General features: G+C 43.0%; 8 protein-coding genes and 1 pseudogene across 21 annotated transcripts; 5 read left to right on the top strand and 4 right to left on the bottom strand.

Moving 5' to 3' along the window:
* Nucleotides 1-22,374: 22,374 nt before the first annotated feature.
* On the bottom strand, nucleotides 22,375-31,012 carry DMRTB1 (DMRT like family B with proline rich C-terminal 1). Its single transcript, XM_068952083.1, has 4 exons — nucleotides 30,598-31,012; nucleotides 28,731-28,963; nucleotides 26,807-26,951; nucleotides 22,375-23,562 (listed from the first exon to the last, which is right to left on the bottom strand). The coding sequence occupies exons 1-4, from the start codon at nucleotides 31,010-31,012 to the stop codon at nucleotides 23,459-23,461; spliced, it is 897 nt and encodes a 298-aa protein (XP_068808184.1). The 3' UTR covers nucleotides 22,375-23,458.
* A 7,655-nt stretch (nucleotides 31,013-38,667) lies between these two features.
* Nucleotides 38,668-42,605, top strand: LOC104149624 (solute carrier family 25 member 3 pseudogene; annotated as a pseudogene).
* A 67,848-nt stretch (nucleotides 42,606-110,453) lies between these two features.
* Nucleotides 110,454-304,058, top strand: LRP8 (LDL receptor related protein 8). Of its 6 annotated transcripts, XM_068953190.1 has the most exons (20): nucleotides 110,457-110,593; nucleotides 111,250-111,369; nucleotides 188,144-188,237; nucleotides 229,802-229,924; nucleotides 260,730-260,858; nucleotides 278,378-278,740; nucleotides 283,518-283,640; nucleotides 283,992-284,114; nucleotides 286,989-287,108; nucleotides 287,238-287,363; nucleotides 289,209-289,380; nucleotides 292,117-292,344; nucleotides 292,942-293,060; nucleotides 294,565-294,704; nucleotides 297,198-297,339; nucleotides 298,438-298,590; nucleotides 299,262-299,498; nucleotides 301,582-301,650; nucleotides 301,968-302,140; nucleotides 303,198-304,058. In XM_068953190.1, the coding sequence occupies exons 2-20, from the start codon at nucleotides 111,334-111,336 to the stop codon at nucleotides 303,234-303,236; spliced, it is 2,709 nt and encodes a 902-aa protein (XP_068809291.1). In that variant the 5' UTR covers nucleotides 110,457-110,593; nucleotides 111,250-111,333; the 3' UTR covers nucleotides 303,237-304,058. The 6 variants fall into 6 exon arrangements, with proteins under 6 accessions (XP_068809290.1, XP_068809292.1, XP_068809291.1 ...); XM_068953189.1 differs by lacking the exon at nucleotides 188,144-188,237 and having other exon boundaries at nucleotides 110,454-110,593; XM_068953191.1 differs by lacking the exons at nucleotides 188,144-188,237; nucleotides 283,992-284,114 and having other exon boundaries at nucleotides 110,454-110,593.
* Nucleotides 302,053-349,670, bottom strand: LOC104149623 (nardilysin). Of its 3 annotated transcripts, XM_068953186.1 has the most exons (35): nucleotides 349,484-349,670; nucleotides 345,077-345,377; nucleotides 344,637-344,718; nucleotides 344,348-344,501; nucleotides 343,580-343,653; nucleotides 342,660-342,755; nucleotides 341,983-342,105; nucleotides 340,959-341,016; nucleotides 338,957-339,030; nucleotides 336,388-336,457; nucleotides 334,320-334,397; nucleotides 333,740-333,860; nucleotides 333,589-333,647; nucleotides 332,582-332,636; nucleotides 329,326-329,430; nucleotides 329,053-329,176; nucleotides 328,510-328,596; nucleotides 327,766-327,885; nucleotides 325,663-325,714; nucleotides 324,418-324,568; nucleotides 322,444-322,571; nucleotides 320,562-320,724; nucleotides 319,334-319,365; nucleotides 318,896-319,034; nucleotides 318,308-318,355; nucleotides 317,762-317,814; nucleotides 315,979-316,062; nucleotides 314,858-314,948; nucleotides 314,256-314,372; nucleotides 313,596-313,685; nucleotides 312,873-312,945; nucleotides 309,718-309,797; nucleotides 309,199-309,420; nucleotides 307,609-307,736; nucleotides 302,053-302,160 (listed from the first exon to the last, which is right to left on the bottom strand). In XM_068953186.1, the coding sequence occupies exons 1-33, from the start codon at nucleotides 349,654-349,656 to the stop codon at nucleotides 309,376-309,378; spliced, it is 3,300 nt and encodes a 1,099-aa protein (XP_068809287.1). In that variant the 5' UTR covers nucleotides 349,657-349,670; the 3' UTR covers nucleotides 302,053-302,160; nucleotides 307,609-307,736; nucleotides 309,199-309,375. The 3 variants fall into 3 exon arrangements, with proteins under 3 accessions (XP_068809287.1, XP_068809288.1, XP_068809289.1); XM_068953187.1 differs by lacking the exons at nucleotides 302,053-302,160; nucleotides 307,609-307,736; nucleotides 312,873-312,945 and having other exon boundaries at nucleotides 309,360-309,420; XM_068953188.1 differs by lacking the exons at nucleotides 302,053-302,160; nucleotides 307,609-307,736; nucleotides 309,199-309,420; ... (1 more) ...; nucleotides 344,637-344,718; nucleotides 349,484-349,670 and having other exon boundaries at nucleotides 309,838-312,945; nucleotides 345,077-345,216.
* A 117-nt stretch (nucleotides 349,671-349,787) lies between these two features.
* On the top strand, nucleotides 349,788-352,191 carry MAGOH (mago homolog, exon junction complex subunit). Its single transcript, XM_068953185.1, has 5 exons — nucleotides 349,788-350,312; nucleotides 350,518-350,576; nucleotides 350,843-350,953; nucleotides 351,264-351,346; nucleotides 351,902-352,191. Exons 1-5 carry the CDS (start codon nucleotides 350,225-350,227, stop codon nucleotides 351,999-352,001), a joined length of 441 nt encoding a protein of 146 aa, XP_068809286.1. The 5' UTR covers nucleotides 349,788-350,224; the 3' UTR covers nucleotides 352,002-352,191.
* Nucleotides 352,192-353,720: 1,529 nt separating this feature from the next.
* On the top strand, nucleotides 353,721-365,628 carry CZIB (CXXC motif containing zinc binding protein). The gene is made up of 8 exons (XM_068953183.1): nucleotides 353,721-353,956; nucleotides 354,043-354,126; nucleotides 354,522-354,578; nucleotides 356,280-356,361; nucleotides 357,662-357,693; nucleotides 358,230-358,307; nucleotides 361,922-361,987; nucleotides 362,825-365,628. Exons 1-8 carry the CDS (start codon nucleotides 353,951-353,953, stop codon nucleotides 362,900-362,902), a joined length of 483 nt encoding a protein of 160 aa, XP_068809284.1. The 5' UTR covers nucleotides 353,721-353,950; the 3' UTR covers nucleotides 362,903-365,628.
* On the bottom strand, nucleotides 354,172-372,341 carry CPT2 (carnitine palmitoyltransferase 2). 5 transcript variants are annotated; one of them, XM_068953181.1, is made up of 7 exons: nucleotides 372,125-372,290; nucleotides 371,172-371,252; nucleotides 370,950-371,056; nucleotides 366,883-368,187; nucleotides 365,856-365,909; nucleotides 356,821-356,883; nucleotides 354,172-354,385 (listed from the first exon to the last, which is right to left on the bottom strand). In XM_068953181.1, exons 1-6 carry the CDS (start codon nucleotides 372,262-372,264, stop codon nucleotides 356,849-356,851), a joined length of 1,722 nt encoding a protein of 573 aa, XP_068809282.1. In that variant the 5' UTR covers nucleotides 372,265-372,290; the 3' UTR covers nucleotides 354,172-354,385; nucleotides 356,821-356,848. The 5 variants fall into 5 exon arrangements, with proteins under 5 accessions (XP_068809282.1, XP_068809283.1, XP_068809281.1 ...); XM_068953182.1 differs by lacking the exon at nucleotides 356,821-356,883 and having other exon boundaries at nucleotides 354,363-354,385; XM_068953180.1 differs by lacking the exon at nucleotides 354,172-354,385 and having other exon boundaries at nucleotides 356,724-356,883.
* A 2,550-nt stretch (nucleotides 372,342-374,891) lies between these two features.
* On the top strand, nucleotides 374,892-433,469 carry SLC1A7 (solute carrier family 1 member 7). The gene is made up of 11 exons (XM_009683260.2): nucleotides 374,892-375,006; nucleotides 392,079-392,294; nucleotides 406,055-406,097; nucleotides 407,755-407,974; nucleotides 412,830-412,929; nucleotides 414,942-415,175; nucleotides 422,780-422,974; nucleotides 425,840-425,974; nucleotides 429,745-429,844; nucleotides 432,118-432,304; nucleotides 432,414-433,469. The coding sequence occupies exons 1-11, from the start codon at nucleotides 374,963-374,965 to the stop codon at nucleotides 432,569-432,571; spliced, it is 1,632 nt and encodes a 543-aa protein (XP_009681555.2). The 5' UTR covers nucleotides 374,892-374,962; the 3' UTR covers nucleotides 432,572-433,469.
* Nucleotides 433,470-442,429: 8,960 nt separating this feature from the next.
* On the bottom strand, nucleotides 442,430-467,836 carry PODN (podocan). Of its 3 annotated transcripts, XM_068953177.1 has the most exons (12): nucleotides 467,644-467,836; nucleotides 466,667-466,792; nucleotides 463,925-464,193; nucleotides 462,578-462,671; nucleotides 460,913-460,977; nucleotides 455,759-455,868; nucleotides 453,281-453,437; nucleotides 451,117-451,232; nucleotides 448,944-449,601; nucleotides 446,858-447,006; nucleotides 444,573-444,774; nucleotides 442,430-443,107 (listed from the first exon to the last, which is right to left on the bottom strand). In XM_068953177.1, exons 2-11 carry the CDS (start codon nucleotides 466,701-466,703, stop codon nucleotides 444,606-444,608), a joined length of 1,824 nt encoding a protein of 607 aa, XP_068809278.1. In that variant the 5' UTR covers nucleotides 466,704-466,792; nucleotides 467,644-467,836; the 3' UTR covers nucleotides 442,430-443,107; nucleotides 444,573-444,605. The 3 variants fall into 3 exon arrangements, with proteins under 3 accessions (XP_068809278.1, XP_068809277.1, XP_068809276.1); XM_068953176.1 differs by lacking the exon at nucleotides 467,644-467,836 and having other exon boundaries at nucleotides 466,667-467,283; XM_068953175.1 differs by lacking the exons at nucleotides 466,667-466,792; nucleotides 467,644-467,836 and having other exon boundaries at nucleotides 463,925-464,750.
* Between the last annotated feature and the right edge of the window lie 2,578 nt (nucleotides 467,837-470,414).

Raw genomic sequence — 470,414 nt, 5'->3', positions numbered from 1 at the left:
TGGCGCTGGAATTCAGTAGTACCGGGAGAACGGAGAAAACCTCCACCAAGGAACAAATTAGTTTAACTGAAGAAATGTCCTTGATCCAGTCACTGCTCCAAAACAAAACAACTTTGACTCTGCTCCTCCACACACCCTTTCATCCCATGAAACTGTGATTTAAGATCAACCCAAGTGGGACACAGAAGGAGGAGTTCAGGTATTGCTGGTTTTCCTTTGAAACGTGTAGACAATTAGTTTACTTTTCAGATTGGTGGAGCAGTGATGAGCACACATGTAGGGGCAAATTATTTTTAGTGAGGAAGGACTGTGTATGCACCTAACTGCACATGTGCACTGCTGTATATATGTTTCCTTTCGTAGCATCTAAGGGCTATGCCTGGCACACATATCTTAAAAATAAATGTTGTGCTACTCTCCAAAAGAAAACCATAATTGTCTTCTGTAAATAACTTTATCCACTGTTCAGCATCTTACTAGTCTTGCTGAGGTATACGATAGCATTTATTGTTTTGCAAGTGCTAGCGTTCTCTGGCAGGAAATGCTGTAAAAATGTAGAAACTTAAGTAACTTTTTCATCTCCTGAATTTATAATAAACAGGGGATTCAAGAGACAGTTACTGAAGCTGTAAGCCACCTGGCTTGCGTCAAGGGAAACGCTAGTGGATCGGGACAGTCTGCTCCCCGGCACCACCTGAACCGAGGAAACCACGCTCAAAGCTCAGCCTCCTCGCTCTATATGCAGCTAGCTGACCTCCCGGCCACCGAAGCCAAAAAAAAGCCTGGACAAAAGCTCCAGCAAATCACCCCAAAAGTGCCAGCAGATGAGCTGCGGGTGCCAGGGAGCAGGGCTCCCTGGCTCTGCCTCCGCTGTGGCTGTTCCCGTGCTGGGCTGGCTGCGGCGCGCGGCTCCCACCGCAAATCCCCGGCTCCGTCTTGACTGATGCAGGTTGCGCAGCTCAAGGCCAATAAAACAACATTTTGCTTTTCTGTGTGCTTTGGACTACTAAGTTCTTGGAATTTTTTTTCTTCCCTGAAAAGTAATGGACACTTATAGTTTGTAAACCGTTGGGTTTTGGCCTTTTTCCTTTCCCCCGCGGCTGTGGAGCCAGTTGTACGCTTCTGTTACTGCTTTAGCCCTTCAGGCATTTTCTGACTGCTAAATTGTTGGTGGTTTAAGCTCTAGATCAGTCAGGAAAGCCACTCTCTGAAGAGTAACAGACCTTAGGCTGTGACGGGTGCCGTTCTGGGAGAACATGGGGTTTCCTACTGCTGTTTTTGAACCCCACTGGAGGGGCAGCACCACAGAAAACAGAAACCAAAAAGCGCACCGGCCTGTCTCGGGCCAGAGCAGAGGAAACCACATATTGATCAAAACAACAGCAGAGCTGTGCAAAACTCCGGAGTTGTGTGAAAAACCCAGCACCAGCGACCTGGACACTCCTACTTGGGGAGCCTCACTGACAGCCACTGCAGTGAGCTGGTACTTTTGGAAGAGTTTTCCACTTTGGGAGACTTGTGGGTCTATGGCTGTCGTCCCTGAAGCTCATGACCCCTGGTGAGCAGGGCTGGCACGGGCAGCAGGGCTGGGATCGAGTGCCCAAAGCATGGCCCCCGCCAGGATTCATTTTTACTCCACTTGTCCACAAAGTTTCATTTCTAGTTGTCACATGGGTATCCCTCCAGCAGCATGCATCTGCCAACAGCTCATCAACTTCCTTTCTGAAACAGAAATTGTAATTTTTATGTGATCTCTCCCAGTATTGTTAATGAATCACAAATCATGATGCGATAACTGACTGCTGATGGTGCTCATTATTGAAGATTTCAGATCTGATTTTCAACCACCTGCTTATGTTTGTTTAATTAAAATTAGGGTTGATTTCAGGGTAATGTGTTGAATATTAATTTTCCAGTTCACTTTTAGATTTTTTGCTAATAGGAAACACTCGACACTCATGATGTGAACTACAGTCTATGCTTATCCTGTACAACGCAGTGTCTTCCCACTGACTGCGTTCAATATTCCCTTTAACAACCTCATGGTTCCCACCTGAAGCACAAGAAGGCAAAGACTCCTGGTAGGAATGAGCCCCCTCTTCTACAACAGCGGATTTACATGGTTTTACATGAAAAATGGGTAATACTTGCAGAGATTGTTTCTCCCCGTTTCAATTATTTTTGTTAATAAAAGTATTAAAATTAATGGCAATAATTATTAAGAGTAAATTATTTTAATCAATTTTTAATATTTTAAAAATTATTTTTAATAGTTAGCATTATTTTAAGAGTAACAAAGCAACTCTGTGGCACATTCCCAGCAGCCCTGGGAGGGCTTTGGCATGTCCCAGGGGCCAGGAGCTGGGTGGTCAAAGTGCCCAGGAGCACTGGGCAGCGCCCACCTTGCCAGCGTGGGAGCTGCAGGTGAAGCCACTCTGCAAGGCAGGCTCCAGCACTGCACGCTTACACGCACTCCTCATAGCCTGTTTTCCCACTTGCTAAACATTTGATAAAGGAAAGAAGTGGTAGCACACTAAAACACTGCAGGAGTATAGCAGTAATATGTGTCTGATGATTTCAATAGCTGCGATTTTGGAGGTTTTCAGGGTTGTTTTAAATTACTTCTCTAGATGAACACACACACTCTCTAGGATCACCTACCCCATCACTTCAGATTGCCTAGTCTTGTCTTAATATCCACTTCAAAATAACAGTAAAATTCAGCAATACTATGCAAAATAACACAATCTGCAAAGTAGGTAACAGTAACGTAACCCATCAGCCTAACAGTTTAACTCTGTTTCAGAGTCCACCTCCCCTTGGCAACTAAGTTTTGCACGCACAGAAGAACATCTCCCAAACCTCACTGCAGCAGCGCCTGCCTTAAATCCTTGCTGTTGGCAGAGCTTGCTGCTAATGAGAAGCATGGACTAATTACCCTGCGCTCCCAAATTATTGGCAGCTATCAGGAACGAAAAGCAGTGTTAGTGCTCTTCCTGTTCAGCCTGACTTGTCTGCAAACATACTCCAAAACATCGCTTCAAAGTACATTGTGAACAGCTCCTTTCTGGGAACGGACAACATTGGCCTCTACTGGGTTCTCTAGAGAAGCCCACAGGAAGAATTATTTCCATTTTAAAGGTAACACAAGTGAGATGTAAAAGAGGATTACAGAGGCCACAGGAACACGACCAGGAACTGAGATGTGGGTTTTTATGACGTCTAGCTAACAGCTTTCCTTAAGTGAATATGCTACCAGACAACGTTTAAACAAGACTTACTAGACCAGAAATTGTCCTAGAAGCAATTGCTTCAGGTCTGGCAAGTTGATACTAATGCAAGAAAGCCAAAAAAATTCATATATAAAGATCTCCAGAGACGTTTCTGAAAGATAAAAAATATTGCTGTTTTAGGACTGTGATACTCTTCTAACTTTCTCCTCACTGAACAGTCTTTGAAATAGTTAGAAACATAATATGGCAACTTAGAAATGCTTTCAAATACAGAAAGAGATAAAACTTCAAAAAGGGGGAGAGACGCAGTTGCCTGATGAAACCACAGTTACCTTTGTTTTCATATTGCCCTCTCAAACCAGCTCAGCAATAATCACTAGATTAAGTAAAGCCTTAGAAGTGCTAAAACTGGAAGGCATGGAAAGAAGCAAGGGAAGACAGTTTATACCCTCCAGGCAGAGCTACGTTCTGGCAGACTGAACTGGAGTGAAAACATTTTTTTTCAATTAATTAGCGCCTTTATTGTTTTAACTGATGTTACCTCGCCCAATGGCCTTTTGTTGAACGTTACATACTGAATAAAGCTATAAATACCTTTAGAAGTTTTACTTCAGAAGATTAAAGCTGAATTACACAATGTATGATTGACACTAACGGCTGGGATTGAGCACCCCAAACCCTGGCTCGCTTTTTCCAGTTACTCACAGACTTCACCAGCACCTTCGCAGAACGGAGAGCAAATGACAGCGTCAGCAACACCGAGTACCACTGCCATCTTTCCACCTACCAGCAAGTTTTTGTATCTTCCAGAAGTGACGCAACTGAGAATGCAACTCCCTGCAGCAGACCGCATTGACAAAGAGGTGGGCACTCGCTGGAGCTCGCACTGAAAGTGGTCCCAAGTGCTCTGCGGCCTGCAACAAGTTTTTAAAAATTCCCTGTGAAGTTGCAGGGAACGTGCTGCTACAGGATTGCAGAGGGAGGCCCTGACAGTCAATAGCTTTTACAGGGAAAAAAACAGAAGTGAAGTCCCCGCTCAAGAAGCTGGTGGTCACGTTTGGAGGAGATGCCCTGCTCCGCTCACGGGAAAGCTGCGGAGGCAGCCAAGCGCCCAGGATGGTCACAGAAAGGACGGGGCCACGGAGGGACTGGGGGCACTGGAAAGCCAAGCGGGGCCACCCCAGTGATCAGTCACTCTTGGCAGGCCATGGGCGAGCTGCTGGGAGAGCACGAGGGGCCCCATCCTGACTCCTGCAGTGGAAAGGTAAAGCACAGAGCAGGCAGAGGAAACTGGACACGTGGAGCTGTGAGATCTGCACGGGATGAGCGTGTCCAAAATCCGAGGGCAATCAAATTGACACTGAGCCATGTTGTGCATTACTGTAAGCACAAGAGCCAGAGATCTGCATCAAGACACTCCTCCAAAGTGGACATCTGAAGAGACATCCTGAATAACGTGTCTCTGCTTCACAACAGGAGTCAGCCTGCAACATGGGGCTGCGATCTAAGGGGGTGTTGTTGCTGTTAAGTTTTAGCAATAAGTCTTAATTTTTTTCAGTACATGTGCAAAATGTACCCAACACCACAGCCCCCCAGAAAGAAAAGCCAGCTTCTGTGGGGGAGTTTTCAGCATATGACACCCTCCGTCTGTGTTAGTGTTGAACTGATTCCCAGTTTGGTGCTGGGGAAACGGGGCCGCTGGAAAGACAATCTATCATGTAAGAAATACAACCAAAATCCTGACTGTTTACTATTCAGAGACTACCTCATGATACTTTAAAAAAAAAAAAAAAAAGAAAGAAAGAAAGAAAAAGAGAGAGGAGAGAAAGAGAGAGACAGAGAAAGAAAAACCTATGGACTTGCCCAACTTGCAATCTTCATCACCATAAGTTTCAGCAAGAGCACTTTCTCGTCGGACTGTGGGGCGCGTGAGCACGGAAAAGCTGCCGGCCCCCAGTGCTGGCAGCGGGGGGACGCTCCCTCTTGTCAGCAAGGCTGTGTTACATAGCCCTGGCACCACGCTAGGGCCCGGGGCTCAGTGCATGGTGCATGTCCCCTCCTCAAGGCCTTTTCCTCCATGGCAGTGAAAACAGGTGCGCGCGCCCAGGAGCTCTGTAAGCTTCCCCCAGCACCTCCTCGAGTGCTGAGCACCCTCTGAGCTTTGTCTCCTCCAGCATAAATACACATTAATGGTTATACCTGAAAGACAAGTTGTAAAGCTTAAGGATAAAGTAGTCACCACACTAAATGGATATTTTTTCCCTCAAGGACAGATGAGGAGAACCAATGCCGTGTGCCAGATTGAGCACATTATGGGGTAGATGCTGAGATACTGCTCTAACCAGCTGGGTAGAAAAGCCCACATAGATTAAACCAGAACATGTAAAAGGCTGGGTAGGCTTAAGGACAGGCAGGAGAACTCAGGAAATTTCTGACTTAAAAAAAAGGAAAAAAAAAAATCACTTTACAAATTAGCCTCTCTCCCCTCACCCGTCATATAAACACAAGGGGGTAACTTTTCCTTCTTGAACCTAAATTTCCTTTGCCATGTTGTACCAGGGCGTACACACTAGTTACATGCACGTGCGGCCTTGGGCAGCAGAAAGGCCACAGGCTTAGGAGACTCCAAGGTAAAGTCCTTAAACGCATATATAACATTAAGCCACTGGATATTCCCAGGGCATTTCAGCTGTCTGTGTGAGCTAACTAACAGGAATTCCCCAGCCGGGATTGGTTTCAAAAAGGGTCTCCTGACCAGGTAGGTCCCAGCCCTTAAAATGAGTGGTTACAGATGATTTTTCAAGTCAGTCTTCTACTGACAGCAGAAAGAAGGGATAGAGAGTTGTGGTAATTTCCTGGTCTGCCTGGGTGAATTTTACCTAGTATCTTTGGCAGGTGTTTGTAAAAAGGGCCAGTAAAACTCCTTCTTCCTTGTATTTTCTTGTCAGTTCACCCTTCTTGAAAGCAACAGTAGTCCTCTGAGTTCAGTCTGACCACTCTTCTTCGGATATATATGCTAATCTTTTAAATAGTATTTATCCCTACAAGCTTGGGTTCCTATCTGTTTCTGTCTGGTTCCTGTTCCTTTCTTCAGTCCTCTGCTTCTTTTGTCCACTTTGCTTGTTTATTTTTCAGACCAGAAGGATGGTGTTTTTACAGCTTTAGTTTATCGGGGCCTTGAATTTACCCACTGCACACTACTGTAACACAAATATAATAATCCATACTAATGATATGAGTGCCTTATGAATGATATACTCCTGCCAAGGATGAGGAGCAAACCTTCACTTCACTGTCATAGTAGTTGATAACAGTGTGTGATGTCACTGCCTTAAGTATCCCAGAGGAATAATCTCTAAAAAACCCATCTAACTCCACTTTTGACCTGCTGACACTTTTTCTTTTTTCTTTTTCTTTTCTTTCTTTTTTTTTTTTTTTTTTTTAAAACTGTACCGGATCAGAGCTGGGCACATGAGCAGCACATGCTCAACTGCTGTACATGCAAGTAGGGCTGCACATCTGTATAATGAAGCCAGAAACTCAAAGGAAACTTCAGCAGCTGCAGTAAATCCAGCAGCAGAGCCCGAGTCCGTCAGTGCCTGGCTACATTCATTACAAAGCAGATACCCAAGCACAAGCGTTAAGCGCTGAAGCCTCTCGCTACTTGCCAAGTCTTCCCACTATGTAAGAATTTGTGCTAGAAAACATTTAATTACAGTGTTTTGACTAGAACCAGCTTCTTCCTTTCAGCCAAGCAAAAAAATAACAGAGTAATTAAAAAAGTAATGAAAACTCAGTAAAAATTCCTTAAATCAAAGGCCCGCATTCAGTCTTGATTTCAAGGAGCATATGTCAGGGAAGACTCCTGCTCACTGTCATTTGGCAGGTTGTTAAAAAGTTTCCAAAATGAAATAAAAGTTAATGAGAACTATGTTTTTTTTTTCCTTTTGTCTGAAATTTCCCCTGGCTTTTCTATTTGGAGCAGATATATGAGCACAAAACATACTCAGAATAGCAACTTAACGGCATTTTGTCCCGTGGCTTACAAAATTATTTTATGCAAAGAGACGTGTGGGCTTCAGTGGAACAATTTGCACACTGAGGGCACGCAGGTGGCGGAATTCAGCTCCAAAGCTTCCTACTATTGATTACACTTACAGGTAGTTGCTAGGCAGAAAAATCTTCCTAGAAAATATAGCCGGTATTTCAGTATGCCAGACTAGTTGCACTAAAAAGCACTCAAGAAAGCTTTCTTTCATGCACTGAGAGGTGCTGAAAAGACGACGGTAATTTAAACCATCATCACAAAACATATCCAGCATTACGCAGATAATCACGTGAATTTACTTTTGCTGTCAAAACCTTGTTCTTCAAATAAGCCTTGACTTAGGATAGCATGTAAAATAATATTTTAGAACACTTCTCATAAGATGCAGTAATCAAAGTCCTAGTCCTCATTTGCAATCAAAGTACTTAAGAACATTAATTTAGTCTAGTGTTTCTTTCTTTTATAGGAATTTATAGAATATTATATAGGAGAAACACTGCAAGCAAGCTGCGCTCAGAATACACCGGGCTTTTAGATCCTCTAATGAGTTGTGCAAGAACAGCGTAGTAAGAAAAAAAGTCATGCATGTCATACATCTCTCCCTCATTGTAAAACATTGTTTTTAAGATTTTACTGCAGCCAAAACTACTTTATCTTAATTTTTAAAAAAAGTATCCAATTACACTAAGTTTAGCCAGGGAGAACAGAGACTCTGTTCTCAGGATCGTGCTGCTGCACCAGGGAGCTAAAAGGGTCAGGAACACAGGTAAGGCGAGTGGGACAAGCCTGAATAAAGCTGGAGCTGACCCAGCGTGTGCTGGCACCCGCAACACTTGCTCATGGACGTGGCAGACCCAAAACACCCAGGAGCGGGGAAGCACAGGCGAGCACGCCAGTCTTGTAACACAGAGACAGGCCAAGATGCTAAGGGATGAAGGGGAGCACAAGCTAAAGAGCTTGGCTAAGTTCAATGAAGCCGCTTCGCATCCAGCAGGGGACGTCCGTGGTGCCGTATGGTGTAGGTCAGCTCCGGAAAACCTAGCTGGGGCAGCCTGGAGCGCTGCACATATTGATCACAATGCTGCTCCTCCTCAACCACGCCACTCCGAGCGAAACGCCCCGCGGCCAGCCCCAAATCCCAGGGCACACCCAGGTGCCAGCGCTCCCCCAGCTACGCTTCCCCCAACCCAGCAGTTTTGTTGGGGTGGGCTCACACATCATAAAGTCTCAAAATACTGTTATGTCAAAAAACGTCAAATGCCACCTTCTTTCAGGAAAGTGAGCACCCGGAGGAGCAGCGCTAAAGCTGACACAGCTCCTGCGCTGCCTGGAGCGCACAAAGGGGGCACACTAAAGCAGCCCAAGCTGCAGGCAGCGCTGCTGCCACAGCCTTGGACTGAGCTGTCTCATCAAACTTCACGTGCAAAGTCTTGACTGTTTGCAACGTAGGGCAGAGAAGTGGCGTAAAATAAATAGGATGTGTTTAGACACCAATTCTATTGCCCCCAATAAATAATAATTTTAATGTATGATTTCGGAGCTGCTCTTAGAAACCGAATTTCTGCCTAAAGGTTTGAGGTCTTATTTTTTTTCATTAACAGGACAGAAAACGTCTGACGATGTCCACATATTGTTTCAAGTAAGTGCTACTTCCATTAGTCTGACAACTGCAACGAACAGCTTTATCTAGCAGAGCTGGCTTCAGACGTTATATGCTTTTAACAAGCTAAATCCCAGTATTAAGAGGGCTTAGCCCAGCTATGAACGTCAAAATGTGTCTATCACAATGCCCATTTCTCCCATATTCAGAGAATTAACAATGAAAGTACTTTTTGACATGTTAAATGAGATTTTGGGACATTTTAGATGAGTTAGCTCAAAACTGCTACCTCTAGAACTATAAAATGCCAGCAATGTTGACGCCGTATGACAAATCATATGTTCCTTAATATACTGTGTCACTACATTCAGTTTCATAATTGGCACTGACTACAGCTGAAATCTTATCCAAAGTACACAGAATTAACTGGCACCTGTTTTGTCCTTCTTAGCATTTTCTAGGCCACAGCTCTTCTTAAATACTTACTTAACAGAGTGGCATGCTAATTTTTCCCATAAAACATACAGGCGCGTATCTATAATGATATAATTCATCATTTTCTGTCAGCTGACTGACTAGCTGCATACAGCCAGCTCAGACCGCAAGTGATGGGAAACTAACTGTCTTCAGAAGAAGAAAAATATAAGCATATTTATATAAAATATATCTATAAATATATAATCTAAATACTATATATATGAACAATATATAAAGATTATTTTACACTTTGACTTCTGCCAACCTCATTAAAACTACTGCAATTACAGAAGTTACTCTCCAGTCCGTATTTGCCCAGGAGAAACTTTTTCAAGGAACCACTGTCCCGGGCAGAAGCACCACCACAAGCACTCTGGGGATGCAACCATTTACACCACCCGTCTTCCTCAATACCCTGTTCTCCCACCCTGGACAGGGGTGTATAATAGCCCCTGTGAGCCTCTCCCCACCAAGAACTTCTCTAACTCCTACTAAAATAATTTAGTCTTTTTGATCTTGATACCAGTCTGCCACCCAACACTGTACACCCTTGCTTTGCACCGTGGGTTCATTTTGCTTTCATTGTCTCCCTGTTGATTAGGATTTTGTAAAGCTCTATTATGCCATTCCTGCGTGTTTTTGAGGCCTGAGGGGTCCGAATTAGCTCGCTCATCCCCAGCTACCCCTCCTACCCTCGCGGCAGCTCACCCACGGCCTCTAGCGAGGACAAGGCAGACGGCACGCACCAGCAACTGCCTCCAGAGCCACAGGAAAAGTTCCTGGGACCAACAAGTGAGCGCCAGGATAGCATAAATTCAGTTGGATGTATCAGGGATCAGATGCCAGGTTCCCCCCAGTCCCTTGCCCCAAGCAAATGCACACCTGGACACAAATGACTCACTAATCCTATTACAAACAGCACTTCAGATGATGCTATAGTCCAAACTCCATTTGCATTCCCACTCATATAAATCAAGAGTGGCTCAGATTTACAACAGATAAACAGGGATGTGATGGTAGCAAAAGAGAAGAATTAGGCGCTCTCATATATATATATATATTTGTATATATATAAAATATATAGGGCTCTGTGTGTGTGTATATATATATACACACATACACACCCACACATAACCCAAACAGAACATTCCTGTTTCTTAGGGAACATTCTAAACCCCTCAAACAGCCCCTGAGAAGCAACATAAAAGCACACTGCTTGCACTTTTCTGGAATATAGAAATGCTATTTCCTTCGAAACAGAAAAAACTGAGATTATGGTTGGCTTTATTTTCTCCAGGGCTGGGCAAAGTCATTGCAAAGACTCACAGAAGTCCTGGAAGGGCAGAGCTCTCCCTGGCATACCCGTGGGGATCACTGCTCTCTGGTTTTGGTTTGGACTTTCATTTTAGAACCATCTCCAAGGATTTTTTTTTTTTTTTTTTTTTTAAACAGGGCAGGAGCACATGTGCCAGACAAGTAAAACTTACTATATAGACTCAAACTCCTAGCATGAGAACTCTTTGAAAGGGGAAAAATCTACAGAGTTAATTTACAAAGGACAGAAACAGTATTTTGGTTTCAAATATGTTTGTGAATTGGAATTATTGATATATACCTGACCTCTGAATGACGCTTGTCTTGCAAATGACAGCTTTAATATTTGCTAAATATCATCTTCTAAGAAAACAGATGCTTATTTTATTTCTCCAAGTCTTTCTCATGCAATTTTTTGACAGCTAACGCTTTCTGGTAGCCCTGGACCTGGCAACGTTTTGGTGTGCAGTGTGTGCTGATTCCCAGGCAGCTGGTGGTGGCACCTGCGCTGGCTGGGTTATGTGGCACACAGCAGGTGCTTCATGCCACATCCAGGGCATCTCACTCAACGCATGTGGCAGGCTCCTGGGTGTGCTGAAGGCTCACCTCGGTCCTGCACTCTAGTAGCCACCACACCACTACTTTGTTATGGTTTTTTAAATTACAATCACTTGAGCTGCTGGGTAATTGGAACAATTAGGGTGATTAATTGCATGTTTGCAGTAAAAACAGAAGACATTGGAGGGCTGCATTACAGGCTAAATATTTTCAGAAAACTCTATCAGCTGGCAGACATAACAAATGCAATCAGTCCAATGCAACATGAAGCTGTGCACTTTGTGCAAACTGGTTTGCTCTGGAACGCAAATCTTAAAAGAAGCCAAACTGTTTAAAAAAATAAACCAAGTCAGAGTGCATAGGGGGAAAAGAAATATTGACATGTGAGGCCACTGTACTTCTAACATAAAGAAACATTGTTTTCCCTTTGGTCGTTTTATTGTCTAAATAAGAAGCCCAACGCATCGGAGAAAGCACACAACGAGACAAAAGTGCACAAGTGAAGGCCATTAGTTTTCTTTTGCTTGGAAGTAATGAGTTACACCGAAAGGAAAATTAGCAAAGCACACAGCAGGATACCTACAATACTTACACACTCCTTTATGACAGCAAGAAGGCAAATTGACCTGCCTGTCACTACAACCCAAACGCTGAGGATTTGGGAGAGGGAAGTTAAACCCGAGAGTAGAAGATAATCCCCCAGAAAGTTTCAATTCTTGCTTGCAAAGCCGAGCTTCATCTGTTAGTCATCCCTGCGCTGCTGAAATGCTGAAACACAGCATCCACCACAGCTTCTTTCTGCATTCTCTGCAACCACTCAGGCTCCAAAGATTCAGTTCAGCTAAACTGAACACGAGCACTTCCTCAGATATACATTCCAAAGAAGAAATGAGTCAAGAGTGTGGATTCGCCACCTTTCCCCTTAAAGCCATGCCAGAGTATGTCAAAGGGTGCAAGACACCTCGTAAGGGAGGGAATCCCCCGTATCTCCCACAACGAAGGCAGACGTGCCTCATCTGTCACATCATTGTGGCCACTGTCCTCATCACCACCTTTTAGAGACGGCTGACAAGACCAGGCACGGCCCCACGCCTAAGCAGGAGGCTGCTTTCAGCTCCAGAGGCACAACTCCTGCCGGTGCCAGCAGAGATGTTCACACTGTGCCCCACGCAGACACGCCCTCACGCAGCTCAGTCCCATCCGTTCGTTAACACCAGTACCTCTATAAGATATGGTCCACTGTGAGCCTCGTCTTCTGCTGAACCTTTACTGGGTCATTCAGCAAGGTGCACGATAAGATTTCTACATAAATAAAGGAAAGAGCCAACTTCTTGTATTGCCCACACCATCACATACTTGCCTGGTTACATGGGGAAAGAAGTGAACAGTGAAAGCGTTTATGTTCCACTTGTATGATTGGGGACTTTGTGTTTCAACACAAGCACCAGGGTGACAGGGCAGGAACACGGTGTTTTCTTTCCAGTCAGCATGGAACTGACATATTTTAGATGAGTGTTTTGTTCTATTTGTTTTAAGTTGATTACACTTTAGGTCAATTCAACAAGGTTGGAAAATCTGATGAAATATTCCAGAGCCTTTAAGCAACACAAACATAATGGATACTTGAATTTAAAAAAAACATAATTAAAAAAAAAAACACACCACATAAAAATAGAGTCTAACTAGAGAATATTCTTTGCAGCAGTAGATCTCAGACTGTCTTTTTGATTCCAGTTACTGCCAAGTGTTTGCACTCTGCACCTAGGAATCCTGATCTAAACGTTTTTACCTTTAGTTGAGAAAGGCTTCCTCCAATGCCAGTGAAGCTTCTTCTGTTTAATTATTAAAATTTACCTTTTATTTTTAACTTAACTGTAGAGTTTTGGTCAGGCACGTAAAATGGATGAAAGAACTTATCAATTAAAAAACACACACAGAGAGAGAGAGAGAGAGAGAGAGAGAGAGAGAAAGAGCGAGCGAGCGAGCGAGCGAGCAAGAGCACAACAGGAACACGTAACAGAAACCAGGAAGGAAACAAAGAAAATCTGCTTTCTGAGGTACACCCTAGTAATATTTCTGTACTACTTCTGTACATTTCTTCCTCCTCCTACTTGAGCCCACTGGATTTTGACAGGTCTTTAAATTTCATCACATCCAAAGTACAAACAAAAGCAAAACTACAAATTGGACCTTGTGAAGTCAAACTCTTATCTACCGCCAACCTCAAATGGGTTAAATGCCCTACCTAAACCTCTGAATGAGTTTCCCATGCCCTCCCTGAAGCCTTACTTACTACATGAATTGGGGCTTCCTCTTGCACGACTTCTCAGCTGCGTTAGTCCTGGCCCACAGAGCACACTCACGCGGCCACCACCTCCTCCACAGCAGAGGCATGGAAAAGCTGGAGGGGCAGCCAGGCCACCAAAGCCACAGGTCTCCTGCAGTGCCTGGGCACAGCCTGACTGGGGACAAGGCTCACCAGAGACAGGAGCTGAGGCCACTTTAGCACAGCTCAGCACTGGGGGAGCACTCCAGCTGCACTGATGGTTGCTCTACTCTACCTCTTAGCCAACCAGATTTGTTTTGTGTTTAGACATCCATCTTCCCTTTTGCTTGCTCTCCCACATAAGCACAGTAATTATTTATAAACTACATATTAGAGCTTTGAATTTGCTTCCTTTAACTACCAGCTGTTATTCCCTGCCCCCCTCCCCCAAAAGATTTGCTACCACAGAGGGAAAAGCAGCAGCTCTGACCCTGTTTCTGATTTTGTAAGTTCAGAAGCCTTTTTGTATAGAAACAACACACGCCAGCTACAGAAACATAGAGCAAAATTTGAAGTCAGGTAGGAGCGTGCATACCCTTTGCACTCATGGATAAGAGAGCAATTCTGCTACTGCTGTGATTAGTTTCTCCAAGACAAGTGTTTAAGCAGACAATGAGGAAGAGTATTTTGGTCCTATCATGTAAAGACATATGGGACAGGAGGGGGAAGAAAGGAGAAGGGGACAGGATTTAACTTCAAAACCCCATATCCCATGTCTACCCTAGGAAAGCACTACTCTTCCATTTTACCCTCCATTTAGGGGAACAGAACCAAACACAGGCTTACTAATTCCTTCCCCAAAACCTGAGCCGGTAGAAAAAGCAACATTTTTGTTTAAATCAGAACGCCACATACTTCCCAGACACAGTCATACTCTGAAACTGACCACCTAAAATCACAGTTCATAACAAAATCTGTAACCAGAGACCTTCAAAATGACTATTCCTCCTCCGCCTCTCAGAGACAGTTCTGTAGTATCCTTCCCCAATTTAGACCAGACTTTGCCCTCAAACATCCACCAGCTGCTATCTGTTTTAGTCAGTCTTTCGTTTTGTAGAAATTCAAAGCCAACTTTAATCCACTTTTCATTCAGTTGAGTAGACATTCTTAATATCCATTTATCCATTTTGTAAGGAATAGAACATTGCCAAAATATTCTGCTTTTTCTGACTAAAGAAAATTTCTGCAAGCTGTAAAATACACAGTAGCTCTATTTAATGGGTAACAATCTAAAACAGAGAATAAGTCTGGTTACTTCACATTGCTCATGCATACAACCTACAAAAAATAAACCAGCCATCACAAAAAGATCTCATTTTTCCCAGTCAGCACATGGAAAACAGCCTCCCCAAAACATCAGCTTGATTATGCTAACTCAAGCAGTTCTTATTCACAGGACTCACTCTCACCTGAGGGGACTGCACTTGCTCAGAAAACAACACTGACTTCTGCTGTTCTGGAAATTCCCTAGAGCGAGAGATGCCAGCCTGGCACCTTCAGGCATCACTCAGGAACCACCACTCCAATTGTGCAGGTCACCCGTTCAAAATAGCGAGTTCGATTACTCTACTGGCTGGAACTTCATTGTGCATCAAGGTTGTAGTTTTAAGCTTCTCTCTACTGCCATAAGAGGGGAGTCCCATCAAAGTCTGTGAATGATCAGTTTTGATGGCGAGTGGTTATGTTAGACTCAGACCCCAAGTTACGGAATAGACTGACACGAATGAGAATCAATCTCAGAGTACAGAAACTCTTGTCAACTGAAGCACTGGCGACAGCCTCAAAGCATGGTGACTTAGATTTAATCTGCTTCTTGGGATGAAGTAACAAGATCTGCGCTGTCATAATAAGATGCTGCTCACACAAGACCTAGCTTGCTTACAGCCAAGTCAGATGCTTCTGAACGGACTCAGCTCTGCACGCGGTCTCAAAACAGTGGCTCAGTCCTGCTCATACTGAGCAACTGACCCTCTACACCACTATACACTTACGTTTTATACCTTTTTAAAGGACTCTACTGAAAATGACAAACTCACGTCAGCTAGTTCATCAGAACTACCTTTTAAATGAAGGGGTATTCAACGCAAGTATGACAACCTAGTGCACACTAAGGATTCATCCTTAAAAATACTAAGTCTTTCATAACACCATTTTATGACTGCAAAAATAATAGGAAACCAGGACATGAAATCATATTTCTGCTCCAACGCAGACAGCAGATGCACAGATCACCAGAGCTGCTCAGACGGGCCTGGCAACAGAATCTACCTTTGTGAGGACCCTTCCCTTTCTCCTTCCCTGTAGCATCATCCCTCTGCCCGCTCTGAGGGCTCCTCCAATCCTCACAGGCACCACAGTCTGTTTAATGTCTCCATGCAGGGCTACCAATTGGTATGCGTAAGACATGGACAAAAGGGAAAGCAGGAGAGCAAGTCTCAGGAGGAACCGACCCAGGTATTTTGTTTCATGACTTGAAACAGCTTCTTATGACCTCACATAGAAACCTTGAAAGAGAGGACCCAAATAAGCAAAGTTATTACTTATTGTTCCACTTCACTGCATGAAACCGAACGACCAGGCACGCTGAAAACGATGGGGCTGCGCACATGCTTAAAAGTTTGGCACAAGCCAAGGTACTGTGCTGACTTAAGGCCGCACACCAGCAGAAGCTTACCTTCTTGCATGCACTGACCAGGACACCGGCATTCCTGGGGCAGTGCTGAGAGTGAAGTCCAGTACCAGGAGACAGACATCCATCACTGCTGGTATCTTTAACGGTGCAAGAATGCGGAAAGAAGAAATAATTATCTACATAGTACACGTTACTTTGCTGTTCTGGATAAGCAGCATATTAAAGCATTAAGAAGAAACCGTAAAAGACGGTAACAAGCCTGTCTTTCAAATCTCAGTTTATCAAGCCAGAAAGCATTCTACCTTATAGATAAGCACCTCTTGGATTAAAGAACCGGAAAAATCTAGTGACCTTCAGGACAGTTTGTTCTATACCAAAAACCAAGCAAAACTCCCCAAAAGGTAAGTTTCTTCACCGACTCCCCTCCTCTTTGCACGACTAAGGCCACGGACAAGACACAGGAAGGACAACCCACGCTAGCCTGGCCGCGAGGCGGCCACACGCGACAACCCCTCGCCGAGCCGCCCACCTGGCCGCCACGACGCGCCGCGCCGCCCACACGAGGCGGCCGCCGGCGCCGGCGCAGTCCCGCCCGCGGCGCAGCTGCTCGGGGCCCCGCGCGCACGAGGCGCAACGGCCGGCGGCAGCGCGCGCGCGCTTGGGTCCCGCGCCCCCCCCTCCCTCAACGGCCGGCGGCAGCGCGCGCGCGCTTGGGTCCCGCGCCCCCCCCTCCCTCAACGGCCGGCGGCAGCGCGCGCGCGCTTGGGTCCCGCGCCCCCCCCCTCCCTCAACGGCCGGCGGCAGCGCGCGCGCTTGGGTCCCGCGCCCCCCCCTCCCTCAACGGCCGGCGGCAGCGCGCGCGCTTGGGCACGCGCCCCTTCCCCCCTCCAACGGCCGTTGGCGGCGCCATCGACGGCGCTCCCGCCGCGCCGCGCCGCCGTTAATGAAGGGTCAGCCCCGCTCCGTCCCCCTTCCCTCCGTCGACTCCGTCCACCCCGCTTAACCCTTGAGGGGGCGAGCGCAGCCCGCCGCGAGGCAGCCGGACAGCGCCGAGGGAGCCGGCGGCTGCCCGCCCGCCCTCCCTCACAGCCCGGCGCCCCGCCGCGCTCAGCCCCACACGGTTAGATAAGGTTGTTGGTTCTAGCAAAGGAAAAGAAAGAGGCTGAAAATACCAATAGAGAAGTTCCTGGTGGAGCGTTTAGTCATGGAAACAACAGTTTCTTATACAGGATGCTGAAAGCCCCGTACCTGGAGTTGTTTAAAACTAAACAAGTCACAGAAAAACGGCAGCAAAACTGCTTGCCTTGGAACGGGGGCTGGGGACCAAGGCAGAATGAGTCAGGTAACCTAATCCGCCTGTGACTTTCATGAAGCCATGCTTCCGGATAGCTTGCTGTTTTCCACTAGCAGTAAATAGTATTTCCCTGCTCTTCCCCTTCCGAAACGCATAGATTCATCTGCAGTTCAAACAACAGGTTAGGAAAAATTTTCTGTGGGGCAGGTTGGAGTTCGGGATCTACCAGAGGTCGCTGCTCGGGGCAAAAGCCACGGGCCAGCCCAGTCCAAACAGCACGGGCTTTTGTTTTTTTGAGGCAAGGGTGTCCCGTTAGCGTTCCCTTCCCTTTCGCAGCCCCTGAAACCTGCGTTAGCTAAAGCGTGTCGATAGCGTCTTGCTCTATCAAAACAAACCATTCCCAAGTTGCGCTGATGCCGCAGGAGAAAGCAGCTTCCTGGGCTCCTGCTGCTGAGGGGAACGAGCGCTACGCCTACTGGTATCCGTCTGCCAGAAAATCCAAACTTGAGATGAAATACTTAAAATACTGAAACGGGATCTTGCTAGAAGATGCCAATGAGGAGCTGTGAAAGCCTTCTGGTGCCGAGTGAACGTTATAGGCAACTGGTCTTCCGCAGAAATCTCTCTGAAAGCAGGAACGAAACAAAGCAAGCCGAGGAATCGGGCAAGGTCACACGTAGTACTTAGTTAAAGGGAGTAGGGGGCTTACTACATGCCCGGGTGAGGCACAGGTGAAGGATCAGGGAAAGGTGAAAAGCTACAAGCTTAGCCATGGATTTCATATTTACAAATGCTAGTATTAAGATTTGGGCTAGAAAGGTGGTTTTCTGAGCTTCTTTAATGTAACTTTATGTCTTAAAGTGAACCGTTTCTATATTGCCTCCGCTCTCCAAAGTGGTAGAAACTTCGCTGAAGCCATGGCTAAGCTAGAATATGTAATAAATCCCATATAAGAACCATTTGGCAATGTGAGAAAGTAAATGAGGAAGAGAATGTCAAAAAAACAATTTTCTGCAGGTACATGAGACTTTTGAATTCTTTGAATATAAGTGTATATTTACTATCGAAGAATATAAAAAGCAGTCCATTCGCACCTTGATCAAAAGAACGCATTTCTTAACGGGAAACAGAAAAAATAGGAAAGGTTCTCGCAGTTAACTCTGCACGTGGTTGTTATTTAAACCACATTTTGTAAAAATAAATGTTTTGGATTTGCCCTAGCTTATGTAGCCTGGACACCTTTGAGTAGATTGGGCCATTAGAACTATAAAACCCTGAAAGTAATTAGTAAATGAAACCAGAAATGCCTCCGCTAAAGAAAGACAGTTGCATGAATTAAATGTGAAAGCAGTGTGAGATCTGAACTGATGTATAATTAGAGCCTGATCCCTACGAAGTCAGTAGCAAGGTCACCATTCGTGTTGCACAGCTGAGGCGGCCAATATCTGAAGAGCCAGTGGGAAGGGACAACAAGGTAAAACAAGAGGAAAATGTTACACGTTGCAAATAAAAGTAAACTAGTACAATAAGCCTGTTGCCTTTTTTCCAAAGTGTTCTAGCCTAGTGTCTGCAAGCCTTGCTCAGGTCTGACAAGAGAGACCCCTGATGATACGCATACAAGTAAAATGCGTGGGTGGGGTGAACGGGCACATCACTGCCTGGTCACCTGCGAGGGAGCCTGGTGCTCTCACCGTGGCCTGGGCTGCAACAAAATATGCAGCGACACTCTGATTTCAGGAATAGATTCCACAAGGTCTTTCTTTACATTTGGATTCCTCTCTTACATTTTGGCAAGAACGGATGCTCTGTGACTAACGCTAATGTTGCAGTAGTAAAATATTGGGCAAAAATAGGAAAACCAGACCTATTTGCCCATAAGAATGATTTAATTAAAGTTTCCAGTGTTCCAAAGGAGGTATGTTTCACATCATAATTTTTCTGTCATGAAAATTATTTTTTTAAGGGGAGGGAGAATTTTGTTTGCAGCAAACTGAATTTATTGGTAGGCAATTAAATATTTCTTGGGATTGCTGTTCAAAATTAATTACTCATTAATGTGGAAAAAACAGCTATAGTCTTGCTGCGGATTCAAAGGTTTCCAATTGGGCACATCTAATTCCAAGAAGAAAAGAAAAAAACCTAGTGAGAGTTAGTATTATAATTACTGTCATACGAAAACCTGCTTCAGTCCAGATGTAGAAGCCGATACCACAGAATGTTAACATCTTGCAGTTTGCTCTAGGGCAATGACAAATGAGTCTCACATATGCTCGCAGAATGGACATATTACGTGATCCTTCTAGAATCCCTTGGGTTTGTTTTCCTTTTTCCAAAGCTCCTGCAGAAAATGCAAATCTACAATAATCTGAGGTTTTGGACAGTGTCACAGACACCTCTGTATAAAACTTGGAGCCTAAACTTGCATACCTAACTAACATGTCAACTCTGTAGCCTTACAAATAATTCCATTGAAAGTAATGAAATTAGCGGAGTGAGCAAGCTTTAAAGAACTGGCTGCTAATTTTAGGTTTTCCCCTTCAGTGTATAAACAGTGCTTGTTCTTTGATGACCCAGATGCTTGCAGTGAGGACAGAGGACTGAAAGAAGTGTCCGGGGTGAGGGACCACATCTTCAGAAACTCAAATCTATTCAGCACAGGAGTCAATCCTAAGAAATCAGATGACGATGATGATGATGTAAATGCTACATGCCGAATTCCTACAGCAGTCAGCAGTAGGTTGCACGCTGAAAGATTTCAGGAGCGGGCATCATAACTAACTTTGCTTTTTGTCCCCAAGTTTTATGAATTTGACCAAAGCATATTTGGCTTCAGCCTTAATAGAATAAAATAAAATTCTGGGATGATTTAGGTTGGAAGAACCCCCGAGTGACTTGTCTAATCCAAATCATTCCATTTCAATCCAAACTGATTTCATTATCCCTAAGTAATTTATTTAAATAAATGGAGTCGGAAGAGATCACAGAGCTTAATTACTGGAAACATTGGTTGGCATTAAGTCTGGAATTAAAATTATTGGCTTGCAAGTCTTTAGGCGCACAGTATGAAAATACCACTTGTAAAGGAACATTTTTTCCTTGGTTAAAAAGGACAAGCTGAGCATAAAATGGAAGAATGAAGACGTATCACATCAAGATAATCTTCCCTGTCAGCTGGGGAGTTACTCACTTTAACTCTCTACCAATACCTTCATGTTTCCATACAGAGACAGGCACAAAAGAACATTGGGACAAATTTCCCAAAATGTAAAAATCTGGAATGTTTAGTCAGATGACACCAAGCAACAATTATGCATATTAAACAGTATCTATTGGTCCCAATATCGATCCCCTAGGAAAGCCAGCTGTAACTGCCCACCGGTTACTAGGCTTTAGACTGCTGACAACTACCGTTCTTTGAGCCCTACAGTCCAGCCAGGTTTTCACCCACCTTGTAGTCCAGCCATCCAGTCCATACCCCAGTCTGGCTGAATGGCACCATGGAAGACCACCTCAAAAGCCTTGCTAAAGTCAAGGCAGATGACATCTACTGCTGTCACCTCATCCGCAGAGCCAGTCGTTTCATCATAGAAAGCAATCAGGTTGGTCAGGCATGATTTGCTCTGCTCCCAGTCACCTTCTTGCCCTTCACGTGTATGGAAACAGCTCTAGTATCACATGGTTTTTTAAGTAATAGTTTTGCATTTACTTTGACACAGCCTTCACAACGTTGTAAAACTCAGACTTCCCACCCTCAATCTTATCCTCTCCAAACCGAAGAGCCTAGTTTTTGCAGACTCTCCTCTTCAAGCAGCTGCTCCATTTGCTTGTTCAGTTTAGTTGCCTTTTCCTCTCCCTCCTTTAAATCCACTGCATCCCTCGTCAGATGAACGCTGGTCTGCAGCAATGCAGTGAAAGAAATCCTGCTGGAGTGCCACATCATAATTCAAACAGCCAAAGCAAAGCCTTTGGTTCACTAAGAGATAGCTCCAAAAGATGGAGGAAGAGGGCGGCCAGGAGTCTGGCTTGGCAATCTGGAAGCAGACACTGGCACAGCAAAACAGGGAGAAAACAGTACAGTACACGCGGTATAGCTGCAATGACTGTGCTTTACAGTCAGTGAAATGGGCTGGGGTCCATCTTGCTTCGGAGATTTAAGGAGCGTAATGCAACACTGAATGTGACTTTGGAAAAATATCTGGGAAAGAGACTATTCAACTGTTCAAACTTGTACATTACCGTTTCCTTTAATCATTATATTATATATTAAAAAACTCCATCCAGAGAGGAGCCTGCTTTGTGGGTGCTGCTGGTATTTCTACCCGTAGATGATTTTATTTTGAAAATAGCTTTGCCCCCGTTCAGACACCTTCAAAAAGTATTCAGATTTTCCCAAGCACGCAGCAGTTTCTGCGAGGAGGTCTGGACACTCCTGGGAGCTGCGATCTGTTGTAAATCTAGTATCTAACAAGTGGTACATCCGATTATTTACTACAGGTACATGTGTTTTTCAGGAGGTACATGTGCCTCCTATCGGCAATTGTAAGCGTGCCACTTGCACTCACTGCCCCCCAAAAAACCCTGGCTGTGTGCTACAAGCCATCCCAGAGGGGAAACATTCCAGCAGATCATCTACTACCTTAAAAAAATCCTGTTTTTTCAGCTTAATATAATCTCTTTACATCTCGCATTGAGCAGGGGATTATTAGTGCAAGTAGGAGAAAAGAAGAATATTTATTTTGTTAGTTCTCACCTCTACAGCACCTGTCAAAAGGTGTAGAAGAAAAATACTGAAGCCTAAATCTCAGTTCAGGCAGGCTTGTTACACGCAGCTGTTCAGGGGAGCATTTGAAATTTGCCTAGAAAACTTATGTGTAGATATGCAAGCCTCAAATCATCACAACCATACCAACAATTTAATGTATCTTTTTAATTATACAAAAGTCCTCCTCAAAGTATTCAAACATTAACAACTGATCCACTTAATACAAAACCAGTTCCTTGCAGCAAAACAGTAGAGGAATGCACCTTCCATTTTTATCCAAACATTATCATTGAAAATTACAGCATGTATGGGTTTGGCTAATTACTGTTCTAAATGGTGTGTTGCCCTAGCTTCCTCGCCACTCCCCCACACCTCTGATAGGCCACAGTGCACTTCCAATCCCTACCTATTAAGCTGCCTACCTGAGCCCTCTAGAATCAATGGTGCTGCTTTCTTCAGCTGTACTGAGTTAAACAACATAGAAATAATGTATAAACCATCAAAGGCACTCAGAATCCTGAGGCCTGCGTGACAAGAGGTGATTCCAAATCAGTCTGTCCCCTACCTGCGGGGAAGGCGCCCTACAGGCAGTTCACCTGGAAAACAATGAGGAGGTACTGGATTTCAGCATCCTCTCAAGCCCTCCTTGACAAGCGTACCAAACGTCTGCTACCGCCTCGGCCCGATGAACGCCAGGGACTCACGTTCCTGATCAGTCTTGTATATCAGCAACCCAGACTGTCTTCCCATCCTCTCTCACTCAGTCTTCAGGCCCTACATCACTTAACTCAGAACTTACTCAGAACCAGGTTTCCTTTACAGCAAATTGATACACAAACAACACATTTTTGACCGCTGCTGTGAGCACAAGAAGGCTGCACAGAGCCTGCGTGGCAAAGAGGCAGCCAACTAGCCTCAGGAGAGGAACCAGCATTTAGAGTCATAGTGCTCTGCTGCTTCCTCCTGCTTAAGGAGGAAGGGATTTATGGTGGCTCTGGAAAACCTCTCTTAGGAACAAGCGCTTCACACTGCTAAGGGGGTAGAGCTGCGATGCTGATAGCTCTCACATGATCATAAAGTGAGGCAGGGAACCAATCCCTTTCTAGCTCCTGTGGCTGTGCAACAATTAAGTGTCACTCTACACCCATATTAACCAATACTCTCCTCAGCAGTGAAAACAGTGCTGCCTGCTACTCAGCTCTTCTCCAGGCCATTTAATGTTTAGAATGTACGGTTTGGTCTCTGCTCGTTTCTTCTGGGGAAGATGGTTGGCCAGGTTCACACACCATCCCTGAATCCTGGCTGTCAGCTGCTGAAGCTGAAAAAACAATGAAGAACAGAAAACAGTCAGAGTTAAAAACAAACAAACAACACCCCTCCCCAAACCTTTATTTCAGCTTACGTTACCCACAGTATTAATCGCAATATTTCCAGAGACAAACAATCAACGCGAAATGACTTTTGTAAATCCAGTTTTTCAATTCAGTTAATTCAAAGATGCTTGACATCAAGAGCCACGGTTCTCCAGAGAGGCTGCGCTTCAGAGAGCAGATGATGGCTTCAGCCCTGCTTAAAAAAATGCAGCAAAAGTGCTTCAAGATGGCAAACGTTTGCGGTGAAAAGCTGCACTGGAACACAAGTATGAGGCAAACTGTTTTGCCCACTTAACTGTAGAGAAGCTATGCAACGCTTTTTGAACGCTCCTGCGAATTCACAAAGGCCCTGATTGACTGAATAATCGCTTCTTCAAATCCAGCTGGAGACTTTTATTTTATAAAGATTTTACTTGCCAGTTTGCATGTGAAGCTCCCTCGCTTCCTCACGTGGAGACTGGCAGTTTTTATTTGTTTTTCTGTGGCTTGTTCTTTTAGAAAGCCAGCAACCTGTAATCAGACTCTATCCTCAGAAGCTATACTGGTGGCGGTACTGGACATACCTTGCATGTATTTTGTAAAATCTCCGTATCACTACAAGGGACTATGGCATGAAATTGTATAACCACATAGCCTATACTCCAAATCACCACTGTAATCCTAACTGACCTCAATCATTGAGTTACAAGTCAACTATTGACTCAAACCTGTCTGGCAGCTGCTTCTAGCCTTGGGAAATCTTTTTCAGATAGGACTTGGGTTTTTTTTTGTTTGTTTGTTTGTTTTGTTTTAAACCTGTCTTCATCCCAGATTCCCTTCAAAGGCAGAGATAATGGACATTTCTACCCACCAGTTCTCCCCTACTAGTTTTTAATAACCATTTTCCCGCAACTGTTTTGCCAGCGAGCCCATTTCACCTCAATTTGAGGTCTCTCTGGAGAAAAGATGTTCCCATGTCTAATGGCAGGTTTGAATCAGTTCCCTTCTTAGGAAAGAAAGACATGATATGATGGCGTTATGCACTGAATGTTACACCTTATCTCTTCTTTCAAGATGCATCTTGAAAACCAGAATCAAAGATTTATTATTTTCACTGTAGCTTTTCTACATCTGTATCTTCCACTGGAATGCTATTTTGTATAAAACCTGCTGCAGAAAATATCCCCCCCACAATGGGTCACAATTAGCCAATTCCTACGTATCCTGAAGCAAAAATACAACGTTGAGGAATTATTTTGCACTTTCTCCCTCGTACCAGGAGAACGAGGTTGTTCTCTGAGCAGTGGGACCTATGACGCGCTGTCTCCTAGGCCTTTGTGCCTGCCTGGGTGGTGATTCTCCCTGTGTGTGATAGGGGCTGAGGTCACCAGATGGCATTCTGCTCTGCTGGGGGCGCTCTGATGACCTCTTTCTGTCCAGTTGCCTATTTTCATGATTGTTTGGCCAGTAAGACTTCACTCTTACCAGTATAGGGCTGGATCTTCTGTTTCTCTCGTGCCATACCTCCACTTCCCTCCATGTGCTCTATGTTCGTCCCCTACCCCCAGTTCCTTCCATGTCCCACTCCCCCCAGCAGCATACCTGCAGCTCCCTATATATCCTCTACTGCTGCAGTATCCCCAGATCTCCTGTCCTCACTCAACCACAAAACCCATTAATCCTCACACACCCCTTCTGTTTCGCTGGCCAGCCCTCAGCTTCCCCTCTTCCCTTCACACTGAGCAGATATTGTAACACCTCCAGCATCCCAGTATCGCCGAGACACTATTTTAAAGTCCTGATGCATTTATCGGTACCTTTAAATAAGTTCACACTTCCACAATGGCTGTACACCCTCCAAGCTGCCATATTCTTCATATCCCCCTTATCGTCCCCATATCCTGCTTGATTTTCCTTGGCTTTTCAGCTGGACACAAAGCAGGTACGCTCCGACTGCTCTGGAGACACGTGCCCACTGCTGGGTGACTGGCACGCGCTCGGTTGTCGGCCAAGGCGCACACACGTCAGTGAGGATCTGAGCGCAAAGCCAAACACTACGCTGCTGCTGCAAACAAACGTTTCTGTGGGAGACATCTGCTTCCCCTGCAGATCGATGCTGCTGGGGCCTGCGATCACAACCGATATGTTTGGCTGAAAATAACTGAGGGACTGACACTTAACGCAAAATGAGACTACATCAGCCTTATTTTCTTGAGAAACCAGGCCAGCCCCTCCCCCCCCCCAATTTCTGTCTTGTCCCACATATTTAATCACAACCGCTATTTTTTTAAATTCAAACGAGACAATTACACTCTGCTCTTTCTCCTCCCCCTTATACAGAAGACTTGATTTTTCACCGGGTGATGACTGTAATTTGGTAAACAGTCAGATTTACAAGTTCTTATTTTCATGTCCCAGAAGAGAAATAAAATCGTATTTATATAGCTCTATTTTCCAAAATAATTTAAAATAAAACTGATTATTCACTCATCCAGTGCTCCTGGTTAATTCTCTGAGCAGTTCTACCCTCTTGTGGTCACAACTAGCTGCATCCAAATGAACAACTGTTGTAATCTAATTACACATACAGCCACATGTGGATCCCGTACATGAGAGAGACCCAAAGTGAGGGGCACAAAGACTTAGCTGTGCCAAAAATTTAAAATATTGTGACATTTAATATAAACAACCTGGGATTTTGAAGATTCAATCTCTCATTTACAGCAATTAAAATGCAGGATTTTTAGGTGAGTGAGAAATTTCACATTGCTCATGGCAAGTGTTAGTATGCATTTTTTTAACGTTTAGTCTAAATTGTAACAGAGCCAAATCTTTTTTTTTTTTTTTTTATGTCCCGCAAGCTGGATATTCAGAAAAATGTTTTCATTTTGAGAACATCAGCAGATCCTATTCTGGATTGGCTCTGAGTCCTGGGGCCTCCCACCTCTGAGTGAGACAGAGGTGCTTGTGAGCTGGAGACCCCAAGGATACTGGGCTGCTTTCCCTCGGTCAGCCCCACCCAGAGCTTGCACAGCCTGGCAAACCATCCTGGGACTTTCAGGATCTCAGTCCTGGCTCCATCGCAGGGGCATGGTAAACTGTAAAAAGAACTGTAGCTAGAACTGGTTTCTTAAGGCTTCTACCTCTGAGATTAGGCATTGAACCCAGGTTAAAAATGGCACGCCTGGGCCTCAGCTCATACTCCCTTACCGCGCGTTTCCTTGGTTGTTTCAGCCAACACACTGAGTGGAAGGGGAGGCGGAACATAATGAATCCCTGGCAGGAAACTTGGCGGAATAAACTGAGGCAGAGGAGTGTAATATCCTTGATGGAAATCTCCACCTCCGTCTGGAATCTGCAGAAACACATAACACAAAGCATCAGAGACTGTCTGCACCATACATTTGCAGTATCAATTTCAGAACTGATTTTGACCTGCAAACATCCCATTTTTTGGTCCATGTTGTGACCACGTGCTGCCAAATCCACGCACAGAGCAGCAAGGGCCCAGCCGGTTCATACGGCAGTAAGCAGAAACTGAGAGTCAGCAGCTTCTCACACCATGTCTCAGCTGAAACTGATCTTGTGAGTCCTCATCATCTGTTCCGGTGTCGCATCAGACCACTTAGTTTGAACCACCAGCAGCTCACCTTTACCACTGACCTGGTGCGCTTGCCACCGAACAGGTCTGGAAGTCTTCCAGCAGCAGAGAGGCAACATGAGAAAATGCTCCTTGCCAGCACCTGGCTGTTAGTTATGGCTTTGCCCCTGAGCCCGGTGAAGTGAATGGCTCTCCCTACGCTGAGGGGCTGGCTGGTGTGCACCAACAGGCTTCCCCCCAGACCTAGGCTTCTGTGATCAGAGGACCTCTCAGAGCATGCCACAACTCCTGCAGAGAAATAGGAGCACTCCTCTCTTGGATCTGGGCGCGCAACCAACGTCTCAGGGCACAACGGAGCTGTATGAGAGCTTCCTGTCGGTCCCAGGGCCATTAAAAAGTTAAGTTCAAAGCCACAGACAGCGATGTTCTGAACAAGGAACGCCAAACCTATGCGGGCAGCCATAGCCGGCTGACCAGGGTAACGTGTCTGGGCCTCAGGCTGCTGCTATCCACTGTTACTCTCAAGAACCCCTGCAACGCAGACAGAGGTTTGCTGTGCAAGCATAATAAATCTAGTACTCTTGAGGCGGATCACTCTATCTTAACATGAATGGATCAACTGTCCTCAGCGCAGACAGAACGGCCTATGGCAGCTGGAAATCTGATAATGTGCCCAACCATAGTACAAAGAGTGGATACCAGCAGCGTAAAGGAACAGGACTGACAGCACTGAAGGTTAACTAAAAGAGTCCACACACGCTGTTACAGCTGACAGGCCGTTTAGGATCTTGCTCCTTACCATTTCTCTGTGATTTGAAGGTGTGGGCTAAGCCTTGCCCTGGTCTATCCCTCAGCTGGGTACTTTGCTCGCCACCCTCAGCTTTCATACTCCTTACAAAATACACCTGTCCGTTCCCCCTCAATACGATCTCAACTTTCTGCTCAACGTTTTTCTCAATAGAAAACAGGGTTTTCCGTTAGTCATTTTTCATTTGAAACTTCCACTAACCACAACAATTTTCCACTTTTTTTGAGAAACTAAATGTCCCAAAACAGAAACACCTGACTGTGCTGAATCAGTATCCTGTGGAAGCCGAAAGAGATTTCTCCCTGTCCTTCTCTGTGGCTGCGGCGGGTTGGCCAACCCAAGATACCTTCCCACCCAATGACTTCTGTCCTACACGGAAGAAGAGAGGCTTCCCGGTGCACATTCTGTGCCATCTACGCTGGTACACTAGGACCACGTCAGTGACCAGCTGCCATCGTCCCAAAAGGCTGCTGTCGACATCAGCAGGAGGTGTAAGCCCCCAAATACAAAATCTAGCCCCTCATAACTGCGTGAGTTTGATGTCCCGGCTTCAGGACAGGCTATTAACGTCACTGCTTGCTCCTGGTTTCTTCAGTGCAATGTATCAAGATGCTGTGAAGTAACTGATAAGCAGGTAACTCTTCATGGTTACTTTCACAGCAAGAAGGCAGCTAAAAACAAAGACAACAGTCTTTCCAGAGGTAAGTAAAAAAACCACTACTTACTGACAGAGAAGCTGCGCTCCCTGGCCCATAGGTGCTGGGAACGTGTCGGAAACCTCTTTGCAGCGACATCCCTGCCGGTGGTGGTGCTCCCCTGCAGCCTGATTGATTGATGGCAAATCCCACGGGAAACGGGTGGTAAGGATACACCCCAGAACGCCCAGGGTACACCTTCAGAGGTTCTCTCTCCAGGTACTCTGGGTTAACCACGTATTCTGGAGGAAAAGCCCGGTGAGCTGGGAAACAGTTAGCAAAGAACAAATAGAAGCGTCACTGTAGTGCTGTGGAGTTCAACCGAAATAGCTGCAGGGCCAAATTCCACTCTCAGCCAGGAGCACCTGGCCATTTGGTTTCACGTTTACCCCGATGAACTTCTTTTGTGATCTTTTTAAGGAACTAAGGAAAGGTGCAACAGGCAAACGAACCACTGCAGAAGGAGCTGCAGTCTCTTCTACCCTCCTGTGCATTGTGAAGCTAGTCCTTAGTAAAGCACTGACTGCAGAGTCTTATTCTTTCAGTATAGCCACAACAGCAGGAGAAAACAACCTGCCTTAAGACTTAAATATATCAAAACTAAAAAAAACATATATAGAGAGAGAAATAATATACAGCTCTACATTCAGGACTATTAGCACTTCCAAAGTTAAGAGGCAGAGAAGTCCTCATTTTTAGGTTCCGTGACAAAGAGCGGCAGTTTCAGATGCAGGAATCAACTGCTTCCTTTGGGTTTTTATCTTGTGCCTGAACTCTCACATGGCTTCTCTGATGTCTAAAAAAAAAGGGGCTGCATGAAAATGAATAGGGTCTTTCTTGTCTGCACCATCCCCCTGTTGATGTAGCAGTGGAAGGGTTTGCTTCTCGAATAAATCTACCGGAGTACTATAATTCTGCTGTTTGCCCCTAACTCTGCTTGAAATCGGTCAACAGGTTAAAAATTTTATTAAGGGAAAGACTGACAGGAACATGCACAGCCAGCATGATCCATAAGCCTCATTTCCTTAGGAAACCAAGCCGAAAAAATGGAACAGTTATTGACAGATGAGGTGGGAACTAGGGATGTCTGAAATGACTCTTTTCTCCGGGCTTCTCAGACCAGCATTTTCTTTGTCTTCTAAACTGCCATCTCTCCACAGGCCCACGCTAACGGCTACTGCAGCCTGTCGGGATTTCTGTAAAATTACCACAGTAAATAGTAATAGTCTGAAATTACTATAATAAATAGTAATAGACTAGACAAGTCACATGAAAGACTCTATTAAAGGAAGCAATTTAAGAGGTGACAGACCATACACCTTTTCCATCTGCAAAATCTATGCTCCACTCTTAAATACAAACGCGCTTTTGCACCACGCGGTCCGCGCCAAGCTAAGCCGTTGCTACAGGAACGAAGGCCAAAAGGTCTCCTTCTTTTATGGCGCTATCATAAAACGCGTGCTCTAGGCGACTGCGGCAGTAACTTTGCCGTTTACTTGCCGTTGCTCAGTTTTTTTAAGTGTTTTTCTTGCTGAAGGGACGTGTCTGTGAAGCTGTAAACAAGGGGGCAGCGCTCGGGGACACGTGCGCACGCGCCTCTCTCGCGCAGTTGGTCACAGTTCGGTTTCCCTCCCAAATTTCCCTCCAGAAGAGCAACGCTCCGGCTTTAACTCCCGGCGTGGCAACACTTGCAGGAGCGGAGCAGCTGACCGCATCGCTCCTGCAGCTACAAAGTCGCACGACCCCGGCACCACCGGCACCATCGGAAACGCCGCCGCCGCAGGACAAACACACGCAGCCTCGCTCACCCGGGCGCACGGAGGGAGGGGACGGACGCGGGGGACAGCGGGGCAGGGTGGGGATGGCCGTCGGGGACAGGCGCCGGCGCGACCCTTACCGTAGTCCCAGAGCGGGGCGCCGCCGGGGGCAGGCGGCGGCGGCGGCGGTGGCGGCGGCGGCGGTCCCCGGCGCGCCATGCCCCGGCCGTTGCCTCCGGCCGGCGGGGCGCCCTTGGTGCCCTCGCGGCCGGCCGCCGGGCCGCCCTGCTCGGAGGCGCCGGCCGCCCCGGGGCCCTCGCCGGCGGGCTCGGCGGCCGAGGGGTCGGGCGCCTGCCGCCGCAGCGCCTTCTGGGCCGCCATGATCTTCTGGCGCTCGGAGATGAGGGCGCACTTGTCGCAGAGGCAGAGCTTCCAGCGGCAGTGCCCGGCGTGGCCCTTCACCGGCACCACGAAGCCGTGGTTGCGGCACCGGGAGCACTTGGGCGTCCGCAGAGCCGCCTTCGCCGCCGCCGCCGCCTCCTCCTCGGCCTCCATGCCGCTCCCGGCCCGGCCGCCGCGAGCGAGCTCGCTCAGCCAGGCGCCGGCGACGCTTCTCTTATATATCCAATGGCCGCGGCCCCGGCGTGTAGCGAGCGGGGCAGGCGGGGCAGGAGCCGGCCCGCTGCTGCCCGGAGGCTGGGGGCCGCGGCGCCCGGCGAGGCCTGCCCCGGCGGGGTTGGCGGGGCGGCGGGCAGGAGGAGGCAGGCAGTTTTGGGCAGGCTCCCTTCGGACTGTGTGGAGCGGCGGCGGCGGAGGCGTGTGCGCGGAGGTGTGAAACCCAGAGCCCCGTACACTGCGCGCTTAAATGATCAGTCTTCCCTGTTTGGCGCGCCAGCAGCTGCGCTCCCTCTCTTGCCTCGCATTTGCTTTCAACACAGGCAGCAGTTTCATTTTGTTTCCAATTTGCAGTATCCTTCTCCTGACCAGCAGGAGAGAGGGACTGCTTCAGCAGCAGCAACACACAAAAAAAAAAAAAAAAAGACTATTTCATCATTCTGGTTTTCAAAGCAAGGCTCTGCCGTAAGGGGGGAAAGCACATGCCAAAGACCAGTCTCCTGTTTAGAAGAACTGAAAACTCAGCGCTCCTTAGGCTCAGGAAGCAGGCACAGGTTTGCAACGAGCAACGCAAGCACGCCCCAGCTTCAGCATTGCTCGTAAAACCCTTGTGTTATTTGTTAACTGCTCGTAGCTACAAAAGCAGGCTTTCATACACTAGCCCAGTCCCAGGGCAAAACTCCGCATGGGGCGGTGTGCCGAATGACACTGCTGATTTGCCTCACGCATGCAATAGCTAATTCTGTTTTCAAATCCTGAGATGCTAACAGCTTCTGTAGCGCTACAAAGAATGCTATGAAAATAAACTAGCACCACGCACTTGTGATAAGCTTTTTTTTTCCCCCCCGATCCGTTTCAAGAGCACAAAGTCCCATCTCTCTGCTGCCCCGACGCAATTCTACTAACATGCAACAGGGTCGGCAGCCTTGCAGAAACGCTTGCTGCGGAGCAGCCGGTCCTGCAAGACTTGGGTGCACCACGCTGCCTCTCCGGGCCGGGGCTGCCTCTTTAAGAGATTTAGCAACAGTCTGGTTTGCACCGGCCCTGAGCAGCCAGACCCCCTGGCCCCTGCGAGCCTCAGGGCTCAGCTTGCCTCCAGCCTTCTGACTTGGAAAAGGCCCCTTCGGAGCTTAGCTCTCCTCCAGGAGGAGTTAGCCTCCTGCGGAGTTGTTTACAAGACCCGCTCTCCAAAGCAATTTAGACCCAAATTCTCAAATGCTCGCGAGCTTCTGTCCCTAGGTCGCCCAGCACAGCAGCAATCCCAGCCTGCAGACCTTGGGATCACACGTCTCCCAGACCTCGGGATTTGCCCGTATGCAAATGTAATCAGTATCCTGCCCTCGTAACGGGAATCCTGTTTCCCAGGAAGTCTCCGAGAGGGCTGTTCGGAAAGGCACCTTCGCGTGCATGGGCCCGGGTGCACTGTGGCTAAATAGCTTTGAATGTGTGACCAGAAAATGTTACCATTTGTTCCCGGTTCAGAAAAGCACTTGGTTAATATGTCTTCAATGCAATTCACTGTTAAATGCAGCATTGAGGTGCTGCTTGCTTGTGCCGGGGCCTGAACAGCCGATGATGATCCCGTAATGCTTCTGAACATTGACTTTGTATTAAATACGGCATGCTAGCATATTCCTAGTCTCCTGCCCCATATTTTTGGTATATTTTGAGGATGTGCATATTCAGCTGTAGAATCAAAGAGCGCGGATGACACATTTTAAACAACTGCAATTACATCTTTGCATAGATACACGTTCTGTGTCTGTCTGGATATTTAAATAGTGGAGGAGAAGGGTAGGTTGCGTACAATTTACATAGTAATTTTCAACTCCTATCATACTAATTTTCGAGACATTTGCTCAAACATACTTAACTTCTCTCTCTCCCCTCTCAAGAAAGGTATGCTGGTCATGGGCAGTAACCGTCTTCTCCATACATACACCATAGCTCTGAAAGCCGTGTGGGTTTTTCTTTTGAACAGTTTTCACCGAGGCATTCAGGATTTATTCTGCTCTCCGTATAATTTGTTTCAAACATGACTAGACGTGCTTTCTATAGAAAAGTGAGCATTTTATTTTGTTCGTGAGATGAATATGTATTCCTGCAGACAGTTTGAAGAATTCGGCCGCTCCAGTCTCGTTACGTGTTCATGTATACATTTGAGTTAGCTTATCACACACCATCAGCAAGACTACCGTGCAGAGAAGACAGAGCAATTTGCAAAAATAAATGTTTGGAATGTGATGTAGAATTGTACGTGCATGCAGCTTCAAGTCAATTATCATTTTCTCCTTTGTTCTCATTGGAAAGAAAATGAGGCATACGAAAGACTCTGTTTTCTCCTCTGCTTAGTTACTTTACTGCAATATTTGAGGTATCATATAATGGGGCTGTAACATAAAGTGTGTACAGACGGACTTCTGTAGTACAATAGGATTTATAAGAATTATTATCTTGCCAAAATGAAGGGAAAGCTACCTGCTTGATTTCACGGTATTGAACTCAGTAGCAATAACGTCCCTACTTCTTTCGAGCTTCTGGGTTGTTGAAGTGCATGCTTTTGGTATGCAGGTTGCTTTGTATGTGAAACACAGTAAAGAAAAGCCACGATTTAGGTAGGAACAAATCAAAACACTGGCTGTCTTTAAGCTGAATCGCAGAAAACTGGGTTTGGGGTTTTTCCTCTTTCTCAGACTTTTCAGCTTATATTTTATACAGTAAATGTTTTTGGCAAGGCAATTGCTCTGCTTAGATTTGACATTTCTTACGGCACTAACAACACAATCAAGAAATTTGCTCCAAGGGTGGGCAATTGTGGAAGACTGCTTACGCTTTTTGAAACTGCTTCAGTTATAATGACTAATGTTCAAAAATCACACACAGAAGCTTCTGCTTCGTGATTCTTGCAGTCTGAGATCTCCACGAACAAACATTTGCACTCACCTTGCTTCAAATTAAATGTTTTCATACGCATAGCAGTCAGGAATATCTTTTGAATTTTTAAGACATCACATGCGAAGAGAAAATCCTCTCTTTGAACATTATCTGCATAGTTCAGAAGCTGATAAAAACTGATACAGGAGTAGCATTATCAGCTCTTCTACGTTATAACTGACGAGTCCTTTGTTTATTGCTATCAAATATGATACAATTAACATGAGGACGTTTACCTGCACAAGGAGGACTTTTCTCATGAGGACTAGCCAGGCTTTAGATGCTCCGCACCGCAACACATCCAGTGCCCTTCTGTTATGCATCCTCAACAAATAAGTTGACTTCACCTGCAGATTGGCAACGAATCTCCTGGCATCACTCCCTCTTGGGTGCTGTGGCTCCCTGCACTGACTGATGAAGCTCTCAGGTCAATGTCCTGATGCCTTCCTGGATGTCTCAAGTCAGGTGCGGCCCAGAAAGCCGCACAGAAAGCTGGCTGGCCAGAAAGCTTCTCCAAACAGCCAGGGAACATCAGAGCTCCCTTCCCTATCCTGTTGCTGGGAAGGAAGTGTTTCCGTCTCCGTTTCACAACGTCCCTGGGGTATTAGTTAATTTAAATATAGCTTGGTTCTCCCCACACTGTACTGCAGTTACAGATGTCCTTTCTCCCCATCCACATGGCCAGAAAACCTGTCTAGACTAAAGCAGTCTCCTTTGCCCACAGTTTTTCACTCAGAAGCCTTCCACAAAGCATGTCCTTCTCGATTATGTCATCCTCCCTTTGCATTCCTCCCCCTCTTTTGCATCAGTTTTATCCTACTTCTCTTCCCCGAAGAGAAATCCCTTCCACAGTCTGTCCTCATCATTCCTCTCAGCCCATGTCCCCTGTCAAGATGCGGACTCTCACCTTCACCTGGCCCAGAATATCATCTTTTTAAATAGCACTGAAAACACACCTTCATGCTTTCCTCTGCAGTCACGCTCATGCTTAGGAGAAGATCCTTAGAAAAAGTATCAAAGCCTTTAAAACATCATTCCACTGATCGGCGTTATAGCATGTCTCTTTTACCAGTAAACCTCACACTGCTACGTATCCCTCAATCGTGTCTGTCAAAGAATTGCTAGGATCAGCTGTTGGTTAATATTCTTATGAGGCTGTCTAATCCTGGGCACAGCAAGCCTAGATGACCATGAACATGAGTCTTGGAGTTCCTTCCTTATACTATATTTTCCACTTCTCTAATCACCATGGAATTGTACTGTAGTAAACAGATTTTTTAAAAATGCTAGGAAAAACTTCGGTCTAAAACAGTTCAATACGATTAGATCACACCTACCTTCAGAGCTGAAATGGCCGAAATGCTTTTGGGTTGAACCAGTTTTAAATCTGGTTCCAGTTAACTTGTTTAGAGCCATATGGGCAGATTCACCTTTATGTTATCTTCCGTCATTCAAACGGAAGTTCCATTGGGGTGGATTTTTTTATTGTTATACAGGTTTTAGATGGAGCAGGATTAGATGCTGATTTCCATCTACTGTCTCCAAGAGGTGAAAATCTATGTTTTGGTCAGAGAAAACTGGATGGAGCTCGTACATGAGTTTAAAATCTTCAAAAATTAGAGAAGCTATGCAAAGCATGCTTCTGTGTGTGTGTGTGTGTGTGTGTGTGTGTGGTTTTTTTTAAACAAATACGACTAAAATAAAAGGTCGAGTACTTACAATTGTGGATCTTTTTAGTATAGATCAAGAAAACTTATTTCTTAAATGCTAATTAGAGAAACTCTATTAACATGGTTGCTATGCGAAAAACCTTCTGTGGAAGAGGGTCAGTCAGTCTGCAACAAATAAGGACCCTAGCATTCTCATAGTCTGCTTGTTTCCTTGTAGTCTCCTGCCTAAGACTCTTAATAATTGTCCCTTGAGAAGAAAGCCTCTGCTTCTTTAGAAGGTCACATACGCAGACACTAATAAAAAAGAGAAAGTGAAAACCCCAAGAACGGTCCACTCTGTGAGTGCGATGACAGCTGCAGGGATGTCTTAGTTCAACACCATTTTACTTCAGTAAGCTCCCAAATTTAGTGGGTTTTAGCCTGGACACCACTAGGCCTGTCAGTCGGTCTTCTGCCTGGAGAAATAAACACATTTCTATTCCAGAGTTTTCATTCTCCTTCCCCTTAGCTATAGATCTTGTCACATTCCCTTAGACAGGAAAAACACAAAATCACATCTGAATGCTCCCCAACAGCCAAAAACCACTTTATGCAGCAACAGCCATGCCCGCCACATTAACTGGGTGGCCCATTTAGAGTCACCTTTGCTTAGCGCCTGTTTTGTACCGAAACTGTCATATCACCTTGGCAGCAGGCCTGAAGCAACGCTCATGGATCAGGCGGGAGGCAGCTGAAAGATGACTACAAACCCGGCGCGTGCTTGCTGTGGGCAGGATTGCTTTGCGATTGTCAGCGCTGGTATACATCCCACGTTCTCTGACTGTGTCTCCATCTCACATGTGAATTAGATTTCAGAGTATCTGACGGATCTTAAACAGTGCAAAATAAAAAAAAACAGCTGTTTGCCATAATGTCTTCTTCTACAGTCTGGACTCTTCCAAAAAGCAACTAAAAATCAGACACCCAAATAATAGTTATTTATCAGCATAGCATGGAGACCATCACCCAACCGTTTATGATACAGAGAGGACAGACAAGAACAGTGGCGATTAATCTGTGGCGTGCTTGCTGGAATTGATTTCTGGTATTCATCTCGATAGCAGATCATCTGCCCCCTGGGCATAATGCTGGGAATCGAGAGTCTCCCACTGAAATGTTGAAAAGCTTCTTACTGGCTCCTTAACCCCACATGTCAGAGACAAACTGTTGTTTGTAGTGGGCAACAGAAAACAAGCGCTAGCATTGATTCACCTGCATGAGCTGATTCCAGCCAGGTATGCCGAAGGAATGCTGTGCAGAAGCACCCCGTCTCTTGTACGTTATCGCCGTAATACCCTGCTGTAGGCAATGACAGCGGAATCGTTCCAACTTAGTTGAGCCTTCTAGATGAGAGATAGATAGGTAGACAGATAAGTAGATAGATAGATAGATAAAAATATGCAATGTATTTTCATTGGAGAGGGCTTCTGCAAATATAAACATAAAAACACAACTCAGAAGAATGCCTGCCTGTCTCCAAGTTGAGTAAGTAGGGCTTTACTCCCCTGGCACACGCATTTCCCTGCTGCTTTGAGACAACTTGCATTTTTCTACCTTTATAGCATGACATGCACTGATGAGCTACCTCAGCTGGGTTCTGGAGCTTCAAAGTCCACAAACACAGTATGGAAAGTACAAAAATGGAATTGAAAATAAAATCGATGCAACGGCAAGGCATTTTCCTCTTCTGCCTCCTCAGTGCAGGAAAGAAGAGGGAGACAGACCTATCCGGCAATGAGCAGCAAATCGCCTGCAGCGGCAGAGATGATGGACATAGGAGATATGAAAACAGTGGAAGGCTTTGACAGCCACAGCAAGAGGAGGACACTGGTGTGGAGCCATACCACAGTTATTAACATCACGGAAGCAAGAGGGAAGGCAGAAGAGGCACGTTTTCTCAGCCTTTCCTACTTTGTGGTCATAAAATCAGACCGTCTTTCACTGCAATCAATGGTCCTACTTGCAGAATAAGCTATTAAGAAGTATACAAATTTCAGAATCGGACCATATGTTAGTAGTATTTTCCTCGAATCTAAAACAAAACGCAGTCGGGGCAGTTCAGTTGGATCAACTCCAGAAAACAAATAGAAAAAGACACCAAATCGCCCCTGGAGCTGTGGGACCCGGCTGTCACAAAAGGTTGCCTTTTGCTGCGGGGCGGCGCTGCTGGAGAGCTCGACCTACACGGCAGCAGCTCCCCTGGGCAGGCCCCTCTCCAAAGCTTTTTCCCCTTCTCCGGCGATGCAGCTCCGAGACCCCGCTCCTCCGAAGCGCCGGGCTGCCGTCCGCTCTCCAAACGCAGCAGGGAGGAGCGAACGGGCGGCCGCCGAGCGCCCAGCGGTCAGACCGGCAGCCTTCACGCGTCTGCTGCACAGAGCTCATGGAGACTTGGGCTTGTTTTCTCCCGTGGCCGCTTATATACGTATTAAATGCAGGGAAATACAAGGTCGGCCGCGGTCGGAGAGGTTGGACTTCGGGGACGAGGCGAGACGCACCTGCCCGGACTCGGGTACTGCCTTGCCCAGCGCGATAACCCCGGCACGCCGGGTGCGTTTCACAGCTGCTGCCCTGTTTGGGTGTGAGAGCGAGTGAGATCAGTAAGTCCGGTCGGCCCCATAATGCTTCGAAGAGTAATTACAAGGGGAGTGGGCCTGCCGGGAGCCGCCAGCCCCACGGCGAGTGGGCCCACCCAGTGTCACAGCCCTCCGTGGCACCAGTTGTGTGGCATGCGCTGGATTTTATCTGCACTGAGATGTCGCTGTGGCCCCCACCTCGCTCTGCCCCCCTCCAGGCCTCCCGGCGCCCCACTGCAGCACCCCCCCCCAACAACCATAGAGACGTGGCTAGAGCAGCCGCTGTCCCAAGATGGCCGTGGGCCTACACGGCTGAGGGCTACACTCTAGGCAGAGCCTTTGTGGTCCGGAAGGTGGCTGGAGGTGGCTGGTGCCTGGCATGGCGGCCCCCTCTCTGCCCTGCACCGGGCCGCGGGCAGCTCTCTGCCCTCCTCAGTGCCGCCCAGGGAGCTGCGAGGGTGGCCTTCTCCCCGCTCAGGGCCGGGGCCAGAGGGAAACGGAGGTGGAGGCCCCGGCAGACAGCGCCCTCCCTGGCCTCAGGCCGCGCTGGCGGCGGTGGGCCGCCGCCATGGCCGCCAAGGGCGCCAAGGAGGAGGACAGCTGCGAATACGGCTCCGCCAAGTTCCTGGCCCTGTGCGGCCTGGGCGGCATCGTGAGCTGCGGCCTCACCCACACAGCGGTGGTGCCGCTGGACCTGGTGAAGTGCCGCATGCAGGTCCAGCCCGAGCGCTACCAGAGCATCGTTCAGGGTTTCTCCCTCACCCTGAAGGAGGAGGGCTTGCGTGGCCTGGCCAAAGGCTGGGCCCCGACCTGCCTGGGCTACTCCATGCAAGGGCTTTGCAAGTTTGGCCTCTATGAAGTCTTCAAGCTGCGCTACTCGGAGATGTTGGGGCCTGAGAAAGCCTATCTGTGGCGGACCAGCCTCTACCTAGCTGCTTCAGCCTCTGCCGAGTTCTTCGCTGACATTGCCCTCTCGCCCATGGAGGCAGCCAAGGTGCGGATCCAGACCCAGATGGGTTACGCCAACACCCTACGTGCAGCTATCCCCAAAATGTATCAGGAAGAAGGGCTGTGGTCCTTCTACAAGGGAGTGGCCCCGCTCTGGATGCGCCAGATCCCGTACACCATGATGAAGTTTGCCTGCTTTGAGCGTACCTTGGAGGCCCTCTACGTGTACGTGGTGCCCAAGCCACGCAGCGAGTGCACCAAATTAGAGCAGCTGGGCGTCACCTTTGTAGCAGGCTATATTGCTGGTGTCTTCTGTGCCATAGTCTCCCACCCAGCTGACTCCGTGGTGTCTGTACTCAATAAGGAGAAGGGCAGCAGCGCGATAGATATTCTCAAGAGGCTCGGCTTCAGAGGCTTGTGGAAGGGCCTCTTTGCTCGCATCCTCATGATCGGGACCCTGACCGCCCTGCAGTGGTTCATCTACGACTCCGTCAAGGTCTACTTCAGGCTCCCTCGGCCGCCGCCACCGGAGATGCCTTTATCCTTGAAAGAGCGTTTGCTTTCCAAGTAGATCCAGCCCACAGATTTGGCGCTCTGCTCCATTCAGGCTGCCGTGTTTCACCTACAGGTGAGAGGCCTCCACAGGTCCACCATGGACTGAGCTTTGCCTAAATGACTTTTTCCAGAATAGACTGATCACAGCGTTCCACTTTTTCTGCGGTCACTCTGCCTAGACATGATGTTATCCCTGACTGTTCTGTTAGAGTTTATCAAGGCGCCAGTCTGTAACGTATGACTCCTGTTTTCCGTGGACAATGAACATGAAAATTTTGAAGCAGAACATGTTGTATTCCACTACCGTAGTTAAAATGTCCATATATATTTAAAGGAGCACTTATTTTTCAGTATTTAGTGGCACCGAAGCATCAGCACGTCTACCTGTAATGAAGTGAATTAATAAATTCACATGATGATGTGTGTTCCTGACTAAAGTGTTTATCCACGTAGTTTATTGAAGTTGCATATTTACAATAGTTTGTAATTTGTTGTAGTATTCTTTGCATCAGAACTGTACACTACCAAACAAGTTTGATGTTGTTGAGCATGCTGTATTTTCAAGGTTAAAGTATGAATGATAGTTACTATTTTTGCATTTGGTATAAGATGGCTGAAATGCTTGGCAGACTATTTCCTGGAAGACATCCAAAGGTGTCCTGGCTCTCTAACAGAATATCTGTACATACAGTAAATCTACAGCGGACATACTGTATTTTAAATGATTAACCAGGGAGAGAAGAGTAGATACGGTATGCGCTAATTAGATGCAATTTTTATCTCTTACTTGACCAGAACGCAGCTTTTTGTAAGTAGAGATTTAAAAATCTTTTGTTAGTTTTCTTTTGTAAAGGAATAAGGGAACATCCTAACTTGAATAAAATATTTGTATATATTATCCATTCAGATGAGTTCCCATCATTAAATATATCTTAATCCTTTATTTTCCCCAGTGTTATTTGTATAATGCTTACAGTTTAAAAAATTAATAGTTAAAAAGCAAATAAAAACATTGCTTTCTAGGGAAATCTTATTTATAAATGTTTTCATGACTGTAAAGATTGGAGATCGTCACGAGTGTTCTGTGTTCTATACTGACACAGTAAATAAATCGTCGTGTGGGAATTTATGGGTAATGACACAGGGCACGTGATTAGGCAATCATCCTCCCAAAATTATAGATTTTAGACTTGACTTATTGGCCACACTGTCATGAGAGTGAGCTATGGAACAATGCTGTGATGCAGATAGGTCCTCCAGTGAGTACTGCAGACCGCTAGTTACTTGCTAATAAGTCTAGAGAAAGATGGCTTTTGAGAAGCTGAAAATGAATGCTCTTGAACATCTCACTAAGACTGGCTCTCCCATTCTTCCAGCAGTCCTTCTTTCCATCTGTCTCAGTACTCGAACGTGGAGAGTAGAAATGAATATTTGACATGAGATTTCCTGAATGCCTTGCACAATGGCATTAATAGCTTCCTATATCTGCTAGTAACACCAAATCGAATACATTTTAGGACCGTGTTTACCTTTTCCACAGCTGTCTTCCCAGCAGTGACTCATAGGTGATCTGTGTTCAACTAACATATCTCTTTCCTCTCTTGCCTGGTTTCTAGGTGCTGAGCTCCTGCTACTGGTTTCTCACACGTCTGTTGTGTGCTGTTCAACATCATTCCATTCCAGTTACCCCAGTTATCACAGTATCCGTTTCTTTCTTGTACGATCCTCTTCCGTATGGGTAATATCTCTCAGTATTTGCTTTCAGCAAAATTTCATTAGTATACTATTTTTTGAGTCACAGTCGTTACCAACGATTGTATATTATATATACAATTAACTATTGTATATTAAAAAGAAATACTGTAAGTATTATACATAGTATATAAATAAATATTACATATTTTCTATTTAACAGTAGTTTTAATCAACAGAAATATATTCATTCAGCCTCTCTACCTTTGGCAAACTCAGGTTGCATTTTGTCCCATTTTATATCTACTTACATAGTTGTTTTTCTTTAAAAATACCTTCTAGAGCCTTGAATATCACTGAGGTCGCTCTAATGTTTTCTGATTATTCCTTTTTCTCCTTGCTGAAATATAGGCAAGAGGCTTGCTCTTCTGCAGTCATGGGCTACCAGTTGGCAGATTTATTAAAAATCCTTGCTGCTGGACATGCAATTTCATGTGCCACTTCTTTCAGAACTCAGGGACAGAGATTATCCTCTCCCTCCACTTTCAGTGCTTGAAGCTCTTTGAGTTTTTCTTCTGCCTCACATACGATAATTTCCATTTCTACATCCTCATTTCATTTACATATTACATTTTTCTGGATAGTTTTATCTTTAATTGCAAAGTGGCTGACACAGAAATTCTTATTAGGATTTATTTTCATAATAGAGGTCCTTTGATAGATCATCATTCTTTGGTAATTATTAGGTGTTGCCCCATAAATAAAAAAAGACATAGTTTAGGGGGTTAAGGGGGGGTTTTACAGCCAATTCTGTATATAATCTTCCCTGTGAAAGGAAAGGAATAGCTACGCATCCATGCATGTAATAGTGCTATGACAATGTTGCTATTATCAGCCCACACACTGTTTAGAACACAAATATATCTGAAATAACTGGACTTGAGGAGTGCACGTGCCAGAACAGAACAGAAAACACTGCAATTAAATGACTTGAAGGATTAGGGATTTCAGTCTCTTGTCACACTCCCTAATTCAGGAACCTCCACAGTGTCCCTTTGATCTCCACAAACAGAGTTAGGGTTGGGAATTACAGAACTTCACAGACTGAAGTTTAGGGTTTGAGGGTGGTTATAACAAGGAAATAAGGAAGACTTGCAAGACTGTTGCCCAGTAGGAAATTATGCGTAAGGCTCAAAGTACTATGTAAGGAAATTACAGTAAAGAAATTTTTTTTGGTATTTATCTTCTCGGTTTGAACTCCATGCACTTGTGTATGAAAAAAGAAGAAAAGCAGCAAAGTATCTCCCTCCCATACTCATTCCCAAGGTGCAAGTGGGGTTCACAGGGAGAAGAGCAGGAGAACCAAAAAGTGAAGAACCAAGTATGAGGTGGAGAAAGACAGACCAGAAATGGAATGAATGAGGAGCAATTGAGAAAGAAAAATATACATGAGAAAAAATGAAAGAGATGGAATGAATATATGTAGGAACAGAAAAGAAGGCTAGAAGTTAGATTTACAGAACGGAATGGAAATGAAAGACATTGTGCTCAAGGTTTGCAGCCTGATTTTGACCAGTCCTGCAGTGGATGATTGACAATTGATAGAAAAGTGGATAATTGATGTGGGACACTGAAGGAGGAGGGAATGTGTATTTTTAAGTTTTATCATACGCATCCTAAGGCTTCCAGAATACATCTTTTACTGTTAATAAAAGATATCACAGATGATCCAAATTCACTGGCCAGAAAGCCTTGTGCCTCAGCAGATGGAACCGTACAATAATGCAAGCATTTTCAAATGAAATTAGAGAAACGATAAACTTGTTGCTCAGAGAGACCTCCCTTCTGGATCCCGTTACCTGGTGTCAAACACGAACAGTTATCCATGCGACGGCACAGAGCAGTCCTGGTACTGGTAATACTGACACACGCAACTTAGGCAGCCTTAAACCAAGCAGCAAACATGGGTAAACCCCTTCCAGTGCAAATTCACGGCTTGAAGCGGCTGGTACGCATCTCTTCCAGGGAAGGCTGCTGAAGGAAAAAAATAAAAATAAAATTCTGGGCCAAAATCTGGCCTTAGTTATGGGTTTTTTTAGTTTTTATACTGATATAATGCAGAAGAGGCTGCTGTGACTTTTCACCAGAGCAAAAAAACCCCAAAAAACCTGCTTGATTTAATGAAATTATACTGGATTGATGCCAGTATAATCAACACCAAAGTAAACGTCCTGCCGGACTCGCACCGGGGGGTTTTGCAGCAGGGCAGGGTCCGGCGCGCAGGTGTTCCCCTGCGCACCTCACCTTCGTAAGATCCTCAACTGCAGCGTTTTCCGAATAGACGGGCCTCTTTCCGAGGCAAGTAGGGAATGAGGGGCCCAGATCAGCCGGAAATTTTAGTCTAAAACAATACAGGAGGAAGCCGGGAGGGCGGTCGCCACGTCCCCGTACCCAGGCCCCGGCGACGCCTGCCCGCGTGCCCCCACCTTGCTTGGCAGCCAGGGACGGCCGGCATGGGCCAGCCCAGAGAAATGACACCGAAATGTGGCTAAAGCGGGCGCCGCAGGGCAGGCAGCCGTTACTCACCCCCGCCCTGAGGCTTCGCGCCTCCGAAGAGGAGCGCGGCGGGCCGTGGAAGCGCCGCGGCGGCCCTGAGGTGGCGGGGGACGCTCGCGGGGGGCCGGGCGGCCGCCCCGGGAAGGGGCAAGCGCAGCTCGGGCAGGGTCTCAGGCCTCAGGGGAACGGCAGCTGTGGAAAAGGTGAGGTGTTTTTTATTATTATTATTTTTGTAACAAGGGGAAGGGTTGTTTAGTGGCTCTTTCACGGCTCTCCCGTCGCCGTGCCGCCCCAGGCGCCCTGAGAGGGAGGCGCTGTCATGGTGCCTGCTGTGTTTGTGGCAGGGGGCTTGCGGCGGCAGCTGGGGGCTCTGGCGGCTCCTTCTGACTGAAACAGCAGCGAAAAAGAGGAACGGGGAGAAAGGTGGGTCCTGACACCCGGCGAGCTAAAGCTGGGGGGCTTGGGGGGGGTTACGTTGCCTCCAAATATGTCTCCTAGAGCCCCTTTGCTCCGCAGCCCGTCTTGGAGCTGCTCCCCGGCCGCCTGCTCGCCGCCCCTTACAACACACGACAAAATGGTGCTACGTGCTGGGTAGATCTTGATAAAGAATTCACAAAAAGGCTCCCCTCCGCCCCCAGAAGTCCTGTTTTACTACTAGGTTGATTTAAACTAGGCAGTCCTGTCAAAAAACATAAGCCTCTGCGGGATCTCTGTGCTTCGCACCCGGCGTTTACGCTCCGTTTCTCCCCGAGCGGCGGGTGGGAGTTTTCACCGGGGGTAACAGGAGTCTTGGCACGGCCCTACGGAGCAGGGCGTCACGAGCGAGGAGGGTGATCCCCGTGCGAGGGCTGAACGACAGCGAAACTCGGAGGGGGAAAAACAAAAGGCCGCAGCGATGGGGCCGTCCCGCTGTCGGTTCTGCTCTCGGTGAGCTCCAAAATCGGCACAGCTTTCAATGTTCGCAGGGCACCAGCTGCATAATAAAGCAAAACGTAAATGTACGATCCATTTGGAGAGGACTGAGCTGACAGCAGTGTTTCAGGGAACGCAGCCGGGTCGGGAAGACGTTTCTGCGTTCTGCGTGCGTGCTGGTACGTGCGTGGTCCTGGCGTTTCAGAGGGTCCCGCAGATATCCCTGAGGGCCCCCTGGCTCACTGGGCGCTTGGGACAGCTTAAAAATCTTCTAGTCGGTGTCGTTCTTGATAGCAAAGGTAACAGATATTTAAGTTGCTTTTTGGAGAGGATAAAACACGTAATTAAACATTTTTCAGATTTCTTTTTAATTACATAGCGTCTACTTATTACCTCATACTTGAACCCCTGGATGTTTTTGTCGGTGTAAACGTACAATATGGTTTTAAATAGTAGCCAGTAAAGACCGCAGGATAGAACTAGCATCCTGCCAAAAGATTTCTGCTCTGCTTTCTTATATGATTAAATCTCCAAGGGGGAGTTTTAACGTCCTAGTATTTCTCTTTGAATATCCTTATTGCTCTTGGGCAGAATCGAGTTTGGACAGAGGTTAGCGCACATGATGTCTGGCTAGGTCATCTTGCTGGCAGGTGTAACTATACTTGCCTTTAGGACGATCTTCTTACTCTGGGCTGGTAAAATGCTACATTTCTGATCCTGCACATCCGTTTTTCCCTTTGCAGCCAGCATCCCGGAAGCAGCTCTAGCACAGCCGGAGTAATTCCAGGGATTTTTTGCAAATTATGAGCAGAATGCACAAGCCTGCAGTGTCCTCATGAATGTCAGAGTCCAGCAGGGCACCAGCAGGGCTAGTGAAGTGTTGCTGCTGTTTTCCCATTACGTGCTGTAATGATACATATCCTTTTCTGCAGACCACTCTTACTCCGAGCCGCGTTTACAATGGCAAAAGGCTAGGACATCCGTGCATCTTGCTTGGTGTAAAGCCATAAGGGCTCAAGAAACTGGGTCACAAACTGAAGCAGCTCTCAGAACTTCTCTAATCAGTGCTCCATGCTGGTCAGGGAAGTAAAAGGCACATCTCGTCCATCTTTACGCAAAGATAGGGAGACAACAGGACAAATGTAGCCCTGAATCTCAATATGTACTCACTACTCTGTCTCTACATAGGCGATTCTGTAGAAAATGCTTGCTCTGTCTGCACTGCTTCCGGGTCAAACTTTCAGGTACAGTCTATTTCCAGGTGCCCCGTCATGCTTTATACAGGTTTATTTTTCTTTGGTCTCTCTGTAAGTAATCCTGTATAGATTATTTGAAAAACAATTCAGTTCCTTTAAAGAGAGCTGGCATTAAACCTCTTCTGAGTGCTTTTCATGCTGAATACCCAAGATGATGGCTTGAGTGACTTTTGATTTCTAAAAGAGTGCTGAATCTCTTTTACAGAAATGATAATGGACCAAAAGCAGTAATTTTATCCTGAGCACTATCTCATCTAGTCCTGCTGAAGCGAAGGTGGAGCTTGAACCGCTTGAGTAAAATCCTATGCAAAGATATTTGGCTCTTCGCAGAAGGAGGATCTATTTGCATTCATGCATGACTGTGACGTGCATTATTTCAATTCTAATGTGCTGAGTCTGTGCAGTGCTTTTCCCAAACTGGAGGGCTGATCCAGGAAACGATTACCTTTGTCCCAGAGCCTGGGACAATAAAAGTCTGTATTAGCTGGATTGGGTCTTTGTGCCTATTCACTGTATAGGCTGGCAAGTGGATTTATAGCTGTGACTAACAGTACGGCATTGGGGGGAATGAACAACGGGGATGTGGAATTAGGGGGCAGGTGGTGCTTGTGCTGACACTACTTCAGGGAGAAACGTTTGTCGAACTACAGCGTGGGTTAGTGACAGCAGTGAAGCACGGTATAGACACCACCATGATATGCACCATCTGAAACTTGTTTATTTGGCTCTCCATCTTCTAGTGGGATTTACCTGGGTTTGAACCAGAGCTAAGCTGCCAAGCAAAGACTGAGAGGACGGAGGTCTCCAACTTTGTTTCTAACAAGTTGTGCCACCTTTGAATCAGTAGATGGAGCTCCAAGATAAATCGTCCTAGCCCTGAAGCACTGCAATCAGTTAAACATACAGCTGTTTGGAGAAGACAGTCATTACAAGACTAAATTATATCCTTAAATAATCACTAGGGATTTATACCTCTTATTCTAAAAACCGTGTCATACGTACATAGACGTCTGTTAGAGAAAAAAAAAGAAAACATATTCTGTGCCTCCCTAACGGATCTGTCTGGGGCCTTTCCAAGTGTTCAGGAGAGTCTGAGTGATATTTTAAATCATACATGAACTCTTGGGTTCAGTGTTGTGTGTTCAGCACCTATTACAGTCCAGTTAATAGAAACCTGCTTCTGATACTGGGCTTTCAATTTTGTTTTCTTAAATTCATTTCATTATCTCCATATCCCAACATGCATGGTCGGTCGGACTTTCATGTGTTAGTACACTTTGCCATTTTGGCCCTTGCTCTCCCAGATTATGGTCAATACTTAGCTCTATAATCACTACTCACAAATCAGACCTCTTACTTTTGTGGTACTTTTCATTATTCGTCAGATTGTCTTTGACCTCTACCGTTTACATATTTACTAATTGTTCCCACTATTTAAGTGGATCACTGAGCACTTTGGAAAGTGGAGACCTCTGAGTGCATAATAAAACAAATACTTGGAGTGGAACAGAAGAAACCCCAACATCAAGAATAAGAATTACAAGCCCCCCCCCCCAACTGAGCTATCTATAAAAGAGGCAGTTTTCCAACAGGTTTTTTACTGTGGCAGACAGCAGTAAAAGATATACTGTCAGGCTACAGATAAATGCTTTACAAACTGTTAATAAATGACTGAGGCTATGACAGGAATGACAGTTTGTTTTAGGAGAAGTTTAACTTTGGAAATAATTGTTGAAGAGATACAAACTAATTAGAATACAGTAAGAAGACTGCCATGCAACTTCCTTGCAGATAAGTTAAATTGCAACCCTTTGTGGGAAGGGTTACGAAGTTATGGGACTAGAACCAGCGTTTTGGAGAGAAAAGGCAAGATAAGAATTGACTTTTGTAGAGAGCTGGGGAACTGATTAGGTCTGAATTAATGTCACATTGTTCACAGCGCAGCTGTCCTGTGCCTGGCTGTCTTGTGCCTGGCTGTCCGATAACTTCATGCAGTTCCAGTGAAGTCAGGGCCACTGTGTTAATTTATTGAGGCTCTGGCTGTATCCTGACAGTTAAATAAATATGTATTTCCTTCTGATGTGTGAGAAATCCACAGAGGAGCATTAGCAATATTAGATATTAATGTAAAATGAAATGAATAGCGATGTAAATTAATCGGTTGGGCTCTGAACTTTGGTTGCAACAGAGGAGACTTCCTGCTTGTTCTTCCAACTCTGGTGGAGGGATAATAGCCTTCAGGCAAGCGATAGGTAGAAGCTAGGACCTTTAAAGTATTAAATCTAGCAATCTGAATTGCTGGAGATGATGAGTCACAGACCTTCAGGACCTGGTTCCATCTTCATCTTTTCTACTAACTCCCTGAGGTGATTTCCTGAAGGTTGCCCCTCACGCTGCATTCCCATTTACCTTCCTGCCCCTCAGAATAATGAAACCCAGCTTGGTGAGGGGAGCAGACTGAAAGTGAAAATGATCAGAAACAGATTTATTATGGATGTTCCTTGGAGCAGACACTCTTTAGGGCTAGAGAGCACACCTGACAGTGAGAGCCCCTTCCAAAAGGCTCCTCTGCAAAATGGCTTTTGTGGGACACCGGCTCCCTTCCCTTACACTGACTTCAGAGGACGCTGAAGAGTCTGTACGTATAAAAGGCTGGGCATAAGCTATGTTTGTCTAGAGTTTTGCGGCAGAAATCTTCCCTGAGGTTCTGCAGAGTTGCCCTGCTGCAACCTGCTTGCAACATTTGTGAAAATGTTTGGCTAAGCTGATGAGGCCCAAGAGATCTGCCTGCTGGTTTTCCAGTGATGCCACTGGCAGTTAACGTCGACCAAGATCCATGAGTATCCAAAATAAAGACCTCAGTGGGGAAAAGGGTTAGACCTTTAAAAAAGGAGATTAATCAGCTGGAAAAAGCAAAATACCTATTGTTTGTAAATTCAATTATATATATTCAATTATATATAACTGTAACACCTGATACTCAGAACAGCAACTTTAATCAGAACTGTGGCTGATTTTTTAAGTAAGTCTTGTACTACAGTCCAGCTTTGCTATTGAAACCCACTCTTCTATTATGTCTGGAAGGATGGCTCTGTTGGGAATAACACAAAACATGTACATTGGATTTCTTTTTTTAAAAAAGAGATTAAAATAGCCATAGCAACCTTGTCGCAAGAGCGTTTGCTGGGGAGTAGCTTGCAGAAGCTAACAGCCTTTGGCCTTGCCTTCAGCAATAGAGTCTCCCAGGTGGTTGTCAGTCTCCTGGAAACACTCTTTAGTCTTGATTGCTATTGTTAATCATAAAGGTAAACCTTGTAAGTTAGATGAGAGGTAAGAAATACAGCTTTTCAGTTAAACTAATTATCAGAAATACAGTAATGACAGAAATTCCATCTTTTCAAATCCTTTGGGATTTTATGAAAGAAAGGGAAGGACAGATGCACGTAGCTGATGAAGTTTAAGCAGAAAAAGCTATGGTCCTTTTCAATACAAAAGGACCAAGGAGCACAACCTGAATTCTTAGGCCAGTAGAAATGGAAATGAATTTGATCCTGCACTCCAAGATCAGAGCCAGCTTATTCTCCGTGCAGCTAAGAACAGCACCTGCAGGGAGGAGAGTAGAGAGTGAAATACTTTCTATGTAAAGCATTCCTTTTCATTCCTTCAGGCTGACTCTGGCTGCATAAAGTAGAAGCGTAAGCTGGATGAGAATGATATCAAGAAAAAAAAGGGAAATACTGGATAAATCAGGAGTCTTTGACATTTCCCTTTACACCTAGCAAAACCAGCAGAGTAGCAAGCACTCATTATAAGCAGTTCTCTGGGAGAAGTTCTCCTGGAAGCATACTAAATGTTCAATTTTTTCATTGCAAGACCAGCCCCAAGGCCAAACTTGTCCAGAATTTTAAACAAGCAGTCCCAGGCAAAAGTGTCAAAAGCAACTACAGCATTTTCAGATGGGGCCATCGTTTCTCTGGAGTCGTATGGTTTGTTCTCTAAGAATAAAGTTTCAGGAAGGGAGGTCCCATGAGCGTTTGTTAATATGAGTAAAAATTCTAGTATTGAGCCTAAATCTAACAGCAACAGGAGGGAAAAGCTGATGGGAGGGGACCCAGCTGCTACTTAGAGAAAAAAAGAAAAATGACGCTATGTACCCTATCCTTTCTTCAACATCCTATAAACAGAACCCACAGACCTGAACGCTCTCTGATCAGAGAGCAAAAGAGGGAAATAACACAAAACATAATATATTGGATTTAGCACAAAACTACGGGACAGAATCGCCTCTCCCACTTAACGCTCTGTCCTTCTGCAGCCTTTGCCTAGGAACCCTTGAGCCCTGTGGTCACTTCGCCATTTATCATCCTTCAGTACTGCAGTCTCTGCCTGGAAAGGATCCAAAGGAATTAGGGAAGAGCAAAGAAATAGGGGAACAAATCTAGCAACAGACTTCCAGCTCCTCTCATAAAGTGCTTGCCGGTCTAAGCTTTAGCTGAAATTTCAAGGCAGATGTTAATGGTCTGATAAGACTTACAGTCCTGGGAGTTTTTTTTTTTTTAAATAGAAATAGCATTCATAATAATACAGTGAATGATTCAGGAAATGATCCACTTTAGAATAAAACATCAAAGATAGACAGGCTGGGCTCGTTTACTGGAGAAACCGTCCGTGTAAAATAGTGTTCCTGAAATCTCTTTGGCCAAGGAGACAGCTTATTTCAGAGATAGTGATCCAAGACCTCAGCTTGTTTAAATCAGCATAGCCTGACTGATTGAACCTTGTGAAAACCTAATTGGGTCGTGCATCCCTTCCACTCCACTTGTCAGAGAGAGGTAAGGACAGGCCCGTTCTTGTGGCTAAGAGGAGAGAAGCTGTCACAAACAGAAGTCTACAGTAGTGACATAATGAAAGAAAGAAGTTTCTCTGAGAAAAGATGCAAAACAGTTTGCAACCATAAAAAATGCAATATACCTGCTCATTTTCAAGACAGTGTCATAAAAAGGCTGATCAAAAACTCCATCCCACTTTGCAGTACAAAAGATTAAGTAAAATGATACCATTTTCAGAGGAAAATTGTAAGAAGGAAAAGCAAAAGAGCTTAGCTCTTGCTCCGCAGAGTAATTACTAAGAGATACCTAGTCAATAGCTTTGTTCTGTCAGAGATCGTGATAGCATATACAAAGCCAGGCAGGCTCTTTGGCTAGACTTCACTAATGTAAACCTCACAATTTAGAAAATACCTTTCCAGATTCGCTTCCCAGAGAGAAATCTGCTTATGAAGCATGATTCAGTTACATTCCTAATCAGGAAAATTTCTTTCAAGCTGTATTCTAACTGGGTAAGATTTTGCTTCCTACAGCCCTAAGTCCAAATAAGCATTTTGGATGCAGCTAAGCTATAGACAATGAATGCACCATTAAAAAATGCTTAATTCAATATTCAAGGCAAAAATAGCTCATGTGCTGCTTGCTTCTATAAAGAGCTGGACTGAATGACTTACAGGACTTCTCAAAAATGGAGTTCTGTGAGGACAAGAGCAGGGCGACTGCAAGTCTGGGTGGCAGTGAGTGAGATTAGCCGTTGAAGAAATCGGTGCCTAATCTGATTTTGCAACATGTCAGTCACAGTACGCTAATACTATATTCTTTACTGGGCCTCCACCAGAGATGGGTTTGGCCCACTTAACTTAACTAGAAGGTCTGGAAAGGGTAAAATCCTTTCAGTAAAACCTGGAAATGGCTGGAAAGCATAAACTCATTCACTAATAGGAGAAGGCAGGACTTGGCATCTCTCTTCTCTCTTCACAGCCTCATGGATCTGCTCTAGGCAGCTTTGTGGCCAGATCTGCACTCTGCTCTAAACTCTGTACTGCCTGACTTTGAATTACTTCCTCCTGTCCTTGCAAAGAGAAAACACAGAGGAAATCCTAAAGCAAAAAAATCCTTACGGTTCAGAATCGGAATAGAATCCAACCTCTGTACCAGACTTCAAACAGTGAACTACTATTTTAATAAACAGCATTTTGCAGGAAGATCAATGAAAATCTTTCACAAAGGTTCTCTCTCTCCCTCCTGGCATAAGCAGGCAAACCGTTTCGCTTCAGTCATGAAGAATCATCCTATCAGTCTCTCAGTGTTAGGGCTTCATTGACATTAGACCAGTTATCAGTCCAAGTTTCTCCCAAAAGATAACTGAGTTTGTGTCATTGTCCGTAAAAGACTAAAAAAGTGTGAGAGAGGAGAAAAAAGCAAGCCCTTTGTTTATGTCTGTGGAGACCGTTTGTTGCCAGATACTTCAGAACATCTTACTTTCTAGACTTTTTCCTGTTGGCTTGAATTCTGATTACTTATCCTCAGGAAGTCAGTATGATATTAGTTCCGCTGATCTTGTTGACTTTGCTTTTATGTACAGTGGGTAATGCTGGGGAAAAGCAGAAAAGATGGAATCGTTATGGATTCTGAAAGAAGTGAAAACAAACATCCACCACAGAGGGCTTGGAAGAGCAGAGGAGACCCTGCAGCACAGTTCTGCCATAACACCCCACTCATCACCACAACCTTTATCTTTCTGAGTGGTAAATTTGCATGGCAATACAGACAAGCCTGCATGAGAGGTGTGAACTAAGCCTCTGGGCAAGTCAGTGCTTCCCAGCAAAAGAAGAGACGACTAGGAAACTCGTAGTGCTGGACAGAAGGTCTTGCTGGATCCTGTTCCCTAGTCTACCCAGTCTTCAGGGAAATGCACAGTGCATTTCACTCTAGGTAAGCGTTAGTCCCTGTCCCCTTCTAGTCCTTGGCCCACATTTGAGTTTTATGAATCAGCTATACAATGGGCAAAACTTGCAGTGATATGTAGATGCTGGAAGCTGCTGCTAAATGCACAGTCAGATTTTGCAAGACGCCCAGGGAGAAGATATACTTAGCTTCTGTGGAAATTTGACAGGTCTTTCCTACTAGGTAAAGTGTGACACTGGATGTATATCTTTGTGTATTGAAATGAGTATGAAAATCTGATCCTTGTTCTTTTTCACCTCAAGCAGCCAAGGCCCTTGCTCTAAACACCTTATGGTTGGACTCCCAGGTTGGACTAAGTAAAATCAGTTAATCGAAGATGGTCAATAAAATGGTCATCAGGAAATACAGAGTAGACACATTCTTACACCCCTCTTATCAGAGCCGCATGGAGAGCTCAGCTGCTTTGTGGTTTTCTGGAGATACCAAGCTAATTTAAAGTCACTGGTTCCAGAGTGTTTGATCTCCCTGCGTTCTTTCTGTCATCTGCCTGGCCTTTGCCACTCTGCAGTCACTCACTCTAACAACAACTGGACCAAGACCCCATCTGCTTTATTTTAACAGCTCCTCTTGACTTAGAGAAGGCCAAGAATTTTTTGTCATGCTCTTAAATATCGCTTACGGGCAATGCTTATCTGCTTGTTTTCCTATCCCTACGTTTAAGACACAAGGAAATACCTTGACTCTAGATGTCTAGGCTTTTGCTTCCTTATTATGCCGTATTGGCTGTAGTAAATTTAATATTTTTCAACTATGAGCTCAGTATTAAAGCAGCTCCTTATTAAAGAGCCACTCATCTTTCCTGAGGCAGCCAAAGACTTCTTGGCACGAGAAGGTTCCTTGCTGTGATAAGGTCTTTTACAAACTAAGGCTGTTGTTTTATACTGCAAAGGAAAATCTGTCTCATCTATTTTCTTCTTCAGCATGTTTGTTATATGGTAGAATGCTTAGACAGAGTGCAAGGGAGAGAACAGGAGCTCTGAGGCTTGGCAAGAGCATGTAGATGACCTTAATGTTGCAGATCCCCAAGGATTAGATCACATGAGGAACAGAAATTTTGCAGCAAAAAAAACCATACAAGACTAATGTATCAATGCAATCAAAGGCGAACAGTCCAGCAGTCTTTAGATAGTTTTACCTATGCAGTGCTAAAAAGCTAAGGCGCTCCCACTGAGGAAATAGCAAGGGAGGTCGGAAAGGGAAGAGATTCACACACGTCTATGCATATTTCAGGCTGTGGAACTGGAATAACCTATCCACAGCACATGTTAGTCATTGCTATTTTACAAAACTCTGAACTGCATGTTGCATTGATGCATTTCCGTGGATAGCTTTGCCCTGGTGTCCTCTAAAAGCAGCGTTTTCCCCAAAACCTAATGTTGCAAAGAAGACGCTTGCTGAGCCGGGCGGGTACATAGCTCTGCAAGCTCAGATGCCGACATTCATATGACCCATTGATGATTTTGTTGGCTAAGTGCCACGTTAAGAGATTGATTGCCAGTTTAATAGAACCAGGTGCCCAGGCTCTGATACTTGTATTTGACAGCTGGATTCATAGCCCATCACAACATCTCTCTATTAAAAGACACTGACACCTCCCAACGAGGAAAAAAAAACAAAGGACGAGGGCAGAATTTCTTATGTGAGGAGAAAGGGGAAACAAAGCTGATAAAATGTTTTTCTTGGCTAGGACGCAGATGTAGTATAATTGGATTTGAATTCAGAATGGTACCACTAAACCTAGAACTGACTAATCAGGTATTTAGGGGCTCACTCTTTCCAGCCCAGCTTGTCAGAAAGGCTGAAGCAGGTAGGTTTGTGACTGTCCACACCACTGCAAGTGCAGCTGCTCTGAGGGGATAACTGAATTTGTGTTGACTTGGATTTGCTAACGCTCCCTTACCTGGCAGAGTTCCTCTGCTGAATGCAACAGAATCTTTTCGTTTCCTCTGAGACATGATTTAAGGCTCCTGCAGAATTCAGAACAGCTGTGCAATGCGAAAAAGAGAACGGACTGTACAAAGTCCAAGGAAAAGGCAGACTAAATGAAAATACAGCTGAGTGAGATGATGGAGGGGAATATAAAGAAGTAGGCCCTCTACCTCCACCATATCCCCAGTACGCAACCATTCTAACTCCCTGTGAAAGATCCAAGGAGAAAAATCCGGAGATCTAGAAATTTTTGCCAAGAACTTGCGTGCAGAGGCTTTGTAATTGATTAATGATCTTTAGCAAAACCAGTACACACTTTCCTGCTTTTGCCCAAGACAGCTTCCGTAGAAGGAACTATCCATAGGACTGTGAGAGTGCCTTCCACAGAAGGATCACAGTCATCGCTAATGCCTAATTATTTTCAAACAGAGAAAAGTATTTTTTTTAAAGGGGCTGTATAGGTGACGGGCAGTGTTGTCACTCAATTTTTATGTTTCATAAAACTCATAAATAGTGTTTTTTAGCAGCAAGTTTGAGAGTAAAAAGGGAGTGCACTGGGACGATCCATTGCAAAAATAAAGCAACCAAAAAATTGCCACGTTGCATAACCGCTCCTAAAGGGTTCTGTCCCGGTGACTACAGCGAGCTGGGTGTGCAACGCCTAGAGCTTGACTTGTGCATTTAGCATTCCCCCACTCGTGGTGCGACAGCAATCTGGGGGCATACCCATCTCGGGACTGACGTGGCACCGGCTATGAGAAGAGGATTAGAGTGATAGGGAGGCAGTTGCTGTAGAAATCCCCAGCATGGTTTTGCTAGCCGGTCACCCACGGAAGCTACCACAGGAGCGAGCTTGATGGACTGCAGTTCTTTGTACTAACCCCCCAAAATGGCAGCCATAATTCTATACTAGAAATTAGTACGGCTGAGAAAATGATATTTTCTAGAAATGAAAGAGACAAATAACTAGAAAGGCTAGTTACTAGTCTTTTGCCTCCAAAATCACTTTGATGCTCTTGGTTAACTTCTTTGTGTAGTGCGATATAGTTGGTATAGAGGGGAAGAGGAGAGAATTGGAAATTCATTCCGGCTGCAATACAGAGACGAGCTGATAAATCAGTCCATAAGAAGCAGAACCACAGATGTACAGTGCGAAGCTGTGTATGCTACAGTGCATCTGAAATTACATTATTAGAGACTAGATCTGGCCGTGTTCTGCACAGCAGAGCCTAAACCCGACAAAACTATGTTGTAGTTATTCTTTGTTTTAGGAGTCGCTATTAAGCATTCTGATGTGAATTTTAGCAAGCAGCGTTCTGCAAAGGAAAGGGCTCCTTCAGTACTGTGGGGTCTGGGGAAGAAAGACTTAACAGACCATTTGTAAGTCGTGTAGCTAAGGCATAGGCTTGCCAGTCATGTAGTGTAGCTCAGTTCCTCTGTCTGCTGATTTTTGGTGTGATCTTCCAAAAGTCGCATTAGGTCTCCCTGAGAAACCCTCCTGTGACTCTCTGGAGCTCACATTCCCTGCTATCATCTCCCTTGTCTGGGAAGACTGACTTCTCTGAGATTGGTGCACGCACTCACAGCGTGTCCACGTTTCCCTGCCGCAGCAGGCCCACATCTCGGCAGGGGCTCGACCTGGCCCTGGTTAACGAACACAGCAGCCACCGGCTTCGGTGAGCGTCTCGGGAACGGTCTGACCTTGTTCCATCCCAAGGCAGGGGTGATAGTCAGGACTTTTCTTAAATACAGGTGACACAAATTAGAGGCAGGTGCTAACAGACATTTGCTTTAGTTCGTGGAGAAGCTCTGATATTTCAGCTCTCGTGAGGAGCATATTTAACAAAATGCAAACTCCTCAATTGTGTGCATAACAAGCCTCTGCAAAAACTTACTAGTTTTGAGCTGCTAAAGCTTCAGTTTCAAGGCAAAAGAGGATGCTTTCCCTGAAGCACATGCACAGGAATCTCCAGGGACTCCGTCCTCCCTCCTGCATTCAGCAGTCCCTTTTCACTCCTTTTTCCTCAGGTTTTACTGACAGTGCCACTGGAGATGGCTGGGGGATATGTGCAGACTGTTTACCTGAAAGAGCATCATGTCAGCACTTCATTTGCAAACATGAGTGCAACAGGATTACCTTAAAAACTGCTCATTGGTATGCATAGAGTAGCTGATGCACACAAATATGTATGAAATTTCGATCATTGGTATTGAAATGGTAGTCCTGAATATAAATTAGGAGGCTTCTGAATATATCGAATTTTCGTTAAATGGGAACCAAATAAATACTCCTTTTAAAGATTATAGTTGTCTTCCATTTTAAAAATGAAAACGTGATGATAGCTAGTTCTTCATGCTAACTAATGCCCCTCAGGGAATGTAAAAAACATTATTAAAGTAACAGAGACATTTAAATACAAAAAATAATTGCCTAGGCAAAAGCAAGCCTTTTATAATGCATATGAAGCTTTTAAATCTTTAGATGTGGTTGAGATATGGCAGATAGGACAAAAAAATGCTTACCTGTGCAATACCTTTGTGTTATCTGCTCAGGGAATAAATTCTCAAATAATTGATTGTCCTATTAAAAAAAGAAGAAAAAAAAAAAAGAAAAGTTAAACAGAGAGACAGAGAGCATACTGTACCTCGTTCCAGCTACCACCTGTGAATAATTTGCCTTTACAGCTTGCTTGCTATGGCAGCTCTCTGAAAAACCTTTCCCAGGGAGTCACTTGGATCTCAAGGTCCAGGATGTCAGTTCTATAGGTGACAGAAGCTCATCTGTCTTTTCAGTTACAAACAAAAAGGACTTGATTTTTCCTGTAAACTCAGAGGCACTTCATTAAAGCTCAAAAAATTAAGGATCTGATCTGAGGTTTATATTTTGCAGTCAACTACATTTCAAAATGTTATTAAAACAAATCACCTTAGAGTTAATAAAACTTACCAAAATGTCAGTGAAACCTTTTCTTATTAGCTAAAGGGGGAAAATTCTTTGCTACATTATAGAAATAGCCTATTAAACTGTTAGATATTTTAATCTTTCCCAGCTACATCAGAGCAGAAGAGAAAAATCCCATCGTCAGAGAGATGTAGAAAAACCAACATCAAATCTTTTCCAGTTCCCTTTGCGCAGGACGCAAAATGCACACCTTCCTCTTGCTTTGTCAGCTGTAATCCTGAGAGACATCAGCTTTTCATACAGCCAATACAGAACTACACATAGGGAAGATGCCAGATTTTTTTTTGATTTTTGCTTTATCTGTCCTCAGTCTAGCAAACCCTCTTTAATTAACCATCTGTCTCTTTCAGAAGTTTTCATTCAACCAGTGAAAAGTACTTGAATCAATATTGCAATCTTTCAGGTTTGTAAACTGTACACTTAAATGATGGTTTTGAGACAAAGTTTTCTGGTATGAAAATACCAACAGTTAGCTAGCAAGATCCCAGTACTGCTTCCTGTTTTAGAGCTGTTATTGCCTTCGCTCTAAATAGCAGCCAAAGAGCAAATCTGCTCTGTGACATGACTTGCTGTGTGCTCAGTTGTGTTCAGTAGCTGCTGTGCAATTGCCTTGTACAAGAAAACATGCAACATGTTAGTGCTGCACATGTTCAAATCACTCTGATGTAAACATTTGGTAAGAATTTTTATCTGTTTATCTTAAGCCAGTGTGCGTTTAACACATCAAATAGCAATGCTTTCATTGTGGGAAAGGAAAATGCCATGAACAGTACAAGAAATAATGGATAAGCACGTCAAAGATCCAAAATCAGTTAGGAATGCCAGTTTAGAAGGCTGTACATTGCTGGTAGAATATTATCGCAGTCTCCAAAATGACATTGGTACAAGACACATCTGGGGAATAGAGCCGCTATCTTTGTGGTGAAACTGTAAGTGTAACTATTTTGAATATTTATAGTGTAGTAACATCTGAGGTGTGTTTGGCACGCTGTACAGCACTCAGTCCTGCTGTTGCGGGTTTTGGATTGTTTACAAGCTGAGATTCTCAAAAATGGCTGGCGATTTCTAGAGTTCCCAGTACTAAAAGCAAAGAGTGTTGAGCACCTATGGGAGCTCAGGTTGGGGACACAAATAGTAATAAATCCAACAGCTGTAGTTATCCTGGCAGTCTCAGATACAGCCCGTGGATCTACTGAAGACACTCCTCTTTGCTCTCAGCTGTATCCTATATTCTGCCCCGGGGGAAAGGGAGAGTGAATGCATTTTCGTGCTCTGCTTGGTCCACACTCTCCTCTTACGCTGCATGTTATTGTTGTCACCTACTTGTGTTTTCTCTGACATCCTGCAAACTCACTGGGGCCTGAACATATTGTTTGGTGTTCACGTATCGTGCCATATGTGCTGCCACATGCCTGTACTGCACACCAAGCAACACGTATTTTGTATTCTGACACCTCCAGCATGCCCCTGCTTTAGCATTTAACTGTGAAGTTATACCAAAGCGAGTTTCTCTTTTGCTGGTTGCCTCAGAAATCTAGTCACATAAGTATATTAAGTCAAACCAATCAATCAGTGACTCACAGCTGTCTATCAATAATTTCAACATGACAAATAGTTTTGAACCATATGGAGAAGAGTGAATTTAATACTATCTTATTTATCTTCCACTGTCCTCCCAAATCTTCATCGGATTTCCGAATAGCTGTCAGTACCAATTATGCTGGAGGCTGTCTTTCTGACCTGACATCATCTTCATTCTACCCACACGACCACCACAGCAAGTCAAAACCAATGCTTTCGACAAACCTCCTTCCCTGGATGTGTGCCCTTGCCTACATGCGAACCGAATCTTCTCTTGGTTTCAGCACTTTAAGTGGACCAACTGTGATGACACCAATGAAATGATGTGAGTGTAAAAGTTGTACAACATCAGAACTGGGCTGATGGTGCTGCAAAGAAAAAAAAGGTCTTCCCTAGCCTGATATACCTGCTTAGCTTCATGCACTGCTATACATTAATGTGTAGCTGTGTCTTTCAATCAGGATTGTTATGCACAGCTTCCTTCCCAAATAAAAGTCCCTTTTTAATGACATGCAAATGAATTTTCAAAGGAATTAACTCTGTTTCATCATAGCAGCTCTTTCGTCTGGCATGAACCAGACTTTAAGTAAGACTTTACCTGTGGCTCTGAAGATGTAACAGGCAGCAATTAAAGACATAAAAATGATCTTTCTAAAAGAAAGGTAATGACATCTGCAAGTCCTGCTCATGTCCTAATTGAAATTTAGGAAGCGCTGTGGATACTTTGTGCTAGCCCTAGGAGGGGACATGATATCTATTTCTATGTAGTTGTTATCTTTAATGGTGATAATTTTTATATAACCAGTAAGCATGTAAAGGAAAAGAATGCTTGGGGAAAAAAAGTAGCAACACTTCAGTGGAATGGCATTTCTACTTGCAGCTGACATATTTAATACTTTATTGACATGATGCAGGTCTTGCTGACTACTATACAGGATATACACATCCTTTATTTCATTTCCTTTGCGTGCAGCAAGAAATCTATTGTTCACTATTTTCTTTGAGCCTATGCCTGTCTTAGGCAGTATTCTCAGAACTGTGTACTATGTAACAGCATCATCTCTCGTATTAATAAGTCGACAGCTAAAAGCCTGATCTTGCTGTTCAAGCCCTCTCAGGAGGCAGAGGGGCTCCACTAAATTTTAGACGTGCATGAACATCTGAGACCCTTGAGTTTGCAAGAAAAACCTGCCGAGAAGCAGCAAATCAGCAGCAATCAATTAATTCTGTTCCCTTTCCCCCTTCCTTATCACAGTGTAAGAATGAAAGTGCAGGCTGAATAATGATGTAGGTGACAGAAATGTTTGTGTTCAAAGTCATGCTTCTTTCCAAAGAACCAATGAAACTGTAGGTTCACCATCTCCAGTGAGTTAACATCTATTCATTGAAACTAAACTTCACTTTGTGTAAAGATTATTTCAGCATCCCTTCAGTCAAGTATAGGCCATTTGAGTTGAAATAAATGTGTCTCTAGTGTACTTACTTTCATTCTAATTTATAATTCACTGACTCAGCGCACTGGGCACAGTCATCTTTTGTTCCTGTCTGGACATCAGAACTATTCCTTACTCATACAAAGATCCTATTAAGTGAACCCTGTTTGCAATAATTGTAAAAAGTAACTGTTTTATTTTCTCCGTGGACATAAAGAGAATCCTGACTTGAGGCACAGCATAGGAAGTTGGGAGTGGAGGAACAGACTTCTATCGCTGAAGAGTAACTTTATGAAACTGTTCAATGGATTTTTATATCTGTATGCGTCCCTGTCACTCCAAATCAAAACTGATGAAGGAAAAAAATCAGTAGGTAAATGCATGGTCTCATATTTTGGTTCTTGCTTCTTTAATTCACAAGTGGTAGAAGGTTAGCTACTGCTGTTGTGTACTTTAATACCATATCCTGTGTCTCACACCTATTTTTGAGGATGTTAAAACCATAATCAGTTTGGTGATGCATAAAATCATAAGTAAAACCGGTTCAATAGAATAAAGCAATGATTGCTGCAATGTACAAACATGGAAGCTGCCCTCAGGAGGACCTTTAAACACATTGTTATAGCAAATGCTTACAGAGTTTTCCATGTCACTAAAGTCTGCTGCTACAAAATATGCTGTCACTCAAAATAAGATGCCTTCTGGCAGAGTGGAAGTGCTCAAGAATGCGAGGATAGATTGTGCCCAGCAACTGGAAGATAACAAAGAGACATTGCTGTGTCCATTCTGGGTTATTACTGTTTTCCTGCCAGCCAGCAGCTCCAAAACCCTTATTTCTTTTCATTGGACCTATCTCCATAGTAACTGCTGTCTTTAGTATTATGCATAATTTAAATTCCATACTTGAGAAGTAGATCTGGTTTTGGTCATTGTTGCTGGCATTGTTCAGGACAGTTGCTGAAGTCTTACATGGTTGGTGCTCTTTTTTCCTCCGGTGCTGTCTTCATTAAAATATGAATCGGCATTAGTCCTTTCATTCAACGACATCCTCAAAGATGCTTGGATTTTTTACAAAGCATATCTTTTTGCACAAGGATAGCCTCCTTTGTCCAGAGTTTTCACATTGCTTTATAAGTTGGGGAATCTTATATTCTTCTTTGCATGGACCAAAACAATTGAGACATGCACAGTTAATGGCTAGAGTTATTCAGCCATTTCTATGCTTTTATTGCCTTTTTCTCATTCACCAAACAATTTCCCTCATCTCATTCATATCTCTCAAAATTTGTAACTACGTAAGTATCTATTTTTGCCTGGTTTGAACTGTATGTTGGCATTAAAGCGTAATTCCTTTGGTGCAGGGACTGACTCTTTTGCAAAAAAGCACCCAGGTGAACTGGAAAGTCAGTAATCACTATAATAATAAAGTCAGAGAGAGACTTTGAAAAAATGTATTTACTTGTCTTGTTCCTAAATCTTTTCAAATCCCTACACATTCATCTTTGGAAGTGATGGGAATGTTTAATTATAAGTTTTGCTTTTCTTTTGCCTTTCTATCAGAAACTGACATTTTAAAGCAGGTCAGTAAAGCTTTGATCTTAAATTTTCAAAATATGGATATCTTTTGCCTGACACGCAGTAATTTAAGAGGAGTTACAGAAAGCACGTGCTCAGCACTTTCTGAAGGCAAAGTCCCCCTCTTGTCTTTTGAGATGAATGTTCAGAAAGAGAAGCATCCCAAAACATCAGACACTTTTTAGAAGTCAAAGTAAATCTTTTCTGTAGCATATTTGGTGCCACTGACTGATTCACTTTTTCCCCCTCTACTTAGTCTCAGTAAGTAGATACAGGTTGCTAAGTCTCTCTTGTACCCCTTATATGTGGAGCAGAATAGGTGATCCTATAAAAAGAGCTCTTATATTTATGTTCATTATTTTCAAGAGCTCAAGCTACTTAGGTGTCTGACCATGTTGTCACCCGGTCAGCAGCATCAGAAGTTCTCGATGTAGCAAGTCTGCTCCATTACACTGAAGCATCTGGCCTGAAAGAAGGAGCCTGGTCAGACTGTCACGTGCATCTTTCAGACTTCACATCTGCTTGAAATCAGGACAGTTTTCCATTCATAGACTTTTCTCACCATCATGCTGGCAAAAGCAATTCTTAATAGTAGCACTGAGCTGCAATAGCATGTAATTTGTCCTAGGAAATAAGGGACCAGCTCTTGTGGCTGCAGGTGCATGCACAACAACATAGTTCTTACATGGCAACCTCTTCATTGCTGATACAGACTCAAAGACAGAGTTTTACTTCCTGCTATAATATGCGTTTACTCATCCGTTTATCACCACAAAGCAAAAGCAGTTTTCACCTGTCACAGAACGGCTGGAAGTCATCTTCACATGCCATTAGCATAAGGGTTTCAATGAGAATTTCATGCGAGAGCCTTTTGTATGCAGCACGCTGTGAACATGCTCCCAATGCTGCTGCACCAGAGGCATGCCAATGTAGAGGTTTTATAAAATAGGGTTTTCATCTATGTCTAATCCCTGAGAGACTGCATATTGCAAAGAGAAAAATAAATGTATTAACTGAGACCGCAGTTGCACTTTCCTTATGAGAAGCTCGTCGTCTGCTCTCCTTTGGTAGTGTTGGTCAATGCCAACTTCACAGAGATCTTCACATGAAGAAACTGGAGAAAAGCAGAAGTGTATTTAGGGACTGATCAGGAGCCATTGCAACATTTGAAAAAAAAATGTATAAGACCTTTTATTCAGGGGATGCAGATGTGCATATGACTTAGTTTACTTCCCAGTTGGTAACAAAATGACAGCAATAGGCAGAAAAGGAAAGGTCTTTTGGGACACAGAACTTGCATAATTGTGTTACAGGACCCATACAAATGCAGAGATTAATGGACAGAAAGATAGATAGTTGAAGGGCATACTATACATTTTCAGCATCTTGCTTTTTTGCTATCACAAATCCCATGGCTACCAGAAATAACCAGCAGCGTGATTTGTCGTTCTGCTGTAATCTGTGTCCTTTACTTTTACCTTCTTTCGCTGATGTAAAATATAAAACCTGGTGATTTCTGGATAGTTTATTTTCTATTCAATAAAATAGATTTACTGTAGTCTCAAGGGATGTGCAAATTATAAACAAAAATTAGAGCATAACGCATTGACTTATCAGTTCAAAATCGGACTTCCCAGATAGCAGGGAAGACAAATGTTTGTTTTTCTATCACTAATCTAACTGGCAAAAAATATTTTGAATCTTTCATTGTCCATTCCCTATCTATCTGAGCCCAAATTTACCATGGGAATGCATTGGTTGTTCTGCTAAACATGAGTCAATAGGAACTAAGACTATCAGACTGAAAAGGAAAGACTATTACCTCTTAATCAGAAGAGAAAGGACACTCATGGGCTGAGGACAGAGCTGTGAGGAATCCGGCATTGTTTGCTGTGGAAATGTGCTTCAATTTGAAGAAAGACTGCACCCAATCTTGCATGGTAATGGAAAAATTACTATTGAGAGATCAGCGAAAGGCAGTCAAGAAAAACCCTATTGTCTGGAGGCTTAAATTTCCCATACAGGGAGCTACCTCCCCATTGCAAATAAGGATACTCAGGCTGAAAATGTAGTTAAATAACTTCATTAATGATTTCAATGAGGGATTAGAGAATGTGCTGATTAAATTTGCAGATAACAAGAAGATGGAAGGGCTGCAAGCATTTTGGAGGAGAGGATTAGTATTCAAAATGAACTTTGCAAATTAGAGAAGACTGAAAAAATGTGCATACAATTTGATAAGAATAAATGCAGCACAGGTAGGAATAATCAGCTATACCATCAGAAAATCGGGATGACTGGCTAGGGAAAGGTCTGTGAGAAAGAATCGTCGGTAGGACTTCAGGGGATCATAAATTGGGCTTATGTCAAGAGTGTCACGGTATTGCACAAACACCAAGCAGTGCTGGGACCATCTAAATTGAAGCACAGCACGTAAGGTGTGTAAATGCTCCAGGCTTCTCTCGTCTCTGCTGAATGCTTCAACCCATCTGGCACGTTACACTTCCAGAGAGTTTTGGATCTGCTAGTCCTGAAGCCAAAAAGATCAGAGGTCTAAAAACCCCTGACTTTTGAGGAAGCACTGAAGATATTAGGAAGGGGCAGTCCGGAAATGTCAGGCCCTGAGTGCCCGAATGGCCCTGCCGAGCCTCCCTGGGGCCTCTCCTGCCCCAGGTCCAGGGGCTCGGCCACCGCTGGGTGACCACAATAGGGTTACCCTCATCGGGCCTCACCCTCACCTAGCTCGGCCTCAGACCTGCCCCATCGCCCCGGCAGTGCTGGATGGTCTGGAGCATGGGCTGCCCCGGCTGCCTGGCCTGGATAAGAGAAGACTGGGGGCAGATAGGTACTGAGCTTCTGACTTAAAACAAATTGCTGTTAAGCAGGTGGAAATAAACTTATCTATATCTAGAAAAACAAGGTATCAGGTAGCGGACTTAAACTATAGCGTGAACTACTTAGGCTAGATGGTAGGAAAACCCTGCTGTGTCAACAGCAAAGTCCTGTAACACTCGGGCTGAGAGCAGAAAGGCTGGATCATTGGAAACTTTTAAGAATAAGACAGACAAATGTCTCTCAGAAATGGTTTTGCTCGAGTCCAGTTTTGCTGGTCTGAAACAGATGATTTCTTGAGGCTGCTTCCAGGTCTGTTTGTGATTTTAACATGTTACATGATCAGTAGTCTCATGGAAGGGGGAATGTGGAATTACCATGTTGTGATAAGAATTATCTTTCTTGTATCTGTGTTCTGTCAGTGATGCTTGATTATCATTGGACTTCTAAGGAAATAGCTCTAGACAGCAGCATTTAGCTTTTTCGACTCACCTACAGTATAAAAATATCTGTGTCAGTTTTCTTGGCTAAATAGATAGGATGATGTCAAATAACTCCCCTTTAACTAGGCCAGCTTGAGAGAAAAACAATTAGATATTGCTGTTTATTCTTACCTAATATAGCTTTAAAGTTGAAATTCAAAAAATGACTGACTTCACTGTGGAAATATCAAAGTAAGAATTAGACTGTGTATTTAGCTGTCTGTAATAAAAGAGACTTCCGATGCTTAATTTCAAGTACCTAGCACAGCAGGAACAGGGAAATAATGAATGCTGTTAGTAAGTAGCCTGTTAGCACTTCATATTTATTTTCACTGATTATTTTATGGTACTACTTAGATCATTCTATGCCACATCAGCTAGGGCATTAATGATTTTCCTTTTTCTGATTTTTTCCAGGAAAGGACAGAACTGGGTGTCTTTTACAGAGATCAGAGTGGTAGGTGAGCAAAACATACTTCGGGTACTAGCATTTAATCCTTAATTTAGTATTTAATTTAACCTCTTTAACAAACAAAGCATTAATTTGCCTTGGTTTACGTCTTGAAACTCAATACAGAATGCAAAGGATAGGAATGCTGCTGTTCCACGTCTCTCCTCTGGAACCTAAATAAAGGAAGGAAATACTCCTGTATGATAAGAAAGTGTGAAAAAAGTCAGGAAATCATATGGATAGGCCCAGGTAGTAAATACACTCTCCTGAGGCTTTGTTCACTTAACATGCATGAGTAGGACCGTTACGTAGTTGTTTCTAATTTCGCGTTGAGAAAGATTTGTTTTCTGCCCAATATCATGCTATTGCGAAGGCCTAGGTGGATGCTTCTCCCAAAGCATCATTGTTTTTCTATGCTTGATCATTTGTATCAGCATGGGTCAAACAGAAACATCCATCCTTGTGCAGCTATGTAGATTTTTTAGTTTTTTTTTAACTGATATGTAAAACATTGTAACTATTTTTTAAGCATCAGCTGTTTTACCATCAAATCTCTGACGCTTACTTAGCTTTTCAGATATCAACCTGAACAGTGTACGAGGGCTGCAGAGCCAGCTTGGGTCTGTCAGTGTCTGTCAATGATCCTCAACCTCTTTTATATTCATTCAAATAGCAGGTATTTTTCCAGCAATTAATTTGGCTTGCTGTCTCTCTTAATCTGATGGGCACTGGATTTATGTCCAGGGTGACTTGTCTACACAGAGATAGACAGTGCCCTTCTTTGATAAACTAGTCATTTATTTTCAAGGTTAGCTATTAAGGGCATAGCAACACCTAGTTAGGATGTGTTATTAAGAGCTGAATGAGTCAAAGATTTAAGATTCAGGCAGCTAAGGATGAATAATACTTTGCAGGGCATTTCCAGTAATTACAGCAATTTTCTCAGAATAACATCATCTTCTATGAAGTGCATCTGTAATTATTTATCTCGTTAATTGGATAATCTGCCTTTATCAGCGTGACCATGTGAAAATGCATTTCAACATACAGATACAATTGTTAATGCCTTGTGTGTATTTTTATTAATTTTTCAGCCTTTGAAGTATTAATGTCTTAAGAATGAATCTGTGTGGCAAAGATACTAGAATAATTTTCTGTCACTGTCCCAGGACTAGTATGAATATCATCATTACAGATACATCTAACTTTGTAGTACTTATACCTGCTTGATACCTTTCCTGCTATGTTTATATGGTGAATCTTTCTCAATACTCCTTTCAGGGAAATTATTCTTTTCTTATATTCATATTCTAGTTTGATCTTTTCTCCTTCTTAAGTCTTTCATTTTGTTCATCATACTAGCTTAATAACCTTCAAGAACAAAGTGAATCTGTGTCTTGACACAGGGTCTTGCCTTCCTGTAGATGAACGAGGTTTGGAAATTTTATATTAGTAATTGCCATGTCTTTAGTTCTTCCATGAGGATATGCCCTGTGATATTTTCAGGGATGTGAGTGAGTCTGACTGGCCTATGTTTCCTTGAATTTTCTTTCTTTTTTTTTTTAATCTTTCTTATAGATGGGTTTTGCCTTTTCCTAGTCATTTTGATCATAGGACTAGTCCAGCTTTTCTCCCAGTGTCTCTGACGAAAGAGGTCCTCGGAATTGGGTTGACAATGACTGGCTATTTCTGCCTCATGCCAACTGAAGACTCTTGCTGGGATGATCTGGGATTGCCCTGATTCTCCACGACGGGACAAAGGAAGATTGCAAAAGAGAATCTGATTCTTTATGTTAAATTAGAAATGAATTACCCCTTCTGGATATAAACAAAGGACCCATGAAACTCTCTTTTGCTGTGCTTTAGCTGAGGACTCAGCAAAGGTTTGCATCCCAGGACAAACTCTTTTATTCATGCAGCACAGCAGAAAAGAGGTCAATGTGTATTGGGCTCTGCTGATCATGTTAAGGCCTGGAGGGAGATAGCTGCACCAATGGAAAAGTGCATACACACGACAAAAAAGTGATAGTAAAAGGCAGCTATATGTGAACTAATTTCTAATCAGACAAGTACAATACTATGAAGGCGAGTTAACTGAATGGAATAGTATTAGAGGGAAATGGCTTGTTTGGCCAGTTACTGAAGGTAAACTGGGAAGGAATGGTGAACAATTTCAAGCAGCTGTATTTCTCATGCAAGATGTGTTAATCTATTCCAGGGATTTTGCAGATAGCTGTAGACATGAAATAATTTGCTGTGAATAGCAGTACAGGTGGAAGCCGTGGCTACCAATCTGAGAAACTTCTGCTAAAATCACTGGAATCATTTTGCCTCAAGGTACAGAGGAAATGAGACTTCAGCATCCGTGTGTAATATACTGCTCCTTTAAAAGGGAACTGTCCTTTGCTTAAGGCTTCCTCTCTCAGAGGAGACACACAATGCCATGAAACAGAGACTGTGTAAACTTTTTAAATAAATTAGAGGAAGTTAGGAGTGGAGAAGAGCCGTCTAAGGATGTGGTTAGCTCTGGTTACCGTGTGCGTCCCTGAATGTACTCCCAGTAGCCTCAAGGATCTATATGGAAGAGGTCAGAATCATATTTTGTTCTGCTAACTTAAGCAGAGCAAGCAATTTCAACTCTTAGAATAAACAATGATTGTTTCTTAATTATAATCAATAATAATAAAGCCATAGAAACAGGAATCTTTACTCAGCTCAATAAACTGCTAATTGGACAGCTGTGAACCAGCAGGCTAATACCTTCTGCTTTATGCAATGTCATATTCTGATGTTATACATATAAGCAGCTTTAAGCCTATCTCGCATAATTTGCATAATCTCAGAACAGGTCTGTGGTTCTGTGTCCAGCTCTACATTACAACATTGGGCAGGCAGTGCTATAACAATGTGGTGGTATTTAAAAATATATATAAATTTGGTTGGCATACTCGGGATAGCAAAATCCTTGGTGTAAACACAGATGTTCCCACAAGAGGAATGATTTTATCAGATTACTTCACGTTGCTTAGAGAAATTGTGTAATTTAACCTAAAAAAAACCCCAAACCCTTCTTTCTGCGATGATATGCTGTGCTTATAGCAGCGGTACTTGCACAGTCTCTGCAGTAAAGATAAGGCTTGAAGCCGTTAAGCGTTAAGGTAAAATGATCCTGTTTTGCAGCACTCTTAGTTTTCTGTGTAGCAGCTTTTTGCATGCGTTCTCTGCATACTACCTGCCACAAGCAAATGTTTTTGGAGAACTGTTTTCTGGGCCGGTGTGGAAGGTAATTTTGTAAGGCACTGCAGAAAGCTTAGGTAATTATGGATTTCATACCTCTTGAGTTATTCTGAGGTTCTTCTTAAAGGACCGTCTTTTAACTCAGGATTTTCTCTGCTTCTTGAGAAATAAGGATATATGCAGACCCCCTCCTATGCAACCTGTATTGGATTTAAATAATTACCCTGGGCTATAAAACTGTTCATATAGCTTCTCCGATACTTCTGATCTCATCCTGCCCTGTCACACAGCAATGAATAGCCAGGACCCCATCCTCAGATCAAACAGGATCTAGCAGCCATCTTAATTCAGAGCAAATTCAACTCTTCAAAGTAGTGCACAATTTAGAGAGTCCTCAGACTTACAAGATGCTGTGCAAACAATTGCAGCACTAGCAACATTTCTGTGCAGAAATTTAGTCTAGATTAAAATCATCGCTTTTGTACCATTTTATTATTTTTTTCTCCTGCTTTTTCAGAGAAGCTCCTACTTGCTTTCAGAGAACCTAAAAATCTGGTGGCCTTGATTGATTAACTCTGTTACAAGCATTATAGCATGAAGTGTGAAATGGTTACAATAAACACAAGAGTTAACTTATCTCATTGCCAGAGCTGTAAGGTGGTACTTTGCTTACAGAAACATTCTTCCAAACGCGCAAGAACACCTACCCAAAAACGCTAGTGCATAAATAGAAACAAGCCACTTAGCAGCATGTGGCAGCAAGGCCGGTAACGTTAAGCCAGAAATCACCTTCACAAATGACCGTTGGGTTGAGGATTTTTGACAAGAACGACCTGAATGCCAAAGGGCTGGATTTCAAAGAAGTGGCAACCAGCAGGAGCTTTCAGATAGGCCTCTGAAGGCAAGGGGAAGAGCAAATAATTTATGCAGGATTATCTTTAGTTCTGATTTGAACGTGTGCATGGGTAATTAGCATCTGACGTATTGCAGCCTGTGTAAAGACAGAAACGCAATTAAGATACTGCTTGTTAGTGAACTTGATGATTTTCCAATATATGCAGTTGTTCAGTTATTCTGCAGAATATGGCCTGAAATGGCAGCCGTTTGAATATTTCAAAGAGCTTGCAAGGAAAGGAAGGAAAAGAAGGACAAAAGCAAGAGCAATAAAAGGAAAGGAAGCGTGAGCTTTTCACAATAAATTGCATGTTGCTGTGTGCTAGGTGAGCATAACGAGATAGAGCTTGTATCTCAATTAACATTTTACAACCTAAAATTTGTGTTCAGAGCATTCAGGTTTGGGATTGTGTTTGTGAAACCTGTCAAATCGCGGAGTCAGCGGCACAAAGTTTCTTGTCATAATTGTGAGGAAAAACAATTCTCCAGAAAAATTTAAGGTGGAAGGTGGAAGTTGCCTTGACACAGAAAAAGTCAATCGCCTAATTCATGCTCAGGCCAACTGTGGGTCTGGCCCTAGTGGTTCTGAATCATTATTTTGCATGATATCGAACGGGCAGGAGTTAGCTCCCTGGGAGGTGAAGATTAGCAGCTGACTTTGGAAAAAAGTTTTAAAACAGATATTGGTGCCTTGTTGTTAACAAAGCGCAGGCTGAGGACGGGGTAAGTTTTGACGCTGCCGTTTCTTTTGAGCAGGGAGTTGCCCAGGTACCTTCAGAGGTCTCTTCCAACCTCAATCATTCTGTGACCCTGTGTTCATAACAGTATTTTCTTCCCCTAACTTTTGTAAGAAAAACTTTGCTTAAAGAAACATAGATCATCTTCTTTATCTTACATCACAGAAAGAGTGTTATTTTCTAATCTCACGGATGATTAGAATTTATCATAGAAGTTTATCAGTCTCTTTCTCTTCTCTCTCTAATTGTATGAGAAATGGTAAATAAGAATGTGTTAAAGGGTTTTTTTCAACTCTTATATTAATATCAATTAGTTTCTTTTTAAAAAAGTAGAAAGAGCAATTAACATATCGAATGGGGTCTGATGATGAAGGTGCTTGGCTAACTCTGTGGAAATCCAAGTTCATCTCTGGTCCGCTGTGGAGTTTGTTTGAACACAGACGGGTTAGCAGCTATGTGCTGAAGCGCCCAGACGGCTGTGGCTCAGAGCACGCCCCATCCTCGATGCCATCTGCAACGGCAGGATGCTGTGCTCACATGGCTCATCCCCAAGGGTGCAAGGTGTGTGTGAGGGTGTCATGCAGTGCGGCCAAAGCCTCTGTGCTCCCATTTTCTGTCTGCGAAATCCCTGCCTTAAAAGTGATATGGGCAATAAATGCTTGAAAGACTGTGACATTAGGGTCATATAGATATGTAAAAGCCTATTCCACAGGCTTATGACTGTGTGATTTTAATGAGGCTCTGAGTTGGTGTTGGGTTTAATGGAAGTACCTTTGTGGGACCGTACTTCTCTATGCCTCAGTGCATGGAGCGCGTGGCTGGAATTCTTTCATTCTTAACTGAGTTGAGACTTAGTTTTTATGTATTAATTTGCAATGGTGATATTTATCGGAATGAAGGTATACACATATATGGGCACTAGATTAAAAAAAAGTTCCACGCCTATGAGGATTGTGATAATTAATGTATACAGTTTTGTAAAGCCCATAATGGCCAATAGGTTTCTAAAAACAGAAGATGAAAGTAAGTGTCTTGACTTCAACTGATCTCTTGACTCGTGGCTCTTAACATGCTAATTAGAGCTTAGCGATTATTGCATGCTGAATAATACATTTGCTGATTTATTATTTTTCAGGCAATTTATTTGTTGAATAACTATCTTGCATTAGTCAGTCAACACTAATGTTAATCATACTCTTCAGGGAAAGTCTGTATGTCTATACTAATGCCTGTCCTTCTTTTTTTTAGTCCCCAGAGGTAGGAGTAGACCAGCTAGTCAGGAGAGGTGAACACGATCACGCTTTGGAGCTGATTTTACTTAATGCAGTTGTGGGAAAGAATTCCTGCTTGAATCTAGGTTAAAACAACCTGAAATCCCTACCCCATGCGGTTCATTTGGGCTACTTTCTCCAATTAGACAGTAGTCAGGAGTGTATTCTTGCCTTTACCCTCCAGGCTATAATCTTTCCCTATAACCTCAGTTCATGGAATAGTCTAAATAGAAGCGCTGCTGGCAGTTTTTCCTAGGCTCGTTAATGCTTGTCCTAGGCAGTAGAAAATGGCTGTGACCAATCTTAATAATTGGCTCACTGCTTTACTGATATGCCATATAGCAGAAGGACTCTGCATAAAGTTTCCTGGAAATGCCTCTTCAGATGCTGAAATAATTTAGTTGCAGCAGCTTCTGGATAGTCACAAGTCCCTGGATATTTGCAATTGCACAGACCGAAAGAAGTAAGAAGAGGTATATAAACACCAGGGCTACTCTCCCCAGTTTCTGTTGTGCACTACGGCTTCCATTTATTAGAAGTTCTTTGCCCTCCTCCCACAGAAAACTGGAAGAACAGAAAAGGAAAGAGGAAATTTTGGAAATAGCTTATTTCTGTTACTCTCTTCCCATTTGTCATACTCCTGAATGTGAGAAAGGGTATGTACTGAAAATTAAAGTTTGTGTGGACCTATGCATGGGCTTACTGTGTATCCACAATGAGAATCCACCCTGAGCTGCAGCCGGACTAGCTGCTCTCCCTCGCACGGACGCTGGGGTCGCAGCCATCCTGCCTCGCAGAAACGGGGCCAGATGACCTCCTGGTGAGGGTCAGGTGGAAAACGGCCACCCTGCATCAGTACGGACAGCAAGGGGGAAGCCAGTTAAGTGGGGAATGGAGGACCTACTGGCTGGGAGGGGAGTATCTAGGAGCAGATATAGTCATTGCATTTGAATTTTTAGAACTTTTCAGTTTTTAAAGATTTGACCTTTTTCTTTTTTAAGTGCTGTCTTTAGTTTTGAGGGATTTTTTGAACTTTGGAAAACTTTAATCAAAATAGTACTTTATAAGAGTGAGCCATAGTAAATTCTTTAGTGGAACAAGACTTGGCAATTCCTTGCAGTGTTAGAGGTCAAGTTTCTTTTAAGATTCTGCCTTTCCTTTTCATGTTATGTTGGCAGATAAGGTTCCGCTGTAGTTCGGAAGATTTATGGAATAAGTTTGCAGCACTCAGGGAAGAGGTAAAATTCAGTTTTATTAACAAGCCCTTCGTCCACTCACGCTCATGCACTTACAAGGGGCAGCAGAGCTATTCAGGGTATAATGGGAGCAATTGCAATGACGTTCCCAGGTCAGCAGTATCTGACTGAGTAACTGTTAAATAAAGTCCTCCTCTGTGGTGAATAATGCAGATGTCTCTTAGGGGGAAAAAATTTTTTTTTAATAACAGGTATACAAAGGAGGGGCAATTTAAGCCATATTTTCATGAACACTTGAAGTCAGCATACACTGGCCTTTTAACTGAAAGGAGTAGTCTTGTCCACTCTGTCTTCCCTTCAGGCTTGGGTGCTTGTTTCTGGCTTTCCACCACCCAGCTGTACAGAGTGCCTCAGAGACCGATATGGTGTGTGATGGCACAGAGAGCCAAGGAAAACCTAATTCTGATTAAAATTAACTGCTTATTTTGCCAGGTCAGTTTTAACTCAGATCAGTTCTCTGCCTGAGTGAATACTTGGCTGCCACCCGCACATGCCTGCACACAAAGCAGGGTGCCATCGGGCCCTCTTTGGCTATGCTAGTGGTGCGGGTTGGGCCAGGTTAGGGTTTATGAAACTATAGGCAAGTGTAGCATCTGTGGCCTCAGTTCAGGTTAGCTTTTGAGTGCGTATGGATCTTTGCTTCCTTTTTATGTCATTATTTGCATTCAGTTTTAAATTATCTTGTCAAGATGTCTGAGTGACCTAGGTTATACAGGTTACATACAGATTATACAAGGCTAGGGCTTGATTCTTAGCAGGGGTAACTTGGTGCAGCTCAGGTGAAGGCTCTGAGCTATGCCTGTTTATCCCAGATGCAGGGCTGCCTAGACAAATCTTCCTAACATTGATTTCACTTCCAAATTCTTATGAATCATTTATGAAAACTGGTGAATTTTCTTGCTGCCTAAATGAATATTACCTTACCTTTCAATTATTCCAACCCGTATTTCCATGTTGAGTTTTCAGATGGCCAAAACTGCAGATTAGCAAGGAGCAGAGAGATAAATTTCCCACGTTAAAACCACTGCATGGATACTAAAGATATCTCAATTTTCTATCTTCAATTTGCTGCTTGCAAGCAGCCTAACCAGGCCTATGTGGGCTCAAACAGTGCAACGACCATCGCACTTCCTCATGGCAGTGAAGTGAACATTACTTGTAAAGATTGTTCTGGGCAAATACCTGGACTGCTTTAACAAACACCAAGTGAGTGGTACAGGAGTGGAGTCCGGACTTTGTGAAGCTCTGGCAGAGGCATGCCAGGGAGTTTCCTTCTATCACGATTCTCTCAGGCTGCATAAATTTGATATTTGTTTAAATGGGAGCTTCTAGACTTGCTGCTGTGACAGAAATGCTGTTTTGAAGATTTCTCCTCTTAAGTAGTTAACTACTGCTTTCTAATATGGCTAAGTTTAAAAAAGTAAAGTGTCCTTCAACTGGCAATTTAGCCATGCGACAGCAAAGGAATAATGCTTGCAAAGAGCATTAGAGCTGTTACTCATCTTCAAGAGCTGCTCCTGAGGAAAGCTCTGAGTTTATATGCTGGATGCTTGTCTGTTCTGGCACCTTTTCATATTTGCCTCTTTCCTCCCACACAAAACTAATCCTACTGCAAATCCATTCCTATAAGGTGCGTGCAAACCTGACCCCGGTAACCCAGGAATAGGGATTGGTGTGGGAGACAAGGAAGCTGTGAGGGTGAATTGAATGGATGTGACATCTCTATTTCTACTTCTGCATTATGACTCTTATTTTCCTTGAGGAATGAGACAAATGGGGCTTGTTTCCAAGCTAGTGAGTATAAAGTTGAAGTAATTGCATCTGCAAATATGTGGTCATGGTTTATATGGTTGAACTAAATGGCATTGTGTATCAGTGTTCAGTGATGCAGAAAACACAGTTTGAGACAGAAATATCCTTTCTTTTCTTCTTTTCTTCTCTCTGATTAACCAACGTGTCGCATCTTCCTTTTATCTGAGCTCTATCTTATGTGATGATAGGCACCTGTGTGAGTTCATTGGGTCAAACCGGCAGGTAACCGCCTCCAACACGGACATTTGCAAGGGATTTGAAAGGTCTTGTGCCAACATTAAGCATAGCCTGATTTGTTATTCACTTTGTGAAACCTGCAGTACACAGCACAAGGAGAAACATTTAGGTTTGTTATGCTTTAGCAACCAAGCAATGTTTGTAAAAGGTCCAAGACAAGTCTGCTGCTAACCATGTTTTACGTATAGGTTACTGTCTGAAAAAGTATGGAGGCTTCCATCAGTTGGCTCCCAAAGAGCATTTGAGTTAAGTTTTATTAACTTAGTATCTAATACATAATTTGGTACAGTTCAATAAATTTCAATTTCAAAGAAAATTTATCTCAATTTGGTTTGTTATTTTAAAGCAAAATTATTCTCTTTTTGAAGAGCCCAGTTACTAATTATTCGCTCCATGGCTCTATTTTGTTAATAAAAGCAACATTTCTCTCAAATTATATTTGGGTTGATCATCACGTTTAATCATGCCGCTGTGGGATGGGAAGGAGCCCTTATATGCTAGTCTAGTAAGATCTACTTGCCGCAGAGCAAGAGCTGCCTGCTGTCATAACGGGCTAGACTGTTCGCATCTCTTCTGTGCTCTGTAGTGGGGATAGCGTCTTCCTACAGCAGCAATTCTCAAATCAGCTTATTTATTTATGTTAGTGCCTAGAGTCTCTGCTGGAGTTTCAGTGTTTCCTGGGTACTTTAAAGCACAAAGTGAAAGGTCCTGCCTATCCCAAAGAGCCTGCAGTCCAAACGGGAAACCCATAGCAGAGACCTTACAAATGGGAGCTTGGATACAAAGATGTGGTGACATTTCCATGGACTGTTTTATTGAATTGCCAAACTTCTCCTGTAGAAAGGCCTGCTCAGGGTGAGTGGAAGGAGGCTTTTGATGGAGAACTGCTGAATTTCTGTCCTGTGGAGAGAAAAGAGTGAGAAAATTAAAGGACAGAAACTGTAAGATAGGTGAGAGGGGTGAGAGACCAGAGGAAGGAATAGAGACGTCTGCACAGCTATGTAACCGTTACTTAAAATGACTGAACGGCAAGTCTGCCCATGGGGAATGGGTTCAACAGCTAACAGGAGGAGAGGAAAAGAAATAGGTGTTCTTCCTTTTTCTCAGCCCAGTTCTAAAAATCCAGATGTTTTTCCTCCTGCTTTCCATCAGTCCTCTTGCAGACCAGCCGAGGCAATGTTACTCTGCGTTCGGGAGAATCTTGTGTTTGCCTCTGTAATTTTCCGCTCAGCAGTTCCTCCCACCTGGCCATCTGAGTCAATACAGTTTTTCTTATGCTAAACTACATTGATTTAACTTCAGCTGAAGCAATACCTCTGTTTTTTCTCAATATCAGATTTTAGCAGAGGAAATAAAGCTGCTGTAAGTTTATTCAGGTGCTTAATATGTGTACTCCGTTTCTGAGACTAGGAGGAGGAGAGCTGCCCACAGATATTCCCCTCCTTTGACTGTTATCATTTGGCATGCCATACAGCGCATACATTTTTTATTAGATCTCACTAATGAAGCTCATCATAGGCACGTGGTCTATAAAGAACCATAATCTCAAGAAATCATGCTGTTTTTCCCATCACTGCAGTAGCAGCATCTAGTGTGTTGTAGTTGCTGCCATTAACCATGATATATTTGCTTAGGAACTACATAACTATTGAGCTCAGATAATGTAGAATTCATTGAAGGCTGGGCTGAATTGTATTTAGTGTTTAGACACAAATTCACCGATAATTCTTGAACCTTATATGGTGTGCAGTGTGTTCATTTTAATGACTATTCCCACAAGAATCCAGACTCTTCCCTGTACTCAACAAAGGGGATTTCTGAGTCTTAGGAAACGTTGAGGTACAGTTCTAGGTCTATCTTCTTAAAAGGCAGCTCTTCTCTTCCATGGCTTCAGGTAAATACTTATGGATAGCTCATCACTGCTTACAATATTAAATTAAAGACTCTGTCCTAATTTCAGGATATAAGCAGAAGTTTTCTGGAAAATAATAGGGAAAAGCATCTCAACGTGGGCACACAGTCTGCTTCTACAGCTGCATGGTTGAAAAGGATGCATTGGGTTATCCTTTCACATTCTTTTTTCTTTCATATTCAGAGGCAACGGGCAGGAACTGAAACACAGGAAGTTCCATCAGAACATGAGGACAAACTTCTTTCCTGTGAGGGTGACTGAGCACTGGAACGGGTTACCCAGAGAGACTGCGGAGTCTCCTTCCCTGGAGATATTCAAAACCCACCTGGACATGATCCTGGGCAATGTGCTCTAGATGACCCTGCTTGAGCAGGGGGGGTTGGGACTAGGTGATCTCCAGAGGTCCCTTCCAACCTCAACCATTCTGTGATTCTGTGATTCTGTAGCTGGTACATGGTCATGATGTGCTGGAAAACAGATAAGTGCCCAGACAGGAATATTCGCAGTGAATTTTCATTCCTCCTTTCCTTTGGGAGTCCTTTTCCTAGTCTGTTTGCTGCAGACACTTGGAGAAAGTGCAGCTTGGCAACACTGAGCGTGTCTTGATAATTTTGCGCTCAGTAATGATTAAAAATTTGCTCATTTACTGATTTCTAAGAAGTCAGTTCCAGTTCATCTGAGGGTAAGTTATTTTTCCAGCTGCATCTAAATGATTGTTTTTACATATAGCACCATGATTAATGATTTCAGAACAACAAGAAAAAAAGTATCGTTTTCATAGGCATGCTTATAAACTTTATGAATTTGCCAACTTCCTGTAAATAGCCTAATCTCATCTATTTTTGTGCTGATTTCTTCTCTTTCTTGTTTTATCTGAACACTGTCAAAAGGCTTCTGGATGAGCTCGTGTGTTTAAATAGCCAGTGTCGTAGTTTATACTGCTCATTTTATGTAGTTGAAAGCAAGTAGTCCAGAATTACACCTAATTGAAATAAAACAGAATTTAGCTCTATGATACAAATTCAAAGCAATCCCATTGAACTCAGCCTGTGGAGTAACCATCCTAAAGACTACTCCAGAGTTACGGAGTATCACCACTTCTCAGTTGTCGTTAATTTCAGATATGTTTACTTTTATCCCCAGCAAACCTGAAGTGCCATCAAATTATAAATGGAACAAAATGTGAGAAATGTGAAATCATGAAATATTCAGCATTGGCATTCTGCGTTCAGGCACTCAGTTCCAAATTCTTTAATACTTCTTGCACTTTTATGAAGCAAATAGCACCTTTTCAAATGGGTGAAAATAATGTCATGTTTTAAAGCACCAGAGTTTGGTCCTTTTGCTTTCTTGGCTTCCTCCTATCAGCGTTGCATGCTGTGCTTGAGCTTTTATTTTGGCCTGGGGAGGAGAGCCACAGTAAGCACATGTGAGCGCACGCATATATATCCTTAGGACTATTGGATTAGTAGCAGGAGATAAGCATATGGTTAACAACAAAAATTACTAAGGGCATTCTGTTAATGAATTGCTGTTGTTTATGTTTCAAGTTTGCTGAAGTAAGTGTGTCTCATAAAAGAAAGCATGTCTAAAACAGTGAGCCAGCTTGCTGTGGACTCTTTTGCTGAAGCCAGTTTGGACAGGTATAAGCTGATGTGAGTCTGTCTGGATCCAGTGTAAGCATTGTCAACTCTATTGCGTTTAATCCTCTGAAGGAGAGGCCCCTGTAGGGCTTCCTGTGGAGCACATTTCTTCATGATGTCTCAAAAGTTGATTTCAAATCCTACCAGTCATGTCATCTTGTCCACTGGCCTCTCTAAGTTTCATATCCAAGACTATTTTATCCTTTTCTGAAGATAGTGTGTGTTCGCAGCAGCATAGTTATTAACTGTAGTATTCTGGGGGTAGTGTGATATTTAACTTTTAACTTACCAGGCAGTTATCATTTAAATATCGTGCCTTACTTGTTTTTGTCTTAAGGTGTGCCTGTTAGCAGGTGCACCAACATCTAAGGCTTTCTGGCATGGCTGCAGGTAGGTCTTGCTTCTCGGACACCATCCCTTCCGTTGACCCCCCTGCACTCTGTAAGTGCAGACAGAGTTACTCAGTTTGCAGAACTACTTCCTTAAATGCCATATGTAAAGGAGTCGTGGCTGACAATTTGTCTTCAAAATGCTTGTTTTCTTTAGGAAGGTTTGTTATTAATAGATCTATTCAGCAGATAGTGAATCTTTTTATTTCCGGTTATCAGCCCATAAAAATTGCTCATACTTCATCATAGCAATAGTCATCATTACCTTGTAAATACCTTTCACTTGCTCCTTTCTGTAATTTGCTCGTTGCCATCACAGCCATTAATCTGAATAAGCTGCATGTTGTTTATCTCCATCACTTCTGCAAGCTGGTGATGAACACTGTCAGTCCCACAAAGCTTGAGATGAATGGGTTTCCTTGGAAAACCAAAGTCAGGGCAGGCAACAACAATGACAATTAAAAGAAAAAGGGTTTATGAAAGGACAACTAAAATTTAAAAACTGAGTAAATTTGAATCTCCTGGATTTAAAAATAAGATTAAAATCTCTCTGGCTGAACTGCTGGTAGTGTCACTTTGAATTCTCTGAAGTTGGTGGGAATTTTGCCCATCTTCCATGGGAGCAGGATTCAAACTCCATATGAGCACAGATGCAGATTTCTTACCAAGTCATTTCTCGGCAGATACAGTCAGAGTCTTGATTTGGTTAAGCCCATTAGTTAAGCTGAATACAATATGAGCCTGCAGACCGCTCAGTTGACGAAATACATGTGACAGTTAACTTGGTGGATTAGCGCCCAAAGCTCTAATCCAAATCTATGGGCATCGTGTGAACAAAACCAATGTGACCAATCTTGTGACCTTCTCCATTTGCACAGAACCATAATGAGGTTGTTTCTTTGAAACCCACAGCTATAAGAGGATATAAAATCCAACAAGGGAAGGAGGAGCGCTTTATATATGTGTATGTATGTGTGTGCTGCTGTTATGTTCAAAGTGCGTTTGGAGAGAAATTAGGAATGAGCAAATTAGATGATAGACTGCACAAATTATTTCAGTGGGTCACTTTAAGAGGAATGGCCCTATTTTTCTTGTTACACTGAGAGGTGAGAGTGTTTAATGCTGACGTGGAGTGGCTGTGAGGAGACGCTGGTACCTACATGTTCTGCCGGGGCTTCTTGTGCTGAAGCAGCTTTTCAGACTGAAGCCCTTTGTAGCTGCTAAGGAAGAGCTGCCTCGTCTTGCTGCTTCCAGCGTAAAGTGCTGTGCAGGAAAGAGCGGAAGCGCAGTATAGAAATGCTTCGTTGAGATTACTGCGAATACGCACCGAGATCCCTCTCTAGCAGCAGAGGAGGAAAAAACTGCTTTCACATTTATTTCCAGGGACTAAATCATGTGAACCACTCAGTACAACTGGAAGTCTTAGGATTCGGATAAGCTTTTCCCATAAGTTTCTTATCTCCCACGGCTGCTGGTAATGAGTGGCTGTTTGACCTGCCGCGCTGCTCAAGCGCCCAGGAGAAGGCCAAGCGCCGAATGGGAGTGAGTAGCACATTTGCATGACTGCAGCTGCTAACTTATGCCACAGGTTCATTCGATGTGACCGAAAGCATGCAAATTGGGCTACTGGCAGGAACAAAAGAAGTTTTCTGGGCATACTGTGTTACAAAAGAAAGAATCAATGTCCACATACATTAAAACTAGTTTGATTTTAAGGCAGTAATATTGTGAAGAATGGGTCTTCTTGCATTCGGCGTGTGAAAAACAAAATTAGGCTTACATAACAGTTCACAGAGGGTTTTCATAGCAAAACAAATGTGATTCCTAAAAGTGACTGTGCTTGAAAGCCTACAATCATAGAGTCCAACATCACAAGTCTGATACTACTGTGTCTAGTCGTGTGCCTAATGCTAATTAAATACTGAGCATTCAGCTTTTTCTGACCTATTTTGACCTACATCTAAAACTGTTATTGGCTAAAAAAAAACCCCAGTTTTGTCAGGCAAATTCAGAACTTTCTCTGTTTTTTTATTTCCTAACAGTTTATGTAAATTTAAATGGAAAATGCCACTGTTGTCCTATTTCTAGTTTTCTTTCTTCAGGGCATGTTCTTTGGGTTGTGGGGTCTCTGACTTTATATTTGACAAAGCAGAGGAGTGAAATCTCTGCAAAACAGTTGTGCAAAAAGCTGGCAGTAAGTAAATACTGAGGGGAAGAAATATAGGCAGATTGGATAGGCCCCCTTTCTTATTGCCTCCGTTCCTGCTGTGTTTGCTTGGCCTCTTCCCTTATTCCTTAAGGCACATCTTCATCTCGTGTGTTACTGCTCGCGTTACAAAGCTCCACCTTGCGTGTCATATTCGGGTAGCTCTTACAGCGTGAGCCCAGTGACCTGGAGAGAGAGGGATTTTCTTTCTCGGTGCAGGAGGTGTTCTGTTTTCCTTTGGCATTGGTCAAAAACACATGATTGATCATCCTGATACGTTTGACCTTCTTTGTATAGGTCAGCTGCGGGCACATGTGGTCAGCGCGTAAGTGGTGGCTCTCCTGCTTAGTGCTGGTGCTGTTAACCCGGCTTTGGTGAGAGGTTCAGCGCTCTGTCCTATTGTTCGACTGAGCTTTTAATTTCCAACTAAATGGTCATTTTAAGCAAATTCCATATCTCAGTAGTGATTTCAGATGTGACTTCTGGAGTGGGGCTTGGGCTGACTGAACTCTTTCCTGATCTTGGACTGTCTGTATGCTGATTCACTCCCCAAAATTATCAGTCTACTAATTCCAAATTCAGACATCCTCAGTTGTCTGTAGGTTCCTCTGTCTACCTCCAGCAGCTGATAACCCAAAGGGACCCCCGTGGGGCTGAAACAAGGCAATGGTCATATGGGGGGAGGAAAAGGGGAAAAAAGACAATATTCTACCGGCAAGTACGGTTCCAAGATGATGGAGTGGAAAAGTTATTTATTTATGTATTTTTCTGTAACTGGCTTCCTGGCCTGAAGTTCAAGGCAAAATGGCCAGTGTGCCAGTCCGTGCTTCCGGCAAGCTGGGGCACCGGCTTCCCCCGCTGACTGCTAGAGGCAGGTATGTCAGCAGCAGGGTTGCTGAACCCCACCTGGGTCAGGTGTTTGCAGCAGATGAAGTGGTTTCCGCCTCACAAGGACAGACTCTTGTCGCGGCAGCCTGAGCAGGGCAGAAAAAACCTCCCAAAACATTGGAAACACTTTCCTTCCTTATTCAGCTGGACAGTTGTTCCTGAGGGCTTGATCCATGCCTGCTGCTTTCCCCTCCTTGCTGGCAGCTTGAAGCTCTGTACCTTTCTGAAGTGTCCCACCATCTTCTTGCAGATTGCCGTTTTTTTTCCCCTCTCGCTCCTTGAGTAGCTTATTTGTGATTTTGTTAACCAAAGTGTTTTATAACTAAAGTATCTTTTGGTCACTTGGCTTCTCGCTCACAATAACGAAAAGGCAAGTAAACATTTTGCAAGAAGCTTGTCATAGCCTGGCCACTTCCAGTCCATCCTGGACTGCGGGACTTCCATTTTCTTTGTGTTTTTATCCCCTGGGCTCATTTAAACTTTGAGATGGATTCTTGCTGTCGGCCTCCCTCTTTTTCTCCTCTCTTTCCCGCGGTTGCTTCTGCCAGCATTCTTGCCTGCCACCTATCGTAAGATTTGAGATGTCATCACTTCTCCCTAAGCCATGTTTGCGTTGAGCACACACACTTAAATATGGATGAGGCTGGATAGATTCCACTTTGTCTTTTGCCTGGCACAGTTATAAGCTTGTCATAAACACTTCCTGAAGGATTGCCACATTGAAATATTTAAGAAGCTGTTCAATCTAGTCACGCTGATTAAAATTATTTAGTTCCTTAATGCACCTCTCTTGCTTGCTTATATCTGTTATATTTACTGTGCTAGTTTGCAAATTTGCTGAGAGGAAAAGATCAACAAATAATGATACTAATCTTAGCAACTTGTATGCTTTTGTCATTAAAGGCTCATCTTTTGCCACTTTCTGCATAGAAGGAGTTGCCAGGGAAGAAATATATACGGAAATATAAAGTCTCTATAAAATATTTATAAAGTATAAAAGAAATATACTGGTGCGGGGGTTCAATAATTGCTTAGGCGGAAAAAAAGCTATAACTGAAAAGCCTTTCACAGCATTTGATTCCAGGACTTCAAGCCTGAATTCTAGTATTAGTGGCAGTTATGCCGCATCTGTCTTTAGGGAAAACTTTTTGCTGTCCTTCAACGTCTGGCAAAAACCAACAGTCATCAGAGAAGTGTCAGATTATTTGTGACTTTGGTTCTGAATGCAGGAAGCTCCTGTTTTATGTGTCATTGGTTCAAAGCCAGTAAGGACGATCAGGTTCTGCCTCCTCTGTATTTTTTATTCCCCTGGATAGCTTGCCATATCTAATTAATATTTTGTCACCCATCACTATATAATTCCCCAGTGCTGTCTTCTGTATGAAATGTTTTCATCTATTTTGCTCTTTGTACCATGCGTTGTGTAACTGGGTCTAGCCAGTAGACAAAAGAAGCAGCTGCCACGGGTGCTGAAGTGTGTGGCAGGCACGTCCTGCCCCTGGCTGCGCTGCTTTGAAGCTCAAACCTAACGGTAAGGCTCAAAACTCTGACGCGTGAAATAAAAATTAGCCCACAGAGATGAAAACCTCCTAAGAGGCACCTGCAAGTAGCGGCAGTCCATGTTACCTTGCTCCTTGTTCCGTGCGAGTCAAATGAATTACGTACGTTGTTGGTGCAGAAGAGAGAAATAATACAAAAGTATGATGAGTGTAAAGTACTTTAATGATATATGTTTGTAAAAAGCAATAGCTTTGTGTTTGTGGGAGCCTTTAAGAGTTTGGAGATAACCATTTAGAGTTCTTTGGGCCTTGAAGAATTGGTCCAGAAGTTTCTCAAGGAAGAACCTGCTTGGGAAATTTTTCAAGTTGTTTTTTCCTGACTTTTCAGAGGTTGATCTGCTGCTGCATATTGGGACTTATGCTTCTGGTAGAATGTGACTGCATGAGGCACAAAGCACTACCTTGAATTACAGGAAGAAGAAAAAAGCTAATCTTGAATAAAGGCTCTTGAGAGGGGCCTCTACTCATTTTTTTCCACTCTTCTTAAACATGGCAGCTCCCTGCTCGTTCAAAATGACTCTGAAAATCTCTGCAAATGTCTTCCAAATGCCCTAGTGAAGTTAAACTGACAAATCAAATGACAGAGTCTGTAAAAGTCATATGATCTAGCACAGCACTGAGTAACCACCTGTTGAAAATTTTTTTAAGGTGTCACAAATTAGTCTTCTAAAATTATTTTATTTTTATTCTAAAATTATGGCTAAAACTATCCTCAAATAATTGATAGGTCCTGGAGAATCTTGGCTAGCATTATTTTGACTTAATTAATTGTTAATTTTTTTAAATAGTTACAGTTTTTATATGAATATTCCTCATCTCCTTCACAGGATATCTATACTAAGCTTGCTACCCTGGTATTTATCTCAGCACTTGCATGTCAGTGAAATTTCTGGAGCCAAATTCCCAATTTTGGAGGGATGAATGGAAACAGCTTACAGAGTATGTCTGCACTGCTGGGAATCCTCAGTATGCTGTCAAGTGTCTTGAAAGTGTCTGTGTGCAGCAGTGTCTCTCTGCCTCGGCCGCTGCGTGGATGAGGGTGCCCTCATAGGCTGCACTGACCTCGCAGAGTAAAACCACTTATCCTTTTATTCATCTTATCCACTTTGTGCCCTCTCTGGTGGGCACTTTACAGGTGGAGGTGTGGAAATTTAACTGACAGTCCAGTCCCTATCGGTTCGGTGGGTTTCTGCAAGATATTTGTGGTTTAGCAGGAACCTGAATCCCAATAACGCGGTGCTAGCCAGTGGGACAAGTCAAACCGTAACTTAACCTGTGGTGTGGGCCTGATCTGACCAGCGCTGTGTACAGCTCAGCAGTGATTTCATCTCCAGCTCCCTCCTCCTGCATTTGGACTGAAGGAAACTTGGGTATTAATTTTCCTAGGGAGAAAACCATGTTCAGAACTGAAATGCAACTACGCATTGCTGCAGTACCTACCTGTTGGCTCTAATATACTAGCTGACTAAAGTGCTTTCCGAAAAATAGCAGCAGCAGTTTAACCTTAAGTAATGCTACACTCCAGCGTGCCCTGTGAGCAGGAGGCCTTCACTCCCGTTGCTCAAAGACACGGTATGCTGGAGCATGCAAGAGCACGGAGATGAGAATTTCATTCTGCTGATTCAGCCATCAGCATTTTTCCTTGGCTTTGCAGCCCCATCTCAGCCTGATGTAGATCTGTGTAACTGATGAACAGTGAAACTGGTGAAAATACTGAGTTGTTGGCCACAAGGCCAACTTCTCTGATGTTTTGGTTTGCTCTTTGAGGTTCAGATAATAGTTTCCCGTGGTTTATTGGGCTTGAAGTCTATTGGAAGCCATTTATTTTTTAGGAATCCAGGTAGCAAACAGTGACCTGTATCACGCTTATATCCGAAAAACTTTCTGTCTTGACAACAAGGCTGCAACATGGGTCCTACCATATTTACTGATAGCTGGTGGGTAGGTTAGGCCTCAATGGCCCTTTAAAATAGTCTTCAGGTTTCAAAAGGTTTAGGTGTCCATGGGACCAAAGAAGAATTTAAACCCTTAATGAGGACAGAAGGAAGTGGCAGAACCATTTAAACAGGCTGGATGATAACATAAAGGTGACAGGAGCAGAGTAAGGATGAAAGAGTGGCATTAAACCCTTTCAGTACTTATACTGAAAAACATAATTGACATCTTGGTTCACTATGTTAGAGGCTTGGGTCCTGCTGGTACTGCTATATTAATTTTCTGCAATTATTATTTTTTTTCTGAGCATAAAAAAGCTTTCTTTTGAAGCCCTTCCTTGCTTGGGGGAGAAGGGCATTTGTTATGCTTGTGAAGCCAGATTTTACCATGTGTACTACATAAGAAGTCCCACTGAAATCAATTAGATATAACATGTCATGACCATTGAATATGAGCAAAGATGGCAAAATCTGGTCTTTAGATAAATCACAGGGAGGAGGAAAGTCTGTCTTAATACTGTTTTTTTTAAATAAATCCTAACGAAAACACAAGACAGATTGGTACAAACATGTTGCAGAAATTGAGGTGAGCAGAATTTCTTCTCAATAGCCTGATAGCTGGATTGCACCCTGCAAGACTGATCTGGTGATGAATACAGAAATGAATTAATTAGCAACAATTTTCTGTGAGAGACGAATATCCTGCTGTACTTGCCCAAAGTACTAGGAATCAAAGGAAAAAGAGGCAGATGAAAGGATGGAAAATAAAGGCCTCTAAAACAAAAGACAAAAGGAAAAACCTCTCTCTGCCTATGAACAGATTCCAAATGACTGACTGACATAAAGGATCCTAGTATTGTCTCCCACCTTCTGTTAGGGCTGTCTTATGGCTTGAACTGAGCAGATCTTAATTTTCTAGACTGGTATAAAAGGAAAAGCATCTTGAATTCCCTGGCAGGATGCCCTATTGAAACATCAATTCATTTGCCATTTCAGAGTGGGCCTGGCTAGCAAGGGCTTCTGTCTGGATCCTGAAAAGCTTTCAGGGATACGCAGTGTCTGCTGCTTGGCAAACAGAAATGATCTGTCTGTTGAAACGCATAGCTGGAGGACATCTGAAGAGCTGGACCAATTGAATCAACATCCATCCCTTTATGCTTTGAAATCATACCTGCTTTACTTATATGCATGAAGAAATCATCAGGGTGGGGAGGATGCAATACTAAGAAAAAATTAATGCGTAGTGCATGTAATTATGCTTGGTAACGCCGAAAGACTGATGAAGGGACATGCTCTTCAGGTAACTGCTGCGGTTGGAAAGTTGTAACTACTTTATTTCTGATTTGAATTCCTAAAAAATAACTGTTGTGGTTCTTGTACATCTGGATGACTTTTAAACAAAAATACATAGCTATAGTTAAAATTATTGCATTACATTACTTTTAAGAGCATGTAAATAAAACTAGAGAGTGTGCACACCACACTAGGAAGAGGAAAAAAAAGAGAAAAAAGAAAAGAAAAAAAAAGACCACTTCAGTCAAGGTCCTGAAGAGACCTGAAGAGAAACATGAAGGGAATTATGTGACCTCCAAGCCATATGCAGCCCTCATCTGACTTGGGGTGGCGATGAGCAGTTGCGGCTATGGTAGGTGACGGTAGGCGCTGACCAGTGCTAATTTGGGACAAACACCTAAATCCCCAGGAAAGCTCAGCCCTGATGTTTCTTAAAGTTGGACAGCAGAGGGGAGTGTGAGATCCCGGTGTGTGCTGCAGCGAGGTTACCAACAACGGCTGTGTCAGGAGCAGCAGCAGGGTGGGGAACTGTTGCATGTGACCAGTTAAAAGTTTTAGCTGGAGAATGAACTGCTTTGCTCTGCTGGGTTTCTGTGCCCAAGGAATATTCCCCGGCATTTGCACAAGTGTGCAAGCACCTGCACTTGGGTCACTGTCTTTGCAGACAGAAGGTTGCAAAGGTACCTTTTTGTTAAAAGTGCAGGGGGCCAAATGTAATGATGAACTGCTTAGTGATGCTCTGTTCTAACAATAACGCTTTCATGCTCAAAGCATCTTTCTTCCAAGAGTTTGAAGTATATGAAGCTAATCAAGGGCAACCTTGAATCTGTTCAGTTTTCTAGGATATCTCTTATGTAGGCTCCTGTGTCTCCCACGTTCAAGCCATCTCTGGTTCCTCACTGATGAGTCCCTCAGATTTTCTAAATTGAGGCATGACAGAGAAGAAATTCTCTAGCTGCTTTCCTGTGTGCGCTGCTTGAAAACTTGAGGTTGTTCTTGACTGCTCCAGCCCCACGGGCAGATGACCAGACCAAGGAGGCTAATGGTTTCTAAAGGGAGCTATTCCCTTCTTGGGAAGGGGAGGGAGGAGACAGAAGAGGGAGGATATATTTCCAATTTACTGGGCTCGCAGATAGAGTCATTTCTCTGTAGTTTGTCAGCCTTTCTGCGATGTCATTCTATAAATTCATAGGAAATAGACTGCAGCAATTTTTTGCATGATTGATAATGGTGCATACTTCATCCATAACCACAATTTAAAACTCTGCAACCATATGTCTTGAGCAGTTTTTCTGTATCACTTTTCATAGCCCAGATAAAAAATTATCTTGATGTCCCCTCTGTGAGTTTTATTAGCATTCTTAACATATTTTTTTTCCAGTTCAGTCCCATTAAAGTCATAACTCCAAGCACATTCACTGCTGAGCATCTTGTCAGAGAGCTGTATATTTGTAATCCCTGTTAAGCGCTTGCCAGTCATACAGTTTTGTGTTTTTCTTCCTTCAGAAACTCTTTCATTTTCTCAGTTTATCAATAGCTCTGGAGGTAGAAGTAATGGGCGCTCTATGCTGGATTGTTTGCTTTTACGTTGCTGCTCCTTAATGTATTATGTGGTACTTTCATCTTTCCAGCTCCTCCATTCCTTTGCTTATAGCATCACTGTAAATATGTGTTTTATGGCCTCCTGTTTTCTACAATTCTAGGAAAGACACAGGCAATAAAAGCTACATTCTTGCCTCTTTAGGGGGACGTGCAGGCAAAGTATAGTGATTATTAGTATAGAGGAAAAAAAAGATTTTAAATCTAAGTAGCTGTGTGGGAAGAATGGATACTTTATTATTCCATTAGGTAATTCTTATGATAGTCACATTGCTTTATCACTCCACTCCTTTATCACTCCTATTAATAATCGTGTTTATTTTCTATTAACTTGTTCCTGGAACTAACATCCCTGGAGCCATAAATTGTGCTGAAATATGTTGAGATTGTGTACTTGTTTATGCAATTTGGCTAAAGCCAAATTGGATAACAATGGCTGAAACCGATGCTCGGGGTTTAATTCCATTGAATACTTTATCAAAAGCATAAAATAATAAATAGTAATTAAATGGCACAAGCAGCTGATTAATGCTTTTGTGAAGCTGCATGTGTAGTCTGCCTTATTGCTGCAGTATTCATACAAAGGGCTATGACAGCCACTCTCTGCTTCACTGACTTGTGTGGAAAAATAAAACTTGTTATACAGCAAGGCCACCTGCATGGTCATTTCACTGCTGACATCTTGATACAAACCCTTTAGGAGTCTAACATAGATCAGTTTATCAGTACAGTAATAACCTCTCGTTAAGTGCTAGGCAAATCATAAAGCATTAGTGAGATAATGTTGTTCAGATGTTGGTTATTAACATATAAGAAGAAACTTTTATTAATACTTTGTGCTTCTTTATAGGAATTCTTATTTAGCGATTCGAGATATTAAATGGCGGGTGGGTCGGTCATTCTCTCTTTAGTCGGATGAGCTTCTGGATGAAAACGCAGGGACTCTTAACTTCTGCTCTCCTATTCCTGCAGAGCTCCTGTACAGCACGGGGGGAGTCAACCCAGCCCTCCGTACCGCGGCGCTCAAACTGCCTTGCCTTGCAAGCTGCCTAACGCATGCCTCTCAAATTCTCGTCTGTTCAAAACAGTTGCAAGAAGTTCAGCTTTATGCCTTTGAAAATAACTATTAGCACATCCATAGCTGAATGTTATTTTCTCATGATTCATGCCTAGCTAAATTGGGCTGTAGAGAAGGTGACATGTCCAAGTTTTCATAGCTAAGGAGTTTCTCCATTTCGATAACTGTTTTAATCCCCACTAAAGCACCATGACAAGTGAGCTGAGTCTAACGCCAGGTATCTTAGCTGCCGGTGTGCGGGGCAGCTGTGTGCTAGCGTCCCCGCCGGAGCTGTTAGAGCTGGTACTGCTACCTAAGGCTTTAGTTAACATCTGATGCCAGCTGGCACCTAGGGAAATGCTGATCAGTACTGGTTTCTTTGACTTTTCAGGGAAAGAGCATGTTATTTTATAAGCAGTGTCTCTTTTCCCAGTGTTCCTGGGTGATGGCAATTTTCCCTTAAAAGACCCTAGAATACGTTGCTGATTCTGTGCAAGGTCCTGCCTGGAGACTGACAGTGTCTGTCCTTTTACAGGATGTAAGGCACCCCAAAGGCATTTCCAACTCTCCTTCATAATGTGGAGTTGCCAAGTTTGTGTTAGTTGCCCTGATAATGCAATGGAAAGGAAGAGCCAGACACAGCTTCCCACAGCCAAATTTGGGGGTAACTCTAGCTGTATCTCCAGCGGTCACGAGGCCGGGTGATGCTCATGCCGGTGAGCACCGGCTCCCATGAGGCAGCTTTGTCAAAACCAATGCTTTGCCATGGGAGTAAGGTGTGCACAATGCAGTCCAGAAGGAGAAGAAATGTGTTAAATGTCTTTCCTTTTTCTCAGCCAAAACCCAGTATTTTGCTCAATTAACCAAATGTCTGATAGCAATTTCTACATATATAACATGAGCAAATGTCAGAACCGTGTGTACTGACGTGCTAAACTTTACCCGGACACCTGACACCCCACTAAACTGTGCATGTTAAAGTACACAAACGCCTATGATACTCAGAGGTTTGTCACCAGACACCCAGGTGCCGAGAGCTAGTCGCATTGGCACAGATGCATTTTAAGACAGAATACAAATTCTATTTTATCTGCTTCTGTTTTTTTGTTTTTTTTAATAACGTGCCTTATTTCCTCAGAGAACAAAAATTCAGTGCAGATTATATGTAATGTTGTGGAAACAAGGCAATATTAAATATAGCTGGAGGAATACAGGACAGAAGGCAGACCCTGCGAAAGGTATAGCAAAGAGAATTTCCACAATTATTATCACAGCTGATATATATTTAGCTCCTGGAGAGAATGTAGAGCTCGCTGTCACCTCTGAGAGGAAGGCCAGGATGTGAGCTAATACTCAGCTCAGTGCTTAATTAACCACGGAAAAAATATCAATAGAGGTGCATCTGAATGTCACAGATAATATGGAAATACAGTTTCTAATTTAATACAGCGAAGTCTCTAGACATGGCCACCCCCTATAAATGAGATCTAGGCCAATATTAAATAGAAAGGATGATAAAACAGAGAAAGAAAGGCTAATCTAAAGCAGCTCACTGCAACTTTACCAGCGATGTAGTGATAAGGAATCATCTGTGTTTCAGAATAACCATAATTTCAGGTTCATAAATGATTGTTTTAAAAGGGTTGATCTGTCCCTTCAGACTTTTGGTCACAAGTCAGTGCTCCACTATGGTTCAAACAAACTAATCAGGTTTGTTAACCTGAGGCCATTGAAGCGGTAGTATAGTGTAGCTTACAGCGTAAGCGCATCTTTTTCAGAGCTGCAGCAAAGCTGGGAGCGACCTGCACAAGACAAGCTGTGGTGCTGGGAAACCCGGCGTGAGAGCAAGCTGACAACTTGTCATTGCATCCGACTGTATCCGCCAATAATGCCTGCTAACTGCTGAAGCATTCAAACCCAGATAAATCTGGCTGCGTTACGTGCGACGCATAGCTTTGCTGCCTTGAACTGACCTTGCTGCGATAAACGGTGTTGGGCTGTTCCCTAGCAGGTCTGCGGAGGCAGGTTATTTTAATGTCAGATGTGCTTCAGTGGCATGGACTTCCACTGAATTTCTGGGACGTCAGCCTTGCGTTCTGAAAGCAGGTGGTTTTAAACTAATATCGCGAATGTAATCTTTTTCCTTTCTACTGCTGCCTAAATAATCTCTCCTGCTTCAGTTCTCTCCTTCTTTTCCTACACTTCAGCTCTAAGGATTGTATGACAGCCACAATGCTTTGTGTACAGCGTATCAAATAAGCATTGTGTCGTCCATAGCAACTTTAGCAGCTTCAGGTTGTTACTTGCTGCAAGTCTCCTGCATTCACTCAACTTCATCCTTCACTGGATTTTTTGGGGACATTTATGATAACAAAAAAAGTCATCTTCTTAAGCATGTGTTCTGTTCATGAGCAGTACTGGGTAGTCCTGAAAACAGTACATCTGCTCTTTAGCAAACGGTATATGGATATTCCACTCCACCTCATGCATACTAGTCCAGAGCCTTTTGGTAATATCGCTGAGGGCTCAAGGGCTTCTACAATTTGAGTGCCTTTCTGATATCAGTGGGCGCATCAAATCCTGCCATACAAGGCCTTGTTCTTAAGATCACATAAAGTAATAGATCTACTTAGAAATAAATCCACTGGTGGCTATTAATTACAATGGTCTAGAGACAACCTGTAGATCAGAAATTTCCTAAAGCACTGACTGGTAGGAGCGTATGCCCAGCAAAGGATTGCAGGGGATATACTCTTTCCCTAAACATCTGCTGCTGACCACTGCTGGGGAAAAGGATACTGTGCTGTGCGGGTTCTTGTCTGGCCCAGCAGAGAAGTTCTCTTCTCACATCAGCTATCTGCTGATCATAACTTCTTGTTTCAAGTGAACTAAGTTAATCTGAGCCAGCACTTTAATTTTTAAATGCTCCTTGTTCCATGATTGTAACACCTAGTTCTCTGGTCATGTTCGTGATGACTCTGTTCAGTCAGGTCAAAACCGTAAAAAGAGTACAGCAGAAGGAAATACCCAGGCAGAGGGGAGGAAGAACGGGAAAAAATTCAGTATTTGTCAGCAAGGAAACACCAATATTACAGAAAAAGAATGTGATTTTCATACCCCTGATAAGAAACACAATAACACAGAGAAGCTTTTGTTCTCTTTCGTGAAAAGAGAGGAAAAATATATGTGGCTGAATCCATTCAGTTATGAGAGTAAGTGAGCACCACTGAGCAGCTCTGCCTTTCACGGCATGTAATTGATTTTTAACTCATTCTAAACCCAGTGACACTAATCTGTGTGTGAAAAATTCATTGGATCTACATCAGTTCTTATCTGAACAAGCAGGTCAACATCTGTGCAACCAAATATTGTCCCATGGAAGCATGTGCTGTAAAAACTCTCTGGACAAGCTCCAGGTCTGTTAGTCTCCTCCGAGTTTTGAATAAGGAGTCTGCGCGCCTCCACCGAAGTCGCCACGAATTTGTTGTGAGTTCAGGAGGAGCAGAATCACAGCCACGTTGCACACGTCCGCATGCACACTGCACAAGCACGAGCAGCCGTTTAAGGATGCCCAGATGTGAACGTTGCTTTCTGCGGTACCTCAAAGGCCCTTCACTCTGACTGCCTTTTTTGAAGATGTGACACGTCCCCTCTCGGCTGAGGCCCCGCGCTGTTGTCTCACCGGCGACGTTTGACCTCCCGCTCCAGACAGAGCACCCCGAGCCGGTTCTGTGGCTCTCACCTCGTTCTCTGAACACCCTCTCCTCTGATCTTAAGCAATAACATCAACCTGCTTAATAAGGTGCCCTGCTGTGTATTTCCTTTCGGTGCCTCATGTCAGCTGCTGGCCAGGAATATCGCGTTACTGTGCAGTGATGTTTCCATTAATATAAGCGTGATTTCCAGGTGCTCCTTATCCCTTTATCCTCTGCTCATGTGCACAGCAGTCCATATCTGCACTGTGCAGAAGGATGCGTCCAAATACATTTTCTCTCGTGTAATATAAAAGGTATTTCTGAAAGAGTAACTAGCAAAGTGATGCGACTCCTCCAGGCTTTGAAGCCTAAGCTTTGCTCACGTGACTGGTTTAAGTCACTAGTTTGTCGTATAGGGAAGTGGTATGGATGGGATTTTTTTGCCCCCCTCTCCTGTTTGAAATTTGATATCTCCTAACAAGTGCTATTTGGAGCAAGCTCAGAACTACTGTTGTGTTTCCCAACAGGAGCCCTCAAATGTATGTGCACAGAGGAAATTGCCTGGTGTTTCGGAGCTGTTCTGTAGGGTGCCCGTGTGTAAGATAGCGCAGTGCAGGTGTCTGGGAAGATGGGGAGTGCGTAATGCCAGCTTAGCTGGAATCTTTCCTTTCCAGAAGCCTCGGGCACTTCTCAGGGTACGTGTGTCTGACTCGCAGAGTTAGACGATGGCATATGCTTACAAGAACAGATGCAAGCTGTCTGTGCACCCGGCTGGACCTTTTCTGTAACAGTTATTCAGCTTCTTGGTCAGTCTCCCACAGTCAGGCTCTATCTTGGTGTTTGCTGCCTCAGTTGCATCTCGTTTTTAATTGCAAAAGTGAAAAACTGCATAAACTCATTATGTTCTCATTCCCAGCTCCACGTTATTTTGCTTGGTCGTTTATATTAAAATGAGCTCTCAGCCAGCATAACCAAGACACAGCTGCCATTTATATGGACCAAAATGCCCTGTGGGTGCAGCTGCAGACTATATAGCACGAGAAAACTCGCTTATGCTGATGACTCACTTGATATACTACCATGCAAAACAGTCAGTCCTAGAACTCATCATAAAAAACATTTTAGTCTCTTGGATTCTCCGGTTACTCAGTTACTCTGTTTCTGCTTTCAGTCGAGGATCAGAGAGGGTAGTAGGACCCAGAGATGGCTGTAAGCTGTAGGGGTGTAGGGGTTATAAGGGTGTCAGTCCCTGAATGACCAGCTTATTCCTGTCATCGTTCAAGGTCATCTCAGGAGCTGCAGCCCACTTGAGCAAAAGACAGCACCCCTGAGCCAGACCTCTGCCTCTCCCTAACAGCATATACCAAAGGAGAAGTGGTAGAAATGGGGCTGTCTGTGTCCACTGTGAATCCTATTAGCAATAAGAAAACGTGAGCCTCATGAGCGTGATGGTTTTTAGGGGATATATCACCTGGAGACAGACATTCAGTGTTCAGAGACCTACCTCAGCTGGCAACAGAAGCAGCGTTTTCCAGTGATGTGATGCCTTTAGGGTAGGATGACAGCTAAGACAGAACAGTGCCAGCCTTGTGGAAGGGTGCGCTACAGGAATACATTATTGCAAGATTATTTACCGAGCCAATATCGCACAAGATGGCTGATTCTGCTATTCTCAAGGCCAAAACACCCACAAACAAACAAATCTTTCTCCATTTTCTTCCTTTATAAATATGTCCTTCTATTTTTTTCTCATACTGCATGCTTTGATCGTGTGTATCTTTTGCAAATCTGGTGATCTGGAACTTTTCCAGGTTATGAGATGCTGCTCAGAGACCATAAACTTCTCAGCGTAAACTTCTGAGTGTTCCTACATATGGAGGGTCTTATCTGCCTCATGGAGAATTAGAAATAATAGTATTGCAGTTGTAATTAAGAACAACTAATAATAACGCAAAAACAAGATACATAAAAAGTAGAACAAAGACACCCATCTTACTAAATATACAAGGCTGGGGTGTAGAGTTTTTTTTGTTTGTTTGTTTTTGGTTTTGTTTGGTTTTGTTTTTTCCCTGGAAAATACTAGCCAGAATTGTTCAGCTGTTTGGGAAGAAGGGCAGGGGAAGTACAGGGGTTTGACCATTTTCAATAACACTCCTGCTCTCCTTTTCTTTGAGAAATTCTAGTGACCTCAAGCCTGGGAAAAGGAGTCAGTCTGGCTGGAGAGTTATGTGTTTGAATCTTCCTGTGGTTATGCATCCACATGGTGACAGCCCAACAACTCCGAGTGATTTGGGTCCACAAAGGCTGGCCAGAGCATCACCGCTAAAATCTCCTGTGACTCTGTGTGCAGTGAACAACGCTGGTCTACTCTAGCTGGGCAGGCTTTTCCTTGCGATTGCAGTCCTGGGATACTTTAGGCCAGGTTGGGCACTTGTTCTCCGTCTTCTTCTTATGGCCCACTCAACTACAGAAGCAAGCTGTCTTACTGAAAGCCAATGGAGATAACAGCCGGGCCTAAGCGTATGTGGATGATTACGCTGAGTGGTGAAGTCAGGGTTAGGAGCGGAACCTGGGACTGAGAAGGTGGACTCTGAGCAAAGGGAAGAGGCAGGGGGACAGTGCTGGCACTGGGGGTCTGGAAAGGTGCGACTAGAAACAGGTTAAGTAGCCCATGATGGGGAAAGCACAGGACTGGGAAAAACTGAAGGCAAAGGGGAAAGAAAAGGTAAACTTTGGAAAAGTGGGGACAAGAGTGTGTGCCCACTGAAACGTACTTCCAGAGTCTGCGGTGAAAGCCAGGACTTTGGATTCATGCAGTGACAATGGGTTGCAAAGAGACGAGGGAGGGTTTGGTGTAACAATACGTGCTACATGCCGAAAAAGAAAGCTTGCTTGACATATACGTATGTTTGTAACACCTCTAACAAAGGAGTGTTAAAATTTCAAAGTCAAATTCACGGAAGTTGAGATTTGCTTCCTATGTAGATTTAATTCAGTTCTCTTACACACCTGAATTCTGTTAGTCTCATCATTACAGGACTGCACGCTGTTCTCTGCTTGGGACCTTTGCTTCACTGAGAAATTAACAGAACGAAGGGTGCTCTGGAGAGAAACCTGTAGTCTGCAGTGAATGGGGACCTGCTGCAGAAGGCGGAGAGTATATAGCAACAATGCAAGGATGTGCCGAATAAAAAATTATGTTTCTGTGAGGGTTTTCTCTTGGGGCAAGTGAATATCAGAGAAATGGATTTTATTTCCACCTATACCAGAGGACTCTCATTTGATTCTGAGCCTCCCACTTGCATGAAGCCAAACTTTGCAAGGCTGTTTTCTAATTGATTTTGTCTTCTTTGTGGTACACAGCTAAGATCCCTGGTTGTAAGCTGGGGAATTATTGACTGATCACAGTTGCAGCTGAAGCCGTTGGGATCTCAGTCTGGAATATATGAAGTACTGTATAACGGTCTGAAAAACCAGGTTTTAACAGGTTGCGTTAAGGACCCCAGATTAGCTGGTATTTGTTTCTTACTCAGTCCATGATCTGTAAAGAGGGCAAATATTATTACCTTTACATCCTAGAAAGTTAACAAAAATGAATGCATTAATGTTTGAAGCCTTCATACTAATCTGATGTGCACCACAGAAAAGCCTATGAGGAAATGAATTACTCTCTTTCCAAAGCAGAATTTGAATAGCGTGCAATAAATAATGCCTGGTGAGAGTGAATAATGAAGAGAAAATGAACTATTGAAAGCTACGCATTAGTTGAACATTGTTCACTCTGGGCACTGAATGAGGTAAGGGTCTTACGGAAAAGAGCATATGTGACAGTGTCATTTACAGGGATATCATGGTGCCTGTGCACAAAGCCCATGAATTACTGTTTCACAGGCAACCACACCATTTTATGTGCTTGATTAGCAGCCTTTATAGTGTAAGCATGACATAGGTTTTTGTGTATAATAAATAAGTTACATGGTTTTTAACTCATTTGAAGTCCCTACTTCAAGATCTGAAGGCTCTGAAGCCTTTTCAGTTAGCTGGTACTAAGGTTATTTTATTCTTTCATGTGGGGGAACAATACCTTCTCCCTCCTTTTGTTCTCTGAAGTATGTGAACTGCTTTGTCTGAAACTAAGAAGGAAAATGAAGAGTCAGCCTGGTGCAGGTATCTCACGTTTTGTTAACACTGTAAGTGAAAACAGCGTTTGATCCTGGAAAGTCGTGGGTCACTTCGCCTTTTCTTGTTGTAGCACCGTTATTTAGGAAGGTGCCGATGGTTCGTGCACCACGCAACAGGAGTGCCTGGAGACCTCAAACTCGCCTTTTTCCTGGGGGACTCACCAGCCCTGGTACATATTTGTATCATATGCTGCTGTTTCTCACAAAAGGAAAAAGATGTCTGTCTGATTATCCAGCTGCAAGGACAGAGCTGCGGTTTGGTCAGCCTCCATGCAGCGACCATGAATTGCCTCATTTCATTAGTGCTTTTTCTAAACAAATACCAGGTTTCCAGGGGAGTCCACACAGCGGACAGCACTGCAGTATAGAGCTGTCTGAGCCAGATGTGAGCGAGTCCTGGGGGGCGCTCAGGCAGCTGACAGGTTGTTGTGAGGATGGATTTGTCTGTAGTTAGCTGCTGCCGAGATAAACGTTGTCGCTGAGGGGGCAGGAAGGTGTCAGATGCTGGTGGTCAGACTGACTTCCCATATGGCAGAAGACGGCGAATTGGGGATTTGCTGAAAGCCACCAAGGAGCAAGTTAAGCACCAGTGTTTCTTCCTTCTTCTTTGTGCCTAGGCCAATAGGACAAACTTACAGCCCCAGGGTCCTTAATTAATAAGTGCCTTTTCCCACAGTACTAACTACAGAAAGGCTATCGTTTAACTTAAATTGTATTTTTCAGCCTTTTTTAGAGGTTACTTTTCCGCTTTTATCCACAACACATTTTCATAGCGCTGTGCAGGGCTCAGGCACTGGTTTCCTTCAGGACAAATTCTCTTAAGAACTGGTATCTTTTACACCTGAATCTCTGTGCACTTGAAAAAAAGAATAAAACACATTGTACTGTGCTCGTTGTTTACGCTTGCATTTAACCACGAGTACACAGTCTTGCCTTTGAGTTCCCTTTGAAGATGAATCGAAGATGAATTCCCAGAGAAGTCTAAAGCGAATGAGGGGGCTTTAACTTAATATGACAACAATGACAATTTATAAGTTTTGTAAGGGTGTCAATCATGCTGTTTTAATTTTTGATAAGGATGAAGCGACACTTCTACATCTTTTACGAAGAGAGTGACAAAAGTGTCGTTTAGACTGCCTAGAGAGACAAACTCTGTAGCAGGACTGTAACCAGTTTGGATGTTAATTATGAAGAGACCAGGACAGGTCTGTCTTAAGGAGTGTTATACTTGTTATACTGTAATACTCACTAGTGGTGCTGCGTAAAGGTCAAAGGACAACTTTTGATTTGCAGACATATTATACAATGCTTTCAGATTCTTAACAGGGGTTTGGAAATCATTTAGGTATTGTGAAAAATTGACGTAATCCACTCCATGAAAATACAACTCCACGCTGCAGGGAAAAAAGCAGATAGGCCTTTGCTCTTTGCTGCATTTCAGTTTTCTAAGGAAAGATGTTGCTTTTATATTCCTAGTATTTTTGATGTGTTGCAGAAAGATAAGTACTTTCAGGTTACTAAACTCTTAAAAAATATAACATACAAGCAAAGATGACTGCTGCCATTGGTACAAGTTTCATTTCCAGGTGCATCTGTGTTGTGATTAACGGATTTCTCAAGCCTGTAAGGCATGGTAATGTTTAACTTATTCTCGGGTTTACACAGTCTGGCCTTACAGATTATCCTTCCTTTAAGAAGAGGCACATTTATTCCTGAGGAACAGTTATGCTGTGAGCACCAACGTGAGGAACAGGACGGAAGACTTTTGCTCGAGGTCAGATCTGTGCGCTTTGGCTGTTTCTGGGAGAGTCTGAGTCATAATTTGAGATCTATCATCATCCACGCATCAGGCATGAGAGGCAGGGCGCAGCCTCTTGTAGGAAGAGAGGCTCAGTTGATGGGGAACGTGCCTTTTAACAAGGCCTCGGTGCGTGCAGAGCTCTGCTTGCGGGTACGCTGCCTGGTTGCAAGGCAATGCCATGGCCTGTATCCCAACTGCGTCTTCCCTGCAGCGGATCCCGGAGCGGCCGGGCCATCTGCATCTTGCATATGTGACCGCAGGTGGAGAGAGGTGAGAGTGCAGGGCTGCCCGTGGTTTTGATAGGGGCCTCGTTGCTGGCAGCGCGCAACAGGAGCGAACGACATTGCTCTCAGCTCCATGGGTGAGGCGTACGAGGCTGTCGGCCTTTCGTGGGCCTGTTCAGCCCTGTCCCGTTTTCCTTCCCTTCCCCAAATGGGCCCTGCATAGATTTTCCTGGCCTGGCAAATTTTTGAGAGGCCTGTAGTCCCGTTAGACCCTAGACGAACATGAATAATAGCCTGTTTGCACAGCTGATAACTGAGCTGCAAAAATGAATCTGCTCCCAGGTGAAATTTGACATGCAAACTTTAAGCTTGGGGAGCAACTCTTTGTACGTTTCTTAAAAAAAATAAATGGCTCAGTCAGCTTAATTTTATTCGTGCTTAGAATAAAAAACCCTACAGGAGGGTCCAGCGGAGAAAGCTTCTGTGCTTTGACATAGCACTTGAAATTGGCTTTAAACATAAAATACAGCAAATGTTTAATCTGTAATGAAGTTGAATCTGCTCATTTTGGAGAAGAACAATGGCTGAGGGTCGATGCTTTAGGTTCTGCAGTTGCCAGATGGGATCGTTTCCAAAAGGGAATTTGGATGGTAATGGCTGTCCGCTGGGATCCATGCCCACCGTGCCGAGTCCTCGTGCCACAAAGGAGAGATTAGGGGCAGACTGAGAAAGTGCTGGGCTGGCACGAATCAAAGGGACTCCCTGTAAAACCTATTACATCTGCGTTGGAAAAAAACGCATAGAGAAACTGCCAGTCAGGAAAATGCAGTTTTGATTGTGCTTTGATGGCTGGGAAGCTAAAATTGTGTGGGTGGGTGGCTGAGTGTAACTGCATGTCCATGCCAGCTTTATTTGACTGAGGCAGTCAGAGTCAGGCCAGTTTTCATTGTCCTTTCAGGACTTTTAGAGCAGCAGGATAAATAAATGAAATGGGGAAATGAATGTATAGACTTTGGCTGTCAAATGATTAACAAAAGGCCCAAATCTTGATGTGTTGTTCTATTGATTTTTTTTGGCAAAGCAGAGAGAATATTGCGAACCTGTACAAAGGGAGGTGGCCTTTCCTTCCCCCTGTGCATTTGTGATGCCTGGGTGATTTGCTGAATTGAAGTTTCACTTTTGGACTGAGAGCAGGTGTTACCCAGCACTGATTTAGAAGATACAAATACTACGCCATGTTTTGGGGACCCACAGAGTTGGCTAGTATTAAAACAAAACAGACCCCAAAGGTTTGACTGGGAGTATCTGAATCTCCCCAGTGTCTGCTTTCTGATGCTAAGAGAAACAGGCCACATATTAAGCTTCAGCAAACTAGGAGGATCTGTTATGACTTCTGGGGAGCCCTCTGGGAGGTGGGAGCAGGATTCATTGAGCCCGTGGTTTGGTGCCTAGCTGTCTAAACCAGTTAAAGAACGTGAGCTGCTTTAACCTGATCTGGCCAACGAGTGTATTATTTACCAGAGGGATGGGACCCCAGCCGCGGCCCTTGAGCGCTCTCCTCCAGCCCTGCATGCTGGTCTGGGGTTGCCTTTCTGTCCTCCTGAAGATTGTGGGCCTCTTTCACAAGTACGACCAGCCTTTGATGACTGAAGTCGACAGCGGATATCTGGCAATCTACTGAGTGGCACAGACTCTTCAGGTTACATTGAAACAGAAAAACAATTAAAAAAAAAATAACTCTGAGATTAGCCTGGACATATTTAACTTTCTGAAGAGAGGACAGAGGGCAGACAACATCTCTCTGAGTTGCTGTAGTACGAGTGTCATTGGAGAAGAACTGAAAAGCTTTGGCCAAGCTATGGAAGGTGCTAAGATTCAAATTGCATGAGCCTGGCAGATCTGTGAAGACATAAAAATACATACATATAGTGCTTTATCACAGCTATAGGAGAACCCAATGCTGAAACACAAGAGCTGTAGCAAATTAAGGGCCAGTTGAACTAGCTGGAGCGTTTTGGGATGGTTTACACTACAGGTATCTGTCTGCTTGCATTGTGTCAGGCTCGGTCAATTTTGGTTAGAATATAGCATTTTTGGAACTGAGAAACACTTTTTTATAGAGAAAGAGGGGTGGGGGAGTATTTTGAAGCATGTACTAGAGAGGGTAAGAGGAAGGGCTGTTTTGTGCCTCTAGAAACTATGTCTTTCGGTCATGTTATCCAAGCATCTATCACTTGATACTTTATGTGATATGACAAGATGCCACAGGGATTGATCCATCAGCTGCTGTGGCTGCAACCTGATATAACAGGCAGGAAATTTGAAAAGACATGTTTTCCTAAAACTTTGTTTAAAAGAACTGTAGCTCTGGGAGGGCGTATACATACATGTCTATCACACATAAACATCTGCGGATTTTACATATGGGGTCAAGTCCGTCCTCATCTTTGTGAAAAGATTTTCTCAAATTCAAAGAGAAGGTTTTTGTGGCAACTCAGAGATATAGGTAATCTGAACTATGGACAAATGTAAACAAGGCTGCATTTGCGTGACTCTAATGTATCTCTAACAAAGCTGTGCATAGAGACACCCAGAAAAATCAGTTTTATCATTGACAAAGCAAAACACCATGCAAAGTGAGGAGACATTCGAACATCAGGCCTACATTTGCAAGATGATAATCCTTTTCTCTCCTGGAAAAAAAATCCCTCATTTCTTCCCTTTTCTCCCCCCCCCCCCGCCCCCAATTCCTCTTTTGGGGGAATTTTTGAAAACTGGCTTGATTTATCCACATTCAAAGACAAATAATTCTATTCTGACCAAGCTCAAATCTTTTGGCTACACTCAAGACTCCATCCATTCTCTTGGTATCTAGGCACTAACAGTGATGAGTTGGCACTATCTAATGGAATATCTTCGAAAAATATTAGTAAAGGCAAGCTGGAAACCAGATGAGAAAGCATAAAAAAAAAAAAAACAAACCAGCCTTCAGAATCAGACCTTGAAACTTTTGGCCTTTAATAAGCTTTCACTTTAAAAAGGAAAAACAATGTTGAGTTCATAGACAGCCTTGTCAGGCAGCTCTAAGAATGCACAAATTAAACGACTTAGGCCCTGTCTACCACTAAGCATGAAGGCATGGATTCAGTACTATCTTGAAAGCAAGACTGGTTTTAAATTGCTCTACTGTCATATGAAATCCATACAAATATAATGAGAAACATTCCGTGCAGACATTATCCTCAATTCCCATGTAGGCATTATTTTCTCATTGATGTTGTAATTAATGCTGAAATAATTTGTCAGTGAGCCTTCGGGATGCTCAGAGCTTTCTGGAGGGCTGCTAGGAGCAGAGGGATCCTGCACCTCACGGAGCCAGGCCTTGCCTCTGCTCCTGCCATCCCCGCGCAACGCGCTGCTTCCTTGCAGCGTCGGCGCCTAAACAAATAAAGTGTGGGAGGAAAACGGAGCAAGCGTCTAGCTTACAGAATTTATAAAAAGAAAAAAAAAAATTCCAGGCTTGCTGCTGCTACTAGGTTTCACTGTTTGCGTCTAAGCCCTTTGGGAGCTGCAGAGCAAACAGCAGTCTGTGGTACTAATCTGCTGCTTTACAGCCTTGGTATATGGTCACTGTCGAGCTACACGAGACACTGTCAGCTTCAGTTTTGCTGCAATTCATGATTCCTTTGTTACTAGTAACAGGATAAAGAGTTTGAAGTGAAACATCTTGAAAAAATCCCACTGTACTTGTTACTAACTATGGCCTCAAGTCTGCATTTCTGTTAGCTTTCACGGTGATTAGTCACTGAACGACAGCAAAGAGCAGATCAGTCTGTAGCAGTGCTCCTCTAGCATGCAAAAGATCTTGCCAGGCACCTAATCCTCACTTTTTTTCTTCTCAGTCCCTTCATTCTTATGCTCATTAAAATTAATGGGAAAGATCCCTATTGTGACTGTGGAGTCGGTGGGACTCAAAGCCCTACTGTCTAGGGATCCTGCTACGGCAGCGTGTTCAGTGCTAGCATGGGGATGAAGGGCAGCCGCCTTCTGTGTTAACTCCTCTCTAGCTGAATAAAAGCTTCACCAGTGGGCCACAAAGTGTCTCTTATTTTCCCCCTCCACCCTTGAAAGAGCCACTACAGGGACTCGAGAGCGAGATGCATGAAGTGGAGAAAGGATTTGAAGCCATCCTGGAAGAATACTGTGTGTAAGGCGGTGTTCTCCAGGCAGCCAGGTTCCTGGGAAACTGCTCCTGTCGGCTGCTTTGGGAACGGCACACCGAACTGAGCCTGCTGAATGATGCTGGGTGATACTTCAGTTGACTTGCTGAGGAAAAGGAGGAGCCAGTAGTCGAAGTGGACCAACTCGGTTTGCAGTTAGAGAGACATACATGTATGAAGCTTAAGAGAGTGGCTGTAAGTCAGAATTGCTCTGAACACACCAAGAATGCATGAGCCACATGCACAATCCAGATACACACACACACAGAGATATATCTATGCATGTGTATATACAGTTAGTGAACGTGTGCTGCAGTGGATTTTGCATGTGAATGGAAGCCTTGCTCAGTAAATGTTGCAGTCTAGTACCTGGACTGAGTTTCTGTTTGGCCAGCAGCATGCCAGCATTGTATCACACTGCCCCTTCTGCTTGAATAAAGCAAGACTGAGTGACAGTTTTAGGACAAAGATGAATTATGGCTAAGGAAGTAAGACATCCTGGCTTGTGGGAGAGACAGTTCTTGGATGATAAACTGAAGGGTTTTGGAGTTGGATTTAAATCTGGTTGTGCGATGTCCTTCTTTCTTTACTAGGCCATAAGCTGGCTAAAAATAAGGATGTCATTAGAAGACTTTAAGTATGGTAAGGGGGTTAATTTGGTCCCTTCAGCGTCAATCAAGCAAAAAGAAGGTCCCAAGGGATGTGAAATATCCCTAGGGTGTGAAAGAGGAAAGATGGATCCAATAGATAAAGTAGTTTAGGGTATGGATAGAAATATGATAAGAAATATGAAAAATAGCAAAACAGCGGACTTAAGGGATTGGAATCCTCTGGAAGGAAACTGAAGTTAAAGAGAATAAAATTAAGTTAAGAAACAAAAGGCATTATACAAGAGGTCGAACAAAGCATTCCAAAACGGAATAAAAGTTGCAAACATCAGATAAGGGCATAGAAAAGGGAGCTCAATGTGTGGATACCATTCAGCCAGATACAAACAAAAAGATGACTTGGAAGAGAAAACTGAAGAGTTAGAGCACTCACTTGCTTTCACACAAGCGAAAGAGAGGATTTCTGCAAAGGAGGCACTATCCCTACCCTGGTTAGATCCCCTGTCATTGAAAGTGCCCTTAAAAACAGACAGCTGGGGGTGCCCACAGCAATGTGACGGGAGGTACACAGAAGGTAAAATATTAATGAACGCTGATAATATGGTAACAGTGGTCAAATGCATAAATTAGGGAAATTTCATAAAGCCACATGGACAAGAGTGGAAGTATTTAATGAAGTTAGGGGAATAAAAATTTCAACTTGAGAGCTCTTGCAGATCAGTCCAGGGGACCTATGAAAAGAAGGGATCTAAATGAAACTTCTGTGTGCACTTGGAAAGGGACAGAGTTTGCAGAAGTTAATTAAAAGACTGGAGTGTCTAAGCAGCAAGTATAGCTTTTTAAAACAGTATTAAACAGGGTGATTTGTAAAATCGTGGGAATAATATATGAAAATTCAGCATCACTCACAAGAACTGCAAATTTTCTTTTCTCCAAGGCTAGTTCAATGAAAAGCATGCTTTCCCAAGAAATCTAAATATGTGCTTTCTGCTTAAAACCTGGACAATGGAATTTTAAATTAAATATGCTAGAAAACGAGCAAGGAAAAGAAAATTTTGTATAAGTAGAGTGGTTTCAAGTTGTTCAATTAAGGAGAAATTTAAGATGAAATTATATATATATAATATATACATATATTCTTGTCATTATTCTTTTATAAAAGAATAATGATTAGTTTTCTAGAAAGTTTGGAATGAATATGAATTGCAAGTAGGAAACTGAAACAGGCTAGAATGTGTAACAATTTAGAAACAACCCCTTTTTTCCTTCTTAAAATATTAAAAATGAAAAGAAACAAGTAATTATCCTTCAGTTTTTTAGTAATTAGCCTCCAGGTTTCAAAATTCGAGTATGAGAGAAAAACAAGTAGGATGTTCTTGAGCAGTACGTTACTTGATGGGATATTGTAGCAAACGTAGGAGTTGGAGTGAGCTTCTAAGAATATGTGTGCTTTTTGTTCAAGCTGGGAAAAATAGCAAAATGACCTGTAAAAAGCCCACATGAGTAATTTACTTAAATTATGTTTTTATTTTCAAGAGAGTGGGAGATCAGCTTCCCCTAAATACTTTAATTTGTATTGAAGCAACAGGTGTGTCAACTTATGGTTGACCTTCCTTATTCAGTTTTTACCTAGTAGCACAGCAACATAAAGCAGAACAGAGGTGAAAGAAAATCATGCTGCAGCAGTCCTCTACAGAGCCAGGAAAAGGCCTAAGTCCCAGGAAAACTTTTCAAGTTGTTTAGGTAGAGCCAAGTGTTCTCTTGCAGATGACTCCTGCTACGAGGATCCAAGCACCTGCAAACAAAAGTAGTCTCGGTAGTTCCCAAAAGAGTAAGGCCAGTTGTGAAAAGTGTTCCTCACGTTTAGCCCAGTGGGTGAAAAGTAGGAGCTATGTAAGAGTCTTGGGGACAAGCGCAGATCAAAAAGGAACCTGGATTTATACTCCACCAGGTTTGTGACTTGTTTTGTGCCTCACTTAGAAGCAGCATAAAATAAATATTGGCTTTAAATGTGACATGCAATACTATGTATAGATTAAAACTTGCAGCAGAGTTAGTTTAGGAAAGTGGGATTTTATTTTAAAATGTAAATAACATTGCAGGTACTGACTTGTATCATTTGACAGTCGAAATAAGTGAGGTGACTGCTAGTGCATTAGTTCAACTAACCTTAATTAAAAGGCTTAATTTAAATATCTGTTTGCAAAACAGGTATTACGTTAGCATATCTAAAAGACATGAGGGGTTTGAGAGAATTAGATTTGTCTAGTTGAAAGACAAGACTGAAAAAGCCAACCGAATGGACATGGGATATTTTGGAAGGTTATCATGGGAATAGTGGAGAACTCCACTATTTCCACCAGGCCTGTTCTTTCTCTTTCTCTTGCCGAAGAGTCTGCTAACGGCTGCTGTATGACTTTCTTCTTTAAAGCAGCAAAGGTTTTATTGACAGATAGTGAGGCACATACTCTTTTTCCATATTTGAGTGCTCTGGCTGGCAGTCTGTTGTCTTTCTCTCTGACAGTGGTCATAGGGCAGGGCAGGTCGACGGCTTCTTGATGCTCTTCATCGCCAGCTGCACTAGATAAACCAGGATATGTCTGATGCTGCTCAAAATTGGCACCATCATATGCAGGTTATCAGTGTTAAGCTAGATGAAGTCTGTAGTCTAATGTTGCTCATATAGATTAAGGGTCTCGGTACAGGGCAGTGCAGGCACCATGGGCCTCAGATGAGGGGTCCCTTTAGTACCTGCCCTCCCCGTCCCGCACGGCTAGTCCTTGTCCTCTTCAGCTCTGCTGTGATGAACACTAAAACGATCCCGGGCGTTGTATGCCCAGGGGAAGTACGATACCTGGGATCATTTTAGTGTGTTTGTGTGTATGCGCACCGGCGTGAATAAACAAGCTTGATAGACCAATGCAAGCATGCAGAAAACCCAGTGTGCAGAATATCAATTGTTCATCAGGACATTGAGGAGACTTCTCTGATCTATAAGCGGTAGCTAGCAGAAGATATGTCTGGATCTAGGTGAGCAAGTGTTGAAAAACATGAAGTATGAAAGGGATCTGGGTTATATATTAGAAAAAAAAATCCCGTTACAAAAAATCAGCTTGTGAAACAGATCAAAGAAATGGCATGAATGATGAAAGAGAGAGTTAATTGATGGGAAGCTCCATCTGGACGGAGCTTCATGGGAATAGCATTTCACTGTTAGGACACCTCTCCTTGCTCTGTTAGTGCCATGCTGCTTTGTGTTAGTTTGCGTGTTGTTTAATGCATAGAGCGTGTGACCAGAAGTAGTAGAACAGCACATTATAAATACAGCAGGTTACTGAACTGGTCCTTCCTTCACAGCCCCTAGATGTGGTGCCCTAATCTGCTTTGTGCCCTAGGGCTGAGCCTGCCCCGTTGCTGGCTGGTCTGTTTGAACCTTTAGGGATGACTTTGAACATTTAGTGAATAGAGAGAGGTAGAACATGTCACTCTCTCCAGACAGAGAGAAAGAGGAGCTGATACATCAATCTGAGCCTAATTCTAAATAAAAAAATATATAAACTGGCTAGCAGAGAAAGTCAGCTATTGCACGAACCCTGTACTAGGTTGAGAAGCGTGGAATAAAGCAGGGGTGATCCTTATGCTGGAGAGACCCTTGGTCTCACCCGCTGTAACCCACCTGGTGGCTGGATACAGATTGCTTTATGCGTGTGTCAAATATATAAGCAAACTCAGTCACCAGCTAACAAATGCAGTATACCAGAGTGTATTTTATATGTGATGGTTACTAAATGTTGCATGTTAGGTGTTGGACGCTTCCTGTTTGGCCAAACGCGTCTGTGCTATTGCTTTGCAGATTGCCACACCATCTCGATAAAAGGAGTGTGAGCTCCAGTTTGGGCAGCGTGACTCAGGAGGAGAGCTCCTAGAAGAGATGGGCCCTAGGAGGTAATTTAACAGCCTTAACCTTGCTTTATCCATTTTGTTCCAGTAGTTGATAATCAAGCTTGTCTTACATACCAAACTGTTTCTGTTGCCTAGTTTACTCTCTTTAGTTCCTGGAGTTTCCTCTTGCCTCTGCAATTCCTCTGAGACACATGTGTCCACAAGATGGTACTAGGCTACAAGTAGCCTCTACAATGGGTGGCCGAGGAAGGTTGTTGAAATTGCTATTGGCTGGGTGTCACCACAGCAAATTATTCAGAAAAGCATATTAATACTGTTTTCTGTGAAAGACAAACAGGCCAAATTAGCCTTTTCCCCCCTTAATCACAGAATTCCAATATGAATCATACCAAACCGTTGCTGTGACTGATGCTCTGGGCGCTTGTACTGGTTTCATAGCGCGATAGCTTCATCGCTGGCTTTGGAGCCCCTTCTAATCTAATTTAGGAAAGAGGAGAATGAGGCCAGGAGTTAAAGTAGTTTTATGAATCTGTGTTTTAGCACATTTAGAAAAGAGATATTTCACTTAATGTATTATAAGTGCCACATTTGCTTTGAACAATCTCTTTGTAATCTTTCACACTGATCCAGCCAACACAAACATGCATTACATTTTGCATACAAAAATTGTTTAAAAAGACTTGAATAAAGTTGTAGTTAATACTCCATAAACCGTTGATGAAATAGCTCGATGATTAGCTGTTTTCCTCCTCACATGATTCAAAGGCGTTAGTGACATTAAAGGCTAATGACTTGCAAAATTTTAGTTAAAGGCACAAGTGCATTTTTAAATCACGGACCGGATCTGAAGTCAATGGCATTTCAGGATTTGAAACTCCAAATTTTTTTACATCACTTTATGTAAAAGTATGATTTAAAACAATCAAGGGCCAAGCTCCCCCCCCCCCATCCCCATGTTAATGCTGTTGTGGTGTTACGGTTCAAGTTCCTCCTGAAAAATATCTTTAATAAGAAGATTACTGACACGCTGCTAATCCTGGCTGTAGGAACAGCCCCGCCGCGTTGGCTAAGGACGGCGCGCAGGAGTCGCGTCAGGGCTGGGGCATCGGCGCGAGGCCGGGCGAGCGCCCGACGGACGCCGACCGGGCCGCGGCCGCAGCTTGGCCTGGCGGGTTACGGAGCGAACCTGCCTGCCTCGCCGCAGAGCGGTGGCGGGCCGCTGCTGTGACGGCACGTTGTCGCCTTTGGGATACTTCACACCTGTGTTAATAACCTGATTACAATTAAGTGCAGGTGACCACAGAGGCGTGGTCCAGAAAGCCCTGCGCGGGAGCCCTGAAGCCACGGGGATCGCGGCTTTGGCGCCATCAAAGCCCCAGTTTGTGCCTCAAGGCCTCGGAGGAGGCTCCGCGATACGGTCACCAAGGAGGCGTGGGGCCGTGGGGCGCGGCTCCTCCGCACGCGGGAACGCAGCGCCCTGCTGGCGGCGGCGAACGGGAGCGGGCCGCCTCCCCCCGGGCCCGGACGGCGAAGGGAGCGCCGCGCGCGGGGGGTGCAGGGGCGTCGCGAACGCCGCCGCTGGGGCGGTGGCGCGCGGGGTCCGCCCAGCGGGGCGCGTCACGGCGGCGGCGGAGGCGGGGCCGGCGGCGGGCACGGGGCGGCGAGCGAGCGGCGCGCCGGCTGCGCGCACCCCGCACACGGCGGCGGAGGCAGCGAGCACCATGTGCCGGCCCGCGCTCGCCCGGCTGCTGCTGGTCCAGCTGCTGCTGCTGAAGCTGCACCTCGGCAAAGGTGGGTCCGCGCCTCCCTGCCTGCCTGCCCGCCCCCGCGGCCGCGCAGCAAGTGCGAGCCGCGCCGAGGCGAGCCGGGCCGGGCTCCCGCGGGGCGTGCGCGGGTGCTGCCCGCCCGGCGTGCGCGGCCGCTCGCTGCGAGCCGGGGCCGGGCGGGCGCCAGCTGGATGCGGTGACAGGAGCTGCCACCTTTAATCCCCGACGGAGGGGATTTGCGGCTCGGCGCCGCGCCGCGCCGCGCCTGCCCGGGGGATTTGCTCCGTCCGCCCATCCCCGCCCAACTTTCCTTGGGCCGGTTCCCTTTTGCGGGGGACGGGGCTGGGTCGCGCCGGATGCCCGTGCGTTTGGCAGCGGTAACGGACAGGCAGGAGGTCCCGACATCGGGGCGCTTCTTAATTTCTCTTTGTCTTTTCGCATTTCTGACTTCACCATCGTGTTTTCCCCGGCTTCGTGCCCCCCCCCCCCCCCCGCGCCTTTAGAGCGGCGCGGGGAACGCTCCCTTCTCCCCGCGCGGGCAGCGGCGCTGGCGGCCGCCCTCCCTCCCGCCGGGCTGCAGCGCCCCGCGGCCAGGTCCCCGGCCGGGTCCCGGGCCGGGGCCGGGGGGGCAGGCGGCGGGGGCGCGCGCCGCTGACCCGAGCGCGGCCCCGTGTCCCGCAGGTGCCGTCAAGGAGTGCGAGGAGGACCAGTTCCAGTGCGGGAACAAGCGGTGCATCCCCGCCATCTGGAAATGCGACGAGGACGATGACTGCTCGGACAACAGCGACGAGGCGGACTGCCGTGAGTACCCGCGCCGGGCCGGGCCGGGCCGGGCCGGGGGGGAGCGGGCCGGGCCGGGCCGTGCGGAGCGGTGGGCGGCGGGCCGGAAGGGCGCCTCTCCCCGCGGCGCCGCGCTGCGCTGCGCCTCTTTTTTATGAATGAATGAATGAAGTCGCGCCGTGCCCCGGCCGCGCCGCCGAGCAGCCGATCAGTGACGCGCCGCCGCCGCCGCCGGGCTCCGCGCGGGCCGCGCTCCCGGCCCGGGTGAAGCTCGGGGCGAGCGGGCGGCGGCGGCGCCCCACGCGCGGGGGGCAGCCGCGGGGTGTCCCGCGTGGGCGCCGCCGAGACGGTGCGCGGGGCCCCGCGAGCCCCGCAGCCCCAGGAGCTGCGGGCAGTGTGCCGGTCCGCGCTGCGTTACCTCTGCGCTGTTTCGCTCCCAGTTGCCGGCAGCCTGGCAGAGCATCTCGCAGCCCTAGGGGGGGCGTAAGAAACATCCGTAAAAGATGCTCCGGAGCATGGCTAAGTCTTGAAGAGATGTATGTTGAATTTGGGATTTCACATTGCAAAGGTTGCAGCAGTGCCGCATGTCTCACAAACTGTCTCAGTAGGATAATAGACGCTGAGCAAGCCTCGGAGTATAGTGCTCCGCATGAACTCTGAGCGTTCGTAGGCCAGAGGAACATATCAAGAAAAGAGAGTCACTGGTTATATGTTTTTCGGTGTGTGTCTTGTGCTGTGAACAGCTTCCCTGATGCATCTTTGTGGGGTGATGCTTAGCGTGAGCTGTGAGGCAGACTTGTGATGGAGAACAGGGGTTCCCAAACTCTTCTTAGTGGGAGACTTCTTGATATTGTAACATCAAGCATAAGACTTATTTCCTCTGTATTCAGAGGACTTGATATGCTTTTTGCATGCTTAAGTTTGTCATACGGGGGTTCAGCAGCACTACTCAATTCATATACAGCTACGATTTATGCAGAAATTGCTTCCAGTATTTAGAGGCAACTTGCATTTAAAATTTGTCGGATTACTAAAGGCAGCGAGGCCATGGCAGACTGAGAACTAGCTTGGACTTGCATGTAGTCGCAGTTGTGAGAGTCTTCTCGGAAGTGCATGAGTTTCTGGAGAGAGACACTGATCTGTGGAAGTGCTGTCAGTCTCTGAGCAGGCTAATAATGGTGTTCATGGAGCCTCTAGTTAAAAGTCCTCTTGTGTGTGTTGCACAAAAGCTGCGTGAGCTGCAGGTGGCTTTGGGCTGTGCTTGGAAACCCCTGTTCCAGAGGGTGTGGGATTGCGGCCGGAGCGGCGAGATTCGGCATCCGGCGCTCTGCGTTGAACTGCAGGTCTTTGGCCTGAGCTCCTTGCCTAGCATGAACGACTGAGCGGGTGAGTATTTGATGGGGAAGGAAAAGGAAAATGCAGGTGGCCTACAGGGAGTGAGCACTGCCCCCTGTATTACTTGCTGATACGTTTGTCCAGATTTTGTACTGTATTTGTAATAACTCATTGCTCCTTGAATATATATCCATGCTTGTAGAGCCAGGATGGTCTTGGCGTGTGTTAAGTATCAGTTTACAAAACAAACTGATCCTTGTGGTAGGCGGTCTATAAACACTGGAAGTTTTTGTAACTCAGAGTATCTTAAACAGTTCTGGAAGGAGGTAACAATTGTTGTTTTGTTTGTGGAAAAAAGCAGGGAGTTGACAAACTGGCAGTACTTTGCGTGCTTCCTACCAGAAGCCTTCCTTGCATAAAGGCTGCCATTGTTGGTTCTTTTTGCGCCTCCAGAGCTTTGCTGGTATAACGTTGGCTTTTTTAAGGGCATTTGAGATTAGAAGGAGAATGTCTCAATAATCATCCTTTATCGTCTCCTTGGAGTTTGCTTCCTACTCAGTAAATCTCTTCCTTCCTGATGGTGCTTCTGGTTAGTCTGCCATAGGGTTGATGTGAGAATGAATATGGCAAACTTAAGAAGTGAAGTGTGAAAAAGTAATGATCTCTGTAGCTCCTACATGGAGCAGCAGGTTACTCAGTACCGCTTTCTAAGATCTGTTAAGTCTATCCCAGGCTGCTCAGCAGCCTTCTTGTAAATCATGGAGGCAAATTATTTCTTGGTATGTGGCAGTTGATTATTTTGAGATTTTGCATGTGGGAAATTAAAAGAATCCAGTTTGATTTAGTTCTTAGAGGGGGGGGGGGAAAGATGATAAAAAAGCTGTTTAACATAATTTTTGAACTTTGTCTTCATTAGCTACCCCAGTCAATATGAGATCTCTGGCCCCCTGGCTCACTTGTGAGAGCAAGCAGCAGAGGGTAGCTGTATGTAGGTTAGAGAAATGAATGCAGTTGGGGCCTCAGACTGTTTGCATTATCGTACATTAGTTCATTTTGTAAGGTCTCTATTACCTTACGCAGAATAGGCGGTGTCTATGCATTGAGTTCCATTTAAAATATCTGTACAATTTTAGCATACTCCAAGAAGTATCCTTAAAGTTGAAACTTTATAAGGAAACTTCTGGTCTTCCTCATTGGAGTGAGAATATCAGTTTTGCATATGGTGGTATTTAAGTGGTATCATAGTCTGGTTGAGTCCTTTTAGTAATGTTGATGATTTTAAAACAGTCAAAGGTCCACCATAAAAAAACAGAGGGCTCTCACATTATGAAAGCATAGTGCTGAGGCTTTGAAGAGGAGCAAGGAAATAAGGAATGTAGAAAGTGTCTTGCCTGTTGGGGAAAGGCAAAAAAAAAAAAAAAAAAAAAACCAAGTATATACAGGTAATAAGTAAGTGCGAACTTACTTACTGCCTTACAAGAACTAGACAGAAACATATCCTGGTAGCAAAGAGCTATAATAAAGGAGCCTACCAGAAAGAAAGAAGGCAGCGCGCAGGTATCTGTAGACATGCTGCTTGTGAAGTGTTAACAAGAAAGAAGGAAGAGATACTAATTCATGTGCATAATGAAAATATATAAAGCTATACACAGATTGCTTAAATATGAAGATGTCTTTTTTTTTTTTTCCTGTAGCTTTTCAGACAGTGATTGCGTTTTATGGGAGGGGAAAAAAAGAAAAATGGAATAGAGAAATTCCTTGAAATGTTCCTGTATCTCTGCTAGAACAGAACTCATCTCCCATGAGAAAAGCAATAAAAGTTATTTCCCAGCTACTGCTGGGAAAATGAAATCTTTAGCTCTGGAATTAGAAACCTTGGAAAGCTGGTACAGAATTTAAATCTGTACAAGTTTATTGACTCTGGTTTATGTGAAATTAGTTTTTTGAGCTCAATCCAATCTGCGTAGGCCTGACAGACAAAAACTCAGAAGCAGTTTACAGCTTGCACTGTCATGGTCTGTGCTATACCTGAACCACAGAATGAGGATAAATAGCTCCGGGGTAGTTCTGAACATGATTTTTAGATTTATTTTAGTCCTTCCCTATATAAGCAAGTGATGCTTTTTCTTCTAAGGAAACCAGAAAGTCAAGACTGAATCGTATAGTCTGTTCCAGAGAATGTTTGCAGGTATGTAGTCATCGAGACTTTCTTTCCCTTAATGGTATAGCAGCAATTAAACCTTAGACAACTCCAGAGCTATTTTTATAGTGAGAAAAAGGTCCATGTGCTGAAGCACAGCACTCTGGCAAAGGATAACAACTCCTTGCTGAAATACTCAAGATGTGGGATACTGATTTTTGTTCCGCGTCTCCCTTAGTGTCGGCAGGCACTGCAGCGTCAGGTTGGTCCCTGGGCCGGTGCCCAGGGTGCCTGCGTGCTTCGCAGCAGGTCTCCCAGGGTGGAAGCTCCTAAAAAGCTCCTTTGATGAAGGAGCTGCTCTTGGAGGCTTTTTGCCCAATTGAACAGTGAGTTTCTGAGAGCAACTGAGAGTTGCCATTTGGGCCAACAGAAGTTAAGGAAGAACTTGCACACTGCAGCAAGATACAGATACGTTATATTGGATGCAATATAAGAGCTCTTAGTTTGATGGTTGTGTTCTACAGACTTTGGTGTGTGTTTTTTTTTTTTTTCCAGTTGAAAGAAGGATGCACGCTATCTTTACCCAGACTCAAGAGTATCTGTTTGAATGTTTCACTGGGGATTTGAATGGGGGATTTATCACCATAAATCCCCCAATATGGCAAATCATCTAATTGCAAAAAGTCAGCGATGGCTTAAGCCGGTTACCTAAAATAACACACAAGCTGTGAGACAACTTCAGCTGTATAATACCTGCTTGCAGGGGACACGGCCAAGTGCAAAATTACTATTTCTCTTTTAAAGCTGCGTTTTCCTTCTTTGTTTTGGGCTACTTTCTGTGTTGTTGCTTTCTGGTAAGTACTGTTCAGAGGGATGTTCGTGCACGTCTAGAGTTTAGGGTAAACCCTCCCTGGCGTATCAGCGAGCTAGCCCTGGGCTCAGCCCTTGCCCTGCCTCAGGGCCACAGAGTATAACATGGCTACATGGCCGAATCAGGTCCCCTTGCTCTCCAGGGGAGGAAAGACTCCTGCCCTCCTGCTGGGCTCGACTGGGAAGAGCCTGCAGAGCTGTTTTTCACCTGTTGCCTATGTGAAAGCCCAGGAGGCAGCCTGATATTCTCCTTGCTTTTCAGTACAAATTTCCCTAGAGTTGGAATTTGGGAATAAAAATATCTCAAAAGCCTATTATGAGAACTCAAATCTGGATCCTGTGAAGAGTTAAATATGGCCTGAGTGGCTTTGAAGCGGAGGAGTGTGATGGCGCTCAGTGCCTGCAGCGTCAGGGTTTGGAGCGTGACAAGGGGAGACAGCAGGCAGGCAGGATTGCCATATATACTCTTAACTTTTTTGTCCTCCGTTATCTATTGCTCCAGTTTCTCTTTGCATTCAGTGTTGAGTCTGTATTCCCGGCGCTGGGTGATTGCTGGACGTTACTCCAGAGACGCCCGTGTCTTTGCAAGTACATCGCTATGTGGAAAGCTTTAGGTTTCCTTGACGTATGCATGGCTGTATGCTCTTGCTTATGTAGATGACAGATAATGGGCTTAACTGGCCTGAGTTGTACTGTGTGGACAGCCTGGGTAGGGTTTATTGATCTCTCTGCTCCAGAGTGGATGTTGTTAATCACTTATCTTTGTTTCTTTGCTACGTTCCTGTTTGTTCTGTGAAACCTAACTGGCACGTGTTTTGGATCTGGGTTACCTTCCCTCTGCTGCAGGCAAATATTCTTTATGTAGAAAATCGAGCATTAAGTGCGTTTGTGAAACATGCTGTTCTCCCTTCCCGCATTTTCTGGCACACTCCCTCGAGGAGTTATTATTAACTCTAGGTGCAAACTGCTTTCCAGGAAGTGATGTTTTTCCCTCATTCTTGCTCGTGGTCTGGGAAAGGCATAGGGATCAGACTGGAGCAGGAGCGCTGAAAATACAGAGGTGGGAACTCAGGTGCCTGGGGTAACCACTGGGAGGATTGTGGCTACTGAGGGAGGAGAACTTGATTTTTATGGACTGCTGTGCTATGACAAGAAGGTACATGAGTAGCTGGCAGGAATAATTATAGGAAGAAGCAGTAATATGAAAAAATTTCCTAGGATCAAGGAGAACGTGAAGATTGGAAATCATAATTGAGTTCAAGATAGAAATGATGAAAGTGCAGTCAGAACAGACAGTGACTTGGTTTGTTTAGAAAAGAGCTTAGAGCTCTCATTTCGGAAAGCATAACAATATTCTACACTTTGAGCCAAGGTAGGTAAGCTTTATCCAGAGCGTTTTAATGTATAAAAAGATAAAACCAAAGTCAATGTCGACCAGTTCTGTTCAGTCTGTAGTGTTGCAGACCAAGGATTAGCACAGGTTTTGAGACACTATTTCTTACTGGTTGTTGTTGTTGTGGAAGATGCTTAGGATAACTTAGCATTCATCAGAGAATGTTTAGAGATGGATTAAAATGAACAAACTGTAGTTATGAGTCTGAGGGATCTGAATGTAATGTGTTTGGGAGTGAAATTTACCCTGTGTCTGGCACACTCAGACTAAGGGATTGCCAGTGCTAGAAACAATGAGTTTTCTCAAACCTATTGTCCACCTAAAAGAACAGTTAAACACACTGTAGAGGCTTGAAAATTGGTTATTTTATGTATTTCTAATAGAGCGGACAGTCAGCATTTCTTTTTTTTAATAGCACTGGCTTTTAAAATTCATACATGGTCTGAATTCACCGCATCTTTGGTGTGTCCTGGAGGCCGTGATGTCAAATTTGAGATACGTTTGTCGTGGACTTGATTTGGTGTGAAATTCTCCTGACCCTTGTACTGTTAGTTCATGTTGCAGCCTCTCTGCCAGCCTTTCTGCTCCCTGCAACTTTCCCATTTACCTGCAGCTCTTCCCTAGTAATTGCAAAGATGTTCCCTGAGCGTGTTACTGCTGAGCTCTGCCCTTCTGCGTGATTACATGCCTTATAAAATGCCTGAAGAGCTCTTTCTCTCTCTTTCTTTCTCTCTCTCTCTCTCTCTCTCTCTTTTTTTTTTTTTTTTCTGCTTTGCCCAGGAAAACAAATCACTGGGCTCAGTTTGAGTGATGGGACAAAGATTTGTGTTGCTGCTTGTTTCCTTATGCGGAGGCACGTCCTTGGTAGGAAAGCAGGCCGCTCGTTCCAGTGCGCTTTGCTTCCAGTGCAAGCAGCTGGTTCTAGCTAAAGGAAAGCCTGTGCTTTTCTATGGTGCATATTCAGGAAGTGTTAGAAATGCCGAATGTAATTTTTATGACTCTCTTTCCTGTTAAAATTATTAATACTTAAATAGCCGTAAGGGAAGAGAGGGAAAGGCCCTGTGATTTAATTAATGCAGATTTTCTGCTCTGTGGAAAAACTCAGGCTGAAATACAAGAGATAACACACTGATTAGACTTTAAAAGTTACAACAATGCTGTGAGCTGCTTAAAAAATAAAACTAAGCCCATCCAAACTGAAATGCTGTCAGGAACCAGATTTTAAACTGAGCAAAGCCAGAAGCTTTTTAAAGTGGAGGGGTGAGCTCCACCTCTGATGGTACCTTCAGGGAGAAGATCTGCTCTGTGCCTGGCCCTAATGACTTCCTCGTGGACTTCCCTGCTCTCCTGGCAAGGACCTTTGTTTGCCCCAGAGCTGGGGCTGAGCCGGCAGCCCGATATGCCTGGCTTTTTGTGAATAGTGTTGCCGCTCTCCTGCAGATGGGAGCCAGCCCTCGAGGACTCATGGTCCTACAAGAAATCAGTGGCAGAGCCAAGAACAGAGATGAGGTGACCAACCTACCAGCACAGCGCTCAATACGCTCAACCATATTGCTTACTGCGGAGGTACCTGTCGAACTGGTGGAAGTGTTTCAGTTTTCCCTCCAGGTTTCCTGTTTTTTGTCAGCCAAAGTTAAGACCTGGCAGTCAGTTTAACCTTGCAGTTAATGCCAAGAGCGTGTGATAGAAGCTAGGGGAGAACAGGAGCTATAGTTGGCTTCAAGGAAGGCTGGTAGCCTTTGGGACGTAGCCACATGAAGTGAACTTTGCTACCAGATTTTTTTTTTCATAGAGAAGATGCTTTGTTTCTGATACGCTGATATTGTTTGTGTGCTATTAATATTTATTAAAGGCTTGAGAGCATGTGTGGCAGTGTACCAGGACGAGAGCAGTCGGGGCTCAGGTTTCCATGGCAGCAGGAGCACAGTCCTCTGCTTGCAGAACCAGAAAGGCTCTCTTTGGCAACCGCTCTCTGCGCGGTGGTTACCTTTTCTTTTTAAAGATAGATATGTAATTTAAAATCTCATTTATAAGCGCTGCAGAGTCCTGTTCATGCTGGGTCAGGAGTCTGCGTACTGTAAGTTTCTTTATCTTTTCTGGAGTTCTAGCCTGGTTTCTGTAGCTTCTGTAGTTGGGAGATTTCTTTGACTTGCACAACACCGAAAAGGAGGGAAAGAGGGTATGTTTTAAAATCCTTTGAAATAGCTGGAAATTTCCTGTTGATTTCAGTTACATTTGGAATAGGTTGTGTTGTCACAGAGGCCTTTGCCTTTCCCAATAGTCTATAACACAGTTTTTATCAAGTTTAAAAAATGATTGTTGAACAGATTTGTGTGCACAAGTGCTATTAAACTGTAATTGTACTTTTTTGGTCATTCAGATAACTGCACAGAGTCCAGGTTTTAACTTTGTTTTGTATTTTAACTAACCTTGTTTTGTCCTTTTTGCATGCTTCCTTCCTGGATATGTAATATGTAGTATGATGTACACTGAGATAACATATTACTTCAGATCGGAGGATGAAAGAAAATCTTTGGATTCCCAGCCTCTGTCCAGCTGTGGATTACCTAGCAAAGACTTTCTGTCCATTTCTGCTTTCCATATGTAATGTTTAAGAGACTAAGTTCTCTAACTTTTCAGTTTTATTTTTGTAGATGTGGATGAGTAAGGTTCTAGGTTTCTTTCCTGATATGTTGCATGGGTCTGCTACCACACCGGTTGCTTGGCTTGCTGAGTTAGGAGTGAGGTATATCACAAAAGCTTACTGGATTCTCTGCTGGATTATTCCTTCCAGGTCTGATGCTATGTTGTGTGGTCCAGGGAAGTAGTTAAGGGCAGAAAAGTCACCAAACAGCGAGTGAATATGCTTGCAGTAAGAACAGATGATGGAGGCTGGCCATTTTGGATGTAAAATTGCAGCTATCCCTGTAATCATCTCCTCCTGAATCAAATCTGCATCTATGAAACTGCTTATAAACAAGAGGAATGTTTCTTTTGATAACAAATGTCTGTGTTGACAGACTGACAGGGCAAGAAGTATGCCTCCTTCCTCTGTAACTGAGTGGGTCTATTCATGTGAGTGTAGTTGTGTTACTCTGATTACACATTTGTCATCTGATGGCTACTTGGCAGTTAAGTTTTCTAGAAATCTCCACTATACAAATGGACTAAACATTATCTTATGGATGCTAAAACCAAGGCTTAGAGAAGTCATTGTTTGCCCAAGGCTGAAGAGTGATTCAACAACTCATTGTGAACATCAGTGACTCATCAGGAATGTTCCCAGTTTCTTATTTTCTGGTCTGTTATCGCATTGTTTTACATAGATAATCGTGTTCCTTGGATTAAGTGACTGTTCAAGGGTTTAGCCTCGGCCTTTGTCATGTATTTGTAAAATATTCAGAAAACTTCCAATGTTCAGATAGCTCACCGTTTCAAAATTTTCGTTTGGTATTGGGTCAAATGCAATAGATGTTTCAAACAGATCTCCCCTTATATGTAACATCAGAGACCCACGCAACAAGAACATTTGAGCATGAGTTGTATTGATGGTACTTAAATTGCTTTTCATAATGGACTTTATTTTTAGATGTTCTAACATATCCTAAAGAGTATTAGCGTACAGCCTGTATAAAGACAGGCATCAGTGCGGCCACCTTGAGGATGTGGTGCAGCAGCACCTGTTTAATTCTGCATAGAAACGCAAAACCTGAGGCTAAGGCAAAAGAGGAGATTCCTCTCCATAATTCTGACTGTTGTTTCTTGCTAACCTCACAGAAAACAAGAACACATCCAACTGCAAAAAGACTTATGAGCAGCCTGAATCCTCCCCCAAGAGCGTTTCACTGTTAACGCTAAACTAACGTTCAGAACAAACTCTGTAGGCTTTATGATTGGAGAAGCCTTGAGTTGCACCCATGGCTGCTTGTTAAACTTCCCATTCAGCTGGTCAAAAGTCCTGTTTCTGAGGCCGCACACGGCAGATTTCTCGTGCTGGAGAAGGCTCTTCCCACTTCCCTGCAGGCCACTGTCCCACCCTGCTTCCTTCAGCTCTTGCCATGCCCACACCTGGCTGTTATCTGAGCGCTGTGGAAGGCATTCATCGCTGGTGCCCCCTTGCCTTAGCGTATTAGTTGTAACGTAGCCACGGAGATGAGGAGATTGACGGGAACCGAGGACTCACTACTGTTACAATTTTATTGCTGCCTCTTTTTCCTTCTTCCTTTCTTGTCCAAAACAGTAAAGATACAGTTTACTCTGCCTAACTCATAAGTTTGCACAACAATATACGTTTTTGGCTAGTTTGGTAAATAGGGCTGCACCCTAAGCTTGGTGGCAGTAACGGGGGGCATTTAAATTAGCTGGATGCTGCAGGGTGATCCCGTGGGGCTTGTTATGCAGTTTAGGAGGAGTGACTTGTAGGGGCACGTTTCTCTGGTGGACGATCAATAATTGGTTTCAGGGGGAAGCTGCGGAGCGCTCTGCCAGGATCGCGTTGGTGTATTGAAATTGCTTGCTGTACTCGAAGGAATTGCTCTCCTGGGTGAAGCCCGTCCTCCTTTACGTGAGAGCTCTTAAAACTAGGGCAAAGTTCTACTTTAATAAAATAAAACATCATATACGTTTGCCCCAGGTGCCAGTGTATGTTGATCCCTGAAGTTAAATAAGGATTAAGGAGGTGTGTTGACAGGTGCCGAAAAGGATCGCATCTGTCTGCCTCTGGACTGGAAGGCCTCTGACTGCGGCATGGCACTTCAAAGAGCGGGAGTGCAGAGCAGGGGAGCAGTCCTGGGGCCGGGAGCATAAGTGCAGATGCTGCCTTCTAGAGGGACATGATAAACAGCACAGTTAACTTTGCTTCACGGTTGCGGACTTCATGAAACGAAGCATGTGCCTGAGCAATTTGGGGCCTTTCCCGGGCTTGCACTCAGCATCTCGTTGCCCTGCTAGAATCCTTTTCCTTCAAGTCCTTCTGCATGAATTTAGCCATTAATTCTCATGGCCCTGTTTCTCAGAGTGCCTGTCCTCAGCAGCAATGCGCAAAGCTTTTATTAACACCTTCCCTCGCTCGGGCATCGAAGGAGCCTCTGCAGAGCCTGGCTGAGAGCAGCAGGCATTTCTTCCTGTTTGATTTCGCGCAAAATTGTGTGAAGGCTGTTGGCCTTGTTTTGTGCAGATACTTGTGGAAAGGATTAGTAGCTTTTGCACAAATGCTGTACTTAGGCTGCTAGAAGCTGCGTAGTTCACCCTGCCCGGGTCTATTCAGTTCACTTGCATTATATTTAAATTTTGAGAAGGAAATTCAGCTTGAGACTCCTGTTAAGGAGTCAGTGCTGGAGAGACTGGAGCTGACATGGAGCTTCTCGCTTGTCTACTATTAACTCCAATTCACTTCAGGTCAGTTGTGCACCAAATTGTTGGGCATACTGCGAACCGCTTGGGCAAACGATATCCTAGATGAAGTGCGTTCAGAGGAAAACAAAAGCCGTCCCCTGTCGTTGAGCAGATCTGATCCGCCAGCTCTCAAGAGCGGGACTGAGGCATTAACGCAGCACTGCGGGAGATGTTGCGTTACTGCAGCCAGCTCCCGTTTGTGCTGGGGTTAACGGGGACCTCGGCGTTCAGCACAGCGTAGGAACGTTTCAAGGAAACTAGAAGCTGCAGTGCCCTTTTGGGGGACTGTTTTCCTTCCTTCTCTGTGCAAGCTGCATAGCTGTGAAAGGGTTTGCCCTGACAGATAGGGTGGTGCAGTGTTCTTTGTTACTGAAAGGTTGCTTTTCTGTACCGTATTGTGCAGGCTTTGTTATTCTATCACGGGGTTAATTTTAGAGCGCAAAAAAGATGCTTCTCTGGCAGTGAAAGCCACAGTGGGGGAAGAACAGCCAAGTACAGGACCTAATTTGCCTCCTTAACTTCCCACCAGATTTTTTTTTTTTTCTTCTCGCGGAGGAGTGTGAGTTTGAATGTGGCGTTAGAAGCACATGCAGTAACTGGTTTAGGGCAGAATAGTGCCACGTCATTTTTGAATAGTGTTTTCTCCCTGCTACTTATTTATACTGAAGTCTTTTGGGTTTAGGCTTCCTGGGGGAAAGAAGCAGCCTAGGACAAGAAGCTACCGTTCCCAAAAGCTGTTCTTTAAAATTATGGCTGTTACTTTGACTGTGCTACACCTGCAAGTGCGTGTTGTCTCTGCTTGAGCTGGTCAGGTGGCGAATTTCTTGCAGACGAGGCTATTCAGTACATCAGCTTGACCTTTTACATGGAAAAAGGGCATGCATAAATGTTATTTTTATATGATAATCAATTGGGATTGTCCATTACTCTGTTCTGTTTTTTTTCTCTGCTTTTATAGTAGCAGAGATTTTTATGGCAGTTTAACATATAACAATCTTGCAGGTTTCACTGTCTGACGTTGGATGAATTAGCTTCAATAGAGGGGAAGCAGAAAAGATTCGTGCCTGTTTGCTCCCTGCGTGTGTGCATGAGAGAACTGTATTCCTTGCTGCGTATGAATTGGAAGATCCAGGATCTCCTTTCATTCTCAAGTGCGAGAAATCAAAATACTAAATGATGGGTGTCCTGGGATATGTGGAAGGCGTTTGCTGTGCGTTCTGCTCTAATTGATTGTGCTGTTTTGCACGGTTTCCTTGCTGCTCCGGTCTATGGACAGTACCATTCCCTGAAGTTGAAGTTTGAAGAAAGAAGACACTTTGTCTCTGTGGCAGTTCAGCCTGATCTCGCTGCCAGTCTGACATCTCTGGGGAAGTGCTCATCTGTTATTTCTAATTGCTGACTAACAACTTGCCCCTGTAACTTCACAGCACAGGCCTGACCTTTCCACTGCCAGCGCAGCTATATTCGGATTGACGTCACTTAGCTGGTGAAAGTGCTGATGTGGACCCAGAAAGGCTGAAAGGACACAGCTTTGGGTGGTCCGTTGTGCTGAGAGGAGAGCCTCAGTCAGCCTTGCGAGCCTCCAGCATACCCAGGGCACGGCCTCCCGTCTGGGCAGCGTTTCACCCCGCTGTGTCTGCCTCTGGAGGTGGGCAGGGAGGAGAGCAGCGTTGTCAGGGGAACGTGCTGGGTAAAACACTACACCTTTCTCGGATGTTTCAAGGGCTCTGTTGTCCTCTACAGCCTTAAATAGACGCAAGTGATGATGCGGAACCTTTCAGAACGTCAGAGTGAATGGTTTCAGTCCCGGTTTCTTTCAAAAAAAAAAAAAAAAAAAACCCCAAAACTTTCTGCAGCAGTTTTCACTAGAGTATTGCCCTGTTTTCTGTCAGCCTCCAGAGGTGCACCACTGACTGAGCCCAAGTGGCTGGAGCTTCGTCCTGGGCCTAGAAAAAGTCAAGGTCTGATGCTGGTCCCTGATGCACTTTCTATAATGGTACAGGCTGAAGCGGTCTCTGTAGTACCGCAGACAAAAATAACGCAGGAACAAAAGCAGGTTGCTGGGGAGATGCCATATTTGATAAATAGTCTTTGGTTCCAGTCAAGAAGTCTTCTCAGTTCCCACCTAGTTATGTCTGGTGTTGGCCCGACGAGGAGCGGGGTTGCGATTTCTGGGCTGTCCACAATTTTGTTCCAAGTGATGAGTAACTCCTCCATAATTCTGACTTGAAAATGAAAGCGTATTGCTGGTCTCATGCAGTCCACAGGAACGTTGTGGTGTGAGGACTTGCTGCAGGCAAGCTCTGCAGGTTGGAGAGGTGCAAGGTATGAGTTTGTAGATGGATAGATGGAGCACTTCAGAGGAATTACTCCTGTGTTACTCTGGCACAGGAAGAGCTATTGTGTGGTTACGCAGCCATGAAAACAGAAATCATCTGAACTTTACTGACTAGTCATTCGATCTGTATCCAGTGCTTTTTTTGCATGTGTGCTCCAGTGTCCTGCTGAAAGGAGGATCACAAGCGTACTTTAACTTATGATATCTGTAGTTGAAGAATGATCTTACTTTTAATTTGAAGACTGTAAAACTCACCTCTGTCAGCCACTACTGGTTAGTCTTTATTTTAAGCTCTGGGCAAGGGGTTGCACTCACTCAAACAGATTGTGTTATTCATACAGCTAAAGCACGTGCTTGACTCTCCCATGTTTGGAGCAGAAAGCCCCGAAGTTCTCTGCGGTAAAGGTGTAGTGGGTAGGCCTGAATTCAACACAGGGATACTAAAGGAGCAGGAAACCTCAACAGCTGAGAAACTATTTAAATCGTATGGAGAGTCCAGGGCTGGCAGTAAAATCCTGACTGTTGCTTTGGCTTTGCCAGTGCCTGTGGTGTTCATCCTCCCCTGGACAATGAACACGTCAGCAGTTAAGATTTCTCTGGGCTTGGCCCACAGTTCACAGCCTTATCTACCAAAACAGATACGGGCCCGAGGGAAGCGAGCAGCACTTCTCAGGTCCCCAAAGCGGTGTGCAGGCGGTGCTCTTTGCACAGCATGGTTTGAGTATCCCCATCCAAAGCCTCCTGTCCCTTCTGAGAGTGCTATAACCTGCCCTCACTATGGCTTGGAAAGCCTCCGTACTACTGCCCGAGCCTACTTCTTCATGACAAAAGTTGGAGTCCATATTGTGTTTTAGGTACTGTGCAATATATTCAACACACCAAAAAAAAGAAAAGAAATAAAGAAAAAATAGAAAAAACCTAAGCTGTTTGGAGAGGTTGTTTCTCCTGCTAAGCTGCAGGCTATTAAATTGCACAGCAGAACTCTTGGTGAGTTCAAAGTGAGTTTATTGTTGCTAAGTGAGTATTTGGTGACTCACTGTAAACTGCTTTAATTCAGTTACGTCATGAATGTGGGTTACATCCTGCTTTTTCAGTTCCCAATCCTCAGGTAGTTTTAATAGTGTTTTCCTGAAATATGTAGATATTAAAACACTTCCAGAGTACTGGATTTTTTGTTTGACTACAGTAACTGGCCAGGCAGGATTGCCAGACGTGGGCAGGCATTGTGCATTGCCGCCCCTGGTGCGCTCCTGTGCGTATGAATGTGATGGAGACGTGTTTTGATGAGCTTTTGCCGGGTCAGACTTTTTTTTTTTTTTGAATAAAAGTCAGAGTAGGTGAATCAAATAAACTGCCTCTGCATTTTCCAACGTGCTGTCATTCCTCCGCGTGAAGAGCGGGTAACTGCAGTTCGTTCCCAGCAGATCTGCTGCGTTACGGAGTTGTGATAGGAAGGTGGCTGGAGGTTAACATTGCAGTGCTCTTGTAAGGAGCCTCGTATTGGCTCACTCGGGCTACGTGCAGCCCCTGGGACAATGTTCTGGGCTGTGTCCTGGGCCAGCTGGGACCCAGGCCTGTGAAGGGTTACCAAGCAGTCTCTAGTGGTGGGGTATGGGTGCTTTGGAGGATTGCATTGACAGGTCTCCCCCGGAAAAGTTGACCTCCCCGTGCAGCGTGCTTGTAGTACAAGCTTACCTGATCGGACTTGGACACGGGAAGGCGAGGAAGCCTAAAGAGAAGTAAAACAGCAGCAGGGCTACCATAAAGAGCCTTGTGCAAGGTCTAGTGAGCCAGCTGGGAACTTAACCAAGTCTGAACTTTGTGGTTTTAATAAATTGAGCTTGCGATGCCTGTTGAGGAAACGTAGCCTCTGTGGAGAATCCCTGACAGGCGGAAGCAGTGGAGAAGGCAAGCTGCTAGCTTGCTGAGATGGGTCCCGGTTCCAGCGGGCGCTGTGTCTGCCTCCTCCTTTCTCTACCAAAGAGGCTGCGTATACTTAACCTCAAATGTCATCAAAGAGGTCCTCAGCTAGAAAGGAAGAGCTGTTTGTGTTCATGCCCCTCCATTCCTTAGCTTCAGGATGCAACAGTAGTTGTGAGGGTGCGTTTCTCTGTCACGCAGACCCTGCCAGTTCCTGGGGAATGGGTGAACTCCTTTCCAAGGTATCGGATGATGCCAGCTTGAACCCAGCTGACCTGCAGTAAAGGTGAGTGGCTCTACACGTCTCCTGACCAAGTCCGAGTGGGTAACAGCGCTCTTACTGAAACTTGCCAAGCAGCAGGACACAGGAAAGCAGGACCCCTTTGCATTGATTTAGTGTTGCTGCTTCCTGCAGAAGGACACATGGAAGACTTTGCACATGGAAGACTGCTGCTGTCAGTGCAGAGAGCTGGAGAGATGTGACTCGATGCCAATAAGGTGTTTTTCCTCCTGCAGTAAATAAAAATAGGAAAATAAAAATGTCTGACTTACCATTTGACTGCTTGTGGGGTAGCAGGCCCCAAAAGTAGTATTTAGGTTATTCAATAAATGGCCTGTATTTTTTTAAATTAAAACTAGAGGTCTCATTACAGCCATAAAGAGATGCTGGGTCGGTAGCTCTTTTGAAAATTTGTTCAGGCAGGAGCAGGGACTTGATATAGAACACCTTTTTATTTTATATTGGTGCCTTTCCAGGTTTGCAGGACTGACAAGTCCCTTCAGCTCTCTTGCCTACAGTTTACCTGCTTGTGAGATAGGAAAATGCTTTGTCTGTATTTTTGTAAAACAGTGCGATCCGTGTATGGTCAAAAGAGCAGAATGGGAGCTCGGTATTGCTGCTTAGCTCAAAGTATGTGCTTGCAAACAAAATCAGCAAATTGGCATTTGGTCGCGAGAAGCAGCTTTCAAGTGTAGAGGGGCGGACTTCTGAATCCAGTAAGAATACTGAACGCAACCCAGATGGCATCCTGGGGGGAAGTTTTGTGGCATCAATTAGCTTGTAGGTGACCATGCTTCCAGCCAACTGTGAGTAATTTGGCAGCTTGCCATTTGACTGTTAGTGAAAATTCAAGAGTGATGAGATGAAATAGAGATCCTGAGAGACAAAGAGAAAGATGTCTTCACTTGAGAAAAGAGATTTGTGGATACTGTTTCCTAAATGATTTAAGCTGTCTGCTCTGCTACTGCCACACATCTCAGCCTCATTTATATACATTTCTCTGCCACGTTTGTCTAAATAAACCCATTTAGAACTTTACTTTGTTCTTTCAGATTTTAGTTGCTATAATTTATCCCTGGGAAGGAATCTGCAAAATAAAAGGGCCACCATCAATTGGATCAGTGCTCTTGTAGTTGTTAGGTGTGCTTAATTTAACATTTCCCTCTGGAAATGGTGTTCTTACCTAGATCTTATGACTTGAATATTTCCACTGGTTAAGACCAGATGAAGTTGTTAGACTGGAGCCTCAAAAGGAGCTACTGAATCCCAGAAAAATTGGCTGTAATGTAGTAGATTATAGTACTGTAGCCTCATATCATCCCACTGAGAATTGACCCAAAAAAACACCCATTGGGGATAGGTGTGGCAATGTGACTTCTGATTAGGACTGAGCTGGAATCAGTTTTTGTTGACTGTTCCAGAATCTGCATCACCTTACAGAAATGTATCTGCATCGCTTTTAAAAAAAAGATTAATCCATTTTAAAGGGACTTTAAATAATCTCCCTGTCGTAGGTGCTGATATTTAAGATGGCTTTTGCATCTGTGCAATCAGGGAAAATTAGGTTTGTAGAGCAGATGTTCTGTAAACCTGCACTGCAGTAGGACTGGATGTTTCTGGCCGCAGCGGCTTATTCTTGGGTGTACTTGTTTTCTTTTTCTGTAGGAGAGCAGCAAATTTTCAGTAGTGTCCTGTATCCAGTAAAGATTTTTAAGATCTCATAGTAGGTTTAATCAGTGAATTCTTTGCTAAGATCTTGAGAAGCAACAGTTTAGCCCCAAGAATTTATTTTAGCTGTTTGGTACTGAGTTTTTGCTTTTCACTGAAATATGTTGCACTTTTTCAAAATGAGCAGTAGGAGCATTTGCAAAAAAGGTAATGATGGTGAATATTTTCACTTTGTTCTCCTGAGTCATAACAAGAAAACAAACAAAAAAAAAAGCCCCTAAGGAAAGTAGAATTATACCATTATTAGAACTGTATTCTGTTGTGTGCTCAGGGGTGCCACGCTGGCTGGTGGAGGAAGAAAGGGGATTTCGTAATAACCACGTAGAAACAAAGATATGAATAGTGAATATGGACCTATGCTAAGAGTCACTTAGGACTTGCTTTGTAAATATAGATTGTTCTTCATGGTACTTTTTGGTCAGGATATATCGTTTTGCTCAATTTTATCACATCACATAAGGTTGCGTGTTTCTGCCAGTGTAGCTGTTTGCTGTTAAAAGTGCAGTGTTTTGCTTTTGAGAAGTGCTACATGGAGTAAGTTATTAAATGGAGTTTACTCTTCTTTTTTTTTTAAACCAAAAAGTTAAAATTGACTCTCTTTAGTGAAAAAATAACATTATGAAAGGATATTCTTTCTCTTATCGTGATGTAAGGCAGGCCTATTTTTTCAGAGACAAGGTCTTAGGCAGCTGGTCTTCTGCCTTTCAAAGCCACCAACTTGCTTCCGTTCCAGAGGTGACAGGTCTCTTTCGGAAGTAACTTTGCTATGTCACTCCTTCTGGCATTAGTCCAGCGCAGCACACTAATTTATTTTTACTGCTTCAAAAAGATTACAAACAGTAGCTTCAAGGAAGGAACTGAAGACACAGCACTGCAGGAATAACTTTCACAGGAATGCACAAATGGAAAAAAACCAGTGCGCATTCAGAACTGTACAGTGGGAGATTTTGGGGGGATGCTTTGACCTGGGAATCAGAAATGGACACCAGTTCCTTGCGTCCATCTTAGCATTACTGAACTGGGGTCAGGTACCTTGCAGCACTGAGCAACCCCATCTCTGGTTTGACGTCGATAGAAATTGGCAGCGATTCAGTGTTTTCCTACATCTAGCTGGTGCTTTTTCACTGTGACTTTGGAAGAAACAAACATGTAGTCACTCTCAAGCATTTTATAAGTAAAGCCAAAGCATGATCTTATTTTTAGATTAGTGTGGTTTTTTTTTTAATGATGGCTGAAAGAGCTTTATCTCTCTGCTTTGCATAAGAATGAAGCTGGCAATCAGATCTTTATGTAAATAAAACTTGCGGCGCACTCGATCAATATTTTGTTTGTTTCTTGGCAGGTATAGAATGAAATCACAGAAGAGCCATTTAATTGCCACAATTAATGCTGATCTTACAGCATGAGTCATATTTTTAAGAATCATTTGAAATCTAAGTCTATGCAAAATCCTGTTCAGATATTTTACTCTTTCTCCAGAGGTCACGTTGTCATGGCAGTCTTCCCTTCTGTGGGTTTTAATTTTCATATCACTTTTGGCAGAATCAGGTTTGAGAGTTACTGGTTTCTCCTCTCTAAACACCACAGGAGTTAGAAATCCTGACAGCACACTGCCAAACCCATCTGAGCGACTTTCCTGTCATCCTCTCTACAGGTTGAACTCTTGTCCTGATGCACAGGATCGTTTAATTCCTTCCTCTCCATTATTTGCAGTAGTTTATGCAGTGGTCTATCAGCTGCAGTGAGGGAGAGAAAGCAGGGGGTTGCTACACGTATACAAGTTTTGTTGCTGGAGAAGTTCAAAATCTGGTTCTTCTTTCTGAATAATCCCTCCTAGACTCTCTAACGCCTCGGCAGGGTTGTGCTCCAAGGGCAAGGGATGAACTATCTAAAAACAACAGTGCTGCAGTGCTTTCCCCACGCAGCGAAGGCTGCTGGAAGGAGGAGAGGGGACAGTGCGCTGTTCCCTCGTGCTAGAAGCAGCACGAAGACCTTGCAAGGGACACTGTCATATTTTAGTACCTGCTGGGACAGTCTATTTTCTTTTTATCCTTGAGGCAAAAAAGCCTCACAAGCCTGTAAGGCGCTTATGATTTGGACACTCAGCTGCTGATCATCAGCACGTGTAGCTGAATTTTTAAATCTGATGTAGCCAAAGATTTCTGGGGCTAACACAGTGGTTTCAAAGGCATGGGGATGTTTCCAGATACAAGATGGTTAATCTTCAGAGTAGATGAGACCTTGATTTAACCTCAGAGCCGTCTACGATGTCTGTCGTGTTGATGTATTATTGGTCAGTCAAAGAAGTCCCATTTAACCCTCAGACAGAGTTTGAACTTCTCAAAATAAGAAAATTATAAAGGAAAGGCTCTGTCTGAGTTTCTGTTCCCCTTCCAGCGTCAAGGTTCAGTGCTGAATCCTCTCTACTTGGCTTGTGAGTCTGCCCCGATCTCTGCTCATTTGGTGGGGTTTGCTTGCATATTTTGCTAGCTCACAGGTGCCATGATTACTGAGATTAGCTTTCCTTAGTCAGGAAGCGTGTATTAAAGAGGATCGCAGTTGCAGATAGAACAGAAGACGTTTCCCAAGCGCTCAGCTCAACAAAATCCGAGCTACGGTTCTGTGTCCTGTGCGTCTTACCGCCATTGTCTCCCCGCCCCCCGTGGTTAGCCCGGTATCCGGGGCACCCCCTCAACCGAAAGCAAAAGCCAGGCGCGCTGTGTGACATGTGACACTATGAGTAGGCTGGCTGGGGTGTCGGTGCCCTGCTGGCTGCCTCCAGATGGGATGTGTGCACCGGTTGAGTTTTATTTTCCTTCAGTGAGGACACTAATTCAGAGTGCTCTCACCCAGGCTGTCATTTTTGAAATCTTAATTATTCAGTTCCCATAAAGATAATCGTCTTTGCGACCCATTCTTGTTTTCAGACTTCATTGAAGTTAATCAGCTGGTTCCACTTGTGGATGCTAGCAAGAGAGGGAACAGACAGAAAAACTGGGATTACACAGTCCTTGTTTCTTTAAGATACCAGGCTACAACTAGAACTGACTTCTACTTAGCTGGAACTCCAGCTTTGTCTCGGCCGGTTACCTGGGGTAAGTTATAGATATCTAACACAGACATCTAGTGGCTGAATACCAAACTGCGAACAGAGCAGTCATTGTAGCATGTCACTGGGGGGGATCCTGGCTCCCGGCTCCTTCCAGGAGCAATGCCAGAAAGATGCTTCTAAGGTACAAGACCTATCAATGCCCACAGCTCCAGAATAATGAAAACCTGGACCTGTTTCGTGGGTGCGCTGTCCTGGGCAACCTGCTCTAGTTGACCCTGCTTTGAGCAGGAGGGTTGGACTAGGTGATCTCCAGAGGTCCCTTCCAACAGCAGTGATGCTGTGCTCCTACGCATGCACTCCGCAGAGTGGGACTAGATACAGAAATACCCGGGAAGCTGGTAGGTTACCACCTGGAGCAGTGTTTTATTGCTTATGTAGCTACGTTTGTTGTGAAGAAATAGATGGGTAAATTCAGGCCTTAAGGTTACTAGAAGAAATGAAGTTTAGAATCTGAGGCAGGCAATGAATCTTTGGCATGGGACGTTAATTGATTTACATGATGCTGCCAGTATCCCTTTATTGTTCATCTGTGTATAATCCTCAGACATTTTTCTTCCTCTGATTTGATTTATTATATCTTCATATTTGATTTTTTTAATGTACATACAGATGAAATTCTGTTTATCCCTGAAGTGTAGGTGCCACATAATTGGCTCAAGGGAGAGTTGTCAGACTGCTGTGAGGTGATCCACGCTTGTCTCAGCTCATGTTGGGAACGAGCAGCTTCAGGCACGGTTTCTGGCCTTGATCCTGGAGCATTTATTTGCCTTGATACCTGGTTTAGTGTCTGTGATAACCCTCTGGCAGCAGAGGCCTTGCCCAGGCTGTGGATTTGGTACCATTTCTCCCAAGCCTCTTGCTCAGCTTGTGATTGTTTCCTTCAGGATCGCAGGATAGTTAGAATTGAAATGGACTCCTGGAGATCATCTGGTCTAACCCATCTGCTCAAGCAGGGTCACCTAGAGCAGGTACCCTAGGACCATACCCAGTCAGGTTTTGAATATCTCTGGGGATGGAGACTCCACAGCCCCTCTGGGCAACCTGTTCCCTTGACCTGCTAGTGTCAGTCCAGGATACCATTCGCCGCCTTGGCTGCAAGGATGCATTGCTGGCCCGTGCTCAACTTGGTGTCTGCCAGGACTCCCCAGATCCTTCTTTGTAGAGCTGCTCTGCAGTTGGTTGGCCCCAGCATGTACTGGTGCACGAGGTTATTCCTCCCCAGGTGCAAGACTCTGCACTTCCTGTTGTTGAACTTCATGAGGTTCCTCTCTGCCTATATCTCCAGCCTGTCAAGGTCTCTCTGAGTGACAGCACAGCCCTCTGGTCTATCAGCCACTCTTCCCAGTTCTGTAACGTCTGTGAACTTGCTGAGGGTGTGTTTGGTCCCATCATCCAGGTCATTAGTGAAGAGGTTAAACATCTCCAGTGACTGGCCTCCAGCTGGACTTTGTGCTGCTGATCGCAACCCTCTGAGCCCAGCAGCTCAGCCAGTTTTCAGTCTGCCTCAGTGACCACTTTTCTAGCCTGTACTTCAGCTTATCATTAGCAGGCAGCTGAAGATGCTGGCCTGGTGCTTTAAACTTTTTCTAGGATTCCTACCTACTATAATAGGTAGGATAATGATGACAGTACCTGGATGGCTTAAAATACAGTACATTATTTGAAGCTTTAGTGTGGGTGAGAACTCTAATTCAAGGCTATCTTTTTTTTTTCCTTTCTAAGATTCAGGAGCTACCATGATGCTACAAAATATTGTTTTACCTTGAAAAAGGGAACCAGCAACTGCTTTTATGCTTTGATACAGAGAAAGTTGAAAGGCAGGCAGATGTTTCCTGTAAAATACTCTTCTTGAGCAAATTTGGAGGTTTTTTTTGTTCATGCACGCCAGACTGCGCCTGCATGTCATTAAGTATTTAACTTGACATTAGAACTAAGCAAGAAATGCTTAGTGAATGTATGTGGGTTTTTTTTAAGGTTTAAGTAGATAAGGTAGTCAGCAATTACTGCAGAAAATGATAGAAGCCTGTAGCATGATCACATTATCACACTGGTGAAAAATGTACCTTTGTATATGAATAGTAGCATCATACAAAAGGCATGCAAGGTAACCTTTCCACCGGTGGAGCTTCTTTCAAAGGAATTACCCTGAGGCAAGTACTAAGAATTTACATTTTTGGTAAGGAAGGTTTGGATTAGACGTCAAGGAAAGCTTTGGAAATGCGTCAGCAGTGAAGCCGTGGTAGGGAGTACCTAGAGGGAATATCTGTCACTGGGACTTTTAAGAACAGATGAGCTTCTGTCAGGAGTGGCGCGGGTGGCTTTGATCCTGCCTTGGGGCAGGAGTTTGAAGTGGGGGAGACCTTGGAAGATCCCTTCTGCCCAACTTTGGGTATCCTCCTTTGCCAGGAAGGAAGGTACGACTGGCTGATCTTCCTGCTTCTTACCGTTTCTGTGCAGAATAAAAGAGGAGCGAGCAATTGTTGATATAAAGAGAGACGTCACAAAACTGGTCATCTTGGTGTGGGGAGGAAGTGCGGTCCTAAAGTATGAGAGTTACTGTTCTTTGGAGGTTGCAGGTTATTCTGTGAGTGCTGCCCAGGAAGCTTACTTGTCTATGGTAAATGCAACTCTTCTTTAGATGCTGTAATTACTCTGACCGCTTTAACGAATTTTGCAATTTGCCAATTGCAAACAAAAAACCACACCAAATCCTAGACACCTAGGTGTTTACAAACACCTTTGTGTTTGTAAAACACAAACTCTTTTCAACTGACGTTTATTGCTGCTGTACTTCAGTAGATTTTATTTTTTAATAGTACAATAAATATGGGTTATTTTTCTTTCCAAGCTTTAAAGATCCCATTTGTGAGAACACGACCTGCAGGATGAGTCTGTGTCTCCTTCAGTAGTAGAGATTCAGAGGTAGGAGATATTTTGACACTTGGATTCTGTGGTATGGATACGCTAGGAATACCTACTCAGCAGGGTAAATGGAGGCACAACTGTGAGAATGCTAAAATTGCAGTAATCTCAGAAAATAAGTGTGCGTAGGACTTTGATTGCACTGCTCACGGACAAAAAGAAAGAAAGATATAAAAATCCAGTCTGCTTGCTGAACAGCAAACCAGTTGCATTTGAATCTGACACAGAGGCCCTTGTAATTAAAGGTTGTAGGCCCTAATTCAGTTTGGAAGAAAGGCCAGATGGATGTTGGTGTTTGATAGTTTGGATCCAGGGCTGTGCATGCTTGCTGCAGCGCTCCAGCTAAGGGAGCTGGTGTAACTCTGTGCTGGGATTTCCTGGTGCCTGTCATTGTGCAGAAATGTGTTCATTAAAGCAGTTGGTGCTGCTGTCATACATCCGCTTGCAGGGTTTTCACAGTCTGGTTATTTTGCAAAGATTGTTTTTTTTAATTGACTTTTTGCCTAAGACTGACATATACTTCCAAAGAAACTCTGAATGTGCAGCTCTAAAAATAGCCAAAGACAACTGGCTTCTGAATAGTTTGCAGCCAGTTTGTGGCCTCAGAGGAAACAAATGTGCTTGTGAGCTTTTGGTGAGCCAAGCCAACGTGCGACTCAACTCCATCCAGTCTTTTACGTGTGTCTGCAGCCCTGAGCTTTGCCTTTCCCCGTAACCCGCCCAAAGTGCAGCCTCTCTGTTCCTGTTCGTACAGGATTTAGAAGGTCAGCATAGCACTGCATACCCCTGTGCTGGACACGGCTGCTCCAGGTAAATCCCACTGTGGGATTTAGCTTATACATCCTATGGTAGCCTGTGGCTTGGCCTGGCATATCAAGCAATCTAAGCTCTTCTGGACGCTGCTCGAGAAATTGTGACATGCGCATCTCATCAATGAGAAGAAGCACCAGGAGCTCAGAGGGTACACAAGTGCATAGGATTGATGGTTGGATAAATCACTGTCCTCTTACAGGTTTACTCACCAGAGAAAGCTAATAGCAGCAGTATGTGCGGTGAGACATGGCGGAGTAAATCACTGGCAATGTGCGGGCCTACTGGCTTTGGGAAGAAGTGAGACTTGAACTGAGCAGGAACAGCTGTGATGTGATGACCGAGCTTTCCGTGAGCTGGAGTGAGGTATCTGCGTTTTGCTGCTTTTTAGAAATTGGTTCTGTACTTGGCTTCAGCTGCGTTTTTATGTGGCTTTGAACAAATCACCTAAACTATCTGGGCATCATTGCTTAAAATGTAAATGTCAATGCTCTTGCCAACCTTTGTGACCTGTCACCAGAATAACAGATGAAAATTGCTATTTAAAGTGTAAGCGTTATTTATGATGTATTCCATCTTGCTTACTTGCAAAGGAGCCGTGCTGCCTTGAAGTGTCACACCTGTGGGAGGGAGCTACCATGTTTGCCTGAGTCAGGATGGCTCTGAATCTAAGACGTAAATTCTTGGAATTGGTTTAGAAAATTATTTTAAATAGTTTTTACTTAAAATCTGAAGTTTAATGGAGGGCAGGACCTCACTTTCTCTAATGGGCTTTCTTTGCTTTCAAATACTGTTTAGGAAAACAACAACGTAGGCACTGATAACCGTAACTATCATGAGCAAAGCTGGGGATGCAGAGGATGACAAAATGCGTTGGCTTACTTCCAAATAAGCCTTCTTCTGCCTTATTTGTTGAATTCCTATGGATCTTTGTCACTAGCCTCCTATTTTTAAGCAAACTCTTTCTGTACCTTTTCATTATAATTACAATGTTTTATAGTAAGTAATATAAATTACTTTTTAGTTACCCATGTTAAGAAATAGCAATATATCTCAAAGAAAGAAAAAAGATTATTAAAGGAAAGGTAATTTAGATTACTCCACTTGGGTAAAAGTGTATACGTGGACAGGTACTGAAGGTCAGCTGATGTTGCAGTGTTTCGCTATGATAAGGTGTTTCTTTCCCCCCTCACCCCCACTCCTTACCCCAGACATGTGAATTTAACACTTTGTTTAGATTTAGATCCTTAGGGGTGAGGGGGAAAAAGTCACCTTGGATTCTCTTCAGGATAGTATCTTTCTTTATGCACTTGTGAAATTAAAATTAGCAGTCCAGACTGAACCCAGTCCATCCTACCTACGTGATTGCGAGCGTGTGCCTTAATCCTGTTTTTCTGGCATGTAACACTGTCCTTTTGCTGTGCTGCTGTAGTAGGTTTTGTTGTCAAATTGTTTCAAGTCTGCATAATTTGTATTGAAATGGTTATTCAGATACATCCTGAGATATCAGACGGTCACTATTTCAGTGCCCTGAAAATCTTGCAGCGTTGTTCTTGGGCACAGTTACACTGGGAAAATGCACGGTCTTTGATTCTCAGCCGTTCTCAGCCAGGGGAGTCCATGGAAATAAGAGGCTGGCTGGGGAGAGCAGTGAACACGGGTCAGGACAACACGTTTGAGAAAACTGGCTCTGTATGCTGCCGCTTGGCAGTTTTAGGTTGGACCAGGGCACTGCTGTGTCAGGCACTCTACGAATGCATATTGAAGACCTTGCCCTGATTTTTTTAATTCTCTGGCAGAAGTGAGAAGACGCACAGAGATGCAGTACCTTATTTCATAGAAACAGGTGCAGTAATGGCAGAGGAATGTTCATGAGTCTCAGTCCATCCCGTTGTCCACGTGACCCTCTGCTGTTTCTTCTTCAAGCTTCTTGCATGCACTGGTAGAACCAGCGTATCCTCCATCTCTTCCCATTGCTGGAAAACTTTGCGTGGCAAATGTGCGGCAGGTCAACCAGTGATCAGAAACAGCTGTCTGAGACTGACCCTCAAAGGCTTTTTGAGCCCATCGCTAAGCCTAGTAGAGATGGAGAAGAACAGGGAAGGGTTGGGGCAGGGGAACAGCTTTTGGCGGGACAGCAGGAAGGAATCAGTAGCCATCGGTATCATCTTAGACTAAGCATTGCCACTGCAAAACCCTTGCAGAAAGCTAGGAGGAAGACGTTAGAGCATTCGTTTTGATTCCCTAAGCCACAACGGCTGTCTGCTTTTGTTAGCAGGCTTCCCCGTTATCCCGTAATCCCTTCAGACACTTGAATTTGTCCTGCTTTTTTTGCCTAGATGGTGGGGGGTGTTGGGAGGCTTCTGTTTCAGGGACGGTTGTGGTCTTTGAACGCAACTTTTTACCCTAATGTGACAAAAAGGAGGCACAAAGCCAGAAATAGCATGCTGTGCTGTTGATTGCTTGATTTATTTGAGGCTATGTCTGTCACACAGATGCCAACATGTTTTATCTTCATTTACAATAGCCCAAAACGTTTCACCTGGACTGATATACAGTCCTAGGCTAGACGGGGGGTTTCCATGGGGAGATTTTTCTTAACATGTAGTTTGCTGCTGTGATTTTTTAACCCCTGCTTCCCTCCCCGACCTTAAGTTTGCTTGTAAAGCTGTGCATGTTTTCAGTGAGCAGTTCAGATAATTAAAAATAGCTACTTGTGGTGCTTGGCTTCTGTGCAGTCTTTTGTCAATAGTGCCTCTGAGAATACCTTGTGTTTGGATGAATATAGAGTGCTGAGAATTGCATGGCAGACAGATCGAACAAGCCTCTTTCATAGCAGTGTCTCGCTCTCTCGCTCTTTTTTTTTTCTTTTTTTTTTAAACTTTTGAAGGCTTAAAAAATGATTCCTAAATGGTGAAAACCAGACGTACCAGTATTTATTTATTTTTAAGTTAAGGGTGGAAAAGGTATGCTCGCAGAAACTAGTTGGCACTGGGTCATTCTAGGACTGGTGCAGGATGTGCAGGAACTGTCACAGCGAATCTACCCCAGCGGCCCGTTATCTTGATTCTCCTGTCCTACAAAGAAGCCAGTATGAGGTGCTTACAGGGATGGTGCCAGAAGCCAGTTAGAAAACTGTCAGTGAAAGTTGCTGCCTAATCTGCATCAGTGATTATCTCGGGCTCTGAAGCAGAAGACATATCTCAATAAAACCAGAATTCCTATCAAAAAACCCTCTGACTGTATGTGTAGTCAATATAATTTTTATTTTATTTTTTTACTCCCTTCTGTCAGATCCCTCCTCCTTCCCCATGCACCAAATCTCAGTGGTGTGTTGTTGTGATTTCTACTAGAAATCCATATGTTGTTTAAAAACTTTCACCAGTTTGTGTGGTTTTTCAGCTTCATAGTCTGCCGTGATCCATTCGTTGTGAGAACACGTAGAGTTCCTGATTTCCTTTTTTTTTTTTTCTGTGCCGTTTACATTATTTAAACACTTTCCCGTGCATCTGCATGTTCATCTCCTCTCTACGTAAAGCAGTTTAAGTGCGCTGAGGGAAGTGGGAAGATGTATGAATTGCTGTTGTCTATGGCATACTTAGCCTGTGAACTTAAGTCTTGAAAGCCCTTATTCTGACATTTTTCGTGAGCGATGCATTCTCTTAAAGTTATGTAGATGTAAAGGAGGATGATTTTGCCCCTTTACAAACAATTTTTGGAACATACTGTTTCTTGTATGTTATTTCACAGAAAAAATCTCATGTGGATCTCAGTATCTTATTTAAAAAAAAAAAAAAAGTCAGATGAGGCTCTTCTGAACCTGTCATGCAGAATATTATGTGAGCTTTTATGTAGGAATAACCTCCTAGTAGAAGTGGAATAAATGTGAACCCTGCAACGTCACGTTGTAATCATGAAGCGCACGCCTGCATGTGTAATCTTGCCTAGTACAAAGCTTACTGCCTTTCTAGGTACCTTATGTTCTGAAGAACTTAAAGTCAAAGGTGATATGTTTTGTTTAAGCACGTACACACAGAAATAAATAACAGTGATAGATGTGTGTGTCTTTGTATGGCAGGGGATTAAGTTAAAGGTTATTGCAATATTGAATTTTCACTACTGATAGACTCTTTGGTGATGTCTGAGCCACTGATATTTTGAGTCCTGGACTAACGGGTGAGTTGCACAGTAGGTTTGATGCTATCATAAGTCATCTTGATAATGTTTTATATTTACCTCCAATGAATGAATTTCTGATGCAGACTTTATTCTCTTGCCTCATCCCAGGCTATATTAACAATGTATGTGGACTGAAGAATGTTTGTAGAGTAGCTGTGAAGCGTTGCTTGGGAAAACATGAAGAAAACAACAAAGCCATAATGTCTTGGTGGCACTTTTCCTCTGTTTTTGTTCTCTCCCCTCTATTTTGCGGTCATATTGCAGAGAAATGAAATGAGAATTTAGTTACGGGCGAACAGCTGCAGAAACCAGTTCTCGGGGAGGGCCAAGTCTTCATGTGGTTACACACAGACACGTGAGGGTGTGATTGGGCTATTTCCAAAGGTGTCTTTTCCTGAAGAAAAGCTCAGTGAGTGTGTACGTACTCCCTGACGGTGCAGCTTCCTTTTAAGCATCAGTTTTCCATTATTGCTACGTTCGAGAGCAGACAGTAGTGTTTCAGGATGCCTCTGCATTTACTCATAGACTTTATATTAATTAGCTGATAGACAACAGTCTAGTGTATATGTAGTTTTTAGTGTCTGTTGTTCTGACTTCCCTTGGTTATCTTGAATTTAAATGGGAATTCTCTATTCATCCAAGCCCGAAGAGCTGTTAGGCACTGACTTAGCTGCACTGCCTAACTCCTCTCCTGACCTGACCAGCAGTATATAAGAAGCTAAATGAATATTAATACATTCCTGTCTACTAGCAGCTTGGTTTACTTGCATCTCTTTCATGTTCTACAGTGAAGTATGAGCTTTCCGGTCGGATCATTAATAAAATAGCTAGCGGGTGATCTATTTCATCCAAAGTACTGGTTGGCCATTGTGTCTCCAGTGTCAGCAGTGAATGGCCTTTCTGCTGTTGTCATGGTCTCCTCTCTAGCAATCACAAGGATCCAGGAGAATGCAAAGGACTAGTATCGTTTGGAAATTGCTTACCCCAGGGCTTGCTCTTGTTTGTTCTCCTTGTGTGATTTTCAACAGAACGCGAATCCTCTTTTCCTGGGAGACGCCAAGACCTCCTAGGCCCCTCAGTAAGAGCGCGGAGACCTTGTCACATCCCTCATGCTGCAGGGGAGATTAGACTCTGCTGGAGCCAATGCGAAAGGATTTTGTTTGTTTGTGTTCCCAGACGGCTGAAGACAGATAGCGTCCGTCCTTCCTCCTGGTCTGTAGGCTGTCTTACTGACCATGTCGGATGTCATCGTAGGCTCCAAGTCTTGGCTTTGTTTGGGCTGCCGTGAAAAGAAATGCTGATAACCTGGCAGTCTTAGGAAAATATTATTTAGAGTAACTAAGTTGCTCTATAGTCTCACTTAAATATAAAACAAAGCTTTGTTGCAGTTGCAGTGAGCAGAAGGACATAATCACCTACTCTGAAAGCCAGATTTGTTAAGAAGAGGAACCCTCCTCTAGAGAGCCTCAGAAATAAGCCTAAGTTAACTCCTCTGGATTTGGACTACTGTTTAATTCAGATAGCAGAGCTAGAGTGAAAGGTTGTTTCATATTTCTTAGGAGTTAAATTTAACTCGGTTCCTCTAAAATGTATTTTTGCAGTAGGCAGAAGTCCACCTCTGGTAAAGCTTGTGTAGAAATACCATTTTTAGAGTTATTTTGCCCGAAATGTCTGTTTCACTTTCACTTATGTTTAGCCAAAACAAGTTGTTTTTCCAAAGAAGAATTTGGCACAGTGAGTTCTGCAGTGAACTGGGATGTGGCAAAAAGTGTCTTGGCACGCCTAGGTGCATACATTTCTGAAACAGCTCTGGAAACAGTAAGGTATGTATTGCAGGCCAGCAGATTTGATGAGAAAAATGAATGGGCTCCCTTCCCCTACAAATACTGGTTGTAGTAATCTTCACCACTTGTTTTCAGACATTAAAAAAATCTGGAACAAGTTCTTGTTCTAGGATGTTCGTTCCCTCCCCTGTGATTTACTGGAAACTGCACGCGCATCAGCTGGTTACTGCCAAACTCGCCAAAACAGATATGCAAATTGTTGCTCATGGATACACCCCTGCGGGCAGATGATTACATGTCAAGAGAGGCAAGTACGTACTCTCAGAGACTTCCATGCAATATGTGCTTGCATTTAGGCAGATGAATGTTCCTGTTTTCCCCTTGTTCTTTCTCCTCTCCTGACTTTTTTCAGGCACATTTTTGGCATCTGCTGTCAGAAAATTTGCCCCTTCATTAAAACGTCCAATTTAAAAGACACTGAAAAGCTGAAATAACCATTTCAGCTGGTATAACCAATTATAGATATTTCTTGACAGCAAAATGACAACCTCGGCGAAGCTTGGACAATTGCTATGTAGACGTTAATCAAGAGGGACACAGGCAGGTTCTTGAATTATTAAAAATGCAATAATGTTTCTGAGGCCGTGATATGCCCTGATGAACCCTGTTTAGGGAACAGATTTTGCCTGTCCAAGTCTGGCAACGTTCTCTTATCTGGTAGAGCGGAGCAGGAACGGAGAGGTCTCGTCTCATTGCCTTTCATCAGCTGGAATAGCTTTTCAGCTTTGAATTTCCGAGGCCGTTTCACTGCTCGTGCTCCTGTTCCCCCTCCCACCCTTCTGCTTTGTTTGCTTGACAAGAAGAAAAGGCAGAAAGTGAAGCATGCAGCCACATTTCCATAAGCTTAGACAAACTATTTCTTTCTTTTTTCCTTTATACCCTAGACAGGGTGCTTATAATTAGTCTTTCCTGCTGTGGTTGAAGCGGCACTTTCGGAAGAAAGCTTTAGTGGTTTCTTACCACCAAGAGTGAAAAATAAAACAAAGGCAATCCATCATTATTGGGGGGAATATTTGTTAGCCTAATAATCCAGGCAAATAATTTCCTTCAGCCACGTTTGTCAGAAATACCGGAGCAGAACAGAGACCTTGTGGTCTTTCCCCTGTCGTGCGGAGATCAGGCAGCGCTCGCAGCATTCGGCATCTTGCAGCTGAGCGCAGAATTCAAAGCCGCTCAAGGAAGCGGGCTATTAAAGTGGCACTATGGAGACTTGCTATGCTGCTCTAATGGGTGGGTGGGATGAGCTGAGCTTCTGCATTTCTGCTTTTAATTGGAGAGGGACCCAAACTGCAGAATGTGGGCCTGGGTTGAGAGGGTATTTTGTGTGTGTATTTTAAGTACTCCCGAGACCGGCAGTGCTGAGTTTTTTTGGGTTTCAGCCAATAATCATCTCTAGTCTGGAGACAGAGAAGAAAGAAAAGTAGTAAAATAAAGGAAGTTCCTCTTCTTGCTAGGGAAGTCTAGAGTGCAAATAGTGTTGCAGATTCTTCCTGGTAAGAATTTTAAAGCAGCTGTTCAGTGGTAAGATGTGAAATACATAATTATTAACCTTTTAGTTTAAGTGATGAAGAGAAGTTATTTCTGTCACTGTTCTTAATACCTGCTAGGTCATTATCCTGTCTCGTAAGGAGCTAAGATGTGATCTGGCCTCCTCTCACCCTGCGAAGCTTGTCCTCTTGTCCCTTCTCAGAGGAAAAGGAAAGAAAGAATATACTAAAAAACATGTACATAGACCCTGGCTACAAAAGTCATGTCACGTTGGTGCAGCTAAAGGGTTGAGTCCTTATAACCAATGCACAAAAGTTGCCCTTTGATTGCGTTCGGACGGTTGTGTGTACAGAGCTGACTGGGTTGAGTTCCAAACACAGCTCAGATGTGGTGTGAATTCAAGACTTGTTTGCACACTGTAGAAATGACTAGCACGTTATAACTTATTCTATTTGTGCTGAAGCTAGGTCCTCACTGCGTGTTTTTGCCATGCAATAGATGCTTAGAATTGTCGACTCATATTTAATAGATATAATATAAACTCCAGTTCATTAAGTCTGTCTAATCGACTTCTTGTTCGGTATTGCCTGTAGCAGTAAACATGAAATTGCATTTTTGAGTTCTACGCATTGTAGAAAGTCAAGTCTTCCTTCTGGAGAGCTTGTACCATTGCTGAACTGAGAAATGTTGCAGATTTGCTTGCTTGTTTTGGAGGGAGGGACAAGGATATAAAGCAGCATTTGACTTATTTAAGCTGTAGAGATTCAAAATTTGGAAAGGTGACCAGTGCTGTGACCAGTGCTATGCCCAGTGTCGTTTGTTTTTATTGCACTAGTGGCCATTCTCTTTTAAAAGAGTCGGTCCACTGCACATCAGGTTTACCACTTAACTGAGTTTTAATTGACCCTTTTATTATTGTAATGATGGGAATAATGCTCTAGTAAATATTTTTTCCAGTTGCTGATTTTGGTAATAAAAGAAACAGCCTTAGATTGCAAAAGATGAAGAGAGAAACTCGGTTTTCATGGAAATCAGCTGCCCTTCCATTCTAAAGATAACGGGGTCCTCTTTTAACCTCGGATGGCGCTCCTTGTTTCCTGTCTCTTCTTCATTACGTTGGCTCTCTGCCTTGGAGAGGAGATAGCTTTTTAATACAGCCGCTAAAATCCACCAACATAGAATCGTTCAATCCAGTTAGTATGGTAGATTAGTTCTTGACTCACTCTCCCGAACTACAGCGCTTGTGAATCAAGTGTTTGTTTTTCATTGCAAGTTTTTGCTCAAATTGAAAGGTTTTCTTTTTTTCTTTTGACTTAGCTGTAGCTTGCTCTTATTGTTGGTGTGGCTCTCAAATGTTAATGATAATGATTTTACCTAATGCACCAGCTAGGCTCCTGCTGCTGTGCTTTGTAAGATGAAGCTTATTGTAAAATTTTTCTTGAAGACGAAGAGGAGGTTCACATTCCCGAGCCGCGAGCGTGACTGGAAAAGGAGGAGTCCTGCCTGGTGCTGTAGCACTGCCCAAAGGGACGTCCCTTTGAGGACAAAGTGGATAACAGTAAACGTAAGAACTGTTAACCCTGATTACGGTCTAGGTAATGTGCCAAAAATTCTGAGGAAAATAATCTTCTCGTCAGGAAAGGGAAATAATCCTTTAATTCTGGAAATGCCAATTTTATAAATAACTGGCCTCAGACTGATGTAGTGGGTTGATGTAGTTGAGATGGTTGATGAGCGAAATAACGTGGGGAGAAATTCTGCTGGGATTTGCTTTTGAATTCTAAACTCCCACCCTTCCTCAGTGTCCGAGGAGGTCAATGCACGTAACTCATGACTTGGGACCTTCTAGGACCAGTAGCATTTGAGCAATAAAAATCTGACCCAGTTTCCCCTGAAGTCTGTTTAAAGGTTTCCATTGGCTTGGATGGAGGAGAAAATACGAAGGAAAAAACTTCAGTCTTGACCAAAAGGCCTGGAAAGGTCATACACAAAGTGGCAGCAGGTGTTGTCCCTTACTGTCCTGCTTGTGCCCCAGGCTCAAAGTGTAGAGGCTGGATTCGGCTCAGTAGCACTTTTGTTCAGGGTCTGGAAACGGAGGAGTGAGCTTTTATATTACATATATCTGTAGTGTGTGTGTGTGTATATATATAAAATAGATATCTGTAATACTGCATCTGACTGTAACAGTCTTCTGTCACTGTTCACGTGAGGGCTGCTCCGATCTGTGCCGTTGCCACGTGTGCATCAGCAGCCCCCAAATTATTGAACTTGTGCTTGGCCGTGACCAATCTCCTGGTGAATACTTAATTTCTGTGGCTCATTCTAGTTCTGGCTGTGAAGTTTGGCAGAGAAAACTGTCACTGTGAAAAATACTTTACCTGCATAGATGTTTCTTCTTGCACACGAGATGGCGCGTGTTTAGGTTGGACAGATTTTTGCCTCCAAAATACCTTGCTTTCCACTAGCTTCTGTGTAGGGACTTGATTTCTGAGCCAGTTTCTGCTGCAATTTGTACCGAAAAGTCTCGGAAGTAGTTGGGGCTGAATGGGCTGTGAATACATTAAATCAAATCCTGTATTTGTGCTCCGTTCTGTGGTATAGGAATTGAGCATCTGTTTTGACTGGCAAGTATCCTTCAGTTGTATTCACAGTTATAACATAAAATGGGACAGTTTGTGGACAAAAGATGCATGCAGACAAGATCTCTCGAACAGTCAAAAACGTGCAAACGTTTTTATTACTTGTGATAGAAGGAAATGAACGAAATGTGCCAAAATGCGTAGAATAAATTCCAGATGCCAGGGGCATTTTTATAATGAGCAATACACCAAATTTATGGCCTGTTGCGAAAAATTGAAAGTTTGGAAAGCCTCTTTCATTGTCGACGTTTAATGAGGATTAAATACTAAATGCAAAGTAAGTAATCTGAATGCAGTTGCTGTAGGATTAGAGCTGTGTTCTGGTAGGGCTACATGCAGTTAGTGTTTTCAGCCAAGGGTTTCGAAGCACTTTATCGATAGCTGTTTTAAACCTGACCGCTACGCCCCTGTGAAGTGGAGAAGTGGTGTGATTCACCTTTTACAGCTAGATAATTCCCATCTAGTCACCCAAGGCTATTATGACGTTTGGTATCTATTGCTGTGCTTCTGTAGGTGACCCACTACCGTTAAAGCTATCAAAGAGGACTTTTTCATAGTTACGGCTTGTTTTGTGCACCAAGCCAAGTGCAGCCTATAACCAACCGCTCAGTGTCTCTAGGGTCTCACACAAACCGCAGTACTCGTAAGCGCTACAAAACTATACCAGGGACTCTAAATTCTTCAAAGTGGAGCTTTTTTATTTGTTTTATTTTTATTTTTGTTTAATCTGCAGTGGATTGTGCCATTAAAAAAAGTAATACCAGGAAAAAAATATAGAATAAACAACCTTCAACCCAGTAACATATATTAGCATAGAGCACAGAATAAGCGTTAAAAATGTCTGAAAACATCTTTGAAAAAACTGTGTGAAGTTGGTGTTTCAATTGTAAACATACTGCAGTAATTTCAGAAAAATATCTTAAAATAAGGAATTGAAAACTAAAGAAGCTAAAAACAAAAGATACTTAACAGCAAAAGAAAGCTTAATACTAAAATTTGAATATAATGAAATGCAGAGTCAAGGGAACTCCACAATGTTACTCTAAGACCTTATGTATAATTTAATTGCCAATCTTCATGCACGTTTATTGGATGCTAGTATAGCCATAATTTTATACCCCTTGAGCATTCACGGTTTTAAGCGGTGGGCTGCTTCAGTGTCGTGTGAACTTGCTGGCTGCTGCGTTTCTTACCAGCAGCAACGTGCCGGAGCAGGAGGCCTCCCGGCGCTTCCTTCGAGGCAGATCAGACTTGTACGGTCTTTGCCTTGCGGCTGCATCACGATTGCAGAAAAAGGTGATTTTTGTAGTCTTTGGGTTTCTTTAACGCAACAGGGCACAACTCATCTATGCAGGGGGATAGGGAGGCGAGCTTTACGTACGCGCTCAGTTACTGTAGCGCGTAGGAAAACCAAGCCCCTTCAGATTTTGCAATCAAATATGTCATCTATTAACTGACTGTCTTTTTAAGGGGGGAGGGAAGTTCTGTTGTATTTACTATATGGATTAAATTCTCGTTTTAACTTAATACACCTGCCTTTTCTGTGTTCCACTTTCCAATTGAAATCAAAAGCTTGCACCCCTTTCGTACTGCGGGGACCGGTCTGAACTCTGTCCCTTCTCCCTCTGTAAGGCCCGGGCTGCGGCTCCTGCGAGCCCGTGCGTGATGGAAACCTTCCCCGTATAAATTACGTTTTCTCTGTCTCTTTCCTACCCCTCGTTATTGATATATACTTGCAGAATCGCAGCTTGAGGTATTCATTAATTGTTGCCTTTGTTGATTTAAAAACAAGTCCTCTCTTTCTAGGAGCTGGCGTTGCCAGCGGTATCAGGCCTGGGCTCACAGCTTAAGAATTTAAGAAAAGAAAACACAAAACTTTACAGGTCTATTGTTACCATCATCTTCTTGTGAAGTGCCTGCTTTACAGTTTAGGAAGTGCTTAAATTTTATTATTGTAATGTGTTTTTAAAACAATATTTTCCTTTCCTTTATGCTATAATTATCTAATTGGTCTGGTTTTGCAGTGGTTTTGAGCACGTGCTTTTCCTTGTTTTGCATTCATTTAGTTTGTGTTTTCTTCTGGATGTTTATCTTTACTGTGATTTTCAATATTTCGGTGTTCCTATGGGCAGTTTTAAAGAAAACAACAAATTGATCACTGATTTTTTTTTTTTTTTTTTTTAAGGAAAAGGAAGACACACAAATGGGTGTTTGCTCCATTGAGCGCGTTTTGCACATTCTCCCAGGTTTTTCATACCAGTTCAGCTTTATCTGTTCCTCAGGAGAGCGGGGAGCTTGGATGTACGTTGATGCTGTTTGTTGTGTTATGCTGCTTAATCTTGTTCAGATGCTTGAAATACTGAGAGAGAGCTCGTACGCTAAGGTGCTCAACTTTACCAAAGTGGAAATTTTGGACAGATTTTGACAGCAATAGAAAAATTTGCACAATTTTTCCAGTTAAGGTAAGGCCGTGAAGGGGAGGGTGTTTTAGCGTCAGTGGGAAGCAGAGAGAAGTAAACACGGGCAAGAAACCAACTCCTAGTTTACGACGTTGCACCCACGGAGGTAGAAAGCAGGCGGGTGGCTCTGCAAAGTCGGCCCCCCACGCTCCCATTCCCCTGCCTTGGGGCAGACACCACCCCCGCGTCATGCGGGGAGCCCGTATTCTCCCTTGGAAACATCTCGGAGAGGATAACTCCTGTGGGTGCCTCACTGTGCTGTTTCCTCTGTAATTTTTGCCTTCTTCCCGCTTCGTTCCAAGCCGCCGTCCTCTCTGGTGGCCGCGAGGAGCTGAGCCCCGCCGCGCCGGGGTGGCCCCGATTCCCGGGGCGTTCTCGCACGCTGGTGGGCTGCCTTCAAGGGCTTTGCTTGGGCTGGCCTGTCCCGGCAAGACGATGTTGTTTTCCTTCCTACTCGTCCGTGTGACAGGTGCATTAATAGCAGTGTTTTAATTTCAGGAGCGTTAACTAGCGAGGGGCAAAGCGGCAGCGGGTGCGCGGGGGTGTTGGTGCAAATACAAATTGGAACAGCAGGTGGATGAAAGGACGGAGAGATGCGTTTAATAAAACGGGTCGAGGCGAGGGGGAGAGGAAAAAATCCCCGTGAGCGCGGGAGGCTCGTGGTGGGGCCTGGGAAGTCGGGTAAGCCGGATGCGTGGGAAAGCCTGGCAGAGAGGCCAGGAGTGGGCTGGCTCCGGCGCGGCCGCAAGGAAGCGGAGCAGGGATGGGGAGCAGATGGCTCCCAATCGTGGAGCCCCCCACGCGCCGCCTTCCTGCGCTCAGCCTGGGACCGGCGCCTTGTCTGAGGGCAGCATCGAGCCTTTGACGGTGGGTATGTCGAAAATTGGATCCCTGCAAGGCAAACCCAGCAGCTGGGTAACTCCTGAGCGGACGGGGAGCTCGGGGGGTGTCTCTGTTGCGGGAACAGCAGATGCAGCTGATGGGAGCGGGCCAGGAGCAGGCGCAAGCCTTTCCCGACGGGCCGTTGTGTTCACGAGACACCAGACTGGTCGTCTTAAATGCTCTTAGTTTGTGGTGTGTGTGGTGTTTTTTTTTTTTTGGTGGTGGGATTTTGGTGGTTCTTTGTTTGTTTGTATTGACCAATAAAAGCAGGGCAAGCTGAGGGACTGTTTTCAGAAGATTTCTCAGGCCAGATGCTCCATCCAGGGCTTTCTTATCAGCAGTCCTTTAGGCTCAGTAGGTTTGAAGTTGATATTCTTTTTCCCCTCTTCTGGTAAATAAATTTGACTCCTTTGAAACACGCATATAACAATATCACCCGTCATCGTGGCAGACCGTTGCGTTCATAGCTTACCGGGGGGATGCAGGGAGAGTGCGATCAACAGAGAAACTCGGGATCCCGAAACAGCTTTTAGATATTAAAGTCTTTCCTGTTTTTAGGAAAGCCCATCCTGAATCACGAGAGGATAAAGGTGCTTCCCAGCCTGTACCTGTTGACAAGCAGAGCTGGAAAAATAACTTGTGTTAATCTCCAGTGACCCAGGTCCTGGGAGGAAAGTCCTTTCTTGGACCCAGCTGCACATTGTGTCCAAGGGTCTGTCATCTGCGAGGTGCCCGTTTCTGTTAATGGAAAAGACAAGTGTGCTATGACTGAGAACAGCTTTTTAGCAACTAGAGCGATGCCTGGCCGTTTGTTAGAGAGATGGACTTTTGTTTAAATTCCAGTAACGTAGTATATGGTGTACCGCGCTCTGTGGGCACCGCAAAACATGCGTTTGTGCTAAAAAGCCTGTAACGTGAAAAACTGCTAGCATAAAAACATAGCCTTTAGTGAGGGCGTAGAATCTTTCAAATTTGGCAGGTCGGACACTTTTGCATGTTCAGAAGTACAATTTTTCAGTTTCAGGCTTTTTGTTTTATGGGGATAGGGTTTATTAGCTTTTAGGGGCCACAGCTCTTGGAAGAAGAGTCCTTTGCTTTGGGATCTCATCACCTTTTATCACTGAATGCCTCAAAAGATGCTAGTACCTGCTGAATGCGGCTTCAAAGGAATATTTGCTTCCCTGCTGCTCCCATTTCTCAATGTCTTCCAGGCACTGACTCGCTTGACTTCTTGCCTTACATGCAGTCAGAGAAACTGGCAGCGGCAAGGAAGCTCATATATCAGTGGTAACCTCATTGTTAGACATCTTTGTATTTGGGATACCTGGGAATCACTCTGCGCTGCAGTTTGTAATAGGATTGAAAACTTGCTGTCGCCATGCAGACGTTAGAATTAAGATTTTTGGCTCAACCTTCACCAGTCCAGAGGGTGTGAGAGTGCCTTGGGCAGGCTGGCAGTGTGCCTCTTGCTCTGGTGTCCTCCTCTTCCTTCTCCTCCTGGAGCAGCGTCCAGGCTGTCTGACTTATGTTTTAGCAGTGAGCCATGGCTGGGTGCAGGCAAATCACAGCCTAAAACGTACCCGCTTTCATCAGCACGCTGTGCTCCTGCGAGAATATTCTCTTTGCAGGAGGCCATCAGGCCACCATCCCACCTTCTGTGAGTTCATGATGCACAGTGAAATTACGTTTTCTTTGATGGGAGATGACAGGAGAGAGAGGACAGCAGATGACCTGGGGTTAGGGGAAGAGGAAGAGAAAAGGTAGAGGACGAATTTGCTCCCAGGTAATGTGAGCAAACTTTTAAGGTCTAGTTTGTGAATATACCTTGCTTGCACTGTTTACAGGGGTCCCTTAGAAGGATTATGGGTGAATTCAAGCAGCAATTGCAGGATATTGGGATGCAGAGAAGTGTGGCCTTCCCATGCTGTCCTTGCACTGCTCAGCATGTGTAAAGGTGGAATGCAGTTGTCTCCTTGGATAAGGCAGGTTTGATGAGCTCTGACTTCAGGAGTCTGGGACCTGGGGCTGTCTGCAGCTATGATGTGCAGAAGGTCTTGTTTGGTCCCTTTCGCGGCATTAATGGGTTGTGCTTGACTTTGTTTTGTCAGTTACTGATGGAGAGCATCAGAGCAGCGTAACGCAGGGAAGGATCTGCGTGTTGGACAGTGTCTTTGGAGGATGCCACGGGGCTCTGGGTGTTGCTTGACCAGAAGCAGTTTGTATTTATTTTTTCCAGTTTGATTTTATTAAAATGTGCCTCTCCCCCCCCCCACACACTTTTACCATGAGGCTTTACCTCCTTTTGCCAGACTTTGGTCCCTGCGTTCTGTATTCTGCACTCCTCTGAAATAAGTTGACTCCAGCTGAATTTTATGACATACAGGTATTGCTGTGACTCTAATCAAGCCTAAAGTTTTTGTTCATTTAGAGAAACAGGTCATGGAGTTTCACACGCTATTGGCTAAAATTACTTGGCTAAAGGGAGTGAAGTCTCCTGCATAGGCAATTTTGTGTCTGTAGCTGCACTGAAACACAGGTGCACAACTTCTGAAGTCCTGGCCTGTCAGACAAGCCCCTGTGTTCAGCCTGTGCTGGGTTGACTTGGCATAGATCCACTGAACTGAAATGTTGCTTTAGGATGGGCAGAGCATTATGGTATGTATTACTGCTTGTAAGATAGCTGGTCTCCATTCGAGATATATATTTATTTTTCCTGGTTGTCCTATTCTGTTTACCCTTCCATGAGGGTAAACACGTATTACATTGGTTGTGATAATCAGAGCTTTGACAAACATGGAGAAAACTTCATATCCTTGTTCATCAGCTCCTACTTCTGGGGCTAGCAGCAGCTTTCTGGGCATCCCTAGGACACAACCTGAGGTTTGACCATTTCAGCTGAACCTGCTTCACTCAAACGTGATGATGGTGGTTTTGGAAGGGTGGCATGAAAGGACATAAAGTGCAGCTGGGTGAAGAGTTCTGAGGACACCTTGGTTTCAGTTCATGGAGCCCGTCAGACTGGATTGTTGACAGATGGAGTGAATGGAAGTTGGCTGCATCAGGAGACTGTTTTTGCAGCCAGAAGGAGATCTGAGCAGACAGATACGGCAAGACAAGCTGGGGAAAGGGCAGAGGGTATTTTGTGTTGGCGAGGAGGGGATGGGTAGAGCATGGTGGTGTCTGCAGTTTAAGTTATGCGTCTTGAGTCTGTGACTCCATCTTCTTAAGAAGCTTTCTGAGAATTAAGAAAATTGCTTTGGTGGTGGTGTGCTTTTGGTACAACTTTTGGCAATTGGAAGCCAAATTAACATATGTAAGAGGGAAAGAAGGGAGAGTAACATAGCACAGAGCTCCCTTTAGCGAGGGTGTCAGATACAACTGTTATTTGTTTAAACATTGACTCTTTTTGAAGTCTGTAGTAGTAAGCTCTTGCCCAAAGTTTGAAAGAACTCCTGGGAAATATCAAATTAGCTGCCAAAAGCCAAAGAGAACCTGCTTGCTGTTGCTTTTTTTGGATTGAGTCCTGGTACATTGTTAGGCTGCAGCCCAGCCCTGGGATTTCCTGGAAGGAGTTTGCTCCAGGAGGATCCACAGAGAGGTGAGGGTGGGAGCAGCGGCACTGACTGTGTGAAACCCACCTGATGGTTTTGAATTGCCTGTTGTAGCAGGTCTCAAGCTACAGCCCACAGAGCTGTCTGATACTCAGCTGTCAGAGCAGAGAAGAAAAAACCAAGGTGGCATCTGGAGGAGAAAGCTGCAGAGCATTAGAAGCCTGCTGTGGGGAAACCCAGCAGTAGTTCCTCTTTTCTGAATCACAGAATGGCCAAGGTTGGAAGGGACCTCTGGAGATCATCTAGTCCAAACCCTCTGCTTAAGCAGGGCCATCTAGAGCACATTGCCCAGGATCATGTCCAGGTGGGTTTTGAATATCTCCAGGGAAGGAGACTCCACTACCTCTCTGGGCAACCTGTTCCAATGCTCTGTCACCCTCCCAGTGAAGAAGTTTTTTCTCAGGTTCAGATGGAACTTCCTGTGGTTCAGTTTCTGCCCATTGCCTCTTGTCCTGTTGCTGGGCACCACGGAGAAGAGGCTGGCCTCATCCTCTTGACACTCCCCCTTCAGATACTTGTACACGTTGATGAGATCCCCTCTCAATCTTCTCTTCTCCAAGCTAAACAGGCCCAGCTCTTGCAGTCTTTCTTCATAGGAGAGGTGCTCCAGCCCTCTAATCATCTTGGTAGCCCTCCTCTGGACTCTCTCCAGGAGTGCCATGTCTTTCTTGGACTGGGGAGCCCAGAACCAGACACAGTACTCCAGGTGAGGCCTCCTCAGCAGGGCTGAGTAGAGGCGCAGGATCACCTCCCTCGACCCGCTAGCAACACCCTGCCTAATGCACCCCAGGATACCATTGGCCTTCTTGGCCACAAGGGCACACTGCTGGCTCATGCTTAACTTGTTGTGCACCAGCACTCCCAGGTCCTTCTCGGCAGAGCTACTTTCCAGCAGGTCAACCCCCAGCCTGTACTGGTGCCTGGGGTTATTCCTGCCTAGGTGCAGGACCCTGCACTTGCCTTTGTTGAACATCATGAGGTTCCTCTCCACCCAGCTCTCCAGCCTGTCCAGGTCCCTCTGAACGACAGCACAGCCCTCTGGTGTGTCAGCCACTCCCCCCAGTTTAGTATCATCAGCAAACTTGCTGAGGGTGCACTCTGTGCCTTCCTCCAGGTCATTGATGAATATATTGAACAAGACTGGACCCAGGACTGACCCCTGGGGGACACCACTAGCTACAGGCCTGATGTGTCTCAATTTAAAGGACTCCAGTGTTTTGTGGGGAGGGTGCTCAAGTCTTTCCCTCTTCCTCTGCCTCTGGCAGGCATTTGAAATCCATCAGGAAGAAAGCCTGCAAAACAAGGAAGTTCAACTATAAAATTCATTTCAAGTTTTGTTGAGATAAAAACTATTTAAGAAATGTGTTTTCCTTTTGTCAGGTTGTTTCATAAGACTAGCAGGATGTTTCTAAAATGCTGGGCCCCTGTTACTGCCAAAGGAACAAAAACATATACAAGCATGTCTGTATCCTTGCGATTACTCCTTGCTGTTACATGTTCTTCTCTTCTGGGATTGTGGTGTTCAATCATGTGACGCCTCTTGATTTGCCACATAAAATTCTTGTGTTCATCAGTGAATACGTTGGACAAAAAATGGGGGAATTAAGATTGTGTAGCTTCTTTGAGTGTTGCTTGACACTGCAAGCTAGCTAACTTTCTCTTAAGGTTTCTTTTTTTTAATATATAGTCTAGATAATGCAGAGTGTACTATTTAGAGCAGCAGAAACACTGGAGGATTGTGCCCAGAGCAGTGAGAGGAGGAAGAGTTGTAAGAATTAGCAGATTGTGCTGTACAAAGGGGGAAGATACAGTACTATCTATTATACTTAAGGGAAGTCTCACTGCTGCCACAAAGAGAGCTGAAAATGATAGGGACAAGATAGGGCTGGACCCAGGTTCTCTCTTGAAATTGGCTCTTGAATCCAGCCATGTGCAAGAGGAAACGGTTACTACATCTTGGCCAGGAAAGACAAAATGGGCGAACTGTTCATTGCCTCTCACAGCTCAGGGGGGCGTGGGTGGGTTAGGAGGAACTTATGTCCTTAGAGGTCAGGAACCAGCCACAGCTTCATTTATAATCTAGTTCAATTCAGTTTTACCTGAGTTGTTAATAAACATCAAGCAACTTCTGTGAATGATTAGGCTTTACCATGTAACTTGCTCTGAAAGGTATATTTGTGTTATGAGTAGTGCTACAGGGGTGGTTTTTGGAGGGCAGCTTGCTTTTGAAGGTACAAGTACTCTCTGGTTAGGTGGGAGAAGTTCTGTTAACGCTTCCTGGTGAGAGCCAGCTTGTGGTTGTGCAAATCAGTCTGAAGTGCTGCGGCAGTCACTGCTGTTTAAAATCACCTGAGTTTGTGTACTTCCATTGGTTGTTGTGCATGATAGTGGAGAGAATGTGAGCCACTTAGACGTGTCCTTGCTTGGGAAAGTCCAGAGGGCTGTGAACGCCAGGCAACAGCTTGACAGAAGAGTGAAGAATCAACAGGTCCAAAAGCACTTGAATTACAAAGGTATGAAAATTAACCAAAGAAAACGTCCGTTGATGCTGTCCTCCTCATCTCTGGATGTGTCGTGAATAGGACTGACCCACGTACGCAGGGATGAAGTTAGGTAATTTGATGTTATGAAAGAGGAGTCGCTTAGAAGGATTTATTTCAAGCAAACATTTCCTGAGAGCGGTCCCTGTTCTTATCCCAGGCATACTGGCTGGGATAGCAAAGGGGGAGTTGTCATTAGTGACGAAGACGCGGCGCCTGTACACATCCAGGGCGCTGCTCTCTCTGCTGGCAGGAGCTCTGTGTGAAAAAGGCAGAATGATGTGAAGATGTGAATAGGTATTTTGGGTCAAGGTGTCGAGTTGCACTGTGGAGTTGTGTTAAGCAGGGTGCCAGATCCAAGTGGTCCATCAGGTACTTGCATACACCGAGCAAGGCAGACACCAGCGCTCCACGCGAGCCGGGTTTCCTGGCACTCTGTTGCTATCCGTGCTGCAGGTTTTACCTGTGGCTGCTCCCAGAAGGAGAGCTGCCAGTTTGAATTTTGTGTTCTCCATCAGACCAGATGTATGTTTATTCCTGCTAGGTAAAGGATACCTGCTTAGGTCTGTCGACTAGATAATTGCATCGTGTCCTAGATGATATCACAGAGAAAAGGCCATAGTTGAATTTTCCATGAAAGAGCAGGTAAAGAAGACTGTGACTGTGGCTCTTGAGAGATAACAAAGAATAGGAAAACGCTGGAGAGTGTTTGTCGTTACATAGAGCAGCACTAAACCATCTCCCCCCTCCCCGTTGCACTTTTTTCCATGGCTAGCTCTGGAGCAACGAGCATCAAACTCTGAAACGTTGATGTGAAATAATTTGGTTTGGAAAGGACTCCGCTAGATTACATGTTGCCGTGCCTGTAATTTTTAGTCTGCATAATTAGCAGGATAGCAGATTTTTAGTGATATGAAGTGTTAAGGGCTAATTGCTCCATTTTGATCAATGTTGCCTTCAGAACACTGTTTTGTCCTTATAATACTTAAAACTATATCTTCCTACTTCAGTAACTTGTATTATCGTGGGAAACTTTCTTCCAGATCACCTTCTACGCCTTGAGCAAAGGTAGTAGAAGCTGTTGGTTGTTCAGATGAGCTCCACTGCAGCCCAAACCAGCCCAGTTGTCCTGTCCTGTCCCCTCAGTCCCTCTGCTCACAGCCTTCTTTTCGTACCTCCTGCTTCGTTTCATGGGTAACAGAGGACTTAACTGTGGTGGTGTCTTTCTGAGGTGTCTGCGAGATGCTAATTTTTGCAGTCTGGTTGGAAGAAAGAGGGAAGACGTGCCCGAAAACACTCCATCCTTCCCTGGTGACTGAGACTGCCTCCCCCGAAAGCCCTTGCAGTGGCTGCTGCTGGATGAGGTGTGTCTCAAGAGACCTAGTGATCCTCGACCGTCCCTCTGCATGCTGTTGCCTTGGACTGGGTTTATCAGCAGCCTGGACACTTAGTTGTTCTGCGACTGCTCAGTAGTTAGTGCTGCATGTGAGACCTCTCTCTGCTGTGGAGCACCAAGTTTTTCACCCAACTGTGTGCACAGCCTTTGTGTAGCAGTTTATAAGGTGAAGTGCGTAATACTGGTATGCCCTTTCTGATACCACTTTTTTCCTGAGCCACCTGTGAAATGGCTATGTGCTACCTCTGATGTTTTCATTAAAATAGCAGCAAGCGCTAACATCAGTGTTCAGGTTACTTGTAGAAAGCCCCCAGCTTTTGTAGACAGTGAGCTGATGATGCCAGGGAGTTCACAAATACTGTAAATATGCTGAATCTGTTCCTAACCTATATCTGGCAAGGCCTCAGGCCGGAAAGATGTCTGGGTTACAGCTGGGCAGAAGGGGAATAGTTTTAGTTTCCATACTGCTGAGGCTTTATTATAGAGGAAAAAATAATCTTGAACAAATATATGCTCTTCTAACTGTCAAAAATTGCAAAGACATGAGCTGGATTTGAGGAGCAGTTGTCTAGGCATTGTGAATATATTCCTAAGAAACTGGGTTTGATAGACAGGGGAGGACATGCAAGCTGCAGATTTCAGCATTTTTTAAATTTCATTTTCATTTCTGGAGTCTCAATCATCTTTTGTGTGCATATGCACAAATATCCATGCAGGCAGAGTTCCCATTGCAGACTTGTTCCCAACTTTGATATTTCAGAAGTCTAAAACTGTGCTGTTCATATTTCCAATGCTGCGTGGTTTGCTGTAGCATAAGGGTACCTTGTGCAAGTACCGTTGCTCAAGCTACTGATATGGGTAAGTGGCAACGACGTGCCAGGAGGGGCGGCTCTGACTGCTGGCTCTGTCGGAGGCGAGTGTTCAGGCCCTGAGGTTGCCCAGCTAAGAGGCAGCTCGCTTTAAAAACCTAGTACAGTAATTCATCCGAGATAAGTCTTTTGGGTAAAATTCCAAGTGCAGATTACTTTCGAGTATCTTATTTCCTTCTCTGCTTCCTGTCTTAGGCTGTGGCTGGTACTTGCCCTTGCCTCGCGCGGGAAGGGCGGGTGGTGGGGCTGCACGCGGGAGGTGCCCACGCAGGGGGCACAGGCGGTGCTTTGGTATCCGATTGAGAGGATTAACCCAACTTTCTGTTCCTGGGTCTCTGCAGCCAGTTGGCCTCGCGTTCGCATTCAGTTTGCCCGCTCCTTGAGCGCACTTACTTGTGTAAATCTGCTCAAGCGTTTAAGTCTGAAAGAGCAAACAAACAGGGGAATGAACAGACGGCTCCGCAGGCTCCGGAGGGGTCGCCTGCTTCCCCTGCTCGCTCCCATGAGCGTGGCCCCTCGCAGCACGCACAATGCCGGCTGGCAGCTCTCCTTTCCCAGGCCGAGCCTTTGCTGTGCAGTGTAAAGCGCCGTCTGCACGCCCAGCGTCTCTGCTCCTTTAGAAATGCTTCTTGGGCACTGGGCACCGGCTCCTTTCTCTTAATGCCAGGTCTATCTGTGGTCACCTGCGCCCGGTGCCACGGGCAGGGTACTCACGTGGAGCCATAGACCATGCCTTGTCCCATGAGCGATGGAGCTCTGATTTATCAAGTAGCATGATGTGGGTTAGGCTGCTTTACGCGCTGGCCATGCTACAGAGCCGCTAATGCTCATATCACCTGGTAGGTTTTCTCTTGCAAAGATGCCAGTATTGTTTTATTGCAGGTTATGGCTTGGTTTGATACATGTGTTGCTTTATTATTGAAGAAATTTGGCCAATGTGTGAGGTTCTTCAGACATTTTTCAATTCTTATACTCCTGTTGCATGGCAAGTATTTTGGTAATCGGTTGCCTGTCACCTGGTGAGTCTTGGCTGTTTTGGAGGCTTTGCTACCCTGGGTTATCGTGGTGCTTCTTGGAAACGCTCCTCTTCTTGCAGAGATCCTGTGGTTGATTTTAGCATAAGCAATGTTGCACATTCTGCGTTTTGGCACAGTGCTTTCTGTATATCACCCTACGTGCTTTGCGGTTCGTATCCTCTTCACCCTCATATCCTTCAGTCTTGCACCAAACCCCTAGCTCCCAAGTTGAATAAATGAGACAAAGCAAACTCTCCGACCAAATTCAGGTCGGAGTTTCAGGCCAGACAGGTGATTTTAATTTTGCCTATTCTAAATCCCCATGCAGCCTTCCTTGGGCATGGCATTCATTCCCGTCTCTAACTCTTACATGGCAATGTCTGTACTGTTCTTAAAGGCTTTTGCGTTCCATCCTTGAGCATCTAGTGTTTTAAAGGTTAAAGGGCTTACAGATAGAAAGGATTTGTAGATAGAAGAGATTTCCCTATCTCTGTTAGTGCAGAATTGGTCCTGACAGCGTGTTCGCAGTTGGAAAAAAAAAAAAAAAAAAAAAACCCACAGCCTGTAATTCTGTCACCTAAATCCTCTGTTCTCATTGTCAAACAAAAGAATGTCATGAAGCATAAAGCAAAAATCTCTAAGAACTGCCACATATTTTAACGGAAATCTGGAATTAAGCCTGTTTTACAGAGTTCAGTGCTATATAAAATATCTTAAGTGTTTTGGGACAGCCTCTTCCCAGGAAAGAGAAGTTTCTTGTTCTCCGATGCCAGCTGAATGCATCAAGGTCCCCCAGCCAGCAGTGCTCGGAGGGAATCGGGCTGTTCCTGGGCCCTTCTATGTCCAAGGTCTAGTTAGTCTCTCCAGGCAGGTCCTGCAAATACTGGTTTGGTGTGCCAACTTGCATCCATTTTAAAATATGCTCTTCCAAAGTTGGTTGCTTTATTTAAAATCCAATATCTTGTTGTAAAGCCAGTTTTCCAGGCTTTTCGCAGCAAATAATGTTTCGAAAGCTGATGGATCTTGCTTTTTCAGCTGAGCTATGATGATGATTTTTGCGGTGAAAGTGGCTTTCAAACTTTCCTGCTTGTGCCCCTGTTTATTGTGAACTCATCTGCTGCAGATGTATTTCTTTTTTGACTTGTGATCCCACGTGGGATTCTGACCCCTGTTTTGGGAGCAGTTTGCCTGGTCTCTCACAAAAGTGTATTGCCTCTTGCAGGCTCCAGCAGCAGCTGCTCAGCTCCTGGAAGGCAGTTTTTTGGTGATACTTATTCTTACTTTAGGTGCAGAACGCTGTCCGAAATCACTCCTGGCATATCTGCCTCAAAATCAGGGGCTTGTTTGCTATGCTGCTGCTGATTTAGTGTTATCACACACTGTTTGGTTTTAGTTTAAAATGTCAGCCCTAATCAAACACACAGGTGTTCCCTGTTGATTATATCTAAGGATTCCTGCAAGAGGAGTTTATTTATAAATAATATTTGCGATTCCTGTTCACGTTTTGCGTGAACTCCAGTGAGGATATCGCAGCATTGATTTTTCTTTCCCTGCTCTTTCACTAAGGTGAGACATTTTCTGTGGTGTTAAAGTGCTGGCAGGCTCGGCCCTCAGTCAGGGCAGTCTGCCCTGCTGCTTTGCATTCACCCAGGTTTCTCTCCTTTGCTAATAAAAATAAACAGATGTTTAAAATGTCAGAGAACTCACCAGCCCTCCTGCTGCACAGTGGGACCCATTCATGTATGGCTTTATTTGCCTCCTGGCGATGATCTCCTGAAGTACAGGAGAGACAGCTGAGGAAGGGCTGCAGGTGAGTTGCATGAGACCCAAGGCTGCCTCCCAGGTGGAAAGTCATTAGCACCATGAGAGAATTGAGTCTTCCCGAGGGGAGTTGCTGGAGAGACCTGCCAGCACAGGGGTTTGTCTGATACCCTCTTGGTGAAGGGGAAGTCTCTGTCCCTTGAGGCAGGCTGACCAAAGGATGGAGGGTAATCCTGCAAAGATGTCGCCGTGGGTAAGACATGCTGATAGAGGCATGTGAAAACACTGGGGGCCTTTTCAGAAGCCTCATGGGGAAGGCTAGGAGGAGAGGGAACGTGGAAGACTTCAAGATCTGCCAGTCATGTTATCTTTTCTTTGTTTCAATGTGGAATTTTGTATCCTAATGAAATGGGTTCCCAAAACCAAACTTGCGGTAATCCATAGGTGGCTTTCTTCGGCAAAGTTCTGCTGTTGCTCCTGGGTGTTGATTTGCGGTATCCTAGTTTGAACCTAGACTAGACGCTGGGTTTTGTATTCGGCAGATGTGGCCTAGGTTGTCTCTGCTGCTCATCTTTGAGATACCTGGAAGTACATCATTGCTTAACTGGCCCAGAACTGGGTCTTTGGGAGATCTGCTAAGGCATTTGGTACCATTCTGTGAGATTTGAGCAGATCTCTTGATCTCACCTGTGTTGAAAAGCCTATCTGTCTTTCTGAGTCGGGATACTTTGGACAGAAGTCCAAAGACAGAAATAGTAAGGGTGCTCAGTTGATTTGCACTTCATCCTGCTTCAAATTCAGACTTCTTTCCAGGAGTGGAAAACCAGTTTGTTGTCCTGATGTGACTCCCTGCACCTCTCCCCACCTCTTACGTATTTTTTTTCTGGGCTGCTCTGAAATACAGTACTCCTCCAGCATGTGCTCCTCCAGTAGGATATTGGAACTCTTAGATCTTTTTCTAGTTTTAAACAGGGAAAAAGCAAGATGCAGAGCCGATTCCTGGGAGTCCTCTGGAAAAAAAATTATTGTGCCTTGTAAAAACAAGTGGTTTTACTTATTGCAATTGAGGAGTCAATTAACTGGCTAATTAAAGCAATTTCTCATTACATAACTGCATTCTGATTCATCACCGTTTCCACTTTGCAAGACTGCCCCAGAGAGCAGAGCCTTTTCTGAGTGCTCTTTGTAACAACTAGAGGAAACAGTTGTTCATTTTGTGTTCAGAGGTGGCATAGAGCTCTCAGGAGTTGGGAAAGCAAAAGATGGTTGGGTGGGACTTCCCTAGACTGCTTGTGGAAATAAACAACGGGATGTCATCCAGATGGTTAAGAGAAAAGCGATTTTCTCAGCCATGTTTCTAGTGCTAAACAAAAGCAACAAAAGCAGGTAAAGAATACTGGAGACCCAGCTGTTAGTACAGAAAATGAGGTTTAGGATGCCCAGAGCTGTGAGACTCAAGGTTACCCTCTGGAACATGCAGAATGTCTCAAGCTCTAACCAGTATGCTGGGTTTGGACATGGGTTCAAAGCTTATTTTCAAATAAACTCTTAAATTGGCTGAGAAGAGAGTGAGCTTCTAAATTCTGGCAGGTTCCTCCTGTACAGAAAGATAGACTGAAGATGGAGTAATTTTGTAATAAAGAATAAATTAGAAAAGTGGTAAGGTACTGAAATGTTGTATGGTAACTGTAGGTATATGAAAAAATGAATGAGAAGAATTTGAAGTACTTTAAAATCTAGAATATGAGGTTGTAGTGGGTATAGCTAAAACTATGTATGATATCAAGGTGCTGCATCTGAAGGAGAAGAGAAGGGAGAGCCAGGTTAGTGGTGGTCGTTGCTGGTGAGCCATGGTTTGATAGTGAGGGAGAGTGGCAGAGAGATTTCTGAAGTTGAGATATGAGTACTTCAAAGCCCAGAAGAAATTGCATTTGGCAGCTGGTGCGGACTTTGAAGACTGAATAAGACACAATTGAAAGAGCTGCACTTAAGATGTTCAGCATCCTTCACTAGTGTGGCATCTGATGTGTCCTGATCCTATTGTACCTTGGAAATAGGACTCGAGTAGAAACCTTCCTGGATTTCAGAGCTTCTCGCTATGCGCAGAAACTAATTAAACTAAGTTAATGTTGTGGGTTTGGTTAGAATTCAGGTATTTTAGCTGGTGTCCTATTGATGGCCGTGAACTGCTCAAGAGAAAATGGTCTTGTGATTTTTAAATGCTGGTTTCAGGCTTAAAGAGCGCAGCTGCTACCTGTGCGTGTGGCAAGGACTGTGTATGCCAGTGGTCAGGTACCTTGCTCTCCAGGCCTCAATTCCTCGTTTGGAAAAAGAGTATGTTGCCTCTGTGTCACAGGGACGTTTTGGGAAATGATCATTAGTGTTTGTGAATCCCTCGTGCTTCGGTGATAATGACCTCTGCTAGGAATAACTAGGCTTCTAAAACTCGGTGGGAAATTGTTTCATTCTTTGAACGAAAAAGATACTATACCCTGAGAACTGCAAAACTTATCGGTAGGGTATAGTGAGGGGGAGAATTAAAAATAAATTAAAAATAAAAAACTGGCCTATTGGTAATATTCAGTATCTGCAGACTATGGTGAAAGAAGAGAAACGAGAAAGGGGTAACGATGGCTTTTACAGCAGAGTATTATTCCTGTGCTTGGATTTTCAAACATAGTATAAGATGGAAGAAAGGGAAGCAACCAGGGCAGATGACGTTACAGAAGCTGGGGGAAGGATGAGGAAGATTAAATACGGGGCCTCTTATTTCTCCTAAAGTATGTTGTGAGGAGAAAGAGTAGTATACAGCTGTGGAAAAACTACTCCATTCATAACTGAGAAAGAGGATTAGATTATTAATGACTGACTTACATTTTGTAAATATATCCCCAACAAGAAGAAGAACAGAAGTTGGGAAATAAAATATAAGTGCTTTTCAGAACAGCAAAATACTTGGGGAAGGGGGATGACTGGAGCATAAGAAGCCCTAGGACATGTTGTAGGGAAATGCCTGGCACTGGTAGAAACAGATTACTACAGAAATAAATCTTTTATGGGCTCAATTTTGATGATTTCTGTTGTGGGTTGAACATGCATTTGGGATTTTTTTGTGGTGGTTAGTTTTTTCTCCCATGGTTGGAGTAGGGTAGGAGGAGAAAATCCAAGTTACTGGCCTGTTAATGTAAAATATTTCACTTCAGACCGCTACTGCTTGGTGTTGCGATTGTGGTGGAGCTCCATTCCTGCCCTTGCGCGGAGGCATCAGCCTCCACGCGTCCCTGACGTCCCGGGGGGAAGAGGCGTTCTTTCTGCCCTTCCGTTCCTTCTCTGACAGATGGCGATTTTTAGCGGCACGGTCTCTTCCTCTCTCTATCAAGTGATCGGGATCGCTGTCGTGAAGCTCTCAACGTCTCTCTTCCCTTAGGGAAGAGGAACCCTGTTTGGAAGTGAAACCCGTGTGTCCTGACAGGGTGGGTTGGACAGCTGGCGGGGTAGGATGTATTCGTGTTTGCTGGCCTTTAGGAAGTACTCTTGTTCCCAGCTCCAGCGCTCTGACGCACCTCAATTACGAGATCATAAATAAACGATTGACATAGGCCAGGAAACTTCAAAGCAGCCAATGCAGTCCTAATAGGTTCTAGCTTGATAAATAAACCATGCTGCTACAGTCTAAAGAACTCTTAAATTTTTCTTTTCCTTCTATGTTGGATCAAAGCTTCTTCCTTGAGCTGCAGCCTGTCAACTCTCCCTACCCCTTTCCTCCCTGCACATCCCCTGCTGATCCTTCAGTACAAGCATCCGTACCGATGGCACTGGTTTCTTTGTGGGGCGCGCTAGACTGCCGAGATGAATCAGATCTTGATACACACTTGCAGTTAGGGCTGGTGGAGGAAAATGATTTTTTTTTTTTTCCTGAAAGGATTTTTTTTTGCCCACCTTTGTGCTACTCAGTTGGCAAGTAGTTCTTTAGACACTGACCAAGAATCGTTCTCTTTTAATTTGTTTTTTTTTTTTTTTTGTTTAATGATGTGATACAATCATCTACCTTCTAAGGAAGTGATCACCACTACCTATAGGCATAACAGTTATGGCCACATTGCGTGCTCTTTTGGCTGCCTGTGCTGCAGCTTTGGGCCCACATTTGGGGGTTTTGTTCCCAACAAGACTGGGACACAATGAGGTGACTTGGGAAGGGGTTGCTTGGGCAACTGAAAGCCCGAAGATAGCCTTGCTGCTATGTGCCTTCCCTCACGGGTACCTGCTGCTCTTAGTGCTCCCTTAACTCAGCCTGAGTCGCAAAACTGGATGTGGCTTGGTGTTTTTGAGGGCCCTGAGAGGGGTGCTAAGGCCTTTTTTCCCAGGTCATTTATTACATTAAGAACCCTTTGGTTTGTGTGTCGCATCCTCGCTTTTCCCGAACCTCTCTTTAAGACATAGCCCACCCACTTTTCATAGTCTGAAAGCAGCACAGGATCATTCGGATGTCCATGTGAATCCCTGGCAGACCTGGAGATAAACTTGATGTGGGGTCAGCGCTGCTATTTTCCACCTCCTTTTTTCTTTGCGAGTTGTCTGTATCAGCAGCAAGCTCAGCACAGAAGGACGGGGAAGTCGGGTCCTGCTCTTCAGGCGCCCGCCGCGCTGGCTGTGTATAGCGTCTGTGCCCTTCGCAAAGAACACGCCTTGTAAAAAATGCCCAGTCTAAAATGCAGTTAGTCATATGTTGGAATCCATACTTCCACTTTAATTTGTGACGTGCCGGCCCAATGAGCGGATATATCGTTGGCAGTTTTTCCCGTTCGTGCTCCGTCAGGGGCACGGTGCCGCTCTCGGGGAGAGAGAGGTGCCGTTTGTTGCTGGGTTAAATACCAAGTTCGGCATCGTCTCTGTGCTGGAGAGAGGAGGGGGAGAAAAGTGGCAGGGGCGAGCTGAGCCCTGGTGTGAGCGTTTCAATGCTGACACATCAAGAGCTGGAAAACTGTGGAATGGCCTGAAAATTGCATAACGGGCAGTTCCTGTGACCTGGGCCCCAAGAGCTTGAGGAGGTCTGTTTTGTTTTTTGTTTTTAATAACAATTGATTTAATAAAAATTTACACGCCTGTTTTGTGGGGGGGGGGGGGGGGCTGTTTTCTGAGTGGAAAGATCCGACTTTGAGAAACGCCTGCTCGCTGCCTGGGTGCTGATGTCCACCACCACCCATCCCCGTGGCTGCCCCCTGCCCAGGGGAGGAAGCTGCTCTAATTTTCTGAGGAGAAGAAAAACAAAATCCCCTCCTAACTTCAGACAGACAGGGAAGGAGAAGTCATTGCTGGTGTTGGCTTCCTAATAGTTGTGCTTAAGTGAATCCTTTCAGCAAGGGCGAGTAAAATCTGTAGTTTTGCATTAATGGAAAGAGCCCAGTGTCCAAGGAGCTGAACTTCTAGGCTGCCCTGCAGGCTCACTGGCTCTGCCACAAGAGATACTTGCCCGTTGAAAACTGGGCCAAACACCTAGGCGCAGGCTCTGCACAAAGAGTTTGATAAGTATTTTAGTGTTTTGCGCGTCTTGTTGCCAAAAACTCAGAGTCTAAAAGTGTCTTCTGGGGGGAAGGATCTTTATGCACGCTCATGTTTGATTCAAGCGCTCGTTCGCACTGCGTGTGGCTTAAAAAAAGGAAAACTTGAAAATCAGTTCTGTACCCTGCTAGCATCCTCAAAGGAAGCCTCTGGTCACATCAGAGGCAATCTGCTGTCTTTGTATCTTTTTTTATTATTATTTGTTTTGTTTAAAGCTTCATTGCTTATGAAGTCGTCTGTCACTGTCTGTAGAGACCTGTCAGTGCCCTGCCTGTGCATCTGCCGCTGCTGGCGAATAACAAATACGTTTCTCTGCAGCGCCCGCACTGCCGAGCCGTCTGCGTCGGCTAAGGGAGAAACGGTTTGCTGAATTTACACGGCCCGTTCAGTCCTTGGCCTCCTCGCTCGCACCACCGTTAAGGTCGCCAATTAACGTTAACCGTAAGGTGGGCACTTCTCTATTAGATACTGGACTGACACCATCAGCTAGGCTCACGTGGGTCCCCAAGCAGCTGCCAAGCAGTAATGTGTACTGCATGTTTACTTCAAATCCTTCATGACTGGTCATTATAGTTTATATTAAACTATTTGTTTCTAATGAAGAGTAACAGAAGTTAAATGATTGTGAAAACCAAATGCAATATGGAAATGAGTGGTGGACTTCTAGCCACCAGCTTTCTTACAGTCAAGGAGAATACAGAGGAAGGAAGGGTAAATTCACTGCAATTAAAGGAAGGGGAGAGGGAAATTCACTGCAAATAAAGGCGTATCTTGTATGAGTTTCAAACAGGAACCTTGAAAATTTTCTTAGTGAAGTAAGGATGTGATGTTTAGTAGCAAGTCTTTAATTCACATATTTTACCTTATTCTTAGCAATGCTCTATTTTCAGTCTACCCTTGCATGCTCACCTCTCGGGGTGATTTTTGTCTGCCTGGAACCAGTAGGATTTGGTGTCCTATTTATGCTAATCCTCATAGGTTTCATATGTATTTAACCAGTGAGCCGGGCAGTTTGGACCATGTGCTGATTGATTGCTCCCATATCATCACTAAGTTACTTTAAAGCCTGCTTTCCTCATTGAATGTTTTTTATAAGAAGCTGGACAAAGTGAAAATGAGATTACTCAGGCTGATGTTGGGGCACTGATGCTGTATCGAGGCCTCGGTGCATGCTACGACTTGGCCCAGCAAACCTCTCCAGTACGCGCCACACCACGAGCAGGGATACGGTCCTGACCAAGGCGTTAGAGCCTACTTCTCTTAAAATGGAGAGCTCGACTGGACTGGATCTGCTGGCCTCACTTTAATTGTTTACAACTGAGTAAATCCGATCTGTCATCATGGAAGTTAACGGGATCAATCCTGGCATGAGAGCAGAACGAAACCCTGAATCCCGCCTGCTTAATACAGCCCATCTTTTGCTGCTTCAGGTCCTTAACTCTTATGTGTATCACTTCAAGAATGCATTTGTTTACATTTTTTGTGTTTCGCAACGATAAAATGTCATCTGTCAGCATGGGTGAAGTCAACGATCCCAGTGCTGTTCAGGTTAACTTAGCAAATTGCAGTTCATTTGGAAATGGGGCACTTAACCATCCTATTTTTGTTAGGACTTTTTAGATTTTTTTTCCCCTGCAGATTATTAGCTATGTAGTGTATGGAGTAATAATTGCTATATGGTTTACATGGAGTTGCTTTTCAGAAGCTATGGCTAGACAGAAAGCTCAATATCGGATCACCTAAGATTAAATATTTGTAATTTGGTGGTGTGACGTAGACGGAGGAAGTTGCAGTACGTGAATGATGCTGTTGGGTTAAATGGCATCGAGGCAGAAGAGGCCGGAGCAGTGCAGGTTACAGACAGGTGGATTCTCCCTAACTCGTGTTTTCTGGAAATAAAATCTCCCCTGCAGTCTGTCTGTCTGGATAGACTTAGATCTTTCCTGGTGACACTGCTGTAAGCTGAGATTGGGTTTGTCCCAGTGTCACTGAGCTTAGTAATCACAGCACCAGTGTTTTTCAGCGGCAGGTGATTTTGCGTAGCTCGGTTTGATATCCCTCATCCCTAAATCTGGCTAAAATGTCACACACTGAAAACGATTTGACTCTTATTTCTCCTGTAGCCGGCATCAACTCTTTAAAATCAACTGTTTGTGGCTTTGTATAAGCATCTGAAGTTTTTCTCAAATTCCTATTTGGCACTGTTTGCTCTCTGTGACTCGGCGCGGGGTCTAGCTGCCGCGGCTCGGAAAGGCAGGTTTGCGGGCGTTAGCTGCAAGAGACGTTTGTCAGTGGGGAGTGGAGGAGTGAGGAGAGGTGCTGGAGACGCTCAGTTAACATTTCACTGCAGTGCTTATAGCTCAGCTATTAGCATATCTTGGGAATGTGAAAATGAGCAGAAGTATAAATAACGCAAGTTTGTAATATCCAGGATGAACCAAAAAGAAGCAAACGGCATAGGAAGTGGCTGGGTAAGTTAGAATTCAAAAATCATTCCCTGACAGAAACCCAAAAGTTCCTATTAAAAAAACAGCAAGGGTTATTGTTGTTAATAATAATTTTAAAGCCAAGCAACCCTTAAAGAACAGTGCTGCATCTTTCCATGCAGATTGCCAGTTTCTGCAATGATAATTGGGAAAACTCATGCCCAAGCCTCAGTACAAAGCTACGTGAGCAGAGACAGAGGGGTGCCATGTCTCTACAGGCATCTCTCGGCTCTCTCCGTGCTCCAGGACAGTCGCCTGTCCTTGCGCGCCGTGAAGTAATATGTTACCCATCAAACAGGAGCAGCTGAAGTGGCACAGAGCCTTTGGGCTCATTATCCTCCACAGACAATGCAATGCGACAGTGAAATGGCTGATGAAATCTAATGCTGTCTTTTCAGCTAAAAGCCAGCGTGATGATTACAGCCATTCATTTCCTGAAGGCCTCTGAATGGCGCGGATTAATGAGAGCAAGGCAAATGTACTGAGCCTAATGACCGCACGTTGCACTGCGTCATGGAGCTGACTTCTGCCCCAAGCAGCTGGACCAGCCCTGGCTGGGGCCAGCGTCAGCCTCTGCCACCCCATGGCTTTGCGGTGACCACTGCTTTGCTGTGGTAGTTGAGGTTTGGGGCTAATTCAAAGGAAAAACGTTTAATGTATGCTCAAAGCAATTAATGCAAGTGAACGTGTGTGGTCAGTGCAAAGAATTGTTCAGCCCGGGCACCACCACGTAGGCTCCATGCAAGCAGGAGCTGTGGGGTTTCTCTGGACCTCTGATGCTCGCGTTGTTCTGTGACTGGGACAGTGCTTGTGTGGCTCGCTGTGAGGGTTTCTTTCATGTGCGACAGTGTCTCTTGTCTTCTCTTGGGATCTGAGAGGACTAGTTGAAAACACGAATGACCATTAGAAAGCTAAGAGCAGCAAAACTCAGTAAGGACCAGCTGAAGGTTTGCAGGAGAGTCATAGATTTTGTGCTGTGGTTGTGTGTGGCTTGAGGGGGAGTTATAAGGAGATACACCTGGAGCCACAGTTGAATATTCCTCCAAATTCGGTTGTAGGCATGCACCTGTGTTGTTGGACGTGGTTGTTGAAAGGCTAGGTAGATTTTATCAACTTAATCTCCCTGCACTGAGGAAAGAATATGACTTTTCCTGTGCATTGATGTACTCTGCTTTACAGTGTCCCACCACGCTACGAATGGCACTAGCTGTGGAGTTACAAGGCTTGGAGACAGCGCTATCGGCAGAAGCAGATATGTGAAACTGTTGGTTTCCTAAAGACCAGAGTTACAGCTTCTCGGGCTTGCTATTGAGCATCCTCAGCTCAGCGGGAGGTTGTTGCTGGTGTCCCTGGGCTCTGGCTTGGTGTTACGGTTCTTTGAAAGACAGTTACAGGCAATGGCTCTTGCATTCAGAGCTATTAATCTTTGGTAATTTTAAGGATATGTATGCAGTCCAGTGGAGATGCATGTTAACTCTCCATCCACCCCCACCACGGTGTCCTCTGATGAGCTGACAGCTCCAGGCAGTTAAGCCTTTGCCTGACTGCTGTAGTCACCCGGTGCTGCCATCATTGTCAGTCAAGGGGTGGCTGACTCCTGAAATAAATACTGCCCGTGTAATTAGTATGTGTAGCAGCAGAAGGTTTTAATTATATGGTTAACTACACAGGAATATAGGATTTGTCATATGGGATCAGTCTGTTGGCCCTTGGTGGCTGATGTCCTGCCTCCAGCAGTGGCCAGTGCTGGTTACATTCGTGCACAGCACATCATTTCTTTATGCCTTGGGATTTGTACGCTCGGGCGCTTACAGAAAAGTCTCCCCTCTTGCTTTGTTGCAGTCCACTTGCGCCCAGAAGAAAAATTCCTCCTCTGTGAGCCCTTTCACTCTGTGGTGGTTCAGGCTAACACAGTGACTTTGTATTTGATGATGTTTGCTAGGCAAAGGATTTAAGATGAATAAGCTCTGTATTTTTCCCTGGCATTAACAGGAGACTTGTGAAAGTCTCCTACAGAATTTACTGGAGTTGGTCTGTGGTTCCTCCCTGTCTTTCGGGGCCTTCTGCTGGCTGGTGGAAATTTACTTGATAGGTGACCAAGTGGAGAGCTTCCAGAGTTTTTATGGTCCTATTACCCTTCCCTTTTTGCCTTTCCATGTGAATAATTCCCATGCAAATCAATCTTGCAATTTTTAAAAATGATTTAAGAATGTCAGTGTTTTTGTTTTTTTTTTCTTCTTTTCACTTCCCATTTGATTAGACATTGACTGCTGGCAACTAGTTATACAGTTCTGATCTAGAGATGCCTAAAACAGCAATCTAAAAAATGCATTTTGGCTCCCATGGCGTGAGGGAGGTACTGTGCAGCCTACCATTGTGAGCAAAGGGGTATGAAGGGGAGGAAGGGAGAAAAGCCTTCTTCCTGGTGGCATTGTCCATGCGGGGCACGTGCAGCCCTTCCTGCTTGCAGTGCAGACGGCATCTGACAGGGAGAATTGCTGGTCCTGTAGCACTGGGACTCTCTTGCCTCCTGGTTTATAGGAAGAAAGGTGTGAAGCAGCTAGTGCCGAGTGCTGTTGAAAGATCTCAACCTGCTGACTTCTGACTTTCTCCAAGTTCAAGCCTCCTGCTGCATGGGAGGTTTGCTCATTTAGCCATGTTGGCTTTAGCAATACGGGGAAACTCGCTCACTGTGAGTCAGGGGGTCTCAAGATTTCATTCGTAGAGGTCACTAAGTGTGTGAATAGCATAACAAATTTCATCTGTGAGCCTCAGACCAAGGCTTTGCAGATTCGGCATGAGTCATTAGCTAACCCTGGGAGCCTCTGATAGGGATGCAGCCGTTGGCAGCAAAGGAGTAAAACTTCTCAGACAGTTTCTGCTGTTTCAGAGACGTTTCTCTAAGAGAGCGATACCTGCAAAATCTATGCTTTTGCATCAGTTTAAATGCATCTTCACAAGGGCTTTTGCCAGAATATAAAAGTAAAAAAAAAAAAAAAATATATATATATATATATATGCCAGAATATAAAAGTAAAGCTCACGTGACCTGGCAGTTTGTGTTTCTCAGGTTGTAGAGCAAAAAAACACGGTTATCTGGAATTGAGGATGGAAGGGGCATAAACCAGTGCCTGAAATGCACGTTATGAAAAGGTCACTGGGAGTTGCTGGAAACTCTGAGATGCTCTGGCCCCTCCAGGGGTTGCACGCAATGCGCAGCATAGTCAGGGTGCAGAAAAACTGCTGGTAACCTGCATTATTCTGAGGATGTTATAAGCCAAAACAAGTGTGGGGTGTTATCTTATTTTTCATTCTTAGTGCTGATAAAGGATTTAGAGATCCCATTAGACTGAGATAAGCCTAAGAGGAATTTTCCTCATTAGTCATTACTCTTTTGACACTAACTAAATTGGAAGGGGGACGGTGGAAACTGAGGGCTCTAATGATTTTATATTTGCTTGGTTTAGATATGGTTGTGGGGGCTCTTTTCCCCTAATTTGGAAGATTTGGGGGTGATGAAATACACTAGAGGCTGATAGATTTTTAAGGGTCAAATTAAATGTTACATTTTCATAGGGGGGAAAATCTCTTTCAAAAGTTCCTGTGCTCCCACCTGCTGTTTGAACCCCACACCTCAGTTCAGGGCCCTCCCTCGGCATGCTGGTGGGGCAGTTATACCTGGATCACCAAGATGACTGTGATTTTAAAAACAAGCAAACAAAACCCCAGGAAAAAAATGTCACATTAGACTGTACCCTTAACTGCATCAGTTTAAGCTTATAGCTTTCTTGCACACCCTCACTGGAAGGCAGTGATGAGAATGCAAGTGTAAGGAAGGCGGCCAGATGCTCTATTCTCATTCACAGCTGTAATGCACAGAAGGCACAGCAACAATTTACCTCTCAATTTTTCTCTTACTTTTTTCATAGGTTGTTTAACAAAAATGCATATTCTTCTTCCCTTTTGCTGTGTTTGGATCGGAGGCTCTGTGTCCCAGCCACAGGAATTGTGTTAGCGTGTAAATGTATCTAATGGCCTTAGTTGTGATTAATGTTGTCCAGAATTTCCCTCTTTAAGCCCTTGCTTTCAGTAGCTTCATATTTGATGATGTTTTTCTCGGTTTTAGCAATCTAGATCCAAATATGCTTTGCATCTGCTTCAAACTGGTTTTGTTGCTAAAGCAAAAGATAAGCTGTTTATCAGAGAGACTTAAAGAAAATACTGTCTTGCTCTTGTATGTCTGTTTGGTCTTCACGGGAAAACTTAAGTCATGAAAGGCTTGAAATTGCAGCTTTGCCTTTGTGTTGGGGATGTGGTTTTAATAGCCCCGTTAAGATTTGGCTGGGTGTGGATCATTGTTCAAATCTCTGTAAGATGTGTGCTTAGTTTCAGTCCTGGAATTTAATTTTTCTATCTTTTTTTTTTTTTCCCCTTCTCCAAAACCTGAGAAGAATCTTCAAGGATTTCTATTAAAAGAACCTTGAAGGCAGAGTCAAGCACTTAAAAATTAGATATTGTCAGAATTGACAACTGGAGCTGTGCTTTGCAATCTCTAATACTATTTTAGTCTAACTCTTTGTCTGCATGTAAAGTGTCTCACGTGTGATCTGAACCTGGAGATGAGTTCTGCAAGTTCTGGCTCCTTAAAAGGAATTCTGCTTTGCTGGGATAGAGAAAGTATGGCAGATGATTTAAAAAAAAAAAAAAAAAAAAAAGTGCCTGCCTTTTTTTTTTTTTTTTTTAAGTACATTTACACAAAAAAGTACATTGTAAAAGCAGACAGATCTTTAGCTTGTGTTTCAGCAGTGCACATTGGGAACAATAGTATTGGGAAGCACCGAAACGGCTATTTGTATGATTTGCTGCAGCCTTTGCTATAGGGTATCATTTACTACCAACAGCAGTAATTGTTTGCTGTACCTCCCGTTGTAGTTAGGGGATTGCCATAAATCTTCAGGCAAAATAAAATAAAGCAGCACAGCAGATATGCCCATCTATTCACTGATTCTGCACAAACCTGATTCTGATATTAACACTTTTTTCTTGCAGTATGATTGCTCTGATTCCAGTGTAATGTTTTATATCACTGTAGTTGAGAACAAAATTAGGCCCCCTGTTTTTACCCATGAACTAATGATTCCAAATTATATCTTTTTAGCTCTGTTGCTTTTCCTCCAGTTATCTGTACCTCAGTTGTTTAGGAATTCCCATTGCTTTAGCATGTGTTTCTGCATGTTGCAATACTGTGGGATGGGACTGCACCAAAACCCGTGTTGCAAACGTACCTGCCCCCAGAGCGGCTGGAGGAGCCTCCCATGCCTTGGGCATTTCTCATTAGCACTCACGGACAGAGTAATATGATGCATGCTCAAATATCAAGTCTTACTGCCAGCAACAATTTGCTTTGTCTGTTTTTAGTTCTAACGTCAGTAACAAGATAATTTGTGTATTTTACATATTATTGTTGTTATTATTACTATTGGTTTGTTCCACATAATGTTTAATTTTCTCATGGGATACCAGAAGAAATCAATCTTGCCAAGACAAGCTTTTCTGTGGCAGGAGATGTGAAGCGGTAGCGTGGAACCTGACTGTGGAAGCATTTCTGTAGCGCTCAAAACGTCTAAAAATCCTGCTGTGTTGTGAAGTAGCAAGGGAGAAACTACCTTCAGCAAACAATGGCTAGTTAATTTTTTAAGGTGCATTTTGTTTGTGCTCTGCAGTGGGCTGGATCAGATGATTTGGATTTGGGTTTGGGAAAGCAGCTTAACTGCTGACATGACCCGTGAGTCACGGATCACGTGTTGGCGCTGCTGGCGTGCGTTGGAGCTGCTGGAAGCGCGTGGGATACGAAGAACGGGGATGAACTCAGGGAGAGGAGCATAGACGCTGTATGCGAGTGGAGATGGACGACTCTGTCAGTGCAGGAGCAGCCAGTGAGCTCCTGATTGCAGGAGGAGCAGAAGGCTGGGGAATTTGGATTGCCAAACCCCAGTGTAGCATCATCAAAGCTAATGGTCTGGAAGGCAAGGGGGATGGAAGGGGTCAAGGTTTTGCACGTGATCATGGAGCAGGACTGTAGAGGGCTAGAGAGTTGGTGTGGTGGAGGAGGAAAAGAGATAGGAACAGGGGTGAAATGGGATCCGAGTGATTTGCAGAGAGGCAGAGGGGTATATTGTGGAGAGTGATGGGCATTGTGCAAGAGCAGGAAGAAAAAAGCTTGAAAAGAAACGATAATCTTCGGAGCTTAATCTGAAACCAGCCTTCCAGACTTTGTGGTTCACTTTGTATGATCCCTTGGCTTTAGGCTGAATATAATCAGTCCTGTCTTCCTCAGAGGAAGCACCAAGTTTTGTGGCGTCATGGGAAGTTCGTCGCTGCTACTGTAACAAGGGTTTCACAGCTCTGTACCTCGGAGTGAATTCCTAATTCAGATCCTAATTCAGGGCTCAGAGAAGTGAAAGGAAAAACAACTTAGTGCCTGTGAGGATACCCCAAGTTACAAGGGCGGTGATTTCCCATGAAGCTGGTCATACTTACCATGTGAACTTGTCCTTATCTCTTGCTGATGGAGCACGCAACATGCAGCTGACTTTCCTTTTGCTTTGGCATTACACCTGCTGGTTTTGCTTCATACTGCACCAGGGCACCAGCTGGTCTCTGCTTTGAGAGCAGAGGCTGGTGCAGAAAGACCTGGGGAGCAGAAGCAGTCCCTCATGTGGTACTCGCCAAGTCATTCAGATTTCTCTGCAGCTACCTCGTTTTTCATCCCATTTGTGGGCATTAGGTGTATAAGTTAGTGTGGGAGTTGCAAATTCATGGAGCCTTGAATCTTTGCGTGTAGAGAAATAGGAGCCGTGATCCTATAAATGTGATCTTTGCCTTTGTGATTCTGACCTAGGCAGATATAAGCTTCCACCCGGTTGTACTTATTTGTAGAGTTTTGACTGCAGTACATGAATATAGAGCTACGTTTGTGCATGTGTGCAAATATGCGTGCATATCTTCATTATATAATATGGCAATAAGCTGTGGAGGTGTTGTGATAGCTTTTATTCAGAATCATTCTGAACAGGTGTTTAAACAATGAACAGTTGTTTAAAATAAAAATGCATCCTTTTGTGTAGATTCAGAAGTGAAATCATTGTAATAAAATATCTGTGGAGGTGTTCCGTTGTCTCTTGGTCCATCAGGACTGAAATTCTTTGTTTCTCTCACCCCAGAAATGCAACAGGAAATGTTTTTAATGTTATCTCCACAACTCTAAAGCACATAGTATATATGGTTGCTTATTTATTATAAAACAATATATGCAGATGTCATTGAATGAAACAAAGGTGGGTTGCCTTCAGCTGAAACCCTGCTTGACAGTAGATGATTCCCTCATGTGGATGAAATCTGCACTTCAGGTATACACAAGAGGTAACCAGGTATCTAGAGGCTGAAGAATCCACTACAAATAGTTAGAAGAACCTCAGCAAGAGCCTTTGCCCCATATTCATTGCCAGTAGACTTTTGAATGGGAAAACAGTTTGCTTCTCTCCTGTTAATACAGCGCAATCCATTGATACATGGAAAAATTTCCAAACATGACTGTGTTTTGAACAGGGTGTTTTTCTTTTCTTTGTCCTTATGGAAAAGGCAGTCTATGCATAACCCTCTCCCTGGCCCTTGGTGCCAGCACTATCTCTGAAGATAAAGTGTTGAGATTAGAAGAACAGAGCTCAGTGTTAGGCTGTTATGAGTTACTGGTGCCAGAGAAGCGGATTAAATTATTTTTCGTTATTATCTCATTTATCCACTGCAAAGACAGCTACTGCTCACTGTTGCTTTCTTGGCTGGTTGCAAAGAGCGTGCCTCAGTTTCTTCTTCCCTATCTTGGTGGCTGCTCCCTAGCCAGTTGTATTCATAACTAACATCAGTTCAGTCTGATAATCTTTTTTTGTGTTTAGATCAGTACTCCGCCTTTCATTTTAGGGGTTCTCTCTGCTGGGAGCTGGTAGGTACCCGAGACCGTCCATCTGGCTTCCTGTCTGCGAATGCTCAATAAAGCAGGCAGGTTTTATTTTCTTCTCTTTTGTTGCTTCTGCAGGATGTCCCCTACCCTGTCTCTTCTTGCGCTTCTTTCCCCCAGGTGCAGTGGCAGGTCTCCTATGTTCTGGCCTCATATGAGGCTCCATTAAACGAATCTCAGCTTCATTCAGCTCAGGCTTTAAGCTCCTTTCTGGAAGTTGGTCAGCACAGATCCAGCTTGCTTCAGTGTGGGCTTTTTCTTTCTTGCCCATCCTCCTGGGTAGTGGGCAAAGCTTACTGAAAAGGGTTGGCTGGCCCCAAAAGGTGAGATAGCCTGTTGCAGCTTCATATATGAAGTTGTGTCAATGGTTATGGGACTTATTAGCTGGGCCTTTAAAGAGATGCTGAGAAACTGGCCAACCTAAGCTGTTTCCTCTGACTTTTCTTCCCAGGCCCTGTCAGTCCAGGGCTGTGGGGTTGAGGTTTGAGGGGAGACCAAAGCCCTGATGGCTCAGGCAGGCTGTCAGCAGAACAGTAGCTCTCCAGAGAGCTGCTTCTGGCCTTTCTGCCCAGTGTCACGTTACAACACCGAGAACTTCAGTGCTGAGTCCATAAAATAGCATTTATCTGTGTTACAAAGAAAAAAAAACTGGACGTTTTCCTCACTTACTTTGACATGGTATTATCCTGTTTTGCTGCTCTCTGCTCATTATATGGAGAATGAAGCAGGTGGTTTTCCCTCTTCTTTCCCAGCCCCTCAGAAGAGGGCACAGCCGGCCTGGCCTTCCCCTGTAGCGGGGGATTGACCCATTGCACCTTTCGTTCTATTTTAAATGGCCTGATGACAACAAAGTCCAGGTGCTGCAAAGAAGGATGGGAGCTCCCTCCTCAAATCCGAGAGTTGGATGGCTGTATTGCAGTTCCTGCTGCTCCTGTAGGTGCCATCTAGTTTTCACGTGGGCTAGATGAGTGGACAGTGAGGTGGATTGAGAACCGGCTGGATGGCCGAGCTCAGAGGGTTGTGGTGAATGGCGCAGAGTCAAGTTGGAGGCCTGTAGCTAGCGGTGTCCCCCAGGGGTCAGTCCTGGGTCCAGTCTTGTTCAATATATTCCTCAATGACCTGGAGGAAGGCACAGAGTGCACCCTCAGCAAGTTTGCTGATGATACTAAACTGGGGGGAGTGGCTGACACACCAGAAGGCTGTGCTGTTGTTCAGAGGGACCTGGACAGGCTGGAGAGGTGGGCGGAGAGGAACCTCCTGAAGTTCAACAGAGGCAAGTGCAGGGTCCTGCACCTAGGCAGGAATAACCCCAGGCACCAGTACAGGCTGGGGGTTGACCTGCTGGAAAGTAGCTCTCAGACGTGGGTGTAGCTCTCAGACGTGGGTGTAGCTCTCAGACGTGGGTGTAGCTCTCAGACGTGGGTGAACGGGAGGGAAGGGCATCACCGTAAGGCACGTGCTGGGTTAATGTGTTGCTGGAAGAGGAGAACATGAGCCTGGTAAAGATAGTAGTTGACCTCCATAGAAAGAGGAAATCTAGGACATGCCATAACACGTTGGTTGCCTCCCCAATGCCCTCCGTTTGGGATCTGTTCTGCAGTGATGCCGTTGAAAGGCATAAATGACTAGATATTGCCAAAGCTGTGCACGGAAAGGAGGGCAGTGATTTTAGCAGGGGAGTGAATGCAGTCGTTGTCCTGCAGAACTAACTGCAAGTGCTCTACACCCAAGCTGGGAAAGCCCTACCTCAGAGATCCCTCCTTTTATTTAATTATCATAGCAACTCTTTACCCTTTTAATGTCTTTAAGGCTCTACTGAAAGTACAGAGGTCGCAGTGAAAGTTTACTGCTGTGTTCCTGGCACGCTGGAGGCTCCCTTAATGTCCCCTTGCTCCGGTTCACGTGCTCTGCTGTCCACTTTTGCTTTAATGTGGACTGGAGTTGTGGCTATTTTTCCTGCTATACGTTTTGACCTAAAAATACCCAATATGAATGGAAGGTCAATCCTTTAGATGGATGAGTCGAGTTTTCATTTTAACATTTAAGTTGATGCTTGAGAACGTGGGATTGTACCCTTGGAGCTGGGTTTACTGGAGCTTGGCCTTGATTTACCTTGTAGCAAGTGCAGGAGACCCCCAGCCTGAGACAGCAAGTAAAGCTAAAACTACAGCGAGAGAAAGAAACCCACAGAGAAGACTGCTAATTATATATTTTGACCTTGTTGCATTAGAGATGGCATCATCCACATTAGCCACTATTCACCATCATTCCCTAGGGCCTGAATTGCTTCTAGACAAGGAGAGAAATCTGAGGCTTTTATTGTGGCTGCCTAGTTAAGTTACAGAATGAAATATATGCCATGTAATGCTTTTGGACAAATTCAGTGGTTCTTAGGTGCTTTTTCATGCCATTTGTCTTGTGTAGCTTTAAGAAACTTTTGTAGCACACAGTAATTACACGACCGAAATAAAATGTTGGACAGAGGATGGGAGTGAGCTGTCCAAAGAGGGCCGGCTTGGAGCACAGCATTGCCTTTGTGGATGAGGAGGGCGGTTGTTCGGTAAATTCCTAAAGAAATTTGTTCGAGTGATTTGCTTTAAATGTTGGCGGGTGGCTCGGTTGTCTGCGTGCACGATCAGGAGCCAGAATTAGTGCTGGGATGTCGTCCCGCCAGCGATCCTTTTAAAACGTTCTGGAGCCTGGAGCTCCTGCTCTTTGGTTCCTCGTACAAGGCAGGATTTATCCCAAGGAGGGCTGGTGACAGATCTAGTTAAGTCTGCTCGTGCTCTGAGGGTGGGAAGGGAGTGGGCAGACACAAGTGGGAGAAGAGGCACACTGTGAAGAAAGAAGGGGAGAACAAGTTATTTTCTGTAAATCTTCTTAGATGACATCAGCGCTGTGTACGAGAGGTATAGGAGGGCTTAGTGCAGCGTCCTCCGCCTGACTCGGTGTCCACCACTGCTTACCTCACTGGGGGAAGTGTCTGTCTAGTATTAATCTGAACTGGATGGGGGGTTAGGTCTAGTTTGTCATGAGGTGGGTTTGGCTGCTTAGCCTTATTTTCCTGCACAAACGACTTGTGTACAGTCAGCCTCAGCATAGAGATGTTTGACTTTTTTACGTGTGGAATGGTTTTGAATGAGGGATGGAAGTCTCAGAGCTGTAAGGAAGTGGGTCTCCTGCCTCTCTTAAGTGTCTTGTTGGTCAAAAAGGGTCCAAAGTAATTGTGAGACATCCTAAAACCTGCACAGGAGAGCCCTGTTCCCGTCTCAAGAAAAGAGACGGCGTTCATCTCCTGCACGTCTTTGCCCCAAATCCATTGGAAACTGAGCCGCAAGAAGTGCTGGCACTGCGGAACTAGTAATTCACTTTCCGTGGCTGAAGGCAGAGTTGTTGCTCCTGAGCCTGGCTCCGTGGCCCTGTCGGGAGCTGTCAGCTTTACCCCGGGCAGAGGCCAGCCCATTTTGCAGTAAGGAGTGATGAGATTCACCCCCGTGGTCACTCTTCAGCTCTGCTTCCACAAATCGCGGACGGAACAAGCAAAAGCGGCAGTAACCCTTAGGAGAGGGTGTGCGCTTCCTCCTTTGGGACTGCCTGTTTGAGCCGTTCCCAGATTTTGGTAAAGAAGCACGCACACACGCGCGCACACGGATAATTTTAAGACTGAAGTAAAGATGTAGCTGCATGAATTAGATTTGCCTTTTTTTTTTTTTTTTAGGTGTTGGGCTTCCCTGTGAGAAGCCTGTGGCATTTTCAGACAGGAAAGATGCTTGTGCACCTCAGCACCTGCGCAGCGTCCTGGTCTGGTTTTTGTAAGGGTGATGACGCTGCCTTGCCTGCACGTGGGACAGGGGGCCTCCCAGAGGGTGCCCTCAGCTAATTTGTCATCAGTTCATCGTATTTTCTAAAACTATATTTTATAGTGCTGTTTTCAAGCCTGGACAAAAAGCACAAACAGCGTAAGCTAACGCCTCATTTTTATTTATTTATTTAAAATCCCATGCTGCCAACTTGACCCATTTTTTCCATTCTACCGACTGTTCAGATCTCGCAGATTAATTAGTCGAGGAAGAAGCAGCTGATCCTGGAGCGAAATCCATACCCACACATTCTGGCTCTCTGATCCCACCGTTTTTTTCCGTTCTGGGATGTCGGCTGTTGGTATTACGCCGTGCTGTAACAGACCAGGCTAGCCATTATCATTAGCAGTGGGTACCAGCTTCAAAACTCAGTCATCAACGAACAAAAATGCTGGCAGCTAAATTGAGAAATCCAGCCAGGAGGAAAACAACCCAGAGCATCAGCCAGCCGGCTGCTACTCCCTGTGCAAAAGAAGGGGACTGTTCAAGACAAGTCAGCTGAATGTTGTCTGACATTTAAAAACAACTGGTCTGTTGTACCTGAGGATGCTATTAAGCTAAGAAACCTCAACCCAATGCAATTACTGTAAGCAAGCCTCAAAATGACCGCAAATGGGCTGAATGCATATGTGTGTATGGGCAGTCAGTTGTCACGTGTGTTGTGTGGGGGCCATGTCTCTTGTTTGTTAGAGCCCTCGGACGTCTCGACAGCGTGCTTGCTCACACCTTGGCAAATCCTGTTACACCTGAGAGTCGTTGTACGTGCCATTTGTGTTCACATCCTACTGAATTTAGATTTTTTCCTCTTTTTCTCCTTTTTTCTCCCCCCCTTTGAAAATGTTATTAACTAGAGCATTAAATGCTGGCCTCCAGCAGGGCCTCTCCATATGTTTACAACAAATGTTTCCTGCGCGGAGGGAGGATGCCCGTGTGTGTGGGAGCAGGCAGGCAGAACAGGGCAGTTCCCAGCTCCAGCCTCCCCAGGAGGTGAAACTCGGGTGCTTGCAAATGCTTCACAGTTCGAGGAATTCAGATGGAAACAGATTGTCGCATCTCCCGACACACCTTTCACCCACGGCGAGAAGAGGACTGTGAGCACTGTGACCAGATTTTACTCCCTTGCGGTGCGTGAAGATTGGCCTATCTCCTGGGGGAAGTTGGAGCCATCCTCCTGCGTGGCACAAACTGCGTCAGCAGATGGGTTAGGATTCACAGCGGCGTTTCGAGTCAGTGGGGATCGACTTGCCCCTCTCTGCTTGGCTTCCCATCCCCAAATGCCACTTCTGTGCACAAAAGCTCTCATAACATGCTTCATACCAAGCCCCGTCCCGCTCCCTCCATGGGTGCCTGGGGAGGATGGATGGCGTTGCCCATTGATGCTCCCCAAAACTTTACTTCTTGCCTTGGTTCCCTGCCAGCTGGTGCCAGCACGGGGCTGTGGGGTTAACGGCTGCCAGCGCGGTGAGTGCAGCACTCCCAGAAATGCCATTTTCATGTAGGAGCCCAGGGGCTGCATTGGAAGCGACTCTTCTAACGCGATTGCCGTGGTGCTCAACTGAAATTGGGCATCACTGTGTTGTTCTCTGCGGTCAGCGCTTTGTAGATTAGCGCTTCAGGTTACAGTAAAGGCAGAGAAAATTGGAGCTGTTTTGAACGGTATATAGCAAATCATATTCATCAGTTTTATCCCCATTTTGGCTTGTAAATAATTCATAAGTTCACCTTCATTTTATACGAATGTGTGCTGTTCACAATGATGTACCTTGAAGGACTTATTTTTATTTAGAGTGTATGTTCATCATCTGCTTCACCTTCCTAATTTGTGCCGTGGCTGTCACCTAGCGCTCAAGATACTGTTTCTGCTTCCTGCTTGGCAGTTGAAACTTAACTGGGGAGAAGCAAATAGAGTAATAAATAATATGCTTTGGTACGCGTTTTCATGAGGAATAATTGCTTGAACTAAAAGCTTTCAGGATTCATTAAGCACTGGGCGTTTGTGGAAATGCTATCTTGAGCGTTGATGAATAATGCAACATGAGTGACTATTGCGCGTTGAACTCTGCCCTTTTAGATTATGTAAATATTTTTGACCCTAATCATATATATTGTAACATCTCCTGATTCAATTCCTTGCTACTGTAAGGAGAGGACTGGAACCAAGAAGATCTGATTTTTCTCCTTTGGTTCATATATAGTTATAAAACCACAGGAAACAATTCTTAAATGTTAATTAAAAACATTTTTGTTCCTCATGTGAGAGAACCACAATTTCCTCCTAATTTTTTTTTTTTACTTTTTTTACTTTTTTTTACTTACTTACTTTTATTACTTTTTTTTTTTTTTTTTTTTACTCTGACTTCAAGAGTGGGATTGAAAGAAAAGGTACAGCCTATGCTGTAGGCCATATGTGGAAAATTTCAGCTCAAATTATGAGTTTGGCAAAGTGAAATGATTGAAAGCCTAATTCACAAGAAATGTGCCGTACATGATGACACATTAAGGTTTTGTCAACATGCCTTTGGGAAAGCTACAGTAGTTATTACATTAGCCATAAATTATGCAGGCCATTTAAACAAGTTATGTTCAAAATAAATCTATACTATGAGATACCCTCTTGTTTTCTGAAGTTTTGATGCATGTTGCAGAGAAACTACTTCCATGTTCCAAACACACGCTGAAAGATGAGGCAAAACGCAGCCCAAAACTAGCAAAGCTTCAGACATGTCTTTGACTCTATTGCTGTATAGCCAGGCACTGTTGGTACCTCTCGGTACTTTTATCATGTCTTTTCCCAGCAGTTCTTTCATGTTACCTGGGCAATGCTTGAGCAAGTCTTGTCTGAAACAGTGTGGCTTGGTTCAATGAAACAGAAGCTAGATGCTATTGGGGTCTGAGCCCGGGGAAGTGCGGCAGCATACCTGCTGCACGAACGCGTATTCCTCAGCATTCAACTAGTCTGAAGCTGAAAGCAGGGGCTGCAGAGCCCCTCAAACAGAGTGTCGAGACTGCTGTTAGATAAGTGTTCTTCCCCTCGCTTTGAAGATCAGGTTGGTTTGTGAGCAAAAGCCTATTGTGGTTCCTCCTTCATTTCTTCTTCCTGTTCTTGGCATTGCTTTTTTGTTAGCAACTGACCCAAAGACAAGCTTGTTGCCTTCTTTGTAAGTAGGCAGGAAACGTGATACTCAGATGCTGCAATTGCGAGCCTTGCCCTGCCGACATCGATGGTGCGAGCTCTGGTGACATCAATAGAAGCAAAAATGGGTCAATACTTTGGAAACTTCTGCTATTTAAGGATAATAATCCAGAAACTGCAACTGAAGTTAGTTGCATCATTTCTTGAATTACTGTCAGACGTTAACAAATATTTTCCTTATATTAACAGCACCGCCCTTTGTTGTCTCAAAATGTCCTTGGCCCCCCCCACCCCGTGTGGCCTGAGTATCTCAGAAGGTTTCATTTAATTCAGAATGCTACTCGAGGCTGATTCACACTGTTGGTTTTATGCTTTATGATCTGCTGTGTTGGATTTCTGTCTTCTGCCTAACCTCACTTAACTCTTAACAGCTCTGTTGCTTCTGCCTTTCTGAACTGCTGACAGTGAACCACTTGGGCTCTGTAAAGTTTGGTGTAAAGTACTGCGCTGAACTCCTGGTATGTGCGAGGCCCCATAAGTGTTTTCACCTATTTATTTTCCAGCACTTACGTGTTTCCTGGGCACTTTGATACAATGGACAGTGAATTTTGCTTGAGGAGTCTAGCTGCGGCGGTGCTTAGTGTAATCAGCTCCTGTGTAAACGGCTGGTTCTTCTCCAGTCATTTCCCAAATGCCTTGATGGCTACCTTGTTACATCACACTCTTTAATGGTTTATGAAGCAGACAAAACGTTATAATAGCTTTAGGGCTCGTTTTCATAATATCAATTTGCAGTAGCTAGATAACTCTTAATTTTCATTTTATTGCTTTCATAATTGTTCTCGAAGGTTAATAACAGTAGTTTGGCAGCGCTGGCAGTGCCTTAGCATCTGTTTCTTGTTGAACTGTGCACCGGTCTGCGTGGACCCGTCCTTGGCCTGAATCAGAGCACCGGCAGTCTGTAGCTGGAGCACGTTTGGAAGCAGAAGTCGCTCTCCCACAGTTATTCTTCTGTTTTGGCATGGGTTTGGGCATAGGTGAGAGCAGAGCTGTCATCGGGGTGACTGCACCATCGTTGCTCTTTGGTTCCTGGGCAGGTAGACTTTTCACTTCCATTTGTCGTCTGTGAGAAAAATGAGGTTGACATGGAGGGAGTTAGATAGAGAAGAGGATGCTGAGGCTGAGCCTGAGGCTCCCCTTGGCTGCTCCAGTGGGTTTGTGCTTCTGGGACAGCTGTTTCCTTTAGTATCACTGAAGGTGAAGGTGTCTCTCTCATGTTAGGTGAGAAACTTGTAATTGTCCAGCATAACTCATGAAAAGAGCAGATCGCAAGACTTCACTTAGAAGAGAAATCCTGTTTGCACTAGTTTTTATTTCCCCTTCCTTTCCCCTTGCATCCCTTCAGAAGTCCAGATTTCATTTACCGGCATTGCATCGCAGAGTCCACCGCAGCCCTTGCTGGAAGGGTCTATGAATTATTCGCTCCTAAAAGTGATGTGTTAGTTCTAATCTGAACTTTCCTTCAGCTTGAAGTTGCTGGAGCACGCTAGACTTCCCGCTAGGCTACAGGAACCTTCCACTCCCCGTTTTTGCCTGCAGGATAGGTGTTCCCAGTCAGTAACCAGATGTCTCTACACATCTGCTTTGATAAGCTGTAAAAACTGAACTACTTATTTCTGCAAGTCTCGAAGCCCATTAAGGAAAACAACTAGTTAATTTGACAGAATCTCATTTACATAAACCTATGTTGTCTTAAAATTAAAGATGATAAATGTAATCCACTTTCTCATATGAGGTAGAACTGATATTAGGTTGACAAGTCCATAAGCACTCATTTATTCTGTTTAAATTCTTACACAACACTAGCTCTCTTGGAGACTTTGGGAATGACACCAGTGTTCTAAGATTTAAGGAAAATAAACAGTAATTCTTTACTGTCTCTCCTCCACCAGTTCTTTTTAACTCTTGAGTGCAACTTATTTGCCTGGAAAAGTCTGCGTTCATTAACTGCTCTTTACTGTCCTTCTGCTGTGGAATGGAAGCCTTTTTGAGCATTTTCTGTATTATTACAGATACTTGTAGCATACTTTAAAATGTCTTTAATCTTTAATTTTGCTGCCTAGAGAATTTCTTCCTGTACCATCTTGGTTTCGGTCTTGCTTTCACCGTTCCTGACCCTGTCTTTATTGCTCGCGGCTTGCCTTTTCATCTTTCCTCTCTCCAAGTAGGTTGTTTTTTAAAATTAAGTCTGTCTTTTTATTGACTATGGAATGAACTTCTGATAAAATGTTCTGGCCCTTAAGTGAGAGACACAGATTTCAATTCATCCTTGGTTCCTCAATAGTTTTTAAGCAAAATACCCTGCATATTATGAAGAAAGTTAACACACACTTAACGAGTTAGCTGGCATAGTGCGAAGGACCATTTTATTATCGAAAAACATGCTGAGGATGGCATAAATGTCCAGGGGATGCTAATAACTGTTTTATTAGTCTTAATTTGCCAGTGGAGTGATTTAGTAACAGACCTTTACCACAAAGATAATTTAGCCGCTCAATTATATCTAAATTACTTGTGCCCTTCCACTCGATGTGCAACCTGTTAGCCCATTTGCTGAAAACAGATAAAGTTGGAACATGTTTTGTAAAGAAAAGCTGATTAGGGCATAGAAACTAGTTTAGTCGTCCTTGTGAGGGAAAAAAATTTTTTGGAATATTTTGTATCCCCCTCCCCCTTTTTCCTGCAGAAAGATGTTCTTTGTCTGACTTTGAGGGAAGTTTTCTTTGTGTCATTCGTGGTTATGGATTAAGAGCTTTCAGCCCATAATTGATGGAGCAGCATTGCTGAATACACAGCAACAAGAAGAGCTTCTTCTTTCAAGTGTTTTAATGAAACAGAAGTTTCTTGTTGCCGTCTAATGGGCTTAAAGACTATTAAAAAGAAGTCTCCTCTCCTTCGGTTAATCAGATTTCGTTTGCTCCCCGTGATAGCATCAGCTTTCTACTTCTGACACAGTCTGAGGGAGATGAGACCTGAATGTTTAATTTTAAAAAGAATGACAGAAACAATTTTGTGAGAGAAAACATCTTTTGCGATTCTTGAAAACAGAAAAAGGGCACGGTGGCAAATTCTTTCCTTTACAGCATGTCTTACAGCAGAATACGTGAAAAATACTTGCAAATTCATAGCCGTTAAAGTGAGTATATTTTCACAATAGTATAGCTTTTCTGGAAAATTTATTACAGAAATCTGCTTTCTGACTTCTTCCAAGATCTATTGCAAGAATATTTGGGGAAGGGAACGCTGTTTTTTTTTTTTTTTTTTCCACTGCTTCCCTGGAGAGCAGCCTGGTGACTCTCTGCGGATTTGCCGTGCTGCCGGCTGCAGAAAGAGCCGCACGTAGCCGGTGCGGTGGTGCTGCTGCGGCGCGGGCTGCCTGCCGCTGCCCGTTACAGGACAAGCTTCCCTGGGTTTTGCCAGGCTGGGACCTTCCCGAGTGACCTTTTCTGAAAATGGGGTGTTTTCCAAGCTTTTCATTTATTTGTTTGCTGTGTATTAATTTTTGGCTAAAACGAGCTGGACTGTTGAGGGAGCGTGACAAAACGCCCCAAGGGAGTCGGCGGGTTCGCCTTCGGTGGCGAGGCTGGAGAACGTTGGCTTAAAAATGGCATCACCGGGCACAGAATTACAATGGTGAAAAGAAATATTCGGGAACTCCCCGCTCTGCAAATGAGGCACCGCTTGGTAGGAAAAGATACGGGCCCGGGAATGTTGTTTAAGTCTATATCATAATGTAAATGCACAAGGGGGCTCAATTAAGGTTGCTCAGGAAATCTTGTTTGGCGGTTTCCTTTGAATGTGTGACTTTTAGAAACTTCATGCGCCCTTGGCACAGCAGCTGGGCGCGTTTCTTAAAGAAACGCCTGATGTGCTTGCGTCGGGGGGGCCCCTGCGAGCGGGCGCTGTGAGACCCCCCGTGCTCGCGCGGCTTCAGGACGCGGATCGCACTAAAGCGCAGGCTGAGCTGTGCCGCCAGCCGCCAGGAGGGTGCCCGGCGCGGGCTCCTGGGCCGTAGCCGGTGCTCGCTGAGCAGCGGGAGTCTCAGCACTGAGTTTATCTGGGCAGGACATTGTTCTCCCAAGCCTGTGTTTTGCGGGCAGTATTTGGAGCAGCAAGCGGACGCGAAGGTGGTGGAGAAGCCGGCGTGGTGGAGCCTGCGGGCGGGCAGGACCTGGCTGCCAGAGCCCAGAGGGCCCTGCTCTGCCCGACGCGTGAGCCCTTCTAACAGCACCCGGGCTGCAGACGGCGGCTCCAGCTGCTTCGCCGGCCAGGGCTCTGTGGCAACAGGTATGCTGGGCTGCGTCCGCGATGGTCGCAAGCTGGTGGGTTGTTTCAGGGCTGCCCGGTCTTCCTATTATGGGTTTCCTTGACCCATTAGGCTGGAAGGTCTCGAGGGCTGAGGCTTTCCATGTTTTATACCAAAAAAGCGTTACGCTACCAAGCCTGCTGCTAGTGCGTCTTTTTTGGAGAAGGGATCAGTGAATCGTGCGGCTTTCTGACTTCTGAACTCGACTGGCGAGGTGCTCGTCGTGGCGCGGTTCTTTCCACAAAGGCAGTCGGTAGGCGTGCGGGGTTATACGTGGGTACGCATGTGTGCTTTTTCGCCAAAGTAGGTGGTTGCCTCCCTTAACTCCAGCAGAGTTCTTTTTTCTGTAGGGAAAAATAGGGAGAAAAGTAATTTGCTTGTGACCCAGCTATGTGCAAAGCAGTCTTTCACGTGGTTGATTTCTTTATTATTATTTTGTTTTGTTTTTTAGACTAGCATTCGAAGCGAGCTGCCAGTTGGCATTCTGCGCAGGGAACAGAATCATCAGCTTTGTCAATATTTTACCCTGATGTGTTTTGTTCAGTGTAAGTTGAAATTAATTGCCTTTTTCTTTTCTCCATAAAACCAATTACAGTTCTGTCACCTGTTTAGGATTAATACTACTGCAGCTAGCTATTTCTTTGAGATAAATATTCCACTTAGTACACAGGTATTCTATTTAACATAGGTTTATTTATATGCAGAAGTTGCATCAATTTAAATTAAATTTCTCTAGCCAATTATTGTAAACTTTTGTGTACATCTCCTTAATTTGAGTTGAATGTGGCTTATGTTGATGGAGTTTAATTAGGTTCAGCGAGGAAATTATTTAAAATACTGCAAAATCAAGATTAAGAATGTCCAGTCGGTGTTTTTCTCCTGAGTTTTGTGTTGAGGTGTTAATACTGCCTTCATTTAAAATTTTTAAGCCTAGTCAATGAGTAAATAGGTGAGAGCCTTCAGTGATGAAGATGATGGGGATGAAGAGAGAGCGGCAAGATCAGGCTTCCACCTATATAAAGAAGGCTTCTACCTAGGGTTCGAATACTAGGCTCTGTCTGGATATTGAGGGTATTTTCAGTGGAATGACTTTAGTGATGGTGGGAAGGACAGGTTGACTGTACTTTTTTTTTTTTTTTAATTTACTTCGTACTTAGTTATATTTTAGGGTAAAATAATGGGAGGAAGAGGGTGATAGGAAAGTGAAGCTAAGCAATGGCCTTTGAAAGTGGAAGAGGATTTCAGACATCATCAGAGGTGGAGGATGCTTGGCTCTGCTTAACAACACACAACCTGTGCAAGTTGCTTTTGGGTTTGTTGCTTTCAAGGGTGCTGCAGCTTGTCAGAGCTGCTGCTAATCGTTGCCCTCCCGTTCCGGTGTCTGCTCAGGCGTTTTACCCCAGGACCTCTACTGACCCCAGAGACCTTGGAGCACCAAGCAGGAATTTGCCCTGATTGTGCCATCTGTATTCATGCAAGCAGGTAAAGAGGAAAAAGCCCAGAGACCCAAAGGCTTTTGCAAAGGTTCCCATCTGTCAAACTCAGGGGGGTTCTGGGACTCGTTCTGTTTTCCTTTTGGCTGAGTTTAAGCCCTTGGTAGGTTACCTTTTTCCTGTAGTTTCACTGAGTACAAGGTTTGGCCCTCAGCGCTCCATTCAAATTGGGTGGTTTTTACAGGACTGTGAAGTCTCTGCTAATAGGTCTCTGTTACCAATATCGAGGATTTCTCTCCTGCTACAGATTGTCAGCTCCAGAGGTTTAACTTTTGTGTTGTCAGAGTAAAACAAGATGCAGCTAAAGTTTGCAAGTGAATAGCCGTATATAAATTAGCCATCTGCTTCTGAGATACTAAAAAGCGATCTAAATACTGCTATGAAGAAAACAGTGCTCTCTAATCTGTGTACTCACTGGAGACAACTTCTGTGTGGCTCAGGTACGTGCTCAGCGTGAACTCCAGCCTATCCAGCACACCAAGAGTGGGTGCTACGCTGAACCATTCATGTGGGAAATTAAAAAGTCTGGTGGACGCATGATACGGTTCTGAGAACTCTTGATAAAACTCATTACCTTTGAGACTGAGCTTTTTATTCCAGTGACATGCATGCTGGTAGTTTTGCAACAGCAGGAATAATTAAAAGAGAACTATATATTTAAGTATTCTAAGGCTCCATTTTAATAGAGCAAAAGAAGTAATTTCTGTCTGAATATCCACAGGATTAAGTGGAAATCTCCCCTCCGTTGCCTTCTCAAAAAGATGTGGGTTGCCTAATTGGAATTGTACTTGTTATGCTAAAACAGTGAAAGGAGACGTGAATATATTAATGCAAAACCTTGAGAGCACTGAAGTAAACAGGAGTGGTTTGACTTGCATCATCAGTAATATGAGTTTATCAGAGTTTAGTCTGGAGAGGAGCTTTATTTTACTTGGATATAATGACCGCTGAGAAGCCTTCAGTTGGTCTTCCAACTCCCTGTGAGTTAGCTGTTTAAAAATCAGCAAGTTAGCCTGTAAAAATTCTGCAGAATGTGGTGTAAAACAGAGTGAGCGCTATCGCACATCTCTTTCGCCCGTGAACTTTGTCAAAGCTGGTTGGTGTTCACCAGTGATTCTCCAAGACGGGGAACAGTAGGGAAAACTTTCAAATCCCAGCGTAAGGCAGACGCTCGGATTTTAGACACCTGAGTAAGACTCTTTTGAACGTGGAGGTAAATGTAATGAGAAGTTTAGTAAATAGCAGTGACTGTTTAGGAGCGACTGGCCCCCTCTTCTTACACCCCTCCACGTGGGCCAGAGGTGTCAGAGGAGAGCGGGAAAGGTGGTGCACTTTCTCTTTCGTTTTGAGGGCATATTGGGAAGTTCAGTCTGGACTGGAGCATGGATTTAAGCCCTAAGAGCAGCCCAGGGTGCCTGCCTGGGCAGCCAGTGCCTGAGCTGTAAGAAGCAAGTGTACAACTGGCAGCATGAACCACTTACACCTTTTACTTCACCTTTTTCACAAGCGAATGTCAGATTACTCCTTCAAGTTGAACTTGCAGCTCCGCTACAGTGGAAACCCGCAGAGGCCATCTGGCAGCCCTGTGAGCGTGGCCATAACAATATGGGGTAATATCAAACCCATTTTAGGTCCATCTTCTTTGAATTGTGGGGGGAGAGGAGTAGATTATCATTGCTTGGGACCAGGAAGCTTTGGGGATAGTCCTGTGATTGTATGTGGGAGTCACTGTATGCTGGCAGGCCCTAGACATTTTTTTTTTTTTAATTTTTTTGTCTTATTACTGCAGGATTAGGCCCCCACTGGAGCGTGCGCTTCTGCACAAGTCACTTCAAAACAATTGACACTGTTGGGCATTGAACTTCAAATCAATAGGTAATTCCAACTCTAGGCAGAATTACTTTTATTTCCATTTTCACATGGGGCAGGGTTGCGAATACGAGGAGAAATTCTCAATATGCACTAGTTCCATTTCAGCCTTTGTGTTTGATGCCAGCAGCACGATGGCACGTGTCCTTGATCTCCTTTGATTCTTTCTGAGCCAAGATTAATTTTAAGCTAATGATGACCAGGCAGTAATAATGACGCTGCAGCTCTGGTAGCTCTCAATTAGACATGTAAAATCACCAACTAGAATGTGTAAAATATTTTGGGACATCCCTATTGTTCTGTTCCCGAAGTTCCCCTGCCCCGTTTGTTTATATGGTCTTTGGAATGACTTATTTTCTCCATTCGACTAGTGGGGAGGGCCGTCGTTGCTGCATCTGGCTCTTGTGGTCTGTCCTGCTCTTCCGCACGATCTGCGGAGAGAGGAGCAATTGCGGTGCACGTGGCGTCGCCTTCCTTTGTTCGGGCCCTGGCAGGCTGCTTCTCAGCTGACTCGACTTTGAAGTTCTGAGTTCTCATTTCTAAGAAATCTGTTATGGGTTTTTTGGCATTATTTCTGGCATGTTTATGCAGCTTTCCATTCATATCCACTTCTTGTCAGTGCTTCTGCATTGGTTGGTTTTGAGAGAGATTTGGGGTATTATAAATAATAAAACATAACGAGACAGAGAGATCTGTTCCTTATTCGACAAAGCTCTTGGGAAGCAGCGTTCTTACTAATTCTCTTTTTGCTCGCGACACGAGGAGGAGGATGGACGTGCATCATTAAGGGGGCGGCATTGTTGTGTTTTTATCGTTTTGTCTCGGTGCGTGTTTGTGTTGGGCAGAGATTGGCATGAGTACACCAGCTCTCACACAGCATCATTGTGGAAGCAGTTTATGTCTGTTACTTGCGAACAGATGGCAATGCATTATTTTTGGCGTGGGGGAAGGAAAAGGAGACCTCAGGTTGCATATGAATAGGCATCTCCAGGGACTGTCCTCGCAAAAGGAGGATGCAAAAGGAAAAGCAGAATGCAACTTACCTGGGGTTTCACACCACGCTTTGAGCAATCGGAATCAGTCCAGTGTATCTGTAGCTTCTGGAAGTTGTTCAGACCTTGTGCCGGGTGCAAACACGGTAGGGCTGATGAGAGGGTTTGTTCTAGCCAGCCAAAAAGATACTACTGGTAACTTTGGGAGTAGTGTTAGAAATGCATAGATAGATGGGCAGGCAGGTTGGATGGGAGACATAAGGGCTAGCCTAACTGCATCACTTGGGTTTTTATTATGTGCCTGGACCACGTTGTACTTGCTGTACTGTTACTGCAGAAGAAAAAGACCATTTCGACTGTAGAGAGGTGACAGCTCATGCAAGGGGGAGTACAAGGGGATTCTGCTGTGCTGAGGTCAGTGTAATAACTACTAGAAAGAGCACGTTGCAAGCTTATCCGTATTCAGTTTTTCTTTGACATTGTAGCAAATGGCATTTTCAAGGAAGGATCTGAAGGCAGAAATGTGGTACCTTAGTTTTGCTTATGGACTGCTCCTCTGAAGAACTAGGGACAATAGGAGAGAAAGCAAAAAAGACTTCCGTGAAAATATACTGGAGGTGAAGTGAAAAGTGGTCCCTTACTGGAATGTGAGAGAAGTGTGAGCTCATCCAAGAGGGATGAAGTGCTAAAGTGCTGGTCGATCTTTCTTGCCGTTTGTACCAGTCCTTGGATGGTGGTGGACAGCCAAAAGGGAAGGCTGCATTTTTCAAGGACAGAGAAGAGGATCGTGCAGTGACTGGGGCTGATGAGGATCTAGATGAGAGCTGTACCTGTAGGAAGAGAGAGGAAGCATGGCATGCTAGATGCCATTTGGGTGGGATAAACTAAAATACCAGTCAAAAAGTGAGGCACAGACTATAGACAAGTGGTAGAACATGATGGTAGCAACTTGGTGCCTGAGAAAAGAGGTTGCAGGGATTTGGGGGTAAAGATGGAGAGTTTTGTTTCAGCCGCATAGACCTGTGGTGAAAGGCTGAACATCTGTAAGGAGGAACCGAGAAAGATGCTAATTCTTCTTCCCCGTTGGAAGTTTTCTGATTCCTCCCTCCCACTCACACACATCTGCTTGCTCCATTTTGCACCCAATTCACTCGCTGTTCAGCATTCAAACTAGCTCCCAGGGCTGCATGGGAAGGACTTCAGTCCAGCTGCCTAGCTACCTCCAAAATAAACCGCGTTTGAAATTGGGGTTGTTGAGCATCTAGGACAAGCGCTCAAGGGCCACACATGCCTTAGGAGATGAGCGCAGAAGGCAGATGGAGAAAACATGAGGCCCTGGGGAACTTTAAGAAATAACGTGGGTGAACCGTAGCGGTAAAGATTCATGTGATCCATTACTGGACTCTGAGCACAAGGTAACAGTCGTCTTCCATATCTGCTGATATCTTTGGAAGCAAAATATGAGCGGAAAACAAAGTACTAGAAACCTTTGTTTTCCTTGCAGTTAATAACTGGCATTTGATTTCAAACACCACTTGTTTAAGCTCCCAAGAGCATCCTTGCAGATGGAGGAATGAAGGATGCTTGGGGGAAGTGGGAGCTCTTAGTGCTCTCATTGCAGGTCCAGCCTGGGCATTCAGGGCTGAGCGATGCTCCTGTGCATAACGCCTGGGAGTTTCTCTGAGATGCATGTGCTGCCTGGTTCCCGGCAGCTTCTTAGATGTCTGGCTTTAGTTTGTTCAAATAAAAGTTGACTTGCAGCATGAGATAATTTGTTTCTTGGGTGCGTTTTTAATGAGACCTCCAGCAGTTGGAGAGCCCTAGAGGTAGTTCAGTGTCCTCTGCTCAGTGCAGGTGAATATCTGACAACGCTCAGTGATTTAAAACTCACTGAAACATTGATTATCTCTTTCATTTTTAGTTCTGAATGTTTTACAGCAGTAAGGTGGATTTGTTTAGAATCACTGCTGCTTTGGCTTTGTGCTGAGCGTTCCTTCACAGAGCTGGTGCAACAGCAGATGATTTCAGGTCGGATCAGACTAATGAAATGCTAAGACGTGATTGTACGTGTGTGTCTGAGAAGGTCAGCTCTGAGGCTTGCCTTTGGCCTTTTCCTAAGAGAGTAATTATATTGTATCTCACTCTTTGGGCAAGAGTGCTGCTCTGTTAGCAAGCCCTGGTCGAGTTAATCATGCTGTTCTGAGCAGACATGTAAACAAGGGTTGCACTGTGTATAAAGAAGATTTGGCTCCTGTTGTGAAGACCACTTAAGTATAATGGCACTGAGTATATGCAGATGTCTGTATTAGCTTTCGACACAAGGGTGCTGTTGCCTTTCAAGTTTCTTGGTGTTAACCTATTGGATCATCACAAGGCATTGATATCCTAAGATGGCAGAAATGATGCTTACAAAAGCATCATAAAAAGCTCTAAAAACAATAACCTCTTGTTTTAAGCTGTTTTTATAAAAGATAAAAACTGTGCACTCCAAAAAACAATTAAAATTTTGGCACTACAAGTTTGCAGGGACAGTGTGTGCCAAGCTCCTGGTTTATGCTGTAACCCTTTAGTGAACGCACCTTGCAGTTTCGTTTGGGTCTGAGCGTTTTAAAAGCTGAAACAGAGATTTGATTTTGTCTGGATTGTTTGTAGAAAGGATAACTTTATTTGATCTTAAAGGGAGAGAGGTGGGAGGAGAGTTCATACAGGCATACATTTTTGGGGATCGAAAAGACTCGCTCAGGACTAACTGGCGGGACTGACCTCCTCTGGGTGGCCTGGGATACAGAGCTTTATTTGGCTTTAGAGTGTCTTATTTATGAAGACTCACTAGCAGTCAGACAGGTTACAAGACATAGAGCTTTCTAATCAGTATTTTTAGGTACTTTTGCACATCCAAATGGTGTGTCTTTACTTGCTGTTGCTTATGGCAACCTTGTTTTTTCCCTCCCTCTAACTAATGCGTGGTCAAGGGGGGACTACGCGATGATAGATTTTGGTGATCTTAGTGCTCTGTCAGAAATCTGGAAATCCCTGGGATGCTGCTGTATAAATAAGCACTGCTTTCTAGCTATGGTAAACCTCTGGATCTGTCGTCTTTGTAGAATATAAACTCCATGTGAAAAATGATGATAATCTGCATAAATAAGCTCTATAATACAGTATATTATTTTAACAAATGAGGTTTCCGCTGAAATACTGAATTTGTAAAGATCTTGTATTTGGATATCCTATTTTAAGAAAGTAACAGAAAGATTGTACGTTTCTTGACTTGAATGCAGTAATTAATTGAAAACATACAGGAATTTACTTTTCTAATGTATATTCTCCATGATACAAGGCAATAAATATGTTTCACATATTGTCTTAGTCTGATAACTAAATCCATGAGGAAACTAAGAACATGCTTCTACTAACTCTGGGTCTGGGAAAGCTTCAAGTAGCTGGTGGTTTTGGTGATTAAAGTTTCCAACTTCAGACCTAGTTGCAACTTGGGAGGGGCAGGAGGCAGCTTGTCACAGTTATCGTCCCGATGGCTGAAATGCCACCTGGAAAAAAAATAACAACCTCCTCAAAGTTGGAGAGGGCCTTGTGCCCAGTTGCTGATGCTGGATGGATTTACACTAGCATAAACTGGAAAACTTTTGAAGCAGTATCACTTTCCTTGTTGGTTTTGTTCTCCTATTTCAGGGTTGAATTTCTAATGTACAGATTTTGCCTGAAGCTTTTTGTCACTATGAGTTAACTAAATGGAGGTGGCTCGGTGACTCCTGCTGGTTCTATCCGGACAGGTGTAACCGTTCATAACTTTTGTTATAACTTTATAGCTGTTTATTTTTTTCTATAATTATTTTGACAAGTATTGTTTTTTGGTATGGTGAGGTGGTTTTTTTTTTTTGGTATGGTTGTTTATAAGCGCAAATCTGGCTCATTCAGCCAACTGGAACTATCAGTGGACTTGAGGCACACCGTGAACCTGTGTGTCTCGCGGGCTCAGGAGCAGGAGCTCTGCACTCAGCTGTTTCCTCTTTGCACTTATGCAAAGCAAGGGTCAGATTCTCACCCCGTGTTTGCTGACACCAGCGCTAAAGCCAGTGTCCCTTTCCCAGCGATCTCGGGTTTGGACAGGGAACCCTGCAGTAACCGGCATAGGCCAACCCGGGTGGTGCTCACTGTTTCCAGTGATGCGTGCAGAAATAGCCACGGTGGTGTATATGCGGGGTGTAAAATTTATTCTTTTTAATCTTTTGTAGTCACAACGAAGGAAAAAAGCAATAGGTGCCATTCCTTAAAACTGTACGCTTTGCTGGAGTTGAAGGGCAGGCTGGCTGCACCTTCATGGAGTTACTGTGGAAAGCTAATTCCCATCTCAGGGTCTCACTGGTGGACAGGAATAGCGATCACCCCAGGCTCTGGGCTGGTGGAAGCTGTACGGCTTTGAAAAAGTCCTCCGTCTGTCTGTCCCAGGGACTACTGTGGCAGACCCACTACAGTCGGGCAGGCCAACAGGATGGTCCCAGCATCGGAGACTCCAGGTTGGGATGTGCTTCACCAGTACAGTAACATGATGCTGATTTCCCACCCTTCCCCCCTTCCTTTTTTCTGTTCTTATTTGTTCCGTGTTTCCCTTCATTTTCCTTATGAAAACATAAGCATGAGGTTTAGAAAGGCTTTGTCGACTCTCCTGTTGCTCTACGTGTACGGTGTACTAGCCCCGATGGGCTCTGGGCTTTTACCAGCAGTTGGGGCACGATTGTTCATTTCTGTAGCAAAGCAGACATCAAGGTCTCTGTTGCGGAGACCTTGTAGTCCAGGAATGCAAAGCAAATGGAGAAACTGGAGAACAGGAAAATAAAAATGATGCAAATGTCAAATGATGTGGTGGGAACTGACCTTAGGCAGATCAAAAACTCTTTTTATTTATGTGAAAATAGCAAGACCAGTTACTTTTTTTACAGACGTTTTTCACGTCCGATGCCACATTGACGTCAGGAGGCGCTATGAGTTGCTGCCGCGAGTGCCTAGAGCAAAATTTTGTTGGTGCCAAATTTGGTTTTGTTGTCAGTGGTTCAGTGTTGCTGACACAAACTATTGTTTGAAGAGGCCTCTCCCAAGTTTCTTTTAAGAGCTATGATAGAGCTGGGGCTTTCTGAGAGACTTCAGTGAAGGTAGTTTAATAGTCGGCCGCTCAGAGAGGGTTTTTTGGGATGGAGAAGGACAGAAAATAGTACCTGAGATCCGTAGCAATACCGGCAGAATGGAGCAGGCAAAAGAGAAATCAGGGGACACCAGGAAACGATCTGAGTGCAGAGCGTTAGAGGAGGGACAGGAAACTTCTGCTTGGTGCAAAAAAGGCACTGAAGGGATGACGTGGTCAGCAAGACTCGTAGGGAGACATCAGTGCCTGTCTAGGGAGGGCAGAGAGATGGGAACTATGCCTTAGGGTGGAACACAACACACGCTGGTGCTCTCAGTCAAGAGAAAACCTTCCCAGGAACCAGCAGGCTGCATGTGGTCCATGGGCAACAGCAATTTTGGCTGCAATCCAGAGGAAATCCTTTGGAAATTTTCTCTGCAGAAGGAGACAATGAAATTTTGTGCCTTGTCTGCCTGAGCCCCAGTTGCGGCTGTGGTACGGCTTGTGTGATGATGGGTTTACCTGGAGAGATGACTCTACAGGAGACCTGAATGAAAGAAGGCTTGAAGGAATCGTTGCCGATAGGGTTTGCCAGGAGATTTTAAGCTTTTATCTGTTCCGTCAGTTAAATTCAAAGCCAGGAGAGGCTAACAGTGTTGCAGAGGTGGCTTTCTGAAGGCAGATGGAAAAACACTGGTCAGTGAGCAGTGTCGGCATGGGAGGAGGTGCCCTTCCTGCTCTTGGTGCCTCTCCCAAATGTTGCCTTACGTGCTTGGCTAAAACCTCCGCAGTGCACCGCTTTGCATGTGCTTCATGCGCTTCCTCTTTGTATTTCAAAGTGGGTTTTAGATTTTGGGAATGGCTCTTTCTGCAAGAGTGATACTTCTCAGTGTTCTTGCAGCGTCTGAAACGTCAAGGCCCTTGGGAAATAGCAAGCCTAATGTGTGGTGGTCAGTGCTAATTAAACTTCTAAATATTTCCTCTTGTATCAGGACGTGGAAGATTCTTCTCTTTTGTTTAACTTGCTCTGTGGTTTCCAAACTCTGACCCCCTCCCGCCCCCCACCTTGATCGCTTAATGCATGCCATCATCAGAATGCTTGTTTCTCTAGGTAAAAAATGTACTATTTCTGGAGGGAAATGGAGAACCTGCAACCAAAGAGCTGCTTCCTTCTTAGTTAGGTTTGGTTTTTATTCTGTCTTTTGTTGTCTCTGCTGATAATTGTCAGGTAGTCTAAATAGTCACTGCTTAAATAGGAAACTTTCTTCATTGTTGCTAGAGAGAGTTGCTTAAGACAAACAGACAAGTAATTCTGTGTAATCTAGTGCTAGCTTTGGAGTCAGTTTGTCCTAATGGAATTGGCAGAGTTATTTATAACTTTTTATTGCTTCTTTTTGGCAAAGAACAAGTTCCTGGTGCTCCTAGAGACCTCATCCTGTTGAGTTCCCCCTCCAAAAAAAAAAAAAAACACCAAAAAAAACCCCAAGAAACTTTGAGGTCAAGGACATGAGTGTGTTGCTGTGGTATTGCAGAACCATGGCTCAGCTCTGCCCTGAGCTGGCATCTCTGTGCCATCTCAGCCCGTCCCTCTAGGTGCAGAAATGCTCTGGCATAAAATGCAATGAAAAGGGTCCGTGGCTCAGCCTGTGAGACTGCAGTACCTGAGCACGAAGCAGGTACCCGTGTTACTGCTCTTTATTTCTGTCATCCTCTCAAATCTGGAGAAGGCATGACTTCATAGGTGGCTTTATAAGTTCTCCCTCCTATTTGCTTACACCTGGCATGTAAGTGCTTGGGAGCAGAGCGGCAAGGGGGAGGTTCAGGAGAAAAAACAATCCATAGTTGTGCAATGGGGGGAGTTCAGTCTCATGGAGGATGTGTGAATATCTGCAGTGACCGCTGTGGTGAGCCAGCACGGGCGGTGATGACGTTGGTGTTTGCATGGCTTCTTCAGCGCACTTTGGGCTACTCCACAAAACTCTTCCCTCTGTGACTGCTAACTGAAAATTTCTGGGCCCTTTATGCATGTCAGTTAATCTCCATCTGTTTCAGTTTTGGAAGTACAGAAATCCATTCCAAATCCACGAATGGTAAGAAGGTCTACACGATCCTTTCAAGGGAAAGGATATATTTGAGTGTGGGAGCTTAATTCTGCTCTTTTACGTCCCTGAACAGCTGCTAGAAAATTTGACGCTTCCTGTTCTTTGCATCGGAAAGAACAATCTGCATTTTTCGAGATTCAGGATGTGCAGTGAATACAGAAGATCACCAGTCTTGCTTCTCTTTTCGGGGAAAAGGTGCAAAATTATCACAAAGGAGACGAGCACTGCAAGCAAAGCATAATCCAAATCCCAGTAAAAGCCAGTCATTAAAATCCTTTTGCATCTCCTTGATTGCTGTCTGTACGTTTGCCCAGTGCTCGTTCCTTTATGCCTAACGACAGCAAGGGGAAAAACACTTCTGGTCTGCTGTTGAGGGTCCACGAGACAGCACCACCCTGCTAGGTAGACGTTTCTGTCCTCCTTCCTTTCCGTTTCGCTGTTTTGTATCTGACTCTTTGACACTTGCATATGGCAGGAGTCAGAGGAAGGATGGCAAGGGATTTAGCCTGAAGGAAGATAGACTCTGATAAGAAAATGAGACCTGCAGCCTGGGATGTATGCATGCAGTCTGATGCAGACTGGCCAGCTGTAGTTGTTCTTCACTGGAGACGTGCTTGGCACAGAAACGCTGCTCCCTGTCTCATGGCAGCCACGAGGTAGATGGTCCTTGAAAGACTAGGAGATCCCTGGCATAAAGGGAGTTTGCACAGAGGCGAACTCTTGTGTGTGAAAATGAGAGCATAAACAGCGTAATTCCCATTGCAGAGTTTCCAGCTGTCATTTCCTAGAAAGTAGGATTTGTTCTCTGACTTCCTTCCTGGGATGACAAGATATCCCAGGCGTTAGACTTGTTCAGGCAGAGACTCAGCGTCTCCATACGTCTGGTTTCCAACGGGTTTCCTTTAGGTAAGTCGAAAAGCATCCCTGTTGGCGTCATGTTGCCAAGGTCTCCTCGGGTTTGCGAAGTCTCCTTGGGTTGCCAAGGTCTCCTCAGTACCATTTTTGGGCTCTTAATCAGTAATGCAGTTCTCCACCTTTTCATCTTTAGTATATGATTTAGACTTGTTTAAAACATTTTCTGCAAAAAAGACTCTGTGACACTGCTAGAGTTCACTTAAGTGCAAAATGACAGCATATATTTAAAAAAAAAAAAAAAAGAAGGAATTGGGGAAAAGATTGAAGAAAGTTGGCATGTTTGCATTACTTGATCTTTTGTCTTAGTGCTGCCCAGCGAAGCAGAAATATTTCCAGTGGCTATGTCTTGGCAAAGAGTAAAATCAGGAAATGTTTTTCTTAGATTTTTTTCTCCTGAACACACACGCACATGTCTGCGCATGTACTCACAGGATCTAGGAATCTCACAGGTTTCTTGCTTATTAATAACCGTTAATTTTTATGGAGGCGGCCCCCATAGGAACAGTCATGAAAAAACAGGGCCCTGTTGTGCAGGGCTCTGCGCAGACCTGTCGCTTGGGTAATCTCCGTCCTGGAGATAGCACGGTGCTGGCGCAGGACAGCACACAGCGACTCGGGCAATAGGGCTCTGGGAGGGACACAGAAGATGAGGCCACAGGGAAGGAGAGGTTAGCATTAAAACTGAGCTCAGCCTTGTTCTTTGCCTAGTCCCTGCATCACAGGGATAACTTAAAGATGTTTCTGTGTTGGTATTGTGGAGGGCTTTAAAGTAACAGGAGCACTGTTAATTCTGAGTTTTTCCACGCATAGGAGGCAGCTCAGGAGAAGAACACAGAGGTCATGAGCATCCCTGTGAATTCCAGGCTGGATTATTTCTTCTTGTAACTGCAGTAGGGTTTTTTGTTTGCTTTGTTTTGTTTTATGTTAAGATCAGCAGGTGATGCGCTTTGTCTTTGTCTCCAGATACAGCAATGTTGCCGTTTTTGAAGCCTTTATCCACAGTACTGTGTTGTGCTAATGTGAGGCTTTTCCTTCTCCATAATATGCTTGTTGTATTATACCATCATCCATCAAAGCGGTGGTGAGGGGAAGTAGAATTGTGTTATGTTTCAATGTTTGGTGCGGAAACCTACTTTAACTTACTTAAATAGATTTAGTCAATATATTTTTTCTTTAAATTGTCTATTACAAGTCAACTTAATACCTTATACAAATACTCATTAAAGCAAAACCATGGAATAAACTCTCTGTGTAAGCAAAGAATGGCAAGTATTCCAACCATTTAATGAATTTAACTGTTCAAAGAATAATTCCAGACCCTTACAGCATATTAGGAAAGGCTTTGAAGTGAATAATAGATAGAGTGCCGCATATTTGAGAAAATATATTTTCCTTGCGTCAGGACTGCGTGCCTGATAGGATTTCTTTACATGCGTACAAACACAAGGCTGGTGTAAGGGAGCATAGCTCATCTCATATTAGTAGAACTGCACCTGCCACAGTCTCTTCTGGATTTGATTCATTGCATCTCCATAGATGTTCTTTTTATTTTGTTTTTTTCACCCAAACTTTTCTCTCGAGTGGCCTCTGGGGCTGCGCTTAGGTACCTTGTTGGAGTCCTAAACATGTGTCTGGTTCTCAAAAGCACTTCATAGCGCTGGAAGGGACCCTGGCATCTAGACCAAAGTTCACTTGCATGTGTTTGCTCTTCTGATTTTAAAAATGATGGGATTTTACTAGGGATTTTCCTTTCCCAGCCAGCCCAAACAGCTCTTGGGGGATTATGAGATACTCGATAGTGGTATGACAGGAGGAAACCTCTCTTCCTAACCCCAGAAGTGACGGAACAATGGTGGCTTGTGTTCTCCATGCCCCTGCATGGCATGCGGAGATGAAGGAGCTGTGTCCTAAAATTATGGGATCTGCCTAGAGAGTTGTTGTGCTCCAAAGCACAAGATAGGCTAGTTAGAGGAGAGTTAAATCCCTGTGTGGGGGCTTGCTGGCTTGTCCCGGACCTGCTGTGATTGTGCAGGAAGGGACAAACGGGCAGAAACGTGTAGAAGGGAAGAGAATTGGAGCCTTTGTGGGCAGACACGTTTCCACTGTGTCATTTCTTATATATTTAATTTAAACACATGAAAAATAGGTTTCTGTTCTGCTTTGAAGATCTTTCTACAAAGCTGTGAGTCCATGAACAAGCTTTGGCACTTTGCCTAATAGCAGTGAATCTCTCTCAAACTTGACACAGAGCAGACGACCTGAGAACCAGCCAGTAAGGGTGACCAGGCTGGTTATGCAGGTGGGATAAATGAGCTACTCATTTGGAAACAAACAGCATGTATGGTTGAACAGACATGTTTTGAAACATACATGATTTGAATTCTTCCAGCCAAAGGCAAAAACTTGCTTATTTTTCATTTTAATTGGTATTGCCACTCTTAGCTACGGAAATTGTATGAATATGTTGCTCAGGAGTTAATTCACAAACTACACAAGTTTGTACCTGTACCTCAGGTAAACTCTCAAAGTAAAATGGTTAAAGTCAGCAGCTGAAATGGCTAATGGGACAGAAGAAAAAACATTTAGGGGGAAAGAGGGAAGAGTTATTGCAGTGCTGTCCTAGGTTTTATATCCTCCAACTGACAGAGCATTAAAGGCCTGGATCCTCAGCAGCAGTGGATGTGAAGAGCTCCACTGATTTCTGTAAAGCTACACTAGTTTACACCAACTAGGACTGTAGTCTAATATATTTAGAGATGTTTAGCACAGTGCATTTGTCCAAAAATTTGATGATAAGTTTCTCTACAGCGCCAAGGAAGGTGTCCCACAAGCAGTGGAACGCGCTCAGTACATCATGCCAATTCGGTCGAGGCTGAATAGCAAACGACAAGCCACAGAACTGAGTAAATGCCTCTGTAATTTGTCTTCTGACATCGTACTGCTTGCAACTCTGCCAAGGAAATAGAAAAATGTAGAGAGCGCCTTGAGCAACCGGTCGTAACAGAATGAATCCAGCTTCCAAAACTTGTAACTGGGATGCTGTTGTCCTCACACATGCCAGCAGCTACAGAAAATTAAACAAAACAAAAACAACCCCCTTAGAGAAAGAAAGAAAGAAAAAGGAAATCCTGTGAAGCTACATTTTGTGAGAGTGGCATAGATGAGGCAGTCTGTGCAGCAGGAGTGGGGCAGGGTGTGGAAACGGCAGTGAAGCCTCGATCCGTGTAGCCTGCTTGCACCAGGCCCCAACTTGCATACAACTTCAGGAGCTCTGACCAGCAAGAAGTGAAGAAAGCAAATGTTAGCAGTTCCTGCCAGTCACGTTCTGCTAAGTGCACTTTGTCTGGTATGGCAATACAGAATGACACAGTGTTGATGAAGAACGCACTTAAAGAGTAAGAACTGCTCATCTAGGCAGAAACTCTCCATAGGCAGTAGGTTAGGTCCTAACTTTGCAGGAAGGTGTACTACCATTACTACCTTCAGTATGAAATGAGAGGAACTAAGCAGAAGTCAAGCTTTTCTTGAAGCTTAGGATCCTCAGAGTTTTGATGCAGTGCAGTTATCAGCTCCAGCCTGTGTCACTGACACGTAGGATCACTCCAGGGATCTCCTCAACCTCCAGGGTGCTTAGGAGAGACAATGCAGCTTTTTGGTCATGCCAACATTGAATGTCCGGGATCTGTTCCTGTTGTGCCACGCTTCCTCCTTTTTTTTTTTTTTTTTTTTTTTTTGCAGGCATGTTATTAAATACAATACTTTTTGTACATATCAAGGAGATTTTTCTCTAGATAAATACACTCTTCAAACAAATCTAATGGCAGAGATTTCCTGAACAAAAATAAGCCGCCACTTTCTGTTGAAGCTGTGCTAATGACAAAACATAGCCCTTTTCATCTTCAAAGCACTGTGCAAACTTTAAATAATGGATTTTTTTTTTTTTTTAAGCAGGGCTGTGAAGTAAGTATTCATGTTCCACATGAAAGATGGGAAGCCAAGAAGAGAGGTTAAGTGGTTCAGTTAAAGTTGCCAGGATCAGAGCCAGATTGGAGCAGAGACTCTCCAGGCTGCCTGGGCCCAGAACGCGGATTCATATTTGTTCATGCTGCTTCCAGTCTGGGATCTAGACATAACAGCCAAAATCAGTGGAATTTCACTAGGAATAAATTTGTTCAGCCTTTCTCATGTGCTGAGGTGCTGCACTGTGGAGCAAACATAGTCTCCGCTGTTCAAGGGTATGTATTAAAATAAAATCCGGACACTTTCTGAATATTAGAAAGGAACTAAAAACCAGAACCTTTCTGTGTGTTTCACTATACAGCCTGAGACTATATGCACATTCACCTTAAGAGACCTAGAATTTCATTGTGTTTCGCTTATTATAAATTCTTGTGGTCATATTTCAGACTGAGCTGCTTGTTGCCCCGTATGATATTGTAAAACTCAGGGCTCTATGCACGGGTGTGTACTGTATATGCTGCGTAGCAAGGGGATAGGAGAGGGAGGAGAGTGGCTCTAAACTTAGGTCGATAAGGGGGTCTGATCATCTCCGTGAAACACGTTTATTTCTTTCCTTTAGTTGGGAATTGATTTTGCAGCATTGGAACTAGGTCCTGTGCTGTCCTTCTCTGCAGTAAAGAAATGAACGTAGGCTTGATGTTACCAGACGTTAATGATGAATTTTACTCACAAGTACAGATCAATGAACATGATATAAGTGTACAAGGATTTATAATTGGTATTAGTACTTACTAGAACATGGAAGTGTAAAGATCTCTCATTTCTGCTAGCTCTAGCCATTGCTGATAATGTGCCCATCAACCCTTTGCTCAGACTATCGCGTGTGTTGAGGGAACAAGTCAATGAATGGTCTCAATGGATGTCTTGGACATGGGCAGTATTCAAAGGACTGGAATTAAAATTGTTTGACTTTGCCATTGGTATTGGCTGCTCCCAGGGAATCTTTACAGGTAATCGTCATCTCAAGTGAGACTGAGAAATAAAGTTGACTTCCAAAGCTTTTGGGCTTTGGAGAAGCCTCAGCCATCCCCTTAGGAAGGTGTCTGTGATAGAGCAGCAATATGCAGTGTAGTGAGTTTATGATGCCCTGACTGTTAGGGTGGCTCAGCACACTGTGATGATAAGGTCTATTTATTCCAAGCACAGTAAAATAAGCAGTATCGTAAGGATTTTGTTTTCTTCGTGATTCACTTTCCAAATGTTATAAGGCAAATGCAAAGGGAATATGACGTTATGTAAGAGCTGGAGTATCTGAAGTGAGAGATTTGCTCCAAAAAACTATGCAGATGGCAGGTAAATATGCAAGCATTTGAACCAAATGAAAAAAATGCTGCTATATTGATCTGTGTAAGTGACTTGTTTATACACAGCTCACCAAGGAGCACATTATTGAAACAGGCAATAAATTAGGATGAACTGAATGCAAAAGATGGGTAGAAAGGGTGAGCCTACCAGAACAGTTCAAGCAAAATCCAGTCAAAAGGTCAGGGTACTGAGTGGAAGCTACTGTTCCCATGAGATTGGGATAGGAGAAGGCATACCAGATGCTTCCCAGTTCTTCACTGTTGTCAGAAAGATTTTCCTTTGGAAGAGCAGAATTCCCTTTTGCAGTTTCAGGTGGGTGAGAGGTTGGTCAAAATGCAGCACGTGGTCTGAAACCAGCTTCAGATCTTGCATGTTTGTTTGCTTTCATAAAGTGCTGCCTGCAGCCACAACGGGGCTTGGCTGTCCTTTCCCTTCAGGGCTCTACCCCTTCAAGGCCATGGAGAAGGGAGCAAAGCAACTTGGATCCAAAATCGTTTATAGCAAGCTGCAGCTCACGAGGATGACAATCTGCAAGCATGGCGTTCTGCAAGAGACATCAACATATGAAGGTCTCCATAGGCTGCGTCTCTGCAGATGAGTCTGGCAGCTAACTTGTCCCAGCAAATACAAATCTCAGTGGGCTGGTGCATTTGTGAATTACCTGCACTGTCGTGAGGTCAGAGTGAAGTCCGATTGCATTAGAAAGAGCAAAATGTGGTAGAAGAGTCTTTGGAAAACTCAGTGTGTGCCAAACCTAACAGAGCAAGGAGAAAATGCTCAGAAAAGAAGGGATGTTACTACAAACAGAAATTTCTTGAAGAGGAAGCACTCACCTCTGGCATCGCTGGGTTGTCCCAGATTTCCACTGGAATCTGATTTCTTTGGTGGTCAAATACCTGCTGCCATTAACAGTAGACTAAGGCTTCTTGCAGTTCTCTCTCTCTCTCTCTCTCTCTCTCTCTCTCTCTCTCTCTCTCTCTCTCTCTCTCTCTCTCTCTCTCTCTCTCTCTCTCTCTCTGTTAAAAAGTAGATTTTAAGTGTGAATGTGTCACTTTTGTTCCTTCCTATTGATTAAAACCAGGCCATGCCTTCCTTGCTGCAGAGGATGACCTGCTAGCATGACTAGTAAGACCCCACCAAAGTTTTTAATAGGATGTCACGAAAATGGAATATGCCAACGTGCTCCAACCTGACTGGTTTCTTGCGTAGCCGTTTCAGTGAATTTTGAGCCAAAAGGCAAAACAGCGCACACCTTGCCATTACCAAGATCTTGTAAGGTATGGGAGCCTCAGGGTGGTGGAGGACACCTCTGCGTTATCGTATAGGTGCGACCTTTGGTCATAACATTGCACTTGTCCATTCAACCTTAAAGAACAACTCTAGGTGGGAGTGGTGAATCAAGTGATTCAAGTGAAGAAACAAGTATTTGAGCGTTGTAAATAGCAGCCACATATGTGTTTATTGGCTCCTATTGTATGCCCTGGAACACAGGGAGATAAAAGCGTGTTGGTAAGAAATGTGCCTGAGCTGGAGGATCCTTAGAAAGGTGTGTTCCTATTAGATGCATGGTTGTAGCAGCTGAAGGGTCGCCTAGTTTCCAAATAGCTCAGGGTGTATACTTAAGGTTATAACAAGTGTGTATGAGTATGTGTGTACGTATGCGTGTGCAAGCATGCACGTGTTAGAAGATTGATTTCCAGCAGGCATGTTCAAACTCTTCTGCAAGCAGGAGAAGTGATAATACTTGCAGAAGAGTTTGAACATGCCTGCTGGAATCAATATTCCTTCACACTAGCAAGATAGTGTAAAGCTATGGCAGATGTTGGCTCTCTGATACATAAAGCTGGAAGAGGAAAGAGGACTGACTATTTGGGGATCAATTTTTTTTCTCTAAATTTCAGGTGAATGCAGATTTATTCCATCTCCATAGACTGTTTAGTGTTTTGGCCACTGACAAATAGATTAGAAGCAGCTGAATTTTTTATGGCGGTAGAGTGATTTCTTGCTTGCTGCTAGCAGTTCATGTGGGCAGGTTTCAAGAGCATCTTAAAACTTTAGATAAAGGGGCTGTACGTGCTCAGAGGACAGAGATTTCCAGTGTTAGTTGTACAGTGTACACAAATTTAAACAAAAAGGGTTATTTTAAAGCTAAATTAGAAATACCTGACATTACTTTATTTAGCATCTGTCTCTTCTGTGCTTGATTGTGAAGTGTTGTCCTTGACATGGAATATATAGGATGTCCTTAGCGTGCCCTTGCTGCCCAGCCCTGTGGGAGGGCCGGGAGCAAGAGGGCGATTTCCTAAAAGGCTTTAATAATATCTGAATAGCATTAAAATAAATGCAGTTAAAGTTATGACCTTTTGAATCTACAAAATTACCAGCAGGCACATTCTGGAAAAGGGTATGTGATATATCGGTGCCTGGGGGTGTTGAGAGCATTGTTGCCTTTTAAATACGATGCTCTTGATTTATTATGTTGTCAAAACATAGATGGTGAAGCACAAAAGGGCAGCAATGGCAGCTCACCCTGTCCTTGTCCAGCACCGCGGAGCAGTCAGCAGGAACAAGAATATCTGAGAGCGGCGGAGTGGCTGGGGGGTCCCAGCGGTTTGGAGCTGGTGGCACGTGGCTCTGGAAGAGCAGAGGTCCTCACCTGTGCCCCCACCACCTACAAACTAAAGCTTCACCCTGACATCCCCTTTGCTGCCTGCATAAAAAAAGATGCTGCAGTGTGGCAAACGGTACCGTAAAATCACACTGTGAGAAGCAGCAATGAAAGCAACTAATAAAAACTAGCATAAATATCCTATTTAAGGATGAATTTGTACAAAGCTGAGAACAATATGTACTTCTGAAGGTGGGGTTGGGGAGGAGGTGGAAATACCATTTCTTAGGCTACGGATTTTCCACAATTTTTTGTTTGAATTAATCAAATTTTAGTAGTTTCTTATTGCTGAATATGGGAAAAATATTTTGATTTGTAACTTTGTGTATGCGTGTTCTGAATGTTATTATTAGTTTTTAGGTAGTATTGAATCTCTAAGGACAGGCCTGAAGCTGAACTAATTGCAGGCTTTGTATTACTCTGATACTTAAAAATGTGGTAACCGTTTAGGTCTCGCGTCAGGAAAGCTCTGCTCCTTGCCTGCGCTACGTTTTGGTCTCGATGCTTACCTGAACTTAGGCTGACCTGTTAGTCGAGCTCTTCCAAGCTGTGTTTGGAAGCACTACACGACTTGAAGGAACAGGGAGATTCTGTGTTCTCAGTTGGATTTAGGTCAGCAAGGATTTCTCGAGATGATATGATGTTGAACAGCAGCCGCTAAGCAGGCAATAGCCATCATCAGTTATGTTTTGATTATTAGTTACCCATCTCCATCTGGCCTTGGATGATTTAGGGGGAAGAAGGTGAGGTTTGATCTAAAGCTTGTGCCTGTGTTTAAATTGAGTCGGAATCAAGCTAATGCAAGAGAGCAAGGGACCTCGTGTGTTTTCCAAGAAAATTGGCGTGAGCTTAAATTCTTCTAAGGCGCAGCTTATAAATCCCTCTCTCCCCAGAATAACTTTATGCAAGGTACACACTACACCTGGTGTTGGGAAAAGTCAAATTTAGTATTTGAGAGACTGCCAGCAAACCGACAAATCTTTGTTGTGCAGCACAGAGCCGCTATGTTAGCAGTCCTTAATTCAGTCTTTGGTGCTCTCGTGTGCTGTAGCCGTGGATCTGTGGCTCGCCCTTGCTCACTGTGCGGCAGCCGTGTAGGGTCCATGCCCTGGGTATGCCAGGGCCACGAGCCCTGTCGGGGTCTGACTTGGGCGGAGGGCCCAGAGGGTGTGAGTTGTGCAGCCTGCAGGCCCCAAGATGTTTCCAGGCATTACACACAAAAGGCTAAACAGCTATTCCACTATTGACGGCAAATTTTGACTTAGTTCCATGGGAAAAGAGAAAAAACTCAGTGCAAAGTCCGTTGCATAACGAAGGCTATCTGGAGATGCCGATATTCCGCAAGTCCCCTCTGTTTTTTTCTGTTCCCAGGGACAATCAGTTTATTCTCATTTTAACATCTTCCTAGCAGTTCTGACCCATATAAAATTCACCTGCTAACTGGATTGCATGACAGTTCCTAGCTGACCCCAGGAGCAGAGTGAAGCCTTCATAACTTCATAATAAACTGCAAGAACCAGTTTGGGGGGAGCCGAAAAGAAAGAAAAGAAAAAAAGAAAAAAAAGTGGAGTGAGGAGAAGGATGCAGCAAGCTCTGTTAAACATGCAGCCAGCTGGAGAAAGTTTTGTCTTCTAAATTTTCCAACAGCACCTGCTCCTTATGTGATGTCAATTAATTTTTGGACATCTGTCTCCCATTAATAATTTGGTTCATGATAAGTTGCCACATGAATGTCCAGAGATACCTGTTTGGTGATTACCTGACGTGGGATTGGACTGGTATTGCCCTGGTAAGAGGTTTAACAGCATCTTCTGATTTTTGCTTGTTTTTTTTGTCCCTAACCGCTGGGGAAATAGATGAGAAGTGGAGAGCATCGAAGTCTGCGTGCAGTTACCTCCCGTGTGTGTATGCACTTCTTTTCCGTGTTCCTCTACCACCAACACCATTTCCTTTGGCAGAGGAAGGCATTAGAGAAATGTGCATATGGACTGAAACCTCCAAAGTCCCCCACTGACTAATCATATTGGGATTGAACTTCCCAGTGCCCAGTATCACAGGACTGAGTCATTTGAACAAAATTATTTCCAGGTATGCTACAGCACTGTAGAAATTTGCAGGCCTTGATGCCTTTAGGTTTTCTGAAGGATTTGTTTTTCTTCATTTCCATCTTCTGCTTTGGGAAACTGCACACTTGGAAGTGAAGGGAGGGATGGTTAGACCACATCACACAGCTTTTCCTCCTGAGCAGCTGCGCCTTGTGGTTGCTGCATAGTGGGGAGGCATGAAGATCTTTTCATGCCCTTTTAACTTTTTGGAATGAGGGTTTTAAAGGCGAGACTCAACAGAATTAATTATTTGTGAGTTCACAAGAAACCCTTGGTGCTTTTGTGCACCAGTTCCCATTGGTACTGAAGTCGGTCACATTGGTGCCTCTAGCGGTATGAGCGGGGCCAGAATAATTTATAACACCATGTCCCAGGCCCTGTTGGACTCTGGGTATGTCAGAAGTTGCTGTGGCTTGAGCATGTGCAGCGCCAGCAGCTTCTTCCCGTGGTGTGAAGCAGGATTTCTAGGAAAAATCTTTCCCTCTTGCCTCTCAAAACATTCAGATGAGGCAGCGACTGTCAGGAGAGGGCTAGCGAGCAGGGAAGCCTGGCTGGGCGTTGTGCTCCTTCATCTTTCCACTAGGCCTTAATTACTGCCATCCTCAAGCCCTGACACAGAGGTGACGGGCCCCGTGTTGTTTTCCTGTACGGACTTGCAGAGGGAACGTGAACTGAGGTGCCTCCTGCCTCTGTCGTGCTGCCGGTCGCCACGTGGGGAACAGCAGACTTGCTAGCGTGGGGAGAAGAGGTGGTTCTCCTGGTTAGGCTCCTTCCACGTCCCAACATCACCTACCACTGAACGTTTAGTTGCTAGGTTGCTTTGACTTTGGTGCCAGCTGCCAGCACACCCTAGGCTGCCTGGAATATGAGACATGCTCTTAAAGCAGATTTTGTTTTGTTCAAGGCAATGCTGAAACCGTTTTTTTTTAATTTTGGTTTTAGTGCTTCAGTAACTTTATGAAGGACTGTCACTAATTACTGAAGAGCGTGTTTTCTGCTCAGAACTACAGAGGCTTCTGATTTGTGGTCTGGGGCTGTTGAACAAGCAAGGGAGAGAGCGTGCAGAATCTTAAAATGTGAATGCCTTTAATTCAGGGAGAAGGAGCTATGAAGAGCTCTACAGGAGCTACAGGTTGGGAACTCGGTCATGAACTATCAGTCTTCAGCAGTTGTTTCTGCATATATGGTTGCCGAAGAGATGGCATAGGTGTGGCTGTGTTTCAGTCCTGCCAAGTTTCTCCTGATGTTGGAGTTGCATCAGGCTTAAGGAGCGCAGTGCAAATTACTGTTCATCAAACTCCTCTCCTTTCAGAATTGGTCACTGCTCTGTGCCACTTAGCTCCCAGCTTTTGTCGGCCCACGGTGGTCACTCCTAGCAGTAAAGCGTTTCTGATTTCTCAACGCAGGGGTGATGCTCAGACCTATTTTCCCAGGTAGCAGGGAGGTCTGTGGGAGGTTGGCTTCACCCTGCTGCCCGGGAACTGCTGCAGAGCACAGCTGGGCCCAGCAGCAGCTTCCCGTTTAGTCTGCCGCGTGCTGAGAAGCGTGCTGTGTCGTGAAACTCTGCATACGTGAGAAGATCAATCAAAGCATGAGACATGGTCAGACTGTGCTGCTAGGGCTAAAACTTAAAACGAGGTTTGAAATAGGGAGGGAGGGAGAAGGAACAGTCAAGTTGTTTATGACATTGAAAGACTGAGCAAAGTTCTGAGGCGTATAAGCTTCCCACTTGGCTGCCAGATTGATAATAGATGAAAAAATGGTGAGAGCTGTTGGCAGGTTTAGAATATCCTGCTGATCGAGATATTATTCAACCCCTTGAAAGCCCTGCACGGTAATTGCACCTGCCTCTGCTAAAGCTTGCCAACTTGATGGGCAGCTTCTGACAGTTGTGATGAATAGTTGGGAGTGATCTCTTGGGAGTTTGGAGTTCTGTATCTCACTTTAAAAAATGAAGTTTTTTGTTATTTTTTAATCATGACGCTGCCATCAAGGAATGGGTGATTGCTCAGCAGATTTGTTCTGAAACCTCCATGTATCACTCCTAGCCTTTGTGCTTCACGTGAGATAAGCCACAGACTGGAGTTACTGCTGGATTCACAAGAGAAAGGCCCACCTGAGACAGCCTATTCAGCTCATCTACTATTAGAATTAGGGACATGGGGGAGAGAGACTCGGTTGTACACCTCTTCCCTATCCTCGCCGTAACTTGCCCTCTAGATGATGCTCCTCGTGCCCAGGATGACAGTTAAGATTCCTCTTTTGTCTTGCTCTTAAGTGGTCCCAAGATCTCGCTCAAACCCAGGTTTCCTTCAGAGCCACCCTTACCGCTGTGGTGATCCCATGCATGCTGGTTTGTCTGCTCTCCTGACTCCTTGCACAACTGGCAAAGGCTCCAGAGTTTACAGAATTTGGGGAAGTATAGCCTGTTCCTTTTACTTCCAAGTTGAGCACCCATAAATCTGGGTTTTCACTGAAAACTGATTTTCAGTTTCTGTGAAGTAGGAAGGCTTTGACATGACTATGACACAAAGATCCAAGATTTTCTGATGACAGCGTGTCGTGACCCCTTGGAATCTTCTCTGATGAGCATACTCTGGTGTCTTTGGGCCAGCTGGCAACGTATTTGGTATACTCAACAAAATATTGGAGTATTTTTGTGAATGTTCATGTACCGTAAAAAGGTCTTTGTTAAATGCACAGACACAAGGAGAATTCTCTTGATTTTGAAATAATGTCTTCTAGGATTTAAGTGATTGCTCCTAGCTGGGCAAGGAGAGGCCTAATACAAGGAGGTCACGTCTGATGTCTTTTGTGGAATGATCAACATCTCAAGTGACTGTAACTGCACAGAGAATCCCACTGGGCAAATTGTCATACCCTAATGGAGTCCCTTACCTGGTCATATGGGCTATCGACAGTAACTTAAGCTGGTCAGGAGAATAAGAATTTTTACTGAAAAGGTGCACTCTGTTAATTTGGTAGACTTCACCTTATCCAAAGGAAAGGTGGAACTGAGATATCAGGCTCTTATTGCCTTGCTTTTGGTTCTCTACAGCAATTGAGCAGCTTGCACTTGATATTTTAATCGGCGAAGTCTCATGTAGCCAAGCACTTGATAAAGCGTCAGTATAAGAGAAAAACTAAAGGTGTGGGAGCACTTTAGCAATACCCAAGCAGCTATGTGGGCTGCAGACAGCAGGACTTCTGAGCTAGGTTTCATTTGTCTACGGGATCTGCAGAGCTGTGCCCACGGGTCCAGACCTCTTGTCTTGTTTCAGGAGTCTTGCTGGAGGATATGAAGCCTAGTAATACATTTTATTTATTCCATATATCTGACTTACAAGTAAGAACTTATTTGGCTGCTGATGCCCTGGTAGCTGAGCAGTTAATTTCATTTATCTTCTTTCTGTTGTTCTCATCCTTGTTGCCCCACCGTTTGCTCTCAAGAAGGATCCAGTTCAGCACACTTCCAAAAAAAGACAGTGCACCATCCCCGCTCACGACAGTCTGCTTGGAGATGGACTAGCAGTGTGAGGATGGCCTGAGCGTCTGGTATCCAGAGCTGTCCTGGCTCTTGCTGGTCACGAGGAGCTTTAGGCGAGGTTACCCCCGGTAGATGCCCAAATTCGAGGGCACCTCCAGGCTCCTCCTGAAAATCTGGTTCTAACTGTTCTGTTTGTGAAGTGGTTGTAAAGCATTTGGGATTTCTCAGTGAAAAACGTTGTGCCATGGAAAAGAAACCTACTGTTTATTACTTAGCTGTGATGCAGAGTACAGTTTTGGTTTGTTTTTCTCCCCTCACTCAGATTTTAATCTCTGAGCTGTCGTACCTTTTAAAATTCCTAGTTATGTTGCCTAAATCCTTATGGTTATATTTGCTGAAGCTATTTACTAACTTAATTTTTTCAGGCCACTAACATAGCTACTGCTGCGCTTGGTTTATCAGCTTTTTTGCAGAACGGCCTGTGCATCCAAAGCATTTCTTTAATACTCTGAGTTTTAAGATTGCCTCACACATCAATGCCAAAGGCAAAACAGTGTATATTTCTTTTTATTTTTATTTTTATTTTTTGCAGACAGCAGAAATAAAATCGTTGAAATGCAGAGCTCTGCTGCTGCTTATTACCAGGCATCTGTCAGCACCTGAAGCTGCCCAGTTTTCTTGTGCGTAAAGTTTTGCCCCAACATCAGGTCTTGTTTACAGTCGATATCCAGGGCAAGAAGAAGTCAAAGGAAAAAAGTGATGTTTCCTAGGGAATGGGAACTCTGCGCCTGGCACTCGTGAATTACAAGGCTGAACTTTTTTGTGTCCGTCTCTCCTCCTCCTTTTGCTCTGGTTTGTTGCTGCCTCCAGTAACATTTTTCCCAACTATGGTACCATTGACTCCTGTGATAGTTTAATAGTTTCTGCTGTTTACACAGTTGTCATTTAAATTGTGATGACTGCAATTTGCATGCAAAGTTGGTAGGCCCCCGGGTTTACCGTGGTACCCTAAAGGTAATTTGTATTCTCATGGCTAGAGTTGTCTTGGTAACACTTAGGTGACTGGAAACCATTTGCAGATGGGAATTTTAATTCCAGTAGTGCTCCGTGGTCCCGATTCTGATGGTGACAGGCGGTGCAGTGCTCGGTAGTTGTGAGACCTTTGAACTTTACCTCATGTGGTACCAGGCTTAAAGATGACCTTAAAAAAAAAAATCCCATTGAAGAGTTAAAATTGCAGCATGGGTTAGTGGTCTTGGTGTGTGGTAATGCTGGGGACCCAGCAAGTTATGGAGGTATCGCAAATTTAGGGCTCCATAGTCTAATGGAGGCTGCAAGCTAGGCTTTTACATACTCCCCTTTTGAGCAGGACAAGAAGCTATTACTCACTTATTTGTTTAAAAAGTGGCTGGTATCTCATTCTGGCTGTTCTGGATAGAAAGCGTTGATGCTTCATTGCCTGGGAAGACCAGTACAGAATGGGCACTGCTGGAAAAGTGAGAAAACATAATAATACCGTCACCTTGGAGTCATTTGCATGGTCATTGATCTCCTGTAGCTCTCTTCATAGCTGTTATTATGAAAATAGCAGTGACAAAAGACTTAATTGGGAGCAAGGTATTGACACAAACTTCTGTGTTGCTGGGCTTACGGTGAAAAAAAAAACCTCTTTTATTGCACGTTTAAAGCTGGACTAAAATAATGCCAATGCACTGTAGCCATACATCATGGTGAAAGAGGCTTTTGGAGGTAACGTGAACTGGAGTAGCTACATTGACCTCAGAGCAGATAAGCCATTTCACACTGGCCGAGGCCAAGGTGCAGACAGGTCGGGTGTTTGGGAATTATGGACTGAAATCTGCTGAGATGCTTCTGCGTCACGCAAGAAACGCTTGCTCTGCTTTTGCCGTTCTTTCCTTTTGTGAATGAACCTCGGGAGAATATGCCCCAAATCCACTTTTGTATTGCTGGAGGAAAGCTATTAGGCTTTGATAGTGGCTTACGTTCATAGAGGTTTCTCCTTTTTATGTCTCACTAACGATGTTTTCTGAAGGTTTCACGTAGGAAAGTCAGTGGCCTCAAAAGGAAAAAAAGTGAGAAACGTGGTGGGGGGGAAAGAGCAGTAATCACTGGGAGGATTATGCGTGTGGATGTCTTGGGCTTATGGTACTTGATCTTTCTGCAGTGTTCGTGTGGGACTCCTTAAGCCATAGAAAGCTCACAATTCCATGTAGCTTTATTTTCCCTTTATTCCCATAAAACACCTTTGGAAACCAGTTCAAAGACCCAGCAGAATTTTTTATGCTTGTCAGTCATACCTTCTAATGTATGTTTTAAAATGCTTTCTTCCCACAAAGTCAAGGGAATCGCTGATGAGCGTGACTACTCATTAGTGGAGGAAAAAAACCCACCCTTTTGACTAGAGAGAAGATCTGTCTGCAGCTGATGCTGCCGTAGGAGTGGCATAGGGATAGCTTATTAAATAAGTTAAACCGTCAGTTCCTCCCTTTGGGTTCACTTTTGGCTGCGGATCCCCCTGTTACTGATGTTTTACCATGAGCTGCTAGCAATGGGCTGCTGCATAGGACCAAAGGAGATGGCCCATCCACCTAGCCTCGCTTTACTGGGCTGAAAAGGTCTTCGTTTTCTAAATCAGACGAAAACTGCATTCATCAACATCCCCTTGTTGCATAAAGGAGGAGGGGTTGTTTGTGTTTAGAGGCAGTAGGGCAAATTGGTTTTTCTTTGTCTTGGCCTTTCTGTGCTATCCCCTTGCTGCTCCTCCATATCCAGTGGGAGAATCAAGGTCGCTTTGTTGCCTCCTGCTCATTTCCATGGCAGCAGATTAGGCCTTTGCAGAAACAGGTTGAATGGCATTGCGTGGACCAGCTGTAGGGAAGGAAACTATAGAATTTGGGAGTGGAGGAGTGCAGGAGCAAGAATGGAGGTTGTCGCTAGGATTGACTGTATGTAATTGCATAAATTCCATCAGCTGCATCCCATGGTTTCAACCCCTTGGAAGCTGTAAATAATGCATTTTAATTAATGGGTTGCCAGGAGCTTTAAAAAAAATCAGATTGAGCAGCTGTAGAGACTGGAACGTACGTGCAGTTTGACTAACTGCTGGTTGTCCGTTTTATTTTAATCAAGTGACTTACAGAGCTGTGAGCTCCTGCCGTCCTCTCCGTGGCACCCATGGAAGCCCACAAGCTTCCTGAGCGAGGAGATTGGGCCTCTGGGACTCTGTCTAAAGGCTGGCAGAGGAATTTTGCAATGCCATTGCCTCAAAGCCGTAATAGTCGTGGAGCTGCCTTTCTTTGTGTGATCCTTCTGGTTTGGGTTTTGCATTTTCTGTGTATTTGCTGCAGCCGGTAGCGAGTGCGAAGTCTTCGATTCCTGTCGTGTGTTGGCTGCGCCTTCGGACTGGCGGGTGAGGAGGGGGAACGAGGAGCACCTGCTCTTTGTAAACACGTAAAATATTTTGGAGTGATGCGTGCTGTAGTTGTGCTGTAGTAGTGATTGGTATAGCATCTAATAACTCATTGGACTGAGGAAATAGCTAGCAAAAAGAGAGACTGCTCAGTGTAAGGGACAGAGGAGATGTGTTTTTAATTCATTTCTTTGCCAGCATCTCCCTGCACAAGCAGGGTCAAGACTCTGTGTCTCTCTGCCTCAGTTTCCCTCCGTGTGCGATGAGGATGGCAGTGGTGCCCTGAGGGGGGATGCTGAGGAAGGAAGGTGCCTGAACAATGGGAGATGTCGCAGCGGGGATGGGAGCGTGTAGGCACCTCAGACGGATAGATGAAAGGGCAGTGTTGGTCCGTGGTGTAGCCCAGATTGTTGACGATCTGCCGACTGCTCCCCCGCGACCTCCCTTTGCAGGAACCCCAGAGCAAGAGGAAATGTGCCCACTAGAAATGTTGACACTGGTTCCACCATCTGCTTCTCCTGTATTAAGTTTCCTGACTAATTGCATGTTGTGATGCCGTACCACATGGTAGCTTTGTTCTCCACATGAAAAGACAAAGCCTTTTTGTGTTTCCCGTGGACCTTTGAACCCTGCTTGCCATTCAAGGCCATGTCAATGTGACACAGTAGCTGTTGATGTCTTCTTGCCTTGGCGATTAGAGAGCCCAGAATAAGTGAACTTGGTCATACTTGTTAATAGGTTAAAGAATATTGTGGCATGCCTCATAATTTCTATGTTGTGCCTATTCATTTCACATCCCCAGGGTACTAGTGTTTAATATTGCGACGTACAAAAGGATTTGACAGCGCACGATGATTGGTGAAGAGGGTTGCGCTCGAGCGGAGGAGCTGCGTGACCGATGCCCAACTCTTAACCTGACCATTTCGCTTAACGTGACGCAGGAGCCCATCCGCTCGTGATTCCTGGCAGCACGCTAATAGACGGTTGTTTGGCACCGTTCCGCCACAACAGACTTGGATCCAAGGATGAACCTGCTGTTCAGTCTGAAACGATGCTGGCTTCGGAGACGTTTTTCAAAATGCTTTTGTGTGTGATCCCTTACAATTCCCAGAGCTCTTATTCAGTGGTCTTGAAAAGCAAGATTCCTAGCAAATTAGTCATCCGGAGTGGCAGATGCAATTCATATCCTCTTCAGAGAGCAGGTAGCACAGAGCTGTAGAGAAAGGCACCTTCACGGCCCCAAAGACTGGGAACACCCACAGACATCAGTGCGGCGGACTGTCTAAACAGCATTAAGAATCAGAGGCTAAATTTTTTACCATCTTAGATGTTCCTACTCTGTTGCTGCCCACTTAATTCAATTTGGCTTCCTATAGCACTTCCATTGGCGTGGCATAAGAATGCCTTTCAGTAATGTATGTTATGATCTAGCTACTTTTTTTCCACATGTAACTTCTCTGTTGGGACATACCAATTATTACTTTTTGTTTTCCATTTCTGTTTCTGGTGTCTGAAGTGGTTAAAGAATTCAGGACAATAAATGCAAGGTCAGAAAGAGGAACATTTGGAAAGAATCCTAGAAAACAGTTTTTACTCCAAAATATACCATGAGTTTGCTAAAAACAAAGCAAACAAAAAACCCAAGCAAGCAGCCAGAAACGCTGGATGAAGCCTTTAGAAAAATCCTGGATGATCCCTACTCTGTTCATTACTATTGACACTTTATTCTTCCGAGATGCCTGGAAGGCACTATGAATTTTAATTCTTGTATTTTTAGCCTTCCAGGAAAGTAGACCTCAGGGTTTATTTTAAGTATATAGAATATTTCTTATACTTTTCACTTTGCAACTTATTGATTGGAGTAGGGAGAGGAGAGAAAGAGCAAACATTGATTCAATTTTAAGTAACTGGATCATCCATGGAAGTGTCATAAAACGCGGTCAGGTTCTAATAAAGAAAACAAATGCGGCAGAACCAAAGTAACAGCTTTATTTCCCCTGCTGTCGGCCTCAAAGCAGAGTGATCAGGTGTGTTACTACTCACGTAATTCCCTCGTCAGGAGTACAGACCAGCATTGCGTTTCCCTACTGGCCACCCACGCTAAGTTGGGCACAAAACCAGTGATATTTTCTCAGTTATTGCAAATTTATTACTTTTTCACTGTCTTCTCTCCTTGTTTCCTGCAAGCAGAAGGGATCGTTTTGCTGCTGAGAGGATTGAGCCTTTGAGTGGATTTGTCAGGTTGTTGATCCTGACTCTTGAAGAGCCTTTGCTTATTTTGGATTGTTACAGATTGTGAGATTTGAATCCTGCTGGGTTTTCGACGTGTTGTTTGATTTGGATTATTTATATTACAGATCTGAGCTATTAAGAATGAACATGTGTTTTAGGGAATGTATAGCGCTCATTCATAGGGATGTTATATACGTGTGTTGTGTTGCACTCACAAGCAGAGCTTGCAGGTGCAAATATCAGATTACTGTTTTTCCAGGCAGTTGTAGTAACAGTATGCAGCCTGGACCGGGGCCAAGTTCTGAAAATCAGCCCTTAGGGTGGTATATATTTTTCTTATGTCTATTTTAAGACTGAGTCGCAGTGCAAGTCTTTGCCTAAAGTCTTTGGGAACCCCCGTGTGTAATCTCCCACTGCTTTGCTCTCCATGGCAAAGGTAGGTAGCAAAACCCCTTCCCGGCAGAGGGGTTTTATGCTCCCCCAGCCCAGGTCACCCAAATGACCAGCGATGCAAAATACACAAACAGGGCTTGGAGAGCAAACGCTAGCATGGGCATGGCAAATGCACAGGCTGAAGATTGCCAGAAGATGCCTTGTGCTGATTTTAAGACAGCATATCGTGGCAGTGCAGGACAAGGCAGGCGGTAAGGGCACTGGGCCAACTCCTCGACTCTTGCAAACCGTCCAACCTGCAAATGATAATTTTGGGGGCGGCAGCTGGCCTGCACCGTGGGAGCCTGGCGGGGGGATCTGCAGTAAGGGCGAGTCTGCCCAGCGTCTGGGACTCCTGGATTTTCCTTCCCCTTGCAACCTTGAGTTTCATCAAACTTAGCATGAAATTCTGCTGAAATTGGCTTTGATGTACTGTCACCTTGCCGGATGTGGGATAAATTCAGGCACGGAGAAAGCAGTGTTGTGTTGAAGCTGTGCAAGGCTACTGCTGCGACATAGCGTCTCCTCTGTAAACTGCAGCGTTGTAAGCTTGCGATGCAACAGCATAACCCTGATAAGAAATAGAGGCACTTCAAGCTTTGGGGGTATTCTCTGCCATCCTGTCAACTAGTCTTGCAGATTGTGTCAGCACCCTGTTGAAAAATGAATGATCCATTTAAAAAAAACAAAAAAAACCCAAGTTGGACGGAAACCTTAAATGACGACTATTTATTTAGGGAGCCCATTGCGCTCGTAGCCCTATGACAAAGGTCATGTTTGTAGGTGGGAGCTGAAATTGTTCTGAAAAGTTCTGAACTTTCTCTGTTCTGCCTTAATCTAGTTCTTAGCAGAAATAGCCTTCAGTATGTTTTGTCCTCAGGCAGCCTGGCTTTTTTCATCAGAGCATTAATTGTTGAACCTCATTCAGAATGAGAGCCACTAATAATTTGGGGGTATCAAGCGTTTTCAAGCACCAGGGATTGTAGGACAGTATCAGCCTAGTTGAAGATTCGAGTCCAATACTTGTGATCACTCCAGAGTTGCAGAGTCTGGGAAGTTTTTCCTGGTTTTCCTATTTCTGTTGGGGAACAGTTCTGTCTGTGACCGTCCTGTCAAATAGCCGCGTTTGTTAGCACCTCCTTGAGGTGCGTAACTCTGACTTAGGATGAGGGTTATAAAACCTACATTAAAAACAAAGACGACCTCAGAGGATGTCATAACGACATCTGCGTCCAATCTTGCACAGAGAGCTCTAAGGCCAAAAATTATGCACGGACTTCAGCGGCGTTTCGTCAGGGTGGAATATGGCCCCTGGTGTTTAATCCCAGAAACAGCAAGACGGAATGATGTCGAGTGCCTTTGGGGAATGTGCAAACGTCCTTCATTGGGAAATAACATAGATGTAGGTGCCACCCAAGGTCTTGTGTCTTGCAAGAGCATCTTGCTGCTTGTTAAAACAAAGCAAAACAAAACCCAAACCAGACAGACAAAGCTGACAGTTCTGTCAGGAAAAGTCAGTGCGGATGAACTTTAGTCAAAGAAATGTTTCGAAACAAACTGGTAATTCAGAGCATACCAAATCCCTCGACGAGGTCACGACTGCAGCAATATGGAGCTCTGGAAACGCGCTCGGCTTCCATGGCAAAACCAAGCTTGCGCTTTTCTGCAAGGAGGACGTTTTGCCTCAGCCGTGAGATACCGTACGGCTAGCTGTCGCTAAAAGGCATGGGTCAGGTCCTTGGCTATGCCACGGATTTCTTCCATGGCTTTGGACATGTCACTTGATATCTCTATACCTCCGTAACAGAGGACAAATAATGCATGTCTTCTGCATTTGAAGTTGTCCACTCTCTTCCGCAAGGAGAGCTTTCTGCTAGTCCTTTTGCACAGCCCCTGCCACCATCCCTGTTGTAATAAGAACTGCATTTTTCTGCAGTGTGAGGCGCAGTCTCTACGTTTGCCGGCTCCCTCATCGCCTGCCTGCTGTGGGAGGAGCCGCGTCGATGGGAGCTGGTCCGCGGGCACGTTTCGTACTGAGCAGCAGGTACTTTCCCACGCTTGCCACGTTGCAGCAGGGCTTATCGATAGCACCCACTGGCGACTGCAGGCTGGACAGGATTGTCAGCCTATTTCTGAGCAAAGCTGCGTTGTATTTAAGACATCAGTAGAAAAATCTGCCCCTTGCCCAACCCTTCCTCGGCAGAAGCGCTTGATTTACCAGTAGAACGGTTTTGCTCTTTAATTTTTTCCTTTAAGCCCCAGAGATTTGAACACTGAGGTGGCGTGGGTTCCTTGAGAATAACAGTAACAAAATTGTCAGAGAAATCTGTGTTTGTACAGTTCAAAAGGTCACTTACGCTTTGCAAGTGGATATTAAAAGAGTTAGAAAGCTAAAGGCAAAACTGAGGGAGCAGATGTTGGAGGGGACGCTTGCCCGGAGGAGCGGGGAGCGTGCTCCTCAGAAAGGAGGCAGCGCTCAGGCTTTCTGCTGGGGACGTTCCCAGCTGCGAAACTCCCCCCCACCGCCCTAGAGCCCCCAGGGAGGGTTTTTCTTGCACGCACAAGTTAACGTATTTTACAGACGGTCTAATTCCCTCACAGGGGCAAGCCAGTCCGTGCGGTCATCTCGCCTTTGGCTTCTCTTTGGGGATTACCACTGAAGTTTTCCATTTCTGCTTTCGTTGCTGGTGAAGCACCGTTTGTAGGCACAAATTAGGCTTTCGTCAGACCAACTTGTGTGTTAGAAGGAAGTGAGACTTTTGAGCGTGCAGTCCCTGCTTCAAGTCTGGAATAGGAGCAGCAACCTCAGGACAGGTTGGGGGAAGGAGGCTCAGATTTTTAACTTAATTACTGTAGACAATTAAGCCATGTATTTGTTAGTTGATAGCATCACTTTAATTTCCTACATGAGAACAAAGTACTGCCTTAGCGGTGTTTTCCGTAACGTGTAATTAGGTGCTGCCGTTTTCCTGCTGGATAAACTCGCTGTTAAATGTGAAAACGTATTTAAATAATTCGAAGTTGGGCCCTTACGTGTGTTAGCATTGAAAATGCGCAAAGTTGGATACTTTTGCTACTAATGAAAATCCCGGGTGACATCTCTTTTTCTCCTTTTAATGTAATTGGTTTGATTTAATTGATCAGAGAGGCTGGTTCAGTCTGAGCATCTGCACTTTTACGTCGGGGCTGCCGTCACGCGGCCTTCCAGGCGCGCCGAACCCTCCCCTCGTAGCTCTGCCGGTCGGGCGCTGCTTTAGGAGCCTGGCTCAGGGCGTCGAGGGGAGACGTCGCTTTTCGATGCGTTTCATGTGGAGCATCAAAGGGAACGTAGTCCACGTCGCCTGTTGGAGGTGATGGGATTCATCTCGCTCGGTCAGTGCAACTACCTGCTGAGATGGCGGCGGCCAAAAAAATAAAAGTGGCTGGATTCAGGCTGGTTAAATATTCCCTTTCGTGACTTCAAGGTGTCCTTAGTTGTCTGAAAATGAAAAGGGTTTGATAGTCGGCGTCCGCTAGGATTTCCTGACGTTTCGGCCCTCGGCTCTTAGCCGGTGCCGTCTCGCGGCTGCGCAGCGACAGGCGCGGGGGACTGCCGGTGCCGAGGATTTGGCGGTGCAGGGGCTGCCGAGCCTCCGGCAGGCAGTTGCGGCCGAGGTGCTGCCGTGGGGGGCACGGCTCCCGCGTGCTGCACCCGCCGTGAGAACGGCTCGGCTCGGGCCTGGGCCCTGCGCAGCCGGGAGGCCGCACCAGGGCTGGTTGTCCTACCTTCGCCGGGATCCTTGCTCCTTTGCAAAATCAATGCGGCGTTACTCCACAGCAGGGCTTAAGAGTAGCTGGGCAACAGTATCGTAAGATGGAGGTTGAGATTTTCAAATCTCCCTAAAAGATCGGGGGGGGGGGGACATCTTTTGGGGGTATAAGTTGGCCAAAGTATTTGGCGTCAAGACCGCAGGACTGATCTGAAGGGCCATGACACCAACGAACTGGCCAGTGGCTGATTCTCCTGCTCCAGGAGTTTTCTGAAGTTGGGACCGTCAGTAAAGCTTGCAGTGATCTTAACTTTGAAATTAAAAAAACAAAATGAAAAAACACATTATTTTCTTGTGTTCCTGGAGACTTTTATTTGAGAGTGTAACCTGCAATGTCACGGTGGCTGTGGTCACGGTTGGAAGTTGCCTGATGGTATAAACTGAAGCTCTTTGCTCTCAGTCCAGGAGATCTCCCGAGTGCTGAATGACGCCCTCAGCACCCACCGGGCGCTTGGGGAGCATAACAGCTCACGGGGCCAAGGACGTGACTTGGCTCAGGTGAGCTCTGCTCGCTGCCAGACCAAATTAATTGCAATCCTTGAGAGCTGCAGCGTGGGCCGTAATACCGATGTATCCTGCTAGCGGTGTGTGTCACACTCAGAGCTGCCACAGGCACCTCTTGGGGCTGAGTGCTGGCGGTGGGGTGTGTTGAGCTCCTGAACTCGTGTGTTGTCTCTTTTCTGCTTTTCGCATAGAGTCTTGTCAGCTACTCTGATAAGTCGCTGATCAAAGCGGCTAGTGAAGTTTCCCAACATGAAATGAAACCCTGTTTTATGAATTTTGATTTTTCCTTTTTGGCCTACTGTCATCTTCCCATTCTCACATCCTACAGGGCTGTGCAATTTTACTGCTGCAGAAGGAGCACACTTTCACTGTGTGGTCTCTTTATTTATTTTATTTATTTATTTATTTATTTATTTTTAGCAACACGTTGGATGAAACTATTTTTCCATGAGAGGGCTGGACACTAGATGCCGATGAGAACGGCTGTTTCTGTGGCATTGCACAGCTGTAACGATGAGTTTCTAAATCACATCGTTTGGCAGGAGGTCTGCTCTTCATTCAGGAGCAAAATAGGAGCAGGGTCTAGCTGAAGGAATGAGGATAGCAGAATAAAAGAAGCCCAAGTTTTCAATGTTTTCATATCTGAGTATTCTAGGTTGCTTTTTTTTTTTTTAAGGGTCACTAGCTACCTCTGGTGCGAGATGGAGAAGCTGCCAAGGCCCCAGCTGGCAGGACCTACCTGCAGGCTGCCCAAGCTGCTGCCAAACTCGATGCACGGTGGCCAGCTTGGACCCTTATTTCCCTCTGCGGGGCTGTAATTGCGCTTGCTCGCTCTGCAGCTACCAGCTGTATGAAACCTGCAGGAGTAGACTTGTTTTTGACGTTTCCTCCCTGCTTTCAGATTGGGTGGAAAGGAGCCAGCAGTTGCTGGATGGGGATGGAAGCGAGAGAGCACGGCCCGCAAGGTTGCCTTGCGTTGGCGTTCGGGAGCGCTCTTCCTGGCCTGCTTTCCTGTTCGAATACAGCGCCCAGAGCCTTAATCTCAAACTTCTGTGTTTTGAGTTTTTACTGCGTAAAATTTCCTTCTCTTAGGAAAAAAGCTCTCTGATTTATTAACTGTCCTCTTACAGGCAAGTTGTGATGGGAAAGATGGCCTTTGGGTGCTTTTACGTCACCACGGCCATTAAACAACTGGAATTTTGCTGACAAACTGTTGATGATCGAGAAGAACTGTGTTCACTGCGCTCTTCAGCTAGTGTTGGTTTGGGAGAATTAAGAGTAGCAAAAAAAGAAAAGATTGTAGTGTGACCTATTGCATGGTATTATAGACGTGCAAAGCAGGAATAAGCAAGAGACATGGATTGGAAATTAAATTGCAGAGGCCTGGTATCTGGTCCAGGGTAAGTGTAAAAGATGCTCCTGTCCCATAAAAGCTCTAGAGCTGCAGCAAGAAGTAAAGTGAAGTGAGTGAAGTTGTGTGTGAGTTGGGGTTTTTTTTGGAGGGGGGTGACAGGGTGGAGAAGGTTTGGGAGTTTTTTTAGAAAGAGGAAGGAAGATTAAATCCTGGACCTCTTAAATTCAGAAACCTGTTTGACTTTAATGCCAGGGGTTTCACCTTTCAGAGAGGGGTATTTTTGACAGTCAGAAATCAGTTAGATCACCCAGTCCCCGCTCCTAGCCAGTACAGGATTTGTTCCTTTCGGTATGTATTTATTTCCCTTTCAGTATATATTTATTTTCTCCAGTCTAATCATACATATCCCCAGTGACTGCCTTCTTATGAATTCCCTCAATAAACGTTCATGAGGCCAAGCTAGTGTCCCCACGTTCTCTGTTTTTAACCGATTCCTGAATCCTCACCCTGCAGTGTAGGGTAAAGGGCATAAGTAATGGAAAGGAAAAGGATAATTTTGCAAAACCATGGGCTGTGCTGGTTTGGCACAGTTTAGTGCAAAGTTCAGTATATTGGGGTATTTCTCGTTCATAGTTGGTTACTTTAAAGTTGAGACTTTGATTTTAGCTCTTGACTTTCTTCACCAGCGCAGAGAAAGGGAAAAGACTTCCTTCAACCGAGCTTTCCTTTGGAAAGATGCCCAAGCCAGGACTTGCCCTGGGGCCGAGCCCCCGGCAGCACCCGTGGTAACTCCTGCCCTGGGGTTCCCGGTGCGTCTGCCCAGCTGCAGGCGTGGGAAAGGAAAAGCAGGTACCAAAGACAAGTCAGGCAAGAGCCGAAATAAAGCCCGTCTCTTTTGGTGCCGCTGCGTTGATCAGGTGAAGAGGAAAGGCTCCATGCCCACGGTGGTGGCCCTCTCCTTTGTTGGTCCAGGCAGCGGTGTGCACCCCGAGGAGCGGGGATGCCCCGCTGCCGTGCTGGCTTGGTTGCATCCCTTTGCGAGGGACGCTCGCGGCGAAGGCGACACGTCTCGAGGGAGCAATTAGGTTTGTTGGGTTGTTCCTGAGAGGGCCAGGTGAAACCGTAAGCCAAACCTGCGCACGCCCTGTTGCCCAAAAGGGATGCGTGTGTTTTATTCTACGTTTTAATGCACCGCTGACAGTTTATGGTGTGAACCACAATGAATTTTTAATACAGGATTGATAGAAGAAAGGTGTATCACGCGGGAGATTAATAGAAAAGGTTGTCTGACTTGAGAAAGAGAAAAGAAGAAAAAAAAATAGAGAGCAGATATTTTAATTAACTGCTCCCTGCCGGTGTTGTGAGCCTGGAGACACTGCAGTTGAGTGCCAGAAGGTGAATCTGGTTGAAAGCAAAGTGATACCAGGCTGGCCTTAGAGGTGAGAGATGAGACAGTGTTTCAGTCTTCTCTCAGTTTTAATAACCCGAGCAGCTGTTTGCACCACAGAGCCCAGTTTATTTTAATTAAGGCAATCTGTAGAACTGTAGCTCTTCTTTGTTGTTATTTATTTGTTGTTATTATTACTCTCCAGCAAATTAAGTATAATATATAAAATACAAATAATGGCAAAAAGCAGAAGCAGTAAAGAATCAGCAATAGTAAAAGCAAATATCACAGTCATGGCTGCCTTCTCCTCAGTCCTGCTTCTTTAAGAGATTATCGGCAGCTTAGATTCAAACAAAGGACCAAATGCACTTCTATCTGGCTGATTTATCCGGCCCTGAGCATCGGACCTTGGGGTGAGCGCTGGCGGCGAGGGCGCCTTTTGCGGCGGTGGGGCCGCTGCTGGTGGGCCGTTGTGCGCCCTGCGCCTTGCGGAGAGGGAGGCTGCGCCGGAGGAGCACGTTAACACCTTCCAAGTGACGCCCGGTGATTGTCGGTAATGTATTTCTCCCCCTTCTTGTGAATCCCGGCAATCTATTAATTGTGCAGTGTCAGGGGAACAAAGCAATCAGCGGCACCATCTGCTGCGAGCGGGTTGGCGAGGCTGACGGGAATCCTGCTACCCTCCCTTCTGGCTGCGACCCCGCGCGCGCGCTCGCATCCCGGAAATAACAGCGATCGCAGTGGTAGATTGACGGGAAAAAGGGCGGTTTAATTTGAGGCGGAGAAAGAGTTGTACTTTGGTAGACTTCACGTCCTTCCCCTAATAGCAGATATGGACGTTTTATGCAGTCAGCTCCCCAGCAAGCGGAGGAGTGCCCCGGTCTTGCTTATCCAGGCATGCCTCTTCGGTGTCCGCTCAGAGCTCTGTGCTTAAACTTGCATTAAATGCATCAGATTAAATCTACTGTGTCTCGCATAGAGAGATGCAGCCTGCTAGGATTACAAATCCCAGCTCGCTGAGTTTTGCCTTGCTTTGGCAGTCTTCTGCTGTTGGCCCACGGCATTGTAGCTCCATCGGGGACGTTTCCGGGCTATGTCCTGCAGACCTCTGCTGGCCATGGTTGATCTCGAGGCCACGCTTTGCAATTTCTTCCGCACTGCTAACTTAACTGCTGCAGATGGCAGTCGGGTCTCCGTTTGCGGAAGAGACTCGTGATAGCTGGTTCCTCAAGTTTGGGGTTTCCAACCTGGGAGGGTCTGAAGCAGACCTGCTCTGACCAGTGGATGGTGTGCAGTATTTTTGGAAGACTGGACTGGATTCTTAACATGATTGGTCTCACGTAAAACTCTTGGTCTGTGCATTTGTCTTTCAGTATTAGTTTGTAATATCTGGTTCTGTAACACTGAAGGGCAGTCATCCATTTTATTAAGAACCCAGCTCACTTAACAAAGGGAAGGGAGTAAATGTATGTTCACTTTATGAAGTGTGTCCTCAGAGATTGTACATGTGCTTAGTGATGTTTTGCAGCATTTTCGTTTTGGATGCCGGTTAAGGGAAGCTGCATACTTTGTGCATTAGAAAATGAATACTTCATTTCTGACATGTAACTCTCTCCAGTACCTCGCGCAATCATGCCCCTGTTTTCTGCACGTGACCTACATTTCACACAGCTCCCTCTCTGACAATCAGGAGCTCGTTTAAGAAAAGGAATATCAAATCAGGGAGGCTGATTTGTTATGCTTAAACTTTGAAAACGTTTGCTGGAAGAAACGTTGAGGTGGCCATGATGTGTGCACGTTGCTTATATTGGGAAATAATTATCAAACTCAAACCTTACCATGAGGACGGCGTTAGAGTAGCTTGCCAATGGAGGCTGTACAGTCTCCATCCTTGGAGGTTTTTAAGACCAGGCTGGATGAAGCTCTTGAGTAACCTGGGGTGACCTCGTTGCTGATCTGCTTTGAGCAGGAGGCTGGACTAGATGCCTTCTTGAGGTCCTTTCCAACCTGTTTTCCTGAGATCCTATTAGGTTGTGAGCAGCTTTGCAGGGAAGAAACAAATCTTCTCCATGCTACTACTTCCTATATAAATTAACTACCAGCACAGGTAGATACTGGTTAGTTATAGTCTTGCACTCTGAAGATGACTAAAGACACCACTGCAAGTGGCAGTGGCTGTTAATCCCATGGGAACTGAGGCTAAGGACTGAATGGGCTGCCTGTGGAATTAGTATCTTTCTGCTGTAGTGGACATATGCTGATTTGTGTTACAGGGCGCTGTTTGTGCTCTCCCGCCAGCGCAGAGGAATAGACCACCAGTTAGCTGCGTGAGTTTGTCAGTCTTGCATCTTTTTCAAGCCCTAGATTAATGTCAGCAAGCAAAGAGCTTGGAGTGGTTGAAATTTAATTAAGTGATTTTTAGTGTTTGGAGGCGTGCTTTGTGACCATCTACTGTGGTGATAGATTTACTAGAGAAGCCATGAATACATTACATAAAAACGTTATTACTTAGATTATAGTACTCCAAGGCAGAGACTAGTTCATCTTACATGCCTGTAAATCATGCAGCATGCTTTCAGTTCCATAGCAGTAGCAACTTTTTGGTAGTACAAGCCCTAGTTATTTATTTTGATGCAGAACTTCCTTCTTTTTTTGACTGCCCAGAAGAAGACACAAAAGAGCGGGTTTGTTTTAAAAAATGGGGGGCGGGGAGATAAATGTTTTGGAGAGAAGAAACAGCCGTCTTCAATACCTGTTTGACTCTGTCATGATGTCGAATGTGAATCCCACTTTCATGAGTGGGGTTGGATGCAGTGAAGGTCTTTGCCCTGTTTGTCTTCACGTCCATTACTTTTTTTCTTCTCGCAGCAAGGAAAACTTGTGCTGAGTCTGATTTCACTTGTGACAATGGCCACTGCATCCCCGCCAGGTGGAAATGTGATGGTGAAGAAGAATGTCCTGACGGGTCGGATGAATCGGAAGCAGCGTGCAGTGAGTACAGAACGCGTGTCTCGGACGGGGTGCCTTATCAAAGCTCAGAGCATTAGGAAATCGGAGGTGTTTGTCCCACCGCTTGCAGGATGATCCTTCAGCTTTTGCTTCTATTATAATAGGAATTGAAGACAGAAAAGGTCTAGGTCATTCAAATCAAATGGTTTCCAAACTTTCAATTGTATCCATTTTCCAGACTGTGATATAGGCAGCCCTATCCAGTCTGTAACAGAATTAAAAACATCTCTAGCTCTCTTGTGGATGAGAGCTTAGCTGCTTGTAGGGGTCATGCTCAGCAGCGGTGCACGAAGGTTCATGCTGAATCTGCTCACTGAGGAGAACACTCATAAGAGCTGAGAGTGCCAAGGCAGATGTATGGATCAAGAGCTATTATTTAGTCCCTTACCCACAATCTGCACCATTGCTTGCTGGAATATACGTTTACTAGTCCACAAGGCTGCACTGTGAATCATTTAAGGTTTGAATCAAGCACCGTGAAATCTGCGCACCTGGGATCAGGCCTTTTGGCAACCCAGACTGGCAGCGTTCTGTGTGGTAGCATCTTGAAAGTCCTCATTGCTGCACAGACCATTTCTGTCGTTATGGGCGACCTTTGCAGTGTTAGAGCGTTGTTCATTGATTTTATTTATTTATTTGCCGTGCGGAACAAAGGAAGAAAAAGGAAAAGGTGTAAGATCGGCAAGGTAAAACAGCTGAAGCAGAGAGTAAACATGACAGATGTTCACTGCAGGTAACACCTTTTAAAAACACATTGATTCAGGAAGTAAAAGGACATGCTTGATGTTTATTTGGTGCATTTTATCTTAGTTTTTTTTCACTCTTTGAGGAGGTGCATCCACTTCCCATTGTCCTGGAACGGTGAAGGGGTGTCTGATGTGGAGTGGAAGAGAATCCCAGGAATATTTTAATTAAAACACTAGCTAACATGCAGACTTCTATATGTGTGCTTCCTTACGTGTGCAGGTTTGTTTCTGGACAAATCAAGAACTAATACAAGCCACTCTATTGAATTTCTGGTCATGTACTTCACAAATGTATTCCTATGGGTCAGCGGCAGTGTTGGAGGAAATATTTATCAGATTTCACCAGAATGTGGCATATAGGGGACTTTACAATGAACTATGCTTCTTTTTTTTTTTTTTTTTTAAGCCTCATAGCCAGTTCTACCTTGCTCCCTAATTAAGAAAGACAAATGCACTTGTCTCTTGCAGAAAATGAACGGTATTGTGTCTGCAGCCATACACAGACTACAGAAAAAATTATTTCGGTAGCTGCATTAGCATATTTATGTACTGTACGTGCTGGCCTTTCACCTTCCATCCTCCTTAGTCAAAAAGCATCTTATTAATGCTGCTTCCAGTCTCTGTTTGTCACTGGATGGGGGTTGAATAACTAAGCAGCTCCGTTCGCCGTAGTCTCCGTCTGCCTGTGAATCTGTTGTCAGAGGCCACAGGACAGCCTGTGTTTAGAGCATGCAGCTCCAAGATCTCTGATGATTTCCCTTGATCATCTTCCTTTCCTTTTCTAGCCGTTTCACCTTCCATTTTTCCCCCCGCTTAGGTTCCCTCTAGGGAAATCACCTTTGATACTTAAGTATCATAAAGGAGACTTGACCTGAGGCTCACCAGACTGATGGTATCAGGTGAATACGCGGCCCTTTGACACGTCTCACTGCTGAGGATGGGAGTGAGGAAGAGTGTGGTCTACGACACGAGGAGGAAGCAGTTCCTGTTCTGTAGTATATGCCCGACAGTGCAATCAGAAATTCCTTGTGAAAGAAAGCAGCAGGACCTGTATGGACCTATTCTTAATTTTTTTTTTTTTTTTTTTTTTTTTTTAAGTACCACAGTTTCAAAACCAGGTCAAGGACTATGGTGTAGCCACTCATTTTCATTCGCAAAAGATAGTGTCAGTGTCTATGAGACAGGAAACCGAGGTTTCAACCACAGAAGACAGGTCTGCCGTTCATATAGCCCACCAGGACCTGCAGCACAGGCTGCACCCCAGCCCAGGCTCCGCACCCTGAGACTGGCTGGTTAAAGCTAGTTTTAATTACAGTTCCCGTCCTCCTTTTGTTTGCTTTTAGCTGTCTCAAGCAGATTTACTGCATAAGATGTTTGATTTTTGCTTTGAGTTTTAGCCAAAGCAGATCATTTTTTGTACTATGGATGCAAGAACCTGTGTCTCGAAGTTCATAGGATACTTGGTACGAGCTTATGCCTGGCTTGTGGCTAGCACACAAGAGAAGGTAATGTTTCTGTACGTACTGGTTGAAAACTTGCCTTCAAACCTTAAAAATGTCTGAAAGTAGAATTTTGGAACCTTACTGGTTTTATAGGATTATCCAGATCTGAGATTCACGCTTAATCAGATGAAGATCAAGTAGTTCTAATCTTACGACTGCTGATAGTTATTAGGCTTTTTATTTGCGTGGGAAGGACTTTCTTTTCAAATGTTTTATATCCCAGTGAAAGCATGTGTCATCTCGAAGACCGATCAGATCTGCTCTGTAATCAAAGAGAAGCAACCTGATAGTGCAGAAGCGCCGCACCAGTTGCGGGATTAATTCACGTATGTTTGCAGATCTTTCTGCCGCCGTTGTTCCAAGGCAGAAGCGCAGTTATAAACCTGGTGGGCTATTAAGCAGCAAACTGCAGTGTTTCGCTTTACTTTTAATTTATACCCTTAACTGACAAGGTCCAGTCCTTTTTGTGTGTAAATGCCATTTAAGGGCAAGGAAAAGGCTGGAACAACAAACAGAAAATCCAATGAGAGGCAAAACATGTACTTGGACAGTCTGGGAGAGCTTATTCCTTTATGGTCCCTCTCTCCAGTCCTATTTTCTTATTCCTTGACGAAAGCAAGGCTGAACTTTCTCCCTGTGGTTGAGAAATGACTGCAGGCGCCTATGGCTGTCTCATCTCCCTGTTTAGAAATGCAGCACGGCCCTTTGGAGGAGTCTGCGCTGCGGTGTTTCCCTGGGGAAGGGGCAGCTTGGGAAATGGAGATTTCTCACCTCTGGCAAGATCAAACTGCTTTATAAAATCAATAGCTTGCCGACAGGCCACGGAATTACCAGCGCGTTTGCCAGGTTCCAGGGTTATTCCTCGATGAAAGCAATGCTGGGACATTGTCCATAGGCCCCTCGAGCCGGGGAGGTTGAAGGCACCAATAGTGCTGACTGGTGCATTTTAGGAGCAATTCCAGCTCGGGATGTGATCACAGCAATGCAGTTCCTCTCAGCATCTACCAGCTGCTAAGGGGCTTTTTATTCTCCGAATGCTTCTTGTAATGCTTTTTTTAAATATATTTTGTGCTTTCTGATTGGTTGTTGGGGATGTTATGTCCCTCTCTCTAAATGCGCAGTTAAAGATAACAGTTTGCGTTCCTCATTTTTATGTAAAACCCTCCTAAACCAAAACAGTGCTTTGCTACTGCCTTTTTCTGTTTCCTAGATTGCTGAAATTGCTCAGCTTTGTATCTGATAGTGTCCTCTCTAAGGGTGTTACCCATCCTCAGGTTTTAGGACAGCGCGACCTGTCTCATGTTGGATAGAGGAGATGTCATCACGGCTGGCCTGACTTCTGCTGGACCCATGATGTCCAGGCCTTTTCTGCTGTCCAGGCATGTTTCGTGTCTTTTAAACCTCATTTCCTTTAAGCAACCGACTATTGTCTCCAGGGGTGGTAGCTGTAAGGATAACTTTTATGAGTCCCATTGAATTCTAGGATGATGGGGTCTGCGGGGCGTCTCGCTGTAGCGGCTTCCTGATGCTAGTTGAAGGCTGATCAATTTGTAGCACAGGCTGACTTTTGGAGATGTTTTCTCAGGCTTTTAGTTTGAAATGAATTATTACAGATAAGAAACAGCTTATATTTTCTCCATCTTTTCTTGGAGTTAGATCCTTAACCTAAACATACTCTCGCATCCACAGGTTTGTCCAAGTGAATTATTCATGGAACGTGCAAGCGTCACCACTAAATCTCAGTGTTCTGCCATCTGTCAGTTTGTCAGTGCTATTATCTGGCTGCTGAATTTATTTCGTCTCGTTTAGTTTATATTAAGGTTTCAAAGAAGTGTGTGTCCCTTTTCTATGAGCTGCTCTATTCAGGGGGCATCTTGTGGGCTGGATCTCTCCTCTCTGAGGTCGTCATTAGAACTACAGTCAGTTGTGGGGGTGGTTTGTTTTGCCTTCTGTTTTTGTATCGAAGCAGAAGGACCCCCTAAATCAGGAGAAGCCAAACCTCACTTGCACAGAAATTGGTCAAGCAAAGGGTGGAAGGGGCAGAATTCCCAGGGTGAAGACGTTGCACTGGATGGAGGCTGGAGGAGGGAGAAGGAATGCAGTGTTAAAGAGAGGAAGGTTATTTTGAGGCACGTACTTAACAAAGGAAAGGAAATGGATGGTGGGTGGGATGGAAAAAGAAATAACATTTAGCCATGGTGAGCTGTTGCTCCTGGCGGGGAAGGAGAAGACTCAGTGCTTGGCTATGCCCGATTCCAGCCTCGCTTTCCTCACCTAAGCCTTTGAGATTCAGCACTTGCCTGGGCTAGGCCTCTATTTGGGACAGGTTGGCTGCATGTACCTAAAGCAAATTAGCCAGTTTGTAAGATACAGACCAAGAAAATAACCAGGGGGAGATACCGGCTTGTCCTCCTGTTGTACATGAGCCATTGCTGGTTTTCCCTGCCTGCCGCTAGGGAATTCTCGGAGCGTGCAGCGGGTGCAAAACAGCCGTCGCTGGAGGATGCTCTGAAATGAAAATGGATTTTGCCGCCACCGTGCCAACTTGTTAGTATGCACGGAGCTCCCCACAAATCATTAAAAAGGATAGCAGAGTATCTGGAGGTGGTGGGAGTACAGTTAGTGCCTCTTTCAAGGAGGCACCCGCGACTCCCACGTACCTTGCCAGCAGCTGTTTTGAGATGCAGAAAGCGTTTTCGACCTGGGAGCAGGCTCGAACACCCGCAAATCTCATAGTTGCTGCAGCGAACCTCCACCAGCAGCGCGGGGGCTGCGGCCATCTGCGTGGACTCTCCCACCGGAGAGCCGGCCCCGGCTGGAGCCCCGGAGTCATTTCTCGTTGCTCCCACTCACTGCAGCCCAGCCTGGCTCGCTGCTCGCCCTCGAGCAGTGGTGCAGTTGCCACCGTCATGCAGAGGCTTTGCTTATGCATATGAAAAGATTGCTCACTATTTTCCTATCTGCCTTCTCGAAGCCAAGAGGGGGAAGGGAGGCCGTTTTTCTTATTGAGCTCACCAAGACCTCTACCAAAATGAGTGCTACCCACCTAGCGCTATTTCAGCGCAGATATGGAATCGCTCTGCTTTTTTTGCAAGAAATTTTAAATTTCCCTCTGAAGTATTTTGATTATTTAATCAGTGACTTAAAAAAAAAATTCTCTAGAGAAAAATAAAAACAAATGCTAACAAACAGTAACAGCACTGATGGGAACACAAATTAAAGGGGATAGAGCAAGTGAAAATCTAAGCTGGCAAACTCTTGCCTTAGGACATTGTATATATAATGAGATCGAGGAACGCAGGCAGCATAAACTCACCGCTTCTTATTCCTTATCAGATACGTGACACTCTCCTAGTTAAGAGCAGAAATTATTATACAGAAAAGTATAGCCGGGTGTTATGAGGAAGAAAAGAGAAGGGAAGACCTGAATTCATCCTGCATGTAATAGAGGAATGATTTAATAGGACAGGTTTAATAAGCAGCAGTCCTGGAAATAGATTTTTTAAATGGAAATGGAATATAAAATAAAACCCTGAATGTTAGTTTGAAATACAGTACCAGTTCATGCGGTACTTCTATTTCTAAGTACGTGTCACTAGTCATTCAGGGAGATGTATCCAAACTTGACAGTTTTATTTTTAATGGCCGTTATCTGTGGTCCTAGGCGCTTTGGGTGCTTCTGTTACATATACTGATCTCTTATAATGATTATTACTTCTGTCCTGGCTTTCTATCAAGTTGCACAAAAGCAAAAATTGGGTAATTGTTGGTATTGCTCATCCCCAAATGCACACTTCTCCCTAGCTCCTCACTCACCCCAAAGGAAATTACGTCTGTATTACTCCTCTTTGATCCCGATCTCCTGCATGACTGGCTGAGCTGGGTGACATTACCACGCTTTTGTGGAAGGCGACTTAATAGACTGTTCCCTGCCCTTGGAGAACTTGTCCTGGAGGAGAATGATGGAACGGCTCATTCGGGGCGTCACACGCGCACGCACACACACACACACCGGGCCATTGACTTCAAGTAGCAGAGGGGAAAAATAAGAAAACTAGGCCAAATCAGCCAGGCAGAGTCAGATATCAGGTTTTAGGACCTCAGGCAGTAACAGAGAGTTGTTTGTTTTTAATAAGAGTAGTGATGAAACGCAGATCTGTTTGTGTATGTTGTGATATGGGGGACAGGGACTGTAAATGCAGTGGGATACATAAATAAAGACCCTTCTGCTTCATTACCGCTGCTGGATGGGATTTGTTAGAGATCATTCAGGGAATTGCATACACTGATGTAGATGTCAGGTGCACAGGAGTTCATTTTTGCAAGGAGTTTTACCAGGCTCCCGCTGCGCTGACTGGCTGTTATTGCCAACAGAAAATGCCACAGCCTCGGTAGTCCTGTCGCTGTCCCCTGGCAGAGCCGTGGGCCATATGGAGCGCTGCTGAATTGCAGCAGCTGAGGCCAAGAGCCCAGATTCCCACCACGTTGGTAAAACAGATCCAGCACAAGGCGCAGAACCTGGGAACGTTTCTGGAGTTACGGAGTCCTCCCTGTAAGCAGGCAGAAAGACGACAGCCTGATTTTCCAGAGGCCCAGACTGGGGTTGCAGTGCTAATGATACGAGCTTTGATTCATCCCGGTGATCAAATCTGTTGAGGCAGAATAACATGAAAACACCACAGGGCGTTTTTTCCTGGAGTCACAGAAGGGACCGCTGGAGGTTATCTAGTTACACAAATGCTCAAAATGGGTCCACCTAGATTAGGTTGCTGAGGGCTGTACCGAGTCGAGCTTTGAATAACTCCAAGGGTGGAGGTCCCACAACCTCTCTGGACCCTGTCCTGGTGCTTAACCACCCTCATTGGTGAGGAAAAAATGCCTTACATCTAGCCAGAATTTCTTTAGTTGGAGCATGTGTCTGTCACCTTTCATGCTGTCCCTATGTCTGGCTCCATCTTCTTTAGTCCTTCCCCATTTTGTGGTTGAAGGCAGTAATAAAATCTTCCTTTAGTCTTCTCAAGACTGAACAAACGCAGTTCTTTCAGCCGCTCCTCTTATGTAGCCTCTCAGTTCAGATTATTTTGTCAAATAATTGGAAATGACATAATTCTGTAACGAGGATAAAGTTTTTGCATTGTTCACCGTCCTCTGTCAGTGCTCTACCACATTAAAAATATAATTTAGAAAACAATTTGATTTTATATCTTTGTCGTGCTACTTAGCTAGCAGATCTACTTAGCAGTGGGTTTTGGACTCTTTAACAACTCCTTTTATGGAAAGGTGCATCATGAAATACTTCATGATAAGGCTGGACTTTGAGATGGAGAAGACCTGCTGCAGCCTGTCAGGAGACCTGGAGTTCCCTGCGGGTTCTGGCCTACTGCCTGCTGTGTATTTGCTCTTGCGCTCTTCAGTCTTTTACTTTTCCTGAGCAATGTTTTCTCACTGACTCGGGGATTTCGTTCAGTGTGTGCAGGCATTACTCCTAAATGCTTTTGTATTTGCGTCCTGAATATTTCCTTTTATTTTCACCACATTGCTCCTGGCAGTAACTTGTAATAGATTTTAAAAAGTCCTTTTCATCCTAAGCAGGCGTAACTCTTCAAATGCTTGCGAATGTACCTTTACTCCTGATTTAATCATCTTATCTCAGCCAGTATATACTTTCTTCACAAGTGCCTCTTGTTCCTTAATCACTATAATTTCTCTGAATGCCTCCAAGTGTGTCCTTGCTGAGCAACCCAGAATTGACCTCGGTATCCCAAGGGGCCTAAAACCACAGGGGAGGGGACGGCAACTAACACAAGAAGTCTTTGACAAGGTCAGGAACAAAATCTAGTTTTTCCTGCATCCCACTCCTTTCCTTGAAGCATGAAATTATCCTTTTACATCAAAGGGAATTCAGGGAACTCAAACCCCAGCTGTTTATCCCCAGTAGTGGGATCCCTTTAGCTGTGAATATCCCCTTGAGGGGTGGCACGTAAGCAGTGAATTGCATCATTTTTGATGGTTACATTGCTTTGGTGGTTTCAGCGTTTTACTTACCTACAGATACAAACAAATTCAGGGTACATAAAGATTATGCTCCAATTCTACCAATGATAAAAACCTTTAAGTAATACCTGCTCCAAAAAAAATTTTTTTTTTTAAGGGAAGGTGGTTAGTGTTTATACCCCATAAGTCCCATTTTCAGAGGTTCTAGTCCAATAGGGAAACCAATGGAAAGTCCATATTGGGTCTTTTCTAATGTTTTTGCTGTTCTCTCCTTAAGCAATGTTACCTTGCAAGAAGGTGACTTTTTAATATTGCATTGCAGGCTTTGACATTTGCAGTGTTCCCACGCCTCAGATCTGCTCTGAGCTTTTGTTAGTTGACTGCTACAAAGATTTAAATGCTGGCATTTAAATATTTTTCCTATTGGTCTAATGTATTCATGCAGTTCATAAACAGGAATGGTCATAAAAGGTTTTGATGCTGCCTTTTTATGGCTGTAATTAATCTTGCATTTATTTCAACGGGAGAGAAGAGCAGGAAAATGAACGTTGAACATATGAAGCTCTAGTATGTGTAATTATTTAACAGCCTATAAATACTGAACTAGTAAAAACTAAGCAGATTTTCAGAAATATTCAGGCAGGTTTTCACTGCCTAGTGCTTTCATTCTTTCCATTCTCTTCGTGCTTGCTTTCTGAAATTCAGTTTTACCAAATTTTTTATATTTATTTCATGTTCATTTATCGAGGGGAAAAATTCATGGTTAGTGTACTTACCATGGCAGATGGGAAGAGGAAATAGTTTCTAGGAATCAGAAGCAAAACGTAATTGGAGAATTGAGATATTTTGGTGATTGAAGCAATGTTGGGCCTTAAGAGTACAGAAAGTAAGTTGCCTGGTTTTTCCTTTCTTAAATGGGTGAAGTATAGCGTGAGGAAAATATTTTAAGAGGTGAAAATGTAGTGGCGTTGTTTAATATTGTTTAACATCTTTTGTATTTAAATAGTGGCTGTATTTTAGTACCATATGGATTTATTGTTTGTTTGGTTCTAATAAGCTACTTTTGCCCAAGTTGAAACTGTGACTCCTAATTCTACCATCTTTTATTTAATAGCTATTTTTTCCCCTCTCTTTTTTCATTTGTACAGTTCTAGGATTATGTTCTCATTCAGGACAAACTCCCACTGAAACCATGTGCAGTTTTAGTAATGGTCTTGTGATAACTCCAGCCTGCATCCTTGACGATTAGGATCACAATAAAGATTGGTCTGATACGCAGTCTCCGCATGTCTTGGGAGATAATTTATGTAACTTAAACCTTGCACTGGAGATCTTTAATTGTCTGAAATGCTTCGATCAAACTCTGCTCCGGGTGCGGGTGTGGTTGTCGACAGTGCCATCTGCACGTGCGAGAGCAGTGCGGACCTTTACCCTGCACGTTTATGGGCTACAGCGGACTTCCACAGCTGCTGAGAACGTAAATCTGGGCTTTACGTTAGCAATAGCTTCTAGTCTGCTTTCTAGCGACGCTGTATTTAGTGACTGTGTTCAGAGTGATAGGTTTCAGCTCACCTTTTCTCTGACTTGTATTTTAACATGTTAAGACATGCTAACATACTAAAATACAGAGGACAGCTCATGAAATTTATTGGACCACGTGCGTGTGCACGTTCTCATACCAATAGACTCTTGCCAGCTATTGCACTGTGTTTCTGGCTTATGCTGCTGGACTAGTCCTCTTACCAAATCATTTCAATACCCAGTCTACTACTGTGCTCAACTCCAGTTACTGCATGAAGGCTGGATTCTGTGTTTTGGCGGAGAGACGATAAATGCTGGTCATCCAGCGTGAACATAACCAGTCCTGCTTTTGTACAGGGAGAAGCACGCCTAGCATGTTTGAAAGTCAGTGATTTCATTTCTGTCCATTTTAACGTGCATTTATATGTGTATAATTATACATATATATTTAGATATGTGCATGCACGTAAACAAAAAAAAGCATGGTGTGCCTTGGAAGCATTTCGTCAGGTATATCGGCACCCAATGGAGTGTAAAAAGGAGAAACAGCAGTTAACATACACTTTCTGCAAAGGCTTACGTGTTTCAATTCCTGCCTCTAGACACGCTGCAAGAGTCACCGTTGGAGCCGAGTTGTGTGGATCGGCGGGGCTATTTGTAATGAAGTGAAGGCGTAGATGGTAGAGGAGTCTTTTCTTCTCAGCCACAGGTCTGCATAACGCTGTTCCTGAGCAACGGCCTGAACACGTTCAGTTGAAATGCCACTTAAGCTGCCAGGCTTAGAAGGTGCCTCTTTTATTCTCTGAAACAGCAAACTGGTGGGGTATTTTTGTGTGTATATAAAAGATGGAATATTCACTCTGAGATAAGAAGCACAATTATTTTAATAGCAGCCGAGCCTCTCCAGAATTTCTTTCCATTTGCACATACCAATGCACTTGAGAACGAGGACATCTTATAAATGATTAAGTCTTTGCTCATCTACTGAATCCTTTTTTTTTTTGGCCTGAAGTTCTTCATATCCCCTTGGTCCCTTTGAGCAGGAATTCATTTGTTGATACCTTTAACACCTCAGCAGAGTTGTTGGCTTTACTGTGAAAAGCAGCATCTTCTTTTGGTATGATCTCGTGCATCTTCCTGAAACAACTGTTGCTGTATAGCCATGCAGATGTTACCAGCACCGGTGCAGGATGACTTCCTTTCAGCTGCTGTGGACACTAGAGGTACATGATATGGAGTGTAACATTGTATGCAATTTTTGCCTTAGTATGATTTTTTTTTTTTTTAAGTCCTAGATGCTCTTTTGTCTGTCCAGTCCTTTAATAGAACAGAGAGGAACATAATGTAATGGCAAATACAAGGTGAAATCCAAATGTTGCAGCATACTTGGGTTTTTCATTTAAATAAACTGTAAAAGGGAGACTTCAGGTAGCAGCAAAAAGAAAAATGTTTAGCAGTGATTTCTGGCAATCTTCTGGAGACCCATATAATTCCTCTTTCTGTAATTTCTATCACTCATCTTGGCAGGTTTAATTATGTTTGCTCATCTGGGGACCTTTGTGGCTTTAGTTTCCCTATCGATAAGAAGCACTTTTGCAGCCATAATCTCTTTTACAGATGGATGTCGTCTCCATGCAGCTTGCCTCCTTTATCCTTTGTATTATTCTGTCCCCCTAGCGTTCTGCGGGGCTTTTTCCCCTCTGTTGTGATTAGACTTGTAGCAATCGCTGTGAACGAGAGAAAGAAAATGAGCCTGGACAGAGGGGAAATGAAAGAGCAGCTGCTGAGAGGCAGGCTCAGAAAACCCCGCGGGGGCATGCTGGACTCTTAGCCACAGTTGAGAGGCTGCTGAAGAGACCAGGTTTTTATCCCTGTTTGTCACCGCGGGCTCTCGATGGAGCCTGGCACACACAGCCTGAGCCCTCCTGCTCCCGGCCGGCCGGGTCCGGGACCGCTTCGCGGGGAGCCTGAGGGAGACACGGGAGCCGGCCCGTGCACGCGTGCTTGCACGTGAGCTTCCCAGTCGCGTGTGTCCCGTTGAGCATCTGGAGAGGAGGCCCTGGAGCAGATCCGCCCCACTGATGTGGCCGAGGTGTTTGGAGAAGAGGTGATGACCAGCCGGGCGGTAGCCTGACATGGTAGATACCCGCAGCTCGGGACCCCTCCCCACGTCTCTGGCCTCTCTGGCCATGCTTTTAGTGATAGTCTAGTCCTGCTTTCCAGGGCAGGCACTGAAAAGTCGCTCTGTATCAGCTGCCCATGAGTGCAGCTAGCGGTGCGTCACCTCGAGGACCTGCTGGTTGCTGGCCCGCGTGGAGACGGCGTGCTGATCAAACAGGTTGCTCTGGCTGGAAAGAGTTGGTAGGCCAGGAAGACAAAATGCCGTTGGTAAAATTTTTTGATCCTCCGGATGTATCAGAGTACCCCAAGCTTTCATATAGTTTATGTAAAAATGCAAAAAAATACCCCCATAATAACAGATTTAATTAATCTGTGAGGAAAAATTGAAGTGTGCTTTAGAGGAGGTGATTTGAATCTCTCAACCAGTCAGGTACAGTTCTAGTAGGGCTTTTCATTATTTTAATCAATGCCTTCTTCCTGGCTTGCACGACATGTTCGTTTATAGGAAACAGCACAATACTGCCATTTATATTTCTTTGCATAATTAACGCCCCATAATTACCTAACTGCTTATCTGATGAGAAACTCTGAGAAGTAGTTCCTGATCCATTATATTCAAGCCAGCCAGCAAACTAAACTGCGTTAAAGGGATTAAAGAAATGTTGTCAACCTTAAAATCGCATTTTTAAATCCTGTTTGCGCTTAACTTTTCTACTGTCAGCCCCTCCTATGTTGTACTTCTATCCGATAACCACCAAGCAGTTTGCAAACCCTAATGAAAGCGGGTCTTGTTTTCAGCACCAAGAAGCCTGTGAGGAGCTTCAAACAAATAAATGAAGCCAGAGTCCTGCAGCGGCGTTCCCCCTTTCGCGTTTGACTGACTCATTGCGTTTGCAGCAGGGCATTGCTGAAGCCAGTGAGGTTTGCAGCGGCCTGTGCAGCTGCTTTCCAGCACGGTTTAGTGCCCTGATGTTGTTGCAGGTAGGTTGGCGGAGTGGGTTGTATATTAGAACTGACACAAGTGAAGCAAGAAGACTAATGAAAGAGAGGAAGAGCAGCAGGAATAAAATAAAGATTATAATAATAAGATCAAAGGGTCCCTTGTCTAAGGCCAGGCATGGTTTGATTATTACATTTATAGATATATAATTCTATTAAGATTATTATAGATTTGGCAAAAGTAGCCATCGAGGGTGGATTTGAGGAAGAAAAAGAGCATGAATAAAAAGTACAGAGAGGATGCCCTGCGCAGAGAGAGAACGACGCCGAGGTAGGAGGGCGAAAGGAAGAGGTGGGAGAAACGTGAGTCCGGTGTCAGCGGCGGAGCATGCTGCCTCTGCTTTGCAGACTGAGGGAGTGGTGGGAAGTGAAGATGTTGGTAAGCGTGTCTTCAGGCCCTTGCATGAGGCCGCTCAGGAAAGTTGTTGAGATGCAGGACAGGCGGTCGAGAAACCTGGGTTTGATTTTTGGCTCTGCTGCTGCCCTGCAGTGGGGCAGTAGTTGAGTGAAGGCGTTTCGAAGTGTCACCACCTACAAAACAGAGCGATGTAATTTTGTCGAAACTGTTCACACTGGTGCCAGTCTGTCGTCCTGGGTGACTGGAGTAAGTCTATAGATAATACTCCTCTTCGATAGCTGCTAGGTAGTAACAGGGCTATGAATTGTGGCTGGATTTTACTGTGTGGTTAAAAGCTCTTAACTTGGGCCTAATTTCTTGCCAGTTTATTTATTAACTGAGTAAAAGGTAAGGATATGGGGAATTTTTAAGTTGTACGTTGTTCTTTCACAATCCCTTACTTAAATTTTCTTCATGTCTCCTTAATGAAAATTTTCTTAATTTACCGTTTTAAAGGAAGTGGTGGAAACGAGTAAAGCCTAGACTTTCAGAAGTGCACAGCAAATATCTCGTAAAGGCTCTGGACCAAGACCTTTGAAAAAGATTGCAGATTTTTTAATGCACCTTTTTGGCTGCCTAAGTGTAGGCAGGTTCTTCTAAGCTGAATGTCCTAAACTAATGGCTTCTGGGCAGCAGTTTCTTCTGCAGATTTAAACTCTGTAGTGCTAGTGGGGAGGGGGGCATCTGGCCATGTCCGTGCTTTAACATCGTGTGTGCATGCATCAGTCGTTTAGTGAGGGCAATGAAGTGTGCAGGCTCTGACAAAAATTGAGCTTATGCAAGTTCTTCAAAACCATCAGTGTGAAAGTTTAAAAAAAAAAAAGAAGAGTTTTGAATCTCTGTGGCCTACAGGCACAGATCATCTTTCCCATATGTGCTCTCAGATTGTGCATCTTGTTAATGTGTTTAGAACTATTTCTTGTTACTTTTCAGGAGCCAGTAATCTTGGTTGTGAAGTTTTAAGGAGAAATTATTGAGCAGTATTATGTGCCAGGATTATGGGGGAAAAGCAGAATTTTGTTCATTCTTCCTGTCCTTTCTTTCATTTCCAGATTATGCAGGTTTAAAGAGTACTCTTTGTTTTATTGAAAATGCAGAAAGATGGTTTTAAAGGAGGCCTGCAATGAAAAACAGATAAAAGTAACAGAGCTAAACCATATGGGTGGCCTTAATTTTGGGCACAGGTCTGAGTCCTAGTGTGCTAGATTCTCTCTTTTATCTGGTAGTAGCCACTGTGCTGTGGTTGTGCCTTCATGCCAGCTCTACATATATACACATACATTTTTATAAGTGTGTGTGTGTCTTAGCTCTGCATTACAATTTCCTTCCACAGAATAACGAATGAGGAGTTTTTCTGTTGTGACTTTGCTTTCTTTATGAGATGGGAGCCCATGATATTTTCATAATATGGCATAAAATATGTATTATTATTTTGAAAGATTGGCTTCAGGAGATGGTCTGTGATGTGATTCCATTTAGCAACATGACTCAAAGTGCTTTTCTCTTTGCACATATTTAAGAGCTATGGGAAGTTAGTTATGGTGATTAGAAACCACCAGGGAGATGGCCACTGCGCAAACATTTCAAAAGGAGATGGCTGGAAGCTAGAGAACGATGCTTAGCAAAGGCCAATTTAAATAATCTGGAAAAAAAAGTCATGCCTGTAATACGTATTAAATTGAGGAAAGATCTCTAAAATTGTGTAAAAGAAGTAAAAGATAGAAATCGGGGATTCGTGTTCTTGAGAAAGGTATGTTCACTGATCATGCAGCACCAGAAACTTCCTGTTTCTTGGAATAGTCCTTGCTTTTTCATAGACTGGCAACAGTTCTACGTATTCTTCCCCTTCGCTTGGATTTTGTTATTTAGTTTCTATGTTCCTGGCTTGGAAGAAGTGTTTTTTCCACAGGAGTGTAAAACAGCTTCCACTGGAAGCTGTTGTGCAACACATGTCCCAGAAGGAGTGAATATATCCCTGTCTGCTCGTCAGATATTATGAGAACCAGGGCTGCTGTGTCTGCCTTTCAAGACATGCTTTTGCTCCCACTGAGCCAAAGGAAAAAGCTGTGGTAGTTCAAACCTGCCAGTGTGCTGACTGACTTTGTCCTGCAATTGCTCACCATCTTTCCCAAAACCCAGAGATCCTGAGAGCTCTAAATGAGAGGCTGACAAGCTGAGACCAGGCTGACCTGCCAGATGGAGAGAATGGAGAGCTTCGGGGGAGAGAGAGAGAAGGACCAGTGGTAGCACGCGGGCCTTCGACGGTTGAATGCACAGGTGTGAAGCTGTGGATGACAAATGCCAACACATGTGATATACTGGTGCACAAATCTGTCTTTTAAAAACCATTGACTGGGCCTGGAAGCCCCGTGCGTTGGGTAATACACGTGTGGTGTTGAGTAATGGTTTTGTAATGGTGTTGAGTAGTGGTGATGACCTGGGCCTAGACACCGGAGAGACTAGGCAGGCAGAGTCAGTTTGTTCTGCAGACCGGAAGTCGACAGAAGCATGTCCTAGCCCGTTCCTGAATGCGCTCGCGTAACTTGCGCTTGATTTTCTGTATATTCTGGTTCTGTGAAAGTAGGCTATTTCAAAATAGTTGTTGAAATCTACATGGTGGGGGCACTTGTAGGCTGGTCTTACAGTTTTGCGTGGCCTCATACTGTTACCTACGTGGAAGCAATCCTGATTAAAGAAGCTGATGTAATCAAGTCATACATTTAAGCATTGACATGAGCACACTTCTCTGGGTGTTGTCAATCATGATGTTTGAGTTATTTCAAGCAGTCAGAAATGGGTATTTGATTTTACTGATTTTGTATGGCCACTCTTGTTTTTTCCCCAAATTATTACTCAACTTTGTCCCTCAAACAGAAGGAAGAGCTCTTTAGGTGTTCAGACAGTTTTCAGACTTCCAGCTGCTGTTTAGGGAGCCTGTAAGAGATTATGTCCTTTACATTTTGAGGAGGATGCTGGTTCAGCTCAGCCCGCGTTGTTAGCTCCAGCCTGGCATCGTCGAAAGTGTGTGCGGTTAGAGGCCCAGGCGGTAATTGTGAGGCAGATGAAAATATCCTTCCCTCTTGTAAAAGCAGGGTAGAAGTCTGACGTGTCTCCGTTGGAGAAAACGGCTCGGATGCACGTGCTGCTGTGGCGGAGCTGACTCCCCGCGGCAGAGCTGACCTTTCTGCGGATGGTCTCCAGGAGCAGACGCGGATACTGCCTTCTTGTTGCTCTTGTCTTCAGCCTGGTGCTGAGCAGGGCTGAGTAGCTCTTTTGAGTCTCACAGTGAAGCTCCTGCAGCAGCTTTCCCCTTGCTCTCTGCTGATCTTCTCTCCTGCAGCTGTCAGGTGGAAAAACCTAAATAAAGACAACTTTGTCTTGTCGTCGGAGCAGGTCTGGGAAAGGTCGGACGCTGAGAGGGCAGCAAGTTATTTAAAGTTCTGAAATCAGACTCCCTTAAGTGGCTGGCAAGGAAATTATATCTGACCTGCATAGCAAATGAGGTGGGCTTTCAACTTGAAAGTCATAAAAAACGACTCAATTTAGACCAAATGCACTCCTACCTAGTATAGGGAAGATCCCTTGTCTCACAGATCCTGTCTACCTCTTTTAGTTAACCCAAGTTAGAAAGATCTTCTTATTGAAAACATTAAGATATCGCATACCAGCCCTTGACAAGCAGTGTATAACGATACTCCGTTTCACTGAGCCCTTTTCCCCCTTGCCATGTGGCAACCAAGGGGATGTGTCCGTTTCTTGCCAATAAATATACTTCAGCCACTGGATTTGCAAACAGTTTTGAGAGCACCAGAACTAACGAAGCTTGATTTCCTGTTCATTTGTGTCCCGGGGCTGGTTGTCTTTTTGGTGCCTGAGAAGGTAAGGACCCCCTGTAAAAGTTTTCCCCGCTGAGAAATTCTAAGTTTCCTCCTGCATGTGGATTCCTTATTGTCTAATACGTGTTGGGCTCATGTGGCAGCTCCTTGTTCTGGCAGTGTATTCTACCCAGGCAGGTATTTTCATTGAACTTACAGGAACTTAATTCTCTTTGAGAGGTCTTATCTTGTTATTTTTCTTGGATTTGGCCAGTGTATTTGAAAGTTAAAAGGACAGAGAGAGAGAGAGGTTCTTGTTTATCCTATAAACGTTGTTTCCATAGGAAAACAGTATAAAAAACAATGATACTGAAAGCTTAAATGATTATAGGCTAGCTACAAGAGGGTAGTTAGAAATTAAAGACGTTGAATAAGGAAGGTGAGAAGTATGCATGATTTATGACCAGGTATGTTAAGGATTGTAAGGAATTCTCTAAGTGTATGAAAAACAAATACATTTCTGACAATGATATAGTGTGATATCCAGCAAGGAGAGTAAAACAGTAAGCATGAAGTAATAGAAAATGCAGAAAGCTTAGACTTGTTCTAATTTCTGCTCAGAAGGAGGTGGAGGAAGATACATTTGCACGTTTAGCAACTTCCCTACTACCAAACTGCAGCTATTAAATTTGTATGGTTTTAAGTCAGCAGTACTGGCAAACTGTCATTGAAAGGTGTTTGAAGACAAAGCCAGTGAGGCTGCTGATTTGTGTGTGTGTGTGTGGTTTTTTTTTTTTTTAACAGATTTTTGGAACGTTCATGGGAGTTGCTGAGAATTAATAAAAAGTTGATATTTTCATGGACATTAAATGGACATTAAAACATTAAATGGAGCCTATACAGATCCTGCTGTAATAGGTCTGTGGTCCATGACTTGAGTTCTTAATTGCTACAACAATACACAGTTCTGCTCCAAGAACAGTATGTGCCGATCATGCTGTTACTAGTTTTGGAGAAAACTGTGGAAGGGCTGATAATGGAACACATCTATCAAGAATAAAAAAAGAAATCTATGTCAACATGTTATCAGGAGAAACACGAGTTGTCTCACTTGTCACTGTTTCTTGGTTGAATCACTACCTTGTTAATAAGATACTACATGTATTAATAAGATATTATGTGTTTTTTGTGACATGTGATTTGACTTAACCATAAAAGTTATATAAACAACAGGTGACAGAGAGATGGTAAAAGACATTAAAATGGTGAGCCGCTATGAAGTGGAAAGGTCATTATGCAAGGGGGGATGTGACCGATCTCACAGGGCTCACATGATTGCAGAGTTGAAAGATACACCTTATTGGAAGGCTATTGGATTTACTGAAGAGCCGGTCGAGAGATACCTTCATCAATTTACGCCTGTCTCCTTAGAAAGACGTTTCACTATGTAGTTTTTTATTTAGTTTAGCAAAAGCCAGCATGATTTGATCCAGTGAATAGAAGCTGAAGCTAGATAAGTTTGGACTAGAGATAAGATACCATTCTCAACCGGAGTGGTAAATAAACAAGTGGAATGACTTGTCCGGAAATCTCTACCAAATGAAGTCTTTAAAATCAAAAATAGATACCGGTCTTACAGATAATTTGTCACTTAAATGGGGTTGATGTAGAAATGACAGGCTTTTGCTGTGCAAACATTCAGCTGGTTCTAGTGGCCCTTAAGCTTTGAAACACGGGAAATTCTCGCCGCTGGTGCGAAGTGACTTCAGGGAAGCCGCGCAGTTGATACATGGAGGAGTTTGGCCCGGTGTATTACAGACACTGCAAAGAGCAGTAAGTTCTGCCCCTTGGAAGTTACTGCATCTGGGAGTTGCTTGGGCGTACATTCCTCTCCCAGCCACTGTCCTTCCTCCTCCCTGTCCTCACCCTCAGATCTCCAGAGATGGTCAAAAGAAACTGTGCCAGGACCTCCATCAGCCACAGCCTGCAGGTGGGACTACCTAGATCTTTTCCTTATAGTTAGCACCTTAAGGCCAAAGATCAAGTTGAATTAGAATAAAAATTAGTGTCTTTAACTAGAATAAAAGTAACTGTTCTGAAATTTTTTGAAGTGTTTATACACAACTCTTTTCCTGCCCTCTGTGTCCATTCAGGGTGATTCCTGTATCCAAGACTTAGTTTTGGGCAAATCGGTGTCTTTCTGAGCTGCAGCTGACTGTGCAAAAGGCCCCTTTGCGTCCCTAAAAAGTTTGTTTTTTAGCAGTGTGAGTCAGCTGTGCCTGCTCTTGCTTTTCTCCCTGGGCACCCCCCCCCCCGCTGCGGTACTCCTGCTCGCCAAGCTCTTGCCCATGCTCGCACTCTGAACATTTCTGTCTCCTAAATGTGCTCACTCGCTCTGAAAGGCAGGAGGCATCTACCCCTACTTCTAAAAAGGTGAACCCCCACCTGCTGATCTTAAATCTCTTAAGAAACGTGACAAACAAATTAAGGACAAGCAGAGCAGATGCTTCACAGGGGTCAAGAAAGCCACCTCCTGCTCTGTGATTCTTGGAGATCTTTCTGTCCTCAGGAAAACAAAAGGAAATGACAAACGGGAAAAACTCTGAGAGGGGACAGGGACAGAGTCAGGGACATGTCACATGGAGAAGAGATGCCCCTGGTGTGATTTTGCCGCAGAGTATTACGCTTACTGAGTGGTAGGGGGATTGATGGCACAATTCTCAGGGAGTTGATTGCTCTTCGCTCAATGCAGTTATCTAATATAGAAGGCTACTTCTGTATATGTCTAATCTGCCCAATCTATCCCCAATGATAAAAGGACACTTTGTTTCAGATAGCAGAGGGTGCTTTCGGGGGTTGGTAGACCTACTCGAAGTAGCCACATTGTCTTCAGGAGTAGGTCCGCTGGGAAGCTGACAGACAATTCACGGTTAAAGACAGCTTCCATTGTTTGAACAAACTCCGGCTCGTTTTCTTTTGATCAAAAGTGCTTGGTGAAAGGTACAGCTTGGATTCTTTAAAGCAGCTCATTATAGTTTATATTTAGAAGTGGGAAGAATATATTATTAATTATAAGAAAGCTCTAAAGCAGGGAAGCTGTTTAATGTCCTTGATGAATAGAAGCGTTATTGTACTGATGGAAGGTTACGCAATTAGCAGTATATTCATTAGGAGTTCATCAGACATCAAACTGTCCTTATCTTTAGGATAGTACTAGAATAGCTGACAATTTGCTAGTTACTGCATAAGTGATAAGAGCAAGAGACAGGGACTGCCACAGGGAAATGCGATTAGTATAGTTTACGTATCAGTTATCTGCTGGTTTATATACATTACTGTACATCTCAATGTATGGACTAAGTACTCTCCTATTACCTCGATGTAAGTCTGTGGGTTTTGCTGGAAAAAAGTGGAAATGGAAGTTGGCCCCACATAGTTCTTGGCTTATATGGTTGCTAAATGGGCACAGACAGTGCACAGCCACTGACTGCAAGGATCATTAGAACTTTTTTCATGTCGTTTGTTCCCACAAGCCTTATTTACCAAGTTAGCTGGCTGATGGCTTCTTTCCAGCATCCTTCTGAGTGATGCTGACTTTGATCTCTTTAGCACTTTCAAATCCACAGTCTGCATACTGACCCTGTAAAACAGAGCCCCCCTTGCAGAGGCATTTCTCTATCTTTCTGCTCCAAAGAAATGCAGGAATTTTAACTAGAAGGAGCATCTCGGCAACGCGGGGATGTAACCTTCTTCACGTATTTGTCTCACAGGATGAGAAATTGAGAGTTTGAGATTTGCCTAAAACCACAGGAGGGACTAAGAGCCAGTGGTGAGATCAGAAGTTGGTCGTCTGAGTTCCTGGTCCTGTGCTCAGCCTCTTGTCTAAAAATGTGAGTAGTGACCAAGGTGACGTTGCTGGAGGCTTGCACTAAACCGGGTTCCAGTCGGTGAAAAGGAAGTAAATTATGTCTAGAAACTAACTTTTAACAGTTCAGGGTCCCAGTGCTGCAGAGTTGAAAGAGGACTGGAAAACACCCTGTCCTTTTTAACTGTAAACTAAGAAGAATCAAACACATTTGACTCAGTAAAATGTAAGTGAGTCTCTTGTCCAGAAAGCTGTGCAAAAATTCTGCTCCTAGATGCTTTCAAACTGCTCAGTAACAAATCACAAGAGTAAATAGGGTTGATTTACTGCGTGCTGTGTTCTAGGGTATTTTATCACCAGACCTTTAGCAAAGAAAGTTGATGTTAATAAAGCTGCAACGTCTTTAAGCCGAAAGCCTACGAGTAACGAAAGGAGCATTACTGCTGAGGAGGAGAATATAGCTGATGACTTGCATTTCTGAAAAGAAAACTCTTTCAGCAGCCGCCGCTAGGTCAGGCCTCGAGGGATATGGAAGTTAAGGCTTCGGAGCTGGGTCTGGTGTGCGCGTAGGATGCCTAGTTAATGGGAATTAGGTTGTGCTATATTAGCACGCAGCTGACACCGCCAGGCCGATACCTCCACAGATGACACGAGACTTGTAATAAGTCGCACACCCGTGGAGGACGGCCAAGGCAGCTGCTGGCCAGCTGTGCACCCCGCTCACCCTGAGGACTGGGTTTGGCAGCTGGCTCTGCTAATGGTGACAAGCATTCATGCCGAGCATTCGTGCCTTTACCTTCCGCCTCCCGTTTCTTCTTCGAGGCTCCTCCACCCGCCGGCGCGGCGGTGTTGGGCCTGCCCTGCCGCCCCGCTGCGCGGCTGCCCGTCTGCGCTGGCTCAGCAGTATTTCGTTCCCGGGAGGCTGGCCTGAATCAGCACAGCCTCGAAAGCGTCGTATGCCTCACTAATCGAGGGGCGATGCAGTGGACCCTGATCAATTTTAAAGGCCGTCTGCAGGCAGATTTGGGGTTCCCCAGTGGGCATCCCTCGAGGTAAGCAGAGGGAGAGGGTGCGGGCGGAGGACGGGAGCTCTGCTCTCGGCCAGGCGGAAGCCTGGGCTTCGCTTCCGCTTCTGGGACAGAGGAAAGGCAAATTTTGTTCCTCTTTTTTTGTCCACCCGAACACACCCACGGCTGCTCAGTAAAAGGAGAGGAGACTGACCTGAGCCTCCTGCGTTGCACGTGGCAACGTGTGCACAGCTTAACAGGGTGGTTTTACACCTAGACAGCAGCGGGATGGGAGGCTTGTGCAGGACAATGCTCTAAATTGTTCGTTTTCAAACCAGCTTTAAAAACAGTAGAGTTTTAAAGAAGATTTTTTGTTCCGGATAGAAAAAGGGAAGTATTTTAACTATCCATTTTAAAGCCATTTCCTTGGGATTTCTTTAATCTTTTTAATTTTTTTTTTTTTTTTTAGCATGAGGACTGCCTCTCACGAAAAGGAATGTTTAATAGCTTTGCTATTAGAAACGTATCTAAAGAAACCTGGGTGAGAGCTGACTTTTGCTACAGGTCTATTTGTTTGCTAACTAATAAAGTTAATTGTCAATTTATTAAATTATTAAACTTTTTAGGATCAGCAGGGCACATTGCTGCTTTAGGTACATCAGTAACAGGTTCTTCTGCCACTGTTCTCATTTCTTACTGTGAAGTCTAATTTTTTCACCATGTTTATCACTAAGGTCTTCTCCCCTTTCCTCTGCGCCTATCCGCGCCCCAGCTAAGGGCACGGGCAGTTGATCCCCGTGACCGCAGAGGCCGAAATAAAATTTTAAATAGCGCAAAATAAATTGAAGCGCTTTAATGAGGAGAGTCAGGTGGTAGCTGCTCTCGAAGAGCAGGTGGGTGGCGGGCAGCGGAGGGCAGGAGGCCTCGGTGGCGGCGCGGGGGTTCGCCGGGACGGGGGCAGCGTCCGGCCGTGCTGCCTCTGTCCGCCGAGCGGGCTGCGGCGACACTTGTGGCACCAGCCTCTTTGAAGACTTTGCCGCTGTACTTTTTTTTTTTTTTTTTTACCCATAAATACCAACAGAGACTGGTTTTGTGCTGATTTAAGTGAGTGCCTTGAACTCTTCCTGTGAGCAGATATAAGTTAAGGTTTTGTTCTTCTTGGGTCTAAGGGGGCTGGTGTGCCTCATGCCCGCTGCTGATAAAGAACAAAACAAAACCTTTATACAGTGACTCTCCTCTTAAAAATCAGTGTGGGAGTAACATCCGTTTGCAATTTAATGTGAGGGAGTAAAAGGAGCAGTCGGCAAGGGTATGTTCTGGTTGGTTTCTGCATTTAATACCGGCCTCCAGGATGCTGGCTGGGATGGACCGGTGGCTGGACCCGTTTTGGCAACCCTCAGTGTGGTCTGTGGCTGGTTCCTCTGGTTCTTCCTCTTTCAGTTCAAGTCAGTAGCAAAGTTTTGTGGGCCAGGATTTTTCCCTGGGTGCTTGAATGTTCTTCATTATAAGCCTTGGGTAAAGCACAGATTTGTCTCATCCGGAGAGAAGTCACGCGGAGGCCAAAGCTGGCAGCAGTGGGGAAGAGCGGCAGCCGGCCTCAGACTTCAGCTTGTGAAATGTTCCTTTTCCTCCCCGTGAGCCGGGAGGGCTCTGCCTCGTTGTGATTGAACTGGGCGCCGGCCTGTCATGACAAGGCAATGTGAATGTCTTCTCTGGCTTAATCTGAGTAGCCGTTTCTAGTGACCAGGTGGCTGTGGTGTCAGGAAAGATGCGAAGCTTTGTGTAGCATTCGAAGGTGGCAGGTGGTTCACGGTATCTCACGTGGCTACACACGCTATAGCGTTTTACTCAGACGAGATGGAGTAACTGCATCTACCGCGCGTCTGTTGTATGCCTTTTCTGCCCTTTTCTGCTGTACACCTTTTTCTTGCCCCTCTCGCTCAGCTGTGCAGCAGGACCAACACCACCTAGCACTGTGGAGACCCAAGTGAGTAGTGGTCAGGTGGGAGTTCTGCGCGTTACTGTTGCCCAGAGTCCGCATAAAGTGATAGTAAGGATTGCCGTCGGTGGGTCGTGTTACATCTTGGTTGAGCTTCTAAGAGGATTTGTGTGTCTTGAACCAACCCAGGGCTTAGGGACATCGTACTGGCGGCGATGAGAAGCTGGGCTGAGTGAACTAGCTGGAGCGCAAAGGCCGAGGCAGTCCAAGGATGGCCCTTGTTGGAGAACTGCTCGCCCTCTGTGCTGGGGCTTTGTATGTCCCCTGGGAAGGGTTTTGTTGTAATGAGTTGTTTGGGCGTAAAAGCTGCTGTAGGTTTCTCAGGGAATGACTGATACGTTCTTGACTTCCCCTGCGTTTAATGGCAGATAATAAAACGTGTTTTGTTTGGGAGGAGAGAGTCTTTACTGTATCATGTAGCTCTTTTTTATACTTAAATATAGTTTATGGTCTCACCATGGTGTTCACCCAGCCTTGACAGTGGAAGAATGTCAGTGTGTGTTGTATGGGCACTGCTAAAACCCTGCCTTTTCACAAGAGTTAGCTAATTAAAACAACAGCAACTGGGCCTGTTGTGCACCACAGATAAAGAATGGAAGTGCCATCAAAATAAAAGTTAAAATTAAAAATTAAACAAACCTTGTAGAGCTATGAAATTAATTAGGTGAGACATGCTCAGATGATTGTGTATTTGCTATGTTGCAGAAATACAGAAACAGCTGAAGTCCTGCCAGTGTGACTGAGGAGAAGGAAACGCTTTTCTTATCCTGGTTTGATGATTTTGATTTTAAAATGGGTGAATAAGACATGGCAGTCATGCATCTAAGAAAAATGATGGGCTAGTACTCTGAAGCCCCAGAGTACTAGTCCTCCCTGCCCTGCCCTGTGTGTTGCCTTCAGCAGTGCCAATCTCTCATACTTCTAGGAAAGGTTTGGGAGCAAACCAACCCCGAATATATCAGGATAGCTCTGAGCTTTGGTAAAGAATCCCTTCCTGACCCATGGAGGTGATTGACTGAAGCTTGATTATTTGTCACTGTAAAACCTGATACTTTTTTGTAATGTCTGTCTGTTTGAAACACGCCTTTCCTATTAAAGCCTTTCCTGTGCCTTGCTTTAATCTGTACAGTGAGCCTACGTTTCAATAACTAGGGTTAATCTTGGGATTTTGAATTCCTGATTATTTCACTTGAATCTCAGAGGTGATAATTACAAACGTGATAACCCGTACGAGAGCAAGGTACATGCTGTCTGTTCTGGACATGCTGAAGCCTTTGTGCACTAAGCCTATTTCATCCCTCCGATCTCTGGGTGGAGAAAGAGTTGGATGATGGTTGAAGACCCCTAACCTGTGCTATCTTATCGAAGCCTTTCTTACCAGCATACAAGAACACACTTAGTAAGGGCTGTACTACTCCGTGCGGTGGAGTGAAGTCTGTGTAAATCCTTTTCCATTCCCCTGGGAACTTGTGAACAGGAGTCACTATCAAACAGATCATGATGCAGAATCTGGCTTTTTCTCAGGCCTTTCAACTGTTCTCCCTGTTAATGATCTTACAATTGCTTGACCTTTATGGTTATGTTTTCTTAGTAGCTTTCCTAATTTATCTTTTGGGTCATTTATAGTAATTCTATGTTCAAAGTTTAACTTAATTATCTTTTTCTGCTGAAAGAATAGATTTTCACTTCTTCTTTGCCTTTGCATGCTCCCACAAAGGTTACTGTACATGAGTGCAGACTTATGCACTCCAAAACGTAGAGTCAGGTAGGAGCAGTCTGCGTCCTCGATCCTGGGAATCAGTATTGCCAGTGTGCTCCAGCTGTGACCTGACCGGACCGTCCTGTGCGAGCGGGTGGCTGGGTCAGCCTCCCCAGCCAAACCTGCCAACAGAGGGATCAGTAGTGATTTTGATTTGGTCTCCTTCCAAGTCTCCGAATGCTGTGGTCTTAATTCACATAAGCCACTAATCATGGCATTCATTTTGGCCTGGACTGCTTTCAACTGGAAATGTAAAGTCTCCTTTATTTTCTTAGTGATTTCAAGTGTATGCACAGTATAAACACGGCGAGCAAAGCAAATGCCGCAAATGGGTAGAGTTGCACGGACTTCGCTAGAAGATACAAGTTTGTGCAAAGCTTGCCGTCTCGGCAGACTCACGCTGCCGGACATGGCAGAAGGGGAGGCTGACTGCAGAATACTGATCTTTGTGGAAATAGTTCTCTGATGAACCTTCCCAGTAATGGCTTCCGAAGACACAGATGGAGATGCAGGCAGCCTGCTAAGCTGCGGGTTTGGCGGGATTTCCGTGTGGTCCTGGCATGCCGTGTACATCAGCATGAGAGAAACCCCTGGGCCACATCCATCATGGGTGTTGCTGCCCCCACACAAGCACTTCTCACTGTAAGTGAGGATCTTGTCTGATACTGTTTGGTTTGGGTTCCCTTGGCACAGAGAGAGGGTAAGGGAAATTATCCGAGTCTAACAATATGATTATATGGCACTCTTCAGCAGAAAATCTGGTAGCATCTTGCAGAGTTCAATGAAGCAAAGTAAGGTAACAGCAACCTGTCGCGAGCTACGGAGCGAACCTGCGGGCGAATGGGGTGGAAGCCTGTGTCACTCGTGTCCTCGGTGTACCCAGTGTCGGCTGGTGGCGAGGGGAGTCTGGAATATACAGGCATGTATTTTGTACAATGTATGTACAAAGTTGTGACTGAAATGCATTTTTGAATCATAAATCTCCCAGAATTGGGAACTCAGTCCTGAATTTCACTAAGCAATCTCTGCCCTTTGGCGCCCTCCCTCCTCCCGAACAGGTACTCGGTTGGCAGCTGTACTCGTCTTCAGTGGGAGCACAGAGGTACTAATATGGCACATGGGCGCATATGAACAGTTATTTTTTTCTTGGTATGTCTCTGGGGTAGGAACTGCCAGCTATGATGAAAGAAAATTTAAGGGCAGTATCTGAGGAGGAGAGCGCCTTGTTCCTTTAAAACCCCCCAAAATCCCTAAACTATCACTGAGGGGGAGAGGTAGGATTTTTAAAGTCCATAATAGAAGTAGCCTAGGAAGTTTTGCAGGAGGAAGTTATTGGGATGTCAGAAATGAATAAAACCATTTTAGTACAGTATTTTCTCTGCTATAAAATTAAGTTATGGGTTTGGGCTTTTTCCTGAGGAACCTGGGAAAAGGGAGGGGAGGGTGGTTGGGAGGAGATGGGGGGGGATATTTCAAGAGATGGAGAAACTGCTCAGACCTGTGAGATGATGTGTTTCCACAAAGGCTGGTCTTTTCACGGATGCAGTCTGTTGATGAAAAGTTGTGTGGGTTTCCCACCAGTAGAAGTTGCTTAATTACGTTTTGTGTATGCTCTTGGAGTACCTGTTTGGTGAGAACCTGACAAATGGTCTTCTGAAAGTAAATCAATTCTATTTTCTTGGGCTTTCTTGAATATACATGTTGTCCGGAGCCTGAAAAGCACAGCAGTGGCACAAGAGGAAGCAAACAGTGGGGCGCCAGTTAGGCTCTATGGTTCTGTGAAAGACTTTGTAGCCTCGTGTAAAGAAAAAGAAGAATGTGCCATTGGCGGTAGTGAGTAAATGGAACCTTCTTGTCTTCTTTGCTCTTGTCTTCTTATAAATAAACCATTGTTGTCCATCCTTGGCATTTGCAGTTCATTGTGATAAATTGGTCTTGATGTGTCTGACATTTCAACCAAGTTGTTTAATGGTGTTTCTCTGAAAAGGCAGGCCTTGCTATAACTTACGCTGGTCCAGAATATATCCAGGGTACGAGCTCTCGCTGTCACGTACGGCCCTAACCCTTTCCTTTCTGAGTGGATAAAGAGGAAAGGAGAAAGTAAACATTTTGGTCACATAAGCCCCAGAGGCCTGGGTTTGTGTAAGCAGTGTGTGGGAGCCTAAGCCTGGGTTGCGGTTGCTAAAAGCCTGTTTCGTGACATGGGTGACCACAGTGAGTCCACTCGCACTGCCCCAGCATCTCTGGGGAAAAAAAGGCTTACTGAAATAATGCAGAAGGATTTTCATCAAAATCTTGCTCTGAGTTTTAAGCAAGATCCCACCCGTTATCTGCCGGCGCTCACCAGGCTCGTGGCTTCCCTGCAGCGGTTGCTCGGGTGCAGAAACTGCTGGGACATGGAGACCTGGTGAGCTGCGGCCAACGGCAGCTTCCATTGCTGCGTCCCCGACCCTCCGGGCTTTGATTTACGTTTTTAAACGTCTGCAATTGCCCCGTCAGCGTCAGCGGGGTGATTAACACAGAGATTGCTTGCCATAAACGGGAACCTTCTGTCCATACCTTGCCAAGCCTTTCATCTTCCCAAAGCTATTAAGCACCTGCCCACAGCAGCCAAACAAAAGTAGTGCCCACACTTGAATTGCGAGCAGTAAATTACCTTTTTGCCGGTCGGTGATCACACCGTGTTATGACAGCGCTCTATAATTATGTGTCACCTTCTGCAAAATCAGCTGTGTAGAAGGTGTTCCCATGTGTCTTGACCCACTTCATTCTCAAGGGAGAGTTACCACGAGCATGAAAAAGCAGGTCCTACGTGGCATCGAAAGGGCATTTCTTTCCATTGCCGTAGTCCAGACAAGAACTAGAACGCTTTTTTGGGTTGTGGACCAGTAACCTGATTAAGATGTGTCTCCTTGATTTTTATTTTTAGTTTCCCATTTTTCCCAGTATGCCGGTCGAGTATGAACCTTACCCTTTAATGCACCGCACAAACGCGGACAGGAGGAAAACTTTCAAAGTTGCAAAAGCATGGAGAATCATTGGGAGTAATAAATCCTAGAGAGGAAAGTTATTTTTATCTCCTATTTTCCGAGCATTAAGTTTTGTTGCGGTAAAAATGGAAGTCCCCGAGCAGAGGGTGGCCGGGGAACAAGCCTCAACGCCAGCCCGGCCTGGGGAAGAGAGAGGCTCTGCCGCGGGGCAGCCGCTCGTGTCACAAAAACCCCGACGGGTGCTGGAGCACCAGAGTCGGGCACCGTCGTCCCTCTGTGCTGTATTTGTGGGAAAAAAGCCTTATTTTCATCTCAGCAGACCGGGGGCGCTGTGCGGGCTGGTGTCAGCTCCTGCTCGCCTTCCCGGTGTCGGGTGATTTTTATTACCAAACTGCTGCTAATAATAATAGTTTAAAAGCCTACATAGAATGGTTTTTCCCCCCTCTGTTGTGGATCATGCAGCATGCATAAAGGTTGTTTAGGCATGCAGCGAGCAAATTTCAACAAAGGGGCGCTGTCTTGCCCCAGGGTTATAAAACTTCATTACATGTGTTATTAACTGTCCATCTGTGGCAGGAGCTAATTTTTCTTGATGCATTGATTTGCCCACAGCTTCTAGAAACAAAGCTTTATATAGCGATTCAAGGTGTAGAGAAGCCAGAGAAATTCTGGGATTAAATGACACATCTTTCTAAGTGGCTGGTTGATGCTTTGGGGCTGTAAGAGGCCCCTCGAAGGCCTTCGGGTGCAGGTGAGAAGGAGGAGGTGCCGTTTCCATCCTCTCTTGCTTAGCACCTGGGAAGCTGGCTGGCTTTGCATGAAAATCTTTGCAATGTGAAAGATATCTTTAATTCAGAATTTAGGTTCGTGCCTTTTCAGTAGACCTGCAGCCATATATAACATTGCCATCATTAGCACTAAAGGAAAAATCCATATGCAAACGGTGCTTATTTTTTGCAGAAAGAGTAATTGGTGTATTTGATAAGCAAATTTACCCAATTAGATAATGATTCCAGAATATTAGAGGATATATTGTTCAAACTGTGCAACATTATACATTTGAAAGAATATATTATTTAAACTGTGGGACGTTATGTGTTCGAGCAGCCTTGTCACAATAAACGTAGATATGTTGCTCTTCTCTTCAGACTAGTATGAATAGTAAGTAACTTCATTGCAGGAAAAAGGAAGGAATTTTAGCAATGCAAAGTAGTTATACAAAGAGAATGAGCTTCACAGCTTGCTTGGTTCCAGATAAATTTAGCAGGGCTTTTTTCATAGTTGCATTCTTGCATGTACTGGGATTTTTGCTTAGCTCACAGTCACTTCTCATCTAGGTAGTTAGAGTTAGGCTTGTGTAGCACCTGTGAGTTCATGCTTATGCTTTCCACTTACTTTCCCAGGTTTAGTGACCATAATCTGCCCAGAGCATGAAGTTTGGAAATTGCCCTACAGAACCAAGCACATAAAATAAACCCCGATGCTAAAATCAGGCAACTCATTTTTCTGACATATTTGGAGGTCCTATTTGCAGAGTAGTTTGTCCAGCGTTACCTGCTGCTGCACGGGGTGCTAGCGCTGTAATGGCAACAGGTCAATGTAAGCAGGGGGAGTCACTGCACAAAGACAGCGAGGAGAAGGTGGGATGGGCAGGAGACCGCAGGAGCGCTAGAGAACAGCGGGGCCGGTGCGCACTTCGCTGCCCCTCAGTCACCGAGGTGGCCGCAAGCAAGAGGCTGCGAGGGAGCGGCGGCGAGGAAAAGTCGTGCGCGCATCTGAGTTCTGCTCTGCTCCACTGAATTCCCCTGCGTTTTTAAAGTTAAGTTTCTGGGGTTTTCTTGAAAGAAACCCTAGCTTTTCTGAGTTTAAAAGTCTCATGATCTCTTTTGGGGACACTCATGCGAGAGAAGATTTAAGCAGTCACACCTCAAAACTGTGGCTGACTTGGGGTCTCGTTACAGTATGTCAGCACGTTGAGCCATGCAAAATAAAAATAACTTTAGAAGCGCAAACTATGTTAGCGATGTCTAGAGTTTTGTTAAACTTTTTTTTTCTTTGTTTTATTCTTCTAGCCAAGCAAGTATGTCCAGCTGAAAAAATTAGCTGTGGAGACTTAAGCAACAAATGTATCCCGTCGTCCTGGAGATGTGATGGGCAGAAGGACTGTGAGAGCGGTATTGATGAGGCTGGTTGCACTCCCGGTGAGTTGGAGTAATGCTTTAGTACGTATGCAACGTCTCCATTGAGGACTGTAGAAGTCCTAAAGTGACTTTTACAAATTGCGTGTAAAGGGATGACTTTTCCTGCCAGCAAAATTCATTCACTCCCCATTTGCAATGCTAAGTAGTGGATTTTAGCAAAAGAGAGGAAAAAAGACTTCTCCAGTTGGAGCTGGCTGAAGAATACAAAGTGAACTGTATGGAGAACTGAGTATTCTTTTACTCCTGTAGTAGACTATAGCTAGTCAGTCTGAAACACGAGTATCAGGATTAGTACCCAGATGACTTTAGAAGAGCTTGGAGGACAGCGTTCAAATCCTCATCTGTGACAGCCCAGCAGTTCGCTGCCACCTCCCTCCTCCTGCAGAGTGTAGGGCTATAGGCTAAGGGTAGCTTCTGCTAGGATATACTAAATAGGCCTGGACAGTTCTTTGTAAATAGCTTGTTGACTTGACTGATCAGGGAGACAATGATATTTACTGTTAAGTTATTTATTGTGTTAGACAATGCTATTTACTGTTAACGATTTTAAATTCAGTCCCTAAACGGTCACTGCCTTTTATTAGGCCTTTCTCTGCTGAATAACAAAATTCTTTAATAGTGTTTTCCCTCTGAAAACTCCAGCTCTCTGTAATCAAGTCACGTCTCAAACTGTTTCTGTGGATAAAACTAAAACATATTTAGTTCTGTATGCTTCTAACCGTCAAGCATTTTCTTTTCAATGAGTGCCTAACTCATTTTTAAGGCTCCCTTTGGTATCGCAACTGATTTTCCAACTTTTGCTCTATGCAGACCACCAGAAATTAGGCAGTATCAGTCTTACCAGGACCGTGCAGAAGTAAAACCACCTTTCTAATCCTGTTCTCATACATCTTTACATTTGTCTGTATTAAATTCTTGTGCAAATGGTCCTAGGCTCTTAAGAAGCTGTCTCTTGCTCTGTGTGACAGTCATTGCAGATGAAATCAGCAATTTTCTTTTTACTTTTAGATTTTTAGTGATATTGTTGAGTAGTAACATGGAAACACACTGATGTTTCTGTAGTTGATAACTGGATTTTGAGCTCTGATACCTACCTAGCTCTTAATCAACTTTATGTCTGCCTTACTAAAGTTGTATAATGAAAATGGTTTCATAAGAAAATGTTGAGGTTCTGAGAAAAACACCCTGGATACATTGATTTCTGTACAGGCAGCTTTGCTATCGCAGAAAATACAATCTTACCGAAGATTTTACTCTCTGAGCAACCTGTTCCAGTGTTTAGCCACTCATTATGAAGAATTTTTTCCTGCATGCAGTTGAAATTTTCCTTGTTGCAGCTCGTGCCCATTGACTCTTGTCCTTTTGCTTTGCACCTCTGAGAAGAGTTGGGTCTAATTCACTTACCTACAGAATAGACACGTTTTCCAAAGCATTTCCTTTCCACTTTTGGAATGACTTAGAAGTCCAGGGGTATCGGCAAGAGGTTGCTGTGGGTGTGCTGAGCTCTGAGTAGTTCCTGTTGGGTTTGCTCGCAGGGCAAAGGCGTGGGTTGCCTTGCAGGACCTCCTGTTTCATGTGAGCGTGGGCGTTTCCTAAGTAATAAGTTATTAAGACATGGTAGCTTGGTAATGTTCTTACACTGCTGGTCCTGTGTCCCTTAAGCTAATTAAGTTATTTTGGCAGTTTTCAAGTCTTTTCTTTGTTATCTGCGTGAAAACCTTAGTGTTCTCTCTGTGGGATATGTATTTTTTTCCACTGAATAGGAGGCACCTTTGGATTAGAGGCAAGTTCAGAAGAGAATTGTAATTGCTTGTGAAAAAACAGTTCTTTCTGCAGTATGAATTAGTGAAGTTAAAACAAATTTTACATAGGTGGCTGCCTCCACTAATTCAGTGCCGCTGCTTACATCAGTTGTTGTTGTCTCACGGAGTCTATTACTTATAATAAAAATTTGAAATTGCTTGCTTTGAACTTTTTTTCCCCAAGGCTCTGAGGTAGCCCCAGAAATGAACTGAAATGTGTTCTGAATGCAACATAATTTCAGTATAATGACACTGTTAATGGGTTTAAAACAGCTGAGTGTTTCCCTTCTGGATGTTTCAGTGTCTCTTGTGTTGCTTATCTTCCACTTCTTTAGAGCATGTGCGGGTTCTTAAAATGGAAGTTGAGTCCAAGGACAAATTATCATCTGCCGGTGCTTGTTGAGTAGCTCTCATGAAATGAATTAGTGACTTTGATTTAGTTCCTGACGATCAGGTGCCGTTCCCACGTAGGCTGGCACCTCGGTGGCAGTCGCGGCTGAGGGGTCGCTGCTCAGTGCGAGCGTGGGCTGGGCTGTGCTCCGGCCAGGACCAGGCAGAAAGACACTGACGGGCAAAATCTGAACTTCCACTGTGTTTTTGTCTGAGTAGGTGCAAACATCAGAGGCTTTTGGTCTTTGAGGTCTGTCAACTCGACACCTTTCAACAGCATTAAATTCCCTTGGAGAAGGAAGCAGAGGAGACGCTGCTGAATGGCTGTAGTGGGAGCTTTTTCAGTAAGGTTGGTTGTTAAATTGAGATGTTTGCCTCATGGATGTGGACAAATGTTTAAACTCTGAGAGCTCGTGGAGGATTGATAGCTATCCTCTCTTTTATCCAAATCTGATAAACCTCACTAAGCCTCTCCACTGATACTCTGTTACCACTCCTATTTCTTCACTATTTAGAATCCTCCTTCATCCCTTTTCTCTTATCTCCGCAGCTGATTCAAAAAAAAAAAGAGATGTTTGTTCCTGGCCTCTTTTTTTTTTTCCCTCCCCCCTTTACTCCTTTTTGGTTCTCATTTTAAATGTAGCTTCATCACAGACTGTCAACTGCAGCCCCTTGGAGCAGAGCACCCTTTTATAGCTAGGGCTGCACCTCTCAGATAGCCAACAAACTTGTGTGTAAATAACACATCTCTCTGCATAAATGTTTTTAAGGGATTTTCTTTGTGCTCAGGGTAATTTCCATGTTGAGAGTTTGCATGTGCAATAAACAAGTGGAAGATGAGTTGAAGATATTGCAAATGAAAGCATCCAGAAGAAAAACCCTAAGCCCTTTCTAAATCCACGTTAATAAAACTATTACTTTGAGCTAATGTGATACCGCATTTTAATGAGAGCTATTCCTATTTCTTCATGGGAATAACTGCCTCTTAGTATTATAATCCTTCCAAAGAACTTATGCTAAATGTGGAGTTCATAAATATTACTTCAGCCTGCATTTCTGCATTTGTAATATGTAGCACGAGCCCTGGTTGTGCTGAGGCTGTGCAAACAACCCACCCATCCCTATGTCAAAATGTTCACAGTCCTATGCCAAAATGTTCACAGGGAGGATGCTACAGCACGAGGGGGCACAGTAGGAAAACAAGGGTTATGATATCAGTATCATTCAAAAAATGTAAGAATAGGGCAAGTGTGTTACAGACTGTCCTCCTGTGTGTGCTTCTGGCCTCCAACAACTTGCTTTGAAGATGCGACTCTGGGTTTAATAACTCGTGATGGATTTTTCTTCACTGTCTTGTCTAATTGTTCTTTGAATCAGTGTGAAATGCATCCAGTACAATCAGGGTAGGCTTTGGCGACGTCAACTGGAAGGGAGAAAGCTGCTGTTCAGAAATTTCATGCTCCCCTTTAAGCTTTGTACCAGGCACATTCTTGGTACTTTATCCCGCACAAATGGAAGAGGGACTGGTGTACTACACCCCTCTCCTTTGCTTTTGGTCATCTTGGAGACTTGCTGGTTGTCTCAATGGGCACCCTGTGTGATCTGAAATACCGTTCAGCACACCAGTGCACAGGGTGTCTTTCCTTCGTGGAGGGGGAGAATTTGCAGAGTCTTGTGTGATGTCTTTGTGTATCTTCCCTTAGACAGAGGGTTTGACCGCATAGCGAGCAAGCTCTGAACTTTATTATCTGAGTGCAGGGAAGTTGAAAATAAATGCATCCTCCCAAACAATGCATAAAAAGTCAAATATTTCCTTTGAGCTCCTCATCTCCCCCTGTCCAAACCAGCCCTATAAAGAGCTAGCCTTGAGGGTAAGAAAACAAGCATCTATTAATCTGAAATAAGGGTCCTGTTTGCCATGTCTGGAGTGAGAAACAGCAATTTGATAGATGAAATCCATTAAAATAAAAACTTCCTTGGAAGTGCATAAGATAGCCTGTGCTGGCAGGTTAGGCCTGACCTGGTACCAGCATTAGGAAATTCTGGTAAGGAGTCCAACCACTGACCCCATCATACCCCTCGGAAATCGTTATAAATGGACAGTAATGTACTTTTTTTTTTTCCTATAAGAAAAGATTTTGTGAAAAAGAAGCAAAAACGATGACATTTTTGCTCTGTGGGGAAACTTCCTGAGGAAGCAGTGGAAGCCCTTGTGCTGTGAATTTTTCAACCTGCAGTGGATAAAGCACCAGTGATTAGGGATCCAGATTCGTGCCCGCACACAGGCTGTAATTGTACCAGGGATTAATTGCAGATGCTAATCCTCGCATGTAGGTAGCTAAGTACCTGTCTGCCTAAATAATTTACTTCCAGCAGGTTGAGCAGTAGGCTTTAAGCCCACCACTAACTTTCAGTGCACAAACAATTTTTGAAGGTGCAGATAATCTGCCTGCTTAACATAAAAGAGTATTTAAAAAAAAAAAAAGACCTGTTAATTTTTGGTTCTTTGGAGCAGTAGTCTGTGTCTTTACAATACTCACTATATTGTGGTCATAAGTCAGGTTTGCTTCTCTCAAACAGATATCAACAGTTAATAACATAAGAGGCAGTCCTGAACTTGCTGGCCTGGAGGTACTGCCTTCCTTTTTTTCATGTCTCTGGTTCAGGTTTTCTGCTCCTGGTGTAGCTAACCTTTCTCACAAGGATTGATTGGACAAGCTTGGGAACACATTTACTGAGACTAAAAAGAGAGAAATTAAATGTGAAAGACTGTAATTAAAGCATCACAACTGAGGGTACTGCAGAGGCTGTTAAATCTCCATTAAGGGAGTTGCTGACCAGTGTTTCATCAGCCGCTCAGGAGAGCAGAGAGCGTTTCCAGATGGCTTTAGAGTAGAAGCGCCGCTATCCTTTAACAGCAGGAAGGCGCCTTGCATCCCTTTAACCGGCACCCCTGCTGTCCCTCCTGGTAGGGCCGTGCAGGATCATCAGGAGAGAGGGCCAGGCTCTGGCCCCATCTCTTCTGGTTGTGTTACTGATCTTCATCTGGACCAGTTTTGCAGCCGGTGTGGGAAGTGAGTCTTGCGGATGAGGAGCCAGAAGTGCCCAGTTTTCCCTCTTTGGACAGTCAGATACAATGAAATGATGTATTTGTTAATACATCGATAGAATAACAGGATATGTTCCCGTGCTGTGATTTACTCCATTTAACTGCAGTACAGAGACAGAGCTGTCCGTGGGAACCTCTGCAGCTAGCGGACAAACTTACCCGAATGTCAGCAAGCTGTCCAAGGGAGAGAGCCAGGAATTCCTGCAAGTAACAGCCTGGTTACTGAGAGCATCTTCTGCTGCGTCGGAAAACAACTGCATGTGTGTTACGTGTGACAGCAAGGTCGTCTCAAATCTGTTCTTGTGCGTTTTTTGCCTTTTTTTGGTCCTCTCCACGTGTTTTGTCTTTTACTCTCCTCAGACACAAAGCTTTACGTTCTCAAAAAGGCGTTTGTGTAAACATCTGCAACCTTTTATGAAATCCATAAATACTCGGTGCTGATGTGGCACTAAGCTGTTTGCGCTTGCATCCTGTTCTTTTGACCGGAGCATGTTCAGTGACTCAGAGCTGCGCAGGTCCCCCAGCTTTACATCTACCTGTTGCGTACTTGCATCTCTCGCCTGTTTGTGCTGTGTACCCTGCAGGGCCAGCTTGCTTTGCTCTCTTGACCCCTGTTCCCACTAAGCTTTAAGCAAGTTAAAGACCTGTATATGCGGATGCGGTTTGCAGTGCAGTGTTTGAATTTGCTGGCTACTCTTTCAAATATTTTAAGTACAGGTAGACAAGATTATTTTGCAAGCAGTAGGTAGGGTTGTGGCCACTGACAGCAGCAGAGGTTGTTACTTAGCACTAGCCCTCGTTCCTATAAACTTTCTTGACTTCTCCCCCAGCTCTCCTGCAGACTGACAGGTTGCCTTTTGCTTACCTGAAAGTCAGTGGAAAGAAGTCTGTTGACTCAAGTGAGTTTTGGACCCAGGTCTTTTGGCTTTTCAGCACTGGCCTTGTATCTCAGAATTAGTTCCAGATATTCAGCCCTGTCATATGATATGCCAGAATAGAAAGGAGCTAACTGGGTAAAGTTTCTTAAATTAACAAGAGAAATAAAAGAAAGCACAGGCTTGTTCAGCTGTAAGCCATGTGTTCTTGCCATGGTAGCTCACAGCCTCCAGGTTTCCGTAGTGTATATATAATTTCTAAGATCCTCAGGGTAGGAATTTGTCACTGCTTTTTGGCAAAGCTCCAGGCGCATGTGTGAGTCTCCATGAAAAGCAACAGCGCTCACAGGTGAAGGGTTCCTCTTCTGGCGGGTCCAAGAGCAGAAAACTTTCAGAGCCGACTCTTCCCGTGCCCTGCTGATCCTCAACAGCCCTCCTGTCACCTGAGAGCCATTGGCACAAGGGACAACTTAAGGCAGACTTAAAGCTGGTCTAATCCCTGCCAGCGGATCCAGCTGGTGATGAGGCAGCTAACGTGGGGGAATTACAAAGCTGGTTTCAAGCCACCTTTGCCTGCACTACTCCTCACCCTGCACTCGCACAAGCTGGAAAATCTGACCTTTTTTATTGACAACTGAATAGTTTTATCCTGTTTTTAGTCACTGCCCAGAAGCGGTGAGCATCAGCATCATTTTCTTCCGGATGCAGTAGGAGGTACCAGTGTTTCCCATCGAAGGGCCGCACTTCCAGTGCCATCGGTGGGGACGTGCCCATACCAATTCTGCTCGAGCCACGTCTCTGCAGAATGGGCCGAGAGCTTTTTACTTGGCGCTAATGTAGCACTAACTTCATCTTCCTTTGCAGCCTGATTAATACATGCTCTTTCATCAAAGCGATGAATTCTGGTCGTTGCCTTCATTAGCAGGCTGGGTGCAGAGCGGCGTGCTGTTCCGCAGTCAGTTCAGAGGGAAAGCGAACACAAAGGATCGCGTTTGGCCAAATATTTCCCCTGAGGAACCCAGCCAATTTTAATAGGGTGAAAGCCCATAGTATTGCATTTGTGGAAATAGAGGGAATATTTAATCTAATGTCGTCGTTCGTGATTATTTCAGCGCATGATGAAAAGAAACATGGCTAGCCTCAAATTCCTGTCATTTAAAGAAAACGCCTATAACTTGACTATAGTTGCTGTGGTGGATGAATCTACAATTATCCACAAGAATGGAAAGAAAATAACTATAGATTTAACAAATGAAAGTCCTTCACAAATAAGATAAGGTAGCACAGCAATGATATCCTCGGGGTTTTACATGATGTTTAATTACTGGACAGCTGGAGGGATTAATGCTTGTGCATTATGCCCTGACTCTCAGAAATTGAACATCATGTACAGCTGCCACTTCATCACTGCTTAAAGTATTAAAGCTCCTTCAAAAGCAGTAGAAATTGCAGAAAAATCCCCATTGTTATTTAGGAAAAATTGCAGCCCGTATAATCATATTTGTCCTAAGTTCCATCAAAACAAAACAGCAAGAAGCTTGGCAGTTACCTTTAATTGCACTCTGACAGTAAAAATAAACATAGTTTCATTTTTCACCTATTGGATGTTTGTTATAATTAAATGTAAAGTAGCCCATTAGTTTAAGGTTAGGGGTAAGATACTCATTCCCTAAGTCAAGAATTGAGCCGTAAAGCTGTGGGCTAAGCTGTGTCAGAGCTCTGCACCTGGGGAAGGTCAGTGCGAAATGGCTTTATTTTCCCTAATCCTGACTCTTTAGTTCAGGTTTAGCAAAGCATAGACACAGGCAGTGCTCGGCAAATGGAGTTTCCCAGGACTGACCGGTGCCGTGCCCAGCACAGCAGCCTTGGCACGTTCGCGTGGGATTGATCCCTCCGTTGCAGGTATTTTGTCCATACCGCTATGTTCCATGGGTAACTTATGCTTTAAAACATAGAGAAGAAGGCACAAAATGAAAACAAGACAATTCAAAATTTAGTATTCTGCCGTGTTTTCTTAAAGATACATTGTGGGGGAAAAAAGAGTGAAGGCAAGGGGAACACATTGCAAATGCGTACACGCACCCCCACCCTCCCTGCACGCACACCCCCACACATCCCAAAACAATGATTTTTCACAGATTGTGGAAGAATGGTACGAAATAACTATTTTTCTACAAAGGTTCAAAACCGAAGCCTAGTACTGCAGGACTGCATGTTACCTGTGCGCACCCGCTGTGTCCTGCTGCTCTTTCCGGACTCTAGCTGGAGAAGTTGTCTCTGATTTGTCTTTCCCATCTTGTGTGTCATACTGTCAAAGGGGCAAAATTTGGCCTGTAGTTAATGTTTCTCCTCTGGGCTGTTGCTCGGTCAAGAATTAGAGCTCTTGGAGTTGAAACAGCCCAGAAATTGTGCCTGTTATGGACAAAAATGCTTGTATTTCACGTCCCTGAAATGCTTTCTTCGCAAGAGGGCGACTATAGTTCTGAGCAAATTCATCCCAAAAGCAAGAATCTGTTTAGTTATATTAATCCCCGGTAAGTGACAGTGACGAGGGTCCAGTTACTTTGGTAGGTATGTGAGTACCAGTTCCACCCTTTAGTGGCCGTGAGTACCTGTGCTTTACGCTAATTAACCAGGGCTTAACAGTCAGGCTTGCTCAGTGTATGATTTGAAGGCAGAATCAACTCGGTGCACCCCTGCGCAAGAGTGAACCACGTAATGTTTGATGCAGAAAAAAAAGCAAGCTGCTTTGCAAGACGTGCAAATGGATAGGATGACCTCTAAAAATTAACTTTGTGGCTGAAATACACCATTTTCATACAGAGGAAAATATAATAGTTGGGTTAATTTTGCTTATGTTTTCCAGATTTGTTTCTTCAGTAAGATACGACTAGGCGGGTTTAGCTCACAGTAAAATATGCTTTCTTTCTTTCCAAAAAGTTTTAAATAATTGCATGCAAGTATTATGTGAATGAAGCATCATCTCAACCCAAAGGCACCAAGTACTGCCTTTGTTTCAAAGCACTGGCATCTTAAGGGCAAATCCTGATGTCACGGCAATCGCCCTACTATTACACCGAGTGCAGTTAGCACAGGACCCTTACTCTTTTAATTGCAGTGAGTGTCACTCAGTGCTGAAATTTTCCATTTGAGCAGAAAATTGAAGACCTGATTGCAGCTCTTCTGTGGTATCGTGAGTACATTGTGCAGGTACGTTGTTTACATAAAAAAAAAAAAAAAAAAAGCTGTGCCCCTAGTGCCACATAAGTAAAAAGAATTAGGGACCATTTGTTGCCTTAAGAGAGCCTTGCGCTATTCCCCTCCCAAAACTACCTCAAGGGTCTTGTATTTGTCGACTTGGTCTGTCACACGTGGTTATATTCATAAGCCTTGAATCTGGCTACACTGAATTCTGCTGTTTTTCCCATTGTGTCCTGGATTCTCCTTTTCTGAAGTGCTTTACCCTTCGCATTAGTTGCCTTGCAAACTGTTTGATTTCAAAGGGATCTTTCTCAGTGTTGTTGCAGCTTCGTTCCAACTCCTTTTGGACCCCTCTCTCGGGAGACCTGCGAGAGGCACCTGGGGAAGCTGGGAGTGGGAGATTTTGCAGAAGGGGTGGTGAGACTCCCCAGCCTTCCCTGGCTGCAGCTGTGCTCCAGAAGAGTTAATAGTGCCATGTGCTAAATGCAATGTCCATTTAAGTCCAATGGTGAAGCAAATTGCAGTAAGAAGAAATATCTCCTCTCAGAGAGGATTCCCATCAAGCAGACTCGAGGAGCGGAAGGGGGGATTTTTGGGGGTGGTGACCTCTTTGCCTGTGCCCGGAGCTGCGCTTTGCTCCTCAGTGCTCAGCAGGGTTAAAACCCAGGAGCCTCCGCGGCGGTAGCTAGCTGATGATCAGGCTGCAGCCAGGCTTTTTGGGGGAGAGCTCTGCCTTGCCTGCTCTGCCCGCCTTGGTTCGGAGGCGCAGCCCACGGGCAGCCCCCTGGCTTGCGTCTGCTCTGCCTTTGGCAGATAGACCTGCGTGGCGATCTCGGCAACAAACGACCTTTTGCCTAAGAGTATGATTTTTTTTTTTCCCCTACAAGTGCTTGGAAATTTGTGGGCAAGGAGGAGCTGACCGGCCCGTGCCATAACTCTGTACCACTGGGCTTGCATATGAAGATTTTGCCTTTCCAAGTTAGGAGAAAAACGGAGCTTTCAGATTTACCAAGAAAAAACAAATGGTGCCATCTTTTGCTAGTTTTAATGTGACTAAAGTATAGCTTTTAAGTTTATGATGCAGGCCTTTCCTGAGCTGGACAGAAGAAATGAGAAGTCAATGGAAAAAAAGGACAAATACAACGTGATGAATCTTGTCTCTGTGTTAGCAGGAGAGCACAGAGTGAGTGAGAGAGGTGAGCTCTAGGCGTGGGGCTTGGCCCGGCAAAGCAGCTATGGTTTAAACTCTGCAGCGCCAAAATTAACTCCTGATCATGCAGAAAGGTCCATGCAGGCAATCCTCAGAGCCACAGGGAATCCTGCTGCATCCCAGAGGTCTGCGTGCACGGTAAAACGCGCTTGTTGAGGAGGCTCGTCGCGGGGCCGGGGCCCTCTTCTGTCCTGCTCCGCTCTGGGCGCTGCAGTTGGCGGTCCCTCACTGCAGAGCACATCAGAGCAGCCGCGAGTTTCGTGGATGCGCTCAGATGTTTCTGAGGGATTTGCCAAATTGGTGTAATGTGTAAAATTGCCATTTTAATAAGCAAGTCGTGTCTGAGGGAATAGGAGCGAACACGTCCCATACAGGCTTCAATTTTCAAAGTCAGTAAAGAAGCCCATTAAATGCATCCCAGCATATTTTTTTTTCCTGTTTAAATTTTGTCTAGTGCAAAACATCACCAGTTTGATTCAGCTGATTATATTCTAATCAGAATATAAAAGAGCAAGGGTAGGTCTTTATCTCGCAAGATCCCCGTGGGGTGTCTCAGATTCGAGCAGAAAGCTGCACGGTATCAACCGTAGGTGCTCTGATGACCTTTTTTTCTCCCAAGCTGCTTTTTTATCCTTACACCCTCTGCACTTATTTTGCACTTGTTCTTATTTTGGTGTCGTTTTCAGTCATTTAACGGGGAGAACCCTATGATAAACTTCTTGACGTTTTCCTGGTATGGAATATAACAGGAATATAACTGCAAATAAGAGAGAGCAACGTTATTGCCTATTGCCCATAATCAGAGAAGACGGGGAGGAAATTCAGAGTTTACATATCTTGTAATGCGTAAGCTGCTTCTCTCCATAAATTGTGAGGTTATAATTAACTATATTTTCAGAAAATTAAAACACTTTGAATGAATAGATGATGCTCCAAAAATGTATTCTAAGTCAGTAAATACATTTTTGCACAAACTATTATTTATCAGCAGGGGCTTTGGCATCTGGTTGCTCCATTATAATTAAGTAATGCTATGCAAATACTGCTCCAGAGAATGGGAAAAAAAGCTCACTGGCGTTTGAGGGGAGCAACGTGGCAAAGGCAGCGAGTGCCCGCAAATATTAATTTGCAGGAGCACGTGCGACGGCTCCTTAGCTGCGTTAGTGATTTGAACAATATCAGGAATTACTATTCCTTCTGCAGCCTTCGTCTATATGGGCTTTTCGGTATCAATCTCCATAGCAACAAGCAGTGCTGGTAGTGAGGCTGCAGTTCAGCTGCGTTATTCCCTCCACGGGAGGCCTGTCATTTTTTCGGAGCAATGCACTTCAAGGGCGGCATCCTTTACCTCCATCTCTTTTGCCGCCCTCCTTGGAGGGCAGCTTTCCATGGGAAACTTGCCCTTCTGGGCATGAATCTGGGCTTTAAAGGCTGGTGTTTGACTGAAGCTCTATATCAGATATTTGGTAAGTGCACATATTGTCTGCAGACAGAACAAATAGCTTAGATACCATTAAACCTGAACGTCGATACTCGTTAAATAAAACTAACGTGATAACAGCACTGGTAACCGGCCTGGGAGTCCCAGGTTAATTCAGTGTCTCTGGACTCTGTGACCTCCTTAATTCCAGCCCAGCTCAGAGATTAATTTCCATGGGCTATGCTAGCTGGGTTTGCTCTTAAAGCAGACTACCTGGGCAGATGGAGCTTAGACATCTGCTGCTGCAGCCTTGTGGAGCTCAGATCCTAAACCGCACGGTTCGGGCCGTTTCTGAAGTCAGCCCACCTCTGCCGCCAGTGTTCAGGTGGTGATAAAGCAACAGCAGATCCCTCTTTCCCCAGTGCAAATGTTAGTAGGTACCAGCCATCCTCTGCCTTCCTTAAAAAATCCACTCTCAGATTTAAAGAAATGGGAAATTTTGAGCCATGCTTCTTTGAGTTATTCCAGAGGGGTGTCAGAAAACCATACAGTGTAATAATTTATCTTATTTTCTCCTCTTCAGCCTCAGTAATTGCCCTTACCCACTTTACCACATGTTTTACCAAATAATTGTCTTTCCATAAGCCACTCATGTAATTTCAAGAGGAACTGACTCCTTTGGAGGACAAAGATAAATTAACTATGTGACTCTTACTGAAAAGCTAGAAGGTCTTAACTAGCATTAGCAGTGGAAGCAGTGTTACAGTCCATTGTGCATCATTCCCAGCTCTTATTAATGATGGATGTCCTGTTTACTTCACATTTCAGGCTTTATCCAGATTTGAAGATCCCCGCTTTGGAGCGATGCCCCTTGTAAAAATGTTGCGTACAAGTATCGAGGGGGATTACAGTTCTTGGAGTGTGCTGCGTCTTTCTGGCAGCCTTCTTTACTTTATAAGTATGTGCCTAAGAAGCACGTGATGGAATTACCTTTATTTTTGAGTGCAGTGCTTGAGCTAAGATTGTCCTTGCTGCAGCAGACTACTCAGTAAAGCCTCTGATTGAATCCTGGCTCAGGGCAAAAAAGTACCATCACTTAAAGTCTAAGCCCGCATCTACAATATGCGGGCTTTTTCTCTTCTTCCTCCACCCAAAGGCTGCTTCCGCTCCTCTCTCTGGGAGACGTGACAAGATCGCAGGTGGAGGCTGCAAGGCAAAAGTTGTGGCTGTTGTGCTACACTATGTATCAGTATATAGTGCAAGGCAGAAATTAATGCAGAGCTCCGCGGGCGTATGTTGTCTATAGGCCAAAGCGTATGCACGTTGCCATTTAGGTGTGATACTTTGCTCCCTAAAAACGTGAAAAGTCTTCGTGGCTTACAGTACTCTACGGAACTGCTTTTGTGATTAGGCTTATTTACTGCTTTGAAGCCTGTTGGTTAAACACTTCTTGACAAACTTTCCCAAGATTTCCACTGGGATCACTTCATATTTGAAGTAGTTTTTGCACCTGAGAGCACGACACTTACAATTTCTTTGGCATTAAGAAAAGCAAGCTAATATTTGTTTCCTTTGTTTTGTGCAAAGAAGCTTATAATAGGACAGAGAGCAAAATCAGAGAATGCAAACAAATTGCTCAAGTCAAAGAAAAAATACCCCGGTGATCATTTAATTACTATTCAAGGCATTTGTACTGTAATACTTGGGAGGCAGTGAAATGCTGCAGTGACGGGACTACCTAGGTACCCTGACAGGTTTATGAACAGAGATGTAAGGTAAGCTATCTCTGGGTCTTTAGTTCCCCATGCCCATCCTCTGCTATGTAAGATAATTAGTAATGCTGCTCCTTATTGTTATTCTTCAAACCAGCGCCAGGCCAGGCAGCAGAGACCTCAGAGAGCATGAGCGCGTTGGCTCTTGCCTAGGTGCAGAGGCAGCATAAGCAGCTTTTCTCCTCTGCTGCCCACGTGGCTGGGAGCTTCGGACTTTGCTTTATCCTGGTGCGCCCTGCGGGCTCCCGCTGTCGAGAGAGGATAAAGGAAGGGTGAGAGGAATCGGTGCGGTATCTATCCTGGGCAGCAGGAGAGCCAGCTGCACGTGGAGACGGAGGTCTCTGCTGGAGGCACGTGTGACCCAGGAGGAGCTGTAGATGGCTGGCCTCAAGATGGTCGTTAGGTCTGTAAGCGAAGAACAGGGCATTTTTCTCTCTTGAGTTCATGCCTGGAGCAGCGTTCTGCAGAGGGGGACCACGCGCTCCCATTTGGGACAGCACCAGGAGAAGGGATCTTGGCAGCGTGGAGGCTGCAGGTGGCACTGGATGCCAGTGCCATCGCTGCAGTGCCTGCAGTGGCAGCCCCAGCGGCTGGCACAGCACAGTGGTGGCAGCCCAGTCCGTTTGGGCTGGTTGACCCCAGCAGTATCCAACTGCAAGCAGGAGACCAGAGCGCAAAGAGTTGCTCCCAGCCTCTTGAGCCTTGCCCCAGCACAGGCCACCACCTGCCAGCACTGGTGCCACTGGCCCCGTTTTTGGTCCCCACCTAAGGACGGCAGTGTTGGGAAGGGGCAGTGAGCAACAGCAAGCCTGCTGTGCTTGTTCAGCAGAGGGAGGACTTTTAGTCTCTACTGCTGTCATCACGCTAAATTTACTTTCTAAAAAACGACCATGACCATGCAATTTTCTAGCTACTAACTCACAAGCTTCACCTGAGAAAGTCCTCATGAGAGGTCGGAAAAGCTGAGTTGCTTCTATTTTCTGTCTTCTACTGAGATTCTCACTATTTTTATACCTGCATTAGGATTTGTAAGTACAGAGGAGGAGCTTTTGTGCAAACTTCCATTGTCTCTATCCCACACGTCTGTTTATCCACTGCTGATTTGCCTGCGCAGCAGATTTCAAAAGGGAAACGCGTACAAACAGAAGGGAGGGGTGGAGGTGGGACCAGGACAATAATAAAGAAAGAAAAAAATGGGCTCATTGTAGTTCTGGAGAAGGAAATTAATGCACGTTTGGAACGTGCAAATCACTGCCGCCTTGCCCAAAAATTAGGGATCAAAAGTCTATGCAAAATTTTGCTTACTGATCAGTTTCTGAGATTCATCAGAATAATGCCAGAAAAGCAATTTCGTCCTCTCAGCCTTAATCTGTTACAGAAACTGTACGTATGCCTTGCAGAATTGCTGCTTCTCATTTTATTTTTTGAATTGATTGGTAAGATTATAAATGTTAACTTAAATTTCCACTTGGCAGGTCCATAGCATTCATCATCTGAAGAAATCCTTAGTTTATACAGGGGTGTACTGATCTGTAGGATTAACAGATCATTTTTTTCTAGTTATGGGATGTGGATAGAAAAGCATGCACAATTAAGAAAAAGAGGGAAAACTGGAGCTCTTTTCATTTTCATGGTCTCAATTCTGCCGTGCAAAATTTTTTAATATGCTTCTCTGCTTGACTGTGCTTCTACTTCAGGTGGTTATGAGAGGGATTAATCTCCTAATGGTAATTGTCTGATCCAAGTTTCTGCTTTTCAGAGAGCAGAAAGATTAGACCCTCCAAGGGACAGTTCTTGTCTGAAGGTAGGTGGCAGGAATTGCCTTTTGAGGGCATCTCTTTCTCCAAAATGCCTGGACCAGATGATGTTTCAGTGGCTAATACTAAGTGAGATAAATTGCTCCTTAGGTGACGGCACTCTGTTGTGTCTAATTACTGATGTAGGGTTGGCCCCACAGCAATGGATGCTTGAAAGAAGAGCTGAGAGAGGCTCTTTAGCGTTTGTTCCAATGCCTTGTGGAGGGAGTCTGTGTTGGGCTGAAGGTCATAGCAGCTTTTGGAGTCCAAACGGTTTCTTATCGATAAGATAGGCCCACTGCTCAGCAAGTGAAGGATGATCGTGCTTGGTGACTCGTCTCACTGTTAATCGGATCCAAATGGAGGAGTCTACAAGTTGTCTCAGGGAACCAAGCTACTGAATCAAACAGATCCGTCAGATTTGCTATCCAGCGCTAGCTGGTGCAAGGCAGCCCCCCCGCCTTTTCCTCCGACGAGTCAGATTGCTGCTCTGGCAGACACAGGAACATCTGGAAAACCTGCGACTGGCTGGGAGGGAGCACAGGGCGGTCGGGGGAGAAGTGCCTGTTTCGTCACGCTCTGCTGCAAAACTCCAAACTGCTGAATTGGACAGACAGAGCACAGCAAGTTCGGAAGCTAAAATGTAAATAAGCATCAGTGTAACAGTAACTCAGGAAATTAATGAGTTAGTGAACGCATTCTTAATTGCTAGATAAATAGAGTTTCCTTTGCAGGTATAAAGCAGGCATAATATTTCAGTAGAGTACCGCGGGGTTCCTGCTGCTGTCTGTAAAGCTGGGCTATAACAGCTCCTTCGCGGAGCTGCTGCTGCTTGCCAGATGTGCTCCCCATTGCAGCTAACGGTGTTGTCTGATCTGTGGTTTATCGCAGATGTGAGAGCAAATAGTTCTGCTGCTGAAGACAAAAAAAAACCCTCCCAGGTGCAATTAAAAACAAAAAAAAAAGCTTTCTTCGAGATCAGTTGTTTAATTCGATGTAATGTGTAAAAGCCATAATTTTCCTGTAGACGCCTGAAACTGCTGAAGCAGGATTTTTTTTTTTTTTAAATCACTGACTAAATTAGGAATGGTTAAAAGTACGCACAGTGAATTTCTCGCAGGGTTTAGGTGCTCCCTCGCTCGATGAAGTAAAGCGACTGCTACCTGCACACCGTTGGGGTACCTGGAAGTTGGGTTTGAGCAGGCGTCTGGCAGCGGGGAGCCTTCGGCTCAGCCACCCGTCGCAGAAACGTCTCGTTTGTATGTTAATGTCGAGCGGTGATTTCCAGGGAAGGCGTTCAGTGTGTTGTAAAGGGCCTTACTGGCAGATTGCAGCTAAATTGATGCTCAGCTCACTAAATATTTACCCTACACATCCCACTTAATATGTCCAAAACCAGGCACACTGTGAAATCCTGAAACCCGATTCTGTGCTTGTGAAAGGCAGGAGCTGGTAGTGTCAGCGCGGAGCGGAGCGATGTGCTGCGCGAGCCCGCCGGCGCCTGCCGGCACACCTGCAGCCCACGCCGCCTGGGGCCTCGCTGCCTCCCCGGGCACTGCGGGGCCACGACGGTGCCGCGGCCAGCCCCTGCTTCCCCTGCCTGCAGCTCTCCCCGTCCTGCTGCCCCTTCTCGTTCCAGGCTGCCCCGTGCCGGCAGGCGGCGGGGAAGCCCGACCTGGCCCCCGAGGTTTGCCGGTGCCAATGGCTGATTTGCCAGCTCCGTTGCCTCCTGCTGCCCCGGCCAGAGGTGGCCGTTGCATCTTCACCCGCTCCTTGCAGCGCTGTTTGCCACCGTGCAAAGCGTTTTGGGCTGGGGCAGCCGAGGAGATGCTTTTGTGCCTTAGCCCATCCGCTGTCTCAGATGTTGCTCAAGCGCCAGAGCTGGTGCAGCGCAGGGGGGCAGTTGGAGGCCTCGCAGCTCACCTGTTTGCTTTCATCCCCCAGCGTGTTCCCCCAGCGAGTTCCAGTGCAGTAACAAGACGTGCATCTCCGCCATCTTCGTGTGCGACGGGGACAACGACTGCGGGGACGGCAGCGACGAGCGAAAATGCTCCCCTCTGACCTGCAACCCCAACGAGTTCCAGTGCAACAACAGCGTGTGCATCCCAGAGCTGTGGGTGTGCGACAACCAGCCGGACTGCGAGGATCAGTCGGACGAGTCCGTGGAGAAGTGTGGCTACGACGCCAAGGCCCTCAACACCTGCGCGGCCCACGAGTTCCAGTGCGGCAACGGCGAGTGCATCCACCTGAACTGGAAGTGCGACGGGGACGAGGACTGCAAGGACAAGTCGGACGAGCAGGATTGCCGTGAGTGTCGCCAGGGCTAGGGCAGGGCTGAGGGGTCTCCTCGGTGGGGAGAGCGGCCAGAAGGCCACCGCGGGCTCTGTTTTAAGGCAAGTCTTTGATGCGAGGTGTCTGTGCAGCAGCTGTGTGCCTGGCAAGGAGTTTCTGTGTCCCACCTGGGTGCCCAGCCAGCGGGGTCAGGTATATTCCAAGCTCCTTTTCCGCTTTTCCCTGACAACGTGGCAGGGGCTGCGAGAGCTGCTGGGTGGTACCGTGCTTCTGAGGAGATCTGTTTCACTAGAAGGGAAAGCAACAGAAAACAGGGAAAATATTTCAAAGCCCTCAAACCACGTGGTGGGGTCACAGCCCGGAGGTGAGAAGCCACAATGCTAAAGGGACTATATGATCAGCAGAAAAAAAATAATGTATTTTCTGCCTGTGAAGTTAGAGCGTACCGAATAAGACAGCCAAGAACGCAGAGCGTACCGAATAAGACAGCCAAGAACGGCACCTCCTGAAGAATCCAGTTTGAAATGCACTTTGAGTTTGGCTTGTTAAAGGCACCGAGCTATTAAATAATGGATTTCTTTTCAGCTGGCTTTATGCATTTAACATGGTGTTGCTTGTGTGCACGGTATTTTTGAATGTTTCATCCATTTTTAGCCACTTAACTGTTCAAGCTGGTCACTTATCTGAGGAGGGAGAGACAAGAAAATAAGAGCAAAATGTTTTGTTAAAATATTCATAATCACAAGATTGAGATAAAATAAAATATTTACATAGCTGTATGTATTGAGCAGTCCTGACATTGGAGCACCTCTGGGAAGGAAAGGTGGCACCTAACTGCAGAAACTAGATATTTTTACAGATGTACATAAGAAAATATCCACCTTCTGGCAGCAGTGCCTTTTCATACCCACGATGACACCGAGGCCGGGCTGGCGAGCTCCGAGCAGCTGTGTGGGACAGCCCTCCAAGAAGAGGTGCAGCCAGACTCTCTGGGGCAGAGAGAGCCAGATGCAAATTTGGAGGCTTTTTAGCAAGAGGAGGAAGAAACGGCAAGTCCTGGACACCAGCTTGTGCTGCAGGAGGGCAGGAGGATGAGCTGTAGTTAGCCCTGGAGCCACTATGGCTCTGAAAGCGAGGGAAGGAAGAGCTGAGGACTGTAGGAAGAGGCATGAAAGCAGAGCGGGGGAAACCCGCTGGGTTTTGTTAGGGAGTGCAAGGAGGTTGTCGCTGCCTTCCCACCCGAGCAGGGATGGACGAGCAGGAAGCCTCTTGCCTCAGCTCCGAGGAGATGACGCTGGAGCTGACACCGAGCCCTTGGGCGGCGCTTCCAGGGCCGATGCAGCCCCGCAGGCAGCGTGGGGGTGCTGGAGTCAGGAGACGAAGTTGGTTCCTGGCGTCTCTGTTAGTACGAAGTGACGATCGGAAGGACACCAAGCGCAAGAAGCCTCCTGTGCAGCGGAGGGCCAGGAAGTCGGTCTCGCTCATCACCGAGTTGCTGCTGGACTTGGCCGCAGTGCAGGCCGGCTCGTCGCAGCCCCCGGCAGAAAGACAGGTTTTTCCCTCTTTTGCACCAGGTAGCGTCTCTGTTCCCCCTTCCTCCTGGGGTGCCCGGCTGAGCTCGGGCCGCGGAGGAGCGCAGCGCTGAGCCTCCCTCAGGGAGCAGCTTCACCGCTGCTGGGCAGAGGGTGCAGCTGGACACTGCTGCAGCACAGCACAGCGCTGACGGCCAGCGGGGGAAGGAGGAAACACGGCGAGAGAGGGGGACAGAAGTGTCTTGGGAAAGCTGCGTCCCTGCCTCCGGAGAGTTAGTGCCTGAGGTTTTATCCAGTGCATCTCGGTACCTCACAGCGTTGCAGCTCATCAGCACAGCACTCACGGCCTGAGCCGCTTCCAGCCCTGTGGCCCAGGAAGCCACCAAAGCCACCACAATGTCCCTCTGTGCAGGGCGCCTGCTTCTCTCCCTTGCATCCCTGCAAACCAGGAATCACCCTAGTGCCGTCGCAGAGCATAACCCTGCTGCTGCTTAAGCGGTGGGGAGGCATCTCGAAAGCACCGGCCAGGAGAGGACGTGGGAGGCTGCGTGCTCACGTAGCCAGTGGGTCACCTGGGTGGGACTCAAAACTGCTGTTGCTTTGTCATGCTGAAGGCAGCTGTTGCTTGGGTGCGCGCGCCTGCGGTGAAGGAGTGACGTCTGCGCGCCCTGGAAGCACGAAGTCACTGTTCATCTACTGGACTTGAAGAGTTTAGAAATTGACCTTCATTATTTTTTATCTCACCCAGAAAGTCTCTTTTTGAGACCCGGGGTGGCGTGACATGCAGCGAATGACAGCGGCGCGACGCTGCTCCCTCCCCTTAGCGACAGCAGTGGCACAAATACCGCTGGGTTCGGCTTGATTAAAACTGAAGATAACAGCAGTACATCTTCTCTTGCAAATGGGGCTCAAATGGTTTTTGCATTGTATAAAATGGAGAGATGGGAGCTAACCCGTTAAAAAATGTCATGAGGCCATCCTCGGTCGTTTGTTATAATCGCTTTGGGGTGATGAATGAGGAGAGTGGGAATGAAGGGTGACAGTCGGTAAACAGGTCTTGGCTGCAAGACAGCAAATAAATAGGAGGGATTGAGTCATTTCGGGGAAGGTGTGTGAGAACATTGAGTGGCTGTTTTTTTCCCCCAGTATGTATATTCAAATATATGTATAAGATGAACATTGGGTTAGATTTATTAGTCTCCAAAACTAGAATGGTTATTTTCAAAAACATCCTTTAAAACGTCAGGTTAGGGCATCCAGGAGGGAAATTAAACAGCAGTTGCGACTAGAGAACAGATCCCTTGAGACCTGGCCTCGCACTTCTGTGCCTCCCTCTCCCCATCTGTAAAATGGGATTGATGCATCTTGCAAACACTAGGCTTTTCTTGATGTGAAGTTAATACTTGAAAAGCACTGTAAGATTTGCATACAAAAATTGCAATAAAACTGCCAAGTGAGTTGTGTCAAATGATGGTAGCACTTGGTGTGGGACGAATCTCATCTCCATTGAACACATGGAGAGAGAAGAGATGCAGGCGCAGACTTTGGATCTGTATTATATAGGCTAAATTTGAGCGATTCACCTTTATGCCCAGTATTTGCAAACAGAAAACGTGTCTGCTTTAGCATGCCTGTTTAGCAGGGTTTTAGTAAATTGTTTCATATCTGCTTTGCGGAACTGTGGAGAGAGCTATGAGACTGCTGGGATTTCACTGATACAACCCTGCAATGTTGTCTTTGCAGTTGCTACCAAGTTCTCCTTCCTTTTTGTTACTTTTTGACTTGGAAATCTTTCTGTTCCTATCGTTTAGCTAAAACCGCTTCCTAGAAGAACTTTGAGGCTACAGCTGATCGCAGTTAGTGGGATTTATAACAGCTGCCTTCCAAATCTGTAGCTCTTGTCATGCAGATTTACATAATAAGCTACAGGCCTGTTCCTGCTCCAGGAAGGACAGTGCTCCTCCTGCCTTTAGTTACGTGTGACACTGTTGGTAGGGTTAATCCCTATGGCCAGAAATGGAGGAGGCTTTTTTTTTTTTTTTTTGCTGTCTCCAAGTGTAAAAGTTGCTACAGAAAGAGTGAAATAAACCATTTTTCATGCCAGTGGGTGGTCACATGATGGCTAAGAAATAACTTGCAGCAAGGAGATTTTAGATTGTAGGCTGGACAGTAGGAAAGGCTTTGCAATGGCCAAGGTTTAGCTTGGCAGAGGTCAGCATTGCCTGGGGGAAGTTGGGCTCTCTGTCGTCGGCGATTCCTCCGAGCAGGTCAGACATGCCGGCAGCAGTTCAAGCAGAAGTGCCTCTGCCTCCCTGCGTGACCGCTCAGAGCCACTTCCTGGTTCCCCTAGACCGCCGCGTCGTTTCCTCCTCTCCTTCATTTTTCCCAGTTGCCAAATGGTTAGTTGGAGCTGCTGTCCCAGATGTCCCAGTGAGGTTTCCCATCTATGTGCCTGGGATCATTAGCTGAAAGGTGGTGGCACAGCTGAGGCCGTAACTGGGCTTGTTGCTCGGTGCTTTTTCTTGCTTTGCAGCTTTTTATGAATAGTGTGCGTATGGCTTTCCTCTCCAAGGAGCAGCACTATTTCCAAACGTTTCTCTTGTGAATACTGTATTTTTCTGAAGGCAACATGTCCCCCTTCCCACCAGCCCTGCAGTTGCTGCTCTTGCTATCTCTTGCGCCCTTCCCTGGCTGTAGATGCGCTAGAGCTTGGTCTGGTGAAGCAGTCCCAAATCTGGACCCTGCATCCTGTGGGATGCTATCACGGATAACGCTGAGCCTTTGTACGTACTAATATTTTAGAGTATTGATGCTAGCTCACTTCATGTCGGTGGCTCTAAAAGTAGCAGTTTCTGTATTAGAACTAGTCTGTCAATTTTTCAAGGAAACTCTGCTGTGTAGCTCTTGCCTCCCATGTAGTAACATCCGTGCTGACCTCCTCTAGCTATTCAGAGGCAGTGATTTTCTGTCATGTGGTACCAGGCTGCGGTCAGTGAGATGGAAAGGCTAGAACTGAGATCTCTCCGGAGTGTGCTGCTTGAATGGGGTTTGAGAACATCGGGAAGACAGCCCCCTCAGAAGTAAGCCGTGTGACATGTCCCAGGAAAGAGGAGCCTGTTTTGCTAGTGAACTACGGGCTGCAGCCCTTTGCTGGGTAGATGCCTGTACCTGTTGGGCTAGTGGCACATGGCTAAAAGGTGTCCCGCTGAGAAAGACTGCAGTGCCACGTAGCTAACGCTTGCAATGATCTCGTTCCAAAGCTCTGGTGACCTGCCGACCGGATGAGTTCCAGTGCGGGGACGGGACCTGCATCCACGGTGCGAAGCAGTGTGACAAGGTGCACGACTGTCCCGACAACAGCGACGAGGCAGGCTGCGTCCAAGGTATGTAAGGGCAGCACTGCACCCTCGGGCTCTGCAGTGTAAGCCCACGAGGGCTGCCCGGCCACAGGAAAGGCAACAGGCCTGTTCTGCCCCTCTTGGCTGAGGCAAGCTGCTTCCCGTAGAGAGTTTTAAGCTGTCCTGGCAGCGGGGCTGCTTGGGAGAGATGATTGCGTTGACCAGGCAGACTGCACGTCTTATAAAGTTCCTTGCATGATACTCAGGCTTCATGTTCATTTGCTTAATCCCATCTCATTTCTGCTAATGACAACCTCTTGAAGCTTAATGTCAGCCTTTTGGTTGTCATGAGCCTCGTCTAACTTAGTTGCTTTCCTCTCTTGCCCGACATGACAGAGTCAGCATGTGAAAGTCCCAGCAAGTTTCAGTGTAAGAGTGGAGAGTGCATTGACGGAGGCAAAGTGTGCGATTTCCATAGAGACTGCAGGGACTGGTCTGACGAGCCTCTGAAAGAATGTGGTACAGTACTTGCCTTCTACGTGTTGCTCCTGTTGTAACTGCTTCCCCTCTCCTCCATCTGGCGCTCACAGCTTTGAGTGTAACCACATGTAGCTGCTAATGCCATTTCTCACTCTGCTCCTCCTCCCTTGCCTTTACTCTCGCCACATAGCCCACCACCCTTTACGTGAAAATAGTAGCCGAGTCTGATCATCTGCAAGCTTGAACTGTGCCCTTCTCAGTTTAGCTTTTACTCTTGGAGGGGTGCTGGAGCTGAGCACAGCATGAGGAACCAGGAATTCCCTCTCTTTGCAGGCACTGGTGTCCTCTCCAGCATGGACCAGTTTGTTTAGCCTCACTGCCTAAATTATCCCTGAATTGATGATGAGGATAACGTCATAAAGATGACTTGGCACTAGGGACATGCTCTGAAGGTGAAAACCCAGCGAGTGGCAGTGACCACTGAGAGAGGACTTCAGCCGTTTCTAGGTTTTACGTGTGGTTGCCACTTCCTCAGGAATGACAGCAGGTTGCTCTCTGCAGCGTCCTGCTGGACTCTGGGCTAGCATGAGCCACCAAGCCATGGGCGCCAACCTGGTCTGCATCCGGCCTGGCAGAGCCAGGACCCCCGAGAGCGCCGGGCTGGAGAGCTGGGCCACCCTGACAGGCAGTACAGCCCGTCTCTCGCCCCCCACCCTGGGCACCGAGGGCAGCCCAGGCTCAGACAGGCAACTGGCTTCTCCCTTCCCGTGCCTTCATGAAGTGCCAGAAGCCTGGAGCTCAGTGCCTCTACATACATATAATACCTCACGTTCAGGAAGAACTGTCAGACTCTCCTCTGTATCAACGTGGGGGGGTGTGCACGCCAGGGAGGATGCGCTTGCCTTGTGCTTTCAGTACGTCCTTGCTTTCTTCCGCACTAATCCGCCTCTCCCTGTCTTTCTGAGTGGGTGTTGCAGCTTGTCTGTCTGTGGAGGTCCCCCATCGGAGCTGGCAGCCCGCTTGGTCTCAGGAGACGGAGCAGGGGCACAGCACACTTGGACTTGAGGCCGCGGCTGACTCGCTGCGATCCCAGGCTGGCAGTGAGGTGTCACTGGAATTAGGAAACTGAAAGGAAAACAGCCCCGAAAAGAAACAAGTTTCTTTAAGGCTGCAGAAATGAGGCACATCACCGTGAACGTAAAGCACAGCCACGCAGCAGCCAGGAGATGTCGGACACGCCCCTCATCTCAGTGTATCCATGTGGCTGCATGCTAGACCCTAAAGAGCCCTCTGAGATTCCCCAGAAAGGCCCTGCAGAAGGCAGGCCATCGCTTGTCTTACCTGAAGTGTGCAGTGAGCTGAAGCCTGGGAGATGGGCTGCAGCTGCCCGGCAGGCTGCTCTCCGCTGGCCTCCTGCTCAGTGCGTGCTGAGGACTGCAGCAAATGAACCAGCACTTGATTCACTGTCTCTGAATCCATCCCACAAAGCACCTCTGAAACCAGGGGAATCATCTGAATGAGGGTTTGCTTGTTAGTTGAAACGGCCTTTGGTAGCATTTTGCAGTGCGTGGGTGTGCATGTTTATGACCCAATTTGCTAGAGGCCTGTGCAAGTGTAGTAATAGGTGATACCCATTAATAAACATCACTGAGGAGCGGCAACACACAATGTGACTCTGTAGACAGCTTCTTGGAGTCTAGACAACTTGCTCTATTAATAATGTATTGCTATCTCTGTGTGGGTATCTTTGATACGAAGGTGAAAGCATCCTGCAGCTGAGATGGGGTTCCTTCTGGCACAATAGTTTCCTGGTCTTACTGACTTTAATTGGCTTGTGGTTGTTTTCTTTTTCTTCCAAGAATACAATTTAATGGCTCTGCTGAACTGCTCACCTGCAGTGTGCAAGGAGGCACAAAGTAAAAAAGATAAATGAAAAATTTGGCTTTAAATTGCATTAAGGATTAAAGCAAATCAGTTCAACTTGTTCCAGTGAGCCCCTATCCCTGAAATCCCACTGCTTCTATCCAGTAGTCTTGCACAGGGGGAGGACCTTCTCCTCATCCTGGGTAGGCCAATTACAACAAGAAGAAATGTTATTTCTGGCAGAAACAACACCCTCTCATGCCAGCCTTCCTCAGCCTCTCATTCAGTCATAGTTACAAGGATCTGGTTAATCTGTTCTTCATTTCAGTGGGATCAGAGAGGCAGGCGGTCTTGGATTAGGCAGGGACCTGGGACAGGGTGGGGGCTGAAACTCCATAAATTGCACGCTTGGGCCAATGCAGGTTGCCAGCAGAGACTGTCATGTGGGAGGTGTTTATGGCAGGACTGTATATCTCAGTGTTAATGGAGTATCTCTGATGGACTGTACTTTGGTGGTTTCTGGAATTGTCACATGTCTCGTTCCTTGGAGCTAGCTGGGGAAGCAGTGCAGTGTTTCACATTAGGGGCCCCTGGGAAACGGGACTCCCCAAGCATGAATTATTAAAGCTCAAGGAGGCTGTTCAGAAAGGTCAACATGAACGAGTGTGTGGGGAAAGAGGAGCCTCCCGGAGAGCGCCCTTCGGTCCCTTGGAAGTCCCTCATATCTAGCAGAACATACTCGAAGCAGCAGCCCTCGGATGGGCTGAGATGTGGAGATTTACATATGCTGTATCCCCAGGGCTCCCTGCTCACTTAGACACTAGCTTTTAATCCAGATGATCCTACAGTATTGGTTTGAGGAAAAAAGAAGCAAGAAAGAGATATGGTGGTGGCTTCCTACATGCAAAGTCACTCGTATGCTCTATGTGGCCAGCTCCTGGCCAAAAGCTGATAGCCACCAGGAAATTTCTGAGGACTTTGACCTCTCTTAGATTTATTCAATCTTATGATTAAATCATTTTTAACAGATAATCTGTATACCTCTTCCAGGTGTGAATGAATGCTCTATGAACAATGGTGGTTGCTCACACATATGTAAAGACTTGAAGATTGGTTATGAATGTGAATGCCCTCCTGGATACAAGCTTCTGGATAAAAAAACGTGTGGAGGTAATTTACATGCAAACGGCAGTTCCCTGTGTTTTACCCTACAGAGATGTGATTATAGTCACTCCAGCATTGCTCCATCACAGATGGTTTGATTTCATGTTATTGATGGGTTTCAAACACTCCTTTCAGACATAGATGAATGTGAGAATCCAGACGCTTGTAGCCAGATCTGCATTAATTACAAGGGGGACTACAAATGCGAGTGCTACGAGGGATACGAGATGGACACCCTGTCCAAGAACTGCAAAGCTGTAGGTAAGACACTCCACAGGCCCTTAAACACGGCTTGCTCAACATTACAACTCTGATGAGAAAACACACTTGCAGGCCTAGGGCTGGGGAACGGAGACGAAAGGAAACTAGCAAGCGAAGACGTTCATTCCAAGCAGCGCAGAACTGCTGCAGTGATAGCAGATGCGTCTCTAGGCAAGAACTACTGATCATGCAGATCAGAATATTTTAACAGTGTGCAGAGCAAGATTACAGTCACTAGTTGGCTGTTTGAAGCTGAAACTAGAAAAGAAGGTCTCTTGACAGGTGTTATTAAAAACAGTGCAGCAAAAACACTTAGCGGTAGTAGTATTAAAAAGAAGAAAACAACCCAATTAAGGCATGGTGGGTTAGCCACCTCTCCACCCTCCCAGCCACCTACATAAATGACAACATGAACATCAGAAGTTTGCTTAGCTTATTGCAAAAATGTACATTCATGTCAGAGGGATAGAAATTTGAACTGTGCAAGATTGAGCATTAGCCATGATGAAGGTTTGTTTGATGGAAACTGTGGGTCTCTTGGGGAAGGGTGAATTACCTGCAGTGTAGAATTGCCCCTCTCACGTTATCCTGCACGTCTGGATGGCCTCTCTTTTCCCAGGTTCTGTATGGTACGTACAGTGTCCTGCTGTCCTCTTAAAGTCCATTAGTCTCTCAGTCTGCAGTGAGTTGGGACTGACCCACATCTTGAGACACTCAGCTCATTGATCAGAAAACTCTGTTGTGCTTGAGACTCCGTGCTGAGAGCCTTGCAGAGCCGTGTATTTGAGGGCTAGAACCTTGTTCCAGCTTTTCCTTTCCAAAATTATGTTCCTCAATGCCCCTGTGTCCTTCACAGTGAAAGAGTGCTCTTCCCTATGATCTTTTACTCGCCACAAACTAGTCTAATCCAATAAGGTCATTTCGAGTCTCCCATCTTGTCCCTACTTCCAATGGGGAGGCGCATAACCAGCCAACAAGAGCTTTAGCTGTTTGACTCAGAGCTTATTTTAGTGATGCTTAAGAACATAGAGAATCACTGCATGCCAGGGCAAGGATGTGCACCTCTTGGTCTGAGCCCAGAGACATGGGTGCGTGTCTCCTAGAGTGGGAAACCGGCCTCCGTGAGGCCCCTTGTGAATAACTGAGGGGGCTGAGGTGTTGGCTGTGGTCTTCTGAACAAAATAACCATTGGGTTATTGTGCCTCCTGCTCTCCTGTCTTTTGGCAAATTCAAGTCCATTTTATGCATCTTGAGAGACTCCGGCCTCAGCTGGCCTGAGATCACAACTGCAGTAGCAGTATCACCGGCACCTGGGCTGGAGGCTCCGGCCCCACAGGGAAGAGACTGAACAGGGTGCACCCAGGGTGCAGGTGGGCAGTGTGAGTTTTGCATGCACACTCGAAAATGCCTCTGGCAACCCGTCCTGGCTTTGCTGGATATCAGCGTGGCACTATCTTGCTTCCAGGCAGCCCAGAGGGCTGCGTCTTCCCTGTCTGGCCACAAGTCACCAAAACTGTTTCCTTTATTTTTTTATCTAAAACATATGATTGAAGATGAGGATATGTCCCAGAGTTTTGCTTGTGGCTTACTAGCACAACGGGCAGACTGAGAGCTGATGTGTGTCCATGGAGCAACAAAGCTGCTGCAGCCCCCCGCGTCCCTGTGTAACAGCTCTGACTCTGGAAGCCGTTGACACTTGCTTCTGGTGTGGCGCAAAGCTTCCTCACAAAGCAGAATTGTCAATGACTGACTGTTGCTCTCTTTGTTTTTGCTTGAGGAATGGAAGCTCTATCAAGACCTTAGATCAGCTGCTAAAATGACAAATGCACTTATTTTCTGTGATAGGCAAGAGTCCGTACCTGATCTTCACCAATCGCCATGAGGTCCGTAAGATAGACCTGGTGAAAAGGGACTACTCTCGCATCATTCCCATGCTGAAAAACGTAGTGGCACTGGACGTGGAGGTGGCAACAAACAGAATATATTGGTGTGATTTGTTCTACCGAAAAATCTACAGGTAAGGGCTGAGGGAGGACGTGTGTTTTGGTATCTTTCCAAAGATCTGCAGCGAACTTTGCAGGATGCAATGAACATAGGGAACCTGAGGGCTTCTCTTCCCTTACTTGACTGCCTGTTGTGGCACAGACTTGTGGAGTTTTTCAGAAATTGATACAGAAATCAGGGGCTTGTGCAGTTACTGATTTGATAATACTGGAAGGCCTTTCATCAGTACTAGATCCTGCTGCATTTGTGCAACTACGTGTAGGCTCTTTTTTACTCTGTCATAATATTGCTAAGTGATACTATGGGAGACTGCAGCAGCGCTGCGCTGTGAGGTTGCTGTACAAGGAACCACACAGGACTTAGCATCTGAAAGCGCAAAGGAGGCCAACAGTGGGAGAGAGGAAGTGGCAACACAGACACTAGTCGACTGCTGCAGTCTCTGGTAGACCTGGGTTTAAATTCACAGCACTCGACCACTTTCCATGTTCTGAATTTCTCCCTCCTCCTTAAGCTTTTTTTATGGCATCCATCACAGTATTGTCTATCAGAGCTTGTGAGTCTGCCTAGTCAAACAGTGCTTTTAATTTATGTGCTGAAAACCCCCCATGTATATTCTGATTTGCATAGCTATGGCACCCTATTGCAGCTTCCGTGGCGATTTGTTGTAGATTTTAGCTAATGATCAGGGAAACGTTGATTGGTTTCAGTGCATAGGAGCCAAGTCAGGCTTTCTGCAGGCTGTAGCAGCCCCCATGCCATTGGCAGGGAAATTTGCCCAATCTGTGCTGAGTATGAAGCACTCAAGTAGCTAGCCAGGTACACTGAGCAGCCCTGGGGAGCACTAAAAATGGGCAGATGGTTCAACAGAAAGGTGGCTGTTTTCACTGTGCCTGATACTGTAGGGACAGCTAGGGTGGGTAGGGGCTGTGTGTTCATATGCAGAGAATTATTGAAGACACTCTTATCCTTCTGCAGCTCTCTGCGAATGCCCTGGCGCTGGGGCACCCAGAACACTGTTCATACCCTGAGTGTGACTATACCAAGCCTTTTTCTTTTTCCAAACAGCAGGATTTTCATCTCTCTCCCCCCTGCTTTTGTTAGCTTTTGTTTCTGCAGAGCAAGCTGTGTCGTCATCGTTTCTTAACAACTAATATTCCTGTTTAAGATATCACTAATATGAAACATTTTGAAGCAAAAGGCCATCATGTCCCTCCAGCAGAGAACAGGACTCCACCTGTGGGGAACAGCAGTCCGTAGTTATGAGAGGCTATTGTAAGGTGCAAACTATGGTACAGGAAATAATTGCTCGCAAGAGATCCCATCTTTCTTAATATTTACCTCACTTCCCTTTCCAGTCCCTCTCCCATTGAGGAGATGTCCCCATCAGAGATGCGAGAAGATATTTTACAATATCTAGTTACTGGGAGAAGTGACGTGTCACCTCTGTATTTCAGCGCTCTTGTCCTGAAAGCCCCATGAGCCCCTCTCTGCTTCCCCACCACTGTAACAAGTCACAGCCAGGGTGCCATGCAGCAGTGCACCGCCAAACTGGAGAGAATCAGCTGAACTGGAATTGTGTACTCAAAACACGTGGCTTGGAAACATTGTTGGACACCCTGCAGAAGCCTCTAATGATACCATTTGTTTGGTGTTGGGTCAGAGAAATGTAGCACCTTCTGGCTCACCAGAGCCACTCCTTTTAACACCTTCATCTTCTGAAGATGCGGTATTTTACTGTTAATCTGCGTAGCCATTCCAGGCTGAGGTGCAAACCATGCCACAATGGCAAAGCTTTTTGCTTGGAGACATTTGTTTCTAAGTCTCTCAACTGATGCTTGAGAGCTCAGCTCCAGTGAAACTTAGCTTTTCATTCCCTGACAGGGAGTAGGCTAGCCAGGGAACGGGAGAGGCAAGTCGTCTTGGAGTTTCAATCATTCAGGGAGAAAAAGATCTTTCTGTTATTTTGTAACTTTTAAAAGATGTACTACATTATTCTAAGAGCCAGACTAAGGTCTTAGCAACATGGATGCAGACTCGGAATAACTCCATTTCAGTTCACTGAATGTAATTGATATTGATGCAGGTGCAATAGAGCAGAATCAGCCTGTTGGTTGTAGGAGCAGTACGGAGTTATTTATGGAACGTACATGTGGAGTTTGCTGCCTTTCATTAGCATTTTGAAAGATTTTTGAGGCTGCCACTGATCTTAGTGTATACTTCTGTTGTATCTAACAAGAGAGCACATGCCAAATCATTACAGCTCCATGAGTTTCTTTGCTAAATCAAAATTAATTACACAGGTCCTAATTCTGCAACACATTTAAACACATTTATTTGCATGTTGAGTTCAACTCTGTTCAGCAGAGCAAAGGAGATTATACTTCTAATGTCCGTAGATGCCCTAAATTGAGCCTATTGAAGTTAGGTGCCCTAAGTTAAAAGTTTTGCTGAATTACGCAGTTACAGCAGGAAGGAGACAGAAAAATAAAATGACAGTTCCCTGTCCTGCAAATCCCTGCCATCCAAATAGAGGGAAATAAGAACAAATTGTAGGAGAAAGCAGTGGAAGAATGCAGCACACAGCCTTAAAGGCTTCTGGGTTAATCGTGCTGCCACACGTGCGCTTTCTTTCTGTGGGGTTGGAATGGTTCTGCCTAGCGTTCAGCTCTCTCTGAGGTCTGTCTCTGTGTGCCTCTGCACAGCCCTCTCTGTGCCTTGTGTCAGTGCGGTGACGAGTCTTGTTTTGCAGCGCCTACATAGACAAAGCGAGCGACACAGCTGAGCAGGTGATTTTGATAGACAGCCAGCTGAACTCTCCCGAGGGACTCGCGATAGACTGGGTTCATAAGAATATCTACTGGACAGATTCAGGAAACAAGACTATCTCGGTTGCCACTGCAGATGGAAGCAGGAGAAGGACACTTTTCAACAGTGACCTTAGTGAGCCAAGAGCCATTGCTGTCGATCCCACGCGGAGGTAGGTGTGAGAACCCCAAAAAGTCCCTTGTCCAACAGAGACATTCCAGTCCTCTTCTGCCTCTCTTACAGACTCAAAGATGGTCCTCATCTCATCAAGGCTTACAGATGCCCTTATCTTAATTATATGATTAGATCCAATAAAGAGGGACTGCTGAGATACTTTGCAAGTATATCTTTGCAAGGCCTCTGCAGTGAAAAAAATCCTGAAAATAATGTAGGTCACATCTCAGATGGGCCTGAGCTGGTCCAGGCACACAGGTTATGTTGGGGGCTCAAGTAGTCTGACAGGAGCATGTGCTACTTGGATGGATAAGTGAAGTCCAAAGATCTAGCAGAGATACTGGGAGATGGTTTGGATAGGGATACTAAGCTGAGATTTTGCACCCTGGTGCAGGGTTTGTGGCAGAGCAACCTGTGGGCAGAATTTGCATCAGGAGTATGGTGGCTTCACTAGTCACATATCAGAACAAACTGAAGTGGCTGAGGGGGCTTTACAGTATCGAGCAGAGAGCACTGCACCTCCTCCTCAGATTAGCAACACAGATTTCCTACCCTTGAGTCTGATTTCCTGGTTTCTTTTGTGGGGCTCTTTCAGGTTCATGTATTGGTCTGACTGGGGAGACAAAGCTAAGATTGAGAAAGCAGGCCTGAATGGCGTGGGGCGGCAAGTACTGGTGACGGACAACATTGAATGGCCTAATGGCATCACGCTTGGTAAGTGCCAGGGTTAGAGCTACAGCATCCATTTGTGGCTGATGTCAGTTTAGTTTTACAGTTGCACAGAAAAACTGTAAATGGTGCAAAGGCAACTGCACTCAAAAACCCTGGAAATACTCTGTCACTCACTGCTCAATGACATGAGTTTCAGTAGGAAGCATGGGGCTAGGCAGTAAGCGTGGCCACAGTCAGGATCTCATATTGCAAGCACTTTGAGTTGCTTTTAGGTGGGCCTTGAGGCAGAGTGATGGTTTTGAGAAGGATACAGAGCTGAAATAACTCTTTGGAAGTCTGGGAGGTATCACAAGGTCCTAGGTACTAGCGTCTCTGGACCTGTCTAGGAGGTAGTGTCAGGAAACTATTTTGGACTAATGCATGGTACATCAAGCAGAGAGACACATCGTATGGAGCCCTTTCCCCGTGGGCCCGCCCAATCCCTCTGGATGGGGTAGTGGAGATGGAAGCCATCTCGGCCCGTATCCTGCTGGCACACAGAGGGCTGCAGTCGTTGTTGACTGCATCACTGAGCAGAAGGAATGGAAAGGAGGTTTCCTTGCGCCCATAGGACAGTAGGGGACTGCCTGGTCTGCAGCTACAGCCATGTGTGTGCTTGACACCATTCAGATGTGAGGTTCTCTGCTTAGCTTTGTATTCCAAAATTCTGCCCGTAACAAGGATGTAGAAGAAAATGCTGCTACCATAGCGCAGTGTCATATGACTGCTGTTGCAAACTAATTATGTTATCCTTCAGTAATTAAGAAATTAATTAATGGCTTGTTTAATTATAGAATTTGTGGTGTTTTGGCACTCATCCACTTGCATTCAGTTCAATGAATCTCATCCAAAATGAGTGAATCTGCCCCAGAAAGAGAAACTCAGTTCATAATATTCTAAAGAACCTTGAATCCTGCCTTCCTGCTTTTACCTGTACCCTCCCCAAAATCTGGCTAGTTTGTTGTAGGAGCGTCCACACCACCTGCGTTCCCCTGACCGGCAGCACAAGGAAGGTTTCTGGAACCCAGGAGTCTTCATCACTGAAAATGTGTAAATTTCACAGCTCCTTCAGCAAGGTGTTTCATTTAAGTCACAGTTGTTCTCTAGCAAGAGGCCAAGGACTAAATAGCCCCCAGAGTGACGAAGCCTCTCGCTCAGTGAGGGGCATTGATAAAGTGATCTGGGAAGCCCACACTGCTGCTGGACTGCTCCCCCTGGTAACAAAAGAACCTCATTGTACAGAGCTGTCATTCAGGCGTTCCCCACACACACAACAGAATGTTCCTCCTTTTTAATCTTATTTATAGGGTCTTATCCCGGCATATCTGGGCACTGAATCAAAATCAGAACTACTGTTTTAAAAAAAAAAAAAAAAAGAAAGAAAGAAAAAAAAAAGGCCCAATAATAAAGAGATTAGTCATGCTGCCAGCAGGAAAAACATGCTGGGCAAGAGAAAAGAGTAGCCATAGCTGTGTGTAATTTTGCTTCATTGTGTTTCACTTCTCAGATTTGCTGAATCAGCGTCTCTACTGGGTAGACTCCAAATTGCATTCACTGTCCTGCATTGATTTCAATGGCAGCAACAGAAAAGTTCTGATCTCTTCTGTTGATGATCTGAGCCATCCTTTCGGCTTAGCAGTGTTTGAGGTAAGAGTCAAGAACGGATGCAGAACAGACTAGAGACTGCAAGAGGTCTCAAAGCTCTTCTTGATTGAAAGCTCTGCCTTTTGCATAGCACAGAAAGCTCAGCGAGGGTGTTCGCTGCTATAGAAACCGATTAACCTGGTGTGGGTTCAGCACGGAAAACAGTTTTCCAGAGCCCTCATCAGGAGCAGTGCCGCATCTCATGCTCTTAATGCAGTACCAGTGAATCGGTGAGGGCAGGTGGTGCCCACAGTAACACGTCTCACATAACTGAAAAACTAACAGGCTTCCCTTGATTTGCAGTGAGCCAACTGTCCATGCAAAGGCCAAAACTGTTGGCAAGGGAAAGGAGAACCCACTTACTGTGATGAGCAGGTGGGACAACTGTTCACTGACTGACTCTGCAAAATCCCACGTCTTTTGAGAAGTCAGACTTTGAGGGGAGCTGCATGGGCCCAGAGCAGCCTCTTGGCCTGTAGTCGAGCCTTTTGCTGCTCTCAGCAGCTTTATATTTCACACCATGTTGACATATCTGTCGCACTTTCTGGTGCCAAGAAAATCCTTAGGGGAGGCCTGTTAAATCTTCCTTCATTGGCCTTGCAGGCTGATTGTTTCCATTGTCCCTGTGGCAACTGCAGCATCTGCAGAAGTATCCTCAGAAACGTTTTCGCCAGTCTCTTAGGAGTCTGCAGGCTTCAGTTGGGAGTTTCTGTACCAGTAAGGCACTCGCAGGGCTCCCTCTGCAGTCACTGCGCACCAGTGCATTGCTCAAGTTGGGGACTTGGTACTGAAAAGGTGTTATCTGTTCACCTAGTTTAAACGGAATCAGATAATTCTCGTTCAGGCTGAACAGCTCCAGTTATGACATGTACACCCTGCTACACATCAGAGAAACTTCTCTTTCAAAAAATTACAGCTCTGGCCCTACAAACACATAAGCCTATTTTCACAAAGGTGTTAGGCTTCTAACTCCTGCTTGAGTACATTCCATAGAAAACTAAGTTACTCCTGTAGATTCAGTATTCTCTGTATGGTGTAACATTCAGAATCACACTATAGCCTGACTAAGAGGAACGCAGTAATTAATTAAATAGTACAGTTCAGATCCTCAGATGTCACCAATGAAAAACCAGAACCTGCTGATAGCTGCAGAAATCGCCACATAAATAGGCATCCGCATTTCTGTATTAGGTTTATACAAAGCTAGAGGGGCAGAGCTCGGGGCTAATGGCTTCCTTGCAATTTGTATCTCGTACTTAAGATCTAAAGCGTATGTTCAAAACTGTGCATTCCCCCTCCTATCTCTGGAGTTCTCGAGGGGTGTGGGAGACCTCATTCAAATCTCCGCTTTACCTGGGTGGAAGCAGAAAAAGACATCCAGCCCTTCCTCATCCTGGCAGAGGATTGCCTACCATCACAAGCCTGGAGCAGTGAAGGCTGATCTCTCCTGCAGCTAAGCCCCTTTCTGTGAATATCTAAATGATTACGGGAACAAAAGCTTGAGCTTTGGCACCTCTTTCTAGGTAAACCGAGGCAGACAAAGCTATCTGGTTTCACTGTCAGAGTGTGTGCCAAAGGCTCCTTTCCTTTCTCTTTATTTCACTTAACTAGGTTGGCTTTTGACTCGGCAAAACCTCTTCCTTAAAATCCTGACTCCTCCCACACAATGTATATGATATCTAAGCATCTGATTTGCTGCACAGATTTGCACAAGACACTGCTGCTCTTTAGTTTTATCCTGTGTCAGTAGAGTCTGGAAGGATCTCTCCTGTTATTTATCTTCTTTGTCAGAACGGCCAGCTAGAATAACAGACAGTCCCTTTGCATAAGCGCTTGATAATGTGCCCTTGTGCTCCAGCACTGTGGTTTTCCTTACTGAAAGCAGTTGGTTTCCCAGCTGGCAGCAGCATAAATCCTGACTGAGCAACTAAAAAAACTTTTATAACTGCACTTCCTCTACACCTGCTTGGCCAGTTTTTTTGTATCTCCAATCATAGGATGCCCTCCAGAAGATATTAATACAAAAGAGAAATAGATACCAATCTTCCAGATGTGCTCTCAGCACTGGCCTCTTCATAGTTACCGGTTTAATCCAGGTCCTATCTTTGGAAAGGAGAAAACAATCAGCAAAGATAGCAAAAGTTTCTAGCAGAACCCTTTGGTTCTGTTCATGATCCATACTGTCTGTTTAAAAAAACTGGCCAGAAATTGAATGGATGAAACTCTTCTATATTTAAGCAAATTTCTGCTCCCTCTTCTTAATCCCATAACTGCTCAAAATACTAGGCACTTCTATAATCACTGTAGGATTGCTGTACCTTTAAACATTAGAAATGACAGTGTTCAAAAAAATCTTCCAGAGAGAAGCAGAATAAACCAATAGGTGTCCCTAGGTAGGAACAGCAATGCATTGACTTTCTGAATTCTGGAGTTTATTTTCCAACTTGAACAGATTTGAGCACAGTCAGATCAGAAATCGCATGCATTTCCTTGCAGGACAGGGTGTTTTGGACTGACCTGGAGAATGAAGCAATCTTCAGTGCAAACAGGCTGAATGGCTTGGACATCTCCGTTTTAGCAGAAAATCTCAATAATCCTCATGACATTGTGGTATTTCATGAATTAAAGCAGCCTAAAGGTAAGACGTGTCCTTGGGGTTTCATGTCCCTAAATCACTAGTAACTAGTACTAGAACTAGTAAATGATATGCCTCCTGATGGTTCTTGATGAGGAGAAAGCACAGGTAATAATGTGAAATCAATGCCTAATGTTTGAAGTTCCTGCATAATTAATTCAGCAGCAGCATTTATTGAAAAGTATCCAATTTGTTAATAGCTGTTTAATTAGCATCTTTGATAAAAGGGAGTTACTCTCATCTCTCTAATGCTTGCCGTTCATTATATATTTTGGCTGTACTGCACTGCAGTCTGGAAGTATAATTACAACAAGGTAAGCATATGTGTAATGGCATTCACCTCCTAGCTTCAGCAACAATAGCAGTGAAGATGAAGTGGCAGAGACTTCAGCGTAGCCTAGCAACCTGGGGAAGTTACCTGGTTCCCTCTGGGATCCTACAGCCAGCCCTGAAGCCCCGGCCATCACATTTTCATGGCATTTGTTATCTGAACTTTTTTTAGAACAGACTGTATACATCAGGGAACACATACCGTAGTTATACCTCCTGATGCAGCAGAGAGACTCTTGAGAGACTGCCTGCAGAAAACGCCTAAAACCAATAGATATCTTGGGTCAGATATTGGCTCCCTGTGTGAAACTTGGGATAAGTTCAGTGAAAAAAAAAAATGGCTTGTCTCTAGCTGCTGTTAATTGTGAGGGAACATACAGCTGGATGAAGGATGCTCTCCTGGTTCAGCAGCATCAGCCAACAGTCTGTGAATGTTCTAAATTATTACTGATGGTCATCAACAAGTCATTCAAATACCATCTTTACTGTGTTGTATTTGGACCATTAGCTTGTAAATTACGAGTACATTTGATCAAAAAGGCAAATGGAGTCCCACAAGGCCATTTAAACTTTCATCTGCTAATCTCTCTTCACAGTTTTTAAAGTAGGTCTGTTAGGTTTCACTGTACTCCAAACTGTAAAGATGATTAAGCAGACAGATTAATTGAGGGAGTGGAAGAAAGGCTTCTTAAAGGAGCTGATGTTTCTTTGCCAAAAATAACAAATAGGTAATTAGAAAAATAACTTGTCTTTTCTTCCATCCTTGAACAGCTCCAGATTCCTGTGAGCTCAGCCCACAACCAAACGGAGGCTGTGAGTATTTGTGTCTGCCTGCACCTCAAATCTCTCTTCATTCTCCCAAGTATACATGTGCCTGTCCAGACAACATGTGGCTGGGTCCTGACATGAAAAAATGCTACAAAGGTAAATATAACCACATCAGTGTTGCACCATTCAAACAAAATCATATTTACAGCATCAGTGAAAATATTTCCTGATGGTGGAACACAAATGTTAGCTTTTGTAAACCACATACTTCCTGGCTTCTGAACACAGCATTGTGGTTTTCTTAATTGAAAACTTAAGTGTTCTGGAAAGCCTAGCCAGAAGAAGATACAGGATGAAGAGGAAAAAAGAGATAAGGCCCAGCACTAAAAATGTGAGTGCTCAATAAATCATTAAATTTGCAACATTAGCGCTGTATAGATACTGGATCTTGAGAGGCCACAATCACTGCTGGTAATACCTTGAATGGACTAGTGTTCACAATGTAATTTTCCCTAACATGCAAATAAGTCTTAGGTGCAAATTCAGTACCTGCTCAAAAAATAATAAGGTGCTGAACTTTCTTAACTACCTACCTTCCATCTAGAGTCCTTTATAACTATTAATAAATAAAGCCTGAGTTCAGTAAACAATTTCTGTAGATGTAGGTAGGGAACTATAGGTAGCCTGCCTACCTGGCAAAGACGATTGGAATTGGGTTTCTGTTTCTAACCACTAAACATCACCATCCTCTCCAGAGTTATATTACCACTTGTGCTTTGCTTGTGTACTTCCTTTGACCAGATTTCACGGTTGTTCTTGCTTTTCAGATCTTCCGGCTACTTCAGCTACGCTACTGGTTTCTACAACCACAGCATCCCGTACTGGCACTACTCCTACCACAGCTATTGCGACTGTAATTGGCAGGGCCAGCAACACCACTGAAGTCACCCTCAAAACTGTATCAGAAGCTACTATCACTATCCCAAGTTTTCGTTTACCTCCAACCACATCAATCATAATAGAGTCTGAGATAACCACTGGAAACAGCAATTTATCACAGCACTGTAAGAGAATCAGGTTCCTCTTTTCTTTGTCTAGATTTACATTATAACAAAAATCTGTGCACTGACGAGAGGTCTGACCTAACAACTGAGCTATAAACAGGTTAGAGGTATGCATATTCTGCCATGTAGAGAGAAAAATCAGATGCTCTTTGTGCAAACATCTCTGTTACAATGGCTGATGTGATTCGAATTGCTGTAGATGTGGAGGAACTCCTGTCAGGCTCTTATCCCACGCATGAAAAGCCGACGTATAGATGAGGCCCTGAGAATTCATACTAACCTTCCCATATGCCTCATACCGCCAGTTCAGTCTGGCTTCAGTGCCGGTTGTAGCACTGCATACCCTAATACAGAAGATTGTACAGCTGCTTCACCTATTTTAATCATTTGTTTAACTAAATATCCTTGTGATCCAGTGCCAGTCCTGGGTGAAAGATGCCTCCTATTCAGCTTTAGCCCTGCTGGACATTTGGTGTTCCTGCAGCCCAAGTGAAGCTGCATCTGCTTTGCTTGGTTGTGCTCTGCGTGTTAACGTTGTGTGATCCATGGCATATGTTAAATGAAGTTTTGTGCTACAAATCTATCACAAAAGATATCTCAACAGAGAGCACTAATAGGCTCTTCTAATGTTCATCCTAAATAATGAGTAAGTAATGAAATAGCAACCTACCATCTCAGTGCTAATAGGTAATCCCTCTGCTGTCAAGGTAAAGCAGAAAAACTACTTTTCCAAAAACAGTTCTAGTCCAGAGAGAAAAGTTTCTTCTTCAAGACTGTCAGTCAAGATCTCAAACAGATCTAGATTGCTCTAAATATAAAAATAATACAGTAAAATATTACTTTTTTCTAAACATTCCACTGAGCAGAGTAGGCACTTTCCATTGCATCTGGAAGGCAAAAATAAACCATCTATAAGCTCATTTTTGAGCAGGGTGCCTATCTGTAGTAACAGGGATATAGTGCACTCTGTAGTGCATGTGGGAAAGCATATTTTGGTTTCTAAACTTTACTGTCATTAAGTTTTCTCTGTGCAAATTTCCTTTCAAATGCAATAATTAACTTATGGAAGCTAGATGCTAATAGTTGTCCCTGTCTGAAATAATCTGGCCTATTATTAGATAAATAACTATGTAGCAGACCTACCTGCCACAGGGAATTATTTAAAAGGATAAATTACTTTTTAAGTTCCATGAACTGGTGTCTTGTAAGACAAACTACAGTTAGTTCTCCTTCTCTGAATTCCTGGTATTTCAGCATAGACAAATAGCAGCTGTGCTGATTTCTTATCATAAGAGCACAGAACAAGTATTTTGAAGTACATAGCTTTAAACATAAATAGTTGTTATTATTATTATTGGTTTTCTCTGGTAAGTACAATATCCAGCTGAGATTTTTGAGGGTTGTTCTTGCAGGCTGAGGCAGCTTGCAGCAACCAGTGATATATGTGTTGACTAACTCCTTGGCTGTAAATAAAAAATAAAAATTAAACAAAAAGCTGTGCAGACAGCTTTGAACTATGTTCTTTTCCTGCCAGCTCTGTAAATCATTGGTTGTGTCAGTACTAGAAGGTGTTCTACTGTGGACTTTTAAGAGCGCTATCTATACCCCCACACCCCCCCCCCCATACATACTTCAAAATACCAAGTTTTTTTTAACTGACCTCCTTTTTTTCATGTTTGAAAATTGCAGGCACAAATATAGTCATTTATTCATTTATGGCTAGAGCTTCCTTATTGGATAACACTGAACTGAGCACTTAACTGACCAAAATCTCCCAGTGTCTAGTTTGTAATCCTGCTAGTGTAATAGCACTTTATGGCCAATTTGTAACTGAAGCTTCCACACAGTGACTCTATGGCTGTTTTTTTGCTTCCTAGGCAGAGACAGCTCAGACTTGTGTGTACATGCTTTGCTTTTTATCCTTCTTCCTGATTATTTTATTACACAACTTCCTGTAAACTTTCTGATTATGAAAACTCCCTGATGGACAGAACAACGTAGTTACTAACATTAAACGTTCTTTAGTCATGATTATAAACACAGCAAATGACCTCTATGATCAGAATTACTTCTATAATTACAGATGCAAATAACAGTCAAGGCTTTGATTCAACTGTGACTGCAGCTGTTATTGGAATTGTCATTCCTGTTGGTAAGTGGACTTGATTTAAACTTTGAAGGAGAATTACACTGAAATGTAACTATAAATATACTCTTCTGGTTTTCAGGGTTGGGGGTGGGGAAGAGTACAGAAATGGCTGAAATGGGGCAAAGTAGTCTGGCTTTGAGAAAATTGTACAAGCACAGACATCTACATGGGAACATACCCATGCCTTCCTGCCACCCCTCCCATAGCTGGCTAATAGCTCTTTCTCTGTCCCACAGACATCTACATGGGAACATACCCGTGCCTTCCTGCCACCCCTCCCATAGCTGGCTAATAGCTCTTTCTCTGTCCCCTTTCCTCAGTGGTCATTGGCTTGCTGTGCATGGGGGGATACCTCATCTGGAGAAACTGGAAACGGAAGAACACTAAAAGCATGAACTTTGATAATCCAGTGTATAGGAAGACAACAGAAGAGGAAGATGAAGATGAAATCCATATTGGGCGGACTGCCCAAATTGGACACGTCTATCCCGCAGTAAGTACCAGAGGAAACACCTGAAGGAGAAGAATAATTTTGTTTAGATAGATAGATATTTCCAGCTGATTACATCATTGGTTATTTGCAATATAATTACGAAAAAACAGAGCTTCTTTAACAATCTTTGAGGGGGCAGAAGCCTAAACTTGTACGCAGCTCACATTGTTGCCTTAGAATATAGTAAGATATTACGTGTAAATGAAGAATAATTGTCCTAATCAATACACCTAGTAAGCTAGTAAGTGTAAAGCTAGCTCAAGAGCTCAATATGTGACAGCTGGTTTCTTATCCTCTACTGGCTTCCACGTTACTGTGCTTAGATTGCTACCAAGTTCCTAGACTATCTATCTTAAGGATAACCTGGGTTTCCCTACAATCCAGGGAGAAATCATTTCCCTTATAATATAACAATGCAAGTAAGAGCCAGATCGCCTCCAGGGAGGAGTGAATGAGATTCTGTAAGGATTTAAGGAAAGTTGCCTTGACGAGATGAAGCGTTTTAAAAAGTAAACACTCGTTTTGATAGCAAGTCCTGTGTGTGCAGCAGAGCCTGCCACAAGAAAGAGAACCTGTTCTACGCCGTGGCTTGTCTCTAAGGAAGCCTCCCTCCAAGGAAGAGCCCTGGTGAGATGAAGCACTGGCAGTAGTAACTGCTATGTATGTTTAAAGAGAACACATAGATGCATGAGTGAAAGAAGGCAATAGAGTTGCTATAGAAAAGCAGGCACTTTAGGTAATGCCCTATATTATATGAAAATCCTGCTAAAGATCATCGTGGAGAAGGTGTCATCCCCTATAAGAAGCTTTACCTGTGTAACGTACAAGTGAAATAAGCTTTCCAACACCTCTTTAGTAACACTTGAGTTAGTAACACTGCATTTGGGCGAAAAAAAATCAGTGCATAAAATAATTTCTGTCACCATTACACCAGGAACTGCAATGAGATTTTTTTAACAGAAAATAAATTTAGCAACAGAATCATTATTTGGTTCTAATGCATCAAAATTCACAAGTCATAAATTTTATCCTCAAGTGTGTTTTTCTTCCTCCACAGCGTGTAGCACTAAGCCTAGAAGATGACGGATTGCCATGAGGATGAAGTTGCTGCTCCAAACAGAATGCACTGAACAAATTTGCTTTGGATCACAGAACCTGCTTTTTCTTTTTAATCATTATTTATGTTGCTGAAGGGTAACCACAAAGTTATAATGAACTGCAAACATCCAAAGGATGTGAGAGTTTTGTATGTATAATCTTTTATACACATTTTAACTTGTTGCACTACCCATTTGTGATAGTGAATAAGCAACTGCTGAGCTACTAACTCAATGTACATAACCAGCCAGGCTGAAGGTTCAGTAGCTATTGCTTTATTTTAAGACTATATTTATAGATTCTTTGTAAATATGTTGAATATGCTTTGTGGCTATCCATCAACATAAGTAAAAGAAATTTATGTACAGGCAGTTTAGAAATATTTATTAACAAAATCTGGATTATAAGATCTGTTCTGTAAATATAGTAGAGGGGTGAGAGTATTTATTTTTTGTATGTTTGGCTTGCTGTGCATAGATTATCTGTGTATATATCTATCTAGGCTAGATAGATATATAGGCATATAAATATATACATATATAAAAATATATACATATATTTTAAAACTACTAGCCTAAGTTTATGGAAATTAGGGATAATTGACTTTCTACAGGATGTTTGAAAAGTTTGCTTTGAAATCTAAGTAAGAAAGAGCTGTACCGTGAGATAGCTGGTGAACGAAGCACTTCCAGAACAAACAGAACTCTGTTTTTTCAAAACTGTCTCCTAGGGGTTGCTTTTACGTTCTCCGGTCTTTCACGTTCCTCTGCAATGCTTTTAATTGAAGAGCTGTTGCTTACAGCATTTCAGTGAGGAGAAACTCCTACAGCGCCCATTTTTTTGTTTTGTTGCTTTTTACAGGTTGGCACAAATTTGGTTTAGGGTATTTTGTTTGTTGTTTTTAAACGTAAACCTAAATGCTTTTCCCCAGTGGGACTCTCGCACCTCTCTTACAGTAGCTTAGAATAAGTAGAAACAAAGATTTAGTCATATACTTTCACACACCCAAAGTGAGCGTTCTCATATGGCTGAGCGAGGGTGGGGGGGGCAGAACACAGTAACAAAAGTTGATTCCTTTTCTACTGGCCCTTTTCCTCCTATTCTTACTGAAGAGTCCAAATTTATGAGAGGCTACGGGGTGTTTCAATTCACCATGCATGGAATTCATTGAAGCTCAGCAAGCATCTTCCAAATGAATGCAAATGGAGAAACTTGCCCCACAGTAGATCTGACATACAACAGAGCGCGAGGCAAGGAGGTTAAAGGACCAGTTCGTAGCTTTATCAATATCTTTGAATTCCAGGAATCAGCTCTTTGAAAACAATCCACAGGAAGAACGAAGGGGGAACACATTCTGATACATGCATGATAAATACCTTTCCTCTTTGGTTCCCAAACTTTGTTTCTCGCTCCTGCCACTTCTTGGTAACACAATGCTGTTAAACCATTCTCTCCAAGATAACAAAAGGGTCCAAACTATGCATTATTTCTCCAGATATAATTAGAGTGAACAAAACAGAATGAAGTTCAAAATAGTTTACATAATCTCGCCTGCTTCTGCAGCAACGGGGAGTCAGGGAACGCTTACATGTACTCATTTATTGGCAGAACTTGTTACGCTCTCCTTCTGTTAAGGAATTTAATGTTTGTGCTATTTTTGCAATTCAGAGCTACTGATTTAGGAAGGAGAAATACAGAATGCCATCTCCCTTGCTGTACAAGTTTTGCTTTTCTACACAACTACCACCTGATTCCTTTCAGTCCCCCCAGAGAGCATTCAAGGGCCGTGCACTGGGATAGACAACACTAACTAAGCTTTGTGTTCAGCAAGCTCCCTGTTCTTCACTATTAAAACCATTACAGCTCATCAGCAGGTGCAATTCCTCCTCCTTGAAGGCCAGCTTCATGCACTCCTCCTTTTTTTTTCAGTCACAAAAGTAAGGCCGTCTCCAAGGTAGTGTTTTTTCCACCTAGTCCATCCTACAGAAGCTGATTTCTAGCACTGCTTTCTATCAGTCTCTCTGTGTCCTAGCTAGCTTCTGTGAGCTCAGAGTGACTATGTGGTTTGGCAAGCTTCCTCTGCACCTTGAGGAAAACTCACTGTTCTTTCTCATTTCATTTTATGAGATAAAATTCCCAGGCCCCTCTGCTATTGTACTGACGATCCCAATTCTGTGGCACTGGGCATCTGCACATCAAAGATCCCAATCCAAAATCGCTGTTAAAGGAAACATACTTTGATTTGAATGGTCCCTGAATCTAATCTTAAGTCTGTGGGAAGTAAATACACTTACCACTGTGCATGAAGGACCAGCACCTCCTTCTTGTGGGGCCCTAGAACTGTACAAAAAGCTAGGAAAAGCTGCCTAACAGTCTTACATCAGTCCAAGCTTTCATAGTCAAGTAAGTACAAGCAATACAGCCTGGAGATGGGTTTTCTCTTTTTTTTTAAAAGGAAAAATTCACACTGTAATGTGAGATGGAAGTTGATTCTTAACTAAGAAAAGGAACAAAGTGGCTAAAGAGCTATATAGCGTGCATTATGGCAATACTAAATAACCTCAAAATATTCATTCCATGGTCTAAACAGGCAATATATAAATAATCAAGCATCCTTCTATTCAAATTTTAGATTTTTAAGGCAGTGAAAAAAAATGATGAGCTAACAATTATTGTTTTAAGGTATGAAGCTCTGTTTTTACAAACCCATGCACTGTGTGCATGAAGAAAAAAACTGAGAAAAGGCTGTATGCGATAACATTGTAACTAACAGAAGAATGTAAATATATTTGAAAGTTCTACAGTTTTGATACTTTTTTAAAGACATACACAGGCGTGCGCACGCACGCGCACACACACACACACACACACACACACACACACACACACACACACACACACACACACACACACACACACACACACACACACACCCCTCCCGCCCCCCCCCCGTAAAAATCATGTATAAAAGGCTGCAGTTTTTTTTCAAACCATTGTAAATGAATTTACTGTTCAGTGTTGATTTCAAACTTTACAGATTTATAACTACTGAAAAGTCAAACACCAAAATTGTTTTTTAAGAAATTAATTATTTTAAATAATGGTTCAGCTTGTTAGGATGATATTTAACATTGTAATCATTTCTGATCTTTGTCTTGTCATACTGAAGTTCTGTTAGAGTATGTTCTTGCTTGGTGCCTTTTGTGTTTCAGTTTTTATGTTATGGATTAAAAGGACCAGGGAGGGATGGGGGAGGGATCTGCGCTATGTAACATTTGCTGTACTTACATAAATGAGGCGTACTGAAAACCAAATGAATACATTTGTAAAACAGTGCACTGTTTCTATAGAAAGATTAAATTTTTTTTTATCTGGGCCTACTGAATTAATTACTTTATAGTACTTAAATGCTGTCCTAGAGCTAGTACTGTGTGATATTTTGGGTTTCCTTAGCTTTTAATTGTCCAAAGCCAAAGCAGGACCTGGGAGTACTACTGTGCTACTCTCTTTACAGTTTCACTCTGTATTCAGCATCTTCAACTTCACAATGGCAACGCTGAAATACTTCCTATTCTACATGCAAATGAACAGATCAATTTTTTCTGAATTCTTTTCCTCTGCCACTTGGATTTTGATCATCTTCAAACCACACGGACGATAGTGCCTGGCTCATTATATTTAACTATGCTAAATAATTACAGCCACGATGTGATGAGAAGGAATAAGCAAGTAAGTAAAAACTCCAGCAGTACAAATACATTGGTCCTTATCCACTGTGAGAACATTTTTTATCTCAAAATTACCTGGCACATACTACAAAATGGTGCCATTTTTAACCCTAACTATGACATATTAGAGTATTTGAGCACTAATTGCAAGCTACTAAATTTCTTTTAAACAGCTTTTGATAAACCACATTTACTGATGCTGAAAAACATATATTTCAACCAAATATGCACCCTTCAGTCGCTCACAAAAAGGAGAGGTGCACTGCTATTCTTGGAATCACAACAGGCGGTCTTAACTTTTCTTACATTACCAACAACCCAGCACTTCTATGGAAATTAAGCCAAAAAGTGATCTAATGTACTAGAACTGCAATGGTAGCTTAAGATGGACACATGAGCAACGTACTCTTAAGCAAGTCACGTATTAACAGTTCAGTTAGCTAACTCCCTCTTCCCTGTCCCTTGTAAAAAGGAAATCATAGATGAGAAACAAGGATATTATCAACAGAGGAGAGATAACTAGAGGCATTTCATGAAATGGGCAGGAGGTGTGGATCTTACATGAACTTCTCCCCATTGTTTACTGCATTTCCCAGAGGGGTGAGAAGCTTGAGCATGCAGATAAATGTTTACAAGACTTACCTGTTAGGTATTGCAGTATGTCCCCTTTGAGCTGTCTTTGCAGGACGTCTACTGCATATCTTCAATTTGGTCATTAGCCAGTGCAATACATTGGTCTTAAAACACCAACAGCCACTGATTATGTACCTCTTGAAAACCAAGAACACAAAGACATGCTTCAAATGGGCATTCTTTTTTTCCTGTCCCAGGAATTTCACAGAACATACTCAAAGAAGCATGCTGAATTACAGCACTGAAGACAACAGACTATACGTTCTTCAAATGGTTTGAGTTGTTATAATGCCTTTTGAAATGGAGTATTTATTAAAAGTAATTCTCAGTTAGGTTCCCCCCCCCCCAAAGCAACACTGACAAAAGCAGTTCAGGCCTTTCAGACAAAAATTGTTATTACAAAACTGGTAAGGACTGAAACTGAAAATAGGTCTCCCTTTCAGTTAAATAGCATAGCAAAGTAATATTGTCGCAAATATCACCAGGGCTGGGGGGGGGGGGGGGGGGCAGTGACAGAGCCTCAGAAAAGAATCCCAAACCTGTCTGAGCCTTTGAGGTACACCTGCTATAACAACTCGGGGGGGGGGGGGGTATTTATTTATTTTAACCTTATACTGTATTAGCAATAAAATTATATATCAACTTATTTCTAAAGTTTCACTTTTTACACATACATAGTAACTGTTCTTTATGAGATAATCCATACTAATACTGTGTGGACTACTTTCATTAAGATGCAATACAACTATACTTATGCATATAAATCCCTTTAGTGTTTATATAATGTGTGTAAATTGGTTATTGATGTTAGATTTCTGTCTTCTGCAGTAGTATGTGTGCATCATTTCCTTACATTGAGTTTGATCTCTGTCAAAGCAGTCCTTGATTTTAACTTTTGAAACAGCTTTAAAGCGCACTTCTTATTTTACATCCTTCCTTTCAAGAAGGTGGCTGTAGCCATGGATTATTGCAGGTTTTTTCACTGCACGGTGACTCACTCCAAAATTTTTCTCAACAATACTACACCTTATAAAGGCGCCAGAAAGAAAAAAGGTGGGGGGGGGAGCAGAAGCAATACTACTGAATAATCCAGCAAGGCTGATAATTCACATATACCTTTTCACTGTTGGCATATGTATGCACACTCATGACACCAGCTACATTTTTCTTTGCAGTTTTGTGTGTGTGTGTGTGTGTGTGTGCGCGCGCGTGTGCGCACGCGCCACCTGCACGTGCAAAAATATATAAACAGCATACTTTTTTATGGCTGGTATATTACACTGGCACATATCCAGCACCAAATTCAGTTTTCTCCTAATGGCACAGTCTCAGCCTTAAGAGAGATTCAAAGGGCAAAAGATGGCAGCAGAGAAAGTGGAATTTACATGTAGAATGCATAACTTTGACTCTTAAGTAGGCGCTCCTTTTAGATTCGTCATTACTCCATTTGCACATTACTGGGTGGCCTGTGGCCTGCTCAACACACCACACATACATACAGACACACATCCACGCTTACTTTGCAAGTCCTGCTTTCCTCTATTCAAAAAAAGTTATAGCAGTATTTTAGGAGCACTCTACAGAGGAGTTTGCACTGACCTTGGATGCCCTGGGAACAACATACTGGTTGATGAAGGCATGGTAGAGTCCCACGTGACAGCTTAACAGACAAGCTTAAGCTTGTTGTAGATTGTCCTCATGACAAAATTTTTGCAGCTGTGTGTTCCTGAAATAACTTGCAAATGGTCATTTCCATGATTCTGTCAGCTAGCAAGTCTAATAAGTTTGAAGTTTTTCTTTTTCTCTCTTAAAGAACAAGGCCTGTTAACAGAAAAAGACAATCCCCTTGATGTCAAGACTTACAAAAAGACTACAAGGTGCCGGGAGGGACGGGAGGCAGGGAAAACAAGTACATTGATGGCTGGTTAAGGTCTAACACTAAATCGAGTTTGTGAAGAAAAAAGGACCCATCCCAAATATACTGAAAAGGAGCTGCTGGTAGAGGTGATCACTACCAGAGACGCGCTGCAGTATACAGGGTGCCAGGTTTCTAAAGATGGCCTTAAGAGGGTCCTTCACACCAGATTTGAGCCTCACCATGAAACTTGGGTCACTTACCAAGGAAGGAACTTTTTGGTCAACTTGAGAAAAGCAACAGCCATTCCTGCTGCAGACTGGTAAGTTGTCTACTAGGGGACCTGGTTGAGGAAAAGGCAACAGTCAACACAGTAAGCCAATATTAATCAGAATCAAGCTGTGGAGATGCACCTAGTCCACACCTTAGGAGAAATGGTCCTCAGAGCTTTCCTTGTGGCTGAGAACCATCTGCAGGCTAGTAGTAAGCATGTCCTAGCAAAGACTGCCATCACATGATGAAGTGAAATATGGTAAATTCACTTTACTGGAGTGAACCAGCGCTCAAATTCTGTGCCAACTTGTCCAGGACTAGAGGCAGGACTGTCTGAGTAGTTGCACATAAAGAGAGAGAATAAGCACTAATTTGCTACAGTGGGGAAGGATCTGGAGGGTTGGCATAGATTGGTCTTCCTAGTCACAGGACAAAAACACGCAGAGCTCTGTCCTTAAGTAAATATTTTCAAGTCCCTGTGACCCAAAATGGAGGTTTGACATTCTTCAATGTAGTAGTGACAGAGAACTACCTAGCAAATAGTTTACCAGGCTTGTTGCTCCTTGGTCAATAGGAGATGAACAGACTACTGAGCTACAGCATCTCATTTTTCTTATAGAGCTATGGAGCACAGGCTCCCCAGCCAAGACATGAGTCGCACTGAACCAGGTATTACACAGCTAAACAGAAGCTTGTGGCTCTGATTTCACAGTGGCAACCACAGTAGAACACAGTCCTCAGCTAGCTTCAGGACTACAATAGTTTACCTTGTAACAATTTCTCCAGAAGTGAGGCCATATACTGCAGGGTGATGAACTTACTTATATTTCTTTCAGATAGCTGGTGGTAGTAGCCACTGGGGCGGGGGTGGGGGATCACTAAGCAATAGTTAAGGCTATGTTCTTAGATCTTACAGCTAACCTGTAACTGCAACTGATCTCTAACTACATCTCACAAAACTGAATGAGCGTGAACATGATTTAAAAAATAAAATAAATTCTTTTAAAATTATTTGCAGCGCTGATTCATGTTCAAATTTCACTATGGACATCAGTGGGAGATTGTTTTTAAAGGACTACATGCAGCTACTTGGTAGGGCTTCCTCACTATTAAAGAAACCATTGCAACCTTTTCAACCATGACAAGGCAGCCTTCTTAATTAATAATGAGTTAGCGGTTACGATAATGTAAGAAGCAGATCTCCCTGATATTTTGACAGACCCTAACCTAGCTACATGGATAGATTATACAGGATTAAAGCAAAGAGAAGGCCAAGTTGGTAAATATTTCCCTTGGCTGCATATCAGTTCATTTTTGTAGCCCTTGTCTGAAGGCTGCAAATTTAGGTGGAAGAGTAGAGGTTACAGTTGCAGTGTGTAGCCAAGTACAACTGAGGCCAAACAGCAAAGACATTTTAAATGACCCATTTCAGGGTTTTTATCTGCTGAGTCTGCCGGTCAAGAAATTAATTAGTTCCAGCTGTAGCAATTTACTTTCATGCATATATATTCACCCACTGGGACTAAGCTGAAAGCACATACATCCATTTAATTTAAGCCACTACACCTAAAGGATAACAGAAAGCCTTACAACCAAACATTTAAGAAAAATCCCTGAATCTACATAGTTTGCTAATAAGACACAGACATAAATAAGATCTAAACAAAGAGAACACCTTGCAATAACGCTTAGAAGATAAGCAATACTTGGAAAGTAACGTTCTATATCTGAGTTTTGATGGCAGCAATTTTCTTACAAAGGCTAAATCAAGTTTTAGATTTCCAGAAATAAAGAAAACTGACAGAACTCATTGGAAATTTACATTCAATTATCTTTTTTATAGCTTCTTATGCATTAGCAAGGTCTGAAATTTGTACACATTTAAAAGCCTGACCTCATGAACTGACTTCATATTACTTTGATACTAAAGGGCAATAAAAGTGGTGAGAAGGTTAATAATAAAAATTTGTTCAAATACATCAAATACAAGCTGGAAGCCTGCTAAAGAGTAGGTGAGGTTAACAGAATCTATCATGTCTCTATACAGGAAACTGATGGCGAACATGTTTTTTTAATTTTGCATGCAACTTTGATCTTCCCACCTCATAAAAGGCCTAATGCAACTAGAAAAGATACTGAGAAGGGCAACAGGGATGACCTAGAGACGTTTTACACTTTTCAGGGCTTCAACTCAGAGAAAGACTAAGAGGATATGCAGTACATACCCGTGAAATCATTAATGTGCAAAGAAAGCACTAGGGAATAATTATTTGCCGTTTCTCACAATACAAGAACTTGAAGGCATGCGATAATATTTATTCAGGTAGCAGGTTCAAAATACATAAATGAAAATACTTTTCACAGAATGCATAAGCAAACCGTGGAATGCACTGCAACAGTATCTTGTGAGGGCTAACGATATAAATTAACGTTTAGTCAGTAACTCAAATTCACAAAGTGCAGGTCTGTCTGTGGTTTTGAAACGCAGTGTTTCAGATGCATCTTCTGGCTCATGAAGCATCTAAACATAAAAGCTGAAAGCTGGGCACGTAGCAGGCAAGGATTGCTCTATATATTCACTGTTCTTGAACTCTTTCCTAAGCATCTATTACTGGCTATCAGAAATGAGATGGGGTAGGTGGAAGTTAGTCTGATCTAGTATGACAGTTCTGATGATCAGATGAATAATTTCTCCTATTTTCTTTTTTTCTCTTAATCATTCTGTCTCATTTTGCTACAGAACATACAGAAACTGCGTTAAAAATACTTTACAGTAACAGATATATTGTCCATACGAATAAACAGTTCATGCATCTCAAAAGCAGTTCTGGTTCCGTGTGGAGCCCTACCGGACAATTATACACCTTTCATTCCTCTGTTCCTTAATCTTTACAACAACGAAGAATGAACTTACCCAAATTCATTGACCATACAAACTCCATTATTGAATCAAAATGATTTGGAATGTTCTCAAATTGAAAATTACTTAAACAAGACTTGCACAGAAGAAGAACAAAAACTTATTTTAATATCTTATGGTAAGGGAAAAGGTTCAGGGCTAATGTGAAATCGCTGATGTGCCTGATGAAAGCAGTATTTTTCATATAAGAAGAAGGGGGTAAGAAAGTTAGCTGAGGGCGTTCACCAAGCAGTGGATGCTGAACATCTAAGACAGTTGCAAACTCTGAATCCTGTTCTTGTTCGCCATATCCAACAACCTGGAAATTCAAAGGCCAGAAAAGCAATAAGAAGTGGATGGTAAAAAATCCAAACTAAGCTTTACACATGTTTCATAAGTCAATTTAGCAAAACATTATGAGTTGGATTCATTAGGACTCAAAATTCTAAATGAGTAGTCTAGGCTCCCTTTCTAGTCAACGGACGGTATTTTCAGGTAGTGCTTCATCCTCCCTGTCTGAAAATGGAAGCAGTCACCTCCAGAGGGGTCTCTCTCCACTCGTGGCAGAAGCAGCTTAACTGTACGTCTAACATCTAGATGGCTCGAGCTGATAAGATTATTCCCACTCCTGAAAATTACAGGGATAAAACCCACTACAGAATTTCACGTATTTTCTGCAACTTTCAGAGTTCTTAAGTTATGGTTTTAAGTAGCAGTGGGAGTTCAGAGACTGACATCCAGTGCAAATAATATTTTTAATCCCATCATTCAACTGCTACATTTCAGAATTTTAAAGTTTTGGACATTTTTTCATAGGATTCCACCTTAAAAATGCTTAAGTCACAGGACATGGGTAAGAAGAAAAGAAGAGGTCTTGGAATTTAATTAAGAAAGTCACATTATTAATTCATTTTAGGAAAGATATAAAGGAAAATATTCTAACATTGTACTGATTACAGATTTACTTACATGTATACTGAGTATTTTTCTATCATTTCCTCTGAGAGTTTGGAACCATTCAACCAGGTCTGCTTTGGTAAATGATTTTAATGCTTCAATCTAAATCCACAAAAGTACATTTTATGAGTCCCAAATACTGCACTGGTATTTTAAAAGCTATCTGATTGCTAACGTTAAGGACCACTTGAAATATCTTTATAAGCCTTATGTTTTCAAATTTATGAACTCGAGCACCAAATATGAGCCTAATAGCTAAACAGCAAGCTCTGACAGCAGCAGTCTCTGATTTAGCCAGTGCTTGGCAAGTGGAAATAAATTGAATTTTCCCAAGTTTTGTGAAATAGATCTGAATTTTAATCCCTATTCACTTGGAAAAGTAGTGGACAATGCCTTCAAAACCTGAAAGACTCACTCAAAAGATTAGTTTCGATGTTTATTCTTCATAACACATGGGTAATCATTTTGATTTGCGTTTCAGCCATTTGTTGAAATAATATTCTGCCTTCTATTCAAAAAGAGTATTTATTAGGAAAACATAACGGCCCCTCTGAAGCCAAGAAGAAGTTATCTCCAGTTTTAACTGATCTGAATTTCATTGTGTATTTTAAATATAAAGGGCTAGTAAGATGCAAGAATGCGACTGAGTTAATTCCAAATTAAATTCATTACCTCGCAGGCAAGCCTGTCAAAAAGATACTGCTGACTCATCACTTCATTCCAATTTCTATCTACTTCTTCACCAAGAAAAGAATCTTCACATTCTTTAATATTGATCAGAGCATCGACCTGTAAAAATATACTTTTATTAATACTCTTACAGGAAGCCAAGAATCCTGGAAAAGAAGTATGATTAGAATTCAACTAACTTAGGCTGCTGGTCAAATGTATTAAAATCAATCAGTAGTAATGTTTACTGCAATGACTGGTATCTGTAGCTAGGGCAACTGTCTTAAGTTCTGATTCACCAACATCTCGTGAGACACCCGAGCGCGCTGAACATACCCCTGAACCCAATACTGCCTTGCACTGTAGGAAATACAGCATTAAAATCCATAAAAGAAAAATCTAAGTATCCTCTGCTCAGTTATGAGGCAAGTCCCAAAAAACGTCCTTCTGTTCTCCATCCAAAGTCACAAAACAAAAGTAGGAACAGATACAGTATCACTTTTCTTTCTTCCTCTCCAAGCAGGCTGCCTGCTATGTTTTTCAATAAATCAAAAAGGAACACAGTTATTCCTTGGAGGTGTCCTAGGTTGCTTCTTTCCGATTACCTGAGCATGGAATGCATCTTCAGTTAAAAGCTTCATTTTTTCCTCAAAGTGCAAAAGAAATTCTTCTATTTTCTTGTCAACAAATTCAGAACTGAAAGATGACAAAAGGAAGAAAAGAAACTAGAGATAACGCATTTACCTTTCAGATTCAAAACTCTCCTATATCAGACCTGGGGTCTTCTGCGTTCTTTCAGTTAGGAGAGGGAAAATCCTCACAGGTCTAAGCCTCATTCAGGTGACACCTGACCAAAAATCTTTATCTCTAAACTACTGTTAAGACCGCACCACCACTTCTATGTCTGTGCCTGGCTTTCCTATTCCTCTCAGTTGTCTTCTGTGGTTCTTTCGAAGCTCTTTCTCCAATGAATACATGATCATGATCTCTTGCTTAAAGGCAATACCCAGTAAAGCCACTTTGTCCACACGGTATTTTTAATCATATCACTGTGAGCTGAATGAGAAAGATTTTGAAGCTGGCATGTTTAATTTCTGCCCTTCCTTTAAGACTGTTGTGTGAAACTGCAAAAAGTCTCCTATGAAACATAGCAGTCTTCAAAGCGAACAGTGGTATCATTACCCAAAAAGGCACATGCACAGTCACTTAGGCATTAACAGTGCTAACAAATAAACAGTTTGAAAAAAATCAATAGCTTAATAATTTCAAAATAGATGCTTTGGGAGGTTGTGTTGTTCACACATGCCTGGTCTTTAATTGTCAATTAAGTAGACTCTTAACAAACTGCAAAGAGGAACAGCAAAAATTTTAAGGGTAATGGACTTGAGAAAAAAAAGAGCACCTGCTATCCAAAAGGAATAAAAAGGAAAGACGCTAACGATCTGTGTAATATTAACATCATAAAACATGGAGTATACGCAGCAGAGATTTTCAAGAACTGTGTAAAATTATTTTCACTTCTAAAACTCACAGATAAACACGAGTTTCCAAGAGCTGTACCATAAATAGCTGTAACTGTAAATACAAGCATTATAAGAATAAGAAATCTTTGGAATCTGGAATACCAGTCCAGGTATGTGCGGGTCTGCACATACTGTCTCTGAACCTCAGAATCCCCAGCTGGAAACCCTTGAAGCCAAAACATTCTTAAATTAGTAAGACTTACTTATTCTTGGTTGCTTGTGTTGTTACAGTAATGGAGAATCCAATGATCCCAGAATTATTTCTGCAGGCAGGATACACATGGTAGCTTAAATGAAAGAGAGGGGAAAAAAAAGGCCATAAGCACAAATCCCTTTATATCCATAATCCACAACAACCAAATAAGAGCATTACCAGCACTTAGACCTGAAGTTTCAGTAAGGATGCCATTATCAAAGACTCCTGACGAGCTAACTTAAAGACAAATTCCAATACTAACAGGCATGACCTTTTCTAAGTCCAACTAGTCTCCTTTGCAGCTTTGTTATACATTTGATAAACAGACCTAGATAATTATTTCTGAGAATTCCTGTAAATTAAATATAAGAAATTACAAAATAGACCACAAAGGGTTCATGCTGAGTTCTCACCAATCCAGCTGAAACTGTTTTTAGGCACCTGCAGCCACCAAATACCATAGTTGAAGCCATGGCATATTCCCTGCTGGTTAAAATGGACAGTCTGACTGGGGCTCTCACATTCCTACCTCTGATTTAGAGACCAAGACTATTGAAAAATATCTAACCTCTCAGTGAAAGCTAAGCTAGTTTATTATTTGTGGACATCTCAGCTGACACTTCCCATCCCACAGGTTACAGTCTGAGAAAAACATGACATTTCCTTGACAGCACTTAACATTTCCCTCTACAGGTCTGAGGGCCACAGGGATGAACACAGAAATGGACACCATGCATACGAGATCACTGAGGTTGCCAACTTCTTGAGGAATGACACTTAAGGAACCCAGGAGATTTACCAGGTGTGGAGGAGGAAGCACAGGCAGAAAACAGCTTCATGTTTCTCTTGAAGAAATGCAACCTTTAACTGCTACGTCTGCCTTTCAGAACTTACTCTGATAATGTCTGTACCTGATCAACTCTCAAACATTAGAGATGCCTCAATAGACTGTCATTTACAAGCACTGGTCACTTCTGCAGAAGAGGCCAAACCTCAAATACTTTAGCCATTTTGAGGCCAATTAATATGAGCTTCACCCCAATGCAGTGAAGCATGAGACCTATACATGAGAAATCCAATCTAAATTTTCTTTTTTTCCGGGGGCGGGGGGAGGATGGGGAGGGGACAGAGGGGTCTTTTTAAGTTCATTAAGAACTATCAGTATGGACTCTGATCAAGAAAACTACCTCATCTGTTGCAGACTAAGAGACAAAAACACAAGTCTTTGTCTCACAGTCCAAAAAGACAGTTAAGGATGTTCCTTTGCCTTAGCTACCACTGTCTATCCAGGATATAGCAACAAATGAACACTGGTATCTTCAGTGTCACAGTTTATATGGACATCCCCAATATATATAGATTGCTTTCTTCAGGGACATTATCAGTTTATAGAAGCTTTGCTTATCTAACTGCAATATAGAAGCTACCAAAGCAACTAAATTAGATGAAGAAGAGTATTCAAAATTTGAACACTGGCCTAGATTCAGACTGTACATAACGCCAATAAACGCAGATAGGAAAAGACCCCAGGCTCCACTTCTGTACAACCAAAGGTAAGGAACAGACCCATCTGTGGACCTAGATAAATTAACTGAGTAGCTGTAACAGAAGTATCCAGTGATGAGGCTGGGTTTGTTTGTAGTGTATTACTTTGTACTTTCAGATACACTATTCCAATAATTAGACACAGGAACAGTTTCCCATAGCAACAAAGTATATGGGACTAATTGTTGAGGAAAAAAAAAAAACAGATTAAAGGAGCTATATATACCTCCTGACAAAGAGCTTACCCAAGTGTTTCTTTGGTTCGCAGGAAACTGAAACAAGGCTCTTCCATATGGGTCTGAAATATAGCCTGAATTTAGTCAAAATGTACTCCTGTGTTCAACAGCAGATATTTTATCATACCCACACTGCTTCATACCCAATAGATAAGCACGGTCAAATCAAGGAAGAAGGGACTAAAACAACTAAACTCAAATCCTCCTGTTCTCACTGTGCTAGAAAGAAACTAAAACAGGGAAAATCTATGTCCTGCAATAGTGTAAGACAGGAGATTAATCTTCACAAGAACTTATATTTCACAATGAAATTTTTAATTTATTAGTTCTTAAGTGAAACAGCACATTATTTGAAGTACCATGCTCAGACAGTCCCAACTACTTATACCAGGAAAGTGCTAGTAGGATGTGACAAACACACATGTCTTTAGAGTTATGATCTTGTCTTAATACTAATCACTATTTTTCCAAGCACCAGACGTTGCATGGAATATAAATGCTGCCTATACAAGTGCCAGTAAGCATTCAAGATTTGTTAGGAAAGGTCAGACTTACCACAAGCAACTCCATAAGAACACATTCTCTTAAATTCCTTGCCCCAGCCTAGAACAAACAAACAAACAAAGCCAGATTGGATGGTCTTCAGCATTAACTGCTCAGTAAGTTATCACAAAAAATGAAAAGTCAATGATTTCTGGCTTTCCATTGTGCCTCCAAAGCAGACAGCAAACGATTTCATTTCAGATCCACTGCATGAGTGGAAAGACTATCTTGAATTAACTGCGGGAAAAATAAAGCATCAACGGCAAGAAAGACAAGAAAGGTGACGATATCAAGACTGGAGTGGGTGACATATGGAAAAGTAGGAGATACATATTCACAATAATTGTGTATAAAATAATATAGGCTGCAACTTCATCATGGATTTTAGTAGGTCTCAAAATAAGTAGCTCTTGTGCACCGGGAGTTTGCTTACAGAATCACTATAATTCAGTCCACTTTCCCTGCAGAGTGATCACACAGACAGGTTCTGCTTTTTGGTGGCTCTGTGTTGATACTCTTCAAATTGTGACTGCACCGCAAACCACTAACATAAATGATTATGTGCAAATTATGATTATGTGCAAATCTCTAGTGCATTACCTGATAATAAACTGTCACTTCAGAGTTGGCATCATTTTTGTTAAGAGTTTTCACCTTACAGAGCATGTGCGCATTTGGCAAATCCACCACCCGGAACTGAACAGGGCAGGAATGGGCCAGAGGAGCAAACTGGAGCTTTCTGAAGGGAATACAAACAGCAGAGCGTCAAACACACACTCACGTCTTAGGCAAAAAACACAGAACGAGGCATCACAATCCAGATGCCGTCAACTCAGCATCATTCCCCTCCCCTTAAAACCACTTCCTATTTAATGAGCAGAAAGACAGAGAGGCTCTCTATATTATCATGATAATATAATTAAATGTCTTCAAGGAATTTCAATTGTGCTTTCAGTATTCTTCCCACCCTAGCCAACTCCTCCCCTCCAGAAAAGAATAACTGAAGCGGAATTGTACAGGAATCAAACAGATACTCACTCCACAACATAACTCATAAAATCCTTTGCTTCCTAGGAGAGAAAGTATAAACTTAGTTTAACTTTGGAGAAGGGAATTATTTGTTCCAATGCATTCTGCAGCATTCAGAAAGAAATTGATTGCCTGGCTTTGCCATGATATTCCAGTACTCTGCCAGTGATTTGTCAAGTTCCAAGTCTCTCAAAGGTGACAAGAGGGTCTGCTTTATTCTATATTGCAGAAGGAAAAAAACTCACCAATATAATTTCTTGCTTGGAAGTCTGTAGACTCTCTAAAGAAGCAAGAAAAGAACCCATGAAAGATTCAGCATAATACACTTCAAGCAGATAGCACATCAGATACAAGAAACTGAGAGGAGTACCCTGTCTTGCATGTGATGCTGAAATGCTTGGAAAGAAACTCCAGCTCCAGCTGAGGGAAAGCCAGCAAATAAGAGAACAACAGAACAGTGCAAGGAGGCAGGTAACTACATGGTAAGTATAATGCTGCATTCCCACAAAGAAATCTTAACTCTGTGATAGTTTATGCCCAAATCTTCAGCTTAGCTTTCAAGCCAGGATCCCAAGAGAACACCTCTGAAATTACCAGAGCCTCTAGTTCTAACAAAATACTTCGGCAAAAGTTTCTACAAGACTGCTTTCTTGTTGTAAAAACAGCCAACTTGTATGTCTAGTGAGAAATAGAGGGAGCACTGTACAAGTGTATCTGGGGCTAAACCTTGGTATGACCAGGTTTTTAAAAGCTAAAATGCCTGGTCTACATCAGAGTGCTAGCTAACACTTTGGCTTCTAGACAGACAGATGAATTGTGAGAATGATAACACGATCTTAAGGTGTATTACTGCAGTCAATCCTATCACTTGGCTGTATATACACTACAAATTTAGCAAGAAAACCAATTCCAACTGTGCATTCTAACAGCTGCACAGTTAGAATGATCCCACTAGAAATACAGACTGGCAGAGTATACAGAGAACAACTTCTGATTCTTAAATACACCACAGAAACCATATTTGAAGCATAAAACAACTACTCATTGTGTTTGCACGATACAGGGGTAAAATAGCAAAGTATTCTCAACTGCGTTGGCACTCTCATGTCACCCGGATCTGCCAAAACACTAGTGGAAAATAAGGCTGTCAAAACGGTTAGTAGTAGTTTTTAAAACATAGCTATTCTACTAAAAACAAGACAGAGCCCAAACTTTCACTACTGAGCTTAATACTTACTTGGCATGTTACATTTCCTTGTGCTAAACCCTCCACAAATAGCTGTGACTTGAAAGCCTTAATAAAGGACAATAAAGACTCTGCAGAAAGTCCCTTCATTAATCTCCTGTATTTGTCTATCACAGACCACTTGCCATGCTCCAAAATTACATGATGTAGGTCCCTAGAAAACAAAACAAAACAAACAAAAAAACATTTTAATTCAGAAATGCATTTCACAACTGTAGCAAGCAGAGAGTAGACCACAACGTCTTGGAAGGTTTCACTGCAATGAAAAACAAATTGGTAAGAAAATCAGTCAGTGTTACTGCAGAAGTATTTCACACCAAAGAGCCAACCATTCAGAAAGAAAAACAGCACATGCCGCTGAGAAACTGGACTGAGCAAAAGTGATCTGACAAAATGCAACCACCATACATCCTCCAATATGCTGCATTTCCAGAGATGACATTTCGCACGGGATTGCCTTTTTGCTGGAGTTGGTTTGGCAATATACAACTGAACTTTTAATGCACAGGTCCTCTCTTTCCTGAGGGACCTATGCATTGTTTGCACTACCTATACAGCAGCGTGTAATCCTATATACTGGAGTACAGCAGAATGACACCCAGTTCTTGTCATTGATGCATTACACTGCTGTGCATTTCTTCATCAAAAAAATGCAGAATCAGAAGCTTTTTTAATCTGCAGGTATACAGATGCCTTTTAATGTCAGTTAGCAAACTCAAGGTAAAATCCTAATGAAGATAACATTATTTGTTGTGTCAATAGCTGTTAGTGATATGAAGGCTAAGAAATACCCTAAGCTTTGATCTAATGTCTCCATTTCAGGATGCACTCTTCCTTCCTAGCAAGAACAAAGCCACAGAGAAGTAACCTCTAGCGACTACTACAGGTCAGGAGGCTACAGCCTTGTATAATTTTGATTAACATTTTCTCTTTTAAGAAATTCATCACACAGTGCTATCAGAATATTTATGTCATCAGATACAAGGAAAGGATCAAGTAAGATGTCAGGTTATATTCATACGGTACAAAATACTGCCTTTTCTCATGACTTTCATTAATGTAGTTTTTTGAAGAAGATTCTAGGTATCTTTTGCACTTTTGGGCTACAAAGAAGCTCTGACTCCAGTAAAGATCAGGCAGATTTCTGGATCAAGCAGAAACTTCGCTGGTTGACACTGACCTTATGCAATGCCAGTTTTGTCAGCTTATCAACTTATCTGTACATCTGCAGCATCAGGCTTCGAGTATCTCCTCTTCTCTCTTTCACCATATTTTTAAAAAGAAAGAGCAATGAACAAAAGCTGTCTAAATAATAATCAAAGTATAAATAAAGTTTCTTCCAGGGAGAACGAGGGGGACTGATAAGGAAAGAGAATGCAACGTGTGCGATCTGAGCCCGGTGGCAAATAGAAGGAACCAAAGGGCAGCTGCGCTGGGATGCTGGAAGAGGAATGACCCCAGCTGACAATTTTTCAGATTTGACAATTTTCTAAGGAGAAGTTTTAACCTTACAGTGGGTACACGCAGAGGTTACTGACAGAAGAAATGCAAGCAACTCTAAAGAAAAATATATACAATAACCATCTTTATATAGGAATTCATGTTAACTTTTGGAACTTGATCGTTAATATTGGGTACTTAGTATAAAGCAAAAATATTTGCCAATATGAAAATTGGACTCTTACAGTTATTGTGCTGGCATCTACTACATTCAACAAGATTATGCAAAGCACTGTATGTTAATTTATGATAAAAAGATAAGCAACTCCTCAAGCTGCTACAGTATGCTACTATGACAACACAGGATAAACAAAGATGACTGCTTTCTTTTCTACCACCACCCTAAAATTAAGCCTTTCCCACAGAGACTCACTTGGCTAACACGTCTGGTTTGATGAGCATATTGAAATAGGTCTTTTTTAGTTCCTCTTTAACCATCTCAAAAACCTCTGGAGTAAAACTGAAGTTAGACACATGGTCAATGATGAGCTGAAACAGTAGCTGTAAAGAAAACACTATTTTCTTAGTCATTTGTACCATGAAGAGGAGAATGACTTGGTTCTTTTCAAATCAACAAAACATGAGACAAAAAAGAGCTTCCCAAAAAACCACTGTTTAAACCTGTTACACTTTCTCCTGGCAACTAATCAATTATATATAAAATACAGTAAGATCTTTAATAAATAAATTAATTGTTTAAAAATAAATGATCAGTTACCAGGGCATATCACAGTCACTGCACATCAATCAGATAAAAATGTTGTTAAAACCATATGAAGCTTTCTAGGTAGAGAACTTAAAATTAGATGGCTCTCTTTCAATACAAAATACATTAAGAATTTAAACTTATAATAATCAGTAAATCACAACGAAAATTATTTACTTGAAAACAAAGTCCACAAAGAAAGAAACAGTCTAAGTATACTGATGGGATGAATCTGGACAGGAAAGTATTCTCTTATATCATCCTGCAGAGTATGCAAATAGCTTGCTCACCTCTAGTCTCAAAAAAAGATATCATAGAAGGGATGAAAATTCATTCTACTCCTTTCATCTCTGCCTCATAGTCAAAATGTATGCAGGACTCCAGAGAAAACAGAAAAGTATACCCAATTTCAGAATATATAGGTATTCCTTGAGTTTTTTCTTGTTCTAGATTATTCGTTTTCTTTGGCTTCAAATTAAATTCTGCTCCAAGAGTTCCCAATAATCTCTTCCTTGTAACTGAACAATTGGGTGTAATAACCTCTCTTACTATTTAGCTCTCCTCCCAAAGGCCATCCCTGTGATGACTGAAAAGCTTCTGAAAGCCAGCTATGACAATTTGAGAACTGAGATTAAAATTCCATCTTGGCACTGAGACTAATAACTTTAGTAACACAAGTTCATCGTGGGTCCAGAAGTTCACAGTTAACAGAAGGCTCTTGGCCTTTAGCTGAGATTCCTTAGAAGTGTTAGCATTTAGCAGCTAAGTCCCCTTGCTAACACAAACTTACCTGTATTGCATATATATCTCTATTTTACTCACCTAACAAGAAACCATTATCAGCGGTCATACTTGTAACTGCTCTTTTCACATAACCAGCTGGTGGAGATCAGTCTGTGTCAAAGACACTTTGTGTAGACAGGGGAGGTCAAATAGTCAAAAAAGAAGCACCTGTGACAGTTACTGTCTATCTCATAACATGGAACACAAAAGCTATTAGGAAAGCACTTTTTAACAACAGCTGTATTACGTGGAAACAGGCAGGAGCAAACACTAACTTGTCCCAGCTTGCTGCTGTGTGCCTCATTATTCCTCCCCAGCTTTCTCCCCCTTGCACCTTCAAACAATATGCTCTGCACACATACCTGCCCTTGTTATCTGTCTTGGCCCTGGCTCTTAGACCACTTCCATTAGAGGAAGCCATGGGAAGCTTACACGTAATAAGCAGAAGTTAAAATCAGATTTATACTGAGAAGAGTTGCATTATAAATTTAACATCAGATTTTAGTATTTTTAAACAGTTTAATTTGATTTTCTCTCTTACTGCATGCAAAAAACACTGACTTGGTCAAAGATCAGTTCCTTTGCACTTAACCTTCTTTACTCCATACTCATTCTTGTTGTAATTCGTAAGTCTTCCCCTCACTAACCTTACATGTTTTGAGCAACTCAGCAGGAAATGCACATGGTTGTTATACACAAAACCATTACCCCTCTATAACCTTTAATATGATGTAACCACATGAATTAATGAGTTGCAATGTAAACCTAAGTCTTTCAGGCTTCTGACTAACTTACAAAACAATGTTCAGCATCTGATTTGTTGAACTCTGTCAAGGAGGATGTCCATTTGGTACTTACAGGTAGCTTATGACTGAATCCTTTCACTCTAATGATCAAACCATGCTCTCCAGCCACTAGTTTGTACTTCAGTTTAGCGATATCAGCTCCATATGCTGGTTCTGAGAGATTCAGAGAGAGGATGCTAACAAAAATCTCTAGCAGCACCACACTGCATGAATGAAAAAGGAAGTGAGAGTGGGAATCAACACAGAAAAGACACACATATTGAAGATAATAGTTTTAAAAATAAGCTGTTCAGGCTAAAAGCTTGAAACACCTAGCTATGAATTAGTTTTTTCATGCAAAGGACATACAAGAATGTCTTCTAGGATTTCTGACATGAAACCTCAAAGTTTTGTAGATTTGATGAAAAGGAAAAAAAGGTTATTAGAACTACAAAGTATAACAATCCACACCATTCCCTAGAGTACACAAGGATAACACCTAACTTGAATAAAGAATCATTTTTAATTGTTTGTTTGTAAAATACTAATAATGCTAAAAAATGTGTTAAAGGTAGCTGCATAGAAGCCACTTGGAAGATTCATATCTTTATCTGAAATGGAAGTGGCTGTAATGGAGACACAATAGGTATAAATATATTCTATAATTTTAAGGAGACTTTCATGATGGTTAAAAATTGCAAAGTGCCCCAGAACATTAGGATCAAGCATTTCTATTAAAAACTCAAAACCTACATTGCTGAGGCCTGATGAAAAACAGGTATACAAAGATATTTCTAAAAAATTGGTTCTACCCCTTGTTGCAATAGACAGTCTTGATCAAAGGTTAGTGGGCAAGCTGCATATGGGGGGTGGGGGTGTAATGTATTTATGGAGTTACAAACAGAAGACGATGCAACACACACACACTCTACTGTTGCTCTGTCTCAGGTTTTTCCACAGCTATATACAGGAGATTTTTCAGCTTGTTGAATGTGCTGCCCACAGCTGGTGGTCCATTCCAATGGAATCTTTGATGAGCTTTCTGTTTCTGGCAAATGACTGTGATTACCATAAGGTTTATAAACTACTGTTACATTGAGGCAGCTGCACTAACCCCTAGTATGCATTTCCTTTCTCTGGCAAAAATACTCCATTCCACATCTCCTCAAAAGATAACTACTGAACTACAAAGAAAATTTGAGGAAAGAAAGAAAGTCTTTATTCTAATCTGTGTTGGACATTTTAATTGGTACTACTTCATTGTAGAATAAATTTTCTGTCTTGGTCTGCAAGGTATATTACAGAGAGAGATTCTTACCTCTTTGCAGACTGTTGTACCTGTGCAGAAATCAGGTGGAAATGTACATAAGCTGTGGAGAAAGAAAAAAAAAAAAAGAAAGAAAGGAAAAAAACAACTGCAGAAACAATGTCAAAGGAAAAAACAACTGCAGAAACAATGTCAGCTTCAATTCAAGTATGCAAATACTTTTCCTCTAGACTGTTCTGTTTTGGCCAACTTATTTCTTTGAACTACATTTAAATCTAATGAAAACTTGGAATTGTAGTCACTTTGCATTTAGAAACTGGAAAAGCCACTCTTCTGGTGAAAATAGATTTAATATTTATTCAGCTTGTAAATTACTAAAGACAAGTATAATGTCTTTATCTGTTTCCATTATCTTTATAGATGTTAATATTACTCTGTTTCTGTCAAAAGCAATAAAAAGGGCTCTAAAACAACAAAAAACTCTATTGCAGTATATAAAGCTACGTTTGAGCTACATCAAAAAGCTTCTCAACAGGAACTAAAGTATTATCCTACATAAAATCATTATACTAATAATAGTAAATAGTTTAATTTTATACTGTGTCTCAGTGATTACAGATAATATTTTCTGAGTATACAGAGAGAAGATGAAGGTTTGAGGGCAAGGAAAGATTGGAGTTTTTTTTGGTTTGGGGTTTCTGTCGTTTTCTGGTTTTGTTTTGTTTTTATCTGTTTGTTTTTTTAAACTACCAGACTTGCAAGCCTAAAACTGGCTCTTTCCTCCCAGGTGCTTTTGCTCCTGAGATGCTCTCATATTCTCTTAGTTAGATTTTTTACAAGACATCGACATTTCTTTGAAAAGAGGAAATAAAGTGAGTTGTGAAAAGGGCTTTCAGTTCCTGGGGCAGCTTCATGTTGAGAAGTCAGAGGCCAAAGAAACCATAAGAACGCCAATAATTGGTCAGACACTGTCTTCTACTGACCTATCTTTTTAAGGTAAATACTGTGATGCATTCCCATAAAGAAAGGCTCCAGAGTTTGAATCACTGTGCAAGCTCTTGCACAGTGAACAAAAGAGGAAAAAAAAAAATCCACTGGAATCGAAGCGGCTTATCAGGCTAGCATAGTTAAGACATTCAAGTTTATATAACCCAGGTAAGACAAGCGAGAAATAAAGATATAATCAGAGCCAGGCACCTCTGGTATACTAGACTGCATGACAAAAGTAGCCAGTTAGAATTTGGTTGACTGGAGGCAGATGAAATTAGGAGAAAAAGAAAATAGAAGAAAAGAAAAAAAAGCAAGAAAAATGCCCCTTGAGCTTCAACAGAAATAATGCAGTTGCAATGGACAAAGAAACGTCAGGTACCCACAAAGAAGATGACTTTTTTTCTCCAGCACTGGACTGACAAAGCCATACAACACAAATGGTGATAAACCAACCTCAACTTTACAAAATCTATCTATTTGATAATAAAAGAACAAAAGATATGACCTTTTCTTTACTATTAAATAAACCAATCTCGTTATACCAAAGTCTTCTTTTTGAATGTAAGTTATTGTCTGGCCTTTCTTATTCTACTGCAGGATAAAAAGCGATGGGTAAGCATTTAAGCTCTTTTCTTCTTCCTAAATCCAACACTGAGTTATGTGTCACCATAAAGAGGAAAACTTGCACACCTTACCTAACTTCAGCATAAGATCTTCTGTAGGTACCATCAGAAATCTGCAATATCTCCCCCAAAGTTGGGTTTAAAACCTCACACACAAGCAATCTGCAAAGACTGGTGCTGAAATAGGGGTGAATAGTTGGACTAGGGGCCAAGAAGGTAAGAGCAATGAAGGATAGGATACAACCGGCTACATAAATGAGACTCAAAAAATAACAATGCTGTAGCTCAGCGCTAACATCTCTCTCCACAGATGTGCCTCAGAAAAAACCTATTTGATATGAAGAGCTATCTACTTACAGAAAAAAAAGGCTGTACAATGAAATTGAATAGGAATTTAATAAGAGTAACGATTGGTGCTCCTGGATTTTGGAAGGTAGTGAAACAAAAAATTCCAATTCTAAGAAAATTGCCAATACTGACTACGTCATAGGGGAAACGTGGAGAAGGCTTTGTTTTGCACATTTGTTAATGCACTAGTTACCTTTAGGTTTCTTGAATTTCTTGTCCTTCTTGTACCACATGCATCCCTGAGGTATATTCAGAATTTTGACTGGATAACCCATGTTGGGAAAATCAGGTGCCTTTAGGGAAAAATCAGTGGCTAACATAGAAACACAACAAACAGGTGTTTATATCTGAGATACACTGTCCAAGTATACTACTTTCCAAAATAAAATTCTCTCCTCTTTTCTATGTCCCTATGTTACATTAAGTTGCACACAGCTCTTTGGACACAGAGGTAATTAATCTGGTCCCATAGCAGTACTTGGTCTCATAAGCAGTACCAATCTTAAAGTGAAGTGGACTACTATGATATATTCAAGAGAATGCTTTTTACTCTTTATGTTCCTTACAAAAACCAAAAAAACTGTGCTTTCTAAAACAGTGTAGCTAGCCAACAGCTGCAACAAATTAACTAACTTCAGTTCTCTCTAACTGCCTACAGATTATTCTGAACACATTACGACTGCTGTATTTCACTTTGTTTTAAAAATATGGTGAAAAAACAAGGCCAAACAAAATTTGGTCCAAAATGAAAATTTCTAAAAATCTTTACAAGAATTCAACACAAATAACCATCTTTCTATAGCAAGACAGATAGTGAAAATGGGCATCCATATAGAAGTATATATAGAACATTTTTCAGATATCACTTATTCTCAAGCAATGCAATCTAGGGAAGAAAACAATGACAGAATTCAATTGGACACTGATGTCTTCTTACCTATGTATTTATTTTCTGCTGGAAGGTGCAAGTCCTGATTTAACTCAAAGTCACAGGCCCACATATCAGCCCAGTATTGGTCAATGTCTGTGAAACACACGCAGCTTAGTTTTAAAATTTGTTTTGAAACAAACTTTGAAGTAAATTAGCTTAAACTTAAATCAAAATCATATGCATTATCATTCTTAGTTACCATAAAATTCTGCTACAGGCACTGCTTTTCATCTCTTATTTCCTTAAATGGAAACTTCTTTTCCCCCATGTAGAAGGCCCTGGCCCATAAGGCTAGGTAGGCTAGACTACTAAAAGATATGTAGAGAGGAGAATTGCCATTGAAGTGCGACAAAAACCACAGAAGCCCTCAGCAACTCTCATGCAGTCAGGTTAGCAATAGAAACTCATTGAGCAATCGTAAAAGCTGACTCGTCAGATTTCATTCTCCTATACCCAGATCAATGTGATCAGATATTATGCTTCTATCTTTTATAGCTTTCATTTGTATTTGAGAAAAAAAAATCTCAATTCTGCAGAGGTTTATTTTACCTTCTACACTGTATTGTGTCTCAAACCATCTCTCCTTTAGAGGGCACTTTCCCTCATTGTTAGCAGACAATAGACAAAGATTAGCTCTCTGAGGGCAGAGCAGGTTAAGGACGTCAGTAATGACCTATACAGATGATGAAGAAGCTTAATTCAAATTCAGATACACACAAAAATAAATTAATACTTAGTTAAGGTTCTTGAATTTCATAAATACTCAATATACGGAACTTTTCTACCTCAAATATATATATTCAGAGCTGCGGGTCTACTCACTTCAGGTTTGTATTCAAAAAGAAGTTGATCTCCTGTCAGAAAGTCCTGCTTTTGAAAAAGATGCATGTTTTCACAAATATTTTCAATATAATCAATTGGATCATTCTGGAAAATGAATAAAAAATTTTTCATGCCATTGACAACTAAAACATCAATTTATTTTACATTTTTGGGCTAAGTAGAGCTTTTTGTTTACTTCAGTTGTCTACTACATTAAGCAGCCATCTTTGCAAGAAAATACTACAGAAAATCTCTTAAGACAAGATCTTTTTCTGCCTATGCTCTTAGGATCATCTTCAAAAATGTTTCTATCTGATGTTTCCACAAGAAACAAGAGACGACTTGATTACAGACATGATGTGCTACTGCTGGCTGAACACAAATGAAAAACTAGGAATAAAATTGTATGAGCTTACGACCAATTTTGACTAAGGAAAAAAAGGAAAACAAAAGATATAAACACCTCTGCACTAATCCAGCTATGCAGCCTAGCTCTATCATATAGCTAAAACCATCTTTCCTTCATTAAATTACTACCAGCATTATCCTTCACATCAGTGTTGCACACTCCATTCCTCAGATGAACTGCACTAAAGTGGATATATCAAACAGCTCTCTCAAATACTGTACCTGCTGTGTAAAGGACCCTGCCTCACTGCAAGGACAAGCAATAAAACCCATCACCTTACACAGTCTGTGTCCTTAGAATACCTTTCTCATAGCCTGATCCTGCTGAGGACGCTTGTTTAAATTTAAAGGAGAAGGAATAGAGGGTAGTTAAATACCAATACACAGAGATCTCTGGTCTTTGACTATGATCATCTTTGACCCGGGAACAAAAAATGAAGATTACTTTATGCTTATTTATTTGTAATAAGAGCCTTTTGAGATGGGCTCTGCAAACTTCGACTCAGAAAATATACAGCGGTCACAGCTCAGATGATGTAAGCATCTCACAGTTAGTGCTCTTTAATTGGAACAACACTCCTGCCCTTTCCACTCCATTTCTGGGAATACTAGGAGCAGGTTATCAACGAGGCGGGTACTACATGCCCCACCGCATCTTCCCCCCTTTTCCATGGTCAAAATTCCATTAGAACTTTGAAGAAGAAAGTAAATGGAAACCATGAAGATACACTCTTCCTCTTACAGGGGAGCAATCTTTCATTTTAGCATATCCTCCAAATCCATTATGAACACTTCCTCACCATCGTCCTTCTCCTGGGGAACATATAAACCCAAGAGCTTCCAGAATCTCTTTGCATGACTTTTAAAAACACAATCTCTGGTACCACAACTGTGAAAAGCTTCCAAGCCACAGTTTATTCCCACTACTGAAACAAATTGACTTGAAAAAAATACTTCCCCAGCAAAGCAGCATGTGACAGCAACTACCATAACATCCGTGCTTAGGGCCATTACAGAAAGTCAAGTTGCCCCACAAAGCTTCACAGACAGATTTCCAGAAAATTTTTTATGATGCTAAGAAAGTTGGATAACTGCTCGTATCTCAGAGCCCTACACATGAATTCCAACAAATAAAACGGATATGAGGAAGCTACAGAAAGCACAAACAATAACGCCAATAAGGGAAAGGCAAGTCAAGTAAGCCTGGCTTGCTGACCAACCACAGATCAGACAAATACTTGTCAGTATTAGACATACCATAAAGCTAAAATTACAGTTGCATAAACATCATTAAATTCAAGACACCATGTTTTTCTTAGAGAGAAATATCCATATTTAGTGCAATTCCAGCTATCTGCTTCCGTAGTTTGAAGTGCCATGAGTTCTCTCAGCAATGCACAGAAAATTAAGATAGCTCACATGCACAGGCATTAATTAATTGCTTATCAGCAAGGTGCTCCATGTGTTAAAATACCTCTAGAACTGGATTCACCAGTTCAGCTCAAAGTCAGTAAGATTCAGTGTCAATTTTAGAAAAGATTTTCATTTCACAATTTAATAATCTGGACTGCAGTAACATTCTAAGTCATCAACTAAGATGAGTCTCGGAGCAAGAAACCATACAGAAAAGAGACTTAAGATTCACAATCAATTTATAGAAAGAAGGCTTTGAAGAATTAAAGACCTGACCCTGCTTGTGGAGAGAAACAGGCACTGACACAAGAATGGACGAGAGGATCACACTAGCACGCTAAACAAGGTCTGAAGACTGTATTCTTCCAAGGATCATCAGGCAGAGAACACCCTACCCAAGAGTACATGAATAGACTGGCTACAACAGCTCTTAAAGATTTCAACTGCATAGCAAAGGCAGAGGTAGTCAAGCCATTAAAACTGTATAACAGTGGAAAAATGATCTGAGAAACACCCCTGTTAGCAATTTTAAAATCTCAGTAAGCAGTTAACCTAGCAAAGCTTGATTTCCTGTGGATACCTCTATCCTGTTTGGGATTCATTTCTCCAAATTGAGAGCACCACTAGAGTTCCCCTAGTTTCAAAAAGTTCATGAAACTTTCCAAAAATATATTTTTTCACACCACAATCAAATTTAGGTGAATAGGTCAAATGCAAGAGTTACTGGAGGCATCAGCATGGAGGAGAGGAAAACCAGACAGACACACGTGCATGCACAGAAAATATGATTGTGTAAGACAGATTTCCTCACTGGACTGGATACACGCTTAAAGTGCTTACAGCTAAACTAACTGAACAAAAGGGAATAGTCAGGATAATTAGGCATTATATGACCAGTACAATCCCAACGATGACCATTAGGAACTGTGATGGGAGACTTATGGAATTTCAGTGAGCACTATTTTTCTGCAAGTTCTCCAAAGCCAGAAAGTCCCAACTGCTTCCTACACGTGAAAATACTGACATACATTCAAAATAACCAAGTGATTTTCAAGTACTCTGTAGGCACATTGTTGACCGTTTCCCATCACCAGAATTCTAAAACCAAAATTAGAAATGAAATTAGGAAAATTTCCCACAAAGCCCCACAAAGATAAAATCTCTCTTGGAAAAGCATCGTACAGAGAATATTCAAGCTGTATTTTGAGGAGTCTTTTAATACAGTAGCTTTAGAAGTCATAAAGGCTAACATCTTTCTATTTAAAATGTGATTTATTTCTGTTTAAGAAGTATTCTTTCTTCCAATATCTCTTTAAACTCAAAATTCGAATTCTGTTAACTGTAACAGAGCACACAGTGAAAGTCTAGTTATAGGAAAAAAAGCATGAATAACATTGATTTTCTTATAATTAACAACTGAAAAAGAGTCAAGTACCTGATCCTGGAAAGAAAATTCATTTTCATCTATCTTCTGAATCTCTTCCCAAATTCTGTGAGTGAAAAATATGTACGCATCATCCTGCAACATTTCTTAAGAGATGCATAACAGAACACTTCTTGGCACAATACTAAATATTTGAGTCAAAAAGTAATATATTTCTCTTTCTCATGCTGTCATGAGAGAAAAAAGCAGTTCACTAGAAACACGCATAATTCCTTTCATTCTGAAAGCTCAAAATAGTGAAGACTTTTCAGACAAATCTCATGAGTCCTATAAATTACTAGCCTCCTCCCTTTTTTCCGATAAGGAACAGTTAAATTATTAAATGGTAGAGATGATGGCAGAGATAAAACTTGCAATTCCACTTCCATGTTACATCCACTGCCTGTCTGGAAATGCTTGAGCTCACTCTCAGACTACCACACATAGAAGAATCTTTAACAATTCCCTTGGAAATGAAATATTTGATTATTACTTTGGGTTTCGGAATAAGGGATCTCTTACAGAAAATATTATCAAAATACAGAAGAACATCCTCTTTCAGATGCAGCTATACCAGCTGAAAAGAGTACTGCTCTCAGACCATCCCAAGTCACTCAAGGTTCTCCCTTCACTCCTTTACTGCGTATCAAGCTACTTGCCCCAGAATCTCCTTTTCACATTTGATCAAAATGAGTCAGGTTAGCAACAGCCCTTTCTTTAAACAGTAAAGACTAACCAGTCCCCTTTTGGCTGATGAAGCTGAGAGAACACTAACACTGCAAGTTCAGCCAGGGTGGAAGATGAACTCCAGCAGGGGAGCAGAAGGTGAAAAAAGTAGTAACTTCTTCAGCTGGCATAGCTGTAGCTGAAAGAGGACAGGAGGACAAATCCTAAGGGTGTTCCTTAATATTTAGGTCATACACATGGAAGTGTACTAGGATATGCACACCTAGAATTACAATCTCCATTAATCTTTTTTTCTACTGATCTTAGGATAAAGGATTGGATTCAAGAATTACCTTTTATCTGGACCTATTTTCTGCAACATCTTCAGATACTGGAATACGACATGCACAACCTGGAGACAGAAAGACAAACAGCTTGTGTAAGCTTATTTTGAAATCTGGACGGGGTAAAATGACAAGATAACCAAACTACAATGAAATTTACCTCATAGAAATGCTCATAACCTTCACCAGTCAAAGTAATAGAAATGCTGAAGCTAGAGTAACTGGAGTTCTGTTCAAAACCTGTCTCAGTGTTTCCTCCAGATAATGCAACAGCCCAAAACCTATTGAAGAGATAAAACCAGTATTAACTACTCCAGTTAAAAACTTCCTTGAAGTATGACCTCGTTGTTGCAGTTTACCCTGGTTCAGTGAAAGCCGCTGTAAAATTTAATCCAAATTGATTAATCCAGAGAGATGGTTCTCTCTACAATGTCAAATTCTCTGAAATTAAAAAATTACAAGGCAAGCATCCTTCCAGAATATATTCAGCTCATCAACATATTTTTCATTTAGAATAAAAGAGCAACATATGAACTACACCCTAGTAGACTTGGAAAGTCTTCATGCTTTAATTCTTATTTTTAGAATAAAGACATACATGGTACCTTATCAGAGTATTCTACATCACTTAAATCACATTATGAGAATAAAATTTAAAAGGACTAATGGACATTACTTACAACTTGGCAAATTTTATTATTTTCCCCACTGCACATTTTGAAAAGAAATAAAATACATACTTTTTTCTAAGAAAAGAAAGAATGCTGCCTTTGCCTTCATGTCCGACCAGCCAGGAGACATAGAGCAGTGGTTTTACCCTAAAATGTAAAAATACATTTTTTATGCTAAGATAAAAAATTCTTAACTGGATTAAGAATTAGAAAAATCAAATAATAGATAACTGGACATTTTTTTCATAAGAAGATTCTACAAACTTAACTATAACTCTCCTCTTCATGTACCAGTGAAATTGCAGTACTGTAAAGATGATAGCTTTTCTATTTCAAAATATGAAAGAAATTCTGATAGTATACAGTGACTGTATTGAAAAATTAATGAGATTTACAAAAGTTAACCATGACATTTCGTGAGCACATAGAATCCTGATATGTTGTTTCATCTCTCTCTACAGAATCATCATGAGCAGTAGTTTACATAAAATTAAAATAAAGGATTAGGGCCCAAAAACCAGGATTTAAGAAGATACATAATCAACATAATCAACTGTCAGCTAATTCCAGAAGCATATAAACTTCCTAAGCACCTTCTTTTTTGACTGCTAGTGCCTGCAATTCGGTTTATAGGCTGCTAAATAGTCAAGAGCAGCTTAGTGCTCAGAGACCCACCAGGACTGAGAAAGTAGGGGGAGCTTAATCCCCCACAAGTGACTGATCTGACGGACAGGTATGAGCATGCCTAATACATATATCATCAGCTTTTGCTGGGGGATGGCAGGGATTCACATACTTAGAGGAAGAGAAGGTAAGAGTAGAACGTTTCAGTCTCTACGCTCTAGCATATTTCTAATTAATTACCATATAAACTGCATAACTCTCCATGGAGCATGAACTAGAACCAGCATCTTACTCTGAGATGACTCTCAGCCAACAAAGTTATCCCCTACTGATATATTATACTGCTACCTCACTATAGTCAGGTACAGTGATCTACTTCCACAGGAAACACAGGCAACATCCAGTTCTCACTTTATATGGCCATTAGGGTACTCTCCCACAATATGGAAGATCTGAGCTTTAATCCCCTCAGCTCAGAGAGGAAACAGGTCTCACAACTGCTAGGGAAAGCAGTCTAAACAATGGGTATTACATGAAACGTAAGTAAGCATCCTCTTCCTGTCATGTTTTGAAAAGAATGAGCATTTCACTTCTCTTTGAAAGCGTACTTCTAGTGCCAGTCTTCATTAATCGTTTCCCGGCTCTAGATTCTCACCTGTCTCAACTCAGGTACCTAAGCACCACAGGGCTAAGATTTCAGAAACACATTTCTGCTTAGAAGTTCCTGTTCTGGGTTGGTCTGGGTAAAAGTTCTTTGGCTCTTCATTCTGAAGAGACTGACTCTTCTCTGACACTGTATAGAGAATCTAGACCCCAGCTCTGGTTTCGAATACCACTGGAAGTGGATTAGTTGCCAATAGTGCACCTGCAGTGCAGGTGTCAAATTGTGCATTTGTAGACTCCAAGTTCTTTATTAGATCTAGTTCTTTGGTTTTCTTAATACCAATTTAAATGGAAATGTCTTCATTATACTTTAGAAAATAACAAAAGGAAACTAGCAACCTTATTAAAGGTGACTAACACCAACATAACCCCAGGTTCAAAAAAATCCCACGGATTCTTTTGTCCAAAGAGAGCAAAGGACAGAAAGAGAGCTGAATCCTACAATAGAAAATGTAAGCCCCATACAGTATACAACAAAACGTAAATATCCAGAGGAACCCCACGTCTCCTCAGAGATCCTGCAACACACAAGTATCAGCTCATGGCCTGTACAATGAAGAGCATTAAAAGTGAGATATTATGTCTATGAGAAGTTACATCTATTATGTCAGCACTGAAATATTATTCCCAATACTGTATACCATTTTGTACACTATTCTAAAAGAATCAAAAGGTACAAAATTTATCTCCTGAAATTTTTCTTTTTTGTGGTATTAGTATGAGATGATATCTTGATCATTTATTTGATTCTCTACACATACTGTTTTATAAACAGCATGAAATCAAAATATAATGTAAATTAATGATAAATACATAATTTATTGTAATGATAATCTAAACATCATCTTACCTGTAATTTCTCTCTTGTGGGGGCAGTGCCCAAGTGATATTCAATAGATGGATGTTTCTGACTGGAATAACTGCAAAAGAAGTTTATTCATTAAAAATAGAAATATGTTATTATTTCCAATCATTGGTCCAAGAATCATCACACAGATGGTCCAAGAACCATCTGTGGACAAGGTATCTTGTTTGACGTAGAAAAAAAACATACACATATGCACTTGCGTATGTGGAAATATATAAGAATATATACACTAATTCATTAAGGTGCCATCCAGCACTCTAAACCGTTGTCAGTAGGGGACTACCTATGCACCATCCCAGTGGTGTAACCGCATGACTTCATCTGGTACCTTCAATTCCTCTCAGTCCCAGGATTTTTAAATTTTCATGTGTTATTCTGAGGAACAGGAGTGAAGTGTGCATACAAACACATCGAGAAGAATTTTCATGTGATTTTTTTTCCTTTGAGTGACTGTCCGGATGCATTTTCACATCACTGATCTCTAAGCAGCATCTCCAACATACAAAGGTTACCTAGAGGAAATGTGATGATCTTTGATTTACAAGAGGAACATTTGCCACAAATTGTTTTGCATGACTTCTGCACAGTATGGATAACCTGTACATAAACAGGCAGAAGGAACTCCCACGGCTGTCTCAGTGAGCTCCTCAACCAAGAAGAGAAGCACCTGCTGTCATCATCTTTGGAACCGGTTAAGATTGGAAAGGCAGACATACGATCAGTTTTGCCATGAATGTTAGAAAGATAAGACTTAAATGTAAAGCTAGGTCACAGTTATGCTTGAATACGAAACATAGGGACCCTGGCACAGGATGCAGTATGTACATCCTGCCATCTGTACTCATATCCCTAAAGAAGTACTCACATTTCTGTTTGAATGGACCTTTAAAGAATGCAGAAGATCTCTGAGCATTTGGAAGCAATTTGGGGAAAAAAGGCTTTTGAGGGAGACTGAATTCAAAAACAGTTCTTATGAACTCAAAGCTCAACACAAAGTTTTAGTGATACTTCAGCACATTCAACATGAGTTACAGCATGTCAAAGAGCTACAAATGGTCTAAAGGAAATTAGTCATCTGCTTCCAGCATCTGCCTTTTTCTAGGCAACCATTAAGGTACTCTTTTCCGTTGAAGGCAGCTGGCTGAATGACCAAATGATAGAAACTTCTAGTCACAGTAATCCTGACCGACTACAAATTAAAAACAATTTTCTGTGAGAGGGTCAAATCCGTTTTTTAATGAAACCTATATGCTGAAAAATAATTCCCTCACTTCTGGAAGAGGATTAGTTTATTACAGCCAGTATCATCATTTTCATCTCAATTTGGGTTTCCATCTTCCTATTTTCTTTTTTATCACTGAAAAATTTCCAGTGACATTAAATAGAACCAATTTGATGGCTCTTAGGGACAGAAGAGTAGTTATGCACAAAAAAGCAGGCGCTTGCAAAATGTGACCCGGAACACTTTGAGATCAGGGAAAATGAACAGGAGAACAGCAAGGCTGAGAATTGCATCACCTAGCCAGCTATAAAATGATTGTGCTCAAAACCCAGAATCTGAAATTATATGCTCTCAGGCAGTATAGAAAGGACAGTCTTCTGCCAAAAACAGTAGAGAAGGTAGAGGGAATGAACGACAATGACCTTGCTATGCTGCTATGCTTGTAGATGAGAATAAAAGGGGAAAGAGTGTTTGTGAGCCAGGATGCACAAGACAGCCTATCGGGCTGCTAATCTGAGGGCCTACTTATCTATTGCTCCTAATAGCTATGAGATCCCTGAACAAAAGTGGAGGATGGCTCTTGTGAAAGGGTATGTTTACAGATAAAGCAGATTTTTTCTGATTAAAGAAGAAAAAAGGTTCCTATGGCAACCCTGAATGAATTCAGCACATGACTGGTACACAAAACGTTATCTGCAAGGGCTCTCTTTGAAAACGGAGGCTTTGCCTGCCTATTGCTAGGGATCTATGAAAATTACATAATCCTTACAAATAAGGATTGCAGAGGCAATGGATGGTCTGCATCCACCAAATCAAAGACTGTTTGAAGGTGCAAGTGTGTACAGAGGGGGAAGGCAATATACATATATATTTTTTGAAAGAAGTCTTCTAAAGGCTGTGGACATGGGAAAATGTGATGCATGCAGGGGACAAGTAAGGCCTGGCAATTTACTGTAAGGAAAGATAATATGCCAGAGGCCTCTACTTTTTTAACTAATCAAGCCTTTTTTTAGATTTCCTCATCTACTATATCAGTTTCCTTCTTTATAGGACAAAAGAAAAACAAAGAATCAAATATCTGAACCAAAGATGTTGAAAGAGCTAGAGGTTTATAGGGGAAAAGGAAAGCACTAGAAAAAAGAAAATGTAAAAATGATTAAAAGGTATGGCAAAAACACAAAGGTTAAAAATGTTAAAAAGAAATAATCAGTTCAGCTCAATGTCAAAGCATAACAGAGAACATGAGGTTGACTCAGTGTTGTACAAACATGTCTCTAAACGTAAAACTAAAAAGTTTCTGGTATATTAACACCACCCCAGGTCTCTTACCTCTGTAAAGCTTGTGAAACTCTGGTGTGTCAAAAGGCTCTGTCAGATGACCGAATCTTGGTTTTGGTAAACCACTTCAAAAATAAAACAAAAAAATTAGCACAACGTTTACGGAACTCAGCGGCCACATGGCAGCAAGCAGCAGCTGCTTAGTAGCCCAGTTCTGAAGTAGCATCTTGATAGAACTAGGACATGACCCAAACCAGAACCTGGACATTCTGATTAAAGAGGTAAAAACATTCAATATTCCTTTGATTACTTCCACAGACATACAGTCATCTTGTAGACATATCCCTCCACTATAGAAGGTCACGGGCTAAAGGTTAAACAAACACCTTTGCTCCCTGCCACAATGGGGAAGCTTCAAACAGCTAGGCATATTTGTTTGAACAAAATCAACTTCCACAGAAATACATTAATCGAATAAAGTACTTGGCTAATTTCTGACTAAAAAGCTTGAAACATGCATTGATGTAAGACATCTCTTTCTTATGCAACACCTATATTTTGTGGGAACTAGTTAGGGGACAAATTCACATAGGCTAACTTCAGGCAAGACATGCCAAACTTTCCCTCAGAAGAAACCAACAGAAACAAGCTCCCACATGTTACAGTTAGCCTTTGTAAATACCTCTGTACAATTTTAAAGTGAGAAATTACACACATCTATTCTTAAATAAGAGCAATTAATATTTTGTGCAAGTTGAAGCCATAATTCCGCAATAAGAAAACACGATATAAATAAGCAATATTTACTTTCTTAATTTATTTATTGAAATACCTTATGAGGAGGATTCATCTGTACCATCATCCTGTTATTCTTTAAGGCCAGCAATTCTGATACACTGGACTACCTACCAACTTCTAGCATTGTCAGCATATTAGAACCAAACAGATTCACATGAGGACTGACTTTTCAAAGAGAAAGTAAATCATACAATAAACTTGCATTTGCCACAAAATCAATCCATAGAAAAAGCAGTGAATCAAAATTAAGGAGTTAAGCATCATTAAAATTCACACAAAGGTTCACACGAGATATAGGTGATCTTGTCTGAGGACAGAGGGATGAACTAGGCAACTCCTGACAGTCCCTTTCAGTCCTGTTTCCTATGATCCATTGATCTTTCTCAGAACACTCATTTACACACATCTGAGTCCATGCTAGGCTTGGGATTTGTTTTCCTTTATTTTCAACATGGATGCCAATATGCTGCATTTTTGTTTACTTAGTCTCATCTTCAGTAAGTATTGTCTTATAAACAAGCATGTGTGAACACATGCAAAAACTGTCTTTCAATCTATAACCAACAACAGTGGCATAGGATAGCAGGGAAAACTCATATCAAAAAGTAGCTCTCCGAGTTAAGGGAATAAGGTAATTTTACTTGGCGCCAAAATAGTAGACGTCATTTCTGCGAAGCTATATTTAAAATCAAATAGATACGACTTACCCATATCATCATTTCAAGATACAGAAGGGAATGTCTTTTCTAAATAGCACATTACAATGCATAGTTTAATATTGAATTAGCATAAAAACGCAAGGCCAGTTCATCTCTAACAGCCACAACAAGCTGCCAACTCAGCTATATTTTGATCCTAATTACCTTTTACAGAAAGGGGAGGTATACAAATTAACATTTTTAAAAACTAAAATATAATTCTCTTTGCAGCAACTAAAAAAAGTAACATAAGTGTTACTTTGATGTAACACAAGTGTTACTTTGTTACAAGTGATCTACATGTAAAGTCAAAATCCATACCGTGGAACATACGAACTGCTATCAAATACATTTTAAAGAAATATTTTATGAATTTATTAACATCCAAAGATGAATATCTCTTCATTTAGTCAATAAAAGTAGTTTCTTTGATTGGGATAGCAACAAGAACTAAAGCCTCCGTAGCTACAAGGAAAAGCGACTGCGTGAAATTCTGCGTGTTTAAAATATTGTTTCGCAATTTATGAGATATAAGAGAAATCAGGAAAGAATCTCACTTATTTGGAATCTGTGAAAAAATTTCTGTCACCCAATTCTCCAAAGTGTCCAATGTTTCTAGTGAAGAGAAAAAAATGGCAAAAATTACTTTTTCAGGAGCACAAGCAGATTTTCAGGAAAATAAAAACAACTCATAAAACTTGCAGCCTTAAAACTAAGTTAAATTCAGGATTCAGAGTAGGTTGATTTATTAGAGCTTGCTTCCAGCATTCATCAACAACAGACAGAATTCAGAGCACATTTATCTGATTTCTCCAGTTTTACCAAGTCCCATAGGTACCTGCTTCCCCGTAGGGAAAGTATTCTCACCACTTCTTTTAAAAGTGAAAATCACATAAATTTCATTCCTCTTAAAAACAAAATTAAAAAAAAATTGTGAACCAGTATCAGTATCAAGGTTTTACATGTGCATGTTATATTGTAGCCCTTTTATCACATCTAAAATAATAATGTTTAAAATGCTTATGTATGTAAATTTTCTTCAGAGACAGAACAATTACTGCTTGTGCATGGTTCAGCTTCTAGCAGATGGAACAGAACTACAATCCACACATTTCTATCTTTCATAAAGATGACCAGAAGCCAATGCATTCAAGTGTAGCATGCCTTTTGATTATAAATGTGTCAAGATAACCCAAAAAACATGAGGGTAGCAGTACACTATCTACTGAATCGCCATCAAACATGCAACATTTATTTTAAGACAAGAAAACTAATACCTCTGCAGTAAAAAACAGTTTTTCTCTCACTCAGAATATGCATTCACCATAAAGTACATTAACATTAGAATACAGAACTCAAAGACAGTTGACATCTCCCAGACTAATTCAAATGTGGGTTCTCAGGGTAACTCATATTCCAGTTTGATCTTCCATTCAAAATAGCAGTTTAAAGAAACGCATTACGCACTTGTATTCCTGAAAAGTAGTCATTCTCTAACAAAAAAAATGGTGCAAATTCTGAGCTTGAAGTCAAACAAGACATTACTTAACAGCAGCATACAAAATTAATACTTGGTATTACCTTTAGATTGAACAACTAAGTTCATATAATGAGCAGAGTAATAGCTCTGCCAAAAATCCTTCAGTCTGGTATAGATATCAATGTTACTCTTTTTAGGCTCATGCTTTAATGTCTCTGCGTTACCTGTAAATGTTCAGAAAGCATTTAGTCAGCTATTTTTGTATCAGTAGGACATTGCTACTCAAGGGTCTACTTCTAGATAATTTGTGTAACGGAACTTCAGTAAAATTCATAGAAATCTGGGATGCATAAAGAATGAAGCTGTGAATATTCACGTTCAAAGATATGAAAAATAATGAAATACAACAAAACTGTTTTCATGTTTATACAGCTACTATTAAGAGTCTGCCTAAACGCATCAAACCGGCCAAGAAATTAGTAATTTTTAACTGTTTTTTTTAACTATAAACAACCCTTTGAGTTTTCTGTAAAACATACTCAAAAAGAGCATTCTTTTCTTGTCAATGAATCATTTTGGACACTGTCTATAGACAGTCAAATTGTGAGAGGACTAGAAAAGAACTCAAAATTTATCAGAAAGGTGCCATAAGTGACAGAAGGACAGATAGAGGGGTTTACTGTGACGGGAGAGAGATGAGGACCTTTCTCTCAATAGTCCAAGCTACTAAGCCCAGCTGGAAAGGCATGATTGTCCCAGTCATTTAGATAGAACTTACCCCAGAAAAACTTTCTCATTGGATGCCCACGTTTGGCAAGGCTTCCTAGTAGTAGCTCCCGCCTGTTTGCATCAGAGGGCTTTGCTAGCTGGTATTCTGTTAGTTTTAAAGAATTAGAATGGTACTAAGTCATTGGTTTTGAGGCAATATTCCTACAAAATGTCAATACTATTTAAACAAAGATTCACACAGTACACAGAGCTGCACTGAAAGTGCTTCTTATTGGATACAGAGAACACCAATATTCCGAAGTCAAATGTATCTTCCAGTCAAACCTGGCCAGTTTTAAAATTGTCAGTATTCCTAACTTCAATGTGAAATGCAAGAAGAAAAGTGATTTTAATATTTATTTTAAAATTGACACTCTGCAACTTTTCTTCACATATCGTGAAACATAAAAAAAGACCTTTTCCTGTTCCTTTAGTGAACATCTTTAACCTAATGTTATTTCAGTTTGCCAAAGTTCTATCTTGTTTCATTAACAGCATCTGAGGCGCTTGTGTGGAACAAGATTATCTTACTTCAAAACTAACTCTAGTTCTAATTTTCTTACACAATTTACTACTGCCCGTAGGAAGCCTGTCTTCCCCTGCAACGGTACTACCAATCCTTACTGTTCTGCATTGGTTATATTCCACCATTTCTAACAACACACTTTAAGTGCCATTTACACAAAAGTATGCACACAAGGAAGTTCAAACAAGTTCAAGGAAGCCATAAAATGCCATTGGCCCAAAATTTAACAAGTTACTTCTGAGGTTCTAAAAATAAATGATAAACATACATGATGAGAGTTCATAGCACTGAACATGACAGCACACTGGTTAAATACCGTACTCAAGAACTTTGGGCTAAGAATCTCAAGAAAAGTTGACAGACGTTTATATTACATTTATATTATATAGTGGTACTATTCTTACCACTGTCAATAGCTTCAACTTCACGGTCAATTGCATCCCTGATCATTAATGGGTGAATGAAAAACTGTGCCCATCTAAAACAGAAAGAAAAATGATAATTGTTTCCCTCTGTCTGCTGGAAAGAAAGAAACGTTACTGCTTCCAGCATAAAGGAGATATTGGCAATGTTATTTGTGTTTGAACAACAGATGAAGCTTTAACATCAGAAGACCTAAACATATAATACATAAATCCACAGAAGGACATATTTTATTTTTTTTTCTCCATACAAAACTAAAGATATTCTTCCCTGCTCACCAGACCTCCCCAACATCCTATTTAAGCTTATATTTAAAAGAGAGCGATCACAAGAAAATTTCTCAGGGTATTTCTCCACTGAGTAACTGAGAAATGGAATACACTAATAATGGCAATAATAGAAAACCCCTAAAACATAAGGAATCATAAAAACAGCCAATACTTTATCTGGATTCACACAAACTGTATACGCTCCCCCCTCAGATTAATCTCAAAATAACATATAATAATGTGGGTCACAACTCCTACTTCAAAGTATAGCAAGATATCCAAAGAAACATTAGTTTTCTTTCACACAGAGTGTCTTTTGTTTCAGTAAAGGGACAGCTAAAGAAGTTCAGAAAAAAAGCTTCCTTCAATCTGACCAAAACAAGGAAACAGAAATGTCTAAACTCCATTTCTTTAGACAAATATGCACTGCCGTAATATATTTTAATCTAAACAATGATTTATTTAATGTGATCAAGTTACCTATCAAGTGCTGCTTTAAAGTATTGCTGCTGAATATCAAAATGGAAGACTGTTCGTTCACAGTCAGTTGAGGCGTTGTCACTGCCACCATGCTTCTTCAGGAACACATCAAAACCATTCTCATCTGGATACTTTAAGCTGCCCATAAATACCACTGAAATTAAAATTAGGATTAGAAATATAATCTAAACACTATGGGTAGGTCTCAGCCCAATTTTCCTCTGTTGTACACCTTACTTAGTTTGAATTACCATAAAAACGGGGTTTAAACATGGAAAATAATACATACTGTGTTCAAGAAAGTGTGCTAACCCAGGCAAATCTTCAGGGTCACAAAAACTGCCAACAGCAACACAAAGAGCAGCCACAGACTACAAAATAACACATCACACATTGTTGCAACAACTTGTGAGAAAAACAGTATGACTTTATCTGGTAAGCAAATAATCAAATGCAACTATCCCATGGAAATAACTGAAATTCAATCAGAAACAAAGGGAAAAAAATGCTAATTCTGTTGTCATGCCAGCAAAATCACTTAGCAAACAGTGACTTCAGAAACAACAGCAATAGATGCTCAAAGCTGGGCAAGAAAGATGGGCAATGAACTGCAAAGGAAAAACAGTACAATGATAAATAAGAGTCTGGAATAGATGATCAAGCCAGCTGTCTGAGCAGGACATGGGTTCATTACTTCAAAAGTGTTAAATCTGTAGCATTGACACATACCAGTTTCTCTGCACTTTTATTTTCCTCTTCCTCTTCTGTTGGTTCTGCCTCTGACTCTTCTTTTCCTGTTGATTCTTCAATTTCCATATCAGAATCAGTAGGATCCTCCTCAGTTTTATCATTGTCCATATCATCCTTGTTATCACAGCTTTCCTCGTCATCTTCCATGTCTGCTGCTGAGTCACTGCCATCATCAGTTTCAGTCTCAGACTTGGCACTATCCTCTTCTGAGGATTCTTCCTCCACATTATTTATATCAGAAATCAGTAATGCATGCAAACCATTCTGTAATTTGATATACCTGTGAAATCAGTTATATGGACAACATAACTTTTCCTTAAAACATCTAAACCATCAGAGTAGATGTACAGTACAACTGTTCTAGGCCATTGAATTATATCATCTTCCCCAGCAACATCACTAAAGATCGGCTAAGCATGAAATATAACTTGAGAGCAGAAAAACTTACTGCCAAATTGCTTGGTTCTCATTTTCATTTTTTCATAAAGGTTAAGAATCGTAATATGCGAATAGAGTAGAAAACAGATACAAACGGTCAAGACTGCTACATTAAATTTATGAAGAAGTGCAGACTTCACTCAGCTGAGTTGCACATATTTAGTTATTAATCTTTATTCATAAATAAATTTCCCTAGGCTAATAATCATTGCCTCTCAATACCCTCCAGGTCCCTTGGGTACAGAACATAAGAAAAGTTCATAATGCGGGCAGAGGAGAAGCAGCTTCAAGCATTAACCTTCAGTATTTCACCTCCTTCTCTCTTTTTTTTTTTTTCTTTTCTCACTCTCGGTGAGTCTATGATACATTGTTCTTTTTGTGCGTGCCCAGTGAACAGCAAAGGAGACACCACATTCATTTAGCATCTTTACAACAACAAACAAAACAATAATTTCAGTTAAACAAGACAAAGATATAATTCCTTCGCTCCATGATTTTAATCCAATGAAAACCTATAAAATATTCATACTAGCTACTTAAGCTACTTAATCTAGTTTATGACTGTCTACATTTAAATATTTATATTTTTCCAAAAGAATATACAATAATTTCTGTAAAAAAAAAAAAATCAACAATCAACCCCAACACTTTCTGGTTTTGACTATGCTAGTGAAAGCTTACAGCTCCTACACAGTTAGAAAGGGAAGCTAGATCACAAGATACAAGACTCCTGGCTGGGGGCGGGGGGGACGGGGGACCTACAGCCAAATCTGACTTATCAATAGGTGCTTTAGTTGGTTTATGGAGGAATACTGTCCAGATATGGACACCCAGGGCTCGTCTCTACGTACAAAAAAAGGTTTTATGTGATTATTTACACAACACCATGCCAAAGACTATGTTATTTCCACATACAGCTAAGATCTGGAAGCGTTTCAGCTGCTTTCTACACAGTTCAAAATAATAAATATTGCCTGACTTAATCTCACTGTAAGCAGAGTCAGCTTCAATATCCCTGCCTAAACTGCCTACACCTGGGAAGTGCTGCAGCAGCATCTAAATAAAATCAACTCAAGTTCATCAGTGTAAAATCCATTTTCAATACTACTGCAGTACAAAATGCTTTCCTCCATTCAGTGTCCTAAATGAAAATTTTCTTCCTAGTGATCATCACAAAAGATGCTCTATTTCTAAATTATTCTTTCAGAAGGGAGTGTTTTACAACAGGGCATGTCTTTGGCTATTTCCTTCCTCTCAGCAGTTCCCCAAAGAGCAAAAAGGTAAACAAACAATGATACTGGTCTATTTACTCTCAAACTTCAGGCCATTACTGGAGTTGTTCACTAAGTAAGTGAGTAGCAGTTATAAAGAGGCACAGTGGTGCGCTATTAGCCCACAGAACAACTCTGTCAGGCTACTGCCTTTGCTCAAAGGAGATAGGAAGCTGCAGCCATGGGAGCAAAAATTCAAGAGACTACTTGCCCATTTACACAGCCAGCAAAACAAGAGCCTACCATGTTGAAAAACGGATGAGGTGCGAGGCACATCTCCTAAACTTATTCACAGCCATGCAGCTCAAAACAGGAAAACCCAAATTGTTACTAACATCCTCTTCACACTAAATTGAGATGCCATTTTGGATAACCTGGTTTCAAGTATTCAAAGTCTAGTGACAGCTGTAAAATGCAGAGAACTGGAAAGATCATTACACTGCTGCAGATTTGTTTTTGATTATACAGATTAATGAAACTTTTAAAGACGTCATTACTGAGCCTAAAACAACAAGGAAATAACAGAGTGCCTGGTGAATAATTTCTGTGCGCTTCACTTATCTGTAGAAGTGATGACAAAGACTGGAGGATGATTCAGTTTTGCTTTGCAATTCTATAACTATTACAGCAATATTTGCACTGCATGTAGTATTGAATACAGAGATTAACAAGAAACTGCATCTTTTACTACTCAAGCTAATATTTTCGTGAAGAAAATAGCTTGTGACTTTCAGAGATACCAGGTCAAATTAAAAATGAGTGGTCCATAAACTTTAACATGACCTGCAAGCTTCTTGTTGAAAGAATACCAGACTAACAGGTTAACAGAAACTGCTTTTCCCTTTTTGCAGTTTATTCCTCTATACATCAGCTGATTAGAAAGAGGATAGGGCCCCTGCTCCTCTAAGATGACTCTGCTAAAGGAAAAACTACTCATTCCATCAATCCCGTCACTTAAGATCTAAAATCCTCCAGGGTTCAGTATCACTCTCAGCTAAAGGACAGAAGGACTATATGAAGAGAACCTGATGAAAGAAGTACCCAGTGCCTGAAGAGAATAGCCGTCTGGAAAGCAAGAGCAGAACAGAACAAATATTTATCACCTATCGGATGCTACAGCTGAGTTGAAATGCATCAAGTCATGAGATACCAGTAAGAGACCTCTGTACAAGGACTTCAAATAATGCACCACCATAGAAACCTGCACATTGCTACCTGCTTTTAATAGAAACCTGGATAGGAAAGATTACCATTGGCACCAAACCCTATAGACCTCTAATCTCTATTCAACTGCTCTCAGCACCTGTTTCACTTTGGATGGTTTCAATTTAAGCCACAGTATTTTAAGGGATTTGTAACTTTCCTCTTGCTTGTCAAGCCTAGGAAGTGTTCTCTCATGTTAGCCGTTTCTCTACGAATAAGAACGTAAGAACCATCAAGAGTTTGCTTTCATGGGACTAACAGCAGAAGAATCACAGAATCATAAAATACTTTAGGCTGAAAGGGACCTCCTGAGATCATCTTTAAGTAATCCCGCTGCTCAAAGCAGGTCCAACTAGATCAGTTGGTCAGTTTTGAGTATCTCCAGGGATTCTACAGTCTCTTTGGGTCACTGCTCCAAAGTTCGCGTCACTCAAAATTTGCCTCCAAGTTATTGGTCGTTTGCTATGTTACTAATAGCACAGAGGTTTTGTGAACCATAGCACTGTTATTCTAAATATATGATTAAAAAACTAAATCACTTTAGCCCTGCTGCAAGAAATCTCTCCAAAATACTGCACATTTGCATATCTGTGCTCAGCAAAACTGAACACTTCACCTTTTGCATAATAAGAAGCTTCTGGAGAAAGAGGCAATGACCTAGTCATCTGTAACTCTAAGACAAACTGCATTTTTTGTCCGTTAAGTGTAGCTTAATCTGAAAAAAATGTTACGTTTTTAAGGAAGTTTTAGCATTTCACTAAAATAGCAATGCTCCAATTTCCTTTTAACCATAATAGCTGTTTACGAGTATAAGATACTTCATGCTAGACAGCAATTAATCATTGCTGATACTTACTACAAGCAACTTTCCCCTCAATTTCACTTTTAGCACTTAACACGGAAACATAAAACGTTAATATCTGGACTCATAGTGAAAGACTAGCTGCACCTCATTTTTCTTTTATTATTGTTATGTCTAAATGTTACAAGAAATCATTTATTAGTAATTTTCATTTCCCTCCCCCCCTCAAAATTCCAGTTTTCACGGTAAAGTATGTGATGTGTCCTTCACTGATAAAATCAAGTTGTCTCCAGTGACAAATTGATTCTCACGTGTGGATCTCGATTGATCCACTGGATGTATTTCAGCGATGGAAACTAAGCCATTACCATCACAGTTATGGGAAAGCATATGTAATATCAAGAACCTTTAGGATTTTCCTTTCTGCCAAAAACACATTGGAAATGTTGCTAAGAGAAGGAGAAAACAGTTTTGTGCTAGCTGGCCGAGCTCAGAGTACCCCAAGGGGAGTGGCCTGCCGAAGGCGAAAGCCTTTGCCCCGGGGAAGCCACGACCGTTAGGCGTGAGGGGAGGAAGGAGCTCGGGCTGTCCCCGACCGGCGACCCCGCTCCGCCGCGGAGCACCGCCCGCGCAGGGGCCACGGCGGGGGCGAGCGGTGCGGGCGCCCCTCACCTGTACTGCTTCGGGTCGCTGGGGGACTTGACGATATCCGGGTCGCCCCGGTTGAACCTGAGGCCCTGCCTTTCCTGCGCGGGCGGCAGGGCGCCAGCGCCCTCGCCAGCCACCGCCTCCCGCCGCGGCGGCAGCTGCGGGCGGCAAGAGCCGGACACCGGCTTCGCCCTCATGGGCAGGGCTGGGGCGGCCGCCAGGGGGCGCCGGCGACCACGCCAGCTGCGCCCGCCAGCTGCGCGCGCCCGCCGCCTCCGCGCCGGCGGTTGGAGCGAAGCCCAACGGCCGCCGGCGCTGCCGGCCAATCAGAGCGCGGCGCGGTGGCCGCCGCTAACGGCCTCAGGCGGCACGCGCCCCTGCCGCCTCTCGCACCTGCGGGCGGCTCCGCTCGGGGGGTGGGGGGGGCCGAGCCTGAGGGGCGTCGCCGGTGCTGTCCCGACCCAAAAGGGGCGGCCCCGGCGGCCGGATGCTGGGAGGAAACCCAGGCTGCGCCTCCCCTGCTCGTGACCCAAAGAAGCCCTCCCTGTAGCGCGCTCGGAGGAGGTGTCCGACCAGCCCGGGGGGAGGGCGCAGCCGTTAACCCGCCCAGACCCCGGCGCCCAGCAGCCGGCACCGGCCTATCAGCGCCAGCGTCACGCGGCCCGGCCCGCCCCCGGGGGGGCCGCTGGCGGCTCCGGCGCCGCCTCCGTGACGCGGTTTCCCGGCGCCGCGTGCCGCGGTGCATGCCGGTGCGGCGGCGGGACCATGGCGAGCGATTTCTACCTGCGCTACTACGTGGGGCACAAGGGCAAGTTCGGCCACGAGTTCCTGGAGTTCGAGTTCCGGCCCGACGGTGAGGACCGGGCCGCCCCCGGGCAGCAGGGCCAGGCGGCGGGACACCCGCCGGGGCCGGCTCTCAGCGGGCCCGGGAGGCCTTGGCGCCGCCGGTTGCCCCGCGCTGGCCCCGCCGAGCCGGGGGGACCCGGTTGGTGGTGGGAGGCCCCGACTGACGGGGGCCCGTTTAACGCTTATCCTGTTTTTTTTTTTTTTCCCACTAGGGAAACTGCGCTATGCCAACAACAGCAACTACAAAAATGATGTCATGATCAGAAAAGAGGTATGGCACTGGGCGTGCTTGGCCACTCGGCATGAAAATAAACTAGTAGTTTCTGTAACGCTGTAAAGCTTGCCTAATGCCTTCAGTACAGATGTGCTCCTTTTTTGAGCCTATGTCTTGTGGCTTAGCAGTCTAGCTGTTCTTGAAAGCAGGTGTTTCAATTTGAAATTAGGAGATCATGCTATTTGAGCATGATAGTTTATGTGAGTAAAAACTGTAGCATGCTAGATGACGCTTGTTTTTTCATGCTGAACTATTGTTTCTAGGCTTACGTTCATAAGAGCGTGATGGAGGAGCTGAAGAGAATAATTGATGATAGTGAAATTACAAAAGAAGATGATGCTTTATGGCCTCCTCCTGATAGAGTTGGTCGCCAGGTTGGTGTACAGTGTCTCTTCCATTTGCTGTTTTAGTTTGTATATGTTAGCTAATTAGTCAGAACTGTAACTGAATTTTTTTTTTTCAAGCCACTGTTGTTTCTAGCAAAGGGGAAAACAAATGTTTTTTTTTTCTTTAAACTTGTGCAGTATTAAAAGGCAATTTAGTTGTGAGGGTTACTATGATTCACAGACATATTGTATTCAATGCCCTTGGAATAAAAATGGAAAAACCATTTTCTCAGTACTTATTTCTATAACCAATACCACAACACAGTAGTTTGACTTCTTATAAACTTTTATTTTGTAGGAGCTTGAAATAGTAATCGGTGATGAGCACATTTCTTTTACCACATCAAAAATCGGTTCACTCATTGATGTAAATCAATCCAAGTATGTACTCTGTTTTTTTGTTGTTGTTCTTATGTAAAACTTGTTGATTACTAGGTACTTGTATTTTAGATTGGTTCCTAGAGGCCCAAGTGCTCCGGTCCAGCGTAATGTACCAAATGCTTTTAGAGTGTGTCACTACTTGGTGTATTTTTAAACTCGCTGAGCTAGCCTTACTACAGGAGAACTTGGTAGAGGTATTCACAGAATCTGAACTAAAATGTCATTGGCCTGTCCTCATCGAAGTCTCTAGTTAGACCCAAGACTTTGGTATTTCATCTAAACTGAAAAGACTAGATGTTGTGTTTCATAAGTCTAAAGTTATGTTACTACTTGCCTTCATGTTAAAAATGCTCGTTTTGTCAAGACTTAAAAATTTGTGAACTTGGACTGCAAAATGATACATTAATCACTGTACTCATGAAATGAATCTGTTATGTTTAAGCTGACCTCTGAGAAGTTTTGCTGTAGGCTTTTTTTAAAAAACAGTTAGTCCTATAAACTGCTCCCTTAGAACTTCAGACTAACTTTTTAAATTTCTCCTGTTCTGCATTGCAGGGATCCAGAAGGTTTGAGAGTGTTCTACTACCTGGTTCAGGACCTTAAGTGTCTAGTCTTCAGTCTTATTGGACTACACTTCAAGATTAAGCCAATTTAAGTCGCACAAATTGAAATTTGTATTGCAGTGTGTGTACATGGGAAATGCTGTTTCAATTTCTTACTACTTCTACCGTGTAACTTTTATGTATGTTAGAATTTTTTTATAAACTTTAAGTGAATGCCTCAATAAAAGGGTAAGGTCTGTATTTTTAATTTAAAAGTTTTGGTGATAAACTGACTTCCTAACACTTCTTTTGTTATGGTATTTAGGGTACATTCTTTCATTTTGATCACACAAAGCCTTATGTAAAATACATACTTCACTTTCTATGTAGCACTAGAAAGTGGAGTTAAGCCTTGCCCCGTGAGGTTAAACTTCTGTCAGCTATCAGGATAAACTTGTGTTATTGTCCTGAACTGGATGTTCTGGTGGCCAGCTCAGATATTTAAAACAACTGAAGCCCTGTCTCTGTGATAACTCACTACAGTTGAAGACCTAAAACTAACTTTATAACAACCTGCTGCTGTGAGTACCCACTTGTCTTTAAGGTAGATGTAGGCAATAACCCACACAGGAGCCATCCACAGTCTTCACTGATATTCCCATTCAGTTTTTCTTTAAAAAGTCTTGAGGGGAAAAAAAAAAAACTAAAAAACATTAATGTATTTACTTAAGTTCTAGACAAGCTGATCTCTTATATAGCATTGCTTAAGAGATGCACGGGACCAACTTTGTTGAAGTAGTAATTTTTGCAAAGTAACTAGGGGAAGGAGATGGATGGCTTTCATGACATATAGGAACTTGAACTGATTTTGTCTGATATCTGTTGATTTTCAACTTATGGTGAGTGAAGGAGGACTGTTACAACATTTATAACCCCAAGCGGGCTTGAATGCAGAAGAATTTCACTGCAATGAGGATGCTGAGACAAGGGGAAAGCTTATATAAAGCAGTTTTACCTCGAAAAACGCCAGTGTGCTTCACTGAGGCACGCTAAGCTTCACAATGCTGCTTTCAGATGATTTTTCTAGTGTAAATGGAATCTATCAAAACCAGGGAGAGATTAATTAGCAACTTGCCCTGGACGTGAAAGGTCTAGTTTAACTCTGAGATTTTGGCCTGGCAAGTGAGTATGGGAGTTTTCTGAACATAAAATGTTGAGGCGCTCAAGAAAAACACTTCTAGCTTAGTCGTGGCTGGCCGTTCTACAAGAGCTGTTTACTGAAGCCTGAGGCACAAATTCAGCTCTGTGTCTTGCTGCATCCTCTGTAACCGAAATCAATACAAGTTACTTGATGCTAGTCTTAACAAGAGGAGGAAGCTTTGTTGAAAAACTCCTGAATTATGCTCAAAATAGTTAAGCGTACCAGTTCATAGAAAGCCGGACAGGGTATGTATCTATATGCCAATGATTAAAATTCCTCTTGTGTTTTCACTCCGCTGTCAAGGACCTCAGCGCAGGTTGCCATCATCAATGAAAAAAGAGAAGGGTTGGCCTGGATCCTGCCGGGCCCCGAAGTTGTGCTCCAGGAGACCCCTCGCCAAGCTGCTCCTTATTTTCTTTAGCTCATCTATCTCAGTCTTCCCTAAATCATTAGCCACCGACATTTAAAAAACTGCGCTCAAATGCCTTTTTGAAAGGTAAAAGCCACCTCCTCCTGCTGACCTCTCCCCCAGACGGCTCGCCGGCCTCCCGGCGGCGCCTCCTCCCCTCTCCCTCCTCGCAGCGCAGGCTCTGCCTGGGCGCCCCGGCCCCTGCCGCCAGCGCCAGGCCTCGGTGCCGCCCGCCGCCGCCGCCGCCGCCCTGGGCCTCGGCCCGGCCCGGCCTCCGCCGTCACCGCGGCGCGGCGCCATCTTAGCCGAGGAGAAGCCTCCTCCCCAGGCCGCAGCAGGAAAACCAGCGACCGCCCCCGCCGCGGCCTTGGCCCCGCTGCCCGGAGAGGCGGAGGGGGCGGCGGTGGTCGTCGTCCCGCAGCTGCCGGGGGAGGCGCGCACCCGCCGGCGCCATGGGGGTAGGTAGAGGGCGGCGGTCGGGTCGGAGCGGAGCGGAGCGGAGCGGAGCGGGCTGACCGGCCTCTCCCCGCCGTTTGCCTTGCAGAGGGTCGGGCTGCAGCTGCGCGCCACGCTGGAGAACATCACCCGCCTGCGGGCCGAGGGCGAGGATTTCCGCTGGTACCTGAAGGTGCACAATATAATTGTATATAAATAGACATAAATGTAAATACTTATATTAACGTTATACTTTAGTTTAATCAAAATTCTTCAGTTCAAATGTTAACCGGTGCCCCCGGTGTTCAGCTGGTAATTCAGAAAAACGGTGAGGTGTGTTATTCCTGTCTGTTATTCAGTGACTGTGCTGCATAACGTTTGCTGTCCATACGCTTTGAAGGGCGTATCAGCTCCTGCAAGCCTGTGTACTACTTCAAGTCCAGCTCATGGACCTGTAATAAGAGATAGCAGTTGATAGCGCTCGTTGGTTCCTCTCACCTGCAAAACTGGGGTTTGTGAATCCCAAGGGTTTGCATCACCTCTTAACTCCTGACAACTTCTAATTCTCTGATTTATATTGTTTTTCAGCTGAAATGTGGGAACTGCGGTGAAGTTTCTGAAAAATGGCAATATCTGCGATTAATGGTATGTTTTCCTGTTGTAATCGGCACCACAAGAAAAATTAGAAAACAAACCTGCCTCTGACATGGAATGGATATTAGCATCAGTGATGTGATGAATTGTACAAACGATGAAATCGTATTTCATCTAGCAGGTATCATCAGTACATTAGTATATGCACTAGTATATACAGTAGATAGATACATACAGGAAATGCTGTCATATTTCAAATTGGAAAAGTATTTAGAGACTGTCGATTGAAATATGCCATTGGAATGGTGACTGTTGCTGACAAAGGACTTAAATCTTGTTTGAAAAGCCTTCAGTCCGTAAAACATCTCAATTGAAAGCAAATCTTTAAGTGATGTTAGAATAAGGTTTTGTCTGTAACCTGCATCCCTGATGCTGATAGAAAATTTTTGGAGACATTTAGGCCACTTAAGGTGAATTAAGTACACTGAATTAACATTTGGGAACTCTGAAAAAGCAGGATAAAACTTGGCAGGGATTAGACAAGGGTTCTGTTCTTAGGAATAATCATCTACCTGATGATACTAAACAGAAAATAATGGATTACAAAGGAGTTTATCAGGAAAACCAGATGCCTTTCTAGAATGGATCAAAAGCTGAAAGGTTTTGGCTCATGGCATACCATTCCAAAAAGACAAATATGTTAGCACGCAAAATCAGAAATAGCCATTGCAGGCTATGTGGAATAATCCTTCTACTCTGCTCATCATTGGTAGTGCCTCAGTGGAGTTCTGTACCTAGATTGTGGTACTGCATCTTGAGGAGGATGTGGACCACCAGGTGACAGGAGGTCATGTTTTCTAACCCTCTGATCAGTGGTGTTATGTAGGTGATATAAGGTGACAAACAGGCACGTGAAGGCAATCTTCAATCTTTTAAAACATTTTAGAAGAAAGAAAGGAAGTCATTGGTCGTCCATGATGAACTGGCCGAGAAGCAATAGAGCTTAAGTGCATCTACAGATATTCTGGTTAGATATTAGGGAAAAAACTTTCTAATGATAGTAACATTAGAAAAGGACTGTGGAGACTTCATAAAAGGAGGACTTGAAAAACACTTTAGACAAGTATTTATCAAGAATGCTGGAGTTGGTCTTGCTTAAGGCAGAAGGATGGGCTAAGTCACCTTTCAAGCTATGTTGTTGCTTTCTCTTAAACTCATCACAGATGCCTCGTGAAAACGGACAAATTGACGTACGCAAGCAGTATCCTATTTACAGCTGAAGGGGCAGAGGCAGAGATGGAACAACTTTGCACGTTCACTTAGGAACCTCAGTCTTCTGTCCCAAACACAGAACCATCCGTCCTCTGCTCTTGTGGGCCTCAGTCCTGCATTGTGTGCAGGGAGTCACAGTGATTTGTTTGTTTACAGGGTGCAGGATCAGAGTTATCATCACTTTTTGTTGCATGCAACTGAATGTTAAGAATGCATTTTGAGGTATTAATGTTTATATGGGCAGGTCATAACTATCCATTATTCAGTTATCCATTACTATAAATCTAAAACAGGATTATTCCTTGATAATCATGACTTTCTAAGTTATAGATTTCTCTAGTTTAAAAAGCCTTCTTACTGCAAAATCTTTTAAAAACTTTGTGACTGTTCTTGTAAAAACTATTTTACTTTTGCAGAGGTTTCCAGTTGCTCAGCTACCATGCAGTTAAAAAAATGTCGTCTCCATTGTCATGTTTTTAGGACAGCGCTCCTTTGAAAGGAGGCAGGGGCAGTGCCACTATGGTGCAGAAATGCAAGCTGTGCTCCAGGGAGAACTCCATTGGTATGTGCTTAGACATTTACAGGGCATCTCCTAGTTCCCAATTTTTGCTTGAAACTGCTTGTGAGAGCATTCACCAGGATTTTTTTTCCTTTGTACACTGGTGTTTGAGTCCGCAGCGCACTTGTCATCATGCTTATGAAGGAGATGGCAAGGTCAGCTGGTCATCAACAAAAAAATATCAAGTTAAATCAACACAGCAGGGCAGTGGGAACAACCTTTGCCAACTTTGCAGCACATCAGTTTGCTAACAACAGTTAGCAACAGTTTTTAGTTGCTCACAGTTAGTTAGTTACTCACAACAGCAAGCTGCAGTAGTAATACAAGCTGTTAATGAACAGGATCCCATTTAAAGTAGTTGCTTTTTAAACATAATAGGCAAAATAAAGTCCTTAATTGATCACATTAGATATTAGCACTGTTTTAATTCTAGAGGTGACAGAGATATGAAATGCTTCTTACCTCTAAGAAAAAAAGCAGCCTGATGTAACTACATCGTTAGTATCTGTCCAGCCCTGGATCGTCCTAGGCAGGAGTAGGAGGGGAGGTCAGAGGGATAATTTCCCTAAATAAGCATACTTTCATTATCAGAGAGGTATTTCCTGCCCAGCACGTGCTTATCTTCACACAGAAGCATACCTGTTACATTCTGTCCGTTACAACCTTCTTTAATTAGGTTTTTCTCTCCGCTGGGATTGAGATGAAACGTTATACAGATATATGCACATAAATACATATGATTGTAGCGTAAAAGGAAAGGTGATACTGGAAATGTGTATGATGGGCAAGTCAACTAGTTAATACTGCTATGAAATGCATAAAACAGTAGTGAACTAAATATAAAATTTTGCAAGGTATTTGTATGTTCAATGCTACTCTGTATAATTTCCACAAGAGCAGTTTCAGGGATGGAGCTGGAGACAGGCAGACAAAAACTGTAGAATAGTGACCCATGGATTCAGTCTTAAAGCCTATGTGTACTCAGGCCTCCTGGTGATTTCAGGTTTCTGCATGAGCAAAGCTCCTATCTTTAATGTCATTTTACAAAAGCGTGCATTGCTATTTTCCTTATTAGTAGGGTAACAAGACAGCTTAACATAAACTTCTCGGGAGTAGTGAGAAGAACTGAGTTTCACCCTTTGAGGGACTAACTGGAAGAACTGCTTGGTTACTTTGTTTCTTTTGCTTTGTATAAAGAGATTTTTCCAAAGGAGAAGAGGCTGGTCTTTGGTTTGTGCTGAATAAAATTCTAAAGACATAACGCTATTCACTTTTACACATCTGACTTTTTTTTTTTTTTTAGATATTTTAAGCCAGACGATCAAACCTTACAATGTAAGTTTGTTTTCTCTTTTATATCACAAGTGAAAGATAAATAAGGATTAATGATATTTTGAGTTCTCCATTTTTGCCATCATGTTCTTCCCTGAAGTACACAAAAAGCAGTTATGCTCCCTGATCGAAATCTGTTTCTTGCAGAATCCTGCACACAGTTTAAAGAAGGAATAAAAATTTGCAATTAACAGTAGCTCATTAATGATTTTACCCTTTCCACTTCAGTCTGAAGAATGTAATAATCTGTGATATATTTCACAAGCAAAACAAAAACGCTGTCTCATTCAAATTAAACGCAATTATACTGCCTGTATTCATTTTCCTTTCCTTTCACGATCCTTTTGAAGGCTTCCTCGTGGCAGATTGTTTAAGAAATTCTGGTTAATTATCACTTATTAAACCAGCCCTAGGATTTTACTGTCACTGGGGAAATCAGAGTTGATGAATTGTCTTTAAAGCAATTAATTCCTAGACTAATACTTGCCACTGTCTTTCTCTGTTAGATGAAAACTTTTGGCATTCTCACTTGATTCTAGGCTGAAGACAGTGAGAAGTTCAAGACAATAGTGGAGTTTGAATGCCGAGGTCTGGAACCAGTCGACTTTCAACCGCAGGTGAGTTCTTATTCATTACCTGTTTCTCAGGTTTTTTTCTCAGACTCTAGAGTGATATCACACTGTTTTGATATAGCACTGTTCTTCCTGGAATGTCCTGAACCTCTCCAATTTTTCTTCCTCTCCACAGTTATTGTACTTCATCCTACTCCATAGAACACAAGCATGAAGCCTAATAGCTCTGAGGTTCTTTATGCCTGTGTCCCAGTAATTTCTAAAATTAAACACCCTTTGTAGTTGCATTTGAATTGCCTTACAGCTGACTCAGCACTGCTCACTGGAACTGATTGGAAAGGTCTTCATTGCAGGAGTTGTTGCAAAAGGGTGTCTTTTTCCCAAACGGGAATCACAGGAATGCATAGTTTAGCTGGCCACATTTCGGAGAGCTCCACTTTCATTATTGGTATGTTACAAAGAGTAAATGAAGTTCAGATTATGAACATCTTTCAGTACATGGCCTCTGAATAAATCAAATTCTCTTTGGGATTTGACATCACCAAAGCCACAGGAAATGAACATTAGCATTTTTCCATTTGAAATTTAGTTCCATGTAAACCTGAGGAAAAATTTCTTTCCTGTGAGGGTGACAGAGCACTGGAACAGGTTGCCCAGAGGGGTAGTGGAGTCTCCTTCCCTGGAGACGTTCAAAACCCGTCTGGATGTGATCCTGGGCAATATGCTCTAGAGGAGCCTGCTTGAGCAGGGAGGTTGGACTAGATGATCTCCAGAGGTCCCTTCCAACCTAAACGATTCTGTGATTCTGTGATTCTGTGAAATTTGCTCAGGCCCAGACTGATGACTGAAGACAATTAAAGACCCTGTGTTGCAAAGCACGCCTCGAGGCTCGATGTTAAAAGATTTCTTCAGGGCCAAGGCAGCACTCAGCAACTCATTTGCTTGTGCACGGTCATGCTGTATGCAACTAACCCCCTACTATATTTAACCTATTATTCCAGTAGGATTAGGTGTAAATAGACTGACAAATATAAACCTCTCTTATCCTTCCCTCAGACTGGGACACTATGCTAACAAACAAACCAAAAAGCTGATCCTGCAAGGAATTAGATATAAATAAAAAGGCTGGTGCATTGTGCTGCAGGAAGAGTTGTTATTTTCTTTCTTTCTTTCTTTTTTTTTGAAAATAAGCCAATCTTTTTGAGAAACAAAATGTTTATTCCTGCTTGAAAGCTTTGCAAGCCAGACCTAGAAACTTCCACTTGAAGTAAAGTCTGAGAAGACTGTAAGATGCAGGAGGTGTTTATAGATCTATATCCTACCTGTCATTTTTACTCTTATCGGTCAGTTCTGCAGAACAAAGACTGCACAGCTGTAATAAAGCTTTTAATTTAATATTCTCAAAGTTTGGCCTCTGCACTCTGTTGGAGAGAGCACTGTTTAATCCTTGCACAGATATTTCAGTGAATTTTCAGATACCTGAATAAGTAAGTATAGAGACTTAGTACAGTTCCTTACAAGTCTATAAACTGCTTTATATTTGACATGATCCAAGCCAATCTGGCTTCTGCACAGTCTTAGATCTGGCCTTTGATCAGGGCCAATCCAAGCAGGATTGACCGTAGCATTCTTTTATTTTTTGATAGGCATAGCACAAACCTCCCTGAAGTCAAGTAAAAAATAGCTTAATGCTTGTGTTTGCCTTATTTCCATTAATTTGATAGTAGTCTTCTCGAAAAAAAAAAATTCATTTGAGTCTGAAAGAGCAGAAAATATCCTTTGATTCGCTGATATAAAACCTCTCTTTTCCTATCTTAAATCTGAACCACGTATTTTTATATTCTAATAACTAGGCAAGAACCATTTTTTCCCCCAGTTCCTTATCCATATTAAGTGTGCTTGAGTAAATACATCCACTGCGAATCTGAAATAAATTTTTGGTTTTGCTTTTAGACTGTTTTGCTCCTAGACTGTTTTGCTCCCTCCCTCCCTCTCTTTATCATCCCACAAGTGAATGCTTCAACTAAAAAAATTGAGGTTTCTCTATACAATTTCTTTAAATCTTTTTTCAGCTTCTTTGCTTTGCAGCAAAAACAAGGTACATTGGTAACAAAATAAAAACATGACAATCCACTATGTTACAAAGTCAGTAGGCATCTTTGAGGCTTCTGCATGCATTTATGCTTTAGCTGTTGGTCCTTAGCCAGTCAGCAGAGGGCAGACAAATCACTGCATTGCCCAGATCTCTTCAACAGAGAGTAAGTAAGTATCTGCTCTGACGCCAAAGCTGTAAGAATGCAAGTCCCACTGAGCAGGTCTGGTACAGAAGCTTCTAATTCCAGTCACACGGCTTCTTGCTCCCTGGAGTGCTGATAAATATCTCCAGGTGGCAAAAGCCCAGCTTCTCCAGCTTCTCTTTGCCTTTTTTTTTTTTTTTTGGGGGGGGGGTGGTCTTTGTTCTACTGCAGCTCTGCGTTTTGTACTGTGATGCTGGTCTCCCTCCATACTCCTACTAGATCCCTTGAGATAGACTTCTGACAAATATATAAAGGCCATATCACACTGGGCCTTGCAGATAGCTCTCCTGTTATGTCTGCTGCACACTGTGGTGTGTTTAAGTCTTAGGTATTTAACCTTCCACAAAACACTTCAAAAGTGTGCAGCTTACTTTGCACACAGTTAAATGTCTGACTGGTACTAGTGGGGATTTCTCCATAGAAAATGCAGGTGTAGGTCCCTTGTAGAAAACCAGGAAGAAATTACCTTTGCTTTTTAACCACTTCTCAGTAAAATTCTGCATTTAGGAATGTCAGTATAAGAGATCTTGCTGTATGCTACCGACATGGCTGAGAATTTTATTTTTATAGCTTTAATATTTATAGCTTTAACTGGAAAACCTTACAATGACAGGGATGTTCTTTCTAACCTTCCATAAGATTGTATCAGTAGTTTGTGTGCTGGGTTCTTGTGCTATGCCCCATTGATTTGCTCTTTCCTTTCTGGTGATATCCTTTCCTTTACCTCTTTAAAAAACAACAAAAGTGAAGATCTCTCCCTTTTGAAATGATTCTGTTTGGGTATTGCTAATCTGTTCATTCAGCTAATTGATCCCTCTTTTGCATGAGGCTTGTTAGTCCCTTATGTACCTAAATTTCATATCGGCTGCTTCCTTCCAGAGTGGCTTGGATTCTGATATTTAACCTAAAACTGAAAACTCTCCCCCATTTTCTATTTTCTCTTGCAGTACAAATTTAATACAAAGCTACCTTGTAACAAATGCCTACCTGGCTTCTGAATGCGAATCAAAGCTATTAGCAGTTGGATAAACTTAGAAACTCAGAGTTGACATTATTTAAAACTCCTGTCTATGGAAGTACCTTTTTGGCAGGAAAAGTAGTCAGGGGAGCAGTGTTCCCTTATTTTAGTCTGTTGTTGGTTAGATCTGAATTTTCTAGTTTAAAAAGGGGGGGGGGGGGGGGGTCACAACCTTATACTGACCCTTGAGCAGGAAACAGTTTGACCATTTTTTCTCCCTACTTTAGTGGAAATACAATAAAAACTTGTGTTATGTTACTTTCTTTAAACATCTTTCAGTAATCATAATTAGCTCTTTTCCTGGTACAACTCATTCTTACAAACTTATTGCAACTGTGTTGCAGGCAGGATTTGCTGCTGAAGGTGCAGAGTCTGGCACACCTTTCAATGACATAAACTTGTTAGAAAAGGTATGTTGTCTTAGTTCCATTAGTAAATCTAATTAGCTACCTTTCTTTCCCCCAGTCACCTAGTCCAAAATACACACCCTGCAAATGCAATAAGCTAGTTCTGCTCTTTCATGTAGGTACAGGAAGGTCATAAATGGAAAGAGGAACTATGTCAAATATGAAAAACCAGTATTACTAGCGGCCTCATTTTAGAAGTACATGTTTTATATCTCATCAGCAGACAAAGGCAGAGATGCAACTTCTCTTTTAAGCCCTTCAGGAGTCCTAAGGGGAAAACTCCTGGAATACTAAATGACTGGGGATTATTAGACTAGTGAACTGATTTTTCTAAGCTGGTATCCGTACTTTTTCCTCTGCACAAAGATATTAAATAGTAAGATAAATACTATCCTTCAGCGCTTGGGCTAATGATTCCAGTATTGTAAGTCTTCCTTGGCTGTGAACAAGAATCTCAAGGTCACATCTGTTCCTTGGTATCCCACTTGGCATGGATCAGCTTGTCTGCTGACCCACCTGACTAGGGTATTGTAAGTGACAGATAATCCTTTCATCTGCCATGGTTGCTGTCTTGCCCATTACAGGCTATGGGCTACATACAAAGAAAATTTTGTGTGTTAAATTAAAACACTGAGACTGAAACCACTTTAATTTCAGGTCAGTAGTCGTGCTTTTCTTAGAAATTACAACTTAGTTTAGTGACTGTACAGTGCTTCCCACAGAAGCATAAGACCCAAACTTTGAGTAAGGCTCAGTTTCAGTTCAAATTCCAGTCTATGATTTTCACACTACTGCATTCTTTCTTCTGTGACTAATACTGTGAACTCTTAATTCCTATAGGATTGGAATGACTATGATGAAAAAACAAAGGAATCTGTTGGAATCTATGAAGTTACCCATAAGTTTGTAAAATGCTAAAGCTCACACCCTTAACAAACCTTCGCATGCTCCTCTTCAATGAAGAAACTGTAACATTAGAGAAGCCCTTTCCTTGGAGTTACTTTTCACATGGCTGTACTGCAGAAATGGAAACCTAAGTAAGTTTTACTTACAGTCACCAGAACATCTAATAAAATATTTTCCACAGAACAATTTGAGATGACTTCAGTACAAACTGGATATCAGATATATGCTTCACTGAACCGTGTCAGTTTCTTAATGTTGTATTTCTTGGGAATAACAGAAATATATAGGGACCTGATGGATTCTAGCTTAACTAGTATATCAGCGGTTACTATTTAGACAGCTCATTGCCATAAAGTTTTAAGTAGTCTATCGCAAGGAAGTACCCACATTTGATTCTGTAACGTAAGATCTTGTTGCTCACCACTGCTAGCATTGGGAAGTGCATATGAGTACAGTAAAAGGACTGTGCTAATGGTTGAAGCCAAAAGGCATGTTTTTATAATAGCTTTCTGCAAGTTCAAGTACAGACACTGAGGTCAGTTTACTAAGAACAGTTAACAAGTTTGACTCCTATTGACATTTATATAAAACTTGATTTTCAGAAGATGTAACACGCCTCTTTCTGAATATGTCATTAGGTAAACCTAATTTTTAACCTTTCATTTCTAGCTGTAGACAGACTTTCTATTTAATGGCAAGTGCTTTCACAATCTTGCCAGTTGTTCTCATGTTTAAAGAAAAAAGTAGTCCTTACTGAACTTACTTCAAAGGTTTTAGGCGGATGAAGGAAGTAGTAGAATGCAAGGACAGTCATGGTAAGTTTAAAACATTTTTTTTAAATGATCCTTTTCAGTTAAGCTAGAATAGCATATCACAGGGTGCAGAGGAACTTTACACTAGGAAAACTTTACAAGCCTCTGGCTTAAGTATTTAAAGCATGCCCCTTTCCTTCCTAGCATTTGCAGTGCATACTTCAAGATATGGTACTGCTTATGCTTACTCTGATAAAGAAAAAGCCACTGGGAGAATCTGGAAGCTGACATATCCAAAGGAGGAGTAAAGGCAAGTAAATTTCTGGGCCTTTGAACCTCATTAGTCACATTGTACCCCCGTGCTTGGACTTAATATTCTGCTAATACATTTGGCTGTCTAGGACACAGTGGACTGTACTGAAAGACAAGAACTGCATTAATTTTACACTACTTAAACCTATTTAAAACACTGGGTGCAGAAGCAAGCACTGCTGCGCTATTCAGCTAGAGAGAGATTCATCTTCCCAGAAGAAAAACAAAGTGGAAGTCATGAAGGTTCAAAAGGCAAAGGCGTTCAGCTTGTACATACCATAACAAATTTGTGCAAAAGGCAGCTTCCCACATTAAGGGCATTTACGCTGGAGTCCCAGCTCTTTTGAGCAGCTTAGCTTTTGACTGGCAAAGGTCCCCTCCTCTGTTGCTGCTAGCCCTCTTTGTAGCTGGCAGATCCTCAGCTGTGAACAGCACACCAGGAATATGTCTGCATCAGTTTCATCTCAGTCTCAGCATCGCTAAGTCTTACTGGTGTCTAGGCTCGAGCTCTCCTTCAGGGAGTTCTGCTAAGCCTTAGTCTTTGGAACTTCTGCAGCAAGCCCCAAAGCATTAACGATGCATCTCTGAGCACTAGAACTCTGGCGTTTGCTACAATAAATGATATCAATACTCAGATTACAAGAGAAGTCAAGTTCAAGAGCAAGGAGAAAATAGAGGAAAATGCTTCTGCTGAGGTTGCATTTCCACAGTAGGAGAAAGTTTGAGGGAAAAAAAAAAGCCGAAGCTCAGTGATTTTGTTTGTTTAAGGTACAAGAGCACAGGTTTCAGTAGCAAAACAAAACCAGCAGATTATTGGACAGACTTCACATATGCAAGGGGACAGTGAACATTGCAGCATGCTTTCAATAAAGTTCTTTTCAACCCTTATACACCCCATATAAGAAACATAAGCTATTGATAGAAGAATTACCCATACTGCCTACTTTGATAGCAATAAAATAACTTTGTGTTTATTAATAGCTTTATTACAACACAGTCTTTTCCAGATGATTTAACAACATAATTGTTGGCTTCAGGTCACTTAAAGCCTCCCACTTCAATTTTTGTTTCTCAAAAAGTTTCTACATCAGAAAGGCTTCAAGCAGTTGAGGCACAATGAGTCTGACACTGATTCAAGTTTAGAGAAAAAAGTAAGTGTTACAAGTTAGTAAGCAACTTACTGCAAAAGTGCAAATGTTACCATTCCTCTTTCATGTTTTAACAGCTGCATATATTGTTTTAAAACCAAACCATTTAAGAGTGGTTTTACAGTGCTGTTGTCTGCCTGAAACTCATGAAGCATAGATGTTCAAGTTCTTAAACATCATAATTATTGCTTTTTACTTTAAAGAATGTATTTGAAGAACACATGATGGGTCTGTTACTTAATTTTGACATTGTGAGCGTTTGTATTTCCTGAAACATGCATCCAAGGTCTGTACTTGATTTCTTCAAAATGGATAAAAATTTCAAAATGAATCTACACAGTATCCACGTTCAACACAGATAAATGAATTAAGCTGGGCAGTTTCAGCCACACTGAACCATGATTACTGTGTATGGGCATTAAGACATGGTCTGCATTTCATTCTGCAACTGTAAAGTGCTCCAACCCTTTTATGTCTAATTACTAATCTTTTCGCCCTTTAAAACATTAAAGATGTCATCCAGTGACTTGTATATACACTGGAGGAATTCTTTCACATTCCTAGCTGGGTAAGAGGAAACATTGCAACCTATCCAACCATCATGTACTTGATATCCTACTCCAAAGCCATCAGGCACCACTGGGCCAAACCCTCCTAATTGCACAGCTGGGCTAAGCAACGTGCTTGTAGAAATGATGTTGTGATTAAGCCGAGCATAGGCTTGGTCTTGGTAGAAATCAGGTAATGCAATACCTTTGGATAAGGCTAAGTAGCGCAAGCCAAAGAGATGTCGGTCAAATCCCTGACCTGTTAAAATAAAGTAACAATTATTAGAGATATCACTAAGTTTTGTGGAAAGTAAACTCAGTTACATAGACATCACATTGCTTTTAAGTCACAAAACCAAGACAAGGTCTGTAGAACAGCTTTTTTTTTTTTTTTTTTTTTTTTAAACTTAGCAGGAAACATTTTACAGAATCGAGACATCTGCACTTTCAGTGCACCTATGCTAGGGAATAAGCCCTATCCTATGGCTAACTGTTTTATTGCTAGGCCTTGACCAGCAATCATGATAGTAAATAAAAGTACAATGTTAAAGATTTTAATAATACATCACATTCTTCAATTAAGTAAATTCAAATTTTTACCTGAATTTTTTCAGGTTGTTTAAAACAAGTCCAAGAGAGAAAGGCCTTCCCTAAATTTATGAATCTAAAGAGGAAAAGGATATTGTATCAACAAAGGAGGCAAATTTTAGATGCTATGGGGAAATGTTCAATAGTCTTACTGATTTTACTGAAAAGATATAACAAATTTTGCTTCTGGGAAGGGCAATTCAAAGGAAAGTAATTAGAAAAATTGCAAGAGTAGCACAGCCAAAGAATCAGTTCGGTTTGGAAGTCTTTAAAACCTTTATCTGCCTGCAGGGCATAGCAACTCTTTGGTCATAAAACTAAAGTTCTTGGTTGACTTGCAGAGTACAGCACACCCTAAGTATTAATCAATGCTTCAAAGAGCCAAGCTGCTATGAAAAAGAGAAATTAAGGCACGGAAAAAAATCTAGACACGCAATAATGAAGTGGGAGCACTCCTGCATCAAGAAATGGGTCACAGAACACATTTTGAACTAGAGCTTTCTGCTACTGTTCATGTTAGGAAGTTTACCTTAGCATCAGACCTCCCTCAAGATTAAATTATTTAGTTGCAAGGCAAATTTTTACTGTAACTTAGGCAGACATTTCAGTGCAAAAGCTTAAGTGTTCTATACATTCCTACTTACCCATAGCAGCTTCTTTTGTCAAACAGCCATGGTATTTTGAGCATTCCACAATCATCTTCTGAAGCTCTTCTGTGCTATGTTTGGATGGTTCTTTGACAAAAGCCTCTGAACATTTCTTTGTATGGATAGAGGCAGGACGTATAGCTTCTGTACGGCCATGTTTGAAAGCTGCAGTGCTGCAAGATTCATATGTAGCAACAGTCTGATTGTATTGTCGAAGGAAAGCCATCTGGAAGGCAAGCTGAGCCACAGCATCTGGACTTACCTTCTTCTGCTTCAGCAGGTCCTTGCCCCCTTTTTGGAACTGAATCATATCAACAGTGAGTGTTTCTACAGTAGTATCAAAATTCTGTTTGGCTTTGGTAATTCCCGCTTTTAAGGCATCATTCAACGTGAAGTCAAGTTTCTGTACTGCTCTAGAAGAGTCTACTGAAGCAGGCTGGGACAGGGGGCTGACAGCTGGCTCTCCAATGCTATCTTTAAAAACCTCATTCAGGAATCTGAGCACGGCCACACCATCTCCCCAAGAATGTTCAAAATTAATTCCTGCAGTGCCATCTTTAGTTATGATAAGATTAAAAGATTTGTCATACCAGCGGTTAGCACCATCTCCATGCAACATAGTGTGGGACAAGTGCACAAGGTTTTTAACAGGAAAATCATCTAAGCTTAAACAAAAGATGGCAGAGTCTACTTTTTGAAGGGCTTCTTCATTGCCATTGTCCAATAGATTCTTTCTCAGCAATGCCCATGTATCTCGGTTTTCACTGGAGAGATACCCAAGAGGGAAGGCTGGGACTGGACTGTTGTCACTGAGGATGTATTTCAAGTGCGCTTGTATTTCTGAAGGTTTCAGCATATTTCCATCTCTATCAATAACATCAAATACATAAAAATTCCCATTTCTCAGTACCAGTAAATGCTTTGCCTTTTCATCTGTATAAAGCTCATCTCCATTGAGTTTAGGCAGGCGTGTTGAATTGAAAAGCCTGAAGTACTGAGACATATCTAGGGGATATGCATTGACCATGTAGGCACCAAACCAAGAAAGAGAAGAAGGCACAAATCGAATTAATTTTTTGAAGAGCTCGGTGTCACTTTTTTTTGGATTGAGGTGAAAAACCTCTGGTTCTAGATAACCAGCCCTGAAGGTCTTCATAAAACGTATAGCAGAAACAGTCATGTTCGTAGCTCGTATGAGCTGATCATTGTATTCAGATTTTGGATCAGGATGAAAAGACATAAAGGCATTAAAATTCAAAACAACAGGTTCACGTGCTTTTAAGTACATCTCAAACCAGGGACCTGAAAACAGAGAGTAGAGAAATAGGTCAGAACACAAAAGCAGCTTACGGAGTCAGACCAGAGGGTCATATAGTCAATGTCTTGCCTCCAACAGTGATGAAGAGTGCATACCTTTGAAGTGCACAAGAATAGCACAAACATATTCAATATTTCCCCCAAGGACTCTCCCAACCTCCAATTATTATGAGAGGAACTATTGGCTAATTGCAAAAATACTGTATTTGCAACGATCCATGTCAAGAGGGTCAATGTCACTAGCAAGGAGAGCCAATTTCCATGTTTTCTATATGTCTCCGTGATAAGCTGTAACTCCCCCAATATATAATGGCACCCCCAGCACAGATTTTGGTGCACACCTCACATGTAGAGTGGAATATACCTTTACACTTAAGCTAGCAATTTCTGCAGTACCTTGTCATTGAGGCATGCTTCTCTTTAGGACCACCTCTATTTCTGATCCAGTGTTTCCCTCATTGTTTGTCCTTCTTCCTATTCCTCTCGTTCTTGGCAGCATTCTTCCATCTATATTTGCTGTCTTGCATTTTCGCCACCTTCTTCTTTCTATCCACTAGAATGATCAGCACTGAACAGAGTTCTTGATACCAATACATTACCGCTGGGTAATGCATTGCCCTTTTTAAAGCTGGCAGTAAGAAGAGGTTAGAGGGAACCTCAAGGTTATTGTTCCAGGGCAAGAGCAGGCTTCAGAAAGCGGCACTCATTTGATACCTGCAGGTCTACAGTCTCATTTCATCCTGTGGCCCATCAGCATATCAAGAAGCATGAATGTGACCCAAAGGATGTGTTCTTGCCATAACCAAGAGAATCTATCATAGCTCTAGAATGCAGTCACACTAGTCTATGTGTAAACAAAAATCCAGGAGGCATTGGAAGCTAAGGGATTTTTAAAGTACCTCCTATTTCATCATCATTAAGAACTTTACGCTCAGTAAGTCATGGTATTAAGAACTAACTGGAAGTAGACAAACAAAGCAAGTGCACACAGATTTCCTCTCAAGACAGCGAAAGTATTAATTATTCCAATCCTGGCTCAGTCCCAAATAGAAACTTCCAGCTGGGGTGTAAGAAGGCCACTGGGGACTCAAGAACCTATGTCACAATTTTAATTCCAGGTCTTCACAGGTGAGTATTTGCCATCCAGCTACAGTTTATAACCACATGCCTCATCGTCATATAATCTTTTAACCTTGGACTTTAAAGTCCAGGGTGGAGGCAACTGTGCATAGCTCCAGCTAGTGGGGGGAAAAAAAAAGGCAAACTCTCTAGCTCTCTGACACAAAGTAGCATGCTGGTTATTGTTGATTAATACCATATAGTCACCAGTTAGAACCCCAGACACTGTTCAAAGTGAAAGGAAAATATAAGCAAATAAACTGGACAGCAGCTTATGTGAAATAATGTGATATTTTCTACAGAATTTGTGGTTGCTGGGCAATTTATTAAGCTAACACCCTTCTGGGTATTCTCAGTAGATATCAAGGATAGAAGTGCATTAGCTGGACAACATGTAAGTTACTGCTTGCATAGGTATCTGAACACTTCCACCTCTGTTGCTATCTATCCAATACCTTCAGAAGCAGATATTTGCATTTGGAAGTCAGTGGAAGCAACAATAAATAAGAATCACTAACCTAAAAATTATATGCTTACTTTTCCTTTTCTTTCACTCTTTTCATTGTTTCTCTTTGTCTCCATTTTCTGACCTTCATTATGTTTAATTTGTTTTTTCTTTGTTCTCATCTTCCTCTTTCTGTCTCTCTCATTTTCTTGCTCTTTAAATGAATAAGGTTTTGTAGGTTTTTTTTTTTTTTAAATACGTTTGGAGCACTGTCCTCTTCTGCCTCCCAAAGCTTAGTCATATTTTCTCATGCTTTCAGAGTTCAGTTTTCTTGCTAAATAACTTGAAATTATTTGAAGGAAATTGCTGTAGTTTCCTTAAAGGAGTTAAGCTCCTCTATTAACCTAAACATAAATAGCAATGAAAAAAAGAAAGAAAAAAAGATAACCACTGCAAACTCAAATTTACATACAGTAAGTTATGAAAAAATATTCTTTCTTCAATATCCATCCATCTCTTATACCAGCATTATGAGTTGATTTTCCCATGAAACTATGGTTACAGAATATTCCTACAAAGCTGTCCATCCTACACTTAAAAACTCTACCCTTAAAAAAGGATATTTTAACATAAGAATTCTGCAGTGATTTTAACCATTTCCCCATTTACAAAGGCACTGCAGAATGCATGACGTTCCACTAGAACTGACCAAACTGAAAATAATACTATATGCCATAGAGAAATTGTTTTCAACAAAGTGATCAGATTACAGAAATACTTTTTTTTTTTACAAATTGATTACACAGAAATATATTAGGACTGTGGTTCACCACTCCCTCCCATTGTTTTTATCCCACAGCATTTTACTATACTTTGCTAGTGGCTTTAAAATTCTTTAAAAAAGGGGGGGAAAAATCTTTAGAAATAGGATTCTTTTTAAACAACAGTAGACTGTCCTGCAGAATTCCGGTATATAAAAGTTAAAAGAAGTGCGGTCTTCTTTCCACCAGAGAAGCACTCATAATTTCGTCAAATATTGTCAGAGAGTCTTCACAGCTTGTTATTCCAAGTTTATGCAACAGACAGCTTGAACATCAGCCTATTTTATTTGTGGCATTATGAACTGTCTGTTACCAAGCAGGACGATCTAAAGACTTTTTCTTTATCCTGTAGGCCAACATACCTGTGATGTAACTAGTATGCTTGTTCTGATTGTCTTGTGCAACTAGTTGCTCGTGCAGCTGTCTTCCAATTCCTTTTTCAAAGCGATGAGCAAGTTCTTCTGTTTTCCTAAAGCAATCAATAAACCAGGCAAAAGGCTGTCACAAGTCATATTTTTGATATTTAACACTTGGCTTTGAAGCAGCAAATGATACTACAATATGTGTATCTTGTTTGTCCGTACCTGAACTGGTCATCATTTAAAAGAGGTTTCTGGGCATTCAGGTATCTCCTTATTGTATCTTCTAGCTTGGGAATGGGCAGTCTGAAAGAAGGGGAAAAGGGAGAGATACATGCTTTATGAGCAGCAGTACTAATGAAGATCCACTTCTTACACATTAGTCTCTCTTTCCTATCCTTTATAATACCCCATATTAAGCCCAAAGGGCTTAAAAGTTTCTTGTGGAAGAGGAGGAAGGGAAGAACGGACATACAGGATCCCTGCATAAAGTTATTTTGGTAAGGAAAACAGGGTGAAAAGCTAACTGCAACAACTCGTTATTACAGTGAAAAGTCTCAGTATCTTACAGGCAATATAAAAAGGCAGGAAGTGTTGCGCAAAAGAAAACGTAGCAACAGAAACATAGTTTGGCTGGGGAGCCACTTTCTGGCTCCCGACCTCGCTGCTCGGTGCCCAACACCTGCTTCCTCTTCCAGGTTTCCTAATCCATCCTTGTAACCTTCTCCTCAGCCAGAACACGAAACTTCTTCTCAGTACAAAATAATCCCAATACACCCACAGAGGCTACCTCACGAGGTGTTTCAATAGCAGCGGCGCTACAGTCACAACTCTGTGTGTGTGTGTGTGCGCGCGTGTGTGGTTCTTTTTTTTTTATTATTATTATTTGTTTTAAACTCCTCCACCGGGATTTATGAGGAGTGCACGCAGCGAAGTAAGCGAGCACAAGCTGGACGTAGCCACTCAGGAGGGGGGTTTCCTTTCCTTTTCCTCTTTCCTTTCCTCCCCGCTCCGCTCCCTTCCCCACAGCCGCCCACCGGCCCCGCGCCACCTCACAGCCGCCCGCCGTAACGCTCGCGGCGAGCCGTTACTCCGGCCCCGCCCCCCCCCCGCCGCCGCCGAGCCCCCCCTCCCCCCTCCCCCCTCCTGCCGAGGGGTAGCGCCGCCGCCCGCGGCACCTGGGCAGGCTCCTCTGGTAGTGCATGGTGGGCACGATGCTGCGGTGCAGGTACTCGGCGGTGCTGCCGTAGCCCCGCCGCCCGCGCGGCGCCGCCGCCGCCGCCGCCGCCCGCCTCAGCAGCAGCTGCCGCGTCGCCATGATGCCTGCGTGAGCCGCCGCGGGGCGCGGCCGACCCAGGCCGCGCCGCCTCCGCCGCGGCTTCCCCGCTTCGGGGCGGTGCCGCCCGGCGCCCAACGCCCGCGGCTGAGCGGCTCCGAGCCCGCCCGCGGCGCCCGGGGTTCCCCCCTCCCCCGAGCGGCAGCGCCGCGCCGGCTCCTAGTGGCCGCTGTGGAAAGCGAGGTGGTGGCTCGGTCCCTCAGGCGATTTGACGTGATTAAATCCTCCTCTTGGGACAGCCGTCTTATTCATTCAGCATGTGGAGGTTTTTTTTTTTTTTTTTTTTTTGGTGAATGCCCCTGTGGGTCCTTGACCATCCAGAGCCCCCTGAAGAAAACTTGTTGGTTCGTCATGCGCTTTTCTACTCACCTATGAGCACTTGCTCACACGTACCGTATAAACGCACGGTATGACAAACAGCCAAATCTGCTGTGGAGTATGGCATGGTTTCCATAAAGATGCTGAAGAATGCTAGAATACTCACCCGGACACCACGGCAGCATTTCTGTAAGAAAAAGTGGTGTAGCGAATAGTTGCGGTAGTGTGTTTCTATCGGATAATCATTAGCATAAAAACTAGTGTTTGGGGCAAGTGCAGACACAGCAAAGGAAAGGAAAACAATCCGTGTGGCTTAGTCTGATAATCCTCTGAAAGTAAATGGGCCCTGCTCCAATCGACATAGTATAGGAGAAAAAGTGAAATCATTGCACTTCCCAGATAGCTGCCAAAGGCCAGGGAGTGTCCTTGTAAGTCTCAGGATAGTGGTAATTCCTGTTTGATATATGGCTCTTATTCTGCTCATTCAGTCTCTCATATAGTCTTATTTACTCAGCACCAAAAAAAAAAAAAAACCCCACAAGCCTGCTTTAGTTAATGAAGCTCAGTTTCACCTCGCTCGCCCTGCTGTGATAGTCCAGTTCCCAACCTTACCTGCGCTGCCCTTTAGAGGAGCTACACGGTGACGTTGCTTTTACCATTTTGAAGGCCTTAACGCCTGCTGTTCCCTCGTTAGGTTTGGATGGTCAGACCCCAAACTGGGAATACGGGGGAACACGCTCAAACGCTACCTTTCTTCCCAGGGTGCCACTTTGCTTGGAACCGAGCTTCTTTTAGCAATGCCGCTGCATTCTGTTCTAGTTTTCCAGAGCTGCCTAATCTCCTTCCAGGTTCTTAATGATGTATTCAGTAATAGGATTGTCAGTATTAATTTGGAACAATAATGCCAACTGCTTGCTTGGTGGCTATTGGCAGAGGGGTGACCTTGCAGGCCAGCTACGCAGCGCTGGGAGTGCTTTGATCTGATCTGTGCAGAGCCAGAGCGGTCCCCTCCAACGGGAGGAGCTGGCGAATTCCCACTCCGTGGGATGCTGGTTCTTCCCCGAAGAGCACCGAGGGCAGCATGGCAGTGGCTTTTGATGCAATCCTCGCTCGGGTCAAGGATGTCTGTAAAAGAAACGGTTTGCTCATTCTCTCGGTGCTCTCGGTCACGGTGGGCTGTCTTCTTGGATTCTTCCTGAGGACGAGGCGGCTCTCTCAGCAGGTACGTGTGGGGTGACAGAGTGTGTCGCTGCAGAGAAAATACCGTGCTTATGTAACTAAAGGCATTAGCAACTTGAGGAACTTCAGGATGGACTTTTCAAGATTAAAAGCATGTACGTGTATTTGTTAAATTTTTTTACAGTAGTCTACCCTGTTCCTTTGAGTCCTTTCACACATTTTCAAACCATATATACTGCAAAGTCAAATGGTTCCAGTTTTTAAGGTACCTAGTAAGTCTCACATAACCACTTTATAGTGTTGCAAGTTGGATAATGATACTGGGTGTTTAAACTGGATGAAATGTAGCATGTAATAGATATCTTTAGAATATTGCCTATTTAAAACTGGCAGCACAAGATATTCCATCAGATCTTACATTAGTTCAAAACATGTATGTCTTAACAAAACACTGGGAATAATTTTAACCTTCAGATATACAGAAGTACAAATGTTTGTATTACACCAATAGTATTTCATATTAATCGATTTGGGATTTCCTGTCCTTATAGACTACGTTGTTAAAGTCACTTGGGGGTTTCTCCTCTAGCATACTCCAACTAATCTCTTTGCAGGTGCTCGTTTCTTACTGCTGTATTAGTCTAACAGACTAGACAGACTTGGCAGCACGCATTGCTGAATGCATTTTCTCAGCAGAAAATATACATCTCAATTAAAAAATATATAGCACTAAGTAAATGTGATAACTAAAACCATTCTGTGTTCTACTACCACTAACCTCAGTCTGAAATTCTTTTGTGTCCAAGCTGTAGGTTCATACACATCTGGCAAAACACGCAAAATGCAGAAGGAAGGGATTATACGGAGGAACCTCGTAACAGTAGTCTTCAGGAGATGGCATATTTCATTTTTTCCTGCTTTTGCAAAGGGATGAACAATGCAGTTTGTTGAATTACAACGCATTATGTAATCTAATTCATTTTAAAGCAATCTTTTAAAGCCTACCATCTTTGCCACCTGGTGTACCAGAGTTGGAAATTTCACAAATATTATCTGATCATATCACTTGACCTACAGCTGTTGCAGAACACATGAAGACAGATATTCTTTATCTTAAAACAATAAATATCTCTCCATATATTTGTAGGAAATCAGTTACTTCCAGTTCCCTGGTGAATTACTGATGAGGATGCTGAAAATGTTGATTCTCCCGCTGGTTGTCTCAAGGTAAGAGAGGACAATGATTGTTCCAATAACTTTTGAAGTTCCCTAAATACGGCATATCGTGACCACTATTTTGATTTTAAGATTTTAAGTTAATGTCCAAGTGCCAAGACCACTACTAACAGCTGCACAGTCATAGCTATAAGAGAGCTTTAAATTTTTTTTAATCACTGGGAACATTTTGCCACAGTACCTCATACAGATAGTAGCTGCTTAAAGGCAAGGTTTTTTAATTGATGTTTTCTTCTTTCTTTTTAATGGGAGAACTTTTTCCTTGAAGCTAACTGAAAGTTAAAGGTATGGAATCAATAACCCACCATACCAAAAAAGCTTCCCTTAAATCAAAATAATTGAAATAATACACCATGCAAGTAAGATGAAATGGCACCATTAGCTTATAATCTTCTGCAGTATTTTGAGAGATTTGCTGCATTATGATGAATATAGGGGGAGGGGGGATGTGTCCATTAGTGAACTAATATATGTCTGACTTCAGCTGGAATGTAAGCACATTGAAAATCAGACTCATAAATCACTTTAAAAAATGTAATACATTACATTTAAAATATTCTTGAAATAGTATTTCTGTCTTTTTCCAGGAATTCATGAAATACGCTTTTCAATAACTGGTGTGAGGGGTATATGTTGTTTTTCTTACAGTGTCTCTATTTCACTTTAAATAACACTGTGAAGTAAAAACAGCTTCAGCAAAATGGGAGAACTTTTGGTTTTGGCAGAAAGTAACTGGAAGTAAGAATAGACTTTTTAAAGTAGGTGTGAATCTTTGACAGCAGTACTAGCTAGTACTAGCTAGGTGGCTCAAATAAGACCTTCAGCAAGGCATACTAAAATAAATTAGGCAAGTCGTAAGGAAGAACTGGGTTCTCAAACAATTTTTTATTTGTTTTTTTCCACTGGGGTATATTTGAGAGGGAAGAAGTAACTGTAAGGGAAACTAGATGAGTTAACATCTATTTGACTGTTGGAATTGAGTTATGTAAGCTTACATTGGATGCCTTTACCTCCAGTGCACCAGTCAATATAGGCAAATGTGCAATACAATGCAGTATGTAGAGGGCAACACAGCTAATATGTGCTGCAGTGAACACTATGGAAATAATACTAAAGAAAATAAGCTGTTAGTATACCTTTCATACTTGTGTATTATATATGTTACAGACTTTTCCACACACAAATATTAATAGCAGATCACTCATATATACTAAATACATACTGGTAATCTGCAACATTTGCCACAGGTTTCCCCCTGCGTATTTTGGTGATTCCTTATTACGTTAAAGGCAGAACAGCACCACTTTCATTCGTGGCAGAATGAATGGTCTAGATCTTGATTCTGTTCCATGCAGCTAGAGAAAGTCAAGACAACATATACAGAGATGTTTTTGAGATGTCAAAGCAGAGTTTTCCAAGGAAAATGAGAATCTCACATGAGGAAGTGATGTAGTAAAGAGAGAAAAGGGTTTGAGCTAAGTCACATGTCCTTCCCTAAAATTTACAGTTCTTTCAATCCCCACTTTTTATTAGAGATGCCAGGAGGAGAAGCAGCACCCTGGTGAAGAGCTGCTCTGACATAGCCTGTAGTAGCTATAGGTTATCTATGGATGTGTCAGGAACGAATCTCTGGGTCATACTATTAGAAAGGATGAACTCCACCCTCTGAGGAAGAGTGAGAAGGAACTTAGTGAAGCAATCTTCAAAGGGATTAGCTGTCCTTGCAAGACAGGGTGAGTCTGTCTCCCTATACAGCAGACTAATCATTGCTTGCTATTGCCTGCTGAAATTTCTATTGTTTTTGCAAACAAAAGATATTCCAGATGTAAATACATTCCCATACAGAGCCTTTTTTTCTTTTTTAAGAACAAGCACAAGGTTTTCTACATATACAGTTCCTAAAATCAGTAAATGAAGGCTCTATATTTTAACAGTCTACTTACACATTTAAACTAAATTTCTTCTTGGAATTGGAATATTCTCAGCCTGCCCTGTGGGAGTACTATCACTTAATTTATATTATAAATTACTCTGTGTTCTTGTTTACAAAAGCCAGGGATACAGCATCCTGAAAAAAACTCTAATCTTATGCCCTAGATGAAGTTAGTGCAAGTTTTTCCTTTAACAAGTACAAAATTATCTGTAAAGAAAAAGGAGGGTGAGAGGAAAGGAGGATTAAGCGAGGCATTCAATCCAAAATACCCTATCTCCAAGTCCAGAGTTTATCCTGAAGGACTGCAGCAGGAGTAAAAGGTGGCTGAGAAGACTGATAATAGGCTAGAAAATCTTTCATTTATGAGTCACTAGCACAAATCCAGCCTTAAACAGAGGTGGCTGAAAATTATACTATCCCTCTTTTGACTGGATGGTTATATAGTTAGATAGTAAATAGGAATTGTGCATGTTGTCTCCATTAGGAAGGAGAAAGTAATGATGTAGTCAGGTATCTTTGACTGAATTATGTTTATTTATGTTTATGTTTATTTAAAAAGTTCATTGCCTTCAAGGACAAATTAGTCAAACGCCAGGAGATTTCCTTGTAGTAGCTTCCTTGTCTTATGTAATTCAATCACAGTACCCAGAAGTGCTGTATCGCAAATTTTACTCATCTGCTCAATGCTTCCAGTGATCCTGTCTCTGCTCCTGATGTCTTCTGTCACCTGTGGTCTTACCTTTTCTTTTCCCACTGGCAGAAAAGTCTTGAAAAAGCAACCACCAGTAAAACTAACCTGCCAGTTTGAGCCTTACATGAGCCTTACATGAGGTTTTGGTGGTGACAAGGACCTTCATTAAGGATAGAGGCTGATATTGTGTCAGTTATCCGGTTATCTAAGCAAGCTTCATAACATCATACAGCGACTCTGGAAGAAGTACATTGCTTGCCCCAGTCCTCTACCTGAGCTTTAGCCTTGTTTGTAACTGTTACTATCCGCTGTGTGTCTTGTGTATATAGTCTGCTGTTCTCAGTGGCGACAACAGGTACCCATAAAACAAAGGACGCCACTTCTACTAGCAACTCGGTAGAGAATCTCAGCAAAGAGGTGAAAGGCTCAACCCAAGAAAGTTCTGGGATGCTGCTCATCACTCTTTCTCCATTATCTTGCATCTACCCCTGCACAGCAGCAGAGGTTCTACCAATGTGGTAGAAAATGTCCCCATCCAGATCACTTAGGACACTTCTATAAGATACAAGAGAAGTAATTTTAACTTCTTCAGATTTAGGCAAGTATGGAGCCCGCAGTGTAAGTCAGTTCTCTGACCAGGGGGTTCATACCACTGCTATGACCCTGAAAGAAAGTGCCCATCACCGTCAATTGTGAGAATCCCTAAAACACTGACATTTGCAACACGCTCGGGGATTCCAGTTGGCAGGCCTTATAGCTCATACGACACCTCAGTTCCACATGAACACTGTTTATTTTCCTTTGCCTCAAGGATTGAAAAGACACAAAAAAATCTCACTCTTCTGGTAGTTCCAGGTCAGGATGGTGAATGTACTAGCAGAAAAGTGGGATAAAGCTTAAACTGACAGTATCTTTCACTTTCCTTAATGTGTGCATGTGTGTGTTTGTGTGTCCACACATGCACATGCAAAATAAATATTTTTAAAGAGAAATGTTAGGGCTCCTAAAAGGAGAGACCATACCAGCCAGACACTGCACCAAAAGGAAGCTACTCTAAGGGTCTTCCCTAAATTTATTATTCTGTATAGTATCAAGGAAATTGAGAAAAAGATTCGCATCACAAGATGAATGGAAACAATGCTTAAATATTAAAATTCTTAAGTTAAAAAAATGAAATTAAGACTCTTCTGGAACCACAGTCTGAGTACATTGAAATTAGAAAATAATGCACAATGGGCAAGTTACTGCAAAATCATTTTTCTGAGGCAGTTTAAAGGGAAGAAGATGAGGAATAGAATCATGAAATAGTTTGTATTTCAGAGGAAATGGCTCTTCCTCTCTGAGACTGTTGGCCTAATTTTTTAGTTGCCAGCATTGTCATGAAGCAAGACTGAGCCCTGTATATGCTCAGAATTAAATAAGATCATATGTGTCTATTTAAGTTTACTACTCATGATGTGAAAACATTAGAAAGAAAGGTCCAGACTTTTCGAGAAATACATGCTATGTTTGAGAATATATTGTAGAATGTGAATAAGATATGGTAAGAAATAGTCTGACAGAGTTTGTAATCTGTCCTAGGAATACTCACTAGGGGAATGTTCCAAGGTCAAATTTTAGACCCTACTGTTACCAGATATACAGTGCTTATTATGTGTATACACATAGAGTACTATTTTTAAACCTGGGAATGAGAGCATTAAGAAATCCCAGAGAGAGCAGGAGCCAAATCTGAATTCCCATGTATGCACAGACTCTGCCTGAGTTTGTACAGCAGTTGGACAAGGGGATCCCCTCAACAAGTCTGAAAGATCTGCTGCAGAAGAGCTAAAGTTCCCTGACTTCTACTCTTTGGGGCCGAGGCCTTGATCCTCATTTGATGACTACTGCGGTGCAGATAATGATAAATATAGTTTCTCCATTATATTCAAAATACTTCAGCAGATAACTTAATTTTTCAAGTAAGCACACACAAACTTGGCAGTGACAGAAGTGCCTCTTCTTTCAGTGCATTCTTCACTGAATCCTCTGATATATTTAAAAAAGCATGGATCCAGGTACTCGGATGTGCTGGTCTGCATCTGCTGATCAGCTGGTCCAAAGTACTCAGATTTATTAAGTCTCATTTCTTTCCATCTAAGTGATTTCCCGGCATGTGTAGGCACAGTGCTGTATTACACTCTTTAGCCAGGAGATGGCTCTGTCTAGAAGGCTAAGGAAATACAAACGGTTACAGAAGTGTTCATAGTCATTCAAGTACAGTATGGACTTCTGCACTTGGGAGGCCATGCTGGGCATTTTCTAACAGTGTTACCCTCCCAGCAAATAAGAAAATCTCTACTCTCTTTGAGTATACTTAGTTATAACCTTTATTTTGTCAGATGTATCCCTCACCTGCAGCTAAAGCTGTCAAGACAAACCGATTGTCTGGAGTATCTGAGCTACTCTTTAATGTCTCAAATGCTAAGCACTTGAAACAATTAAATGTAATGTTAATGTCTTTGTGTTCCACACTAAGCAAAAAAGCTGGGAGAGAAACAAACACTCAAGTTTCCCATCAATATCGTCTCATGTTTGCTAAAGATAATACAAACACTCTGGCCAAGTATTCCCTATGCCAGCAGTGATAATACACAAGGCCTGACTTGAATGTAGGCCAGGTGTGCTGGCAGTTAGTGCACAGTAACTCATGTGCTGTCAGCTCGCTTTGGAGCGTCTTTGTCCTTGGACCTTTTCCCTTCCTTGTGATTTTCACCTCATGTTACCAGTTTCATACTGAGCTAATTCCAGTGGACCAGAACTTTGATTTTTAATAAGCATAACTGCGTTGAGTAAAGAAGTATTTGAGGAGGCTGTTAGTGAAACCTGGTTTTCTACAGCTTCCTATTTTGTTGTGACTGACGTTTTGAAGCAACAATGACTGAAAAATTTACCATGCTGAGGCATTTATAATGCTTCTTTTTGGCATGGATTCTTTCTAGCAGGCAGAGAGCTTACACTGTGGCATTTACCTGAGAACGGAAATTCGAGTCTCCTTGTCTGTTCAAAATGCACATGTGCCAACGACTCTATAGGAGACAAAGTCTGGCTTCACAGCATGCATGCCACAGAGCTCTCTGTGCATGCAGAGTACATCAGATTCATCAGACTTTCTGCGTCTTTGAAGATGAATTGCAAAACATGTATGCTGCAGATCTGTAAGGCAAGCTGAGGAGGAAACGGGGCTTGCAGCCCATGGGTTCTGGCGTCAAGATAGTAATGGAAGCACACAATGGTTTCTGTCCTGTATTCGGCCATATAGTTTCACAGACCTTGCAGGAACTTAATTCTCTTCTTCTAAGACATACATCCCCTCTATTATCATTTGACAGAAAAATGAATTAAGATGTTATTAGCAAGGGTGTACATAGACACACACACACACACAAAGCCTGACTGCATCAGCCATGTTTCTTCAGAAAAGCTAGCTAACACCAGAGTTACAGATCACACCAGCCGAAAATTTGACCTATTCAGTTCTCTGTATTTATTTCAGATGTCTTTCTGTTTTCTACTAGTAGAAAACTGGGTCCCTTACTTCAACACCCTCTTGTTTATGTGATTAAGTTTTTTATCTGGTGATAAATATATGGCCCAGTTTTCCAAGACTATTATTAATAGTGAGCAGTGAGACTACTTGTGGGAAAGAATTGTCAGAACAGAATTTAACTATTTAGCTGCCTTAGATTTGCTTTGAACATGCTTGTAACCCCAATGAATATTGCTTTTAGAGAGAGCAGTTTGCTTCATTTAACCTTAGAACTAATTATAAGGGCTTTTTTAAAATTCACAAATAGCAGTTTTCTAGATATTTAAGAAATGTGCAACTGAGATTTGATCCTTTTCCATGTACAGAATATATTAAAAAAAAATTATTTCCTCAACTGCTTTAACCAGGATTTTGATAAATTATAAAGCTCATTCCTCCAGGTATACTATGCCTGATACAAACAAACGTAGGCTAATAAAATTTAATATTTATTTCAGGGTTTGTTTGGGGTTAGGAATAAAATATTGATACTGGTGGGTCTTTGTTGGCAGAATCAAATGTGATATGCTAAATATAAGAACTGCCCTCCTTTAAGGGGATTCCTGTCTATAATACCATCAGTTCTGTAATCCCTTATCCTTCTGCTCGGATTCCTGGCTGGGTCATTCTTACTCATGCTGTTAAAACTTAGTATTTAATTAGGAAACTACTCCATTAAAGTACTTTTTTTCCCTGTATAATGTTTTTTTCTCAGCTCTCTTTATTTGGGGAAAGCGCTGGCATTTTAACATCCCACTAATGAAAAATATTGCTCTTTCTTTGTCTTTCTGTTTTATGGGGATTCTGTTGTTCAGCTCTACTGTGCTATATCAAAATCTGCCTTTCAGGACTCATTAATTAAATTTGAAGAGTTGATAACTGTATAAACTCTGTAAAAGGATGTTATAGTACACTAGGTGCAAGCAGATGTGGACACACTTATCCCATGAACCAAGCCTGGCAGAAATGTGCCAGCTCCAGGCTGGAAGCTGCATTAGTGTGGCTTTGAGCCCAAGCTCATATGTGAAGGGCTAATGTGGCTACGTGGCTTCTAGACCAGTCTTGGCAGCTCAGAGCAAAGGCAGATTGAGCTCATGTCTGTCTGCAGTCATCTGTGCAGACGTGCCCTAAATAACTTCGCAGAACAGCATATTCTTTGAGAGTTTAGGGTTTGGTTAAAAAGATATTGTGAGATAGACCATTAGCTTGGGTAAATTCTGTCACGCACTGCTTTGCTTGATGTCAGCTGTGGATGAAACTGATAACACACCACAAACTGGAGAGTATTTGTCTGTTTTACTTTATGAGCTTACAGTTCTCTAGGGATGAAAAATTTGACCCAAACAGTCTGAGGCTGGTACTGAAATTTGCAATTTAAATCTTCTACCATGAATATAAATCAGTGCCTAATATGGTCACTAAAATATCTATTCAGAATGGAAATACAAATCTCTAAAAGGCTGTGCAATTTGTCTTTTTTTTATTTATGATTAAATTTAAACCAAGAGACCAATCAAAATTCATTCACTCAATAATCCTGGTTTTGCACGAATGGCAGTATGGGCAGTGCTACTGCTTTTAATCCATTCCTGGTGCTGAGAGATTGCTTTCTACATTGTCTTGACAAATTCACATAATTTGAATGAAGATTGACCGGGAAAGGGTAGATAACATAGCCTCTGCTCAGTTTTGGCCTGAGTCTTTTCTGCTATGTATAAGTTAAACTCTTCCCTCTAGTCATTACTTGCTAAGTACCAATCGCTGCTCTTATGCTTACACGAGCTGCCAAACTGGGGTATAATCAAGTGCAATCATTTAAGTACTGTATTACCTAGCAAGCAGCTGCAAAGTGCTGCCTATAGCTCACTGACAGTCCTGCTCAGAACAATATTTTGTAATGTCCCCAAAGCAGCAGTATTTTCCCCTATAATTAAATTGCTACTAGAAACCCAGGGCATTTTCTTCACACTGTTAGAATCTGGACTTTTCTCTCTATTCTACCTGTATTATCTTACCAACAGAAAAATATTGGCAGCTAAGAACAGATCTTCCCCAACAGAGGTGGGTTAGTATGGGAAAATCTATGTGGTATCTGAATAACATAAAGTGTATATAACTTCCCATTTCTGAATTATGTCATGTATGTCACTGTCATCTAAATAATAATAGAAATGCATTCCAACCCAGAGAGAACAAGCTGTTAGCCCTTTCCTAAGATATGTTAGCTACAGTCTTTATTGAGGGGAAAGTCTCTCTAGAGATGCAAGTGTTTAAAGTGATAACTAGATAGGATAAATATATTTACTTACAGGGTGAAAAGCAAAACTATACTTGAATGAAAAGTGAAAGGGAAGGATTAGTCACAGGTAGAAAGAACTGGTCCCAGAGCAATATCACATAACACAATTATATTACTTTGCGTTATCTATATCAATTATATTGCAGAACTCATCTCAGATTACCCTGAAAATTCTCCAAATGCTGTTTTGAGATTGCCTGAGCTTATAGAAGAAAATTCCATTCTACCTTCATAGGAAACCACATTATGAAACCCTGCTCAATGCCTCAGACATGTTCACAGGCTTCACTTGGTTATGCATGCTGTAGTTAGCTGTGTTTAGACATGTAGAATCTGATGGCCAGATCCCATAATAGCTCCTTTGCATCCTTCTAGTGTTTTCTCTTACTTGTGTAATGTAGAGGTACAAACTGTTTAAGGGAAATGTGACATGTTGCAGAGTTACACGTCATAATGCCAAAACTGGACCAACTCAGTACGTATTATTTAGGAAGTGTCAGTAGGGATCTAACGATGTGCAATAGACATCTATGGTCACAAAGTGAATGAGTGTGGAAAGCACCAAAGTGATTACAAATTAGGTATGAGTAATTTGTAGACCTAACAGAATCTTTCCGTAGTCTCCTAAGTGCTCTAAAATACTTATCTAAAGTGTTTTGTAAAAGAAACTGTAATGGCATATGAAGCTTGAGGGCCTGGCTGTATTTCCTCTGTTTCCTAAGGGTAGAAACATCTGTAAACTATAAACAGTTGAATGAATCTGACATTTGTTTGTAATTCAAGTCTGTGTTCCAAATCCGTTTGTTCTTTTCTTAATCTAAAAACACTTGAAAGAACTGACAAAACAAAAAGTCAAATGTTATTAAGATCCCTGGCTCTTTCCACTCCTTCTACAGATACAAAGCTGCATGTCCCTGTTTAAGAGGTAATTTGTTTTCATTTGCATCCTGACCTTTGGATTTAGGAAATACTTTTTTCAATTACAACAGCTCAAGTCAACAAACGAGCCTGAATATGCTATACTACAGTGTCTCAGATCTCCTTCATCTCTAAGCGATCAAAGGTTGCTGTTCATTCCTTCCAGCATTCATAGATGTATTGCAGTAGCCCCACATATTGGACAATTTGGGAGGAAGCAGTGATGGAATGGTCATTGAACACTGATCTGCACGAGGAGCTGAACAAAGCTCTGCCTGTTTACATTAGTCCAAGAGAACAGATTTCCTATAGCACGCTAAGAAAAGCCAATGCATGATATGAGTTCCCGGCAGGATATGGCCAACGTGTGTCAGTTTCTCATTGATGCTCCTAATTGTTAGAGAATAAGGAAAAGGAGATCTCAACATTTTGGGTAAAAAATAAAACTTGTACTATTTTATTAAGCACTATCTAAAAAATAGATTTCAAAAGCCGCATGTTACGGTGTACTAGAAACGTTTCAGGGTTTTTTTCCAGCAGCCTAGCTGTAAAATTAAACACCATCTCTGCAGCTAGCATATTGCAGACAGCTAGATCTTCTAATTTATTGTTCATCTCTTGTAATTTGAAGATCAAGAGCCAGATTTTCCACTATGCTTGTCACCTATGAAATTGCACTATCTTTTGTAAACTAGCAGTATACTGAGCTTCTCTGAAAAATGAATTCACATTTGCTAGGCTACTTATAGCCGATCATGTAACCACATAGAAACTGCTGCAACACTCCTCTTTGTAAAACAGCTACCACCTTTTGTATTTGTTTTTATTGTGCATAGACACTTTATTTTCATCTGTACCAAGAAATCTGAACTTTAAAAATGCTGTTTCCTATTACCTGCTTTTCAAAGGAGATGAGCCTTTGTAGCCCTCTTAGCTTTCAGTGGGAATGTATATTTCTTGGTTCCTTTGCAAATCCAGCTGTAATACTATGCAAACTTTTGGTATAACATTGGGATCATTCAATTGATTACAAGCTTTTTGCATATTATGGTAATTCGTATGTCATAGTATGACAGTTGATAGCTGTGCTCAGATCAGCAGAAGCCTGTTAATATACTGGTAGTCTGCAAACTGTTGGAGTCTAAGTAAAACTCACAGAGAGCCTAGGTGTCCTTTTACTGCCTATGTGGACTGCACACAGTGAAGCATTGAAAAAGTGGTTATCTGTACAAATGGGCCATCCTTCTACACGTGCACAACAGACACCTGATCCAGCCTAGTTTGGGGTGTGCAGTACTGCAGGGTTTTATCTTCCTTTGCATTTAGACAAATAGTGTCATGCCACATGGGAGGTCTGGGCATCATTTGGAAGCGGGTAGATGGGACTGGAGGTACAAGGCATCGTCGGTTTTCAACCAAGATGACGCTCTATTGTCTGTAATATGTATTACAGGCATGGATCAAGAGATATGCTAGCCAGCTGTGTTTGTGCATGCCTGGGCAGGAGGTATTTTGTGCTGTGCAGTGTGGCATCTGGAGGCAAAAAACTCCAAACTATAACCTAGCACTGCAAGCTGAGGAGGCATGAGGGGTGGTACAGAGACAGGCACTCTCACTGTGGCACGTGTTGAGAGCAGCAGCAATTTCTATCACAGTCATGGCAGTAAGGTCTGGAGGTATTCTGGCTCTGTAGGTATGCTGTCATTTTAGAAGACAGCAGAAGAGTATCCATCCTGGAAAGAAAAAGTTATTCTGATCTCTCTTTCTCACTACCTTAAATCATTTTAACTCCTCTGGAGACTAAAAACAAAATCAAGCATCATACTATAGAAAGAGCTAGAGAAAGTTTCTCATCTCTCTGTCATTATTGAAAAGTCTCCTATTTTCGTAGCTGCAAACTGTTCCAGAAAGGTACCTCCATAGGAGTGGAGCAGCCTGTCACAAAAGCAGATATAGCTGGGCTGAGATGAGGAAAAGGCTGATGGTCCTTTTCAAAGCAAAGATCACTTCGGGCATATATGTTCCTTCATTGCAAATTGTTTATCTTTAAGTAAGCGCCTTATTTTCTCTGCTTCCTTGTCAGTAAAATGGAGATGCCACCTTCCTAGATGATAGATGTTTATATTAGAAAAGCCTTTTAAGATGATTGAATGGCTGGTGCTATGGAAATGGAGATTATTACCATGTTGAAACTTGACAAAAAGGTAAACGAGAGCCTGCCTGCATGAGCAAGCAGCATTAGTGAAGCCAGCACTTCACTTTCATGCTGCTGAACTGTAATATAATAATCTCTAATGTAGCTGCTAGAGGAGCTTCCCAGCCTCACTGGGAGAACTTGCTTAGGAAGGTCTTTTCTGTGGCGTGCAATTACAAAATGAGAATGCGAGGGAGGGTGGGGGATGAACAAAAACAAACACGATTCTAGGAACAACTGTTGGTGGTTAATACTTGACCATTACTTCTTGACAGGATTAACGTCTTTCTAATCGCACTAATCCCTTCTGATAACTTTATCCATAATCCATCTATTTCAAAGCAATATCCAGATGGCTTCTGGTGATGAAGAAGACAAATACATATGCAAAATGGAGTCTTAACAGCAGCTTCTTATATTTTGCCTTTCCGGGGATATAGGTTTTGATTTTGAGGCAGGTCAGAAGAATGTGCTTTTTATCAGAAAGCAATGGAAAAAGTAGAAAATCCCAAGTAATATAGAAAGTTATATTTTAATTTGTAAATAAAATACTTCATAAAGACTCTGATGCTTATCAGTGACAGCCAAGGTTAGTCTAGAGATGCTCATAAAGGGTTGCTACTTGTTTGCACTGGACTAGTTAGATTTCCAAGATATTGAAAGAATTCTCTTCCTCATTACTAAAAAAATGAGTATAATAAATTTTGAGGTTTTTTTGCAGGTTTCTCTCAAGGCAGGCATGAAACATAGTACAGAAGGGGTTCACTTCTTTGTACCGTCACCAGGAATTAAAACAACATAACAACTGACTTTGCATTCTTAACTAGTCCTGTTAAAAATAATCCCTGTAGTTGTGGAGATCTTCCTGTTTCCTTCCAATTTCTCCTTAAGATCTTAATCTAGATTTCATTAGATCTTCCACTTCCCTCTTCACCTTTCTCCTACAGCAAGAGAAATCATTTATCTGTTCATAGGCCTAAAATCGTAACCTTTCATAAATCACATGGAGCCTGTCCCAAGAGAAGTAAACAAACTTTAATCAAGTCATCCTCAACAAAATAATTTAGCTAGGATTTTCTATACTAACAATCAGCAGTGAAATAATTAACTCTTAAATATTTGTCCCACTAAAATGCTGCAACCAGCTTAAATTTTTTAAGAATTATTGTCCATATCCACCTTTTGATCAAAATGCTGCAAATGCAAAGTAAATTTACTGACTTCCCAACTCTCTTTCTCTAATAAAAAACGTGACTAGATAGATCAGAGGAGAGACAGACAGATTTGGCTGCATCAGAATAACTGATTTTCCAGAAAACAAAGCAGAGCAGATGTAGAATTACCTAAGTCTCAATAAAAAAACTAGACATGTTTTCTTAAGAATACGAATATACACCTTAAAAAATATTCTCAACCTGTAAATATTGTGGAGCATCAGTTCTACATTGTGTGGAGATCTTCAGGTTGTCAGAAAACCAACGTTAATGAGGCTTGAAAGCCACAGAAATATAAGGATCATAGCACACATACTTACACAGATACTTAGTAGTTACAACAACTTTGGAAGCTATTCTTTTAAATCATACTTAGTCCCTGCAAATACACAATTTCGTCCAAGATCTGTTGGTCAAACAAGCTAGAATAAAAAAATTAAGCAGACTATGCTACACAGCAGAAAGAAAAGCTATAGGAAGATCATATTTTCATGTAACTGAAGCAACCTGTGCAGCAGATAAAGAGGTCATGGAGCTACTTGCTTTGTTGTGGTGTCTTGTGATTGTGTCCAGCACCAGCTGTTGCAAAGCAAGGTGCAAGAAACCTCTTAAATCATAGTAGCCAGAGATTTCACTTAAATCTTGGAAGACAAGGTGTAATATCTCATCCAAAACTCATTAATGCATATTTTGGAAGCCTTAGGCTTGACATTGTCTTTTTCTGTTCAAACTAATAAATGGTCCTTGAACATGAAATTACAAGAACTTTTGTGGACTTTTTTTGCCAAACTGATTAAATGAATGAGAAGTACTTCAAATACTCAGAAAGCTGCAAAGCGTTTTTCATTGTCTTATTCCTTTGGCAATCATTAAAACATGCTACACATGAAACATACGTTTGGAAGCTACCTAACTACATAACAAGTCGGACGATTTTAACCTATGAATCAAATATCTGTCCTGTTATTCTAAGTCTAGTTAAAGGTACCCTGTTTTTCATTCCTTTGCATTGCATGAGAGCCTAGTACTGGATGGAAAGTAGAGGAACATCTTTGTTCAGTCTTAAGAGAAATTTTGGGAAACTATTGAAAAGATTTTTATGTAGCTAAGAATACGTCTGATGAAAACTGGAGTTAAAAGGAAAACCTGAACGTGATACAGTGATCTTAAGTTAAGCCATTTGGAAGCTTATTCCTCCTGACTTCCCTATTCCCTAGGAAATAAAAAGATTACACATCCTGTCATTTCTCCACTACATTATGCAAACATTAGAACTCTAGATACCAACAGTGAGAAAGTCCTGTGATATAAGTGCGTATTGCTAACTTCATACAATAACTGTGATGATTAGAGTGTCTATTAATCTCAGAGTCTTCTATCCTATTCCTTCTGGCATCAGATGTATGAAGCCAAATGAAAAATAGTGAGCGATTGTAGTCTCATACTAGTTACAGGCATTTATTCCTGAAAGTCATGCTGAACGGTTGCTTAAAATGACATGACCAGTGTTACAACGCAGCCTTTGGAGAACTGTTTCCTCTGGTCCTTTCTTAAAACTGAGCATTGCAGGACACTAGGAACACAGCTGTGAATCCAGACCGTTGTTTGGCCTTCTGCCACTCTACAGTTACCCCTGTTGCACCTCCATAGTTAATTACTTTTGAGGACTTTCTCATCACAGCATGAACTGATCATGACTTTATCTGATGACAGGATAATCTCATTACAGATGATGATCTTGTTAATGAATATCCCCAAGACAGAGCAATCTCATTATTAGCCCCCTCAGGATTTGTCACCTAAGAGCCAATGCATGATTAGATTCTAGCTATGCCAGATCTCTCCAGATCCTAACTGAACAACATCTGAGGCTCAGGTGACACCCCCCCAAAGGCAAATGAACCACTAGACATACTTAATTAGGATTTTTCCCCCCAACTACTTTTGGGCATACAATCAAGATAGTTCTCGTGTTACATGCAACAGGGTTCATCTCCTGTTATTCTGTTGAGCCAGCGTAACACAGCAGCATCAAGGACAATTGCTTTATACAAACATACTGGGGTAACCATAGTATTAAACCTATGTTTAAAAAAAAACCCAAGACATACATAAAAATGCAGGTATGTTTAAAACCTGAGTTGTCTACTTTTTTCCAACTCTTTGTATGCTTGCCTTCTTGGATTTAAGCTCTTCCTTGCAGAGGCCATCTCATGGCACCTACATTAAACACTTGTTGCATGCATGGAGACAGAGAAAACAAAGCAGTCCTGGCAAGGAGACCTTGCAATTGAAAGGAATGCAATGAAGAGCACTGAGAGTAAAATAGAAAGCGAGAGAGAAGTGACTCTCACAACAACAGTAGAGTCAGAACAGTACCAGGAAGAGAAGCCTGCTCCTGCTGTCTCCTAGTTCAGTGCCATTTCCAAGTAATTAGGCTGCTCAATATCCTGTCTAATAGTTATAGAGTTGCTGATCAAGGATCAGAGCTTTGTACCACTAAACATAGACCTATGATGACCACTGAAAATTGTTACCATGGAAAAACATCCAGCCAATTAGAAATCAACCTGATTTTCTTTTCTTCTTTTTTTGGAAGGCTGTGAAACGATTCTGAAGTTCACTACAATCTATGCATCTCCTCTTTTTGGCATCAGTGAGATGTTAAACCGGCTCAATGGCCTGCCAAACCTCAGCATATGAGAAGTTCTCAGTCCTAGAAATCTAATTAACATCACAGATATGATTCTACAGAAAAGTAATGCCTTAATTTGAGATTGCATGTAACATTTAACTCAACTATTTTATCAAAAAATGTTTTAGAATGTTTAGTCTTCCATATCAGACACATCTAATGAAAATGCCAAGGAACTAAGTATCATTGCTACTACTTTTTTTTTTTTTTTAATATATATAGTGCTGTGATTATATACAGTTCTTTACAGAGACACAAGAAGATGGAATTTGTATCAAACAAAAAGATAAAGGAGAGAGAAGAACAATGGTTACAAGAATGCGAGATATTGAGATGCTCATTTTCTAAACCATCTGTGTTACAGGGCAACCAGTGTTTTCCCTTGCTGCCAAAGTGCTAACAAAAAGCATGCTAGCCGAGAAATTGGCAATGCAGAAAAGCAGGAGATTTTCTTAATTAATCTAGTGGATATCAGGAACCTGAGAACTAAATCCCACCCATTCGATTTCATTAAATACACTATAAAGGTTAAGCTGCATTTTTGCATTGGCTCTAGATAACCTTACTGAGCAGAGTGAAGTCAAGGAGATCTCATTCACATAAGTGCTATTTATGAGGAAAGGCCTGATATACATATATGTATCTCAGGTTTGTTTTGCTGTATGATCAGGTTTGTTTTGATGATAAAGCTGGACAGTGAGGTCACACAAAATAGCAAATGTGGTATTTTATTTCACCTGTAGTTTTTCTCAGCTGTATGTTTAAAAGAATTTACACAGAATTATTCAAGCTTAAATCTCAGTTTAAAGGCCCCTGTAACACTGGTGTCACTGGAAACTCACATCTCAGTCTCAAACCACTTGAAAACAGCATCATCTGGGTCTATGTCAGAGCAGCCTGGAGCTAATGCAGGGACCAAGCAGTGTCCTAATTTACCTGTAAAAGAGGGGCAGTGGAACTGAAAGCACTTGACAGAGAGTTGTGTTGCTTGCCAGAGGCAAGTGTTATAAGACCACTGGTCATCCTCTGACAGCGCAGGGCAAAGGGGGAAGCAAAGGGATCATAACATTTATTTTGCTCCCCACTGTGCAACCACATGTGCCCATTAAGGGGAAGGGGTTGACCGGATGCTCTTCAGAGGTCGCTTCCAATCTGAATTATTCTCTGAGTCTATAAAATTGTGCGTAGAGTTTCATACCTAAGTTTGCATGACTGGTTATTGCAATAGCTCCTATGAACTGAGCCACCACACCTGCAGGTTATGTAAAACTATCATTTAAGCTTCAGGGAGCTGTTGATATTATTCTGTCCCCATGTGTGCATGCTGAGTTGCACGTTCCTTCAAGTAAGTAAGATCTCACATGGCTATTAGGAAACATCCTTTTAGGTACAGAAGTTAGTGCTTTAGTGCTACAGGCACAGCTCCTGGAAATACTGATGCACAGGCAATCAGGAGAGAAGCAGATAACCTCATTTCCTCGTTATTTCAGTTTTTCTGTTGTATTAATGTTTTGTGAAAGATACCACATATTTTGTATTTTCTTTCCACAGCTTAATGTCTGGGCTAGCAGCCCTGGATGCCAAGACTTCTAGTCGATTAGGTATCATAACCGTCACTTACTATCTGTGGACAACATTTGTGGCTGTGATTGTGGGAATAATTATGGTCTCCATCATCCATCCTGGTGGAGCAGCACAGAAGGAGAGCACTGAAGAGGGTGGAAAGCAAATCATGAGTTCTGCAGATGCACTGCTAGACCTAATCCGGTAACTGCATTCATTCTTTCTGCTTTCTGAAGGTAACATTTGCACTTTACAAAACTACATGAGAAACTGTGGCCTGAAGATAAGTTCTGAACCTAATGATGAAAGCTTTTTTTTTTTTTTTAAATTAAGAAAAAGTAACTTTCGGAAGGTAATTTTCAGGTTATAAGATGCTTGTACTTGCTGTTTCAGATAAGATTTAAACAAATGGGACACCCAGTGTAACAGGAATGCTAACAACACTGGATGTTAGCATCCACATGGCCTATGGAGCCCACAGAATCCCACATGGCCTATGGAGCTCATCATCAAAGCTGTTATTAAGGTCAAGACAGCATTAAAAAGTACAGTGTTAATTTAAATAATAAGAGTGAGCACAACTTTAATAGGCCAAATCTCAAAAACAAGGGCCAAAACCCACATTTTTCTGGAAATAATTCTCAAAAGTGCTGCTACAATCACTCATAACAACTCTCAGACACACAACTAGAAAGACCACTGTTCTAATCTTTCAGTTCCTTATTCTTTTCGTGCTATTGGTTCTGTTTTGTAGGTGTTTCCTTTTTGTTTTATTTTGGCAGAGGGAGGGTTGTTCTTTTAGAGCAACATTAAAGAGCTAAATAGGTTATTTTGATGGTCTTGCCTGACTATCACTCTTTACATCAACATTTTAGGTGTTAGTGGGATTAATTTCCTGATTTAACGGAGAACATGTCTCAGATTTATATTGCTTATGCAGAAAGACCAAATTTTGCCTTTGGTTGATAGTTCCCAAAGCTGGCAATCTCATACTGTAGTGGGCCAGGGCTTGCAGGCCCAGGATGTATTTGAACCATGAGAAAGGGAGTTCTTTGGAGGCTGACATATTTAAAACGTTAGACTCGTTTTCTTTCAAAAGCTCAGGTTGCTGACCCTAATAGAGCCTCAGCATACAGCGTAGTTATTAGAGTTACTGGGACCTCAAGTCAGAGGGAATGGGGAAGAAAAGGCTGCAAAAATCTTCTCTTCCTCCTCCACATTGTATTTAACTAGCCCATCTGAAGCCCATACTTTTTTATAACATCAACATCTTCCTGAGAACAAAATACAAATTATATGTGCCATGGAGCAGCAGCTGACAGCACTCTTTTTGCAGCCTTTTTCAAAACCACTGTCCTCATCTGCAATGGAAAGATGCTCACTTCAGGGCACCCATTTCTACCCAGTGAATGTGCTGCAATATACATGCAGTGCAAGTTTGGGACTGACTAATCAAATCACATAATCCTGTTTTGTTGCATAAGTGACTGTAATACTTACACTAGGAGGAAGGATCCAAGTAAGTTGTTGCAGCTTTGAATTCCTTAGTGTGATAGGGTAGCTAGGAGACTAATAGAAGTATAAGGGAATTTAAGACAACAGTATAATCTTAACAATTATCTTTATTTTGGTAGCACTTGGACGCCCTTTCTATGGTGTTCAGCTCTTCCCTAAAGTGTCGTTCTTGGTGGGGGGAGGAGAGGGAAGAAAGGCATAGTGAGACATATGGTGCAATGTGACATCCAAACTGACCTAAGAACCAACTGCCTATGGAAGTGCTCTACCCTGGTCCTAGGTTCCCATCCCCTTGCTTGCACTGACACAGCTGCTTTTTGAAACCCAAAGGGAGATAATTCAAATGAAAGGTAATTTGGGAGTGCAAAGATGGAAGTCAGTTCCATATTATTATGTTTGCATAAAACAGGTGAATGTCCATATGACAGAAACCTGAGTCTGAATTATGATTTTATCTCCATCTGGTTAGTTCAGCTGTAAAATATACAGTGTCCTGATCTAAACATTTGCAAACGTCATCTAAAATTTCACTTTCCACAAACACTTACCTGAATAAACTGTAATAGCTTGCATGACTATTTCAGGCATTGTATTTCCACCTAAGCACATGCGTTAAGCCTGAAGTCTTCACTGGTTTGGGCAGGCACAAACAATAACAAGACAACTATCCGCTCACTGCTGATGCTTGAAAAGAGAGCCATGTCCTTTTGCCATGTTAAGCAGTCACAGCTGCCCTCTCTTTCTAGCCTGAGTGCACAAACTGATGGTTTTTGTTCCTCCACTTCAAAAATTTACTAAACCATATTTACTAAATAAATAAATAAGCAAAACACAATTGTGGGGAATGAGCTTTCCATCCAGCTAAGCACTGTGGGTGAAATCCTGGCTTTGCTGAAGTTGGTCGCAAAACTCCTATATATCTATGCGGAAGTCTGGATTAAATGTGACGATGTATCTGCTGGTTTGAGCTAGAAAAGCTGATCCTTTAGCTCAATGATAAATCACTTCCATTCACAGCTGGAGAAAATCTTTCTAGGCCCAGATTGGCTTATCTTCCCAATTCATTAATTTCCTCTCAATTTATCAATTGCATATGTGCACAGAAGTCAGCACAGGAAACATCTGGTATCCTGCAAATATTAAAATAATGTTAAATGTACAAGTAGTGGAGCTGATATGTGGTATAATTGTGGGGTTTATTTTAAAAGCATGCCTCTTGGCATGTGATATACATATTTACCCTCACTGTTTTCAGATTTGAAGCCATTTGGAAATAATGAAATGTGTTGGTATTGTTAGTTCTTGTGATGTTATACATAACATTGTTGGGTTTGGATTTTTTTGGCAGGAAGAAAATTTCTTTTTGCTTGAAATTGACTTTCTGGAATTTCTGGGTGAGGCTCTTATTTTTTAGAAGTGTTTTTAATCAGAAGTTTGGTATGGACTTAGCAAAAAATAAAATCAAGAACTACTGCAGGGCATTACGGTCATTATAAACAGCTACAACATCAACCAATGTTCACATTTCAGGAGTAATTATGGTATATGGAGGAATCTGATGATATCATAATGCACCATATACACAGCATTATTTTGCAAATGATGTTTCTCCTGTATATTTGTCTTTTACATAAAAACGCAATAAAACTCCCACTGTATATGGCATGTTTAGGATATAACAATGACACTATACTGCATAATTCTAAAATGGCTCTAAGCCTTTCATCAACTAAGACATATGTAACCCTATCTACATCCTGAATTTCATCCCTCAGAAATTATATCCACGAGTCAACTATTTTTTGTTCACGTATCGGTTCCTTTAAATAGAAGTATTACATCACTGAGGATTTAATTAGGACTTGTATTGCTAGTGATCCTTGTGAAAAGCAGCTAGTAGAGTTGCTTTGGGATCTACAGGCTGAAGTTAACTGCCAGACAGCAATATCTAGTATTAGTCTGTATCTAGTTTTTAAGCCTAATGAGACAGCAATTCTATTCATAATGTAACGTAAATTAATGTCCCACTGAAAGCAGTTAATAATTATTTAAATCTAATAAAAAAGATATTCTAATCATGTAAATTGGATCAAAAGGAGACTATTTCCACCAGCCAATCCTGTGCCCTGTCTTACACAGTAATGTAGTGATATATACCAGATCTTTCAACAATATCTTAACAATAGTGTTTTTAAGAGATAATTGTAACATAGTGGATGTTATTAAATTGGTTACTGGATAAGACAGTTCAGATGGCTTTACATAGTTTTAGGAGAAAAAACAGCAAGCAAGGCGTCTATCTCAATATAAGTTCTTATTTTCCTTTTACTGTTCCAGAGTTTGTTCTATGTTACCAAGTCCTCCTCCAGTGAGATCCCATCCATTGTTTATTATCGTGCTGTTATCTCAGTAAAGGAAAGCCAATCAAACACCTCACGTCAAATAGGCGGTCATAAAAATAACGATACAAGAGATCTGGGAGCTGTCAAAGTCCTTCTAGCATGCATTTAGAGAGCCAGCAGATTCCTGCTGCTCCAGTCTAAACACAGCATGCTTAAAAACAGCTCATATAGTGTCAAAGGACAAATTCCACAGGAGCTGGTGCATACGGTCCAGCTCATCTTCAGGGAGAATGTGAAGGGTGGGATGGTCTCAGTTTAATGAGTTTAATGCAGTGTTTTTCTGCTGCCTTGTCTTTCAGTTTGCATGGGAATGAATAGTAAAAAATGCTGCCTGTGGGAGTGAGTCCTAGAGTCCAAGGAATGGAGACATTTTAAGAGGAAGGGATGATGTGGAAAATACAGTGGGGCCATATTATCCCTCTAACTGTCATTTCCTAGTCCAAGGTCCCAGCGCTAGCATGCCTAGGCATCCCCGTCACCAGCAGATGCAGCAGCAGGGACCAAGTGGTAGAAGGAGCAGTGCACACATGGCCAGCCATGACACCGAACCCCATAGCCCTCCCAGTCCCCGCTGTGCTCCCAGGCTCTACTGACTGCGTGCTGTCCAGCAGCTGCAGTTCAGTCCCTCCTTCCCCTTCCTGAGCCACCAGCCCCTTCCCTGCACTCACCAGGGAGGGCAGAAGTCTGCACCTGCAGCACAGAAAAGCTGAAGCTTTGGGCGGAGTTTGCCACCTGACAGCCGTCTTCATTTCTTCCACAGAAAGCCAAGAACTGCTGAATGTTTCGCATCAGCTTAGGTGCAACAGTCCTCTCTTAGGCTATAGCAACCAAGAACTTTCAAAGAACGAGGAAAATCACAGAATAGGCCCAGAGAGAAGAGTTCTGATCCTGAAACCCAACTTTTTCAAAGGCTTTCCTTTTAAAGGGGACTAGGAGAGATGGCAGACAAGGGAGATCATTGGATGTGAACCTGCCCCTACTAATTTTTTCCTAGTTTCAGTCTGAACAGAAAGACCATTGAATGCAGTGTAATATAACAAAGGGTTTTCAACATTCAATAAATCTTTATACCTAAAATCTTTAGTGCTGCTTTGGTCCTAAAGTTCTGAATTTTTGCTTTAATCTGATCCAGGTTTTTGCGAAACACATGTTCTGCTTTCTGTGGAAGATACCCATTTTTTACACCTACTTCACCTTCATACCTGCTCAGGACTCTCCCCTTCCATATCTTGCCCTTGTCTTTCGCCACTGTGCAGGAATGTGGGTTACCTACAGGTAATTCAGAGGCAACTGTGAGTCCAAAGCTGTGCAGGAGACCGTCGTTCTGAAGAGGCTTATCTCTTTAACTGCCTCTTTATTACTAGACAGAGACGGATGTACAAATTTGCCTTAATTATATTTAAGGTTTCTGATGTGCGCACTATAAGGCTCCTCAAAGTATTTTTTCTTCTGTATTTAAGACTATAAGTTCTCAGGCTAAGGATTATCTTTTCATTCTCTCTAACGCATCAAAGTACCTGGTGCCTTATGATTTTTAATGGGTTTATTCTCATGATGTGCAATACTTCTGTGAGGTAGACAAGGACCATTTTCCTTTCTTACAGCTGGAAAATGGAGACATATGGAAAAGAAATTACCTCCACTGAGGATCATTCAGAAAAATCTGCAGTGTCAGAGGAAATACTCCCAGCTTATATGAGACCCAGAGGGAGTCTTGGTCTAGGAATGTGGCTTTCAGGCATCACAGTGTAAATACTATACATAACGATGAATCAGCAAAGATCTTTAGCTTCGTTTTTCTGCGTGAATTACAGTGTGAATTACCTCTGTACCACGTTCCCAAAGATAAAAGAGCAAATTTTAGTAGCCATTTTGAAGTTAAGAAATAGAGAAAGGCAAGGTATCTATTTTTTTAAATAATTCAGCCCTTGAGTGTTTTACTCAAAAGAACAAAAAATAGGACTATCCGATTTTAAATATTAGGTTTGCTTAGTTCTGGAACATATATTCACCTGACAAGCAGAATAGAAAATGCATATAACTCAGGGATGAACATTTGTAAAACAAGATATATTATTCAAGACCACACTGTTTACCTTAATGGTTAATATTTATACTATGCTCCATTGCCATGATCAAAATACCTTTGCTTTGTAAGTCAAAGGTTAAATCTTCTTGTAACTGAGATGATGCTATTTGCAGTTGTCATCAACAGAAACAAAATTTGGCTCATGAGATATAAACAACCAAGCAAACACCACAAACATTCACGTAAGGAAACAAGTTCCAGCCAAACTGGGGGCTCACCCTCCTGTTTTATATGAGGCTGATCATGGGTGCAAATCCAGGCACCAACTGGGTGCAAATGCAGGGTTCACATATGTTTTTAGTCTTCGTCAAGTCTAACCAGACTCATGACATTGTGAGCTAATTTGGCTCAAAAACTCCAAATAAAACAATTCAGTGAACACAGTCAGGATCAAATCATGCCTTAACCCGATATGACACACAAATTTGTACAGTTCTGAAGTTTACTGGAAGTATAAATCAGAGCACTTTTTACCACTGAATATTCAGGGTTGCATCCAATTTAATAGACTTTGATGCAGCCAGTCAGCCAGCTTTAACCAAGAAAGATTTTTGTTTTATACCATAAAGAGCTAGAAGAGAATATAAACACTGCAGAGGATTTGTGTTTTCATGGGAATCCTGAACACTCTTTAAAATCATTTCCTTTCTCTCCTTTCAAGCTAAGTGCTAATTTATATTTTACAGAAATTGTGTTTCTTCAAAAAGGGCAGGAGAAACCCATTATCTGCCGTAGTTTGGAAAAAGTGCAGGCTGCACAGAACCAAAAATCGCAGTTAAAGACATTTACAGCTGGAAACTGAGTTGTATATACACACAATAAGATATTCAAGAGCACATTGAAAGACCCAAGGATTACACTATTAAAGGACTTTTTTAATAGCCTTGACCAAAGAGACATTCATATATCTTTGACCAAAGGCCATTTTGTACCTATGCTGGAAATACTTATCTGTCCCCTATGGCAAACTACCATTTTTTACTCATTTCAGCTTGCCAATTTGCTTTTCCTTCACAAAGTAAAGCTGGTGCCAGCACTGTTCAGCACTGTATTTGACTTAATGTCTCTTACGGTTAATGTTTATCCAGTTTAAGCTGTACAGGAGCCTGTTCTTTGACTATTTACATAAGGCTCTGATGTCCCTAAATGTGTGGCTCCTATTTGGCATAGAAAGAAACCAATATGGAATAATTCCATGATGAAAGCAGTGCTGCGAGTTGGATTATGAAGCAGACGTTCCACTCTCTGGTCAGGAGTCCTCAGCCACAGAGCAGGTGGGGGCCAGGAGTCAAAACTGCATTAGGACAGCTTCAGCCCTGAACGGGAATAAAATATTCATCCTCCTGACAATGGGCCTGGACATCTGCTGATGTAAAGGAACTTTTTTTATGAAACAAGTTTGTCTTCCTGGGACCACAGTGGAAGCGTGTTGGGCCTGTCGTGCTGCTCTTGAGATGATTCAGTCTTATGAACTACTTGGCTTCCACTCCAAAGAATGATTGTCTCAGAAAGTCATAGCCCTATCAGGCTGCATGGAAGGGCCTTTTCTTTCACAAGAAGCAGGGTGAGGAGGTTAACCCACCAGATACCTCATTGGAACTGAAATACCATGCAACAGTGTCAGCCTTAGCACAGGTAGAAAGTCTGTTTGGCAAAATGACTCCACAATATGAGTTCTGCCCTGACCTGAGAAGAGACGAGCAAGACACAAGGTGGTCCACCATGCTTAGTCCTGATTAGTGACTTTTATATTCTATTAGTATCTTTTACCACAATAATAAGGATTTTAATGCTTTTTTAATTCTGCAAAAGCCTTCAGACTTGCAGGGAGTAGTGAAGTTGATACTATGAATTTAGATTAGACACTAGAGGTGATGACTGATGTGCAACATGCATACTCCCGGGGCCCTGAGTAAGCTAGTGTGTTCAGTCAAGCAGAGTTAAATTCTGCCCTTGATTTCAGGAATGTAAACCCTGATGGAGCCTGCTGATGCCAGCAGGGAGCTATTTCAGATTTTTATTCATGTGACTGAGGATAGGATTTGGCTCATGTGGTACAGTGGCTCATGTGGTACAGTCAGGTCTACACAGCTGATGATGAAATCATGCAGAGGACAGCAAAAGCAAGCACATTTTTTAGATGAAGGCAATGTCACTAGGATGAAAGAGGCATCTGTCTTCAAACTATAGGGAATAGAAACCATACTGCTGTCATCACCATTCTTCTGCACAGCTGTAAAACCTGGAAACTAAATTTGTCATGACTAGTTGTCACATCAAGCTACTTGCACTCCATTTTCACTGTCTTTTTGCTCTTGCTTTATAGACTGATAGGGTGAGATCTCAAACACTCAAACAATGTTCTTAGAAGCTCAGCTATACTGGTCCAAATTTGAGATACATAGCACAGAGAAGAGAGTGTCCAAAGCTGTTTTTATGGCCATTGCAAACATAGGCCAATTAAATATTGTAAGGCTGTGTATGTAGCAAAAAATCCCTCTGGTGGCTTTAATTCCACAGCATGGGAGACTCCAGCCAAGGGCTGTCTGCTGTGGCAGGAATTAGGTACTGATACCATCGCAGTCTGAGAGCAAAACCAGATTGCTGCTGCAGAGCCCAGAGCGCCCTGGGGGAATGCATGTTCTGAGTCAAGACAACAACATCTGTCATGTCTGTGGCTGCTGTTATGCTGGAGCAGCTGGACTGATTTCTTATTTAAAAAATCTGCAAAAACTGAATACTTTGAATTGACAGAAGATGTCATAGCCAGGAGTCAGCATGGGTATTTCAGATTTTTAGTAGTATAATTGCAACCAGAATTGGGCCTATTATTTCTAGGAGAAGTTATCCAGCAGCAGTCAAAGTGGCTGTTCCAGCAGCTGCAGGGTCATGTCCTGCTAACAGCATGAGCAGTAAAACAGTCACTCAGCGTTAGCAACCTTCTGCGGTGAGCAGGGGCTCCTGCACCCAGGGGCACACCTCCATGGCATGGCCCGAGCTGAAAAGCAGCTATTACCAAAACGACTCTACTGCCACTTACCCTCTGCTGCTCTGGGGCAGTCCAACTTGCTGAAATAGTGGAAAGCTAAGGGGGTAAAAATAAGTGAAGAGTGTTAATTGATAAGTGAATTGCTAGGACATAGTGGAGGAGGGGAAAACTTCCCGTTTTTGGCAGTGGCAAGGGGGTAAGTAGTCTAACATGCAATGGGAAACTGCACCCTCAGAGCTGCTCCCTAAACCAGCTACTGTTTATCCTTGATGCAAGTCTCCAGGATTTTCTTCAAATCCTTTGGTTACCAAATTGTAGAACATGTGTTGCCTTAGTCAGAGATATAGATTTCTAATTCTCGATACATCCTTATGTCCTCTTATCCCATACAAGAATTAGGGCAGAACTCTGAAATTTGCTAGCAGGATGAACCAGTCTGTGCGTCATAGCAGGATGAGGTCAAAGAAGGTGTTTAGTAGGTCACTGGTATGTATTCGCTGCTATCATAGCAAATGTAGGCCAGGCATGCCATCTGTTGTTTGATAGTTCGTGGTCTATGGCAGTTCACTGAGTCGATATAGCAGTTACATACACGTTCACCTTTTTAGCCTGCGCTGAGTGCTCCCGATCCCTCTGGCTCCCTTCTGCGGAAGGAGAAGATGCACTGGGAAATACATCCTCTGTTCTTCCTCAGGGCAGAAGTATTTAGCTCTTAATTTTTTATATAGCCAAAAACCATATGTCTCAGTTGCTGTTTTACAATCACATCCTTGCCTTAGACCTAATTTTTCCTATGTTCCACTATTATTCACTATATTTAACTCCCTATTATTATGTGAAATTATTTTTACCATGCTGAATCATACCACTGAGAGTAGAGACAATATCGCTTGCACTAGAGGAATTAATCCCACATCATTTTAAGCTTAGCACACTATTATTTTGTGTCCTATATCTTGTAAGTAATCTGAAAGTAATGCTGGAAATTTAGAAATATTTTAACTGCTTAGTTCTCTTAATAAACACAACAGCATTTATAGGTAGTGACAGTAATGCATAGCTCAGCTTGGATTATTACTTGGTAAGTACTGACAGTGTCTTTAATTTAACATATAACAGTGATACAAACACAGTGCCTGTTCTGGGTAAAGTTACAATCTCACATTATGATCCTGATATCAGATCCTTGTGGGTACATCTTTATCCTTGTGCAGAATTGCAGTAAAGCTTGTAGAGAGCTGCAGGGGCTGATCTGAAAGCAGCACGGATGCTTGAAAAACAGGCAGAGGAGAGGCAGAGAGGGTGGAACATCCAGTCATTAATTTTGCAATGTATTGAGTGAGCTCAAGTGTCCGGACTTTGTGCTACTGAAGCTCCCATCCAAACTAGCAGTCCCCGAGGCCCAGGTTCAGTGTGCCAGAAACCGACAGGAGGGTGCCGCGAGAGCTACCTGGCAGCTATGAGGATCCCTTTAGCCTTCCCCATGCCAGCTCCACGTCAGAAAGTCAGCCCCTCCACTCTCAGTGGAAACATTACCGGGAGATCTCTTCCAAGCATCCAGCGCACAGCTGAAAGTATCAACATGCAGCAAAACATACTTCTAATGCAAGAATTTGTCAGGCGTTTCTGTGGAGGCCTGGCTGAGCCAATGAATACTCCCAGTCATCTCCCATGTCTATGTGGCAGTTTGAAATATTCTTCACATTATTATTTTTTAGACCATTAGAGTTGTTTTCTATGAATTGCTCTCTTGAATGTTTTTAATTAACAAAACTAAATTTTGGCTAATACTGGATTTTTTCAATCCAGCTAAGCCAGCTTAAAATAAAAAATAAGCTGAAGCTCTGGCAAACACATTCAGGTCAGCCCTTCACTAGATAAACTGTATAACTTTGGTAAGGCTAGTCTCAAAGACTGGATAACAGTGCATAACAGTGTATTAAAAAACATTGGGAGAATTCCAGCATCCAGTATTAAGTGTGTAGTTGTAATTCCTGCAGGATAAAGAATGATAAAGAAATAAAATGCTTTAATCCTCCACAAATTTGTCTAGCATTTAATCTAGCTACTAACCATATGATATTTCCTTTCTCGAGCAGTCTGAGTTTGTTCTTAATTCTACTAATTAGGACTATAAAACTGAGGCAAAAAGCAGAAAGCCCCAGCAATTAAATTCATGGGTTTTGTAAAAGCTATGGCCCATATGCGTCATTCACATTCAGAGCTGAGCAGGAATCCTCTGTGTGAATCTGGGCTTTCAGAATAATTCACCTTCATGTAACAAGTTTTCATATAATCATCACAGTAACACTTTGCACTTCTACAACGCCTTTCATCTGATCATTTCAAATCACAAAGCAAACACAAGTTAATATTAATGAAGCCTTTAACAATCTGGAAGCAGAATTCCCTTTTGAGGCATAAGAAGACAGTAAAGACCTTTCCTCCCCAGTGCTTCTCCCGCCTATAAACATCCTCTCCGTTTTCCCAGGTCCAGCTTCATCCAGCTGTTCCTCAGCTAGTTCCCTGGCTCCGCCACAGCCCTGGGGCTCAGGCAGAAGGCTGTGTCGCATCTGATGCAGAAGCAATGTACGGCTGGGTGTTGCCTGTGTCTTGTTGTGGCTATAGATATGACATTAGAACCAGAGAACCATCAGCATTTTTGGAAGATTTGGAGCGATAACTTTGTGCTAAATCACGCTGGTCTTGCTTTGCACTGTCGTTACGGGGGGCGAAAGGCCTGCCAACAGCAGCCCGGCACTCAAGCGTACAGCATTTCTTACAGCAACGCAGGGAGTGTTGGGCAGCAGTAACCATGTCACTACAGAGCAAGCATCTTAAGCTAAATCATTCCAATGAAATGAAAGTGTGTGCACAAAGGAACTGCATTAGTGTAACTAAATCATGCTAAATTATGACAATTTTCTTCTACAGGCAAGTCTGCCTTCTTCTGATGTTGTGTCCCCATAGAGCACAGCCATCATCATACCTAGGGCTCGTAAGCAGAATTGGTGAAATGGAAGGAGACATTGCCACAGTGTCTCTTACAATATATCTATTATATCTCATATATGCTGTTATCCTACAGTAAATGCCAGGTGGCTTTTCAGGCTGCAAGAAGTAGGTAATCTGAACTGTCTCACATTCACCGAGGGGAGGAAAGGTCAGGACAGTTGAAGAAGAGTAACTAAAGTGCTGCACATCAACCTCGTATCTTGCCTGATAGTAACTTCTCTGCGTAACACTCACTTGCCCTGAAGCGACAGCTTTACCAAAATGAGAAATGATCCCTTTATATGGCTTGTCGTCTGTTCTCACACAGCAGGCTAGCAAAAAAACCCCTCATTTTCAATCTTCTTTCTCGAACATTAGACAGCACTACTATCCTTTAATTAAAATTCTACTCTCTCTGCTTGACCCTGAGTTGGATGATTAATCATCTGTTTGCAGTAATTACTCCCAGTGCTTGATGCTACTGAAACAGATTCCACCTCATAATTTTAAGTGTGACCATAATGTCACATTATGATCGCTTAAAATAGCAATAAAATTGTTTTTTCTAAACCGGTGCTGCACAGAATGCTCTTGCTGCAACCCTCTAGCAGCAAGCATACGCTGCTGCAAAGAGGAAAGCAGGTCTGCAAAATGTCTCAGTTCAGCATGCATTTAACTGTACATATATATAGCAATTCTCTTCTGAATGAGAATAGGCTTTCCACACATGCTTAAATTCTGTCCTGTCTTGGGGATTGAGTTGGGATTTCAATAAAAGGAAGTCCTTTGATTAGAGAATTTAAGAGTTTCTGTTTGCATAAATTGATTTATATGAAAGCATATAACTGGGTCATGGGGTGCCACTTTCTTTTGCCTGCAGGTTCAGAAGCTTTGGGCTACGAATAAATCAGTTCTGAAAATGATCCTATTAGAATGATCACACAAATCTCGAATCCCGAATGTTACGTGGAAATATTTGCCTCATTAGCTTTTTTCCCTGTCTCTACTGTTTCCTCTTTGAAGCCTGTAGAGGGTGTGCTCTCCATTTCAAATTAGGATTGAATGTCTTTCTGCAAGACAATAATCCAGCTCAAACCAAAGTTCGTTAGCTCCAGATATTACTGGTGAACTGTTATAGTCAGTGTTACACAGAAAGTCAGAAAAGATGTTAACAACAGTCCCTTTTGGAATTAAAAAATCTCTCAATTGAACTGCAAATCTCACAGCATTTGGGCATGGTTTTCCTCTGTAGCACAGCTGAGAGCAAAGATGAAGCTGTTACCCTCACCCCATCTCTAGCTCTGCAGCCTCAGAATCATTAAAATAAGATATAACACACACTGCAGCCCTAGTCTGGATTCTTTTCATCAGGAAGCAGATCTTCATTTTGAAAGCAAACTATTCTTGACCAAACCTTTGCAAAGGTCTGCATCACTTATAGTGATGAAAGCATATCAGAAGGTATTATAGTTTATGAGTCATCTCACAGCAGTGCTTAGAAGTCTCAAAGTAGATTATAGCAGGCAGGAGACCAGGATCTCAGGATCACATCCCTGAAGACAGACTGTCCTGACAGCTCATTATTTAACTAGACAAGACAAAATATGGAATAAAGGAATATTCCTCTCTCCAGCTAGCAGATGGGAAAGAGAACAATAGCAATTTTGTTGACTCAGTCACTGTATGGAGGCTGTGGCAGAGCCAGGAACTGAAACTAGAGTGCCTGGGTCTCACTCCAGGGGTTGAGGATCGAGTCCCAAAACTTTAATTCTGAGGCATTGTCTCCCTGTTGTGCCTTGCTCAGTGAGTTACAACAGTACAGCATGGGTGGGAGAGAGTGGCAGCCTTCTGCACCCATTCAGCACTTGTGCTCCAGGAGGGTGAATAACTAATATAACGTGATAGACCCTGAGACCCCGTACATGGAAATTGCCTTCAGTCCCATAAAACCTAGTCTTTTATTTGTCATTTCTAGGAACATGTTTCCAGCCAATCTTGTTGAGGCTACGTTCAAACAGGTAAGCGACTGTATTTTTCTTACCATTGATGAAAGAGATGAGCCATCATCATATGAAACATATGATATTTCTTAGTAAAACAGAATCCAGATATAAACAGTATACGCTAAATCAGATACCACTAATATCTTCAGCGTTTAGAAATTACTAAGTTTCTTTCCACTAGCAGGACTGCATTGTAAGGCATTAATTACTACAGAGCTACATGACTCTTCAACATTACTCTCTGTGCTATGCTGTTTCCTTCCTCTCTTGATGAAATTTCAAGTTCCACATATCCTTAACAGCAGAAGTAGATGAACAGTTTATAGCACTAAGCCACTTTCATGTTTGTACAGTATACTGTATATATCCCGGCTCATAGATGCTCTACCTGTCATACCAGCTATCTTCCTAGAGTATCACAGACTTTGTGGGGAGGAGCTGGAGAAGCTGTTCTGTAGCTCCTGATCATGGGCAGGAGGAGGTGGAGGAAGGATGTACAACTAGGCTGTTACAGCAGTGGGAACAGAAGATGAGCTGACTAGAACCAGCAAGCTCTGTAGCATGAGGTCAAACGGGCATAGAAAACTAGGGAGGATGGGATCAATGAACAATTGAAGTAATAAGTGCATGTAGAGAACCTACAAGGAGAGGAAGGAGGGAGGAAAGGAAGGAATAATAATGAAAATATAAATTGGAAACCACTTTCTCTTTGGGGTAGCAGGTGGAGAAGCACCTCCTGGCTTTGGTGGGAAGGGGGACCTGGAAGCAGACTTATTCATTTTCATTCTATTCCTCGCTCTATTATAGACTCATCTGCTACCACAGGCTAAACTCTTTACCTCTCTGTATGTCTGTAGTCATCAGCATTAAAATTAGAATAAAGACTGGGGATGCCAGCTCTTTGTGAAACTTGCAAAGGTGCTAAATTTCTCTCATATGCAAGATTAGACATGGTATCTCAGAGCAGAACAAAGAAGCAGAAAATGCACAGTGTGACAGGAGAATAGACATGCACACCTATGTCAGCTCCATCTCCATTTGAGGGCAGACCTTGAAGGACCTTTTGGAAGGTGCTGTGGAAAAGCAGGATTTATATGGTTACACTTGTGTGCCTAGAGCATGATTTCTTTTACTGCAGGATTGTAGTTACATAGCAGCTGGAATCTATTTAAGAGTGCACAGCAACACCACACAAAGGAAGCACAGAATACCATAGCTAATTAAAGCAACAAAATAATGTATTTAGGAAGAATCTAATTACCCGGATTGGAATTTGGCCAGAAAACCTTGTTTAAAAGTTCTGAGTCATGGCTATATAGATTTCACATGGCACCCTTATCTCTGGTGAGACAAAGATAAAGGCACTCTGAATTTCTGGGGCAGTTATTTGTATTTATGCCTTATAGGAAAGGGAGTACAAGAGAATGTCAAATGTAGCTCTAACAGGAGAAAGTATGCTTGCTGCTTGAGGAAAGCTTACTTTTGTCATGTTTTTGCAAAAATTCAGGTGTTTTTACAGATTTTAGCAAGACAGGGACAGGAGCTGTCATTCTTCTTTTCATGCGTTTCCCTCTAACACACAGCCTCGTTTAACAAAGCATCTAGGGAATCTCATTAAGCTATTAATTCCTGCTGGGACAGTATAAAAAAAAAATCTTCTGTTTTCTTTCAGTATCGCACCAAGACTATTCCCATCATTAAATCGAGCAAAGCATCATCTGAAAGCACCACTCGTCGCGTTATAATATATGGAGTCCAGGATGAGAATGGATCCAATGTCCAGAATTTTGCCTTGGATATCACTCCCCCTCCTGAAGTGATTTACAAATCAGAACCAGGCACTAGTGATGGCATGAATGTGCTAGGGATCGTGATATTCTCTGCAACAATGGGTAGGTTTCAGGCATGTTTGGTTTGCAGTAATCCAAGTATCCATTCAGGAGGACAAAATAAGGGTTGAGTTGTTTGGATTCTTGATATCACTTCTTTTTAACTAATGCTATCTAAACTTTGTGAAAAAGCAAGAATATTACAGAGCTGTTCTCACAGTCTTTTGAAGAAAAATCTTCAAAATTCTTGATGACTTTTATTCCGTGCAGTTCTGTTTTCTGTTCATGAATTATATTCTCTATATTTTACTTTCTTCTGGATTATTTTGAGTTTTTATTTGTGAACCATTTTTGCCTGAGATGATGGAGGAAAAATAGAAACATCATACTTACTTCAAGTTTGAAGATTCTTAGTTTAAGGCATCATATCATCCCATTGTCAGAACTCTGTATGCCAGCTTCAGTGCCATTAACTGAGTGATACCTCGAAGGATAAGAGCTAACCATGACCTCCTTCATCCTTCCAGGGCATACGTGAGCAGCATTTGGTGCTTGGGGTGACTCAGGGAAGCTTTCTGTTGCTTTTAGGACCCTTTTATTATTTCCCTTTTTTTTTAATCAAACCACTGAAACAAATTTAGGGCAGGATAATTTATTTCACATGTTCCCCTAACACTTCATGCTTCCTCTTTGCAGAATGCCGTGGTTACCTTCACATCTCTTGCTGTTTTAAAAGCATTGCCTTCTCAACTGAGAGAAAGTGAAATAAGGGTATGAGCTATGGTGCTCAGCTGAGCACTTCTCATTCCACTCTATAGTGGACAGCATCACACATATGTATTCAAACTACTTTAAAACTCCATTTTCTGCATATGTTGAAAACAGAAATTCCCAGAGAACTTTAAGCTGAGTTACCAGCAGTTTAACTATGACAGAACGGATTTAAGGGACAGTTGCAAAAGGACTCAGGAAAATAGTAAATACATCTGTAGGTAGTTTGTGCTATTGCTTCTGTCAGTACCCACTTTGTATAGTTTAAATCAAACTTAGCTGTTATGAAGCTACCTTCTAGGTATGACAGTGTACTAGTACCATAAGAGATACATTAACCCCTCTTTAACAAGAAGGTTCACCATGATATAGAGGTTGGCAAATCTTCTATTTGAGGATACCAAAAATAACAGGTAGCCGTTAAAATTAAATATAAATATAGAAAAGAATATACATTTAGTAGAACAGTAACAAACCCTAATACAATGTGCTCAGAGCTAAACCCTAATACAATGTGCTCAGAGCTAAACCCTAATACAACGTGCTCAGAGCTAGGAATTGCTATACCAGGTCAGACTCATGGCCCTTCTACCAATACTATGTTTTACTCTCTGGCCAGTAGCAGAAATCTCAGGGAAGGTTTCAAGAAATGCTGAAATAAACAAGTCCGTAGCAGACTTTCTCCCCAAAGTCCAAGAAGTTAGGGCATTTCTAATGCCCAGAGCAACAGGTTTTGTATCACGGGAACTTGTGAGAACTTGCCGCTGTGCTGTCAGTTCAGAGGGCCATCAGGTCGCGAGACCCATCGCTCACATGACCAGATGCTTCAGTCTCCAGTTGGCGATCCCAGAATAACCCGCTCACAAACAAACCGCCTGGTTTAAGTTCCTCCTACGTGGCAGAGGTTGGCTTTTGCCCTGCAATCTATCTGCCCTATCCGAGGATCTTATCACATTATTAGCGTAGAACCTGTATCACTTATTTGTGTAAGAAACAGTTCACATAGTTAGCCTCAGTGATATCTTGGCTAAGTGGTTACAAAGGTATATATAGTCTTGTATCAGTTTTAAATCTGTGGTCTTTCTCTTTTATTGAATTTTCTTGATTTTATTTTTACCATGGTACAATGTTAATAGATATATACTATATAGTAGTTTTTCAGAGTCTCTAAGAGCTTCCAACTGGTTAATTATCTGGTTTCACTTGCTGAAGGAGCTCCTTGGTGCCATCATAGTTATATGATGATTTTACATGTGTTTATTGATGTGTTTTTTTAACTAAGCTACAATTTTAGTTAAGGGAAGAGGGAATTTAACCACTCCTTTAAACAAGCCCTAGTTAGTCTTGACAAAGGTCAAGTGCTGATGATTATTACAAGAAAATGCTGATGAAATTGTCTTTATCTAAATTTATTCTTGCAAGTTAATCTGCTCCGCAGAGGTAGTTCCATAAAACATCTTTCACTGTATTTATTATATTCTGGTTCATGCTAGCACAAGGGGTCAAAAATCATTTCTGGAATTAGCTGATTTGTTTCTGTTTCTTTGCTTCTCCAGAGTGTGGTATTCTGTATGCAACACTGCTGGAAACCGGCTGTCTGCCAGTTTGTAATGCTTTATAGCCAATTCTCAAAGTACTATGTCCCAGCAAGCAATATTCGAGCCAAAAAGTATTGGCTGTGAATGAATTAATTATATGTCCCTATTAGGATCAAGGACAATTATATAATTTTGAGCACAGAAGATCACCCATTTTCTTCCCAGAACTGAATGTGTTTCTTCTACCATGCCTCCAACTCTTGCTGGCCCAGGGAGCAGGAGAGGGAAGCTGAGAGCTAGTTTCTCCCTGGCTGAAGTACAGTAGCAGTACTGCCGTAGTGCCTGTGACTCTGCCATCTGCAGACAAACCTGAGACACCAAATCCTCAGATCTTGTCATATTCTGGTGACTATTTCAGATTGTCATTTTGGAACTGAGGACACAGCCAAACATTTATCACCGTCCTCAGCTTTCTGCCTCCCCACCAAAAACTGAAGCAATAAAGCAGAAGGCACGTGGCTTTAGTCCCTGTGAAAGTAGAGCATCCTTCCAAGGTTTTTGTTTCTTGCAGAAAATGGATACAAGCCCTGGTGCTTGGTAACAATTTTGCTCACTTGAGCTGAATCTCTAGTGCATGAAGGTCTCTTTACACCACTCTGGCATAGAAAAATGTCATTAGGGTGGATATGAGTTACTACTAGAGCTTCTTTTAGGCCTATGAACAGCATCAGAATAGCATCAAGGGGCTGTAGAATAACAGACTTGAGCCAACCATTTTTTCCTTTTCCTGAAGTAGGAGGTGAATATCTTAGTAATCTTAGCCCAGGAATAAAGTGCGTGCATGAACAGCTGGACTTCATAGGCAGGTATGTGTTAAAATGGGAAGCCTTTGACAGGCAAGAATGCGAAGTCAAGGCACACGAAACGCCTTGATGCTAGGCGTTCCCCGAGTTGTGGCTAGCTATACTGCTTGTTTGTACACAGTGCGCAGGTAGTTCAGTGAGGGGTTATGACAAGCGGGTAACAGTTGAGACATCTGACCTGTTTTTCTTGCAGAAGGCCACGTTATTTATTAACCACAAGGAAAACGTTGTTTGCACTGAAATAGAGCTTGGTACACCAGGGCTGCGGACAGGAGGCCCCAGTACCGCCTGCCCCCATTCGCTGTCCCCAGCAATAGCCAGCAAATGCTCAGATGGGGAAGTCTTTTACAGAACAAACTTCAGTTATTCCTGTGAAATAAAAGGGAAGGCATTTCTTCTTTACAGCATTACACAGAATTAAAAGCTAAGACTCTTGTAAAGCTGCCACAGCTTAATAAAACCAACCAGGCTTCAAATGCCAAATTGTAATTAAAGTCCTTTTAGTACAGATGAAGAACATGCTCAATAAAAGAGTGTCATTTTCTGACCTAAAACTTATAGCTTAGATGAATATTAATGGTCTTATAAACTGAACTGAATGCACAGTTATTGCGAAATCACTGGATAAGACAGCTGAGAGCCTCCCTCCCTGCATCAGGAGGGGATTGCCTTGGTGCTGTTACAGCCCGAGCGGTGGCCACGGACACAGATGTGGGCTCTAAGGGCCCAAGGCTGGGCTCCTGCTCGAAGCCGGCGCACTGCAGATCCAGAGCAAGGGTCAGCACGCACCCCCGCACAGCCTCCTGCTTCCTCGTGAAACCCTCTTCCAAGGCAGGCTCATTTGCTGCAGCTTGTTTCTGAAGTGCTTCCTTGAGCCATTAATTCAATCACTTACAATTCTTTCAAGCAAAAAGTTAATAAAATGGGAAAATGATGTATATTTATATACATTTTTTTGAGACTAATGGTGTCTGGAGAATATGTAGTTATCTAACACATCCCCGAGCTGTATTCTTTTCCTTTCCTAGCACTGGGGCAGGCAAATGGGTTTTGCTTGCTTTCTTTGCTAGTTAGTCTGCATAGCAGTTTGGCTTTTTGTCACATGAATTTGCATTCCCTTATCTCCCCCAAGTTTGCTAAGCACAATCAGTTGTGAGGGTTGATTGCTGTTATGTAGACAGATATCTACTAAAAACTGGCTGGAGTATTAACTTGTCCCAAATATATATAAGCCCAGACATTGGCTTTGCACTGAGAGTGTTGCCCAGTTGTAGGCGATGCACAGAGATAGATAAAGAAGGGGCTGCAGGCTTGCAGAGACAGCGGCTTTAGTGTTTCTCCGTGTTTCTTCCAGGGATCCCTCAGAACTGGTAAAACCCCTCTCAGGGCTCCATGAAAGATAATTAAACAAACATGCTTGCTATTAGGAAGCCAAAAACCAAAGCACAGAAATCTGCACCTCCACTAGGAAACTTTCAGGGAATTTTAAATCAAAAAGAGCAGGGAGCTAGATGATAGAGCTCCATGTAGTCAAAGAACAGTTCTGTGGCCTGGTTCCCCCATACTCTCGCTGTGTCTGGGTATAGGTGAGATTTACAGATGCCATGACTTTTTCTACAACATAAAGATCTAAATTCATCCAGGCATGTCCTGCTTAGTTTGCTTTGAATTACAGCAAGGAGGGAAAACACTGGGGATTTGCATGAAGGCATATGAGAATTTAAACGTGAATGCATTTGCTTGCAGGTATAATGCTGGGAAGAATGGGAAACAGCGGTGTTCCTTTGGTCAGTTTTTGTCAGTGTTTAAACGAATCTGTCATGAAGATAGTGGCAGTTGCTGTTTGGTAAGTAACCGTTTTATTAAGAAAGTAAAAAATTTTTTAAAGAGGAAGAAAATTTCAACGGAGGAGAGTGCACAGAGATGGCATAATCATATTTCCAGGGAAATAAATAAGGGATGACAGCCCTTAGCTCTGTAAGGTCTCAGCACTTGAAGGAAGATATACACACACATATCCTGTCCCTAGCTTGTACTGCAGCAGTGTCACTTTGACAAAGACACCCTGTATATCACCCCCAAATGACATAACGTGATATAGCTGGGTATATGCTGTATGCACTTGGTACTGGGGCACCATCAGTGCCTTGGGCAGGCTGAGGGGGGATAGAGTACATCCAGACCACACAAGGGAGGAGGACGAGATCCTCAAACTGGTGCATCCACACCTTTAAGCGCTGCCCCATTACAAATGCTAGCTTGGTTTCAGCTTGCTCAAATAAGTCCTCAAGAAAGGGCTGGCGTCTCATGCTGACATGACTGCTGTCATTAGTGTGGTTGCTTCTAGCTTGGCTATCTCTACGCTGCCCAGCGCAGTGAAGACATACGCAGAGTGCCTGGCACTTGGGATACCTCCGGTCAGCAAACTAGTCCTCAAGGAGTCGTTCTAGCCCATGTCACTCGGGAAAAGCCTTCAGAGCAGTGCTTAATTACACTGGGGGCCACTTAGACCTGCCAACCCACCTGCCTTAAGATGAGGGGAACAGGAGGTGACCAACAACAGCAAAAGCTAGCCCTGTAAAATCCATGAATTTTTGGCAAAGATGTGCATATTTTCGTGCTTATGTTTGTATCCTGCTAAAATAGCTACACCTGTAGCTCAGTAACCTCAATGCTTGGATGTACTTTAGGCTCAAAACTTTTCCTCTGAAATTCTGTCTGGCGCTGTCCCCTTCAGCCATACCATTTTTGCCCAGTAGTCAAAGTGCTTGGAAGTTCACCCAGCTTTTAAATGGGCACAGCATAGAGTCACAAAGTGTGCAGGCTGCCAGCGAGAGCCCACTGCTCCCCGGCAGCAGGAATGTGGCTCAGCTTAGCATACTCCCCAGCCTCCAGGGGGTCCCCGGACACGGCTCGGCCACACGAGGGGGAGCCTGCTGCCAGCACTCAGCCTCTGTTTCCAGCTCCCTGGTTCAGTGTGACTGAGCTGAGCCTGGCAATGATCTCTTGGCCAGATGGAGCCGAGGGAGCCATAATTTCTGCAAGGATGAGGGGGAAGTGGCAAGCAGACAGGACTGTAAGTCCTGAAGCTGGCACAGCTGCAAATGGAAGGCAGGTGGATGTACCCAGATCTATTTTTATTTTTTAATCTGAAGCTCCTTAGGCACCCATGGCTTTCTGACTATCCATGCATGAAAGTGCTTCATTTTTGATAAAGCTCCTATCTCACATGCAGTGCCGGGGGAATTCAGAAATTGGATATTCTTTTGCCTATCAGCCCCAAACCAAACCCCCAGGCACCAAGGGCTTGTCTAACACATATTGGTAGTTCCACACAGAATGTAGAGGGAACCACGTCTTTTTTGAAACATGGAGAGGAAAAATAGAGGTAAGGAGGGATGAGGTGGTGGGAGAGACAGTCTCCTCACACCTTTCTAAGGAGTATGTAAGCATTTGCTTAACTGTGTCCAGTGGCAGCCATGAACAGTCTCATGAGCACAGGCACGAGCAGAGCTCAGGATTTCCCCTCTCGCGGGCAAATGACCTGCCTTAAGCTGCAAAGTCAGAGCCTTCTTTGGAACCAGCACATTTCAAATTTGCTCCTGATCAGCAACATACCCCCAGCTGTACTGAAGTGCACCCCGCATAAAAGAATGTTTAGCCTAGTGGTTAGGGCACATTCCTCAAGTGTGAGGGATTAAGTGCATTCAGTTTGATGAGACAACTGGACCCAGCTATGCCACTTCCAGATAGGGTGCTTTCACTGCCCTGGTATTGAAGGTACAACAATTTTCCATCTCATGCTGTTTGATGGAAGTGAACTATCTCCTAATAACAAATGTCTTTCTTTTTGCTCAGGTATTTTCCATTCGGAATAGTATTCCTAATTGCTGGTAAAATCTTAGAAATGGATGACCCTTCTGCCATAGGAAAGAAGCTGGGTTTCTACGCCATTACTGTGGTTTGTGGCCTGGTTGTGCACGGGCTGTTTATTCTGCCAATGATGTACTTCTTTATCACCAAGAAGAATCCCATTGTCTTCATCAGAGGGATTCTTCAAGCCTTGCTCATTGCTTTGGCCACGTCCTCCAGGTATTCTGCAGTTGCAGAGATAGATGCAACAAAGCATTTGCTAGATCCTAATTCCAGCATTCTCTTGGGAACAGCACAGTACAGGTGTACCGGAGCAGACATGCTTGTGTCTAGACAACGGTTTGTATCCAGTTCACTGGTAGATTTTTAGAAGATGTCTCTCTCAACATTTGGAAGCTATGAATAGGAGCCATTTGACAATAATGTTTGTCATATTGATTTTCCTCAGTTTAAAAAATGTTGGATGAAAGAGGTTTTCTTAGAGGACTAGAAAGGAAATAAGGGTATTTTTCCATAAAAACAAACAAACATTGTGCTTGTACACATTTAGCATACGTAAAGGATACAAAATTTGTCCAGATTTCATTTTTGGTATTAGTGGAGAACCTCCTGGTTCTAGCATATGGAAACAGGAGGTTCTAGCATATGGAAACATGTTACCCTTTCTACTCATCTTAGTCTTTGTTTTTGGGTACATTAAGAAAATAGTGTGGTTGCAAGCTATTGTCCAGCACTGGCAAAATATTTAGCTGTAGTGCTCAAGGAATAAGGTTTTTCACATCCTCTTTAGGGAGGATGTACAATGAGTTTTATTCATAGCTGAAGAAAGGTACAGTGAAAATGGGAAACAGCTTGTGAAAAGTGGTTATGCAAGTGACTAGCAACACGGATACACTTTTGAATGAGAAGTGCTTGAAAAGATTGGAATTGACTTGCACAGAGTGGAAACAAGAAGGACAAATAAAACAACATTTCCACATAGCTGATACCTGAAAGCACAGTCTCATGGCACCTGTGGCTGGAGGCTTGTTCCTCTGAAGTAACAAGAACAGCTGTACCTAGCACTTTTTATGCAGTGATGAAAGCCACAGAACGAGTTAAAAATGCCAGATGAATAGGTTTCTTTGGGATGTCTTATATATTTATTATTTCTACTATCAGGAAGAGGGCTGAAGAAAGGAAAAGATACCTTTCTTTTATCTCAGCTTGTTTTCATATGTTTGCTTTTGGCTTTTTAAAGTTATTATTATTATTATTATTTTGCAGAGACATTGGAAAATACTAAATTCTTATCCAGATTTTGATATGATGACAGTTAGTGACAAGTACCTATCTTCATCTACTTAATTTAGACCTCAAAATTAGTATAAAATCAATGATAACTGTGTACATCTCTGATTTATAAATAAACTCATTCTGAAAAAAAATTTAATAACTCCCAAATGCTTATTCTAATTAACAAATTCATTTTGTTATATTTAAAACTGACTCCATCTTCCCTCTTATAACAAGTTCTGTGATATTTGGAGCACAGACAACTGATATACCCTTACAAGAAATAGTGTTGCGTCAGTTTCTCATCCCTTGCACTCCTAATCTTAATTTTCTTGGTAATTTCCCACAAATTCTCAGTTCTCTCCCACAACAGAGTAATCCACTTAGAAATAAAATGCATTTTTAGTTGGTGGGATTACAGAAGAGGAAAGCAGATATGAGATAGGAATAGAAAGTTCTGGGGAAGCAGGCAAACAAATACTGATTTAAATAGCTTGTTTTTAATTGTCTAGTAAGGGCCATCATGTAATCAGAGCATATGGCTTCGTGCATGGTATCATCACTGATTGATAAATAATTTTGTGGGCTTTGCACAAAGCTGGACCTCTTCTGCAAACTATCTTGGAAAATAAATATAGGGAGAAGTAGCTATGTACTTCCCTGACGTCATTCCCTTTCTCCCTCTCTCTTCTGCAAAACTTACTTTTGTTACAAAGTGTTACCCTGCAGTGCGGTAATTACTGTCCATGCTAGAAGAGCCATGCTCTCTGTTTTATTGAAGGGACAGCAAAAAAGAGAAAAGTTGAAAGTTCTTTGCCAGACCTGTGCCAGTCTTGGGAAAAGCGCCAGAACTTTTAATCCCGAGTCCATTGGCACGATAAGGCTGTGTCGGTGCTCGTTGTTTCCTCCTGGTTGCGACAAGACCCAGGGGAATTTGGGGCAGGAAGGCCTCTGCAGAGAGCTGCTTCTCTTATGAATACACAGGCAGTGATTAGGGCAGGAGTAAACAGAGCAGGAATTAAAAGAAAAGAGAGGAGGGAATGACTATTTTAGCAGGGTTGGAAGGTGTTGCCTTTCCACTATGTTTCATTTTACGAGGTGTTTTTCATATTTAATAGTTTGCTCCAAACTGTCCTATATCAACATACTCTGAAATACAGGCTCAAGAAATGTCCTGCGCAGTGTTTTAAATTCTAATTGGTTTAAATAATTAAGGCGTGCTTTTTTAGTAGAGCATTGAAGGTCTGTAGCTTGAGATGTCGTCACATCCCTAGCTTCCAGTAAGATGTCAATTTGACACTCAGCAATGTTAGTGTTGGAAAAGGCCCTTCAGGTTCACATTTGACACATTTGACTCTTGGTCTTGCTCCTCTGAGAAGTCTGTTTCTGAAAAACACTAATGCTGGCAATTCAGTTTTGGGTTTCTTTTTTTCCCTCTGCGCTGTTTTTTCCAATGTCTTTTTACTAGAACATTTTCTTAAAAATCTAACCTGAATTGTTCTCTTTTTAGAAAAAAAAGAGAAAATTTTTTCCTCATTTCACATTATCTTCTATAGAAAAGTTTGTCCATTTTTTTTTCTATTAATAGGCAGCCAAATTAATGAGCTCTTTCACCAGGACAGATCCTTTATCATGTCAGGCTTAAATCAGACTTAAAAAATTAGCTTATGTTCTACCTTTTTCATAAAACAGATTCCTTTCCTTCATTTTCCATATTTTCATCAGTATTGCATTTTGACTTTATAATCAGTTTACTGTTCCTCAGAAACTTGCAGGGTTTGTGCTTTTTTAAATAGCTGCCTCCCATTTCTGTCAAAGCAGTTCATAGTTTCTTCATGGGATCTCATCTTCTTACTCTGTCTCTTTACAGTTATGATGCCTTCTTTGTAGTTTATAATATCTGTTCTTTGTAATTTATAATGTATGTTGGGTTATTGGAACTGTTTCAGAGTTGGAACTGTTCCAATGCCAATAGTATCAATCATGGTAATAAAACAAAGTGTCAGACATGATATGTAGCAGCCGAAATGCAGAATCAGATCTACAACTGTATGTAGGGGATTAATTCCCCTGCTCCGTAAGTGAGCGTCTAAAGTTATATTACTTCTTGGAAAAGGTTGTTGGGGTTGGTTTGCGGATTTTTTAGATCAGTTATCTTTTCTCTTGATCACTTGCAGAAAGGCTCTGAACTTCTAGATTTTGGGCTTGGACGCTCTGATGGATTTAGGTCTATTTGCCCCTTCTCATCAGCATATACATTTTGCAAATCCAGCACAGGCACAACATGGCCATTAATATTTTTCTTCTCAAACAGCAGTGTCTGGTCTAGAGATGGCTGAACTTTTCACCTTGGTTATGCTGAAAGGAATGGATACTGCGCATAACTGAGCTGTTGCCAAAAGAACATGCAGAAATAAGTGGGGCTGGCCAGGAGAGCTGCCTCTCCTGACAGTCCCCACAGCTGTATTTGGTTAACTAATACTTGCCACAGGGGCATTATATAACACTCATAATGTGGGTATTGGATTTTCAGATCATCTTTGAGGAGAACAAAGGGCTGGTTTTAAGCATACTGATGTGTTTCTTGCAGATGTTTCTATGTCAGTTCATGTCTACATCTAATGATAGAAAGAACACCACAAATCAGTGTTCTGATATCCATTCCAGCTAGTCTGCACCTGTGGACAGACTGCTTTTCAAGCTAAAAGTCATAACTGCAAGAAGAAAAAACAATATTGTGTACAAAAACCAAGAATGTACCACAAGGGGACCTGAAAGTCACTAACTAGCCATCTCATGACAATTATTTTATTGAAACAGGACATTATTTCAGCCCATTTCCCTTTAGGAAAGGTTCTGCAGCCCATTCTCAGTCCCCTTATGCTTATCCCAATCACACAGCAACGTATTGGCCTGGGTTTTCATGGACATTACTGGAGAGGCAGAGACGGAGAAGAAGGACATTTCTCCTGTCCCTTGATGTCAAACCCTCAGCCCTGTTATGGGCTGGCTTTGGCAACAGGCACCTATAGCAATGTAAATAGCTCCTTAATAAGTCATTGCCCACCTTGCCCCACTCTGTGGTGTTCAGGCGGTGCAGCCTTGCATTTCTGGGGGCTGCTTTCCCCCCCTCCACATGTCCACGTCAGCCCTGATCTCGCCACCTCTTACTGCACTGACAAAACAGTATTTGGCCTACAGACAAAATTCTTCTTGATTTTAGCTTTCCTCATTCCTATGGCATGAAGGAATTTTATTTTTCTAGGTCATCTTTCCATTAATGAATTAAAGCAGCATCTTCTCAGTGGTACATCCTATCAAAAGAAGCAATTTTCATCTTCTCTGAAGACAGACTATAAAATATGAGTATTTCAAGGGTTTTTGCTGCTTATGAAACACTAAGATCTTGGCTATTGCACAGTGTAAATTAAAGGCAGATTTAGCAAAAGGGAGATGAGATCAGTTTGTTGATTTTTTTGAGCAAATATCAAAATGCATTTGAATGATAAGATAAACAGACCAGGCTGCACAGCTGTTCTTCCGCAGTGACTAGCTGTCTCACCATGTGGCTCACACTAGCAAGAGCTTGGCCTGATCAAGCATTAGCTTATGCTCAGTCTCTGCAGCTGCAGAGCCTTATCCAAAACAAAATTGAGATAAGGCTCTAAAAATGTATTTTTAATTGTCAGTGAGGTAGTGCTGGGAAAAGAAGATATCTCTCCTCTTAGCTGAAAGCATTAGGAAACTTAAAAAAAAATTAGCGGACTAAGATCAGTGCTTTAGAGTATTTTTTCTCCAGATAAAATCTACATGTCAGGCCTTTGCATTACCACATTACTGCTCCACTTTTAACACCAGATAAAGCTGCTTTCAAGAACACAAACGCCACCTAATCTAACTGGAAAGATAATTTAAAACATTTATTTCAGAGTGCTTTCTTCTTTATGCCATTGAAGTACGCCATATGAATATAACTCAAAAATGACAGCAGAAATGTTTTTTTCTTTGCAACTTGTGAGTCACCCACAGCCACAGTACGCACATTATTCTGATAGGTACCAAATGATGTATCGCCAGGAGAAATGAACAACCTTTGGACAAGGCAACCTCACGTAGGATACCCCATATAATTTTTGTCACCTATATTCAGGAAAAACTTGTTCAAACTGAAACATGAGAGAAGGGTAGTCAGGGATGTAAAGCAGCGATCGTATAAGAGAAGACTAAAGAAAGTCTGATTGGCTCAGTTCAGGCTGCGAGGGGACAAAATTGATTTCTAACATCTTGTAGTAGCTGGACTGATTTATTTAAGGACATATGCATAAAGCAAGCACAAACAAACAAATGTAGTATAGTTTGGAAAGAACAAATCTAGATAAGAAATTTAACTTCTTGTCAGAACTGTGAGTGCTGGGCAGTCTTTCAGGGGCAAGAGTGAGGACAAACGCTCTACGAGCTCTCACATGTGGCATAATAAATGTAAGGGAGATCACATGGAATAGTCGTCTGAGCCAGGAAGATACTCGAATCTGTCACCTGGAAAGTTGCTTCCTTTTAGCATCTTGCATGATGTTTTTCATAATCATTGCTCTTACATTCAGTTCACTTTCTTTTTCTGTTGAAACAATGAATGAACTGCAAAACCAGCAACTAGTTTATGAGTTCTAGAAGCTTTATGTCTAACAGCACAAAACTAAAGTGAAAGAAACACCTGACTCTGAATTAGTGCATAAGTTAAAAAGTTGAATTATTGCAAAAACAGTGTCATACATTCAGTGGAAATAGATATAGTATTGCCATTGGTATGACGGGATTCTTTCCTCAATTTTTTTGTCAAATCTCAACCAAATCCAAGGATGTCAGTCAGGTCAAATTTGCATCTTCCCAGCTCAGCTGTCTGCCCTAAAAACAGGAAGACATTCAGGTTTAAAACTCTGTTGTGATCAGTGTAGGCAAGGTGGAAAAGGACTTGAAAGATTAACTTTTTCCTCCTCTTTTTCCCACAAACAGATCAGACAGGGTTCTGTTACAGAAAAACCAAGTGGCTTGGGACAGACTTTTAAAAAAGCAAATAATCTTCTAGCACTGAAGCAGCTTCAGGGAAGGGAGGCACTGAACAGTATGTTTAATAATTAATCCTTGCCAAGGCATGTAGTTAAGAAGATCTAGACCTGTTACTGTGGTGGTCTGCTCCTAGTTGCAACTGTACTAGGATTTTCTGTTCTACATTATTGGTGCACTCCAGTCTCACCCTTTTGTTTTATGAACATTTTATGGTAAACAAGCCATAAAGAATTTCAGTCATTCACAAATGAATGGGCAAAAAATGATCTGGCTGCCTGAGAGAGAAATTACTTCTAATGTGTACTTTGGGGTTTTATGCTTTGCTCTGTTTATTTTTTGAAGTAAATATTGATTGAATATTAGGACTGACAGAATGAAAAAGTTGAATATAAGCCAGTTACCAGAGGTAATCAGTTTTTTTTATTGCTTTCTTGCCCTTTCAGTTCATTTGCACACTTGGAGAATTGCTTCTGCCCAGATTTTCATGGCAATGACTGCCTATCTGTGGTAAATCATTCACCAGGCAGACATTTTAGGAAAAGGTTATAGGAAACAGAAATTGTAACGAAAACATCTTCTGATAGACTTTTCTTGTTCTTTCTGCTTTCATATTGCAGGAAGTTACTTTTCCTTTTCAAATATTGTTTCTTCCTCAAACAGCAGCTTGCACAAATACAGAATTACAACTCGTACTCAGGGAAACATTTTGTTAATGCGTGCCTGCAAATTTGGGGTTATGATTTAGACAGATCTTTCAAAATCTCTTTACGATTTTGTAAGTCAAACGTAACGACTGATAGGAAGAACTTGTAGATCAAGCGTGTCATATTTCATTAAGAGCAGATAATGGTCATTATACCATTTAGGTATCACAGCCACATTGCTGTTGTGAGCGATCTGGACTGCCCAAACTAGTGAAAAGACACCTATGTTTCACTATTGAGATCATCTAGTTCACAGAAGAACAGAAAATTAAACACATCAGTACCATGATACCAATATTTGCCCATTCAATAATTGCATATATTTTTAAAGAGGTAGCTTTGGAATATTTTTAAATTACGTTGTTATTCTACATACATTTCAATCGTCTCAGATATTGAGCAGTATATTAAAAGCTGTACCATTACAATGAAAATATCTTGCCATGTGTATATTTTCTGCAGCGTTAGTACATTTTTCCCTACAAATTTACAAATCATAAAAAAACTCTTCACTCACTTGAATACTGTTTAGTAGCTCATTGACATATTAGTGAATGTGACACTGAATAGTGAAATGCAGAATGACAGAAAAACAAAAGGCCAATAAAATAGAAAAGGAAGATAAACATGTTTAGGTATATTACTATTTAAAAATACATGCATCTTACTGAAAATGTGGCAATTTACAACCAGATAATGTTTAATAATTTGTCTTCATTAATGGAAGAAGAACGGAAGAGAAAGTAATTTCAGCGTGTGCTCCTTTGTGCTGTTTTGCAGTTCAGCCACGCTGCCTATCACTTTCAAGTGCTTGTTGGAGAATAACCACGTGGACAGGAGGATTGCGAGGTTTGTACTGCCTGTGGGAGCCACCATCAACATGGACGGGACCGCGCTCTACGAAGCGGTGGCAGCCATCTTCATCGCACAAGTAAACAATTATGAACTGGACTTTGGGCAGATTATTACTATAAGGTATACACCTCGAGTTCCACACGTTGTGATTTGCTTCCCTTGTCAGATTCTCAAGGCTTGTTGAGAATTTGTCTGCCTCAAATGAAAACTGGAACCATAAGTATTCCTCCTAAGTGAGGAGGGTTCAGGCATTTGGTCAAAGACTTGAGGGAGCCAAAGAAAGCTGCATGATAGGGGTGTACCGAGATATACTGAGATACTATTATCAGGGTGGGTTTTCATCAAGATGTTATACCATCCAGATTTTTTTTTAATGACTTTTCTGCTGCTTGTTAAAGCAGAAAACTTCATAAACAACTATATTCTCTGTGGGTAGAGAGTGCTATCGCCGCATACTCCCTCCTTGAACCATCTGTAATGGCTCCAAAAGAACAAAAGATCCAGCTAAACAATTACTGCCAGATTAAGTTCACTGGCTGCCAAAGAATGCCTCAGGGACTGAAACCTGCAAGTTTCCAGTAGGGAGCAAATGATTAGAAAAACATTCTTCCTAGTCAGAGCCTTGTGCAGCACATTTGAGCTCTACTTACCTACCCACCCACTGACCTCACCATTACTCCTTTTACGCTACTGGGCCTTGCATATCTTCTGCTGTAACTTAAAACCTTCATGACAAGGGGAAGAGAGTCCTGAAACTAACCCCAGATGACAGCTGAGGTACACTGATGGACTTTGAGGGAAAAATGGCTAGACTAGAAGCAGAAGAAATGAATTGTGCCCATATGAACTCTTGCTTTAGGCAGTCTTACCCTCAGAAAAATCATTGGAATGACCATGAACTAAAATTTAGTCTTCAGTGATTTTGCATTTGATGATGTTTTTAGAATGTGGTCCCAAAACATGGCCCAGACCATGGGCAGACATTACATACATCTTTCAAGTAGAGAATGGTGATTTGAAAAATATAAGGACAGGGAAGGTGATGGTAAATGGAAAGAAGGTAAGTTCTAAGTTTGTCTTAGCAGAACCTAATTTTATTTCTTTATTTTCATTGCCCATATTAAGTGCTAGCACATAAGAATCAGGCAGAAGTAAAGACAGGAGGAAGAAAATACGAAGGAAGATCCAAAAAATCCAAGAAAATTGAAAAAAAAACTAAAAAGAAATAGAAACACTAGCTTACAAAAGAAGGAGGGAAATAGGAAACCAGAGTGGATCTAACACCTAAACATTTGAATATCTGAAGCCAAATTCTAACTACATTCTATGGGCCACACCTGCTCCAGACCTTGATACTTTAGGACTTGGAGATTTGAAAATTTGAAATCCAAATATTCCTCCATACCAGGATATTTTTGCCAAAAGAAAAAAATGTTAGGAAAAAAAAACCCCCAAAACCAGTCTACTTTGCTCATAGTTTGCAAAATCCAGGTTGAGAGGTAAAGATCCTGTTCTCATCAACTGAACACATTATATGAAAAAGCATCTGCATTAAGGGCAACATGTAGTGGAATAGCAGATGAGCTTGCCTGTTCGATGTTAGTGAAACATTCCTATTTTTGCTCCCAATTAAGTCATAAGACCATCTGTCCTGAAATGACTTAGGAGGCAGAAACAGTCCTAATGGTCTAGTCAGTTTAGAGCACTGATCTGAGAATCTTTTAATGCTCATTAAATTTAATTTTTATTCAAATACTGAGCTTCTGTCCCTTCCTTTCAATCTAAACGCTGCCTAAACACTGCTACTAGGATGCTGTACAAGCTAATTTTTCGAAAATTTATTTTTAAATCCTTCTCTTCCCCCATCACTCCCACGTACAAATGTGTTCCTTTATTGAAGAAAAAGGTTCTAGTTATAAATACTAATGCTGCTATATTGATACACTGTTCAGCTGTGAGGAAGATACTGGATATCTCTATGTCTCAGTTTCCACATGGGTGAATATTGTTACCCTCATTTTCCATCACGGGAGGAGGATGAGGCTTAATTTTTCGCCAAGAGCGCTGAAATTCTGGACTGATGAATGTGGTGGATTATCAGTGTATATGCTTTATGTCATCCTTTTACAATTGTCAACATCATTATGTTTTTTGTCTTTCTGCTGGATGGCCTAGCCCTTGAAAGTGGCCAAATGGGAGGAAATGAATATATCCAGTCAGTTTTTCTCCTGGAAAAAGGAATGAAATCTCTCCCCTAAAAATAGCAGTGATGAAAAAAAAATGTTAAGCCTGCCAGGTCCACTCTTGCCCTGGCCTCCCATTCATTTCTGCTTGCCTCGCTGAAAAAATGGTGTGAAGGTCAAGCAGAAATACTTTCCAGAAACTGAAGATGTACCGTCACATTTATGCTTGCTTCATATTTAGATCCAAGTATGCAAAGCCACGTCCTACACAAGAACTTCACCCTTGGCCCAGCCTCTTTGGGACAGATTGGCACTAAAGGCCTTGGCTGCCGCCAGCGGCGCACTTGCCTGGCGCAGGAGCTGCCAACGACAACCGGGATGTGCCTGCCGGGAGCTCTGCTGCCAGGGGTGAAGCTGGGATGAGTAGTGATGGCAGATTCGTGGCGCACAGTGCTGCGGAGACTCCGGGTGGTGCCATGACCTGTGAGAAGCTGACATGACTCAGAGGAGCCTTGCTGCCCCTCTTTCTCTTCACCAGAAGGTTTAAGAGATAACACAGAATTTCCTCACCAGAGCTGAGGCTGCAAGGTAGAGGGTGAGAACTGAGCACTGGACAGATAGTTTGGCCTTTCCTTGCTCTCTGAACTGGCTTGTGTCCACCAAACACTGGCACCTCCCTGCAGTGGCTTGTACAAGAAGGTTTCTGTTTCTGGCTCAGCAAAGCGCCTGTAGAAATGTGGTGGTGTTTCTTGCAGAGGGATCTGGCAGAGTTAAAGCTAATTCCTTGCTTTCTCTGTTAAAGTATCACAGCAACGGCTGCCAGCATAGGTGCCGCAGGTATCCCACAAGCTGGCCTCGTGACAATGGTCATTGTTCTGACCTCGGTTGGACTCCCCACAGATGACATCACGTTAATTATTGCGGTCGACTGGGCACTGTAAGTAACTTTAAGCTTTTGAGGTTTCCAGTGTGGCAATATTGCTAAAAAGGCAAACGTTCTCCAGGGATACAGTCATAAAAATATATGTAAAAGGCATGGGAAGTAATTATTTTGCTTGAAACAGTGCTAATGTGGCTTCCCATTAAGTATTTTTTCCAAGTGGGCACTATACTGTAAAAAGTTGCAGGCAAATGAGGGTCTAGATGAGACTTGGGCAACATGACTGACGAAGAAAGGCAGAAGGAACAGAGTTTTAGTTTAAAGCCAGAGCAGGATGAAAGAGGTTGCCACAGCAGTTTTTTGATATATATAAAATTGTTCTAAAGAGGACAATGATCAATTGGGGGGAAGGAGAAGTAGACCAAAATAGCTAGCTTAAGTCAGATCACAGGAAAGCTTAAGATTTTTATCCAGAAAGATAATCAGACAAGGGAGGAGGTTGTACCTAGCCAGCAAAAGCAGAGGGTTGAGCTTAACACACTCAGAATAAGACATACCTGTCACTCGTGAAAACAGCCACCTTAAAAATCATAAGAAGTGGTTTATTTGGAGTTTTATCTTGTTATGTAGATGTCCATACGCCACATAAGCAGTTTTGAATCCCTGACTAGGAACATGAACGGCAAAATAGTGGTCCCAGCTCACTAGCACTTCTAATTATTGATTATACAGTTCTATATAAAGCTGCATTCGACTTTTTCTTAACTCATCTGGTGTTCATGTTCAGGCACAGTAATATGCTGTTGCATCAGTTAAGCTAACAGGTTCTAACATTGTCAAGGAAAAGGCAATGTATGTATCCACACTGAAATTGATTTAAGGGTCCAGAATCTCCATTTCTTATTTAATCTAAATAAAACATCATCTATTTTTTCATTACTCATCTTAATACACACACTGAGTGTGAGTTTCATCACATCAAGTTTCTGGGTAAAATGTTACTACAGGTTCATTCTATTTCCTATTTTATTCAATTTTAAACCACAGAATTTCTCTACAAAGAATTGGAATAAGGAATTGTTTACTTTCATGTTCTGGGTAATAGAATACTATTCTTATTACTAATCGGAGTCATGAGGGTTGTGTTGTATGCATTTTTAAGATGTTTATTTTAGGAATATCCGAGATATTCTTCTGTGAAGGATAAATGATATTTGTTGTGGGCACCTGAACTTGGGAAGAGCAGTTCAGGTTTTAATAAAGCAGTCCTTCTAATACTAGTCACTGAAGTTCAATAGTTAACAAAGCACAACAAAACCAAAATATTTTAAGTTGTATTACAAAAGTCCTTTTCCCTCTATATCTCTCACTTTTCCCCCAGCTCTTGCAACATCAATATTTCATTGTTTTTCCAGTAAGTCTTCCAGCATATATGGGAATTATATTTCTGTTTATTTTGCAAAACTTTCAGAACAACAGACAAAAGCTCACTAGGTTTTATTTCCAGATGGTATTAAAAAGTGACAAAGGAGCACACCCAGCTTCTAGTCTTTTACAGATGACCTTTCATAGGAAAAAAACTTTCTCTATTATGGCACTTGGTGGTTTCATGAGCTTACAGATGCAAAATGTCATCATGTTTGACATGGCGAATATTTCCAGTATTAGATTTGGAAGTACTGGAGTATGACGAATGCTTAAAGAAGGTTGCTTAGGTGACCTCGCAAGACTGAAATCCCATCACAATGCACTGCAGGTACTACAACTCATTTAGGGAGCCATAACATGTATCTGAACTTCATACCTTTATCTGGTGCCTAGACAAAAAAGAAAAAAATCAGAACGTTTCTCAGCCAACTTGTTAAATACAAGGTAAAAGTTTTCATCTTTAATTATAATATCATCTAAATCTAAAATACCATGGTAACATATGGTACAGCTATTTGCACTGAAATAAATGCCACCAGCAGCAGGTTGACCTCTTAACGGAGGAACATCAATGTTGTACAGTGTGCTTCTACTCATAGATAGTGCAATCTGCTCTGTACAAACATAGCACATAACTGGCCAAACAATGTGCAAAGCAATCCCATTTTCTCAAGAGTTTCAACATGGTGCTCTATTTCCTCAGAAAAACTCTGTCTTCAGAGCAGTTCCTAAGCAGAGCCCAGAACAGACAGCAAACTCTGGAGCTGTGTTCCCCAACACAACTGACTTTGTGCAATCCAAAATTAACAATCCAGAATAGCTTTCCAAAAATCAACATCTGATGATCAATTAAGAAAAAAAAAAAACAACACTGGGAAGTCTGTGTGTAACAGGAACATCTATCCTGAATTCACTTATGAAAATCTTCCTCAGGGGCAAAACTCAAAATCAGAACAGCAGGGATCAGAAAAATGAATTCAGTAAACAAGTCTAGAACAGGGTCCTAGATCCAGCAAACATGTCTTGGCTATCAAATATTATCAGTGAAGTTACTTGCAATTACATGTACACTTTGGATAACGGCATGCAAAGAAACTGTTAGTGCAGAAACTCTTCATGCTAACTAGGCATGCAATTCCATCAATATTTGCACATATAGAATACATGCCTGAAATATATGGAAAAAAAACCAGCACACAGTTTAAATTTTGTTCTATATTAAGGTACATGATCTGAAGTCTGAGCGTTGTTGATGTTGGATTGTCATTTGCTTTAATAAGCCAAACATCTGGAGAGTTTAGAATCTGTTTTATAACCCACATTTATAAATTAAGTTACCAATAGGACACAGTTTTCAGATGTGTATGTTTTCCTTGGAAGGGACTTAGTATATTTCAGACTTACAAACTATACAGTCTGTTGAAATCTCATCAATTTTAATTAATAGGTTACAAGTAGTTTCATGTAACACCTGTCTATGACAACCCCTGACTTTTGTGGCTATACAGTCAATTTTTTATAGATTTATTTTTTTAAATGGTGGGTAGAGGACTTAAACAGGGCAGAACTGGTCCCTTATGAGTAAATGAATCAGTGAAAGTGATTATTTACGAAGTGCTGTCAAACATACAAAGCTAAATTGGAAAAAAAATTATAATTGAAAATGAAAAGTCTTTTAAGAGACCCTGATAGCCATAACAAACAAAGCTTTTTCAGAAATGAACATAGTTTAGATGCAGTCACTCCCTGCATAGTTCATAAATGTAGTTATTCTGCAATCTTCTGAAAAGCTGCAAATTGTATTCGGCAAATTCTACCAATACAACAGTCTTCTTAACTAGCACTTTGCTTGCTGAGATCATAGGATAGCTAATAGCTATATAATATAATATAATATAATATAATATAATATAATATAATATAATATAATAGCTAATAGCTGAATAGCTTATCCTTAATAGCTAATTCAAGATATTGGTTGTACTGGCTGCCCTCTGCTTTGAGTCATGACATTTGCAGCAACAGCCTCCAGGTCAGGCCGTAGCGCTGGGCCTTAACACAAAAACTGAGATGCAGATGCAGTCTTGGTCTGCTGCATCAAACCTCTGAAGCACTGAATCAGTTTGCACATGCAGGGAGGCATAGCTGCGCTGCTTAACTCAGCTCCAAACTGCGAGAGGTGGCAGCACAGGGCACAGAGCACACAACAGGCTGGAAAAACCCAAGCCTAGCTAAGGAACTGGCAGCTTTCCCATGCCAAACTCCTAACTTCTATTTCTAAACTAGTTAGCTCATAAAAATACAGCCAAAACAGCTTTCAGCTATAAATACTGCAGCGATGAAGGCATGGGAAGGTACTGCCAGAGCCAACAACTTAGCAGCACTGTTTCGTTTGCCAGAGACAGGTTTAGAACGATGATCAACGTCCTGGGAGATGCCCTGGCGGCTGGGATCATGGCCCACATCTGCCGGAAGGAGTTCATCAAGGACGGTGACGAGGTAACAGCGCCATGGCCTCCGTGGGCCAGTGGGAGCCCTATATTGCGGCAAGGAACCCGCGAGCTCTTGGCCTCCTGCATTTGTTGCAGCTGGTTTGTAAAAGATGTTTCGGACAGAGGACAGAACTGGGCAATGCGCTGCCTTGCCAGTGGGGCGGAGGGGTCCTTTTCCAGGAGGTCATGCAAAAAGCCTCTCAGATTCAAATCGCTCTAGTTTTTTAGGAACCCGAAGCAGAAGTGTTGCACACAGAGCAATTTAGCCGGAAGAAGTGTGTAGTCACCTGCTGTGTGTGATCACAGGCATCGCGGGTCATACAGCCAAGGGGAGGCAGGGGTGCTGACCCCCCCCTTCCCCCCCTCCCCCCCCAGGAGCAGTGCTGCCTCTGGCCCTGCTCTGCATCTGACAGAGCGGGGCTTGGCGCAGCACAGGAGCAGCCACACAGTCCTGCCAATGCACCAGGAACAGGCCCATTCGGGTGTGCTGCTTCTCAAATGGGACCAACAACAGTATTTGCATGTGCAGAGGGAGGTAAAGGTATCTGTAAGTGTGTTTATGCATAATTAATAAGCTCACAACAAAAGCCTGGGCATTTCAGGCCATTATTTTAGCATAATTTGATGCCACTATTGCAATAATTTTCCTTCTGGGCTACCACAAACTCATTGCTCCTTTCTAGACTTGATTCTCAGGCATCCTCATGCCTTCTGCTTTGAATATAAGTCCCTCTTTATGTCTTTGCTTTTCCTTCTCTATATTGTATTCTCTGTACAACATATACCTCCAGATTCTGCCCTCTTCTCCCATACATTTTTTCCTTCTTTCTTGGCGTGCATCATTCAGTCTTCCCATATACCTGGATCTGCTTCTCATACTCTTCCTTCAAATCGCTCCTCAGAGGAGGTTCCTGCCCTACCTCCATCAGCCCATTGCTCTCGGAGGTAGGTGCTAATCCCCAACCATTTCATCTAATGGCAGATCCTCACTGGCTTCCTTCCACAGGGACGGGATATTTTATACAGAAAAGCATCTTCACAGGGACTAATCTTCTTTCACTCCTGTGTGTTATCTATAGTAACCTACTCATCGTTAGAACTTAAAAACAACAGTATAATAGCAGAGTGTTACTTCTGTTATTATTTCTCCCATTTTACAGCCAGTCTTGCAGGTAAATCCCATTCTTGTGCCTTCCTGGACCATCCATTTAAATTCTGGCTCTTTCAAGTTTTATACAGAAAGAAATGCCTTATCCTCTGAGGTATTCAGCAACTGCAGTAATTACTAACAGTAGGATTAGGCCTGAATGCATTGACTCCATATATAGCCAATTACAAAAACTAAGTATACAGCCCAATGGCAAGGTATGTCCTCAGTTACAAAATCAGCAGAGTAGCCTGGCTTCCTGCAAACACAGGCCTCCTTTATGTTTTATTGCTGCATTTAGAACTTAGTCCTGGAGCAGGGTGCTCAGATTTCAGCAGGCGTCACTCAAAAAGGGATGTTTCAAGACTATAAAATCCCTCTCAAGGGATTATTTAGTCATCTGTGATGAGATTTTTTTTCTTTGCATCATGCTTGATAATTATATTAAAATATACCATTAGTCTGCCATGCGTTTTGGCTGCATAATTCATGGCGTTAGTAATGTATACCCAAAGGTCAAATTTTCTCAGCTGCAAGCCCACTGCTTCTCTCTGCCAGTATTTACATCTTATTTTCCCCTTCAGAACTTCTGGTTTGACTCAAAGGGCACTTCAATATATAACTTATGAATCAGTCAATAAAATCCTCTTTATTTCTTTTGAAATAGCACAAACTGCAAAGACAGGTGCTGGTTAATAAAGCTAGAAGAAAGGCAGAAGGTGGCATCGGATGACTTACTGGTCTATGTAATAGTGCTCCAAAGCAAGCACTGCCCAAAGCTCAGCATATTGGTTGTTAAGGTTTCATATCTTTTAAACTTGATCCAGAAATTCTGGTCTTTATTTACACTGCTTATATCACTTTACTGATGCGAACAGTTATTACTGTGGGTATAAGTTAAATTACAGTTGTGACAGAATTTGCATTTTTAGAGACCTAGAGTCTCTTTCACTTCACCCAGATGGTGCAAAGATGCCTTAGTGTACATGCGAAACAGGTCCTGGCAGTCTATGGAAGCCCTAGATAATCCTGGTGAAAGTAAAGCAGAGCACAAACTTTCCAAGTAAAGATTTCTTTCCTGTTGAATAGAGCAAACAGTGGCAGCATCCCAAATCTTCCTGCTTTTCATGCAGGTGCCATTGATCTGTGAATCTAAGCCTCTTAACATCCAGCAGATTGTGGCTTGCCAGCGAAATGGCTGTGTGAAGACCATGAATGAATCTCGGGGACCAGAAACAGGGAAAGGGTTTCAGCACCACATACCTGTACAAGTGGAGCAAGAAGAAAGTCCAGTGGAGAACCACATGAAGAAATCCAACAGTAAGGACCACTGCACTATTGAAATAAATGAACTAGAAACGAATGTGTAACTGCTGCACTCGGTGGTATCTCATACCCAGTGACCTGATACCCAATCTCTACCTCACAGCTGGAAGAGGGACTCTTTGCCTTGAACAGAAAATGTGGAATTATGGCCACTCGGCTTGTACTGGAGCTAGGAGACCAGCTGTGAACGTCAGGAAAGGCACGCGGCTTGCAAGAGACACGGGCTTCTTTAGGTGGAAGATTTTAATACTGAGAAATTAACTAACGGACAGCTTCTCTTTTACCTCTGCACAAACTCATGTGACTCCAACATAGTATTTGACACTCCTTTTTCCTTTTTTTTAAAGTTTTTTTATTTAAACCCTTTTTGATTTTCCAAAAAAGCCTTTTTTGTGAATCTCAGTAATTATGAACACTGTATTTATGTAGATTTTTTGCTGCATGAAAACGTTTCACCAAAACAGCTGAAGATGCTAATTTTGTCTCCTATTTGCTAAATAAAGAGTTCATGCTTAGTTTTGGAAGAGCAGTAAGAAAAATCACGCTGATTTCCTGATCTCAAGGTTTTATATATATTACTAAGTAACACCTCAAACTAAGGGGAAGCAAAATATTCATTGTTGCAAGAAAACACATTAAGTTAATTCTGATGGGCAGCCTTCAGAGACAGGCACTCAAGCGTGATACGTATCACAGAACTCCTAGGTCATTGCAGAGCACAGTTTGCCTTCCAAGTGCCAGATTTATTAACCTTTTTTTAACCTAACTCTCCGGTAGAGTCAGTACCATGCACGTGCAGTGGCAGAGGCAACGCTAACTCCAATCCATGAGCACTGGTGCTAATGTGTCCTCTCCTGAAACCTGTAGGCTGTTGTACTGTAAATACATATCAACTCGAAGCTCAAGCTTTTGAACTGTACGCTTCGTTCGACGGGCAGCCTGAACACAAACTGGAACCGAAGGCTGATGAGTAATATTTGGGTTTTGTGGGGAGTTTGCTGTGGGAACTGGCCTGTTATTTTTCATAATTCAATACATTGGAAGTTACTTCCTTTCAACTGTTTGCTGAATCTTTCAGTTACAATAAAATCTGCTGAGTTTGTTTCCAATGTCTGTAATAGAGAACATTTTTAATAAACCTGCCATTGCAAGAACAGGCCGTCTGTTCACTTCTACTATTAGCGTTGTCTTATTTCTCTACCAAAAAGGATAATGGAGGTGAGGAGAACTTTTGAAAAGCTGGGGGTCGATACACAGATTGCATGCTAGTTCATGCCAATTATATTTAGCCACTTGTGGCATCTCAGTTCCAGATAACATGTGGCTGGTACTACAATGCGTTGCTCCCATGGAAAAAATAACCCAGACAAAAAAGACAATTTCTGCACAGCCCAGAAATAGAAGTGCTTCACACTCCTGAGAACACTTTTCCTGAGATATGCACATTCACCTCTTCTTTGGGGGATCCTGTTCGGACTGTTTCTGTAGTTGTGCGCTCGTTAGTTGCCACAGACAGCTCTAATACAGGTGTCTCAGATTTCAAACGTAACGCTGGAAAAGAACAAATGCATCTTATTTGCCTATAATTCCAGAGGTATCCAGTCCAAATGATTTTGCTTCCATGTGGCAGAGGCCTGACTAGCATTTTTCATTTGTTCAGCCATTTAGTAACACTCTTTTTTATAGAGTCAACAGGCAGGAAGGGTATTTTAAAATTAACTTTCTGCATCCAAATCCTATTCATAGACTTCTTCAGTCTTGCTTTGCAATTCGAAATGCATTACTTTTTTATGTAACACTGCTGGTATCTTTAAAACTCAGCTTTTATACCAGTATGTGCTTCCCATTCACCCTAAAAAATACACCAGCCAAAACTTACCTTTACCTCAGTGAGACACTGCTGTTGCTTGGAGCTACTGTTTGGTGGTGAATGTTTCAATGATTTGCACTCTTTTGGGAGCACTAAGAACACAAGACCCCGCTGTGGAAAGGGAAACCCTGAGGTTACAGTAATGCCCGCTCTAAGCTTTTCCCCGCGTTAGCTGTTTGCTCTGTCTGGCAGCGCTTGTTGTCAAGTAGCTTGATACATGGTGCAGGTGGGCTGGCGGTAGGTTCCCTGTCACACTTGCATGTAGGAATCTGTTCACGTTTTCCAGCTATGTATTGCACTTTTGTCCAGCTAAAATAATGAAGTTGTTGACGATAGGTTAGAGTGTATATTTTGTATTGGTAAACATGTTTCTCCTATTTTCAGTGCACAAAGAAAGCATGTGACCCTTATAGTCTCAAAACATTTATACAAAAATCAATCACTAATTACAACCGTCTGCATGGAATAAATTCAAGTATATGTGGAAAGAAAACTTTTCTTAACTGGCAACATTCAGCAGTATGTTGAAGTTGCCTTGAAATTTAGCCATTCCAAGTACACCCAAGAGTCACTAGGGGAGGGCACTGAGCGAGGAAAGAAGGAGATTAAGAAGGAGGATATACTATACAATGGCAGCAATAACATGGGGAATTACCAGAATTAATATGTGCTTATCAGAGACACTAGCTTTATGCTGGTTAATTTGCACCACTGTTGTGGCACAAAACATCATTAAAGACAGCTTAAAACAGGTCCTTGAGGGTTTTGCCAACACCAAGGAAGTTTTGAAGTATTACGCTGCTGTAACTGATCCTTGTGCAAGAATCAGAACGGGGGGAAGAGGACACAGAGGTATCCCACTGACCCAACTACCAAAGAAACACCCAAGAGCTTTTGACAGCCAACCTAACATACAGAAATTTATGGAACTAATGCAGTTAACTCATGTTCTCAGCTACTCTTAATTGATGTCACTTAATTGGCTTAATTGCAGCTAAGCTTATTTGTATCACCTGAGTATCTATCCCAACATACAAATAAGATGACCTAGTTAGCTGAAATACAAAGTCCTACAGAAAGACTCCCTCCATGCCATGCAAGCAATTCTAATTTAGAAAATGCAGCACTGCTGTAATGCCACCATGTGAAGAGCTCTCTCTTTCAATTCTACAACATTAACGTTAATTTTACTCCCTTTTTAACAACAGCAGAACTGCCAGCCAGCCAGATGGATAGCCTTGAAATGACCTCTGACTTTTCTACTTTTCATAAAAACAGGGTAACTGCAAACAGAAGGTGGTTGATGTGTGCAAGTGAAACGTGTAATCTGGGAACTGAACTGCATCTGAAAACCGCAGGCTGCCTTTGATCTTGTGCGTGCTAAGCACTCCTATGGCTATGCTGCCACTGAAAGCCACGTGCATTTTTACATCAAGACGACTATTTTGCATTACAGTCACAGTGGCAATGAGGAATGGATAGTTTTCCCCTTCAGGCTCTAAACTGGCTGAGATCAGACTTACAGCCCTCCAGCTGAGGACTAAATGCAGCGAGGAGACAAAGCAGAGGAGGATTTTCCATGAGGATGCTACTATTACTTATCTTGAAGTGGGGGAGCACATATTAATGCAATATTAATGGCTGGAAAACGACCTGACTTTTGACTATTCAAAAAAGAGGCTACAAAACAGACAAATTTAACACCTCACTTCATTAAGGGTGAGAAGTAAATGAACTGCATGTCTTAAACTTCTCACTTTAGCCTCTGATTTCATGTACAATTAAGGAGGCAACGTGCTCAAAATTACATTCCCCACTGTCTGCTTTGAAGCGTACTGATTGATACCTCTGGAATTTATAAGAGGGTTTGTCCCACATAACCTAAAATGGAAGGGATCAGTAAAACAGAAAGGATGGTTCTGCTTTAGTTCAATTCATTCTTTGCTGCTCCACACTTCCCATGCCAACATGGGCAAGTGAGCACAAGAATGCGGGATTTGTTTCTCACCTAAAACAGAGAAAAAAAATCGTTTATTAATTCAACAGGGCGTTGCATGGCAAGAATAAATCAGTTAAAGATTGAGACTGTTACATAACACATTAATAAGGACTCGTATGATTACCTGGGATTATCCATTTCCATCTCCTTGCAAGCACTGGATCGCTATCCTGAATATTCACCGGAGTCGCCAGGACCCTGTTGTCAGTGACAAAAACTCTGATTCCATCGTTTGTAAGTTAATAATGGTTGCTTCTGGTTGCTTCTCCATAGCCTAGGAGAGGATGCATGGGACTGGGTTTGGCACAGCTGAGGCTATAAAATATTTCAGATATTTTATAGGCCTTAAAACTAAAAACACAGCCATTTGTTGCTGAGAGAATTTTGGAGAAGGGATAAAGAAAGCTTCAGGAAGACAAGATGGTGAGTATTGTGTGGGGTAGCTGAGAGGAAGAAAAGTGTTTAACCACCTCTTGTCCTGCATTAGAGTCAAACCTCTTCTTTCCTTGCTGGCTTGGAGATGAGAGGATACCAAGAGCTGGGGGATGTAGGGATGGAGCCAGCCAGCCCTCTCCTCGCGCAGCTTCTGCCTGTGAGCCACTACTAAAGAGAAAGCAGACAGGCTCACAGGTACCCGCAGGTACCCTTTACAGCCAGTTCTTGGGCCACCTCTCACTCTCAGAAAACTACAGGAATAGATTATGTATTTAACTCTTTTCCTGCTCGTATTTGTGATACGATGAAACTCGTCTGTACTCCGACCAAGTTTTTGGTGGCAAAGCAGACCGTCCTGCCTTCCAGAGTAGTGCTGAGGCATGGGTCCAGCACAACGAGCAAGTATTGCTGCTGAGGTGCTTTTGATTAAAAATTATTTTAAAACCTAGACTTCCCGTGCCACTGAGAACTACAGATGTGCTCAGGACAGATCAGTTTTGCATTTCAGGCGCCATCGTAAGAGTTTTTCTTCTGTAAGGCATGGAGTTCTGTGGCTGTTTCTGTAAAAGCAGTCCTCCCTCATCACAAAGGGGTATCTGCATTTCATTTAGGAATGAAATATATGTTTCTATGTGTCTACACACAAATACTAAGTGAAAGCCAGAATTTGACCCACCACATGAAGCTTACTGTAGTTAGTTGTTGCTTTTGAACCTTCCTAATAAGGACATAATCTCTCTAGCTTTTTTTCCCCCCCCAAAGAAGGGTATTTTAATAAGATGGAAAAAGCAGGGGAAGCAAAATAAGAAGTGTTTTATGTTCAGTGACATCTCACGTTACAGCTGCTGCAAATACTATATGGGCTAGATGGCAAAACCAAAAGAAAAAAAAGACTGACCTTGAGATGTTTCATTATGATTTCATTGCTTCTAGTGGTTTTATTGGGTTTTACCACTAAGCTATTAAAAACGTGGAAATTACACAGAACTAAGTCAAACTAAATATTTTCACCTCTGATCTTCCATATTCTTTTCCATTAAAATACTTTAAATAGTTCTTTTGTTTTTCATGAATTTTCTTGTAAACTAACTCAAAGTGCAGAGACTTGTGTAGTTCATAGTTTACTGAGAGTTAACTCAGTATGCCCTTCATTTTAGAATAATTCATCCAATCTTCTTTTTTTTTTTTAATAGAAGAAAGCATTTCTCTGACATGAAATCTTTCCTAATCAAATGTGTGGGGAGAAAGGAGTCAAAACGGACAGGAGGGTTTTGCATCCAAAACTGTGGTTGGACCTAGCTCTCGCAGAAAGCTCGGGAAGGAAGTCTCAGAGCTCTCCTCTGCCGGATAGGTTTTCCGCAGCGACTTGGCTTGTTCTGGATTGTTGTTTTCTCACTGGTGCTGTACTTAGGACTAAAATAAGGTCTCATACTGTACTTTTTGCTCAAATAATCTGCACACAGGTATTGGAGGATCATCAGCATCCCAGAGGTTTTGATCCTACCCTCTCTGTAAAAGCAGGTGGGAACCACCCAAGTGAGTCTTCCAAGGCCCGATCTTTGCAGCTGTGGACAATGCGGGGGCATCGTGGGGTAGCAACTCTCCTGTCTTGAGCATGTCAGTAAAACGTTTTGGGTTTTATCCTACTGCTGCAGTTGAGTTTAACAGCCCTGGTAGAGAGGATCAGCACAAACAAGGGGAGAGGTCTGGAGTGCTACGTAAGCCATCAAAGTTAATTTTAATTCTGTAGAAAAGAAATATCCTAAATAAAGATTTTTAAAAACAAATTTCTTTGACTGTCAACAAATACGCAGTTATATCTGAGGTTATAAAAGCATGAGACTCAGATTCATTCCTTGTCTGGAACTGGAGCTGGTAATATAGTAAATCAATGGGAATTTTTGATCAAAACCAACATTCTTCACAGTATCATAATCACATGCTAAAAAACAGATTCTGGAATTACCATGGGGAAAACTCAGATAGTCTGTACAATTATTTACCAAAACAGCCTGTTTCAAACCCATTTAAGGAAGGGCTTCTTTACCAATAGACTGTTTAACGACCTTGGACACTACTGAAGAATTTTTATGGAAACACTTCATATAGTCGATTATTAGAACACATTCATTATCCCCTGCCTCCGCTTACTTCTTACAGCTGGCTGACTTCACACTAGTATGACTCAGAGCTGCAGGGCACACCAATATTTTCCTCTTTTAAGGAAACCGACTTCTTCAGGGAATTTGTACACTGTTTGACATTAGCAACATAATAAAGTGCTGCCACTGGCCTCCATAAATTAATCCCATTAAAAAAGAAACACCTGGAATAAAGAAGGATAAATTATATAAAACTCTAAACATGGTTAAGTTTTTAGGACAACTATTCCCAGATCCAGCAAAAAGGACTCTCCAATATCACTGGATAGAGTGGAAGCAATTGATAGGCCCCGAGGCATGCCACCAGAGTTAACATTCAGACTGCTTTCTGCTGGATCACCGCTTCTTCTGGATGGCATGGCCATAGGTGGGTTGCCTCAAAAAGGAGTGAATCGTGTCAGCTTTCCAAGAGACTGCTTCCCAACAAAAACATTATCTATAAAATATTATGTAAAAGTATTATTATAGATTTCCACTTTTTTGTAAGTCAAATCAATAAGATAGTCATGGGTTGGGTCAACATGGCGACAAAGCTCTTGTAGAGATGGCGACGTGGTAAACTAAGCCGGAACAACTTGAAAAGCGAACGGGTACGAAGCTCCGACTCCGTCTCTGCCAGCTGGCTTGAATCACTAAGTGCGTATAGAGAAGAGCAGGTTGCAGCTCTTTACAGCAGGGCAGACAACATTTGCTCTTATCGTGAAGATTACCTAGCAACGCTGCAGGAGGAAATAACAGAGCATAAAGGCAGTTTTAACAAGATAGGTAGCTACCCATAAAATTTCTGTCTGCTATCTCCGAAAAAGGAGGAAAAATCCTCTGAGTCCCCAAAGCAGCTTCGCTTTCTGAGGAGGAGGAGGAGGAGGACGGTGGTGGCTCTCTCCGCACACCAGGGGAGACTTCATTGCACCTGGGCAAAGCCAGGCTGTCAAGACGCCGCGTTGCTCCCCGACACCAGTAATGGCAGGTTCACTGGGGGCTGCTGCCGATTCCCCTGCTGAGCCAGGGCTTTGCCTCCCGCCCTGGCCACATCCCTGACAGAAATCTGGTCAAAAGTTTCCCTTTGGTAGTTTTGGGGGTTTTTTTTCCCCCAAACTCATTTTCCCTTAGAAGAGCATCTCCTTTTTCTGGAAAGCTGCTACTTTTCATTAAACACTCAAACCCCAAATATTTCAACCTAGGGAGGATGCAGCGGAGCCAGATGGCATGGCCCTCGGGGCACCCTCACCGCAGGGCAAAGGTGCTTCGCCAGCCCCAGCCCCGGGGCTGCTGGCATCCCCCCATGCCACCCACACTGCCGTCGTCATCGCCGCGGGGCCGGGCGCCCCTCCGCTCATGCCACCACCTCGCTCCCCACAGGGGAGCTGCCAGGGATGGGCCCAGCAGGTCCTCAAACCTCAGCAGAAAACGCAATTCTCCTTGGTCATTTTTGCCCACAAGCCCCCCAGTACCAGGTCCCCAGAGTTACCTGGCAGAGACGCTGGGACAGGGCACCCGGGGCAGTGGCAGGGCACTAGCACTCAGGGCCCCAACCCAGGAGGTTTGGGAGCTGAACCTGGAATAAAAACTATTTTTGGCACCCAAAGGGTCTTTCACAGCCTAGGCGCCGCATCTGCACCCTCGTTGCACTGAAAAACTGTATCTGAGCTCAAACAAATCCCAGTTTTTCCCTCTTTTGTGTTGAGGAAGCGTGGCCTTTGAAAGAAAAACACCAAATAAACTCAGATCTCTGTTTGCCTGAATACCAGGCACGTGCAAACGCGTACTTAGAAATTAAACTGCCAACTGAGTATTTTAGATTTGAAGCTGTCACTATCCATATGTATATCTAAGTATTAGGAGCTTTCTCTTCCTCTTTTCCCTGAAATCTGAGCAATTCAAAGGAAGAAAGTTAAATGAAAAAGATGGCTATGTTGTCTCTTACTGGTCCACCTCTGCGGTCTAAGGAGAGGCCAACTTCCCAAGTCTCATCTTCAATAAAAGGCATAATTTAAGGAGCCCCTGTCCCTGGGCCCTGCGCCACTGAAGGTCTGGGTTGGCCTGGGGCTTACAGGCATCATCTGCAGCAAGGAGAAACACAGGGGCTTAGTGCCATGGATGTCTGACTTGGCCCTACCATCTCTCATGGAGCCTCTTATCCCTGTGAAATTAAGAAGCAAACCCTACCGCCTTGGTTTGACAGATTAATGTCCAATTTGTATAGGTGCTAATGATGATACCTGATAAAGAGAAAGGAGGATTAAGCCTATGATTCTCCCTCATCATTCTCTTACAGGACGATCAAAAGACAGGTGGTTTTGAGGCTTTTATTTGGGGGTGGAATAGGGTGGTGCGTCTCTTTTTTTTTGCTGGGAACCATCCCTTTTAAAGGACAGATTCAGAGTGCAGGTATTTTGACATAAATAATAAAGAGTTTCTTAGATTTCATTGAAATTGCTTCAGACTATACTGGTCTACAGGACACACTTCAGACAGGACACACCTTAAACTGTAGACAAGCTTCCTTCATTCAATGCCTAAGAAGTTTGACACTGTAAATATGACCTTGAAAGCTTGGGCCTGATTCTACAAGGTGGTTAAAGGCACCTGAGCGGCATCCAACACACCAGGCTCTCAAGCAGTTCAAAGGGAGTCTGGGGCATCTGACTGCTCTTGAGATCACAGCGCAAGAGATGCAAGTTTGAAGACAATCAAAGGGTTGTGTATAAAACTGTACAAATCTACAAATTCTCAACTTATTTCGGAATACAGTAAGTTGGGTTGTTTCACCGAAGATTGGCAAAGCTGCCACCAGGCTTTGCAGGGGATGGGATAATTGATTTGATCTATGTTCTGTAAACGTTCTACATATAAATCTATTCCAAAAGTCAGCTGGAAGGGTATTTCATCACTCATCTGCATACCTGATATTCAAATATGTGTTTTCTTGTAATTATTTAGGGCCAGGCTTTTGTTTGGTTCAGGAAGTAACTCTTCCTCCTATGATCCGTGACCGTGTTGAATTGCCTAAGTTGGAAACTGGCAACTTGCAGTTACGGTCATGTGCTACAGAAATCCAAAGGGAGAGTGTGGAACTAGATCTTCTCCAGCAAGAAAAACAGCTGGTGAAAAGTTAAGTCAACTATATCCGCAAGTAAATCCTGGAATACACTATGCAAAACAACACGTGTTCAACCAGAAATCCTCATAAGAATAAACCATTTCCTCAAACTGATCAGCTCGCTCAGATGAAGGACATTAAAATCAAATAGGAAACTTGCAGTCCAGGTACCTCTAAAAATTTTCTACTTTTCCTCGATTTCTTTATTTTCCATGATTTCAACAGGAGCTGAGAATACTCAACGTCATAAAACAGGAGAGGCTTCAAGAGAGTAAGACAGCAGGCACAGCCTCCCGACTTGAACTAAATATGGAAATTTCTCTCGATGCTTAACAGTTTTCTCCTAAGACACTGACACTTTCACTTATCTCTTTTGCTTCATTAGTCTCACTTAGTCTCTTAACATGGATGATAAACACTACCTGAAAAATTCTACTGCATATATTATACTGCATACTGTTACTCAGTCTGCTGGACACATTTTCAGAGATATTCCCACAACTGTCACACGGACGAACAACAGCAAGACAGAAACTTTACCGAAGCTCTGGAAGGCAGACATATAGTTCTTTTTATATATTCACAAGAACAATTGTTTTATCTTAAAACCTTTCTAAAATAGGCCTATACTGCAAGCTTTGGCAGTAGGAATAAAATATTATGGGATCCAGCCTTACTTTGTTTTTCTCATCCAAATATACACATTGTTCTAACAGAGGAATGGATTCATCCACAGTGGTGGTTGTTACTGCTGCTTGATGACCAAAACGCCTCATATACTGCTCCATACATGAAACTACCGCAAACATCCATCTTGTCTGATCAATAACAGCTTCTTTGGATTGGCAGAAAAGAAAAGAAGCATATACATGGTTCACTTAAAATGGAGTGACAAAGACAGCATTTGAAGGCATGTGTTCAAAACAGCCCCATATTGTTATTACAGATGGTAACAGCGAAGGAAGAGAAACAGAAGAAACAAAAGCCAGCTTTTGTGAGTTCCAGAGCAATCCCTTATGATCCTGGGTCTTGAGCAAGATGGTGTGGAAGCTTTGGAAAGGCATTCAGGGTCTCTCCCTGAATAAGGCACTGTTAACATGCTGTCTTCCATGAGCCTGGAACAGCGCCATGACAGTTTCCGTGTAATTCATTGCACATTTTGCTAAGTGTTCTCTGTATATCTATATAGATATATACACACAGAAATATATGTAATTTTCCATATGCTTTCCTGCAAAAAATTAGAAAAACAAAATCAGTTGCATAACAGCATATAGGATACAAAATATGCAAAACAATATCTGCTGACAAGTCACGTGTGCCCCAGACCAAACGAGAGATGTACTGATTTTTGAAGTTAAATATACTCTAAGTTAGTAGCTACAAATTACTTGTTTTCTCACAAAGTTTTGACATAGCACAGGCAGGAAACATTTGGCTTTCCAAGTAGCTTCTGCTCTTTTCAAGATCCAATTTTTTTTTCAGTGTGTTAGGACTACTCCTAGCACTTTCTTGGGTCGGTCTCCATGACAAAACATTGATTAGGGACAAAACTAAACATTGATTTTCAAGTCTTGAGTTCAGCTCTACAGAAGTAGAGTATAGCGTCTTGAACCTCATCATCTTTCTTGCATATAAAATACTTCTTTTAAAAGATGCATACTGTAGAGCAAATAAAAATCTATGTTCTTCAAACACTGTTCTTCCTCCATCTTTTCTTCTGCAGTTGAAAAGAGAAAGAGGTTCAAGTAGAGAGATCAAGTGGCTAGGCAGACTGGTTACGGAATACTGAGATCTTAATTTCAGGATTATCAGTTCAGAATCAAAGTCAGCAGCAAACACAATCTGTAATTGGCCAGAGGCTTTTCAGTGTATCTGGATGAAGTGAGCAACAGACCTTCACCTAGATCTATCAATAGGGCAAGCGAAAAAGCACAGGCTGCTGTGAGAACATAAGCATTGCTGTCCTGTACCGGGCATCAATCCAGCCGTACATACGGTCTCCAAATGTGATCTGAAGTAGATACTCTTTGCTTAAGAAATATGCCAAGCTCTTCACACTCCTAGCAGACCGTGATTTAAGGACTGCTTGAGAGAGAGGATGCATCTTAATGTCATGTTTAACAGACACTGATGGGCCTATTTTCTTTAATTTGTCTAATTCTTTTTAACTCATTTTTGGCCTACATGGTCCTCTGCATCAGTGAACTCCCCAGTTCATTCTTTGTTTTCCTTTTGTTTTGAACTAGCTGCTCAAAAATATCATGAAATGCCTTTTCATTCTTCTGTTATCAGAACTAGTAAATAACAGCCTCCATATTTATCAGCTATATTTGCGTAAAGGCAGAAGCCACTACAAACCACCTATCATCTCTGATAAAATACAGACATACACTGACAGTTTCCTTTAAAAGAAATATATATATATATATATATATATATATATACACACACACGCATATACATATATACATATATATATGTATGTATGTATGTATGTATGTATCTTTTTTTTCCCCCATCCTTCTGATTCTGCCATTCCTGGTCATGTTTTAGCAGAAGGTTTTGGCTCTAGGACTTGGATGCCTACTCTTTATGAGTTATCTTATACCTTCAATCATATACTTGTAAATTGAAATTATTTGCACAAGGGTCTGAGAATTGGATCCATGATTTAAATAAAGTATAGTTGTTACCTTCCATGTGATGTGCTTGTGGGAGTTCACATTTTATCTCGGTTCTTCTTCCACTTCCTCATCTTCCATTTCCTCTTCTGAATCATCCTTATTCTTTGAAGTGTTACTTAATTCCAAGTTCCCTTCAATATCCAGTACCTGTAAGTGCTTCAGGCTTTGGAAGATACGTTCCTTCAGTGCTCCAATTGCAATCTTATTAAACCTTTAAATGAACAAAAAAAGACCTTCCTGTTAAAATAAGCCTGTGTTTATATCCAGCACAGAAGTGTTTGGAGACTAGGAAGAAGCCATTGTGCAGAGCTACTCGGACTTCACACTGACTCATGCCAGGACTCTGGAAGTAGCAGCACTTCTAAAGAAAGCACCATTGCTAAAAATGCCAGCATTGATTTCTTCTCAAGTTGAAGCAAATTTTGAAACCAGGCATATGAAAAGATAATTAAATTTCAAGTGTGCCTCCAGTGTGCAAGGGTCCTGGCTGATGATAAAAAGCTGAAGCTCATAATCAATGTTCCTGCCCCCTCCCTTTTCTTTTTATTTGGACACACTGGTTTGCAACACAGACCAGAGTATTGACTCCTCTGGATGGAAAACAAAGGGAAAGATTAGCAAGCAGGCACATGCAGGGACCATACAAAGCTTGCTGACACCAGTCTGCATCATCGCAAAGGACTTTGTAGGAAAATACCGGTAAGCATTAAGTCATTCCCGCTGATTTCAGCTGATCAAACTCTCAAAAAGACTCTTTCTCTTCTCTGTCCCAGGCCCTCTTACCCATTCTATAACTGTGCACCGTAAGGAAAAAAAAAAAATCATAGTATTGGAATTCCTCCCCGACAGATTCTTTCTTTTGGCACTCTGTTTTCCCACAGAGGAAAAGAATCTGCTCCATAGCCCACATTTCAAAGTGTAACTTGCTTTTCCAGGAGATCCCATGTCATCCCTTGACACTTTAATTCTTATCACATGATACCTGAAATACTGATACAAAGTATCCCTTTAGAAACATACCCAATGCAGTAATTTTTCATCTGTTATTTTTGTTTCCAAGAATGTAAACAAACTAATTTGTAATTTAAGAACCCCTCACATTTACTGCTTGGTCCTTTACTCTTGAACATGCTTAAAATTCTATTTTAATACTCCAGTCGTATATTATTGTTTTACAGCATTACAGTGATTAATAGTCTCCCATTTCCCCTTAAGAAATACAACTTACCCTGGGTGGAGTTGCCTCCTAAATATGTTAGCAAAACAGTTTCGCAAATTTCTTTTTTCTTGTTATGTAGAAATATAGCATGTGGTTTCTGGTTTGCTTCCAAGTGTTCACTAAATTCTCATAAAAGTGAGCAGCTGGATAGACAGACTGCTCTAATTTACACCAGACATTTTAATTCTATTTTTTTGGTATGGAATCACTCCTCCAAAAAGGGATGATTCAGAACCATAGAACAACTTAGTTGCAGACAGACAAAACAAAGCCATATTTAGTTTCATGCCACAGAGTATTTGGCTTTTGAACATATCCACAGAATCAGCTTAATCAAATATTCTGTAGGGTTTTATGAATTACTTCTAAACAATATTTTCAATAATGTTCCATTAGATTACAATCGACTACATTACTGGGCCAGATTCCGGCTTCACTTCTTGTGGCGACAATCCTGAATAACTCCGCTTAAATCAGTACGTTACTTAACTTTACATTGTATGTAACCAAGGTCAGTATCTGCCACCTATAAAACATATAGTTTAACAAACAAGGTCCTCATCCAACAGATAAGAGTAGGGAGAGAAAAAATAAAACAGGAAAGCTTTCTAAGCTTAGTTATATAACTGCCATAGTTGTATACTGTTATTTGCTTCTGACAAAACCATCAAGGGAACACACACAACTTCAGTTAGTCATGCAAGTCCCATTAGTGGGGGGGGTTTTATATAATATCAAAATTCAGGTCTAACAGACACAAGCAAAGCTGAAGTCCTACAAGTGGACTGTAAACTTTTACCTCATGGCTGAATATTGGAATACGACATAATGTTGAACATTAATTTCCCAGAATTTCCAATACGCCTGCTCCATTCTAATAAGCACAGAAAAGACAGACTCTGCAAACAGAGTTCCCCTGTCTTTTCTGAGCAGATGAGCATAGTTTCATTATATATTACTACAAAAATAAGTTACTTGTTTAGAAAGTTAAGATTTTTAATACTTTTTAAGAAGTAAATTATGAAGTGGATATAGAAGAAAAATCTTGTGTGTTGAAGAAGAAACTTGAGCTTACCTGAGGTAAATTCCTTTTATGTTGGGTGTGGATTCAAAAGCACTCTCTGAAACCGTTGTGATCTTGTTGTTCTGAAGATACAGGTATTCTAGCGATTCTGGCAGGCCTGATGGGATAGAAGTTAGCTGATTGCCAGCCATGTCTAATGACTGAAAGGAAGAGACAGCAAGGGGTTAAATAAATAAATTTAAATACTAGTAGTACTGAGCATGCTCCATCACTCACAGAAAGAGATTTAAAATTAACACTGAATGAGCTTCCATAGGATGGCTGTATACGCACCCCCCAACACCTCCCCTTTGGAAGCTTACCCCATTGGTTTATATATATATATATTTTTTTTTTACACGTGTGTGTATGTCTATAAGTATGTATGTACAAGTACACGTTTGCGTATATAAGAATGTGTTCTATATACACAAACATATGTATACATGTATGTGCACCTATATATTTGCTATATATACTACATTTTAAAATATACATTGCATATATTAATTTATATTATCATGGAAATAGCTAGCAAGCAGAAAAATCAGGAGTGAAAAATCTCCAAGTTACACGTGGATATCTCTGAATAGCAGAGTTACACTTCTGCAAAATCTATGATGATTTCAGTGTTTTTGTTCTCTATATAAGCCCAGTCTGGCAAACAATTATGCAAACGCCTAGCTCTAACTGCAGATAGCCTTCCGTGATTTCCATGGAAAAAGTGCAGACCGAAGCATATGTTACGTACTGCAGAATCAGGGTCTTAGGAGATTGCTATTTGTCAAATCTCCTCCGGTGCACCAACTCGTTAACTAATTGCACAGTCAAGCCCTTAATGATAACAAAGATTCACATATACTATCACGAAAATAACTAACAAGCAGTAATATGTTTCAGAAAAATCAACAGCCAAAAACGCACCCTTAATCTAACAGAATTTTTTAAACGCGCTATTATCTTCGCCTCGTTTAATATGAGCAGGGTTTACCATGGGGCAGTTACAGCTGAAGGCCTGTTCCATCTTACGTTATTTGCACACTCGCACACGCACATCACTGAAGCACCAAACAAATGCTAAATACATCACTAAGGCCACAGAGCAGATCTACAACTGATTTAAACCAACAGCTCTACTGACTCTGTTGCTGCATCGCTGACTGTTGTTAACTGAAGGCCAAGCTCCTGCTTAGTGCCAGATAACACGAAAAGAAATGTGTGCAAAGACAAACGTCCGGATTGTCTGAAAATGCTTATACTGGAGGCCAGTGTGACATACGCTCTGTGTCCCTTATCCCTGATCTGCTCTCAGATATACAGGCTTTGTCTGCACAGTGACCTAACCATATGTGCCCTAGATGGTTGCCATATGATATAGGTAATGCCTTTTACTGCAGGAAACAGGCTGTTGCCTAAAAGGAAATGCAGACAAATCCTTCAGCCAGAGTAACAATCCTGAAAGGACGTTTTGCACAACACAAATGTGTTTGTTCCTGCCTGCCTTATGGTTTGTGTTTAACTTTCCCCAATAATTAAGCAAATGACAAGACTGCTGATTGAATCCAGACCCCCGAGCTGCTATCCAGGTGCTTTAGCCAGCTGAGCTGCTAAATCCTACAGCTTGGCCTGTCTGACTATAAGCTGATGTGGGGGCTTTGAGAATTAGAGAGTCTTTTTGTTTATGCATTCCTTCTTCTTGCTGTCTCTCTTCAGAGCTCATTTAAAAATCTTTTGGGAGATCAGCTATTTGAAAGGCATGATTTGAGTTTTAATGACAAGATCCATGAATGTTTAGCTGAAAATACTGGATACCATTAGAGTTTAGATGCAAAGATGGCTCTACATCTCCTGTAAATACCGGTACAATGGTGCACTGACATTCTGTTCAGCTGTGGGAGGTGCCCACCTCCGGCACAAATGTTTGCTAAAGCAAACACCACACCATTTCTACTCTGGAAACAGAGAGCGTAGCAATTACTTTGCAAGCCCAAAACATGAGGACCAAGTGCACCTAGTACTGGTGCTACATAAATTGGCTTAGGCAGACAGATGAGGACATCAGTATTACCAATATAATTAGAGAAGGTGATGTGTCTACCTGGAGACTGCTGAGTTCTCTCCATGCTCTTGAATAAATGGAATTTACTTTCAGTTTATTGTTGCTCAAATACAGTTCCCGCAGTTTTGTCATCCCAGACAAAGTCCCTTTTGGGATGACGCTTATCTCGTTCTCCTTCAGCTTCAGAATCTGCAAGTTCTTTGGAAAGCCGAAGGGCACTGTGTGGAGATTGTTCCCAGAAAGATCCAAGGACTTTAGCTGCCTCAGTTTACGGAAGGCCTCCCGATGGATCTGGGGACTTTTGAGCTTATTGTAGCTCAGGTTCAGCTCTTCAAGAAAGTAAGTGGTAGCAAAGTCATTCCTGTTAATCTCAGAGATCTGGTTATGAAGGATCATAAGTGTTTTCACTCGCCGGGGCAGCCCACCGGGAATCCTCTCCAGCATGTTGTTGTACAGGTGGACAGTGTGCAGCTTCTTTAAGCCCTGGAAGGCTAACGGGTGAATCCCTCGGGCTTTTAATTTGTTATTGTGGAGCAGAAGGTACTCAAGGTTCTTAATTTGGGTTAAGACATCTCTGCCAATCATCTTAATTGCATTCTTCTCCAGGTGGAGGAGTACGATGTTTCGAGGTAAACCACTTGGGATTTGTGAGAGGTTATTGCTGGACAAATCCAGATATTCAAGACTAGACAATTTCCTTGGGAAATCAGGAAAGAAAACACTCTTCATTTAGACTCCGTAAGGTGAAAAGATAATCAACTTCCCCTAGATTTTTACAATCTTTTTGACTGATGTGGACAGCAAAATAGGAAGCTCCCACACTGCCATTAAGGACTAGGCTCGTAAGCCCCACTAGCAAGAGAACCTGCTAGAGTTCACAGACATCCAAACTCTGCCACTCAGCTGAGACCCGAGATCAGTTCTACAGTCTACTGTTCTCTCGTTTGACACTACAAATAACAGCAAATGAGCAATTTAAGTGCATGAATACCAGACGAAAAGAAGAAAGAGGTGCAATGGGAGCACCATTAAAACACAGAATTTAGGTCTCAGTTTCACAGAACCATACCTTGAGCAAGAGTAATTTCTGTCTCTCTGAAAGGGTATATTTAAACTGGAAAGTAGGCCTGCTTTTGAGAGGATGAAGTATTACTCTTTGGAAAAGCAGAAATACTAATTCAGTGTCCTAGGCTAAGATCATGAACTTCTCCTGACCCTCCAGTATTACGGAAGTGAGTCAGGGCTAGATCTGCTTTGTGTAAGCTATTGAATCTGGATTGCATGGACTCAGTTGAAGCTAAAATAAATCCTCCGACCAGCCACTTATACCAACTAGATGTGGATCAGTGGTATTACATATCCCAGGGCTGAGGAGCTCTGTATTTCCTTGTATTTCAAGGCATTTTCCCAGTTTATATGAGACAGTAATCTGCATGGCATTACATAATCCACTGCAGGTGACTAGAAAGTCTTCAAGAAGTATGAGAACTAACATATTACAGACATTACTTAGTGATTACTTCAGTGCTATTCAGAGATATCCAAGCATGCTCTAAATAAGTGAATATAGTCTGTGGGTAAGGCACTTCCTTGCTGCAAGCAGAAACACTTTCCAAGCTTGGGTACATCTGAATAGCACTATTCTGCGCTGTACAGACAATCCTGGAAGAATAAAGAGTAATACCCACCACCTGTGTGGACTGTGACCAGTGCCTTAGGTATTGCCACTGAGATCAGTTCATCCAAATCTTAACAGAAACGTTATGTCCAACATTGCCTGGAGACTGACATAACAGACCTAAGGTAGACTACTAAGTGAAGTTACTGGGTGTGAAATGTGGAAGAGGAAGGTACGGCTTGATATATTTTCATCTCTGGTGATCAGAAAAGTTTACAGAATTCACAGCAAATTACAGGACAGATTACATGGGCTGGATTTTCAAGCACAACAAGGGCAATGCTCAGTGCAAGCAGAGAAACAAAGGTACCTTTTTGAAGTGCAAAGTCCCAGGCCAAATTTAGGACTGCCAAAAGCTATTTCAGCTGTACCAGTTTGCAACAAAGCTTTTGCCTCCATTCAGCAACTGGGCAGCACTATTGTATGCCCGCCTCCTCCAGCATACTTTTTTTTTTTTTTTTTTCAGTAGATACACTATATCAGAGGAGCTAGACTGACACAAATACAGCAGCAAACTACCAATCTGAGCCTCACCAGAAAGTTTCATTGTCCATTCCTTCATTAGTCAAGTAGTTATTCTGTAAATACAGCTCCCGCAGACCTGTAAGCTCACTGAAGGCTCCTTTTGGAATCTTCTCTAGCTTGTTGTTCTAGAATCACAAGAAGCACAAAGCACATTACTTGGCATGAGAGAACTTAGGACATGGGCTCTGCTTAGCTAACACCAGGCAATGAAATTTAAAAAGAGCTAGAAGTGAGATATTTCAGGGGACATTATAATTCTGCATAAGAAATAAACACAAATGGTGGACTGCCATATTAGAGCCTCTTTTTATTCCTTTCCCATGGAATCCTTGGGATAAGGAGTTAGAATTTGGCCCATTAGGAGGGTTTTATTTAGTATTCATAATCCTTTATAATTCATATTCATAATTCTTCCACCTGTGTGCAAATTTATAGTGTAATCTAGGCAACTAACTCCAGAGTTTGCTCAAAACGTCTAGATTTCATAAGCCATATTTCATCATAAAGAAGAATTAAATTGGAGGTTGGGAACCTCCCAGCCTTCCACTATTAATGATATTCCAAAATGTACAGTTCCCGCAACGTAGATTCCAAAATAACTACACTGTTTCCCTTAGTGTGGCTTTGGAGCAGGCAGCAGGCAGACATGATCAGAGTAAGAAACTAAATTCTGTTATAAACAGGAACTGTATGAGTTATAAATGATATATAAAGCACTAACACTGAATTTGCTAAACTTCCCACAGGTCAAGTATATGCAATGACATGATGGACAGACTGGACTAGATTCATGTCCGACGTAATATAAACTGGGTACCACAACAGATAGATTGGGCTTAGTGTCTGAATGAATAATGAAAGCCAAAGAGAGACCTGTCACATCTAAAGTAACTCCTTTCATCGCTTTTGGTCCACTATTTGCCATCTCCCATTTCCTCACTGTCCTGTTTTCTTCCAATAAAACACCAAATTAACATGTTTCTACTGACAGGCAATGCACTTGAAAACAGAACGCTCATTTCACTCCCCAGCTGCTTCTTTGCCCTTAACAAAACTGGTTGGGGTTGGAGGGAGGGTAAGAAGAGTTCCAATTACAAACTTCAAAGTCTGAGTCTTATTTTGGGAGACAATGACTAATACAAATGGCAATAATACTTAGGGGTTTAGTAACTTCACACTTTGGAAAGAAATTCCAGCAATTTAAAGGATGAGACCTTTTGCCTTCGCTTTTCTTCAAGCTGGAGAAGCCTGTTTTCTAAAGGACTTTCATGGGAACTAGCAGTGAAGCCTTCAAGGAAAAAGAAAGCTGGGAGGCAAAAGAGAACTGCCTAAGTCCAGGGGCTGATAACAGATTTCAGTCTACTCACGTCCAGGGAGCTGTCAACACTAGGAACAAGCAGAACCAGGATTCCCCACCGCTGCGGCGCTCTCATTGTTAAAAGGCTGAGAACTCTAGCACAGACACAATGCAAGTGTTTTTATCGAAATCATATGACGTGGAATTAAAAATGCTGGAGACTAGATAATACCACAACTTCTGCTACTGCACTATTGCTGGAGAAGTTGTAGCAGTGAAGAATCACTGATCCAGACTTTCTCTGTGTTGACAGAATTGTCAGTTCAGTAGCAAACAAAAACTACCGATGCTAGGAAACAGCAGTCTATGTGAAATGAACTACTAAGGAAAGCCAGTACTTGTCAGGTGTCAGGAAAAACACCATCACCAATGGCAGACTTTGCAAGGAGGCCAATCACTGAATGACTGTGCAAAATGATCTACCTTCTCATGCTAATGTGTCATCTCTCCAAATCAGGGTGGCATGAAAAAACTTGCACTGCCTTTGTCATGATGTGCTGCTAAATGATTACTCCTAGGAAAGAGACCAACAACGCTACCATGCAAGCATCTGCAGTACATTCCCCTGGAAACAGAGAAAAGCATTTTTTACCCTGTGAACATTTTGCTGTTTTGCAAAAACACACTACTACTAATGAACAGAACAGTAAGGACATAGGAGATCAGCTATACTGGAGAATACAGCAGCTGAGTCTTATAGTGGGCCTGGGAATGTTTCCAAGTGAACTCAAAGGGCTTGGCTGCGTACTTTGAATCCCACACAAGCACAGTACTTTGTCACAACCGTAAGAGAATACAAAACCTTGGCGTCATTACCTTTAAGTGTAATTTATAGAGTGCTGGAGGGAGATTCTTTGGAACATATTTCAGGAAATTGCTGGACATGATGAGTATCTCCACATTATTAGAGCCATTGAACATATTATCAGGTAACCCAGCATCTGAAAGTTTGTTGTTATGAAGATACACAGATCTACCGGAAGGAGAAAAAAGATGAAGTTAAATAGATAGTGAGATGGGCTTTTTTATTTACCAAGTGAAAGCCATTTAAAAACTGTATTTCAATCTTTTCTTCTTTCCTTGGGATAATTAAATTCATTTTTAAATGTGCCATTTTTTATTTAGTAAGCAATGCACCCAAACCCAAATGCCTAGCCCAAACACTCTCTGAAATTTTGGTCCATTCAAAATCCAAACCTGAATGTGGATATGAATTTCAAAACTGCCTCACGTTTACAAGAAACTGAACTCAAGTCTGGGATTGTGCAAAGCTTTGAAATCTGAATGCAGATTTCACAGTTTGAACCTAGCTTTCTGTTTAGGCAAGAGGCACAAAGAATACATTGGAGTGATGGCCTCATTCAGGAGGGACAGAATTCATATCTGATTAGTAGATACGCCCCCAAATTTGACTTCTGTTTGGAATCAAATCTGGACTTCTGGAGCCTGCAAAAATTGACCTGCAGAGTTCTTGAGGAAGGGCTGTCTCATACTTCTCCGTTCTTTTTGCTCCCATGAAAAATGGAAATACCCTGGGAGCAGTTTCTCTTCTTTCCCTAGAACTCAGGAGGGCTTAGAGCACTGCCAGGATGACGGAGCAGGTTTACTCAATCCTTAACAGTTCTGGAGGGTTTGGGTTCTAGAGAAAGATGGTCTCTTATTTTCCCTTTGCCTTTCTTATTTTTAACCTTTGATATTCACAGAAGAGTTGTTCCAATCAGATTTTTAAAAATTGGATTTCATCCCCCTTACACAAGTTCTAATTCTGTATAAGACAGCTGACCTCTGAAGTTTTTCCTGTTTTACATTGGTTTAACAGCTAAATTAATTCGTCGTCTTCTTAACAAAAGAAATTATAGGATTTTACTGACTTCTGTTACCCCTTCATTTCCTGTGTGTACCCCAGGATGCGGCAGGCAACTAAAATTCTGGGGACAGGTTAACTTTACAAAAGAGCATAGTGTCAAAGGGTGCTTTTTTAATTTGCTCTTGGATTATCTGCCAGCTGCAGAGAATACTTGGCAACAGGGTTTTGGAAGGAAGGAAGGAAAGGCTCAGTTTGGAAACAATAGTGTGATCACACGCTCCAGGAGGTAGAGAACCACACTGAAGACATTATTCACTCTTCATGGTCAGCTGTACTTTTAAATCACAAATATTTACTTTTCTGAAAATCTCACTTTCCAGCTAATCAGTCTGAGACCATGAACTCTGCTGAGGGTAAATAACCCAACTGAAACAACTGAGTTAGGATTTTATATGAGCAGTCTCAGAAATCAGCGAGTTACTGTTCTGAAGAAAATGAATGTTGCTATAGGAGAGCTTGAGAAAATCCCTTCCGAAATTGTAATGTAAAATTGGAAGGCAACAGCTTCTGTAACTCCAGTTAAGGAAGAATACATGCATAAATCTAGCCTGTGTCATAATGAGATATTGCCAGAAATAAGTGATTGACTCAGCCTTTTCAGTCATCAAGAGCCTTCGAAACTAAAGGCCCAATAAGCACAGAGCAGCCTCAACTCTCAACTAATTCAATGGGAACTGGGAGTTCCTCAGTTCATCACATGACCGGGCTCTAAGAGTTCAACTAGGCCAGCTATTGTTAAGTGCTTCCAAACATGGAAGGGTAAATTGCTCCCAACGGTTTGAGATGTCTTTGCGGGATTCAGATAGTGAATGAAAAGCTCAGTTAGCTATAGTGCCCATATGCGTCTTTGGAAAAGGTCATATCTCACAGGAGGTGTGCCTGCGCGCAGCTGACTTTGAGGTGGGCCATAGCTGCACTGGATCCATCTGAGAAAAATCAGAACTTAAAACCAGCAGAGAGGTCTTTGAAACCAGTTCTGAGAGGATGACGCACATGCAAAAGGAGGTATCTATGCCTGACTTCAATATCGTTGAGTAATACGCAGCTGTATTGGGTCCTGTACTCTCAATTTGATTCTAACTTTTTTAATGAACAGACTATAACAAAATTGGGCATTTCTAAACAGTTAATAACCATTTTGAGATATCAAAGCTGTTCTTTGCAACTCGTAACTGATATACAAATAAAACGGAGACAAATTTAGTTTTTATCTATGTAAAAGTGTCTGGCAGCTAGTAAAAGCCCTTGGAACGTGTCCTTCTGAGAGCTGATTTGGTATGTCATGCTGAGATTAAGAAATAGTCAGCTTCTTTCCAAAAACTGTCAGTAGCCCCTCAGATGGTTTATCCAGATAGTTTCTTATCACTCACCAACTGCCTCTAAGCAGTGGCAGAACACTGTTCTCATTTCACTTCCCAATCCCTTACCTCAAGTTTGGTTTCTGTCCAAATGTGAGCCCATATATCTTAGTGAGATAATTGGCTGCAAAATCTGCACTGATCAAGGTGTGTGGTAGGAATCTCGGAGCCACTGTAAGCTGAAAAACAAATACATGGGGGAATTCCAATTAAATGCAACAAATGTTTTAACCAAGTATTAGGCCAGCAACAAAACACTTGCAAATCTATTTCCTCTCAACAGGCAACAGTAAATGAAAAAGAATGCAGATTGCATGAACAAAAACAAATGGTCCTCACTCACTAATCTCTCCAGGAAGGAGCTAGACTTTTGCTCCAAAATATCTGGATGTTTGTTTTTACTGGAAGAGTCTTTTTGGTGGAAGAAATCAAGAGATTGTTATTCAGAGAGGAACAATAACAAGCAATGTATTTGCTAATTCCTCAAACTACTATGCCAAAAAATCTGACCCACCTCACACTGGCTATTATTTAGTCTCATATGAAAGTATGTTGGTTGCGAGGGGAGGCGTCACTTTGTATGTTTGTTACAATATTGCCCGCATTTATAATGATCTCTTCAACAGAGGATCGAGGTTCCCAAAGAGCCAATGTTTTTGAGCCAAATTATGGAATATCAAATGGGACATAAAAGCAAATACCTATTGTGCAGTGATACTTTTTGTTTATTAAACGAGTGGTGTATCAGAAACGAAAGACAGAAAGGTCCCGTTTCCAAAACGTTTTAGCCAAAAAGAGGTATAGGGTTTGACACTGTTTATTCTTGGCCTATTGCTGTTTTCATCAGAGATCTTGAACAAATAATGTGAGGAATGTCTGCATCTGAATAAAAATTGGTGGAATGAAAACTAATGATTAAAAAAGTTCAGTTTTACAGAGCAACCAGATACTACAATAGCTAGGTTCACTGAGTGCCAGCTAATAGCTAAGTCATTTATCCAGAAACCAGGAATATAGGTCACACTTACAGGCTGGAGGACAGTTTTCTGGAAAGTATAAACTCAGAAGAAGATTCATGCATCAAGATTAACTACTGGGACACAAATTCTTAACATGATGCTGTGGTAAACACAGTCCTTGCGCACATAAGCGGAAGACTACTGAATTGCCATAGGCAGCTGCTATTACCATGGTTATAGGTGTTAACTACAGTATTAGCGAGACCATCGCTATAATATTTTATGTACACTCTTCTAGGGAGATACTGAATTCTTTGTCATCTGAAGCTCCGAGATCAGGACTGGAACTCTGGGTTATGGAAGGGATCTGCCTTCTAGCTTGAAATTCCTTCAATCTCTGAAGCTCCTCAGAGGATTTGGTCTTTAGAGCAAGACCCACATGATTTTTCAAATTGTTATAAAAACAAAACAGCAAATGGTTACTAAAAATAGTGTAAAACTAAAAATATTTAAAAGATGAATAACATGTGAGAGAATAGGTACTTTGTTGGAGAGCTCCCTAACCCAAGCCTTAAACTACATATTTACCTAAAGGATGCCTAGATTTCTTTCTGCTAGTTTGTCAAGTGTGCATTGATGTACTGTATCCCTCAATATGTAACTTCCTGGATTTGTAATACAGTTCTATTTTTTTTTAAAGTTGAAAATACATTATTCATTATTTTTCATTCTCACCTATGCCAAAACCTCCAGCTTCAAGCTGTTTGAAATGTTTAACAGGCACAAATACAAACAAAAAGATCTTTCCCACAAATCAGTCACTGATACTAGTATTTCCAGATATTATGTAAGCAGTGAAAATTAGAGGCATTCTACATATTACCATAGTTGCCACAGATCTGCCATTGGCTTAACTGGTATTCTCTCACGTCCTGACCTGAGATATATGATCTCATGGAAGTGGATAAAGGTACTTATCTCTGACTACAAACTTCTGACAACACCTCAGGAAGAAATAGCCTCTGCCATGACATAATACTGAGAAATCAGACACAGGACAGAGTTAATCACTTTCATACACAGTGGCACATTAAAGCTTTTCTCCTGGAATACGCGGTCTATTGAGTCATAGCTTTTACAGAAATCAAAGGGCATGGCTCAGATATGTGAAATGTGAGAGACCTGAGCCACAAGAAAGCCAAGAAAGAGAGAAATTTCGGCCAGGAAGAGTTTTCAGTTGCTCAGGACTTTGCTCTGGCATTTCAGCACTTAGTCATAAGACTGATAGTTGTATAATTGCTTGCTTCAACTTCTGGGGACTTGTGTGTTGCTGTACGAGGAAGATTTCAGGACTTTCAATCTGATATTCCTTTCTCAGATTGTTCCATAGCACAAGGAAGGTAGAAAGACAGAATCAATCCATCAGTTAAACTAGTCTCAATGTCAGGATTTTCATTTGTGAGCTTTTATAACTAAAGAATATAAAACAGCATTCATTCAAGAAGGTGGCTGAAAAACATAAGGATTTATATGCTTGTTCCAGCAGTTCAGAAACATGCCTAACTTTAGGTGATCTACCTTTCCCTCACTCTTCTGCCTCTTTGGCATGAACTGGCACTAGAAAAACATGATGGCTCCCAAAGGCTGTGGAGAAATTTATCTATTCTTTGTTAAGTTCAATTTTGTCCACCTTAAGAAGCCTGTCAAAAAAAATTTCAAAAAAAAGCAGGGCAATTCTGAACGGAGGTCCTGCTTCCTAGAAATGGAAGTGGGTTAGCTGAAGGAACCTTCTTTCTCTGTCCTTTTTCTCTCCGACACGAGAGATTTAGATACGGCTTTTTCTAAACGGGAACATCTGGAACACACCTGGAATATAGACCTAATGCAGGAGTCTGATTTATCTAACAGCACATGTGACTTTGTTGCATTTGTTCCTACAAACAGTACTGAAGTTAACAAATGTCTTGCTGCCTTTCCTGCAGCACATAAAGGACGGAGAGGATGATGAATACACTACTTTGAGGTAGTCTCCATGATACTGAACAACTGATCACCACTGGTTGACTGCTTGCAGAATTAATGCTAGATTGTTGCAGTTGTGAGCAAAAATAAAAGCTGAATGAGAAGCTTCCTCTAGTATACTGCCTAATAAACAGCAATCTGCTTCTCTTCAGCTACAATTTCCTTGTAGCCTTATTGCTGGATCCTCCTTTTCTTCGTACAGCAGAAATTGTTTCTCCATTGTTAATGAATAAATTAAGCAATGAACTTACAAGGATTCTACAGAATTTATTTGTTTTCTTGTTTATCACAACCTTTGGCATAAACAGAAGTACTGGATCCACTGAAACCTATATTACTATGGGAATCCTTGGAAACGTAGACACTTCCATCACCAAGATCATCAGCTTATTGTAAATAATGACAGCCCAGATCTGCTCTACAGCTTGGCAGGAGAGATTTTTGTTATTAACAAGGCTTCCTGTAGATACTGCACAATGTGTGACTGATGCATATTAAGAGAGTGCTTTGAGAAGTTAAAAAGGAAACTAGAGTATCAGTTACTTGCATAAAATGGTTGTTACTCATGCAGTACAGCAGGTTTTTAGTTTGTTATGATATCTTCTGTTTTCTAACCAACTATGCTAGTTTAATGAAAGACAGTTTAGCTGCATGTGATGGGATCACAACTGAGGATAAAGCAGCATCAAATGATCCATAAAACAAAGAGCAAACTACCAGCAAATCCCTGCCCTCCTCCAGACACCAATTACTTGATCGGCAGTGTTTCCCACTTCAGAGTGGATGCAGTTTGAAGCCAATCTGGTTTGTCCTGGCTTCTTATTTATGAAGAAACGTGTTATTTTTGTGGGTCCATAACTCCTCACTATAACTAGTTCTGACACTTGCTGATGCTTGCATTTTCATTTGGGATCTTATTCTCTCTAAGTAAAGCCAGAAAAACCAAACATTTTGTTTTGTCACACAGGGAAAACTGGAGTGTAAAGTTCTGGAATATTAGTCACAGTCTGGCTTGTTCTGTTTTATGGAGTTCTTAACTGCCAAGACTGTTATATGGAAATGGTGCTTGAAAGAGAGAAAAGAACACAATGTTACTGTACTGAGGAATGGGTTCTATTCTCAATCACTCCATATGGAAATCCATAGAGAGATTCTGGATATGTCTTGGCCTGACTGAAACCTGAACGTGGCCGCATGTGTGTAAATGAAACGTCAAAGGGTAACAGATTTTAATAGGATAATAGCATATATAGACAGACATGCAAATATATATATATATACAGAGAGAGGGAGAGGGAGAGACAAAGAGATGCAGGGTTTCTGTATAAAAAGAAGCTCTGCCTGACATTTTAACTTCTGTTTTGCTGTGGCATGACAGTTCCTTCTGTAGCAAAAATTTGTGGGGAATCACTGGGAAAAATGAATGCCAATGGGAACCACCCAGGTGCAAGGACATGTGAGAAGATATTTCCTTCCCCAGTCTAGGCAGAAAAGCTGTGCTTCTGTCAGGACATCCGACCTGGGTCATTAATAGGAAAGCACCTGGGATGTTCTACATTTAAGAAACAGCTCTTATCACTCCAGCTAAAAGAATAAGTTTACTACCTGCTCAGTTTCACTTTGTGCGGGTATCCATCCAACATACCTAATGAGAACAGGAGCCGGGGAAGCGCGGATGATGTTTTGCAGTTCTCAATGGCTCAAGCACAGATATTAGGATGTGTTTGTTCACAGATTTCTCAACACAGACTCATCAGATGAGATATGCACCACGGCACACCATTACCCACAGCTTATTTGCATACAGGCAGCTGTCAACTCTGCGTGCAGCTGATCCAAAGCTGTGGTAATTTATGAATGCAGGGGCTCTCTGCAGCTCCCTACTCACATGTAGGAAAGTTTTCATCAGTTGCGCAAAGACAGAAGTGTTAAAAACATACTGGCATGTTTTGCCAGCATGCAAAACAGATCTCCATTTTGATTTAGCTGTTCCTACCTCCTCCTCACCTGGCAATGAGCTCTTAAAACACCTTTGAACTCCTAAAATACCACATCCATGAAAAGAACACTCCCTAATTTTTCAGCATACTAACTGATTGTATTGACCTTAAATGAACCTTCATTAGACTTTGGCACAATGTTACTTATGTAGGATACACAGTTTTAAAGAATTCAAGATCCTCTTGTTTAAGTTTCAGAATCCAATCAGAAAAGAACTCTGAAAGCCTTGTGAGCCTCTTACCTTATTGTTTGCCAGGTACAGGTAATTCAGGTTCTCCAGATGTTCAAACGCTTCTTCTGGCAGCCCTTAAAAAACAAGAATAATTCTAATCAGTGACACTAGCACTGCCTGTCTGAGTGAGAATATCACGGGGTAGTTTTATTTCTCAGATAATATTTTTAATGTAAGATTTAAATATTTTCCAGTGGCACTAAAACAACTTGACTCTGGCTGGCTGTTTAGGGTGGTTTTTTTTTTTTTTTTTTTTTTTTTTTTTACTAACACAGATAGACGATTAAAGAGCTACGGAAGACCATTAAAAATTCTAAGCAAACAAGGCTTGTGACAAGGGTCAGGTACAGAGCCATGCAGACTTGCTGTGGGGCTAATTATCAGTGCTCACAGCAACCACGCTATCTGAGAAGTTTCTTTGATTATTTTCTCCTGAATCTGCAGATAATTTTTCTTGGCAGGACATAATCTTGGTCGCTGTTTAATGATCAGCTCAATTTGATCTGTGACCATGATGCTGCCAAAGGGACAACTCTGCCCTACTCCCGCCAGTAGCTGCACGTCCTGACCCCTCTCTTGTCCTGTTCCCTCCCAGTCAGTATGGCCATGCAGTAACCAGCTCAGAGCTAACCCTCCCCTGGTAAGTATTAGTTTTCAGCTAAATCGCTCCACGTACAGCTAATCAAACAAGTACTATTGCTGGCCCAAGGAAAAGGATACAAATGACATTTTCACCTGGCACTTAGACTATCTTAACTCAACAATGAAACTACATCCCAAGTCACAGTATATTTGAAACTCAGGGCTGCACTGAAGGTTGTAAAACAATCATCACTAAGTCCAAAAGGAAACAAGGTCAGGGCTGAATCTATTAAGCTCAGTTTTCTTTGTGCTAAGTATGAGTGATACATATGTGTTGTGTCCTACACACAACGTGCCCACATTCTCAATAAAGGCTTTCTCTGTCATTGATATAAGGATAGCAAGAGCATTCAGAGCATCTGGATAACACACAAATTAACTGCAATTACATATTTTATATTGCATCTCCTGCTCTCTGGCTGTTTAATTCCTCTTTTTCTTCTGCTTTCCTTACTAATTAGTTGTCAAGTTCCTCTCTTAGGCATATGACTTAGCAAAACCTGCCAACAGAAATCAAAACAGTTTTAGAAAAGGGCAGAAGTTGCCTTATTTGTAATAATAGATTATTTGGATTTAGAGTAAATTCAACAAGTACTGAACTGGATTAAACTGAACAAACCAATAGACTGGACTGAACAAACCAAATGGATTAAGAAATAAGGTCAGTCAGAAGGAAATCATTTCTGGTTCCCAAGTGCATTGCACTGATGTGCCTCAGGGACTGGAGGGAGTTTCCTGGATGTGAAGCTCTCACGCCACAGTACACAGTGCTGCTGCCAGGTCTCCTCCACTGGTTCAGTAAAGCTGCATTCTTATACACTGAGTATTACGTTTCAGATGATAAAGTGCCTCCATGATCTGTATAACGGCCAAAGGAGTGATGCTTATAGCCAACTGCTGCAGTCAGGTCAACCCACTACTCTTCACAGCTTTCTTTAGCAGCTGACACTTGGCTTACTGCATAAGATGGTGTTGCTGCAGGGAATGGTGCTGAGGCAATGGCTCTGCACGCTCATGACTTTTCCAGCTTACCTTTTGAAGTAAGCCTGTTGTTTTGCAGATTGAGAGTTTCTAGTCTGTGAAGACGAGCAAGCTCCTCTGGAAAGATTTCTTCTATCTGGTTATTCTAAGAAAAGGGAGAGTATTAATCATCAGTAAAATAATCCAAGTAGGATCCCAATAAAAGCCAGACCATGAACTCCAAGAAAATTTGGAACTGGACCCACAATGTCAAATCATTGTCAACAGCCTTCTCTCTGTAACGAGCCAAAACTCAGATCTCAAACCCAGTAACATTTTAAGGCCTGAAGCAAGCTCCGCAGCTTGTGCTCCTCTCTAGAAGTATCCAGCTGGTGCACTGGTAGCATGCAAAGAGTGTGATCATGCCTGGCAAGGCTTATAATCCATCTGCCAAAGCCAAACTTTGAAGCTGCAGCAAAGCATTTGCTACAAGGTGGGCACTGTGGAGGTCCAGGTTCACTGCTTCTGTTATTTTGGGGGGGGGGGGGGTGAGGGCACTGTTGGATGCGTGTTAGAAATAAAAGAATTTCTGTCCCACTGCAAACTTGTCCTGGGCAGGGAGCGTCAAACCGGGTTTGCTTTCACTGTCAAGAGGTTTGTATTAATGCCATCATCTGGACCATTAATGAGTGATTCTAGCACTTGAGCATCCAGAGCCTTCAGCCAAGTCAGGGACCCCCATGCTGGAAGCCCAACAGGACACAAGAAGCGACAGCTGCTGCTCCAAAGTAGCTTCCCGGCATTGAGCAGGAAAGGGGGGGGGCTGCAGCTCGCACACGCCTGGGACACAGCTGCTGAGCGAGGTGCCAACTGCCACCACAACTTTTCCGAGGGGATCCGGTGAGCTTGGGACCGGCTGTCTGAAGGCAGCAGCCCATCACACAGCCTTAAGGCCCTGCCTTTGGGCACCTACGTTTAGGTCTGCAGTGGATGGCGACAACCGGCGTTACTGCTGCTCGTTGCAGCGTCCACGTGCGGCAGGGCAAGGGCTAGGGGGAGACGGGGCATCGAGGCCCAGGCTTCGGGTCTGTATTTGGACTCTGCAGTATTTTTACTAACGTGTAGTGCTGCCTGAAAACCGCTTACCCGTGAACGAAGTAATTTAGCCTGCGCTCTCTTTGAAGAGACCTCAAAATGAGAAGCCTCCACGGGAAAAAAGCAACTATCACTTGGGGCAAAAATTCTTCTCTCAGGGCTGGAGGAAGAAACACGGAGCAAACGCTCTGATCCTTTTTTCCCCCCTTCCCTCCCTGGATTTGCGGGGGGAAGGACGACAGTGGAGGTTCACCTCGCGCCCGGGGCCAAGCGCCCCGGTGAGGGGCTGTGCCGACAGAGGCGCTGGGCAGGCCCCGCCGTTACCTGCAGCGACAGGTGGTTGGTCAGCTCGGGCAGGCGGAGGGGGAATTCCTTGAGGTCGATGCCGCCGCAGTCTACGACGCCTTCCTGGCTGCAGCCGCAGTCCCGGGGGCAGCCGGCGGCGGTAGGTTGCTGCTGCTGCTGCCGCCGCCGCCGCTCAGCGGCACCGTCGGGGAACTCGTTGGTGCCAGGCGGCTGGGGACGGGCGGCGGCGCAGGCCAGCGCCAGCAGCCCCAGTGCCAGCAGGGCCCGGCCGCCGCCGGGCATCGGCCCTGGAAGCCAAGAGCAGAGGTGCAGGGTCAGCGCCTGCCGTGAAGCTGCCGCCACTGCGGGGAGCGGGTGCCTGACGGGACCTGGCCGCTCAGCCATTTCCTGCGCCCCCCCATGGGGCTGTGGCACAGCATCCCGCCCTGCCATCCGCCTCCCGCCCGGGCCGAGGCGGCCGCTGGCGGCGGGGGGTCCCTGGCTGCCGGGGATCCGCCAGCGGGGCCTCGGCCTGGCGGCGGCTCTCAGCCATCCCCGATCCCTCCAGTAACGTGCCACGCAGTTTTGCACGTGGAAGTGGCTCCTCTCCTTAACGTAAACGAGGCGTGCTGGGAAGCGGCGGCTCGGCCCATCCCGTCCCGGTGGGATGCCTGGCGGAGGGGCTGTCTCGTGCGCGCCGAACAATAACACAGCCTTGGAGCTACCGAAAATAATATGCATATGGGCTTCCTATTGATTTTGGCTGGTGCTGATGTGAAGCCTTAAAGCCTTGGCTTGCGTTCAGCTTTTATCTTTCTGGCAGCAAGTTAAAATAACGCAAACAGAAGTTGGATATCTACCGGATCAGCCAGCTGGCCCCGATCCAGCCCTTTTTGTCTCATTCGCTGCCCTTCTCAGGTTTCATATATAGCGATCTGCAGTAAGAGCTGGTTAAAAATGGGTTGTCTTTGACTCTTTCCCTCGTTCCTACTCTTTGCGAAGCGTTCAACAGACTCAGCCTCCATCCTCCAAAGCGGAGCAAGTCCTCAGAAGTTCTTATTTAGGCTGATCTTTTAAGGTCACAAACCACAATGGATTCTTGACCTGAATATGAAATAAACGCTCATTCTCCTCTGCCAATCCAGGCTGCTGCTTCGCCTCAGAAACGAGAATGTCTCAGAGCCAGGCCGGCAGCCATCCGAGCTGGCACGGCTCCGTTTATGCCCATGATGGAGCTTTGCACTGACTGAGACTCCCTCTCTCTGGGGCTCTCACAGACGCTGAGCGCGTGGGAAGCATTGGGCAGATCCTGCTCTCAGTCACAGTCATGAAAGTTTTAAATAATTTCTTTAAATGCTGGCTTGAAGAAATGGGAGGAGGTACACGATGGGACAGAGCACTGGCCTGACACATGAGCGGGGTTGCTTCAGCTCTGGACTTTGCTACCAGCACGCTGGGTGATTTTAAGCGTTTCACGTTGTTTGCTTGAGATCCCTCCCCCCTGCTCCACTATCCCACAGTTTCCATCCTGTAAAAGCTGAACATAATGAAATTAATCTCCTTTATAAAACATTCCAGAGATTAGGTGGTCTGCCTTATATGGCAGCTAGATATTAACAGTAAGATCAAAATTGGCCATATAATATGCCAACAGTGGATCAGTAAAATCCTCAGTATTTGGTGACCTAATCTCAGAAAGCATTTCAGAAATCTTACAGAAAATAGTCTCAGCAAATAATCTCAAGAAGTATGATTATCAAGTATCTGACGAAATATTTTGCCCATCAGTTTATTCTTTATAGATACTGACCAACAAAACAAAAAAAAGAAAAAACTTCTTTTATACATGGGTCAAAAACAGCCTGCTGCAACACTACCAACACCATTCCAAGAGTACCCAGTCAATCAAGGTTAATATTGGTCTCTATAGACTTGTGGCACGCTGACTTCTCCAGAAATATAACTGTGAAAAGATGTTAAAAAAATTAGCATGAAATACTGCACCTACTACACACTAAAATTTGAGAGGCAATCTCACCCTGCTGTCATCAGTACGCATGCTTCTGCTACGCCTTTGAAGTGACTGCTGTTCTGGTGCCACAGGGAGACACTTTGGATAAGGAAACATCTGCTTGCATCTGGAGTGCAGGCAGTAAAACCAGCCATGATTTTGATTTTCGTTTAGTTCAAAGCATGTCTGAAGTAACTCACTCCATTTAAACTCATTCCCATGGGCCTGATCCAAAGCCTTATTAAAAAAGGCTTATTAAAGCACTAGCTCAAAACCCCCGAGAAAGCTTCCCCTCCCCTTGCCAGCAGTGGACTTTGGATCAGGCCCTATAACCTGAAGACTGAAGCTACACGGAAAGCCAGTTCAGGGGTTTCTGTGGTTGCATCTTTCTGAGTCCAGACAGATGCACCAATGACTCCTGCACTTTGCTGCCACACAGCACCAGAAGCAGCATGCTGCAAAAGGCACAGTCTCAAGAAGCAAGCTGAAGTTTCAGGAGTTATTATACGCTTCTCAGTGATTACAATAACTTCGGCAAACAACAGAATCACGTTCAAAATATCTTTGTACCTACTGTTCTCCACACATACATTCTCACAGCGCACACACACACAACTGGGAAAACATCATCTCCTACAATATGAGCAGGTTAAGTGAATTTGTTCACTTTAATTTAATATCCTTTCTAACAGCTGCAGCTGAAAGGCAGGCTGCTGGATGTTGTCCGACAGCCCAGCTTTAAAAAAAAAATAAATCGCTGAAAAACTCACCTTTGTTGACAGAAATCAGATGACTGGAGAAGAACATTTCTCTTGCCCCCACAGGCTCCCTCAGCTCATGCCATGTCCGTTACATGCGCTGAGCTCAGACTGAGACTCCTCTTTCCAAGCCAGATCCTTTCCAGATGTGAACAGCAGAATTAGAGAGAGTAACAGGCAACCCTCTACCAACGAGAGTTTCCTGCACTTTCCAGTGAAATCGGAGAGGAATTTTCCAAAGTCACCATATGGGAAAATGTGAGTAGGAAAGAGGAAGCAGCTATAGTCTGAATATAAAGACTTGGGCAAAAAACAAATCTCCCATTGCTTTTTGTCAACACACTTTGCAAGATCCACAAGAGATGCCAGAAGAAAGCATGCTGGAACTGACAGCAGAGAAGCAGAAGCTGTGTGTGCACTGCAGGAGAGTGGAGCTGCACTAGCGGTTACTAGAGCTTTAATTTAAGCTGCCTTCTAGACAAAAATCCGAATTCCATGTGAGAATGTCCCCCCTTCCCCATGGGCCTGGTTCAAATTAGCAAGGAACAGATAAATCAGCAATTTTCCCCGTATCTCATCTCCCTCCCCTTTAACTCCCCCCTTGACTTTCAATCCGTCAGCTGATCTTCAGGGATCAGGGTTAGATAGGCTGTGAAACAACAAGTGTCTTAGAGGCAAAGTCCCAACATTTGACATAATACCCCATCTCCACAGTCTCTTTTACATCCTCTAAGCTCTGTTATCACAGCACTAAACACGCATGCGCACACACACAGAGTTCTGGTCATGTTAGGACCAGAAACCTGGCATTTCAGGTCTCTCTTTTATTAAAAAAAAAAAGAGGAATTTACTGTTCATAACAGAGCATGCTCCAAGTGCAGCAATATTTCTACGAAAGAAGCACAGTTTTTTGTCACTGACAGCAGAGTTATTTTATAACTACAAAGCCACCTGTTTTGCAAATGCCCTGCAAACATGCCATACAATACCTCCACAAAATCTGCAGAGGATCTGTCCTCAGCAAGAGCTTGCTGTATTCCAAAAAAGAGACACCGATTCTTTCCTCCCAACTCCAGCTGAACTAAAGTCTAAAGCAATTAAGTCGTTTCCTCCCTCTCTTCTTCCACGCTCCTATCAACTGGAACAGATCCCTCTCTGTGCCACGTGTAACTTTCAAAAGTCAGCGTGGGAAGTGTGTTTTCACTAAAACAAAAACAAAGCAAAACTGACTGCCTTTTTGTTAAATGATTAAGAGATCCAGGATGTATTCTGCATTCCCCATCCTCCACCTGCCTGTTACCCTTTCTATATTATAACAACCTGAGGACATATAAAAACGATGTTTTCCGGGGGGAGCAAAAAGTTTATACTGGGACAGCACACGTTACCCTAGTCTGCAGGCAGAGAAAAGGAAGACAAGGGTGATTAGCCAGCTCACTACTGATGCCAGAGGAGCCCGAGAGGGAAAGTGAGAGAGCAGGTTTCACCCTTCTTTGAAAGCATATGCTTATTTGCATTTTCTTGTTGGACTTAGCTATCATATACCATCTAGAGGTAGAGAAGGGCTTTACAAAAAGAGGGCCATCATGCCTATTTTAGTGATGGGGAAACAGAGGCACAGAGTGTCATCACCAATCCAAGATTATCCATCAGGACAGAGCCAGTACCAGAAACCAGACATCCCATGCGTGAAGGCAACACTTACACCCTTACGCTATGCTGTAAATTAGCTATATAAGCTGTTTGTTTCACCTCCTCCACTTCTCACTGTCTTATAGCAACGTAACCCAAACTTGCGATCTCCTATCTCCAGGCCTAGTCCCGCATTTCCCGCGTCACAAAACCCCCAGGAAAACCCATCCTAAACGCATTCTGACGCACCACTAAGGTAAGGGCTAGGCCCTAGCATGGTTTAAGAACTCAGACAACCAGTATTTCTGTCACTATTGCCTTCAGGTGCTTTCAGAGGAAAGCATTTCCATCTAAAGACTCACAACCAAGAATTAGTTGCAGGAAACATTTCCAGTCAAATTACAGTCTTTGCTTACTTGAACTCTCTTTTTCAAAGACCCTCTTGCAGACCTCAGCATAAAGGCATGTCCGGGTCCAAGCTGTAATATATAGTACGATATACTCCACAGCACAGGCTTACAACTGACAAAGCCGTAAGACTTACCTAAGTTACGCCAAGGATGCACCTGCCTCGTGGAACCACGGAGGATCAGGACAGCGCAAAGGTAGCGTAAATTCACAAGAACCTGCTCAACTCTCCCTCGCAACCATTGTCATTGCCCTAAAGAGATTATAGGCTAAATTTAGATGTGATATGCTAAGCTCAAGTAACGTACAGCCCCCGCAAGGAACCACGGGGCAGAGGACAAAGGGTTTAAGCAGCTCTTTTGAAGCCTGATTGCATTTGGGGAGTTCAGAGAACAGTGGTTATGTATTAGCTCACCCATCATCAGCATGGAAAGAATGAGATGAGGGATTCAGGAGATTTAAGTTTACTTTAATTACATTTTCAAATTTAAGTAAAATGTCTTTTTACCCTTTTATTTATCTGATTTAAGTAAGACTCTACAGAAACACTTGCATTCCTGAAGGGACCATTGCTATATGCAGATACCGTGCCTTTATTTGAAAGGAGAGAAAAAAGCCCATTAAAATTCTCTTAAGGAACTTGCCATCATTTGCTTTAAAAAATGAATAATCAAAACACAAAGAATAAAAAGCTTTTTTGTCTCCAAGGCACGAAGGGAAGTATTTTTCATATCTAAGTATGCACAACAGAGTTTGGCCACGAGCCTACTGGCATCTGTGTGTTGATCCGAATGAACTTTAAGACGTCTGTTCTCTCAGAGGACATGTATTGTTTAAAATAAATTAAAAAAAAAAATCCATGACTGCTTTTAATCTACCTGAAATATGGAATACAGACACAGCATATTTCGTTCTTGCTTTATGGTTTACTACACATGCCTTTTTCGCCTGCTGTAGCTTTACTAGGCTATTTCTGTTCCTGTATCACAGTAAAGAACTAACATTTCCTGGAGAACCCACCCAGGGCCATATAAAGCCATCTGCTTTTAAGTCAGCAATTAATTTTTCTTAAAGATATGCATGGAACAGCTCACACTGTCACTCCAAGAAATTACACTACTGTTTATTTAAGCAATAAAGGAATTGGTTCCAAACAGAGGGCTTTTTTTCCCAGCATTTGTCCTCCACATGTGGTTTTTTTCCTGAAGTGTTGATTTTTCATAGTTAAGAGACTTTTTCCTGCCTTTTATCCACCAGGCTGATTGCATTCTTATTCTCCTCTATTTAATGAGAGTTGACATTCAGCTCAGCACTCTGTAAAACAGGAAACAATATAATTCCTGTTCCAAAGAGATAAGAGTTTAAACTGACCTCATATGAATTTGGCATACGGAAAACATACATTCAAATCCAACCTTGTGATTATACAGGCTTTAGGTTTTTTAATCATGGAAGAGAAGACACATGGCCAAGCCCCTTTGCCCCATCCTCCTGCAATCTGAAATGACCTTTATATCTCCCAAAAGAGCAGCCCCTTAACCCAGCTGCCACAAATGATGCTCAGTTGCTCACAACCTCCTCACTCAAGCAGACTAGTCTCTCTGCTACTTACCAAAGGGATCCCACATTACCTCTTAATAGGAGGACTTGCTCTGCACATATAAAACAATATGAGACACATGCCAAATTCTCTGTTCTCCTTCCAGTGGTTGCACAATTA

The sequence above is a fragment of the Struthio camelus genome, chromosome 8 (assembly GCF_040807025.1).
Source record: "Struthio camelus isolate bStrCam1 chromosome 8, bStrCam1.hap1, whole genome shotgun sequence".
NCBI classification, from domain to species: domain Eukaryota; kingdom Metazoa; phylum Chordata; class Aves; order Struthioniformes; family Struthionidae; genus Struthio; species Struthio camelus.
Note: the sequence above shows the minus strand (reverse complement) of the source record. Positions and strands in the feature narration are given on the sequence as shown.

Coding starts and splice junctions, on each gene's coding strand:
- PODN (XM_068953175.1), bottom strand. CDS start 464,626: ATGCATATTATTTTCGGTAGCTCCAAGGCTGTGTTATTGTTCGGCGCG. Junction 462,672..463,924: donor CCAACCACCTGTCGCTGCAG/GTAACGGCGGGG, acceptor CCCTTTTCTTAG/AATAACCAGATAGAAGAAAT. Junction 449,602..451,116: donor ATGGACAATGAAACTTTCTG/GTGAGGCTCAGA, acceptor TGATTTCCCAAG/GAAATTGTCTAGTCTTGAAT.
- CZIB (XM_068953183.1), top strand. Junction 354,579..356,279: donor GGCAATATCTGCGATTAATG/GTATGTTTTCCT, acceptor TCATGTTTTTAG/GACAGCGCTCCTTTGAAAGG. Junction 357,694..358,229: donor AGACGATCAAACCTTACAAT/GTAAGTTTGTTT, acceptor ACTTGATTCTAG/GCTGAAGACAGTGAGAAGTT.
- DMRTB1 (XM_068952083.1), bottom strand. CDS start 31,012: ATGGAGGCCGAGGAGGAGGCGGCGGCGGCGGCGAAGGCGGCTCTGCGG. Junction 28,964..30,597: donor CGCCCCGCTCTGGGACTACG/GTAAGGGTCGCG, acceptor ACTGTTTCCCAG/CTCACCGGGCTTTTCCTCCA. Junction 26,952..28,730: donor GGAGCGCAGCTTCTCTGTCA/GTAAGTAGTGGT, acceptor GTGTTTCTGCAG/ATTCCAGACGGAGGTGGAGA.
- MAGOH (XM_068953185.1), top strand. CDS start 350,225: ATGGCGAGCGATTTCTACCTGCGCTACTACGTGGGGCACAAGGGCAAG. Junction 350,577..350,842: donor ATGTCATGATCAGAAAAGAG/GTATGGCACTGG, acceptor TATTGTTTCTAG/GCTTACGTTCATAAGAGCGT. Junction 350,954..351,263: donor CTGATAGAGTTGGTCGCCAG/GTTGGTGTACAG, acceptor TTTATTTTGTAG/GAGCTTGAAATAGTAATCGG.
- LOC104149623 (XM_068953186.1), bottom strand. CDS start 349,656: ATGAGGGCGAAGCCGGTGTCCGGCTCTTGCCGCCCGCAGCTGCCGCCG. Junction 344,502..344,636: donor AGCACACTTTCTTGAACACA/GTATGTATTATT, acceptor TTTTAATTTCAG/TGGTATTTATGGGCAGCTTA. Junction 319,035..319,333: donor TTTATGAGTTATGTTGTGGA/GTGAGTATCTGT, acceptor TATTCCCTTCAG/AAAGCTCCAGTTTGCTCCTC.
- CPT2 (XM_068953178.1), bottom strand. CDS start 372,264: ATGGCGACGCGGCAGCTGCTGCTGAGGCGGGCGGCGGCGGCGGCGGCG. Junction 371,253..372,124: donor TACCAGAGGAGCCTGCCCAG/GTGCCGCGGGCG, acceptor CCCTTCTTTCAG/ACTGCCCATTCCCAAGCTAG. Junction 368,188..370,949: donor GCATACTAGTTACATCACAG/GTATGTTGGCCT, acceptor CTCTGTTTTCAG/GTCCCTGGTTTGAGATGTAC.
- SLC1A7 (XM_009683260.2), top strand. CDS start 374,963: ATGAGGATGCTGAAAATGTTGATTCTCCCGCTGGTTGTCTCAAG. Junction 412,930..414,941: donor ATAGTGGCAGTTGCTGTTTG/GTAAGTAACCGT, acceptor CTTTTTGCTCAG/GTATTTTCCATTCGGAATAG. Junction 432,305..432,413: donor CCACATGAAGAAATCCAACA/GTAAGGACCACT, acceptor TCTACCTCACAG/CTGGAAGAGGGACTCTTTGC.
- LRP8 (XM_068953189.1), top strand. CDS start 110,524: ATGTGCCGGCCCGCGCTCGCCCGGCTGCTGCTGGTCCAGCTGCTGCTG. Junction 292,345..292,941: donor GCTGTCGATCCCACGCGGAG/GTAGGTGTGAGA, acceptor GGGCTCTTTCAG/GTTCATGTATTGGTCTGACT. Junction 297,340..298,437: donor TGAATTAAAGCAGCCTAAAG/GTAAGACGTGTC, acceptor ATCCTTGAACAG/CTCCAGATTCCTGTGAGCTC.